Here is a 442,475-nt window from a genome sequence, read left to right on the forward strand (position 1 = left end):
TTTTTAAATTTTTTTGGTAGAGACGGGGTTTTGCCATGTTGCCCAGGCTGCTCTTGAACTCCTGGGCTCAAGCAATCCTACTTTGGCCTCCCAAAGTCCTGGGATTACAGGTGTGAGTCATTGCATTTGGCCAAGATATTTTATTAACTGTATAAATTAACTATATATTCTGAAGATTTTGCCTTTAGGGATAGAAGTCATCCACTTTTCATTTGCCACATCCTTCCCAGTGTCTTCTGTACGCAGTTTTGCTCTCTCATGTTTCCATCCACCCCTTCTCCATTCTTCTGTTGAGCCCACGGCTCCCAGGATTTAGCTTCCCTTCTTCAGCTTGGCGATCCTGATGCGTGTGATATTACAATTAGCAGCTAGCACAACTACATAGGATATCCCAACTTGTTTCAAAGCAAGAATCTCCCTTTTGGGCTGGCCGCAGTGGCTCACGCCTGTAATCTCAGCACTTTGGGAGGCTGAGGTGGGCAGATCACGAGGTCAGGAGTTCAAGACCAGCCTGGCCAACATGGTGAAACCCCGTCTCTACTAAAAATACAAAAAATTAGCCGGGCATGGTGGCTATATCTGTAATCCCAGCTACTCAGGAGACTGGGCAGGAGAATACCTTCAATCCAGGAGGTGGAGGTTGCAGTGAGCTGAGATCGCGCCACTGTACTGAAGCCTGGGTGACAGAGGGAGACTCCATCTCAAAAAGAAAATTTAATTATACTTAAAAACAATAAACTTGTGAAATGGAGACATGAAAGTTGTCCATCTCAAAAAAAAAAAAAAAAAAAAAGTGAAAGAAAAAAAAAGAATCCCCCTTTTGTTTCTTCCATACGGCTTCAGACGTGAATGTGGAGCAGGGGGTTCTCCCACAGACTCCCGGGAAAGTGAGTGGACTGCGGCTGGGGTGAGGACGGCAGCTTCTCCCTCTAGCTGCCAGGCCAGGTTTCAAGAAGCACCCAGCTCTGTTGACTTGAGTCTTTTCCACATAAAATGGTGGCATGAAGGTAAAAAATGCCTTTTTTTACAAAAAAGGAACATGGATGGAATTTTCATCTTGGACTTTTATTTAATATTGTTTTTGCTATCAACATTCTAAAAATAAAAAGAATGAGGGCTGGGCACAGTGACTCACACCTGTAATCCCAGCATTTTGGGAGGCTGAGGCAGGGAGATTGCTTGACCCCAGGAGTTTGAGACCAGCCTGGCCAACATAGCGAAACCCCCCCCCCCATCTGTACAAAAAATAAAAAATTAGCTGGGTGTGGTGGCATGCACCTATAGTCCCAGCCACTTGGGAAGCTGAGGTGGGAAGAACCCTTGAGCCCAGAAGTTTGCAGTTGCAGTGAGCCATGATGGCACCACTGCACTCCAACCTGGACGACAAAGTGAGACCCTGTCTCTAAAAAAGAAAAAAAAAAGAAGAATGAGGCTCTATGTATGTGTTGTTACATTTTGTATATATTTGTTACATTGTTACATTATATTGTTTACATAAATTTATAAGCATGTAAGTTTATGAGACAAGGTAAAATGGTGTTTCAGTCTTTACAGAAAGATGACCTAAAAGATTTGACAACACCATCTTCAAGTTATCTTTTAGAAAATGCTTCCCTTCAATCTGTTTATCAAGAGATTATAACTCTCTTTTCAAAACCCATTTTAACTGCTTAGTTTGGGTGAGTAGGAAGCTGATCATCTTTTGTTTAATGAAAACTGATAAGAGAAGAAATATTAAGTTAGCATGACAATTTATCATTTTATAAAACTGGATCACTAGACTTTGATGGTAGAATTGCTTAATTTAAAATAAACTGTGCTTCCTGACAGCAGGAACCACCTTGTTTGGCATTCAACCCCCAATAGCATTAACAGTACCTGACACATAGATGCCCAATAGATACCTGTGGAGTGAATGCTGTCTACTTTTATTAGTGAATTCATAAATGTTATGATCTGTATGTTGTAGGCTTGCTGAAAATACCCTGCGCAAGTTATTTTGAATTCCCAGAGTTGAGCAAGTAAGTCTTAAGAAAGCTGAAGTCAAGGAATGAATGTAAATTGCACAAGGGCAAGGATTGCTTTGTTTTGTTCACCATTTAACCCCCACTGCTTGGCCAAGTGCACAGCACATAGTAATAATATTGATATTAATATCAATAATAATAAATGCTTGGCCAGGTACAGTGGCTCATGCCTGTAATATCAATACTCTGGGAGGCTGAGGTGGGAGGATTGCTTGAGCTCAGGATTTCAAGACCAGCCTGGGCAACACAGTGAGACCCAGTCTCTATAAAAAAACAATTTTAGGCTGGGTGTGGTGGCTCATGCCTGTAATCCCAGCACTTTGGGAGACCGAGGTGGGTGGATCACTTGAAGTCAGAAATTTGAGATTAGCCTGGCCAATATGGCGAAACCCTGTCTCTACTAAAAATACAGAAATTAGCCGGGTGGTGGTGCATGCCTGTAATCCCAGCTGCTCGGGAGGCTGAGGCATAAGAATTGCTTGAAACCAGGAGGTGGAGGTTGCAGTGAGCCAAGATTGTTCCACTGCACTCCAGCCTGGGTGACAGAGGGAGACTCTGTCTAAATAAATAAATAAATAAACAAACTGAAATATATTAAAAAATAATAAATGCTTGTTAAATGGAGACATGAAAGTTTTTTTTTTTTTTTGGTACTTTCAAGTGTGGGAAGAGATTTACATTTTGTTTGTTGATACATATTTTTACAAATCTATGGGTGAAAACACTTAAAATTCCTAAGTAAAAACATAAAGCTAAAAGAATTTTGGAAAAGACTGCAACTTAAAAATGAAGGTATTGATATGAAAATGTGTTAATAACCTAAAAGACAATTTTGGAAATTACTGTAACTTAAAAATAAAAGTATTGATATGAAAATAAGTATTAATAACTTTAAGGAGTTAAAATCATAAAAGGGGTTAAAGAAAAAGACTAACATTTCAAAAGAAAAATAGGCAAAATAGGCAATTCCACTAAGAAACACAAACAAATCAATACATGTATGAAAGATACTGATCCTCTAAGTGATTTCTTGTTCGTTAAGGAGAAATGAAGATATTTTTCTCTCATCAGATTGGCAGAGAATAAAAAGACTGACGACTCCAGCGTTAACATGCAGTGCTGGTGGCGCGGACATTGGCACCACCTTCCCGGAGGGCAAATTTGGCAATATAAATCAAAGTTGTAAGTGTATTGTGTCTTTGACCCAGAAAACCCACATGGAAGAATTTACTTTACAAAAATATTTGGATGGGTTCAAAAATATGTATGTACAAGATTGGAAAAGTAAAAAATAAAATGAACCTAGATAATGACCAGTCTTGATGCTGATCTGACACATCCACACACTAGAACAACATGAAATCATTAAGGGGTGTGTTGACATGGAAAAATGTTCACAACATACTAAGTGATAGAAACTGGCTATAAGATGGAAACATAATAAAATGATTGTGGTGATGGTTGCACAATTCTGTAAACTTACTCAACATCATTGAATTGTACACTTAAAATGGGTGAATTTAATGGTATGTGACTTATACAATACGGTTGTTTTAAAAAAGAAGCTGGATACAAAATATTGAGTCCAGATCCCATCTTGTTTAAAAGACAAACACACACACACACACACTCACACACGCGCTTTCTCTCCCCCTCTCTCTCTTCCTGGAAGGAGATACCCCCAATAATAATGCTGACTAACCTGGGTAGTGGTGGTGGTAGTTTTCCTTTTTATGCTTCTCAGCATTTCTCGCAATGAGCTTTTATGATCAGCTTTTATAATGGGCAGGGAGCGAAGGGAGCTATTTCAAACACGGTAGATAACCTGTGTGTAAAGTTACCTAACATCGGTTTATTATCAACATCAAACAGCTAACTGGCCATCTTAGTTTTTGCTCAGATTCTTTTACTTTGTCTAAACTCATTTCTTTCTGCTCTGGTATCATATTTCATCATCTTGCCCAGAACGCTGCTGTTTGTCTTATCTTGAGAAAAATGTACACTCCAAGGTACAGCTGGAAGCAGCAGTGTTTCTACCAGGGGAAGAGATTCCTCAGCTCATGCAGTTGGGGGCCATTCCCCATCCTACACCTTATTGTAGCTTGATGAAAATTCCCAAAAGCCCTTCCTGCTCACATTCAGTTCTTGTAGCAGTCTTGGGAATTGATTATGCTAATGCCTATTCACCAGGGCCTTTGAAAGTCTATTATTTTCAAATGAACTCATTTTACTTTTTACTTAGACCATTACATATTGTTCTCTAACGGCCTGTGGGCCCAATATTGATGGTCCATGAGAATCCTTAGGGTAGTCTCTTGAATCAACACTCAGATATGCATGGCTAGCTTTCTGTCTTCGGCCTAAAGTTAAAATGGGAATGTCATTGAATACAATCCAGATATGACCTCACTGGTCCTTCATCCAGTGCAGGGTTATTCATCATTCTGGCAATTGTTTTGCAGGGGCGAGTGGGTCGAGGTGGATCTGAAGATGCACAGGGACCCTTGCTTTAGGAACTACAGCAACATCATTCTGTGAACACACTGAGACCCAGTTGCTACTCAGATGAAGCTGATATGACCAACTGTAACATCCAAATTGGCCAAATCAAGGAGAAGCCCTCAGAAAAGCACAGAGCATCATCAAATCTAAAGAACTGTCAAAGGGTAATGAATTCTTCCCCAAAGCTTTCAGGATCTGCATTAATTTGGCAACTTTAACACTGAGCATCATCCAACAACCTCAGAGACTGGGATTGCCAAATATTTATTGCCAAACTAAAAGGAGAAAATTGAAAGTCTTCTGCTTAACCACAGTAGTGGTATCAGCTACATTTTTAGAAGACTGCAGTAGAATAAGGGCTCTGCTGACAAGGACTGGAGCAAGGAGGTTTGCCTCTGATTTCCCCGGGAACTTAAGCCTATGGCCATCCCCAATTCATGCAACTTATGTTGCAGTGGAAATCAGAAACATCACCACAAAGGAAAGAAAAGGTCAGGCACAAATCATATCAATATGGTTTATTGAATGAATGGCTCGGCCTATCAGGAAAACAGCCTACTTTTTTTCTCCTACAATATAATTAGAAGTTTGTAATTCTCATTCCTTAAGTGGTACTTCGCAAGGTGTCCATTAACAGACAAAATAAACCTCGGAAACCCTGGAGCACCTGTCTTCAAGACAGGACACCAGACACAGACGGTGGAAATGTGGAAATACACACTCCCCGGAGCAGATATTTCAGTTCCTGAATTTCCATCGCCTTTTGTGCAGGCAAGCGGAGGAAAGTTTTCAAAAGAATCTCGGGTGACTAGGAGGGAAGGGAAGCCAATAGCCAAGGGAAAGGTACATTTTCATGGTAAATTAGAGGCATCACCAAGGGAGAACACGGCTGTGCCCACCCAGAGTGAGAAGCACAGAGCGGAGTGGCTGAAAGAACATCCTCTGGAATCACAGTTCTCAGGCTGGCTCCTGGCTTTTCAACCTCCTAGCTCAGAGACTGAAGGCAAACCTGAATCACTTAATTTCTACCCGAACCTCAGTCTCCTCATCTGAAAATGGGGGTGCCTGACTCATCAGACTGTTGTGGAAATTAAATGAGTCAAAACATATAATGAAGAATCTAGGAGCAAAGTAAGCTCTCCACAAACATTGGCTAGTATTATTATTTTCTGGAAATCTTCAAGATTTGAAACAAAAGAGAAAAATAACCCACTCTTGGATGGGGGCGGTGTGTGACCTGTGCGTGCTGAATTCTGGAGGATACTTTAAGCCTGGCAGAGACAGGGTAATAACACCCCCAACAGCTCTCTAGGTACTTCCTGTAGAGGGAGATCTAAAAACCTCAGGGTTTTGAATGCCTCGCCTACAAAGGCAGGATACACCAGGGGGACAGAAGATAACGAGCTTTCTGGGTCTGCAGAATGACAGACTAGCACTGAGTGGCCACCACAGTGGGCATCACATCCAGACTTCAATCTTGACAGGTTCAATTCATTTATTCATGAACACTTATTAAGGGCCACTGTCACAGGGTTGGTGATTTTCACCCTCTGGGAGCTTACAGTCAAAATAATTGCAACAGGAAGACATATTGATGTCCTTTAAAAGATGCAGCCCTCCGTCCACAGCATTTGAGAAGTGGCCTTTCTTCACCTCACATTTTACCAGGTGCCTCAGGACGTTACGCAGGTGAGAATTTGCTTCTGCACAGAACAAAGAGGATCAGCAACAGAGAGGGGGGCCATCAGGGGATCACAATGTGACAGATACAGTTTTGAAAACACATAAAATCATGCACTGAATCCTGTTCTGCCTGAATTCAAGACTGACAAATTTCCACCATTACATTTTGTATGTTGTAACTGACCTGTGTATCCATTTTAAGATGTCGTAGGAATACTTTCATTATTGTAAGTCTAGGAAAGTATTACTACCCAAATGTATTCTGAACATTTTGGAAGCACAATGTTATTTATTGCTTTTGCATGAAAAAATATTTGTTAGTGAAAACTTAATGGACCTGCATGTAAGTACTCAACATGCTCACATAATTAAACTGGTGAATTATAATTATACATGTTTCTGGTGTTTCCTGGGGCGGGGGGAGGAAGTATCATGGGAGTTAAATCTTTGAAAGAATTGGGAAGAAAATAAACACACATTAAAGACACTGAGAACGTTTTGGAACTGGGGAAAGAAAGGTTCTTAATGATTATCTTCAGAGTAGAGCAAGAAGGTGGTCATGGATTTAAATCTAGGTGGACAGAAACTAATTATTCGCTCTAAAAAAGTCAGATAACATAAAAGACAGAATCTATAGCCCATAAACAACATGACAGAAACCAAAACCAACACAAGAAAAATTACCTATGTATTTCTTCCTAGCCTAGGACTCTGATTTCACTTACATTCCACAAGGGAATTAGAGAAAACACGGTCTGTGTTTTGTTCTGTTTTCTTGGTCGAGTAGCCTAAAGTCTTAAGAATTTTTGTATAATTTAAATAGCACCACAGGAAAAATCCCCGAGCAACTAATGAATGTTATTTGTGCTCTTTTCATTCGGATTTATACCAAGCCCAGTATGATTGTGCTGGTCCTGGCTAACCACTAAAGGTTTAAAAAAAAAAAAAAAAAAAAAGATAAAATGAATGCAGGCCATTTAAATCATTCTACATTTTTCAAGAGATTGAGCCTGACATTATTAGAGCCCAGGGTGTTCCTTTTGTTTTCAAATAAGTAATGTAGCTTTCTCTTTTCTCCCTCACTTTCTGCCTCTCTTTTTCTCTGTGCCCTCCCTTCTTCCTATTTCCTTGCTTCTTTCCTTCTTTTCTCCCTTCCTTAAATACAAACCCCTTTAAAGCATTTAAGGTATTATTTAAACTTTGGCAATCACTGTTGTTCAGGTGGCGCTGTAGCTGTGCACGGATGAAGCACCTTCCGTCTCAGGGTTCATAAGCCCCAGACAAGGGCAGCTAGTCAACCCCTGAGACGCTGGCAGGAAGCCATGATCTAGTTGTTGAAGGTGGCTTCAATCCCAGCCTGAGCAGGAAAAGAAATCCAGGCTTTCTGACTGGAGAGCTGAGGCCCCCTGCCCTAATTGGACTGATTTCCTGATTCATTTATTTAAAAAAAAAAAAAATGCTTTTCTAGGAGATGCAGCAAAAATCACACCAGTCTCCTGTGGCTCCCCAAATCATCTCGACAGAAAAGAAGAGAGAAGTTGGCAGTTTTCAGCGTATTCATAGCAAACGACAAATTAGTAACTATGTACTTTAATCTTCAACATTCATAATTGCACAAAGCATCACTGGTCATTTAAATAATACATGTCAATTAATCTAATGAAGAAACTGGTAAAGCAATGTAAAAAGCAATACCTCGAGCACATAAAGAATGTTTGATATGAACATTTAACATGCAAAGTGCAGAATTAGAACAGCTCTTTTCAGCATGGTTATTTAAAATCCTTACCAACAGGGCAAAGCAAGCACTATGGAGAAATACACACAAATATATTCAACCCGCCAGATCTCTCAGGTGAGTGCACACCAGTTCTAATAGGTCTGGCTGACCTGGCTTTCCACATATATACAGTGGTTTCCAACACTCCAAAGTTGACGATGGGAATGCAGAATCGGAACAAGGAGGGAGACCATTTACTTTCAAAACAGAATGCGGCAGGGAAGTCTCAACTCCTGACAAGTCACCTTTAAAACGGCATAACCAGAACTTTGTTACAGAGAAAAATATTTTTTCCTTAAAATGTATATGTGGCAAAAATGGCTGAAAATCTTGTCCATGCTAGGGGAAAGTTGAATGTGGAAAAATGTGCATTTTTCTATCTACGCTGTAAAGAAAATACAAAGCCAGAGCATTTTGGCATTAGCAAAGCCTGAACTAAGTTCTCAGGCAATAAATTTATGGGGAAACATGACAGACTCCTCATTAAAGCTATGTGTACGTTGGCTGAATTTTATACAAGATTCTTGAATCTTGTGGAAAATTGGGCACGGCTTGACATCTGAACAATGTTCCTGGTTTGTTTGATTTCTAAAGCATCGGAAAATGTTGCACTTTGGAAATCAAGTAGAGAAGAATAAACACTCTCTAAAACAGAACTGGGTTGAATCTGAAAGTTATTTTTCCATATGTCTTTATGAGATATTTATTACGTTTATTTCTCATACAAACACAGCCCCCATGCTGGAAATACTGTGGTGCATTTCTTTTTTTTTTTCGTGGCGAGAAAATAGTACTGTTAAGGCAAATCTTACCCTGTAGCAGTTACCAGCAGGACAGGCAATTTTCAGCTGGCTTTTCAGAAGCTGGTTGCCATGACAAAGAGCACAATTTATTCCTCAGTCCCTTATCACAGCTACGATCACAGACCATAAAAATTAACACGGCTCTTTTCCATCTGATTTCAGAGTTTCTCATCCTTACCTGAGGCCTTTTGTTCCCCCAATTAAATGGAATGAATGTCAGTCATTTAGCAATTCAATTAATGCTGATTCAAAATTCCGGCCAAAACCAGAATCTATAATCACAACTTCCTAATCACAGTTCAGTCATGAGAATGAAAAGTAAGCAGGAAATTGCACTAATTACTCAATTAGACTAATACTGTATTTCTAAGCAAGGGCTTACGAGGCTGTCAGCCCTGAGAAAGGACTTCGGAGTTCTCTTCACCTTGTGCGTCCACAGTTGTCCAACCAAAGCTGGTATTTTCAAGTGGCCATAATTTCTATCCATCTAACATGGATGGACTGAAGCTGGGCAATGGGCATTAAAACTGATATACTGACCACAAGTGAGGGCTGCTTTGGTGGGCTTCAAGGGTGTGGTGGCCAGGGCTTTCCCATGAGAGGCCCTCCTCCCCGGTGTGAAGACGCCCACATGCACACCTTTCTGGCTCCAGGAAAGTATCTAATGAGGGGGAGCATTCAGTGAGTGTACAGCTACTCTCCTCATCTTCAATTTGAGCGATGCACACAGGCACTGGCTTTCATACTCAAAATAGGGCCTGCAGTATGCTGGGCAGAGAGCTCCTTGCCGAGTGAGTCCGTGGGGGTGGGGCCTGCAGGCGGCTGGAACCTAAGGCTCATCTGCACCCCTGGAAACAGCTTCTCACATCAAGACTGCAAAGAGAAGCCTTCATGAAGTCAAGAACAGTGAACGAAAAGGTGGTCAGGAGGGGCACACGGGCGGATGTGACTGAAGTATTTACAAAACAATGAAGAGATACCCAACAAGCTGAACCTTATTTAAAAACAAAAAACAAAAAACAAAAAACTAAAAACTTAGATCCTTTTTTCCTCTACAGTTTCACAAGACTTAAATATGCTGTAAACAACAGGGAGGACACTAGAGCCTGTCACGCCTCTGGTTTTTGTGGTCACCTGTCAAAATTCTTCCCGAGGTGGCCTCCCGAGGGGAGAGGAACTGGAGATAGGGAGAGGGAAGAGGGCCTATCCCATACGTATGTCATGGTCTTTTCCTCTGCAGAAGTTTCTGGAAATGACCCAACTTGGGAAATGCTCAGGGGTTCCGAAAAGAGGAAAAACATTTATTTGCCTAAGTTTTTACTTAGGCAGAGACAAAGTCTTTACTTCCAGGGTTTGCCTTGCAGGTGGCCACTGCTGAGGGAGCGGGGGTTTGAATGGCTGGCAGGGCCCCCGCCAGGCAGATTCTGAGTGCTTCGGGCACCAGGCACCTTGGAGTCTCTTCCAGAGGAGTTAGCTTGGTTCAGTCGGCCTGAAGGGAGCAAGAAAGAAGGAAGATAGCTGCAAGAATGATTCCAGGGACAATCTGCCAAGTACAGTTTTAAGCTAATGAAGTCATGTGCAGTACCTACTTTAGGCCAATGATGACCTACTCCTCATCCTTGAGATCAGCCTGAAGGTGGCGAGGGGGACAGAAATGAAGGGAAACACAGATAGGTTTTTTTCCCTTCCTCTCCATCATCCCCAACAAACCTAGTCTGTCCTCCACTACTTCCTTCGTAGAGAGGATGCAGTTGAGGAGCGATTAGGGGAAAGAAAAGAGAATGCAGTATGGTGAAACTAAGGTAGGAAGACAAACCACGGAGGCTCTCAGAGTGGAGAAGCAAACGCAGCAGAAGGAATCAAAAACTTTCCAAGAAAGAATCTGAATGTCTGATGTTTAACTCCTCAGTTTTGCCTGAGATATACTTTTTGATGAAGTCTCTACATTTTTGCCTGGGCGCGGTGGCTCATGCCTGTAATCCTAGCACTTTGGAAGGCTGAGGCAGGTGGATGACTTGTGGCCAGAAGTTCGAGACCAGCCTGGCCAACATGGTGAAACCCTGTCTCTACTAAAAATACAAAAAAAAATTACCCTGGCATGGTGGCAGGCACCTGTAATCCCACCTACTCAGGAGGCTGAGGTGGGAGAATCGCTTGAACCAGTGAGACGGAGGTTGCAGCACTCCATCCTGGGTGACAGAGCAAGACTCTGTCTCAAAAAAAAAAAAAAAAGTCTCTACGTTTTGATGAAGTCTCTCTTCAATGCATAATTCTTGCCACTATCTGGGGTCACCTCCACTGCCTCCCCTCCCCAGCACCTGTAACACACCTCCCTAGTATTTTAAGAATCTAAATATAAGAGATGAAGGTTTTCATATGATGAGGTGATATTCAAGGCTGCAAACCAAATATTGTCTTTAAAGGTCAAAAGATCTTACTAGGATGATCTGCAGGCCCTTGCTCCTCTTCCAGATAATATTCTATCTTTTTTAAGTCTTCTGGGGTAAATCTCCATTTGTTCTCAGCTGGTAGGGGTGGCACTTTGGGGCTGGATCGTTTCCGGGCAGAACCAGGAGGAAGGGCCTGCTGGCAAGACGCTGGCAGGGAACCAGTAATCAGTCCTTCCGGGAATTTCTGAGCTAAGACTTTTAGACCTAGGTTTGGAAAAGCATCAGAAAAAGCTGCATTAATATGGCAAGGCCAAGCCAAAACCTGGAAAGAAGCCTGCATGTCTTCTAATCTCTGGTCATCAAGTTGAGGCCAACACAAGGACATGAAATTTTTCTTAACTATTTCATCATTAAGCAAATTATACCAGAAAATATTTGTTGTTACATGGGATTCTGAGAATTCCACAAGAAATCCTTTTGCTCAAGTCTTCCGCATTAGGGCTTTCTGACAGAGCCCTGAAGCAACATCAGGAATTAAAAACATGTGCTGATGAAGCTAAGGGAAGTTTCACATAACTCCTGACTCCTTTCAGCCAGCATGGCTTTTTCTCTTTCCAGAACACTGAATTCTGAGCACCAAGAGAGAAAAGGGGATGCAGGTAGGACTGAAGGATGATTGGCCTTTGAAGTCCCAAGCAGAGTATCACTTGCTCACCTCCGGAAAGCATGAAGAGGTTTTCAAATCCACGCTCGCACATGGTGGTGGCCGCCTGACTGGCCAGCCTTTCATCGTCGTCATACAGAATGATGATCTTGCCATGGGCATTTTTCTAAGAGTCAGATGAGTTAAGGTTCCAAGGCACTGGGTTGATGTCCCAAGACTACAAGAAACCTCCAAGGAATAAAAGGTCAGTCCACCTGTCTGAGTTCCTGGGAACGATGGACAAGCCCATTCTTACCATCACACCAGCAGGGACTGGATGGTTTCCTGTCATGGAAACCACACAAACTGGTATTCGTTTTTTCTGCAAACTGATGTTACCATGGTCTAAGAGACAGTACTAGTTACGGACTCTACATCCTTTAGCTCTCTTATCCTTACGACCCTGGAAAGTAAATATTGCAATCCCCATTTTACAGATGAATAAATAGAACAACTTCTATGCCTAATGTGTCCACTGAAGCCTATTTATGATAGTAAAAATGTGGGAGCCATCTAAAAAGTCCAAAATCAAGGAATAGTTTAGTAAATCATAGTAAATCTGAAGATATTACACAGCATCAAAAATGTGGTTTACAGAAGGCTTGCATCAGCATGGGGAAATACGTCAGAATATGAACTGAAAAAAAGCAGGATACTAAATTACATATACAGTAAGGTTTCAACTTCGTTAAAAAAAAACAAACACGCAAAAGACAGTCTGGAACAAAATATACTAATAGTGTAACAGGAGCCACTGCTCAACTGTGTGATTATAAGAGATTTCAATTTTCCTTTTAATAAGTTTTGGTATTTAAATTATTTTTGGCCGGGCATGGTGGCTCACGCCTATAATCCCAGCACTTTGGGAGGCCAAGGCAGGTGGATCACGAGGTCAGGAGATCGAGACCATCCTGGCTAACATGGTGAAACCCTGTCTCTACTAAAAATACAAAAAAAAAAAACTAGCCAGGCATGGTGGTGGGTGGCTGTAGTCCCAGCTACTCAGGAGGCTGAGGCAGGAGAATGGCGTGAACACGGGAGGCAGAGCTTGCAGTGAGCCGAGAGCGTGCCACTGCACTCCAGCCTGGGTGACAAAGTGAGACTCCGTCTCAAAAAAAAAAAATTTTTTTTCTGCTTGTATAATTTTTATGAATGAAAAAATTAAAATTTTAAAAGAAAAAATTAAAATAGAAAAAAACCCTAAGTTCTGCTATGTAAAGTTTTCTGGGAGGAAAAACCTCTCTTAGGACCAACTCTCAATGGATCCTAACTCTTAACCTAGTGTTTTTTGGCCCAGGGCAAGACAGTTTGAAAGCCTCCGCCTCAAGAGTCAGGATTCTTGGCAATAGCTAGGAATCCAAATTCTAAAATATGCTCAGCCGAATAACATCAAAGGCCCTTCACAGCATTCTTACCAGGAGCGTGGTGCATGGTAACTTTGATTCTTATAATCCTCATACCACCCAATTCCTTAAAATGCAACAAAGGATACATATTCAAGAATATCATTTGAATAAGGGTTCATTGTTCTAGACAGAGTTGCAATTGGGTAACTGTAAGCTGCAAAGAGAAGAAAAAGTTTAGGAAGTCTGTTGTTCTCTTAATACAACTTGGTCTCAATTCCCAGCTGGTTTAAAATCTAAGAGTTAAATACATCTTCAAAATTCATAAGCTGCTGGGCACGGTAGTGCACACCTGTAATCCCAGCACTTTGGGAGGCCAAGGTGGGTGGACCACCTGAGTCCAGGAGTTTGAGGCCAGCCCGGGCAACATGGTGAGGCCTCATCTCTATAAAAAATACAAAAACAGCCGGATGTTGTGGCATATGCCCGCAGTCCCAGGTACTCGAGAGGCTGAGGCAGGAGGATCACTTGAGCCCAGGAAGGCAAGGCTGCAGTGAGCCATGATCGCGCCACTGCACTGCAGTCTTGGCCACACAGCAAGGTATTGACAAAAAAAAAAAAAAAAAAAAATCAACGAGCCATAAACCTAAACACTTCTGTGAAAGCAAAGAAAGAGGGCACTATGAACAAAGTATGAAGCTTCATTCATTTCCCTCCTTCTGACCGCCACCTGTGAAAATCAGCAGCCTCTCAGAGTATTTTATGGTGGAGCCAATCCTGTAGGATTCCATAATGGATCCAGCTAACGTACGGTTTGCTTAACTGTCTACCATGAGCTGTGGTTCCAGCCTGCCTAGACTCAAGAGCAGGCTCTCTGTTCTTGAGAGTGAAGCACTTTAAAGCCCTCTCTCTCTTACCTCCAACAATGTGGCACTGCTGGTAAGAATCTCTATCACGCACATCTAGCAGCAGGAAGGGGCAGTCAGGATAAGGTTTGTCTTTGGTATTGGGCTCTGCTTTCTTCACTGGCCCTTTGTCTAGATCCAGTTCCCCAACACCACTGATGACACTGCAAGTGAAAAAGTAGGTCAGCAGAAACTAGTCAGAGGTTGGTGGCTTAAAGGTCAAACATATTTCTTCAGAATAGTGAGATGAGTGCTCAATCTCTTTTCAAAGGGCGCTTCAAAGGGAAAGGAACATGGACGTGGTGTCTCAGTTCTGCCTCTGAATGCAGGATCCTGTGGACTTCCTCCTCTACTACACTGGACCCCACACAGGAGACCCACATGTCCACACTCACCTTCAGACAATGCGTGTCAGTGCATTACATGGCTGAGGGGTTAGGGACTGAAGGGTGCATGCTGCCTCTAGCCACAAGGGCAGCATCAGAGGGAGAAAGAAGGGAACAGTGAATCCAGTGGGGTGAAAGAGGAAAGAATATGGTTGGTAGGACAGGAAAAAGGAAAGGCATTTCTTTCTAGGTATATTATAAGTAATTAAAGTAACAATAATGCTTTATACATTTCATATACGCAGTCAGTGACCTATCTGCTATGGTATTGAGTCTTAATACTTCCATAGCTCTCTGTACTTACTTCAGTTTTGTAGGTTACAACATTGAGGTTGACGCGGCTTTAGATTTGGTGGCATTCATAGAATGAGACAGAGGAAGAGCTGGGATTAAAATGAGGAAGCTAACCACTACCACTAACAGTTCTGAGTCTACGGTCAATCAATCACCAAAACTGGTCACCGTCTTAATATTATAGGGAAAATGTGGTAAAAACATGAATCAAAGGAATAAGACGACTAAGTGTTATGAACAAAATGGGAAGCAGTGAAATATCCTTACTGGAATAAGAAGATGGTTACTTTCTTAGGAAATATCAAGACACATATGCTAAATCACAGCTTAGTATGTACCTTAGCTCCCTTCCCATAACAGCAAATCAAATTCTGCGTTTAAATCCAGTAAACACTATAACTCTGTGCTATATAGTGCATATTTTGTTGAACCAAAGGAGAAGAACATCTGTTTGATAAGAAACTGCATCCTCAGTGGAAGTCCTGTTGGCCTCTCTCTTCTTGAATGCAATTTTAGAGCCCTTTTGCAAAAGTTAACTATAATAATATGAAGCTAAAAGAATAATAATAATGGTGAAATGATGATAGCAATTCTTTCTCTGGTAGAACTAATTTCTCTAGAACTATTTTATCAGTCAAAGGGATGGATATCTGCTGAAAATCAGTACTGTCTTATAATCAACAGTTAATATTAGTGAGAAAGTACTACACGGACTAAAGTCCATGTAATCCATGGAATAAGGAGGCCCATGCCTTAGAAGAAGGAGCAGAAGAATACAATAAAAAGAAGGAACAGCCACGTTCAGCTTTAGAATCAGCACCAAGTACTGCTTTTTCCTTTGCACCTACTCAGTATCAGAGCACTACATGTGGCACTGTCACTTCCGGACCGGGTATTATAAGCTGCAGCAGTCGGAAAAGGGGGAAAATCATACTCTCTGAATCAAGAGATAGTATTTGTAAAGTAATTCCTCATAACAAACTTACATGCAGGAGGGAGAAGAATGGAACTGAGAAATGAAAATTAAACTCTCCTATTAATATATTCTCCATTAACTCGGTAAGAATGCAGTGAAAAAGATTCAGGAGGTGGCATTTACACAAAGAGAAAGTAGAAGGCTGGGATTAAAATGTGAGACTTTACTCCTGCCAATTCTGTTTCTAAGGCAAGAAAAAAAACCCAAAAAAACACAGATCCCTGAAATTGGCCTCTAGGTTGATATAAAGGCAAAACACAGTGAAAATATGAATCAGCTTCGAGTACCTCTGAAGGGTTGAGCGGCTGGAGTCCCCTGCTCCTGCGTTGTTTATGAGCTGCTCAGGGCTCGGCGACTGCTCACCTGGATTTCCTTTCCCATTAGTCCTGGCAGTGGTTTCAGCATCAGGGTCTGAAGCTGCAGAATCATTGTCTAATATTTACGAATGATGAAATAATTAGATTGAGCCTCAGGATTTGTGTTTACTTATTAGACAGTTCCAAAGACATGAAGTCAAGAAAAGGAAATCTTATCATCATTATTACATTGCTGTGGAAGTGCTAATGTACAAGTTCCCAAAGTGTGGTGGACCCCAGATATCCCCAAGGCCCTTCCAGGGATCTGCAAGGTAAAAGCTATTTTCATAAGATGTTACTTGTCTTTTTTACTGTGTTTATATTTGCACTGATGGTACAAAAGAAATGGTGGATAAAGCTGCTAGCACCTTAGTAAAAATCGGGGCTGTGGCACCAAACTTTATTAGCAATCATTGTATTATTCACCATCACGCATGCATTCACAGTAAATAAATATGGCAGTCACACTAAAAGACAGTCCCTGTTAAAGCAGTAACAGTTACTATTCTTATTAAATCTCACCTTGAAGTACATGTTTTTTTAATGTTCTGTGTGATGAAGTGAGGAGTCCACACACAATTAAGTTTGCTACATACCAAATTACCAGGGTTATCTCAAGGAAAAGTATTAGTGTGATTGCTGAGTTGCAGGCTGAACCAGTAACTTTTGCTATGCATACCATTTCTGCTTGGAAGATAAACTGACAGAAAAACTATGGTTAGTTAGACTTGTGTATTTGGCAGACATTTTCTCAGAAGTGAACTAAATAAGCCTGTTATTTCAAGGAACACTACTGATGGCATTGTTGCCAATGATTGTATTTTGAACAAAACTCGAAGTTTTAGAAACTGTGTTTGCCATCAGGAACTGAAGTATGGGGAGCTGCTTCCCCATGCTTACAGATCTTTTTGGTAAGATAGATCGTGAGAATAATATATGTGATTTTTTTGACAGTTGTATAATAAAATGTATTAACCTTTGGGAAGATCTTCATAACTCGGTGAACCAATATTTTCTAAATGGCCAATGCATGATGTTATACAATCATGCACAGGTAAAAGATTCAAGATATAAGACAATTACACTGAAAGTGCCTGATTTTAATCTAACAGTATGAAAGATTCATTGATATGATTTCAGATTCTACCTTACAGCTAATCCTTAAGAAACTAGCAGTTGTCAAGTTTTATCTGAAAGGGCTATTAAAATACTTCTCCCTTTTCCACCTACAGGTTTGTGTGAGCTGAATTTTCCTCACACACTTTAACCCAAACAGCATATCACAACAGACACCGCAGAAGCAAAGAGGAAAATCCGCGATCCTTTCATTAAACCAGACACTAAAGAGATTTACAAAATACATAAAATAATGACGTTCTCAGTAAAATTTTGTTTTGGAAATAATGCTATTTTTCATAAAAACATGTTATTTATGTTTGTAATGGGTTTAGTATTGTTATTTTTAAGTGAAATAATAAATAAATACTGTTTCAGTTCCCAGTTTAAATTTTTAATACAATAAATATTAATAGACATAAAGCACATAAGCCAAAGCTCTTTGGGATCTTCAATAATTTTTAACAGAGTGGAGGAAGAGAACAAAATGTTTGAGAATTTGCTGTTCTAACCAATACAATAAGATTAAAAAATAATAATAATAACAGGCCAGGCGTGGTGGCTCATGCCTATAATCCCAGCACTTTGGGAGGCTGAGGAGGGTGGATCACTTGAGGTCAGGAGTTTGAGACCAGCCTGGCCAACATGGCGAAACCCTGTCTCTATTGAAAATACAAAAATTAGCTAGGTATGGTGGCAGGCACTGTAATCCCAGCTACTCAGGAGGCTGAGGCAGGAGAATCACTTGAACCTGGGAGGCGGAGGTTGCATTGAGCTGAGATCGTGCCACTGCACTGCAGCCTGGGCAACAGAGCAGGACTCCGTCTCAAAAAAATAAATAAATAAAAATAAAAACAAGTCTAATTATTAAAGAGGATATTAATTTTGCATATGATATGATAATATACCTAGAAATTTTAAGAGAATAATACGACAATAAGTGCAATAAATATGTGGTTAGATAAAAGAAATGCTAAAATATTTGTCCTATACACCAATTAAAAAATGACAGGAAAAAAAATCTGATATACAGTAACAACTGCAGCTATCAAACGTACTCTCCAAGAAATGAACCTAAACCAAATGTAAATAACCTATAAAAATGTATAAATCCTTTATAGGACTTATAAAAACGTTACTTAGAGGCCTTAAAGAAGACCTCAATGAAGAGAGTGACACACTCTGCATGTTCCTGATCGGGCAACTAAAACTAAAACATGAGTCCCTCCCAAAGTTAACTTTTGGCCTTAATACTAATCCCAAAGGGATTTTTTTAAAACTGAAAAGGATTTAAAAAATAAGAAGAGCAAATACACACACACACACACTCAGATCCTTTTTTCCTATTCAGTTTCACAAGACTGAATATGTATTCTGGAAGCAATATATACCCATGGGTTTTTGATGTGTTGGTTTTTCATATATATGAGGAAATAGGAAAATATATGTATATACATACATAATTAGGGGCAATTTGGAGACCTGCCTTATCAAATAGTAACATATGTTAAAAAGGTAAATGATCAAAATAGTACAGCACTGCAACCATAACAATGGAATATAATAGAGAACATGGAAAAGAATATAAACAAAAAGTCAATACATCCATATCATAAATCAGTGGGTAAAGGTAGAACTACTGAGTATATGGTGCTGGGAATATTTCTCAACTATCTGGAAAAATCTAATTCAAATAATCACCTTGTGTCATATATCAAAATACATACCAGATGGTTTAAATGCAAACAAACAAGCCAATAGAAGAAAATGTAGGTAAATAATTTACTAACATTGAATTTTATGAGTCTAAAGCAATGAAAGAAAACAACAGTATGGGCTAATAGATTTGATCATGTAAAAATGCAACCTCATATATATCAAAAACCAACACGAAGAAAATTAAAAGGTGAATAACAAATTAGGAGAAAGATCTGTAACACACATAAATTAAGAAGGTTAATATACTTAATTTATAGATTTAAAAAATTAACTAGCTCTGTAATATAAGGTGAAAAGAGTAAAAATGCAATAAGATCATGTGCACGAGGCAAAAATGCAAACAAGGTTAAATTGTTAACATGGAAAGGAAGTCTTTTCCCCACCGAAGACATGCGGGCCCTCCTGCCTCCTTCCCCAAGGGACGTATCAGTGTGCTAAACACTTTCACGTATTTATGTCTCATTCCAGAAATAAAACATTTACATGTGCTTGCATATATTTTACTTCTTCCCCAGGAGAATTCTATTCATATTATTTTATACTTTGGGTTTTTGTTTTATTGTTGTTTTATTTTTACTTAATATAGCCTGGAAATTGTTCCAACTAATCAAGATTTTTTCCTCATGCATTGTCAAGTTAGTATTGTTCTCCACTGTATAAAGATATCATAATTATTCAGAACTCTCACAAATCCGTAAGAAAAAGATGAACATCCTATTAGAAAGAAAGGAAAAAGAGCGTATAAACTCCTTAAAAGAAGAAATATGTATTTATGACCAGTAAACACACACACAGAGCATAATCTTACCATCAAAGAAATAAAAATCTATTAGATACTATTTTTCATCTATTAAACTGGAGAATATTTACAGAAATGCTAATTATTCAGCTTTGGCTAGGATGAGGAAAAACAGGTCTTCTCATTCACTCCTGGTGAGAATGCAAACAGGTAGAACCATGCTGGAGAGAATGCGGCAGTCAGCACTGGGTGTCTAAAATGGTTCCACCCTTTGACCCTCTGCAGCAATTTATCCTCAGGAAATAATCAGAATCATACAAACATTTACATATATACATTGTAGCATTATTTTATAAAGGTGAAAAATCAGAAAAAACTATAATGCCCAACAAGAGCATTAAATTATGGATAATGGATATACCATTTAATGGATATACCATTAAATTATGGTATATCCAAAGGACAGACATTAGATGACAACACAATCTTTATAGTCATGCTTCTGAAGCCTATTTAGCGACAAGGGAAAGTATGAATGAAAAAGGGGTAACTGAAAACAGCACAATACAAAATTATACAAAGAATATAGATTTAATTGGGGTGAGGGGTTAGAGAGGGGGAAAGCGGACCAAAACATACAGAGTGATTATTAGTTATTTAATTTGCTTCTTTATATACTTTTTATGGCTTCCTAACTTACTAGAAACACACTTTTAAGTTAGGAAAAAGCGATAAACATTATAAAAGGAGTTTTTTTTTGTTTTTAATCCCTTCAAAGATAGCCAGTATGTATACAGATACAATCTGTTCCCCAGGCACTCCTGAGTGAGTTATTATCTGTGTAGAGCACTAGAAAAACACTAATATTACTCACACATTATGGTGTCCTACTTTACAAGAGCCTACTTTGCTGCGCAAATTTATCTCAGAAGAGAAAATTGCATGTGCCCATATGTTCGGGTGCTGCAATCTCAACAATGAATTGAAGGACCAAATCTAGGTGCTTATATAACCCAGTTAAAATTGGGAGTACTTGTATGAGGAGACTCAATTATCTCTGTTACAAAGAGCTCTTATTTCTCTGCTTTGTGAGAGGCATCTGTCAAAGATAAATTCCTGTCGTTTTCAGATTCTTTTTATCCTTCCTAACAAAAACCAGCCCGGGGAAATGACAGTTGAGTTGCACAAACCCAGTGTTCAGACTTCCTGAGAAACTTGTCTTGAAATCAGAAGTCAAATTCCTGACCTACATCAACCTTAACAAAACACATTCCTCTTCAATAAACAGCCACACGCTGATTGCTGGGTACTTCAGGATAAAATAAAGACCTTAACTCTGTGGATTCTTTTCATGAGAGTACAACTAGGAGGTTTTATTTTCAACTTGGTATTTAAGAAAGGAGATCGGGAGCCTACCTGTCTTTCTAGCCTTATCTCCTACCCAGTGCCTACTAGTCCCTTAGACCACAGCCAGATTGGATGACTCAATTCCCCAAACATGCCTGGTGTGCTGTCCTCTCCATGCCTTTCGCAGGCTGCTCCTCAGCCTGCAACAGCCTCATCTTTAACTTGTACCTGTTGAGATTCTACCCCACTTCAAGGTCCAGTTCCAGTGCCTTGAGGAAGCCTACCTCGGTCTTCTTCCTTTTTTTTTTTTTTTTTTTTTGAGACGGAGTCTCGCTCTGTCGCCCAGGCTGGAGTGCAGTGGTATAGTCCTCAGCTCACTGCAACCTCCGCCTCCTGGGTTCAAGTGATTCTCCTGCCTCAGCCTCCTGAGTAGACCTGGTGATCTTCCCCGCTTGGCCTCCCAAAGTGCTGGGATTATGGGCGTGAGGCACTGGGCGTGAGGCACCGTGCCTGGCTGCCTACCTCAGTCTTCTAACTAGAAGTGTCTTTCCTTCCTTGGAACTCTCCCACAACATCCTGCATCTTTCCTAAAAGCACTTTTCAGTCCCTTAAGGGTACAATGAAGGCAGCAAGAAGACACTGGATGCTACTGCAGACACTTAGATTTGTAACCCAGGTCCCTTCCTTACTAGCTGTATCACTTTGAGGAGGCAGCTTAACCTCTGCAGCTTGGGCCTCTCATCGGTCATGTGTACCTTCCTTCCAGAGTTTTTAAGAAGACTAAGTAAGAAAATTCATGTGAATTCACCTTGCAATATACAGCCAACAAACGATGGTTTCCTTCCATTCCTCCATTTAAAAATTCTTCCACCTTAGTAATTCTGTGGTACTGTTAGCATTCAGCCCACCTAACACATACACATGTGTGCATGTGCACACATGTGACTGTCAATTTCATGTCAGCAGAGCTGTGCTTTGTTCATCTCTGTAGTCTCATAGCACTTAATGTGTGGGTACACAGAATGCTAAAAATATTCATTGAAAAAAGTAATTAGTATTTTAAACACATCTAAAACATTTAAAACTGTAAGTGTTAGAGCCAGAAAACCAGATGGCTTTTTAAAATAAGAATGAACAACTAAAGTATCAGGTAGCATTTCCCTGAGAGTAACAATCTAATTACAAATAGACACATCAAAGTCCCAGTCCCTGGGAAAAGACAGCAAATGTGTACAGGGTGAGTGTTTCAGTCAAATGGTCAGCCTGTTATTTTCCCCACACCCTCAATTCTCATTACCTTCCAGCCTTTGAATCTCCTCAGCTGTCACTTCCAGTGTTTGATCAGAGAGGGAAGCAACTTGGATGATCTGATAGAAAAAAGAATGAAATGTGTGGATGTTTGTTTGTTTTTAAACAGAGGCAATTTTGTCTTTTACAAAAGACGAGGAAACAACAAACATCAAAGATCTCTTGTTTGAAGAAGCTGTCAGTGTCCTCAACTGAAGACTGAATCTCAGGCCTCCTTCCTTTTGTGTTGGTAATACACTGCAGATGATCATTTCAGAAGAAAAGCACATTTAGAACACTACATAAACTTAGAATGCTAAGAGGATAGTTTAGGACAAGAAACATGAAGAAGAGTTTAAAACCACATCCGTATATATCGTGATCCAAGCATTACACATTATTTCTTGAAAATGCAATACTGACCTAGCATAACATAGAATGGGATCAGCAATTCTCCACACAATGAAGAAGTAAATGTAAATGTAATAACAGATACACTGATTACAGTGTCTTCTACTTCTATACAGTATTCAGTTTTAAAGCACTTTTCACAACTTAGCTCACAAGACCCAAGATTCAACTTGAGTGATGCCGGTGGGACTTGTGCTTGGGAGCTGGATGACACCTTCTCCAAAATTTTCAAATAAAAGAAGAAAGTGACTTGCCCAAAATAACAAAACAGCTTTGGTAGGATGATTTGGAAAAGATCAGTCCAAGAAAAGGAGAAATCACTTGGTTTCCAGAGAAAAATGCTGAAACAATCCAGGATCCAGAATTGTAGATTCTAACTATGAAGTTAAATGTATAAGGAAAAAAACCCCTAAACCACAAGTTTAATGAATTAAAAGTAGGGCAAACATTTACTTTACAGAATTCTTATCAAAGAAGAGAGAAAAATTTCTCACCATCCTCGTGTGAACACACATACCACATACCAATTAATTTTCCCATAGCTGAACGACATACAAAGAATCAGAAGAAACTCCTCGGCAAAGATTCCCTAGAGTTGAATTTAGAAACACTCACATAAAGTGACACGAATTAGACAGTCTTTACTCCAGTGGGAAGATCAAGAAACTTACCAGCTGGGCAAAAGTTGTAACTTTTAGTCTCTTGAAAAGCTCATCTTTTTTGTATCTATAATCTGAAAAATATGGTAAGACAAATATTTATTTAGATTTATTTTGCTTTTTTAGAGCTATTCTTTCTAGCTGTCAAGTTACGTGGTCTTTCAAGTTATTTATATGCTTTTAAATCTATTATCTCATTTGAGCCTCATGATATCCTCAAAATTAGGTGTGGCAGGTAGTAGTATCATCTGTTTAATTTGTTTCCCTTTGCTTTGTCATTAGGAAGCTTGAAGTTTAATTTACAAAGTACCTTTGGTCTAGTGACTACCCCTTGCCTTTATTTTATTAGTCTACCATTTCCCTTTCACTAAGTTGTCTCCACTTTGACTACATTGTACTCCGTGCACTTTTGTAAGCCACCTCAAATCCTTTTCAGAGCAAAGCAGGGAAGAAATGTCTGTGTTTTACAAATGAGGACAGAGACTCAGAGAAGCTGAACAGCTGATAAGACGTTCATGCCCCACTATTGTGACTCCAGCTTAAAAAGAGAGCAAAAATATTCCTGCCATTACACACTATGCTGGAGCCACAGGACGACATTTCTACGTGTGTGCTTGGCTGGACACACAGCTGTGATTGGTTCTGATCATCTCTCAGCTTCTCTCCAACTTCAATTTGATAAAAATTAACCTATTCAGTTTCTCAAGATGAAAAAGTTCTGCAGTTCTGTTGTACAACAGTGTGAAAATACTTAATGCTACTGACCTGTACACTTAAAAACCATTATGATGTTAGGTGTTCTGTGTTTTTGTTTTTGTGGTTTACCACCATTTTATTTTATGTTATTTTATGTTATGTTATGTTATGTTATGTTATGTTATTTATTTATTTATTTATTATTTCTCTGTCGCCCAGGTTGGAGTGCAGTGCCGTGATCTCGGCTCACTGCAACCTCTGCCTCTCAGGTTCAAGGAATTCTCCTGCCTCAGCCTCCTGAGTAGCTGGGATTACAGGCGCCCGCCACCATGCCTGGCTAATTTTTGTATTTTTAGTAGAGATGGGGTTTCACCATGTTGGTCAGGCTGGTTCTGAACTCCTGGCCTCAAGTGATCCACCCACCTCAACCACCCAAAGTGCTGGGATTATAGGCGTGAACCACAGCACCCGGCCCCACCATTTAAAAAGATAAAATAAAATAAAACCAACTTAGGCCAAGTTTGGTGACTCACGCCTGTAATCCCAACAATTTGGAAGGCTGAGGTGGGCGGATCACTTGAGTTCAGCAGTTTGAGACCAGCCTGGCCAACATGGCAAAACCCCATCGCTACCAATAATACAAAAATTAGTTGGGTGTGGTGGCGCACGCCTGTAATCTCAGCTACTTCGGAGGCTGAGGCATGAGAATCAATTGAACCTGGGAGGTGGAGACTGCAGTGAGCCAAGATTGCACTACCGAATTCCAGCCTGGGCGAGAGTGAAACTGTGTCTCAAAAACAAACAACAAACAAACAAAAAAACAACTTAAAACATCAACATTTATTCAGTGCTGTCTTTACAGTTCTGAGCTGTAACTCAAATATAGGTACTTCCGTACTTGTGTTAATAATTCTTCCCGTCACATTAAACAATTGTTAAAAACGAAGCCAGTCGCACTTTATCTGTTACCTGTTCCATAGATGTGTGTTAAAGGCTAGCGTCCTTAAACTGTTTTGAAGATGATAGTCAAATTCTGAATGGTTTTCAGTGTTGAACTCTGCCCACCCTTATCCTTTCCTCCTCACCTAGGTTTTTATATTGGTACCCGTGACTCCTTAAATGCTGCTTCATTATTTCAGAATTATTCAAGGTTAGCTGGTTAATTGCTATGACCTTCACAGCATAAATGTCTCGTAAACCAAGACTCCTAGCAACAAAGGAAAGGATTAAAGGTATTTAAGATTATTTACCTGGTGTAACTAATCACTTCCATGAATTTTCCAAAAACCAGCACAGACCAGGTGGTGACTTTGGAGGATAATGTAATCTTGGTTTACCAAGCACCTTAAGACTCAGAGTCAGGAAATGATACTACTTTAAAAACTAGCCTTCTGTAAATATATCAAGGCTTTTTTAAAATAGGGAACTAAACTTCTCTGTTCTAAAATGTCTTAAAGAGAGTAATTTGGCTAATAACAGACCATTACTTCTAGAAAATGCTTAGAGATGTTGCTTCTGGATACAACGAAGTAGCAAACCTATAGGCAGTGGAACTTCTAAAACCTGCCGGGATGCAGACCCATATAGGCCGAGCTGAGGCTTTACAAAGTACAACCGAATAACTACAGTGTTCCTTTTGATTGCCACCAACTTGCCCACCATAAGTCATTTATGCAAATCAAAACAACAGTAAATCAGCAAATGGAAACAGCTAACAGCTTTCAAGTAGTTTTCACTGTGACATTTATCCACTGATATTCTTCTGGTATGGTTACATGGTTTAAAATGCTTCTAAGCATAAAATGTATACTTTGAAATCCCCATTAACTAAACAGAGATTAATTTAAACAAACAAACAAACAAACAAAAGACTGCTTTATTCTAAAGATTGGCATTTCTACTGTCTTCTGCACAAGCACTAGAAGCCCCCTAAATATTTGAACCTGAACTCTACGTACCTGGTTCTGGTTTAGAAGGACAGCCGTCAGTAGGACTTTCTGACATGATTACTCAGAGATAAAAGATCAAACTAGATGTTTTACAGTAAGTTTAAATTTTTATAAAAAGGATGATTGGGAAGGCTCTGTCAGTCTGTCCTTGCAAGAGCGAACAGAGCTTTAAGAATGGAGCTTCTGCTGTGTGTCTTCTCCCAAACTCTGTGTTGAAGACAATCCTTGTTTCAGATACGTTATCAAGGTTTTCTTCTCCAGTAAGTCTAGGTTCTAAGTCTGTCTCTCTCGAGTTACTGGAAGGACAGAGACCTGACTATCTAGGATGTTTCACACTGGGTCCAACTAGTGTCATCTAACCACCAGAAACCAAGAATGGGCTTTGTAAATTGTCAATAGACATAGACTGTCTATTTTCCCCAGGTAGAGTTGAAAGCATATTCAGATTACAAAGGATTTCTGCATTTTCAGGGTTCTGTTGAAATGTGTTATTAGCAAAGGGAAGTTGGGCTCACAGTGGAAGACAAATCAAAGGAAGTAACAGAACAAGGTTTGTGGTTTCACAGAAAGAAATGGCATCTAAGGTAATCTGAGTAAAGTGATGGGTCTAGGGTATCATGAAACAAGGGAATATTCTCCTCCCTTTCAACCCCAAAGAATACTTACAACAGAAAATGGGGAAAGAGAAGGAAATATCTTCCAAAATGTAGATGCCAAACCAGAATCTAAAGCAATTCTGTCAGGGAATCAGCACAAAGTGTGTGAAATGGGGTAACAGGAATCTCCTGCTCTACTAAAAGGAAGCCTTCCACTCCTACGGAGGGAAAGTGAAGTGAGCATTTTCAAGGCTGTTTTCCAAAGGTATTTCTTCTGGGAGATCACCTCCACACAAGGTTTAGATATTAAAAGAAACCACATTGTACTTTGAGGAAATGTTTTAAGTGAGGTTCTGGCAACCTGGGCGGAATGGGACATTTTTATGGGACAAATTTCTAGTGAGGACATGTGAACTCACACTCAGCTGCAAATGGATGAGAGGTGACAGAGACGACAAACCCCAAAAGAAGCAGGACAGCTGGATTCTGCCTGCCTTGGATAAGTTAAGGATGGCAACAATGAAGTATAGGTGAGTAAATGCGATCTTTCTTCAGAGTTTAAAAGTATATATTTTATATAAATATTTAAAATACATATACTTATGTAATATAAAATGTTTAGGAAGAAAAGAGAAGGATACTGTGGCATTACATATTTTTAAGAAGTCTATAGCATGAGCCCTTATAGCTGAACATGGCAAATGAAAACACAGCATAAAGCGGCTCCTGAGTCCACATCTATTGGTTGGGGTTTCCCAATATTACAGCACTTCAAATGGAACTTTGATTTCAAATAAAAAGGTCTGCTGTGTAACAAAAGAAAATGTTCTGATGTATTCTCGATGTGCAATTTTCTCTTCCAAGAAAATGTACATTACCAGAGCCAAGTCCTGAACTATGATCAATCAGAGTACCTCTTTACCACCATTAACTACTCCCCTAGCACTGGGTTCTCGTATTCAAGATACGAGCAAATCCATCTTAGAAAATAGATGTTTCTACTTCTTCCTTAATTCTGGCCTTGAAGTGTACACTTTACATCAGTTTTGGAAGCAGATTGAAAAATTATGATTTTGCGCAAGGGCAATGCACTCAATGACTGGTAACATATCTTTGCAGACTAGCTTTTTAAAAGGACGTAGATGAAATATGATTTTTAATTAAAAGAAAACAGACTGCAATGAATTGATAATACATAACACTAAGTTCTCATGTCCCTGTCTTCCATGAATACTCTCATTTATGCACACAAGAATGTTCTGAAGGAAGATATTATTACCCCTATCTCAAATAGAGACAAAATAAGACAGAAAAGATGAAATATCTTGAAGAAGGGCATGAAGATTGCAGTACAATGACACTAGAAGCTTAACCAGAGCTCATTCCACTAGATCTGACTCCACAGGCCAACACCAATGTCTCCTATGGGATAGAAGTAGGGCAGAATTTAGGCCTACAAGCCACAATCTGAGGAGCAGCCCAGTACAGCACCCAGGATCTCCCACAGCCCTTGAGGCACCTGCTAGGCTTATCGGATCATCCATAGCTCTCTGTGCCTGTCAGCTGTAGAACACAATTGTTAGTTAAGAACCAACTTATAGAACAACTGTAGACTTCCATTTTCCCAAACCATCAAGAGTGTTACTTACTTTTCTTAATCTCTTCGAGCTTCTCAGTATATTTAGTCATACTGTTACCTAAAAAGAAAATAAGGGTTTTAGATATACTTTAAATGGAAGCAAATGAGCACCACTGTGGAAACAGAATGGAGGAAAAGTATCCCCTAAGCTTTCCTGTCCTGTTCTTAGGGATTCTGGACAGCAGCATACAGACCACACACAGTAAAATCTTTTGGATAATACAGCATTATTAAAAGTTGCAGAGCCGAGCGAAATGTTTTGGTAGAATGTGTTTAAGCTGGGATGCATACCCCCAAAACATTGAAAAGATCCAGGAGATACAGATGATCATTTTCTATCAATTTGTTTTTCAAGTCTAGGCTTTTCTCCTCCTTTTATCTCCCCTGCCCCTGCTGATGATCTTTTTGTGGGGAAGATATATAGAAGAGGAGCAAAAAGGAGGCAGTGTTCTTTGAATGTCTAAAATGTGCCTTTGTGGTTACCCAAGCAACCCTCTCCTCTCGGCTTTGTCTTCACAGTTTCCTTCTCTTTCCTGAACTTGCTCTTCTATTATTCATGCTCACGTTGCAGTCTGAACTAGACTACACAGTCTACACACTAGTATTCACCATAGATTTAATGTGCTGAGAAACAACAGCAGATTCTCGCCACTGCAGAGAGCCCCCAGCCCTCATGTTTTACAGTATGTTTCTACAATACTAGGTACTGGCCAAGGTGGTTTGGAGGTTTTCAAACTTAAAAAACTCAGCCAGGAACCTTCTGGTTTCCAACTAAATTCTAGCTGTCACGCCAGGGGCTATTATTTTTTACTGGGTGTGCTTCGATTTGATTCAATTCAACGCAGCAAGCTCTTTCTGGTATGGCAAAAGGAAAACATTCAAAATAATTTCTCATTTCTAAAACTGCGCTCCTAGCTTTTTAAGCCTGGAGAGGATCTAGTCAGATGCAGCCCCAGTATCAGATAAAAGAAATGCTTTCAATTAATAGTAGCGTGAACTGACATTTTCAAGGACTATTCTGAACTTTTCTTCACATTCGGGTGAGAGGTAGAAAAAGAAAATCCTTGCTCTGAAACCCAAAATACATTTTCAAAAAAACAACTTATTTCATTGGCTATTATTAAATCTTTACCATGAATTCACCATGGAATAAAAATCCACCATTGTTTTCTTTTTTCTTTTTCTTTTTTTTTGGTCTTAAGACACACACTCTCTGTATCCAGGACCAAAAAGGAGGATTCAGAGTAGGCCTGGACCTGGAAGTTCCAAGAGAAATGAAGGCAGTCAGGGCTGCTAGGAAGGCCTAAGCCTTCTCAAGAGAAACACTGAATACCTCTCAGAAGAGGCCCAAATCACCAAGATTAGAACCAAATACAGTCTTTCCTAGGTTCTTCAGACGGCAATTGACCTGAGATGTGACCAGATCTTCCGAGCAGAAGCCACGATTTCTTCCTGGACACACACATCTCTCCTGCCCACTGCAACTCTGAACTCAGGCGTGGACTTGCCTGGTCAATACAATGGGGGAAGAAGACGGCAAATCAATATCCTGTTCAGCTTCCCAAGTCTCGTTCTTAAAATATTTTACCCAGTAGCTTTAGGTTATATGTCCCTGAGTCACCCACAGTTGAGTGTCATTGACGTGGCAGGTAGTTTCTTTCGGCTAGGGAAGCTTTAGGCAATCTAGTCAGAAAATGAGGGACAAAAAGGATCACCTGATTTGTCTGATGTCACGGCAAGTTAGTAACTAATCCAGGATTCGCATTTCCAACTTCCTGAAAAACATGTCTTTTCTTGTCGTGTTGTAAAAAAACACAATTAATCATGAGGTAAATTTGTAGGAAATGCTACTTCCTTAATAGTGAGAGGTGGGGATCATCTTGTGTTGTAAATTCCCTGAGGAATGGAAAACACTAGTAGCCAACCTTATTTATCCAGTCTTTATTATTGAAACACTGCATTTCCAAACCACGACCTTATTTATCCAGTCTTTATTATTGAAACACTGCATCTCCAAACCACGACCTTATTTATCCAGTCTTTATTACTGAAACACTGCATCTCCAAACCACGACCTTAATTATCCAGTCTTTATTATTGAAACACTGCATCTCCAAACCACGACCTTATTTATCCAGTCTTTATTATTGAAACACTGCATCTCCAAACCACGACCTTATTTATCCAGTCTTTATTATTGAAACACTGCATCTCCAAACCACGACCTTATTTATCCAGTCTTTATTATTGAAACACTGCATTTCCAACCACGACCTTATTTATCCAGTCTTTATTATTGAAACACTGCATTTCCAAACCACTACCTTATTTATCCAGTCTTTATTATTGAAACACTGCATTTCCAAACCACGACCTTATTTATCCAGTCTTTATTTTGAAACACTGCATTTCCAAACCACGACCTTATTTATCCAGTCTTTATTATTGAAATACTTTATTTCCAAACCACGACCTTATTTATCCAGTCTTTATTATTGAAACACTGCATTTCCAAACCACAGTGGTTTCTACTAACAAAGTGTCTACACTTCATTTCTCCATTAATTACAAACATTTCAGGGTAATTACACTTAACACTTTATCTTGTATCAGCTGACCCTCACCACAATGCAGGGAGGTAGGCCATCACGCCCACTATTTGTTTTCTCCCTAAAGGAGAAGGCTGAGAAACAAACGTTTTTTGCAGAATTATACAAATACTTGGTGAAATTCAGAACAAATCTGAGAGGACTACTGACGAGTTCTTTTCACTACAGACATTCATTCTATCCAAGAATGGGGAAAAAAGGAGAATGGAGGATTTCTTCCTTGTTTTAATTGGACAAATGAGATAGCAGGATGGCTGACATAAAAATACCCCTAAAAATGGTTTGAGAAATTATGAAAAGTAGCATTTTTATCCCACTTTGTAAACTGCTTATATCTTAACTACGTAGCCTATCTTACTGTATCTAATTGCATCTGAAAATAGTTTCTGACTACCTTTTAAAAAGATTGGAAATGAATCCATTTCATAATTCACTTATTTATAAACATGGCTTTGTTTCATACAAAAGGAGCCTAAAAGACTATCCAAGAACCAATTTTTTTTTAAATTGAAATTACACATTACTGCCAGATACATTTTCCCAGATAAGACTTTTTGATCAAACAGAAAAAAAAAAGTCAGTGGCTCCCCATTGCATCCTAACTAAAGCTGAAACTCCTTGCTCTAGCACTGGACACCAACTCACTACTTCTTAATGTTGCCTTAATTACTTAACTTGACAAACTCCTGGTCTTCCATTCTCTAACGTATCACCTTGCCACATACTCATAGCCCACCCAGCAGGAATTGACCTTTCCCTCCTCTGAGCTTCTACAGCACTCGGCCTACAACCCACAAGGCATTTATCACTGTATTGTCTTACCTACCTTACTAGACAGAAAGCCAAAGACTATTTATGGGCACGTACACACACACACACACACAACATGCATGCATGCACAATCTTTATCCCTTCCATTGCCTAGCATAGGAGACACTCAAAAATATTTGCTGAATGATGGTCAGGTGCACTGGCTCATGCCTGTAATCCCAGCATGTTTGGAGGCTGAGGAGGCAGGATTGCTTGAGCCCAGGAGTTCCAGACCAGCCTGGGCAATATAGTGAGACCTTGTCTCTACAAAACACACATACACACAAATTAGCCAGGCATGGTGGCGCATCCCTGTAGTCCCAGCTACTTGAGAGGTTGAGGTAGGAGTGTCACCTGAGCCCAGGAAGGGGAGGTTGCAGTGAGCAAGAATGTACCACTGCACTATGGTGTGGGTGACAGAGTGAGACTCTATCTCAAAAAAAAAAAAAAAATTGCCAGGCGTGGTAGCTCACATCTGTAATTCCAGCACTTTGGGAGGCTGAGGTGCAAGGATTGCTCGAGGCCAGGAGTTCAAGACCACCCTGGCCAACACAGTGAGAGCCCAACTGTATAAAAAATAAAGAAATAAATAGGCTGGGCGTGGTGGCTCACGCCTGTAATCCCAGCGCTTTGGGAGGCCAAGGCGGGAGGATCACGAGGTCAGGAGTTCGAGACCAGTCTGACCAATATTAAATAGTAAATTTATATTTACAAATTACTAATTTATAAATTACTAATTTATAAATAATAAATTAAATAGTAAAACCCCATCTCTACTAAAAAATATAAAAATTAGCCAGGCATGGTAGTCCGCACCTGTAGTCCCAGGTACTCAGGAGGCTGAGGCAGGAGAATCGCTTGAACCCGGAAGGCAGAGGTTGCAGTGAACCGAGATCCTGCCACTGCACTCTAGCTTGGGCAACAGAGTGAGGCTTCGTCTCAATAAATAAATAAATAAATAAAAAGGAAAAAGATACATTTGCTGAATGAAATGAACGAAATATACTATGGAGATCTACTATCTGAAAAATCCTTATAATGAGTTCTTTTATAATGCAAATACTTCCCAATTTGGTCTGAGTTTCTGTACACCTGATTTTCTTTAAACTATGTACAACTTGACTTATACACAGCATATGTTATGTGCTACATATATGACTCATATTGCTTCACGATTTAAGCAACCTAGAAATGTATAAGGTAGAATTTAGCTTCTACTTTGTTTACTTACAACTAAAGTTCTGATAAAAGATATATAACAAAACTTTACAATTAGACTCAAGAGGAAGAAATAACCCAACTATATCAATAGTGCTATGCAAAGACAGAGTACAACTGATTAAATGAATGAGTCATTCATTAGATTTTTTCCATTGTTTTCCTATAATTTAATAACATTATTTATACAGAGCCACTAAGAAAAGCAAGTGATTTTGTGCAGCAGTAATCTAAAGTAGATGAGATTTATAAGGCACGAACTCAGTTGCTAAGAGACAACTCCATGGCTTTATTTTTCTTCAATATTTCCCTCCTCTATGGAGAAGTTCTCTTGGCTCGGAAGAGCAGAAAGCATGAAAAGAGGCACAGTGGTCCTTTGTTAACCTCAATAAGTGATATGTGTGTATAGTGCTTTCTGGTTTATAAAAGCCTTTCACATACATTTCTTCCTTTGACGGAAGGAACAGAATTAAACAACAAATAAAAATGAAGAGTACCTAGTCTATAATGAGTTTGATGCTTACAATCAAGGCTATTAGCAAATATTCAGGAAAAGTAGAGCCTAAAGAAGAAAAGAGGGAATGAATAGTTTGTCTAGAGATAATAAAAGGAAGGTGAATTTTTAAAAAGACAAAAATAAGGCTAGAAAAGACTGAGTGGAGAAAGCCTACAGAATTTCAGAAAGCTAAAGAAATTGGAAATGAGATTGAATATAGATAGAAATGAGAGGACAATGCAGCCAATGAAAGACTGTGGGGACTAATAAAAGGCGAGCCCTGTGGTTTGGAAAGTGTCCCTTAATCAGCCTACAGTGCTGCAAAACAGAAACCCAGAGAGGGTGCTTGAGAATATACAAGAACCCTGCGGTGGTGACTGAACAAAACGCAGCCAGGGATTTCATCAGAAGCATAATCCATTCATGGCACAGTCTGGCAGTGCTGGGGAGCTGGTAAGACACACACAGGCACCTATGGAACAAAAGAAATATTTGAAGTTCAAAATAATTCTGAGATTTCTAGCCATGGCCGCACATCAGTGTTTGAGTTCATATGAGAAGCAGAGCCAGAGGTATAAAAACAAAAAAATAATCTTTACCCAGGAGGAAGATAGCAGTCTTTGAAGAACTCAGTAGAAGGTGATTTGGGTGAAGGCAGGAGATATCACAAAATTCTTGATTTCTTGTGATTACTCTGAATTGCTTGCTGTTTGGTAAGAAAAGATGAAAGACCCATCTATTTAGCCTAAAAATGAGAAATGCTCACTCACTGCTGTGCCTATTTTCAATGCTCTGACTGCAGAGCTTAAAAACATACTACAGGTAGAAACTCCGTACTCTTAACTTGGGCTATAAGGCCCCTTTTCTGTTGTCTTAACTCTTTATCCTTTTCACCTCATGACACACATACAATGATACAATGTGGATACAATGCTGGGTTTGGGTTGATCCAGGCCCTGTTGGCTACCCAAAGGGCTGTAGGGATCTGTGTCTTGGCACGTAACGCATAGGCTGCTGCACACCAGGTAGAAAACTTTTTCTGAATACACAGGGAGGTAAGTCACAAAAACGCACAGAAATATAAGCATTAAAATAAAAATCTCTCCCCTAAATTGACTTTAGAATAATTTCTAAATTTGAAACAAAAAAAAATTGAACACTAGAATAAGATTTCTCTCCCACACTGACTTTAAAATACTGTGAGTTTTAAGCAATGAAACATACTTTGGCCCTTCCAAAAGCTTTACAAGACTAGTTTGGGAGACTTCTGCTTCCAGAAAGATGGGGTAGATGTACTTAGCTACTCCTCCAGCTAAGAAAAAGAAAACCCTCGACAACCCACAGAATGGGAGAAAATATTTGCAAATCATATTACTGACAAGACTCTAGTATCCAGAATATATAAAACAACTCTGTTTTACTTTTATTTTTTGGAGACGGAGTCTTGCTCTGTCACCCAGGCTGGAGTGCAGTGGCGCAATCTTGGCTCACTGCAACCTCTGTCTCCTGGGTTCAAGCAATTCTTCTGCCTCCGCTTCCCGAGGAGCTGGGACTACAGGTGCACGCTGCCACGCCTGGCTAATTTTTTTGTATTTTAGTAGAGACGGGGTTTCATCATGTTGCCCAGACTAGTCTTGAATTCCTGAGCTAAGGCAATCCACCTGCCTTGGCCTCCCAAAGTGCTGGGATTACAGGTGTGAGCCACTGCGCCCGGCCAAAAGAACTCTTCTAACTCAACAAATAAGAAGAAAAATAACCCAACGTAAATATGGACAAATGATTTGAATAGACATTTCTCCATAGGAGATACACAAATGCCAAAAAGGACATAAAAAGGTGCTCAAACATTGGTCATTAGGAACATGCAAATCAAAGCCGTAATAATATACCATTTCATGCCCACAAAGATGGTAATCAAAACGATGAACAATAACAAGCATTGGTGATGATGTGGAGAAAATAGAGCCCTCCTACATTGCTGCTGGGAATGTGAAGTGGTGTGGCTGCTGTGGAAAACAGTTTGGCATTTCCTCAAAAAATTAGACACACAGTTACCATATGAAAAGCAATTCAAGTCCTAGGTATATGCCCAAGAGAATTAAAAACACATGTTCACACAAAAATTTGTACACTGATGTTCTTAGCAGCACTATGTCCAGTAAGTGTAAACAACTCAAATGTCCATCAACTGATGAGTGGGTAAACAAAATGTGGAATAGCTATACAACAGAAGATTATTTGATAATAAAAAGGAGTAAAGAACTGACACATGCTACAACATAGATGAATCTTGAAAACATTTCACTAAGTGAAAGAAGCCAGACATAAAAGGCTACATCCCGTACGACTGCATCTACATGAAATGTTCAGAATAGCCAAATCCATAGATACAGAAAGCAGATTAGTGGTTACTCAACATAGTAAATATGTCAATTCTCCCTATGTTGATAAACAGGCTTAATGCAACTCCTATCAAAATCACAGCATTTAAAAAGTAAATGTAAATACGATTATTCTAAAATTTATATGGAAAGGCAGGGGGATTAAAATAGCTAAAATAACTGTATAAAGAAAAAGAAAGGCTGGGCACTGTAGAACATGCCTGTAATTTCAGCACTTTGGGAGGCCGAGGCGGGTGAATCACTTGAGGTCAGGCATTCATGACCAGCCTGGCCAATATGGTAGAACCTCATCTCTACCAAAAAATACAAAAATATGAACCGGGCATGGTGGCGCCCGCCTGTGGTCCCAGCTGCTTGGGAGGCTGAGGTGGGAGAATTGCTTGAGCCCGGGAAGTAGTGGTTACAGTGGGCCGAGATCACACCACTGCACTCCAGCCTGGGCTACAGAGTAAGACTCTGTCTCAAAAAAAAAAAAGAGAAAGTGGGCATAGTCAGTCTAACCAATTTTAACTATCCAATTTACTATACAGCTATAGTAATCAATACTATGGTATTGGCAGAAGGCAGACACATGCATCATGGGATCAGAATAGATAACCCAGGAATAGACCCACATAAATATGCCCAACTGATTTTTGACAAAGGTGAACACGAAATTAAATGGAGAAAAGGTAACCTTTTTAACAAATGGCACCAGACCAACTGAATATCCATAAGCAAAATCTTAGTCTTGATGTGAGTCACATCTCTTATATAAAAATTACCTCAAAGTTTATCATGAACTTAAACATAAAACTTTTAGAAAAAAAACATGATAGAAAAAAAAAAATCATTGGGATCGAGGCCAGGCAAAGACTTTTTAGACTAGACAACAAAATCATGATCCATAAAAGGAAAAGCTGATAAAATGGACCTCATGAAAATTAAAAACTTTTGTTCTTCCAAAGACCGTGTTAGGAGGATGAAAAGATAAGTTATGAACTAGGAAAAAATATTTGCAAACCACATATCTGACAAAGGACTAGTAGCTAGAATGTATAAGGAGCTCTCAAAATGCAACAATAAAAAAGCAAACAAACTAATTAGAACATAGGCAAAAGATATGAACAGGTATTTCACCAAAGAAGGTATACAGAAATCAAATAAGCACATGAAAAGATGTTCACCATTACCACAGGGAAATGCAAATTAAAACTGCAATGGGCTGGGCGCGGTGGCTCACGCCTGTAATCCCAGCCAAGGTGGGTGGATCACTTGAGGCAGGAGTTTGAGACAAGCCTGGCCAACGTGACGAAACCCTATCTCTACTAAAAATACAAAAACTAGCCAGGCATGGTGGTGAGCACCTGTAATTCCAGCTACTTGAAAGGCTAAGGCAGGAGAATTGCTTGAACCCGGGAGGCAGAGGTTGCAGTGAGCCAAGATCATGCCACTGCACTCCAGCCTGGGTGACGGGGTAAGATTCTGTCTCAAAAAACAAAACAAAACAAAACTGCAATGATATATGCCACCACACAGCTATCAGAATGGCCAAAATAAAAGCTGGTGACAACACCAAATGCTGACAAGGATGTGGAGAAAATGAATCATTCATCCATTGCTGGTGGGAATGTAAAATGGTATGGTCACTTTAAAAAACAGCTTGGCATTTTCTTAAAAAACTACATGGGCAAGTACATTCTGACCAGCAATTATACTCCTGAGCACTTAACCCAGAGAAATGAAGATTTAGGTTCAAACAAAACTATGTGCATGAGTGTTCATAGCACTTTTACTTTAATAACCAAAAAGTGCAAACAACCCCGATGTCCTTCAACAAGTGAACGGTTAATTAAACTTGGTACATTCATATCATGGAATACCAGCCATTAATAAAATGGAACAAATCACTGATACGTGCAACAACCTGGATGAATATCCAGAAAATTATGCTAAGTGAAAAAGCCAATCCAAAAGGTTGCATACTGTATGATTCCATTTATACAGCATTTGTGAAATGACAAAATTACAGCAGTGTAGAACAGACTGGTGATTGCAGGGGCTAAGAAAGGGGTGGGAGTAGAAAGTGGATGTGGCTATAAAAGGGCAACATAAGGAATCCGTGTGGTGATGGAAATGTTCTGTATCTTGACTATATGTATCAAATGTCAATATCACAGTTGTGATAGTGTATTATAGTTTTGCAAAATGTTACCTCTATGGGAAACTGGCTAAAGTACACATGGAATCTTTCTGCATTATTGTCTACAAAATATATATGCATCTATAATTATGTTGAAATTAAAAGTTTAACAAAAAAGCCAGTTTAAAAATCTCAGGATATAAAAGGACATATGTATTTAATATATATTATAAAAAGCAGATATACTTTTATCTCAATATCAAAAAAATGAAATTAATCTTAGGCACCATTATTGAGTCAAATTCTGGTTATGAATTGAGAAATTAAAGAGGAAGAAGGGAGCTGTCCTTCACAAATCCCAGTTTAATTTCCAGGAGACAAAAAAAAAAAAAAAAAAACTATGAAGGCATAGACAAATCTATATATCTGAAATAAATCTCAGCTCTTAAAGTTTTAATTATAAGAAAGCATACAGATTCCAAAAGAAATTCCTTCCTTTATAGTAGTCTGTAAAATAATATTTAGACTCCTCAGAAAAAATACAGCATTTTAAATCTAGGTGCTTACCTCACAGAATCACTTACTTCAGAAGGATGGATCACAGTTGCAATTAGGGGTTAGATGGGTAGAGATGAAAGAGTTGAGGGTTTTTGTGGCAGAAGAAACAAGGCTTGGGGGAAATACAGGAACAGTACGGCCTAAGAAACAGTACACCAGACTTGGCACCAGATCTCCAATATTGACTTCCTCATCCTGTATATAATCCTAGTTCTATCTCCTTTATTGAACTCCGAATAAATCACAAAATCCCCGTGCCACAATTTCCTCCTCTTCTAAGACAGAGATAATATTTTCACCTGCCCATCAAACAGGATATTTGCAAGGATAAATATCTGTACGGCATGGAAATGTCTGAATGAAGGGTACCAAGAAATAGCATCTGCAAATGAGGTGAATTTAAAACACTGAATTTAAGTCTATTTTATATGAAGAAACCAATGATTTTTTGAAGGAGACTGGAGAAAGAGAAACAAAATAAACAAAATGATTTAAACCAAGTCAGCATCGTCATTTACTTTTCTCAATTATCTTGAGGTTGCTGGTGGAAAATTCGGTATTGCTAAAGGCATACAGTACCCCAGTCCACTAGCGAAACCATTTTAATCACGTGAATTTTCCACAGCAGGCTTTAAAAGGTTGAAAAAAACAAAAACAAACAACCAAAACCCCACAAGACAGAAAATCCATTAGGGTCTGTGCAGCAGTCTATCACAACACTGAAAAATGGGAACAGCGTGGAAATAAGCAGTTCATTTTACCTTCACTGCAGCATTAATTAAATTCTGACTGGTATTTCGGTTACTCATTCAAGTCTGTCTGCCTCCACTTGGATCTAAACTCTTTAACTAAAAAAAAAAAACACAATTCATACTCATCTTTACATCTCTCATGGTCCATAACTTGGCATATGGTCAGCACTTTGCAAACACTGCATTGAACAAATATGCATGTGTCTAATCTATTACTGCCAGTTTAAAGGAATATACTTAAGGTATTCCAAAATAGAGGCTGACCTCCTGATATTTATTTAGCTAAAGCCCTGAAACTTATTGAACAATGGTTTTGATTTCTAGAATTTCATTTTCTCAGTTTACAATATTTCTTATGTGGTAAGGAATAATAAGCTAAATTATGTAAATATAAATTTTTACTGATACTCTGAAAAACATCTTTCAAGGATAAATCCTGAGCTCAGAAAGACATCAGGCAAAATAGTTAGAAACTTTTAGCTGTGATTTATACCAGATATGTAGGGTTGCTTTCTGTCAATAATTAGCTATTGGATTTTTTTTATTCTAATTTTCTAATCTTTACTCACCAGTGTCCAGTCTTGATTTGACATGCTGGTATCTTGGGTTCTGTGGTATCCTTTTCATCAGATACTAAAAAACAAGGAAATTCACAATTAATTGGGTTAATGTAAGGATAAGGGTGGTAAAGTCAGGAGTCAGATACTCAAAAAATGGAAAAAAAAAAAAAAAGGTAAAATTTCTTAGAAATTAAAGATGGGGCCAGGCATGGTGGCTCACACCTGTAATCCTAGGACTTTGGGAGGCCAAGGTCGGCGGGTCACCTAAGGTCAGGAGTTTGAGGTCAGCCTGGCCAACACGGTGAAACCCCATCTCTACTAAAAACACAAAAATTAGCCAGGCATGGTGACGGGCGCCTGTAGTTCCAGCTACTCTGGAGGCTGAGGCAGGAGAATCACTTGAACCCGGAAGGCAGAGGCTCCAGTGAGGTAAGATTATGCTGCTGCACTCCAGCCTGGGTGACAGAGCCAGACTCCAACTCAAAAAAAAAAAAAAAAAAAAAAAGATGGAATGAGCTCCAGAGGTCCAATTGTCTTTTCAACATAGGATTTTTTTCGACAGCATTTCCATATTTATCTTGTTTCTGTCAGAAAACTTCCATATTTCGTCAAACTCATCTCAGAGCACTACATGATAAAAAAAAAAAAAGCTCCTAAAAAATTATTTCTTGGCCGGGCGCCGTGGCTCATGCGTGTAATCCCAACACTTTGGGAGGCTGAGGCGGGTGGATCACGAGGTCAGGAGATCGAGACCATTCTGGCCAACATGGTGAAACCCTATCTTTACTAAAAATACAAAAATTAGCCGGGTGTGGTGATGCGCACCTATAGTCTCAGCTACTTGGGAGGCTGAGGCAGAAGAATCACTTGAACCCGGGAGGCAGAGGTTGCGGTGAGCTGAGGTCGCGCCACTGCACTCCAGCCTCGGTGACAGAGTGAGGCTCTGTCTCAAAAAAATAAAAAAACATATTTCTTACATTGAGCCCAAATCAGTCTTTCTAATTTTCGTTTAGTCCCCTGCTGCAACCCACTGTAAGTCATCTGCCTCTGTCTCAAGAAATCTGTTAAGATGACCAAAGGCAGTCGTCCTGACCCTGTTTCATTTCACGTTCTCTATGATGGTTTCTAGGCCATTTCCTCTGGACACCCCTGAGATTTTTCCATCTCTCCCCTGCAGGGATCCAGCCCTAAGCACAGTGCTCCAGATGTGGGCAGGCCAGGCCCCAGGTGGGCAGGCTCCCGCTGCTCCCAAGTCTGTAGCTCCAGGGATGTCGACCATGGCATCTGCTCTCATGGCAGCTGAGGCTCACCTGGGGCTCAGTGCAAGTGTAGGTTCAGCAAAAATGCATATGTCATGTCAGGTCTCCTTTGTGCTGCTCTCTGGTAGTTAACTCTTTGAATCCAAGCATAAGACATTAACCCACATTAAATTACAGTGGCGACTGTGAAAGCCATTAAGTGAGGAGAAGCTAATGAATAAAGGTATCATGAAATAGCGCTTTCTTGCTCAGGCCTTTTTCTGGCCTGCAGGTATGAAAGTCCTTTCCTCAATAACAGGTAGCTGTGGAATATGAAATTACCGCAGTGCCTTTTCGGCTTTATCTTCTGCCACCCTTCCTCATGTTCCCATGTTGAAGTTGCTGGGAATGTCTCCTTAATGCAGCACACTCATTCAGGTTGCCAGTCTCTGCAGATGTCTGCCTAGAATGCCTTTCCTTCACTACTCCTTGGGCAAAATGTATTTCCTCTGTAAAGCTATCCAGTACAGAACTAGGCACTTTCTTCTCCCTGGCTCCCAGAATACTCACAGCCCGCTCCATTGCTTAAACCTCAATCTTCTTCCCTAGTCTAGGATTTCCCTGAAGGCAGGGGCAATGACTTACTCATATTTGCATTTGCTTAGGACCTAGTGCATGGTAAGTACATTTATTGATATTCAGTGAATAAGTGAATACCGAAAATGAAGATTGTACTACAGCAACTATCTGGTTCCTTAGATGAGAAAATCGGACTTACAAAAACTGCATCCTTTGCCTTTGAAAACAGTTAACCACGGCATACTCTGTCAGGAGGATTGCAAAATAAACATTTACCTATAAAACAATGGTTCAAATGACCCACAAAGCATACAAACAATATGGGATACTTTAGTGTCTTACAAAATATCTGTTGGCCAGAGTTTTAGATTTCAGGACCAGGGGGAATTTTTTAAAACTAAGGCACCTACAGTTATCACCTTTTAATATTGCCAAGGACATAAAAAAAACAAAACCAAAGCAAAAGCCTCACAACATCTGCTATTTTAACATCTAAAAGGTAAGGGGGAAAAAAAAAAAAAGCCCAGCGTGAAAGGGTCAGTCCTTCAGTGTCATTAAAAACCATTCATGACATTGTGATTTTCACTTCGCCCCAGGCAAGTCACAGCTTTATCATCAACTCTTAGCGTCTGTCCTCAGATTGTGTTTGGAACCATTGAGCTATTTTATCCTTAGAAAAAGGTTGGAAAGCTTGTTTCTCCACATGATCAGTAACTTGTCTATATGAGAAAGTAATTTGTCTATATGAGAAAATCACTAACTTGTCTATATGAGAAAATAACACCAATTTCAATTTCTTCCCTAGAGGAAGACAGAGCAGATTCTTGAGCAAAAGATGGAAAACATCCAAAGACTGAAAAGTGGGACTTCAGTACAAATTCCCCAGAGACAGACAATATCATGGCAAAATGAAACAAACAAAGAAAAAAAAACAGGGAAAGTATGTGTCTGGTAAATTGAGTCAAGTAATACTAATACTAGATTGCAGTTATCTTAGGCTAAGGGATTTTTTTCTGCACTCTGTATTTTTTTTTTTAATCATTTCTATACTCTATTTCCTGTTTTTACTTTTGTTTTGTTTTTCCCATTAGTTTCCTAGCAAAGCTTCTTTTAAAAATTCCAGGCTAGTCTCTGCTGAACCAAGGGGATTTGTCCATACCTAAGCCAAAATAGCTAAGAAGTGAGGGTGTCTCTGGGGACCAGGTGTGGTGGCAGCAGAATGATGAGAGGAGAGAGTGTGGACAGCTGCAGTGGCTGAGCCCTTCCCGCCCCCGGTTTTCCCTTACATAGACTAATGAGAAATCCATATGCTGCAGGAGAAAAAATGTAGTTTCTTTTCTGTGTTCCCACTGCAGTCCAATTTCTTGTTCCTGTCTTTCTAGTACCAACCGCAATGTAAAACTATTTGTGCTCCACTGCAAGCCGAGCACCATAGATTTTTATGGGATGGACGTACTTTTTTTTATTTAAAATTCTTGCTTTGTGGGGTGACTGCTTCTTGACCTACTGACCAACTGGCTTTCTTTCAATTACATAAACAGGATGGAATGGTGGAAAGTGAAGAAGCTGAAAAAAGAAGCTGTTTTCAAGGAAGACTGTTCATTGAACAAAGACTTATTGAGCCCAACCATTCATTCAGTGGACATTTACTGAGTGCCTACTAGGGGCAAGCTTCTGTGCTGAGGACAGACAGGTGAAAAACAGTCTTTGCCATCCAGCTTTCACTGACTGCTGGGAAGACAGACAAGGGGATAAACAGACGTGAGGCTGCATGAGGAACAAGGAAAGGGAAGGAGGGGGTGTGACAAAAGCACATCAGATTGGCATCTAATCCAGGTTAAAAGTGTCAAGAACTGTTTCTTGAAGGGTCACTTCTGAGCTGAATTCTGAGGGTTAAGGAGGTTAGTCAAGCTAAAGGAGTAGTGGATGGGAGCTACGGGGTTTCTGGCGAGGGAAAAGCATGGCGAAGGAGTGGAGTCTCAGGGGAGTACCAACAGTTTTCAGCAATCTAACAGTAACTGGCCTGCCTGGAGCATAGCGGGAAAAATGGGGACAAAGGACGCTGGAAAGGCAGCAGGGGCAGATCACAAAAAGCCTCGCATACATGTTTAAAAAAGCTTGGGTTTCATCCTATAGATCAGTGGATCTCGAACAGGTACCATTTTGCTCCTTGTACCCCCAGAAACATCTGTCAATGTCTACAGGCATTTTTGTTTGTCCCAACTGGGTGGTAGGAGGTGTTACTGGCATCTTAGTGGGTAGAGGCCAGGGGTGCTGCTAAATACCCTACAATTACAGACAGCCCCACCACAAAGAATGAGCCCAAACGCCAATAGTGCCCAGGGTGGTGAAGATGATGAGGGGGTCACTGGAGAAGTTTGAAGGAGGAGTGACAAGATTATATTTCTGTTTTAGAAAGGTGACCCTGGGAGCAATATGGAGAATATGAGTCAAGAAAGGAGGCATGAAAATCAGTTGAAAGGCTGTTGTGCTAACAGGATCTGTAGTCCTAAGGAAGTGGCAATAAAGATGAAGAGGAAGAGACCATTTCAAGAAATCTTTAAAATGTTAAATCAATATAATTTAAAATTGACTCATGTAGTAACAGGACAGTGATACCATTCTCCAAAAAAGGGAGTTAAGGAGGAAGCACATATTAAAAACATGATATGGTCAGTTGGAGCATGCTGAGTATGAGATATCTGTGGCTTGTCCAAAATGGAACTATTGGCCGGGCACAGTGGCTCACACCTGTAACCCCATTAATTTGGGAGGCCGAGGTGGGAGGATCACTTGAGCCCAGGAGTTCAAGACCAGCCTGGGCAACACAGGAAGACTTTGCTTCCACAAAAAAATAAAAATAAAAAAAAATAATTAGCTGGGCATGGTGGCATGTGACTGTGGTCCCAGCTGCTTGGCAGGCTGGGGTAGTAAGATCCCTTGAGCCCAGGTCAAGGCTGCAGTGAGCTATGTTCCTGCCACTGCAATCCAGCCTGTGTGACAGAGCGACATTCTCACTAAAAAAACCCCAAAAAAACAAAATGGAAGTATCTAGTTGTCTATTTGGGTCTAGAAATCAGGAGAGATACCTGGGCTAGAAAAAAACAAGATTTGGTAGTTGTCAGCATACAGGCAGCAGAGGAAGCCGTGGAAATGGACAAAATCATCCTGGGGAGAGGGCAGACTGAAAAACCCCAACATTTAAGGTCAGGTGGAGGAAAGGCACCTTGGATGAAACTCAGAAGAGGCCATACAAAAATGGGTCATGAAAATTAAATCAGGAAGAAGGGAGTGGCCAACAGTGAACAATGCTGTCAAGTCAGAGAACAAGAGGTCAAGTATGAACAAGTGAACAAGAATGCTGTTCAGGTAAGAGACCAAGAGAAAAGTGAATCTGAATGTAGCACACCAGGACACTGTTGACGGCCCTGGTGGAAGCAGCTATGGGAAACTGATGGGGCAGATGCAAAAAACAGCAGGTCAAGCATATGAGAGGCGAAGGAGGAAAGAGGACAGTAGCTGGATGATCTTTTCTTTTTCTCTTAAGATTTTCCCTTAAGAGAGTTGCTAAGGAATAATCTCTGTTGTTGTTATTTTGTTTTGGAAAAAAAAAAAAAAGGAGAGATTTGAGGATGTATACAGGCTAATGGGCAAGATAAGAGAGTTTGAAAATAGTATGGAGAGAGTGAGAGAGGATGAGGTCCAAAGCCCAGACAGCAGGGTCAACTTTGGATCTATTTAAGATAAAGATATAAGATAGGTAGGTGGTCAGAATGAAGTTCATCTGGAAGAGGCGGGAAGCTGAGAAAGTTCATGTTTGTGGTATCATTACAGGGCTCTTTGAAAACAACCAAAAATGTCAAAGACTGTTTCAGGGTTTACATAAAAGAAAATGTCCTTCCTGTCTAACCACCAGACCCCAGCTATTTCACTTCTACGTGACTTTTAAGACCCAGGGCAAACTTATCTTCTGGGAAGATTCCTCTGAAGGCCTCAGTGAAATGGAAATCTCTTCCTTGACTGAATATTCCCAGTTCTTTGTACCATTCACACTTCTTACTTCCTGCACTTGGGACAGGGGCTCTATCTTGTAGAACTCTGTACCTACTACAAGACCCTCTGCTAATGAAACAGCAGTAAGTACCTGCCAAATGAGGACCTGAGCAACATATGTAGTGTGCATGCTGGTGCCACGTGGGCAGCACGGACATCAAGGGCTCTAGGGAGGAATGTCAAAGGAGATTGCTCATCCACTGGGGGTGATAAGAAAGATTTCATGGAAGAATGGACACTGGAGCTATGTTTTAAGGGTTGACCTTCTGTGGATAAAAAAGATGGGAAGGAGGAATGGCAAAAGTATTCCAAGTGGAGCAATTTTTAATAGCAAAGCCACTTTAAAAACAAGTTTAAAGAACAACAAATTGTTCTATTTGCTGGAGATGATTTAACAACAACAAGAAACATGGTAATGCTGCTAACATTTATTGAGCACTCACTACGTCATCAGGCACTAAGCATTTTACCTACATTATCTCATTCCCCACAACCACTGTACATCTTCACTCCAGCAAGGGTTCTTAATATGGGGTCCACTGATGGGATTTAGGAAGTCCATGAGTCTCATGATACTATGCAAACTATTGTGTATGTGCATTTTTCTGGGGAAAGGGTCTTTGGTTTCAACCAAATTTTCAGAGGGATATGTAGCCCCAAAAGAGTTAAGAATAATTGGTATATGGAACCCTGTGATATAAGACTGGACAGGGACAGGTAGGCTGCACGTGGAGAAGCCTGAATGTAGGCTGAGTGGTCTGGACTAGGTCCTGAAGGCAATGGAAAGTGCCAAAAATACCGAGCTGTGAGCTACACAATCTCATCAGTATTTTGGAAGATTATTAACATATGCAAAGACTGGGCTTTGCGAATACATGGATGTTGGAGAAGAAGCGGTAAGAATGAGAAGTCAAAGACGGGATTTTTCTGAAGGAAAATATCGAAAAATGAATGAGCTTTTAAAGACTTCCCATCTCTCTCAAATGAGACTCACAAAGTTGTTTGTATTTCAGCTGCAACATATGTAATAATATTTACACTTAAAAGATTTTTAAAAATACCATTATACATTTTGTTCAGACTGTCTACTTATTTTCTATGGAGAGAAAGTCCATAAAATGAAGAGAGTGGGTACCAGTTTTACTACAGCCACATGGAAGGAAATCTCACATTTAAAATAGGCCTTTTAGAGAACTTTTTTAAATGGGATGTTTAACCTGGTCTAATTACCCTGATCTCAAACACCAACCTTGACCCATGTCTCCATGTGCAGCAGCCCCTACTTTCTCAGCAGCTACCACCTGTAGCAGATTGTATTTTTCAAGATAGCCACAAAAAAATGTCCCATCCCACTTACACTGTGACGTTACACCCCTCCCACTGAGGGAAGGGCTTCTGCTTCCTCTCCTGAATCTGGAGGGGCCTGTGACTATGAAGGAAGCAGTGTCAGATGACTTTTGAGGCTACATCATAAAAGGCAGTACAGCTTCCATCCACCTGGTTCTCTTGGGACACGTGGGGCCACACAGTCTGTGGTATTTTGTTATGGCAGCCCATAGAACTCAGCAGCTATGCTGTGAGGAAGGCCAAGCCACATAAAAAAGGCTATTTGTAGGTGATATGGCCAACAGCCCCAGCTCAGGTCACAGAAAACAGATAGCATCAGTGGCCTAATATGTAAATGAAGCCTTCAAGATAACGCTAGCCCTAGCTCCTGTCTGTCTGCAAAGCCACGTGAGAAATCCCAGTCTAGCAGAGCCAAGTCCACTTTCAGAATCACAAAAGCTAATAATAAATGACTATTATTGTTTTAAGCCACTAAACATGGGGTGATTCATTATAAACCAATATGTAATTGGAACATGACCCACCCTTATTCCCTTCTAGCCAAGCTCCTTGAAAGAAAGAAATCTACACTGGGTATTTTGTACCTTACTCTTCCATCCATTGCAACATGGCTGCTGTGCCCACATTCTACTGAGGTTCCTATGGCACTAACCAACATCAGCAATCCCCTAGCTGCTGAATATAATGGACATTTAACAGTCCTTAACTTACTTTACCTTTCTATGCCATATAACACTGTTATAGATCCTCATCTTCTTCAGTTTCCATTCCCTTGGTTTCAGTGACATCTTTCTCCCCTGATTCTCCATTAACAAATGGATCATTCCTCTGTCAGCCATTTAATTATTGTGTTCTCAGGATTCCAACTTCTCAATCTGTAAGTTCCCTGTGGACTAACACTTAGGCTTAATTCCATGTATATGTTTCTGATTTCCAAATACTGAACCTTAGCCTTGACTTCTCTTCTGCAGTTCAGACGTGTATTCATTTACTCGTTCAATAAGTATTTATGAAGCAACTATTGTATGCCAGCCAATGGAACAATGCAGACAAGGTCTCTATTTTATGGTCTTGTAAGTATGCCCAAAAAAGTAAATAAAATACAGATTATGATCTATGGGGTGGAGGCAGCCGAATGAATGAATGCATCTAATGTCACTCCTTGAAGCTTCAATAAAACCTCATTAAAAAGATATTATTTTGAGGACATAAAGCCCCAAAAATAGAGTGGGAGAAGTGACAGCGATAGAGCACTAGAATTCTGAAATCTACAAAGTCAATCAACAAGTGAAAATGCCTTGATGGACTCAAGGTAGCTGAAGACTATGTATGGGGCAACAGGGAAGGCAAAGAACAAATTCTTAAAAGGCTGAGGAACTGACAGCCTCAGGCAGCTCCAGAAGTGGGGAGTAGGAGGAGTGGCTGAAACAAACGCTGGTTAAAGGCCTGAGAGTCTTTGAGAAGCAGCTGGATCTCCAAATCCCTCTCCTCTCTGTGCCACTCACTGGATGATTGCCTCTGCCCAGTCCTGGCAGATATCTATAGATTTATTCCCTGGAAAAGGTTTCTTGAGGGGGAGGTCTGCACACAGGGAAAGCCAGAGATATCATTACTGAAAATAGGGTTAATAGGTGAATAACGAATACCAATGTTGAGACTTAGTCTCCAGCTCTAATGCCTCCAGGAATTCAACTAGGCTTTTATCCTCAGGAGACTGGAGAGGTTCTCTGGGGAAAATGGCCAGCCTGAGAGGAAGGTATAGATTTGGGAGGAGAGTACCCCCAAATCATGGCCTAGCAAGATCATTCAATAATAAATCTTATCATCAGCAAGTGCCTCTCAAATATACAGAGATCTCAATCTTCTTTTAAAATCTCCTACTTGATTGAAGCTTGTAATGTGGTCTTTGTAATAAATAAATAATAAAGTCTCCTACTCGAAAACATAAATTTACAACTGAGGAATAAAATAAGTCTGAGAACACTGCTATATTCTGAATTGTGTCCCTTCAAAATTTGTATGTTGAAGCCCAATGTGACTATTTGGAGATAGGGCCTTTGGAAGGCAACTAAAACAAAGTGAGCTCACACCCTTATCCAATAGGATTAACGTCCTTATAAAAGGAGACTCTAGAGGACTCCTTCTCTCCTCCTGCCACTGTGAAGACACAGTAAGAAGGTAGCCATCTGGGCATGAACTCGGGAGGCGGAGCTTGCAGTGAGCCGAGATCGCGCCACTGCACTCCAGCCTGGGCGACAGAGCGAGACTCCGTCTCAAAAAAAAAAAGAAGGTAGCCATCTGCAAGCCAGGAAGAGTCCTCACCAGAAACTAAATCAGCTGGCACCCTGATCTTGGACTTCCAGCCTCCAGAACCATGAGAAATAAATTTCTGTTGTTGAAGCCACCCAGTCTGCGGTATTTTGTTATGGCAGCCTAAGTTGAGTAATACAACATCTCCAACAAAACAAAAATAGCAAGTTGGAAGAAACAGAGACCATGTAGGGGAAAAGAACATTTAAGAAAACTATCATTAAAGAAATGAAAATACATGTCCATACTGCTCTAAAATTGATTGCAGTGGCCTCACGCGGTGGCTCACATCTGTAATCCCAGCACTTTGGGAGGCTGAGACAGGTGGAACACTTGCGGCCAGGAGTTCAAGACCAGCCTGGCGAACATAGCAAAACCCCGTTTCTACTAAAAATACAAAAAAATTAGCCAGGCGTGGTGGTGTGCACCTGTGATTCCAGCTACTCTGGAGGGTAAGGTACGAGAATCATTTGAACCTGGGAGGCAAAGGTTGCAGTGAGCCAAGATTGCACTACTGCACTCCAGCCTGGGCAACAGAGCAAGACTCTGTCTCAAAAAAAAAAAAAAATTGATTGCAGTGATGATTGCACAACTCTGTGAATACAGTAAAGCCACTGAACTACACCCTTGAAATGGGTGAGTTTATGCTATGTGAATTATATCTCAAAAAAGCTGTTACAGAAAAAAATGTAAAAAGTAAATACATTTTTAAAAAATTGTTTTTTGCTCTACAAAAGACCCTGTTACGAACATGAAAAAATAAGCTACAGACTGGGAGGAAATATTTGCAAAGCACATATCCAATAAAGGACTACTATCTCAAATATATAAACAGCTTTCAAAACTCAACAGTAAAACTATTCACTGTAACAGTGTTTGTAACTGCAAATAGTCAAAAACAACTTAAATGACCACCATGGGGAAACTGATAGATAAAATGTGGTCTAGTCACATGCTAGATTACTATACAATAGTTAAAGTAATAAACTGGACATATTTATCAACATAGATGGATCTGAAGCATAATTTGCATGATAAAAGCAAATTGTATACAAATAGCATAACACTATTTTTGTAAAATTTTTAAGCTCACAAAATAATGTCTGTTTTATAAGAAAAATATGGCTGCTGAATTAGAAAGCTATACATTAAATATATGGGAGCAGATGTCTATAGTCCAAGGAGAAGAGTGGGAATAAAAGCAGTAAGAACCAAAATTGGCTATAACTGAAGTATACAGATAATCAAATCATATCAGTCCATTTGTACAACTGAGGTCTTACAGAACTAGCAAAACAAAAACACAAATAAACAAACAAAACTGTGATACAATCACACCAAATACTTAGGTAAGAGTTAAAAGGAAATCATTACATTGAGGTATATTTTTCTGACATGGAAAGATCTCCAGGATATATTGTTAAGTGAAAAAAAATCAAGTCAAAGAACTATATATAAAAATGTTATAACATTTATGTAAAACAAAACTACAAAATAAAACTCTTATATTTCTCTTCTTCCCCCAATCACCCACACGTTCAAATGTATAGAGACGGTTTTGGAAAAGATGACTATGAAAACATAATAAGTAGTGATATTAAGAAAATGCCCTGAATTATTCATTAAAAGTATAGAATTAAAAATAAAGGCAAACAGAAACTCCAGGAAAAAACAAAAAGCAGTAAGAAAGGAAATATAATCCTACATTTCCTTGTTTTGCAATAATATTTATAGTCATCACCAACACAAAAGGAAACAAAAACTCAACAGTTAAGAAAAATAGAAAATAGGCAAACGATACAAAGAGATATTTTACTGAAGAGGATATATGGATGACAGATAAGCACATGAAAATATGTGCTTCGTATCCATTAGGGAAATGCAACTTAAAACCACAATCGGATGGCACTACACATCTATTATAACCATTAAAATAAAAAAATATTGACAGTATTGAATGTTGCCCAGAGTATACAAAAACTGAATCTCTCATACACCGTTGGCAGGAATGTAAAATGGTACAGCCTCTCTAGAAAAGTCTGGCAGTATCTAAACTAAGTATATGTTTACCATACAACCCAGCAATTGTACTCCTGGGCATTTATCCCAGATAAATGAAAATTAACATCCACACAAAGAGTTATACCCAAATGTTATCTTTATTTGTAACAGCCCAAAACTGATAACAACCAAAATGTCCTATACTAGTTAAATGGTTAAAAAAACTGCTGTACAGGCCAGGCATGGTAGCTCACGCCTGTACTCCCAGTACTTTGGGAGGCCAAGGCTGGTGGATCATGAAGTCAGGAGTTCAAGACTATCCTGGCCAAGATGGTGAAATGCTACCTTTACTAAAAATACAAAAAATTGGCCAGGCGCAGTGGCAGGTACCTGGGATCCCAGCTACTTGGGAGGCTGAGTCAGGAGAACTGCTTGAACCCAGGCGGCAGAGGTTGCAGTGAGCCAAGATGGCACCACTGCACTCCAGCCTAGGTGATAGAGTGAGACTCCTTCTCAAAAAACAAAACAAAACAAAACAAAACAAAAAAACTGCTGTACGTTCATACCACAGAATACCGATCAGGAATCAGAAAGAATGAACTACTGCTACATGCAACAACTTGTATGCGACTCAAGGACATTATCTTGAGTGGAAAAAAAAAAAAGCCAATCTCAAAAGGTCACATTCCATTATGTATGATTCCATTTATGTAACATTGTCAAAATGATAAAATTATGGAGATGGTTACCCAGGGTAGGATGATGACAGGGAAGAAAGTAGGTGTGACTAGAATAGCTTGGAGATTATTTCTAGTAATACAATAGTCCTTTATCTTGATTGCAAATCTACATATGTGCAAATCTTGATTAAATCTACACAAGTGATAAAATGGCCTAGAACTATACATACATTGTACAAATTTCAATTTTCTAGTTTGATATTGTACTGTACTCAAGTAAAATATAATCATCAGGGAAAAACGAGTGGAGGATACATAGGACCTCTTTGTACTATTTTTTTTTTTTTTGCAACTTTCTGTGAATCTATATTTGTTTAGAAATAAAATGTGTTTTAAACGTACAACAGAGCAAAAAACAGAGCTCTTAAAAATTAGTAACATGGGCCGGGCATGATGGCTCACACCTGTAATCCCATCACTTTGGAAGGCCGAGGCAGGTGGATGGCTTGAGGTCAGGAGTTCAAGACCAGCCTGACCAACGTGGTAAAACCCCATCTCTACTAAAAATACAAAAAAAAATTAGCTGGGCATGGTGGCGGGTGCCTGTGATCCCAGCTACTTGGGAAGCTGAGGCAGGAGAATCGCTTGAACCTGGGAGGCGGAGGTTGTAGTAAGCCGAAATTGTGCCACTGCACTCCAGCCTGAACAACAGAGTGAGACTTTGTCTCAAAAAAAAAAAAAAAAAAAAAAAAAGTAAAAACATGACAGCAGAAATTAAAAACTAAAAAGGATTGGAAGATAAGAGTTAAATCTCCCAAAGGGAGCAGAAAGACAAAGATGAGGGAAACAGGAGATGAAAGTTAGGAAAATCAGAGAACCAGTCATATAGGTTATCTATATGAATAGAGAACATCAGAATAATGAATTCAATAAAAAGAGGATGGAGAAAATAGGAGAAAGTTAAGAAAATTTTACAGACTAAAAAGACATAAATTTCTGGTGCCTATCAGAAAAATAGAAATATCTTTGTAAAGTCACACTGGGGACAAAAAAAAGGTTCCACAAGCTTCCTGAGAGGAATTAAGTCATGAAGCAACAGAAAGGCTTTGGACTTCACAACAACACAAGGCACTAGACCACTAAGCAATGTTTCCAAGATGCTGATGGCGGCCAGTTGTGGTGGCTCACACCTGTAATCCTAGCACTATGGGAGCCCAAGGCAGGACTGCTTGAGCCCAGGAGTTCAAGACCCTCTTGGGCAACACAGGGAGACCCCATCTCTACAAAAAATATAAAAAAATTAGCTGGGCACGATGACGCACACCTGTGGTCCCAGCTACTCAGGAAGTGGGAGGATTATTTGAGATTTGAGCCCAGGAGGTCAAGGATATAGTGAGCCATGTTTGCACCACTGTACTCCAGCCTGGGTGACAGAGCAAGACTCTGTCTCAAAAAAAAAAAAAAAGTTGATTTTCAACCAATAATTCTATACTCAGCCAAACTCACTGGCAAATAAATGTTAAGGTAGAATAAGAACATTTTTAGACATGCCTAACATTTTAGACATAAATTTTAAAAACTATTTCTTGTGAATTCTTTCTTAAGAAACTACTCGAAGTTGTGCTCTATTCAAACAAGAGAGGTAGCTGGGCATCTTTGTCTTGGACACAAACAGAACCACACACAACATCTCTGCTCCTCTTTCCCCACACTCCTAAAACTATTCCTCCTTTTCTTCCTCCCATATTGTTGCTCTCATTCATGGTGCCAGCACCAATGAGTAGTCTAAGCTGAGACTTAAGTCACCCATCACACATCTCTCAAAGCTAATCAGGAAGTATTGATGATTTTGCCCCCTAAATATTTATCCTCGATTCCATCCCTAGTTCAATGGCCTTAGTTTAGATCTCTATCAAAATAGTAGCGGTGGCTCATGCCTGTAATCCCAGCACTTTGGGAGGCCAAGGCAGGTGGGTGGCTTTGAGCTCAAAAGTTCAAGACCAGCCTGGGCAACATGGTAAAACCCTGTCTTTACAAAATACACAAAAATAAGCCGGGCTTTGGTGGTGTGTGCCACAGTCTCAGCTACTCGGGAAGCTGAGGCTGGATAATTGCTTGAGCCCGGGAGGTGGAGGTTGCAGTGAGCTGAGATCTCGCCACTGCACTCCAGCCTGGGTGACAGAGTGAGACTCTGTCTCAAAAAGAAAAAAAAGTAACCACTTAACCAGTCTCATTTCCAGTCCTGGAGCTTCCTCAAACCCATCTTCCACAATGTAGCTACAGCCATCTGCCTAAAACGCAAATCTGACCATGTCACTCCCTTAATAACTCAAAAAACTTCTCAAATTCTGACCAGCAAACAAGATAAACATGTGGCAAACTGGCATTCTCCTCACCTATCTCTCCTACCCCCATGAAAGACAATATTAACATTTTTTATTAATATTTTGATGGACAAATCATAACTGTATACATTTATGGGGTACAATTTGACATTTTGGTATATACACACACACGATGTGGAATGATTAAATCAGACTAATTAACATATCCATCAACCCACTTATCATTTTTTTGTGGTGAGATATTTGAAATTTACTTTCAATAAAATACACAATTTACTCTATTTTGAAATCTACAATATAGCTGAACTTTGGACAACATGGGCTTGAACTGTGCAGGTCTACTGATACCCAGATTTTCTTCTGCCTCTGTCACCCCTAAGGCAGCAAGACCAACCCCTCCTTTTCCTTGCTCCTTAGCATGAAGACAATTAGGATGAAGATGTTTATGATGATACACTGCCACTTGATGAATAGTAAATATATTTTCTCTTCCTTATGATTTTCTTAATAATAATCTTTCCTCTACCTTACTTTAAGAATTCAGTATATAATACATACAACATACAAACTATGTCAATCAACTGTTTCTGTTATCAGTAAGCCTTCCAGTCAACAGTAGGCTCTCAGTAGTTAAGTTTTTTTTGCAGTGGGGAGGGGAGTAAAAAGTTATACATGGATTTTCTACTGGGAGTGTTGAGTCTGCTGTTACTATTATTAACTATAGTCACCATGCTGTTCCAGAGATCTCAAAAACTATTCCTCCTATTTAACTGTAACTTTATGCCCTTGGATCAACATCTTCCCATTTCTGCCTCCTTCCCCCAACCCTCCAGGCTCTGGTAACCACCATTCTACTCTCTAATTCTATGAGCTGGACTTTTGAAGATGCCACATATAAGCGAGATCATGCAGCATTCAGACATTACTAATTGACCATGGCTCTCTTGCAGAGCTTAGACTCAGCCTTACAACTTTCTCAACATAGTACCAGGCAGTCACCAAGAGATGAAACAGTTACAACTCCTATTTGAGATAAAGGTTAAGAACCTCAGCAAGACAGAGAAAGCTACAGGGGCCTGTTAGGAGTTCACACTCCTTACCTTCACTTGCGCTGTTCTACCTGGGATGCTGCTTCACCTGGCTAATGAAGGCCTTGCCACCCCTTTCATCTCCACAACCCTTCTCTCACTCTCTCAGTTGAGTCCTACCTATTTTCTTGTAACATCTTGCTCCTCGACCACACTGTACTCAAATTCTGTTCATAGTCTCCTTCACTAGATGCAATTTACTTATTGTTTATTTTTTTGAGACAGAGTCTTCCTCTTATCGCCCAGACTGGAGTGCAATGGCACGATCTCGGCTCACTGGAACCTCCACTTCCTGGGTTCAAGCGATTCTCCTGCCTCAGCCCCCCGAGTAGCTGGGATTACAGGCGCCCCACCACCAAGCCCGGCTAATTTTTATATTTTTAGTAGAGACAGGGTTTCGCGATGTTGGCCAGGCTGGTCTCGAACTTCTGACTTCGTGATCCGCCCACCTCGGCCTCCCAAAGTGCTGTGATCCCAAAGGCTGAGCCACCGCGCCCGGCCCATTAAAAGGCAGAGGCCTTGTCTTCTTTGTACATCTAGCACCTACTGCACGGTAGAAGTCCAATAACGTTTGTTCGAACTGCCACAAATGCAGCAGGGGACTAGGGGTGAAACTGACGAAGAAACTGAAGGGTCCTATGGAGAGACGGGTAAGCCTAATGTCCTATTTTGCCCGTTTTCCAAATGTTTGGTCAGCTTACTCCTGCTCTTCCTGTATCCCCACAATCAGAGATGCTGGCTGGCTTTCATCACGTGCCATTAGTGTGCAGAGGTTCCTTTTTCTTTTCTGTTTGTAACTGTCACTCCGAGACTGTAAGCCATTTGAGGGCAAGGGCCGTGTCTTTGTGTACTTCGCTCCTCGCAGCCACAAACACTGGCGTGCGTTCGCGGGCAGAGATCGCTCCTCACACGGGGTCCTGAACACTGCCCCGCGGCCCCCAGTCCCTCCCCGTTCCGCCCCTGTACCCCGACCCCTCCTCACGCCGGCCCCTTCCCGCCTTCCGGGCGGCGGAAGTCGCTGGCTGCTCTTCCCTGCCCACATGGAGTCTTTTCCGGTGTGCCCGCCCCCTCCGGCTCTCCGGCCGGGACCTGGCCCTCACCTCAGGGTTCCCAATGTGCCTCCGGAGGGACATATTTGCTCCAACCGACCACGTTCGGGGTTCTAGCCTCACGGGCTGCCTCTAACCCTAGCTTCCTACCCCCACAACCTCGTTCAGCCGCCTCCCTATACCCCCTTCTCCGATTGGCCCGTCTTCCCCGGCCAGCCAATGGGAGCCCCGTTTACTCTCTCATCTTAGGGTCGCAGGAGGGCAAGACTCCGCTCAGTGGTTGCCAAGGGCAACGCGGGACGCCGGCTAGTGAGGCCTTTTGTGCTCCGGGCCCGGGCTCGCCGGCTCCAGCCTTAGGGCGGGAAGAGGGACGTAGGGGGAGGGAAAGGCTGGCGCCTGCGCAAAGCCGGGGGCGGGGACAGGGGCTCGAGAAAGGGGACAAAATGCGAGTTTTAGCTGATGTGGAACCATAAATACGACACAAGACTCCCCATCCCCCACCTCCGTTTTATGGCCTTTTCAACCAAACATCTGGGCTACTGATTCCACAATAGGGGATATGATATGGGCCAGGGTTGTTCAGCAGAAATGGGAGAGTATGGTTTATTATTTTCTGGTTAGGTTAATATGCAAATTATGCAAAATACGTGTGTAAATACAATAATTATCGGTGCTTTAAAAGCTTTTAGGCTAGCTAAAGAGTGACATCCTTAATTGCAAAGCACACGCGCCATTCTGTGGTTCATCGTTCATTTAACAAATACTTAATAAGCACCTTATGAGAAAAGCTGCAGTAGGTTTTGTGGAGGATGGGAGGATGACTAGGACCCAATCCCGTCGTCATGGAAACCATTGTGACTCCTGCCACCAGCCACCACCTGTTCCCATTCCGGATCTGAAAATGAAGTCCTAGCACCTTTACAAAACAATTACACACACAGTTTGACTTGGCTTCTAAATGTCCCACCAAATCCATTAAAATTATTATTTCCTTTTACATGGAAGGAACAACACAGTAACCCTTTGTCCTTTGCTCTAACTTGTTTTTCCAGGAATGGAGAAAGGTTACTCTGAGCAGTTCATACTCACCAGTTCTCTGTTAGTGAATAATAGCACACTTCTGAGCTACTTCAGGGTCTGTGAGATGTCCCATTCAGCAGCATGGCCTCACATGCCCTTGTCCTCTTAGGCACTTCAGCAACCCAACCTTAGGGCTACACCTTGGATCATGTTGCCACTCAGTGTTGCTTGACCAGAATCTTGAATTCTGGCCACAGCTGCTTCTTGTACTTGAGTCACTCTTTCATGTTTACTAAGTTTTGTCTTAATTTCCATAGTGTTTGCCAGTTCTTTAACCCCTCTAAAATTCTCAGTCTCACTCCTCTACTAAGGAAGGGTTTGAAGGCTGCAAAAAACTTGGAAGGAGGCAGAGGGAAGTATGTTAATCTAGAAGCTTTTGCATAGCAAGCAGAAACTTCTAGATTCATTACTATTTAGAATGTATGCTTACCTGGTGCACCTTGTGGGTAACCATGGAGATTATGGGTAGAATAACAGGGGAAAGGAGAGAGGGAGACGATGAGGGACTACACTCAGAGGTGGTGAGAAAGAGAGAAAAGGAGAGATTTAAAGACATTTGTAGGTAAAATCAATAGCATACACGAGAAGAGATAAGGGGTACGAGAAGTAGAAATTCATCAAAGATGGCTATAGTTTCTCTAACTTGAGGAACTGAGTAGATAGGCGATAATGCATTAATCAAGTTAAAGAACAACAGTCAAAAAGCCCAAACAGCAGAAAGTACAAGAAGGTCCACCAGTCCATTCAACTTCCATTCTTCAGTGTTTTGGCTCACTTCTTTGTATGGTTGTCTCTCTTTTGTTCCAGAGGGTATGGGAACATCTGGTTTACTTGCCTCACTAGTCATTGTGGTTGTCACATTTGGACTGCACAGGAAGCATTATACAGAGATTACAGAATCCAGCTGGTTCTTGAATCCAACTGACAGTGTGTCTGGGTGGGGTAATTTAAATACATGTTCCCTCCCCAACCCCTCAATTCTGATTCTGGTTTTGTAGGGGGGAGGTCCAAGGAGACTCTGCTTTAAAAGAGTCACCCCTTTCCTTCACATTTGGCTTCAATGGAATCCTTGGAAAGCTTAAAGCTATAAACCAAAAGATTTTTAATATCATGAATTTCTCTTTAGGATTCCTTTTGGATCCTGCTACGCCAAAACTGGATCAAAATGAACGCCAAGTGCTTACTTTGAAAAAATAGGCAAATGGTGGTTGCAGTGGCTCATGCCTGCAATCCCAGCACTTTGAGACACCAAGGCGGGAGGATTACTTGAGCCCAGAAATTCAAGACCAGCCTGGGCAACACAGAGAGACCCTGTCTCTATTTGTAAAAAATAGGCAAATGGTACAAAATGATAATTGATAAAAGAAAAACATCCAATAAACATATAAAAAACACAGAGCAAAATAGCTAGACCCCATTTTTCAACTATCAAATGTACAAATTTTTTTTTCTTATTTTTTATTTAGTGATAATGCTTAGTGCTGGCTAATGATTCATGAAACAACATGATCACATATTGTTAGTGTGAATATAAAGGAGCATGACAATTTTGAAGAATAATTTGAGAGTAGGTATTGAGAAGTCCTCAAATCTTAATATGCTAAGAATTCCTCCTAAGGAAATAATTGGACAAATGTATAGACATTACATCCATAGATGTTTACTGGAAGTATATTTAAAATGATAAAAATTGAAACAATCTAATTGATCATCAATTTAAAAATGATTAAAATAAATGCTGACATATCTATAAAAAGTAATCTTATGGAATCATTTAAAAGTATGTTTCAAGGCATACTTAAGGCAGTGGAGAACTGTTCCTGATACAGTAAATGAAAAGAGCAAGAAACAACTTTTTATTTAATATAATCCTGATTTGCATGGAGAAAAATACAGGTATCTGCAGAGAAAAATTGAAAAAAAATAAAAAATATAAACCATCTTTGGATTATGGAATGCAGATATTTGTTTTATTCTTTATACTTTTGTGTGTTTCACAAATTTTCTTCATTGACTGTGAATTAATTTTATAATTTAAAAATTACATTCTCACTCTAAGAAACAAAAAACTTTAGCCTGCGAACTGTCTATGGCTTTTGTGTGGGCTGATTTAGACTGAAGCTGAGTTCTGAGTAATTCCTCTATCTGAAGTGCTGCAGTCCTTGGCAGTAAAAGACTCTCCAGGCACTTTAGTAAGAGTCTTGCAATCAAAGTCGTGATTGCTAAGAGGTTCAAGCTTTGTCTGTAAGAGAAGAAATTCTGATTCTTTTCTTTAAAAGTTCCTACTTCCACTGATTAATCTTATTTTTCTCAAAGTTAGAAGTGCTCTTGCGAACTTCCATTTGTTTGATGTCTTCTTTTTAACCCTCTATGTGTTCCAAAAAGCTTTTATTCTCTGCAGAGCTGGTGGAAGCTCTAGATAGCTAAGTGCGGTTGGTTTAGGGCTATTTTGTGTTTTAGGTGATCATTTCCCTTCCCCTGGAACTAAATGGGCATTTTGGTGTCCAGCAGGCTGGCTCTCTCCTGAACTTAAAGCTCTCTGGACCTTCTCCCATCCTGAATCCCTCTCCTCCAACCTCACAGCCCCCAAAGAACTCTCCTCTCCCACCCTCGGCTCTCAAGCCTGATTTCCTAACTGCAGCCAAGCAGCCTCCCCTCAGACCTGTCTCATGATGTTACTTCTCTGATGTGGGCCTTGGCTACTTCCCTTGGCTTCATTTACCCTCATTCCCTAAATGACGTGCACTTCCAGATGCTTCTGGAACAATTCTCCCTAATCCAGTCCAGGCCCGGGGTCCTTCCCCTGGTCTCCAGAAATGGAACTACACCTGAGGCAGTGAACCCACAGATCTGCAGGTCCTACTCTGCAATGAAGTCCCTGCAATTGTGGTAGCAATTTGATTTCATTCCACCTAGTAGCAGAATGTGTCCAAGAGAGGGACATACCAGCCTTTGAGTGGAGGCCTGGCCCTTGCCTGCCTCCAGCTTAGGCTAGAGTTGAAGTACTTGGCCTGAGCCCAAAGGGCTCAACCATTCCTATGGCCCCTTGCAGAGGAATAATACCTACTTCCCAGAATTTCTTTGGGACGATCACAGGCTATGTTACTTTCTGATGAAATGAGGAAATTGGCATTCTGGTTGCTTACCTGATGGGGCTGGCATTCTCGTCTATGCAGTTCTGGAGCCACCTCTGTGGGCCACATGGAACTCCTAGCTGTGGCAGAAGAGATGCATGATGGCCCTTCCAGAGAGATCTAAGACCTCCTTTGCCATCTGTGAGCAAACCCAGCGCATTTGGTCGTCACATGCCACGATTTGGTTTCTGGCACGGGATCTGCATAGAACAATGCTCTGCCACAGACTTACTTCCAAGGGGGCTCTTGAGCTGACCTGGGTCTCAGAACGGTCTGTCCCAAGGGGATGAAGGAGGAGTCAGTGTTGAGAGGTACCCGTCTCGCTCTGGCACAATGCACAACTGGCGAGCCTGTGCCCTATGAAAAGGCCAGTAAATGTGGATTAACTGTGTCAGATATTCACGTTTCTTAAAATAATCTAGAAACCTAGGTTTTCATGTGAAACCTATGGGCCATTAACTTGTAATCCCTATGCTAGATGCTGCAAATGTAATTCCTGTCCTTCCTGGTTCTTAAAGAATCCACATCATAGCCATAGTAAAAACAAAACGAAAACCACATTATTGGAGTTCTGCTTTGATTTAGGATGTAAACAGTTGCAAGGGAACATCTCTCCCATCCTAAAATAAGAAAAATGAATAGCCTACAAAATCATAAGTTCCCTTTTTTTTTTGAAACAGAGTCTCGCTCTGTCACCCAGGCTGGAGAGTGCAGTGGCGTGATCTTGGCTTACTGCAATCTCTGCCTCCCAGGTTCAAGTGATTCTTCTGCCTCAGTCTCTCCAGTAGCTGGGATTATAGGTGCCCACCGCCATGCCTGGCTAATTTTTGTATTTTTAGTAGAGATTGGGTTTTGCCAAGTTGGCCAGGCCGGTCTCAAACTCCTGACCTCAGGTGAGCCACCCGTCTCGACCTCCCAAAGTGCTGAGATTAGAGGCCTGAGCCACTGCACCCAGCCAAAATCATAAGTTATCTTGTATTCTTCAGAGAGTTGAGGTCACAAAGCAACCACATAACCTAATTCCAAAAGTAACAAGCCCCACTGAGAATAGAAGAGATACGCAAACAGTTTCACATTTGGCAGAGCACTAGGGGAAAAGGTAACCATCATAGAAGTGGGAAAGAAGAAATCAGCTCAAATTTTCACTAATCCTAAAGGCTGAGTTTGGGCTAGCAGACCAGTTTAGAATAACTGGGAGCCTGTGACAGCTAATTTTATGTGTCAGCTTGACTAGGCTGTGGTACCCATGTATCTGATCAAAGACTATTCTAGATATTTCTGTGAAGGTATTTTAAAAGACGAGATAACATTTACCTCAGTTGATTCTGAGCAGATTACCCTCTATCTGTGGGTGAGCCTTATGAAATCAGTAGAAGGTCTCAGGAGAAAAGAGACTGATCTCCTCCAAGGAAGAGGGAATTCTGCCAGCAGACCGCCTTTGAACCCTTCCCTGGGTCTCCAGCCTGCCAGGCTACCTACCCTGCAGATTTTGGACTTGTCAGCCTCCGTAATTGTGTGAGCCAATGAACCAGTTCTTTGAAATAAATTTTCCTCTCTCTGCATACACATACACACTCACACACATACACACACGCATGCATGCACTTACCCTATTGTTTCTGTTCCTCTGGAGAACCCTAATACAGAGCCCCAGACACAAGGGGAATGTATGTTTACTTGTTGCAATGTCTACTCCAACAGTATCCACTGAGTGCTCAAAAGAAAGATGGGGGCAAGATAGGAGACCAGAGAGAGTCCCCCTTGATGGTGTACATTTGCAGGACATGACTTGCTGCTGCTTCTGAAGACAGTCACAAACCACCACCCATATTCTATGACCCTTCTCCTATTAAAGGGCTTTAGGGGAGGGGCAGCAGACTACCAGGATGACCAGGGGAGGGGTAGAAGATAAACATGTGTACATCTGGGAAAGGAAAAGAATTCATCCTTTGTGCTCTCATGATATCAGTAAATATCTAATGCTTCAGTGGGAGGGCAGAAGTAAAAGCTATTTGCTTCTAGGGTGGGGTTGGGAGGGTCACAAAAACCTCTTGGGTCCAAGAACCTGAACCAATATAAAGTAGAGATAGACTACCCATGGGAGAGATACAGGTAAAAGTCTTCTGCCCAAGCCCACCGAAGATACACGGCAGAGTTTGGCTACCGTGGGGCAGGTGAGGGGAGGAGGACAGGAATTTGAGGAGGTCCCATCCCCCAAGCCCAGGTGCATAGGCCTTGCCTAAGACTAAGACTGGACTAGGAGAATCAAGAATCACCACCTGGCTGAGCAACAACCCTAGTAACAAATAGCAAGCAACAACAGTCTATTGCTGAAGGGGAGGCAATACTATGGAGAGAAATCCCTGCTCAACAGTACAGGTATGCAGGTACTGCTGAAAGCTGATGACAGAACAGGAATACTGAGAGAAACCCTCCATTCACCACACTAAGCACAAGACAGTGGCACTTTCTGGTGCACTGAGGTTAGTGATAGCAAAAACATAACTCAAACCAGCTCAACTGCTAACTAGATTAACTCAACCCTCTACAATACTAACTTAACAAAAGAAAGAGCATGGCCATTTCCAGGTATAAATATTTACCTCATCTCTCATGGCTTGTATACATGATGTCCAGCATTCAATAACAAATTATAGTACAAAAAAAGAAAAACAAGACACACACACACAGAGAGAGAGAGAGAGAGAGAGAGAGAGAAAGCTTATTGTCAAGAGATAAAACAATCAATAGGACCAGGCTCAACAGAACCAGGTTCAGCAATAAGGATACATAAGACAGGGATTTTAAAATAACTATCACTAATATATTAAAAGATCTAGCAGAATAGAAGATACATAGGAACATATAGGTAATTTGGAGAATAGATAGAAACTATAAAAAAAGAAAATGTGAGAAATAAAAAAACACAACATCAAAAATGAAGAATCCTTGTAATAGGATCATCAGCAGGCTGGACATAGCTGATGAAGAAATCAATGAACTTGAAGATAGTATGATAGAAATGATCACAAAGGAAACTCAAAGAGGAAAAAGTTGAGAAGGAAGGTACAGAACTCATCATTTAAAAACTGGAGAGCAATATGAAGGAGAGGATAGAGAGACAATAGGGAAGAGGAAATATTTAAAGATATAATGGCCAAGAATTTTCTAAAATTGATGAATGATAAAGAACTACAGATCCAAGAAACTCAACAGCATAAATACAATTGAACTGAACAAAATCAAAATAAAATTTATCTATATACTCATTATAGTCACAATGACAAAAACCCAAGATACAGAAAAAATCTCAATGGCAGCCAGAGAAAAAAAGTATATACAGAAGAACAAAGATAAAATTACAGCAAACTTCTTGACCATAGTTGTACAAAACAGAAAACAATGGAGGGACATGTTTAAGTGCAGAAAGAAGAAAAAGAGTCAACCTTTAATTCTATACCCAAGGCAAATGTCTTTTAAAAATGAGGATGAAATAAATTTTTAAAATAAAAATTAGCGAATTCATTGCCAATAGACTTGTATTACGCAAAATGTTAAAGGAAGTTCTTAGACTGGGCAACATGGTGAAACCCTATCTCTACAAAAAAATTACAAAAATTAATAAGGTGGGGTGGCATGCACCTGTAGTCTCAGCTACTTGGGAGGCTGAGAGGTGGGAGGATTGCTTGAGCCCCAGAGGTGTATGTTGCAGTGAGCCGAGATCGAGCCACTGCACTCCAGCCTCAGCAGCAGAACGAGACCCTGTCTCAAAAACAAAACAAAACAAAAACAAAGGAAGTTCTTTGGCGGAAAGAGTATGATACTAGTGGAAATTTTGGTATACGTGAAGAAATGGCTTGGGCACAGTGGCTCATGCCTGTAATTCCAGCAATCTGCAAGGCCAAGGCAGGCAGATCGCCTGAGGTCAGGAGTTCAAGACCAGCCTGGCCAACATGGTGAAAGCCCATCTCTACTAAAAATAAAAAAATTAGCCAGGTGTGGTGCTGCATGCCTGTAATCTCAGCTACTCTGGAGACTGAGACAGGAGAATTGCTTGAATCTGGGGGGTGGAGGTTGCAGTGAGCTGAGATTGCGCTACTGCACTCCAGCCTGGGTGACCAAGCAAGACTCCGTCTCAAAAAACAAAACAAAACAAAAAACAAAGAAATGAAGAGTAATGAAAATAATAAAAAGTAGTATAAATTTAAAAGACAATTAAGTTTTTATTCTCTTTAAAAGAAAATTTACTAAGTAGAATAGTACTTAGTAAATGTATTATGGGATTTATAGCACATAGAATTAAAATACATGACTACAATAACACAAAGGTTGGGAGAGGAATTGGCAGTGTACTGTTGGGACATTCTTCGGCTATACATGAAGTAGTATTTATTTCAAGGTAGACTCTAATAAGTTCAGTATACATATTATAAACCCTAGAGCAACCAGTTCTTTAAAAAGAGGCATAATTTGGCCGGGCAGGGTGGCTTATGCCTGTAATCCCCGCACTTTGGGAGGCAGAGGTGGGTAGATCACTTGAGGTCAGGAGCTCAAGACCAGCCTGGCCAACATGGTAAAACCCCGTCTCTACTAAAAATATAAAAAATTAGCCAGATGTGGTGGTGGGCCCCTATAGTCCCAGCTACTCAGGAGGCTGAGGCAGGAGAATCACTTGAACCCAGGAGGTGGAGGTTGCAGTAAGCTGAGGTCACGCCACTGAACTCCAGCCTGAGCAACAGAGCAAGACTCTGTCTTTAAAAAAAAAAGGCATAATGAATAAGCCAATAGTGGATTAAAAAGATTAATTAAAAAATACTGTTATTCTAAAGAAGGCAGAGCCAAAATAAAAAAGAGTTTAAATGGGACAAATAGAAAATGAATAGCAAGACCCAACCATATCACTAATTAAAATAAATATAAATGGTCTAAACCAGGGGTAGATACAGTATGGCCCTCAGCTAAAATCTAGCCTGCTACCTGTTTGTACAAGAAAAGTTTTATTGGCCAGCTGTGGTTGTGCTTGTAATCCCAGCATCTTGGGAGTTCAAGGCAGCCCAGAAGTTCGAGATCCTCCTGAGCAACATAGGGAGACCTTGTCTTTACAGAAAAAAATTTTAAATTAAGCAAGTGTGGTGGCGTACACTTGTAGCGCCAACTACTTGGGAGGCTGAGGTGGGAGTATCTGCTTGAGCCCAGAAGGTCAAGGCTGCAGTGAGCCGAGATCATATCACTGTGCTCCAGCCTGGGTGACAGACTAAAACTGCATCTCAAAAAAAAGAAGAGAGAGAGAGAGAGAGAGAGAGAGAGAGAGAGAGAGAGAGAGAGAAAGAAAGAAAGAAAGAAAGAAAATGAAAAGTTTTATTGGAACACAGTCACACTCATTAATTTGAGGATGTCTATGGCTTCCTCTTTCACTACAGTGACAGAGTTAAGAAGTTAAAATAGAGACTGGAAAACTTACAAAGCCTAAAATATTTACTATCTGTTCCTTTATAGAAAAAGTTTGTGGATCTCTGGTATAAATACCTCAATTAAAAGGCAAAAATTATCAGATTGGACAAAAAAGCAACTATATGCTATGTACAAGAAATATACTTTTAGGCCAGGTGCAGTCACTCACGCCTGTAAGCGCAGCACGTTGGTAGGCTGAGGCAGGAGGATCACTTGAGGCCAGAGGTTAGAGTCAGCCTAGGCAACATAGCAAGACCTCATGCCTACAAAAAATAAAACAAAATAAAATAAGAAAGACACTTTCAAAAAAAAATTACAGATTGGTTAAAAATAAATAGAAGAGGCCGGGCATGGTAGTTCATACCTGTAATCTCAGCACTTTGGGAAGTCAAGAAGGGAGGACTGCTTAAGACCAGGAGTTCAAACCACCCTAGGCAACAAAGTAAGACCTCATCTCTATGAAAATAAAAGTAAAAAAAATAAATAAAATCAGCTGGGTGTGGTGGTGCACACCTGTAGTTCTAGCTACTCCAGAGGCTGAAGTGGGAGAATCACTTGAGTGCAGGAGTTCAAAGCTCCAGTGAGGTATGATTGTACCACTGCAGTCCAGCCTGGGCAACAGAGCAAGACCCTGTCTCTGGGAGGAAAAAAGCAAATAGGTGGAAAAAAGCTGACCACCAAAAACACTAATGGAAAGAAAGTTGGACTGGGAAAAAGACATTCTGTTCAACAAACAGTTCTGGGAAAACTAGATATCCACACGCAAAAGAATGAAGTTGGATGCTACCTTATACCATGTATAAAAATTAACTCGTGGGCGGGCACAGTGGCTCACGCCTGTAATCCCAGCACTTTGGGAGGCCGAGGCAGGCCAATAACGAGGTCAGGAGCACGAGACCAGCCTGACCAACATGGTGAAACCCCGTCTCTACTAAAAATACAAAAAAATTAACCAGGAGTGTGGTGCATGCCTGTAATCCCAGCTACTCAGGAGGCTGAGGCAGGATAATCTCTTGAACCTGGGAGGTAGAGGTTACAGTGAGCCTAGATCACACCATTGCACTCCAGCCTGGGCAACAGAGCGAGACTCCGTCTCAAAAAAAAAATTAACTCAAAATGGATCAAAAACCTAAATGTAAGAACTAAAACTAGAAAACATAAGGAGAAATCTTTACGACATTGAATTTTGCAATGAATTCTTAAATATGACATCAGAAACACAGGCAAGAAAGAAAAAAATAGATGAATGGGACATAATAAAAATTTAAAATGCTTATGCTTTGAAGAACGCCTTCAAGAGAGTGGAAAGAGAACCCACAGAATATGATAAAATATTTGCAAATCATTTATCTGATAAGTGATTAATATCCAGAATATATAAAGAACTTCTAAAACTCAACAAGAACAAAACCCAAATAAGAAATCAGCAAAGGACTTGAATAGACATGTCTCCACAGAAGATATAAATATGACCGATAAGCACATGAAAAGATATTCATCACAGTTATTCGAGAAATGCAAATGAGGCCGGGCACAATGGCTCACACCTGTAATCCCAGCACTTTGGGAGGCCAAGGCGGGTGGATCACCTGAGGTCAGGAGTTCAAGACCAGCCTGGCCAACATGGCGAAACACCGTTGCTACTAAAAATACACAAATTGGCCTGGAGTGGTGGCGGGTGTCTGTAATCCCTGCTACTTGTGAGGCTGAGTCAGGAGAGTCACTTAAATCTGGGAGGCGGAGGTTGCAGTAAGCCTCCATTGTACCCCAGCCTGGGCAACAAGAGGGAGACTCCATCTCAGAAAAAAATAAAAAGAAAAAAAGAAATGCAAATGAAAACCACAATGAAGTACCGCTTCATATCCAGTAGGATGGTTATTATTTAAAAGAAAAGAAAAGAAAGAGAGAAAGAGAGAGAGAAAGAGAGAGAGAGAAAGAAAGAAAGAAAGAAAGAAAGAAAGAAAGAAAGAAAGAAAGAAAGAAAGAAAGAAAGAAAGAAAGAAAGAAAGAGAAAGAAAGAGAAAGAAAAAGAAAACCAGGGTTGGTTAGAATGTGGAGACGTTGGAAGCCTTGTGCATTGCTGGTGGGAATATAAAATGGTGGGCTGCTATGGAAAACAGTTTGGTGGTTCCTCAGAAACTTAAATATATAATTACTAGCTGACCCAGCAATTTCACTTCTCGATGGTATATACTCAAAATAATTGAAAACAGACTCAAACAGAAACTTGTGTACCAATGTTCATAGCAGCATTATTCACAATAGTTAAAGGTAGAACCAACCCAAGTGTCTATCAACTGATGAATGGATAAGCAAAATATAGTATATATGTATAATGAATATTATTCAGACATAAAAAGGAATGAAGCTCTGAAACATGCTATAACATGCATGAACCTTAAAAACATGCTACATGACGTAAGCCAAACAGAAAAGGGAAAATGTGTGATTTTACTTATGCGAGGTATCTAGAATAGGCAAAGTCATTCAAAGATAGAAAGTAGAGTAGAAGTTACCAGAGGGGAGAGTGGGCAGTTATTGCTTTAAAGTTACAGAGTTTCAGTCAGGTGGGGTGGTTCATGTCTGTAATCCCAGCACTTTGGGAGGCTGAGGCGGGTGAATCACCTGAGGTCAGGAGTTTGAGACCAGCCTGGCAACACGCTGAAACGCTGTCTCTACTAAAAATACAAAAATTAGCCAGGCGAGGTGGTGGGTGCCTGTAATCCCAGCTACTTGGGAGGCTGAGGCGAGAAAATCGCTTGAACCTGGGAGGCAGAGGTTGCAGCGAGCCGAGATCGTGCTACTGCACTCCAGCCTGGGCGACAGAGCAAGGCTCCCTCTCAAAAAACAAAAACTTAGAAACAACAACAACAACAAAGACAAAAAACAAAGTTACAGAGTTTCTGTTTTAAAGTTACAGAGTTAAAGTTTTGGAAATAGGTGGTTATGCAATATTATGAATGTACTTAATGCCACTGAATTGCAGATCTGAATGTTTAAAATGGTAAACTTCATGTTATGTACGTTTTACTACAATAAAAACAGACAGAACACAACCAAAGCTATACCGGCTATATTAATTTCAGAGTAGGCTTTAGAACCCTGCAGTGAACCTCCACAATGAGGCCTTTGAAATCCTGTCCTCTGCCAATTGTTTCCTCTCAGTCTCTTACCATACCAAGAATTCTTGCCATTCTAAGGACAGCTCTTCAAATGTGCCGTGTTGTCTCTGCCCCGAGTCTTTGTGCCTGCTTGTCCTTCTCTTTGATAAGTTCTCCCACTCTTCATCTGGTTACCTTCTACTGTGCTTCAGGATAAAGACGGAAATCACCTCCTTCTGGAAGGCTTCCTGGGCTACCACCAACCCTCATCCCAGACTTTGGGAGGCGCTCTTTTTAAATGCATCTGTGGGCTGCCATGCTGTATTGTGATAGGCAACTTTCTTGTCTGCCTTCTTCACTAGCCTATCAGCTCCTTGAAGGCAGGGATATCATGTCTCATTCTTTATATTCCTAGTACCTCGTATGGTGTCTGGCATATGGCAGGCACTCAATCGATAGTTGTCAAATTAATATAATTATGGGACAATGCTCGTGAAGGGACATGGAAGACCAGGACAAGGAAGCCTCCTCCTTTAGCATACTGGTCATTCACCATCTGTTTTTTTCTACTGTCTAGTGAATCAGTATACAGGGCATAGTGGTGAAGTATCTCCCAATCTGATAAATAGTATCTTTTGATTGTTAAACTGGTGAAATCCACACACAATGGATGTGAATAAATGTCTGCAAATATCATCCTAAGAAACAGGATGCAACAGTGCCTGGAAATCTAATCAAAGCATGACGGAATGTGAAGGAAAGCTGTAACCTAATCAATGGCCTTAACAGCTGAAGAAAGAATATGCGAGCAGAAGGGGGGTGGTCTATAGGGAGTGCTGAAAAGTGGAGCCAAGGAACAAACATTTGTCATGATGTCTCCAGCCCTGTCAAGGGAAAGAGTTGTTTTTCGACCGTTAGGCACAAGTATGCAGTCCACCCTATATCCCTATGGATGCCACAGAGCTCATCCAATTCCCTCCCTTTGTTCTGATTTCATGCTCACAAACAACCTCCTGATTATAATTTGGCTTCCCATGTAGATTTTCCAACAGGAGAGAATGCGCTGACCAGTCAACATGAACATCTGGTCCATTTGGCAAGGAGCGTTCTCTTTGTATACGATTGCACTGGTGTTCTGGTTTCTATATCAGTCAGTTTACACACCCCAGGGTCTGCAGAGGTGCTCCTTCTTCCAGCTCTTGCTAGGACTGCTAGCAAGGTCCTGCTCCCCTTTGTTTGCACCCTTACCCAGCCAGTGTGGGCTGAGGACAAAGTATGAGAAGTCAGCCACAGCTCCTCCAGGTATAAACCCATCTTGCTTTGGGCTTACCTCTTCCTCATAGAGGTAAAGGGCTTTGGACCCACAGTCAGTGCTGATGGGCAGGACCTTCCCGCAGGGTTTTTCCTCTTCTTCAGAAGCCTGGTCTCTGCTCATGATACAGTGTTTTGTTTTTAAGATGCAGGGGGTACACGTGCAGGTTTGTTATATTGATATATTGTGTGATGTAGAGATTTGAGCTTCCATGGAAATTGTCATCCAAATGGTGAACATAGTACCCAATAGATAGTTTTTCAAACATTGCCCCCTCCTTCCCTCCTTCCTTTTAGAGTCCTTGGTGTCTATTGTTTCCATCTTTATGTCTGTGTGTACCCATTGTTTAACTCCCACTTATAAGTGGGGACATGCAGTATTTGATTTTCTGTTTCTGTGTTAATTCGCTTAGGATAACGGCCCCCCAGCTGCATCTATGTTGCTACAAAGGACAAGATTTCATTCTTTTTTTTTATGGCTGTGTAGTATTCAGGGTGTATATGTACTACATTTTCTTTATCATGATACAGTTCTCATCTTCCTGTGCCGTGGTTCCCTGCTAATACATTCATGCACCTTAGCAATAATTTTCAAAGGTCAGGGATTAGGAAAAAACACTTCCAGAGAACACAGCTGATGCTGAGATGAGTCTGGCTGGGGTTCACCCTGTCAAGGACTCAGGCACAAGTGGAATGGAGGAAGGAGAAGGAGATGGCCAACCTCTACCCTGGTTGAGTTAGTCCTGTTGGGATGGATACTTGGATAATTTCTGTTGGTCCTCAGGCCTCCACCAATGTTCTGGTAGTGCTGTGGCTATTCTGGGGTGCTTTATCTTGATTGGCTGCTTTGAGTTCTGGAAAAGTTTAGGAGCTAAGTTAATGGACTTACTGAGAGGAAATGTCAAATGGATTGTTGCTGGACTAGAGAGAGGTCTTGTATACATTTTCAGGTTGAAAGGAAGATCCGTAGAAAGTAGAGAGAAGGAAGATGGGGTTGGTGAACCCTATTCTAAGAAAAGAAAAAAACCCTGAAAATTTGTAGTTAACTGGAGGAAATTAAGCATTTATTCTTCCTTTCTAGAAGGAACTGATTTCAGGGTAAGCAAATAGTCCCCAGTTGATGAGGAAAAACTCTGTCAGAAGAATGCCATCAAATAAATGCAGAAGGAATTATAAAATAAGAAAAGCAAAATTTTGGAAGCCCAAATAAAATGACCGATTCAGGCAAAAAGCTTCAATTGGTGTTAAAAAAAAATGTTGGGGAGCTAGATACTTGTATAGTACCAAACAAACACATCCCAGACAGCTTCTCAGCGGCAAGGAGGAAAAAACGTATAATGAAGGGGTCAGGCTGTCAGCATCCTCATGTCTGGGGGCTCAATCTTAGTGTTACTAATGGATAGTGTATTAGTCCATTTTCATGCTGCTGATAAAGACGTACCCAAGACTGGGCAAATTACAAAAGAAAGAGGTTTGACGGACTTACAGTTCCACGTGGCCGGGGAAGTCTCACAATCATGGCAGAAGGCAAGGAGGAACAAATCACATCTTACATGGACGGCAACAGGCAAAGAGACAGAAAGCTTGTACAGGGCAACTCCACCTTATAAAGCCATCAGATCTTTTGAGACTTACTCACTTTCACTAGAACAGCATGGGAAAGATCCGCCCCCATGATTCAATGACCTCCCACTGGGTCCCTTCCACAGCATGTGGGAATTGTGGGAGTTATAATTCAAGATGAGATTTGGGTGAGGACACAGCGAAACCATATCAGATAGTCAGCTAGATATTATGTGTCCCCTGATGTAACTTGATGGAGCATGTAATACAATTTATGGTATGTTCTAGCAAAATGCATTGAACTGAAATATACAGTTCATATATAACTTTTATATGAAAACAAGAGATGGAGGAACAAGCTGAATGGCATCATGAAGAAGCAATTGGAAAAATCAGAAGGACATTCTGCAGGGTAACTAACCTGGCCTCTTCAGCAGGCCAAACTCATGGAAAATGTACTGTGCTAGGTTCAAAGAGTTTAAAGGGACATCAAAACAAGATGCAAAACATGGTCCTAGATTGGCCATCCATTAGGGCAAACTAACTGTAAAGAAAAATTTTTAAGCAAATGGAGAAATTTGAATATGATTGAGGGTTAGTTGAAATGGAAACTTACAGAAATAGAAAGGCAACTGAAGGTTCCAAAGAGTATATTTAGTAATATGTCATTTGGTTAAAACATTACATATAAACATAAAGAAAGAGGCAAAAAGATATTAATGTGGGGCTTAGCAATTGCATATTCCCTTTTTCATTGAGATACAATTTACATACTATAAACTCACCCATACATACCATATATTTACATACCATATTTTGCAAGATTGTGGCACCATCTCCACTATATAATTCTAAATTATTTTTATCACCCCAAAAAGAAGCCACATATACATTAGTACTCCATGTCCCCTTTCTCCACCCCTGGGAAGCAGTAATTTACTTTGTCTCTATGGATTTACCTATTATGGACAGTGTATGTACATGGAATCATATAATTTATATATTATATGTCATATAATTTATATATTATATGTAATATACATATAATATAATGTGGCCTTTTGTAGCTGGCTTCTTTCATTTAATATAATGTTTTTAAAGTTCATCCATGTTATGGTATGTATGATTACCTCATTCCTTTTTGTGGTTGAATAATATCCCATTGTATGGATATACCAAATTTTGTTGATCCATTTATTAGCTGATGAACACTGGGTTGATTAGACCTTCTTTTTTTTTTTTTTTAGATAGAGTTTGGCTCTTGTTGCCCAGAATGTAGTGCAATGGCGCAGTCTTGGCTCACTGCAACCTCTGCCTCCTGGATTCAAGTGATACTCCTGCCTCAGCCTCCCAAGTAGCTGGGATTACAGGCATGCACCAGCCACCATGCCCAGCTAATTTTGTATTTTTAGTAGAGACAGGGTTTCACCATGTTGGTCAGGCTGGTCTTGAACTCCTGACTTCAAGTGATCTGCCCGTCTCCACCTCCCAAAGTGCTGGGATTACAGGCGTGAGCCACCACGCCCAGGGGTTTGACCTTTTGACTATTTTGAATAATGCTGCTATGAACATCTATTTACAGGTTTTGTGTGAACATATGTTTTCAATTCTCTTGGGTATATGCCTAGGAGTGGAATTTTGTCACATGGTAACTTTATGTTTAACTTTCTGAGGAAAAGCCAAACTGCAAGGCTGGGCACGATGGCTCATGCCTGTAATCCTAGCACTTTTGGGAGGCTGAGGCAGGAGGATTTCTTGAGCCCAGGAGTTCCAGACAACCCTGGGTAACATGGCAAGACCCTATATCTATAAAAGATATAAAAAATTAGCCAGGTGTGGTGGCGCATGTCTGTGGTCCCAGCTACCCAGGAGGTCGAGGTGGGAGAATCACTTGAACCCAGGAGATTGAAGCTGCAGTGAGCTGTGACTATGCCACCACACTCTGGCCTGGGTGACAGAGGGAGATCCTGTCTCAAAAAAAAAAAAAAAGAAAAGAAAAGAAAAAGAAAAGCCCAACTGTTTTCCAAAGCAGCTACACCAGTTTACATTTCCACCAGCAATGTATGAGGGTTCCAATTTCTCCTATCCTCTCCAACACTTGCTATCGTCCATTTAAAAAGTAATCGCCATCCTGGCCAGGTGCAGTGGCTCATGCCTGTAATCCCAGCACTTTGGGAGGCAGAGGTGGCTGGATCACTTGAGGTCAGGAGTTCAAGGCCAGCCTGGCCAACATGGTGATACCCCATTTCTACTAAAAATACAAAAAATTTAGCCGCACCCAGTGGTGCATACCTGTAATCCCAGGTACTTGGGAGGCTGAGGCAGGAGAATCACTTGAACTTGGGAGGCAGAGGTTGCGGTGACCTGAGATCGCACCATTGCACTCCAGCCTGGGTGACAGAGTGAGACTCCATCTCAAAAAACAATAATAACCACCTTACTGTGTATGAAGTGGTATCTTATTGTGGTTTTGGGTTTCCTTACCTGATGGCTAATGATGTTGAGCATCTTTTCAGTTACTTATTGGTCATTTTTATATCTTTGAAAAAATTTTTTGTTTGTTTTATTTTGTTTTGGATAGGGTCTTGCTCTGTTGCCCAGGTTGGAGTGCAGTGGCATGATCATGGCTCATTGTAGCCTCCACTTCTCAGGCTCAAGCAATTCTCTAACCTCAGCCTCCCAAGTAGCTGGAACTAAAGGCACATACCACTACACCTGGCTAATTAAAAATTTTTTTGTAGAGATGGAGTCCTGCTATGTTGCCCAGGCTGGTCTCAAACTGCTGGGCTCAAGTGATCTTGCCTTCTCAGCCTTCCAAAGTGCTGGGGTTATAAGCATAAGCCACTGAGCCCAGCCTTGAAGAAATGTTTATTCAAGTCCTTTGCCAACATTAAAATTAATTCATTCTTGTTTTCTAATTGTTAAGCTAAAAGAATTCTTTTATATTTTCTGGACACTAGACTCTTATCAGATATGTGATTTGCAAATATTTTCTCCCATTTTGTGGGTCATTTTCTCACTTTCTGGATCATGTCCTTTGAAGCACAAGAGTTTTTAATTTTGATGAAGTCCACTTTATCTATATTTGCTTGGTTTCTTTTGTTTCTTGTGTCATATCTAAGAAACAATGCTTAACCTAAATTTATAAAGATTTACCCCTATATTTTATTCTAAGAGTTTTATAGTTTTAGCTCTTACAGTTAGGTCTTTGATCCACTTTGAGTTAATTTTTGTATTTAGTATGAGGTAGGAGCCCAACTTCTTTCTTTTGTATGGAGGTAACTGCTTGACTCAGAAACATTAGTTGAAAGGACTATTTTCTCCCTACTGAATTGTCTTGGCACCCTTGTCAAAAATCAGTTGACCATGAATGTATGGGTTTATTTCTGAACTCTCAAGTCTATTCCATTTATCTGTATGTCTACCCTTCTGGCAGCATCATACAGTCTTGAATATAGTAGTCCTCCCTTATTCAAGGTTTCACTTTCCATTCATGGTTTCAGTTACCCACAGTCAACCGTGGTCTAAAATATTAGGAAATTTTGAGAGCATGAGAGCACACATTCACATAACTTTTATTACAGTTTATTGTGATAATTGTTCTATTTTATTGGTTATTGTTGTTAATTGCTTATTTCACCTAATTCACAAATTAAACTTTATCGTAGGTCTGCACGCACAGAAAAAAACATAGTGTGTGTGTGCATATATATGTGTATGTCTCTCTCTATATATGTTTCAGTATCCACTGGGGGGCTGGGAACATACTCCCCATGTATTGTAGCTTTAGTAAGTTTCGAAATTGGAAAGTGGAAGTGTGAGTCTTTCAACTTTATTATTTTCCAAGGTTGTTGGGCTCTTCTGTGCCCCTACCATTTCTATTTGAATTTTAGAATCAGCTTGTCAATTTGTGCCCAAAAAAACCCCAAAAAGGCATTTGGGATTTTGATAAGGATTGCATTGATTCTGTAGCTCAATCTGCAGTGTTGCCATCTTAACCATAATAAATCTTCCGACCCATGAACTATATATCTTCCCATTTATTTAGGTCTTCTTTCACTTATTTAACAATGTTCTATAGTTTTCACTGTACAAGTCTTGAATTTCTTTTGTGTCAGTAGAAGTAAGCTCTTATGGTCTTTGCACGGCCCTGGGTGCAAATATGCCCTAGGTATGCATGTAGACTCCTAGAGTTTAAGGAATATGCAGATTTTTTTAAAGTTCCTGTGGACATTCCATTCCCAGATTTTTCTATTAAGCTTTTTGGTTGGTCTATTATTTGCTCCGACTGTTATTCATGAACTCAAGCAGCCATGAAGTTAAACAATTCCTTTTAATTGTTTCTGACAAACATCCCAGGGAAAAGGTTTTTTTGCACTGATGAACTCTAATCAAATAAAGCCAGCCTTGCAAGTAGGGTTCCCAGGAAACACCAGATAGGTAAAATAATGACAATTTCTTATGAATGAGGCTTTGAGGGAGCTCCAGCTCCTTCAAAGGGGTGGGAGGTCACAGGACTCTGCCCTCTCTGGTGGCTGCTGGCCTGCTGCTGTTTTTTGTTTTTTTGTTTTTTTTTTTTTTTTGAGACGGAGTCTGGCTCTGTCGCCCAGGCTGGAGTGCAGTGGCCAGATCTCAGCTCACTGCAAGCTCCGCCTCCCGGGTTTATGCCGTTCTCCTGCCTCAGCCTCCCGAGTAGCTGGGACTATAGGCGCCGCCACCTTGCCCGGTTAGTTTTTTGTATTTTTTTAGTAGAGATGGGGTTTCACTGGGTTAGCCAGGATGATCTCGATCTCCTGACCTCGTGATCTGCCCGTCTCGGCCTCCCAAAGTGCTGGGATTACAGGCTTGAGCCACTGCGCCCGGCCGGCCTGCTTTTTACTGCAGTTGTGGGCTCTTTGTTTTCAAGGCTTCTGTGGAGCTAGAAAGCGGAGCATGAGAATGGGGAAGTTAAATTGTCACAAAACTCATTGTTTTTACTGAGATTCAGCTGCTTTTCTTTTTTTAAAGAGATGGGGTCTTGTTCTACCACCAGTCTGGAGTATAGTGATGCAATTATAGCTCACTGCAGCCTTGAACTCCTGGACCCAAGCCGTCCTCCCACCTCAGCCTCCCATGTAGCTGGAACTACAGGCATGCACCACCATGCCCAGCTAATTTTTAATCTTTTCTTTTTTTTGTAGAGACAGGGTCTTACTGTGTTGCCCAGGATGGCCTCAAACTCCTGGCCTCAAGCAATCTTCCTGCCTTGGAGCCACTGCTCTTCTGGCCTTAGGTGTTTTTCTTGAATAAATGCTCTCTGAATGCTGTAAGCCTTTGGTTAATTTCCAGAGTTCTGAAAGGGTTGATCCTGACCATTTTTGCCAGTTTTCCCATTGCTTTCATGGAGGAGAAGATTTTGAGTTCCTTAGTCTACTATTCTTGCTATAAATTGGGACAATCCCAATTTATACCTGCTGTCACAGTGTAATAATTAAAAGTATCCACTTTGCACTCTCAAAAGGGTCCCAATTTGGACGATGAATGTTATGGCCACCTTAGTTATTGATAGCAGCAGCAGATGACTCAGGAACTACTGCAAGAATAGAAAACTTGGGGAGCCAGTCTAGGATTAGGAGTGGACGTAGGGATGACAGTTGAAAGGACTGAGCATGGCTCCCCAACAAATGCATAGAGGTTTCCCGCATCAGTGTCTCAGGTATCGCTTGGATTCTTGTCTCAGGGGAGTTCTTAGTTCAAGCTGATACTTCCTGTGCTACTATAAGGCAATCACTAGATCCTCTTCCCACCTGCTCTGGCTAGCAAAGGAATTAAGGCCCACCTCCAGGCTCTTGCAGATATTTTCCATTTATCATTGGTAAGAGCAGCCACATGACAATCCCTTTCTGGGCTCCTTGGGCCAAGATATGACTTGGAATGTGTGGTACTGATTTCTCTGGTTGAAGAAGATGCTCTGTGATGGTCTTCCTGGTGTCTGTATCTTGGCTGAAACTGCTTTGGAGGTTCAGGGGAAAAGAGTCATCGACTTCAAGGATTTAGGTGAGTGATCAGAAAGAGACAAACAGGTAAGTCTTGCTACCTAGAGATTGGGAAGATGAGGTTCTAATGATTCAGGGTGACTGTTAAATGCAAGGTTTGGCATGATCAAGAGCCTTCTTTGAATTCTTTTGGGTAGGCTGAAGACAGGAAGCATATTTCCTAGCTTTCCTTAAGTTTTTGGAGGAGAGGAACACCAGGTAAGCATTCTCCACCTGTGGGGCAAATATGTAGATGTTGCTTACTGAGAAAATAAAACACAACAAATCCCAGAATCCGGTGTGATCATCATAGCAATGTAAACCCTTTCGATGAAAGGAATGTTTCAACAAAGTAGTCAGGAAGCAATGGTGACGTTTTCCTGTGAATGCCTGTTCTCACCCTCACATGCAATTATGCAGGCATAGGCCAATGACAGGCAGGAATTTTGTTGATGAGTGCACAGCTCTTTCAAAAAAAAAGCTGTGATTAGGTGTGGGGCAAATCAGTAGGTAGGGTCAAGCTCATCATAAGCCTATACTGAACTAGATTCACCTGGAGGGAGACTTGTTTAAAAGGTCTTTTCAGAGTATCTACAAAATTGTCTGCCTCATTTATGTTTTTTTCTCTTATTTCATTGATGTATTGAATTACATCAATTGACTTTAAAATGTTAAGCCAATCTTCCATTTTTGGGATCATCCCACTTGGTCAGTTTTATTTATTGCCACATTCAATTTATTAATATTTTGTCTATGTTTATGTATGTATGTTCGTAAGTGATACTGGCCTGGAGTTTTATTTTCTTGCATGTTTTTGGTTTCAGTATCACCGTATTGTTGGTCTCATAAAATGAATGTTTTCCGAAACTATTTGTGTAAGTTTGGTATTATTTTTTCCTTGAATATTTACTAGAAATCAGGGAAACCTCTCTCTTGTCCGGAGTTTCTCTTATAGAAAAATTGTTGACACTTGACTTTATTGAGAATTTACACCCTTAAATTGTACCCATTTTAAGCATACCATCCAATGAATGTTGATAAATGTATATACCCGTGTAACCACAACTACAATCAATTCTGTCATCCTTATAAGTTCCCCTAGGCTCTGGTCCAGGCAATATACATTACCCTGGTCCTAGGCTACCACTGATCTGCTTATGTCACTGTGGATTAGACTTGTATTTTCTAGAATTTCATTTATATGAAATCATATGCTATGGTTATTATGGTTCATCATACTGTTTTTAAGACTTATCCATGTTGTAGGTATTAGTACTTAGTTACTTTTTATTGCTAAGTGTGGACATACTACAATCTGTGTATCTGTTACCTATTAATTAACCATTGGGCTGACTTCAGATTTTAGCTATTAATAAAGCTACTATGAATATATATGTACAAGTCTTTATGTGGACATATGTTATTATTTCTCTAGTGTAAATAGGAATAGAACTGTTGGGTTATATGGTAAGTATACATTTAACTTTGTAAGAAATTGCCAAACTGCTTTCTAAAGTGGCTGTACTATTTTTATATTCCCATCCACAATATATGAGAGCCACAGTTTCTCAACATCTTCTCCAACACTCAGTATTCTCACTTTTAAAAATTGTAGTCATTCTAGTGGGTGCGTAGTAGTAAATCATTGTGGCTTCAGTTTGCATTTCTCTGATGACTTATGATATTGCACATCTTTTTGTGTATTTGTTGGCTATGTATCCTATTTTGTGAAGATCTCTTCAAATCCTTTGGCCATTTTTAATTGGGCAGTTTGTTTTTTTAATTCATGAGGTTTAAGAGTTCCACATATATTCTGAATACAAGTCGTTTGTTTGATACATGTTGTGAATACTTGCTTTTTTGGGGTATCAGTTATTATAAGTTGTATTTTTCAAGGACTTTCTCCATTTCATCTAGGTTTTCAAATTTACCAGCATAAAATTATTCATAATGTCTTTTTTTTTTTTTTTTTTTTAAGACAGCATCTCACTCTGTCACCAGGCTGGAGTGCAGTGGCATGATCTCAGCTCACTGCAACCTCCGCCTCCTGGGTTCAAGCAATTCTCCCACCTCAGCCTCCCAAGTAGCTGGGATTACAGGCACATGCCACTACACCCAGCTAATTTTTGTATTTTTAGTAGAGATGGGGTTTCTCTATGTTGGCCAGGCTGGTCTTGAACTCCTGGCCTCAAGTGATCCGCCTGCTTCAGCCTCCCAAAGTGCTGGGATTATAGATGTGAGCCACCGTGCCTGGCCTTATAATGTCATTTTATTATCCTTTTAATGTCTGTGGGATCTGTTGTGGTAACTATTCTTCACTCCAGTTATTAGTGATATGTGTTCTTTATCCCTTAATCAATCTAGCTAAGGGTTTGCTGGGTTTTTTGATGCTTTCAATGAAGTATCTTTTTACTTTGTTTATTGTTTTCATTATCTGTTTCTTTTCTCCTTTGTTAATTTCTGCTCTTTGTTGTTTTTTTACTTTTATGGATTATGAGCTTATTTGCCCTTCTCTCTCCAGTTTTTGAAGGTGGAAGCTTAGGTTAATGATTTCAGATCTTCCTCTGGATGAGGTGTAAGCTTCCCTATGAGCACCACCTTGGCTGCATCCCAGAAATTTTAATATGCAGTATTGTATTTTCCTTGTCATTTAATTCAAAATATGTTTTCATTGTCCTCATGATTTTATCCTTGATCCTGAATTGTTTATAAGTTTGTGGTTTAATTTCCTTTTATATGGTGTTATGAAGATTATACAAAAGAAACTTGAACTCTCGTTGGCATTTGATTCAGTGCTAGATAGTTTCAAGTCTTAGTTCCTGCCTGTGTTTATTGCCTCCTGCAGTACCCTGATAAATCTCACTCACCCTCAGGTCCCATAAGCACATGTGCCCTCTTGCTGCCTCTTTGAAATTTCATGCTAGGTGGAACCTCTTTAAATCTCATGGTAGCAGGAGTTTTTTTTTTTTTATAAACCGTTAAACGTTTGCTATTCACTCTGTCTGTATTCTGGACTTTGTCTCAGAGAGAGCCATCCTCTCCACCACTCACTTTGGGACTTCTACTCCTATGTGAGTAATTCATATTTATTTGATCATACCACAGAATAAAATTGGAGTGTCTCTATGCCATGCAGAATTGCTATAATAAGAGTTTTATGAGTTCTATTTTAATGTCTTCGTGGTCACAGAATACACTCTATATGATTTCCATCCTTTGACATTTATCAAAACTTGTTCTGTGGCCCAACATACAGTTTGTAGTGGTGAATGTACCATGTGAACTTGAAAAAAAAAAGAGGCATTCTGGAGTAATTGGGAATATGTTCTACAAAGGTCAATTAGGTCAATTTGGTTAATAGTGTTGTTCAAGTATTTTATATCTTAACTGATTTTCTGTCTATATGTTCTATTAATTCCTGAGAAAGGCTGAGATCTCCAACTATAATTGTGAATTTCTCTAATTCTTTTAGTTCTATTAGTATTTGCTTCATATATCTTGAAGCTCTGTTATGAGGTGCAAATACATTCAGTTTTGCTGTGTCTAGATGAACTGATTATTTTATCATTATGAAATGTCCTTTCAGCAGGATGAATTCTAGGATGACCCACAAAATGTCCTTCCTCTCGAGGGTACATGAACTGAATAATCTCCAGGACTTTCAGTATGATGGAGTTTACTTCCAGGATTAGGTTACGTTTTATGGGCACTAGTGATCTTAAGATTGAGATAATTGGCTGGGCACAGTGGCTCACGCCTGTAATCCCAGCTCTTTGGGAGGCCGAGGTGGGCAGATCACGAGGTCAGAAGATTGAGACCATCCTGGCTAACACGGTGAAACCCCATCTCTACTAAAAATACAAAAAATTAGCTGGGCATGCTGGTGTATGCCTGTAATCCCAGCTACTCGGGAGGCTGAGGCAGGAGAATGGCGTGAACCTGGGAGGCAGAGCTTGCAGTGAGCTGAGATCGCACCACTGCACTCCAGCCTTTGCGACAGAGTGAGACTCCGTCCCACATAAATAAATAAATAAATAAATAAATAAATAAATAAATAATTATCTGGGTAGGTCCGTCCAAGTATATGAAAGCAGAGAGTTTTCTGGAGCTGGTCACAGAAGACGAGTCACAAATTTGGAGCTTGAGGATTCAATGCCCTGTTGATGGCTTGAAGATGGAGGGGACCACATGTGGAGGATTGTTGGTAGCCTCTAGGAACTGAGAGCTACTCCTCCCTGACAGCCAGCAAAGAAATGAGGTACTTGGCTGGGTGCAGTGGCTCATGCCTGTAATCCCAGCACTTTGGAAGGCCGAGGCAGGCAGACTGCGTTACCCCAGGAGTTTGAGACCAGCCTGAGCAACATGGCAAAATCCCGTCTCTACTAAAAGTACAAAAAATTAGCCAGGCATGGTGGCGTATGCCTGTAGTTGGAGCTACTCAAGAGGCTGAGGCAGGAGAATCACCTGAGCCCAGGAAGTCGAGGCTGCAGTGAGCCATGATTGCATCCCTGTGCTCTAGCCTGGGCAACAGGAGTGAGACCCTGTTCAAAAAAAAAAAAAAAAGAGAGAGAGAGAGAGAGAGGAACTCAGTCATACTACCACAAGGAATTGAATTCTTTCAAGAACAAGAGCTAACTTGGAAGCAGATGTTCCCCCAGAACTTCCAGGTGAGAATTCAACCTGGCTGATACGTGCCATACTGGACTTGTAATATACAAAACTACAAATTAATACATGCGATTGTTTTAAGCTGCTAGGCTTTGGTAATTTGTTATGCAGCAATATCTCTATCAATACTCCTCATTCTGAAGTATACTTAATTTGATATATAGTCACTCTAGATTTCTTATAATTAGCTTTTGCATATTATTTCTCTTTCCATCTTTTTATTTTACTCTCTTTCTGTCTATGTCAAGTGTGTTTCTTGTAGCCATCACAGAGTTGGGTCTGGTATTTTTATTCACTCTGATAATTTCTGCTTTCTAATTGAATATTTTTATTCCTTTATATTTAATTACATATATGGTTTAGCTTGTGTCTACCACTTTGCTATTACTTTTCTATTTGTTCATCTTATTTTTCTTCTTTTTCTCCTTTTTCACCCTCTTTTGTTTTAATTGCTTATTTTTTAGTGTTTCATTTTATCTCCTCTATTGCGTTACTAGCTATGACTCTTTGTTTGATTTTTCTGTGGTTGTTCTATGTATAATAATATTCATCTCTACCTTATTACACCGTGATATAAATCGTATTCTATCCCATTAAGTATGCAACTGTATCTGTCTATATTCCCCTCCTGACCTTTGTGCTCTTGCCAGACATTTTTCTTCTACATATTAAATCCCACAATGCATTGTTATTATTTGTATTTAAACAATTATACTTTAAAGGGATTACAAAAATGAGAAAATTTTATTTATTTTAACCCACATATTTACCATTTCTGATTTGTGTGTGTAGAGGGGTGGAAATCTAAGTTTCCTTTCTTCAAGAAGGAATGATTTTCCTTCAGGTATCGTTTTCCTTCAGACAGAAAAATTTCATTAAAATTTCTTCTTTTATTTTTATTTTTATTTATTTTTTTTTTGAGATGGAGTCTCGCTCTGTCACCCAGGCTGGAGTGCAGTGGCACGATCTCGGCTCACTGCCAAGTTCCAACTCCGGGGTTCATGCCATTCTCTTGCCTCAGCCTCCCGAGCAGCTGGGACTACAGGCGCCCGCCACCACACCGGCTAATTTTTTGTATTTTTAGTAGAGACAGGGTTTCACTGTGTTAGCCAGGATGGTCTCTATCTCCTGACCTCGTGATCCGCCCGCCTCGGCCTCCCAAAGTGCTGGGATTACAGTTGTGAGCCACCACACCTGGCCTCATTAACATTTCTTATAGTATAATAGTGCTAGACACAAATGATTTCAGTTTTGTGTTTATCTGAAAGTCTTTTTTTTTTTTTTTTTCCTCAGACAGGGTCTTGCTTTGTTACCCAGGCTGGAGTGCAGTAGCATGAACATGGCTCACTGCAGCCTCCACCTCCCGGGCTCAAGCAATCCTCTTCCCCTAAGCAGCTGGGACTACAAGTGCATGCCACCATGCCTGGCTAATTTTTGGGGGGTATTTTTGGTAGAAACGGGGTTTCACCATGTTGCCCAGGCTGGTCTTGAACTCCTGAGCTCAAGTGATCTGCCCGCGTTGGCCTCTCAAAGTGCTGGGGTCACACATGTGAGCCAGTGCACCTGGCCTGAAAATGTCTTCATATCACCTTTATTTTTTTAAAAAACACGTTTAATTTTGAAATAAATTTAGATTTACAGAAAAGTTGCAAAGATAACAGAATTCTCATAAGTCCTTCATTTTCCCTATTATTTATTTATTTATCTTTTGAGATGGAGTCTCGCTCTGTCGCCCAGGCTAGAGTGCAGTAGGGCCATCTTCACTAACCACAACCTCTGCCTCCCGGGTTCAAGTGATTCTCTTGCCTCAGCCTCCTGAGTAGCTGGGATTAGAGTCACGCGCCGTTGTGCCCAGCTAATTTTTGTATTTTTAGTAGAGACGGGGTTTTGCCATGTTGGCCAGGCTGGTCTTGAACTCCTGACCTCAGGTGATCTGCCCGCCTCGGCTTCTCAAAGTGCTGGGATTACTAGGTGTGAGCCAGTGTGCCCGGCATTTTTCCTATTATTAACATCTTACATTACCATGGGACGTTTGTCAAAACTAAGAAACCTACACTGGTACATTTCTATTAACCGAACTTCAGATTTTATTTGGGTTTCAGCAGTTTTTCCATTAATGTTTTCTTTCTGTTCCCAGATCCTATCCAGGGTCACATTGCTTTTTTTTTTTTTTTTTTAAATCATGTATCCTTAGTCTTCTTTGATGTATGATACTTTACAAGTAAGTAAAGGTCTCTGCATGTAAGGTTTTTTACAAGTAAGGTCTTTGTATGACCTTGACAGTTTTGAAGAGTTCTGGTCAGGTATTTTACAAAACATTCTTCAATTTGGGTTTTTTTTTAATATTGTTCTCATGATTAGATTAGGGGTATGGGGTTTTAGAAGGAAGACCACAGAGGTAAAATGCCCTTCTCATTACATCATATAAGGGGTACATCATGGCTATAGGACATCACTGGTGACATTAACTTTGACCATTTGGTTAAAGTAGGATTTGCCAAGTTTCTTCATGGTGTAGTTAATATTTCTTCCTTTCCACACTTTATTCTTTAGAAGTGAATCACTAAGTAAAGGAAGAAGGAATTAAATTCTACCTGCTAGAGTGGAGAGTATCTACATATATTACTTGGTTCTTATGTAAAGATTTGTCTCCTCGCTTTTATTTATTTACTTATTAAATTGTTTATTCAATCACTTATTTATATCAGTAGGGACTTACGTACATTTACTTTGTAATTTGGATTATAATCCAATACTGTTATTTATTTCGTTGTTCAAATTGTCCTAGATTTTGGCAGAACCCGAAATCTGGGCACTGGTTTTGTTCATTACTACCAGGATGTCATTTCCCTCCTCTCAGCAGACAGAGCTAGGTAATATATGTAAGTATACTAACTCAAAGATTATTTTTCTTGCTTTGCTGTCATTTTCCTCCCCAACAGTGAGAACCTAGCTCCCACCACTTACCCTTCACTTACTTAATTGCTCATCTCCCATATACATGTAAAGCAATTTCAGAATTGTTCACCTGTACTCCAATGAGAAGCAAATTTACCAACTAGAATACAGTGTTGATATACAATTTCTTTTGCCTTTAACCTTAAAGCTTCCGCTTAAAATGCATTTTCTAAAGTTACTTAGTTCAGTTCCTTTTCTTCCACACCCTTAAGTGTGGTTATAACTTTATTACAAAATAAAGTTAGATTTATTTGTCATAGTTTACATTCTATCCTGGGATTCCCCCGACATCCTGCTTGATCAATAATCACTGTCATGATTACTGTAGTGTTATAGTAATAGTATATCTTGAAATCAGGTAATGTTCTTTATCAGAATTATTTGGCAATTCTAATTCCTTTGCCTTTCCTTGTGAATTTTAGAATAAGCATGGAAGTGTCTACAAAAAAGTTGATGGGGGCTGGGTGTGGCGGCTCATACCTGTAATCCCAGCACTTTGGGAGAATGAGGTGGGCAGATCACTTGAGGTCAGCCTGGCTAACATGGTGAAATCCTGTCTCTACTAAAAATAGAAAAAGTTATCTAGGCGTGGTGGTATGCACCTGTAATCCCAGCTACTCGGGAGGCTGAGGGAGGAAAATTGCTTGTACTTGGGAGGCAGAGGTTGCAGTAAGCCTAGATCGTGCCACTGCATCCAGCCTGGGTGATAGATTGTCTCAAAAAAAAAAAAAAAAAAAGTTGTCTGGGATTTTGATTGGTATTGCATTAAATCTATAGATCATATTTGGTAGAACTGACATCTTAACAAAATATGAGTCTTCCAGCCCACAAGCATGATATATCTTTCCATTTATTTAGATCTTTTATTGCTTTCATCAATTTTTTTTTAGATTTCCAAGTACAGATCTTGGACATATGTTGTTAGATTTATACCTAAGTCTTTTTTTCTTTCTTTTGCAGTGCAAGAGGTGCTATTGGAAAGGGCGTTTGGTTGTTGTTTTTGTTTCTTTGTTTCAGGTTCCAGTTGGTCATCGCTTGCATATAGGAATACAATTTTGTATGTTAACCTGGTATCCTGCAACCTTGCTAAACTCGTTAATTACTTCCAAGATATTTGTTAGTGTAGATTCTTTGGGATTTTCTACATAAGCAATCATATTGCATGTGATTAAAGAAAGTTACCTTCATTTATTCTAATCTACAAACCTTTTATTTTTCTTACCTGATTGCACTACTAGGACTTCAAGTATAACGTTTAATTGGAATGGTAAAGAGGACATTGTTGCCTTTTTCTGGACCTTAGAGGAAAAGCATTCAATCTCTCACCATTAATTATGATGTTAGTAATAGGGTTTTCTTTCTTTCTTTTTTTTTTTTTTTGTAGATACCATTTATTAGGTTAAAGAAATTCTCTTCTATTTCTAGTTTGCCAAAAATTTTGACCATAAATTGATGTTAAATTTTATCAGAAGCTTTTTTCTGTATCTACTGATTTGGTCATATAGTTTTTCTCACTTTAGTCTATTAATATGGTGAATTACATTGATTGATTTTTGAATGTTGTTATAGACATATTCCTAATATGAACCCCACTTTGTCATATGTATTGTCCTTTTTATGTATTGGTGAATTAAGTGTGCTAATATTTGGTTAAGGATTTTTGTGTCTATGCGTTATATTAGTCTGTAGTTTTCTGTTGTCTGATTTTTGTATTTAGGGTAGTGCTGACCTCATAAAATAAGTCAGGAAGTGGTCTGTCCTTTTCTATTTTGTGGAAGAGAATGTGTAGAGTTAGTGATGTTTTTCCTTAAATATTTAGTAGAATTCACAGTAAAAACATCGTGCCATGAGTTTTTTGAGAAAGTTTTTAACTACAAATTTGATTTCTTTAATAAATATAGGGCTATCAGAACTATTCTTATCTATTCCTTCTGTAGTTTGTATCTTTTAAGGAATTGGTTCACTTTATCAAAGCTTTTGAATTTGGGGACATAGAGTTGTTTGTAACATTGCCTTAGTATCCTTTTTAATATTGTCAGATCTCTCTCCTTTTATTTCTAATATTGGCAATTGGTATCTTCTCCCTTCCTTCTCTTTTAGTCATGCTAATCTTTGGTTTTCAACAGAGAGGGCAGCATTCAGGGAGCCACAAACTTGCCTAGAAAATTATATAAGGACACAGTTGACTCAAGCATTGGTCTAAGAACATCAGCAGGTTTTTGATTGTCAATGAAAAATTGGATTTTATAGTTATCAGGAAGCCCAGCCTGCCGATCCTGCTGGGGACTCCTATATCCAGATGGAGGGTGAATTTATGTTCAAGCATAATTCCTTAGCAACCTGAGATACTTTAGTTGCACCAATAGTTGTGTCTTTTTAGACATTAGATTGGAATGATCTCATGATAAGACATTAGCTAATTGTCCAAGGTCCTGGAACTTTTTTTTTTTTTTTTTTTTTTTTAGGGTATTGCTGTTGCCCAGGCTGGAGTACAATAGCTTGATCATAGATCACTGCAGCCTTGAACTGCTGGGCCCAAGTGATGCTCCCACCTCAGCCTCCCAAGTAGCTGGGATTACAGGAGGAAGCCACTGCAGGCATTTCAAGAGCTCATTCTTTTTAGATGGCTAAAAGCTGGTTCTTTGGGAATATCAATAAAGTTGATAATATGTAGTATACTAATCAGGAAGAAAAGAGAGAAGGCACAAACTACTAATATCAGGAATAAATATTATAGGCAATAAAATGGGGATATCACCACAGTACCTATAGGCATTAAAAAGATAATACTATTTATGAAAAAATGCATGCCAATAAATTTGACAATGATACAAACCACCATCTCACTCAAGAAGAAATCGCTTACCTGAATTGTCCTATATGTATTAAAGTCATTGGATTTATAGACTAAAAACCCTCTTCCCCCATAACATTAACTAGCCAACAAAACAAATCCCTTCAGGGCAAGATAACTTCACCAATAAATCCCACCAAAACTTAAGGGAGTAATAACACCAGTGCAATACAAATTTTTCCGAAAAATGGAAGAGGAAGAAACATTTCCCACCTCGTCTTGTTAGGTCAGCATTACCTTGATACTAGCATTGGACAAAGGCATTATAAGAAAGAAAACTATATTCCAATATATTTCATGAACAGACAAAATCTTAACAAAAGTTTAACAAATCAAACCCAAATCATAATACATCATCATCCCTAGTTGTGTAGCAATAGATGAATGGATAAACAAAATGCAGTTTCACAGCTTGCCAGGAGTTAAAAAAGAAAAGGAAGAAAAGAAAACGTGGTATATATGCACAATGGAATATTATTCAGCCATAAAGAGAATGAAATCCTGTCACTCACGGCAACATGGATGCAACTGGAGGACGTTATGTTAAGTGAAGTAAGCCAGACACAAAGTCAAACACCACATGTTCTCACTCATATGTGGAAGCTAAAAAACAGTTGATCTCACAGAAGTGAAAAGTAGGACAGAGGATATTAGAGGCTGGGAAGGGCAGGTGGAAGGAGGGAATAGGAAGAAATTTGTTAAAGAATATACAAATTTATAGCTAGACAGAAAGAGTAAATTCCAGTGTTGAATTCCACTGTAGGTGACTATAGTTAACAATAATATGTTGGTTTTTATCCTCCCTCCCTCCCTCCCTTCCCTTTTTTTTTTTTTTTTTTTTTAGAGATAGAGTCTCACTTTTTCACCCAGGCTGGAATGCATGGTGCGATCATAGCTCACTGCAGCCTCAAACTCCTGGGCTCAAACAATCCTCCCACCTCAGCTTTCTGAATAGTTAGGACTACAGGTGCATGCCATCATACCTGGCTAATTAATTTTTTTTTTTTTTTTTTGGTAAAAACAGGGGTCTCACTATATTTCTCAGGCTAGTCTCAAACTCCTGGTCTCAAGCCATTCTCTTGCATCGGCCTCCCAAAGTGCTGGGATTACAGGCATGGGCCACTGCGCCTGGCCTATTATGTAGTATTAAATAGCTAAGAGGAGGATATTGAATGTTCCCAAAATTAAGAAATGATAAATGTTTCAGATGATGCATATGCTAATTACCTTCATCAGATGACTATACATGATATGCATTGAAACATCACTATATATGCCATAAATATGTAAAGTTATTAAATGTCAATTAAAACTAAAAAAGTATGTCATCAGTATTTACCTAAGAGAAATATGTCCACACAAAGCTTTGCACACAAATGTTCATAATAGCTTTATTTATAACAATCCAAAACGGAAGCAACCCAAATGTCTTTCTGTAAGTCACTAGAGAAATAAATAAATAAGTAGTTGATGGCTACATAGTTGATTCCATATAAGGAATACTATGCAGCAGTAACAAATAATCAACTATCTATACACACAGCAACATGATGGATCTCAAAATCATGTTGAGTCAAAGAGGCCAATCAAAACAATACATACTGCGTGGTTCCATTTGTATAAAATTCTAGAAAAGACAAACTAACCTATAGTGATAGAAATTAGATCTATGATTACCTGGCAAGGGGGTAGCAAATAGCAGGTTGTGAAAAAGGAGGAGAGATGGATTACAAAGGAGCATGAAGAAATTTGCGGGGTGGGTAACGACTATGTTTATTATCTTGATTATGGTGATGATTTCAGGGGTACACACATCAGAATTCATGAAATTACACACTTTAAATATCTGTGGTTTATTGTACATCAGTCATAGCTCAATAAAGCTGTTAAAAACTTACCAAAAATGAAAAATGAAGAGAGGGCTGAGGACAGCTTTAAGTGGACATGGTCTCTGGCAGTCATTTATCTCTGCCTCTCCTACTTGCCTTGTTCTCATTTTTGGATTTCCTGTGCCTCTATCCTTCCTCATTTTGGCTATGCATATTCGCTTTTTTCCCTATTGCTGTGTCAACAGTTTGTGGGGTTAGAACTTGGAGAGGGTACTGGGTCTCTTTACTCTTAAGCCCCTGTTATGTCCCTAGTTTGCCTTTGGTCATTTCCATAGCTAAGAACATTTCCAGAGCAACAATTTTTGTTCCCTTTTGTATATATACAAGACTCTATATCTTGTATATAGTCCCTGACCTAATAGGCTGAGGTCCTTCCACTGTCTCTGTATAACAGTTTTAACAATTTAATGGTGGCAAGAATTGGCAGTTTGTTTGTTTGCTGGTTTTTAATGCCCTTGAATTTTCAGCTGTAAAACTCCATCCCTGAACTGCAGAAACACGAAGATAGTCTCACCTCTGATCACGGTCCAGGCGCCTACATTCACGGCTTTGGGCCCCACCTCTTAGCCTTCATATACAATTTTCTTTCTTTTTCCAGGAGTCATTTTAACCAATTCCACAGCTTTCAGCTGCTTCATCTTGAGAGCGGAGAGTGCTGTACTCATAGCAGGCAGCTCTCCCAGAGCAATTTATGGCTTCACAGTTCTGCAAATTACGGTCATTTGCAATCTTCTCCATTAGTGCCCTGACCCCATCCAGCTATGTCTGCATGTTTTTGGTTCCCGATGTCTGAAGCTTCTTGTTGCTTTACTATCTGATCTCTCCAAGCTGAAAATGTTCCTTTTCCATTTTCTGGGGGCCTTCTGATCTGTAGACATGCTCGATATTAAGATCATAAGGTCACATTTGTTTGTTTTCTGTTCTCAAGTTTGCTAATTCTTCCATTTACAAACTTGTAGTTTTCCAGAACTAGCTTTCCTATAGGGAAGAGATTATCAGTGAATTCTGATTCTTCCCAGAGCCTTATTACTTAAACCAGTCCTGTCTACCTCTCTTCTATGGGCTGGGCAATCTTGCTTAAAATCTCTCCCACCATCAGTCCAACACCTCCATGAAACCCAGACTTGGTTTCTTGTGTCTCCCCTTGAGTGAGTCTTGCCATTTGTCTACCTGTCTAGGCTGACTCAGTGGTTTCAAGGGAGCCCTGCTCCCCAGCAAGCTTCTACTCAGTGGCCGTGAGAAGCACGTCAGGGATGCTTTTTTGGGGTGGTTCTCAAACTGTAGTGTGCATAGGGATCACTTTGAGGGCTTGTTGAGACACAAATTGCTCCATCCCCAGAGTTGCTGATTCGGGAAGATGGAGTATTTGCAAATGACCAAATCCTCAGGTGATGCCAATGCTGCAGGTCAGAGGCCTGCACTGCTGACTGGGAACCCCTGTGTTGGTCCATAGTCAGCAGTTGTCCAGGGCCTGTCTCCATGTATTATCCAATGATCCCATTTATTTTTCCTTTGTTGTTGGCTACTGTTTTTAGCTTCACGTTTGTTCTTTGTGTTCATCCTCTTGGGCTTGGTTCTCCTTGGTTTTCTCTTTATTTTTTTTTTTTTGAGACAGAGTCGCCCAGGCTGGAGTGCAGTGGCGTGATCTTGGCTTACTGCAGCCTCTGCCTCCCAGGTTGAAGCAATTCTCCTGCTTCAGCTTCCCAATTAGCTGGGATTACAGGCATGCACCACCAAACCCGGCTAATTTTTGAAATTTTCATAGAGACAGGGTTTCAAAATGTTAGCCAGGCTGTCTCAAAGTCTTGATCTCAAGTAATCTGCCCGCCTCAGCCTCCCGAAGTGCTGGGATTATAGGCGTGAGCCACCACACCCGGCCCTCCTTGGTTTTCTCTTATCTCTGAGTCTTTTGACCCTATCTTGCTGGCTCTTTATGCTCCATGTCACCCAGGCAGGAGTCCCTTCTCTAGCTCTGGCTTTTTGGGGATCCAAATTCAGTACCAAAACCCTTAACCACCTTGCAGGGGGTGGTGTCCAGATGAACTCTTGCAAAGTCTTTACCCTGAAACCTCTTAGCCATAGTTTCCCAAGCCATTCCCCCTCAATCATTGCCTTGCCTTGGAACTGGCCAATTAATATCGGTGCATTTTGCACTAATAGCTCCAGACTTCCCCCATCTTGCATCTGCCACCTCAGGTTATTGTCAGAGGCACTAAGGAGGATGCTCTGTGAAATAATATTTACCCTTATTTCTCTATCAGTGGCTGTCTGAAGGTGCATTTCAATAGTACCCTCTTGGGTAGAGGTGAGGAAACAGGCAAGTGTGTTTCAGTTTCTGCTCCTAGCAAATTTCCCTTCTGTCTTCCGTTAAAGCCCTTAAGTGCCTGATCACCCATTTTAACCAGCAAATAATAACTAAAATAGCCTCCTCATTCCTATCTTCATTTATTAAAGCAGTAAAATCTGTATTTGTCCTTTTAAGTACATTGCTTTCATGTAGTCTCGTCTGGTTTCTAAGATTTCAACCATTCTAAGTAGTGCCTTTTTTTCCCTCTTTCTCCCTTAAGCCCTTGTAATTTTCCTATTTGCCATTTCCAAACTAAGACTGTCTCCAGGGCAACGGTCCTCTGCTTGCTAGCGAGTCCTCAGCCCCTGCCCCCTCAGCAAAGACCCTTCGACTCTTTATGTGCAAATTGGATTTTCAGAACCTAATGCTCCAGGTGCAGGCTGATTGTCTTTTTTTTTTTTTCTTTGCCTTTGGCATTGTAATTATTTAATTTTTTCAACCACTTCAGTCGAAGAAGCTATATTGCCAATTTAATTTTCCCACTTCACTCCACCTGCCTCATTTTCTGTGCTTTAAAAACCACTATGATAATCAAGACTTATTGATTAAAATTTCTAGAGGGCCCCAAACAGGAGAGACAGACATGGGAGTGTCTTTGGACCTCTTGTGGTCAGGCTGCAGGTTTCGTGCTGATGGCCAGAAACCGTTCTTTCAGCCCATGTTTGAATGGAGTCATCCTGGGGTAATTTTCATATCATCCTAGAATGCATGAGAGGAGCACCCAGCCTGTTCTTCAGTGGTTCCTGGTCCCTCGGATGATGTAGTCTGTGAGGAAGTTTTTTTCTGGCCGGTAATGAAAGGAAAAAAAATAAGGCCAGGTGCCAGTGAATGAACTTTTTCACTGGCACCTGGGGAAGGGTTGTCATTTCTATTTTGTCCTTCTCGCTTTTCTGGTGTTAAAATGTCTTTTTATTTTTATGGCCCTTTCTTGAGCTCTTGTGTTTTATTATACCTGTGAACTCGAAACCTGTGGGTTTTATCTCTCTCTTCCACCAATTCTAACACTAAAAGCTGGCTCACTAGAGCTGGTTTTAAGATGAACTTCCCCTGACCCCAGAAATGAATCTGCCTCTCCAAGAACACTAGATTCCTACTCCTACCAAGGGATGCTAGTCCAGACCTCAAGCCAGGGCAGGATCCCATACTCTGCACGTGAGATGTTCCCTGGGAACACAGCTGCTGTTAGGGTTTGCGTGAGCGGCCCCCAAACCTCAGTCCCTCATGCATAGGCTTACATCAGTTCTGCCAACCCCACCAGGTGTTAGCCTTGTCCTCAGAATCCCAAACCGTTCCATTCTGAATAGTTGCCTGGTTTCCTCTTCTGGCAAAGTGTCTGGACACTGTAAAAATCTCAAGAACATCCCTGATCCCAGTGGTTATTTTTTAAGAGGCATTTCTCAAATTTTTTCCACCAAAGTATTCCTAACAGCTGAGAAGACTGAAAACACACAAAGGAGAAAATGAAAGCAGTCTGAAGGGATCATTGCAAGCAAGAAATGTGTATTTTGTCTTAAAAATGCATTCAGTGTTTGCATTCTACTTCATAATAGATTCCTTTTTTATTGACATTAAAATGTTTAAAATTATTTACCATCAGGCAAAATTAGTCTGCCACTTCAGAAACGCAGTGTGTCCATCCAGGAGCTCAAGTATTCATGGTGCACAAAGTGACCCCACAAGAGTTTCAGCCAACGTCATGCCCCAGAATGGTTCCATCCTGCAGTCTGACTTGGCTCAGAAATCCTTTCCTCATCTTTAGCCAACTTCCTATGCCATTTCTTTTAAGGGACTTCACCAATCCCCTCCAAGCCCAATTTTACCTCTACCTCATTCTACAGGTTATGTTCTGTTTTGGCAAGGAAAGAGTGGCATCTTTGTAGCTCTTCTTAGCTCTTGGGTGGCATCTTCTTAGCTCTTCTCCAGTCCATCTCAGAGGACACTGATATGTGGACCAAGGAATGCATCTCTCTTCCTTTATGTTATGCTCTGTTAAAAGAGCACCAAAGCATGTTGCCTTGGGCTCAGTTATTCTAAAGATTAAAAACAAAATAATATTTTTTTCCTGATTCCCAAAGTAGTACATTGTAATAGTCATCAGCTGCGTTTGCTTGTCAGTGCCTTTATTCTATCAGGGCCTCTTTTCTTCTTCTTCTTCTTTTTTCCTCTCTCTTTTTGGAAACCACTATTCAATGTGGGGCTGATACCACCCTGTTTCTACTCAGCTCCACAGATGGTTCCTGTGACCCAGGCCTGGTCATTAGAGTCCCAGTGTTCAGGGAAGGGCATATGTCCAAGCAAGGCCATTAAGAGTCAGTCCAGAATTATCTGGGCGTGGTGGTATGAGCCTGTAGTCCTACCTACTCATTTGCATTTTCACATAAACTATAGAATCAGCTTGTTATTTTCTACAAAAAAAGCCTGCCCAGATTTTCTTTGTGATTATGTTGAATCTACAGATCAATTTGGAGAGAACTGATATTTTAACAGTATTGAGCTTTCCAATCCATGAACATGGTATAACTCTTCACTTATTTAGATCATCCAGATTTTTCTCAGTAATGTTCTCAGTGTACAGATCTTGTAACATTTTATTTAATTTTTCTATAAGCATTGCATATTTTTTGATGTTATTGTAAATGATATTGTTTAAAATACAATTTCTAATTATTCATTGTTAGTAAATAGAGATAAAATTGATTTTGTATATTAACCTTGTGTTCTACAATCTTGCCACTCACTTATTGGTTCTGGTGGCTTTTTTGTAAGTTCCTTAGGATTTTCAACATATGCAATCTTGTCGTATGTAAGTGGGAGGAGTTTTACTTCTTTCTTTCCAGTGCGTATGCCTTTTATTTCTTTGTATTGCACTATTCCATTGGCTAGGGCCTCCAATACAATGCTTAACAGAATTGTGAAGATTCTATTCAGATTCAACTCTTGCCATGTTCTCTGTGTTAGGGGAGAAGGTATCAAGAATAATGTTAGTTGTAAGTTTTTAATACATGTCCTTTATCAGGTTAAGGAAGGTTTCTTCTATTTTTAGTTTGCTGAGACTTTAAAAAAATTTAAAAAATTTTATAAATAAAGGGGGTAAAGTGCAGTGTTCTTCCATGAATATATTGTGTAGGGGTGAAGTCTGGGGTTTTTGTATACCCATCACCTGAGAGTTTTGATCAAGAATGGAGTTTGAATTTTGCCAAATGCTTTCCTGAATCTATTGAGATTGCTTTTCTTTTTCAGTCTGTTAATGTGGTGAGCTATATTAATTGATTTTTGAATGTTAAAACAATTTCATGATCCCTGGGATGAACACCATTTATTTATAATATGTCATCCATTTATATATTGCTAGATTCAACTTGCCACAAATTTGCTGAGAATTCCTGAATCTGTGTTCATGATGATACTAGTGTGTAGTTTTTTTCTTCTTGTAATGCCTTTGTCTGCTTTTGGCAAATGAATAATGCTGGCCTCATAAGTTGGGAAATGTCCCCCTTCTTCTATTTCTAGAAGATTTTATGAAAAATTGGGATCATTTTTTCCTGAAATGTTTGAAAGAGCTACCAAGTAAAGTTATCTAGGCTTGCAGATTTTTTTTTTCTTTTGTTTTTTTTTAAACAGGGTCTCACTCTGTCACCCAGACCGGAGTGCAGTGGTGCGATCACAGCTTACTTCAGCCTTCACCTCCCAGGCTCAAACGATTCTCCCACCTCAGCTACCTGAGTAGCTGGAACTACAGGCATGTGCCACCATGACTGGCTATTTTTTTGTTTATTTTTTGTAGAGATGAGGTCTTGCCATGTTGCCCAGGCTGGTCTCAAACTCCTGGACCCAAGTGATCCACCCACCTTGGCTTCGCAAAGTGCTGGGATTATAGGTACAGGCCACCATGCCCACCCATATAAGTCTATTGTTTAATTTTCAAATATTTGAGGATTTCCATGTATTTTTCTGTTACTGATTTATAATTTAATTCTACTGTGGTTAGAGAACTTATGTCATATGAATTCAAAATTTGTTGAGACCTATTTTATGGTTCATAATGTGATCTATCTTGGTGAATATTTCATGTGTAGTTGAAAAGAATGTGTTCTACTTTTGTTGTGTGAAGTTTTCTTTATGGCAATTAGTTCCAGTTGATTATTATGTTGCTCAAACATACTATACACTGATTTTCTCTCTACTTCCTCTTTATGTTATTGAGAAAGGAGTATTTATCCACAGTTATAATTGTGGATATGTCTACTTCTCCTCAAATTTCCATTAGTTTTTGCTTCAGCTATTTTGAAGCTTTATTATCATATGCATATGCTTTTAGGGTTGTTATTGTTTTATTGTTTTGATAAATTGATCCTTTTTCCATTGTAAAGTCTTTCTTTACTCATGATACAATCTTTGTTCTAAACATTTTTTAGAAGAAGGAATGTATCATTGTTGAAGTGGCATCAAAATTATGCTACTTCAGCTTTTTAAATTAATATTTTCTTGGCATACATCTTTTCTTTATTTTTTAATAACAACTTTATTGAGATATAATTTACGTGCCATATAACTCACCTAAAGTATACAATTCTATGGCTTTTTGTTTATTTACAGTTGTGTAACCATCATGACTATCAATTTTAGAATATTTTCATCACCTCCCTAGGAAACCCTGTACCCATTAGCAATCACTCATCTTCACTGCTACCCCCTCCAGCCCTAGGCAACCACTAATCTACTTTCTGTCTTTATAGATTTGCCTATTCTGGACATTTTATATAAATGGAATCATACAATATATGTTCTTCTGTGACTGGCTTCTTTTACTTTTCAAGGTTCATCCATGTTGTAGCATTGATTAGTCCTTCAATCCCTTTTATTGATTAATAATATTTGATTGTACAGATATACCACATTTTATTTTTATCCCTTCATCAGTTGGTGAACATTTGGGATGCTTGTGTGAGCTCAGTGGATTTGCCTTAAAGTGCTTGAACAACTATGATAAGCAGAGTGTTGTAGGATGGAGATAGTGGAAATGGGGGTAGGTGGGTTACAGATGGGAAACCACCCCATCTGTGGTTTTACAAATTCTGGGTTTTGTTCCTTTTTTATTTTTGAGAAATGAACAGGCCAAAGAGAGGAGTAATTCATGGATCTGACTTTATTCATGGTTCAATCTCCCCACTTTACTACTGTATTCCATTCCCCACTGCTTAGACCACAGAGGATAAAGTCTCTGAAATACCAGCCTAAATTCAGTGAAATCTTTTTAAATAAATAATTTTGGCCAGGCGCGGTGGCTCACGCCTGTAATCCCAGCACTTTGGGAGGCCGAGGCGGGTGGATCATGAGGTCAGGAAATCAAGACCATACGGGCTAACACAGTGAAACCCCGTCTCTAGTAAAAATACAAAAAATTAGCTGGGCATGGTGGCAGGCGCCTGTAGTCCCAGCTACTCAGGAGGCTGAGGCAGGAGAATGGCGTGAACCTAGGAGGCAGAGGTTGCAGTGAGCCGAGATCGCGCCACTGCACTCCAGCCTGGGCGACAGAGCGAGACTCCGTCTCAAAAAATAATTAATTAATTAATTTCATTCAACTGAAGAATTTTCAGTAAATAACATAGATAAAATATGGCCTCCAGGACTCTTGCACCAGTCTGACTTTTAGCTGCTGCCAAAAACAAAAGAATGTTTCACTTGGAAGTGTTCCTTGTTCTTTTAAGGTAAATCTTTACTTTGTAGACTGTAGAGTTTTTAATATTATCTTGATGTTAACTGGGGAAACCACTGATCCTATGTTGTAGACAACATGGGCCAGGACAAGACTCTCTGGTAGACCTTGGCTCCAGGACATTTGGGTTTGATTTCCATAGTACCTTTGGTGCTGACAGCTCCTGCTTCCTACACAGCTGGTGCCAGCACTGTGAAGAGTGAGAACTTAACTTGCAGGGACAGGAGAATGAGACTCTCTGGGTGTGCTACGGGCAGAGTTAGACTCTCATACAGCACAACAGCCCGTGTGATCAAGTTCTGCCCAGCAGCCCACGTGATCAACCACAGGCTGCAATTTTTCATGGTGGAGAAAGAAGGGATGAGGGAGCCTGTGCATTCCTTTAACTGCAGTGGCTAAGAAGGGATTCAGAAAGAGGTTTTAAACCTGGGTTTCACAATTTATCCTTGCTGTCACTGGCTAGTTCGAACTCTCCTTGCTCCTTATCTAGACTATAGCGATCACTTCCCAATCAGTGCCTCTTCTTCCAGGATCCTTATTTTCCTCTATTCCTTCTTCTCATGGATGTGAAATGATGGCAGTTCCTAGTCTACCCTCCCTTAAGTTATGAAGTAATGTTTGCTTACAATGTTGAAACGGAAAGGAAAGACTAAAGCATCCCTTCAGCCGCCCCTACCACTATTATTTCTTTCCTCATTTGCCTCTGAGGGCCAGAAGCAACTGAGGGAAGCAGAGAGTGTAAGATAACAGGGAATACATTGAGGAATAAATAGGAACTGTATGGGAGCCTCTCCTAAAGGCATTCCAAATTTAAGTGAAAAAACAACCACCAATAAAAAATCTTCCTGCAGATTAAATTTGTTCCTGCGCTGCCAATTTGCCCCACCTAGATCTTGCCGGCATTTCTAATACATATACAACTATATCAATATTATAAATGTAACTATAGCTGTTTAGATACATGGTACATATATGTTAGACAACTAGGATTACAATATGCATACTATTTTGAACTTTGCTTTTTCATGTAACATTGGGAAGCTTTACACGTTAGACAACCTCATAACTAGCACCCTGTAGAGGACATTTAGGTTGTTTCCAGTTTGAATCTTTTTTTTTCAAATAATACAGCATTGTTTGCTCTTAGACATGTGTCAGGGAATATACATATAGGATAAATGTGAAACAGTGGAATAGCTGGGTCAAGTTTGATAAATATTGCCAAAATGCCTTCCCAAAAAGTTATATCTATTTAATTCCACTAACAGTGTTCCTCTGTTTAATTTTGAACTTTTTTTCTCTGTATATGTTTTATTAGTTATTCACATCAGAATAGCTGCCCTCATTTCACCGGTCCAGAGTGAACTACTCACAGAAAGTTTCTTCACTCTGCTTATTGAAGAACCAGAGGAACATAAATACGTTTTGCCTACATAAAGTTAATGGCCTGTAGTAAAGAATGTAGACTTTTAAGCAGCCTTCCATGTCATTTGGCATAGGAAACACTGAGTTAGTGTGCTAGACACCTGGCACGGTTTTGGAGGAAAAAGGTGGGCTTTTTGGGGCTGTGCCCGCCAAGTTGGGCCACAGCTCCACCGCCTACCCCTTCCTTCTTGCTCAATGTACACATCACCAAGTCTGTGCTCCACAGTTTCTCCTCTGCTAGAAAGGGACTGAAGCCTGGGGGATGGGAATGTGTCTTCCCCTCCTGGAGTCTGAACACCCTAGTTGGACTTCTAGGTGAGGCCAGAACTTCCTTTGAGTACTGGGCCACATCTTCATAAGCTTCAGAGACCTCTTCCCCCTGTTCCCCATTCTCATATCATCTTGGTGAAAGCCTTGCTCTTCTGCCCAGTGACCCCGTTCCCCCAACCACCAGAGGCAAAGGAGTGCTTGAAACTGTGGAAACTTTAAACATTGTGGATTCTCAGAAGTAAAGCCTTTAGTAGGAAAAGATTTGCCGACAAATAAAGTGTTTCTGAAAAAGTTAGGTTGTGTTGCTCTGGTTCTAGCAACATGCTCACTCCGCAGTTGTGGGATCTCTGGGTGCCATTTTGTTTTCCTGACACCTCCCTATTCCCTGGCAGACACTGTCCCCTTGGAACGCCCACAGAATTTTGATCATAGCTGAATTACATTATTTATCACATTGCTTGTTGTCAGCTTATGTGTTTATCTCTACCACTGGATTGCGAGCTACTTGAAGTTCTTAAGAACAGTGGCAGCAATAATACAGTGCTTCCTGTGTGCCAGGCACTCCACCAAGTGCTTTACACGTTAACTCATTTAGACCTCACACGTCCCTCACAATATCTTGGTATCTTCATCTCTCACAACTCATTAAACATTCTATGGTGTCTTTCAATTTAGATCTCTCTTCTTCAAAAGGAGTTTTAAAGAAAAATCTACTATTACTGGTTTGTAATATATCAATCCCTAAGCAAAAATACTCATAACATTCATATAATAAGAACAGATTATATGGGAGAAGATATGATCATTTTCTCAGTTAGCCTGACATCAAGAGTATTTATTTGGCTTTCTATACCATTAGTTTAAATTAGAACACTCTATTTCCATCCACTAGAGTAGAATAGCTATGTGTTTTCCTTTTAAAAGATAAATTAACTCTGTAAGCATTAATACTTTAAAAAATGACTAGTGGTTTTTCAAATATTTTAATTCTACCAAGCTGATGAATAGATAAACATGAGCAGATAGATCTGGATTTAAATCTTGATTCCACAATTTACCAGCTCTGCGACCATGGGCAAGCTCCTTAATCTTTCAAAGCCTGTTTTCTCGTTAGTAAAATTAGGATAATAATAGTTCTTCATAGGGTAATCATCAGAAGTTAAAAATGTACATATGAGAAATTCAGCACAGCATCTGGCACAAAGCGATTAACAAATGTTTGCTGTTATTCATTCTTATCATCATTGTTATAAAATGTTGAGTTGAGCTGGGCGTGATGGTGCATGCCTGTAATACCAGCTATTCGAGAGGCTGAAGCAGGAGGATTTCTTGAGTTCAGGAGTTTGAGGCTGCAGCAAGCTGTGATCGTACCACTGCTCTCTAACCTGGGAGACAGGGTGAGATCTCTTGTCTATAAAAAGAAAATTAAAATGTTGGGTTGGCAAAAGGGACATAGAAATGAATAAAATGCTGTCCTTGTCCTCAAGAAGCTCAGCTCTGTGGTAGGAGAGGCAAGACAGGTCTGCAAACATCATCACAAAACAATGTGATAAGGCAACTGAGGGACAGAGATGGCACAGAGGAGGGAGGGATCATTTCCATAGGAAAGTTTCATGGAAGGCTTGCAAGAGGATGTGAAAATTACGTTGATTTTTGAAGAATGAACAGGAATTTTTTAGGTAGCCAAAGTGGGACAGGACATAGCTGGTCGTGGAGAACATGTGTAAAGGCACGGAGAAAGGAAACCACATGGTGTTTTGGGAGTAACTATAATTAGTAATGTTTGGTCAGATCATGAGGTTTTGGTGGGGGTGGGTAAGATGGGGGTGGTAAGATAGAAGATTCTAGAGGAAGTCAAGGCAAGGACCAGATTTTGAAGTGTTTTGCATGCGGAGCTAAAGAGCTTGGATTTAGCACCAGCAATAGGGTGTCAGTAAAGAGTTTTAGAAGAGAGATGTGATCAGATTTGCATTTTGGAAAAATCACTTTGGCAGGGGTGTGAATGATGGGCCAGCAGGGTGTGATGGTGGAGACTTGGAAGCCAATTAGCAGGCAGTAGTCCAGGTGAGAAATAATGCCCCGAGCAAGAGCAAATGGCATTAGGAATGGAGGGGAGCAAGACGAATTCAAGAGACCCTCGGGAGGTAAGATGAAAGGGATGGGGAGGAGGGAACTTGTTGAGATCTGTATCCAAAGGTGCCCGACCCCTTGGCCTCATTCCACTGTTCCACAGGGGTTGGCGACAGTGTGTGGGAGACAGGGGTGGATGGAAGTGCATTAACCAAGATACAGACTAGAGAAGGAAGCATCAGTTCTTAGGACAGGGGTCAGTTTGTAGTGTGGGAAAGAGGAGGTAGAGAAAGGGTAGTGAATTTCACCTAGCTCTTGTTGAGTATGAGATGTCTATGTTCGCCATGTGAACAGGAGAAAGCAGGCAAATATAAGGCTCTAGAGCACCGGGTAGAGGGAGGGCTGGCTATGGAGACTTGTGCATCTTCAGGGTAATTACGAAATCAGGGGCATGGCTGAAATACAGAAGGCTCGCCAAAGATCTCTACGTAGTTAATAACTAGCAAAATGTCACTTCTTTGGCCTTCACTTTTATTATGTAAAAGTAATAGGCCGAATACAATTTTACTCTCTTTATCCAACGCCTTAGGCTATTGTCGAAGCCACGGCCTGCCATTTCATACCCTTTGCGGTAGGTGGCGCTGACGCCTGGCAGGGAGAAGGCGGCAGCACATGCTGGGCTCGGGGGCGATGGGCTGGTGCGCGGACCTGGCGACGCTCTAGCCCCGAGCCGCGTATTCGCGGCGTATTCGTGGTCGGGTCCTCCCTGGGGACAGGGTGAAGGCCGAGAACCTCTGGCCTCAGGAAGCGCATGCGCAACGGGTTCTCCCAAACATGGAGTCATGTAGCCCAGGTCTTACCTGAATCAGGTAAGAGGCGGGCGGGGAAGGAGTGATCTCCCCATGCACCCTAGCAGCCCGCTTCAGGAGTGGGACTAGCGCTCCTTGGTGGGTGTGGCTTGTGTGCGTGGGCCACACCAGTCCTGGGGGGCAGGTAAGTGCGCGTGGCCCAGGAGGCGTGAGGCTGTGCTGACGAGGGGAGGGCTCCCGGGGCGCGTGGGTCCCCGCACTAGGTGCGCCGCCGCCGGCCCACAAGAGGACCACGTGGGCGAGAGCCTCGGTCGTCGTCTCCCAGCACCTCGGGGTCGTAGAGAACACAAAAGTCACACAACCCTCGCCGAGGCTTGACCCCCGCTTAGTCATTAATTAGCTGGCTCCACCCGCCCTCCTGGGCGATTTCTTGGGAGGCTGTGCCTTCCCACTTGGGGGACAACCAGCCTTGGAGGTAGGGAAGGTCGCAGGCACACGGGTGTGACCGAGTGGTAGAGGGCGCGGTCGTTCGGGGTCGGAGCTGCAGGTGCAGATCCAGGCGCTGGGGTCACCAGGGCGGAGAGCGGCAGTGGTGGCGCGGCTGGAGGCCTGGTTCGGGGAGGGGGACAGCCGGTGAGGTGAGGAGAGCAATCGAGGAAAACGGAAGCACCTGCTCCTGGTTGACTAATTCTGGCTGGAGGCATAATCTAAGGTGGGAAAGTAGTAACAGAAAAAAAAAAAAAAAAAAAAAAAAAGCGAGAAAGACCGACTGTGCTTGTGCTGGAGCCCTTGCCTCCCCAGGCAGCTAGGAAATTGCCTGCCTGAAAGAAAGTAGCTATTTTCCTTAGGGGACTGTGGTGAGGGACAAATGAGATAATATCTGTGAAAGGGTAAAGAGCTATAAAAATGCAAGATTCTATTACTTAATTAGAATCCTTCAGCCTGTTTATCTGTTTGAGTGGATAAAATGTCCTCTAGGTGCGGGATAGTGGGGTAGGAGTACCTGGTGAAGCAGTACCAGCTGTGGGATAATGGGATGTGTGGAGTAATGCAGAGGGTGTGTGAAGATAGTTTAGGGGTGCCCGCTGTCACCTGGAGAAACAACCATCTGTCATTTAGGGTCATCTTATTTGGGTAAGAGGTTATTCAGTTCCACTGCTTCCTTCGTCTACCACTCATCTTTTGAGCTTTTTACAGCCAAAGACTTTTACTCAAAATTGGGCCTGAAGAGGAAGACACCAGTCGCTTCAGGGATATATTGGTTAATTTGCTTTTGTTTTGTTTTGTTTTTGAGATGAAGTCTCGCTCTGTCACCCAGGCTGGAGTGCAGTGGCGGCATCTCATCTCACTGCAACTTCCACCTCCGGGGCTCAAGCCATTCTCCTGCCTCAGCCTCCCAAGTAGCTGGGACTACAGGCACACACCACCACACATGGCTAATTTTTGTATTTTTGGTAGAGATGGGGTTTCACCATGTTGGCCAGGCTGGTCTCAAACTCCTGATCTGAAGTGATCCACCTGCTTCAGCCTCTCAAAGTGCTGAGATTACAGGTGTGAGCCACTGTGCCCGGCCATGTTGGTTAATTTGGTTGAGAGCGAGGTTGATGTGATTTTATTGATGATAATGTCTTCGATTTGTTTTGCCCTCAGTATGAAGCAGCATGTCATACCAAGGGTTCTGGGCTGAGGGACATAACTAGGGAAGACTGAGTTGTGGATTTGTCCCCTCAGTAGAGGATCACCTTGGCCAAGTTCCAGTTCATCTTGGAGCCTTATTTTACATCAGATGGGAAAAGACCTTGCAAATCATTCATTCAGTCTTATATGCAGAGCTTGCATACCTGCCACAGGGTTACCCAGCCGCCAGTGGACAGGGAATTTGTCCCATCCCCGAATGGCCGAGCCACCCAGTCCCTCTAGACAGCCCCTACTGTTGGAAAATTCTTTATGTTGAATCGACATCTGTTTCTCTACAATTTGCACTCATTGGAGCCATACAGAATAAAATGTCTAATGCTGCTTCCACAAATATTTGAGGACCGCTAACACATTTCCTTCTTCTACTTACTCCACAAGGCTTCTTTTCTTCAAACTAAATATGCCCAGCTATTTCAAACAGGGAGGCAGTGTGGAGTAGTGGAAAGAAGGCCAGCTTTGGAGCCAGGCACATCTGCGTTCAATTCCCAGCCCCTTCACATCCTAACACTCAGCGTTCCGAGCTGCCGTATCTTTCTCTGAAATCTGTGAGTGAAAATACTTGTCTAGCCAGGCTACTGTGAGGATCAGGGATATGTTGGGTGAAGATCCATGCTCATGGTAGGAGCTTAAAATACAAGAGCTGTTACACCTTCAATTTGCAATTCATTTAGTTGATCTTCTCTGAACACATTCCTATTCGTCTCTGTGTTTCAATATCTATCTGCTCTGTAGAACAGAATAAAATGCTTTCTGTGAATTCTAACTAGCAGAATAGAGTAGGATTAGCTTATTTTTGGTACTTCCCCTCAGTCTACAGTCACAGTAGCCTTTTTTAGGGTCCTGTCCTACTGATTCGGTAAATTTCTCAACCAAAACCCCTTCGTGCTCCTCTGTTCAACCAAGTTTCTCCCATTATGAAGTGTTTTAGTTGATTTGAATCTACAATGATGGCTCTTGAAAGTGGCAGTCCCAGTTGTGTCTTGTTGTCTCCATAAATATCCTGCACTTGTCACATTATGGTTCTCAAACTGGGGTTAGAAAAATACGGTTATTGAATCTGTGGTACCGTCCCTGCAGATCCCATACCACTGTTGTGAATCAGCGAGATAATAAACGCAGAGCTTTCTACATGAATTTTTGCACAAATCTGAGGTCTTATTGTGAGGCGGAACTGTGTTAGACTGGAATGTGACAAGAATGTGTGATAAGCCACTGGCTGAGGGAAGACTACTGCATGAGATACCCTGCACGGCCCAGGATAGCATCAGCCTGGAGGAACTGAAAGGGTGCAACTTCGAGCAAGCCAGAGCAGGCTTTGAATTTATGTGTGGCTGTGTGTTTTCTCAGGGCTCTGAGTGTTTTATACCTTGGGTCAAATTCTTCCCCTGTGGAGGAAGCTCCTTTCTGGAAGTAAATCAGGCACATTTAGAAGATTCGTTAACTCTTTGGCTCCTGGGGGATTATGGCCAGCATTTTCTCTCTCAGACTTCCGACAGCAAATTCCTGGTTGGGCCAAGCTGATATCTTTGAGCTGACTTCTGTACTCAGGGTTCTTCCAAACAGGAATATGCTTTCTCTGCCTAAGATCTGGGTTCCATGCCCATCTCAACCTCAATCCCTCCTTCAAAGAAGTTTTTCCTAATTACTCGGCCAGACATCAATAATGTCTGAAGGGAGGATTTCTCCCGAGTGTCAGACTTGGAATTCCTGTTGTCTTGGGGAGCTCTCCCTGGTGCTCCCCGCTTCCCCCAGGGCCTTTAAACTGTTTCTCCTCCAGGCTGTCCACTTGAGCCATGTGGGTAGATATGTTCCATGGCCTTCAGAATAAGATCCTTTGTGGGGCACTCAGTCCATAAACAGAAAATTGCCTTCATCTTGGGTGCTGGTGTTTCTGGCCTGGTGAGAATGAAAGTGTGGAATTGTTTGTAGGACTCAAAGATTCCATTAACAATAAGTATGAAAAATATATAACGCAAAGGCTTTTGTTATTGTTATTATTAAAATAGGAAAGCCTTTACCTTGTTGGAAGAACCGATTTAGATTTTGAAGAGTAATTCAGTCTTTAAAAGGTAGGGATAATTAAAATAGGTAATCTTTGACTTGTAAAGAGACTAATTTAAATTTTGTTAAGTAACCAATTAAGGCCATAAAGAGTTTAAATCCATCTGTGGCTTCTCATTTTCTCTAGAACAAATTCCTAATTCCCTACGATGAAATTCTCTTGCTAGCCTAATTTTTTGCCTGTTGGTGCCCCGGCTCAAAGGACTTCCCGTTTTCCGCAAACGCGCGGCCCTGAGCCTCCAGTGCTTTGCGAAAGCCGTCCCCTCCGGCTGGAATGTTCTTTGTCTCTCTGGTAAATGTCTATTCATCATTCAAGACCACCCTTCCCCCCTCCCCTTAATTACTTCCTCCCCTGTGCGCCCTCAAATTCTTGTACTTATTCAAGCAGGATTTATTAGGGGCCAGCACCGTGGCGGGCTCTGGGGATACAAAAGGCGAATAATACTTGGGCTCGGCCTCTGAGGGCCTTACATGTTAGGAAGGAGTGGGTCAACTGCCACAAACGTCACTAGGAAATTACAAGGAAAATTTTAAAAAGTGGCAGTTCTTGTCTGTCTGCCCCTCCAGATGGCCTGCGTCTTGCTCTCGGGCCGGGGCTATTTCTCATTTATTTCGCATCCCCGGTTCTTAGCGCGCTGTAGGTGCTAAATCAGCTTTTGTTTCATGAGTGCGTTTACTGGGGGCAACCAGACCCCTGCAGAAGTGTACCTGTGTTGTGCCACAGGTTCTGATGACAGGCTTATAGGCGGTAGTTTCCTCAGTGTCCGTGGGTCGCCCTGGGTCACGGGTTGGAGGCCCTGCGGGCCAGCGCCGAACCTTTCGGGTGCAGAGTTACAGAGTCGCGGAGGGCCTGGGCCGTGCGCGACCGAAGGGAGGCCTGCAGCGCCCCCTCTGGATGCAGCGGGCACCGGCCGGCCGGCCGGCCGCCCCGCTCACCAGCTTGCGCCCCGCGTGCGTTCGCCAGTATTTCAGTTTATGGTCAGAAAATGAACACAGACACTTCGTGATACTCTACACTTTTCAAAGGCGTAAGGGATGCCTTTTAAAGGATTATGGTTAGAAAAATTCCTCCCTCTTTCTTGTGCCACTGAGCCCTTGCACTGTGATTCTATATTACGTAAATAAAGGGGGCTTTGCTCTCCTAATTGTGCCCACTCTTCTGTGCAGCGCGGACTGGCTCATGCAGGGAGCGGGGCTGCGAGGGCGCTGCTGTGGCCGGGAGTCTGGCATGCCGACCACGTCGCGCTGCTGTAAAGGAAACCTGCCCCGCGCGGTGGCGGTGGCTGGAGTGGCAGAAACCGGACTTTGTGCAACTTTGGCCATAGTGGCCATACCATGAATCTGTTTACTAGCTTGGTGGTGGGTCCAGCAGAGCTTGTCGCTCCCTAGCCGCTTGCTCGTGCCCTTGGTGGTTACCGGGAGTTAGGGACTTAGGGCGCGTAGGGCCCTCGTGGCTTGCCACCTCTCACGGTTCAGTACGAGGGACGGGAGCAAGCGCCACGGCCGGCACCCCCGAGCCCTGCTGCCCCTTAGGTCGAGCGGCCATCCTCCTGTGGGGCTTGTGGGCGGCCTGTGGGGTTTGTGGGTGGTCTAAGGAAAGTGTTGGGGCTCTCAGGGGTCTGCTGTTTTTGCCCGTGGCCTTAACTCGTCAGGGGAGGGTTTCTGCAGCAGAATCTCGGGCTCAGGGTTGGGGGTTCACGAGGGAGTAGCGGGGTCTTGGGGAGGGGGCTCGACACCCCTGAAGGTGCTCCCTAAAGGAGCCACTGTTAGAGGGGCACCCCATCTCTGTGGCCGTGGCAGTGGCAGAGTGGCTGGGAGGGGCTCTGCGGCGAGCGGGGGAGCAGGCGGTAGGGGTTCTGCGGCGATGGGCGGGCTAGGGGCGGGGCGCGGGTGGGCTCTAAAAGTCGGTGCCCACTCGCTCCGCGCTGCCGCGGCAACCAGCACACCACGGCACCTCCTCTGCGGCAGCTGCGCCTCGCAAGCGCAGTGCCGCAGCGCACGCCAGAGTGGCTGTAGCTGCCGGGCGCGGCGCCGCCCTGCGCTGCTGTGGGCTGCGGGCTGCGCCCCTGCTGCCGGCTGGCCCTGCACAGCTGCGGGCTCCGCGGCGCCCGGTGCTCTGCAACGCTGCGGCGGGCGGCATGGGATAACGCGGCCATGGTGCGCCGAGATCGCCTCCGCAGGTGGGTGTGCGGCGGGAACGAGGGGGTGTGGCTGGCCGCCCTGGGACTAGGGCGCGGGCGAGTGGCGGACTGCTTGCCCGTGCTCGAGCCGGGGCTGCCTTCGGGCGAAAACTCTACCGACAGGCGGCACGCATTCCGCGCCCGCTCTGCCTACTTGAGGAGGGGGTGTCACTCCTGCACGCAATGGAATGTTCAGAGCGCGGGACCTCTTTGGGTTAGGATTTCTAGACCCCGGGATTGCCTTGGTGAGATTTAGGATTTCTGGACCCCAGCGTTATCTTGATATGACTTGGGATCCATAATGACCCTGGTCTCACCCTGATACGAATTGGGATTTTTAGATCCTGGCATCACCCTGGCGCGATTTAGGATTTTTATACTCATTGTTGCAGCATGATTTAGGATTTCTAAACCCTAGCATCGCCCTGATTTGATTTAGGATATTTGGACTCTGGCTTCCCTCTGGTGCGATTCAGGATTCTTAGACTCCGCCTTTGCCGTGGCGCGATTTAGGATTTATAGATCCCGGCAAAGCCCTGGTGCGATGTAGGATTTTTAGACCCCGCCATTACCGTGGCGCGATTTAGGATTTCTAGACCCCCAAAGAGCCCTGGTGCGATGTAGGATTTTTAGCCCCGCCATTGCCGTGGTGCGACCTAAAGGATAGACCCTAGCATCGTCCTGGTGCGATTTAGAGTTTTTAGAACCCCAGTATCTCTGTGGCGCACCTTAGAATTTCAAAAACAAGATAATTGCAGTGCCGAGATCGCCGCGGTGCACCTTAGGATTTCAAGACCCAGGTACCACGGTGGCGGGAGTCACCGCAGAGTGACTACTTAAGTATTTTTTAGATTTCAGTAACAAGCGCGAGTGAGAACGGCGATGTGACCAAACGGTCATGTTGCGCAGCGATTGTTCGCCTTAGTTTCGCGGGTTTATAAAGTGGTTCATTCATTTTGCGGCGACGCCATCAGGTGGGCAGCAGGTTGGGTGATATTATTACGGGAGTGTGTTTTTCTGTTTACCAGATGAAGAAATCAAGGCCCAGAAATTTCTGGAAAGTTTGTTACTGGAGTTTGCTTATTTTCTCTGCTCATGGCTCATCAAATAATTGGGATTTTGGCCAAAAAATGTTTGCTTAACCCATTTCGCCTACTGACTGCTAGGCTGCTTCACTTCTAAAAATCCTAAAAGGTCATGGGGGCATTTTTACTGAGGTAATGAGACAAGAAACGGCTCCTTGAAAGGTTGCCGCTTTGCTTTCTTGGAGTAAGAGGAGGAGGGTGTGGAGGGGGGTGTCCAGGAGTGGAGTATGTTGGTCGATCGCCTCGATTTTTAACCCCCATTTTCCCTAAGCGCCAGCGGGGAAGCCTCCCCATTTGCCGCTCTGGCCGCCCCTCCCGGGGCTCTCTGCTGAGTCACTGCAGAGATTCAGCTGCTGGAACCCCATGGAGGAGCGCGATGAGAAGCACTGGGGGAAAGGAGTAATGAAATCCGCACATGAAAATGTATGCATTGAAGTAAAGGACAGATAGCGCTGGGCAACTGATCATCAAAACTTAATGCTTTTTGTCATCTGACCTTTCAAGGAGGTATTTGGGATATAGCCTGCTATTGTTGTGGGGTGAAAACTGTGATATAACTATCATGTTCTGGCACTTTTTTTTGAACCATTTCTAGTATTACCTTGACAAATAGGACCAAATGGTTCTATCCGTCTTACGGACAGGTACTTTGGAGAAAAAAGGAAATGACTGCCCTAATAATGCCTAAAAATTAGGCTGGGGAGCTGAGATTCTTTAAGAAACATGGTTATTTTACCACTGTAAAACCACAGGTTTGGTTTTAGAGTTTAGCTAGCTATCTCTATCTCTAAAACTATCGGGGATTTTGTGGGGGGGGGGAGTATCTTGTAAGTTGAGGAAGTTAGTGAACGTGTAGATTACAGGTAATAGGGAAGAATGTGTGTATAAACAGAAAGCCATTTCCCCCAGGGCTTTAGCAATTTATTTATTTTAGCTCTATGACAACTCTAATTTTAGTTTTGGAGGGTATTATTTCCATTCTGGCTGTTTTGAGAGAACTTCCATTCTACTGACAATTCTTGATCTGTTGACCATCAGAAGTCATAGACTTGAAACAGAACTGTTTATAATTCCTGTTTGGCACTCCTTGTCAATATGGATAAACTGACTTGTGCCTTTGAAGTCCTGGGCATGGGACAGTTGGGTGTACCAACCAGTGCTCTTTTTCCAAAGACAAAATCAATTCTCACATGCTGGGTATGAGTTATGCCTTATCTGGGGGTGGGGGAGCGTCTTAGAAAATTAAATGGAAACTTCAAGAGTCTGCTAAGAAAAGCAGAAATATAATCTACTGCCCTGACCTCTCAAGAGATTAGATATTCAGGGTCATAACAAAGCTGCTTATGTTGGAATACCCAGCGCAGCTATCTTACTTTCAGACTGTTTACCCTGAGCAGTTTCTCAGCCCAAACCCAGAAACGAGTACTAAATGGGGCTTCATTTAGGCAGGAGGGCTGATAAGTATGCATTAAAAATCAGGAGCAACTCTCTGCTTGAGGACATGTGATAAGTTACTACACACACACTCTTTTTAAGACATGATAAAGCACATATATATATTTTGAACATTTTACTCGTGGGGGCTAGTGGGTAGATGGTAGAGCTTTTGGAGTAAATAAGAAGTTATTTTTTTCCTAGGAAGCCTTGATAAAAGTCAACGAAAGAGTGTCCAGGATTTAAGTCATCTCCCTTTTATTTATATAAAGTCCTCTTCAGCAGGTATTGGGAAGACCACAAGGGTAGGGGCTAAGGGGTTAAAGTTGGGGAGCAGAGGCGGAAGATTGTATGTTGAAATAATGTATTTTTTTTCCTTAAAATTAGAATGATGAACAAATACGGCGAGTGCTATGGCAGACAGAGGTTCGATTATAGTCTTGGTCAGCTTTGTGCCTATGTGAAGGGCAACGTAATCATTGCTGGTAATAGCAGTCTCCCATGCCATCTTACCAGGTTTTGGTTTGTAGATGAGTGTACAACGTTACCTGACTGCTTACAGTGGGTCTCTGCTTTTCCTACAGGATGAGGGAGTGGTGGGTCCAGGTGGGGCTGTTGGCCGTGCCCCTGCTTGCTGCGTACCTGCACATCCCACCCCCTCAGCTCTCCCCTGCCCTTCACTCATGGAAGTCTTCAGGCAAGTTTTTCACTTACAAGGGACTGCGTATCTTCTACCAAGGTAAGAAGTGGACTATTGGAACACCTGCGTGTATCGGTCATGTAAGTCCCAGCTGAGGTATTTATTTTGTGTCTGCTGGTCTCTTGTTGCTCCTTAATGATGGAGGAGAGTATCTCTCTCTTTCTGTGTAGTGAGGTTGCAGAGAAGCGCAGAAAACTGCTGGGAGAATGGGGGTTGGGACTGAGATTCCAACCTGCAGACCTTACCTTTTAGTATAAGTTTTCTTTGTAGCTTGATATGTATTCTGATATATATTTTTTTTTAATTGGGCAACCTTAGTGTCAGGTAATATATAAAATATTAATAGACATAACCACCATTGGTTCTCTCCTCACCATCCCTGATTTCATTTTACCGTTTTCTGTAGATTATTTGTAGTGTAACTGTGATTTAAGTCTTAATACCATTATATAAATTAATTTGCTAGTGATGATTATTATGACCACTACTTATCAAGTAATTACCATATGTCAGGCACTGAATTATATTTTCAGCCTTCATTGTTTAATCTTTATAACAGCATTTGGAGATAGGTGCCATTAACCTCATTTTATAGGTGAAGAACCTGAGAAACAGATTGGAAATGATTTATTTTGAGCGGGGGTCAAGAGCAATAACGAAAAATGTTTGTCATAAACCGTTTTTCATTATTGCTCCTGACCTCCTCTCATTTGCTATATTCAATTAAGTAAGTATACAATTTTCATTATGTTGGGTTGGGTTATTTCCAGTTTTACTGTTTTAAAAAACTAATGTTGAAGGAAAAGCTTCATGTCTGTACAGTTTATTTTTTCCTAACATTTTCAAACTATACTACTTGTATAAATGGAATGATTTTATTTGCACAGATTCTCAAGAAAAAAACTCTTAGGCTAAAGTATATACAATTTTTAACTGCTTCTAAATTATTTTTGAAAACCTTATTACCAAAGTTTCATGTCACTGGCAGTATATGAATATACCAGTTTTAATCCAATACTATTAGCAAGGTTAATATTGTCTAAATGTTTACCTAATTTAGATGATGCTGAATGCTTCCGTATTGTCATATGCATTTAAAAAGTTCATGTTTATGTTGATTAAGCCCTTTTTGTAGTTGACAGGATTTTGTAATAGTTTTATTATGTTTTTGATGTTAGATTGGGTCTCCTGCTGAATGAAAAGTGCTGAGCAAACAGGATAAGCTAAAGGTGTTCTTTGGGAATAGTTGCTATCTCTTAGATAATTTCTGTGAGGCCATTCATGATAAAGTACAAATAATTTGTAGTTTTTGTGTTGGGATCATATGCTTTTAACTGTGAAATTTTACTTTTCACCGTGAAAAAATGTGCATATTACAAAACAAAAGGAGAAATGGGGATATGCTTTTTAAAAAAACACCTAGGTTGAGTAAACAGGTGCCTTCAAGTATTTTCACATAGCATGATTTTTACAGTGTTTTAATATACAGATCAAAAGGAGAAAAGGCCTGTTCTCACCTAACGCAGTAAGCTTACATTTTAAAAAGAATTGTGTCATTTTAATGTCAATTTGGTCAGTTTCTTGTCTTTTGTATCAGATTACTTAGATTTTAACATCTTCGAGGTTATTTTTATAGGGATTTGGCCTGATTGATTGTACTTTCCTTCTTCCTAGACTCTGTGGGTGTGGTTGGAAGTCCAGAGATAGTTGTGCTTTTACACGGTTTTCCAACATCCAGCTACGATTGGTACAAGGTAATGAAGTCAGACTTCTAGGTCCTACTATGTCTTAAAAAGCCTCGGCCGGGCGCAGTGGCTCAAATCCTAGCACTTTGGGAGGCTGAGGTGGGAAGATGACCTGAGGTCAGGAGTTTGAGACCAGCCAGGCCAACATGGCGAAACTCCATCTCTACTAAAAATATAAAAATTAGCCAGGCATGGTGGCACAAGCCTGTAATCTCAGCTACTCGAGAGGCTGAGGCAGGAGAATCGCTTGAACCCGGGAGGCAGAGGTTGCAGTGAGCCGAGATCGCACCACTGCACTTCAGCCTGGGTGACAGAGCGAGACTCTTGTCTCAAAAAAAATTTCTTTTTAAATAAAAATTAAAATAACCTTTTATTTATTTTTAAAAAATAATTTTTTAAAATAAAAATTAAAATAAAAATTTAAAATTTTATTAAAATAATGAAAATTAAAATAAAAGGATTTTGTTGTCAGCACTAGAAGGCTCTTGCACATTTGAATTGCTTCTAAAAAATATTAAATGTTGAACTGTTTCTTATATACTGAAAGGGAATGATAAACTCCTTGGCACTCTGGAAGGAATCACTGCCAAGTTATCCTCCCTCAACAGGGATTAATTAGCAGGAATAAAGCATTTTCCAAGAGGATCATCTGTGGGACCTGTGGTGGTTTCATGGGGTTTTCTCTTTATGGAAGTCTGTTAAGCCAAGAGAGGGCTGAAGCTCCTGTGTTGAGTCTGGTGAAAGGGAGGGGCAAGAGCAGAAAGCCCAAATCATCCTTTCTTTTTTGTAGATTTGGGAAGGTCTGACCTTGAGGTTTCATCGGGTGATTGCCCTTGATTTCTTAGGCTTTGGCTTCAGTGACAAACCGGTAAGCGGCACCTATCTGGGGCTGGTGATGGGGTGTCGGGACGGACATAGACTGTGAGGGTTCGGCTGGCAGAGAGCTGTCCTCACGACTTCATCCTGTGTATGTGGGCTTTCCTTTCCTCAGAGACCACATCACTATTCCATATTTGAGCAGGCCAGCATCGTGGAAGCACTTTTGCGGCATCTGGGGCTCCAGAACCGCAGGATCAACCTTCTTTCTCATGACTATGGAGATACGGTTGCTCAGGAGCTTCTCTACAGGTCAGTGGAGCTTCAAACTTCAGCTTATAATGCTAGGAGAGCACATCGTTTCTGGACTCTTTGCATCCTTTTTCTCTCTTGGGAGTTGTCTTCAGAGGTGCACTGGTTTAAGTCTGGTCAGCTACATGTGTGTTTCCTCATCTCCCTTCTAGGTACAAGCAGAATCGATCTGGTCGGCTTACCATAAAGAGTCTCTGTCTGTCAAATGGAGGTAAATGTCTTGGCGGTAGGTAGAAAGTGGGTGTAGTCTAGAAGGGCCATCGTTAGATACCACAGCGGCACCTAAATGGTAATCTGATAATATTGCAAGTAGACATAATTAAAACTATGAGATCTCTACCTTTTCTGTGCCATCAACTCCTTTGGTGGCCTGACAGGATTTACGGACCCTTTCTCAGAATGTTTTTAAATAAACAAACAGCATTACAAAGGATAGTGACTTTACTTACACAGTCAGTAAAATGCTGCATTATAGTCATATGTGCTTTTTCAATGCATTAGATAGCAGGATCTAGTGGAGGACCTAGGAACAGCTGTATCAGGAGTGGGGAGGGTAAAGGCTGTCTGCCGTATCTGTGACAACTGCAATAGGTTATGAGAGTATAGGATTGAAGGTACAGAAAAAAGCCACAAGTGTTTCTAATCCTACTACGGTGTTAGTGTAGAAAATCCTTACTTAATGTCATCAATGGGTTCTTGGAAACTGTGTCTTTAAATAAAATGTTATAATGGAACCAATTTTTTTTCTCATCAGTGTTTTAAAGAAAGGATGTTATTCAAGGACCTGCCGTACCTCATTTTGCTTAAAGCCGAAGTTTCTAAGAACCTATCCTGATGTTAAGTGAGGACTTCACTGTATGAGCCTCCCCAACTCCTAACTGGCACTGCCAAGTTTCAGTTAGAAAATACCGAACCCCTGATTAGACCTTCTGGGCAGCCAGCTTGCAAGTCCATGAATACCCAAATGTCTCCCGAATGCCTTAAGAGCAGACTGGGAGAGAAATCTGTCTCTCCCTTTATCACTTATGCTCATGGCTTTCTTCCACTGACTCTGAAGAGAAATGGAAAAGAAAAACTCTAGGTTTTTTAAAGGACCTATACTTATTTAAAAACTTCTTGTTTTATTCTTGCAGCCCAAATCATTAACCCTTGTGTTCTGAGTGATGGCGGAAATGCTAAGGGGAGTCAGAGCCTGGTTATCAGCATTTTGGATGACCATATATTTTCTCCCCGTTTCACAATCTTTAAGATGGGAAAAGTAATTCCAGTGGGATTTATTGTGACCAGTTAAACATATAATTCCTGGAGATGTAATTAGATGACAGTATTAAATTTTTATTTGTAATTGTTTTGGTAGTAAAGGCTGCAGAGGTGATGGTGAATAGGGTGGGTAGTTTCTGATAACGGGCTTGCCTTTGACCTTAATGTAGGTAGGCTGGGCGAGGTGGCTTACACCTGTAATCCCAGCACTTTGGGAGACTGAGGCAAGAGGTTGCTTGAGCTTGAGACCAGTGAGACCCCGTCTCTATTAAAAAAAAAAAAAAAAAATTAAAGCTGTAGGTAAATGACTAAGATAAGTCTCTTCTCCTACAGGTATCTTTCCTGAGACTCACCGTCCACTCCTTCTCCAAAAGGTTGGCTACTTCACTAACAGACTTTAGTTTGAGGATTTGCACTGACGTAGATAATGCTGGGACCTTTAAGGGCCGTAGCTCCTGTGATCGGCAGTAGTTCAATACTCTTCCTTGGGAATTTATCTTTTTTTTTTTTTTTTTTTGAGACGGAGTCTTGCTCTGTCGCCCAGGCTGGAGTGCAGTGGCCGGATCTCAGCTCACTGCAAGCTCCGCCTCCCGGGTTCACGCCATTCTCCTGCCTCAGCCTCCCAAGTAGCTGGGACTACAGGCGCCCGCCACCTTGCCCGGCTAGTGTTTTGTATTTTTTTTTAGTAGAGACGAGGTTTCACCAGGTTAGCCAGGATGGTCTCGATCTCCTGACCTTGCGATCCGCCCATCTCGGCCTCCCAAAGTGCTGGGATTACAGGCTTGAGCCACGGCGCCTGGCCGGGAATTTATCTTAATGAAGTTAGTTTTTCCCTTCGTAGGCAACTAAAGCAGAGGCAGTGGCCCCTACATAAACCCAAAACACATCCTAAGAATAAGAGATCAACAAATATTTGGAGAAATAACAGCTATGGAAAGATCTGTGTCACAAGCTTGATGTTTGAAGAAATTAGGATTCTACTCTAAACTTGAATATATCAGAGTTAAAGTTTTAGGGATTTAGTGAATTGTAGCAAAGTAATCTTAGATGGAATTAGAAATAGATTTGTCTTCCTTGAGAGAAGAATGTGGGTAGGCAAAACAAAATGCCAAGTACCAAACCATTCAGTAGCAGGAGATTTGGCTAAAGATTTAGTTCCTGCCGGGCATGGTGGCTCACACTTGTAATCCCAGGACTTTGGGAGGCCGAGGCGGGTGGATCACGAGGTCAGGAGATTGAGACCATCCTGGCTAACATGGTGAAACCCCGTCTCTACTAAAAATACAAAAAACTAGCCGGGCGTGGTGGCGGGTGCCTGTAGTCCCAGCTACTCAGGAGGCTGAGGCAGGAGAATGGCATGAACCTGGGAGGCGGAGCTTGCAGTGAGCCAAGATCGGGCCACTGCACTCCAGCCTAGGCGACAGAGTGAGACTCCGTCTCAAAAAAAAAAAAAAAAAAAAAAGATTTAGTTCCTAATATAAAACCCTTTGCCCAGGTGAAGGTCTTCCTCTGGATTCTTGAGCTTTACTTCCACTTATTCCCCTCCAGCTACTCAAAGACGGAGGTGTGCTGTCACCCATCCTCACACGACTGATGAACTTCTTCGTGTTCTCTCGAGGGTAAGTGTCACTGTCAAATATTGACTGTGGCCTAGGAACAATGTTGTGAAAAGTTGCTGCCATTACAATTCTGGGCCAAATCCTAGGGCTTGATATTTTAAAGCAAAGGTGTTGGCTGCTTGCCAGGGAAGTAGAAGGAATTCATAAATCACCTATGGGTCGGACTGATGGCCGGGACTGCATGGCCTCTGAGGTTCCAGCCATATTGAACATTCTGAGTTCTCCTCACACTTATCTTCCTGCGTTTTGGACTCTTTCAGTCTCACCCCAGTCTTTGGGCCGTATACTCGGCCCTCTGAGAGTGAGCTGTGGGACATGTGGGCAGGGATCCGCAACAATGACGGGAACTTAGTCATTGACAGGTAAGAAATTATCCTTTGCTTTCGTTTCCAGAGAAGCGTTTTTGTGGAGAGTGGGGATTGCTTGTTCTGTTCCTTGCTGGCTTATTCCCTATCACAGGAAGGCTGATGACCTATGGGGCAAACCAAAAAGTCATGGTCTATATGAAGAAAGAAATAGAAAATAGAGTGAAACTGGACTTTTTGTTAGTATTAAATACTTCAAAGTATTGAATCATGGTTGTGAAAGTAGCCTAGTGCCTCCCTCAAGGTACAAGGCTCTACCTTTTGCCTATCTTTCTGCAGCAACAGGGAGTGAGAGGGCAGACTTCTCCTCCTCTGTCTTGTACAAAGAATTCCCATGCCTTGGTTCACATGAGAAGGTAGACCCAAACCCGCTTTCATAGGGGACCCAGAGGTGGTGATAGCTGTAACTACTTGGGATAAGGCTCTGTCTTCTAGCCACCTGGGTCAGTGTAGCTTCCAGTGTTTTTACTGATGGCTTTGCTGGGAATTGTGTGTTAGAGGCAGCCAATCCTCCCACCCTCTCCTAACCCCCATAGGATCCCTGAACATTTCATTTTAGTATTAAAAAACTGAAGAATAATTAAGACTGACTTTCAAAATTATCTTATATTTTCCTTTTCAAAAAGTATATACTGTTTCTAAGATGAGATATTTGAGGGTTCACAAAAATAACTGTCCTGGAGTTGCCAGGCAGAATGAGTAGAATACATGAGTTCTAAAATGTGGCAGTAGTGTCTTATGCTGGAGAAGGAGGAATTCTCTCCATTTTGTCTGTGGTCAGATGAAGCCTTGTGCTCATCAACATCTACACTTAGAATTTTGAAGTAGATGTCGGCTGGGCGCAGTGGTTCACACCTGTAATTTGAGCACTTTGGGAGGCCAAGGTGGTCGGATCACCTGAGGTCAGGAGTTCAAGAACAGCCTGGCCAACATGATGAAACCCCATCTCTACTAAAAATACAAAAATTAGCCAGGTGTGGTGGCGCACGTCTGTAATTCCAGCTACTCAGGAGACTGAGGCACAAGAATTGCTTGAGCCCAGGAAGCGGAGGTTGCAGTGAGCTGAGATCATGCCACTGCATTTCAGCCTGGGCAACAGAGTGAGACTCCGTCTCAAAAAAAAAAAAGAAGTAGATGTCAACACAGAAGATCATGTGTTTCAATCCTCTTATTTTAAAAATGAGGAGGCTAGCCAGGTTCTTTGGCACATGTTTGTACTCCCAGCTACTTGGGAGGCTGAGGTGGGAGGATCTCTTGAGGCCAGGAGTTATAGCTGTAGTGAGCTATAATTGCACCTGTGAATAACCACTGCACTCCAGCCTGGGTAACATAGGGAGACCTTGTCTTTTAAAAAACAAACAAACCAACAAATGAGGAAACCAAGTTGAAAGATCTGTGTTATATATTTGAGTCAGAGAGGTAGGTAGTGGTGAAGCCAAAATTGGAACCTTAGACCTGGGCTTTTTAGTTACATAAAATCCAAACCAACTATCAGCCTTCCTAGATGTCATTCCCTGCTTAATAAATACACGAAACCACTAATTCTTATATTGATAGTAGGCATAATCACTACTAGAGCTACATGGTGGTTAACTCTAGAGGTTAACAGAAATGGATAAATTAAGTGGGACATTTCCAGGAATGCTAAACTGCTTCTGGATTAAGAAATTGTATCTTGTATTCCTTGTGGCTCTTGTCATGCCCTTGAATCCCTATAACAGTAAAGGTTTCTTGTTCTGCTCATGCTGACTTACCTGTCCTATAGTCTCTTACAGTACATCAATCAGCGGAAGAAGTTCAGAAGGCGCTGGGTGGGAGCTCTTGCCTCTGTAACTATCCCCAGTGAGTATTTTTATATTATTGATAGGAAGCTGAAGGACTATAGGGTTAAAATGATTGCAACTCCTTTATACAATTAGGGTTACCAGATTTAGCAAATAAAAATGTTAAGATACCCAGTTAAATTTGAATTTCAGATAAACAACAAATGCTTTTTTAGTATTTAAGTATGTGTTGTACAATATTTAGGACCTACTTAAACCAAAAAGAAATCATTTTTCATCTGAAATTCAAATTTATCTGGGTATCCTTTATTTTACTAGCAGCTGTACTCATGACATCTGGAACAGTGATGTTTGTGTGTAGAGTGAAGTATATAAAAAACTGAGATATTACTGTAAAGGTAGTTGGTATTAGTGATTTCTGTGGTGTGCATTGTCAGTGACTGCCACATTGCATGCTGAATTGCTCAGACAGAAGGCTGTTTGGATTACTAATTAAGAGGCTATAGGTGGTTTGTACTTATTTGTCTTTTCATTCTTACAGATTTAAAAAGAAAATTACAGTGTTTCACACATAGTGATTAGTGCTCAGGAAATTATCGGTTGATTTCAAATGTCAAAGGTCTGTTATAACTGAAGAGAGACTTAAAGAATGATAGTATCCTGGACTTAGAGAATGTTGAAAGATGGGCATATTCCATTTGGTCTAGGGTGCAGGAGAGTTGGATGAGGGACCAGTTGGTTGTCTATAGGAGGAGATGTATCCAATGAATGAACTGGTGCATTCCTAGCTGCTCTTTAGAGGTTACCTAATAAAACAAGCTAGGTTTTCTATCACACAAAAAAAATATTTATAGAAAATATTTTCTTGGGCTGGCTGAGGCGGCTCACATCTGTAATCCTAGCTCTTTGGGAGGCTGAGGCGAGAGGACTGCTTGAGCCCAGAAGTTTGGCACCACTCTGGGCAACACAGTGCGCACATTTTTCTCTACAGATAAATTTAAAAGTTAGCCAAGTGTGGTGGTGCACACCTGTATAAAGTCTCAGCTACTGAGGACGCGGAGGTGGGAGGATCGCTTGGGCCAATGAGTTGGAGGTTACAGTGAGCTATGACTGCACCACTGCACTCCAGCCTGAGCAACAGAGAGAGACCTTGCTTATTATAAAAAAAGGGAGAAGAAAACATTTCTTTTTGGAGAGGAGTTAATTTTAGGGTGGGAGTAAAACAGATGTGAGAGCGGTTAAGTATTTCATTCCTTTTCTCTTTTTCCTAGTTCATTTTATCTATGGGCCATTGGATCCTGTAAATCCCTATCCAGAGTTTTTGGAGCTGTACAGGTGAGTCTCCCTGAGAGAGGTCTATGTTTTGTTAGTATCTCATCCTGACAGTGGTAAACAGAATTACCTGTTGAGGGCTATTGGCTCTAGCCATTGTCTCTAACCTCACTGGCTGTTCATCCAGGAAACAATAAAAGGATTGAGTTGAGGAATCTTATTCTAACATAATTGTAATATCAAGAAATTCAGTTATACATTCTCTTGATTTATACATAGTCTGTTTTCACTGTCATGACTGCTACATATTCCTTGGTGTACAAAAAGCTCTCATGTGAGTCAAAGGTTGAAAGTGGATATATCCTACAAAGTGTTTGTTTTAGTCCGATTGTAAAGCCATTTCATTGACTTAGGCTGAGCAGATGGCAAGGAGAGATTGAGAAGAGCTCATTGTGGAAAAGTGCCTTCTCATTGGTTGCTATTCTCTCTAGGTACTTACTTGGAAGGTATCAGAGTATGAAATCTTGATTGATTATGTCACATAAGAATGTTCCATACCTTCCTGTGGCCTACTGGATACAAGCTAGTAGTAAACAGCTTGCATATAATTTTAAATAAAATACCCCCTCTCATCTCCTGGGATTAAGGGAAGATCCTTGGTTATCTCTGCTTGGGCAGTGAGTTGCTGTGTGATCCACTTGTTTGATGCTTCATCCTTCTCTAAGGAGCTGAAAATCATCTTGCTTTGACAATTGTTGCAAAAGTGTTATATTTTCAAGTTGTTGTTTGTTGGATTATGAACATTTAAAAACTAGTTTGTATAAATGGAATTGGCAAGTTTACCTGCCTAAGATACAATTTCAGAGTAGAAGGTGAATAAGCTCTTTGGTGGCTCCTTCCAGTATAGTGTGTCCACAGGGTCATTTACTGGGGCTTCCCACTGGCTTACATCCCTCCTCCTCCAGCCTCAAGTTCACCTGCGTGCTGTTCTCTTCCACTAGGAAAACGCTGCCGCGGTCCACAGTGTCGATTCTGGATGACCACATTAGCCACTATCCACAGCTAGAGGATCCCATGGGCTTCTTGAATGCATATATGGGCTTCATCAACTCCTTCTGAGCTGGAAAGAGTAGCTTCCCTGTATTACCTCCCCTACTCCCTTATCTGTTGTGTATTCCACTTAGGAAGAAATGCCCAAGAGAGGTCCTGGCCATCAAACATTATTCTCTCACAAAGTCCACTACTCAAATTGGTGAACAGTGTATAGGAAGAAGCCAGCAGGAGCTCTGACTAAAGTTGACATAATAGTCCACCTCCCATTACTTTGACATCTGATCAAATGTATCTTGGCTTTGTTTTTGTGTTATTAGGAAATTCTGATGAGCATTACTATTCACTGATGCAGAAAGACGTTCTTTGGCATAAAATACTTTTTAACACTTTGGATTTCTCTGAAATATTTAGAAGTGCTCATTTCTGGCCCAGCCCCAACAGGAATTCTATAGTAAGGAGGAGGCGAAGGGGCCTCCTTCCCTCTCCTTGAATGACGTTATGGGCACATGCCTTTTAAAAGTTCTTTAAGCAACACAGAGCTGAGTCCTCTTTGCCATACCTTTGGATTTAGTTTCATCATCTATTTTTAGTTATAAACATTTTGTTAAAATAGATATTGGTTTAAATAATATAGTATTCTAGGTATTTGATTTAAGACTATGATTTACCTATATATTACATATATTTTATAAAGACACTAAACCAGCATACCCTTACTCTGCCAGAATAGTGAAGCTAATTAAACATGTTTGATTTCTGAATAAATTGAACTAAATCCAAACTACTACCTAAAATCACAGGACATTAAGGACCAATAGCATCTGTGCCAGATATTTACTGTTATTAGCTGGGAAGACCAATTCGAACAGCAAATAACAGTCTGAGACTCCTCATACCTCAGTACTTAGAAGCATGTTTCTCTTGAGCTACTGTAGAGGGGAAGGGATTGTTGTGTAGTCCAAGTCACCATGCTGAATGTACACTGATTCCTTTATGATGACTGCTTAACTCCCCACTGCCTGTCCCAGAGAGGCTTTCCAATGTAGCTCAGTCATTCCTATACTTTACAGACAGGAAAGTTCCAGAAACTTTAAGAACAAACTCTGAAAGACCTATGAGCAAATGGTGCTGAACACTTTTTTTTTTAAGCCACATTTCATTGTCTTAGTCAAAGCAGGATTAAGTGATTATTTAAAATTCATTTTTTAAAATTAGCAACTTCAAGTATAACAACTTTGAAACTGGAATAAGTGTTTATTTTCTATTAATAAAAATGAATTGTGACAAAAGTGGACTCTGGCTTCCCCTCACCCCCACCCCTCTGGGATAAAAATTTTCCAGCATTGCCAGGAGCTTTCAGGTACACATTAAATTAATAAAATGAAGTTAAGCAGCTGGAGTATAGGATAGTATTTGATTTTCAAGATCACCTGAAGCTGCACTATCGTACCAAAGCTGACCAAGTATAATAAAAAGAAAAAAAAAACAACCCATGCACAAAGATAGACACCTGCTTGATCTGCTGGCTCAGGGCCAAATGTTTAATTTGCTTCTCCAAAGTCATTCATCTTCAAAAGTGTGATTCTGGGAAACTGATGCCACTAGCCTAAAAGCCCACTGACCGTGAAGTGTACATCAGTTTCCTCTTGTCCAGTAAGCCTTTATCCAACAGAAGCTAAGATAACATCTACAGGTGTTCTCTCTTTGCTTCTGACAGTCACCTGCATGGTCACTCCATCGGCTAAGGCCAGCCTGGACCTCACCAATAAATCACAGCCACCTCTGAATATGCCTGAGAGAAAAAAGTGAGGAAAAACATATTAAGAACCCAAAACAAGCACTGGATAATGAAATTTATCATGCTCTCCCTGCATCTCCTTTCTATTAGTTTAGTTTTCCAGAGATTTGTGGAAATTGAATCCTACGCATAAATTCCAAATATATATTCCAAATATATATTTTTTATATTCCCATGAAACCAGATACATAGAAGGTATTCAAAAATACCAATTTGGAGTACTCAAAAGGAATGTTGGTGGTGGCCTTGGTATCTGTTGGAGAGATTTAAGTGTTTTAGGTCAAATGTACATCTTAAAAGAATAAGAATAGCATGCAAAACAAATTATTCATTTTGACTGGGTTTCACATTGTGGCTCATATAATGGGATGATGGGACAAGAGCAAGGCGTAAGATGCCCATCTATATCCTATTAAGCTTTGCAATAAAATGGAAGGAAAATCTGATGGAAGCTTCTTACCTGCCAGATAGAGCGAATGGGAATTCTTGTTCTCAGGTACTTTATCGGACCTCTCACATGGCTGCATGCCCAGAAATGTGATGATATTGTTGACAGCCTCTGTGTTGAGAAGATGTATGAGACAGTATTAGGAAAGTAAAGCACAGGGATCTCCCTCTGCACCAGTCTATGCTGGGAGCTGGGGTGGAAGGGGCTGTTGGTGATGTGTAGAGGGACGCTACTTGGACTAGAAAATGGCTGATCAGTTAGATGATGAAGACAGGGTGCTGGCCTTTTAAGTAAGAGATTTATGAAGTTTTTTTTTTTTTTTTTTTTTACAAGGAGTTCTTCTGGAGTAACAAATATACCTATTAGGTGTTATATTGCTATCAGGCAATATACTGATAGCAAAATGGGTCTCACCTTCAAGGGTTTTGGTAGAACTGAGGGCAAAGGTTTCCTCTTTCTCAAAGGTATCTCCCACCTCTTCCCAAGCAGCAGCAAAGTTAGGCTTCAGTACTTTCTGAATGTGGTCAGACACAGTCACTTCGAGATCTTCCAGCTAGTGGGTAACAAGCAGTCAGTAAAGAAAAGTCCTTTCTGTTATAGGGCAAAGATAAAGGAATTAATATAGTTCTCTGGAGCCTAGAGAAAACTCTACCACCAAAATAGTTTAAGTTCTGTAGTCTGGATAAATCTAATGCTGGAGCCCTTAGCAAAGGAAAGCAAGAAAACAGAACATCTGGCAAGAGCCAAATTCAGATCAACATCTGTAGCCCTGAGGTACAGAGTAGTCATGTTGTACCCACACTTGACCACTGAGTTCTGGGCACACAGTACCCTCTGATCATTCACTAAGAGGTTGATATTTTTAAAAGTTTTCCCTCCATTCTGTGAAGGCTTTTTAATCCATGATCTGGCTATAAACTAACAGTTGCTGAAGCAAAAACAAAAAACCAAAAAACAAAACCAACCCCCGACCCCAAATCATTTTAAATAAAACTGATCTCAATGAAAATCATGTAATTATTTTCATTTCTTAATTATCCCTATTATAAAGAAAAAAAAAGGGTGAGTTTGTTTTAATGATGAAGTGGTAAATCTCAATTATCTCTGGCCTGATGCTGTCCAGTTACAGAGGAGGGTTAGTCCAGGTCCTCCTAAGTTGTCATCTGTTTCAGAAGAATAGAAATCCCGTAAGTTTATGTCAGATGCTCCTAGAAAAATGTTCTCTCAAGGCAGAAGTCACTTAGTGCTGCGAAGGTGTCAAAGAAAGTCTCTCTGCTGGGAAGACTCACCACATACTCATCATCATACCCATCCTCATCTGGAACTCCAGTGTTAGGGTCACAGTCCCGGACTGTAAACTTCATGGTGCAGCTAAAGGTACCTGCAACTGGAGGAGAAGGCAGGCAAACCTGCATCAGTGGGCAGTGCAAGCGAGAAGTTTCCATCATTTCTTAGGAAGTGCCACCCGTACTCAGCATTGTGTTCCACATTTTCCAGTTAAACACACATGCCCTGTTTTCTAGGGTAGTGGTTCTCAAAAGCAGCCTGCAAGCGGGTCAGAAAGGCAGTCTCACAAAGCATGAATGTAAAGTCTATTCCACGCTGTGGGTTACAGCAGTACAGGAATGATAACATGGGCAAACTGTTTCTCTATTGGTATGAAGAAAGCAGCAGAGAGGTCCTTTTGGGGGCTTTTTGCCATGCCTATCTCAAAGAGGCCTAAATGTTGAAAAATAGTATTTTGTGAACCACTGCTGTAGGACCTGACCGAAAAAAAAAAAAAAAAAAAGATGGTAAAAAAAGCATACAGATCATCAGATTAACATTGACCAATCTCATCAGCACCTCAATACTATCTTTAGATTGTGGACTGATGGCGGGCCCACAAATCACCAGACAGAACTTGCTTTATCTGTCAACCTTCAGCCTAAAGTGAGGAGGTCAGTAATGAGTTTCTATTATTGGTAAAGTCAGTGTCTTAAATGGAAAAGCAAGTGGGCAGTTGTATGTTTTCACACAAGTGGTGTTAAGTAATAAGAAATGGAGGTGGGGGTACATTTTTGGAAAGTGAAGTCTTTATAAAGAAGACAGGATTTTCTGAAATGTTTGAAGGAGGGGGCTTAGCAAGCAGGGATGAAGAAAAGGCATTTAGGATCTTATCTATGGTCTGGAAAAAGCTTATAGGTACAAAAATATTAGATATTGGGGCAGTTAAAAAGTTATTTGGGGGATAGGCGAGGAGAGGAAAGAACAGGCTCAGATATAAAGACCATATATGACAGGCTGGGTAATAAGACTTCCATCTGCTCAGTCTTGACTTTAAATTCCATCCATTCATCCATCCACACATGTAGTGACTGTCAATACATGTTGACATTACATGTAAAGGTATAAGCTTATGTGCCGGACACTTGGATAAAAAGATGACTGAGACATGACCTCTGTCTCTAGGAGCTGTCTAGGAGTTAAGTAAGCGTGTGAGGCTGTGTGTGTGCGATCTATCTATGACATTACAACTCAGTGCCATAGATCCTTTAAGTTTTAAGAGAGTGCCATGTGAAGGTGCAGGATTAACCAACAGCCTGGGAAAACTGTAAAAAATGTTAAACGACACAGTAGTTTAATTGGCTCTCAAAAGATACAAAAGAGCTTTGGGCAAGCAGAGGAAGATGTACAAACAAGCAAAAGGAAAGAGGCCAGAAAGTCCATGGGGCAGTTGGAAACAGGAGGCAAGCTAATGCCTAGGTGCTGAGAAGAGAATTTGTTTTGGAATAAATTGTAAAATACCTTGTATTTCAAATGATTTTCCAACAGGCTCTGGTGAGCTGAGGCAGTCAAGAGATTGAAAGGTTAGGGATAAGCTAGACAAGATGTGCCTAATTTAAGCCACTAGTGGGGACTACGAAGAATGGGTCTGAATTCAGAGAGCAGATGGATTCAACAGAATCCGCTGAAAACAGATGATGGCAGTGGGTTGCCCCATACAGGCAAGAATGAACCTATCAAGTCTGCAGACTCAATTTCAATGCTATTAGGGGTTGAGGAAAGAACAAGCGTGCTTTAATAAAGACAGGATTTTCTTCAGGGAGAAGGGGAAAGAAAGAAAGAAGTGAAAGTTAACACAAGGCCAGAATAGGTCAGGTGAGGCATTTTTTTTGTAAACAATGAAAGAGATACAGGATATGGTAGGGGAAAGGTCATGATTAAGTTAGAATGAAGAGTCAGGAGAGACATTAAGCAAATAGCTAATAGCAGCCCAGTGTGGTTCCAATTAAGCAGAGAGGCTACAGCAAACGAGGAAGAATAAAGAGACAACATCAGGTATGAGGGTAGATCACAGACTGGGCACAGGGGCTGGGTTTTATGTGGAGGTAAAGACAGAAGACACTTACATGTAAGGACCTGATACAGAGAAAGATATTAAGGAAGTAAATACGAATGATGTTAGTAATGTTCCTGAAACCTTGGTGGGAATTTTTTACTTAAATGGTTTGACTGATACAATGAGAGGTTACAGGGATCCGAGGAAGTCCAGGTAGTAATCTATTGAAGCCGCTACAGAGGATGACGAAATGGGGCGAGGAGGCGGGGCGGGGGGGGCTTTCCATGGCAAGAAAATACTGAATGCACTGCCATAATGTAAAGATAAGAGTTACACAAACAAAGGAAGACAAACACCAAAGGGAATCAGGAAAGAATGCCCTGAAGATCTGCATTAAAACTGGTCTCTGAAATTAGGCTTGTCTTGTGAGGATTCACTGAAAATGACAGTCAACCATTAAGGAGATTTGTATGAAAAGAACCCAGCGGTGCCTGTACAGGTCCCAGCTACTCGGGAGGCTGAGGCAGGAGAATGGCATGAACCCAGGAGGCGGAGCTTGCAGTGAGCTGAGATCGCACCACTGCACTCCAGCCTGGGCGACAGAGTGAGACTCTGGCTCAAAAAAAAAAAAAAAAAAAAAAAGAAAGAAAAGAACCCAGTGAATTATAGAAAAGATGGATGCTGGCAGCTAAGACAGGAGAGGGATATGTGAGTTGGGCCAGGGTACAGAACACGCAGTGTGGCAAAGGGCAGAGTGGAAAAGGTGGGAGGGAGCTGCCAGGTCTCAACCACCTAGGGGAGACCATGACAAAGTAAGAGACACTTATGAGGCATTTCCAGAAAGCTTTGTTAGAAAAATAATTAAAGAAAAGGGTATGTCACTAGGGCAAAAGATTAGAAAGAGGGCAAAAGAGATGGATCTGTACAGGCTAACTGCAGCAGGCTATGCAGGTCTGGACTGAACTGAGAAGGAATGGGTGCAGTATAGCATGTAGGACATCGAGGAAAGTTGGGCAGTGAGTGTCAAAATAAGCAATACACACCTACCTGGAAAATCGTGTTGAGTCTGTGGGAATGCTGTACAAATGGTGGGAGGGTTTTTCTCTAGGACAAATTCAGAAAGGGAAGGAGGAATGGTACTAGGAAAGCAACATTAGAGTTGTCCTCAGATGAAAAGGAGTTAGTCACTAAGGAATGACACACATCAATGGGAAGGTAAGACAGCATTGCTGGGCCAAAAGTCATAAGAGAGTAAGAAATAAGAGACTGAAAGCAAAAGAAAGAAAATATTACATAAGGAAGGGCCAACTGGCAGAGGAGGTGTGGAATAAAGATTTAGAATGGGGTATCCTTTCTAGGTCTAAATGGTTGACTGCATGGGAAATACATAGAAAGGGTAAGGAGCAAGGAATTCAGTAGGAGGAAGCAATAGACTAGCTCTTGAAGCTTTTGAGGGAATGGCTAATTAAAGGACTTGCTTGACAGGAAAGTTATTAACTGGTGAATGCTGATAAAAAGCTATAGATGGGCCAGGTACGGTGGCTCACGCCTGTAATCCCAGCATTTTGGGAGGCTGAGGCGGGTGGATCACCTGAGGTTGGGAGTTCAAGACCAGCCTGGCCAACAGTGTGAAACACTGTCTCTACTGAATTAAAAAAAAAAAAAAAAAATACAAAATTAGCCAGGTGTGGTGGCGCATGCCTGTAATCCCAGCTACTTGGGAGGCTGAGGTAGGAGAATCACTTGAACCCAGGAGGCGGAGGTTGCAGTGAGCCGAGATCGCGCCACTGCACTCCAGCCTGGGCAACGAGCAAAATTCTGTATCAAAAAAAAAAAAAAAAAAGTTATAGATGGCAACTTTAGAAATATTAGGCTTGATTTATTAAGAGTGTGTGAACAGGCAGTTTGTCCAGAGAATGGATTACTGCTACTAGATGGGGAATGGGTGATTATGAAGAGTGAAGTTTTTAAAAAAGTCTATATCTATTTCTGTAGAGAGATGGTAGGGCCGGGTGCAGTGGCTCAAGCTTCTAATTCCAGCATTTTGGGAGGCCGAGGCTGGCAGATCTCCTGAGGTCAGGAGTTTGAAACCAGCCTGGCCAAGATGATGAAACACTGTCTCTACTAAAAATACAAAAATTAGCCGGGCGTAGTGGCACATGCCTGTAATCCTGGAGGTTTCAGTGAGCCAAAATCACGCCACTGCACTCTAACCTGAGTGACAGAGTGAGACTCTGTCTCAAAAAAAGAAAAGAGAGATGGCAAGTGAAAGGATGACTGACAGTTTTAAGATATTGTAAACTATTGCACAGTGTTCCAATGAAGTTGCCTAGAAGTTACTCTGCTATGTGAGGATTGATTAAAAGTGATAGACATTTCCTAGGGAAACATGAATGAAAATATCACAGGGGAAGAGAAGATGGAGGCTGGAAGCTAAAAGACGAGAAGATGTAGGATTTAGGCTGGAGTATGGAATATAAAGTGTGGGTAGGGGCTGGGCACGGTCGCTCATGCCTGTAATCCTAGCACTTCGGAGGTCTGAGGCAGGTGGATCATTTGAGGTCAGGAGTTCAAGACCAGCCTGGCCAACATGGTGAACCCCCGTCTCTACCAAAAATGCAAAAAGTAGCCAGGCATGGTGGTAGGTGCCTGTGATCCCAGCTACTTGGGAGGCTGAGGCAGTAGAATCACTTGAGCCCGGGAGGTGGAGGTTGCAGTGTGCCGAGATCAGGCCACTGCACTCCAGCCTCGGTGACAAGAGTGAAATTCTGTCTCCAAAACAAAAAACAAAAAAAAAGTATGGGTAGGGAAGGGCATTAAAGAGGGCCAGAATGAGGAACACCAGAAGACGGCAGCGCTGCATATGCAGTAGAGATATGAGTTAAGAAGAAAAGAGAATGCACAGAGTAAGGAGATAAATAAGAACTGGTGTCCTGAGGAAGTGCCATCTGGGAAACTTTGCTTGAATGATGTTGGAAGCAGCAAGTGTGCCCAACAGAGTGGAAGGTCAAGGAGTTGCAATGGGATGGATTCTAGCCATAGGCAGTGGCAGGAACCCTATGAAGGTCTGGAATGAACTGAAAGTGCAAGTGTTCAGAGTGGTGTGGAGGTGACGAGGAAGAAAAGACTAAATCCATGAGAATGATACACAAGATTGTAGCTGAAAAAACAAGTTGACTAAGTAACAGTTGTTTTTCTAGGGTCAACTGGGGAAAATAGTGGAAGAGCCTGCAGAAGAGATAGAGTCATTTGAAGATTGGCAGGTTTTGACAGGAGGGATACAGCCCCATAAATGTAAGATTAAATAAGGAGAGACTGGAAACTGTGTAAAGGGAGAACTATACAAAGAGTAGGTATGCATAGGTGGAGTGGCATGGACAGGTAAAATGAGAAAAGTGTTTCCCAGAATGGGAAATCTTGTAAACCCTTTAAATGTGGGTCTATTTCGTCAAATGTCGGCTCTTAATTGCAGACTTTGAAAAGTAGTAGATAAAATGGGAAGAAGAGGTGCTTGAAAAGTAATGGGAAGCTTCTGTGAGAAGTTTAATTAGAAGGATTAGAAGGAGGTGGATTAAGATGAGCCCTAACAGGGCAGCACTTAAAGACACCAGGATAGATCTTTGAGTAGTTTGTAGAATGGATGACTAATATTGGGAGAGGAGTGGCTGGAGATTACATTGGAAACCCATCTAAAGGGTAAAACTTCTTTGTTTCCAGGTACAGATGGTAGATGAAATTATACTCTATATAATTAAGATAAGGGAGGGCAAATCACCAAAGGGGAAAAACAAATGAATATCATGAAAGTGCTGTATTAAATAAAGTTACTCTTAGAAGTTACTCTGTCATGTGAAGATTTTCTACAGATGAGAGGCAGATACTAGAGAGAATCTGGCTAGGAAGTGCCATTCAGGAGGAGACGGAGTCCATCTGAATGAAATATAGATGGCAGTTAAAAGAAGGGAGGCTGAAGATAAGGTAGCGTACATCTTTAGGGCAAGACAGGTAACAGGGGAAAAAGGAATAGGAGAAAACATAGTTGCCTCCAGATGAAACGGTCATTTGAAGAATGGCAGGACTGACTGGCGAGATAGTCCCGTATTTGGGCCAAAAGACATGAAGAGGAGTTAAAGCTAAGGGGAGCATTATATAAACTAGATAACAATTCTGAAAAGGTGGCATGGTAATAAGAAAGACCACAGCGCCATCAAGATGCCCGGAGAATCCTGCCAGATCTCAGAATGGGCCTAACTGGCCAAATATAGTAGGTATAAGGCCAGATTGCAGTGACTAGCATATGGGAGAGAAGGAAAGACCTGAATAGGAATGAGTCAGTAGACTTGCTCTTGATGCCTTAGTGGAAGATTTTTAAAGGGCTTGGTTGAGGGAGAAGTTGAGAGCAGTGCTCCTTAGAATGTGTTACATGGCACTATCTAGGAATCTGTTAGAAATTTGAATTCTTCTCCCCTCCCCCAGACCTAGTCAGTCAGAAACTCAGGGTACATTAATCTGTTCTCACATTGCTATAAAGAAATACCCGGGACTGGGTAACTTATAAAGAAAAGCTGTCTGATTGGCTCAAGGTTCCATAGGCTGTACAGGAAGCATGGCTTAAGAAGCCTCAGGAAACTCACAATCATGGCAGCAGGTGAATGGTGGGGAGCCAGCACTTCACAGGAGAAAGACAGAGATGGGAGGAGGTACCACACACTTAAAACAATCAGATCGTGTGAGAACTCTATCACAAGAACAGCGCCAAGGGGATGGTGCTAAACCATCTATGAGAAACTGGCCTCATGATCCAATCACCTCCCACCAGGCCCTACCTCCAACACTGGGGATGACAATTCGACATGAGATTTGAGTGGGGACACAGATCCAAACCACATCATGGGGTAAGGCCCTGCAGCTTGTCTTAACCAGCTGCAGTTGGAGAACCACTGCTTTAGACAAGGCAGGCTAGGAACAATTCTGATAAAGAGCCTCTTCGAGCAACTGTCGTGTTAGGGTTAGCTGAAAATTAGAAGAAGCAACTGAAGAGATTTGAATGAAAGGACAGGAGAGACGGAAAGAATGGAGGTGATGGAGGATACAAAAGGGAAGGGATAAATGAATGAGGCTGGAGGCTGCACTTGCAGCACAGTAAGTGGGCTAGTGAGGAAGGGCACTGAAGCGTGACGGGATGAGGAATACTGGGACAGGGAGAGTGGCAACTCTGGTAGAGTGATTTTACGTTAATCCAGTCACAGCCACTCAAGAAGACAGAGGAAGGAGAGAATGTGGCTAGGTAAGAATTGAGGTTATGAGGGGTCACTGTTCAGGAAGCTTTGGACCTCAGATCCAGTGTGCAGTCTGAACAGTGAGTGTTGAGTGTGAGGGGTCTGTTTATCCAAAAGACAGTACTGAATCTATGGAAATGACATACACAGAGTCTCTGAATGAAAGAGGGATGCTGAATATAGTTTTAATAAGGCAAAATAAAAAGGTGTACAATAGTGAAGTTAAAATTGCTTCCAGACGAGAAGGCATCACTTAGTATTGACCAAAAAAAGTGTCAATGATACTAATTGGAGGTATTTGGCACCATACTTGTGCGAAAGGTCATGATGGAAAAGAAAGAAGCCAGGTTAGATGCTATCTAAGGGGAAGGGAAGGCTTATCTGAAGAGTAGAAAACTGGTTTTGAATGAGGGAGAAAGTGGGGATATGAGGGGAGGAAACCTCAAAAAGAATATGTATCCATCACTATGAAAGGTTAGGCTATACAGGGGAAGCCTCCAAAGGGAAATTTGGAGAAACGTTCTGAGAGGGACATTAAGGATGTACTCAAAAATTAAGAATGTTAGGACTTGCCAAAAGTGAGAGAAGCAACTGAGGAGACTTGTATGCAAAAATCGCAAAGAAGGAGAGAACAAAAGATGGAGGCTGGATGCTAAATAGGGTGAGAGGACATGTGAATGAGGTAGGGGGCAGAGCATGCAGTGTAGAAAAACAACAGATACGGAAGGGCATTAAAGAGGGCTAAATGGGAACATTAGGAAATGAGAGTTGGGAATTTGTCAGAGTTGTGTATTAAGAAGAAGACAGTAAGGTAAGAAGGTGGCACAGTAAGAACATGGGTATAAGGTTTTGCTGTCCAGGAAGCTTTGCTGGAAAAACGTTAGAAGTAATGTGTTTGGTCAGTATGGTGAGAGGTGAGAGAGGCTAAGTGGGATGGGCATAAAGGGCAGGCCAGTGGCAAGAATCCTATGAAAGTGTAGGCAGATCTGAAAGTACAGGCAAATGCAATGGAGAATGTGGCAAGGGCAGAGGGCAGTGTGCTGAGCAGCGAGTGCCCAAGGGGAGGGGAGTATCCAGAAGAACCCATGGAGTCCCTAAGAATGACACACAGGTGATAGCTGAAAGAAGGAGGGACGTAGAAGAATCAGCAGCATGATTGTCTGGGGCAAAATAAGGAAGAAAGGAATGGAAGAAGAAAGTGAAGAGTTCCTGCGGATGTGAGGGGATGACTGGAAGAATGGCAGATATTGACTGGTGGGTAAAGGAACCATTTTTGGACCAAGGTTACGATGGAATAAGAAGGAAGAGAGAGCTGGCTGAGTAAAGGACCATTGTATAAAATAGACAAAAGTTAAGAGTAGATGGAGTGGCAACTAGGCAGATCAGTTGTGTTTTTAAAAGGGGAAACTGCTAAGATCTCAAAATGGGCCCAAGTGGTCAAATTGGGTGGGAAGGCCCAATGGTAATGAATGGTGCATCTAACAGAGCTTCGGGGACCCAGGCAGGAATGGGAATTAGTAGATTAGCTCTTGATGCTGTAGGTAGAAATTTTTGGTTAAAAACTTGGTTAATAAGAAAGTTTAAGGGAGTCTTATTAAGATGTATTATCCTAAAAAGGCACTGCTAGCAACCTTTAAATACATGGGTATTGACCATTTAGGGAGGGTAGGTGAGTAGTTTGTCTGTAGAGGAAATTAATTGTATTTCTTGAGGACTGGTAGGGAATCATGAGGGAAGTAAACCTCAAGAGTATAATGCTATATCTGTTGCTATGATAATTTAATGCTAGTAGCCAAAATGGGTAAGATATGATAGAGCATAATAGAAGAAGAAGAAAGGGGTTTTCATCTAAGTAATGGGAGCACTGTTAATTAGAGCAGGGTTCTGAGTGGTCAAGTTGCAAAAAGACAAATAAGAACTGTAATGGAGAAATCTGTCAAATCTCAGAAGGGGTCTAATGGGTGAAATGTGTGTTGTTGAAGATTGCAATGAGTGGTGTAGATGGTGAAGAGCAGCGAAGGCCTGAATACGAGCAGGAGTCAGAAAACAGACTAGCTCTTCAAGTCTTGATGGGAATTTTTTTTCTATTAAGAACGCATACATATACATTTATACAGCACTGCAAACACAGCACTACGTATTATTTATGGATACGTAGTAAAATTATGAAAATAGGCATGAGGATAAGTATCAGATTCATGTAGTGATTTTCTCTTGGAAAGGAGAGAGGTAAATGATTTTGGGGAGTGATACCGAGGAAGTCTCAACTATATGTGCAATATTTCTTTAAAAAAGATCTGAAGCAAATACAACATCAAGATAGGAAGAAGTGGGTGTATTAATTTTGGGGGAATGAAAAGTTTTAATTAAAGGGCTTGGTTGATAGAAAGGTTAGGGGGGAAGATCAGGGTGAATCTTGATTCAAAGCTACTGACAGTACCTGAAAGACACTGGTTTGACAGAGCAACTGGAAAGCATGGGTGGGTGCTTTATTTGGTGAGAAGGTGATCTGTATTTGGTGTGGAGCAGGTGGATGGCATTGAGGGAGTATACCTCAAGAGTATACCTTGAGAGAAGGGTGTATCCATCACTGTGATTATCGATGGAAGCTGATGTTAATATATATGACAGTGCAAATAAAGGAAATTAGGAAGAACTTGCTGAAGTATGTTAAGATTTGCTCAGAAAAGAAATATTATGTTAGAACTGGCTGTAAGAGCAACTATTAATATATGTATAAAAAAAGAGTGAGCAGCCTGGGCACAGTGGCTCATGCCTGTAATCCCAACACTCTGGGATGCCGAGGGGGGCGGATCACCTCAGGTCAGGAGTTTGAGACCAGCTGGCCAACATGGAGAAACCCCATCTCTACTAAAAATACAAAAAAATTAGCTGGGCATGGTGGCACATGCCTGTAATCCCAGCTACTCGGGAGGCTGAGGCAGGAGAATTGCTTGAACCCCAGAGGTGGAGGTTGCAGTGAGCCAAGATGGCACCACTGCACTCCAGCCTGGGCAACAGAGTAAGACTCTGTCTCAAAAAAAAAAAAAAAAAAAAAAGTAGAGAAGGAAAAACTTGAGAAAAACTGAAGCTAAAATTAAGGAAGGAGAAGGCATGGTTTAGGTTAGGGTGCTGAGCATGCAATGCAATTTTGCAAAATGTTAAACAGGGAAGGGTATAAGGAGGGCCAGGATGAGGAGCACCGAGAATCAGAATTACAAGTTCAGTGGAGTTGTACGTTAAGCTAGATACCAACCATGGGAGAAAAGAGGGGAGTGAGAACATAGCAAATAAGAATTGGAGTATACGTTGCTGCCCAGAAAGCTGTGTTGGAAAAAGATTTGAAGCAGTTGGTGGAGTCAACAGAATGGAAGGTTAGAGAATGATTAATGCGATGGACTTAAAATGGGTCAGAGCAGGGATCCCAGGACGTCCAGACTGAATGGAGGGTGAGAAGAGATTAAGTACCAAGTGAGAAATAAGGAAGATGGAAGATGGTTAAATAGTGCTGAATATCAAGAGTGTACATAACATCCAAAAGAGATGGTTATATCCACTAAATGATATAGCTGAATGAAGAAAGAATGCTGGAGAAAATGTAAGGAGTTTGCGGCCAAAGGAGAAAGAGAAAAAGGAGAAAAGGAGTAGAAGGGAAATGTTCAGGTTGTTTGTAAATGGAAAGACATTATTTGAATAGTCACAGATAATAATAGGAAAAATGGCTGTTGCTCTATACTTAAGCCAAAGCTCATGATAGAAAAAATAAACAGAGGATAGCAAGTCAATAAATGGGACGTTGTATGAATTAGAAAGCAGTTTTGAGTAGGTGGAAAAACAAGAAAACAGATCAAGTATAAATTAAAGAAACAGAACTGTCAGATCGCAGAAGAACCAAATACAGAATGAGAAAAGATCAGAAGTCTAAAAAAGAACAGAAGTTGGATACGCTGGCACTTGAAGTCTTAGTGGGAAATTTACTTCTTAAGTGACTGCTTGCTAGGGAAGGTTAGAAGGAGATGAATTAAGATAAATCCTGATAAGAAGCCATTGGTGGAAACCTTAAAAACATGAGGATTGTCAGGTATAGGTCGGGATTTTCTTTGCAGAACAAATGAATGTTATTGGTTGAGGACTGGTTGGGAATCATGATAAGGTTAAAATCCAGAGAATAATACAGCATTCATTTATTCTAGAGTCAGTGGGTAAATGATTTGTAGAATATTTACGATATGGCAGGGCAGATATTCAAAGGGAGTTATGAAAGGACATAGCAGTAAATATGATGTTAAATTGGCCAAGAAGTTAAGAAATAATGTTAGGATTCACTGAAAGTTAAGAGAAGCAACTGAGAAGACTTGTATATATAAAAAAGAAGAAAGGAAAAGGGAGAGGAGAAGATGCTTGGTTGGAGAAAAAAAAAAGTATGAATTAGTCTGGGTTTGGAATATGCAAGGTATGAAACAGGAAATATTATTGAGACCAGAATGAGGAATTCAGATATCACCAGCTATCTGTTCATACAGCCTAAATACTTGTTAATATGAAAAGATTTACATTATATATACATCTCACCAAGTACTTAGAAAATCTGGCGCAGTGAGTTAGCATTCTTGTGCTAACAAAAACTTTTAGCTTGCACCCAAGCCTGCTTGAGATGGCATATTTTTGCTGTGGCTCTTGTGCCGATAGGCTTATTCCCTATGCTGAAGGATGTTAAATGTGTTGTGCAGTATTCTTGTCATCTTCCCCATAATATGAGTGGGGCAATTCAAGCAGCTCATCAGGTGGTAAGTCAGTATTTCCAAAAAACTTCTTGTTTATATATTTTATTTAAAATTGTAATGCATTTGTTATTTATACTGAAAACATTCCATTGTTCCTTGCAGTATAAAAGGCAAATGCAATTATAGTCTTTATTATAGTATGAGACCATTTTGTACTACACACAAACATGTCTGCTAATGAACTGATGATATGTTAAATAATTAGGTCATTATCCTTTAAAATGGCATATATTATGAGAAATACTTAAAAGTTTTTTTTTTTTTTAATCATAGTGTTTTAGTGATGATTGAGAAAATAGGTTGAGTTGTTTTAAGGGAGATGGATAAGAGCTTTATCAAATTTAAGATAATGCAATATAATTGTTTGCTACCAAAAATTATTATTCAAGCACACAGGATAATGAAAATTGCTTTTACTTAAAAAGTTGAGTCAAGAAGACGACGGTGTAGTTAGTTTTTAAAGGGAGAAAGAAAGGGACGAGATAAAATAACTAAAAATTGGACATAAGAGAGACAGTGTCCAGGAAAGTACATTTGCATTAAAAAGTGCAATTGACAGAAAGATTAGCGACACATTCAGTAAAGTGTACATAAAACAAGGCAAGCGGCAGGGATCCTATCAAGGAACAAACAGAGAACCAAAGCAGTTCAGCACAGTATGCTGGAAAGAAGAAATTCTGAAAGGGATGGAGCAGTGAATGGAGAAGAGAAGGAGGTGCTTGACAGCAAGATCTTAGTGAATGCAGAGGAGTGACACACAGTGGATGGGTGGATAACAATGTGCTCTTCCAAGGCAGAAAAAGAAAAACAACAAAATAAAGGGAAAAGGCATTTAAAATTTACCTTAGGATGGGAAAAGTCATGCGAGGATAACATACTAAAAAACAAGATTTGCTACTATAATCGTATCATATGGAATAAGGAAGAAAACACCTGATGGACACTAAAAAGAGCACTGCATGGATTTGGCAACATTTCAGAGTAACTTAAGTAAACACAGGGCAAATCCACTTCACAATAAGGAGACCCAGAAACAATGAGGTCAGAAGAACAAGAGCATACATTAAGAAAAGTTATAAGATTAAAGATGGACCAAAGATACAGAAGGTAAAAAGGGTGAGGTAGAAAAGAAGCAAGTCAGAAGACAACTATATGCATCTGAATAGAATATTAGAAAAAGGCAAAAAAAAAAAAAAAAAAAAAAAAAAGGTGGCGAGGCACGGTACATTGAGTAGTATACTTAAATCTGATTCCAAAAAGGAGGAAAGAAGTTCAGAAATGAGTAAAGAGGAACCGAGCTGAGACGGGAAAGGGAACCAGGAAATGGAATTGAAGGGGGCACATCCACATCTAGAAAGGGCTGCTCACTGCACCAGAAAGACAGTGGTGAACAAATTATGGGTGGCACAGGGGCTTCAAAGTGTCAAAGAAGAGAAAAAGAGGTGCAGAACAGATTGCCAAATGAGCTTCCAGGTAGGAAGGTAGGACTAAGAAAGTCTTTAAGAAAATCCAAAAATGAGATGAAAACATCCTGAATAATAATGAAAAGATAGGAAAGATGCATGGATTAACAGTATGAATGAAGGTAACGAAAATACTATAGTACAGCAAAAAGAATGCATGATGGGGATAAGAGGAGCAGGGAGTAACTGGAGGCAGTCCTAAAGGTGGAATCTTGCCACCTGTGTCACAGTATGTAAACCTCAAGGATAGAAAATATTAAAATAAGAACAGAAAATATTGTACGGGTATGGAAGCTATCAGGCTGATATGAAGGGGGTTTAGAGTATAGGTCGCTTTCATGTACTGAAGGGTAAAAGTTTCAATGTAGATCTTTAAGAGAAATCCTTTTCAAGAGTCAGAGGGTGACTGTGGAGTAGAGAAACAAGGGGAGGGAAAAATGGGGTGGAAGGATGCCAGAGGAAGAAAAGAAAGTATGCAAAAGAAAGTGCTTCCGTGGGAAGACTACCAGGTTAGTTAGCATACGAAAAACACGAAAAATGCAAAGTAATAAGTATAAAAAGCACATGAAAGAAGTAGCAAAAAAATGAACAAACAAAAACTGGTAGAAAGGGGGCATTCTGGCGCTTCAAAACAATGATCTTCAATAGTAAATGCAAGCACAAGAAGGCTCCAGGCATAAAATGGGAGTCAGGGAGTCAGGTGGCCAGGGAGTCAAGGTGGCCGTCCACATCAGTGATTCTTATCTGGGGTGGGGGGTGGGTTTCACCCGAGGGAGGGCTGGGGGCATGGACCCCCAGGCAGGCCTATCCAATCATCTTGAGGGGTGAGCAGTGTTCAGCTCAGAAAAAGTAAGGGGGAAAAAAAAGCAATCTCTAAAAGGAACACAGACAATAGCAGAAGAGGAAACCAAGCCCAAAAGATGCTTCTGATAGGCCGCCTTGGGGTCCTGCATCCTCGGGTGAGAATCACTGGTGGACGCGGAGGATGGAGAGCTGGCAGACATGTGGAGCGCGAGGGGAAGACGCACGTGCAGCGGGGCTGATGGAGGCATCAGGGTTAAGACTGTCAGGTGTGGGAACACAGTTCCCGACGGACCAGGACAAGGATGACAGCGAGCAAATGGATGTAGCCGAAAAGGCACCGGGACCGTGGTGGTGGAGCTGGGGTTTCCAACGCCTCGGTCCCAGACTGGAGGACTCAGGTGGAGGAGTGAGGCCCAGAGAAGGGCCCAGTGACACAGAGGACATGGGCTGTGTGGGTGAGAGCAGAGAATCTGTTGTCACGGGGAGGGAAGGTGCAAAGGGGAATGGAGACAGCGTGGAAGGAGAGCAGTTTGAAGACATGGGCGCTAAGGAGGGAGGAGGCGGGAGGAGGTTGGGACTGACAGGAGCACCCAGGAGCAGAGGAGCTGGGTCTCAGGCAGGGCAGGAGAGTCAGGTTGAGACTGGGTGCGTTTGTACCAGTGGGACGGGGGGGATGAGGGTGGGCAGGTGGAGTAGGGACAGGAGTAAGCGCTGATGACAAAACTGCTGTGGTGACAGGAAGAGGGTAGGAAATTCATAGGCCCATGTTCCCCAGAGTGTTTTCACAAGAATGTGAAAGAAAGGATGCAAAGGGAACTGAGAAGGTTTTGGGGAGTCAGGGTTGTGGGGTGTTGGAAGGTACCCATAGCCTGGGCCACTGGGATGTGGACACTGATAGCTGGGCAGGGCAGGTGGATTCAGTGCAGTATGTGTGATGCAGAGATGACTGCATCTGGCGGAGCAGTGGGTGCGGGGCCAGGTCAAGAAGGGAGGAGGCACCTGAGAACACGACTTAGGCCAGTGGGAGAATCACAGATTGTGCTGAGAGAATGCAGGAGGGTGCAGGTGGGACGGTACCGTGCTATGCAGTAGAGGAGGAAAGCAGGAGAAACGACCAACCTGGGCCCCAGGGGCTCACTGCTGGGACATGAGGGGATGAGGCTGCAACACATGGGAGAGGAGGACAGGGGAGAGGTGTTCCCTAAAGGGCAAGAAGAATGAGTCGGAGCAGGCAATGGAGCCCAGCAGCAACGAGAGGAGAGCTTGTTGAGAGCAGGAGAGATGCACTGCAGTAAAGGAGGCACGCCAGGCACCAAGAGGGAGGGAGCAGATGCAGAGAATCCAGGGACTTTACCCCAGATGGGGCAAAGTGTGTGACACAGTTAATGGATGACAAAGCATAGTGTGGGTAAGACAAGCAAGGAATGAAGGACAGGTGGGAGGAGGCCACGGGAGAAGCAGGGCATAGAAGTGCTGTCCCCTTGGAAACACAGGGGACTACATGTCAATGAAGGATGTGGTAAGATGACAAAAGGTCAGGTGGATTGAGTTGGACAGAGGAAAGGACTGTGTCCAACATGGTGGAACAGACAAGGTAGGATGGTTTCAGACAGCAGATGGACTCAGTATAGCATGCTGGGGATAAACAGGCTGTGGCAATGGCGGCAGCAGTGAGGGCAGGGAAGGAAGGACTGGATGCCGAAGACGAAGTGGAGGGTGTCTGGAAGACAACAGTGGGAGAAAATGCGTGGATGAGTGATGCAAGGTTTTAATGTGAATCCTGAGGAGAAAGAGACGTGGTAGTGCGGCATCCACATGAGGTGGCGTATGGGATGCGTGTTGGGTCAAGTAAGTGAATAGGAAAAGAAAGAGACTGGAAGCATGTAACAGGAGACAACCTCACAAATGTGGGGGTGATGAATGCTGGTCAAGGGGCCAAGGTGGAAAGGTGAAGGGGAATGCAGAGTTCTCAAACTGGGGCATTGACAGATCTCATGGTAGAGAAGTTGGTTTCATGACTGTCATCAAGGCCAGGCTGTAGGATCAGAGCAGAGGCCAGAGCCCAGGAATATGCAGGTCCACAGGAGAATGTGGGGGATGGGCACAAATGACTCTGGTTAAATGAAGGAAATAGCATCACAGCATGGTAAGGTGGCACTGGGCATGGTAACCTCAGGGACTTGGCAATGGACTCATGTGGTTTGAGTCTACTGTGTGGGTAGAAAGATGCTTGCAAATAGTGGAGGACTAGTGAGGAACCAATGCAGAGGAAGCAATTCAGAATGATCACTGAATCTGAGCTTCTGCTGTCAAGGAAGGCTAAAAGGACAGAGGTGCAGCTTACAGCTGAAAGTATGTACATAGACATGAAATAAAGTAGGCAAGGGAGAGTCTCAAACACAGTGGGTCTTGTAGTTGTACTGGGAGTTTCGATCAGTATCAGATGGGTACACAGGACAGAGTATGGCTGAGGACTGGAGAGAGCTAGGGTGTTTGGTGCTGGAGTGTGGACTTCATTTATGGAAAACTTCATCTAGAGGAAACAAGAGGAAAAGCAGAGGAGGACAGAGAGTGGGACCTATGTAAGAAGGTCTTAAATTCTACACGTGGGTGTTGTGAAGGTAGTGCAACCAAGAGGGAAAGAAGAAATGAGTGATCTGGACAGCCTGAATGGGTAACGAAAGGGTAGATATGATGGCAGGGATGCATCGGCTCACTGGGGCCACAGCTGAGGTAAATGGAAATAAAGGAATTGAGAAAGGAGGAAGAGAAGGAAGTGGCGGGACTGGCTGTGGAGTTTTGTGGGAGCCTTCCTGATGGAACAGAAAAAAAGAGGAGGAGAAAGGGCTGGAGTGGAAGAGGGGAGGGATAAGGCAGCCTATGGGAAGGCACTGGCCTGAATCAGTGGAAGACCTGGAGGAGCAACAGAAAATAGTTCTTGAAGAGAAGGTGGGATAGAGAGAGGATGGAAAAGTTTGAGCGGTGAGGAGAGCAGGTCAAAGTAGTGAAAACATCTGTATGGAGAAGAGATGACCGAGTCAGATGAAGCGACAGGCCCTGGGTGATTGAGAGAAATATGGGCCACAGACAGGCAGGTACCTCCCCTTGGCCAAGGAAGCAAAGAGAAGAAATGTGTCACAAGGGGAAAGGCTGCAAGAAAGAATGTGGATGTGGGACGATGAGGCAGCACAACAGGGAGTCACCTACAGAAGACAGGATGGAGGGGCCCCCAGGGAAGGATGGAGGGCAGAGAGCGTGTGGAAGGGAGCTGGGCAGGACAGCCACAGGCAGGACAGCCACAGGTGGAGTGAGGTGAAGGGGCAGGTCCCAGAGTAGGAACAAAGGAATCTGGAGTGCTCAGCACAGCCTGCAAGGTTCGGCATGGGGAACGGAAAGCGTAAAAGGGTTGGCCAGCAATAGACAGGAAGGAATGGCTGTTCTTAAAGCCTTGAACTTTGTTGCAAAGGTGTGAATCTTGGGCCAGGCTCTTTACTACGGATCCGGCGGGGAAGGGTGGGTGGTGGGGATGGGGTTCGGGGTGGGGTTTGGGTCTGGGGTGGGGATGGGGTTTGGGTGGGGGTTGGGTGGGGGTTGGCTGGGTTGGGAGCAGTGGGATTGCGGGTGGGGAGATGGGTGGGGGTGGGAATGGGGGTGGGGGGAGGCAAACCAAACTCTAGCATTTGAAAAACCATCTTACTTAAGTGAGCTGGTGGACTATTACATGTTGACTACTGGGGGTGATGGATACTGGCTGGAAAAGGCCTCTGAATTCAGTAGAGTAGCTTCAGACAGGGTGGAAGTTCAAAGTGAAGAGATGGTGTTTGGGAAACAAGCAGGTACATGAGACACAAAGAGGGAAGTCTCTGCAGGACTACCCTGTTAAGGATCTGCAAATAGGTGGAGTGATTAGGGAAACAGGCAAACAGTAAGCCCCTGGAAAGACCGGATGGAGTCCAAAGATACTGATATAACACCTGACAGTCATATGGGTAGGTACGGCCACAAGTGTGTCTGTAGGGATTTTAAAGAACAAATCTCTCAAATAGAGTGGATTTTGAGACATGTTTGTTTCAGTGAGTAGACGGGGAGGAGAACAAGGTGATTTCAAGCAGAGAGTGCCTGGCATACGTGGGGGTGAGGGAGGGAAATGCTAAGGTCTTTGAGTAGGAAGTGTAACTAAAACTACCAAGTAATAAATGCTGGAAATGACAGAGGAAAGGCCAGGGAGTCACAGTGGCCGTCCACATCAGTAATTCTTATCTGGGGTGGGGGGTGGGTTTCACCCGAGGGAGGGCTGGGGGCATGGACCCCCAGGCAGGCCTATCCAATCATCTTGAGGGGTGAGCAGTGTTCAGCTCAGAAAAAGTAAGGGGGAAAAAAAAGCAATCTCTAAAAGGAACACAGACAATAGCAGAAGAGGAAACCAAGCCCAAAAGATGCTTCTGATAGGCCGCCTTGGGGTCCTGCATCCTCGGGTGAGAATCACTGGTGGACGCGGGAGGATGGAGAGCCGGCAGACATGTGGAGCGCGAGGGGAAGACACATGTGCAGCAGGGCTGATGGAGGCATCAGGGTCAAGACTGTCAGGTGTGGGAACACAGTTCCCGACAGACCAGGACAAGGATGACAGCGAGCAAATGGATGTAGCCGAAAAGGCACCGGGACCGTGGTGGTGGAGCTGGGGTTTCCAACGCCTCGGTCCCAGACTGGAGGACTCAGGTGGAGGAGTGAGGCCCAGAGAAGGGCCCAGTGACACAGAGGACGTGGGCTGTGTGGGTGAGAGCAGAGAATCTGTTGTCACGGGGAGGGAAGGTGCAAAGGGGAATGGAGACAGCGTGGAAGGAGAGCAGTTTGAAGACATGGGCGCTAAGGAGGGAGGAGGCGGGAGGAGGTTGGGACTGACAGGAGCACCCAGGAGCAGAGGAGCTGGGTCTCAGGCAGGGCAGGAGAGTCAGGTTGAGACTGGGTGCGTTTGTACCAGTGGGACGGGGGGGATGAGGGTGGGCAGGTGGAGTAGGGACAGGAGTAAGCGCTGATGACAAAACTGCTGTGGTGACAGGAAGAGGGTAGGAAATTCACAGACCCATGTTCCCCAGAGTGTTTTCACAAGAATGTGAAAGAAAGGATGCAAAGGGAACTGAGAAGGTTTTGGGGAGTCAGGGTTGTGGGGTGTTGGAAGGTACCCATAGCCTGGGCCACTGGGATGTGGACACTGATAGCTGGGCAGGGCAGGTGGATTCAGTGCAGTATGTGTGATGCAGAGATGACTGCATCTGGCGGAGCAGTGGGTGCGGGGCCAGGTCAAGAAGGGAGGAGGCACCTGAGAACACGACTTAGGCCAGTGGGAGAATCACAGATTGTGCTGAGAGAATGCAGGAGGGTGCAGGTGGGACAGTACCGTGCTATGCAGTAGAGGAGGAAAGCAGGAGAAACGACCAACCTGGGCCCCAGGGGCTCACTGCTGGGACATGAGGGGATGAGGCTGCAACACATGGGAGAGGAGGACAGGGGAGAGGTGTTCCCTAAAGGGCAAGAAGAATGAGTCGGAGCAGGCAATGGAGCCCAGCAGCAACGAGAGGAGAGCTTGTTGAGAGCAGGAGAGATGCACTGCAGTAAAGGAGGCACGCCAGGCACCAAGAGGGAGGGAGCAGATGCAGAGAATCCAGGGACTTTACCCCAGATGGGGCAAAGTGTGTGACACAGTTAATGGATGACAAAGCATAGTGTGGGTAAGACAAGCAAGGAATGAAGGACAGGTGGGAGGATGGCAATAGACAAGGAGGATTAGAAGATGCTGGCACCTTGGAAAAGCTGGCGACCACAGTGTCAATGAAGGGCACAGGAAATGATGGAAGGCCAGGTGGATTGACTTTGAGACAGGAAACAACTGTCTCCAGCACAGTAGAACCAAAAATGTAGGATGGTTAAGGGTGACTTAAGATAACAGATGGATCCAATGCAGCACACTGTGGATAAAAAGGATGGCAATGTTGGCAGCAAGGGCAGGGCAGGAAGGGAGCTGACATCAAGGAAATGACTGCAGAGTGCAGTCATTGACTTAGAAGTGGCAGAGGAGGGAGTGGAAGCTGAAGATGAAGCTGAGGGTCTCTGGAAAATAACAGTAGGGGGATGTGCAGTACATCTTAACTAGAAAAACAGAAACTGCTGTCAAGTCCTCAAGGCATGATGTCAGACTCAAGATGGGTCCAGGGAGTTGATGGACATAAAAAAGGACAGAAGGTGCATGATAGGGGAGAATCTCATGAATTTGAGGGCCTCAACATTGGTAAAGGGGCTGAGTGAATAGAGGGGAGGCAGAATTCAGAGTCTCAAACTGGGATGTGGGCACATCTCAGGACACGGTGATGGTATGCCTGGTATTAAGACCAGACCACAGAGGCAGAATGAAGCAATAGCTCCGGCAGCCTTTAGGAGAAAGTGGGTTAAGGGCCAAAGTGACTGGTTAAACAAAGGAAGGTGGTCAGCACTGCACATTAATATGGCACCTGCGTAAAAACCACAGACAGGTAACCTTAGGGACTTCACAGTGGACTCAAGCAGACGGATCCCAGATTGTAGGTAGAAGTGTGTTTGCAAAGGCCAGAGGAGCTGTTAGGAAACAATGCGAAGGAGACAATTTGCAACAATCACTGCATCCACGCTTGTGCTGTTTAAGCATGGCTGAAAGGATGGAGGTATAGCTTGTAATGCAAAATATACGCAGAGGTTCATAGTGAAGCTGAGGAGGAAGGCCTTCAAAAGTTAAGTGGGAGATGTTTAGGTCAGTAGCAAATGGGCCCAGCGGGACAGAGTATGCCGAGTTTGGAGAGGGTCAGGGTGTTGGGTGCTGGGATGAGGGCTTCATGTTTGGAAGACTCAAGGTAGAGAGTAAGAGAGGAGGAAAGGTAGAACAGGATGGAGGGCAGGACTTGTGTAAGAAGAAGTCTTAAACTGTAAACATGGGTGTAGTGAAGGTAGTGTGGCTAAGAGGAAATGGTGGATCCAGATGGGCTCGATGGGTAGCACATGGGCAGGCATGATGGCAGGGGTGCATCAGCTCACTGGGGCCATATCCGAGGTAAATGGAAATAATGGAGGTGAGGAAATAAGGAAGAGAAGGAAGTGGCGGGACTGGCTGTGGAGTTTTGTGGGAACCTTCTTGATGGAATAGAAAGAGGAGGAGAAAAGGCTGGAGTGGAAGAGGGTAAGGAAAAGGCAGACTAAGGGAAGGCACTGGCCTGAATCAGTGGAAGACCTGGAGGAGCAACAGAAAATAGTTCTTGAAGAGAAGGTGGGATAGAGAGAGGATGGAAAAGTTTGAGCGGTGAGGAGAGCCGGTCAAAGTAGTGAAAACATCTGTATGGAGAAGAGATGACCGAGTCAGATGAAGCGACAGGCCCTGGGTGATTGAGAGAAATATGGGCCACAGACAGGCAGGTACCTCCCCTTGGCCAAGGAAGCAAAGAGAAGAAATGTGTCACAAGGGGAAAGGCTGCAAGAAAGAATGTGGATGTGGGACGATGAGGCAGCACAACAGGGAGTCACCTACAGAAGACAGGATGGAGGGGCCCCCAGGGAAGGATGGAGGGCAGAGAGCGTGTGGAAGGGAGCTGGGCAGGACAGCCACAGGCAGGACAGCCACAGGTGGAGTGAGGTGAAGGGGCAGGTCCCAGAGTAGGAACAAAGGAATCTGGAGTGCTCAGAGCAGCCTGCAAGGTTCGGCATGGGGAACGGAAAGCGTAAAAGGGTTGGCCAGCAATAGACAGGAAGGAATGGCTGTTCTTAAAGCCTTGAACTTTGTTGCAAAGGTGTGAATCTTGGGCCAGGCTCTTTACTACGGATCCGGCGGGGAAGGGTGGGTGGTGGGGATGGGGTTCGGGGTGGGGTTTGGGTCTGGGGTGGGGATGGGGTTTGGGTGGGGGTTGCATGGGTGGGCAGGGTTGGGAATGGTGGGAGTGGGGCAGGGCATGGGGAGAGGGAATCGGGGGGGGGGGTGGGGGGTGGGGGTGGGGGGTGGGGTATGTTGAGCCAAGCTGCCAGCATTGAGAACACCACTGTATTTAACTGATAGATTATATATGTTTAGGGTTGAGGGTGATGAATTCAGGCTAGGGAAGACCCTGAATCCAGGGAAAAAAGAAAAGAGAGTAGCCTCAGGTAAGGTGCAAGGTCAAGGTAAGGGGCTGGATTCTTACAAACAAAAAGGATTACGTGGATCAAAAGGGAAGTCTCTTGGAGGGTGGCACCTTACCACAGATCTAAAATAAAAGTGGTGATTAAGGAAAAGGGACAATAGTCAATACTCAGAAGAACAGGTGGAGGCCAAAGGTAAGGACAGAGTACCTGAGAGTCCTATCAGGTGGCACGGAGGGGCACGAAGGGTGGGGTGGGAGGCATTGAAACAACTCTCACATGGCGTGGGCTTCGACCTATGTTGTATTTCAGAGAGAAAGGAAGGAAGGGAATGGGGCAGTTCCACGTGGAGAGTGCCAGGCCTATTTGAGAGGGGCAGAGGAGGAAATGCTGAGATCTTTGATTAAGAAGTTAAAGGGAAGCACTAGAATGCTCCAGGCCTGAAACTGTAGAGACTGAAGTACAGGGAACCAAGGTGGCTGCAGGGAGTCGAGGTGGCCAGGGAGTCACAGTGGCCGTCCACATCAGTGATTCTTATCTGGGGTGGGGGGTGGGTTTCACCCGAGGGAGGGCTGGGGGCATGGACCCCCAGGCAGGCCTATCCAATCATCTGAGGGGTGAGCAATGTTCAGCTCAGAAAAAGTAAGGGGGGTAAAAAAGCAATCTCTAAAAGGAACACAGACAATAGCAAAAGAGGAAACCGAGCCCCAAAGATGCTTCTGATAGGCCGCCTTGGGGTCCTGCATCCTCGGGTGAGAATCACTGGTGGACGCGGGAGGATGGAGAGGCGGCAGACATGTGGACTGCGAGGGGAAGACGCATGTGCAGCAGGGCTGATGGAGGCATCAGGGTCAAGACGGTCAGGTGTGGGAACACAGTTCCCGACAGACCAGGACAAGGATGACAGCGAGCAAATGGATGTAGCCGAAAAGGCACCGGGACCATGGTGGTGGAGCTGGGGTTTCCAACGCCTCGGTCCCAGACTGGAGGACTCAGGTGGAGGAGTGAGGCCCAGAGAAGGGCCCAGTGACTCAGAGGACGTGGGCTGTGCGGGTGAGAGCAGAGAGCAGGGGATCTGTTGTCACGGGGAGAGAAGGTGCAAAGGGGAATGGAGATAGCGTGGAAGGAGAGCGTCTTGAAGACATGGGTGCTAAGGAGCGAGGAGGCGGGAGGAGGGTGGGACTGACAGGAGCACCCAGGAGGAGTGGAGGAGCCGGGTCTCAGGCAGGGCAGGAGAGTCAGGCTGAGACTGGGTGTGTTTGTGTGCATGTGGGGAGGAGAGTAGGGGGAGATAAGAGTGAGTACTGACGACAGAACTGCTGTGGTGACAGGAAGAAGTTAGGGGATTCAGAGGCAGAGGCTCCCCAGAGTGTTTTCACATGGTGTGAGAGAAAGGGGTGTGAAAAGAATCGGGAAGGCTTCTTGAGTCAGGGTTGTGGGGTGCTGGAAAAGTCCCATAGCCTGGGCCACTGGGACGTGAGCATGGACAGCAGAGCAGGTGAATTTGGTGCAATATGTGGGATGCAGAGATGACTGCATCTGGCAGAGCAGTGGGTGAAGGGCCAGGTCAAGAAGGGAGGATGCACCTGAGAACACGACTTAGGCCAGTGGGAGAATCACAGGTGGTGCTGAGAGAACGCAGGAGGGTGCAGGTGGGACAGTGCCGTGCTATGCAGTAGAGGAAAGCAGGAGAAACGACCAACCTGGGCCTAGGAGCTGGGAGCTGGGAGAGCAGAGGTGAGTTTGCAGCACGTGAAAAAGCAGGACAGAGGAGAGTTGTTTCCCAATGGGCAGGAAGAATGAGTTGGAGCAGCTTATGGAGCCGACCAACTTAGAGAGGTGAGCTTGTTGAGAGGATCAGGGAATGTGTTCCAGCAAAGGAGGATTTGTATCAAAATCCTTGGTTTTGCTGTTCAGGAGTGGCAGAAATGAATGGAGGTATAGCTTGTGAAGCAAAATATTCACAAGGAGAAAGAAGCCTGAAGCTCCAAGGTGTAGGGGTTGGGGCACAAGGGTTGGGGTGGGGGGCCCTATGCCAAGGACCAATAAGGAGGAAGAGACACGGGGAATCCAGGAACTTTACAAAGTCTATGAAGAAGCCCATGGTACAGGTAAGACAAGCAAGGAATGAGGGAGAGGTGGGAGGAGAACAAAGTGGAAGGAGGGTGCAGTGGTTTTGGCACTTCAGAAATGTTGGGACAATGTATCAGTGAGGGAGAAGGTGAGAGGAAGGAAGGTCGGGGGGATGCCATTTAGAGAGGAAACCAGTGTCTCCCTAGTGGCCGAACGGAGAAGGCAGAATGATCCGAGCTCAAATCAGACAGCAGACGAATGAATACAGCATGTTAGGGACAAAGAAGCTGGCAGTGGCAGTAGCAGTGAGGGCAGGTCAGGCTGGGAGCAGACCTTAAGGAAAAGACTCTTGAGTACATTGACTGACCCTGAGGTGGTAGGGAACATGGACTAGATGCTGAAGACCAATCAGAGGCTTTCAGAAAGGCAACAGTGTAAGAAAAGGCAGTGGATGGCTGGTGAAAGGGTTCACACTTTATCCAGTCTGGAGTCAGAAGGCACTATGTGGGTTGTGAGATGGGTCAGTGATGTTGATGGAAAAAGAAAGGGACAGGAGGGGCGTAAGAGGAGAAATAACCTCATGTATTTGTAGGAGGGTTGGGCAGAGCTGAGCTGCCAGAGGAGCCAACATGGAAAACAGGAAGATGGAACACAGAATTCCCAAAATGGGGGCTGGGCCAGACCTCACAGTGCAAATTGTTGAAATAAGCAGTATTAAAGCCAGACAGTAAGAGCAGAGCAGATTGGAGAAGCAAGAGCCTGGGCATTTTTGCAAATTGAGGCCCTTAGGAGAAAATGGGGGAAAGGGCCAAAGTAACTAGGGATACAGCGAGGGCATCAGGAATCACTGCACATGAAGACAGCACCTCCACAGAAACCACTTGTAGGGAACTCAGGAACTTGGTAATGGACTCATGTGGTTTGAGTCCAGTATGTATGTGGGCAGAAAGATGCTTACGAATGGCAGAGGAGGGACTGCTAAGCAATGTACAGAAGACAATTTGCAGTGATCACTAAATCCTTGGTTTTGCTATCCAAGAGTGGGAGAAAGATATGGAGGTGCAGCTTGTGAAGCAAAATATCCACAGATGTCATGAGGCTCCAATGGGGGTGGGGGGCACAGGCTTCATACCTAGAGGAGCATCATAGGATTAGTGGGAAAAGTAGGTCGGTAGCAAATGGGGATGCAGCAATACAGAGTAAATCCAGTGGTAGTCAGGGTGGCGGAGATGGGTAGAGGCAAGGGTAATTCTTTCTTGGGAGGCAATAGTGGAGGAAAGGTATAACAGGACGGAGGCCAGAACCTGTGTAAGAAGGAGCACTTTGGGAGGCCGAGACGGGCGGATCACGAGGTCAGGAGATCAAGACCATCCTGGCTAACACGGTGAAACCCCGTCTCTACTAAAAAGTACAAAAAAAAAACTAGCCGGGCGAGGTGGCGGGCGCCTGTAGTCCCAGCTACTCGGGAGGCTGAGGCAGGAGAATGGCGGGAACCCGGGAGGCGGAGCTTGCAGTGAGCTGAGATCTGGCCACTGCACCCCAGCCTGGGCGACAGAGCGAGACTCCGTCTCAAAAAAAAAAAAAAAAAAAAAAAAAAAGAAGGAGGTCTTACATTTGAAACACAGGTGTAGTGAAGGTAGTGTGGCCAAGAGGGAAAGAGGAAACGGTGGATCTGGACAGCTGCAATAGCAAGCAATATGGGCAGGGGTGCATGGGCTCACTGGGGCCCTATCCAAGGTAAATGGAAATAATGGAGATGAAGAAAGGAGGAAGAGGAGGAAGTGGCGGGACAGGCTGTAGGGTTTTGTGGAACTCACTTCATGGAACAGAAAGAGAAAAGAGGAAACAAGGCTGGAGTGGAAGAGGGGAAGGAAAAGGCAGCCTAAGGGAAGGCGCCGGCCTGAATCAGTGGAAGATCTGGAGGAGCCACAGAAAACAGTTCTTGAAGAGAAGGTGGGATAGAGAGAGGATGGAAAAGTTTGAGCGGTGAGGAGAGCAGGTCAAAGTAGTGAGCACATCCATATGGAGAAGAGATGATTGAGTCCGATGAAGTCACAGGCCCTGGGTGGTTGAGAGAAATATGGGCCAGAGAGAGGCAAATGTCTTCCTTTGGCCAAGGAAGAAAAGAGAAGAAATATGTCACAACGGGAAAGGCTTCGGGAAAGGCTTCAAGAATGTGGAAGTGGGACGATGAGGCAGCGCAACAGGGGAGTCACCTACAGAAGACAGGGTGGAGGGGCCCCCAGGGAAGGATGGAGGGCAGACAGCCATGGTGGAAGGGAGCTGGGCAGACAGCCACAGGCAAGACAGCCACACGCAGGACAGCCACAGGTGGAGTGAGGTGAAGGGGCAGGTCCCAGAGTAGGAACAAAGGAATCTGGAGTGCTCAGAGCAGCCTGCAAGGTTCGGCATGGGGAAGGGAAAGTGTAAGGGGGGTGGACAGCAATGGGCAGGAAGGAATGGCTGCTCTTAAAGCATTGAACTTTGTTGCAAAGGTGCGAATCTTGGGCCAGGCTCTTTACTACGGATCCGGCGGGGAAGGGCGGGCTGGGTGGAGGGGATGGGGTTTGGGGTGGGATTTGGGGTGGGGTTTGGGTAGGGGATCAATGGGTGGGGCAGGGTTAGGGGCAGTGGGACTGGGATTAGGGGAGGGGTTGGGGTGGGGTGAAGTGAGCCAAGCTGTAGGCATTGAGAACACCATGTTATTCATCTGAGCTGGTGGACAATTACATGTTGAGTGTTGAGGTTGATGAATACAGGCTAGAGAAGACATCTGAGTCCAGCAAAAGAAGAAAAAACAGAGTAGCTCAGGAAGGGTAAAAGGTTAAGGTAAAGGGCTGGTTTCTGGGAAACAAACAGAACGATGACCATCAAAATGGGAAGTCTCTATGGGAGCACCTTGTCAGTGATCTGAAAAGACGAGGGATGATAAAGGAAAAATGTCAGTAGTAAGGGCCTACAAAAATTAGATTGAGGCCAAAGGTATTAACTGAGTGCCTGGGAGTCAAATTAGATGGGTTAGGGCATAAAGGGTGGGGTGTGGAGGTGTCAGAAGCACAACTCTGTCATGCAGACTGAGCTTTCGGGCATGGTGTGTGTTAAGGGGTAAATGGGGAAGACAATAAGGTGATTCCAAGTGGAGAGTGCCAGGACTGTTGGGCAGGGGGAGGGAAATGCTGGTCTTATGAGTAGGAAGTGTAGCTGGAACTACCAAAATACTAAATGCTAGAAATGGGAAAGTAAAGGCCAGGGAGTCAAGGTGGCCGTCCACATCAGTGATTCTTATCTGGGGTGGGGGGTGGGTTTCACCTGAGGGAGGGCTGGGGGCATGGACCCCCAGGCAGGCCTATCCAATCATCTGAGGGGTGAGCAGTGTTCAGCTCAGAAAAAGTAAGAGGGAAAAAAAAGCAATCTCTAAAAGGAACGCAGGTAACAGCAAAAGAAGAAACCCAGCCCCAAAGATGCTTCTGATAGGCCGCCTTGGGGTCCTGCATCCTCGGGTGAGAATCACTGGTGGACGCGGGAGGAAGGAGAGCCGGCAGACATGTGGAGTGCGAGGGGAAGACGCATGTGCGGCGGGGCTGATGGAGGCATCAGGGTCAAGATTGTCAGGTGTGGGAACACAGTTCCCGACAGACCAGGACAAGGATGACAGCGAGCAAATGGATGTAGCTGAAAACGCACCGGGACCGTGGTGGTGGAGCTGGGGTTTCCAACGCCTCGGTCCCAGACTGGAGGACTCAGGTGGAGGAGTGAGGCCCAGAGAAGGGCCCAGTGACACAGAGGACGTGGGCTGTGTGGGTGAGAGCAGAGAGCAGGGGATCTGTTGTCACAAGGAGGGAAGGTGCAAAGGGGAATGGAGACAGCGTGGAAGGAGAGCATCTTGAAGACATGGGCGCTAAGGAGGGAGGAGGGGGGAGGAGGGTGGGACAGGAGAGTCAGGTTGAAACTGGGTGTGTTTGTACCAGGGGGATGAGGATGGGCAGAGAGTGAGACATGAATGAGTGACAAAGACAAAACTGCTGTGGTGACAGGAAGAAGGTAGGAGATTCAGAGGCAGAGGCTCCCCAGAGTGTTTTTACACAATGTAAAAGAAAGAACGTGAAAGGAATCAGGAAGGCTTAGGGGAGTCAGGGTTGTGGGGCCCTGGAAAGGACTCAGAGCCTGGGCCACTGGGACGTGAGCATGGACAGCAGAGCAGGTGGATTCAGTACAGGACGTGTGACACAGAGAGGACTGCGTCTGGTGGAGCAGTGTGTGGGGGCCAGGTCAAGAAGGGAGGACACACCTGAGAACACGAATTAGGCCAGTGGGAGAATCACAGGCGGTGCTGAGAGAACGCAGGAGCGTGCAGGTGGGACAGTGCCGTGCTATGCAGTAGAGGAGGAAAGCAGGAGATACGATCAGCCTGGGCCCAGGAGCTGGGAGCTGCGAGAGCAGAGGGTGAGTTTGCAGCATATGGGAGAGCAGGACAGAGGAGAGGTGTTCCCCAATGGGCAAGAAGAATGAGTTGGAGCAGGTTATGGAGCCCAGCAGCTTAGAGAGGTGAGCTTGTTGGGAGGATCAGGGCATGTGTTGCAGCAAGGGAGGCATGCCAAGAGCAAGAGTGTGGGTGTGAACGTAGAGAATCCTCCTTTTTGCCCAAAAGGGGCAAAGTGTTTGACACAGGTCATGGAGGAGAAAGCATGGTGTGGGTAAGCCAAGGGAGGAATGAAGGAGAGGTGTGATGAGGCCACAGAAACAGGGTGTAGAGGTGCTGGCACCTTGGAAACATTGAGGACAGTGTCTCAATAAAGGGCATGGTGAGACGATGAAAGGCCAGAGGACACAACAGAGAGAGGAAACCACTGTTCCTTAGAGGCAGAACTGAGAATATAGGATGGTTAGGGGTGAACTGAGACAGGAGATGGACTTATTACAGCAGGTTGAGGACATGGAAGCTGGCAGTGGTGGCATCAGTGGGGGCAGGGCAGGAAGGGGTCAGAGCTCAGGAAAGATTCCTGAGTTTGTGGATTGACCTGCAGGTGGCAGGGCATGCAGGACTGGATGTTGAAGAGGAGGTGGAGCATGTCTGGAAGATGAAAGTGGGAGGCAACAGTGGTGTAGGAATTAAATGTGAACCTTGTGTGGAAAAAGTGAGACAATGGAGTGGGGCAGCCATTTGAGGTGGTGTGATGTGAGTGGGGTCAGGGAAGCTGATGGGAAAAGAGAGATTTGTGGTGCATGAGGGGAAAGAATATCATGAACTTGTGGGGAGCTTAGTGTCCATACAGGGTCTGATGCAGAAAAGGGGAAGGAGGAAATCAGAGTTCCCCAAATGGGGCTTTATCAGATCTCAGAGAAGTTGGTATCATGCCTCTTATCAAGGCCAACCCGTAGGATTAGGGTAGGGAGGCAAAATCCCAGGCTTTTCAGAAGTGGATCCTTAGGAAATGACAGTAGAGGGAAAGTGCCTAAGTCGCTCAGGGTAAATGGAGGAAATGGGGCATCACTGCACATTCAGACAGCACCTGCATGGAACCTACTGGCAGGTAAACCTTGGGGGCTGGGGGTTTGGGGATGGACTCATGAGTCTAGTATGTGGGCAGAAAGGTGCTTGCAAGTGTTAGAGGGAACTAATGGACAGGAGACAATTTCCAGTGACCACTGAGTCTGAGCTTCTGTTGTCAAGGGAGCCTGAGAAGATAGAGCTGTAGCTTGCAACTGAAAATATGCACTACACCACACTTTACTACAGAGGTGCAGTGAAGTAGGAAGGGGAGCCTTCAAACACAGGTAGCATCTTAGATTTAGTGGGAGATTAGGTTAATAGTAAATGGGCACAGTGGGAGGGAATATGCCCAGAGGTTGGATAGGGTGCTGATACGGGGGCTTCATTTTTGGAGACTTTTTCTAGAGGGCAGAGAGGAGGAAACGCAGAACAGGATGGATGGCAGGACTTGTATAAGAAGAAGGTCTTAAATTCTAAACAAGGGTATAGTAAAGGTAGTGTGGCCAAGAGGCAAAGAAGAAATGGTGGATCCAGATGGCTTCAATGAGTACTGCAAGATCAGGCGTGATGGGCAGGGGTGCATGGGCTCACTGGGGCCCTATCCAAGGTAAATGGAAATAATGGAGATGAAGAAAGGAGGAAGAGGAGGAAGTGGCGGGACTGGCTGTAGGGTTTTGTGGAACTCACTTCATGGAACAGAAAGAGAAAAGAGGAAACAAGGCTGGAGTGGAAGAGGGGAAGGAAAAGGCAGCCTAAGGGGAGGTGCTGGCCTGAATCAGTGGAAGATCTGGAGGAGCCACAGAAAACAGTTCTTGAAGAGAAGATGGGATAGAGAGAGGATGGAAGAGTTTGAGTGGTGAAAGCAGGTCAAAGTAGTGAGCACATCCCTATGGAGAAGAGATGACTGAGTCCGATGAAGTGACAGGTCCTCGGTGATTGAGAGAAATATAGGCCACAGAGAGGCAGATGTCTTCCTTTGGCCAAGGAAGCAGAGAAGAAATATGTCACAAGGGGAAAGGCTGCAAGAAAGAATGTGGAAGTGGGACAATGAGGCAGTGCAACAGGGGAGTCACCTACAGAAGACAGACAGGGTGGAGGGGCCCCCAGGGAAGGATGGAGGGCAGAAAGTATGGTGGAAGGGAACCGGGCAGGACAGTCACAGGCAGGACAGCCATAGGCAGGACAGCCACAGGTGAAGCAAGGTGAAAGGGGAGGTCCCAGAGTAGGAACAAAGGAATTTGGAGTGCTCAGAGCAGCCTTCAAGGTTCAGCTTGGGGAATGGAAAGCGTAAAAGGGGTGGACAGCAACGGGCAGGAAGGAATGGCTGCTCTTAAAGCATTGAACTTTGTTGCAAAAGTGTGAATCCTGGGCCAGGCTCTTTGCTATGGATGCAGTGGGGAAGGGTGGGTTGGGTGCAGGGCATGGGGTTTGGGATGGGATTTGGGTTGGGATTGACTGGGTTGGAAAGGAGGGAAGGATTGGGAGCAGTGGGGTGTGAGTGGGAGAGGAGGTAGGGAACCAGATGGGGAGAATCGAGCCAAGTTCTGGGTTGGAGGAAACTCTTATTTAACTGAGCTGGTGGGTTACATATCTAATGTTGCGGGTGATGAATATAGGCTGGGGAAGACGTCTAAATCCACCAAAAGAAGTAAATGAAAGTGGTTTCTTGTAGGTTGAAAGGTCAAGGTAAATGGCTGGTTTTTAGGGAACAACTTAGAACTTGGGAAACAAAGGGGGAAGTTTCTGTAGGCCTATCTTGTAAGGGATCTGAAAAAAGGAGTGGGGATTAAGGAAAACTGACAATAGTAAGCACCCATAAGAAACAGGTTGAGGCCGAAGATACTGACACAGTCCCTAAGAGTTCTATCAGGTGGGAGGACAAGAAGTATGGGGTGGGGAAGCATTAAAAGAACAAGTTTCCAATACAGACTGGTGTTTGGGGTCAGAGGTGTGTTAAAGGGCAAATAGGGAAGGAATGACGTGGTTCCAGGCAGACAGTTCCAGGCCTAATGAGGGTGGGGAGGCAAAAGATGAGATGTGTTGAGTGGGAAGTTAAACGGCAAGCATTAGAATGGTCTAGGTGTGAAATGAGGGAGTGATGCCAGGAAGTCACAGTGGCCGTCCACATCAGTGATTCTTATCTGGGGTGGGGGGTGGGTTCCACCCGAGGGAGGGCTGGGGGCATGAACCCCCAGGCAGGCCTATCCAATCATCTGAGGGGTGAGCAGTGTTCAGCTCAGAAAAAGTAAGGGGAAAAAAAAAGCAATCTCTAAAAGGAACACAGACAATAGCAAAAGAGGAAACCGAGCCCCAACGATGCTTCTGATAGGCCGCCTTGGGGTCCTGCATCCTCGGGTGAGAATCACTGGTGGACGCGGGAGGATGGAGAGCCGGCAGACATGTGGAATGCGAGGGGAAGACACACGTGCAGCAGGGCTGATGGAGGCATCAGGGTCAAGACTGTCAGGTGTGGGAACACAGCTCCCAACAGACCAGGACAAGGATGACAGCGAGCAAATGGATGTAGCCGAAAAGGCACCGGGACCGTGGTGGTGGAGCTGGAGTTTCCAACGCCTCGGTCCCAGACTGGAGGACTCAGGTGGAGGAGTGAGGCCCAGAGAAGGGCCCAGTGACACAGAGGACGTGGGCTGTGTGGGTGAGAGCAGAGAGCAGGGGATCTGTTGTCACAAGGAGGGAAGGTGCAAAGGGGAATGGAGACAGCGTGGAAGGAGAGCATCTTGAAGACATGGGCGCTAAGGAGGGAGGAGGGGGGAGGAGGGTGGGACAGGAGAGTCAGGTTGAAACTGGGTGTGTTTGTACCAGGGGGATGAGGATGGGCAGAGAGTGAGACATGAATGAGTGACAAAGACAAAACTGCTGTGGTGACAGGAAGAAGGTAGGAGATTCAGAGGCAGAGGCTCCCCAGAGTGTTTTTACACAATGTAAAAGAAAGAACGTGAAAGGAATCAGGAAGGCTTAGGGGAGTCAGGGTTGTGGGGCCCTGGAAAGGACTCAGAGCCTGGGCCACTGGGACGTGAGCATGGACAGCAGAGCAGGTGGATTCAGTACAGGACGTGTGACACAGAGAGGACTGCGTCTGGTGGAGCAGTGTGTGTGGGGCCAGGTCAAGAAGGGAGGACACACCTGAGAACACGAATTAGGCCAGTGGCAGAATCACAGGTGGTGCTGAGAGAACGCAGGAGGGTGCAGGTGGGACAGTGCCGTGCTATGCAGTAGAGGAGGAAAGCAGGAGATACGATCAGCCTGGGCCCAGGAGCTGGGAGCTGCGAGAGCAGAGGGTGAGTTTGCAGCATATGGGAGAGCAGGACAGAGGAGAGGTGTTCCCCAATGGGCAAGAAGAATGAGTTGGAGCAGGTTATGGAGCCCAGCAGCTTAGAGAGGTGAGCTTGACGAGAGGATCAGGGCATGTGTTGCAGCAAGGGAGGCATGCCAAGAGCAAGAGTGTGGGTGTGAACGTAGAGAATCCTTCTTTTTGCCCAAAAGGGGCAAAGTGTTTGACACAGGTCATGGAGGAGAAAGCATGGTGTGGGTAAGCCAAGGGAGGAATGAAGGAGAGGTGTGATGAGGGGACATAACCTTATTAATTTTTGCCGGGCTTAGTATCAGTAAAAGGGCTGACATGGAATAGGGGAAGTTGGAATGCAGAGTTCCCAAAGTGGGGGCACTGACAAATCTCAGGGACAAGTCAGTGGTATGTTCAGTATCATGGCTGAGTGTAAGAAAATTTTAGGGAATAGAAGTTAAATCCTAGACGACAAGAAAGTGGGGTGACAACGCCTCACCTGTCATGGTAACTACTTCATTGAATGGGAAAACAGACAAAGAAGAAACTTTGTAGAGGGTGACAGTAAAGCAACCCCAACCGATATGGAAGGCAGTGATGGCAATCACTAAGTCAGGATTTTGAAAGCAAACCATTAACAATGTAAAATTTCTAAGTGTGGGGGTTGGACATAGGTTACTATGTGTTTAATGTGGTCTCCAACAAAATCAGCAGAGCCAAAATGAGAAGGAAGTATTACTCTGTTTAACAAGATTGAAATTAAGGGGACAGTATACAGTTTAAATCACTTTGAGATTTAGGAATGTCAGAGTTGGTACGGTGGGTTTTGTTGCCCCTTAATCCAAAGTATGGAATAATGGCAAAGAGGAAAAGTACATAGAAAGAACTTGTTATTAGAGAATTTGGTGGCTGCCTTAAAGCTCCTTGAGTGAAACACGTGATGAATGCTGGAGTCAGGAGAATAAACGGTCCCATGTAGAGATAGGTTTATGAAGTGGAGTCTGAAGGATGAGCTTCATCAGCAATCCTCAGAAGTCAGTTCTACTAGCCAAGGATGCAGGTATGTTGGACACCAAGAGAACAGGAAGGAAATGTTTTGAACACTGGAGGTGGGTCACGGAGGAAGCTTATACATATTCACATTGTGAATCGAAATTTAAAGGACAGATGAACAAAGACTGGGCAGTACCAATAGAGCAGGGTTTTGTTTTGTTTTTCCCCTAAGGCAAAAGGCAGAAATGAGTGGGTATACCATGATTAAATTGCATTCTGTAGAGATAAGATCATTTAAGTAAGGTCAGCAATAAAAATTAGAGACATTGAGGATGATGGGGTAGAAAAGGGATACCAAATAGGATAGGAAGATGGCTTGAAAGGAAATTAGGGCAATTTCAGTGAGTTTGAGGAATGTACAAAAGAAATGAGTTGGTAAATAAGGAGATCTCAGACTGAGAATCCTGGCAGGTCTTTCAATGGGTTAGACTGTAGGAATATTGATTTTAAAGCCAGGCTGAAACAAATTCTAGTGATAAAGGAAGGGGAAAGGGTGGCTGAATCATAATGTTCTACCAATCCTGCTTTTTTTTTAGTATTTGAGTTAAAATTCAGATTAAATGCTTGGCTTAGAAGAATGCAGTTTCACTGAGCCTCATTAATATGGATCCCAGTGGGTGAGTGGAAGTGTTAAAAGTAAAAAACTCTGAGGCAAATCTTACTTAACTGACGTTGTGTTTTTAGTACAGAATGCCAAGTTAATATGGTTAATACTGAACAGAAAATAATGGAAGGGCGACTACAGATTCAGAGAAGACCTCGAAATCCATCGGATTGTATAGTAGCTTAAGATGGCACTTTAAGGAAGTGTAGGCAGAAAGTCGAGAAATTAAAATAATTATGAATCATTATATGGCAGGCAATATTTCCAACGAAAATCAGAGAAAATAAACTCACATACATGTACTGTTACAGCTGATCTTAGAATTAAAGGCTGTTTTAAAGTAAGTTATTAATATTTGTTGAAATGTTCCAGATAATAAGAAATATGATACAATAAAACCTGATAAAAGCAATATAAAGATTAGAATGGTTCTGAATAGGCAGTGGAATAAAAAGTTAAGTTGGTAGTGGCATTAAAAAGGTCCAAAATGGGGAACAATTGGTAGAATGTTGTGTATATAATATATATTGTTACAGGTGCAATAAATATTCAGGGGAAACAGAGCTGCTGAAAGAGAATGAATGCTTAGAAGGAATGCTGCCTTAAAGGCTTTTCTAAAACTTTTTAGGTAAAGGACAAGGTCTTGGAGGAAGAAAGATAATAAGTAGGACTAATTATTAGCATGTCCCTAGTCTTTCAAGAAATTGCCCAACCTTTGCAAGAAGGTGTTATGGTAATATATTGATGTTGGGTTACAGCAAATTTTTTCAGATAGGGTAGATTTGTATACATTTATAAAGTAAGGGGAGTAGAAAAGATTAAAGATCGATCAAAGAAAGGATAACTGATGGAACAACTTTCTGGAAGAGATTAGAGGATACTTGTCTTTTGAACTCTAGAAGACTTCATTTTTAGAGAAGATAAAGGAAGAAAGTGGATAATTCTAGAATCAAACACTAAAAGGTTCTATGTGTCTGGCACCATGTGAAGCAATTTACCTATTATTTCATTTCATTTTATCTTATAACAGTTCTAAGAGATCAAATAATTTGTCTAAGATCACACAGTCAGGTATGTAGCAGGGCCAGAATTCAAATCCTCATCTGTCTATCAAACCCATATTTCTTTCTATTATGCTATACTGTTTTCAAGTTGAAGGAAACAACCAAGAATTTCTGTTTTTTCACTGTGATTATAAGGAAAAACATTATTTTTCTGAAATGAGACATATTGATGTTTAAGACCTTGAGGTGATAGGTAAAATTTGGAATATCTGTGATGGGAAAATGCAAAAAGGAAGGAATGGGTAGAAGATACCTATTACCATCTATGCCCTGGTATTTCACTTCTTTCATTGCATAGCATAGACTTTAGATTGGCCATGGATTAAAAATTTGAGAATTCTGATAAAAACTAAATAGAAAGGAGTTTGTTTTTAAGTAGGTATATGATGGGTCAAATATAAACTTACTACTAACGAAACTTTAAACAATTCCCTAAATGCCAAACTTTTATAAACAAAAATCAAACCATCAAGCAAAAGAGTCCATAGCCAGCAGACCAAATGTTGAAATCTCTGGGCTAATCTGTAAGATCTATGTTTTAAAAATCCTTAGTGAACAGGGGCAAGAAAACCTCTCCTGTTTTTCTCTCTTGGTGGAAATGTTTTCTGTTGTTGTTGTTGGTTTTTTCCTATGCTATATGTAATTTCTATATTGCTGTTTTGTGTATTTTGGTATTATAAAATTGTACTTCTTAGATTCTGTTAAGAATACTTCCTGGGGTGTGAGCAAAATGAACCTGGGGAAGTGGGAAGAGCTAGTATTCTCAATTGGCAAGGGACTGATTCTTCAATGGGTTCAGCATTTCACTTCCCTCTGAAAGTAAGTGGCAAAGTAATAGCATCCCTTAAAAAACAGGATGTTGGTGAGAGGTAGAATAGTGAGAGGTAGAATAGCGGGAGGAATTTTGAAACATGGAAAGATGGCTACTGGAAAAGAACTGACGAAGTGCAGAATCTCTCCAGACAATGGTAGAAGCCACAGGACTACATTAAGATTGGGCCCAAATACTAGTTTAGAAAAGGGTAAATAAAACTAGGTTTACTTAAGAGTAGAGCCAGCTTAATTACTGGCTTGTGGACATATTTCAGACAAATCTAACTGGAGAGAAAAACAGACCAGGAGAGAAAGCGAAGTTATAAGGAAATGGAACTAGAGAAACCTCACAAAGGGATAAAGGAGGTAATTAAAGGTTAAAGCCAGATAATCTTGAGCTCAAAGGAGAAATACTGGAGGCCAGATAGGAAAGTGCCTTCCTACTCAGGGGGTTATGGATCCAGGGTGGCTAGAGGATAGAAGTAGAGTTCCACCCAGGGCCAGAGGGAACAACCTGGGATTCAGACACAGCAGTGGTGCCAACTTGAATCTACCTCGTGCTAGAGTCTGAGCAGCCTGGTCTATCACCTAACACAGATAAGACTGGACAGAGGCTCCCAGGAACCAACATCTAAGAAGGGAGTTTGGAGAGGGGCTAAAAGAAAGCAGGTTAAGCCCCAAATGTAACTGAATGATGACCAGGGATAACTATTTACTAGTGCTTTTATGATTTCTTGTAACTCTGTAACTTCCCCAGTATTTGTTAATTTTTTAACTTCTGTTTTTCCTGTACTTATGAGCAGTAAAAGTTATTCAAAACATAAATGTGATGTGTGTGCTTATTTCTGTGAAAATTGGGTAACAGTTATGAATATTGTGCAATGAATGAGAGAAGAAATCAAGGAGGAAAATGGCGGTGGGGGGAATCAAGTAGAACAAATACTTGACATTCACAAGAGATAGGTCATGAGACCTTCCCAAGTCTCCAAATAAGTAAATACTACTACTGACACTAGCTGGCTGCCTTTTAGGGGCTGTTTTTCCCCCCGCAAAGACTGCATATGGGTCAAGCTGGGAATTAAAAGCCCTTCTTAATGTGGACACACATGGTTGGCTAAGCCACTCACTAGGCTGAGACATGCTCTCAGACACCAGCCTTATGCTACAGGACCTTCAAAAATGATATATTTTAAAATGTCAACCATCTACTCCATAACCAAGTTCAATCTAACTAGATAGAAACTTTGAGGAGAAGTGGGTCAAGATTCTTCATAGGAGACATCAGGTATATGAACTGTCACAAGTGGTCACATTATTCCAACAGAAAGCTTGAGTTCCTTTTTGTGCTATACACACTCAGTTTCTCTTTTAAGATTAAGTGTTTAGCAAATTTTACTCAGAGATTTAGTTTTAAAATTATTTCTGCAGCAGTAACCAATTTTATAAATATATATATTCACACACACACACAAACACATACACACACACACTCATTATCATTACATTAAATTCTAGAAAAGCATCACATTCTTAAACTGAGCATTGGAAGAGTTGAAGCGCTCTCAAGGTAATGCATTCTGAATCACGTAAGTATCTCCTCCCTTCTAAGGGTTAGTACCTGCTGTAGGGTCATCATCAGGCAAACGAACAAGAGTGTAACATATTCCTGGTTGGTTATAAGGAAGGCTGGGGGCTGGGATACAACACAGCACTTCATAGGAATCTGATGGCTCCATCTGCACTGTCACTTTTTCCAGCAGCTGGTCATTGAGAGTGTTGGTGCAGTCAAACTGAAAAGTCAGTAAATGGAAAAGTTGTGAAGGATAACAAGTTATCCTTCCCACTCATAACCCACTACTCAGCTCTGGAACCCACTATACCTTCTACCTCTAAAGAGCAGGGTAGGTCTCCTCCTAAGATTCTTCTTTTGGCAACAGGGAGAGCCTTATTGTTGAGGTCTTTTGTTTATATTATTCACCAGTTTTTTCTCTTTCCTGAGACTGCTGTACCAAACAAGATGGCAGAAGTCTGATCGCTGTCAAATCTAAGTTCTTAGAATTAGCCCACTTAATCTACCCTGATGTTAAATGATAATTTTAAAAAGTTGGTTATACTTTATGTTGTCCAACTTCTTCACACATTTCAGTTTTATGTCCTTTAGATTTGAACCATCAAAAGTTGCCCATCACATGAAGGGATCTCTATAGCTCTGGTGTTAAGCAAGAAAACCAGAAATTCTGCCAAATTAATTATCTATAAAAGAAACTAGAATTATAGGTAAAGGATATTTGTCTCAAAGCATACCAGTTTATACTAAATCCCTACAGGAGTTAAGGGCATTCTCTTACCTGGAACACAATGTGATTGGTAAACATGTGCTTGATACATCGAACAAAATATTCTGTCTCTGCTTCTGTAAGTTGAACAGGCTCAGAAGACTTGAACAAGGGTCCTATATTCAGAAACTCAGGAATGGCAGCCAATTGTTCTATCAAGAAAAAAGAACACAGGCTATGAAGAAGACAGGGAAAGGCTTTACTCTGGATGCTTAAAAAATGCTTTAGTTGGCCGGGCGCGGTGGCTCACGCCTGTAATCCCAGCACTTTGGGAGGCCAAGGCGTGGGATCACGAGGTCAGGAGATTGAGACTATCCTGGCTAACATGGTGAAACCCCGTCTCTACTAAAAATACAAAAAAATTAGCTGGGCGTGGTGGAGGGCGCCTGTAATCCCAGCTACTCAGGAGGCTGAGGCAGGAGAACGGCGTGAACCTGGGAGGCAGGGCTTGTAGTGAGCCGAGATCGCGCCACTGCACTCCAGCCTGGGCGACAGAGTGAGACTCTGTCTCAAAAAAAAAAAAAAAAACAAAAGCTTTAGTTTCCATAGCCTTACTAATGGTTGAACATTCAACTAATATGTCCCCAAGTTTTAGTGAAATAATCTTTTAAGTAAGTGAGCTTATATAATAATGAAAGCAAAAGAAAAAAAAAAGAAACTAAATACTTATTTTACAATGAGTTCCCTGTTAACCAACGAGATACAGAAAAGAAAAACATTCCCAGTTAGCAATTACAAACTGGAAAGTTCCTGGACTCCGGGTAGCCTCAGCAACTATACCCTATGGTGTTCAGCCACATGAAGATTTCCTATATTGAGAACTAATCAAATTGAGTAAGACTGGTGGACTTTATTATATTTACAATGCCAAGGGGCGAGATTATTACGTCTAACCATCAAATCATCATACCTTGGAAAATGTCTTGCCTGGAAGGAGCCAGCTTCTCTGGCTTAGTAGCCACAAATGTGATTTCTATAAAGACAGATATGAGCAAGTAAGTGAACTTCTCCCCGTACTATCAAGCTAGCAATGCAGACAGAAAGAGAAAAGAGCAGACATTTCTAGCAGATATATAATGAGCTATTACTAAATCATACTTACAGGTTATCTGTCACTTCTGATGGGGGGACACTCAAATTAAAATGTATGTAGTGAACATATGTTGTGGAATCATAAAGTAAGCCCTAAAAATATAGAATTTGCTTTAAATGGACTGGGATGTACAAAAATTACTCAGAAAAGGAAAAACAATTTATTTTAAAAATCTTCTCATGATCAAAATAGGAAAAATTACTTATATCAACAGAAAAACTGAAAATGTTGAAAATAAGCATAAAATTGTTTCTTCCCAGTTTTGTGTTCTAACCACTAAACATTTATGTCTTCTGTTTTTGTTTTAAGTTTTAAAGTTAGATATTCTTTGGGAATATTTTTTATGATTGTGTCCCATAAATTCTTTTAAGATGAACCTCCAATAACAAAATCAATTAACTTAGAGATTATCAACTTCGGAAAATAAAAATAGGAGGCAACAGCACTATTAACTGCTCTGAGTGAGATGCACAGTGGCAACTGACTTCAGATACTGTAAGACTTTGCATTAAAAAAAAAACCTTTATCTTGGAGCGTATTTCATATTACTGCTTTTATGTAAAAACCAGGAGTTTTTTAAAACTCTAATAAAAATAGGTCTTAAATCTAAAAGATTTAGAAGGGGTGACAATCGGCCGAGCACAGTGGCTCCCCGCCTGTAATCCAAGCACTGTGGGAGGCTGAGGCGGGTGGATCACCTGAGGTCAGGAGTACAAGACCAGCCTAGCCAACATGGTGAAATCCAGTCTCTACTAAAACTAGAAAAATTAGCCAGGCGTAGTAGGGCATGCCTGTAATCCTAGCTACTCGGAAGACTGAGGAAGGAGAATCGCTTGAACCCGGGAGGTGGAGGTTGCAGTGAGCCAAGATCGTGTCACTGCACACCAGCCCGTGTGACGGGAGCGAGACTCCATCTCCAAAAAAAAAAAAAAGAGTGACAATTAAATGCGTATTAGAGAAAGTAAGATAGTATTTTTTGGTTTTGCAAAACTACTTATACACAGAAAAACGAATAGAGTTAACCTGCTTTCTGTTCGAAGACAGGAGCCATAGCAAGAGGAATTGATTTCATGTCAAACGGTTTTTCTGAAGGCTCCAACGTGTACTGGTGTAAGGCTTTTTCCATCCCTGGTACGGAGACCGTCAAACCTGTGAAACACAGAGAAATCTCAGCATTATAACCTCTTGCCAATCCCCAAATCCAAATAGGCCCAGGTTTGTAATATTTATCAAAGCTTTCTGAAGGAAGAGAAAAATATAACCAAAAGCTTTATAACCTAAATATAAAAATAAAGGATATTCCTGAAATTACCTTATAAACTTATAAACTGACTTATTTCATTCAAGGAAACATGGGAGCATAGCATACACATTTTCAACAAAATGTATGTACCTCCCGGAAAAGAAAGCAACTTAGCTATATGGGAACAACAATAGCAACAAGAAGGAGTTCAAGGAGAACCAGGAATAAGTGAGCAACGTTCTTAAAAAATGTAAGGGCCCAATCTATATTCTTATAGATTGTTGCACAGGAATTACCATTACCAAATTAGAAACTGTCCTATAGACACAGGTTTCTCTAGAAACGGAAATGCATTCAAAGACAAAAACCAAGCATCTGCCTAGTGAAGTTAGTTCATATGCAAATCATGAAATATGCTTTCTAGACACCATTCAAGGAACAAAAGTGGACATCCTTGGCTTTCACTGACCATTAAAGATATATGTGGCATTTAGTGCCACCTGCCTCTGCTGCAGCACATTCAGATAGAAGGTAGCTCTGTCTCGTACCTCATCATCAGTATCCATCATGCACCTGTCCAGGAGAAACAGAATAGTCATGTCACAGTACCCCAAAGACTTCCAATAGCTCTACTACCAAATCTAAAGGACACAGCTCAGGTCGTCATCTGATACTATCTTTAAAAAAGTGCTCAACAATAGCCAACAGTAGCTCCTAAAGTCTCCACAAATCTTGGGTACTGTTCTGAATTACTAAAGAAATACTGTTATTGTGAATCACAAGCACTACAGAAGTAGGCATTAAAATAACGAGGAGCACAAGAACATGAAATAGCAGTCTGGAGTCTTTTCTTCCATCTGTAACCACATGACCCTGTTGAAGACTTAGACTTTTTTGTAGTTAGGAAATGGGAGTATTATACTTTCCAAGGATACTAAAAAGATAAATTCAAAATCCAGCCATTGTTATTGCTCAAATGACAATTTATGTAAACTAGCTAACCTTTGGCTTGTAATTTATCTGCTTCAATTATAAGATGCAATCACAGTATGCTAAAGCAAGTCTTTTCCTCATCAAACAGAGAGTCATGAAGACAATGAAAAACTATTATTTTCAACTCTGCATAGTGAATTACCTAATAGCTTTTTTAAGTAAGCCTGTTGTACAAATTGAGGCATATGTATTTAAGTCACTTTCTCAAAATCAAGTGAGAGAAAGCCAAAGTCTAACGTGACACGTACCTAGCACATAAAACCCTATGGAGAACTAATGTTTTAGGGAATGGGGCTGGGAAGAGAAGCTCTATAAATACGAGTGAGGAGTGATGGAAACATGTAGGCTATTGCGTAAACCAAGGCTAGAGGCTTTGATGAAGTGATCAGTCAATAGCACATCAAATTGATTGAGAGGTATACACAATTACTAAAAAGAGAAAGGAACTGCCATTTGCCCCTGACTTGCTCCAATAGCTCTACTCTTAGGCCTTAGAGTACATCTGCTCTATGGTACAATGAGGATTTCACTATTTAACCATACAGAATTCTTATTTTTTTAAAAAGAGACATTATTTAACTTACCTCTGTAAGAGTACAAGGATGCTTGGGAGAAGACTCTCATTCTGAGCCCCAAATTTAGCCAAAGCACTCACAGCAGCTATAATGAAGCATACAATTATGCTACATAAATATTGGTTTCTCAGAGTTAACCAATAACCATTTGAAAAAAAATTAGAAAAGTGTTCCCATGTTTAGTGGAGATAAACCCTCTTGTTTTATTGTTTCTTGATCTTATTTCTTTGATACTGTTAAGCAGAAATAGAATTCTGCAAGCCCAAGAGAGCTCTGAATAGGAAAATCTTCCAAGAATTGAGGAAAAAGATTCATATAGATTTTCTGTAGGAGCTATATCTCCACCCCACCACAACCCCTTATATATCACACTGATGTGATTAAGCTTTAATCTCAAACAACCAGCCCCAAGCACAAAAAGAAGTTCTATTATTAAAATTCCTCTCATTCAACAAAGATTCATTGTTCACCAAACTTTTGTCAGGAATTGTGCTAGGTACTGGGGCAGATAAAAGACATGTCCCTGATCTCAAGGAGCTATACTCTAGTGGGAAAGATAGGTATGTAGAGAGAGAATTATGGCACATCATAGTAAGTCCATGGAAGAAATATATCCAGGATGCTATGTGAATACACAGAAAGGAACTAAATCAGAATTGGTGGTGGAAAACTAAGACAAGGAGCTAACACATATTACTTGAGCTAAAATCTGAAGAACAAGTACTGTTAGCCAGAGGAAAAAGGCAGGATAAGAGTAGGATTAGAGGCAGAGGAAAATAACAAGTTCAAATGGCCACTGCCCAGAGAAGAAAGTGTGGTATATTACTGGACAGGTGGGGAAGGCTGAGCATAGGACCCATGTTGGAGAGCAAGAAGAGACAAGGGAGAGACTGGAAATAAAACAAAATTAGGGTATGGTTTAATCTCATTATTAAAGGATATTAAATATGAGATAAATATGTATATTTGAAAGTCCCCCCCTTTTTTTTAGCAGGGTGTAAAGAATAGGCTGGATATATGTGAGTCTAGAAGCAGTCAGATAGTTAGGCATCTGAAATGATGACAGCCTCAATCAGCACCATGAAAATAGAAGAGAGAACGAAGAAATATTAAAGAGACACAATTGAAAGCACTTTGCTACAGAACAGATAGGGGCTGTAAGGCAGCAGAACAAGATTCTATCTTGATAACTGAGTGGATGATGAATGTGAGGTTAGTTTGAATTTCAGGCTGAATTTGAAGTGCTTTAAGTTATTTGGACAAACAAGTTCAGGAAAGAGACATGACTGGAATGTCATAGCCTATCAGTAGAGCTCTGAAAATGATCACCAAGAAGAATGTAGATGTTGAGAAGTCAAAACCCTAGAGAGAACTAATATTTCAAGGAAGGGGGCTGGGAAGAAGAGCTCTATAAATAAGAGTGAGGAGTGATGGAAACATGTAGGCTATTGTGGAAACCAAGGCTACAGGGTTTCACCAAGTGTTCAGTCAATAGCACATCAAGTGGACTGAGTGTAAACAAAGATAAGAACATTAAAGTATCTAACTTGATTTTACAACTAGTTTATAAGTAATTTTCAGTAAAATTACTTCAGAGGTTTTTTAAAGGAGAGCTACATCACACTGAGTTAAAGAGAAAAACGGATAATGAATTCATGCAGGCAGCTAATAATGGCTACTTCCAGTTTATCTACGAGGGGAAGGAAAGTATAGAGTCAGTAGCTAGTGAAAGGCTTATAGAGAGTTTACATCTTTAATGAGAGAGATTTGGATCTATTCATATGCTAAGGAGAAGAAAGATTAGGGAGGAAAAGTCACTTAAAAATATACATATAGAAACACATAAACAAATTCTACAAACATTCATAATTATGACTATAACTGAAAAAAACGGATGAGCCATCACAGTATTCCTATCATACTGAAAGTGAAGGGTTATCTGTCTCTAATCTAAGGCAAAAATGAGGATGGAAATTGAGTACATAGAAAGATATCTGGGCCCTAAGCATGCTCTAAAAATCCCACAATCTAACAGATCCTGCAACTTCATTTTTCAATTTCATTATTACTCTCCTAAGTATTTCAAAAGATCAGCATCATCAATATCAGTGTCCCAATGACTCACCAGCTCTGACAGCCTCATTCTCCAGGACAACCCTATTAAAAATAAAGCGGATATATTTGGAGGGGACAGGCGTTCTAGGGCCCTCTTTGCCCAACAAGTGTAGAATCTTAGTAGCCAGAACAGTGTGTTCACAGTCCTCAATGAATTCACAAAGGTGGGCTAGGCCTGCTTCTTTACTCTCAGGGTTCTCTTCCACAATGCTGATTATGCAGTCCACAATGGCCCGCTTGTACTCAAAGCCTCCCTGGCAAAAAAGAAGATAAAACTGCCATTCATTCTAGGGACACGTTTTGGAGAAATGCTTACACTCCAAGGTTCATGCTTATAAAATTCAGATTTCATTTCCCACCTTTTTGAAACAAAAAAGTGGTTTTTCTCCAAGTGGGGAAAGTAAAGCAATGGCATGTTTATTAATAAGACAGTAACCAGACTTAGTGTACTACTTGAGAGGCATACTGAGATGATAAAGAAATCTCCTTAAAACACTACGGTATTTCATGGCAATCCTAAGAATTTAAGAGAGCAACTTCCTACGATTAAAAAGTAGTCTACCTACATCATCTCGGAGCATGTTGGAGAGGAAAGTCATCATGACACTGTGCTTTCGAGGGTATTTCTGACAGAGAGCACTAATTGCCTGTACAACCACCACCTGTAGAAAAACAAAAAGAATATTCACTTTTATGACTGTACAACCACCACCTATCAAAAGCAAGCACAGAAAAGACATTCATCTTTATAACTTTGGCTACTAAACACACTTTCCTACTTACTTACTGCAAGCTAAGAAGACACTGTAGTTGCCTAAAATGACAATACTTGTTCTTCATGGAAGATAACCAAGGAGACCACAAAGGAAAATAAAAAGCAATGTAAAAATAAAGTTCATTCAAGAGATCCCTTCCCTTTGCCTTAGACAAATAATCACATCAAAGATTTTAAAGTGAACTATAAAGATAAAAAGCTTGAACAGACTGATTTCCATAGAAGAAATAGAGAAAGCTATCAAGGAACTACTTCACAAAATGCTTTCTAGGGGAATTTTACCACAACTTGAAAGACCAGTGTCAGCCAGGCACGGTGGCTCACGCCCTGTAATCCCAGCACTTAGGGAGGCTAAGGTGGGTGGATCACCAAAGGTCAGAAGTTCGAGACCAGCCTGACCAATATGGTGAAATACTGTCTCTACTAAAAAAATACAAATATTAGCCAGGTGTGGTGGCGTGGGCCTGCAAGTCCCAGCTACCTGGGGAGGCTGAGACATAAGAATTGCTCGAACCTGGGAGGCGGAGGTTGCAGTGAGCTGAGATGCACCACTGCACTCCAGCCTGGGTGACACAGAGAGACTCTGTCTCAAAAAATAAATAAAATAAAAATACAGACCTGTGTCAAGATGCATGAAGAATGTGAGATTTTACCCTACTTGTGGCTAACAAGTTAACCTGTCACAATTTCATGGATGCTGGTAGAAAACATGAGACTCCCGGCTCAGCGATGAAAGACAGTTAACTATTCACAGCAGTAGCAGTAGCCAGAGTATGAGCATTTTGGGGTGGGTTTCCTGAGCCCCAAAATTCCCAAAGTGCAATGCAAAGAGCCAGATAATACCTGGTCTTGCAGTAGGCTGCATTACCGGATAAGAACCCTAAAGATGGAATCTGAACATTTACAGTGGGGAGTAAGCATGCCTGTCCTTTTTTCTGAAGAAAAACATTATTATATTGGACCATAAACATGTTTGCTTTTTGCTCCAGAGGGCTTTTTGCTCCAAATACTATTAGTATTTTCTGGGGCTGCAAGGAAATCTTCCCTTTCCTTTAGAGGGAGACACGATCTCTATCTTCTAAGGCTGGAAGATGTCTTATATTATGGGAAGGGAACACAGCTGTGATAGCAGGAAACAGACGGCAGTTAGTGCCTAACTTGCAAGATGTGCAGAAAAGAGACGCATGAATAATTCAGAATTGTCTACCAATAATTGGATAACCCCAAATCCATATATACAGTTTCAGAGCAAAGAAAATCTCCATAATGTTTGTATGAAGCAATGATACTTAAGCCTAATAAAGATGGCATATATGTACAGAAAGAAAAATTACAGACTAAAATCATTTATAAATATTGATGTAAAAATTCTAAAAGTAATATATTAGTTAACAGATTCTAACACTACATTAAAGAAATAATGCACTGTGATGAAATGGGGTTTATCAAGAATGTAAAGATGGTTCTGCATTAGAACATTGATAAAATAACATCACATTCATGAGTCAGAGGATAATATCCAAAATGCTGAAAAGTCTTTGATAAAATCCAACATCTATTCCTAATAAATATTCTTGAAAAAAAAAAGGAATAGATATGTCCATAAGGTAAACATATATACTTCAATCTTAATGCCAGCATATTACTTAATACGGAACCCTGAGAGGCATTCCCATTGAGGTCAGAAGTGATGCAAGGATGCCACTATCTCCATAATTATTTAGCATTATTCTGGAGATATTAGCCAATGCAATTAGATAAGGGAAAACAAAGAAACAAGAATTGCAGAAGACAAAACAAACAAAAATATGTTTGTTTTTAGATGACATGATGGTATATATGAAAACCCTAGAGAATGAATAATAAAACTAACTCAATAATTCACCAAGGTAGCAGGATATAAAATTAACATGCAAAACCAGTAATATTTATATACATAAATGATAGCCAGGTAGAAGATAAAATGGAATAAAAAACATTTATAATAGCAATGAAAAAGGTAAGTTATTTAGAAATAAGCATTTTAAAACCATTCAAAACTAATATAAAAATATTTTTTAAATAACATTTTTGAAAGGCATAAAAGCAGATTTGAACAAATTAAAAGACATCCTTGTTCTTAGGATGTTCAAAAATCATCAGGATATGTGTTCTCCCCTAACTTATGAATTTAATGTGATCCCAACAGAAAATGTCAACAAGGTTTTTTATGAAGCTAGACAGCTTGATACTAAAGTTCATTAGAAAAATAAACATGTGGCTAGGCACAGTGGCTCACGCCTGTAATCCCAGCACTTTGGGAGGCCAAGGCGGGTGGATCACCTGAGGTCAGGAGCTCGAGACCAGCCTGGACAACATGGTGAAACCCTGTCTTCACTAAAAATACAAAAAATTAGCTGGGCGTGGTGGTGGGTGCCTGTAATCCCAGCTACGTGGGAGGCTGAGGCAGGAGAATCGCTTAAACCTGGGAGGGGGAGGTTGCAGTTAGCCAAGATCAAGCCATTGCACTCTAGCCTGGGCAACGAGAATGAAACTCCATCTCAAAAAAAAAAAAAAAAGAAAAGAAAAAAAGAAAAAGAAACATGCAAGAATAGCCAGGAAAACAATGAAAATAAAGAACTATGACGGAGAGCTAAGCGTCCTACGAAGCTTCTATATTTAGAACAGAGTGTAGCAGTGGTATATGAATAAACAGACCAATATATACGTAGAATAGACACTCCAGAAACAGACTCAAGTACGTATGCAACTTTTTTGAGTTTGTATAAACATACAAACTCAGGTACATATGATAAAGATGATGTCTCAAATTATTGGGGCAAAGATGGTCTTAAAAATTTTCTTTCAGCTTTCCCCTAATTGTCTATAGAAAAAATGAAAATAACTTTTTTTGAGTTAAGGTAATATGGTTTGGATCTGTGTCCCCACCCAAATCTCATGTTGAATTGTAATTGCCAATGTTGGAGGTGGGGCCTGGTGGGAGATGACTGGATCATGGGGGCAGATTTCCCTGCTTGTGCTGTTCTCGTGATAGTAAGTTCTTGTAAGATCTGGTCATTTAAAAGTGTGTGACACCCCTCCACACCCCCTTGGTCATGCTTCTGCCTTGTAAGACATCTGCTCCTGTTTTGCCTTCCACCATGAGTAAAAACTCCCTGAGGCTGCCCCAGAAGCAGATGCTGCCATGCTTCCTGTTCAGCCTGCAGAACTGTGAGCCAATTAAACCTCTTTTCTTTATAAATTACCCAGTCTCAGGTGTTTCTTTATAGTAGTGTGACAACAGACTAATACACAAGATCTTGCTCTGTTGCCCAGGACAGAGTGCGGTGGCATCATCACAGCTCACTGCAGCCCCAACCTCCCAGGCTCAAGCCATCCTCCCACCTCAGCCTCCCAAGTAACTGGGATTATAGGTGTACACCACCATGTCTGACTAATTTTTGTATTTTTTTTGTAGCGACAGGGTCTCACTATGTTGCCCAGGCTGGTTTTGAACTCCTGGACTCAAGCATGCCCCTGCCTCGGCCTCCCAAAGTCCTGGGATTCAAGGTGTGAGCCACCACACCTGGCCTTAAATAAAATTTTGGGGGGCAACTAACTGGGTAGTCAATGGAAAAGGATAAGATTGAATCTGTTCATAGCATATATAATAAAAAAATTCAACGGACCAGAGATCTAAATGTAAAATACGAAACTATAAATGTGTTAGAAGAGAACATGAGTGAATTACTCTATACTTTGAAGGGAATAAATTTTTAATTATGACTCAAAGTCAAACAAAATAAAAGGCTGGCAAATATGACTACCTAAAAAAAATAACACTTTTGCATGACAAAAGACATCATAAGAAAAGTTAAATGACAAACCAGTAGAAAATACTCGTAACATCTTTCACAGGTAAAGAGCTAATATCCTGAATATACAAAAAAATTAAGGAAACAAAAGACTAAAAATCCTATAGAAAATAGGGAAAATGCAGCTGGGCATGGTGGCTTATGCCTATAATCCCAGCACTTTAGGAGGCTGAGGCAGGTGAACAGCTTGAGCTCAGGAGCTCAAGACCAGCCTGGACAATCAATCCTTTTACCTTTCTCCCAATGGTGAAACCCTGTCTCTACAAAAAATGCAAAATTAGTCAGGCATGGTGGCTTGTGCCTGTAGTCTCAGCTACTTGGGAGGCTAAGGCAGGAGGACCACCTGAGCCCAGGGAGGTTGAGGCCGCAATGAGCTATGATAATGCAACTGTACTCCAGCCTGGGTGACACAGTGAGATCCTGTCTCAAAAAAAAAAAAAAAAAAGAAAAAAGATGGGAAGGGGAAAAATATAAAACCGAAAGCAAACTGAAACAAATCTATCTGTATTTCAAGAGATTTATATAACTGCACTGAAAACAAGGAAGAAATAACCCACTTAGTCAATATTCAACTATTCTGTGTGCAGACGTTAAAAGATCAATTATGAATTAGCAGTTCTTTCCATACTACACATACATAAAATAATAATAATGACACATATATTATTCTTAATTCTTTATTATTTCATTTATACTTCACAATAACTCTATGAGGTAAGTACTATTATTATCTCCATTGTACAGCTAAGGAAGCTGAGGCAGTAAGAATTTATGTGACTCACCTGAGGTCACATATCTCATAAGTGGTAGAATCAGGATTTAAACCTAGGGATTTTGATTCTAAAGGTCATTCTCTTCACCACCACAAAGACTGCCTCCAAAACTTGTAACTCCTTTGCCTGACATTTTAAATTAGTCTTGTGCATAGCTGCAGCCACTGCCTGGCCAAGGAGGGACAGGGAGATCTCAGTCTCACAGCCTTCTGCTGCAGGGCAGTAGGTATTATCCTAAAAATGCTATCCTATGCATCATTAGGATACACATAGGATAAATTAGGATATGCATTAGGATAAATCTGCTATCCTATGCATCATTACGACAATATCTACTGCCCTGCAGCAGGATGCCGTGAGACTGAGATGTGAGCAGACTGCTCTCCTCACCGCTTCTTGCCCACACTGGTTGCCTGGGAGGTGCCACACCCTCTCTGGTCCCGGCCCCAAGGTGCCATTTTGAGAGTTTAACACTGGGCTGCACCCTGCCCTCGACCTGAGTTAGGGCTGATGCAGTTGTAGCTGCTACTTGGCCAAGGAGGGCAGGGAAACCAGGCTATCCTATACATATCTAGGATCATACTCACTGCTCTGTAGCAGGGAGCTGTCAGACTGACGTGTGACCAGACCACACTTCTCACAGCTTCTTGCCCACACTGCATACCTGGGAGGGACCCCACCCTCTCTGCTCCCTGGTCCATGGCACGATTTTGAGAGTTTAATGCTGGCTGTGCCCCACCTTGGGTTGAGTTCAAGTTGATGTGGCTGCAGCCACCACTTGGTCAAAGGAGGGACTAGGAAAGCCAGGTTCCCCCATGCATAGTTATGACAATATCCAATGTTCTTCAATGGGCTGCTGTGAGACCAAGCCCCAAGCAGACCACACTCCCCACAGCTTCTTGCCCATGCTGCTCACCTGAAGGGTCCCCACCCTTTCTAGTCACAAGCCCACAGCTGGCATCATTTTGAGAGTTTAAAGCTGGGCTATGCCCCACCCTCAGGCTGAGTTTGAGATGATGATGATGTGGCTGCAGCTGTCACCCAACTGGGGGAGGGACAGGGGATAACAAGCTCTCCTAAACACACTTAGCATAATACTCACCACCCTGCTACAGGCAGTTGTGGGACTGGGACCTAGCCTATCCAACCCATTGCAGCTTCTACCAATACCAACACAGACTGCTTGTGACCCTGTGGGTTGCTCCAACACCACTAGTGCCCATCACCCACACCACACCAGCTGCCAAGGGCCGAAGAACCCACTCACACACTGGGCTCATTGCTCTCAATATTTGTTTCTAGCAAGCCACGTGGAGGCCCAAGGATAGCCCTCTTGTACCCACCAACACTGGAGCCAATGTAAGCTGGGCCTAAAAATAGGCACACGTGGTGCACTGCTGGCACTACTGGAGCCCAAAGACTATGTTTCTAGGTCCCCAGCTAAACTTCACCACGACCTCAACTAATGCCTGTACCCTAAGTCACTGAGGAATCAGATACCACTGACCCTGTGTACTGCTCAAGAGGTCACACAAAGATCCCACTACCACAGGCAGTCAAAATCAAAGTCAAGGTATCTCAATAACAAAATATATGTCTTTAGGAAAAAACTCACTCCTACAAAAGCAATTTGAAAAAACTGGAACAAGCAACTGCTACACCAGATGCACAAAACTGTCTGCTTGAATATACAGGTAAAGTTTGTTTTCTGAAAGTCTGGATGCATACTAAGTAGAGAGTAAATAGGGTTAGTTATACTACTTGACTGAGTATAAAGAAAGAATGAAGCAATACAATGTTTCTACTTTTATTCTTTTAACTGAAATTTATTTTTTTTTTAATCATCTCTGACATACTCTCACCAGTTCTATACAACCCTATTCTGGAAGTACTTTTTTAATTAGCCAAGAAAAATAAAGGAAAGGCATTTGGATTGGATATAAAGAAGTAAAACTGTTTCTATTCACAAATGGCATAATTATTTATATAGATTATATAGATAATCTCAAGGAATGTGTATAATGATGACTAGAACCAGTAAAGGTCCTCAGCAAGGTTACAGGATACCAAGTTAATATGGAAAAGTATTTTTTAAAAGTTTTTCATTAGTAGTAAACAATAAAAATTTTTAATAACATATCAAAAGCATAAATATTTAGATATAAATTTAACAAGAGACTTGCAAGACCTCTAGAGTAAACACTACAAAACACTGCTCAGAGAAATTAAAGGTCTAAAGGGAGAGATATACCATATTCATGTAATAGAAAAATAATAAATTAAGATGTCAGTTCTCCCCAGATTGATTTAGAGATTCAACACAATCCTAGTCATAATCCTAGTAGGCTTTGTTTAGTAGAGATTGATAAACTAGTCCTAAATTTCATAGGAAATGCAAAGGAACCAGAATATTAAAAAAGAAAAAGTTGGAAGACCACACTACTTGACATTTAAGAGGTACCATAATGCTACATTAATCAATATTAGTGTGGTAATGGTACTGGATTGACAAACGGTTCAGTAACATGATAAGAAGCCCAAAAATATACCTAAAATTATATGGGTATTTGCTTTGTAGACAAAGGTGCCAAAGCACTCCAATAGAAAAAAGGAAGTCTTTCCAACAAATTATGGTGGAATACAGTAGATAGCGGTATGGAAAAAATACTGAACTTACCAAACAAACAGTAATTCAACTTGGATCACCGCCTAAAATGTAAAATCTAAAACCATAAAGCATTTAGCCTAAAGCATGAGAAAATAAGTAGATAAAGGTTTCTTAGGGAACAGTAATAACTATGAAAGAAAAAAATTGATAAATTAGACTTCATAAAAATTTAAAACTTCTGCTTCTCAAATGACACTGTTAAGAAAATAAATAGGCAGCCAACAGACTGGGAGAAAACATGATCATGTTTAAACTCTTACCTTGAACTCATCTGAGATTTCAGACACAAAAGAAGATATCTGCTTCATGAGCCTGTCCACACTGCTCTCACTTCCTGTTTTGAGGAGTGTAGTAATGGCTAAGGTAGCAATGCTTCTGTTTGAGTCTGTGATTAAGTTTTCTAAGTCCAGATTGCAGGCAGTAACAGCAGAGGGGTGCTTCATTGCCACCTTGTGGAAGGGCAAGAAAAAAAATTACGCAAATTGCTTTTGATAAAGGCCAGAACTTAAATTTTAATTGAGGTAACTGGCAATCCAAAGAGGACAGGATAAGTTAGAAGTCATTGTTTCAAAAAGAATGGCTCCAGTTAACAAGGTATATCTTTTAATAAATGATCAACAGCCAGAGTATAGCATCGTACTCTCTTTTGTTAGGTTCCTATAACCTTTCTAACATTACCATTTTTAAAAAATTATAATTGGCCTGTATTTCCTTATAGTACACGTGTTCATATATGTCTATTAGATGTTAGGAGCACTGAGAACGGGATCTAGCATAGTAGACAGTGCTCGACAAAGACTGTTAATATCTTAGCACTTAAAAAATACTTCTGCATTTCAACACGCAAACTCCAGCCAAACTGCATTATCTATGGTTACTACATAGTCGGCCATTCTCCTGTGTCCTTGTTTTTGTTGATGTTGTTCCATCTTTTTGTCTATCCCAGTATTGGTATAGAATCCCTTACCCACAATTTGGAAAATCTGAAAAAACTCTGGAAAGCAAAGCATTGGGATGAAAATTTATTTAACAGCAAAACATGACCCAAACTAATGTGAAACTCTTTAATTGTTAATTTGTACCACTTGACAAGAATAGTCATATGTTTTGTGCAAAAATATTAATGTGTTTTAATGGTGGGATGCTGCCCCAGGCCCACTAGGGTTAGTAAATAAGATATAACACCATATAACCTTTCTAAAATTTATCTAAAAGCTAATTCTGGGACACATCTGGCCCCAAGATTAGAGATGAGGGATTGTGGACCTGTATCAACTCTTTAAAAACAATTTAGGCCCTGGTGGCTCACACCTATAATCCCAGCACTCTGGGAGGACGAGGTGGGCAGATGACCTGAGGTCAGGAGTTTGAGACCAGCCTGGCCAACATGGTGAAACCCTGACTCTGCTAAAAATACAAAAATTCGCTGGGCATGGTGGCAGGTACCTGTGTTCCCTGCTACTTGGGAGGCTGGGGCATGAGAATTGCTTGAACCTGGGAGGTGGAGGTTGCAGTGTGCCGAGATCACGCCTCTGCACTCCAGCCTGGGAGACAAAGTGAGACTCTGTCTCCAAAATAAATAAATAAATTTAAAACAATTTAAATTGTTGTTCTATAAAGGTTTATTCCATGGCTGCTCTAAACTTCTCTTTTCTTCAATTGTTTACACAATTAATTTATAATTATGTATTGCCTATGACAAGTCTTCTACTACATTTAACTTTCATTTACATTTTCTATGCTTATTTAATTTATTCTGTGTTTCTGTATTATATCCTCTAAATCTATACAGTCTAATAATGTAGCCGACAGCAACATGTGACTACTAAGCATCTGAAAGGTGGCTAATCCAAACTGAGTATGCTGTAAATGTAAATATACTGGATGTCAAAAACTTGAGATATGTAAAAATATCTATTATATGTTGAGATGACATATGATAAAATATACTATTAAAATTAATTTTACCTTAAAAACTTTAATGTGGTTATTATAAAATTTAAAATTATATATGTGATTCACATTGGGTTTCTACTGGACAGGGCTACTGCCAGCACTGTGCAAAAGCACTTCCTTCAATGACAGAAATGTTCAAGATCTGCACTGTCCAATAGCCACTGACCACATGTGGCTGTGAGTATAAGAAGTGTGACTCATGTGACTGAGGATTGATTTTTTTATTTTATTTTAATTAATTTAAATTGAAATACCACTGATGGCTAATGGCCACCATATTGCACAGTGTGGCTTTTGAATATAAAATGCTTAGAAGTCAGGAATGAGTTATAATCTTCAGCTAAATAATAATAAAAATGGGCATTCCCAAGGCCACAAATGTAAGTGAAGTGTTGTAGAGGTGAAGCCCATGAATCATATATACTAACCTTGGAGAGAAAATCAAATGCTTCACATTTAATGTTTCTCAATTAAATACTGATGTAAGTCAACAGTTAGCAAAGAAACACCTACCTTGTTCAAGGTCCTCACAGCTGCATATCTCAAGGCTGGCTTAGGAGAACTACAGAAAAGCTGAAGAACTAAAAAATAATAATAATATATAATATTACATATACATACTGTGAATACTCCTGGCTTAGGAGAACTACAGAAAAGTTGAAGAACTAAAAAATAATAATAATATATAATATTACATATACATACTGTGAATACTCCTGGCTTAGGAGAACTACAGAAAAGTTGAAGAACTAAAATACAGATATAGATATAGTGAATATTACCTATATATGCTGTGAATATTCATCTCATCATATACCATATAGCTGAAAATATGGTACATAATGAATCACATTCAAAATATGCATAGGTTTTATCACAGCATAAAAAATTTACATGAAAAATATAAATTTATCAAAATAGAAAAAGCACTTTTGGGGTTCCTGTAGTCCCAGCTACTTGGGAGGCTGAGGCAGGAGAATGGAGTGAACCCAGGAGGCGGAGCTTGCAGTGAGCCAAGCTATTGCACCACTGCACTCCAGCCTGGCGACAGAGCGAGACTCCGTCTCAAAAAAAAAAAAAAAAAGAAAAAGCACTTTTAGTCACTTACAAAAACTTTAATAGGAAACAAAGTTTGCTCTTTTTTAAAAAAAATTAGCATACCCATTAATACTTGAACTTAAATGGTAGAAATATTGACAGTTCTGAAAACAAATGGGCTTTTTAAACACCAAGGAAAACTGTAAAATGTTTTCAAAAGTTTCATATGAGGAAATAGAAACTTTAAAAAAAAGCAATAAAGAATTATTATTAATAAACTATGTACATATAAATAAAATTCTTTCAGAAGTTTTATATACATAAATAGAAACATTTAAAAAAGAAGTAGTAAAGTAAGGAACAACTAAAATAAACTATTTACATATAAGCTATCAGAATGCAAAGGCTATATATACACAGAGCTAGCATTCAAAAAACAGTCTTAACACCTATTCTGCAGACCTATGAAACTTAAAGCAAAAACTTAGGAACATAAGCAAAAGCCAGTCATCAAATATAAAACAAACCTGAAACAGCAGGTGCCAACTCTCTTGCAGTGCAGTTGGGAAGATGGATGATAGCTGAAGCAGCTTCATAAATAACCATTTCATGTTTATTTCGCAAGCAACTCTCAATGAAATCAAACAGTGGACTTTCATGGCTGCCAATAAATATTTATAGGCCATTATACAGATATCAAATAGAGAGGCAATATGCATAGGGATTAAAAGCACAGGCAGATTGAGAGGCACTTCTGGAACGGTGGATGAGGGATTTCTAAAAATTCATTTCTCCACAAAGCAATTAGACAACTGGCAAAATTGTCAAAATTAACTTTTTCAGAACTCCAAAATTTAATCAAAGATTTTTGACAATCCTGAACATCTATTTAAGAAAAGTAGCTGAATCTTAGTAAAAATGCTGAGCTTTCTGGTGTTTTAACCTGCCTCATTCTCAATTTCCATGTACCTCTTCCCAGTTCCATAGCAGCTTTGGAAACCAGCAGCCTCAGAACCACAGTAACTGTGAATGCCAGCAGCCTGGCTACAAAAGCAGCTCTCGGCCAAAACCTCATCCCCAGAGAACTGTCACTATGTGACCTGTCTGGTGCCCCGAGAAAAGCCCCATTCACAGGCTAATCTTTATTTCACCTGACTCAAGAGCTCACTCAGTGTGAAAAGCCCTATGCCCAGGGAGTTTGTCCAAAAAAATCAGTAGTATTTGGTTAATCTTGCAGCTGCCAGAAGCAGCAATTTTAGCAGAGGCAAACAAGAGACTGGCCAAAAAACTTAAAAGGAAAATTTGGGAAATGAGATGTCCTTAGAGGGCTTTGAAAATTTCTAAAATATTACTGGGGATATAGAAGGCCATGCGCATGTGGAGGGCTAAGCAAATACCCACTAAAGACCTGACAGAGCTCCACTCTCTAACTTTTCCTTGACTCTGAGACTCTGCACAAAGCAGGAAGTGAAGGCTAAGGCAGAGCTGTGAACTGCTGGGGCATGGAAAGCATGCCCCAACATACACAGCACCCCTTGGAAAATGATGGGAGACATGCTGGTTTAAAGCATTTAAGAAAATCTGTCAAATCACTATTTGTGACTCAGACATTCAAACAAACACTTCAGTGTCTATACAAGATACAGATTAAAGACTACAGAAATAGTCCAAGAAGTTCACAAACAACAACAAAAACAACAAACCCCAGGGATAGGGGAAGGGAAAAGTCTGATTACCAGTGTTGTCACATTATAATATTTAAAATATAATGTTTTTGACAAAATAATTATGAGACACACAAAGAAATAGTTAAGTATGACCCATCTATGTGGAAAAAAAGTAGTCAATAGAATTTATTCCTGAGGAAGCCCAGATGTTGAACTTACTAGGCAACAACTTTAAGTCAGCTAATATAAATATGTTCAAAAAACTAAAGGAAATCATATTTAAATTAAAGGGAAGTATAACAAGGATGTCTTACGAGAGAGACTACCAATAAAGAGACAGAAATGATTTTTTTTTGTTTAAGAAACCAAATAGAGATCCTAGATTTGGAAAGTGCAATGACTGGAATGAGAAATTCGCCAGAAAAGTTCAATAGCAGACTTGTGCAGACAGATGAAAAAATAAGAAAACTTGTAGATCTACTGAGATAAACCAGCTGATGAAAATAAAAAAAGAAGGAAAAAAAATGTACAGTGCTTTGGAGACCTGTGTAACATGATCAAGGGTACCCACATTTGGATGATAGGAGTTTTCATAGGAAACGAGAGACACAAAGGGGAAAACGAACATAAGAAGAAACCATGGCTGAAAACCTCACAAGTTTGATTAAAACAACAACAACAACAACAACAACAAAAACCCATTAATTTATGGACCCAAGAGGCTCAAAAAGTCTCAAGCCAAATAAATACAAAAATATTCACATATACACACACCAGAGTGAAACTGTTGAAAGCATAAAAATAGTCATTCTGACTGGTGTGAAATGGTATCTCATTGTGGTTTTGATTTGCATTTCTCTAATGATTAGTGATGTTGACCATTTTTTAATATGCTTGATACCATCTCGTACCAGTCAGAATAGCCATTATTAAAAAGTCAAAAAATAACAGATGCTGGTGAGGTTGCAGATAAAAGAGAATGCTTATACACTGCTGTTGGGAATGCAAATTAGTTCAGCCACTGTGGAAAGCAGTTTGGAGATTTCTCAAGAACTTAAAACAGAACTACCATTTGATCCAGCAATCCCATTACTAAATACAAACCCAAAGGAATATGAATTGCTTTTGTTAGGTTTTTATGTGAAGGCGAGGGTTAAAGAAAGACTGAGAGAGAGTTGGCAGCTCTACAGCAATGCAGGTTTTATGTGCAGCATAAGATCTGCAGAGGCAGGGCACCAACTTAATGCCAGGGCCCACCTCTCCTTACAGGCTGGGGCAATTTTAGGCCTGGGAGGGAGGGGTCTGAGGGATATGGCTTGCTGCCCGGGAGGATGTTGATAAGATGTTCCCATGATGAGGCGGTTTGGTCCTTGATCTGGCAGGATGAGACAGTGATGTTCCTTGGACTTTTTCCCAGCAGAATGTGATAAGAAAGTCAGGCAGTCGGGCAGGATGTTTCTCACGGCCCAGTCCCCCAAGGAATGTTTCACTTTGATCAAGGTCTGTGAAATGACAGGGGGCTTACAAAATGGTACAGTTTGGACTAACAGTTCTACCATAAAGACACATGCCCTCATATGTTCATTGCACCACTACACACAATAGCAAAGACATGGAATCAACCTAGATACCCATTAACAGTGGACTGGATGAAGAAAATATAGTACATATACACCATGGAATACTATGCAGCCATAAAAAAGAATGAGATTACGTCCATTGCAGCAACATGGATGGAGCTGGAGGCCATTATCCTAAGCAAATTAACATGGGGACAGAAAACCAAATACTGCATGTTTTCACTTATAAGGGGAGCTAAACATTGAGTGCACATGGGCACAAAGAAGGGAACAATAGGCACTGGAGCCCACTTGAGGGTGTAGGGTGGGGAAGGATGAGGATAAAAAACCTACCAACTGGGTGGTACTATGCTCACCACCTCAGTGACAAAATAATCTATACACCAAACCCCCATGACATGCAAATTACCTGTATGACAAACCTGCATGTGCACCCCCGAACCTAAAATAAAAGTTGGAAAGAAAAAATAATAATAAATAAATATATAAACAACAAAGAAAACATAAGATCAAGGTAAAATCTTGACAGCAGCAAGAAAAAAACTACTTATCACACTGTACAGGGAAAAAAATCAGTATGATTAATTGCTGATTTCTCATCTGAAACAATGGAAGACAGAGACAGTAAAATGTCATATTCAAAGTGCTAAAATGAAAAAACAAGAATTCCATAATCCAACAAAACTATCCTCCAAAAATGAAAGCTAAAAATGACATTCCCAGATAAGCAAAGGCTGAGAAAATTCATTGCTAACAGACTTGCTTTGTAAAAATACTAAAAGAAGAACAGACTGAAAGACTGTAGACAGTGACATGAATAATCAGGGAGAAATAAACAGCATCAGAAAGTGTAAATATATTAATTGGTATGAAAGAGTCTACAATTTTTCTCATTTCTTAACTACTTTGAAGAACATAAAATTGTATAAAGCAATAACTATAACACTATATTGTCGAGTTCTTAACATATACACAGATAACACACATGCCAATAACAGCAAATAGGAGGGAAGGAACAGAACTATATTGGAGCAAAGATTTTAAATTTTACTGAAATTAAGTTAGTATTATCTGAAGTAGATTGTGGTAAATTAAAATGCTTACTATCATTCCTAGAAATTATGAAAAAACTTTTTTTAAAAGTTAAATTATTGATGAAGGTATTAAAATGATATACTAAACATTTTTTAACTCAAACGCAATCAAAGAAGAAGAGAGAAACAAAAAAGACAGGAGATTTATACAGAACAAATAGCCAAATGGCAAAGGTAAACCCAACAATAATTATGTTAAATTTGAATGGTCTAAATACTCCAACTAAAAGACAAACTGCTAGACAGGTTTAAAAAGCAAGATCCAACTACATGATGTCTAACAGACACACTTTAGATTCAAAGACACAGATAGGATGAAATTAAAAAGACAGGAAAATGTATGCCATGCAAACAAAACTGTAAGAGATCATGAACACCTATATTAATAGCAGACAAGAGTTTAAGACAAAAATGTTATGCAACAAGGAGAGACATTTCACAATGTTAAAGAGATGAATGCATCAGGAAGATTTAACAATGATAACTCATGCGATAGAACCACAAAATACATAAAGCAAAACTTGACAAAAGGAACGAGAAGTATATAATTTAAAAATAATAGGCCGAGAGCTGTGGCTCACAACTGTAATCCTGGCACTTTGGGAGGCAAGGCAGGCAGATCACCTGAGGTCAGGTGCTCGAGACCAGCCTGGCCAACATGGCGAAACCCTGTCTCTACTAAAAATACAAAAATTAGCCAGGCATGGTGGCATGAGCCTGTAATCCCAGCTACTTGGGAGGCAGAGGCAGGAGAATTGCTTGAACCTGGGAGGTGGAGGTTGCAGTGAGCTGAGATCGCACCACTGCACTCCAGTTTGGGCAACAGAGCGAGACTCTGTCTCAAAATAAATAAATAAAAATAATCGTTGAGGGACAAGATCTCAACTCTGCTCACAGCTGCCTGGATATAAACTCGATGGTATTAGTGGGGCATGGTGGGAAAGAGACTGGCCTTGTTGGCTGTGTGGTAGCTGGGTTAGACCTGTCACTGGCAGCTTTCCCCCACTTTCACGGTAACCTGTATGTTGCAGCAGAAGCACCATAATCCCCCTGGGAACATAACTCCATGGGCCTGAGAACCATACCCCCATCTCCCACACCAGCTGCAGCAAGCCCCACACAAGGACAGTCTGAGCTCAGATATGCCTAACCCTGCCCCCTGCTGATGGTCTTTCCCTACCTGCCCTGGTAGCTGAAGACAAAAAGCATAATCTCTTGGGAGCTCTATGGCCCCAACCATTCCTTGAGAAACCCAAATATGTATCCAAGTGATCTCAGAGCAAGCTTGTATCCCCCCTATACTACTGCAGCTGATGCTCTCTTGAAAGCGCCACCTCCTGGCTGGAGGCCAATCAATTCAAGCCACTGCAGCAACTAATAAAAGAACAACCATGACCCAAGAAAACAGAAAACAGCTAATTCAACCGCCTATAACATCCTGGCTACCCAGAGGTCCAGAGTCAGTACACATGACAACCTTACTGCTAGTACAACCAGCATTCAAGAAAACCAGGACACTAAACAAAACTACAACCAAGGACCCTCACAGAGTCCTCTTCACTCCCTTCACAACTTCTGGAAATGAAAGACACATTTACAGAAATGACAAATACACTGGAAAGTTTCAATAACAGAATCGAACAAGTAGAAGAAAAAAACTTCAGAGCTCAAAGACAAGACTTTCAAATTAACCCAATCCAACAAGGACAAGGAAAAAAGAATTAAAAAAAAAAAAACACACACAACAAAACAAATGCACAAAGCCTCCAAGAAGTTTGGGATTATGCTAAATGACCAAACCTAAGAATAACTGGTGTTCCCAAAGAAGAAGATAAATCTAAAAGTTTGGAAACTTATTTGAAGGAATAATTAATGAAAACTTGCCTGGCCTTGCAAGAGACCTAGACATCCAAACACAAGAAGCTCAAAGAACACCCGGAAAATTCACAAAAAGATAATCACCTAGGCACTTAGTCATCACATTATTTAAAATCAAGATGAAGGAAAGAATCTTAAGAGCTGTGAGGCACAAGCATCAGGTAAGCTATAAAGAAAAACCTACCAGATTAACAGCAGATTTCTCAGCAGAAACCCTACAAACTAGAAGGGACTGGAGTCCTATCGATAACCTCCTTAAACAAAATAATTATCGCGAAGAATTTTGTATCCAGTGAAACTAAGCTTCATAAATGAAGGAAAGATAAAGTTTTTTTCAGACAAACAGATGCTGAGAGAATTCACCATTACCAAGTCAGCACTACAAGAACTGCTAAAAGGAATTCTAAATCTTGAAACAAAACCTTGAAATACACCAAAATAGAACCTCCTTAAAGAAAAAAATCTCACAGGGTCTATAAAACAATAACACAATGAAAAATAAAAAAACAAGGTACAACTAGCATGATGAATAGAATAGTACCTCACTCACATCTCAGTAATAACACTGAATGTAAAAGGGCCGGGTGTAGTGGCTCACGCCTGTAATCCCAGCACTTTGGGAGGCCTAAGTGGGCATATCACGAGGTCAGGAGTTTGAGAACAGCCTGGCCAACATGGTGAAACTTCGTCTATACTAAAAATACAAAAATTAGCTGGGCATGGTGGTGGGCGCCTGTAGTCCCAGCTACTCGGGAGGCTGACACAGGAGAATCACTTGAACCCGGGAGACGGAGGTTGTGGTGAGCTGAGATAGTGCTATTGCACTTCGGCCTGGGCAACAAGAGTGAAACTCTGTCTCAAAAAAAAAAAAAAAAAGAGAATCCACCAACCAAGTCTGCTGTCTTAAAGAGACTCACCTAACACATAAGGACTCACATAAACTTAAGGTAAAGGGGTGGAAAAAGGTATTCCATGCAAATGGACACCAAAAGTGAACAGGAGTAGCTATTATATCAGACAAAACGGACTTTAAAGCAACAACAGTTTAAAAAGCAAAGAGGGACATTATATAATGTTAAAAGCACTAGTCCAACAGGAAAATATCACGATCCTAAATATATATGCACCTAACACTGGAGCTCCCAAATTTATAAAACAATTACTACTAGATCTAAGAAATGAGACAGACGGCAACACAATAATAGTAGGGGACTTCAATATTCCACTGACAGCACTAGACAGGTCATCAAGACAGAAAGTCAACAAAGAAACAATTGACTTAAACTACACCCTAGAACAAATTAACTTAACAGATATTTACAGAACATTCTACCCAACAACTGCAGAATATACATTCTATTCATTAGCACATGGAACATTCTCCAAGATAAACTATATGACAGGCCACAAAACAAGTCTCAATAAATTTAAGAAAGTCAAAATTATACCAAGTACTCTCCCAGACCACAGCCGAATAAAATCGGAAATAAACTCCAAAAGGAACCTTGAAAACCATGCAAATACATGGAAATTAAATAATCGGCTCCTGAATGTTTGTTGGGTCATCAATGAAATCAAGATGGAAATTTAAAAACCCTTTGAACTGAACAATAATAGTGTATACAGACCTCTGAGATACAGCAAAAAAGGTGCAAAGACAAAATTTCATACTACTAAATGCCTACATCAAAAAGTCTGAAAGAGCACAAGTAGATAATCTAAGGTCAAACCTCCAGTAACTAGAGAAACAAGAACAAACCAAACCTAAACTCAGCAAGAGAAAAGAACCAAGATCAGAGCACAATTAAATGAAACTGAAACAATAACAACAACAAAAATACAAAAGAGATATGAAACAAAAAGCTAGTTCTTTGAAGATAAACAAAATTGATAGACCATTAGCAAGATTAACCAAGAAGAGAGAAGATCCAAGTAAGCTCAATTAAAAAGGAGTCGGGGGATACTAAAACCAATACTACAGAAATACAAAAGATCATTCAAGGCTACTATGAACACCTTTATACATACAAACTGGAAAATCTAGAGGTGATGGATAAATTCCTGGAAATATACAAACCCTCCTAGATTAAACCAGGAGGAAATGGAAACTCTGAACAGACCAATAACAAGCAGCGAGATTAAATGGTATAAAAAAGTTGCCAATAAAAAAAAGTCCAGGACCAGATAAACTCACAGCTCAATTATATCAGACATTCAAAGAATAATTGGTACCAATTCTATTGAAACTATTCCAAAAGATAGAGAAAGAGTGAATCATCCCTAAATGATTCTAAGTAGCCAGTATAACCCTAATACCGAAACCAGGAAAGGTCTTAACAAAAACAGAAAACTACAGACCAATATCCCTGATGAACACAGACGCAAAAATCCTCAACAAAAATATAGCTAACCAAATTCAACAGCATATCAAAAAGATAATCCACCATGACCAAGTGGGTTTCATATCAGGGATGCAGGGATGGTTTAACATACACATGTCTATAAATGTGATATACCACATAAACAGAATTAAAAACAAAAATCACATCATCATCTCAATGGTTCCCAAAAAAGCATTCGACAAAATCCAGCATACCTTTATGATTAAAACCCTTAGCAAAATCACCACAGAGGGGATGTACCTTAAAATAATAAAATCCATCTATGACAAACCCATAGTCAGCATTATACTAAATAGGAAAAAGCTGAAAGCATTCCCGAGAACTGGAACAAGACAAGGATGCCCACTTTCATCACTTCTATTCAACAGAGTGCTGGAAGTCCTAGCCAGAGCAATCAGACAAGAGAAAGAAATAAAGGGCATCCAAATTGGTAAAGAGGAGATTAAACTGTTGCTGTTCACTGATGATATGATTGTCTACCTAGAAAACCCTAAAAACTCATCCAGAAAGCTCCTAGATCTGATAAATGAATTCAGTATTTTCAGGTTACAAAATCAATGTACACAAATCAGTAGCACAGCTATACAGCAACAGTGAGCAAGCAGAGAATCATATCAAGAACTCAACCTCTTTTACAGCAGCTGCAATAAAATAAAATACTTAGGAATATACCTAACCAAGGAGGTGAAAGACCTCTACAAAGAAAACTACAAAATACTGCTGAAAGAAATCATACATGACACAAACAAATGAAAACACCTCCGATGCTCATGGATGAGAAGAATATTGTGAAAATGATCACACTGCCAAAAGCAATTCTACAAATTCAATGTAATTTCCATCAAAATACCACCATCATTCTTCACAGAACCACACACAAAAATATCTTAAAATTCATATGGAACCAAAACAGAGCCCACATAGCCAAAGCAAGACTAAGCAAAAAGAACAAATCTGGAGACACCACATTACCTGACTTCAAACTATACTATAAAGCCACAGTCACCACAACAGCATGGCACTGGTACAAAAATAGGCAAACAGACCAATGTAAAAGAATAGAGAACCCAGAAATAAACCCAAATATTTACAGCCAACTGATCTTCGACAAAGAAAACAAAACATAAAGTGTGGAAAGGACACCCTATTCAACAAATGATGCTGGGATAATTGGCTAGCCACACGTAGGAGAATGAAACTGGATCCTCATCTCTCACCTTATATAAAAATCAACTCAAGATGGATCAAAGACTTAAATCTAAGACCTGCAACCATTAAATTTCTAAAAGATAACACTGGAAAAACCCTTCTACACATTTGCTTAGGCAAAGACTTCATGACCAAGAACCCAAAAGCAAATGCAAGAAAAGCAAAGATAAAATAGATGGGATTTAATTAAACTAAAAAGCTTCTGTATAGCAAAAGAAATAATCAGCATAGTAAACAGACAACTCACAGAGTGGGAGAAAAGCTTTGCAAACTATGCATCTGATAAAGGACTGATATCCAGAACCTACAAGGACCTAAAACAAATCAGCAAGAAAAAAACCAAACAATCCCATCAAAAAAATGGGTTAAGGACATGAATAGACAATTCTTAAAAGAAGATATACAAATGGCCAACAAACATATGAAAAAAATGCTCAACATCACTAATGATCAGGGAAATGCAAATTAAAACCACAACGTGATACCACCTTACTCCTGCAAGAATGGCCATAATTTAAAAATAAAAAGATAGATGTTGGCATGGATGCGGTGAAAAGGGAACACTTCTACACTGCTGGTGGGAATGTGAACTAGTACAACCACTATGGAAAACAGTGTGGCGATTACTTAACTAAAAGTAGATTTACCATTTTCCAGCAAACCCACTACTGGGTATCTACCCAGAGGAAAAAAAGTCATTATATGAAAAAGGCACTTGCACACGCATGTTTATAGCAGCACAATTCACAATTGCAAAAATATGGAACCAGCCCAAATGCCCATCAATCAATAGTGAATAAAGAAAATGTGCACTCTCTCTCTCTCCTCAGCCATTAAAAGGAAAGAAATAATGGCATTTGCAGCAACCAGGATGCAGTTGGAGACCATTATTCTTTGTATGTGTGTGTGTTATAAATTTCTTTCTTTTTTTAATTATTATACTTTAAGTTCTAGGGTACATGTGCACAAGGTGCAGGTTTGTTACATATATACATGTGCCATGTTGGTGTGCTGCACCCATTAACTCATCATTTACATTAGATATATTCCTAATGCTATCCCTCCCCCCTCCCCCAACCCCATGTCAGGCCCCAGTGTGTGATGTTCCCCACCCTGTGTCCAAGTGTTCTCATTGTTCAATTCCCAACTATGAGTGAGAACATGCGGTGTTTGGTTTTCTGTCCTTGCAATAGTTTGCTCTGAATGATGGCTTCCAGATTCACTCATGTCCCTACAAAGGACATGAACTCATCCTTTTTTATGGCTGCATAGTATTCCATGGTGTATATGTGCCACATTTTCTTAACCCAGTCTATCAATCACGGACATTTGGGTTGGTTCCAAGTCTTTGCTATTGCAAATAGTGCTGCAATAAACATACATGTGCATGTGTCTTTATCCTTTGGGTATATACCCAGAAATGGGATGGCTGGGTCAAATGGTATTTCTAGTTCTAGATCCTTGAGGAATCACCACACTGACTTCCACAATGGATGAACTAGTTTACAGTCCCATCAACAGTGTAAAAGTGTTCCTATTTCTCTACATCCTCTCCAGCACCTGTTGTTTCCTGACTTTTTAATGATTGCCATTCTAAATGGCGTGAGATGGTATCTCACTGTGGTTTTGATTTGCGTTTCTCTGATGGCCAGTGATGATAAGCATTTTTTCATGTGTCTGTTGGTTGCATAAATGTCTTCTTTTGAGAAGTGTCTGCTCATATCCTTTGCCCACTTTTTGATGGTGTTTTTTCTTGTAAATTTGTTTAAGTTCTTTGTAGATTCTGGATATTAGCCCTTTGTCACACGGGTAGATTGCAAAAATTTTCTCCCATTCTGTAGGTTGCCTGTTCACTCTGATGGTAGTTTCTTTTGCTCTGCAGGAGCTCTTTAGTTTAATTAGATCCCATTTGTCAATTTTGGCTTTTGCTGCCATTGCTTTTGGTGTTTTAGTCATGAAGTCCTTGCCCATGGCTATGTCCTGAATGGTATTGCCTAGGTTTTCTTCTAGGTTTTTACGGTTTTAGGACTAACGTTTAAGTCTTTAATCCATCTTGAATTAATTTTTGTATAAGGTGTAAGGAAGGGATCCAGTTTCAGCTTTCTACATATGGCTAGCCAGTTTTCCCAGCACCTTTTATTAAGTAGGGAACTTTTCCCCATTTCTTATTTTTGTCAGGTTTGTCAAAGATCAGATGGTTGTAGATGTGTTATATTAATTCTGAGGGCTCTGTTCTGTTCCATTGGTCTGTATCTGTTTTGGTATCCAGGAGCCGGTTTTTCAAAAAGATCAACAAAACAGATAGACTGCTAGCAAGACTAATAAAGAAGAAAAGAGAGAAGAATCAAATAGATGCAATAAAAAATGATAAAGCTGATATCACCACTGATCCCACAGAAATAAAAACTACCATCAGAGCATGCTATAAACACCTCTATGCAAATAAACTAGAAAATCTAGAAGAAATGGATAAATTCCTGGACACATACACCCTCCCAAGACTAAACCAGGAAGAAGTTGAATCCCTGAATAGACCAATAACAGGCTCTGAAATTGAGGCAGTAATTAATAGCCTACCAACCAAAAAAAGTCCAGAACCAGAGGGATTCACAGCTGAATTCTACAGAGGAACAAAGAGGAGCTGGTACCATTCCTTCTGAAACTATTCCAATCAACAGAAAAAGAGGGAACCCTCCCTAAATCGTTTTATGAGGCCAGCGTCATCCTGATACCAAAGCCTGGTAGAGACACAACAAAAAAAAAAAGAGAATTTTAGACTAATATCCCTGATGAACATTGATGCAAAAATCCTCAATAAAATACCGGCAAACCGAATCCAGCAACACATCAAAAAGCTTATCCATCATGATCAAGTTGCCTTCATCCCTGGGATGCAAGGCTGGTTCAACATATGCAAACCAATAAACATGATCCATCATATAAACGGAACCAAAGACAAAAACCACATGATTATCTCAATAGATGCACAAAAGGCCTTCGACAAAATTCAATAGCCCTTCATGCTAAAAACTCGATAAACTAGGTATTGATGGGATGTATCTCAAAATAAGAGCTATTTATGACAAACTCACAGCCAATATCATATTGAAAGGGCAAAAACTGGAAGCATTCCCTTTGAAAACTGGCACAAGACAGGGATGCCCTTTCTCACCACTCCTATTCAACATAGTGTTGGAAGTTCTGGCCAGGGCAATTGGGCAGGAGAAAGAAATAAAAGGTATTCAATTAAGAAAAGGGGAAGTCAAATTGTCCCTGTTTGCAGATGACATAATTGTATATTTAGAAAACCCCATCATCTCAACCCCAAATCTCCTTAAGCTGATAAGCAACTTCAGCAAAGTCTCAGGATACAAAATCAATGTGCAAAAATCACAAGCACTCCTATACCCCAAAACAAACAGAGAGCCAAATCATGAGTGAACTCCCATTCACAATTGCTTCAAAGAGAATAAAGTACCTAAGAATTCAACTTACAAGGGATGTGAAGGACCTCTTCAAGGAGAACTACAAACCACTGCTCAATGACATAAAAGAGGACACAAACAAATGGAAGAACATTCCATGCTCATGGATAGGAAGAATCAATATTGTGAAAATGGCCACAATGCCCAAGGTAATTTATAGATTCAATGCCATCCCCATCAAGCTATCAATGACTTTCTTCACAGAATTGGAAAAAACTACTTTAAAGTTCATGTGGAACCAAAAAAGAGCCTGCATTGCCCCCAAGACAATCATAAGCAAAAAAGAACAAAGCTGGAGGCATCACGCTACCTGACTTCAAACTACACTACAAGGCTACAGTAACCAAAATAGCATGGTACTGGAGAACATGATTCTCAGTGAAGTAACTCAGGAAAGAAAAACCAAACATCGCATGTTCTCACTTAAAGGTGGAAGCTAAGCTATGAGCACGCAAAAGCATAAGAATGATATAATGGACTTTCAGGACTTGGGGGGATGTGAGGGAGGGGAGTAAGGCATAAAAGATTACACATCGGGTATAGTGTACACTACTTGGGTGACAGGTACACCAAAATCTCAGAAATCACCTCTAAAGAACTTATCCATGTAACCAAACAGAACCTGTTCCTCAAAAGCCTGTTAAAATAAAATAAATAAAAATAAAAATAGTAGTAGTAGATGTCTAGTCCCACCCAATAATTGATAAAAACAACTAAGCAGAAAAACCATCAAGGATATAGAAGACTGGAACAACATGATCAACCAACTCAAGCTAACTGATTATAGAAAACATTCAACCCAGTAACTGTAAAAATACAAATTCTTTTTCAGTGCTAATCATTTCCAAGAATGAATTAAATACCAAGTCACAAATCTCAATACATTTAAAATGACAGAAATCATACAAGGTATGTTTTTCAATCACAACTGAATTAAATTATAAATGAACAACAGAAAAGAAACCAGGGAAATCCTTAAATATTTGGAAAGTAAACACCACACTTCCAAGTAACTCAGGGATCAAGAAGAAATCAAATAAGAAATGAGAAAATATTTGAAGTTGAATGAAAATGAAAACACAACAAATCAAAATGTATGGGACTCAACTAAAGCAATGCTTGGAGAAAATTTTATTTTAGAAACCTATACCAAAAACAAAAAAGGGTCTCAAATCAATAACCTAGGCTTCCACATGAAGAAATCAGGAAGAGTAAACTAAGCCTGCAGCATGCAGAAGAAAGGAAGTAATAAATATTAGAGCACAGGTTAACTGACTAGAATACAGAAAAATAATAGTAATAAAAAAATCAGTGACACCCAAAGTTGGTTCTTTGAAAAGATCAACAAAATTCACAAACCTTCATCTAAACTAACCAAGAAAAAAAGAGGAAAGACACAAATTACCAAAACCAGGGATGAAAACGGGAACACGTCACTGCTGACACTAATGAAAAAAATTATGAGGAACTATTATGAACAACTGTATGCCAACAAATTAGATAACTTACATGAAATGGAAAAATTCCTAGAAATACCAAACTACTAAAACTGACTCAAAAAGAAACAGAAAATCTAAATAATTTATAATGAGTTAATTATTAAAAACCATACCTCCAAAAAAAAAAACCACACACACACACACACAAAAAAACAAACACAGATCCAGATGGCCTCACTGGTTAATTCTATCAGATATTTGATATAATAATACCAATTCTTCAAAACTCTTTCAGAAAATAAATGGGAAAAGAACATTTACTACTCAACTAATTCTATGAAGTTAGTACTACTCAGATAAAAAAGCATGACAAACATTTCACAAGAGAACTACAGTACAGTATTCCTTCTACCAAAAACAAAAATTCTTAACAAAATATCAGCAAACTGAATCCAGTAATATGTAAAAAGAATTATATACATAATTAAGTGGCATTAATCACAGGAATGTAAAGGTGGTTTAACATCAGAAAATCACATTATATACTACATTAATAATATAAAGGACAAAAACCACATAATCATCTTCATAGATGAATAAAAATCAACTGACAAAATCTAACACACAATAATATAAAGGATAAAAACCACATAACCATCTTCATAGATGAATAAAAATCAATTGACAAAATCTAACACCCATGTGTGATTTTTTAAAAACTTTTAATTTTAGGTTCAGGGGTACATGTAAAGGTTTGTTACATAGGTAATGGTATATGTTACATAGGTAAGTTCAACCACAATGGTTGAACTAATTTACACTCACACCAGCAATGTATAAGTGTGTTGGTGAAGACACAGAAAATCGAAATTCTCATACATAATAGAAATGGTATGGCTATTTTGGAAAACAGTTTGGCAATTTCTTTAAAAGTACCCTAGAACTTAAAGTATAATAAAAAAATTTTTTAAAAATTAAACATAAACTTATCATATGACCCAGTTACTCTATTTATAGAAATCTTTGCAAGAGAATGGAAAAATATATGTACATATAAAGCTTTGTATATGAATGTTCACAGCAGCATTATTCATAATAGATAAAAATGGGGAAAAAACCAAATGCCTATCAATTAATGAACAAGTAAACAAAATCTGGTCTAGCCATACCATGGAAGAGTATTCAGTCACAAAAAGGAATGAAGTACTGATGCATGCTACAACAGAGTGAACCTCAAAAATATTATATTAAGTGAAAGAGCATAAAGTTAAAGAAGTGAGGCCAGGTGCAGTGGCTCATGCCTGTAATCCCAGCACTTTGGAAGTTCTGAGGCAGGCGGATCACCTGAGATCGGGAGTTCACATCACAGGACTCTGCAGACAATCCCTGGTACCAGCCTGGAGCCAGGTAGACTTGCTGGGTGGCTAGACCCAGAAGAGAGACAACAATTACTGCAGTTTGGCTCATAGGAAGCCACATCCACAGGAAAAGGTGGAGTGCACTACATTCAAGGAACACCCCATGAGACAAAAGAATCAGAACAACAGCCTTCCCCGCCTTAGACCTTCCCTCTGACAGAGCCTACCCAAATGAGAAGGAACCAGAAAACCAACTCTGGTAATATGACAAAACAAGGCTCTTTAACATCCCCCAGAAAATCACACTAGTTCACCAGCACTGGATATAAGCCAAGAAGAAATCCTTGATTTACCTGCAAAAGAATTCAGGAGGTTAGTTATTAAGCTAATCAGAGAGGTACAAGAGAAAGGGGAAGCCCAATGCAAGGAAATCCAAAAAATGATACAAGAAGTGAAGGGAGAAACATTCAAGTAAATAGATTGCTTAAAGAAAAAACAATAAAAAATTCAGGAAGCACTGGATACACTTATAGAAATGCAAAATGCTCTGGAAATCTCAGCAATAGAATTGAACAAGTAGAAGAAAGAAATTCAGAACTCAAAGACAAGGCCTTCGAATTAACCCAATCCAACAAAGACAAAGAAAAAGGATAAGAAAATATGAACAAAGACTCCAAGAAGTCTGGGATTGTGTTAAACGACCAAACCTAAGAATAATCAATGTTCCTGAGGAAGAAGAGAAATCTAGAAGTTTGGAAAACACATTTGGGGGAATAATTAAGGAAAACTTACCCGGCCTTGCAAGAGACCTAGACATCCAAATACAAGAAGCACAAAGAACACCTGGGAAATTCATTGCAAAAAGATCATCACCTAGGCACACTGTCATCAGGCTATCTGAAGTTAAGACAAAGGAAAGAATCTTAAGAGCTGTGAGACAGAAGCACCAGGTTACCTATCAAGGAAAACCTATCAGATTAACAATAGATTTATCAGCAGAAACCCTACAAGCTAAAAGGGATCAGGCCCTATCTTCAGTCTCCTCAAACAAAACAATTACTAGCCAAGAACTCTGTATCCAGCAAAACTAAGCATCATATATAAAGGAAAGATACAGCCTTGTTCAGGCAAAAAAATGCTGAGAGAATTTGCCATTACCAAGCCACCACCACAAGAACTACTAAAAAGAGCCCTAAATCTTGAAACAAATCCTGGAAACACATCAAAACAGAACCTCTTTAAAGCATAAGTCACATAGGACCTATAAAACAAAAATACAAGTTAAAAAGCAAAAACAAAAAAACAAAAACAAAAAAAACAAAATACACAGGCAACAAATAGCATGATGAATGCAACAGTACCTCACATCTCAATACTAACATTGAGTGTGAATAGCCTAAATGCTCCACTTAAAAGATACAGAACTGCAGAACGGATAACAACTCACCAACCAACTATCTGCTGCCTTCAGGAGACTCATCTAACACATAAAGACTCACATAAAGCAAAGGGGTGGAAAAAGGCATTTCATGCAAATGGACACCAAAAGCGAGCAGGGTAGCTATTCTTACATCAGACAAAACAAACTTTAAAGCAACAGTAGTTAAAAGAGACAAAGAGGTATATTAGATAATGGTAAAAACCCTTGTCCAACAGGAAAATACCACAATCCTAAACATATAGCCACCTAATACTGGAGCTCTCAAATTTATAAAACAATTATTACTAGACCTAAGAAATGAGATAGATGGCAACACAATATAACACTGGAGGACTTCAATACTCCACTGACAGCACTAGACAGGTCATCAAGACAGAAAGTTAACAAAGAAATAATGGATTTAAACTATACCTTGGAACAAATGGACTTAACAAATATACAGAATATATCATCCAACAACCTCAGAATACACATTCTATTCAACAGCGTATGGAACTTTCTCCAAGACAGGCCATATGACAAGGCCATAAAACGAGCCTCAATCAATTTAAGAAAATTGATATTATATCAAGAACTTTCTGAGACCACAGTGAAATAAAACTGGAAGTCAACTCCAGAAGGAACCTTCAAAACCATGCAAATACACGGAAATTAAATAACCTGCTCCGGAATAAGCACTGGGTCAAAAACAAAATCAAGATGGAAATCAAAGAATTCTTCGAACTGAAAAACAATGACACAACCTATCAGAACCTCTGGAATACAGCAAAGGCAATGCTAAGAGGAAAGTTCATAGCCCTACATCAAAAGCTCAAAAGTTCAAAAGCTCAAAAAGTTCAAGTGCCTATATCAAAAAGACTGAAAGAGCACAAACTGACATTCTAAGGATACACCTCAAGGATCTAGAAAAACAAGAACAAACCAAACCCAAACCTAGCAGAAGAAAGGAAATAACTAAGATCAGAGCAGAACTAAATGAAATTGAAACAAACAAACAAACAAACAAAAAACACCAAAGGTAAGTAAAAACAAAAAGCTGGTTCTTTGAAAAGATAAATAAAATTGACAGACCATTAGCATGATTAACCAAGAAAAGAAGAGAGAAAATCCAAATAACCTCATTAAGAAAACAGAAGATATTACAACTGACACCACTGAAATACAAATGATCATTCAAGGTTACAATGAACACCTTTACACACATAAACTAGAAAACTTAGAAGAGATGAATAAATTCCTGGAAAAATATAACTCTCCTAGCTTAAATCAGGAGGAATTAGATCCCCTGAATAGACCAATAACAAGCAGCAAGACTGAAATGGTAATTTAAAAATTACCAACAAAAAAAAAGTCCAGGTCCGGCACAGTGGCTCATGCCTGTAATCCCAGCATTTTGGGAAACTGAGGCGGGCAGATCATGAGTTCAGGAGATCGAGACCATCCTGGCCAACATGGTGAAGCCTCGTCTCTACTAAAATACAAAAAATTAGCCAGGTGTGGTAGCACACACCTGTAGTCCCAGCTACTTGGGAGGCTGAGGCAGGGGAATCACTTGAACCCCCGGGAGGCGGAGGTTGCCGAGAGCCAAGATTGCACCACTGCACTCCAGCCTGGCAACAGAGTGAGACTCCATCTAAAAAAAAAAAAAATGTCCAGGACCAGACGGATTCACAGAAGAATTCTACCAGACATTCAAAGAAGAATTGGTCCTAATCCTTTTGAAACTATTCCACAAGACAGAGAAAGAAGGAACCCTCCCTAATTCATTCTATGAAGCCAGCATTGCCCTAATACCAAAACCAGGAAAGGACATAACAAAAAAAGAAAACTACAGACTGATATCCTTAATGAACACAGATGCTACAATCCTTAACAAAATACTAGCTAACCGAATCCAACAATATATCAAAAGGATAATCCACCATGATCAAGTGGGTTTCATACCAGGGATGCAGGGATGGTTTAACATACACAAGTCAATAAATGTGATACACCACATAAACAGAATTTAAAACAAAAATTACATGATCATCACAGTAGATGCAGAAAAAGCATTTGACAAAATCCATCATCCGTTTATGATTAAAACTCTCAGCAAAATTGGTATACAAGGGACATACCTCAATGTAACAAAAGCCATCTACAACAAACCCACAGTCAACATAATACTGAACGGAGAAAAGCTGAAAGCATTCCCTCTGAGAACTGGAACAAGACAACGATGCCCACTCTCACCACGCCTCAACATAGAAGTTGTAGCCAGAGCAATCAGACAAGGATGCCCAAGAAATAAAGGGCATCCAAATTGATAAAGACGAAGTCAAACTGTCACTGTTTGCTGACAATATGATAATTTACCTTGAAAACCCTAAAGACTCCTCCAGAAATCTCATAGAACTGATAATTCAGCAAAGTTTCCGAATGCAAGATTAATGTTCACAAATTAGTAGCTCTTCTATACACCAATAGCAACCAAGCAGAGAATCAAATCAAGAACTCAACCCCTTTTACAATAGCTTCAAAGAAAATAAAATACTTAGGGATATATCTAACCAAGGAGTTGAAAGACCTCTACATGGAAAACTACAAAACACTGCTGAAAGAAATCACACATGACACAAACAAATGGAAACACATCCCATGCTCATGGATGGGTAGAATCAATACTGTGAAAATGACCATATTGTCAAAAGCAATCTACAAATTCAATGCAGTCCCCATCAAAACCATCAAAATACCACCATCATTCTTCACAGAACTAGAAAAAACAATTCTAAAATTCATATGGAACCAAAAAAGAGCCCATAGCCAAAGCAAGAAAGACTAAGCAAAAAGAACAAATCCGGAGGCATCACATTACCTGATTTCAAATTATACTATAAGGTCACAGTCACCAAACAGCATGGTACTGGTATAAAAACAGGTGCATAGACCAATGGAACAGAATACAGAACCCAGAAATACACTCAAATACTTACAGTCAACTGATCTTTGACAAAGCAAACAAAAATACAAAGTTGAGAAAGGACACCCATTTCAACTAATGTTGCTGGGATAACTGGCTAGCCACATGTAGGAGAATAAAACTGGATCCTTATCTCTCACCTTATACAAAAATCAACTCAAGATGGATAAGGACTTAAATCTAAGACCTGAAACTATAAAAATTCTAGAAGATAACTTGGAAAAACCCTTCTACACACTGGCTTAGGCAAGGATTTAATGCCCAAGAACCTAAAAGCAAATGCAATAAAAACAGAGATTAAATACTTGGGACTTTACTAAACTAAAGAGCTTTTGCATGGCAAAAGGAACAGCAGAGTAAACAGACAACCGCGCAGAGTGGGAGAAAATCTTCATAATCTATATATCTGACAAAGGACTAATATCCAGAATCTACAACAAACTAACAAATCAGTAAGAAAAAAAAAAAACCAATTCCATCAAAAAGTGGGCTAAGGAACTGAATAGACAATTCTCAAAAGAAGATATACAAATGGACAACAAACATTTAAAAAATGCTCAACATCACTAATGATCAGGGAAATGCAAATCAAAATCACAATGTGATACCACCTTACTCCTGCAAGAATGGCCATAATCAAAAACATCAAAAAACAGTAGATGTTGGCATGGATGCAGTGAACAGGGAATACTGCTACACTGTTGGTGGGAATGTAAATTGGTACAACCACTATAGAAAACAATGTGGAGATTCCTTAAAGAACTAAAAGTAGAACTACCATTTGATCCAGCAATCCCACTACGCAGTATCTATCCAGAGGAAAATATGTCATTATATGAAAAAGATGCCTCACATGCATGTTTATAGCAGCACAATTTGCAATTGCAAAACCATGGAACCAACCCAAATGCCCATCAATCAACAAGTGGGTAAGGAAACTGTGGTATATTTATATGATGGGATACTACTCAACCATAAAAAAGTAATGAATTAATAGCATTCACAGTGACCTGGATGAGACTGGAGACTATTATTCTAAGTGAAGTAATTCAGGAATTGAAAACCAAACATTGTATGTTCTCACTTAAATTAGGAGCTAAGCTATGAGGACTCAAAGGCATAAGAATGATACAATGGACTTTGGGGACTTGGGGGAAGGGTGGGATGGGGGCAAGAGATAAAAGGCTTCAAATATGGTGGAGTGTATACTGCTCGGGTGATGGGTGCACCAACATCTCACAAATCACCACTAAAGAACTTATTCATGTAACCAAATACCACCTGTACCGCAACAACTTATGGGGAAAAAACCCTTTTTTGGAGACAGAGTCTCACTGTGTCACCCAGGCTGGAGTACAGTGGCGCTATCTTGGCTCACTGCAAGCTCTGCCTCCCGGGTTCATGCCATTCTCCTGCCTCAGCCTCCCGAGCAGCTGGGACTACAGGTGCCTGCCACCACACCCGGCTAATTTTTCGTATTTTTAGTAGAGACTGGGTTTCACCATGTAAGGCAGGATGGTCTCGATCTGACCTTGTGATCTGCCCACCTCACCCTCCCAAAGTGCTGGGATTACAGGCGTGAGCCACCACACCTGGCTAACTTACGGAAAATTTTTTTTTTAAATAAGTATTTACAGCATCCTAAATATGAATCTTTTCCTTCCTATCTGTAAGTGGCACCAAAAGTAACTTCTTTCAATTCCAATCAACAAACTATGATTGATTAGAACCATAGTTATTAGCCAACACTCTAACAGTACCACAAAACTCTTGCATTTTAACAGTTTATAAATTATATATAATTCCTATACTTTAATATTAACCCATCATAAATTCTACTATATTAAAAAATACGATTTGGCTGGGTGTGGTGGCTCATGCGTGTAAACCTAGCACTTTGGGAGTCCAAGGCAGGCAGATCGCCTGAGGTCAGGAGTTTGAGACAGCCTAACCAACACGATTGAAACTCCGTCTCTACTGAAAATACAAAAATTAGCCAGGCATGGTGGTGCATGCCTGTAATCCCAGCTTTCCGGGAGGCTGAGGAAGGAGAATTGCTGGAACCCGGGAGGTAGAGGCTGCAGTGGGCCAAGATAGCGCCACTGCACTCCAGCCTGGGCGACAGAGTGAGACTCCATCTCAAAAAAAAAAAAAGAAAAAAAGAAAAACACTATTCAAGAAAGTAACAGACGGCTCTATTCTCTATAGTCCTAAAATGCTTTCCAATATCCAACTGGATATTGTTATTACAAAAATCATTCTGTTAACATTAAATGCAAATGAAAACATAATACTCGCTTTTGAATAAAAATTTTAATTGCACAATAATCACCTTTACATTTTTAAATTTAAATTCCTCTTTTAAAATTTAGAACATGGGGACAGTCCTCTTTGACAATCCTCCCCAATGCAGTCCTCTCCTCCATGCTCCCTAAAGACAATCACTATAATGAGAATTTGTTATTTATCTTTACCGATCTTTAAAAAAATAATTACCCCCCGCCACACACATATACAAACAGGGAGAAACTATATTCAGTGTGCAGTTTTTTTCTTTTATAGAAATGGCATTGGCTGTATATTTACTTCACATTTTTTTCATGAAACAATAATTCCTGATTAAATATTTTATAACATCCCATAATACAACTATTTTGTCCAATCGTTAATTCAGTGGATGTTAAAGACATCTCTCAATATATTGGTATTATAAGTAATACTGGAATTGAAATCTTGGTATACATTTCCTTGTGAAAGTATACAAGTGCTTCTCTGCAGCAGATACACAGGGGAGAAACTGCTGGATCCCACACACTATACAGGTTTACCCCCTTTTTTGTAAGAGTCAGGTCTCACTATGTCACCCAGGCTGGAGTGCAGTAGCAGTTTACAGGCGTGATCACAGCTCACTGCAACCTCGAAGGCCTTCAGTGATACCCCACCTTAGACTCCCAAGTAGCTGGGACTATAGGTGCTCACCACCACACCTGGCTAACTTAAAAAAAAAAAAAAAATTTAGAGACAGGGTCTTGCTATGTTGACCAGGCTAGTTTTGAACTCCTGGCCTCATGCAATCCTTCCACTTCAGCCTCTCCAGTAGCTGGAACTACAGGTGTGTGCCACTGCACCTGGCCATGTTTACTTTTTAATAGACCCTACCAAATTACCTTACAAAGTATTTCTACCAATTTATACTCTCAGCAATGTGGTATGAGAATACCCATGTTCTAGACAACATTAGACACTACAAAATATTTAAAATTTTGCCAACCTGATAGATGAAAAAATCATGTCATCTTGTTTTAGTCTGTATTTCTCTAATCAATAGTGAGGTGGTGCTTCTTTTTGTTTATTGGCAGGTTCATTTCCTCATCTGGAGCTGTCTGTTAATCCCAATTTTTTCCATCAGGATATCTTTCCTCCTGATTTGTAGCAGTTCTTTATATATTTGGATACTAGTCCTCCCTGAGTAGTAAATATATGTGTTGCAAATATTTTTCTCTCAGTCTATTTTTGTCTAACTGTATGTGTTTTTTAATCATAAAAGATGTTAAATTTTTGTTGCAAAAACTATCAATATTTTCTATTATTTTTCCTATCAAAATATTGTTTTTTTCTTATGTTTAGTTTTAACTAGATGAAAATTTGAGGTTCTGTTTATTTAAGCCTTTACCCCATCTATAACCTATTTTTATGAATGTAAGAATCCAAATTTCTCAAGGTACTACAAAACTAGAAAATAATATCAACAGATTAAAATTAAACAATATTATAATAATAAAGAAGAAAAATCTTATGATTCCATAATGGCAGGAAAAGCATGATAAAATTTAAAAAAATCTATTCATCATAAAAAAATCAATAAACTAGGATTAAAAATAACATAATTTGATAAGGGATATCTTTTTAAAAAAATACAGCAAATACACCAGACTTTTCATCATGCCAAGGGAAGGGCTGATATTAAATACTTCCTTAACCGTGAAAGGTGACAGAGATTCCTGCTACTGGCATGCCATGTCATATACCTGTAAGATCTGGGTCACAGCCTCTGATTATACCAGGGAAGGGCTACTTCCCCTCAAAATTTATGCTAGGTTGTCAAAATTGGGCTTACACCAAAACTATGCCACATTATGCTGCTCTTGTATCCCACCTGATCACAACAGTGAGTAGCTGGAGCTTCTGTACTTAATGCAGCTTAAAAACTATAAAGCCCAAGGATGTAAGCTCTGTCTCAGTATGAAAATGCCATTAGACTTCTATACACTAACACAGAAAGAATGGGCAATGGGGAGACAAGTGCATCTGGTATTACTCCAGGCTCTATAAGTTTTTCCCACTGAATATTACTCTAGTAGGCTTTGAATGAATTCTGCTTGGCCATTTGTGCTTGATTACATAATAACTGTCACAGAAAATTGGACATCAGGTCAGGTTTCTACTGCAGTTTTCTGTAAAGCAAAGGACCAGAGGTGAAAGACTCATTCTGGCATTTTGGCAGCATGCCCAGTCATCAGGATGGCTGATCACTAACTGTATTGGGAAATAGCCCTAAAGTCCCAGTGAATAAAATATCTGGAAAATAAGACTGGCCAGGTTGGAACTCCTTGGTTGCTATTAATCGCCTTGGTGAGAATCCACTAGGAAGAGGTAAACTTCACTGAAGGGAAAGTTAAGTAATCCCTGATGAAATTATATAGACACACACAGAGAAGTAATGATGTAAAACAAGAGCTGGAAAATACTCTTACAGAAAAGTAAGAGAGGAAGATTTCCTCTAGCGTACATCTACACTAACATAAAGAAAGCTATTACAATAAGGCGGAGTATTGCTGGCACATAAATGGAAATAAAAAGCAGTGGTGAATATGAGTCCAGAAATAGACCAATCCATATAAAGACACCTGATTTACAACAAAGCTAATATTGCACAGTAGTGGGTAAAGACATATATTTCAACAAATGGTGCTGAGATGACTGGGTATTCATATGGAAAAGAAAGAAATTAAATTGCTACCTTATACCAAATCCAAAAAAGAAAAACAAAATGAAACAATTCCAGGTAGATTACAAACCTAAAATATGAAAGTTGAAGCTATAATGCTTATGGAAAATAGTACAGAGGATATACTTGTGAACTTGAGGTAAGAAAATGTTTCTTGAGCAAGACACCAAACACATTATTTCTAAAGTAAAAGACTGATAAATGTGACTACCTTACACTTACGAAGCTCTGTTCATTAAAAGACACCAAGAAAGGGAAGAGACAAGCTAGAGCACAGGAAAAGCTATTTGCAACACATACAATCAACGTCGGACTCATGTTTAGAAAATATAAAGAACTAGAAAATCAGTGGGAATAAAGCAGAAAACTGAGTTAAAAACTAGGTAAAACTCAAATAGATATTTCATTAGAAAGGATATCCAAATGGATAGTAAACATAGAAAAAAGTTGTCAAACTCATTAGTAATTAGGAAATTGCAAATTAAAATCACAATTCTTTGACAAGCACACCAAGACAATTCAATGGAGAACAAATCGTTTTTCATGAAATGGTGCTGAGACAACTGGACAGCCACGGCAAAGAATTAAGTTGAACCCCTATCCCACGGCATACACAAAAACGATCTCAAAATGGATCAAAGACCCAAATGTAAAATGTAAAACTACAAAACTCTTTGAAGAAAACAGGTGTAAATCTTTGTGACCTTGAATTAGGCAATGGTTTCTTAGGTGTAATACCAAAAGCACAAGCAAAAAAAAAAAAATAGATAAATTAGACTTTATCAAAATGTAAAATTTCTGTGTTTGAAAGAACACTGTATCAAGAAAGTGAAAAGATGACCCAAAGAATTGGAGGAAATATTTGTAAATTATGTATCTGATAAGGGTTTAGTATCCAACATATACAAAGAATACAACTCAACAATAAAAGATAACCTAATTTTTTATTTTTAAATTTTTTTCCTCACTTTTTTTATTATTATACTTTAAGTTCTAGGGCACATGTGCACAACGTGCAGGTTTGTTACATATGTATACATGTGCCATGCTGGTGTGCTGCACCCATTAACTCGTCATTTACATTAGATATGTCTCCTAATGCTATCCCTTCCCCCTTCCCCCACCCCACGACAGGCCCCAGTGTGTGATGTTCCCCTTCCTGTGTCCAAGTGTTCTCAGTGTTCAATTCCTACCTACGAGTGGGAATATGCGGTGTTTTTTTTTTGTCCTAGTGATAGTTTGCTGAGAATGATGGTTTCCAGCTTCATCCATGTCCCTACAAAGGACATGAACTCATCCTTTTTTATGGCTGCATAGTATTCCATGGTATATACGTACCACATTTTCTTAATCCAGTCTATCATTGATGGACATTTGAGTTGGTTCCAAGTCTTTGCTATTGTGAATAGTGCCACAATAAACATAACGTGTGCATGAGACAACCTAATTTTTTAAATGGGCAAAGATTTTAAATAGGCATCTCTCCAAAGAAGATACGGAGATTGGCAATAAACACATGAAAAGATGTTCAGCATCACTGGTCACTAGGGAAATGCAAATCAAAACTCACAATTAGATTCACACAACCTCTTTACACCTACTAGGGTGGGTATAATAAAAAAGACAGACAATGACAAGTGTTGGTGAGGATGTGGAGAAACTGGACTCTCAAACACTGCTGATAAAAATGTAAAATGGTGCAGCCCAAAAACAGTTTGGTAGGCCTTCAAAAAGCTAAACACAGAGTTATATTATGATCTAGCAGTTCTACTCCTAGGTATGTACCCAAAAGAACTGAAATGTATTGTCACATAAAAAATCACACGACCATTTATAGCAGCATTATTCATTAATAGCCAAAAAATGGAAAAAATGGATATGAGCCAAATGTCCCTCAATAGATAAATGGATAAATAAAATATGGTATATTGATACAATGTAATATTATTCAACCGTAAAGAGAAGTACTGATACTTCTACAATATAAATGAATCTTAAAAACATTATACTAAATGAAAGAAGCCAGAAACAAAAGGCCACATATTATGTGATTCCATTTATATGAGATGTCCAGAACAGGCAAATCCAAGACAAAAAATGGATTTGTATTTTCCAGCGGGAGAGGGAAAAGGAGAATGCAGAGTGACTGTTAATGGATTGGGGGCTTTCTCTGTGAGGTGATGAAAATGTCTGGTGGTTACATAGTTTTGTGAATATACTAAAAATTAACTGTATACGTTTAAAAGGTGAGTTTTATGGTTTATGAGTTACATCTCAAAAGTTATAAACTGGGAAATTATCAAGGGAATATAAAATAGAATTTAAGTGAACAAAAGCTATAAGCAAAAACAAGGGTGAAATCTTACAAGAAAATACTAAATGAACAAAACAAGATGCAATTCTCTTGAGTACGCCCACACTCCCTTTTCTTGAGTGTGTACTTTTTGCTTTGAATAAAATCTCTGTATTTTCACTATTTTCTGACTCATCCTTGAATTCCTTCTCATGATGGCGTCAAGAGTCTGGACACCGGCTGGGGCTGAGGTCCCATCAGCATCTGGGGACCCCCCTCCAGCCTACCCGTATCATCTTTATGGCCATCCAGCCCAGAGCATCATCAACCACATTAGAACCACCAGCAGTTGGTAAGACCCACTGGGGCCTTAACTGGAGTCTTCTTGTTCTCTGGAGTTACTGCTACTTTCTTCCTTGTTCCCACAGCCTGACTCCGCCGCAGCCGCTGGAAAACGCAGTTCACCCTGACAGTGACAAACGGAGGTGGGAAGGCTCTGACCTACACCTGAGCTCTGAGGTGCCACAGTCCTCCTGGACAAGAGGCTAATGAGAGTGGGTGGGTAAAATCCCATGTCCCAGTGCTGGACAGCTGCCAAGGAGCATGATGACTTTTTCCTGGGAAGTCTTCCGTTCTCCCAAGGGACAAGTTGCGCTAAGACACTGACCTTGGTTGGGAACTGTTTTCCCTTTCCCATCTTTCTTTAAACCCTGCTTTTGCGGTTTTCTCTTCTCATGCTTCTTCCTCATACTTCACACAAAAGTTTAGTGAACTCTGGACACAGCCAAATAGGTCTGCTGGAATGCCAACTCTAGGCCTATTGTTCTTAAGGGGGCCCTTCAAGGTCGCTTATTAATTGGCTATGCTGAATTATCTCTACTCCCAAGTTTTACTTGGTAATAAATATTCAGATGGATTTTGGCAGGCTCGCTGCTTTCAAATTAAGTCCACACTTATCCTACTCAACCTTGAAAGCAAAGCCCCAGGGGGCATGGATGCCTGGGCAACACTAGGGCTCCAGGGACACCTGGACACCAAGGCAGCCAGCCAAAGGAATAGGGATGACTGTCTCCCTCGCCTGGCAATGGAGGTGGTGTCAAGTTGGACACTGGCTGGGGATGAGGTCCCACTGGCATTTGGGGACTCCCCTGCAGCCCACCAGTATCATCTTTATGACCACTTAGCCCAGAGCATCGGCAGCCACGTTAGAACCACCAGCTCATTCACCTGGCATTTTGTAAATGCTGGAACTAGTCCCTCTGTGAGGGAACTATACTGTTCTTTTCTCTTTCAGGTTTTGCCGAGAACAAGTCAAGGCTATGGGTAACTCTCTTTTAGAAAATGGGGTGCAATGGCTAGAGACTGGGATCCTAAAATGCAATACCATCTTGGAATTAAATCTTTTTTGTAAACATCAGAAGTGGACTGAAATAGCATAAGTATTAATACAAGCCTTTACGGCTCTTTATCAGAATCTTGAACCTTGCAGGAATTGCTGCCTTCGTTATGCTCACACCCCTTTAGGGGAACCAAACGGGACACCAGATACCCTGCATGATCCCCCTTCTGGGAAACGTACCCTCAGTTACCCTCAGACTCCTGCTAGTCCATCTCCTTACCAACCTTCATACCCTTCTCTCCAGAAGGAGCAGAGCCCGGCTGGGGTTGCCCACAGTACATTTCCTACCTTCTTGATCATTCTAAGTTATGTCCACTTAGGGAGGTGGCCAGTGGGGGTGCTGGGACTATCTGGGTACGTATACCTTTTTCGATGTCTGATCTAGCCTACTGCAGACAGAGGTTGGGCCAATTTTCAGAGGACCTAACTAAAGTTATGGAGGGGTTTTGGCCTCTCTCACTCTCATTTGAGTTAACTTGGGGACATATTCATATTACCTTGTCCATGTGTTGTACCCCTGAGGAAAAGCAGTGTATTTGGGCACAGGTCCAGGCTTATACTGACAACTTGTCGGCTTGGGACCCCGAACAATATACTATGGAGGCCACGTCTGTGCCTAACAGTGGCCCTAACTGGAACTATCAACAGGGCCAGACTTATCTAAGAAAAAAAAAAATCACATGGTGACTTGTTTAGTGAAAGGAATGAAAAAAATGTACCACTAAGCCTGTGAGCTATGATAAAATAAGGGAAAGAACTCAAAGAAAAGATGAAAACCCTGCTGTGTTCCAGGGGAGGCTTGTGAAGGCCCTAAAAGAATATATACTAACACTGACCCCAGTATTGATGCTGGCCAAATTTTTCTAAGGACATACTTTATTAGTCTATCAGCATCTGACATCAGGAGGAACATGAGGAGGAAAGCGCAGAAATTAGCTATGGGATCCCAAATGCCTATTAATCAAATGTGTGATGTCGCATTTAGGGTTTTCAATAACATGCAAGGATTCCAAGCAATCCCTGCCTCAGATGCAGACTCTTCTGATGACCCACCCTTGGGACCCTTAGAGCAGGCAGCCAGAGGTTTCCATGCTGGTGTCAGGCAGGGCCAACGCCCCTAAATCAGCAGGAAGCAGATATAGAAAACTGTCCTCCTCCCTCATCAACCAACCCTTAAGAATAAGGGATGGAAGTCTCTGACAGGGATAAAATGAGACAGGAATAATACTGGGTGGTCACCTGAGAATAGAAAACTCCAGGCAGCAGTTTCACATGCTAGAGGCTATGGGCTGGTAAGTTTCTGAAAAACAGCATGTGAACCATGCTGGCTAAGACCAACCAGACCCAATATGGCACTGGATTTGACCTAGTTTTCACCTAGGACCTCATTATATGCTCATTAGCATATTGAGTCACACACCCACTGGCGCCATAACAGTTCCAAGAACACCCGCATTGGGTATGAGTGGGTGGCACTACAGTTCAGAGATATCTCCACCTTTCCTAGAGATTTTCGTAAATATTCTACCCCCTAACCAGTTAAAGCAACCCACAAAGGTAGCAGCCCCAAATCCCCCTTGTATGGAACTCTTTCTTGAGTATGCCCATACTCCCCTTTCTTGAGTTTGTACATTCTCTATACTTTCACTAGAAAAAGAAAAGAAGACACAAAATGTAACATGATTCTATTGACAGAACGTTCAAAACAAGGCAAAACTAAACTTTACTATTTAGGGATGCATACCCAGGTAAAAATTTGACATGAAATTAGGATAGTAATTTTCTCTGGGGGTAAATAATCATGATCAAGGAGGATACATAAAGCATTTCTGGGGTACAAAGAAATGTGCTACTTCCTAATGCATGTGGTCATTATAAGGGCGTTTCATAGCAACTGTATATAATGGTCACACAACTATTATGTTTTATGCAGTTTTCTCTAAGTACAGTTTTCAATTTAAAATTTTAGAAAGAATTAATACTGTATATTCTCTCTCAGATGCAGGGTTCTAAATAGGAGGTCAATTTTGTTATCAGTAACATACAAATCAGTTGCAGTCTTACATTTTTATACTTGATTTCTCAGTTTCTGAGATAGTTGTGCTGAAGTCTCCATGAAGAGATCAAGGGGACTTAGTTTCCTATATTAAGATTTTGCTTTGCATATTTTGAAACTATATATTGTTAATATTAAGTGTATATAAGTTCATTCCTGTTATTTTTTTTAGACTATTACTTTTGTCAAAATACAAAATTCCATTTTGTCATTTTTACTTATTTATTTATTTTTTGAGACACAGACTCTTGTCGCCCAGGCTGGAGTGTTGTGGCACAATCTTGGCTCACTGCAACCTCCGCCTCCCAGGTTCAAGAGATTCTCGTGCCTTAGCCTCCCAAGTAGTTGGGACTACAGGCACATGCCACCACGCGCCTGGCTAATTTTTTGTATTTTCAGTAGAGACAGAGTTTTTCCATGTTGCCCAGGCTGCTCTCAAACCCCTGCACTCAGGAAATCCACCCACCTTTGCCTCCCAAAGTTCTAGGATTACAGGCGTGAGCCACCACGCCTGGCTCATTTTGTCATTTTTAGTGCTCTACACACTAAAATTCCTATTCTGGCTTACATTAATATTGTTACATGGCATTTTTTATGTGTGTGAGCATATAGCTAGTATATATCTTTTATGTATTTATTTTAAATGTTTCCTGTCATTTTGTTTATAAGTGTCTTTTGTAAAGGCATAAAGGTCTCTTGTTTCCTTTTATTTACCCAATCTGAGCCTCTTTTAATATATAAATTAATTCATTATGATAACTGTTATATTTTGTGTTCTAGCCAGCCTCCAAGATGGCCCCCCAAAATATCCACTTCTAAAATTCCACATCCTTGTGTAGACATTATATATACCAGAGTTTGTGTGACCAAAGGATACACGAGAGGTGATGGCCTGTCACTTTTGAGATTCAGTTATAAAACACTGCAACTTCCATATCAGGCTTGCTCTCTCTCTCAATTCCCTCGCTTTGGGAGAAGCCAGCTGCCATGCTGTGAGAACATTCAGGCAGAAAAAAAGCTCATCATCACTGGTCATTAGACAAATGCAAATCAAAATCACAATGAGATACCATCTCACGCCACTCAGAATGGCGATCATTAAAAAGTCGGGAAACAACAGATGCTGGAGAGGATGTGGAGAAACAGGAATGCTTTTACACTGTTGGTGGGAGTATGAATTAGTTCAACCATTGTGGAAAACAGTGTGACAATTCCTCAAAAATCTAGAACCAGAAATACCATTTCACCAAGCAATCCCATTACTGGGTATATACCCAAATCATTCTACCATAAAGACACATGCACACATATGTTTACTGTGGCACTATTCACAATAGCAAAGACTTGGAACCAACCCAAATGCCCATCAATGATAGACTGGGTAAAGAAAATGTGGCACATATACACCATGGAATACCATGCAGCCATGAAAAAGGATGAGTTCATGTCCTTTGCAGGGACATGGATGAAACTGGAAACCATCATTCTCAGCAAACTAATGCAAGAACAGAAAACCAAACACCGCACACATTCTCACTCATAAGTGGGAGTTGAACAATGAGAACCCATGGACACAGGGAGAGGAACATCATACACCAGGGCCTGTCAGTGGGTGGGAAGCTAGGGGAGGGACAGCACTAGGAGCAATACCTAATGTAGATGACAGGTTGATGGGTGCAGCAAACCACTATGGCACATGTATACCTATGTAACAAAACTGCACGTTCTACACATTCTGCACATGTACCCCAGAACTTAAAGTATAATAATAGAAAGAAAGAAAGAAAGAAAGAAAGAAAGAAAGAAAGAAAGAAAGAAAGAAAGAAAGAAAGAAAGAGGAATAGAAGTGAAGAGAAGAGAAGAGAAGAGAAGAGAAGAGAAGAGAAGAGAAGAGAAGAGAAGGGAAAGAAAGAAAGGCTCTCAAAGTGAAAAACTAAAGCATCTGGCCAACAGCCAGGGAGAAACTGAGGCTTGTCAACAACTATATGAGTAAAATTCTAAGTGGATCTTCCAGGCCCAGGTGACTGCAGGCTTGGCCAACAACTTGATTATAAACTCATATGAAGGAGGGAACTTGAACCAAACTGGACAGATTTTCTCAGATCCCTGACCACAGCAACTGGGAAATAATAAATATTTCTTATAAGCTGTGAATTTTGGGTCCAATATACCACATAGCAAGAGATAACACATACAATTAACACTTACTTCTATCCGATTTCTTTTCTGTTGTCTATTTGAAGGTTTTACCTCAATCAATTTTTTCCTTAACAATTTTCAATCAACTTTTCCTCACTCCATTTTTGAAACCTTTACATTCAATTTACATTGTTCATATAATTAAATATTATATTAGCTATATTTATAATATTACAATAAAGTTTTATATTATTACCATATTTTCCTCCTAAACAAGATGACAACACATACACACAGCATACTTTTACTTCCATCTAATATCATTTTCCTTTTTTCACTTTTTCTGAAACAGAGTATCACTCTGTTGCCCAGGTTGGAGTGCAGTGGCACAATCTCAGCTGACTGCAACCTCTGCCTCCTGGGTTCAAGCAGTTCTCCTGCTCAGCCTCTGGAATAGCTGGGCCTAAAGGCATGCACCATCACACCCAACTAAGTTTTGTATTTTTAGTAGAGACAGGGGTTTCACCATGTTGGCCAGGCTGGCCTCAAACTCCTGACCTCAAGTGGTCCTCCTGCCTCAGCCTCCCAAAGTGCTGGGATTACAGGCATGAGCCACTGCACCCAGCGAACCACTTCCCTTTTTTTTAAAAAAGCCTACAGCATCCGGTATTACCAGATAGCCTCGCACCCAAGTACTAACCAGGCCCAACCTTGCTTAGCTTCCAAGATCAGATGAGATCAGGGTTGGTTAGGGAGGTATGGTCATAAACTAATCCACCTTCTACACCATTATTTATCATGTTGTCATCCTCTGGAATTTCAGAGCTTGTTACTAATTAAAAAAAAATTTTTTTTAAACATCAATTCAGAATTATCAACTTTTATATCCCAAATAAGAACCATCCAACTAAGACACTCTCAAACCCCTGATCTGAAAAAATTATATAATAAATATTTACTATCCCTTTAATCTGGTGTTAGACGTGACAGTATGAAAGTCGTTAAATGAATTACTACAAAATTAATGTGCTCCTACCTCAGAGATAATCACTATACTAACTTTCAATACTATACGTTAGTTGTACCTATGTTAGTTAAGTCTAAAATTAACATAAATGGAACTATATAAAATGTATTCATTTGTGTATGACTTCTTGGTGAGATTTATCTATGTGATTGCATTTAACAGTAATTGTTCATTTCCATTATTGTATACTATTTGACTATATGAATATACCACAATTTATTTTTTGATTCTAGCACTGACAGACATTTGGACTACTTCCATTTTGCGGCAATTTGGGCATGGTGGCTCACACCTGTAATGGCAGCACTTTGGGAGGCTGAGGCGGGTGGATCACCTGAGGTCAGGAGTTCAAAACCAGCCTGGCCAACATGGTGACACCCCGTCTCTACTTAAAATACAAAAAATTAGCAGGGCGTGGTGGCGTGTGCCTGCAATCCCAGCTACTGGGGAGGCTGAGGCCGGAGAATCACTTGAACCTGGGAAGCAGAAGTTGTAGTGAGCCGAGATGGCACCATTACACTCTGGCCTGGGCAACAGGAGCAAAGCTCAGTCTCAAAAAAAAAAAAATTTTTTGTGTGTGACAATTATGAATAATAGTACTATAGGCATCTTGTACAGGTGATCCTCAAACAACATGGGATTAACAGTGCCAACCCCCATGTAGTTGCAAATTCACATGTAACTTTTGACTCCCCCAAAACATCACTACTAATAACCTACTATTGATCATCTTGTTAACAAAAATAGGTCATTAACACGTTTTATGTTATATGTAATATATATTGTATTTTCACAATAAAGTAAGCTACTGAAAAGAAGATATTAAGAAAATCTTAAGGAAGGGAAGATATATTAACTACTCATTAAGTGAAAGTGGATCATCATAAAGGTCTTCATCCTCATCATCTTACATTGAGTAGGCTGGGGTGGAAGAGGGGGTCTTGATGTCTCAAGGGTGGCAGAAGCGGAAGAAAATCCATGTGTAAGTGGACCTACACAGTTCAAACCCATGTTGTTCAAGGATCAGCTGTATGTCTTTTAACACACAAATGTATGCATTTCTGTTTGGTGACTTATTTGAAGTCAGTTAGGATTGTAATTAGGGGTTTGTGGAATCCATAGGTCAATTTAAGATTGTATCTTTACAATACTGAATATTCCATAAATGGTATATACCTCATTTACTTAGGTCATACTTTAAATAATATTGTATAATTTTCTGTGTAGAGATATATACAAATTTTAGTAGATACATTCCCAAGGATTTGATTTCAATATAATTATAAATTATACCATCTTTTCAAAATTTTATCTTTTTGATGGGTTGCTGGAATAAGAAGTAAAACAACTTTGGATATTGACCCTTTATCCAGCAACACTGGTAAATTTACATACGAACTTTAATAGATAATGTACAGATTATTTTGCATTTCCTGTAATATACAGCCATATTGTCTCCACATATAGTGTTATGTCCTCCTTTCAAATTTTTAGATATTTTATTTTCTTCACTTACTGTACAAAGTAGGCCTTCTAGCAAAATACTGTTTAAAAAATAAAAATAGCAGGCATTTTTATCTCTCTCATTCACACTCTCAAGGGGAAAGCTTTTAATAGTCCACCAATAAGTACAAAGTTTAGTGGAATTTTTTTGTACTGTTGTCAGAATAATCATGTTCCCTTCCAGTGCTGGTTTGCAGAGATTTCAATCATGAATTGCCATTAAATTGTATCAACTGCTTTTTTCTGCACCCATTAAGACATTAAGACTCTTCTCTTGTATTTTTAAAATGAGGTATATTATGCTATGTTTTACTGTTAGATCAACCTTATACTACTAGAGTAAACCCATAATGAGAAATATTTTGACATTATTTCTCCATACATCTTTTTTGCTCCATTCTATCACCTTTCCTTCTGGATTCCAATTACATATGTGTTAGGACACTTGATCTTATCCCATAGTTCTTTGAGGCTCTTTACTTTCTTTAATAAGTTTTCTCTCTGTTCTTCAAATTAGCTACTTTCTATTGCTCTATCTTCAAATTCACTCTCTTTGACTCTCTTATCAGCCATCTCTAATCTGCTGTTAAGTCCATTCAGCAAATTATCCGATTCAGTTATTGTACGTGCTGGGGAAGCATGGCTCCCCAAAGATGTTTATGTCTTCATTCCTAGAACTGATGAGTATGTTACATTACAACATGGCAAAGGAACTGTGCTGATACGATTAAGATTGTCACCTAAATTACCCAGGTAGGTGCGATCTAATCACATGAGCACTTTAAAACAGATGTGCTGAAAGAGGAGGCAGAAGAAACGTGGCAGAAGGGCAAGTCAGAGAGATTCAAAGTGCAGCTCAACACACCATTACTGGTTCTGACACGTATGAATCAATAAGCAAGGGACTCAACAGAGGCCTTCAGTTGCTCACTGAAAGCATGAGAAGGAATACAGGCAACCTCCAGAGGCACAGACTAACCTCCAGCTGAAAGCTAACAAGGAAACAGAGACCTACAACCTACAATCTCAAGTAAATGAATTTGGCCAACGACTTAAATGAGACTGGAAGTGGATTCTTCCCCAAAGCCTCCAGTAAGCAACAGCACTCCACCAACATCTTCACTTTAGCCCCATGAGGCCTGTATCAGACTTCTAATCTATAGATCTATGAGATAATAAATGGATCTTGTTGTAAGCCATTAATGGTAATTAGTTATGGCAGCAATAAAAAAAACTAACAGATTTTGGCACCTGTAAGTGAAGTGTTACTGCAACAAATACCTCAAATCATAGAACTGATTGGAATCAGGCACTGGGTGGAAGCTGGGAAGAATTTTTGAGGAGCATGATGGATGAAGCCTAGTTTTGAAGAAACTTATAAGAAATCTGATCTTAAGTGATCCACCCACCTCAGCATCCCAAAGTGCTGGGATGTGTATAGTCCCAGCTATTCAGGAGGCTGAGGCATACGAATGGCTTGAACCCAGGAAGCAGAGGTTGTAGTGAGCTGAGACTGTGCCACTGTACTCCAATCTGGGCAGCAGAGCAAGACTATATCTAAGAAAGGGAAGGGAAGGGAAGGGAAAAGGGAAGGGAAAAAGGAAGGGAAGGGAAGGGAAAAGGGAAGGAAAAAGGGAAGGAAAGGGAAGGGAAAAAGGAAGGGAAGGGAAGGGAAAAGGAAAGGGAAGGGAAAGGGGAAAAGAAAAGGGAAGGGAAAGGGGAAAGGAAAAGGGAAGGGAAGGGAAGGAAAGGAAAAAGGGAAGGGAAGGGAAAGAAAAAGGAAAGGAAAGGGAAGGAAAAAGGAAAGGAAAGGAAATGAAAGGAAAAAGGAAAGGAAAGGAAGAAAGGAAAGAAAGAGAGAGAAAGAAAGAAAGAAAGAAAGAAAGAAAGAAAGAAAGAAAGAGAAAGAAAGAAAAGAAAGAAAGGAAGAAAGGAAAAGAAAAGAAAAGAAAAAAGAAAAGAAATATCTGGTTTTTAAGGACACTGCTGGTCAGGGCTTATGAACTGCCTACAGAAATCTGGACTTAAAAGATGCTGTAGTGAGGGCTCAGAAGGAAGTGAAAAACATATTAATGTAAACTTAAGTAAGGTAGATCCTTGTTGTTATGTATTGGCAGACAGCTTAGTGAAATTGTGCCCTGTAGTTATTTGTGAAGCAGAACTTGTAAACAATGAAGTTGGATATTTACTTGAAGAAAATTCCAAAAATGAAGATATGACCCAGTTTTATCTTGCTGTTTACAGTAAAATGTGAAATGATAAATTTCACCTATGGAGAGCAACTTCAGCCTGGGCCCCTGAGTTCCAGCCTCCCCGCAATCTTCCCTTTCTGACAGCCTGTCCTATGAATTTTAGATTTGCTTAGCTAGTCCCCAAATTACATAATAAATAAATCTCTACATATTTATATCCTCCAGGTTCTATTTCTCTGGTTGAATCCTGACAGAGTACTTTTAAGCTCCAGAATTTCTACTTAGCTCTTTTTGTAGTTTCCATTTCCCCTGTTCAATCATGATAACTATTTTCCGTTAAAGTCATGGACAAGGCTGGGTGCGGTGGTGCACACCTATAATACCAGCACTTTGGGAGGCTGAAGCAGATGGATTGCTTGAGCTCAGGAGTTTGAGATCAGCCTGGGCAACACAGCAAAACCCCATCTCTACAAAAAGTACAAAAATTAGCCAGGTGTGGTGGTGCATCCCTGTAGTCCTAGCTACTTGGGAGGCTGAGGTGAGAGAATTGCCTCAATGTGGAAGGCAGAGGTTGCAGTGAGCCAGGATCACGCCACTGCACTCCATGCTTCCTGACAGAGTGAGAGACTCTGTTTGAAATAAATAAATAAATAAATAAATAAAGTAAGTCATGGACAAATTTATAATAGATGCTTCAAAGTTTTTGTCTGCTAATTCCAATGTCTAGATCACATCAGGGTCAGTTTCTATTGATTGCTTTTTCTCTTGGCCACTAGTCACATTTCTAAATTCTTTGTACTGATAACTTTTACCATCTGTTAAACATTGTAATGATATACTGTAAAGACTCTAGAACTTATGGAGTTTCTTTAGCAAGAAGCTTGGCTGGGATCAAACTCCAAACTTTATTTCCTCCATAGTGAGTTGCAGCTGGATTCCCCATTCAGTTCTTTCATCTTACAACTACTGCTTCCGGCAGGTCTCCTAGAGTATTCTCCTGTATATATGTAGTTCAGTGGTCAGCCAGTGATTTTTGCAGAGTTTAAAATTCATTTTGAGACTTATTCCCTTTATGGCTCCCTCCTTTCCATGATTTCTACTCTAAGTTTTCAGTTACTCTTCCAACCTCAAACTGTTTTGACCACTCTGTCCAGAAGTTTGGGGAAGGAATATCTTTGTACTAATGACAATCATTATTTGCAGGAGGATTAAGCTGGCCAAGCTACACCATTATTGGAAGGAGGAAGCTCAACTGAATATTTTTAAATACTCCATTTTATCTTCCCTGTTGACATTTAAGATCCATATGTTTCACAAAGATTTTTTGTTAGTTACAATATTCATCAAGAGATTACAATATTCATCCTTATCATAGTGTATCATCAAATAATATACTACTACATGAATGATACAAAAACTTTACAAATGTCCATTTTTCTCCTTCATGCCCTTTATACTACTATTTTCATATATTTCACTTCTACATATATATAAGCCCACAATTTGCTGCTGGTTTTAGTAAAAATTGTATATATTTATAATTTACCTACATATTTACCTTTTAATTTACCTACATATTTACCCTTTTTCCTGTTCTTCATTCCTCCTGAAGATCCAGGCATCCATCTACTATCATTTCTTTTTAGCTGGAAAAATTTATTTTAGCATCCTTCATGATGCAGATATGTGGACACGAATCTTTTCAGGTTTTTGTTTTTTCCTGGTTGAAAATGTTTTAATTTCACCTTCATTTGGAAGAATACTTTTAGAGTATAGAACTTTAGATTGACAGTTATTTGTTTCAACAATTTTAAGATGTCCATTATCCTCTGGTATCTATTTTTCTGAAAAGTCAACCATTCTTATTTTTTGTTTCCTTGAATCTAATGAATCTAATGTGCCTTTTTTTAAAAAAGCAACTTTCAAGCTTTTCTTTCATTCTTTCTCTTTTAGTTTTCAACTTTTTACTTGTGATGTATATGACTAGGTTATGATTAGGTGTGGCTTTTATTTATCCTACTTGAGTGTCACTGGCCATCCTGGATTCATTTTGGGTTTGTTGTTATTTTTTGAGATGGGCGTCTCACTCTGTCATCCAGGCTGGAGTGCAGTGGTGTCATCTCAGGTCACTGTAATCTCCGCCTCCCTGCCTCCCAGGCTCAACTGATCCTCCCACCTCAGCCTCCTGAGTAGCTGAGACCACAGGCCTGTGTCAGTATGCCTGGCTAATTTTTGTATTTTCTTCTGGTAGAGATGGGGTTTCACTATGTTGCCCAGGCTTGTCTCGAACTCCTGAGCTCAAGTGATCCACCTGCCTCAGCCTCCCAAAGTGCTAGGATTACAGCTGTGAGCCACCGCACCCAGCCCCTTTCATTCATTTTGGAAAATTCTCATCCATTGGTATGGGTTGGCTGTGTCCCCACCCAAATCTCATCTTGAATTTCCACGTGTTATGGGAGGGACCCAGTGGGAGGTAACTGAATCATGGGGGCAAGTCTTTCCTGTGCTGTTCTCATGATAGTAAGTCTCATAAGATCTGATGGTTTTAAAAACGGGAGTTTCCCTGCACAAGCGCTCTCTCTCTTTGCCTGCTGCCATCCATGTAAGATGTGACTTGTTCCTCCTTGCCTTCCACCATGATTGTTAGGCTTCCCCAGCCACGTGGAATTGTAAGTCCATTAAACTTCTTCCTTTTGTAAATTGCCCAGTCTCAGGTATGTCTTTATCAGCAGCATGAAAATGGACTAATACATCCATTATCTCTTCAAAGATTTATTCTGCTCCATTCTGTTTCCTTTCCTTCTGAGACTTATTACACAAGTATTAGACTTTTTGATATATTCCCTAGGCTTCAGATGTTCTATTCTTTTATTTTCTTTTCTTATTTTTCTCCCTATGCTTCAGTTTGGACAATTTCTATTGACTTGTCTTTAAGTTCTCCAATTTTTTTTCTACTGTGTCCAATCTGCTTGTGTCCAAGTACTTCAAATAAATTTGAAAAATTTATACTTCAAATAAATTTTTATTTTTGATATTGCAGTTTTTGGTTCAAGATTTTTTTTTCTAGTTTCTATTTATCTATTAAATTCCTTACCCATTTACACATTTTGTCCATCTTTTCCACTCTTTATCGAAAAGATATAACTTACTAAAGTTAAAAAAGTTCACTTTACAGAACTCCTTTGGTGTTCACTTTACAAAAGTTGTTTAAAAGTCACTGCCTAATAATTTCTAAAGTCACTGCCTCCTAATTTCTGTATTTGGGTCATCTGTAAATCAGCTTCTACTGACTGCTTTTTTCCCTCTTGTTTATGGGTTACATGTCCCTGCCTTTGTGTTTTTTGATTGTTTGCTAGACACTACTTATAAAGGTGCAGTAGAGACTGATGTAAATAATACTTATCATTACAAAAAGTGCAGGTCCTTTTTCATTTTCAGTAGCTAATAGTTGATCTGGGTCAGGACTTTGCTGCAGCTTTAATTAAATTCAGTTATCTGCTATTGACAAATGACCTGAGGAACAAATCAGGCTTCCCCTTTCAGCGGGACATTAGTAGTAGTGGCAGATTCTAGAGATCTTTCTCTGTGTTACAACTCAGTTTCCCAGGCCACATAAGAAATCTTTGGAGTTCAGCCATAAGCCTTTCAGGCTGGGGAAGGGGTCTTCTTTGCTCCCTAGATCCATCCCCAGCTTACTATACCTCAAAAGATCTCTCTTTCCTGCCCTTCCCTAGCCTTCAAAGTTTTTTTGGTAACATATGTGCCTCAGACTTGTGGAATGATCTTGGGCAAATCACTACATGCAGTACTTCAACATTCTCTTTTATAAAAATAAAAGGGATAGACAGGATAATTCTTAATGTCCCTTCCAACTTTCATATTTAATTATCTATATATCTTAGGATCAATGCATATATTTTTTGTTCAATATCAGTTTGTTAATGTGCTATTAATAATTAAGTACATACACAAGAGTATACATTAAGGTAAAAACAAAAAGTGTGATTTGAAATTCCATAATTTTTTTAAAAAATTGAAAAACGTCAAACTCATCTGTAAAGTCAGCACTGCCCAAAAAAAATTCATAAAGGAAATAAACTCTAAGGTATATTAACTTTGCAAATGGAAAATAACCCAGGTTTAGGTGAAGACACTTACCCATCCTCAGTTTCTTTCAGTAAACGACTGGCAATTCGGATCAGCATGCAGTAAGCAAACTGTGACTTGAGACCAGATTTAGTAAACTTATTCAACATCTTGGAAACAGCAAGTCGATCATTCTTTCTAAGGTGATACAGGACTCCCAATGCATGGTACTAAAGAAAACGAAAAAGAAGGCAGCACATGGATTAGAAAGACATCAAAATATTTACACAAAAATAGAATCACATGGAACTAGATTAAAGATTTCTTTTAAATACCCAGGTCACATGTACACGAATATCTTTTTCACACTGAACTAAACACAGGCAAGACTAAAAAGATTAAGAGTTTCTAATTTACCCCCCAGAAGTTGTCAATTCAGACTGGCAGGTATAAAGGAGGTGACACACAATCTGAAGATGGCTCTAGCAGGCTCAACACTGGCTCACACATCCTCAGTACACACGTGCTCAGGCCCAGGGCTTTACTGGTGCTATCTCTCTCTACGAGTGGCTTTATATCATGTGTGGCCACCTTAGTAATTAAAGGATTAATCTAAAGCATGCTACAAGAATGTCATTATCTTGACACTTTGTATAAAACCACATGATCAGAGTCACCAGAACGAGAGTGTTTCCCAAGGGAAAAATGGCTACTCTTGTTTCCTAATAACTAAATGTGCTACCATAGAAGTTATAAACACCAAGAGGGCCTAAACACCCTCTCAAACAAAATGGGGTACTTTACATACAATTTCCAGTTAAGAATTTAATCTTGTTCCTCTTAATAAAGAATAACCTGATAAATATGAAAAGAAGCTCTTTTTGACAAAATGGTTTCAAAGTTTCATAAAGTAAAAGCTGCTCCTTATGATTTTTTTAACGTCTATAATCAAGGCCTCAGAACTTGGAACTGAATATCTTTTTACACAAATTATTTTTCAAAGACTGAAATGAGCATCTCAATCTATAATCTTTCCCAAATATCCCTACACAGGGTCATCGAGCTTCTACGAAACACTTGAAGGGCAGTATTCAAATGGCAGTAATCATAATTAGTGAGACTCCTACTTCAGAATATATACTAGTAGCTGCTTAATTTACCTTTAGTTAATGTTTATCTAGGGAATGAATAAACTGCCCCTACAATACAGGTTTAAAGAATGCTGATCCTGAGACATAAGCTAATGTGATTCACTGACAGTACCTGGACCATAATATTATCACTTGATGCAGCTTCTTGGGCTTCATTGATCCAGCGCTTAACCACATCATAGCTTATCTTCATCATGTGCTAAATACAGGAAAAAAAAAATGAGAATAAATAATGCATGTCACTAGAAGCTTAGAAACATGAGTTAGTTTTCTTGGAAAATCACTAACAGACATTTCCCAAGAGGAAGAAAACTATGTAGCTCTTCTAAGTCTATTTTGTGTCTCTACTCCTGGAGCAACTGATAAACGGGAAGTATTTTTTCCCACACCTGTTACAAAGGTGAGTATATGTTTGTGAGCTGGGAGAGGTATGTAAAAGGAAGTAATGAAAGAGGAAGAACAGGATGGGGATGGACAGTCAACAGAAAGGTGCTTAAATAACATCATCATTATAAGCTTTATTTCCGGGAAACTCCCCTGGAAGACAGACAGTACACAAGTTCTCTGCTTGTGTATTATTCTCTGCTATAAAACTCAGCCAATTATATTCCAGAATCAGGAACTCTTGTATTTAGATGTCTTATACATTCACACTATGTAAGTGATGTTAATCAAATGCAATGTGATAGGTTTTAATGTATAAATTGTGTTCTGCTGAAAACCAGAAAGAAAAATATATTACTTAAAAAAAGACCACTTCCTGGGAGGAAATTCAGAAGTGGGACAGGAAACTTTGGATTGAAGGATACACGTAGACAAAGGGCACCAGAAAAAGCAGAGGACAAACAGAAAAGTAGTAGAAGTCATAAAGGCAGGTCATAAAGAAGATTTTAAATGAAAGAAAAGGGCCCTAGGTTTCTTCCCTGTCCCATACCCCACACTTACCCCTCTTTTATTATGTGTACAACATAACTTTTAGATTTCCAAAACCTTTCAAACATATGAAAATGTTGTGTTTTTAATTGCTCAATGATCCTATAGATCAGCAATCTCCAATCTTTTTGGCACCAGGAATTGGTTTTATAGAAGACAATTTTCCCATGGATAGTGGGCAGGGGGATAGTTTTTGGATGAAACTGTTCCACCTCAGATCATCAGGCATTAGTTAGATTCTCATATGAGGCCAGCAACCTAGATCCCTGCATGGGCAGCTCACAATAGGGTTCAAGCTCCTATGAGAATCTAATGCTGCTGCTGATCTGGCAGGAGGCGGAGCTCAGGCCGTCATACTCGCTTGCCTGCCACTCACTGCCTGCTGTGTAGCCCAGTTTCTAACAGGCCACGGACCAGTACTGGTCTGAAGCCCTGGGGTGGGGACCCCTGCTCTAGATAAAACACACTTGGATAAAGTAATAGAGGTATATACATATTTTTAACTGTTTCATTTGTGAGAGAATCCTAGTGATACCTTGTTTTTGCAACTCCAAACTGCACCATGCGTAAGAACTAGGAAGCTGCTTGTTCACTTACCAAGGAAGACACCAGCGCTGAACTGGATACACTGGAAACTTTATCCACAATGGCCTGCTTCATGTATCTTTCAATGGCTTGCAACATTGTTCCCTAATAACATTCAAAAAGAAAAAATTGTTAAGGAAAAACATTTTTATGCAAAATCACTCTTATGCTTCAAAATAATTTTCAAAAACCAATCTTGTATTTGTTTCTGTGCAAATATTTAGAATGCACTGAAAGGATGATAATATAGTAATAATATCCCAAAGCGCAGAACCCCAACAACGAAGTTGAAGCTTTAAGAAAGAACATTTTAGATTACATATAAAGAAGAATAACTGTTCAACAATGAAATAAACTGTCCCAAAATGGAGAATCATAGTTTGGAAGAAATACAGAAGTAGACGCTGAACCCATCAGGAAAGTTATAAAGAAATTCCTATATGGAGATGGAGCCTGCTTTTGAAGTTATGAAGATTCCTCTATGTGAAGGGTACATATTACATACAGATCCCAGAAAGTCCTAGAAATCAAATGTAATCCCTGATTATCTGAGATACATAAAGAACTAAATGTGTAGCATATTACTATGAGCCCTCAATATAACATCCTCTGGAAATACAGTTCTTTTCAACTTTAACTGGGAAAAAGCACTGGGAAGATGGTGGCAGATAAAGATGAGTAAAAAGACTGAGAACAATATTCAGATGAAAAAAAGAGTTTTATTGCTAGCACTAGCAAGGTCAAGGCTCATGCTGCTACCAATTTAATGCTAAAAATAAATTAAAACAATCACAACAAAACAACAGTGCACCAAAAAATATTACAGCATTTCTATTACTCCTTCTAGGATCCAGAGTTATCAAATATATAATTTGGTCCTACTCAACCTTTACAACTTGAGAAGGTTACAAACACACACCTAAAATATACCCAAGCATGAGTATATAGCTATTATTCAATTTGCTTGGCAATGCCTGGCCTGCCCTTCCTACTCAGAGTTCCCAGAAAGAGAGAGCCAAATATACCACATGATCTCATCCCTCCAGATATAATGAACTGGATCAAAATTAAACACCTGACTCAGACACAGGTAGATATAAGCTACTGGCCTACTGCTGGCTAATCAGATTCTCTCTCTTAAATATTGGAACAAGAGGGCCTGTGTCTAGTACATGATGGATCACCACAGTAAATAGCCTGGCCAACATGGTGAAACCCTGTCTCTACTAAAAATATAAAAATCAGCCTGGCGTCGGCCTGGTTTTAGAAAATATTTCATAGGGAAGTTGGAGATTTGGAAATGTATTCCTTTAAAACTCTTCTCAGACTGATTTGAGGATATTGCCTAAGTATTCCTTGCAGTCTTCCCATACCCTACGAAAATCTTCATTTACCCCACTTGGAAGACTTCTTAATAAAGGCATATCCAAACTCCAATGTCCCTGACTATCCATTATTTTGAAACACCAAAGCAAATGTCCCAGAAGTAAGGAGGAAGACTTGTTCTTGGAATAGAAGTGAGTTATGAGAGAAGTCAAAGAGGATGGCTCCAAGTTGGTGTAGCGTGAAGGTCATGGATACGGTCCTTGGCTTTGCAGTTCTAGAAGTGTGATTTTGTCACTCCACACAAAGGTATTCACATTTTGTCACATTAAATCAAACTCATAGGAAGTTATGTACATAATAGAATGCCAGTGCATTCTTTTACACTTATACCCACCAAGTGAACTGGATTATCGCTCCTGTTGGGGAAATCTTATCTGGGAAGATCAATTATAATCAGAAAGTTACATGAGGAGCATGGATCTTGAGCATGGCTATTGCCAATGAGCTGATGAGCAGGTGCTCACTGCCTGGCACATAATAGGAGCTTAGTAATTATGGAATGAATGTACTTCATCTATATCTTCAATACAGATGCTAAAGGGGAAGTTTACGATTCTTATAGGTCACCCCAACATGTTTTTTGATCAGGTAGATTTTTTCCTTTTTTCTCAAGTTATACTCTTAAATGGCTATATCATGTAGATATTAAATCCAACAAAATTTCATGTCAGGGAATTATACAATTGCAACAGCTAAGTTTTATCTATCATCTCTGAGCCTAGAAGTTAGGACTGTTCATTTATAAAAGAGATTGGAGATTGCTTTCTCGTGCTCTGTAGGAGTAGTGATGATGGTAGCGGCTGAATGATCTGCATTTCACAATACTATTTGGTGGCCAAGAGTGTATACAAAGAATGACACTGGCTGACCCCCAGTGCTGGCACTTCCCTGGAGTTGGGACATCTTGACTAGGGAGGTGCTGAGCCACCTATGGGTTGGCCAGCGGTTGTGAACTGTACTGCGGTGAGGAGGAACTATAAATTTTCCCCACTCCTTAGATCCCCCTTAGGAGATAATACTTGATACTGCTTTTAAGGACAGACAAAAAGACAAGCCTTTTCGAATTTTAAAATCATTAGGGATGAGTTGCCAAAAAATTTGGGTAAGTTTTATCTGGAAGCCAGAAGACATCGTCTCCTCAAGGCTTTTTCTGGCTCTGGGATAAGCTATTGAGATAGAGGAAAAGATGCCAGGCTGAGGAGTTTCACTTAGTATTTTAATAATAATAAAAAAGACATACAAAATCTAAACATTTCTTTTTAAAATTCAGATACATATTTTTTCCCAAGTGCAAAATACTCTATGAACTGCATCATTTGCTGTTTACTGTTGATTGTGTAGGAGATGCTTACTATACTGGCAGCAGTGGAAGGCGGATATAAATACAGTATTTTGAGATTTCTTCTGCATTTTAACAAAAAGCCTCCCACATGGCGATGATTATTCTGAAACTTGAGTTCAGCTCACACAGAAGAATACAATTTTTAGTTTGTTCAAACTGCTACAAAAAAAAAAAATTAGTCGGGTGTGGTGGTGGGTGCCTGAAATCCTAGCTACTCAGGAGGCTGAGGCAGGAGAATCACTTGAACCCGGGAGGCGGAGGTTGCAGTGACCCGAGACCGTGCCACTGCACTCTGGCCTGGGCGAAAGAGCGAGGCTCCAACTCAAAAAAAGAAAAAGAAAAAGAAAAAAAAATCTTCTGTTGAATTCTTAAAGCTGCCCAATTTCTTGCCCTGGTGTCTACCTGTAAGCTTCACCTCAAATTCTGAGAGATTTGTGTCCTATAATAAAGCTTTTTAAGATAAATTTGAATGGGTTTTTGTTTCCTGCAAGCAATGTACCCTTACTACAACAGTTCAAGAGGGCAAATAAAGAGAGAAAATGGACTAACATAAATAAATTAAAGGAAAGAAATTTGAAGAAAAAAGAAAGACTGGAGTCACAAAAGTGTTTCTGGTGATCATGTTTCTCTTATACTGAAGATTCACAAAGTTAGCCTAGGAAATCCTACGAAATCTACATGGCTACCCGCAGATAAACATAGTGTTCCATTTGATAACTCAGTAAAACAGAGAACTTACATCAGTGATTCTGCAGAGAGCCCTGATGGCCGGGCCTCGGTATACATCTTCTTTTCCAGTCATGTCTTTAGTCAGACTAAGAAAAATCAAATTGGTTAACATAAGATCAATTAAAATCTCTCCCGTGGAGTTCACCCCTAGTCAATTTCCAATTGTCCCATAATTATCTTAATGCAGCTACTGATTCAACAAATTTATGGAGGAATATTTATACTTATTTTATATTCCATAAACAAATATTTATGTAATATAAATATTCTTTGTATATATGCTAAGACTACTGCATAGAAAACTGTTCTAATTCAAGAATAAAGCAATGAGCAAAATTAGTAAAAGGCAAAAAGTCCTTCACCTTCATGGAACTTACATTCTAGGAGGAAGAAAGATAATCACATAAACAAAACAACCCCTTCCCCATAATTTTAGATACTGGTAATTGGCATAAAAAATAAACTAAGGACAGGCCAGGCACAGTGGCTCACACCTGTAATCCCAGCACTTTGGGAGGCCGAGGAAGGCGGATCACGAGGTCAGGAGATCGAGACCATCCTGGCTAACACAGTGAAACCCCGTCTCTACTAAAAATACAAAAAATTAGCCAGGCGGGGTGGTGGGCACCTGCAGTCCCAGCTACTCAGGAGGCTGAGGCAGGAGAATGGTGTGAACCCGGGAGGCAGAGCTTGCAGTGAGCCGAGGTCGCACCACTGCACTCCAGCCTGGGTGACAGAGCAAGACTCCGTCTCAAATAAATAAACAAACAAACAAACAAACAAAGGACAATGGTATAAAGAGTCCTAGTCTGACATATCCCCAAATCCTAAAATCCCATCAGACTAGACATAACTTTTTAAAATAAATTAACAAAAATAATTAACTCAAGAGGTATCACTCTTTGGCATGGCTTTCTAAAATTATCAATGGCTTCAGACCTTTCTGCTGAGCTTCAAAAACATGCAGAAGTGTGAAATGAGCTACAAAATTCCACGCCCATGCTTTAAAGAGGTTTTTAACCTTTTACCCTCCCTTCTTTAATTCCCCATGCATTTATCCTACTGCTATCAATCTCCCCACTACCTCAACTCCTCTCACATAATCCAAAATGACCTACAACTCTGACTCCCTCCATTAGCACACCAAGAGGAAAAAGTTTTGACTGATAGTCCTTCATTTCTTTTTCAATTAGAAAAGTAATTTGGCCAGGTGCAGTGGCTCACGTCTGTAATCCCAGCACTTTGGGAGGTCAAGGAGGGAGGATCACTTGAGCTCAGGAATGCAAGACCAGCCTGGGAAACATAGCAAAACCCCGTCTCTACAAATAATACAAAAATTCGCCTGGCATGGTGGCACGTGCCTGAAGTCTCAGCTACTTGGGAGGCTGAGGTGGGAGGACTGCTTGAACCCAGGAGGCAGATGTTGCAGTGAGCTGAGATGGCGCCACTGCACTCCAACCTGGGTAACAGAGTGAGACCCTGTCTCAAAAAAAAAAAACAGACATTTTTTTTGGAAGTGTCCTGTACTTAAAAAAATTTTGCAGCATGGGCATTTTTCTCTGACGCACTCTTTCTGGCTCTATCAGATGCAAGCTTGGTTTTCCGGATTTCCAAGAGTATCTATGAACTAGATTCTATTGCTAGCAACAGGGAGCCCTGAACAATACACTCATCCAGTAATTTAAGTGCCAAGGGCTATGAATTTTCCTCTGAGCATAGCTTTAGTTGAAATCATAGATTTTAATCATTAGATTTTAAAAATATTCTTTAATTTCAATTTTTACTTATATACTGGCCCAAATGTTGAGGCTTTTTATTTTTCCATTTTAACATATCTGGGTACTATCTGTTCATTTTCTTCTCAAAATAAATGTATTTTTTGATTGCATTGTAATGACAGAGTAAGTCTCGACTACATTTCCACATTCTAGAATTAACGGGTTTTCAGGGGTTGAATGTTGAATAATTTGTAAGTGTTCCATGAATACCTGTAAAGGTGACTTTTCTATTATAAAGGTAAGGTTTTCATAAGTATTAATTAATCTGTATCAAGTTTATTATTCATATCCTTTATACCCTTAGGTTTTTCCTTCTTTTTAAAACAAGGGCTGATACTATTTTGTTTCTATTTACATTTTTTTGTGATTTTTGGCTTATGTACTTTGGTGATATATTAATAAATAATTCATGACACTTTCTCCTCATTTTGGATAAAGTGCCTCATTCTTGTCTCATTCAAAACTTTCTGTATTTAATTCCATTTTCTAACTATTAACACCTTCTCTCAAGCTTCCTTTCAGTAGTGTTTGCCTTATATGCTTTCACCCCTCCTTTTATATTCAAATTTTGCTTTGCCTTGTTTTATATACATCACAATATATAGCATATAGTTAGTTGTATTTCATTTTTAAACTAATCTGTATTTCTTTTAATAGTCAATGTCTGGTGTTAATTCTGTCAATTTGTTTTGTGTTACATCTCTATTTTTAACACTTTCTTTGTTTCCTATAAGGCAGTGTTATCCAATAGAACTTTATGCAATGATGGAAAATGTTCTAACATCATTCAATATAGTAGCCACAAGCTACATGCGGCTAATGAGCACTTGAAATATAGCTAGTGAACTGAATTTTTAATTTTACAAAAGTTCAATTAATGTTCACTATAACAGCCATATGTATCTAATAGCTATCTTATTAGACAATACAGATGTAAGAGTGTGTTTTGTTTTCTAAGTGAATGTGTTTTCTTTCTGAAATATGGAAGACTTACACTCTAGTTCTTTTTGTTGCTGCCATAAAACTTTAGATAAAAGACTTAAGCTATGAAAGCAAAAAAATTAAGCTTTCATGAGCTTTCTCCTCTCTCATCTGCCCTCCCGTGTATCTCCAAATTTTTGTTAGTATTATTCTTTTTGTATTATCATGGATTATAACATTTATATTTTATCTTTAATCATAATTTCTATAGTAGTTTAACCTTACTTCTATAATTGAATAAATTCAATGCTCACTGGTAATTCATTTCCTGTAGCCCCTCTTACAGAATTCACTCTTTTGATTTAATGCTTTGATTAACATAACTTTAATGCTTAATTTTATTTTTCAAGAAAAGCTCACAGGTGTTATGGCCCCTGAATTCTTTACAGTGTGGAAGTCTGCTTGTTATCCCTGTACTTGAATGACAATTCGCTTTGCTGTATTATTCTTGTATCACATGTTCTGTTTCTTAAAACTTTGCAGACACTGTCCTCATTCTTTTCTGACACTGAAAACTGCCATGAATGGCTGAAGTCGGACTTAGTTTTTCTCACTTTTAAATGGCTAGCTTCTTCTGCCAGAAGTCTTAAAAATTATTTCTCTCCACAGTACAAGTTAACCAAGATGCATGTTGGTGTTAGTCATTCTGCTACTATTTTTGTTGGAATACAGTATGTTATTTTAAAATGTAGATTTATTTTAATATGTAGCTATGTTTTTAAGAGTTCTTTTTTAATGTTTTATTTATCTATAAATAGGGTTACTACTTCAGCAATGTCAAAAGTTTTGCCCTCTCATCTCTATTAAATTGCTTAAATTTTTTTCTTTTAGTTCAGCGTTTCAGTGAGTGTCTAGTAAGTGTCAGACACTGCTCCAGACACTTAGGATACTTTAGTAAGCAAAAGAGACAAAGATTCCTGCCCTCAACAAGCATACATTCTGACAGGGAACAATCTAGTAAATATTTCAGGCTCTGCAGGCTATATAACCACCCCACAACCACTCGATTTGGTTGCTGTAACATGAAAGTAGCCATACACAATACATACACAACCCTCTGGCCCACAGAGTAGAGCTGGGTGCCACAGGGATTATTCCCAACCCTTGAAACCTAAAAGTTTGCCTGATTAAATTTAAAAATTGTCTGGTGCTAGTGACTCCTTTCCTTCCTCCCATTGTCTCCCTTTCTGAATCGGAATGTATATAATTGTTATTCTAGGCCTGTCGCACCACAGTATTTCCACAGCACATAACTTGTTTTCTAGTTTCACAGGTCCATAGATAAAGAGGAATTCTGTCTTGGGATGAATCATACCCAGAAACTCACCTATACTGGAGTTAGATGATTAGATGATGAGATTTGGGACTCTGGAGTTATAATATTTAATGACATCTTGGACCAGAGTTAATGCAATGGGGTTTAGATTTTGGAAGATTATTGCAATACAGTGAATGCACTTTGCATGTAGGATGAATGTAAATCTTTAGGGACCAGATGGAAGCCTGTGGTAAGCTAAATAATGGCCCCTAAAGACATCAAAGTCCTACTCCCTAGAACCTGTAAATGTACCTCATATGGCAAAAGGTCCTTTGCAGACGTGATTAAGTTAAAGACACTGAGATGGGGAGATTATATTGAATTATTTGGGTTAGCCCTAAATGTAATCACAAGTGTCCCCATAAGAACAAGGCAGAGGGAGATTTGACACAGGAAGCATATGTCACAATGAATCAAGAGACTGGAATGATGGGAAGGGGGAGTTAGGATTTGAGGAATACACAGGTAGCCTCAGAAGCTAGAAAAGGCAAGAAAACAGATTTTCCCCTAGGGCCTGCAGAAGGAACCTGCTCTGCCTATACCTCTGACATCAGCCGAGTAAAACTGATTTTAGACTTCTAGTCTCCAGAACTGTAAAATAATTTGTGTTGTTTTAAGTCACCAGATTTGTTAAGTTACTAAGTTTGTGGTAACTTGTTCTAGCAGCACTGGGAAATCAATGCACAGGAATGGCACACTTATTCTGTAAATACTTTAGACTTTACAGGTTATATGATCTCCTCACAACTACTCAATTCTGTAGCTGCAGCACAAAGGCGGTTATATACAATACATTAAGAAATAGTGTGGCTGTGTTCCAGCAAAACTTTATTTACAGCTGGGCATGGTGGCTCACACCTGTAATCCCAGCATTTTGGGAGGCCAAGGCAGGCGGATCACTTGAGGTCAGGAGTTCAAGACCAGCCTGGCCAACATGGTGAAACCTCGTCTCTACTAAAAATATAAAAAACTGGCCAGTTGCGGTGGCTCACACCTGTAATCCCAGCACTTTAGGAGGCCAAAGTGGGTGGATCACAAGGTCAGGAGCTCGAGACCAGCCCGGCCAACATAATGAAACCACATCTCTACTAAAAATACAAAAAATTAGCTGGGTGTGGTGGCACATGTCTACTCAGGAGGCTGAAACAGGAGAATCACTGGAACCCGGGAGGTGGAGGTTGCAGTAAGCCAAGATCATGCCACTGCACTCCAGCCTGGGAGACAGAGCGAGACTCCATCTCAAAAATAAATAAATAAATAAATAACTTTATTTACATGGTTTTGGCCATGTACCATAGCTTGCCAACCCATGTTCTATACCTCTGTCATAGCTTTGGCTGTCCTGACAGCAAAGGCTTGCATAAAGGTAGTTTATTTAGGAAGGTGTTCAGAGGGAGAAGTGAATGACAGGGAAATGAACAGGGAAGGAGGTAAAAGCAATATAAAGACCTTTCCTTGAGTGGGTCACTGATGCTGGCAACTGGTTATTTAATGAGCAATCTTCTGAGGAGCCTTATGAAATACATCTCAGAACCACTAACTGTTAGCCCCTGGCTGAATGTTAACCCCAGAGTACTAACTCCCCCATACTTCTGGGGAGTATACATGTGAGCTGAAGTGAATCCGAGTAGGCAAAAAAACACTCAGTGCATACCTGAAGTAAGGCAATAACAATGCCAGTGAGCTGAGCCCCTAAAGAACTGCTCATCATGCCACAGCTGGAATCAAAGATAAGGCCTGGGACCATGCAAAGTGGCTCAAAAGAGACATCCAATACAGGCTACCCATTCCATCCCTCAAATTTGTTCATGTCCTCCATTAAGTCTAATCTATCATGGAGGCTTCAACACGGTAGCAATCACTATTTCTACAAAAGACTAAATAAAGGAAGGTGAGTGGAACATGGTTCAATCCTTGCTGCTACAACTAATGCCAAGGCCATAATTGATATTCATCATCTCCTTCCTAAAACCACCCATTCTACATTTCCCTCCCGACTGGCCCGCACTTCATCTAGTTTTGGCTACGTGTCCAACAGTTGACTCAAACCTTTATCCCAAAGGATGTGAGCCCTGTGTTGGGTGTACCCTGATTGAACCACTGGTTGTTCTCTATCCCTACCAACACTCCCAGAGGCAAGCAAGCAAGCACCAAAATACACTCAAGTGAATACCATGAATTCTAGACAGAGTCCTTTCTGCCACCATTATACAGAAATGATCCTAGCTCCTGATAAGAATCAAGGTCAATGACCTCTGTAAGTATAGTAGCACTTTCCTTACCTTCACTAGAACGAAGAACCCAAAGTGACCTAACAGTGATCATCATTCCAAATATGCAGACTGGCTCAGTTTGTGGCCCTGACTTCTCTGACATGGGAGTATCAGCTGCCTGTGGTTGCCAACGTGTCACTCAGACATGTAAAATCCTGAAGTGTGGGTGTTTCTGTGCTAAAGATAATCCTCAACCAACAGGAATCAAGAGCCAATGAGTTAAATGCTTCTGTCCTTTCACCCCTGAAAAACACTGGCCCCTGGAACCAGGGTCTCTAATTCACATTTGGGGTACAGATGGGATGTTGTCTTAAGTCTATTCCAGCTGTTATCACAAAATACCTTAAACTGGGTAATTTATAAAGAACAGAAATGTATTTGCTCACAGTTCTGGAGGCTGGGAAGTTCAAGATCAAGGAGCCAGCAAATTTAGTATCTGGTGCAGGTCCCATTCCTCACAGATGGTGCCATCTAGGTATCCTCCGGTGGCAGGAGGAAGGGAGCTCTCTGAAGTCTCTTATAAGGGCATTAATCTCATTCATGAGGGCAGAGCCTTTATGACATACTCACCTCCTGAAGGCCTTACCTCTTAATACTACTGCATTAGGAATTAAGTTTCAACATGAATTTTGACAGAACAGAAACATTCAAACCATAGCAGATGCACAGTTTCTACAAGTGGGTCACTGTGAGTGACAGTGAAGGGGGCCAGTCCTACTTCCATCTCTTGAATTCTGGACCTACATATTGTATTTATTGGTGATAGCACCATACACAGGCTATCAATCTAATGCATATGCTGCATTCCAGAGGAAAATTCCCTAACCTCACAGGGTCCCATCCTCAACCCAGTACCTCAGCTGAGCACTCAATATGTTTCCTAGGTGGAACATAGTATAGTAAAACTGTTGGATCTTGTAGTCCTGAGCTCACTACCACACTGCTTTTGCAATAAAATAGGTGGCAAGGTCACGTGGGATTCCATTACAATAATCAAAAATAGCTGTTTGTACCACAACCTGGACCTACTGCAAACCCCTGGCTCATTTTACATTTTATGTTGATTTTGACAGGTAATTAAAAAAATTTTTTCATGGAGTCAAATGTATCAACCTTTTCTTTGATTGCCTCTAAAACTGTAGTCGTAATTAACAAAGCTTTTCTCTACACCAAGGTTAAAGGGGAATACATCCATCTTTTCTTCTATTACATGCATGGTTTTATTTTTTAAAAATTTATATGCCTTATCCATTTGGAGTTTACTCATGGGTATGACAGGAAATATGAGTCTAATTTTATCTTTTTCCAAATGGTTAACTGTTCCAGCATCATGTATTAAAAGGTACACGTTTACCCCAATGATTAGAAATGCCACCTTGTTAAACAGTATGTCACTACACTAAATTCCGTATGTATTTGGGTCTAATTCTGTACTTTCCATCTGTATCAGATTGTATCTGAAAAACGTAGATCAGCCTGACCAAGGTCACCACATTACAAAGTCACCACGCAATTTTATTCCACAGTCTATTAATCTGTTCATGTGCCAGTACCACACTGTTTTAATTGTATAGGCCTTAGATTTACTGACTAGTAGAGCTAGCTTCCTCTCCCCTCTATCCCCATCCCTCATGCTTTTTCCTTTCTCAGTGACTTCCCAGCTATTCTTACATTATATTTTCCACGTGAACTTTAGTACCAACTTGCCTAACTCCATAATATGATTTGTTGGTATTTTCATTGGATTCCACTGTATTTATAAATTAGTTTAGGGAAGAGTAAAATTTTTATAACGTTGAGTTGGTCTATTAAAAAACAGGCAACAACTCTGGGCATGGTGGTACACGCTTACAGTCCCAGCTACTCAGAAGGCTGAAATGGGAGGTTTGCCTGAGCCCAGGAGTTTGAGGACTGTTTCAAGGAAAAAAACTGAAAAATAAAACAATTTTTTTTTTTCCAAAAAACAAGGTATCTTTACATTTGTTTAAGTATACTTTGAGTCTTTCAGGAGTATCTTAGTCTATTTGGCCTGCTATAACAAAATATTACAGACTAGGTTTCTTATAAACATTTATTTTCCACAATTCTGGAGTCTAGGAAGTCTCAGATCAAGATACTGGTAAATCTGGTGACTGGCAATGTCCTGTCTCCTGGTTCAGATGGCATCTCTTCTAGCTGTGTCTTCACATGGTAGAAGAGACTAGCTAGTGCTCTGCAGTCTTTTCATAAGGGCACTAATCCCGATCCCAAGGGCTCCATCCTCATAATCTAATTACCCCGCAAAGGCCCCACTTCCCAACACCATGAACTTGGGGGTTAGAAATTTAAAATATACTTGGGTGGCGGGGACACAAACATTCAGACAAGAGTAAGGGGCTTAACATTTTTTTCTAAGTTTTGTACATTTATTGTCAAATCTATTCCTAGTGTTTAATCCTTTTTGTTGTTGTAAATGGGGTTCTGTCTATCTACTATTATGTTCTCTATGTGCTGTTTCTATGAAGACTAATGATTTTTTTTAACTTTTTTATTTCAATAGTTTTCGGGGTACAAGTGGTTTTTGGTTACATAGATAAGTACTGTAGTGGTGATTTCTGAGATTTAAGTGCACCCATCACCCAAGCAGTATACACTGTACTCAATATGTAGTATTTTATCCCTCACCCACTCCTGACCTTCCCCTCTTCCAAGTCCCCAAAGTCCATTATGTCATTCTTATGCCTTTGTGTCCATGTAGCTTAACTCCCACTTATAAGTTAAAACATATGATACTTGGTTTTCCATTCAAGTTACTTGACTTAGAATAATGGCCTCCAGTTCCACCCAAGTTGCTGCGAAAGACATTCTTTTGTTCCTTCTTATGGCTGTATTCCATGGTGTATATACACACCACATTTTCTTTATCCACTTGTTGACTAATGGGCACTTAGGTTGGTTCCATGTCTTTGCAACTGTGAATTGTGCTGCTATAAACATGCATGTGCATGTACCTTTTTCATATAATGACTTCTTTTCCTTCGGGTAGATACTCAGCAGTGGGACTGCTGGGTCAAATGGCAGTTCTACTTTTAATTCTTTAAAGAATCTCAATACTGTTTTCCATAGTGGTTGTACTAATTTACATTTCCATCAGCTGTGTAACAGTGTTCCCCTTTTATCACATTCATGCCAACATTTATTGTTTTTTGACTTTTTAATTACAGCCATTCTGGCAGAAATAAAGCGGTATCTCATTGCGGTTTTAATTTGCTTTTCCCAGATGATTAGTGATGTTGGGCATTTTTTCATATGTTTGTTGGCTATCTGTATATCTTCTTTTGAGAAATAAGACTATTGATTATTATATATGAATTTTATATCCTGCTATCCCACTAAATTATTGAGCTCATTTTATCACTGATTATCTGGGGTTCCTAGGTATTCGATCACATCATCTAAAAACAGACAGCTTTACTTCTTTGTTAACTCATTCTTATGTCTCAACTTGGTTTCTCTTGTCTAACTGCATTGCTAAATACCTCTAGTACAACGTTGAATAGCAGTGAAGATAATGAACATCCTTGCCTTGGTTCCTGATCTTAGTGGAAATGCCTCTAGTGTTTCCCCATTAAAAAAAAAAATAGGGTCATTTTTGACAACCTGTATTTGCCTAAGAAATTATCCATTACATCTAGGTTTCAAATTTATTTCAAAGACTAAAAATTTGTTTTTTGATTTTTACATTTCTTCTGTTTCCCCCTTGTCATTTATTTTGCATATTTATGCTTTCTCCTTTTTTTCATCAACTTAGCTTACGGTTTATTTATATTGTTAATTTTTTCAAAACTAGGATTTTGATTTAATAATTAGATGTTTTTCTATTTTTTCCTCATTATTTTCTGTTTTTATCTATACTAATTTCTATCATGTGCTTTCTTTTGAATTACTGTGTTGTTCTTTACCTAGTTTTTTTGAGCTAAGAATTTAATTCATTTTTTATTCCTTCCTTTTCATTGATAAAAGGTATTCACTGCAATGAGCTTTACTTTGATCACTGCTTTAATTCACCACATAGATTTATTTTTAATTGACACATAATTGTATATACTGAGGGGTACACAGTGATGTCTTGATACATACAATGCATAGTTATCAAATCAGGGTAATTAGCATATCCATCTCCTCAAACATCTAACATTTCTTTTACTGGGAACATTCAAAATCCTCTCTGAGCGACTTGAAAATACAAAATAAATAATTGTTAACTACAGTCATCTTACAGTGCTATACAGTCTATAGATTGATATGTAGTTTATGAAGTGATTTGCCTTTTTTCCCCAAAATTCTGTTATTTAAGTTTGCATCTCCTCTTTCACCCAGAAATAAAGATTTTAAAGTCTTCTGATGGAAGGGTCTTTTTCTTTCTGTTAACAAATTCTAGTTTTATTGTACTGTGATCAGAGATGTGGTTTGTAACATTTCTACTTTAAGGGAGTTATTGATACTTTGTCATCTAATAATGATTTTTTCTGAATGTGCTCAGGGTACTTCAGAATATGTATTCTCTACTATAAAGGTGAAGAACTTGACATATATATAAAAGATCTACTCTATTAATAGGTGATTTAGATTGCATATTCCCTACTTATTTATCTACTTTATCTCTCTTGTACTAAAAGTGAGCTAATAAAATGTATTATTCATATGTTTCTAGCTATATCTCTCTACATCTCCATGGTTTTTGCTTCATAAAGGTTGTTGTGGTGTTATCTCTTACACATATACTGAATAATATATTTTCACTGTGGATTGTGGCTTTAATCATTACAAAGTATCCTTCTTTGTCACATTTAATGCTTTTAGCCTTGAGTTCCACTTTGCCTGGCATCTACTTTACTTTCTTTTTGTTTCCATTTTCCTGTTATAATTTTGTCTATCCCTTTATTTTCTGCCTCTCTGTATCACTTTAAGTGTGTCTCTTGCATACAGTATTGTTTTGTTTGTAAGCCAAACTGAAACTTTTTCTTTTAATATATGGATTAAGCCTATTCATGGTTATTGTTATAACTGATACGCTTGATTTTGGCTCTATCACAATAATCTATAAAGATATGTATTATATTATATTTGCAGCTTCTGTCTCCAAAAGATACATGCTATTTGCCTTTATATTTTAAATTTTGGTAGTTAGGAAGATTTATGTGTTTTTCTAGTGAATTCCTTTGTGATTAAATCTTTTTTGATGACCTTAGTTCCCTCATTTTCTCACTTATTTTACTACATCTGGATTAATAGGATTTTTCCCCCAGTATTTTGTAGCACCCACCTGTTGACTATGAAAGGTTTTCCCATTTTACTTTTTTCCTATCCCTTCTCCTCCCATTTTTTCACCATATTATTTGTCAGTGTATAACATTTTTACATTAGTCTTCCACACTCCACTGTAGAAACATTTCCACTGTTTTGCTCTTACATAAACATTTTTATATTTTACAATACTTACCATCAGTCTTTTCAATAAAGTTTTCCCAGATGTCATTTCACTGGATAAAGCTAATCCTCTAGAAAGTTCCTCAGAAAGAGCTAATGGGTGCAGAATTCCCTATATTTGAAAGACAGCTTCCTTAGATAAAAATCAGCCACTCACACTTCCATTGGGTACTTTTTTTTTTTTTTTTTTTGAGATGGAGTCTCACTCTATCACCCAGGCTGGAGTGCAGTGGTGTTATCTCAGCTCACTGCAACCTCTGCCTCTTGGGTTCAAGCAGTTCTCTGACTCAGCCTCCTGAGTAGCTGGATTATAGGCGCCTGCCACCATGCTTGGCTAATTTTTGTATTTTTAGTAGAGATGGGGTTTCACCATCTTGCCCAGGCTATTCTTGAACTCCTGACCTTGTGATCCGCCCACCTCAGCCTCCTAAAGTGCTGGGATTACAGGCATGAGCCACCGCACCCAGCCTCACTGGTTACTTTTAAAATACTGCTGCATTGTTGCCGTATTTTGTATGTTGATTTTTCAAAAGTCTGATGCTGGTTTGAATCCTCTACCTTTGTAAGTTGTTTGATCTTTTTTTTTTTGCCTGAAAGTCTTAATAATTTTATCTTTAAATTCTGATAGTTTTACTACAGTATGTCTCAGAGTTGATTATTCTAGGTTAATATTCTCAGTTACCTAATGAAATCTTTCAGGGTATAGAAGCAGGTCTCTCATTAGTTCTGGAAAGTTTTCCTGGATAATGGCTTTAAATATTAGCTCTTGCTTTTCTTCTTCAGAGACTCTGAGTCCTTTGTTTCCCGTCTTCCACTTCCACTACTTCTCTCTGCCTCTCATCACTTCTTTCTTTGGGACCTTTTCATTCTCTTTGGTTGTTTTTTCTTTGGTGGCCTTTATTAAATTTTCATTTGAATCTATTCTCTCTTGTGCATCTCATATTATGTTTCATTTCTGAGGTTATTTTTTATTTTTCTTCCATTTCCTCCCTGAATTCAATGAACTCTTTTTCATTTTTCCGTTTTTGTGTGTGTGAAATTCAAGATTGCTTTTCATATCTTCAAATGCTAATTTGAGCACATTCATTTCCATTTTGAGTGAAAACTTACTGTTTTTTTCTGCTTCATGTTTGTTTGGGAGGTTGGAGGACTGACCTCTGTGAAATTTTGTTTCCCTGTTTTCTGCAATCGTTATAGACTTTTCTTTTGGTTCACTTTTACAATACTTGGATATTTTCAAGTTTCTTAGTTTAATGGCACACTTTTCTTTGCCTAGGGAAATCCAGGCCTTTGGAGGGATTTGTATGTGTTTTATTGACAGCAAAGGGGTTACAAGAACCTCTGATTTTGTGGTTCTCAGTGACAGAGCAGGAGCATCGCCATCTTGGACAAGCACTGCCATTTTAAAGTTCACTTTGATCAAAAACTGCCTAAATCCAAAGGGCATCAGCCTAACGGCTAAGGTCAGCATGTCCAAAAATCACAAATGACACCTCCAACCAGAAACATTCCAACCATAAAATAAACCCCTCCCTGACCAGAGACACGCCAGCCCCGAGACATCCTCCCCTCTAATCTGAGAGATGTCAGCCCCAAGATAACCTCCCCTCTGACCAGAGACATTCCAACTCTACCATAAACTTCTCCCCAACACAGAAACATTGTGTTAAGAATTATGATAAGAAACTCAGAGCTTGTGATAAGCCCTCTCACCCTAAAAAAAAAAAAAAAAATCAATACTCATTTTTTTTTTTTTTTTGAGACTGAGTCTCGCACTGTCACCCAGCCTGGATGAAGTGCAGTGGCGTAATCTTGGCTCACTGCAACCTCTGCCTCTCAGGTTCAACCGTTTCTCCTGCCTCAGCCTCCCGAGTAGCTGGGATTACAGGTGCCTGCCACCACACCTGGTTTTTTTTTTTGTTTTTTTTTTTGTATTTTTAGTGGAGACGGGGTTTTACTTTGTTAGCCAGGATGGTCTCGAATACCTGACCTCATGATCCACCCACCTCGGCCTCCCAAAGTGCTGGGATTACAGGCATGAGCCACCATGCCTGGCTAATAAATACTTAGTCTGTAAGAGAGAGCACTCCTGACCAAAATCAGCCAGAAGCCCCTCTCATGTTTATTCTCCAAAATAAACCTGTCTTTGACTGTTGAGCTGCTTTTCATGTTTCTTTCCTCTTTCTTTAACTCTTACACTTAAGACCTTGAAGAACCCTGACTATCTACCTTTCCTCCTCTTTCCCGTTGACCACCTGATTGCCAAAAGGCACTACTTTTTTCCTTTTTGCCTTTTTTCTCCTGGAGAAGTGTATGTTTGGAACACTGTCCCTTTATGTTGTGCTGGCCTTTTTAAATTACACTTGCTCTTTTATGTTGAATATTTCTCTTCAAATTGTGTGTATAGCCTTTGAGACAGAGTCGCTCTGTTGCCAAGGCTGGAGTGCAGTAAAGTAGCATGATACTGGCTCACGGCAACCTCCACCTCCCAGGCTCAAGTGATTCTCTCATCTCAACCTCCTGAGTAGCTGGGACCACAAGCACACCCACCATGCCCATGTAATTTATGTACTTTCCCTATTTAATAGAGATGGGGTTTCACCATGTTGCCCAAGCTTTTCTATTGTGCTTAAATCTTTAAATCAAGCATACTTTGAAATCTGTTTCTTATAGTAAATGATCTTATCTTCCCCACTAACTTTTTAGTATTTTCTGAATTACAACCGTGGAGTCCTAATCAGGGAAAAGTCAGGCTGCCAGGACCAAGGAAAAGCAAAAAGAGAACGCAGATAAGCTGTAAGTTGGCCTTTCTTCATGGTCCAGGACACACAGCCCTCCTGCACAAATAACTCACAATCTTCCTGTGCCCAACTTATCACTAGACCATCAGCTAACAGAAAAATGCAAGTTAGCTAACTGCAACCTTGGTGTTATCAGTACTGCACAAAGCCCTCTTCAGCACAGCACGAGCACCATCCTATAAAATCCCCAGCAAGCCTTTGTCTCCCTGAAGTCAGCTCTGCTCTTGCTGACTGGGCCACTGCACCCTAGCAACAGGTTTTCACTTTTTTAAAGAATCTGTCTTTCTTTACCTACACCTGCCTTGGTCAATTTTTTTTTACCGTCTTCATGATACCAGCCTCAGATAGTTACTACTCACAGCAACAACTTTAATCTTTCTAGTTGTTGTTCCCGCTTGGTGGTTGCTAACCTCCCTCTTCTACCTATCTACAACTTTAGTGGTTGGCCAATGCTTGCCCCAAAGACTTTGGGGGTGCAGGGGGGTGCGGTTCAGGGGAGGGATGAGGAATTACCACACTGGTATTTGTCAGTTTTTCTTTTTACTCAAAAAGGTTTTGTACTTTTGAGTATTCTCTGAATTGAAATAACTCTGAGGGTGTAGTTTTACTAAAAACAACTGTAGTTATAAAATTGTTCCTTATCATTTAGGGAGATTTTGAGTCATTGATTAGTATACAGCCTTCATCGTCTTCAACTAACTAGAAGTCAGTATCTGTCATTTAGCTGGTGTGTTTAGACAACTCATTATTAATTACTGATTATGACTGGATTGAAACCTGTGGTCTTGCTAGTTTGTTTTTTGTTTTTGTTGTTGTTGTTCTGCAGGAGACTAGAGTTTTATTATTACTAAATCAGTCTGTTGTCTTGCTAGTTTTATATTTGTTCCATCTGGTCTTTGTTTCTCTGCCCACCTCCTCTACCCCCGCCCCCTTTCTGCCTGAGTTTCGGTTAACTGAACACTTTTTTCTTTTGATAACTTTGGTACGAACTATTTTTATTATTCCATTTTACTTCCTTTACTAGCTTATTGTTAATACCTCTTTATTTTTTAGTTGTTGCCCCGATTTATATCTTTACTTAATCAGTCTATTTTCAACTAACGGAGTATCACTTCGTGGCTAGAATAAGAACCTCACAAGGGTACATTCACAATACTTTCCTTCTATTCTTTGTGCAATTGTTCTAATATATTTTACTTTTACATATGCTTTAAACACATTACACTACTATTTTTTGTTTTAGACATATATTGTCCAGAATAATTTTTCAAAAAGAAAAAAGTGAATGTGATTTTGCCTTGGCTTGTTTCCAATGTTCTTTTTGTGTAGCTCCAAGTTTCTGCTTGGTATCATATTCTATCTGAAGAATATCCTTTAACATTTCTTGCAGAGTAAGACAGCTACCAATAAATTATCAGATTTTATTGTGTAAGAAAGTCTTTAGGCTGGGCACAGTGGCTCATCCCAGCAATCCCAGCACTTTGGGAGGCCAAGGTAGGAGGATCACTTGATGCCAGAAGTTCAAGACCAGCCTGAGCATCATAATGAGACCTCTCTCTACAAAAACAAAAATAAAAAATTAGTCAGGCATAGTAGTGTGCGCCGGTAGTCCTAGCTACTCAGGAGGCTGAGGTAGGAAGATTGCTTGAGCACGAGGAGTCATGCCACTGCACTCCAGCCTGGACAACAGAGCAAGTCTTTACTTGCTTCATCCATGTCCCTGCAAAGGACATGAACTAATCCTTTTTTATGGCTGCCTAGTATTCCATGGTGTATATGTGCCACATTTTCTGTATCCAGTCTATCATTTACGGGCATTTGGGCTGGTTCCAAGTGTTTGCTATTGTGAACAGTGCTGCAATAAACATACGTGTGCATGTGTCTTTATAGTAGAATGATTTACAATCCTTTGGGTATATACCCAGTAGTGGGACTACTGGGTCTAATGGTATTTCTGGTTCTAGATCCTTGAGGAATCACCACACTATCTTCCACAATGTTTGAAGTAATTTACACTCCCACCAACAGTGTAAAAGCATTCCTATTTCTCCACAACCTCTCCAGCATCTGTTGTTTCCTGACTTTAATGATCACCATTCTAACTGGTGTGAGATGGTATCTCATTGTGGTTTTGATTTGCATTCCTCTAATGACCAGTGATGATGAGCTTTATTTCATAATCTCTTCTTTTGAGAAGTGTCTGTTCATATCCTTCGCCCACTTTTTGATGGGGTGGTTTTTTTCCTTGAAAATTTGTTTAAGTTGTTTGTAGATTCTAGATATTAGCCCTTTGTCAGATGGATAGACTGCAAAATTTTTCTCCCATTCTGGAGGTTGCCTGTTCACTCTGATGATAGTTTCTTTTGCTGTGCAGAAGTTCTTTAGTTTAATTAGATCCTATTTGTCAATTTTGTCTTTTGCTGCCATTGCTTTTGGTATTTTAGTCATGAAGTCTTTGCCCGGGCCTATGTCCTGAATGGTATTACCTAGATTTTCTTCTAGGGTTTTTATGGTTTTCGGTCTTACGTTTAAGTCTTTAATCCATCTTGAGTTAATTTTTGTATAAGGTGTAAGGAAGGGGTCCAGTTTGAGTTTTCTGCATACAGCTAGCCACTTTTCCCAACATCATTTATTAAATAGGGAATCCTTTCCCTATTGCTTGTTTTTGTCAGGTTTGTCAAAGATCAGATGGTTGTAGATGTGCAGTGTTATTTCTGAGGCCTCCGTTCTGTTCCACTGGTCTACATATCTCTTTTGGTACCAGTACCATGCTGTTTTGGTTACTGTATCCTTGTAGTATAGTTTGAAGTCAGGTAGTGTGATGCCTCCAGCTTTGTTCATTTTGCTTAGGATTGTCTTGGCTATGTGGGATCTTTTTTGGTTCCATATGAAATTTAAAGTAGTTTTCTTCTAATTCTGTGAAGAAAGGCAATGGGAGCTTGATGGGGATAGCATCTATAGATTCTATAAATTACTTTGGGCAGTATGGCCATTTTCACAATATTGATTCTTCTTATCCATGAACATGGAATGTTTTTCCATTTGTTTGTGACCTCTCTTATTTCCTTGAGAAGTGGTTCGTAGTGGTTTGTAGTTCTGCTTGAAGAGGTCCTTCCCATCCCTTGTAGGTTGAATTCCTAGGTATTTTATTCTCTTTGTAGCAATTGCAGCAATTGTGAATGCGAGTTCACTCATTATTTGGCTCTCTGTCTATTATTGGTATATAGGAATGCCTGTGATTTTTTGCACACTGATTTTGCATCCTGAGACTTTGCTGAGGTTGCTTATCAGCTTAAGGAGATTTTGGGCTGAGATGATGGGGTTTTCTAAATACACAATCATGCCATCTGCAAACAGAGACAATTTGACTTCCTCTCTTCCTATCTGAATACCCTTTATTGCTTTCTCTTGCCTGATAGTCCTGGCCAGAATTTCCAATAATATGTTAAATAGGAGTGGTGAGAGAGGGCATCCTTCTCTTGTGCCTGTTTTCAAAGACAATGCTGCCAGCTTTTGTCCATTCAGTATGATATTGGCTGTGGGTTTGTAATAAATAGCTCTTATTATTTTGAGATATGTTCCATCAACACCTGCTTTTTGAAAGTTTTAGCATGAAGGGTGTTGAATTTTATCAAAGGCCTTTTCTGCATCTACTGAGATAATCATGTGGTTTTTGTCATTGGCTCTGTTTATGTGATAGATTATGTTTATTGACTTGTGTATGCTGAACCAGCCTTGCATTCCAGGGATGAAGCCAACTTGATCGTGGTAGATAAGCTTTTTGATGTGCTGCTGGATTTGGTTTGCCAGTATTTTATTGAGGATTTTTACATTCATGTTCATCAGGGTTATTGGCCTGAAATTTTCTTTTTTTGGTGTGTCTCTGCCAGGTTTTGGTATCAGGATGATGTTGGCCTCATAAAATGAGCTAGGGAGGAGTCTCTCTTTTTGTATTGTTTGGAATTGTTTCAGAAGGAATGGTACCAGCTCCTTTTTGTACCTCTGGTAGAATTCGGCTGTGAATCCGTCTGGACCTGGGCTTTTTTTGGTTGGTAGGCTGTTAATTACTGCCACAATTTCAGAACTTGTTTTTGGTCTATTCCAGGATTTGACTTCTTCCTGATTTAGTTTCGGGAGGGTGTATGTGTCCAGGAATTTAACCATTTCTTCTAGGTTTTCTAGTTTATTTGCATAGAGATGTTCATAGTATTCTGTTATGGTAGTTTGTATTTCTGTGGCATCAGTGGTCAGATCCCTTTTATCATTTGTTATTGTGTCTATTTGATTCTTCTCTCTTTTCTTCTTTATTAGTCTGACTAGCGGTCTATCTATTTTGTTAATCTTTTCAAAAAAACAGCTCTGGATTCATTGATTTTTTGAAGAGTCTTTTGTGCCTCTATCGCCTTCATTTCTTCTCTGATCTCAGTTATTTCTTGTCTTCTGCTAGCTTTTGAATTTGTTTGCTCTAGCTTCTCCAGTTCTTTTGTTATGGTAGGGTGTCGATTTTACATCTTTCCTGCTTTCTCCTATGGGCATTTAGTGCTATAAATTTCCCCATAAACACTGCTTTAGCTGTGTCCCAGAGATTATGGTATGCTGTGTCTTTGTTCTGATTGGTTTCAAAGAACTTATTTATTTCTGCCTTAATTTCTTTATTTACCCAGTAGTCATTCAGGGGCAGGTTGGTCAGTTTCCATGTAGTTGCGTGGTTTGAGTGAGTTTCTTAATCCTGAATTCTAACAGGACTACACTGTGGTCTGAGCAACTGTTTCTTATGATTTCTGTTCTTCTGCATTTGCTGAGGAGTGTTTTACTTCCAATTATGTGGTCAATTTTAGAATAAGTCCAATGTGGTGTGGAGAAGAATGTATATTCTGTTGATTTGGGGAGGAGAGTTCTGTAGATTTCTATTAGGTCTGCTTGGTCCAGAGCTGAGTTCAAGTCCTGAATATCCTTGGTAATTTTCTGTCTCATTGATCTAATACTGACAGTGGGGTGTTAAAGTTTCCCACTATTATTGTGTGGGAATCATTATTGAGAGTCTAGGTCTCTTTGTAGATCTCTAAGGACTTGCTTTATGAATCTGGGTGCTCCTGCATTGGGTGCATATATATTTCATATATTTAGGATAGTTAGCTCTTGTTGCATTGATCCCTTTACCATTATGTAATGCCCTTTTTCGTCTCTTTTGATCTTTGTTGGTTTAAAGTCTGTTTTATCAGAGACTAAGATTGCAACCCCTGCTTTTTTTTTTTTTTTGCTTTCATTTGTTTGGTAAATATTCTTTCATCCCTTTATTTTGAGCCTATGTGTGTCTCTGCATGTGAGATCAGTCTCCTGAATACAGTACACTAATGGGTCTTGACTCTAACCAATTTGCCAGTCTGTGTCTTTTAATTGGGGCATTTAGCCAGTTTACACTTAAGGTTGATACTGTTATGTGTGAATTTGATCCTTTCATTATGATGCTAGCTGGCTATTTTGTCCATTAGTTGATGCAGTTTCTTCATACTGTCAATGATCGTTACCATTTGGTATGTTTTTGCAGTGGCTGATACTTGTTTTTCCTTTCCATACTTAGTGCTCCCTTCAGGAGCTCTTGAAAGGCAGGCCTGGTCATGACAAAATCTCTCAGGATTTGCCTCTCTGTAAACGATTTTATTTCTCCTTCACTTATGGAGCTTAGTTTGTCTGTAAATAAAATTCTGGGTTGAAAATTCTTTTTTTTAAGAATGTTGAATATTGGCCCCCACTCTCTTCTGGCTTGTAGGGTTTCTGCAGAGAGATCTGCTATTAGTCTGATGGGCTTCCCTTTATGAGTAACCCAACCTTTCTCTCTGGCTGCCCTTAACATTTTTTCCTTCATTTCAACCTTGGTGAATCTGATGATTATGTGTTGTGGGGTTGCTCTTCTCAAGGAGTATCTTTGTGGAGTCCTCTGTATTTCCTGAATTTGAATGTTGGCCTGCCTTGCTAGGTTGGGGAAGTTATCCTGGATAATACCCTAAAGAGTGTTTTCCAACTTGGTTCCATTCTCCCCATTACTTTCAGGTATACCAATCAAACATAGGTTTGGTCTTTTCACATAGTCCCGTATTTCTTGGAGGCTTTGTTCATTCCTTTTCATTCCTTTTCTCTAATCTTATCTTCACGCTTTATTTCATTACATTTATATTCAATCTCTGATATCTTTTCTTCTGCTTGATCAATTTGGTTATTGATACTCGTGTATGCTTCACGATGTTCTTGTGCTGTGTTTTTCAGCTCCATCAAGTCATTTATTTTCTTTCTAAGCTGGTTATTCTAGTTAGCAATTCCTCTAACCTTTTCTCAATGTTCTTAGCTTCCTTGCATTGGGTTAGAACATGCTCCTCTAGCTCCGAGGAGTTTGTTATTACCCACCCTGTGAAGCCTACTTCTGTCAATTCAAACTCATTCTCTGTCCAGTTTTGTTCCCTTGCTGGCAAGGAGTTATGATCCTTTGGAGTAGAAGAGGCATTCTGGTTTTTGGAATTTTCAGCCTTTTTGCACTGGTTTTTCCTCATCTTCGTGGATTCATCTATCTTTGGTCTTTGACGCTGGTGACCTTCAGATGGGGTTTCTGTGTAGACATCCTTTTTGTTGATGTTGATGCTATTCCTTTCTGTTTGTCAGTTTTCCTTCTAACAGTCAGGCCCTTCTGTTGCAGGTCTGCTGGAGTTTGCTAGAGGTCCACTCCAGACCCTGTTTGCCTGGGTATCACCAGTGGAGGCTGCAGAGAACAGCAAAGATTGCTGCCTGTTCCTTCCTCTGGAAGCTTTGTCCCAGAGCGGGTCCCACCAGATGCCAGCTGGAGCTCTCCTGTATGAGGTGTCTGTTGACCCCTGCTGAGAGATGTCTCCCAGTCAGGAGGCACAAGGGTCAGGGACCCACTTGAAGAGGTAGTCTGACCCTTAGCAGAGCTTGAGTGCTGTTCGGGGAGATCTGCTGCTCTCTTCAGAGCTGGCAGGCAAGAACATTCAAGTGTGCTGAAGCTGCGTCCACAGTCGCCCCTTCCCCAAGGTGCTCTGTCCCAGGGAGATAGGAGTTTTATCCACAAGCCCCTAACTGGGGCTGCTGCCTTTCTTTCAGAGATGCCCTGCCCAGAGACAAGGAATCTAGAGAGGCAGTCTGGCTACAGAGGCTTTGCCAAGCTGCAGTGGGTTCTGCCCAGTTTGAACTTCTGGGTGCCTTTGTTTATACTGTGAGGGGCAAACCACCTACTCAAGCCTCAGTAATGGCAGACGTCCCTCCCCCTGCACCAAGTTCAAGTGTACCAGGTTGACTTCAGTCTGCTGTGCTGGCAGCAAGAATTTCAAGCCAGTGGATCTTAGCTTGCTGGGGTCCGTGGGGGTGGGATCCACTGAGCTAGACCACTTGGCTCCCTGGCTTCACCCCACTTTCCAGAAGAGTCAACAGTTCTGTCTCACTGGCATTCCAGGTGTCACTGAGGTATGAAAAAAAAAAAAACTGCAACTAGCTCAGTGTCTGCCCAAATGGCTTCCCAGTCTTGTGCTTGAAACCCAGGGCCCTGGTGGCATAGGCACCTGAGGGAATCTCCTGGTCTGCAGGTTTGAAGACCATGGGCAAAGCATAGTATCTGGGCTAGCGTGCACCATTCCTCAAGGTACAGTCCCTTATGGCTTCCCTTGGCTAGGGGAGGGAGTTCCCCAACCCCTTGCACTTCCCGGGTGAGGCAACGCCCCACCCTGCTTCAACTTGCCCTCCAGGGGCTGCACCCGCTGTCTAACCAGTCCCAGTGAGATGAGCCGGGTACCTCAGTTGGAAATGCAGAAATGACTCACCTTCCACATTGATCTCGCTGGGAGCTGCAGACCAGAGCTGTTCCTATTCGGCCATCTTGCTAGCCACACCTCCACGTCTGAGCCAATGAATTTTTTTACTTTACATATTATAGTCTGTCATTTCTAGAATTTTCATTTAGTTTTTTATATATAGCTCACTGCTGAGAATTCCTCTTCCCATTCATTTCAAGAGTGTCCACCTTTATGGTACATGGTTGCACTAGCTACTTTAAAGTATTTAAGAATCCCTACAACTGGGTCATTTTGGGGGTATCATTATCTTTTCCCTTGCAAATTTCCAAGTTTTTTCCAATCAATAGATACCAACCCCAAAATGACGCAGTTGTAGGGATTAACACTGGTTCAAGGGAACCAATTTCCTTTCCTGGTTGACTGATTTTGGATTGCATCCTGGACATTTTGAATATTAGGTCATGAGACTCTGGATCCTATTAAAAGCCTCCGGGGACTATTGACTTTTTTGTTTTAGCAAGGAATCAACCCAGTTAGTTTCAGATTACAAGTTCTGCTTGGCCTTCTGTGCATATTGGTTCCAATGTCAGTTCATACTTCAAAGCTTTTGCTATGCTTCTTTAGGAATATTCCATACATGTAGTGCTCTGGTAAGGTATCCATTCCTCCATGTCTCTCCTCATGTCATTTCTCCCATACCCTCTGGCTGTCAAAGACACCTTTCCCAGCTCGTCAGCCAGAAATATGGGGTTCTCTCAGAGTTTCAGCTCCCTGTACTATGCAAGTGGGCCCACCCTCATGATGAAGAGGCAAGAAAAGATAGAAAGAAAAAAATAATGTGGCTTTTTCCCCCACTCTTCACCTAACAGCCGTCCCTTTTCTCAGTGGTCAGTTTCTTCTCAGGGTTTTAAGTGCCCACAATATTGCTGTTGTATCCTAGTAAAGTTGTCCCACAACTAGGGCTGACCTCAGGACAGGACTAGGAAAGAAAATGAGAAAAACACAAACAAACAAGGATTTTCCCCCAGCTCTCCAGCTTGCAGTCACCACCAACCTTTTTTATTTGGAAACTGTGCTCAGGCCAGAGAGATGCGCTTCTTTCTGAGTCTCTGTTGACCACACCTACTAGATAGTTCCCTGATTGAGACTGCCCTTGGGTCAAACTCAAGGTATAAAGATGAAAATTAACCATGAAACTCACTGTTGTTATACTGGTCGCTCATTAGGTATTGTTTTATCTCCCTATTTCACCTACTATATTTACTGTTTGGAAGCCTCAGGTAATTGTTTTTGTTTTTTTGTTTGGGGTTATTTATTATTATCATTATTATTATTTGTAACCACTGGGAAAGATGGGCTCCAGTAGCCTTATTTTATCTCTGCTAGAATTAGAAGTCTCCTGGCTTTCACTTTTATTCACTGTTGTTCATTTCATTAGGCTTTGGAGAAGGAAATTTTATGATTTGGCATCACTTCATCATCTTTCCTGAAAAGTCTGCCACAATTTCATTTTAAAATAAAATAAGTGTTAATCCAAATAAATCAGGAAAGTTGGCTTGCAAACTGGGCAGGAAAAAGAGAAGGGAAGTAGGAGACTGAAAGGTTTCTCAACACGCATTAACCCACCTTTCTCCACTTCTGCCTGTGTGACTGCTTTCGTAAGGCAGAGAGGGAAATAAATAAACCTTTTGATTTCAGCTCCCTTGCTTGAAGACAGAAAATGGATTATCCTTTGTTTAACTCATGCAACAAACTTTTATTGCATGTCTAATAATACAAAGCACTTTTCCAGGTATTGATGAAAAAAGTTATATGTGGTTCTTTCTCTCAAGGAATGAATAATTCACAGGGCAGAAAAACTATGCAAATAATTATAGTACAATATATTAAAATAACAGAAAAGAGGTTAAAAAAAAAAAAAGAAGTGTTATAAGAACAACTGAGGCTGGGTGTAGTGGCTCCCCCCTATAATCTCAGCACTTTGGGAGCTGAGATGAGAGGACTGTTTGAGGTCAGGAGTTCAAGACCAACCTAATCAACATAGCAAGACCCCATCTCTAAAAAAAAAAAAAAAAGGAACAACAGAGAAGACAATGACTAATCTGTTAAGAAAGAAGGAGGAGGCCAGGCGCGGTGGCTCACGCCTGTAATCCCAGCACTTTGGGAGGCCGAGACGGGCAGATCACGAGGTCAGGAGATCAAGACCATCCTGACTAATGCGCTGAAACCCCGTCTCTACTAAAAATACAAAAATTAGCCGGGCGAGGTGGTGGGCGCCTGTAGTCCCAGCTACACGGGAGGCTGAGGCAGGAGAATGGCGTGAACCCGGGAGGCGGAGCTTGCAGTGAGTGGAGATCACACCACTGCACTCCACCCTGGGTGACAGAGTGAGACTCCGTCTCAAAAAAAAAAAAAAGAAAGAAAGAAAGAAGGAGGAAGTCAGTACCTATAATGACATGTATTTGAGCTATGTGGAAAAGGAAACAGAATAATTCCAGGCACGGTGAGAAGCATGTACAAATATAAAGGGTATCAAAGAGCATGATGAGTCTGGGAAAGAGCTACAGCACTGATATGAACCCCAGGGAATACCAACATTTAGATGACAGGCAGAAGAAAACCAGCCATTTACTTCTGAGGTATCATAGAATAAAATGGAAAAATCAAAGAGGAGAGGAAATCCAGGACTATGGTTTCTGAAAGCCAGAAATGGCAGAACTCCAGGAAGTATTTAACCATGTTAAAACTGGGAGAGAGGTCAGGTAAAATGTGGACAGAAAATTAACTTTTAAAATTAACTAAGTAAGAATTTACTGGAAATCTTTGAGAGGAGTTTCACTACAGTGGTGGTTAAGTCATAATAGTATCTCATTTCCCCTCTTGTTCTAAACCACCTCCTGGCAGTAAATCTTCAGAAGTAATTATTCAGGAACAGCTGCACCATTCAAATAGAAAAGCTGTTTCAGGCTTGTATATTTCTTACTAAGTGGATGAACTTTTAACATTTAGTTTCCTTAGAAGGCGCAAAGTATTTTTCTCCCTCTACCCAAATCCACACATTATCCCCACAATTGATTTCAAAACTGCCTAGCTGATAACAGCTTCTACAACCCATTTCTTTCTTTCTAAACCATGGTCTTTGAATTTTTCATTTGATTTTCTGAAACTAGGACGTAACTTATCACATACTGATGCCCACTCCCCCGAGTACTCCCTCATGTGAGTGATGGATCATTCCTCAGGACTCAATTCCAGAATTCTATGCTAGCTTCAGAGACAGACTTTCACTGGATGGGTCCCATCACATAAGGGTTTGCCTTCTTGTAACGAGTAGAACAGTATAATCAGGTTGTCAATATACGTTTAGTTAGTTAAGACACTAAATCTCTTTTTTTTTTAACCGAGCTGTAATTTATACAATAAAATGTACAATTTAAATATTAAGTTAAATCAGTTTTGGCAATTGTGATCATCTATGTAACCTCCATCCAAAACAAAAATACTGAATATTTCCATTACCCCAGAAAGTTCCCTCATGCCCATTTCCAATCAATTTCCTCTAACCCAACAGACTTCTGATTTCTATCACCACAGATGAGTTTGGGCTGTTCTTGGAGTTTACACCAAGAGAATCATCCAGCATATATATTCTTTTGTATCTGTTTTCTTTCCAACATAAATGTTTTAGGAGTTTATCCATGTTGTTGCCTGAATCAGCAATTTTTTCCCTTTATTGCTGAGTAATAGTTTATTGCATGAATATGCCACAATGTGTTCATTCTTCTTTAATGAGCATTTGGGTTGTTGCCAGTTTAGGGCTATCACAAATATGAGGGGACTTCAAAAAGTTTGTGGAAAAATGGAATTAAAAAATAAACCTAATGGCTGGGCACAGTAGCTCACGCCTGTAATCCCAGCACTTTGGGAGTCTGAGGCGGGTAGATCACTTGAGGTCAGGAGTTTGAGACCAGCCTGGCCAATACGGTGAAATGCATCTTTACTAAACATACAAAAATTAGCTGAGCGTAGTGGCACACAGCTGCAATCCCAGCTACTTGGGAGGCTTAAGCCTGGGAGGCGGAGGCTGCAGTGAGCCAAGAGCACACCATTCCACTCCAGCCTGGGTGACAGAACGAGACTCCATCTCAAAACAAAAACAAACCATAGGCCAGGCGCGGTGGCTTTCGCCTGTAATCCCAGCACTTTGGGAGGCTGAGGCGGGCGGATCACAATGTCAGGACATCGAGACCATCCTGGCTAACACGGTGAAACCCCATCTCTACTAAAAAAAATTTAAAAAATTAACCGGGCGTAGTGGCGGGTGCCTGTAGTCCCAGCTACTCAGGAGGCTAAGGCAGGAGGATTTCGTGAACCCAGGAGGTGGAGCTTGCAGTGAGATCACACCACCACACTCCAGCCTGGACGACAGAGTGAGACTCCGTCTAAAAAAAATAAAAATAAAATAAAATAATTTAAAAACTATAAATTTTATTTATCGACATAGCTCCATCAAGTTCAAGACACATTTTAAAGTGATGATACCAGTCATTTAGTCCATCCCGAAACAACTGAAGTTGCTGGGAATGTAAGCATGTCAATGCAGTCATTTTTACATTTTTTTTTTTTTTTTTTTAAGGAGCAGGAGTAGATAACTTTGTTTGTATGGGGATCAAGATAGTTGCTCTGCTGTTGGTTTGAGAACTTCAACTCCAAGAGCAGGTTCGGGGTTCTCTTTTAATTCAAGACCAGGCTTGTAAATTAAGCTGCCTTAAAGAAAAAAGAAGCACTGCAGATGAAAGAAGGGTATAGGAAAAACAAACACAGACTTTTAAGAATGAGCAACAAGATAGGCATCGTGGCTTACGCCTGTGATCCCAGCACTTTGGGAGGCCAAGGCATGTCAGAGGATCCTTTGAGGCCAGGAGTTCAAGACCAGATAGGCAACGTAACAAGACCCCACCTCTACTTAAACACACACACACACACAAATTAACTGGACATGGTGACACACACCTGTAGTCCCAGGTACTTAGGAGGCTGAGGTGGGAGGATCACTTGAGCCCAGGAGTTTGGAGGTTGCAGTGATCTATGATCACAGCACTACACTCCAGCCTGGGTGACAGAGAGAGACCTTGTCTCAGAAAAACAAAAGAAACGAGCAGCAGCACAAAGATCATTGGGAAATTCTTAGCCAAAACCAACTTTGGCAGTCTGGTTAGAGGAAAAGTCTCTCTCTGATTCTATTACTTAGAATCTATTAGAGAATGAATCCCGAAATAGGTTTCATTTATCCTTGGTATCTGAGTTTTAAAACAAAAAGCAAAAAAACTCCACGATCTTGGATTCATGTCAATTTAATAATCATTTTGGGGGTGGAAAGGGCTACTCTGTCCCAGGCCCAGGGCTACTTTTAGGATAAGTTCTCTTTTCAGAAAGAGAAACACTAGGTATGACTAGTATCCCTTTTGCATATAATCACTTTGTGGGATGGCAGATGGTTCTAGGTTAGGAGTTTCCAAGCTCTAGTCTACTTTGAACACTCTTCAAACCATACTAGAAAGTTAGCCCTTTTCTAGAAACAAAGTGGGTACCTAGGAACAAATTCAGGTATGTTCAGTGAAGATAGGGCTACTCAAATCAATTCAAATAGCAACTGAAAATGATAGCCAAGGTTGTCACATAGTGATCAAGATGCTCTGCCTACCATTTACATAGATGTAAAAGTTCACTTTCATGCAGTTGGTATAGTCCTTTGGTGAGAGTTAAAGGGGGATAAATAGTATCTTCCATACTGAACAGGCCTGTTAACTGAATACCCTGGAAGCTATTTCCTTGGAAGCTGACTTTTGCTTTCCTTTTACTTCAGTTAGCATCAGGAACTCATTGCCTTGTTGGCGCCAGATATTTCCCAATTCTGTCTTCAGAAGAGTCTGTTATTAAGAAATGCTGGCCAGGCGCAGTGGCTCACACCTGTAATCCCAGCACTCTGGGAGGCCGAGGTGGGCGGATCACCTGAGGTTGGGAGTTCAAGACCAACCTGGTCAACATGGTGAAACCCCTTCTCTACTAAAAATACAAAAATTAGCCGGGCATGGTGGCAGGTGCCTGTAATCCCAGCTACTAGGGAGGCTGAGGCAGGAGAATCGCTTGAACCTAGGAGGCAGAGATTGCAGTGAGCCGAGACCGCACCATCGTACTCCAGCCTGGGGGACAAGAGAGACTTCATCTCAAAAAAAAAAAAAAAAAGAAATGCTTAAGCACCCATTTTTTCAAGTGACTGGAAAAAGCAGGAAAATTTAGTGTTCATGGTAAGAAAATGTTGTCATTATGCTTCCACGTATTCAGAGTACCCCCTTTCCAGAATGAGCTACTCGGCTGTGTGAGAAAGCCTCTTGTTCATCCAGCTTTGGCAAAGAGATATTACCTGGGGAGCCACAAAATACTCCTTCACGACGCAATGGGAGTTTTGTAGTAATTCTTCAGCACAGTTGCCTTCTACTACATTGTCGGATCTCAGGTACAGACATCTGCCCTCCAGGACCGACTCCATGGGCTCCACCTGTCAGTGTCCACAGCGTGGAGCCCATGGGCGAAGATGATGGCTTTCTCCAGTTGCACCACTGCCTCGTGACTTCCCAAGTCCACAGGCACTAGAGGCTCCAGGGGCTCAATCACCTCAGCCATGATCCAGCCACTGCCCTGAGGATCTGCCTTGGAGGTGAAGCCCCGGCACCCATCCAGGCACAAACACCCACACTCACCCTTTTTCCATTATTAACTAAAGAACAATGGGTGACCTTTAGAGATTTTTTTCAAGATTAGGAAGCAAAAGAAAGTCAGAAGAAGCCAGATAAGAACTCTAAGGTGGATGCCTATGGACACTCTTGCAAAATTGCCCTTGTGCGATGAGAGGAATGAACAGACACATTGTTGTGGTGGAGAAGGACTCTCTGGTGAAGCTTTCCCAAGTGTTTTCCTACTAAAGCTTTGGCCGACTTTCTCTAAATACTCTCATAATAAGCTATTATCATTCTTTGGCCCTCCAGAAAGTCAACAAGCAAAATCCCTCAAGCATCCCCAAAAACTATTGCCATGGCTTCTGCTTTTGACAGGTCCACTTTTGCTTTGACTGCACCACTTCCACCTCTTGGTAGCTATTGCTTTGATCACACTTTGTCTTCAGGATTGGACTGCTAGTCACATTTCTTCTCCTATTACAGTTCCTCAAGGAAATGCCTCATCATCTTGATCTCACTTATTTAAAACTTCCACTTAAAGCTCTGCTCTTGCCTGTAGCCAATCTAGATGCAATAGTCTTGACATCCATTAAATAGTATGTCAACTTTAATTTTATCAGTCAGAATTTGGTAAGGCTGAACCAAATGAGGTGTCTATACATTGGCTATTGCTGCTGTTAATCATCAGTTTCAAAAATTGATGTAGATGGTCTGCTGCTGAAGATGAAGGGCTTCGTGGTCAACACTGTCTCATCCCTTCTCAATACAACTTATCCGTTTGTAAACTGCTGAGTTCTTTGGGTCACTATTGCCATGCTTTTTTGTAACACGTCAATAATTTCACCATTCTTCTACCCAAAGTTCACCATAAATGTAATGTTTGTTCTTGCTTCAATTTTAGCAGAATTGATGCTGCTCTGAAATGGATTCTTTTCAAACAGATGTATTAGTGTCTCAAGCTAGATACTGTTCGGACATGTTATTAACAAGTTAGTCATGAGTTTATACTTTAGCGCAAAAAAATTTTGAACTCTGATATGGTTTGGCTCTGTTGTCTCCACCCAAATCTCATCTCGAATTGTAATCCTCACGTGTTGAGGGAGGTAGATAATCGGATCATGGGGGCAGTTTCTCCCATGCTGTTTTCGTAATAGTGAGTTCTCATGAGATCTGATAGTTTTATAAATGGCAGTTTCACTGTGCTTTCACTCTCTTCTCTCTTGTCGCCATGTAAGATATGCCTGCTTTCCCTTCTGCCATGATTTTAAGTTTCCTGAGGCCTTCCCAGCCACGGGGAACTATGAGTCAACTAAACTCCTTTCCTTTATAAATTACCCAGTCTCGGATTATATATATATGTGTGTGTGTGTGTGTGTATATATTTTATATATATATATATATTTTTTTTTTTTTTAAGATGGATTATCACTCTGTCGCCCAGGCTGGTGTGCAGTGGTGTGATCTTGGCTCACTGCAATCTCTGCCTCCCAGGTTCAAGCGATTCTCCTGTCACAGCCTCCTGAGTAACTGACACTACAGGTGTGCGCCACCACACCCAGCTAATTTTTGTATTTTTATACAGGGTTTCCCCATGTTGGCCAGGCTAGTCTCAAACTCCTGACCTAAAGTGATCTGCCCCACCTCGGACTCCCAAAGTGCTGGGGTTACAGGTGGGAGGCACTGTGCCTGGCCTCAGGTAGTATCTTTATAGCAGTATGAAAATGGACTAATATAAACTCCATGGATATTTTTTCATAGCACACATTTCCCGTAAACTTTTTGAAGAACCCTCATAAGGCTGTTACAACATTCTTGTACAGTCTTTTTTGTGGCCATATATGTGTTCATTTTCCTTGAGTAAATACCTAGAAGGGGTATTACTGGTCACAGGGCAGGTATATAATTAGCTTTATAAGAAACTGCCAAAACTTTTCCAAGGTGGTTGTATCATTCTACATTCCTATCTACAGTGTATAGGAGTTTCAGTTGTTCCAGATGTTCAGTACTGGAATAGGCTTTTTTATGTTTGTATTGTCAAGCTTTTTTGTTTTAACCATTCTAGTGGGTATGCTATCATTAGATTTTTTTTTTTTTTTTTTTGAGACGAAGTCTCGCTCTGTCGCCCAGGCTGGAGTGCAGTGGTATGATCTCAGCTCCCTGCAACCTCTGCCTCCCGGGTTCAAGCAATTCTCCTGCCTCAGCCTCCCAAGTAGCTGGGATTACAGGCGCCTGCCACCACGCCCGGTTAATTTTTCGTGTTTTTAGTAAGATGGGGTATCACCGTGTTAGCCAGGATAGTCTTGTTCTCCTGACCTTGTGATCCGCCCACCTTGGCCTCCCAAAGTGCTGGGATTACACGCATGAGCCACTGCGCCCAGCCTATCTCATTAAGATTTTTAATTTGCATGTTCCTGATGACTAATAATATTGAGAACATTGTGCTTATTGGCCATTTGCATATATTCATTTGTGAAGTATGTGCCTTCAGGTTTTTTTAATCTCCATGGTTTCTTGCCAAGCCAACAAATTTTCTATGCATACAGAAAGGTCATCTATAACATTAGTTTCCTATTCCTGCTGTAACTAATTACCACAATTAGTAGCTTAAAACAACATGAATTTATTATTTTCAGTTCTGTAGATCAGAAGTCCAACATAAGTCTCACTGGGTTAAAATCACTGCGTCATTAGGGCTGTGTCCATTTCACAAGCAAAATACATTCATTCACCCCCTTCTAAGATCCTCCCAAAGTCTCAACACACTGCAGCATCAATTCAAAGTCCAAAGTCTCATCTAAATCTCATGGATTCAAAAACCTCAATCTTATTATCAAAATCTAAATTTGGTATGGGTGAGACTCTTGGTATAATCCATCCTGAGGCAAAATTCCTCTCCATCTTTGGACCTATGGAATTAGAAAAGAAATCCCCTGCTCCCAACATACAAGGACGGGACTGCCGTAGAATATAGTTACAGATATTCCCATTCAAAATGAAAGAAAGTGAAAGGGAAGACGTCATTGGTCCCAAGCAATTTTGAAATCCAGTTAGGCAACCTGGAATACGTCTCCGCATGGGCAGAATTCTGTAAAGTTCTCAGTTCCACCCTACAGGACTGCCCCTTTACCCTCAGAGTCATCCTTCCTTTTTCAAAAAGAATAACCAGCATGTATTTAAAGCTGAGTAGTTCCACTGGCTTGTTTCCTGCCTGTAGAATTTTGGGGCTCTGATAGCCTTCTTTCACTTCATCCTCTCATTTCTTTTATAATTCCATACATCCACAAATGAAGACGAATTTTGCCTCCTCTTTGAGTCTTTCACTTCATCCTCTCTCTCTCTCCCTTTGAGTTGCCGCTGACGTAGAATTCTCAAAAACCTTGTGGGTCTACTGTATAAGTACAGAGACTCACTCCATTAGACAAGAGGCTCCTCCACAGATCTTGCCTAGATCATCCCATCTCTATTTCTGGCTTCTACTTAGATGCTAAGGGAATCTACAAGTCACACCTCTTGATCTCTTCAGCCTTTCCTGTGAGTGAATGCTCTGACCTTTTGATCTTTCTGAGGTTTCAGCAAAAGGTTGTGCAGTGACTCCTTTGGCTTTTTCTCTAGAGCACATTTTCCTGACAGTGAAACTCTTGACTTTAGCACCCTTTGCCACTTGGGTAGACTAAGAATTTCCAAAATCATCAAGTCCTGGTTCCTTTTTGTTTAACAGGTCTCCTCTTGATTTATGTCTCTACTTTCTAATTTTGCTATTAGTGGCAAAAAGAAACTAGGCCATACCTTCAACACTTTGCTTGGAAATCTCTTCAGTTAAACATCCAAGTTCACTGTTTGTAAGTCCTCCTTTCCACCTAATTGCAGTACACAAGCCTACCGAGCTTTCTGCCACTATAATAGGGATCCCTTTTCCTTCAATTCCCAACATTTTCCTCTGAGCCAGCACCTTTAATGCATTTTCACCATCTGTTCACAATGATTTAGATATTCTCTAAGATGATAAATGTTTTCTCTATCCTGCTCTTCACTTTTTTCTAAGTCTAATAGAGTCATTAACATCCATATTTTTATTGTCATGGCAATCTAGGCTTTTTCTATCATGCACCTCAAAATTCTTCCAGATGTGCTCACTGCATAGTTCCAAAACTACTTCCACATTTTCAGGTATTTGTTACAGCAGCACCCCACTTCCAGTACCAAAATCTGCATTAGTCGTCTATTGCTGCTGTAACAAAGTATCACAAACTTAGAGGAAAATACAACATTCATTTCTTTATCTTACAGTTATGTAAGTTAGAAGTCCAAAACTGGTCTCACTGGGCTAAAATCAAGATATCAGTAGGGCTACAGTCCTTTCCGGAGGCTAGAAGGGTGAATCCTTGCTTTTTCCAGTTTCTAGAAGTTACCACATTCCTTGACTCATGGCCCTCTTCCCCCATCTCCAAATACAGCAACACTGCATCTCTGACCTTGTTTCCATCATCACATCTCTTACTGACACCTCTTCTGCATCCCACTTTCATTTTCAAGAAGTGTAGTCCTTAAAGTGACCACCTGAATGATCCAGAATAATTTCCCTATCTGCTGTTTAGCAATCATAATTCTCTTTTGCCATGTAATGTACATATTCACAGGTCCTAGGAATTGGAACATGGACATCTTTGGGTCACTATTATCCTGCCTACCACATCTACTGATCACTTAAAATGAACTATTAATAGAAATACACCATAATTCAAGGTAGCCTAGCAAAACTCAGAGCGAAGTATTGACAGCTAAAAGAAACAAACAAAAAACTCTCAATGACTAATTTATTTAAAATTTTTCAAAATATTAGTGAATCTAGCAATCTAACTGAAGGTTTTCTGTTTTTGTTTGTTTGTTTGTTTGTTTTACTTGTGGTAGATACCATTAGATAACACCCATTTTCAACCCCTTCTCCCTTTTCTGTCCCTAATACTTGGGCTATAAAATACTAAATACTTTCCTGGCTTCCTAAGGATAGTCATATAACACAGTTGTGCCCAGTGAAATCTAAAAATTGCCTTGGGAAAAGATACTGCGTTCCTGATAAAAGAGGCAGATGGCGTGGCCTTCCCTGGCTTCCTTCCCAGTACCCCTCTAGCCTTGAATGTGGTATACTGCCAGTAATTCGGGCATCTATTTTGCAATAATGGAGAATGTCCAAAGAATTCAAGAGACACTACCCCTGACATTGCTGAATGACTGAGCCAACACCAGCTACTCTATGCCTCTAGACCTACGGTTATATGAGAAAAAACAAACTCCCATCCTGTTTATGTCACTGTTTACATCTGCTTTTCTGTTATTTTCAGCTGAAAGTTTTCCTAATTGAAACTACGTTCCACACCACTACAGGTTAAACACAAGCACCCTCCTCTAAACATTTATTCTGTTATATAAAACCAGATTCACTTCAATGAGTTATAGTAATTAAGAAGGCAACTACTTTAAAAATAATGTTTATTATACACTTAGAACTATAAACTATATATACTTATTCTAGGACATTTGCAAATTATAAAAAGTTTAAAGAAAACAAATATCAGCCACAATCCCAACCATCCAAAGTCTGTGTAACTTCTATCCATACTTTATATATATATATACACACACACACACACAAAATGTTCTTTTTTTTTTTTCTGAGACTGAGTCTCACTCTATCACCCAGGCTGAAGTGCAGTGGCACGATCTCGGCTTATCACAACCTCCGCCTCTCAGGCTGCAGCGATTCTCCCGCCTCAGCCTCCCAAGTAGCTAGAATTACAGGAGCACGCCACCAACGCCTGGCTAATTTTTTTGTATTTTTAGTAGAGATAGGGTTTCACCATGTTGGCCAGGTTGGTCTTGAACTCCTGACCTCAGATGATCCACTTGCGTCAGCCTCCCAAAGTGCTGGGATTACAGGCGTGAGCCACCACATCCGGCACATAAAATGTTCTTTCAAGTGAGACTATATGGAATACGTAGATTGACTCCAATCTCCATTTAGCAGTTTATGAAAACTTATTAATATCAGATGTTTCAAAAATATCTCCAAAATTTAAAATATTTTATAACATGACAATATGGTTAAATAATTTTATCAATGGTAGACACATAAGTTGTTTTGTTCTTTTTGCTACTGTAAATGGTGTTGCAACAAACATCAATATATGTAAGTTTTTCTGTGTTATGTCTGATTATTTTCCAAGGATAGTTCCACAGATATGGCCTTACTAGGTCAAAGGGATAAAATCTTTCAATTATTCAACAAATGTTGCTAAACTGCTTTCTAGAAAAACTGAATCAATTTATTACTCCATCTCCTTTGTACAAGAGTATGTCTCCCTTACAAGTACTGAATACTGCCTTTTTGCTTTTTTGCCAGTTTGATGAATAAAAACTATTATACCTCATTCTTGAATTTTTAATTTATGTTTTTTGGTTACTAGTGAGACTATCTAAAGACATTTAGATCCTTTTTGATGAATTATCATCAAATATTTATTGGTTATTTGATGAATTATCACTTGTTTCTTTTTAAAAGTTCTTTATATATTACAGATGCTAGCCTTTGATGTATCTGTTGTAAATATTTTATTTCAGTGTACATGTTATCACTTACTTTTTAGTTTTATCTATTTTTTTTTTTTTTTTTTTGAGACGGAGTCTCACTCTGTTGCCCAGGCTGGAGTGCAATGGCCAGATCTCAGCTCACTGCAAGCTCCGCCTCCCGGGTTTACGCCATTCTCCTGCCTCAGCCTCCTGAGTAGCTGGGACTACAGGCGCCCGCCACCTCGCCTGGCTAGTTTTTTGTATTTTTTAGTAGAGACGGGGTTTCACCGTGTTAGCCAGGATGGTCTCGATCTCCTGACCTCACGATCCGCCCGTCTCGGCCTCCCAAAGTGCTGGGATTACAGGCTTGAGCCACCGCGCCCAGCCAGTTTTATCTATTTTTATGAACATTTTTATGCACTCAAATCTATCAATATTATCTTTTGTAACTTCTTCCTTTGCTTTATCAGATAAGGATGGCTTTCACATGATGAAAACTTCATTTTAGAAAAGAATGCTTTAAGATATTATGTTATTTTAAATTCCTATTGGCTTATGGTCAAAAAATAAAATCAACAGAGAGCAAACAGCAAATATTTCACTAAATATATAAGTATCTCATCCTAGATTTTGACCATTCACATACCTGCTTGTGACAATTATCACATCCTCAGAGATGGTAGCCATTTCTTTGATGGTAAGGTAGCACATTCTCCTCAATGTTTGCTGAAAAATTATTTATAAAAGGTAACAGATTATTCATAAGGAAATGGTTTTTAAAATTATTTGAAGTGAGGAACCCAAGTAGATATATATTTAGAAAGATATTCTTAAAAGAGTCTCATCTACCAAAAAAAAAAAAATTAATATCTGGGTGAGAAAATATTCAGAATACTAGTATTTCCTAAACACAACGGATGCACTGACACAAAAGGTAAAAACTTAAAAATTCAATTATATGGATCTTTCCACAGAGAGATACAAACTTAGACTCTGATAGCTTGAGTCCAAAGACATAGGTTTTTTGTTTTGTCTTGTTTTGCTTTTTTGAGATGGAGTTACGCTCTGTTGCCTAGGTTGGAGTGCAGTGGCGCGATCTCGGCTCACCACAACCTCCGCCTCCTGGGTTCAAGCAATTCTCCTGCCTCAGCCTCCCAGGTAGCCAGGATTACACGTGCTTGCCACCACGCCTGGCTAATTTTTGTATTTTCAGTAGAGACAGTGTACAGTGTTAATTAAAGGCTTATTCCTAGAAAACATATTTTTTAAGTTTTTAAAAAATATGTAGGGCTAAATGGGCAAACTCTGCACTTTCCTCAGTTCAGTGTATACCAATGTTTTCTCCTGAACCCTAAATGAGATTTCTAGATGAATACCTGGATCCAAGTAAGTACTAAGCTAACAATGCTCCATCTACTCTCCCCGACACAACTGGATCTCTGATTTATTCACACACTACGGATAAATGGGCAGCGGTCAGACGCCAGGTTCCTCTAGTCTGTCCTTACTGAGTAACCTCAAATTTATTTTAAGCAGAGAAACCCAAATACATCAGACGCAGCTCCAGAGGCCAAGCTATGGAGAAAACCTTGATACTACTGAACCCATTAAGGAAAGAGAAGAGAGCAAGGATCCTCGCGGTGATTAAACACAGAAAAACAAACAAACAAACAAACAAAACACACACACACACACACACACACACAGAAAGTCAGTATGGGCACACACATGGGGCAGATCAAAGCTACTATGAGAAGAAAACAAAAAATAAGAATCAAAGTTTCAAGAACATCCCACCCCAATTAAAAAAAAAAAGAAAAAAAAAGTTCTGTGAGAAGCAGAAGAAAACAAGAGATACAAAAAAAAAAATTTTCATTAAAACACAAAAAAATGGGGGCTGAACATTATTAGTCATCAGGGAAATGAAAATTACTTATCCAATGAAAAATTAAAACCATATTTCAGAAATTACCTCACACCCACCAAAATGGTGAAAATTCAAAAGACAAACAATACAAAATGTTGGCAAAAAATGTGTTCTTAATCACTAAAACATACTGCATAAACAAATACACAGAAATGCTGAATAAAATAGAAACAAAAATTTTAAACGTGTAGCCAAGGACAAAATTAAGACAAATTCACAGATGCTAGAAATGAACACAACCAAACATTCATAGCCACAGAAGGATCTTACTTCTGTGGGATATAGTATCTAACGTCTAGGAAAATAAGATTCTCAAAGTTATATTCTTCAAGCACAAGGAAAATCATCCCAGATAACTCAGAAATAGAGCAAGGAATGAAGAGTTTTTAAAAAGTGCTAAAGACATGAGTAAGTCACAATGAACAAACAAGACTCATAAGAAAATGATAGCATAGAATATATGAATATAAATGTGCATGTGTGTATGCATATACACACATACATATGTTGATATATATGTATAAGGAATCAGAGTATCCTAAGACTCTCGAATTTCCCATGAGTAGGGAAAACACAGAGATGAGTATTCGATTTTGATAAGTCAAAAACCCACTGCAATTTTGAGTATAAACAATAAAATAAACTTCCAAAGTATTATCTCACAGGTTGCTGACGCTCTGCTTATTTCTAGTCTGTCTTTTTTTCCTCTCTGCTTTATTCTGGACCACTTCTACTGCTGTCTTCAATAACCCTGGGTTTTGTTTGTGTGTTTGTTTGTTTGTCCTACATCTCTAATTTGCTATTAACCCCATGTAGTGTAGTTTTCATTTTATATATTTCTTTTCTTTTTTTTAATTTTTGGGAAGTGTATTTGGATCTCTTTGTATCTCTCCTATTTTATGCTTTATTTTTGTTATGCCTCTCTATACACTCTTAAGCATACAGACCATGTTAATAGTTGTTCTAATGACATCATCTGCTCATTCCATCACCTTTATCATTTTGGGTTTGTGTATGCTGATCCATTTTTCACCTGTTTATAGATAACATTTCCTGTTTATTTGCATATCTGATAATTTATTAGATGCTGCACATTGTGAAGTTTATTATTTTGTTGCATGATCTTACATAGTATTGAACTCTATTCTGTTGTGAGGGAAGGTTACCCAGGACTAGCGGTTTGTTTCCCCCCCCCCCCGACTTTGAGGCTTACTTATGGCCTTTTAAAGTTTTAGTGTAAGGTTATAATATATTCCCATTACTTAGGTAATAATTACTTATGTATGGTTTCCTTTTGAGAACTATACCAGATGTCTTACGCAATATAAGGTCTTTCCACTTTCACTGGTGGGAATACAAACTATTCGGAGCCCTGTTTTTCAGATTCTTTCTTTAGCTTTCAGTAGTTTCCTTTTTTACATACACAGATCAGTTTTTACTTAACCAAAGACTCAAGGGACAGTCCTCAGCAGATCATGGAATCCCTCCCTCTCCTCCTTCCTTCTCTCCCCGGCCCTCTTTTTCTCTCCTGCTCCTTCTTCTTTGGCTTCTTTGGTATTCTGCTTCACAAACTCGAGCTTTCTTGGCTCCTAACCTACATTCGTTTTCTCAGCTCTGAGAGAGAGCTAGGCCTGTAATCTGTTTCCGGGCCATGATCTAGCACAATCCTAGGACTGACCTAGTTTCCCTTCTTCAGATCACAGTCCTGGGATACCTATTATCCAATGTCTGAAAATGTTACATCATAAATTTTGTTTGATTTTCTAGGTATTTATAGTAGCAGGGTAAATCCAGCCCATTTACTTTACCATGGCTATAAACAAAACAGAAAAAAATGTTCTTACTATCAAAATAAACGGCGATTGATTTATTCTTTTATTATTAATTTCTAACACTATCCCATTGTAAATAAAGAACACAGTCTACATGATTTCAATCTTTTGAAATTTGTTGTCTCGCTTTATGGCTCAATATACAGTCAACTTTTCATAAATGATCTTTGTGCTCTTCATTTACATTTAATGTGGATAATGATATATTTGGGTCTATATCTACCAGGTCATTATATGATTTGTTTGTCCTGTTTGATCTATGTTTCTCTTCCTCTCTTTTTCCCCTTCTTTTGGTTTGGTTTTTTAGCTTTTTTTTTTTTTCTTTTTGCACAATTAGTTTGGAAGAGAAAAATAATTTTAAAACATCAATGAAACAGAGAGCTGGTTCTATGACAAGATCAATAAAGTTTATAAATCCCTAGACAAGCTTCCTAGGAATAAAAGAGAGAAGATACGATTTACCAATATCGGAATGAAGGAAGAGACATCACTAAGGATTCTGCAGACATTAAAAGAATGGAGGAATATTATGAAGAGCTTTATGCAAACAACAATTTAGCTGAAATTCCTTGAAAGATACAAACTGCCAGAGCACACTCCAGAAAACAAATAACCTGAATGGCATCATATATACATTTTTTTAATGAAGTTAATTAACCCCGAAAAGCCTTCCCACTAAGAAGACAGCTTCAATAGTGAACTCTAACAAACATTTAAGGAGATCACAAGAAAAAGGTCAATATATAAAAGTTCATTTAATTTCTAGAGACTACCAATAAATACAAATACAAGAGCATCAAAACATACTATCTACTTTAGGGACAAATTTCACAAAATACGTGCAAGACTTGTACACTGAAAACTGTAAAATGCTGCTGGCAGAAGTTAGAGAGACTTGAAAAAAGGGATATACACCATGTTTGTGAAGAAGAAAACTCAATAGTGCTACAATGTCCATTCTCCTAAAACTGCTCTTTAGATCTAATGCAAGCCCCATCAAAGTTCCAGCAGGCTTTTTATATCTATATAAAAAGATTATATTAGGCCGGGCACAGTGGCTCACGCCTGTAATCCCAGCACTTTGGGAGGCTGATGTGGGTGGATTACGAGGTCAGGAGATCAAGACCATCCTGGCTAACACGGTGAAACCCTGTCTCTACTAAAAATACAAAAAATTAGCTGGGCGTGTTGGCGGGTGCCTGTAGTCCCAGCTACTCGAGAGGCTGAGGCTGGAGAATGGCATGAACCCGGGAGGCGAAGCTTGCAGTGAGCCGAGATAGTGCCACTGCAGTCCAGCCTGGGGACAGAGCGAGACTCCGTCTCAAAAAAAAAAAAAAAAAAAAGATTATATTATATATAATATAATTTGTCTATTTTTATATATCTACATATTTCTATATCATCTATACATAACATAGATATTATATTTAAAATCCATATGGAAATGCAAAGGGCCCAAAAGAGCCAAAACAATTTTGAAAAATAGAAAGATATGCACTATAAAACTTACTATAGTAGATTTTAAACCTATAGTTAATCAAGACAGCATAGAGCTAAAGTAAGAATAGACATATAGGTCAATGAAACAAAATCACCTTCATCATATCCTCCCCCTCCTCCCCTTTCTCCTTCCATATGAATATGCAATGTTCCAGAACCATGTGTTGAGAAAATGAAGAAAGAAGAAAAGGAAGAGGGAGTGGATGGAGGAAGAGGAAAGAGGTGAAAATAAATCAACCTTTACTTTATACTATATAAAAAAATTAGTATGAAATGGATCATAAGATAATTGATATAAAACCACAAACATCCAGAAAAAAAGCACAGGAGAAAATCGTTGTCACCTTCGGTTAAGCAAAGATTTCTATGATATGACATAAAAAGCACAATCCGTAACAGAAAAAAATTTGATAAAGTGGACTTCATCAAAATTTAAAACTTCTGCCCTTTGAAAGACTTTAAGAAAATAAAAACATAAGCCACATACTGAGAGACAATATTTGTGAAACACATCTGATAAAGGATTTGTATCCAGAATGCATAAAGACCTCTTAAAACTCAATAAGAAAATAAACAATCCAGTTTTTTTAATGGGCAAAAGACATTAACAAATCCTTCACCAACAGAAGACATATGGAAGGTAAAAATACAAATGAAAAGATGTTTGAGATCATCAGCCATTAGAAAAATGCAAATTTAAGACACAAAGGGATACCATTACACACCTATCAGAATGGCTAAAATTAAAAACAAAAATAAAAACAACAATACAAAGTGCTGGCCAGAACGCAGAGCAAACTGCAGCTCTCATACAGTGACTGTGGGAATGATTACAAACATTTTAGAAAAATGAGTTGGTAGTTTATTACAAAGTTAAATGTACCACACCTACATATGGCCCAGCAATCCCACTCCCAGGCATTTATCCAAAAGAAATAAAAATGTATGTTCATACAAAAATCAAAACATGAATGTTTATAGCAATGTTCTTTATAATCTCCAAAAACTGGTAACAAGCCAAATATCCTTCAACTGGCAAACAGATAAAGACAGGTACATCCATTCAATGGAATAGGATGACAAAATAAAAATAAACTACTGATACAAACAATAATATGGATGAATCTCATATGCATCATCTAAGTAACTGAAAAGAAACTCACAAAAGGCTTCATACAATATGATATCATTCATATGACTTCCTGGAAAAGGCAAATTTACAAGGACGGAAAGGAGATAACGGATTGCCAGGGGCTGAGGGAGGCAACGAGGAATAGATGATAAAGAGGGAACATGAGGGAACTTTTTAAGGAGATGGAAATGCTCTAAATCTCAATTGTGGTGGTGATACCACCACTGTATGTGTTTGTCAAAGCTCATAGAACAATACCCTCAAAAGGATGAATATTACTGCATGTAAAACTATACTTAAAAAAAAAAAATAACAGTCCAGTAAATGAAAAGGCAAGCCACAGAGTGGGAGGAAATACTTACAAAACACCTATCTGATAAAGGACTTCTATCCAGAATATATAAAGAAACTTATAACTCAATAAGATGACAAGATTTTTTTTTTTTTTTTTTTTTTGAGACAGAGGCTTGCACTGTCACCTGGACTGGAGTGCAGTGGCATGATTTCAGCTCACTGCAACCTCTACCTCCTGTGTTCAAGGGATTCTCCCGCCCCAGCCTCCCAAGGAGCTGGGATTACGGGTGGCTGCCAGCACGCCCAGCTAATTTTTTGTATTTTTAGTAGAGACAGGTTTCACTATGTTGGCCAGGCTAGTCTCAAACTCCTGACCTCATGATCTGCCCGCCTCGGCCTCCCGAAGCGCTAAGATTACAGGCGTGAGCTACCGCGCCCAGCTGACAACTTGATTTTTTTAATGGTACCAAATTTTAACAGACACTTCATCAAATCAGATATACAGATGACAAATAAGTAAATGAAAATATGCTTAGGCTGGGCACTGAGACTTAACATCTGCAATCCCAGCACTTTGGGAGGCCAAGGTGGGCAGATCACGAGGTCAAGATATTGAGACCATCCTGGCCAACACGGTGAAACCCCGTCTCTACTAAAAATACAAAAATTAGCTGGGTGTGGTGGCGGGCGCCCGTAGTCCCAGCTACTCGAGAGGCTGAGGCAGGAGAATGGCATGAACCCGAGAAGCGGAGCTTGCAGTGAGCCGAGATCGCGCCACTGCACTCCAGCCTGCTGAAAGAGCCAGACTCTGTCTCAAAAAAAAAAAAAAAAAAGAAAAGAAAAGAAAATATGCTTAAGATACTCATCATTAGGGAAATGCAAATCCGACAATGCCACTCCTAGATATTAATCAAAGAGAAATGGAAACAGGTTCACACAAAGACTTGTACTGGAATACTTTTAGCAGCTTTATTCACAATAGCCATAAACTGGAAACAAACCAAAATCCATATACTTCAAACAGATAAATCACTCAGATGATCTCCATAAAATGGAATACTATTCAGTGATAATAAGGAACTAAGTACTGATACATATAAGAAATTGGATCACAAGGCCGGGCGCGGTGGCTCAAGCCTGTAATCCCAGCACTTTGGGAGGCCGAGGCGGGTGGATCACGAGGTCAGGAGATCGAGACCATCCTGGCTAACACGGTGAAACCCCGTCTCTACTAAAAATACAAAAAACTAGCCGGGCGTGGTGGCGGGCGCCTGTAGTCCCAGCTACTCGGAGGCTGAGGCGGGAGAATGGCGTGAACCCGGTAGGTAGAGCTTGCAGTGAGCCGAGATCACGCCACTGCACTCCAGCCTGGGCGACAGAGCGAGACTCCGTCTCAAAAAAAAAAAAAAAAAAAGAAATTGGATCACAAAAGCCATAAGCTAAGTGAAAGAAACAAGACATAAAAATCACACAAGACTATATACTATATGATTAGATTTAAATGAAATTCTAGAAAATGCAAAACTACATAGTCAGAAAGTAGAACAGGTGCTAGAGTTCGGGTGAGGGAACAAGTAACTAATGGATATAAGGACATATTCTGGAATGGTGAAAAGTTTCTATATCATGACTGTAGTAGTGGTTCCATGACTCTATACATGGTCAAAACTCACTAAACGGTACACTTAAAATTGGTGAATTTTATTGTATATAAGTTATATTCAATAGAGCTTATTTTATTTTTAAAAAGACTAAAGGTTTTAAAAACTTTAACCTATAGGTCAGTGGGAAGAATTTAATAAACAAAGAATATCAACAGGCAATTCAGAGACAAAAGCAAAATGGCTATTAAACATATGAAAAGAGTTTCAACCTCAGCGATGATCATGAAAATGCAAATTAAAACCACAAAAAGATGCCATATCATATTTTCCAAATGGCATGTACTTGGGCCTGGCAGTAAGAAATGGTGAGGATTTGGAGCAGTGTCTGTATAATTTAATACAACCTCTAATCTAACAGATCAATTTGACATGACTGTCAAAAAACAAGCATTATCTAGAAATTCCACTTGTAGATATCTACTCCAGAAAAAGCCTCACTCTGTACATAAACATTATGTGCAGTATCATGTGTAATAGGTAAAATGTGGGAACAACTTATATCTACCAATGGGAGAATGGATGAATAGAATTACTGTATATTCACATATTGGAATTCCATACAGTAGTGAAAGTAAATAAAGTAGAACTACATGTAACAAGCAGGTAAATCTTAAAAATGTATTAATTATAAACACTGCAGGCCAGGCGTGGTGGCTCACACCCGTAATCCCAGTACTTTGCGAGGCCAAGGTGGGCAGATCACGAGGTCAGGAGATTGAGACCATCCTGGCCAACATGGTGAAACTCCGTCTCTACTAAAAATACAAAAATTAGCCAGGCATGATGGCGCGCACCCGTAGTCCCAGCTACTCAGGAGGCTGAGGCAGGAGAATCGCTTGAACCCAGGAGGTGGAGGCTGCAGTGAGCCAAAATCACACCACTGCACTTCAGCCTGGGCGACAACTCAAAAACAACAACAACAACATTGCAAAATAATATGAAGATGTTATTTTTATACTTAAAGACACACAAAAATGCAAAGTATTGATTATAGAAAAAAACATACATAATCCTCATGTATTAATATAAACAACGATAGAAGAATACCAACCTTCTGGTAAAGGAATGCTGGTAATGGAAGGAGCTCCACATGCTTCTGGCAAAATCTCTACCTCTCTTTGCCCCAAAACAATCACTCCCTCAATTCCGTATTTTGCCTAAGGAACCATTAAAACTAATCACATCATGCTGTACATGGCTACTTACCTCAGTCACTTCAAAAAGCCTAAAATATTCTGGTCATTATTCATAACCTGCAGACTTATTCCTTGCATCCGGGTATAGCACCTCGTCTCACTCCATTTTCCATCCTTCTAATCAGCGCCATTATATTCTCTGACACTTTCATCAGCAAAATCCCCTATATTCTCAAACTCTTCTCTGAATGTTCCCATCTTTTTCTCTAACTGAAATCTGGCTCTCTCCCAGGGATCCTCCGGCAACCCTCTGAAACAGCGGCTGTTTTCTCTCCCATAACCCTCATACCACGAGGCCTACAGGTGGGGAAGCTTATGCCTTTATATTATGTCACCTGCTACCATTGCTGGTTGTCTATTAAACCCAGGTTACTTCCCCTATTTTTAAAAAATACCAGTACCTTCTTCACTGTCTCTCCAATACAATCCCAGTAATAAGTATTGGTGATTTTAATATCCATACAGATGGTATCTCTAAACCTCTGACCTCTTCATTCCTTGACCTCCTCTTCTCCAATGATGCCATCCTCCCTACAATGATCACCCAATTCCACTGCCACAGCCTCTAACAGTAACAGCTTCCTTTTCTAATTTCATTTCCAAGCACTCACACTCCTGACTCCAAAATTTTTTCACTCTCTCTTGACCTACAATCTACTGATCCTATCAACTTTTTGCTGTCCCTGTCAGCCCCGTTCTTGCTTCCCTCCTAACCAAAGATTTCACAGTCGATGTTTCAACCACTCAACTTCTTTGCTTCTCCCTCTGTTTACTAACTTGGCAAAACTTCAATCCTGATTAAATCCTATATCTAAGCCTTCAACACTTTAACCTGCAGGCTGTAGTTGGAGAAAAACATTCACCATGCTACCTGGTAATACTTTAAATTCATGAGCACTAACTTCAACAGGCTATTAGTCCCTTCGAACAATCCTACATTTCCCTAATCCATTTCCTACAAAAAAATTTCACATCTTCTTAATATAAACCTCTGTGCTACAGGCTTCAAAAGTTTGTCCTCGTTCTGTTTCTTTCTTACTCTGCTTCCTTTTCTCCACTACATGTCCAGCTTCTCTTCCCAACTGCCAGCCCTCTGAGTAACAGCAGCCTTGGGAAGACACCTGGCAGCAAAAGCAGAGCCACAAAAGAGGCAATAGCCTTCCATGACTTGTATAACAGCCTCCCTCTGAACCCCACTCCAGCAGCTCAACCTGCCTAGTTTTCTAGTCTAATTCCTCTAATAAACACCTAATTCCACAATACTCATAGTAGTTCTGTTTCCCTGTTTGAACCCTGAATTTCTGGTACAGGAAGTGGTTAAAGGGAAAGAAGACCTTAAAGATATGAACCTGAAGTTGCTTCTCTGAGTTGACTGAAGGTATTAATGACCAGTTTCCAATGATAAAGGGGCTACTAGTAGTCCATGGCATGCAGTGGCAAAATATTTAAAATTATCATCTGTAGACAAGGACCTATAGAAGACAAAACTTTGAGTAACTAAGTAGATGATGCCATAGAAGATTTTAGTAAAAATAAGTTGTATAATGGGTTAATTAGTTGTTTCTAGGTACACTGGAGAATTCTTTTCTCAAGAAAAGAAAATGATGAGCTCAGAGTTTTAAATGCACCACTCAAATCTGGGTAAGGGACCAGAAATCTATTAACTGCCTTCATAAGAAAGCCTTATATCATGTGGCCACAGGGCTGAGATTTCTACAAAGCATGTCCTGCAGTGGCTCAGTTACAATGCAAATTCAATTCACACTGTTGCAGGACATCTTATGTTAAAGTTAGGACCTTGACTGGCAAGGAATGGGGCCCTGAAAAGTGGAATGAGGATACACAGGCAGACTCTGATGAAGCCAAGTACCCCAAACTCCTAAATTCTGCCACATCTTTTGCCAGTAGAAGCGTCAGTCCTTTATCCCATATGTGAGGAAATTAGTCTCCCTTTGCCTACAGAGTATATAATGGCCTCCCCTGACACAGCTGCATTACAGGGGACTACTGATCTTCCTGAAGATCTACTCCTAAAACCTCTCATTATTTAGATCTGTAACAAGACTCAAATCTCAGGAGGTTCTGGGGGTTGACGCAAAATGTGACGTGTGATGATATGCAATACATACCAAAAAACTGCAAGATTTGGCCAATTTATGTTAATGGAAAGCTGGAAAATAGATATTCCAGAATTACCTTCCTGTATGGTTCTACCTTAGGGCTAGGCAAAAGAAAAATGTACACCACACTTAGAAGACAGACAAAAAGCAGCAGACATATGTTCTGAAGGTCAGGGTGGTCTAAGGTAATGAGAGGCAGGTTTAGTTTGCACTCATTTTTCTTTTTCCTTATTCCATTCCTTATTCCCCTTCCCCACTCCACATCCATCTCTTCTTCTCAACTGCCAGCCCCACTGACTAACAGCAATCCCAGGCCCACCAGAAACTTGACTAAGAACTGACAAATGTGGTAGCTATGTGCACTGACTTCTTTATCAGTCCACCTTTACAGTGTCATGCCAGAAGCTAGGTATTAACAGTCTTTATGACTTCACAGTAGATCTGCAGAGGGAGAGTTTTACAACTGCATACTTTAATTCTTCCATTTTCATGTCTTATAATGAACATTTATAAGTTTTATAAGCAGTCAAATAATTTAAAACATTTCAAGCAACACTCCCTAATTTAGAACACTCTTAGTTCCCTGGGAAAAATAAATAAAAGGAGTTTTCTCATCGTAAAAAAAATAAAAAAGACTTACATCATTAGATTGAAACAATCGCGTCATTGCAAAGAAGGCTTCAGTAGCTTCCGTTGTTCCAAAGTGTTCACCCTAAGTAAAATTTAAAACAATTTTTAAACTTTAAAATATATGTATTCATATATATGTACACATCCACACACAGGATTTTCTATTTCTGCAAAAATCCTTTAGAACTCAAGAAAAAAGAATCTCTTTGTAAACATTTTGCCTCTGCAATTTTTCTGGCTTTCAATCTATAAACCCACATGGTCATTTATCCCCCCTTGTTTAAAATAATTCAGTATCACATACCACGCTTAAAAGTTCTAGCATAGTAGTCTCTAACCTTTTAGTAGAAACTATTTTAAATCTCCCTGAAGTACTGTAGTTTACAAGGAGGCAGAAAATTACAGCACTCACAATAGGACGTTATTATTACACTGCCTAAGAGCAGAGATCACGTCTATAATCTAATGCCCAGCACAATGCCTAACATGTCATAGGGGCATAATAAATATTAAAATGTAAGGAACCATCTATTAGGAATCTCAGCAAAGTGGCAAGAAGGGGACCAACCAAAAGGGCAGGAACCAGATTCATCGTATAAAAAAACTAGGCTTAAGGGGCTGCTATGTAGCTCAATATTGGCTCAAGCCCCTAAAAACATGCTTTGGATCAGAGCTTCAAATGCTTTAATGTGCACGACAATTCATCCTGGGATCTTGCCAAAATGCAGATTCTGATTCAGTGGCTCTGTGGTAAAGCCTGAGATTTTGCATTTCTTTTTTTTTTTGAGATGGAGTCTCACCCTGTCGCCCAGGTTGGAGTACAGTGGCGCAATCTTGGCTCACTGCAACATCTGCCTCCCGGGTTCAAGTGATTCTCCTGCCTCAGCCTCTCAACTAGCTGGGATTACAGGCGTGCACCACCACGCCTGATTAATTTTTTGTGTCTTTAGTAAAGACGGGGTTTCACCATGTTGGCCAGGCTCGTCTTGAACTCCTGACCTCGTGATCCACCCGCCTTGACCTCCCAAAGTGCTGGGATTACAGGCGTGAGCCACCACGCCTGGCCTGAGATTTGACATTTCTAACAAGTGATTCTAACAAGTGATGCAAATGCTGCTGATCTGGGAACTACATTTTCTGAGCAATGAAAAAGTGTTAGATAACGTATTTCAAAACATCTCAGATCATAGATTACCTCAAATATTACCATTTCAATATTTAATGTCTTCAATAAAAACAATCCTATATAATAATATGTTACACTCAATCACTTTTCAGAGCTTCAGATTCCACATAAAATATAACTAGTCTTCAATCTATTTGCCATAGGTATAAGAATAAATTTTGGTGAAAAATACTGACAGTTTAGGATGAAAGATAAAGTACAGTAAGTTTATACTTACTTAAAAAATTAGTGTATCCAGCCTGCTCATCAGCAAGAGATTTATCTCTCTTTCATAACTATTTACTGAATACCCAGAAGTCTGTGTGTTTTTTAGTTATATAGGAAAACCTTACATCCTACTTTTTTACGTGAAACTCAGAAAACACATAGATATGTCAACTCTCACAGAAATTCAAAAGTATCTTTCTATAAAGCTCTACCAAGGACTAGGCAAAGATAAAATGTATGTTCCCAAACTTGTTTATATAGTTAATTGTGTTTACGCTGTGCTTGGTAATTTCCTTATCAAGATAATTAAATGTTTCAACATGAGTTGCTTCATCCAAAAGGTAATGGCCAACATAAAAATACATGTTACTCTCAATCAACTTTGACCATTCAGAACTTTTGTTTATACAATGGATTTAGCCAACTTGGACACAATGTGTGCTACGAAAAGTTAAACCCAATTGACTATGCTTTAAATGTTTCTTATATGCCAACACAGAGGGATTATGTTGTTTGTGAACAGATACATTTTATTTAAAACTATGTGCTTGATGATCCGGCACAGTAGCTCACATCTGTAATCCCAGCACTTTGGGAGGCTGCGGTGGGCAGATCCCCTGAGGTCAGGAGCTGGAGACCCACCTGGCCAATATGGTGAAACCCCGTCTCTACTAAAAATACAAAAATTAGCCAGGCATGGTGGCACATGCCTGTAATCCCAGCTACTCCGGAGGCTAAAGTAGGAGAATCGCTTGAACCAGGGAGGTGGAGCTTGTAGTGAGCTGAGATCATGCCACTGCACTCCAGCCCAGGGACAGAGCGAGACTCCATCTCAAAAAAATAAAAAAAATAAAAAACTATGTGCTCATTGTTTAGTCCTCATTTGTAAACAAGAAAACTTTATTAAATCTCTGAATGAGGTCTTCAGTCACAAAACAAAGTAAAGATAAAATATTCTCTTAGAATTCAAATTGGAAACCATGGTTATCCTAGCACCATATGTAAACCACCTGAGGTATATGGCATATATGTATGTTTTATGTGTCCCTCTATATGTGTATAGACACATATAGTCAGCCCTCCAGTCAGCCCTCCATAACCATGAGTTCTGAATCCGTGGATTCAACCAGCCTCAGATTGAAAAGGAAAAAAGTGGGCAAAGGATATGAACAGACACTTCTCAAAAGAAGACATTTATGCAGCCAACAGACACATGAAAAAATGCTCATCATCACTCGCCATCAGAGAAATGCAAATCAAAACCACAATGAGATACCATCTAACACCAGTTAGAATGGCAATCATTAAAAAATCAGGAAACAGGTGCTGGAGAGGATGTGGAGAAATGGGAACACTTTTACACTGTTGGTGGGACTGTAAACTAGTTCAACCATTGTGGAAAACAGTGTGGCGATTCCTCAAGGGTCTAGAACTAGAAATACCATTTGACCCAGCTATCCCATTACTGGGCACATACCCAAAGGATTATAAATCATGCTACTACAAAGACACATGCACACGTATGTTTATTGCAGCACTATTCACAATAGCAAAGACTTGGAATCAACCCAAATGTCCATCAGTGACAGACTGGATTAAGAAAATGTGGCACATATACACCATGGAATACTATGCAGCCATAAAAAAGGATGAGTTCCTGTCCTTTGTAGGGACATGGATGCAGCTGGAAACCATCATTCTCAGCAAACTATCGCAAGATCAGAAAACCAAACACTGCATGTTCTCACTCATAGGTGGGAACTGAACAATGAGATCACTTGGACACAGGAAGGGGAATATCACACACTGGGTCCTATTGTGGGGAGGGATAGCATTAGGAGATATACCTAATGTAAATGATGAGTTAATGGGTGCAGTACACCTGCATGGCACATGTATACATACGTAACAAACCTGCACATTGTGCACATGTACCCTAGAACTTAAAGTATAATAATAATAAAAAAAAGATAAGCAAAAATAAAATCAATAAAGTTATAACAGACCTGAAAAAAAAAATTCAAGGAAAAAAAAACTGGGTTTGTACTGAACATGTACAGATGTCTTCTTCTTGTCATTATTCCCTAAACAATACAGCACAACAACTATTTACACAGCACTAACATTGTACCAGGTATTATAATCTAGAGATTATAACCTAGGTATTATAATCACAGAGATGACTTAAAATATATGGGAGGATATGTGTAGGTTATATGCAAATACTACACCATTTGTATGAGGGACTTGAGCATCTATGGACTTTAGTATCCAATGGAGGTCCTGGAACCAATTCCCCACTGTTATTGAGGGAATATGAATCCATGAAACAAAATCATATTTTCTAAGGCCCTAGACATTACATGAGTTTTTTTTTTTAAAGTCTGGGGCAAAAAAAAAAAAAGAAAATTAATAACAATAGTAGCAGGCAGAATCTGTATTTCATGAGTGCAAGTATTTTTTGCTGGTTTTGTCTGCTATATCCCCAACACCTAAAACAGTGCACAGGACACAGCAGCTATGCAATAAATATTTGCTGAATGATGGAAGGAAAACTATTCCTGAATGCTTACTATGTGTTCAGTACTATTCTCAGTGCTTTACACTAATGATCTCATTTAGTCATTACAACTCTGTAACAGGTATTATCATAATCCCCATGTAGAGAAAAGGACATCAAGGCACATAAAATGGTTAAGCTACTGCCCTGAATTATTTTAATAGCAATGGTGAGGTAGGGATAATAAATATAAAATCTGAATATTAAAAATCAAAGCTTTAAAACATCATGATTACACACAAAAGAAAGAAAATACCTGGAATTTGCCTGATCTTGCACTATATTTTCAGAAAAACATGAAGATCTCCAAACACATGTAAACAATATGTTCTAACTAGTACTCATTAAACTGAAACCAAAGGATTTATTGAGAATCTACTACGTGCATCACTAGCTTAGGATCTCAAGAATGAAAAAGAAGTACAGGTTAAACATCTCTAATCTCAAAATCCAAAATCTGAAATGCTCCAAAATCAGAAACTTTTTGAGTGCCAGTATAACACTCAGTGGAGACACTCATTGGAGCATTTTGGATTTCGGATACTCAGAGCAGGAACAGCCAGTATGTATTCTGCAAATGTTCCAAAATCCAAAAAAATCTGAAATCTAAAACACTTCTGGTTCCGAGCATTGCAAATAAGGTATACTCAACCTATATATGTCATAGTCCTCATACTCAAGTCTTACATATTATTTTGTTAACCAAACGTTATATATGTTAAAATTAAGTGAATTTAAAATAAATAAATATTTACACTTTCCAGAAAGTATTTCATTGAATCTTCAGTATTTGTATTCCAGGACACACTTATCTGAGGAAAATAAAAGTAATTTACCTGGTTTAGTAAGTAAAGAATTTTCGTAAGAATATGCAAACATCTTCTTGGATTGATTGGAGTTTCATTGAATATACGAGCCTATGAAAAAACATAAAAAACACTGTTATTTTTCTACCTTTTCTATCATAGATTATAGCAAATCAACTTTAATACAGACTATTTTTAATCACAGTATCCAAAGAACATGGTCTATAGTTCTCAATTTACTAAAGCATCTGATAAATTATTACATGTGGCCCTGATTTTCCATCCTATTTATTTCTAACTCATTCCCTTAGGTTGACTACTTCAACTTTACGGGCTATACCAGTTAAATAAGGATCACAATACTGATCTGTATCATACTAATACAATGACATTAATACAGATAACTGATTTCAATAACCTTGCACTAAACACCCCTTCTTATATTTAAAATTCCCAACCTGTAACAGTCTTCATGTCTTTGCATTTCTATAAGCTCTAAATTCTCGTGTGACAAGTAACCCCTCTTCCTTTTCCCTTAAATCTATATTCCCTAAACTCTGTTACGTTCCTTATTTTGGGTGTTGTGATCACAGTAGCCCAGGAATTCGCTGCCCACCACTCTAAAACAGAATAGAAAAGAAAAGGCACAAAATGCTTCCCAGTCATACCTCCTGTAAAACAGCACTCTTCTCCAGATGCTGGAAAGGATTTGAGCCACTACCTATGTATAAAACAAAAAAATGTCCTGAATAGCTGTTTTACACAAACTTATGTATTTTCCAGAGAAGGGTACTGAATGCTTGGTAAGTGAACACTTGGATGGCACAGTGATAATCATTGCTAATATGCATACAAACTAAATGAAATCATTCTGATCCTGGCTCCGTCACTGCCACACTCGAAGAGCTGAGACTTCTCTTTTGCAGCAACCCTCTCCAAAATGAGTGTCTTCTTTCCCTGCCCTCTTTTTCCATGAATGTTACATATGTGTCATTTCCACAACGAAGATTAATGAGATTGTGGTAGGGTGCTTCTGATTTCCTTAGGTAAGCACTAGTTTGTGTGTTTCTAACACTTAAGGAGAGGCAGAAACGAAGTTTCCCAGAGAATCACGCAGACGTAAACCTTCAAGAGGTCGTGGAGGTTGATTAACCCAACCCCCTCTCACACCGTGGGAGATGCTACCAAACACTGGGATTTTTTTCTTTTTGAGGATGCTTGGCATCTTCCCCATTTGCTCTGGACCAAAGACGGGTATCAAAACGCAGGTCACTTCTGGACGCCTGAGCATTCAACGAGCTCTGTCCCAAGGCACAGTCTTACCCCCGGGGAACCGGACAGAGCCTGGGGTCCCAGGAAAACGATAAGGTACCAGGCACCTGAATGTTCCTCCACACACACACCCTGTGCCGTCGACCCCAGCCCCGGGAACAGGGTGCTCCCACTCGGGGTCCGACCCTACCAGTACCCCTGGCCGCGGAGACGCGCGCACGCTCTCGCCCCCGCCGGGGGCCCGCGCGAAGGGGCGGAGGCGGCTCGGAGCGGATGCGCCGCAGCAGGAGCGGGGCGCGCGCGGGCGCCGGGGCGGGAGCGCGCGGCCCGAAGGGAGGCTCCGGCGCCTGGGGGAGGGGCTACGGGCAGGCCCCCGGCGGCCGCGAGGGGAGGGGAGGGGCCGGCTCCAGCTCCGGCCCCCTGGCACGCCGGCGCCCACGCCCCCAGCCCCGCCGGCCCGAAAGCAGGTGGCGGCGGGCGGGGGAAGGGGCGTCCCGCGGCTGAGGGTGGGCCTCGGAAGCCCCGCGCGTACCAGACTCCTCGTCCTTCTTGTCGAATTTTTTAATCATCTTGGACGACTTCCCAACGCCCAGACCCACCGCAACCGTCCCAGGCGCCGCAGCCGGAGAGCGGAAGAGGCTGCAGGAAGGCCGGCCCCGCGCTCTCACGCCGGTTGGGCCGCCGCGCCGTCACTCGGGGCCAAGGCCCGCCCTCCCCGGCCTCCCTCGTCCCCCGGGGACGCAACCACGCCCTCTCCTGCTTCCGCAGCCGCCGGAGGCTTGGGCCAGACCCTCCCGGCCCGTGACCCGGGAGCCCACGCCCGCAGCAGCAGGAATGTGGTTTTATTTGGTTGGCGACCTCTGCGGACCCCTGAGTCTCAGGAGAGCGAGGCGGGAGGACTGAGGGTTCTGTGTTCACCCGATGACCGTGGCCTTTTTGATAATCCACTGCGGGGCCCTCCCGTTGCGGAAGGCGCTCTCCCCGGGCGCGGTTCTGGTGGGCATCTCTTCCAGGAGCGATGCGAGTGTCAGTGGTTCCCGAATCACCTTGGAAATCGGCCTTTCACTCGCTGACTTCTTGGAAGCTACGACAAAGCACAGGCACCCTGGTGAACGTGGCTTTTCAGAAGTACTCGAAGGATGCTTAATGTGAGATATGAAGGAGACCCACTTGAAGGGACCTTTAAAGGCTGGTCTTTAAAGATTTCGGACCGTGTAATACCATTCCCAACCTATTTTATAGTTTTTGGATTCCTTCATTTCATCAAAACCCAGTGTAAAACACACTGCCTGTTTAGAGCCTTCTTTGTTCAAGCCTACTTCTTTCAGTGATTCCGTCTGACACCATATTGACACTTAAGAAACTCTCTAAATTAACGTGCATTCATTCCTAACTCATGTTCCTCTTTCTGAGTGTATGCTGGCTTTCTGTTCTCTTGTCTAAGAGCGTGGCTAAGAAACTTTGCCTTTGGCTTCAGTGGCATTACTGTTTAGAAATGTAAATTGAGTCTATACTCAACAGGATCGTGCCCCTGCAAAATTAGAGAAATTCTAACCTAGATTACATTCTACATCCTAGGGAAATTCTTTCCCTTAAATATAGATTTAAGATGAACTGTTGATATCCTACATATGGTATCATTTAAGATTTACCTCCGGCTTGGCTAAATGTACTATTATTAACTACTATGTTTGCTTTATATGGCTTGTAAAGTTCAAGTTATACTTTGTAGGTGGAGTTTTCCTTGAAGGAAATAGAAGTCTGCACGCATTTATTCTGGAGGTGAAAATAAATAGGCTTTGGGGAAGGAAACATCCTCTTCCTCTTCCTTGGCCCAAGAGTATTGGGAACCTAGGCAGACACAGTGTAGATAATAGGCCCAGAGGTTCCCAAGAATGGGTAATGCCCCGGAGACCTGCTGGGAAGTAGAAGGACCTGAGTTCACATTTGAAGCTGACCCTAAGACTAGCCCCTTGTAAAGCAAGATAAATCATTCTCTGCTGTTCTTCAGCTTTTCTGTGTATCTATGAAGTTTTGTTTAATACCACAGGTTGGTTTTAGCTGTGCAGTGTTTACGGAATTAAGAGCAGCAGTAGGTGAAAATGGGGTGGGGTGTGGTGGCAAATAGGTATAGCAGGAGCAGAGAAGCCTGAAGAAGCCAGTTAAGGGATGGTATAATATGACTCCAGGTCTCTGGTATCAGGACTATTGGGACTGAGGATGGCTGGCAAAGGGGTTGAGCAATCACTACAATGGCTTTGTGGGAAAGGCAAGGATACTTTAGGGAGTCTCCGAAATTGCTTGAGGAGAGAAAGCTAGTAGGAGAAATGAACCTTGTCTTAAAACCATGAGCTGGTGAAGTCTGAGGACCCACCAATTATGTATCTAATCACAAATGTGTACTCAGTGCCCTGAAATTCTTCATTGGGTCCAAACTGCCTACTGAATAAAATCCAAACCCTTATTTAAATAATAAATTTAAGGCATTGTGGTATTTTTGATATTTTGTTATTGTTATTTTTGTTATTTATGTTTTGTTATTGTTGTTCGTTTTTCAGACAGGGTCTACTCTGTTACCCAGGCTGGAGTGCAATGGTACAATCACAGCTAACTGCAACCTTAAACTCCTTGGCTCAAGCGATCCTCCTTCCTCCAGCCCCCCAAGTAGCTCAGACTACAGGTGCATGCCACCACACCCTGTTAATTTTTTAAAATTAATTTTTGTAGAGACAGGATCTCACTATGTTGCTCAGGCTAGTGTCAAGCCCCTGGCCTCCAGCAGTCCTCCTGCCCCAGCCTCACAAACTGCTGGGATTACAGACACCCCCAGCCTCTCAAGGCCTTTTATAATCTGTTTCATCTCTTTCACATATTGAAAGTGCTATTGTTGGTGCTTGATAAATGTCTAACACTTAGTAGGAACCCTAGAAATACTGTTAAATAAATGATAATACATGAGGAGGATTCTCATTGTACCCTCTGCCATACAACTTTATTCCAGGCCCCTTCTACCCCATTCCCTACCCCAATCCCAGAGACTTTTATACCTCTAAGACGCACAGACTTATCCTTTGGCCCTTTTAGAGCAGTTTCTTCTTCAAAGTATAATATGCATACCACTGGGTGGTTCTAGGTGATACATAGATAAACATTCTAAAATTTCATTATTATAAATTTGACTTAAGTGTTTCAGAAAAACATATAATTTGTACATCAAAACCATGATGTCAATGATACAGTATTAATTAGGACAAGAATTTTTTAAAATCCTTTTGAAGAAAAATGCTAAGTAAATTAACAGAGCAAATAATACATCAATGTGGCAAAAACTCTTAAAGTGCTGGGTGATATAGCTTAGTAAACACTGCTAGAGTTTTCTTGTAATTTGAGGATTTAAACAGGGTCGGAAGCTTTGCACCTCTTGAGCCTCTATTTGTTATTAGCTTCCATGCTATAGGGAAAAATAGTCTCCAGGACTACCACGAGAGAAGCCAGTTTGCCACATCTATAATCCTCATGGATTGTATCTCCAGCCCACATCTCAGTCCAGTAAGCCTTTGCTTTGGAAGAGAGAAGCTTACCATCTTTCCTCATACCTCTCTCATGGACTGGAGCAAAGGTGAGCTGAGGGTACGTTTTTTTCTGCATCCTCAAAGCGTAGACTTTTGAATACTTCCCTTCGCTCTTGAAATCATTGTCGGTGGAAAACCTTAACAAAGAAAGTTCTTTGTTTAGTAGATCCTAGGGCGGGCGGATTCATGGAACCATTCACTTTATATTTTATTTTATGTATTTACTTTGAGACACGAGTCTTGTTCTGTCACCCAAGCTGGAGTGCAGTGGCATGATCTTGGCTCACTGCAACCTCTGCCTCCCAGGTTCAAGCAATTCTCCTGCCTCAGCCTCCCAAGTAGCTGGGATTATAGGCACTTGCCACCACGCCTGGCTAATTTTTGTATTTTTAGTAGAGACAGTTTTCACCATGTTGACCAGGCTGGTCTTGAACTTCTGAGCTCAAGTGATCTGCCCACCTTGGCCTCCCAAAGTGCTGAGATTATAGGCATGAGCCACTGTGCCTGGCCTTCACTTTAAAGTTGGCTATATTCTCGGAGAAGACAAGACAATGATAGGAGGCTGTTGATTGGTGCCAAGTAGGCGTATTGTTCCATGGCAAGGGGTGCTTCTGAACTTAGCACTGTAAATAAACCTTTGGAGGAACTCCAGAATCTCTTCTCTCCTCTCTAAACTACACATAGGCTGCTCTTGTAAGTAGTTTCAAATAAAACCTCTTTTGACTAATGTGTTCTCATAGCACATTGTTCCTGTGATATAGCTCCTAACTTGTACTGAGGGTACTTTTTTTTTTTTCCTGTTTCTTCAAAGCACAGACCTTGGAATATTTCCCCTCAATCTCGAAACCATTGCTAATGCAAAACCTTGGTTTTGCATGACTGTTTCTCTTTGATTCGAGTGTAAGTGAGGTTAGGGTCATGTAGGGGAAGTTGTATCTTATCATGCAGTTGTACAACCAAAGAGTATGTCATTAAATTTATTCCAAGCCCCTTCTACCCCATTCCCTACCCCCTTCTACCCCATTCCCTACCCCAATCCCAGAGACTTTTATACCTCTAAGACACACAGACTTCCCTTTTAGAGCAGAAACAGGAATAGGGAAAAGATAGGAAAGAAAGTGAGTACAAGAACAAGCAAGATTTCACCTAAACCATTGTTCTCTCTTGGATGTAGGATCGTCCGACAGTGTCAAAGGGAAGATTGGTTTCAACTTAGATCTTAACTTTTTTTTCTGAGGCATGCGGGGCAGCCAGAGGTCTTCAGTGGGTTTGTGCTGATGATGACTCTCCTGTAGGGAAACGAGGGAAGAAGAGTAAGGGAGTAAGCTGAGTCTCTTGGGATTTTAAGTTTGGACCGAGTTCCTGGACTAAGTTCCAATTCCCCTACAATGATGGAACAAAACCTATCAGAGGGGCAAGTGGGAACTCAGAAACCAGAATCAGAGGAAGCCATTCCCTGGGAGGGAAAACACTCTTTTCATGGACAGATTACTTGTCCAAAGCCTGTTCAGTTTCCTAAGTAATTGATTAAATTTGCCTGCTGGCCCTTGGAAGTGAATGGCAGAGAAAGTGACCCGCTTTGGGGAAGGATTCAACCAGTGAAGTCCTTGGGAAACTAAACATTTGGCAATAAATTGGGAAATAGATCCATGGGACTTTACCTTCCTTTCTTGGAGATGGCTACCTCATCCACATTCCATTCTCCTTAATGAGAAGGCCATGGAATGGGATGTTGTGAAGTAATAATTATATCATTACTAAAGGTCATAGAATCAGTCTTTCAGAAAGAATCTTATGTCATCCAGTCTGTTTGCCTGACCCTCCTAGCCCCTCCATAATCTCACTATCAAGTGATCAATCTTTCTATACCTAAAAAAAGAAAAAGATTTCACCTTTGATCAGCCAATTGATATCTCCCCGTAACTTTTACCCTATAGTCCAGAAGGAGCAAATCTAGTCCTTCTTCCACAGAGTCCTTAAACATTTTGAAGAAATCCATCACATTCCTCCTAAGCTCTGTCTCTTCCAGGCTAAACATTGCCAATGTCTTGAACTTTTTTTCATATGACATGGCATTGGGTTCCTTTTTCTTTTTTAATCCCATCTGAGAAAGCTACAATTCATATTCTAACTGATGTGCGGCAATCTGAAATGAAAACAATATGCCAGGTGTAGTAATTGCATGGCATATCCCCTGACCCCGTGGAAGTGTCTATTCAAAAGTCGACTGGGAATGGTGGCTCACACGTGTAATCCCAGCACTTTGGGAGACCAAAGCGATGGATCATTTGAGGTCAGGAGTTCAAGATCAGCCTGACCAACATGGTGAAACACTGTCTCTACTAAAAATACAAAAAAAATTAGCCGGGCGTGGTGGCGCGTGCCTGTTTTCCCAGCTATTCGGGAGGCTGAGGCAAGAGAATTGCTTGAACCCAGGAGGCGGAGGTTGCAGTGAGCCAAGATCACGCCACTGCACTCCAGCTTGGGCAACAGAGTGAGAGTCTGTCTCAATAAAACAACAACAACCACCAAAAGTCATCAATTCTGAGAGCCTTCTTTTTTTTTTTTTTTTTTTTTCTTGAGACAGAGTCTTGCTCTGTCACCCAGAGCTGGAGTGCAATGGCATGATCTCAGCTCACTACAACCCCTGCCTCCTGGGTTCTAGCGGTTCTCCTGCCTCAGCCTCCCGAATAGCTAGGATTACAGGTGCATGCCACCACGCCCAGCTAATTTTTGTATTTTTAGTAGAGACAGGGTTTAACCATGTTGCCCAGGCTGGTCTCGAACTCCTGACCTCGTGATCTCCCCACGTTGGCCTCCCAGAGCGCTAGGATTACAGGCGGTGGTGAGCCACCATGCCCAGCTGAGCCTTCTTAACTGCACTATCTAACATTGCCACTCACATCCGTCACATTCCATCTCCTTATCCTGCTTTGTCATGGCATTCAGCACATTATACATTATCTGTGTGATCATTTGTTTATGGTCTAAGTCACTGGAATTAAGCTTCATTAGAGCAAAGACTGAGTCTTAGCCGTTAATATATCCCTAGCACCCCTAATAGTACCTGGCACATAGTAGATATTCAATAGATGTTTGTTGAATGAATAAATGACCAAACTAATTGATTAACATATTGAGCTTTTGCTATCAGAATCTTAAAGCCTTTTTGTCTTTAACACTTGCTGCTTCTGAACCATGTCTTTTCAATTCTGAACTTACTCTCTTTAAGCTCTTGTATTAGGTTGGTGCAAAAGTAATTGCAATTTTGCAATTATAACAGCAAAAGCTGCAGTTACTTTTGCACCAACCTAATAATTTTAAGGGAAAGAAATCCGTTTGAGTTATCTTAAATAACAGGTGTTTTACCGTAAGAGCACATGTGCCTAATAACTAAGATATAGATAACTATCCAGCCAGAAGAAGAGCAAAACTCTAGGAGAGCTGGACCTCATATCAGAAAAACAGTAACTGAAAAGTTATTTGGAATCCAAGATAACACTAGCGAAGGACCACTGTCTTAATGCAAACATCACATGTTTCTCCTACTTTCTTCCCATCTTCTTCCTTCTCCCTCTACCTTGTTCACTCCTCACCTTTACTCCATAAATAAATATATATATGTGTGTGTGGTTTTTTTCTATCTATAGCTTCTGCTTGTTTACTTCTATTTCCTACTTCCCTATAACTTCAGCCTTCCCATACTCTACTTCATGGCCTTTTCACTACCTTTCTTCCTCATGGTTTGAGTCTATTTTTTTTTTTTTTTTTTTTGAGACAGAATCTGTTGCCCAGGCTGAACTGCAGTGGCGCAATCTCAGCTCACTGCAACCTCCACCTCCCAGGTTCAAGCAATTCCGCTGCCTTAGCCTCCCGAGTAGCTAGGACTACAGGCATGTGCCACCACGCCCGGCTAATTTTTTGTATTTTTAGTAGAGACAGTGTTTCACCATGTTAGCCAGGATGGTCTCAATCTCCTGACCTCGTGATCTGCCCGCCTCGGCCTCCCAAAGTGCTGGGCTTACAGGTGTGAGCCACCGCGCCAGGCCGGTTTGAGGCTTTTCTAGTCCCACTCTATGTGTCCTTTCAGCTTTCATTGCTACTGCTTCAATCTTTTCATTTCTCAATTCAGAGGCCTGGAAACAAGACTCTGATTAGCTCGGGGATTCTGGGTGTTGGTAGGTTGGTTGGTTTTTGTTTTGATGTGTTTTTTGTTTGTTTTGGTTTTAGGGTACCAATCCACATCACAGGTCACTATCCAGCCTATGAAGTTTGCTTTGCTCAGTCTCATATCCTCCTCTGGTCTCAGCTAGGAGTGGGGACAGGGTTATACTGTACCAACTAGAACTTCTTAGGACGTTCCCTTACTCAGGAGACTGTGGTAGGGTCAGTTTCACTTAGAAGGGGCTGTTAGTATAATTATCACTGTAATAGACCTATCTAGTACATTCCACAACTTGCCTACTAGAACTCACTCTCTTTTTGGATGCATACCTGGGCATAGCAAAGAATGCTTTTCTTGTATATGATTCTAGGTTTACAAAAGATTATCACATTTGTCCATCAAGGGAAGGAAAGGATGCTGCAGGAATATTAAAGAGGCATGGTAGATATCAGACGTTTCAATCTTCTTGGGCTTGTTCCAGTCAGATAGCCCCATAAAAGTACCATGGTGCTGGTCTTTGAGCCTTAACTCTATCCATTAGTACAATTTAACTGGTACCACAATTTCCTCATCAATATGATTAGGTTCCGCATCTGAGCTGGAGGGTTCGCAGAGTGCACAGGCTATTGGAAGAAAGCTCTTCCTGCACCCAGTTTACATGATAGCTTTGTATTTCCTTCTGCACATTAAGCAGGGCAATCCTGGCCTGGCATTTATCCCTTTCTCAATGTATGGTTCACCCACTGCCATGAGAAACTACCACTGAGCTTACCTTAAAAGGGCACAAATTCTGAGACCTAAGAGACCACATGCAGTAAATTCATTAACTCCTTTGTTAGTATGTGCCATTGGATATTAGCATTTTATCTTCCACTTGAAGGAGAATCTCTCACTGTCATCCATCTAGCAACTATGGAAACACCCCAAATTCACCACATTTTATTATAAGGGTCTCACTTGGGTAATCCTATGCCCAGCATAAAATTTCTGCTAGAATCCTTTGTTTGCACTTTCACTTAACTCATTTATTTAATTTATTCTTGTTAGATTAGACCCGCTCTTGAGGCCGTCAAGACCTTTTTTAGATTTTGATTTTTTTTTTTTTTTTTTTTTTGAGATGGAGCCTCGCTCTGTCACCCAGGTTAGGGTGCAGTGGTGCAACCTCGGCTCACCTCAACCTCCGTCTCCTGGGTTCAAGTGATTCTCCTGCCTCAGCCTCCCGAGTAGCTGGGACTACAGGCGCCCGCCACCACGCCCAGCTAATTTTTTGTATTTTTAGTAGAGACGGGGTTTCACCATGTTAGCCAGGATGGTCTGGATCTCCCGACCTCGTGATCCACCCGCCTCGGCCTCCCAAAGTGGTGGGATTACAGGCGTGAGCCACTGTGCCCAGCCAGGTTTTGATTCTTAAATATTTCTTAATTCAATTTTCTCTACTTCCTCGCTAATGATGTAGTTCAAGTCTTCAGTATCTCTCACTTTGACTATTTTAGTAACATCATAACTTATCTTTCTGGGTTTTGTCTCCTCCACAATTACTAATGCACCTTTCTTCAACCTCCAAAACAGTCTTCCTAAAATGCAAATTTGTTTGATTACATCTTTTTGTCTCCTGCTATTTACTCTCTGTTTTTAAAAATTTTTTATTTTATTACTTTTTTTTTGTTTGAGATGGAGTCTCGCCCTGTCGCCCACGCTGGAATGCAATAGCATTATCTCGGCTCACTGCAACCTCCACCTCCCAGGTTCAAGCGATTCTCCTCCCTCAGCCTCCTGAGCAGCTGGGACTACAGGCATGCACCACCACACATGGCTAATTTTTGGATTTTTAGGAGAGATGGGGTTTCACCATGTTGGCCAAGCTGGTCTTAAACTCCTGATCTCAAGTGATCTGCCCACCTCGGCCTCCCAAAGTGCTAGGATTACAGGTGTGAGCCACCGCACATGGCCCTGCCATTTACTCTCTTACATCTTCCTGAATACACCTCATTTTCCCATGTCTTCATGCCTTTGCACTTTCCTCTGATTTGATATTTTCCTGTTCTTTTGTCATGGGTCACTTCCCTACTCACTCCCTTTTTCCCAACAGAAATACTGTATTCTACATTACTTCCATATTTTGTATATTCTTCTATTACTTTTACATATCTCATTTATTGATCTCTCTCCTATTAGACTCCAAGTTCCTTTAAGATAGAAACTGTCCTGTAATCATCTTTATATTCTGGTTTTTAGCTTACTGTATCCTTAGCAATTGCTTGTTGAATGGAATTTGAGCTTCTTTAGTCTATAAAGGAGTTTCAAAGGTTTGACTACTGTGATGGTAAACTCCCTTCTCTGAAACCCGAAAGTAATGTGTACCAAAGCATCATTCTTTACTCCTTTCCCATTTACATATTCATCACCGTTTTTATTCCTCATTTCCTGACTCATCTTTTACTACTTTATTCTCAACTAGAAAGTCAGTGGCTAGTCTACCCTTTGTTAGTTACAAATTAAATATCTTTGACCAAAGAGGAACACTTTCCAATGAAGACCCCATTTTCTCCCTGCAATGAAGTTTCAGTACCCAAGCTTGTTGAATTCTGAATCCCAGGTTCTCCAGATGCTGTTTTGTGAAGCATAGGATCAGGAATAAGAAGGAAGAGATAGACCAAGTGCAGTGGCTCACACCTATAATCCCAGCACTTTGGGAAGCCGAGGCTGGAGAATCACTTGAGGCCATGAGTTTGAGACTAGCCTGGGCAACATAGTGAGACCCCCATCTCTACAAAAACAATTTTTAAAAAATGTAGTCAGGCATGGTGGTGCACACCTGTAGCCCCAGCTACTCAAGAGGCTGAGATGGGAAGATTGTTTGAGCCCAAGAGGTCGAGGTTTCAGTGAGCCATGATTTTGCCACTGCAGTCCGGCCTGGGTGACAGAGTGAGACCCTATCTCAAACAAACAAACAAACAAATTAAGAGTTGGTTTTCTGAGTACTATTCTTCATGTTAAGTTAGCTTCCTTCTCAATGCTAACTCCTAATTCTTCAGGGTTCACATTTCGGGTTCCAGGAGGCTTCTGCTTACCATGACCTTGAGCAGTAAGTCCTTGGAAAAGTATTTTGGTGCACTCTCCTTGTCCTGATGGGTGATTGAGCAGGGAGGTGGGTTGTTGGTCATAATCAGTAAGGTCTTATCCTGGTCATACTCTGTTACTTTTAACATGAAGCTGGTGGTTTTCCTGTTTTGAGCCAGGAATTTCTGCAGTGCAGTGGCCTTCAGAGGCTTATAGTACTGGGCCTGAACAGACAGAAGGGTTTCCAGAAAGAAAAAGAGATTAGGCCAAGAGCAGGTTAACAAATCGGTTGGCTAATACTTAGCTTCTGTGAGGTAAGAACAGAAGTTGGACAAACTTGCTGCAAAATTTGTGGGGTTTTTTGTTTTTGTTTTTGTTTTGTTTTGTTTGAGACGGAGTCTCACTCTGGTGCCTAGGCTGGAGCACAGTGGCATGATCATGACTCACTGCAACCTAGACCTCCCAGGCTCAAGTGATTCTTCCACCTCCGCCTCCTAAGTAGCTGGGATCACAAGCACATGCCACCCTGTCCAGCTGATTTTTGTGGGTTTGTTTTTGTTTTTGTTTTCGTTTTGTAGAGATGGAGTTTTGCCATGTTTCCCAGGCTGGTTTCAAACTCCTGGGCTCAAGCAATGCACCCATCTCAGCCTCCCAAAGTATGGAGATTACAAGAGTGAGTCATCACACGCAGCCCTAAAATGTGTTTATCAGAAACTATCTGAAGTTCTCAGTCCCTCTCTTTCCTTGGGGCATTCCCCTGAAAATACACTAAGGGGCTGGGGCAATGCGATGGAAAGGTTTCCATGGTAAAAGGAGTCAGGTAACTTAATTCTTCCAATATAATGGGACAAGCAGAGAAGTTTCTACATGGCTAAACCGAATTGGCCTTGTCTCTACAACTCTCTCTAAGGTACAGGGGGAAAGCTACCAAGGACCAAATCTTGCTCAAGGAATTCCTCAGGAGTAGGCACAGCCAAGTGCAACACCTTCCCATATTTACATCTTCCACACATCAACATTTCTCAGGCCCAACCACATTGACATGTACTCACAAGCACAATGTTAAAGGAAAAGCAGCCACAAAAGATAGCATGTCACTTAAGGTATGGGTGAAGAAGGGGCATTCCCACTAAATTTGCCTTTCTCTCAATAGGAGAAAGGCAGAGGGTTAGGGGGGAAGGAAGTGAAAGGGAGAAAATGGATTATAAATACTTTTTTTCCTAGTCATAAATAGGTTTTCTCAACTTAAAACAAATTAGCGGTGGGGACCCACTTTCTTCCCAGTTCTTGTCTCCCACTTTGCCACCCCAATCCTCAGCCCTGCCTCTGGCATCATAACCTAAATGAAGCTCTGCCTGCCTGTCCTGAGAGTATGCCCACTCACAGAAGCCGGGGACACTTGGAGGCATTAGGGACACTCGCAGTGGGCATCTGCACTACTGCTGAAACTTCCCCTTAGAGATCTTGGAGGAATGCTTTTCCTACCTACCAAATTTGGATGGACTGTGTAATGCCGAAGGTTTTCTAGAACAAATTTTGATCGCCCGACTGCATCATAAATCTAAAGAGGATAATCAAAGTTAGTGGTTTGAAGTTGCATGTATCCTAAACAGTATTCCATTCCTTACCTCACCTTAGTCTCACTAGAGAACTGGTCTCTAACTTACACTAAGTGAGAAGTACAGTGTGCTTCAGGTTTTGTACTCTAGGTTTCCAGAACAAGGGCCCCAGCAAGGAGACCTGGATTCTAAGACCTCCTGACCGTGACGTTTGTCAGCGGAAATGGGGCCAGCCTTATGAAATGTCAGGGAAAGCCGTTAGGAGGGGAAGTAGAGTAGGGCAGCATCAGTTCAGACTGGGACAAATCTTTCTAAGGAGTCACCTCTTTTTTTTTTTTTTGCCTTTTCCATAGCTATAGGAGTGAAATGAGGTGAAAATCAACACGGAGGACAAATCTTTAAGGAGAAAAGCAAGTTTCAAAGGGGCATTAACTTAAAAGTTATGGGTGCAAGGGGGCCATTGGGTCAACTCTGCCAACTGAGCTGGCAGCCAGCCTACTCACAGAAAAAGGAAGAGCAGTGCATGTTGCAATTTTGAACATCTCTGCAGTATGAAATTCTTTCAGAAATGTTGCAAAAAGTAATTGAATTTTGGTAACACTTCTGTCTAGCACTTTGCTTTTTTTTTTTTTTTTTTTTTTTACTAGTGGTAGTCCTGGATGTTAGTGGATTATCTGAGTGTCATATCTGGTAGTAGAGGAGCTGAGCCTTTTCCATTCCCTTTCTGCTGACCTAGCGTTCTTGCTTCTCCTCTTGCATAGCCCTGTCTAAGGATGAATCAAGGAGATAGGAATACAAGGAGATAAAAGCTCTGAATTATCTTCTTCTGGTTTGGCATAATCAGAAATCAGAAAAAAGAAGAGTGCCTCATAATCCTGTGTTTGGATCAGCATTTCTGTTTTCTTTTCTTTTCTTTTTTTGTTTGTTTTTTCTTTTAAAGACAGGGTCTCACTCTGTCCCCCAGGCTGGAGTGCATTGGTGCAATCATAGGTCACTGTAATCTTGAATGCCTGGGCTTAAGTGATCCTCCCGCCTCAGCCTCCCAAATAGATGGGTCTACAGGCACGTGCCACCATGCCTAGCTATTATTATTATTTGCTTATTTATTTTTCTTTTTTTGAGACCGAGTCTCGCTCTGTTGCCCAGGCTGGAGTGCAATGGCATGATCTTGGCTCACTGCAACCTCTGCCTCCTGGGTTCAAGCAATTCTCCTGCCTCAGCCTCCTGAGTACCTGGGATTACAGGCTCCCACCACCACACCCGGCTAATTTTTGTATTTTTAGTAGAGACGGGGTTTCACTGTATTGGCCAGGTTGGTTTCGAACTCCTGACCTCCAGTGATCCACCTGCCTTGGCCTCCCAAAGTGCTGAGATTACAGGCGTGAGCCACCATGCCTGGCCTATTTTTTAATTTTTTGTAGAGATGGGGGTCTCACTGTGTTGACTAACTCTTGGGCTCAAGTGATCCTCCTACCTTGACCTCCCAAAGTGCTGGGATTACAGGTGTGAGCCACCACGCCCAGCCTGGCTCAGCATTTCTAAAGATTGTCATACCTCCCCCATCAGGAGGCAGTATGGTAAGGTGTGTACAGAGGAAAGGGAACATGCACTGAAAAGTGAATAAAGCAAGAGGGCTAATGGAGAAGTGGGAAGCAGTCAGAATGGGACAGAACTGTGAGGTAAGAGGAGATCCTGCTATGCTCCAGGAAGAAAAGGCCAGAAGTTGGCAATTCTTGGCAGTTGGAAAAGGAGCAGGAAAAAGCATAGCAAAGCCACTCCACAAATTCCTTTAGAGAGGGTGGGATGAACTATGAGATGGTGGGATGGATCCAAAGACTCAATTATTTAATTTTTACCACCTTATGGAAAACTGAAATTCATTTGTTGAAAACAGAAATATATTATGAAAAACCTGCTTTACAACTATGAAATGTATGACATATTTAGAGTCATAGAAATTAGCAAAAACTTATTTGGGAGAAAGGTATGAAGACCTTTTCCTTTATAGCTTTTTTGTTTTGTTTTGTTTTTTGTTTTGTTTTTAAAAATAATTTTAGGGGGAAAGTCCCTGGTGAAAATGTTTTTACTCCTGAAGTTTTCTGAAGTATTGCATGTCTGTTCCAAATTAGCCTCTAGCAGTTGACTAAACCCACAAGATTGTCCAAATTGGAATGTGTTTTTAGTTTTGTTATGTTGAATTTCACTATCTGTGGCTGATTAAATAAAAGTTGGCCTGGAAAATTCACTTGAATGTGGTAAACATAGGAAAACAACCAAGATATGCATTGGAGTTTTGCTACAAGAGGTAGTTTAAAGTCTGCATAAGTTAGGATTTGACACGCTCTTACTCCCTAAGATAGGTTTCTGCTTCCTGGGTTTTATGTCCTAATTTGTTGCCGATGTGTCCTGTTCCTTCTTTTTCTGTGCTCTATTTGTCTTTAATAACATTTGACAAGTTAACCTTGTTTTCTACATACATTTTTACTCCTTTTTGCTTTTCAATAGGAAAGTCTGTGACACCCAGCTTACTAAGTACACTAAGCAACTCCAAAGAAAAATTAAAATTGAACACTTAATAACGCTCCTTACCTCTTTGCCACTGACAACCATTCCTTTCTCACGTTTAGCTGAGCTATTTTCTGATGTCTTTGATTTGCCGTTTTGAAACCTGAAAAAGAGGCAGAACATCCGGTTGCACTTTCTGGCTCAGAGGCCTGGCCTTCTGCATCTTGTCAGTCTCCCTCAACGAAGTTTGGAGGCCTGACTCAGGCAAGTCCAATTTAGGTGATCACATCACTAATTGACTAAGTAGTAAAAAAACTGGACTCATTATCCAGCCTGCATGCTAGGGAAAAGCAAGACTTCAGTTTAGAGAGTTAAACAAGTGGCACCTTTTGGATGACTCAATGACATCCATTGAGTTGGTTTCTTCTAAAAATAAGGATTTTAGACCTTTCACAGAAGTGCTCTAACAGACTGCTTAAGGAAATTATTTTGGGCAGTTAGATCCTCACAATACCCTTAAAAACCACCTACTGTTTTGAATATTTACCTGCCTATTCTTCTTCCACATGGAAATTGCCCTATTTTTGCCAGTGATTGGCCAATGATTAGCCAATGAATCTGTGAGAAGGAATATAGTTAATAGAACCACACAACTAAGTTTCCAATTCTTGTTGACCTTGCTTGGATTACTGGCTCTCGTGTCTTCCTAACCACATCTCTGAAGACTTCTCTTCTTAGAACTAGAGTAGTAAAACTAATCAACAATGGCAAATATTTCTGTACTCTGCTCTTTTACCCTCACCCTAATACCAATTCTCTTTGCAGAAAATAGGGTGAAACAGATTCTATTCTTCGCTATTCTTTTTAAACCCATTTGCTGCCAGAACATAATGTAAAATACTCCTCAGTAAGATTTGGTTAATGATTAAGATGAATGGCCTGCTTCTTCCTTGGAGATAGTTCCATTGGGGGGTTAAATTAGCTCAAAGTAAGAATTATGCAACTATCTCAACTAGACCTCTCTCCTTTAAAAATGAGGATAGCAGAATAAGGACCAAAATAAAGGTAGAAATAGCCAAACTATGTAGTTTGTAGGTCAACTGGCTATAGCATGCTACAAATAATCCCCAAATCCATGATTAAATCCCATTCAAGGATGGCTATCTTCCATCTGTTGCTGGCCACCAGTTGTACTATTAACTCAGGTCAGAGGTCTTAAAAATGGTCGCAAGTGGAGTAGGTGACCCATGATGGAGAGACCAAAATTTATCCCAACTTAACATCTTAAAGTTTGTGCCCTTTTAAATGGTCTTATTGCATTGTTATCTAATAATTAGTAATACAATATAATATTTATTGTAGCACTTTTCAAAATGATTCTTTGATACCTAAAAGGAAGCACAGAATCTTGGACACTCTTCTTCAGGGCCAATTTAAGGCATAGAACTATATGAAAAGCGCTTCTTTAGCCCAACAGCGTCCATCTGGAACAAGCTGGTGCTTTCTTTTTGATAAAAGCTCCTTTAGTTGTTGCATGAAGTACAGACCAAGATCTGGTTTTTGATCCAGGAACAACCAGTCAATTAAAATATGTTTAATGATAGTCTACTCTGTGACCAGCCCCATTCAAAGTGCTGTGGGCTATGCAATAAGTTAATATAAAGTGGTGTTTATAACTTAGTTGGGCAAACAAGACTACATACTTGGTTTGTCTCTTTTGGCTCATTGCTGTTGACTGCGAGTTGGCCAACCCAAGGCAGGTATTCACCCAAGGCCAAATTCAGTGTCTCTGAATAGTCCACGTTCTGCAGGGGTTCAATTCAATCCAAATATTCTTTGCTTAGCACACAGTGTGTACTCAGCCCCATTCTTGAGCCTGTATGGGAAACAAGAAAAGACTAATATGTGCTATTGTAGATGTAGAAAATTCACAAGACATGTGATGCTTGCTCTTAGAAGTTAAGTTTATTTGACAAATGGGGGGAGGTGGGAGAAAGCGATTATCTAATGTAAAGCAATAATGACAAATACATGCTCATATATTAGGTAAGTCACTTTATCTCTTGGAGTCTCAATTTCCTTATCTGCAGAACGGAAAGTATTAACTAAATGATTTAAAGGTGACATTCTAATTCCATGATAGTGATGAGATTTAAATATAAAAAGATCTGAATAAAATTAATTCACATGTGTCTGTAGAAGGCTAAAGGTGGAGAAGCAGCCATCTTTCAATTTTCTTCTCCTCTCAACAAAGGCATGCTCATCCATAGATTAGGCCTGAGAACCTGGGAAAAGTGTGTGTATATATTGGGGGTGGGAGGATTGCTATGCTTTTTGATATAGACCATTAGAAATGGAAGATACAAGCTGATAATGTAGAACCTACCATTTAGAGAAAAGAAAGGTCAATGAGCCTTGGAGATGTTTCCTAAAGGATGTGGAGCTTGAGCAGAACCTCGCAGGGTGGTATATGAAGTAGTCTAATTGGAAGGTTATTTGTTGTTGTTAAGTAGGAAGAAATAAAAGCAGGTAGGTAGAATGGAATCACATTATAGGGGCCTTGACAATTAAGTAGAACTTTGAAAAGACCTACATCAGCCCAAGTTCCTACGAAGCCCACAGGTTTAGTGGAAAGCCCATAGAGAGGGGTTTATGTCTAACTTGATTGTCTAGACAAACCCTAAAGATGATTTCTAGAGTTTATGACAAGACTGGGCTAAACACTTAAAGTTCCCTTCTAGGGAAATAGACTAATAAGCTTTTCACCCTTTTCTCACCTTTAATTTTTCTGGAATTGTAAGTCCAGTTCAGGTATATGTTGAAACTAAAATAAAAATGAGCTGTCAAATTGGGCAGTATAAGTCCTGGGTTGTTAGTCTGCAGCTCAGGCTGAAAAACAAGTCACACAAACACAAAAACTACATTCAAAATAAGAATGGAAAAACCTGGTGAACACTACCTTTAAGAACATCAGGAAATCATAGTTTGGTGAAGAAGGCAAAAATCTTTGGCATGGGAACTTTCCATTTTGAAAATATCTTAATTATTCTTTTCTGGATTCTGGAGGAGACAGAGAGAATTTGTGATGAATAGGCAATCTAGAATACTGAGGTGTTCTGTGTTGGAGACAGAGAATGAAAAGGCCAAAACTTAAAGGCATACTTAAACAAAATCTGTCAATTTCTTATTTTTCCAGCTTATGACTTCCCTACACACACACACCCCTTCACCATCTCTTAATCTACCTCTACCTAAGCCAATGTTTTCACTGCATTCTTCAAAAACAGTGAGCATTTTTTCTTATTCCCCATACTCAAAATGCTGTCCCCAATCTCTTCAGCCATTTGAATTTTCTTCTTCTTCTTTTTTTTTTTTTTTTTTTTTTCTGAGATGGAGTCTCGCACTGTCACCAGGTTGGAGTGCGAACCACCACGCCAAGCCCTGCATCTTCTTTCTTTATGTTACTACTCAGGTCGCTCCTTTAAACAGAAGATTTTCTAGATTAATGCAATCCCAAACTCTAGACTATAGTCATTGGGTTTTGTGCATGTCATTGTATAGTATCTTGTAGCTCTACTTGCACTTTTCTTTTGTGTGGGTCTTGTCTGCCTCTTAAGCTGTGAGTCCCTTAAAAGTGGAAATGTAAAATTTAAACATATTTTTGCCCCCCCACCAAGTGCTTTGTATCTTATGCATTGAAAACTAGTATTTGCTTATTTAAATATATTTGCTGAACATTTATGACATATTAGACACTCTCCTAGGTGATGAGAACAAAACATAAATCAGATGTAATTCTTGAGCTCTTTTAGGAGCTCACAGTTTAGCCAGAAAGAGAGATAAAGAAACGGTTGAGGCCAGGCGCGGTGGCTCAAGCCTGTAATCCCAGCACTTTGGGAGGCCAAAATGGGCGGATCACGAGGTCAGGAGATCGAGACCATCCTTGCTAATATGGTGAAACCCCATCTCTACTAAAAAATACAAAAAACTAGCCGAGCAAGGTGGCAGGCGCCTGTAGTCCCAGCTACTCAGGAGGCTGAGACAGGAGAATGGCATAAACCGGGGAGGCGGAGCTTGCAGTGAGCTGAGATCTGGCCACTGCACTCCAGCCTGGGCAACAGAGCGAGACTCCGTCTCAAAAAAAAAAAGAAAAAAGAAACGATTGATTGCAACAGAGTGGAATGCCAAATTAGATCTAAGTTTAGGGTACTATGGAAGGAATGAGGAAGGGGACTTAACCCAGACTGAGAAGAGACTGGGAGAGATTTGGAACTACTGCCTAAACTGAGCTGGGGAAGATTGAGTGTGAATTAACCAGGTGGTGAGAGAACAGACATTTGAGAAAGAGGGAGAAGCACAGGCAAAAACATAAGAATACAACAAAGCCTGGCTTATTTAGGGGAATTGAAAATACTGTAATTGCAGTACGCCAGGAACATAAGATTTAGGGGAAGGGTAGTAAGAGGTGAGACTAGAGAGGTAGACAGGATCCAAATCCTAAAATGAACTATCTGATAGGAAGTTTGTGGATTATTCTGAGTAATGAAGAGCTATCAGGAGATTTTAAATGAGATATAATCTCCTTATTGAACAATATATATTTTAGAAATACAAAAATAGTGGCATGTGAACTATAGATTGGAAAGACACAAGAACTAGACATTGGAAAGATGAAAAGAGGTCCTTGAGAAGTCTATGACAGTACTGAGGAGGGGTTGAGAAATTATAAGGGTCCATAGCCATCACAAATTAGTGCCATTCACTCCTGTCTCCCAGCCCTGGATGACAGATTCAAAGGTGACCAACCAGGTTATACTAAGAATTTGAAAGTTTGATAAAGACACACAGAGCTGAAAGATGATTGCACCTGAGCCACCTCATGTGGTGTCCCAGGCTAGAAGACTGAGCTCTGAGCTCTACCTGCTAAGGGCCCCAGAGCTGCCCCTGATCTAGTCCTTCCTAAAACATGACTATAAAATTTTCCCTTCAGTTCTGTGAGCTTTCCTAATGTTCTTTCAAATAAATCCTTTATTTTCTTAGGGTTCATTTCTGCAGTTTATGACAAAAAAAAAAAAAAAACACTTAAACTAATATGGGCTCTGAAGCAGGGTATCCAATCTTTTGGCTTCCCTGGGCCACGTTGGAAGAATTATGTTGGACCACACACAAAATACTCTAACACAAACAATAGCTGATGAGCTAAAACAAATCACAAAAAAAACTCATAATGTTTTAAGAAAGTTTTTGAATTTGTATTGGGCTGCATTCAAAACCATCCTGGGCCACATGTGGCTCGTGGGTCATGGATTGGACAAGCTTGCTCTAAAGCGAGGTAGTGGCAGTGAAGAGGGTTTAAAAAGGATACCTGAAAGATGTTAGGAGGGTAGAATTAACAGAACTTGGTAACTAGTTGAATACATGAGAAAAGGAATATAATCACATTTTTAGCTTGGTTAGCTGAGTTAATGGAGGGGCAAGTTACTAAATTAGAGAACAAAGGAAATGGAGCAAGTTTGGGAGATAAATGATGATTTTGTTTTTGGTCAGTTGATAATGAGGCAGAGGTGAGGATATTGTCTAGTAAGTGGTTTAAAATATGGGTCTGGAGCTCAGGAGAGACAGGTTTGGTACTATAGATTGAATGTTTATGTCCCCTGCCTCCCTAAATTCATATGTTGATACTGAGTCCCTAATTATGAGAGTATTAGGATGTGGAGCCTTTGTGGGGGCAGTTAGTGCGCTTATAAAAGAGGTTTCAAAAGCACATCTTTGCCCCTTCTACCATGTGAGGACACAGCAAAAAGCAGGCCCTCACCAGATACTGAATGTGCCAGCACCTTGATTTTGGACTTCCCAGCCTCTGGAACTTTGAGAAATAAATTCCTGTTGTTTATGAGCCACCCAGTTTATGGTATTTTGTTATAGCAGCCTGAACAGACTAAGCCATTTGGGTAGAATTATATATTTGGAAGTCAGCCTCAAGTATTATGTGATAATTGAAGCCATTGAACTAGATGAGATCAAGTAGGAAAAATGGTGGACTAACAAGAGACTAAAGCATAGAACCATGCCCCAGGCTATGCAAACATCCGAAAAAAAGCATCATAAATGAATTTTGTAAAGAACACGGCAAAGGAGTGGCCAGAGATTGAAAGAGAACTAGGAGGAAGTGGCCACAGGTGGGATGATATCATTGGAAGGGATGCTATTATGAAAAAGGAAACAAACTCTTTAGCTTCAAGCAGCAACTTGTGAAGGTATAGAAAAAGATTAAAACTTGTAAAAATGACCAAAAGCTTAATAAACAATACAATGCTGCCATTTATAAGGCAGATAAATCTAGACTGAAGAAAACCCACAAGACTTGAGTTCATAGAAATGCCAGGATTTGCTTGAAGAAACAGACCATCTTGTAAAAGAGAATGTGAATCCCCACTGGTTGTCTTCTTTTTTCAGAGATACAGGGGTTGCATTGATCAAAACTCAGGGTGATCTCCCTTCCTACTCCTTGGGTGTTGATCTATGACAGAGCCTAAGAACAGCTCCTTCTTATCCCTTCACCTACATAACTTTCCACATTCAGATGGAGACTTCACACCCCAGTGACAGCTGGGCAGGGAGGACAGGGTGCTAGGGTGGCACAGTGCATTCTGAGAGATGTGACCTCAGGAGCAAAGAGCAGGAGGAAGGGCACAAGATGGGAGGAGCTGTTTTTTTGAACAGTTTTGTCCTCTTTTCTCATTTCTAACTGTTTATAAAATAAAAATGGCTATTTTATGGAAGTATTGGTATGAAAAAAGGTAGGGGCACAGAATGCTGAGCAAGGGTAGTTTGCCCCATTTTTGGCTTGCTTATTTCTTTCTTTCTTTTCTTTCCTCTTTCTTCTTCTTTCTTCTTCTTTCTTCTTTCTTCTCTCTCTCTCTCTCTTTCTGTCTTTCTTTCTTGCATTTTGAGACGGCATCTCATTCTGTTACCCAGGCTGAAGTGCAGTGGCGTCATCATAGGTCACTGCAGCTTCAAACTCCTGGACTCAGGCAACCCATCCACCTCAGCCTCCTGAGTAGCTGGGACTAAAGGTATGCACCACTGTGCCCAGTTTTTTTTTTTTTTTTTTTTAAAGAGACATGGTCTCACTGTGTTGCCCAGGCTGGTCTTGAAATCCTGGCCTCAAATAATCTTCCTCTCTCAGCCTCCCAAAGTGCTGGGATTATAGGCATGAGCTACTATGCCTAGCCACCTTTCCTTCCTTCTTTCTTTCCTCCCTTCCTTCCTTCCTTCCTTTCTTTTTTTCTTTCTCTCTTTCTCTCCTTTCTTCCTTCTTTTTTTTTTTTGATGGAGTCTCGCTCTGTCGCCCAGGCTGGAGTGCAGTGGTGCGATCTCAGCTTACTGCAAGCTCCGCCTCCCAGGTTCACACCATTCTCCTGCATCAGTCCCCCAAGTAGCTGGGACTACAGGCACCTGCTACCATGTCTGGCTAATTTTTTGTATTTTTTTTTTAGTAGATACAGGGTTTCACCATGTTAGCTAGGATGGTCTCGATCTCCTGACCTCGTGACCTGCCCGCCTCAGCCTCCCAAAGTGCTGGGATTACAGGCGTGAGCTACGGGCCTGGCCCACTCTTTCTTTCTTAAACAGCCTGCTGGCGACACATGAAGCTCTTGCTTTCTTAGGGAGAGGCCTATCATTTATCAGTGGCTGGGTAAATCTTTCCAGTTCAGGGGGATGTGTTAGGAAGCCCAATTTATGTTCAGGCCCCAGCCAGTCTCCAAACCAACTTCTAGCAAAAAGCTGACATTTTGAACTTACCAGATTTTTGCATGTGTTTACTGACTGCTTCAGAACCAGTAAGGGAAAGAGATGTAATTTGCACCTCAAATATTACTTTTGCACCAACCTAAATCAACATCCTGGCTACAGTGAATGTTACAACTGTAATTTTAATGTTCTACATAGACTCAGATACCAGAGAATACGTAAGTAGGAATTGAGAAAGTTATCTCCCCAGCAAAGCAAAAAGTGAAATCCAGATAGAAACTGGGCACTGGGCATGGAGGTTTGCCTAGCAACCTGCCCTCCAACTGTGGTCCAGAAAGCAGGACCAGAGTTTATAAATTCATTCATCTCGTGTATTGACCAACACCGAGACTCAACAAAGCTAGCATTATTCAGAGATGAATGAATGGAAAATGATTTTTAGAGCTAATGCATTTTTTGAGGAGTAGAACATAGCAGCAGCAATAGCTTCTCTGGCAAGAATAGGGAGCTAAGAAACTGCCAGAAGTGGAGGAATACAGAGAAGAGCAGGAGACTGGGAATCTGGGAATTAGGAATCAAGGCCATGAAATTTTTTTGTAGATCTGCCTATTAAAAATTTGGGGAAATCTGCTTACAAAACTGGAGGCTGTCTCTCCACTCAGTACTTCCATTCAGTTTAGCACTGGAGTGTCAGGAGAATGGGGACCAAAGGAGAAACAAAAATGGGGGGGAAATGAGGTTTTAAATATATGAGATGGACAGTAAGGGATAGAAGGTTGTCTCAGGAAAAACTCTGGGACTGAAGATGCCCACCATGGCAAATTTCTGAACGTTTCCAACACGGCGGGATGATATATGAAGGAGCAGTGGATAAGCATCCCCATTCAGACATTCTCTGCAGACAGCAGAGAGAAATCCCATGTCTTCTCCTCCTCTTTTTTTTTTTTTTCAACTTTTATTTTAAGTTCAGGGATACATGTGCAGGATGTGCAGGCTTGTTACATAGGTAAACATGTGTCATGGGGGTTTGTTGTACCGATTATTCATCACCCAGATATTGAGCCTAGTATCCATTAGTTATTTTTCCTGATCTTCCCCTTTCTCCCACCTTCCACCCTCTGATAGGCCCCAGTGTGTGTTGTTTCCCTCTGTGTGTCCATGTGTTTTCATCATTTAGCTCCCACTCATAAGTGAGAACATGCTGTTTTTGGTTTCCTGTTTCTGTGTTAGTTTCCTAAGGATAATGGCCTCCAGCCTCATCCATTTCCCTGCAAAGGACATGATCCCATTCTTTTTTATGGCTACATAATATTCCATGGTGTATATGTACCACATTTTCTTTATCCAATCTATCATTGATGGGCATTTAGGTTGATTCCATGTCTTTGCTATTATGAATAGTGTTGCAATGAACATGTATGTGCATGTGTCTTTATAATAGAACAATTTATATTCCTTTGGGTATATACCTGGTAATGGGATTGCTGGGTCAGATGGTATTTCTGTCGAATCACCACACTGTCTTCCACAATGGTTGAACTAATTTACACTTTCACCAACAGTGTATAAGCATTCCTTTTACTCCACACTCTTGCCAGAATCTGTTATTTTGTGATTTTTTAGTAATAACCATTCTGACTGGTGTGAGATGATATCTCATTGTGGTTTTAATTTGCATTTCTCTAACGCTAAGTGATTTTGAGTTTAGTAAACAGACAACCTACAGAATGGGAGATATTTTTGCAAACTATGCATCTGACAAAGGTGTAATACCCAGCATCTATAAGGAACTTAAATATACAAGAAAAAAAACAAACAATCCCATTAGCTGGGCATGTGGCGCGTGCCTGTAATCTCAGCTACTCGGGAGGCTGAGGCAGGAGAATCTCTTGAACCAGGGAATCGGAGGTTGTGAGCCGAGATGGTGCCACTGCACTCCAGCCTGGCAACAGAGCAACAGAGGGAGATTCCGTCTCAAAAAAAAAAAAAAAAAAGAAGGTGGACAAAGGACATGAACAGACACTTTGCAAAAGAAAACATTCATCCGGCCAACAATCATATGGAAAAAAAGTAGCAAATTCTTAGCTTTTAAGTTCAAGTATCAAGGACTCAATTGTAAGACAGACTGATTTAGGAAAATAGATATGATCAATTCAGATGCCTCTGTCTAACAAAGAAGGCACTTTGCTAATATTACAAGTTTCTACCCTGATAGGGGACATGTGATGTGACAACTGAGTCACAATTGAAATGCCATAATTGAGTCTACCCACAAAAGGTGGAGCCCAGCATCTAGCACTAATTTATTGGCATCTTGAAGCTTCTCCCCAGCCTCATACTTTTATTTTTTTTTTGTGACGGAGTCTCACTCTGTCGCACAGGCTGGAGTGCAGTGGCGCGATCTCGGCTCACTGCAAGCTCCACCTCCCAGGTTCACGCCATTCTCCTGCCTCAGCCTCCTGAGTAGCTGGGACTACAGGTGCCTGCCACCACACCTGGCTAATTTTTTGTATTTTTAGTAGAGATGGGGTTTCACTGTGTTAGCCAGGATGGTCTCAATCTCCTGACCTCGTGATCCACCTGCCTTGGCCTCCCAAAGTGCTGGGATTACAGGTATGAGCCACCGCGCCTGGCATATTTTTTCTTTAAATTTTTTATTTTTAATTCTTGTGGGTACATAGTAGGCATATATATTTACGGGGTACATGAAATGTTTTGATACAGGTATGCAAAGCATAGTAAGTAATCACATAACGGGGAATGGGGTATCCATCCCCTCAAGCACTTATCCTTTGTGTTACAATCTAATTATATTATTAGTTATTTAAAAATGTACAATTAAATTATTAGTGACTATAGTCACCCTGTTGTGCTAGCAAACAGAAGATCTTATTCATTCTTTCTAACTATTGTTTTTGTACCCATCATCCTCACATTTTTTAAATTTTCTTGGTCCTTTTAGTTTTTCCAAATAACTCCAGACTCTACATGGTGTGATAGCCAGCAACAGCAATACAGGATCATACATAATTGTACTACCCTGTATATCTTCCCATATATTAAAATTCCACAGCAGACTCTACATTGAATTATAATACTGGCCAAAGCTTTAAAAACATCCATATCAGTAGAGTTAGGGTGGTGGGGATTAGGGGTGAGAAGGAAGCTCTTCAGGAATCTCTTCTGTCTCACTCTCCCTCTTTGCTTTCTCTCAAGAGGGAAATTCTTATCACTATTTGGGCTTTGGTTCTTTGGGGGAAGTCTCTATATATTAAAAGTTCATATAAATGGATTTGACTTGCTCCTCTGCTCAGGCTCTCACCCTCCACTCTCTTCATTCTCCTTTCTTGCGTATGTCAGCCCAATCGAGAAATTCAGGTTTGAATTCAGAGTGGAGATGAGCCCGTTGGACTCTATACTTCTTGCGAGTAGCCTCCTCTGACAGATATTCATCTACTGTCTCTCAGCTTTAAGCCCCTCATTCTAATCTCCACTCTGAGATGCAAACTACATTCCCCACATCCTCTGGCCAATGCACTTCCTGTTAGGTTCTGGCAAAAGGAACGGCTAGTGGGAGATTTGAGGGTAAAAGGAATAAAAAAATCCTCCTGGTTTTCTAGGGTTTTCTAGTTCTTGTCAGCATTTCTGTGACAAAGGCAGTTGGCCCATCTGTAGTATTCCTCATGGTCTTTGTTTTCAGTTTGCTTTTTTTTTTTTTTTTTTTGAGATGGAGTCTTGCTCTGTCACCCAGGCTGGACTGCAGTGGCTTGATCTTGGCTCACTGCAACCTCCATCTCCTGGGTTCAAGCTATCCTCCTGCCTCAGCCTCCCGAGTAGCTGGGACTACTACAGGTGTGTACCACCATGCCCTACTAACTTTTGTCTTTGTAGTAGAGATGGGGCTTCACCATGTTAGCCAGGCTGGTTTCGAACTCCTGATCTCAGGTGATTCGCCTGCCTCAGTCACCCAGAGTGCTGGGGTTACAGGCATGAGCCACCAGGCCCAGCCTATTGTGTTTTATTGTTTTTAAAGCCCTTAGACTTACCCCTCATATATTTATTTATTATTCATCTCCATCATGAGATGTACCCTCTCATGAGGCAAGGACCTTGGTTGCTTACTATACCCCCAGTGACTGAAGCAAGGTAGACACTCAGCAAATATCTGCTGATTGAATGAGTGATTGAAAATTCATCTGAAAGGTTCCATGTACAGTATGTGAGATTTTTGGTTTTGATTTATTAGTTCTGGTCATTGTTGGTGGGACTTGATTTTCATCCCAAATTTTCTTTCTTGTTATCCTGTTCTGAAAGAAGACATACTAGATCCAAGGAAAAATCAGATTGAACCAATATCATTTATATGGTGTATCCACAGCCTCTCTGAGGCATTTCCCTACCTGCTCACCCTCTGCTCTGTGCTCTCAATGTGGCCCTGACATGTCCATTATTGATGACCTAATCACACTTGTTACCACCATAGCAATGTAACAATGGCTAGATGAAGAGAAAGAAGATTCTTCTGGAAACAAAACAAAACAAAAAACAGCCCCATCCCAAAGATTGAAAAATCACTTTAGGGAGCCTGCATCTGCTGTGCCTTTGCTTATGGAGTCAGGCTGGCCCAGAAACAGTGGAAGGGCTTTGATCAGCAGTCAAGGCCAACCTATCTTTCAGACAAACAGAAAACAATGACTTGAGAAGGATAGCTTTAGAGATGACAGAAAGCAAACTGGGGAAATATCATCAGATGAATGAAGAGAGACTGATAATTGGGGAAGACATGAGATATGAAACATTAAAGCTAGTCATAGAAGAGAAAAATATGGGTGTCCCTTTAATTTAAATCTGGACCTAACTGCCATTTGGGGACAAGGCTAGAAATGGGTTGGGGACATGCTTTTAATGATGGAGGACCTGGGAAAATTCCTGGGTCCCAAGAGATTTAATGGAAGAGGAATGAAATGATATTAGGAGCAATTTGGAATTATACCCCAAGAGGGAGCCTAGATCCAGGAAATTATTGAAAGTCGCCCTCTGATGGTGACAGATAGAAATTCTTTAACAAGAACAATTGGGGGACATTCCTTTGATGATAGGGACAACTCCCCAAGATGGTTACAGAAAACTTAGGTTTAAGACAAGAAGGCCAGAAACATGATTTGGGAGTACTTTAGGTATTCTTTTCTTCTTTCTTTCTTTCTTTCTTTCTCTTTCTTTCTTTCTTTCTTTCTTTCTTTCTTTCTTTCTTTCTTTCTTTCTTTTTTTTTTTTTTTTTAGATGGAGCCTCGCTCTGTCACCCAGGCTAGAGTGCAGTGGTGCAATCTCGGCTCACCTTAACCTCTGTCTCCTGGGTTCAAGTGATTCTCCTGCCTCAGCCTCCCGAGTAGCTGGGACTACAGGTGCACACCACCACGACTGGCTAATTTTTGTATTTTTAGTAGAAATGGAGTTTCACCATGTTGGCCAGGATGGCCTCCATCTCCTGACCTCATGATCCACCTGCCTCGGCCTCCCAAAGTGCTGGGATTACAGGCGTGAGCCACTGCGCCTGGCCCTAGGTATTCTCTTGTGGGTTTCAAGGTGATGTGGTTTTTGTAGGTGGGAAAGCATGACTAGCACATGCCACGAGGAGAACATTAAGGTAATGTACAAGGTTAGGTCTCTAAGGACATGCGATACACCAACATGAGCCAGACAGAAACACAACAGAATAGGTGTAGGCCATTATAGGCAAACTCTGACCCAGGTCTCCCATTTTCACCCGAAATTAACTTTATAAAAATTGCATTTTGGGCTGGATGTGGTGGCTCACACCTGTAATCCCAGCACTTTGGGAGGCTGAGGCGGGTGAATCACTTGAGATCAGGAGTTTGAGACCAGCCTGGTCAACATGGAGAAACCCCATCTCTACTAAATATACAAAAATTAGCTGGGCGTGTTGGTGTGCACCTGTGATCTCAGCTACTTGGAAGACTGAGGCAGGAGAATCGCTTGAACCTGGGAGGCGGAGGTTGCAGTGAGCCAAGATGGTGCCACTGCACTCTAGCCTAAGTGACAAGAGCTAGTCTCCATCTCAAAAAAAAAAAAAAAAAAAAAAAAAAAATGCAGTATTGTGAATGTTTTCTTGCTTTTTTTTTTTTTTTTTTTTTTTTGACAGATTCTTGCACTGTTGCCCAGGCTGGAGTGCAGTGGTGTGATCTCAGCTCACTGCAACTTCCCCTTCCCAGGTTCAAGCGCTTCTCTTGCCTCAGTCTCCTGAGTAGCTGGGATTACAGGCGCCTGCCACCACACCCAGCTAATTTTTTTGTATTTTTAGTAGAGACAGGGTTTCACCACATTGGTCAGGCTGGTCTCAAACTCCTGACCTCGTGATCCACCACCTGGGCCTCCCAAAGTGCTGGGATTACAGGCATGAGCCACCGCACCCAGCCTTTCTTGCTTTAAATACTAATTTTATAGGCTGAGTGTGGTGGCTTATGCCTGTATTCCCAGCACGTTAGGAGGCTGAGGTGGGTGGATTACTTAAAGCCAGGAATTAAAGACCAGCCTGGCCAGCATGGTGAAACCCCGTCTCTACTAATAAATAAATAAATAAATAAATAAATAAATAAATAAATAAATAAATTTGCCAGGCACGGTGGCGTGTGCCTGTAGTCCCTGCTACTTGGGAGGGTGAGGCAGGAGAATCAGTTGAACCTCGGACACGGAGGTTGCAGTGAGCCAAGATCACGCCACTTCCCTCCATCCTGGGTGACATAGTGAGACTCCATCTTAAAAAATAATAATTTTATAGATATATATTTCTCAATACAATATTTTTCATCCACTATTTGTCTAAGAAGAGTTTATGTTCATGTCCTTAAAACTCAATACCACTTTAAAAATGTGCATTTTAAAGATGTGCAAGTAATCATTTGATTTACATTCCAAATACAATTAGCAGAGTATGGAAATCATATGTAATCATTTTATAAAGCACAAGTATTGACAAAGGGTCATATGAGTTTCAGATGTTGCTGGTATTGAGAAGCCAAAGTATTGCATCAAATCAACTGTTTGTTAACATTTATATTCATTGTTTTTCATCAGAAAGCAACTCTAAAGCATTTTCCTTTCTAACATGAAAATTTGTTAATGATATATGGACATTTAAGTTATGTTTTAGGAACTTGATTGGGGGACTTTTGTTGATATGTAGCCCATTATAATGATTTCCATTTAAAATTATAGGAAGTGCACCCTTAGTTAGCATTTTTATATGTAACATCTGGTTTTCAGTAAAGTATTATTGACTTAAATGGGAGATGCCTGAACATATATTTATAATTTTCAAACAAATAGAAATGAATGTTAAAAACTGATATAGCACAAGTTAAAAAATAATAAGAATAAAAACAAAAACAAAATCATGTTAAATTGAAGACACAAAATAAGATGGTAAAAAAGAAAAGTTCAAATAACTTAATAATCACATTAAACATAAATGGATTAAATTCACCTATGAGAAAGACATTCTCAGGGTGGATTTTAAAAATATGGCCATGTACTATTTGCCTAGATACATCAAAAATATAGTAACACATAATGGCTGAAAAAGATAGCCCTAGGAGTTTTTCTCATTCTTTATCTCCTCTTTAAAAAATTTCTTCACCCCCATCTACTTTGCCTCCTGGGCTACCATATCTCTATGTTACAGGTGACATCCAAGAGCCTCCTACCAAACAAGAGGGCCAATAATAGCAGCTTGGAGATGTCCAAGTAAATCTAGGAGGTATTGGGTTACTTTGGCTGGGATTAAAAAATACCAGAAACTATTCACTTTCATCTGGCAGGGACAACAATACACCTTTATCATTTTTCTGAAAGTGTGTCAGATATTTGCCCATTATCTTTCTATACTCTGCACTATGATACTGTGACTAGACACTGCAAACTTCATGTTCCAGAGTCCCTTGCTAGCTAGCTTCTGCCAATTGGAGGCACTTCCAAAAACCATAAAGTGGAGGAGGTAAGAAGTAGTGTCTTTCAGTTTCCAGTTTGAGTTTGCATACTCTCCAGCTACAGCAGACAGCTATGATTTGATTCCAGCCTTCAGCTTGTTATTCCCAGCAGTAATCTCACTATGCCCCATCAAGATACTAGTAGCAGCCAAGTCCATCATTCACTTTTATCCATTTGGCCATAGCCCCTTGAGTGATGCAGCCTACAGTCCCTCAGCAGTCTGAGCACTAGAAGTAAAGTACCCTCTTCTGTATGTTCTGGTAATAATAACTTCTTCCATTTTGTTCCCCCAGGTCTAACGTGGTACCTTCTAAAGAGATTAATCTGTGGGTTGCCTCAACCTCTCATTTTTGCTTGTTCAGTGTTCCAATATCTGCATAATCAATTCCCTTTATTAAATACCCTTTTTTTTCAAAATATCTAGTGTGGTTTACACCCTTATGATTAGACTCTGACTGAAACAAGAACCTTGATTCTCTCACCATTCCGAAGAAAATTATGCTGGTCCACTACAGAGAGGGCTAAGAAAGCAGGGAATAGCCTAAAAACTTTGGTAAAACTCAAAATGTCGGCCGGGCGCGGTGGCTCAAGCCTGTAATCCCAGCACTTTGGGAGGCCGAGACGGGCGGATCACGAGGTCAGGAGATCAAGACCATCCTGGCTAACACGGTGAAACCCCATCTCTACTAAAAAATACAAAAAAAAAAAAAAAAAAAAAAAAAAAAACTAGCCGGGCGAGGTGGCAGGCGCCTGTAGTCCCAGTTACTCGGGAGGCTGAGGCAGGAGAATGCCGTAAACCCGGGAGGCGGAGCTTGCAGTGAGCTGAGATCCGGCCACTGCACTCCAGCCTGGGCGACAGAGCCAGACTCCCTCTCAAAAAAAAAAAAAAACAAAACTCAAAATGTCAGGAAGAAGAAAATACGAGGGCTTTTACATTAATGTGTCGTCTTCTAAAGGGCCCCGTTTAGGAGTATACAGGTTATCTCCTCCTGAGTGGACTGGCCTGCCTAACAGTAAGAAAAATGTACAATTTTTGGTGGCAACCAATGGCACATTTGGGTGTGTTACACTGACAAATCCAATAGGTGACTTTGAAAACCCGACAAATTTAGTGGGACTTAGAGCAAGAAAAGTTCCTTCAGCTGGTTCAGGCTGTAAGCAAGCAGCTCTGTCACTTGGCTCTTATGATTCAGTAGATCCAATGACGCAAAAAGATCAAGATGATGAAAGCAGCCCATGTGACTCCTCAGTAGGTAGGATCACATTAGTGACCTGCAGCGTTCTGTGGAAAAAGCCATGCCCTATGGACAGCTAAATATTCTCCTTATGAACCTCGTGTTATATTTTGGGGGGATATATGTCCAAAAAATAAAAATGCTGGGTCATAAGATATATTTGTTTCATATAATTTGTCTGAGAAATGCCAAATTTTGCACTCCACAATGGCTGCCTCTTTTAAATATCTGCTTTAAAGGATTGCTCTTGGGCTATTGGAGCCACCTAGCCCAGAGAATAGGAAGTGTCTGGGAGATTAGGTATCCCCAGTACGTCCCTAGTCAATGGGCCACTGCAGTATAAAGATGAAAGCCCAGCTCCTTTGCCTTAGACTCGTTCAGGCTGAAGCATAATTTCCTCTCCAGAACTCCCTTACAGGATCAGATTAAGGCTAGGACTGTCTGAAATACAGTACATCGGTTGGGCACAGTGGCTCACGCCTTTAATTCCAGCACTTTGGGAGGCCGAGACGGGTGGAGCATGAGGTCAGGAGATCGAGATCATCCTGACTAACATGGTGAAACCCCGTCTCTACTAAAAATACAAAAAATTAGCTGGGCGTGGTGGCGGGTGCCTGTAGTCCCAGCTACTCGGGAGGCTGAGGCAGGAGAATGGCATGAACCCGGGAGGCAGAGCTTGCAGTCAGCCGAGATCGTGCCGCTACACTCCAGCCTGGGCAACAGAGCGAGACTCGGTCTCAAAAAACAAAACAAAACAAAACAAAACAAAAAAAGAAATACAGTACATCTTTCTTTAGTTTCTTCTATTTTTCTGTCCTTCATTCCCAACTTACTTACCAGTTTATGCTGGGATAACTTTCTTAATAATTTATTTGAAATTAAATCTATGTCTCAAGATTGGCTTCTGGCGAACATGAGCTAAGTCACATTGCCCCACCCACACTTAGTATCATTCAATTTTCCAATTTTTTCCTATTTCACTGTTGTTTCAATTTGCATTCCTTTGATTATTAATGAGTTTAAACATTTCTTCATATTTATCAACTTTTGGTTCCTTCTTTAAATGCTGGTTCATATCTTTTGCTTATTATTTTAATGAAGTTGCTGACATTTTCTTGTGAATTTGCAAGATTTTGTTGCATGTGCTAGATATCAACTCAGAGTCAGCTTTAAATGGCATGAATAATTTTCTTTAATTCTATTAGCTGTCCATTAATTTTTTCCCTGTATAGAAAGCTTTTTGTGTGTGTGTGTGCCTCCACCAAGATTTTTTAAATTAACTATTTTAAATTCAGGGACATTTAGTTCATTTGCAGCGTTGTGCAACCACCAGCTCTATCTAGTTTCAAAACATTTTCATCACTCTAAAGTAAAACCTTTTGCGCATTAGTTTCTCCCCTTTCTCTCTAACCCCCCAGTACCAGGCAGCCACCAATCTGTGTTCTATCTTTATGAATTTATCTATTCTGGATATTTCATACAAATGGAATCACACAATATGTGATCTTTGGTGTCTGGCTTCTTTCACTCAACATAATGTTTTTGAGGTTCATCTATGTTATAGCATGTATTAGATACGGTACTTCATCCTTTTTTTATCACTGAAAAATATGTTTATGAATATAACGCAATTTGTTTATCTACTCTTCCATTGATAGGCATTTGGACTGTTTCCACCTTTTGACTATTATCAATAGTCCTTCTATGAACATGTATGTATATGTACTTACTTGAGTGCCTGTTCTTATTATTTGGGGCATACACTGCTAGCATTTACCTAGGAGTGTAAATGCTTGATCATATGGCTAACCATTTTACATTCCCACTAGCAATGTATGAGGTTCCAATTTCTCCACATCCTTGCAAACATTTATTTTCTGGTGTTTTTTGTTTTTTTTTTTTTCACTTGTAGTCATCCTAATGGGTGTGAAGTAGTACCTTGGTGTTGGAAAGTTTTTTGATGTAAATAGGTTAATTAATGTTTTGACTTATGGTTGTGTTTTTTATGTCTTGTTTAAAAGTCTGTCTGTGCTCCTAGGATATAAAAGTATTCTCTGTTTTTTGCTTCTACTGACATATTTTTTCACATTTAAGTCTTTAACTTGTCTAGAATCCCCGTTTGTATTTGATATTAGTTAAGGATCTAGTTTGCATTTCTCAACAAAATGATGATATTAGGTAATAATCTGGTTAATATTGCTCCACATAGCCAATTTCATCAACACTATGTACTGAAAAAATATTTAATTTCTCAGTGGATTTTTCGTGTCTTCTTTAACATATGTTAAATTCTGATACATAAATGGTTGTTTCTAAGTGATTCTATTCCACTGGTCTGTTAGTTCTTGAGCCCAAACCTGCTAAAATCACATGTTAATTCTGTTAATATCAGGCAGGGCAAATTTCACCATACTCTTCTTTTTTTTAAGGTTTAATGTTTTTAAAGTTGACTTTTATTCATATTTAAGCATCAGTTTTTAGAACATGTGGAAAAAAATTGAAAATACAAGAATATCTAATAAAAATGAAAAAAACAAACCAAAAAGAGTAAGTTTATCATCTTCCTTGAAGGTCCAGCTGTAATTAATTTTGAGTTGGATTACATTAAAATTATACATTAATTTAGAAAAAATATTATTATAAAATTGTACCATACAAAAGCATAATTTTTTTCTATTTAGATCTTTTTCATATCTTTATTAAAGTTTTCTTCAAAATAAGTTTGTACCATCAAGTTGCACCATTTAAGAGCATAAAATTTTTTTAGATATATTTTATATCCTTTATCGAAGTTTTAAATTTTTCTTCATAGACATCGTATGCATTTGGGATCAAATTTATTTCTAGCTATTTTATGGTTTTTGTTGCTAATGTGAATAGTATTTTATGTTTATTACATCTTCTACGTGGTTGTTATTGGTTTAGTTCTAACAGTTTGTTGAATCTGTTGGTTTTTCTAGTTCAATGGTCATATCATCTACAGAAAAAGACAGTTTTTATCTCTTCCCTTCCACTCCCTTCGGCCACTTCTATCTATTTTCTTTTCTTATAAGTCTGTCTAGGACCTTGAGTATAAACAATAGCAGAGATGGGGGCATCCTTGCCTTGCTCCTGATTTACAGTTTTTCCATTAATTATGTTTGTCATTGGTTTTTGATGTAAAACTTTATCAAGTCGAAGAATTTTCTTCTATTCTTAGTTTTCTGAAAGGTTTTTTAAATTATAAATAAGTCTTGAAGCGTAATATTTTTGCTGCCTACTACTACTTACTACTACTGTAAATTCTTTTTCTGCATTTTTTTCTTTGATCAATCCATGAGGTAAATTTTGTTGATGGATTTTCTTGTATATACTTCAACATATCAGATTTTGTATTATACCTCAATATCTCAATTTCTGAGAAAAATTTTAATTGATTGTGATGTATTATTTTAAATTTCTCTGTTAGATTCAAGGAACTATTTTTAATTTTATTTACATTTATGTTTATAAATGAAATGAGCCTATACTTTACCCATCCTGTTATAAAAATGACCTCATAAAATTAGGTTTCATATGCAGGACAGAAATTAACTGTTCTTTGAAATTTTGGTAGAAATAAGCCATGAATAACATGTGGATTTGTGGGTTTAGGAGGAGAGGGGAAAGCAGGGTCATTTTCAAGTGTTTAATATTTACTCATCTCTTCAAGGTTTCTATTTTTTCTGCTGCTAATATTGACTTTTATATATTTCTAGGAATTAATAAATGCACAAACCATTTATAATACATCAAAAATCTTTTATGTCTCTAGTCATTTTCCCCTTTTTTTGTTCTGTATCTTTTATGTCTTTTTTTTTTTTTTTTTTTTTTGAGGCAGAGTTTCACTTTTGTTGCCCAAGCTGGAGTGCAGTGGCATGGTCTTGGCTCACTGCAACCTCAGTCTCCCAAGTAGCTGGGATTACAGGCGTGCACCACCACACCTCGCTAAGTTTTTGTATTTTTAGTAGAGATGGGGTTTCATCATGTTGGCCAGGCTGGTCTCGAACTCCTGACCTCAGGTGATCCACCCACCTTAGCTTCCCAAAGTGCTGAGATTACAGGTGTGAGCCACCGCGACTGGACTCTTTCAAGTCTTTTTATCTGCATTGTTCTTGCCACAGATTTATGTAATTAATGCTTTTGAATAAGCAGCTTTTGGTTTTGTCCTCTAACTCATTGATTTCTAACCCTGTCTTTACTATTTTCTCCCTTCTTATTTTTTGGGTTTACTCTATCACTCTTCTGTCAACTTCTTGAATTTTCTACTTAGCTCATGTATTTTTTTTCCCTACTATCCACCTCCAAGAGAAATCACTATTCCTGACTTAAAACAGCATAGATTAGCTTTGTCTGGTTTTGTATTTTATATAAACAGTGTCATGAAGTATGTATCCATTTGTGTCTGGTTTGTTTTGCTCAACCATATGTTGGGGAAAGTCATTCATATTTTGTATGTAGTTGTATGCTCTCCATTGACATTGCTTTAGAGTATTCTATTGCGAGAATATAGCACAACTTATTTATCCAGTCTACTGTTGATTAGGCATTTAGATAGTTTCTAGTCTGGAACAATTACAGAATGTGTTGCTATGAACATTCTAATTCAATTTTTTTTGGGGAACACATGTATTCATTTCTATTGCCTACATATCCAAGAGTGGAAATTCCTGGTAATGTATATGTTAGGCTTTAGTGAATATTGCCAAACAATCTTCCATAGTGGTTGTACCATTTATACTCTCATCATTGTGGACGAGAGTTCCAGTTGCTCCACATTGTGGTGTTTTCTGCTTGATTCATGTTAGTTATTCTGGTGAGTTTGCAGTAGCATCTGGTTGTGTTTATTGGCATTTCCTTGATGACTAAGGAAATCGACCAACTTTTTTTGTTTGTTTGTTTCTTGACCACATTGATGAAACTACCATAGCTCACACCTGCTTCTTCTTGAGGAATTCCCAATGAACAGTTGACTAAGAAGGGAAAATTGACCCTTGTTTATAGATGGCTCTTCATAATGGCCAGAAACAGAATGTAGTGGCATTGTAACCCCTATCAGAGATAATCATGAAAGAAAATGGAGTAGGAAAATACTCCCATGGCGTAGGACTTGAAGCATTATGGCCTGTTGTCTTATTGTCTACTGTTTGATGAAGGTGAGATGATCTGGCATAAGACTCCTTGCTGATTTATGAACAATACGTGAGGGGAAGATTCATACTGATTTATAGGTAGAGCCTAATGGTTTGGCCACATAACCAGGGACTGACAAGGCATCAGATTAGAGGACAGGTGACAATGAGATTTAGGAAACAGATTTTGAAAATTTCTCCTTTCTTTAAAAGCCTTTTCTTGAACCCACTTCCCCTTCTAGCTGCACACCATTTTCTCTCCTTTCCTTTATAACAACCTTCCTTGAAAGGTTTGTCTGCACTTGCTATCTCCAATATTTCTCCTTCCATGTTTTAGGCCCACTTCAAGCCATCTGACATCCTTAACACTCAACTAAAACTGTTCTTACAAATGTTGCTTTCATTGCTTCTTCCAATGGTAATTTTGGATTAAAGTCTTGTTTAACTTCTACTGGTTTTACCATGTATTCTGTTATCCAGAAGTAGAGGGGTGAAAAGGCCTTCTGAAGACTCAGTTTTGATGACAGCTGACTGACAACACTTGCAAGATTGCAAGATTGTAATCCTGATGAGCAGGGCATGTGGTCTGAAGCAGAACTTACATATGGTGCTGTTTTTCACAAAACCAGAAGGCATGGGTCAGGATAAATGTTGGAGTGCTATTCTCAGATCACTCCTATTTAAAGCTTAAAAAAAAAAAATTTAAGAGATAGGGTCTCCTTCTGTTACCCAGGCTAGAGTGCAGTGGCATAATGATAGCTCACTGCAGCCTCAGACTCCTGGGCTCAAGCAGTCCTCCCATCTCAGCTTCCCAAGTAGCTACGACTACTACAGGTGTGCATCACCATGCCCAACCAATTTTTAAATTTTTGGAGATATGGAGTCTCATTATGTTGCCCAGTCTGTTCTCAAACTTCTGGGCTCAAGTGATCCTCCCACCTTGGCTGCTGGGATTATGGGCGTGAGCCACCATGCCTGGCCTGTTTAAAGCTCTTAATACCAAAGGAAGGAATGCCTCCACCAGGAAGTCTACAATGGTGCCATTGAACTGGAAGCTGATCCACCTCCTGGACATTTTGGACACTGCTCTACATGCCACTAGGAAAACAGGCTAGAAACAAGTTTATGACATTGGCTGGTGTGCCTTTGATTCTTGGTAAGGTTGCTACTGCACTAACTGGGCAAGAATGTAGGGAGGGGTATGAACGTAATCCAAGGGTCTTAGGAGGGAGAAGAGATAAATTTCGAAATGTCTAATGTAATTATCTTAGAGAAAAATCTCAACTCTTAGGTATAAAATGAAATATTTTTCCCAGTGACTGCTATTATCTGTTTTCTTTTGAAACTCCCTTTTCTAGCAATTCAATAATTTTCAGTAACTTTCAACTATTAGAATGGTCATTTTCAGTTTTTACAACTTCTTGCTGTTAATTTCACAACTTAAATATCATATGTAATTTTTTTTAATTTTTTCGAGATGGAGTCTTGCTCTGTCGCCTAGGTTGGAATGCAGTGCAATGGCATGATTTTGGCTCACTGCAAGCTCTGCCTCCCGGGTTCATGCCATTCTCCTGTCTCAGCCTCCCAAGTAGCTGGGACTACAGGTGCCCACCACCATGCCCGGCTAATTTTTTGTTTTTTGTTTTTTGTTTTTAAATAGAGACGAGGTTTCACCATGTTGGCCAGGATGGTCTCGATCTCATGACCTTGTGATCCGCCCGCCCCAGCCTCCCAAAGTGCTGGGATTACAGGTGTGAGCAACCGTGCCCAGCCCTCTCATATGTAATTTCGAAGTCTCTCCCAGTAAGCCCCTTATTCACCCTAATTTTTATTGGCTTACAGTCTGGCTCTCACTCTTCTCCTCTGGCACATACCCTTCTGATGATGGAGTGGAGAAGAGGGACAGCAAAGGTAAAATGCTTCTTCTGGGATTGCCCATGGAGAGATTAAGGTCATCTCTTTGGCTCGTTGTCTATGGGTACGGTGTGGACAAAGTGCTAGTTTCAACAGGCTCTGCAGTAGACTCACTCACAAGCAATTCTCCCTCTTGGCTAACTTTCATTTCAGGGCCTCATGTTCCATTCCCCTTATGTGTATACATCTTTGCCCCACTATGGCAGTCTCAGCAAGACTGTGACTCCTGGCTGGGCATGATGGCTCACAACTGTAATCCCAACACGTTAGGAAGCCATATTGGAGGAATAGCTTGAGCCAGGAGTTCGAGACCAGTCTTGGCAACATAGTGAGACCCCATATCTACAAAAAAATTTAAAAATGAGCTGAGCACGGTGGTGCGTGCCTATACTCCCAGCTACTTGGGAGCCTGAGGTGGGAGGATCGCTAAGCCCATGAATTTGAGGCTGCAGTGAGCTATGAAGGCACCCCACTGCCTGGGTGACAGAGAGAGATCCTGTGGCCCCCAATGCCATTCACCCTCTGCAGCTAACTCTTGGGTACCCAGGCATTTGGAGAACCCACATACAATTTCTCCCAGAAACTGGGAACTTGGTGAGGGAGTCATCTCGGCTGTCTCTCTTCTTCGTTAGCCTTGCCACATAATTTCTTCTCCATAATTTTCTCCTGATCTCAAAGCACAGGGGCAGGTCCCGCAATTGTCCTTTGGCTAAGAAGACCTTCCCTTGGAGTGCCAACTGCCAGCATCCCTTACAGGGCATTGGTAGGAATCTTCAGGAAAATCACTCTGTCAGGAATTACGATGTTAACAATGAGTCTTTCTCTTTTTGGTCAAGAGGCAGTCTCCCAAATTAATTGAAACCTGTTAAGTCGCAGTTTATAAGAAAATAATAAATGCAATCTCTCTTTAAAAACAGGGCCAGCCAGGTGTGGTGGCTTACACCTGTAATCCCAGCATTTTGGGGGGCTGAGGCGGGTGGATCACAAGGTCAGGAGTTCGAGACCATCCTGGCTAACACGGTGAAACCCCGCCTCTACTAAAAATACAAAAACTAGCTGGGCATGATGGTGAGTGCCTGTAGTCCCAGCTACTTGGGAGGTTGAGGCAGGAGAATCACTTGAACCGGGGAGGTGGAGGTTGCAGTGAACTGAGATTGTGCCACTGCACTCCAGCCTGGTGACAGAGTAAGACTCTGTCTTAAATAAATAAATAGGGCCAAATGGCCACATCAGGGATCATATAGGCATGTGCTCCTCCTTGATGAGCCTGAGTTGCAATCTCTTAGCTCACTGTCTACTGACACACAGCTCAATGTCATTCTGTTGTGCTTTAGCCTTATTGTCAAGGGTTTTTCCTGTTTGGTTTTTGGAAGCATAGACAACTTGAAAATCTCAACTGCACACCTCTGGGGAACAAACCCAACTCTGGAAAACAATCCAGGAAGGCACTTTAGCATCTGGCTTTATTTTATGCCAAGACTCAAGGTGATGTGCAATGCCTGAAAAATTATTTAACCCAATCCCAACACATTATTCTGCTTAAATCAACACCTGACAGGTAACAGAAGGCCTTCATTTCTATTCTTTCCCTGGTGATTTCACTGTAGGGAGGTTGCTTATGCCCTGGCCAGAATGACTAATTTCAAACCTGTTCCTTCTATCTTCTATACCAAGCATTTACAATTGGACACCTGGAACTGACTTCTCCAAAATGATTTACTGCATTCTAAATTAGATGGGATGCCAAGCAACAATATCTTTGAAATCCAGCATCCCTTAACCTGCTGTTCATGACCTGGTGCAATGCCTCCAGACACTGCCTTGCAGGTAACTTTCTGAGGTCTCTCTCTGAGCCCACTAAGGGTTACCCAATATCTTTCAGGCTAGCCTAGTTTAGAAAATCTCATCCCCACAAATAAGAGCATTGCTGGATATTTGTCAACCAGGACCCATCAGTCTGTCTCAGGATTGCAGTAAGACTCTGGGGAACTTACAAAAGTCTGTGGGTGAGTGCTCTCTTTCTGGCTAAGTCTATTTTGATCTGATGAAAGTCTCTTTTATGTTATTTATTTATTTATTTATTTATTTATTTATTTAGACAGGGTCTTGCTCTGTCGCCTGGGCTGGAGTACAGTGGGAAGTGGCACATTCATGCCTTACTGCAGCCTCAACTTCCCGGGCTCAAGCGACCGTCCCACCTCAGCCCCGCTAGTAGCTGGGAATATAGGCATGCACCACCATGCCTGGCTAGTTTTTTGTAGAGATGGGGCTTTGCCGTGTTGCCCTGGCTGGTCTTAAACTCCTAGACTCAAGTGATCAGTCTACCTCAGCCTCCCAAAGTGTATGGATTATAGGCATGAGCCACCACACCCAGCCAGAAATGTTTTAATAAGGGTTCTGTTATTACTATTAATCTCTTACTCTTAACTTTGAAGATTGCCCAGTACAATTGGAGATAGTGATGGTATACAGATATTGATGTAACTTGCCTCTGTTAAAAACTTTTTTTTGGCTCTGTTAAAATTTTAAAGTTGATTACTCTCAAATGATTCAGGAATAAAAGTGTATGCTTATGTATATAAATTATATTTGTGTTTGTGCATATACACATATACACACATGCATACATACAGAAAGAAAGAGATGGATAAAGCAAATACGGCAAATGCTTAAAATTTGGGAATCACTGTTAAAGGTATGTGGGAATCCTGTGTATTATTATTGCAATGTCTGTGTCAGTCTAAAATTATGTCAAAATAAAAAGTTCAAAAATATACAAATACACAATGTATGATCAAGAAACTTTAAAAACACATCCCTAGTATTAGCAGTGATTATTGCTAGAATATGGGTTCACATTATTTTCTCCTTTTGGTTTATCTATATTTATAAATGTTCTACAATGGAAATGTATTGCTTTTGCTCAGTACTAAGGACAAAGGAGCATTACAATTGCACTACAATTTGTAAAAGGCAATATTTTTCAAAGTTGATCTTGTTGGCATGCTAACCACATGATAGTTACTGCTCTTCTTGGGAATGTAACTTAGACATACGGTTCTGTAACGTGTGGTCTACATCTCCTGTTTTGAGTGAATAGAAAACGTTTTGTTCTGTGATCAAAGCAAGTTAAAAAAAAAAAAAAAGACCACTGTGATTCCTTCACCTCCAGCCTTCCACAATTATTGACATTTTGCTGGATGTCTTCTTATACTTCTCCAGATCCACTTACCACCTTCCTCTCCTCCTCTCTTCTTCCTCTGAAGTCTGACCTAGCAAACGCTCTCTTGTTCTCTGGCTTTCATTGGGTTCGGCCAATGGTGAACAAGAGTAAAAGATCCGTGGGAGGGAGGAGACTGAGATCTGGGTAACTTTTTTCTTGATTCCACCCTTGCAGTCTTCCTATAGTTGGCTTTATCCCTTAACTGAGGAATATTGCACCTGTCAGGCCACCCTCTCCACAAAGGTCTCTCCTTCAAGTTAAGAATGGTAATGACACTCCAAGTTACTAGCTTCTCTAGGATACAGAACTGTCCCTTGCTTAATCTCTGCTCACATCTTTGAAGATAGTGCCTCTATTAAACTCTCCTCCATTGACTCAGTTTGAATGGGAAGGTGTTTCTGGATGTGATTAACGTTTGAAATAGTAGATGGAATAAAGCAGGTTGCCCTCTGCAATGTGGGTGGGCCTCATCCAATCAGCTGAAGGCCTGAATAGAATAAAGAAACTGACTCTCCTACAAGTGCAAGGAACTCCTGCAGCCTGGCTGCTTTCAAGCTGGGACGTCCATGTTGTTCCAGCCCTCAGACTTTGGGTTTCAAGACTGCCAGCCTTCAGACTGGAACTACACCATTGGCTCTCCTGGGTTTTCAGCTTGCAACCACAGATCTTAGGGCTTGTCAGTTTCTATAATGGTAAACCAATTCCTTATGATAAATCTCTTTCTGCGCGCACACATACACACACACACACACGTGCCCTATTTGTTCCTATTAGTTCCTTTTTCTCTGGAGAACAGGGACTAATATACTGTCCCTGGAAGACTCTTTCTCTGGGTTCAATACTGATTTTCCCTCTCAGACAGTGCCTGCCCTTCATACCATCAGAGTTGTGCAATCTCATTTCATTACGTGCCATGCTGTCTGTACCTTCCCTCTAGTAACGAGGATTTCATTTCACTGCTGCCTCTATTCAGCGTTGGGCCAGAGGCAAGGGTATCCAGTGAACTTCCTGTTGACCCCTCTAGCATTCAGCATTGTTCATGGTCAAAGGGTTTGTTCAGTCACACCAGCTTCCTGGCCCACTGGGTGGTGCCTCTTGTCCACACAGTGGAGACCCATTTGGCTACCCGCTTTTTGGCTTGGTTTCTTCCAGCATTCTTCTGCACATCAATCTATGTCAAAGGGGGAATTTGAGCTCTATGTTTTTGTGACTCCTGCCTGCCACTGTGCTCCCTCAGATTCTGAAGCTAAGTAACCTCCAAACCTTGCTGGTAAGAGCGTTCATAACTGTCACTGTCAAAAACACCATGCCTAGTCACCTTTTGGGTGCATTGATTGGCCTGAAGAATTTTACTTTTTCCCCTTGTTTTTATTTATTTATCTTTTTTTTGAGATGGAGTCTCGCTCTGTTGCCCAGGCTGGAGTGCAGTGGCGTGATCTCGGCTCACTGCAACCTCCTCCTCCCAGGTTCAAGCGATTCTCCTGCCTCACCCTCCCAAGTAGCTGGGATTACAGGCATGTGCCACTATGCCCAGCTAATTTTGTATTTTTAGTAGAGACGAGGTTTCTCCATGGTGGTCGGGCTGGTCTCGAACTCCCGACCTCGGGTGATCTACCCGTCTTGGCCTCCCAAAGTGCTGGGATTACAGGCATGAGCCACCGCGCCTGGCCACATTCTGACAGAGAAAGTATCTTCAAGAGAAATAATGTTTCTTACAAACCTTAATGAGTCAAAGATCATCCTGTGTCAATCAGCAATTAGAAAGTAATAAATCTCAGCTCTAAGAGTCTAAAATATGGCCCCCCAAAGCAGGAGGTTCTTACTAAAGGTCAAGGCAGCACTGACAGGCTGTCAGAAGCAGGGACAGCTACTTACAATTTAAGACTCACAAGCCCCTAAAAATAAGGAAAGTATTTTCTCTTCCTTCCTGTCCTCCTGTTCCTTATTTGTTTAGGAGAGTGTGGGCAGGGAAAAGACAATGTTGTTTGATATTTGTAGCAATGATTGGTATGTGCAATTTCAAAGAGAGGCCAGATGCTAATGTTTGTAATAATCGAATAGCAGGCATATCACCTGTTTGATTTGCCAGTTCTAGTAAGTCCTGGGCTTCAATTTGTAAGGGTAATTGGAGTAATTATAAATATGTAAAAATAGATTCATTAAACATTCTGGGGAATCAAATGGCTGAATCTCTGCCCCTACTTATTTATGATATATTCATATTTTTTCAGTGGGTCAGTAGTTTACTGTGGTATATGGAAGCCTAAAGCTTGGGGGGTAGACACTCAAGTTTTCCAACCGGTAGTCACTAGTCTACTCCCCAAGCTTTAAAAGTAAAGGACTATTTCAGGATGGCACATGACACTGAAAGGTCAGTAGGATGCTATGGCAGATGCTCTCAATTTTCTACCAAAATATATATCCTCCCTTTATTCTCTGCAAAGCAAACCTCAGTTTTCTACAGGGAGGCATCAGGATATGGACCACAATGAGATTAAGTTCATTACAACAGTCCTTGAAGCATTTTCCCATATTTTCTTGCAGCTAGAGATGGCACATATACTGGCCCTTGAGAAGTGAAAGAAAATGCCACTCATCACTTGGAATGGGTGGCAACAATTCTGGAAAGCTTTCGTATTCTGAGTAAAAGGGAGAGAATGCCAGTGGTTCCAGCTTTCTTTCCTTTTTTTTTTTTTTTTTTTTTTTTTTTGAGATGGGGTCTTGCTATGTTACCCAGGCTGGTCTCAAACTCCTGGGCCCAAGTGACCCTCCCGCCCCAGCTTCCCAAGTAGCTGGGATTACTTGTGCACTGTGGCTCAACTTATATCTTACCTTTCTTCCTGCTTTAAACATGCGTAAAATGCCTAGAGCTGGCCCTATTGTTCTGTGGCCGCGATATGGCAGACTAAGAGATGCTGACCCTGTCTGTGTAGAGTGAACTGAACAAATCATAGCAGCACTTTCCTCCAAATTTCTTGTTATATAATAAAAATAAAACTCTATTTGTTAAGTTACTGTACGGTTTTCTGTTGCTTCCCGCCAAAGCAATTTTACCTTATACAGGTGCTTTAGCAGAATTAAAGAATTTAAATATATGTATCTTTCTCACTCGGGGGACAGAAGCTTCTCATATCTTCCCCCACCCAGGATCCAGATCCTAAGTTGGCTGTGTGAGATGGCCAAGGATACCCTAAATACTGATAGGACCTAGACAGGGAACTGCATTCTCTCTTTTATGAAGGTCAAACAGTTTTAAGTATAAGATGCTGGCACACAATAACAATCACACTCCAGTTTTCCAACTGGGAGATAACAAGGCTGGTCTCTACCCTTAGAACCCAATTTATTTTTAAATTAAATTAAATTTAATTTAAGTTTTTTGAGACAAAGTCTTTCTCTGTCACCCAGGCTGGAGTGCAGTGGTGTGATCTTGGCTCACTGCAACCTCTGCCTCCTAGGTTCAAGTGATTCTCCTGACTCAGCCTCCTGAGTAGCTGCGACTACTGATGTGCCCTACCGTGCCCAGCTAATTTTTTTTGTATTTTTAGTAGAGACAGAGTTTCACCGTGTTGGCCAGGCTGGTCTCGAACTCCTGACTTCAGGTGATCTACCCACCTTGGCCTCCCAAAGTGCTGGAATTACAGACATGAGCCACCATGCTTGGCCCTTAGTACCCAATTTAAATTTGCCTGAAGTTCCAAGTTGCGGACCATGGAAAATCTGTATGGGACTAAGATGCTGGATTCTCCCTTCCCCTACAGCAACCACTCCTAGTAAAATTTGATCTGTGATCTGTGCTAAGAGTGCCCTGGGGAGAGGTGCATTAGGGTGGTGCCTCTCAGAGAGGCAGTTAGTCTGGGCAGCATAGTCTGGGCACATACTCAGTAGCCTGGTGGTCCAGAGAGAAGAGAACGACTTTTGTCCTGGGTGACCACAGTAACTGCAACCTCATCCTGCAGTTATTTGTTTAACAAAACTAAGGAAGGTAGAGAAAGTCTTCAATAAGGTTTTCTGGGCTTCTTGGAGCCAAACTGCCCAACCAATGGTACTAAATGGAACTAAGGCATGATTTTCCTTTACTCTCATGTAGCATATTTTCCTAAGTATACTCAAGGGATTAAAGGGACCTGCATAAAATTAAGATCTGAGACAGAAATCTGAATGACTGAGGACGATGAGTCCAGTATTCTGGGCAATATCAGGAGGGTTGACCTACCACTCCCAGGTCAGTAAGTGTCTTGTACCTTGTGTCTCCAGCAAAGTATAAAGAGAGATGCTGAGGCCCTTTAATCCTGCACATCTACACAACCCACAGTGAGGACTAAGGAGGTATCTCATAAATAGCCCTTGGAGGCTGAGGCGGGAGGACTGCTTGAGCCCAGGAGGTTGAGGGTGCAGGAATCCATGATTATACCAGTGCACTCCAGCCTGGGTGACAGAGCGATACTCTCTCTTCTCTCTCTGTCTCTCTCTCTCTCTCTGTCTTTCTGTCCCTCTCTCTCTCTATATATATATTTTTTTCTATCTATCTATCTATCTATCTATCTATCTATCTATCTATCTATCTATCTATCTATTGAGAGAGACAGAGAGAGATATCTGAATAGATATATATGCCTTGGGATTACCACTATGCCCTTGTGTCAATGATCAAAAACCCATTAAGCTAACTATAATCTGTGAAAAGTGTTTTGCTTTATCTATACAAATACCTGGGAAGATGGGAGGGTAGATTTTCTGGGACTTTAGAGCAAAAATCATCTTTGTACCACAGGAACTACATCAGGATAGGCTGCTGTGTGAGCACAATCACAGTGGGCCTGTGACCAGGGTTGAATACATGTCCTGGGCATCCTAAGCAATAAGTCAAGGTCGCCTGTGGCAGGACATTAATGTCACCGCAATGGAGTAAAAGAGCCAGCCTGTCTCAGTCACTCCAGTTATAAAGGAGATCAAAATGCTCCAATCACACTTTAAAATGGTGCTGGGAAAAGAAATCACGAGATATTAGCAATCTAAAGAGAATGGTGTATATGATCTGGAAATCAGAACTTAACACCTCAGAATTCTTGGTAGATGTTTTCTTTGTACTGTCCAACCTGGAAATTTCTCAGGAAAGATGAATGGCCCATCAAGGGTTTGAGACTAGAAACTGAGTGACTTAGGGGCCACTGTAACACACAGCAGGCCTTTATAGAGAAGAAATCTGAATCTCCCTCCAGTAAACGGAGGCATAAATAAATCATTGGAGCAAATGGGATGTTTGTTGTGTTGGGGGCAGCCGATTTATTGCTCAAAGAAATAGTACAAGGTTACTTTTTTGCTTTTCGCACAATTCTTGTCTTCTATATTACCTGACAGGACTTTTTGCCAATAAATATAATATGTGGTTGCAATTATAGGAATAATATATGTAATGTGTGAATTATTGTGTGTTAGTGGAAGAAAAAACAAAACGGAAAAGAAGCAATACCATTAAGGTGAAGGATGTGTCTCTTTTTGACATTGCTGGATAAAGCAGTAACCCCACTCTCAGAAGTCTACCGCTTAGGAAGAGACCCTTGAGAAATGGATAGGGATCCCTAGGAAAATCCCTCTTTGTTGTGCTTCCAACCCTTTAGGCAACTATTATCTTGTAAGAATATTTTATTTTGGTGGCCGGGCGCGGTGGCTCAAGCCTGTAATCCCAGCACTTTGGGAGGCCGAGATGGGCGGATCACGAGGTCAGGAGATCGAGACCATCCTGGCTGACACGGTGAAACCCCGTCTCTACTAAAAAATACAAAAAAACTAGCCGGGCGAGGTGGCGGGCGCCTGTAGTCCCAGCTACTCAGGAGGCTGAGGCAGGAGAATGGCGTGAACCCGGGAGGCGGAGCTTGCAGTAAGCCACTGCACTCCAGCCTGGGCGGCAGAGCGAGACTCTGTCTCAAAAAAAAAAAAAAAAGAATATTTTATTTTGTTACAGTGCAATAGTTAAACAGCTGAGGTAGAAATGGTATGTTTCAATTGTAAGATTCAATTAGTGATTTACTTTAAGAGTGTCAGTGGGTCATTCCACCATATTTCTTTTCCTTTTTCTTTTCTTGTTTTTTTTTTTTTTTTTTCTTTTTTGAGATGAAGTCTCGCTCTCACCAGGCTGGAGTGCAGTGGCATGATCTCGGCTCACTGCAACCTCCACTTCCCGGGTTCAAGAGATTCTCCTGCTTCAGCCTCCTAAGTAGCTGGGATTACAGGTACGTGCCATGACACGCAGCTTAATTTTTATGTTTTTAGTAGAGATGGGGTTTCACCATATTGGCCAGGCTGGTCTCAAACTCCTGACCTCAATGATCCAGCCACCTCAGCCTCCCAGAGTTCTGGGATTATAGGCATGAGCCACCATGTCTGCCTTCCCCCATATTTCTTAAAAATTTTATCTCCTGGCTTACTTTTACTCTTGACATTACTACCCCTGCCTTAAGCTTGGTGAATGTCACATACATGTAGATGACCCTGACATCTCAATTCTATTTTTTTTTTTTTTTTTTTTTTTTGAGACAGAGTCTTGCTCTGTCACCCAGGCTGGAGTGCAGCGGCGTGGTCTCAGTCCACTGCAACCTCTGCCTCCCAAGTTCAAGTGATTCTCCTGCCTCAGCCTCCCGAGTAGCTGGGATTACAGGTGCGTGCCACCACGCCCGACTAATTTTTTGTATTTTTAGTAGAGACGGGGTTTCACCATGTTAGCCAGGATGGTCTCAATCTCCTGACCTCACAATCTGTCCACCTCAGCCTCCCAAAGTGCTGGGATTACAGGCATGAGCCACCGCGCCAGACCGACCTCTTAATTCTTGACCTCCTCTCCCACAAGGATCTTCTCCTTAACTATTCACTTCCATGGCCATTGCTTAGATTTTATCATTACTTACAGGTGTAACCCCTGCATAATCTCAGTGCTATGATTCCCATTGTCTGATCACTTTCTCCTATCTTTCCAGTTTACTGTCTAAACCCAACAAACCTTTGCATCCTATACTCAAAATACATACAATATTTATTTACAAAAATTACGTCCCGTAATACAGGGGCAAATATGTGCCAAAGACAAAAAGAACATTTTTTAGAGCCGTAAAAAGAACATTTTAAGCCATTTCCTTAAGCAATAAACTGGCTTTCATAAAAAACACACACACCCTTCCATTTGTACCAATTTATTTGCTGTTATTCTTCCCAACCTTGCTGTTCTCATTCCTCTCCATATCCAGCTTAAAGCCCATGGTCTCTTAGCGTAAGTACTCCCATTCATATAACTTTGATACCCTTGTCCCCCTCACTTCTTTTTGGTCAAACTAAAACTTTGGGTAACTCAACTTCTCTGCCCAATGCATGTCTAAACCCACACAGCTAAATGAGGCTGATAAGTGGGCACAGACACAGACTGGCTAATCTCACATTAAATTCACAATTGCTAGCGTCAAGTGAATTCTTAATGCTGCCTGGGAATCACACATAGCCTAGTTCATTACTCTCCCCCTCTCCTAAATGACTCACACATTTTCCTTTCTCCTCAAACCCCCAATTAGGTCATGTCTCATTCAGAAGCTCAGTTGATGACCTTATTTTCTAATTCACTGAGAAATATTACGCAATCAAGAAAGAACTTCCACAGTCTCCTATCACTGCATCCACCCACTTACCTGTGTCTTTACCCTCATATTATGCCTCTCCGACTGCTTCACAGATGAAATGTCCATGCTCCTAGCTAAAATCAATCCCTCTGCTTGTGCATTAGATCCATTGCGCTTGCTGCCTTAAGGATATTGTTCCTGCAATTCTCCCCCTCTTTGTCTTGCATTAATAATTTTTACTCCCTCTTGGATCATTTTTACTAGCATATAAACAGGCTGCTTTCCTTCCCATCTTAAAAAAAAAAAAAAAAAGAATAAAAGCAATCATTTCTCTTGACCCTGTTTTTCCCTGCCAACTTCTCTATTTCTTTGCTCCCATTTGCAGGAAAATGTCTCAGAATAGTGCCCTGTACTCATGGTCTACAGTTTGTTTCCGCTTACGCTTTTTTTTTTCTTTTTTTGCCAGAGTTTCGCTCTTGTCACCTAGGCTAGAGTGCAGTGGCACAATCTCAGCTCACTGCAACCTCCACCTCCTGGGTTCAAGCAATTCTCCTGCCTCAGCCTCCCAAATAGCTGGGATTACAGGTGCCTGCCACCACATCTAGCTTCGTGTTTTTAGTAGAGAATGGGTTTCACCATGTTGGCCAGGCTGGTCTTGAACTCTTGACCTCAGGTAATCTGCCCTCCTCAGCCTCCCAAAGTGCTGGGATTACAGGTGTGAGCCACCGCGCCCGATCCTCTAATGATTTCTTAAACCCACTGCAGCTGGGGTTTTAGCTCCTGCCACTCCACCACAATTACTGTGATCAAGGCTGCCGATGACTGCCTCCTGGCTAGAGTCAATAGTCAGATTCCCAGCCTTCATCCTACTTGACATAGCACGAGCATTTCACAAAGTGGACCACTCCATTTTTGGGTGAACTTTCTTTTCTAGGCTTCGAAGACACCACACTGTTGACTTTCTTCCTACCTCACTGGTTATGCCTTCTTCGCCTCCTTGGCTGGTTCCTCCTGCTTCCCTTGGAGTGCCCCAGGGATCAGTCTTAGCCTTTTTATCCCTTCACCCTCTACACCCTCTTGCTGATCTCATTTGGACTTACAGCTTTAAATAACATCTACATGCTGATAACTCCCAAATTTTTCTCTCTAGCCCAGACTTCTTTCCCAAACACCAGATGTATCTATTTTACTGCCTAATCAAAATTTCCACGGGATGTCTAATTTTTATTTCAAACTCAACATGTCCAAAACAGAATACTTTTTCTTCCACTACAAATCTGCCCCACTTCTAGCCTTCCTCATCTTAGTTGATGGAAACTCCATCCTCCCAGCTGCTCAGGCAAGACTTTTGCGTCACTGTGACTCTTCTCTTTCTCTCACTCCCCATTGTCAATCCTTTAGGAAAGTCTATTGGCTTTTCCTCTAAAATATATCAGAATCTACCATCACTCTGGTCCAAGCCACCATCATCTCTAATCTAGAATAGTGAAATTACCTCCTAACAGATCTCCCAGCTTAAATGCATTAAACATAGCAGTCAGAATGATCTTTTGAAATGCCAGGTAGAGCATACTATGTTTCTGTTCAAGATCCTCAATGACTTTCTAGTTTACCCATAGGAAAAGTTATTACAATGACCTATGAGGCCCACATGGTCTGGCACCCTCCCCTCCTTCTGACCATAACTCTGCTCCAGTACTGCTAGTTCGTTTACTGTTTCTTGACCTCATCACCTAGGGTTGCTTCTTTAGCTGTGCCCTCTGCCTGGAATACTTTTCCTCCAGATAGCTGCGGGCTAACTTCCTCAACTTCTTCAAGTCTTTGCTACATCTCATTTGCATAATGAAGCCTATTCAGATCACACTGTTTATGACCTCACCCTAACCTCTACTCTCACCTAGCACTGTTGATCCCACTCAGTCTGCTCTACTTTTCATTAATTCCATATCTTCTATTACCCAACGCTGATTTATTTTTTAATTTTCTATATTCTTTCTACTGGAATATAAAATCATAAGGGCAAGGATCTTTGTTTTATTCACTTCAATGTCCCAAGTGCCTACAACAGTGTCTACCATATTTTAAGTGCTCAATTAATCCTTGTGAATTGTATTTCTTAGCCCATGAAAGCCTGGTGTTTTTTGTTGTTTTTGTTTTGTTTCATTAAAGATAAAAGCCATGACTACACACGACCCCAGAAGGAAAGCCTCTAGCTAGCACCGCCTCTGGATGCACTTCAGTCCAGTCCATTGCTGACCCCTGCTGGAACTCAGCAACCAAGTTGCTGTCTGTCCCTTGACTGGATGAGTGGACCGGGAACTCCTTGGGGACCAGCAGGGTTGACAAGAGGCTGCTGATCTCCTCTTTGCCACCTACTTGTTCCATACCCTGTTTGTAAGAGTCGTATCTGTAGTCCCACATCTCCCTGGGGATTTTCCTAATTCTAGGGGTCTGCAGAAGACAGATCAAAGCTTTCTTTTGTTTTACTTATACTTGGTAACTGTCTTCTCTTATAAAGACCCAATAAGGGGGGGGGGGAAATAAAATAAAAAATTCTGCTCTGGGTTCCACTTTCAGAACTAAGAACTTAATCTTTAACCAGACTAAAACTTGACATGAAGTAGAGAATCTGTTTTGAAAATATTAATATTAATGGGATTTCTTTTCTTATTCTCTTCCGTATAATGACTCCCTTCTCAACCAGAGGCATCCTTTTTCACCAGAGAGCATTATGGTTGTTACAGCAAGAATGCAAGGGTACACGGGACTTGAGTTCAGCTTTTGAAGCCCAAAATTAAATAACAGTCTTGAAAGCTTTTTCGAGAAAATAAGCTCAAAATTCCAAAACCTCTTAAATATTAAGAGCAAAGAGCGTAGCTTGGACATAAGGTTTTACTCTAATCTGAAAGTACAGCACACTTCAGTTATGATGGTGGGAAGTTGCCATCTGCTGAGGGAGAAAGTAAAGTGCTCTTCCAGTTGTAAGAGCCAAGGGCAGGGGGCAGGTTTGAGGGGTTGAGACTAACCAATCCTTGGATCCCTGGGAAGGAACCCCTCAGTCCCTTCAGACCTTGGACCTTGGCCCAGAATGGGAAGATGGGCATGACATCAGGAACCCCAGAGAAGTTGAGGTAGAATCTGGAACGTCTGGCCTGTCCTTCACTTTTACTCCATGTTCAGTGTGACACTGGGGCAATACAGTGCCATTCAAGAGGTAGTCCTTACATGGTTGAGAGGTATCTAGGCAGATGAACCTGGGTTTGCACCCCAGTTCCCTGTGGCCTTGGTGTGGAATGGAGGATGACCAGAATATTTTTTATGCCTTGGAAAGAGCATGCAGGAGTGCTGAGAAAACCCAAGGTCCAGGAGAAGTCTGCATTGGGGACGAGGAAGCCACATCCAGCAGAGACCTCCAGTAAGAGATATAGCAGGATTCCAGACTCCAGACTCCAGCAGTGAGTGTCAGAAAGCCACCAAAAACACCAGACAGGACCTGTTGCAATTCACTGGGCACAAACACAATATTCCCAGAGACCCCTAAGACAGTCACACAGCATAGAAAATGAGTGAGGATCCAGAGAACAGCAGAGGACACAGCCATGAGACTGCTTCCCTTTCTGCTGTTCTGAGTATATGTAAGCTCCCAGTATTCAGGGACCACGGTGGGAAGAAGGGGAGAGTTTGAGCTTTGAATTGACTGAATATTTATACCCAAAACACTGAATTAAATTGAATGGGAATATTTTAAACTGAAAAAGACTAACTGAAATATAACTAAATTACCTTAATTGACAAGTTTAAATTTTTCACCTGTCATTAACAGGAGGGGGAGCTTCTTAATAAGACACAAGTAGCTATAGACAATAAAAAATGCTACATTTTTTTCTTTCAAGTTGAATCGTAAATGTTTGTATGTTTTGACTGTTTGCTTTTCTTCCCTTTTACTAAACTGGAATATTTTGATAGGGGAACTAGGGTTCTGGGTCAAGCTCTGGATCATCAAGAGCTATGGTGGAAAAATAAGAGAGAAAAAGAGTACTCTGGAGTGGAGTGTGGGAGATTTTCCTTTGAGAATTCAGATTGGGCTCATTTCTGGTGTGGTTTGTGTTGACACTCCCCTAACTCTATCCCTCCAATGAGCTTAAGAAAATGAGAATGAGTCTCTGAATTCCTAGTGAGGGATGAGGGGCAAAAGAAACTCCCTGCCCAAGTCCTAGAATAGGTATGAGAGCTCCTGAGCTGACACTCCTATATGCAGGCACACTATGCTTTTTCTCCATATAAAATTATCTACCTTTGCTGCACTCTAGTTTTGTGCTTGTAATTGTATTTTGACTCTGACATTAATTATGTCACACCTTCTTGCTTTTATTAACACTTAACATTTGTTTGGTATATCATTTCCACATTTCCAAACCTAGGATTTTCTTTTTTCTTTTTTTTTTTTTTGACAGGATCTCACTCTGTCGCCCAGGGTGGAATACAATGGTGTGATCACAACTCACTGCAGCCTCAACCTCCTGGGCTCAAGCAATCCTCTCACCTCAGTCTCCTGCATAGCTGGGACTACATGCATGCACCACCATGTCCAGCTAACTTTTATTTATTTATTTATTTATTTATTTATTTATTTATTTTAGAGAGACAACTATGTTACCCTGGCTGGTCCTGAGTTTTTGTCTCAAGCAAGTTTTTGTCTCAGAGTGCTGGGACTGTAGGTGTGAGCCATTGCGTCTGACCTGCTTTTTTTTTTTTTTCCTTAACCACCATTATTTTGCTTCTGTCCTTTAAAATACTTTAAAATGTCAATCTTGTTGACTTATACAAACAATACATGGTTATTCTGCTTTTTAAAAAAGTCAAAGCAGGCTGGGCACAGAGGCTAATGCCTGTAATTCACCACTTCCAAAGGCTGAGGCAGGAGGATTGCTTGAAGCCAGGAGTTCGAGACCAGCGTAGGCAACAAAGCAAGACCCTGCCCTCATTTCTACAAAAAAATTAATAAAAAAAAGAGTGAAAGCATTATATGTAAGGCTAGAGAGCCCCTAACCATCACTCTCAATCCTTGTCTTTTCTTTAATTGCCTATTACTATACTTTGCCAACTTTTTTGGTTCTTATCTCTTGAATTTTTGATTCTTTATATATTCCAGACATTGATCTTATGCCTGACGAATATTTTTCTCAGAATGTAGCTTGATATTTAATTGTGTTTAGGCTTTTAAATGTAAAACATTTAAAAGTTTTGATGCAGTCAAATCTGTCTTTTTCCTTCTTTAAATTTTTATTTTTAATTTTGTTGTGTCCTAAACAAGATGACCTTCCTTATTTAATGATGATAGAGGGATTTTCCAGTATTTTTTACTATTTTTTTTATAGCCTAAACATGTTTATGTCTTTACCATCTGTAATTTATTGTTATGAAATGTTTGAGAGAGAAAGTAATGCTGTGTATTATTTTGTTTTCTTCATGAAGAGTCAATTGTCTCAATAGCATTTATCAAGTAGCCTATCTTTTCCCTGATTACATGAATGCCACCTCTCTCATCCACTGGACTGTATTTACAGGTTTATTTCTGAACTCTTTATCCAATTCCACTTATCTCTTTGTCTATTCCTGCATTATACCACACTGCCTTAATTACTGTAACTTTGTCATATTTTGATATCTGGTAAAGCAATTTTTCCTTCATTTCCCCTATGATCTTCTGTAATATTTCCTTTAAAAAGCTTGAAGAAAAATTATTGTGGGGTTTTGATTGGAACTGCATTAACTATATAGATTAATTTGAGGACAGGACTGACATTTTTAGAGTATTGAATTTTACCATCCACAGACACATTATTTTTATCCACTTAGTCCTAGTTTCTTCTTTCTTTCTTTCTCTCTCTCTCTCTTTCTTTTTTTTTTTTTTTTTTTTGAGATGGATTTTCACTCTTGTTGCCAAGGCTGGAGTGCAATGGCATGATCTCGGCTCATCGCAACCTCTGCCTCCCGGGTTCAAGCGATTCTCCTGCCTCAGCCTCCCGAGTAGCTGGGATTACAGGCATGCACCACCATGCCCAGCTAATTTTGTATTTTCAGTAGAGATGGGGTTTCTCCATGTTGGTCAGGCTGGTCTCAAAAGTCCTATTTTCTTTCATGTCTTTCAGTAAAAATTTTATAGTATTCTTCATAGATGTTATTTATGTTATTTGTTGCTACCAAATATGGAATCACTTAGTCTATTACATTTTCTGATTGATGATTGCTGGCACATAAGAAAGTAAATGATTTTCTTCTTTATTCAATTAATGTAGTGAATTATGTTTATAGATATTATTGAATTAATCTTGCATACCTCAGATAAACTTCACACAATTATGATGCATTATTCTTGTCACTCATTGCTGAATTTTACTTAGGATTTGTGGACCTGTCTTTATAGATAAAATTGGTGTATTTTTTTTCTTGTCTTTTAATTTGCCTTGTTTTGGTATCAAGGTTAGCTTGACTACATAAAATAAATTGGTTAATTTTCTATCCTTTTCTATGCTTTAGAGTGCTTTATAAAAATAGAAATTATCTTTTTCTTGAAGACTTAGAAAATTTGCCAATACAACTGCCAAGACCTAGTGCCTTTTGGGAGATATAACTTTGACGACCACTTCAATTTCAGGTTTTCTACATTTTCTTAAACCATTTTGAAATTTTACATTTCCTTATAAAATTATCCATATAGTTTTCAATTCTTGATATAAAGTTGTTTGTATTATTCTAATTTTAAAAATCTGTTTTTTGTGTTATGATTTTATTTTTTTATTCCTGATAACTTTTTGTGCTTTCTATTTTATTTTATTTTAATTTTGAGACAGGGCCTCACTCAGTTGCCCAGGCTGAAGTGCAGTGGCACGATCACAGTGAAGCTTTGGCTTCCTGGCCCCAAGCAATCCTTTGGCTTCAGTGTCCTGAGTAGCTGGGACTACAGGCACATACCACACACCCAGCTAATTTTTTTTTTTTTTTTTTTTTTTTTGGTAGAGACAGGGCTTTGCCATGCTTCTTGAACTCCTGGGCTGAAATGATCCTCCCACCTTGGGAGGAATTACAGGCGTGAGCCACTGCACCTGACCTGACTTCTCTTTTTAAGAAATTTATATTTGCAAAGAAACCTACTGTTATTAGCCTTTTAAAAGAGTTTTGCTCAAGCTACCTATTTTTTCTTCTGTTTCATTAATTTCTGCTTTACTAATGATAATATTTTCATCCTTTTTTTTATTATCACCCCTCCAGAATTGCTTTCAGATTTTTTTGGTGCTAATCACTCCGTTCCCCACATCCCTATAAAATCTTAAACCACATATATAGTGCATATCTATTTATGTAGTATGCTCTTTTGGAGGCCACAACCTTTGTAATATTTAAATGTTTGTTTTCCTTTTCTTCTGGAATTGAAAGCTTAGTTCATTCACCTTCATTCAATCTTTCTCTTTTTTGAATAAAATATTTAAGGCTATAAACTACATTTCTTCCCCTGGTGTTTTTTGCTTGCTATATAGTGCTTTTTGTTTTCATTCAGCTCTAAATTTCTGCAATTTCCCTTTTTGTCTGACTTACGTAGAGGCTTCCTTTTACATTTCCCAATTGATGGATTTTTAATGCTTTTTTTATTGTATTTTTATGTGATTACCTGCCTGAAGTTTGTCTAGACTTTCTTTGTATCTTACCATGTGGCCAATAGGAAAGATTGCAATGTTTCAACATTTAAGTTTGATTTTTATAGTAGGCTTTTGGCAGATACCTTTTATCAACTTAAGAAATTATCTTTTGTTACTACTTTACTAAGGTGTTTTTAAATTAAATCACAAATCATTGCTGAGTTTTAACAAATACCTATTTTTGAAACTATTGAGATGGTCATGCCTTTTTGCTTCCTAATTTCTATTAATTTGATCAATTACTTTGATATATTTCATGTGTCTCATCTTCCTACACTTTCTAAAGACCTACTTCTTTCTGTACGTCCTCCAAGCAACCATCTATATTCCCAATGACAATGGTAATATCACTGAAACTAAGCTAAAAATACTTGGAAGTATTGTTTACATTTTTTGTAATCATCTACTATACCTAACTCAGTCATAGGGATGATTTTCCAGTGCTTTCTCTGCAAATTCAAGCAGGTACCTCTCAATATTTTCTTGGACCTGAGATCCTGAGTGAAGATGGACATTCATGTAAAGCTTGCATCCATGCTTCTGTTAGATCTCTTAGGGTTCTAATCACCTCCTCTAACCTACTAATTATAAAAACGCCACTCCTTTATAATTCCATGTTTAAGATTGTTGGCTACTGGTCTTTCTTATTTTTCTTTTCACATCATCAATACTGTCCTCTGAAAATACCACCTTTCTTCTAAATAAATCCTTCTCTTCTTTCAGCTTAATCAAACCGTCTTCCTTTCTTCAGTTTTCACCCTTGCACTGCTTCTATTTTGACTTCAAGATTTAAATATATATTTGAAACAAATATGGCTCCCATTTTATTTCCTGAATAGACTCTGATTCCTAGGGAGAGAAGGATTCAGGCAAAAGCCTTTTTAATACCTTTCCTGTCTTTGGGATTATTGCTTTTCTCTTCCTCAAACCCTTACATAACAAAAACTTCCATTCTTCTTTATGTATTTATGATAAAATCCACCATTTCTCTGTGGTTGAACACACAAGAAATTCAGCCAAGGCCCTGAAATTCCACTGTCAGGGCTTATATAGTAAACACATCTGGCATCAACTTGGAACATAAATAGAAGGTGATTCTGGATATTCCATATAAATTAAAGGACTTGAAGCCTCCCATTGGCCTCTCCTTAGCCCTATTCAAGGGTGCATTTCAAATCCAGGTAAGGGGGAAACTGATCTGATACGACCTGATACTTCCCAGAAGAACTTAAGAGCTAGAATGTCCCTAACCTGTGCTCTTACATATACATGGAACTTATGCCATTGACCTTAGAATCCTCAACTGCAATTCTGGCTGAGAATAAAGGCAGCACAAATTGATCTATTCAATAGTGCCTTCCCTTTCTGCAGTGATCCTGTCTCAGCTACATCTATGTGAATCAAAATCAGCCACAGTGGTCTGTACAGCTCACTTTTGCCAAAGTCTATGCTCAGAGACTCTAAAAAAATCAGTGGCTTGTGTGAGGACACTTGCTATCATAGGCTGCTAAGACTTGAAACGACTAAAGAACTGAAAGGCTGAAGATCATTAAAGCACTAAAGCCCTGTACTCTGGCATTACAGACATCCAATCTCCACACATCTTATTTTGATTCCCTAATTCCAGGTGAAGTGCCTATTTCTCAAGATTTAACAGGCAAGGCACATCTCGATGTGGTGGGGCTTAAGGGAGAATATTAATTCTACCTCTTTCCCCTCTATGTTATCAGCCAAATGAATAATAGATACAAGAATCAGACAAATGAGGGTCAAAATATCAGTACAGTCATCCCTCGGTATACATGGAGATTGGTTCCAAGATCCCTGCGTATACCAAAATCCACGCATACCCAAGCCCCTCAACTGGCCCTGTGGAACCCATGTATATGAAGAGTTTTTTATACTCTATTCGCATGTGACTTTTTGTATATGTGTAAAGAACAGCATATAAGCGGGCTCTGCATCCCACAAATACCCTATTTTTGAACTGTTTAGTTGAAAAAAAACTGCACATAAGTGGACTTGTGCAGTTCAAACTCATGTTGCTCAAGGGTCAAATGTTACTTTGCTGATGAAGCTGTATCACGGTCAAAACTGGGCTTTCTAATACACTGTCTCCCCCACTCCTCCTAATTCCTGGTCTTGGATCTGGACTACCCAAAGAAAAACACACAGTGGAAATACTTACCTGGATAGCAGCAAGGAGCAGGGCTGCCCCAAAAGTAGGAACAGAGAGAGGTGTTCTTCAAACCTGCCTCTAGAAGGCAGGTCTGGGGCTCAGCAGGTGTGCTTACCCTATGGAAGCAGGATCTGAGTGAAGTGCATGCACACTGCAGGCAGGGAGGTGTAAAAGAGAGAACTTAAGTGTGTGTGTGTACAATGACCTCCCCTCCTTATGTCTCCATCAGAGAATACAATCATTTTTCCTTTGGGGACAAGTGAGTAGAGGTAGAGATGGGGGTCACAAATGACATTCCAGAATGGTTCCCTGCTTGGAGAAGAACAGGGAAATAGGGACAAATGACATATTCTTGCCTCCACGGGTGGGGGCAAAGCCTGTATTCTTCACATCCTCCCAGCAGAAGCAGGGGATCCAACTCCCTCACACCCAAGGTCTGACCTAGAACTCATCCCCAGCCTCCAACCCATATTTCAGGAAGAGGTCTATGAATAGTTTCTGCTACTGGGTCATTCCTACATCAGAACTGGGGATGGCAGGGATGGGGCAAGGGCTCAGAGGTTCAATCTGACCCCAACCAACCCCCATATGTACTCACTCATTGAGCACCATCTGATTAACAAAAAGAAACCAAAGAAACACCAATAAAATTAGGAAGCCCTTTTCACGGCATTTCACTAACTACTCCTTGAGAACTCTCTGGTTGCTGGAGTGAAAAAGGTAACAACAATACTCAGACCAAGAAAGACCCACCTAAAAACTTTGTATCTGGCTACTCCAATGTATGTCCTGAGTATCTCCTTCCCCACCACCTCAAGACCTGGGAGGAGTCAGTTTTACCAATGAAAGACATGTCGCATTGAGATTCTCGAGGCCATCCCCAGATGAAAGTCCCCAATGTACAAGAACCCAAATAAGGACACTATTTGGGAGCTTGAGAATCAAGTTATTTATCAACAGGTGGTTGGAAAAGCCAAGCTTTCTTGAAACCAATTTCAGAATGGTTAGTGGAAATTCCTGTTAGTTTCTTTGGTCCACTTGCCCGGTGGCAGATCTTCAACTGAAAAGGACAAAGAGGAAACAGTAGTCTTCAATAGGACCCACAGTGCCCTAGCTATCCAGCCCTAGCTGAAGAGACAAACAGAGCAAAGAGAGGACTCCTTTCACCACCAAAAATCAATTTCACAATGGGGGCCTTCTCCTCCCACAGGTAACTCAACAGTCTTACCTTCCCTGCTTAGCCTTCATTGGGAAATACTGAACCTCTTCAGGGTCATAGGCCATACTCTTTGGGTCCTTTCTAAGGACCCCTCCCTCATTTAGTGTAGAAGCACTTAGAAGAGTCCCAATGCCATGTTTGTATCATTCACTCTCTTGAGGATGCTGGAATGCCCAGGACCAGAAAAAGAAGGGAATTCACACTGAAAATTAACCTAGCAGGTCCAAAGAGAAAGTCTCTCCTACGATGCCAAAAAGTTATTCTCACTTTATGTCAACATGGTGTGAAGGGAGGGAAAGTAACCTGTTAAGAAAAGGGCTTTTGGGTCAAACACAATAGGCAAAGGGTTCAATCAACATGTGAAGGTACATAGAAGCAATACAGAATACGGAGGGAGGGAGGGACTAAGGTCCCAGAGAGGAGGAAGAGATGGGGTAACCAAGTGTGAGGGAAAGAGTCACTTAGCAGGCCAGACACCTAAGTTCTAGTCATGGCTCTTCCCAGTAACCCAGCATATGACTTTGAGCTTATCTAGTCTTCAGTATCCTCATCTGCAAAATAGGGGAAAGCAGTTTGTTTAACCAGGTGCCTGTTAGGGTCCTATGAGATGACAGCATCTTCCCCAAATGTCAGTGACGGACTATTGCAAAATATTCAGGAGGGTGTCAGAGGGGATCTCCCAGGGCAGGAAGTGCCTTTCAGCCTCATCTCCAAAGAAAGGGTCACATATATACACATTCACACATACACAAGCAGAGTGGTCAATGATTTCATCCACAGCAGCAGAGACACATACAGAAAAAACAAATACTGTTGATATCTGATTCCTTCTTATTGGGAGAGGGGCCCTGAGGATATAACTTGGAGGGACTATATGGTCAGAGGAGAAAGGTCCTCCTATTTGATAATACCTATCACCTCGCTACTCCTTCCTCAAATCCAAGGCAGCCAGCTCCTTGAAAGAAACCAGTCTGTTACCCTTCCCTCTCCCATCTACCAACTCACCTGTTTCAGAAACAAAAATCTGCAGACTCTGAGGGAAATAACCCCCTAGTTAGCCATTAGGAAATGAACAGAATCTACCACTCCTGAGATTACATAAGGTGGGGCAGCTGTGTCCACACGCTTCTATTTCCCTGAAAGTTATCAATGGTTATGAACGCGCTTGTTTTGGGCCCCGCCCAACCTTAAGGTCGCTTGAGTTTTCTCTCTGAGTGAAGAGAGAACTAGTCTGGACCACCCTTTTCTTTCTGGTGCCTTTACGGTTGTTTTCAAATTGTTTAACCAATCTCAGCGTGAGAGTGAGCCAGGAAGTTACCATCCTCAAGGAGGAATCGAAATGGGGAGAAGGGCTACGACGCAAGCGCAGGGTTCCAAATCATGCAATAGGACCTGCAAACAGACTCACACCCCAGACATCAAGAAGCATATCCCAGCCACACATCTACATGGAGCTTATGTGGCCTCTCCTAGCAGAGGTAGCTGGGGCAATTGGGGGAGTGGAGGGCATTAGCCTCCCATCAACCTGGAATCCCTATTTAAAAGATGCTAAAAATAAATTAGTAAACATTGCTGTTTACAGAAATAGAAATCATTTCTGTTTCCAAAGGCCTCTCACCATCCCAGTCCTGGACATCTCCAAGACTGCCACCCCTGACACCCTCTCCAAGGTCCGCCCTGGTGGATGGGTGAGACACCAGAGTCCTTTGAGACTGGGAGCTCCTCAGGCATCTGAGAATTCCAGTTTCACATCCCTGGTTCCTGGGAGGGGAGAATCTTCAGTACTCCGGAGAGTACCGGAGTTCATCCCTTCTTATCAGTTCCCGGGGGCTGTCTTGAGGCAAACCCCACTTTTAGGATGATATACGCGTTGCAAGAATTCCCGCTATTTTTCGGCCCCCAGTACCTCCCCAGAATCCACATGTCTGCCTGGACCCACCCTCAAAGCAGAGGAACCAGTCTGTGCCTTGGTGTAATGACTCTGGGAAAGGGGGATGGGCAGAGAGAAGGCAGGGACAACCGCCTGGGGGATCATCCTTGAGGGTAAGACTGACAGCAATGACTGTCCTACAGGCAGGTGGTGAAGCTGGGCGCCGGGCCGGGGCCGGAGCCGGAGGCGGAGCTTTCCACCTCGCTGGCGAGTGGCGGGTCGACGCGGGGAGTGCGACGACGCCCCCGGTACTCGATCATATCTGGATGATAGGTTGGGTGGCGGCGAGCGTGTTTGGTCAGGTGGTCGCTCCGGGAGAACTGCTTGGGGCAGAGGGGGCAGGAGAAGCGCTTCTCGCCCGTGTGCGTCCTGTAGTGGCGGGCCAGCTCGTCGGAACGCGTAAACTTCTTGTCGCAGTCGAGCCAGTCGCAGGAGAAAGGACGCTCACCCGTGTGGGTACGCTGGTGAGACTTGAGGTGCGACGACTTGTAATAGGCTTTGTTGCAGCCCGGGAAGGGGCATTGGTGGCGCTTGGCAGCAGGTGTGACGGGCCTCCTCCGGGGCACCTGATCCGCGACGGGGGCGGGGCCGGCCCCTAGGGCCCCTCCAGAGACCCCACCAGAGGCTGCTGGTGCGCCCGGGGCGGCAGGCGCGCTCGGGACGGCGGGCGCACCGGAGGAGCTCTCGGGAGCGCAGACCGCCGCGGCGCCGGAGGCGGGAGCCAGCTCGGAGCACGGGGTCTGGACGGAGCACGGGATCGGGTCGGAGAAGCCGGACGAGGCGCGTGGAGCTTCCCCCGAATTCTCCCAGGAGCCCTCGCCAGAGCTGCCGCGCAAGTCCTCCCAAACGCCTGCAGCCAGCAGGTGGGGCGCGGCGCCGCCCGCGCCGGGGCTGGGGGCGGGGACCTGCGGGAGAGGGGGAACCGACGCGGGCCCCGGTGGCCCCGGACCCGGCAGAGCGGACTCCGGCGGCGCCGCACCCACCTCCGAGCCTGCGGCTCCGCCCGCACCCTCGGGGTCCGGCGGGCGGTGGTGAACCACGGCGCCCGCGGACATGGACACCAGGCACTCGGCGGCGAAGTAGTCCAGGCACGCCACGGCGGCCGACATGCTGGGACCGCCCGGCCGCCGGCTAGCGCCGTCCGAACGCGGCCGGCCGCGGGCTAGGGAGTTCCCCGGAGCGTCCGTCCCGCAGCCTCGGAGCGAGAAGCAGGAGGCCGGGTGCGCGCCGCCCGCAGCCCGCTGCCGCCGCCGCCGCCGCAGCAGCCGCTGCCGCCGCCGCCCGCGCGGAGCCCGCCCCGCCTGACGCGCCCCTGACGCACCGGAGCCCGCGGGGGCGGCGGAGGCCCGCCCCGGCCCGCAGGACACCCCCTCGGAACGCGCGGCCCCCCGGCTAAGTCATGTTTAACAGCCTCAGAAATTATCTTGTCTCCGCGTTCTTTCTTCTGCCGGCGAGCCAGGTAATGGTAACGGAGCGAAACTCCCCGGTCGGAACTTCTGGGCTGCCGCGGCCTCGCCCCCCCTCCCCCCGGCTCGCCGTCCGCTGGTCCGTAGCCAGCTGGGTGTCCCGCGGAGTCCCAGAAAGTTTTTTTTTTTTTTTTTTTTTTAAGGAAAAAAATGGCTAATACCTGACATGTCTTTCGGTTCATAATTGCGATTGTTAGCGAAGTGGTCTGGAATTCCATTTCACTCCCCGTTCGCCGCTCTCAGGCTAAATTGCAAATATCCCCAAGTCTGTAGCAAAAAAAGTTTTCTCATTGAGCAGCTCAACTGTGAACCCGGGGGCCGGGAGCAGTTCCCTAAATAGATCCGCTACGTAGCCATTAATTAATAGCATCTCGAACCAGAAACAGTTTTAACCTTGGAAAAGCAAAGAATCCTCTCCCGGTTGAAATTGAAACTTAAAATCCTTTAGGTAACGATTTAACTGTTCAGCCAACGAAAGAAAAATGCATGTTTAAACTGCATTAACCTGTCACTGGCATCCAAACAAATTTAAACGCTGAAATATAAATTATAGTCTAGCGGCGAGATAAACACATTAAAATGGACTCCCACCATTTTAATAATAGAAAGTCACGTTTCCAATTAGGCAGTCTCTTGTAATTTGCTTTTGACAAAAGTTAAAAGTAAGGAAATGCAGCACATGATATAGAATGCTCATATGGTGTTTTGTGATTGTGGAGGTTTGCCTTTTTTATAATCAAATGCATGTACGGTTTCTTTTACGTGTCTTCATTGCTTTCATTTTTTCCCTCGTTTTTCTTTTAAAAAATGTAAAACCACATAGAAAAACAAACAGGATAATTTCTAAAAATAGTCATATCTTAGTTTTTGATGTATACAAGCTTTTATGAGTGAATTATGTGCATTTTATTTGTAGTTCTTAAGTACTTTTTCTTTTGAAAATTAATACGTATGCAGCAAGAATAACATACGTTCATGTATTTACTGCCTAGGATAATCAAATGTGAAATTTTTGTTATAGTTGTTTCATGTTTTTATTTATATTAAACATTACAGATAGAGTTGAATGTCACTTTATTTCCCTCCCCAGTCCCATTCACCTTTCTCCCTCTTCACTTTTCTAGGTAATTAGTATTATAAAGTGGCTATTTAATCTGCATTTGTTTTGATACCCTTATTACCTAATTATATATGTAAATATATGTATATACCCGTGTTTATTTATTAAAATTTTTAAGTAAATGGTTCACTAGTATACATATCATTTTGCAACTTTTCTCCCTCAATATGATTGTGACAACTATCCAGGTTGACACCTATAGAATCTACTTTATTCATTTCAGCAGTTTTTAAATAATATTGTCAGTGTTACTATTTTTAAGGCGATTCCATTGCAAAACAGTTAATTTTTCTGAAGTTCCTCTAGACGATTAACTGTTCATTTATCTACGCATTAAAATCTATCAGAGATAGAGTGATTTACTAGCTGTTTTGGTTTTATTATTTAGAAAAAATGTGAAGATGTTTAAAATGCAGAGAGAACATTACAAGCTCCCATATACCTGTCTCATAAAATTAATATGTTAACATTTTGTCACGTCGCCCTCAGATCTATTAAGTATTCAACATTTCCGATAAAATTGAAGTTCCCCTTGTACTGCCCCCAATACCATTCTCCACCCTTTTCCCCAAAGGCAAACACTGACATGAATTTGGTATGTAACTTTCCAATCTGGGTTTTACACTTTAACTGGATGTGAACCTATAAAATGCAGAATATTGGTTTAAATGATTTTTTTAAATGTACAAACATGGTATTAGACTGTACATATTATTCTTGGACTTGTTTTTTTCCTTCATGGTGTGTTTTTATTTTTTCTCTTCGTGTTGATAAATGTAGATCCAGTTCATTCATTTTAATTGCTATATTGTAGATCCATGCATACAAATGTGTCCTGTTTATTCATTCCCCTATTGATGAATATTAAACTGCTGTCAATATTTTGGTACTACTTGTACATGTTTCCTTTGCACATATGTGAGAATTTCTCTATGTATCTACCTAGATGGAGAATTGCCGGGCTCCACACACATTTTCAGTTTTGTGAGAGACTGCCAAATGGTTCAATTTGCACAACCATCAGCAGTGTATGACAGTTCATGTTTCCCTCACATGATCTTGTTTAGATTCAGACTTTTATTATTCCTGCCAATTTGATTATTTTAAAAAACAGTATCTTGTTGTTTCATTTGAATTTCTCTCACTGCTAGTGAAATTAAGCATTTTTTTCCCATATGTTTATTGGTTATTGAGGTTTCCAAGTCTGAGATTTGTTTTTTCACGGTCCTCGTTCATTTTTTTCATTGGATCATGTATGTTTTATCTTTTTTCCTCCTGATTTGTAGGAATTCATGTGTATAAACATTAAATATATTGTCTCAGTCTGTGGCTTGTCTTTTAATTGCTTTTGATGTCTTTTGTACTATAGAAAATTTAAAATGTACTCATATTCATTGATCTCTTTCTTTATAGTGTCATTTGTGGATTCTTAAAGAAACCTCTCCATACCTGATGCATAAAGGTAGCCTCTTATGTCTTCCTTAATGTTTTAAAGTTTTGCTTTCTACACATGAGATTGATCTATCTGGGACTTATTTTTTTTTAATGGTGTAAAGTAGGAATTTAATAATTTTACTCCTCCCTTTTCCCCCAACCCCCATATGGAAGGCGTGTGGTAACCTGATTTACTGAACAGTCTTTTGTGTCCTTATTAGTGTGTAATGCCACCATGATTGTAAATTAAATTTCTATGTGTTCATGGATATGTTTCTAGTTTGTCCTTTTCCACTGATCAAACCAAATTTGACCCAATACTACGGTCTTAATTACTATGGTTTTGTAAATCTTGATGTGTAGAAGGGCATATCCTCTCTTTGTTCATTTAAAAAATTGTTAGGTAATGTACATATCATTTTGCAACTTGCTTTTCTTCCTCAATGTGATTTTGAGAGCCACCCATGTTGATAACTGTAGAATCTGCTTTATTAATTTCATGAATGTATAGACTATTTTTGGACTTCTATTCTTTTATACTAACTTTAGCATTAGTTTGTCAAGTTGCATTGAAAAACTCTTTTGGTATTTTGCTTAGTTATATTTATAGGTTAAAATTGGGGCGCTATGACAACTTTAAAAATTGAGCCACCTAGTACATTAATATTATTCTGATTTTTAAATGTCTTTCAATAACATTTTATAATTTGCTTATAAAACTCTTATACCTCTTTGTTAGACTTATTCCTATTGTACCTTACAGCTTTTGCTGATATTATAAGTGAGATTTCTTTTCTATTAAATGTTTAAATTGGTCATTGCTGCTACTGTCGTTGGTAGAGATCCTGTAGATTTTGCAATAACCTTAAGTGTTAGATAATGTTGGCAAACATGCTGAACTTATTAGTTAGTTTATTTGTAGATTCTCTTGTGTGTTCATGTAGATTATAATATTATCTATAAATAACACCCCTAATACATTTTTCTCTTTCTTATCTCCTTGGATGGGCTGGCACCTTCAGTATAACATCAAATAGTAAGGGTGAGTACAAGCATTGTTTTCCTATTTTTATCTCATTGAAAATGTTTCTCATGTGTCATAATTATGATATTTGTTGTAAGTCTTTGGTGGAAACCCTTTATCAGTTTCCTTCTATCCCATTTATGCTTAAAGTAGGAATATTGTTAAACCATGAAATGAATATTGAAATGTTGTTAAATGCTTTTTCTAAAAATACCGAGATGATTACAGGTTTTATCTTTGCTATGTTAATGTGACAGGTCATATTGATAGATATTTCTGATGTGAACCTCCCCTTGCTTTCCTGAGTTAAACCCTGCTTTGCCTTAATGTACTGTTATTTATTAATATAGTGCTTCATGTATTTTATTTTAGCATCTATGTTCATAAGTGACATTGGTTTAAAACTTTCCTTTCTTGCACTTTGTGCAAGAAGGAAAATGCATTTGGAAATTTCTTTCTTTTTTCTATATTCTGTGACAGTTTGGATGAGATAGGTATGATTTGTTCCTTGACCATTTGGTAAATCTCCTCTGTGAAACTATCGTATTTTGAAAATTCAATTTAATTTCTCTAATGATTGTTGGTTTCTTTGGGTTTTCTATTTTTTCAATCAATTTTGATGATTCACATCTTTTTCCTAAAAAATTACATACTACATTTAAACCTTTAAAATGTTGGTATATGGTTCATGGTATTCTCTTTAAAAATTCTTTATGGTGTCTGTAGTTATATCCTATTTTTCATTATTGATGTCATATATTTGTGAATTCTCTATTTTTTCTTTTTTGTCTTAACAAAGATTTGTCTGTATATTTAGACAAACTTATAGAGGTTTATGTGTAGTCTTTACAAATAAGAAGATCATATATCTTCTTGTTGATCATATATCTGTTTCTTTTAAAATGTATATATTTGTTTAATATCTATATTTATTTTTATTAATCCCTCACTTACATTTTCATTGAGTTTAGCGTGTTATTCCTTAGCACCTTAAGTGCTTTTCAAGTTAAATACCTATCAATTAATTTCCAGTATTTCTTATTTTCTAATATATAATTAAGGGCTATAAATTTCCCTTAAAGAGAAATTTCGGTTGCTTTATCTGTATCCTGCAAGTTTTTAAAGTAGTGCTTTTATTGCCATTCAGTGCTAAATACTTTATAATTCCACTGTGATTTCTGAAATATGAAATTTTTGGAAGGGTGCTGTCCCCGGATTTCCCTGGCATTGTATCACTTGAACTATTCTGTAACCAGCGCTCATTGTGTAACCTCTCAGGAATTGGGTCTAGAAATATAATTGGGGATTATTTGAAAAGGAAAGTAGAATAAGGGTAATTTTTTAATGCAGCATATATTGTGGCCTTGAAGTAAATGTTGCCAAAATGTTATCTCTCCCAAGCCCATTCAGAAGCTTCCAGGAACGACATCAAAGAGATGTTCCTGAAGGCCTTGAACAGCTGACTGGTCTATTCCTTTGGTCACAAGTAGTTCAGGGCATGTACATAGTAGGGGTTACATAAATATAGTAGAAGAGATGAGTAGGAATATACAAGCTGACAGATTACTATTACCATTTATTTATGATTATTCATCCCAGACATTCAGCATTCCTAGAAATACTGCACACCTGTTTGCATCTGTTGCCAGTTTCCTTCCCGCCTTTTGGCAAAAGCTAGTCTGTTCTAGTTCTAGCTCCATTGTCTCTTGCTTTCTCATGATTCACAATCCATAACATACCTTTTCTCTCTCCAATATCATCTGTGTTTTCTTCTGTACAGAATAATTTGAATCCACATTCAATAATGGATTAATACCTTCAGTTAAAAAATATCCCTCTATCTCTCTCGACTCTCCTTTCTCTTCTAGCTACTGCCACATAGCTAGGTTGCCCATGAAAGCCAAATTTCTGAAGTGCTGAATATGTTCTGTCACCACTTCCTTACCCCCATGGATTATTAAGTTTGCTTCAATATCGAGCCCTCACTTTGCTACAGAAATTCTTGTCAGGATCAACATTGATGCACCACACAATGTAAATGTCCTTAACACTACTGAACTGTACATTTAAAAATGGGTAAAGTGAGAAATTTTTTATTATACATACTTTAATTTTCAAAGCTTTCTTTTCTCAAAAGGAGAAAAAAATTAACATTGACCCCCTTGTTGCTAAATTCAATCCTCAAATAACTAGAACTCTCAGAGCAGTTGAGCAATCCTTGAAACATTCTCATCTTTTGGCTTCTGTGATACTACATTCTTTTGGGCTTTCTTCATCTTTCTAACTGTTCCTTAACAGTTTAAGTCTTAATTACTCATTCCACCTCTTTACCTAATCTCTAAAATTTAAACTTCTACAGAACTCTATCCTAGGTTTTCTTCTCTCAATTCTACCCACTCTCTCTAGGTAATTTTAAACAGTTTCCATGATTTAAGTACACCTGTATCCCAAGAACTTATAAATTTTATAATCTTTAGCCCAGATCTCTTTTCCAGAGATGTCAGGGAGTCTTAACTACTTGACAGCTCCCTAGCCTTCCTGGAATGTCTCATTGATATTTCAAACAGTAGATTAAAAAGTCAAATTCTACCCCTAATCTACTCTTACTGTATTCTTCCCTGTCTCAGTACACAGCACTTTCATCTATTCCTGCTCCTTAAACCAGGAAACTGGGGTCATTCTTGACAGTTCCCTCTCCATCAGCCCCCACATTTAATTAACCTTCAAGTTTGGTTATTCTGCTTTGAAAATGTGTCTTGACCATCTCTTTTCTCATTTTTTCCTGCCAGTACCCTAATCCAAATCAACGTCAGCTTTTGGTCAAACTATCTTAATACTGGGTTCCCTTAACTAGTTCCACTACTTCACTCTTGCTCCATTCCAGCGTCTTCCCCATATAGTTGCTGCATGATGAAGTTATCAGAACCTTCCTATCACAGTTAAGACAAATTCAAAATGACGGGCAATGATCTGGCTCCTATATACCTTTCTATACGACCTCCTACTCAGTCACTGTATTCCAGCTTACATTGGCCTTTGAAAACACTAGTTCCTCGAACGCTCACGCTGTAAAATCTTTGCATATGCTGCCCCTTAAACCTAAACTGCTCTTGCCTTCACTTTTTGCCTTAATAATTCCTATGCATCATTCATCCATTTTCACTTCCTCTGAGAATCCCAACACCCATAATCTAAACTGTGTCCCTTCTTTTACACAGGCATTCATTGATTTAACAAATTTATTGGATGCCTGTTCTTCACCTAGCATCGTTTTAGGCACTGGTGATAGAGCAGTGAACAAAGCAGTTTCTGCCCTCATGGAGCTTACATCCTGGTGAGAGAGCCTGATAACAAGCAAGTAAGTAAATTCATAGTATTTCAGATATTCAGTGACAGATGCTATGGAGAACAATAAAACAGGGGCAGTGAGATGGCAAGTTCTGAAAGGGGATATTTTATGTGCGGGGGTTAGGCAAGACCGTTCTGATGTGGTGAACTGAAGGGAGTAGCCTTAGAGAAATCTAAGAGAAAAATAGGAAGTGTGAAAGTTTTGAAGCATGAAGTATGTGGGGTGCTGGGCAGCTTAGAGGCTTGTACTAGTTTTCTACAGCTGCTGTAACAAATTACTTAGTGGCCTAAAACACAAAAATTCCGTTTCACACAGTTCTTTAGTTCAGAAGTCCAAAATCAGTCTCACTGGCTAAAATCAAGAGGTCAACAGGACTATATTCTTTGCAGATCCTGGGTGAGAATTCGTTTCCTTGCCCTTTTCTAGCTTCTAGAAGTAGCTGTCTCCTGGACCCCGTCCTTCCTCTGTAAAGGCAGCAATGATGGGTGGAATCATTCTCTGATTTGCGTAAATCTGGTCTACTCTTCTCCCTCTTATTTCTGCTAGTAAGAACCCTTCTGATTGCATTGGTCCCACTTGAATCCAATATAATCTCCCCATCTCAAGATCAGCTAATTAGTAGCTTTTATTCCATCTGAGTTCTGGGTATTAGGATCTGGACATCTGTGAGGAACTATTATTCTGTCTAGCACAGGGAAGGGAAGCATGAGTTCAGGGACTGGGCTGAGTGGGAGGCAGGTCATGTAGGGCCTTGTAAACAATGTGGAGAGGAAGATGGGAAGTCTTAAGGAGGATTGATTCACCTTGGTTGCTGTGTGGCTAGTAGACTCAATGGCAAACAAGAGTGGAAGCAGGAGACCAGTTAATATGCCACTGCAGAAATCCAAGACAAAGATGATGGTGGTTTAGACCAGTGAAGGTGGTGAGGTGTGGTCAGATCCGGGATGTTGTTTGGAGCTAGAGTGAGAGATATCTGCTAAGGTGTTGGATGTAGGGTATAAGAGAACGTGAGGATTCATGAATGACTGCAAGGATTTCAGCCCAGTAACTGGAAGAATATGCTTTCTATTTTGAGATGGGGATGGCTTTAGATGAAGCAGGATATAGGAGGTGGAAATTGGGAGTTTGCTTTTGGAAACTTGGAGATAGGGAAGCTGAGTTGGCTCTTGGATCTGAGTCAGATGCTTTTTTTTTTTTTTTTTTTCTGAGACAGAGTCTCACCATGTTGCCCAGGCTGGTCTTCAACTAGGCTCAAATGATCCTCCTGCCTCAGCCTCCTGAGTAGCCAGGATAGTCTGATATTTTTATAGTTCAGTGAAGTCCAGCTACATCCCTGACTGGGCAATAGGATAAAAGGGATTTTTTAAAGCTACGTATTTTTATCTGTATGTTTCTGGAGAACAGGAATTCTAACTCTCAGTAGAGTTTTTCAAAATGCCATATATAATCATTTGTTTAATAGTTTTTTAGTATAATGATCATAAGATGTTATCTAAATATAATTAAAACTGCTTGTTTTGTGTCAAACTATAAAAACAAAGATTTATATTCTAGGAAATCTAATCATTTAATATCTAATTTTTTAAAGTTTAATTTCCATTCTTGATAAAACCTCTATGTTCTTAGCTGTCAGGTTTCTTCTAGATCCGCTGAACTTCTTTCCTGTGACATTCACACTCATGTTAATTTCAAGTCTAAATGAACTATATGTGACCTTATGAAAAACAGATGAGCTTTTCTTTGATGAATTTCAAACACTTTTTCAGTGCCTGTAGTGTTGTGCGCACATAGACAGTAAAGGCACATAGCAAATAATTGGAAAATATTTTTATATAATGAGACTGAGAGCAAAGGCCCAACTGAGATGTTTATATGAGACAGAAAAAAAAAGTGGATGATGTTAAGATTCTGCAGTATAACAGCTCAATAGTTCAGCAGTATGTGTGGTGACTTTGGAGTCTAACAGCCAGATTCAAACCTCAGCATGGGACATAGGACCCTCTACTTTCTCATGAAGGGAATAGAAATTGGTGCAACAGTTTGATGATAACCTGTCAAGATGATGATGTTCATACATACCCTGTGACTTAGAACTTTTATACCTTAGTTATATGCTATAGAGAAATTCTTGTATTTGGCCCTAGGAGACTTCTACAGATATGTTCAAAGCACCATTTGCTGCAAATTTTTGAAGCAACTTATTCATTAAAATGCAAGACAATGCTGCAAATTTTTGAAGCAACTTATTCATTAAAATGCAAGACAATACTACACAGTAGTAAAAATAAGCAGTGAGGCAACATATCAAAGGCCTATCTCTTAAAAAAAATAAAAATAAATATCATAGCCAGGTGTGGCAGCCTGAGCCTGTAGTTCCAGTTACTTGGGAGACTTGAGCCCAAGAGTTTGAGGTTATAGTGGGCTATGATGGTGCCACTGCACTCCAGCCTGGCAACAGGGGGGCAAGACCTCATCTCTAAATAAATAGGTAGATAGATATATTGATTAGATTAGATTAGGTAGATAGATAGACTAAAACTAATTAGATCATGGATAATGCTTTGCTTAGTAAATAGAATGAACAAAATCTAAGATTTTAGAAGACTGTCAAATATGATATCTTTTACACAACGTAAATGCATGATCATAATTACTGTATCAACACGTTATAGTTGTTAATAGTACAGACTCTGCAGCCAGACTGCCACATTCTGCTTCTATCACTCACCAATTACATGACCTTGATTGAGTTACTTTCCTTCATTCATAAAAGGGAATGAGAATAGTACCGACTTTATTTGTGTGGTACTAATTAGTTAATGCATGTAATATGATTAGACCACACATAGGCATGTAGTAAGTGCTGTATTCATTATTATGTATTGTTATCCATAGATTATTCATATATGTCCATAATATACCCATATATTAAAAGTATAATACATTAGCAGGTGTGATAAATACCAAATTTAGAGTAGTAAGTTTCCTCTCTGGTAGGGGAGGAAAGGGAATGGAGTTTCAACGGATTCTTTCATTATTTATTTATTTTTTAAAAAATCTGAAGAAAATTAGGTGAATGAGATTTGTCAGTATGGGCATGGGTACAGTTCTGTTTGACATATTATTCTCTGTACTTTTCTGTGTGTGTGAAATGTTTTGTTTTTTTAAATCACAGAATAGAGCCGGAATATTAGATACATAAAACGTATCTGCCAAATAAGTGGGTGGACTGGGGATGCAGCCCTTGAAACATCTGGCTGGACTCCCCCTTTATTTTGCTGTCCAGAATTAAGGAGAGCAGGGGGCATCTTGGCCATTGGGAGGGACACTCCTCTCCAGCCGTGTGGATGCAGTGGAGCCAGGCTTTCAAGGTTCTGAGGGAAAATTATTTTGAACTTAGAATTCTGTACCCAGGTGAACCCATCGTTCAGTGTGAGAGCAAAATGAAAACACTTTCAGAAGTTTTCAGGTTCAGGAAATATACCACTCAAGCACCCTCTCCGGAACAATCACTAAACATCGTATTCTGGAAAGATAAAAAATGAATCAAAGAGGAAGGCACAAGGGACAGGGAACCCAGTGACAAAACACAGCATAATTTAAAATAATTATTGACTGGGGGGAGAGGGGAGAAAGAGGGGAGGGAGGGAAAGAGAGAAATAACAACCATCTGACATTCTGGAATGAAAATCCCTAATGGTCTTTACATGGGGGGTAGCAAGAGGGCAAAGGAAAAAGTAGAGGTGTGAAAAGGTTCCTGACTTGCTCAGAGAGAAGCTAGTCATGTTGAGTAATTGAAGACGCTGATTTTATCAAATAATTTTACATGTGTGCTACAAAATGAAAGAGTAACCACTGGAGAAATTGAAATAGGAGGTCTGATTTCCTAACCATTAAAAGAAAACATTAAATAAGGAAAATGTCATCAATTCAAGAAAAGGAAGAGGAGAAAAGGAGAAGCAGTAACAAAGTACGGTAAATAGAAAACACAGAATAAGACGCAGGAGTTAGTCCAAAGTGTCAATAATCACAAAGTGAATTAACTAACCACATGAAAAGATAGAGCCCCTCCTCAGACTGGAGTTTTAAAAAATGGCAAGGGAGGGTAGAAAATTCAAAACCCTAAATAGCTATATGCTCTTTACCTAAAACATCTAAAACAAATGACCCAGGAATTTGAAATTGAACAACAAAAGCAGATATATTATGAAAATGTCAACAAAGCCAACCAAATTAATGTTTCAAGTAGAAAAAAAATAAGGATAAAGAAGATTCTAATAACATTATCAGAAGCTTTATATATTCAGTTTAAATGTATGTGGAATATTTACAGAGAAAATTTCAATAGATTCTATAAAGTAGAAATTATACAACCTACACAGTGACCACATGCATAAAATTATTATTTAACAAGAAGACAGTAAAAAACAACAAACAGAAAAAAGCACTATCCTCTTGAAAATAAGAAGGCACACTTCTAATTAACTTGGATTACAAAAGAATTAAAATTGAAATTACAAACTACTTAGAAATGAACAAATGAGCAAACTACATTCCAAGATTTGTGAGTACTGCCAAAGTGGTACAAATGGAAAGATTTGCAGCCTTGAGTGCTTGTAGAAAACAGAAATTGTGAAAATAAACAAACAAAGCTTTTGACTCAAGAGTTAGATGAAGAACAGGAAAAATAAGCCCAAAGAAATAAAAGTAGAAATAAATTGGCCCGGTGTGGTGGCTCATGCCTGTAATCCCAGCACTTGGGAGGCTGAGGGAGGCGGATCACTTGAGGTCAGGAGTTTGAGACCAGCCTGGCCAACATAGTGGAACCCTGTCTCTACTAAAAATACAAAAAGTAGCCAGGTGTGGTGTCAGGCGCCTGTAGTCCCAGCTAGGGAGGCTGAGGCAGGATAATCGCTTAAACCCAGGAGGCAGAGATTGCAGTGAGCCCAGACCATGTCATTGCACTCCAGCCTGGCGACAAGTGTGAAATTCCATCTCAAAAAACCCAAATAAAAATAGTAGAAATAAATGAAACAAAAAACCCCAAATGGGCTTCATTAATAAAACCAATTACTGTTTATTTGGCAAGACTAATAAAATAGATGAATGCTTGGTGAATCAGATTAAGAAAAAAAGAAGATATGCTTAATATAAGGATCAGGAAATGTGGAAAAAGTCAAATATTACTATGTACAACTTTAAAATTAAGATAAAATGTTTGATCCATAAATGCACAAATTACCAAAGTTGGTTCAGTAAGGAGTAAAACTCCATGGACCATTACCTTAAAATAAATGGAAAAATAATCAAAGATATACTTACAAAATAAAACAAAACAAAAAAACCACCAGATCCAAGTAGTTTTGCCAACTGGAGCTACCAAAACTAAAAACAGGTATTTCCTGTGTTATGGTCATAGCCCATAAAACAGATTGAACATTTTTCGATTCATAAGAGGTTTTTTTTTTTTTAATTACCCTAGTTCTGAAATCAGATAAAGATAGGATCCAAAAAAAAAAAAAAAAAAAAGAGAGAGACTCATCTCACGAACATAGTACAAAATCTTGAAGTGTATTTTAAAAATAGTGCATCATGCCCAAGTTGAGTTTTTCCCAGGAGAAGAATAGTATTGGATGGTGAAAGTGTATTAATAGACTTCATTGTATTCTCTGAAGAGAAAATATATAATAGGCAGCCAAAAAAGCAGTTGATAAGGTGTAGCACACATTCCTGGTTTTAAAAAATTATCTTAGTAAAGAAGTCTTGGAAGAAAGCATCTTGTATTTGAAAAGGGGTTTCCAGTGGAAATCTACAACAAACATAATGCTTAACTATGAAATACTTGAAACATTCCCATTAAAATTAGAAACAATACAAGGGTAGCCTTTACTACTACCACTTAGCATTGAAGTAGACATCCCATTCAGTACAACAATGGGGAAAAAGGCAAGAAAGAAGATGAATACACGTCGGAAAGTAATATACAAAACCGTAACTTTTTGCAGATGCACATTTCCATGTACCTAGAAAAATCCAAGGAAAATGTCAGAAAAACTTGAGAGCTAGTAAGATTTTGGTAGGGTTACTGTATAAAGATCTTGGTGAAAAACAGTATACAGCTGAAGTAAAGTTCTCATAAAGATGTGACTACATGAAGAAACACTGTTTCTTAACAGAAAAACTCAATGCTATAAAATACAATTATTACAAAACATTTATAAATTTAAGACTGTTTCATTCAACATAGCAGCAGGTTTCTGTATAAAATTTGGCAAAATAATTCATCCGGATGAGAAAAAATAGGAGGAATAACATTTTTCTAGCAGGTATTAAAACATATCATGGCCGGGCGCGGTGGCTCAAACCTGTAATCCCAGCACTTTGGGAGGCCGAGACGGGCGGATCACGAGGTCTGGAGATGGAGACCATCCTGGCTAACACGGTGAAACCCCGTCTTTACTAAAAAATACAAAAAAACTAGCCGGGCGAGGTGGCAGGCGCCTGTAGTCCCAGCTACTCGGGAGGCTGAGGCAGGAGAATGGCGTGAACCTGGGAGGCGGAGTTTGCAGTGAGCTGAGATCACGCCACTGCACTGCAGCGTGGGCGACAGAGCGAGACTGTCTCAAAAAAAAAAAAAAAAATTATAAAGCTTTAGTAATTGATTCAGTGTGGTATTGTCATAGAAATAGACCAGTAAATTGACAGAAGAAAGAGATGGTTTAGAAGCAGCCATTTATACGTGAGAGTTCAGTATACGATAAAAGTGACATTTCAAACGAGTGGGGGAAATGATAGATAGTTTATTAAAGAGTGTTCAACAGTTAATCATTTGGGGGAAAATAAAAATCACTCCCATGGCCAAGCGTGGTGGCTGACGCCTGTAATCCCAGCATTTTGGGAGACCGAGATGGGCAGATCATGAGGTCAGGAGATCGAGACCATCCTGGCCAACATGATGAAACCCCATCTCTATTAAAAATACAAAAATTAGGCCGAGCGCGGTGGCTCACGCCTGTAATCCCGTCTCTTTGGGAGGCCGAGGCGGGTGGATCACGAGGTCAAGAGAGCGAGACCACGGTGAAAACCCGTCTCTACTAAAAATACAAAAATAATTAGCCAGGCATGGTGGCGGGCGCCTGTAGTCCCAGCTACTGAGGAGGCTGAGGCGGGAGAATGGCGTGAACCTGGGAGGTGGAGCTTGCAGTGAGCCGAGTTTGTGCCACTGCACTCCAGCCTGGGCGACAGAGCAAGACTCCGTCTCAAAACAAAAATAATAATAATAAAAAATTCATTCCCACATATAAAAAATAAACTCTAGGTGAATTAGGGAGCTAAGCATAAAAATCAAATTTAAAGCACTGGAATAATCTCAATAGATTAAGTATTTGACAAAATTAAAGATTCCTTCATGATTAAAAAACTCTTAGAAAATTAGGAGTAGAAAGGAATGTCCTTAATTTTATAGAAGACATCTACAAAAAAACCTACATTTTACTTAACAGTGAAAAATGGAATGATTTTCACCTAAGAATGGAAATAAGCCAAGGATGTTCACTCTGTCACTTCAATTCTCAGACACTATTGTCTATTAAGAAAATCCCAAGGCATCTATCCAAAAGTTCATAGAACTAAGAAGTCATTTTAGTAAGTTTTCAAAATACAAGGTCTGTATACTAACAATGAATACATAAAAATCAAAATTTAAAAACAGCATTATTTACCACACACACCAGTTCCATTTAGCACCAAAAAGAGAAATGTTTAATATATAGTTAACAAAATATTCGTTATCTGCATACTTAAAACTACAAAAGACCAGTGAAAGACAGCATATACCTAAATAAGTGGCACATCTTCCATGGATTGGAAGACTCAATACTGTGTAGATGTCAGTTCTCCCTAAATTGATATATAGATTGAAATGGCCCTAATCAAAATCCAAGTAGGAGTGTGACTTTTGTAGATATTATATTTAAAATTGATATGGAAAGACAAACTAAAATAATCAAAACAATTTTGGAAAACAACTTTTGAAAATAGGATGTTAGGAAATGCATAGTATTTGATTTTAAGAGCTAGTACAAAAGTAGAGTGGTTAGGACAGTGTGGTACTGGGGGAAAATGGACACAAATATTAATGGAGCAGAGGGGAGATTTCAGAAATAGATCAAACTGAGCAACTGATTTTTGACAAAGGTGCAAACACAGTTCAACAGAGAAAGAATAGTCTTTTCAGCAGATTGTTCTTCAACAATTGGACATTCATTCTTTTTTTTTTTTTCTTTTTTTTTTTGAGATGGAGTCTCACTCTGTCACCCAGGCTGGAGTACAGTGGCGCGATCTTGGCTCACTGCAAGCTCGGCCTCCTGGGTTCACGCCGCCATTCTCCTGCCTCAGCCTCCCGAGTAGAATTTCACTTCATACCTTGCACCTCCTACAAAATTATAATCAAAATGTATTATAGACCTAAATATAAAAGTCCAAAACTATAAAACTTTCACGGAAAAAAAGAAAATAGATTTGTGTTCTAGGGTTAGGCCGAGATTTCTTAATTTTGATATCAAAAGCATAAGCTATAACAGAAAAAAAGAAATTGGACTTCATCAAAATTAGAAGTTTCTCTGCAAGACACCTAAGAGAATTAGAAGACAAGCAACAGACTGGAAGAAATATTTGCAAATTACATATCTGAAAAAGAATTTTGTATTGAAAAATATAAAGAGCTTTCAAAGTTCAATATTAAACAATAAATAACTCACTTTTTAAAATGGACAAAAGATTTGAACACTTTACTCAAAAAGATGTGGGGCTGGCAAATAAGTATACAAAAAGATGCTCACTATTAGACGTTAGGGAAATGCAAATTGAAACCACAATGAGGTACCGCAATACACCTTTTAGAATTTTTTATTTATTTATTTTTTTGAGACAGTCTCGCTCTGTTGCCCAGGCTAGAGTGCAGTGGCATGATCTCGGCTTGCTGTAGCCTCCGCCTCCCGGGTTCAAGCGATTCTTCTGCCTCAGCCTCCCGAGTAGCTGGGACTACAGTCATGTACCACCACACCCGGCTAATTTTTGTATTTTTAGTAGAGACGGGGTGTCACCATATTGGCCAGGCTGGTCTCAAACTCCTGACCTTGTGATCTGCCTGCCTCGGCCTCCCAAAATGCTGGGATTACAGGCGTGAGCGACTGCACCAGCCCTTTTAGAATTTTTAAAATGTTGTTTTTAAACCAGACAATACAGAGCAGCTGGAACTCTCAAACTCTGGAACTCTAAAGCCCAGTCTGCTAGAAGGGAGAGATGCCTCCAAGTTCTTATCTCTAGCCACTGGCTTCAGCCATTTGTATGCGGTGTTCTATTTCTAATGTGTAGGCCAGCTTATAAGGTTAAATACACATTTACCACATGATCCAGTAATCCCTCTCCTAGGTAGTTAGCCGAGAAAGTGGAAGACTTACATTTACCCAGAAGCCTTTATGTGACTGTTCATGATGGTTTTTTTCATAATTGCCCAAAATCAAAAACCGGAAACAACCCAGATGTTGTTCTGCTGGTGAACGGACTAACACAGTGGCACTTCCATGCAATGGAATGGTAATCAGCAATGAAAAGGGGCAGACTATGAGACACACAGCAGTGTGGATGGACTTCATCTGCATTATGCTAGGAGAAAAAGTCGGATAAAAGGCTACCTACTTTATGGTTCCATTTATATGAGGAATCCCTTAAAAACAGATCTGTTGTTGCCACAGGCTGGGTGTGGGAGGAAGGAGGGGAATGATTTTGAAGGGTCATATCTTGTTTGAGGGGGTGCTTACATGACTGTATGAATTTGTTAAAACTCATAGAGCGGTACACGAAGAGAGAATTTTACTGTTTCTGAATTTAAAGATGTGAATTTAAAAATTACTACGAAAAAATGTAGACTATCTTGGTAATTGCTCAGTAGGATAGGAAGATGTGAAAACTCAGATGCTGTGAAGGAAAAGACTCACAGATCTGATGACTACAAAATACTAAACTTTTGTAGGACAAAAGTCACCCTAAACAAATGAAAAACTTAGGCCATGGGCTTATGAATATATATGTTCAGCAAATATTACAGACAAAGGATTAACATCCATAATGCAAATGGTGCCTACAAATTAACATGAAAAAAGGTAAATACTATAAAAGACAAGTGGACGAAGTACATGAAGTACAGGGTACGTATAGGGAGTTCACAGAAACCAGAGTCAGTAGAGCCGAAGAGATTCACAACCTCACTCTCTGTCAGAGAGCTGTGAATTAAATCAACGATGCAGTATCATTTTCAACCATCAGATAGGCACAGCTTTTAAGATTGTTAAAACCCAACACCAGTAAGGGTGTGAGGCAACAGTCCCAAAGAGTTTTTGGGAGTATATACATTTGTACAGCTTTTTGAAAGGTAATTTGGTAGTAGCTATCAAAAACCCAAATGTGCATACTTTTTGACTCAGCGATTTCACTTCTACATATTAATGCTATAAAATACTCACATAGGTGCATAAATATATATATAAAAGATTTTTTTATTAGAACATCGTAGTAGTCAAAAATAGGGACCAAATTACACATCTATCAGCAGAGGAATGATTACATAAATGAAGTGAGTCCGTAGGGTGGGCTGCTGTGACAGTACGGATGACACATATGTGAGTACTGTTACAGCACTCTGGCAATTTATTTATAATGAAATGCATTATTAAGTGAAAAAAGCAAATAACAAGAAAACATGCATATTGTCCTATTTTAAAAAATTACAAATCTCCCCCCCCCCCCACACACACATACAAGGTCCAGCTAAATGCACTTCAAAGCTCAGGCAGTGGTTCTTGAAGTGGGTGGGGGTATCATGAAGGAAAGGTACACTTTTAACTCCGCAAAGTTTGGTGTTATTGGAACTTCTAAAATGCAAATGTGTTTGTGTTTTGTTTTATTTTGCTTAACAAATATCTTAGTATTTTACTAAGCTTTTAAATTAGTGAAATAAAAAGATATAACTCAAACATATTTCTACACTTTAAATTAAGTAAGCCCAAGCAGAAAACAAAAAGGTATATAATTTCCAAGTCATGAATGAGGAGAAAGAATAAATTTGGTTACTATAGTAAGAAAAAATAAGAAACAGTCAGGAAGTATTAAAAATAGAAACCATAAAATAAAATGACAGAACAAACACCAAGTAGAACTTTTGTCATAGCAGATGTGGCTTAAAAATAATCTTTCAAAACACAAAAGACTCAGATTGAGTACAAAAAACATACAGTTTTGTTGTAAGCTGTTTACAAAAGGAGATACTGCAAAATGAAATTGACAGAGAAAGTAGAAAAGTAATGAGATGGGCAAGAGTATCAGAGGCAAATGCAACCAAAAGAACCCATCCGTGTATGCTAATATTAAAATCACATGAAATAGAATTCAGGATGAGAATATCAAATGGAACAAATATAATTATTTTTATATGAATAAGTGATATAATGTACTATGAAGGCAATACAGTCAACATAAATGCTTCCAAATAGGGAACTGGTGAATTACATTATGGTACCTATTTATTTACAGTGAACCTCTACACAGCCAGGAAATTGCTAATGTAGAAAATATATAATGACCAGAAAATGTTATAAACTGTAAAGCAAAAACAAGGTTATATACTGTAAGTACTACATGATCTCAGTTTCCTTTTAACATTTTATTAAAAAGAGAAAAAGGACCGGAAGGCTCACAGTATCAGGGTGCCATGTGGGTGCGGTGCGGAGGGAGGACAGACGTAGTGAAGCAGTCCTAAAACAACACTCAGTCACATGTGAGGACATAATAATGGGTGTTCAGCCTGGTGGCTGGACAGCTCTGCCTTCAAACCAGCTTCAGCTGGTGTGGTTTTTTTTTTTTTTTTTTGAGAAGGAGTCTCCTCTCTCTCCCAGGCTGGAGTGCAGGGGTGCAATCTCAGCTCACTGCAAGCTCGGCCTCCCGGGTTCATGCCATTCTCCTGCCTCAGCCTCCCGAGTAGCTGGGACTACAGGCGCCCACCACCACACTTGGCTAATTTTTTGTATTTTTTTAGTAGAAACGGGGTTTCACCACATTAGCCAGGATGGTCTCAATCTGCTGACCTCATGATCCGCCTGCCTCGGCCTCCCAAAGTGCTGGGATTACAGGCGTGAGGCACCGCGCCCGGCCCAGCTGGTATGTCTTTTCCCCTTTGTTTTCCAGCCTGCTCACGTCCTATACCTCTTGGCTCCGTAACAGGGCTGCCTGGTAATAGTTCATAATGCCTTTTCCTGAGTCTAGTGTGTGCCATTGTGAACTATCACTCTTCCCGTAAGATTTATGTGATTTCTGTATTTGGTTCCGTTATTGACGTTGTGGGATATCCCATGAGAGGTGTCAAGACATTAGGAGGGCATAGATTGTGTTGGAAGCATTTCAGAGGTGATCAGAGGAAGGTGCTGTATGTCACAAGGTGGCCAGATCCAATGAGAACAAGATGACTGTGGCTTCTCCTGGGGACAGATATCTGCATTGATCCTGGAGCTCCTATTGAAGGCTTTCTGTCTCCCCTGGTAACGTCTTCATAGCCTCTCATGGGGATTGGGTTGTTGTGGTGCTGAGAAGGGAATAAATTAAGAGAAAATCGAGAAAATGTTGCTATGGAAGAAGGGGCTCTTGGTTTATATAAGCCGTGATCAACATATTCTCCCTGCAGCTAAGCTTGAGGTAGTACATTGCCTCTTCTCTGATACTGGGTGCCATCATGAGGCCAGAAAATGTTTCTAGGTTTGGTGAGCCACATTCATCTCTGTCCTTCTCTGAATTACCTTGAAAAACTGGAATTTAAAATGTGTCCTACACTGGTACTGGTAGGGACAGGGGAATTTAAGTTACTGACAAGAGTGGTTGAGGAGGAGATTGGACACTGCTGATAACATTTGGGGGGAAATAACTGGGGGAAGACTAGTCCCAAAACTACAGTAGGAATCTGTTACTCTGGGGCACAGATGCAGGGTAATTGGAATGAAATGTTACTACTTCATGTGTAAAGGGAGGAAACTGACTAAATTTCGGTAGATTTCTGTGAGACAGAAAGGATATGCAGACTGGAAATCTTCTCTTGCCCTTTACCATCTACGACTTAGGGCAAACCCCCTAGAATGGTGGTTCTTAAAGCTGAGCCTGCACCAGAAACATCTATAGGACTTGTTAAAATCCTGATTGCTTGCCTCCCTACCAATCTCCCACCCCTAGATTTCTGACCTGGTAGGTCTGGGGTGGGACCTTATGATTGGCTTTTTCTTTTTTCTTTTCTTTCTTTTCTTTTTTCTGGAGGGGAGACGGTGGGGAGATGGAGTCTTGTCCTGTCTCCCAGGCTGAAGTGCAGTGGGACGATCTCGGCTCACTGCAATCTCTGTCTCCGAGGTTCAAACGATTCTTGTGCCTCAGCTTCCTGAATAGCTGGGATTACAAGCACCCACCACCACACCTGGCTAATTTTTGTGTTTTTAGTAGAGATGGGGGTTTCACCATGTTGGCCGGGCTGGTCTTGAACTCCTGACCTCGGGTGATCCCCTGACCTCGGCCTCCCAAAGTGCTGGGATTACAGGGATGAGACATCGTACCCAGCCAGAATTAGCATTTTTGACATGGTCTCAGATTGACGTTGTTGTTGCTGGTCTGGAGACCACACTTGAGAACCGCCTGCTTAGAATCCCTATGGGCAGGTAAATAAAGAAAGTTAGTGAATGAAGGATCTCAAAAGATCCTCACTGTATTGAAGAACTTCCCCATTCAAGGGTTGTTAGACAATTGTTATATTTAAATGGGAATGGCTGTCTGGCTGCTCAAGCAATGACCTCAGAGGTGCTGTCCCTCTTTCAATATGTTGGGTCTGGTCCTTTATCTTACAGATTCAGTAAAGCCACAGATGGAGGAATGGGGTAAAGGAAATAATATATAATTGAGATTTTAAGTAAAATTTGTTCAGGCCCCTTCCAGCATCCTGGGAAAATTCCAGTGACTCCCTAGGGTGTATGTGACCTTCTGGGGACTCATTTCTCAGCATTACCTTGGGTTCTGAGTCCCTGTCTCACTGACCTCTCACCTTCTATGCCTGTTCCCTTCTTTCTTGCCCAGAAAGTGGCATTTGTCCCTTTCCTTATTCCCCCAATGCCACTCACAAGGGATGTGGCAGATATCATTATTTTGCCTGTCCAGTAGCCCCCAGTTCCTGGTCATAGGACCCCAGTCTGCTTTGGGGAGCTGCCCCTCCCCAGTGGAAATGGATTCAGGGGGCGGTACGGTGTCCTACCAACTCTAGGGCAAAGAGCCGGGAGGTTGTCTTCCTGGACTCGGAGTCCGGAGTGGGCAGCTGCCCACTGACCTCCAGAGCAGCAGACCAGCTGGGTCACTAGCACCACGTTTCTGATCCTTTCTCTTCAGTAGTTCCTTTAGTTCTTTGGTTTGCTTCCTATTTTCCAATAAATCCTGCTGTTCTGAAGTTAGCTCCAGTAGTCTTGCTTGTGAAGAAAAAGAAAAAGCCACAGACTAGAGGATTGGGATCGAGAAGGAGTTTGTATTTCAGCAGTGCAGATATCTTCAAAGGCAATGTTAGACAGTCTCACCGATTTTATTTAAAAAGTCTTTGGCCCCTCTGCCACAGGACTGTGCTTCTTTTCACCTTCCCTCATGGGCCTCCATCACCTCATGTGTGGTCCCCCCCCATTTCCCCTCCATTCCCACCTATGAATGTTCCCAACTTTCCTCTGCTTATGGATGTGTCTTGCAGAGCAGTGTGACTCTCTCTCTGCACTGTCTCCTTTCCAGCCACGCCATGGGGTGTCACCCTCCATGTTCAAAACAGTCTATCTAGGTGGTCTTCTCAAAGAAGACAATTCTCTCTTGAAGAGTAACCAAGAGCTACAGCAAGCCTGCTGTTCAACAAGTACATCTCACTCTGCAACAGATCAGTGCCTACTATGTACCAGTTCTTACAAAGTGACACATCATCTGATGGAGCAGTTCATTGTATCTTGTGAATGCTAAATAAACCAAGAAAACGCTGGTTTATAAAGCATGACAACAACTTATTATTTAGAGTCAGGGTCTTATTCTGTTGCCACGGCTGGAGTGCAGTGGTGCCATCATAGCTCACTGCAGCCTCAAACACTTGGGCTCAAGGGATCTTCCTGCCTCAGCCTCCCAGAGTGCTGAGATTATAGGCATGAGCCACCTCACCTGGCCTCAACAATTTATTAATTTTAATGCAATTAACCAACAAATGGATTAGAATGGGGGTTGTCAAACTGTGGTCTGCAGCCTGTTTTTGTATAGCCCATGAGCTGAGAACATTTTAAAAGCAGTTTTAATGGGTTGCAAAACAAAAATAAGAATCTACAACAGAAACCCATATGGCTTGAAAACTCAAAATAATTATTCTCTGGCCCCTTGCAGAAAACATTGGCTAACCCCTGGATCAGAATACTCTTGAGCAAGGTGCCTGAGGCTGGGATGGATACCCAGACCTTAGGAAATTGATCAACATTGGGCTATTTTATTTGGGAATTGTCTATTTAGGCCAGGACGCCCTTTCTGCCGGTCATTATAGGACGTGGCTAATTCTGTGGTTGTAAAGGAAAGAGGGAGGGATGTTCTGTGATTGCTGGGCCAAACTTGGAGGTATGAGGAGGCCAAAGAGGTTCTGGGGTGGGACGAGCTGCTCTCGCCCTGTGGAGGGCCTGGAAGTTGGGGCCCACTGGCCTCTGTGGTCTTTGTCAGAGGGAGTAGTAGCTGGGGAGGCTGGGGTTGTGGATTTGCAGGATTGCATGTGAGAGAGGCAGTCTTGGCAGTGGTGGGGTAGCCCTGGATGCTCCTTAGTTCAGCAGGAGAGGAGGTATGGGGTGAACAAACAGTTATAGGGATTGACCTGGATTGGGGAACTCCCAGGCTGACTCTCCCAACTTGTTATAGCAGATAAGTCACGAAGTTAACTGGCTCTCAGACCAATGGATGTCACCCTAATCTCCTGATATCCCTGGCTTCTCTACCTGAGATTGTATCACCGTTACCCCCTTTCTTCTTATAGATCCTCTGACTTGTTGCTTTCTCTTCTTGCTACTTAGTACTCTCTAGCTGTGATATTATTTAACCCACCCCTTATTTCTCATTTGTCTCCTTCACTAGAGTGCTAGCCCTATGAAAGCAGGGACCTATTTTGTTCATTGCTTTAACTACAATGCTTTGAATGGTGTCTGGCACACAGCAAGTGCTTACTAAATATTTGTTGATTTAATTGAATTAACCCTATTTCCTTCATGGTCTTCCTGGGGAAAGAACCCCTGGAAAGTCTTAATTCCTACTAATTTGGTCAGGAAGGGGCTTAAAGTCCCCCCAAATTGAACGTTAATGGAAGTGTGATCGTATTTTGTATCCTTAACTAAAAAAGACTGCCATATTGGTGATCTTAGTATCAGTTTGCCAGTACATTTCTCCTTAGCAAAATGCTTACATAGGATGCTAACTTACTAACAGAAGGTTATTTACTGAGTCTGGAATCAGGATAAAGGCTGTGGCAGGCATAAGCATAGTAGCTGGTGTTAGGAAGCTGGGGGTAGCCTCATGACCTTGCACATGGGATGGGAATACCTCTTTCAAGGGGATCAAGAAACTTAGGGAGTGTCCGGGGCTATTCTCTCTCTCGTGTAATAGTAACAGGCCACACTCATAGTGCCTATTCTGTGCCAGGCACTGTTTATTAAAGTCTTTCTGTGTAACTGGTTGAGTGAGTTTATGAGTAATAGTGAATATTTTGAGCATTTACTATGCACAGGTACTATTCTGAGAACTTTTCACGTTATCTCATTTACTTCTTGTGAGAATCTGATGCAGTAGGTTCTGATTGTCCTCCCCATTTTGCACCGGGGCATCAGAGGCATTGACAGGTTGAGTAAGTTGTTCGAGCTCACACAAATTAGTAGGTCATGGAGCTGGGATTTGAGCTCTGGCAGCCACCAGGCCCCTGGTGGACAGTGCTGGAGACCTACTAACTACTGTTGCCCACTGGTCTTTTTTTTTCTTTTCTTTTCTTTCTTTTCTCTTCTTTTCTTTCTCTTCCCTTCCCTTCCCTTCCCACCCCTCCCCTCCCCTCCCCTCCCCTCCCTCCCTTCCTTCCTTCCCTCCTTCCTTTTCTTCTTTCTTTTTGTTTTTTTGAGACAGAGTCTCGCTCTGTCGCCCAGGCTGTAGTGCAATGGCGCGATCTCGGCTCACTGGAACCTCTGCCTCCTGGGTTCAAGTGCTTCTCCTGCCTGAGCTTCCTGAGTAGCTGGGATTATAGGCACGCTCCACGTTGCCCAGCTATTTTAATTTATTTCATTTATTTTATTTTATTTTGTTTTATTTTATTTTTAGCAGAGACGGGGTTTCACCATGTTGGTCTGGCTGGTCTCAAACTCCTGACCTTGTGATCCACCTGCCTCAGCCTCCCAGAGTGCTGGGATTACAGGCATGAGCCACTGCACCCAGCCTGGTCTTTTTTTCCCCTAAATTGTATGTGTATTCCAGCCCTTATAACACAGAGCTCTGCAAGTAACAGATGCCCCCAACTTAAAAAAAAAAAAAATGAGGCAAATCCCAGTTCCATGTTCTTCTGGAGACACCCCTTCCCCTTGATTTGATGTGTCCGGCTCCCAAGTCTCATCAGGAATAGGCTGTTATTCTCTAAATCATAACTGACCCTTGTAAAAGTAGCTATCCCTTTAATTCAAAAACCAGGCTCATATTTTAAGTGTATCAAGAGAGGCTTTTTATTGTCACTATCTGTTGAAACCTTCAATAAATCTGAGAGTATTCTTAGAATCATCACATAACGTTTGTGTTTTGTAAGTTTGGACTGTTGCCTGTTGGATTTTCTTAGTGTGGCACATGATTGAAGGGAGCATGTTAACCTTTTAACTAAAATAAAGTGTTTTTGTACAAATTTAGTGATTAGACCTGAGCTGGTTAATGCGAGAGAAATGATCTTACACATGAGCTTACTCTCTTGTTGTGGAGGTAAGACAGACATAGGATACAATTGAATAACCAATAAAATTGCTTTTGATTAGTGCCAAAATGAATGGAGCGGATATTGAGTACAGTACGTTTGGATAAGGTAAAATATCTTGGAATATTTTGGGACTGATTTTAGGATAGACATATCATTGTTAGGAATGTTTATATTCCGTCCCCATCAGGAGATAATCCCTTCTGGAAGATTTCTTAGGTTGGAGCAGTCTTGTTTAAAAAAATAAAAGCTCCTAGAGGGAGCTCACTAGAGGGAATGTGGTTCCCTCTAGTGGTGGTAGAAGAAGTTGTGAATTTTCTTATTTGTATTTCTTTTTTTCATGTTTATTCATTGCATCCTGATACACAATAGTCCCTGTATTAGGGATACAGAAATAAAAGACACAGTTTTATTTATCAAACTCTTACAAAGTTAGAATAGAGAAAGGCAAATAATTATGATACTGGATCTGAAAATAGTAAAAAGCCTCCTAGTCGAGACCTGGAGGGATGGGGTTAAACAAGGAAAGACTTCCTGAAGAATTAGATGTTATCTGAGTTTTTATAAAAGGAGCACCTATTATTTTTTCCTGTATACAATAGTAATGTATCGTATGGATATATTTGATGTTTATTGTGGAAAATTTCAGAAACACAGATGAGTTTTTAAAAAGTCCATTATTTCTTCACCAAAAGATAACCAATTACAACATTTTGCTATATCTGCTTCAAGTCACTTTTTATGGATAATTCAGTTTTTAACAGAATTTATGCTCAAGACATTTTGTAATCTACTTTAAACAAATTAATATATTTTGAAAATTTTCTTGCATTACTACATTCACTAGCATAACATTATTCTTTCTCAAAATAGTATTCACCATTTTCCCACTGTTATTTTTTCAGATGAACTTTAGAAAAATTTTGTTCATTTTTAAAATTCCATTGATAATTATTTATTTGTTTATTTGAGACTCTGTCACCCAGGCTGGAGTAAAGTGGCATGATCTCTGCTCACCGCAACCTCTGCCTCTCGAGTTCAAGAGATTCTCCTGCCTCAGCCTCCTGAGTAGCTGGGATTACAGGCACCCACCACCATGCCCGGCTAATTTTTTTTTTTTTTTTTTTTTTTGAGACGGAGTTTTGCTCTCGTCGCCCAGGCTGTAGTGCAGTGGCGCGATCTCAGCTTACTGCAACCTCCGCCTCCTGGGTTCAAGTGATTCTCCTGCCTCAGCCTCCTGAGTAGCTGGGATTACAGGTGTGTGCCACCATGCCTGGCTTATTTTTGTCCTTTTAGTAGAGATGGGGTTTCACCATGTTGGCCAGGTTGGTCTCGAACTCCTGACCTCGGATGATCTACCTGCCTTGGCCTCCCAAAGTGCTGGGAGATTATAGGTGTGAACCATTGCACCTGGCCTAAAATTCCATTGATATTTAGATTGTGAGAAATATAGAAATTTATTTGGGGAGAGTTTATGTCTTTATAATATTAAGTCTTTCTGTCTAGACATATAGTAGGTCTCACCATTCATTTGAATCTTCATTTTTGTTCTATCAAATGTTGCAGTTTTCATCATTGGGTACAGCACTTCAATTTAAAGGTTTATTTCTAGGTGTTTTATATTTTAATTTTTATTTATTTATTTGAGACAAAGTTTCGCTCTTGTTGCCCAGGCAGGAGTGCAATGGCGTGATCTTGGCTCACTGCAACCTCCACCTCCTGGGTTCAAGCGATTCTCCTGCCTCAGCCTCCTGAGCAGCTGGGATTACAGGCAGCCACCACCACACCTGACTAATTTTTTGTATTTTTAGTAGAGACGGAGTTTCACCATGTTGCCCAGGCTGGTCTCGAAATCCTGACCTCAGGTGATCCACCCACCTCGGCCTCATAAAGTGCTGGGATTACACGTGTGAGCCACCACGCCCAGCCTATATTTTAATTGAATTGGCTGTTGGATCTTCCTTGACTCTTTTTTTTTTTTTTTTTCTTTTGAGATGGAGTCTTGCTCTGTCGCCCAGGCTGGAGTGCAGTGGTGCAATCTGGGCTCACTGCAAGCTCCGCCTCCCGGGTTCACGCCATTCTCCTGCCTCAGCCTCCCGAGTAGCTGGGACTACAGGCGCCTGCCACCACACCCGGCTAATTTTTTGTATTTTTAGTAGAGACGGTGTTTCACCGTGTTAACCAATATGGTCTCGATCTCCTGACCTCGTGATCCGCCCACCTCGGCCTTCCAAAGTGCTGGTTTTATGGTTGTGAGCCACAGCGCCTAGTAACTGGTTGTTTTTTAAACTAATTATTATGGATATAGGCATAGTAACACAACTGATTTTTAAATGTTTTCAGACCTTACTGATGCCAGAATTTTAATCTTTTTAGTATTTTTGTTGTTGTTGTTGGTTTTTAACGTAGATAATTGCAACACCTAAAATAATCATTAATCCTTTTATTTTTTCTTATCTTAATGCATCAGGAGGAATATCCCTAACTACATTAAATAATATAGGAACCTTTGTCTTGGTTTTTACTTTATTCTTGTTTTACCTTCAAGTGCAGGATTGTCTGATTTTTTTGTTTTTTGATATAGATATTTTTCACATTATACCTTATTTACTAAGTTCTCTTTCTTTTTAATTTGGAATAAGTACTAAATTTGTCAGATGTCTTTTTGGTATTTATATTAGTTTCCTAGGGCTGCCTAAAAAATCACCACAAACGTGGTGGCTTAAAACAACAAAATTTACTCTCTCACGGTTCTGATGGCCAGAAGTCCAAAATGAAGGTCTTGGCAGGGTTAACGTCTTCTGGAGACTCTGAGTGGGAATCCCTTTCACGGCCCGTTTCCGGCCTCTGATGGCTATCAGCAATCCTTTGTACTCTTTGACTTATAGCTCTGCCTTCATCTTCTCGTCTCTTTAGTCTGTGTCCTCTTCTCGGGACACTTGTCATTGGATTTAGAGCCCACCTGGATAATTCACAATGATCTCATCTTGAGAGTCTTAATTATATCTACAAAGACCCTTTTTCTAAATAAGGTCACGTACACAGATTCCTGGTGGACATATTTTGGTGTGTGTGAATGGGCCGCAACACAAACTACTGCAGCATCTATTAAGAAAGGTTATCTTTTTTACTAGACAGGCGGTTTAACCAACTAAGACACAGTGCCACCCAAGAAAGATATCTTTTGGCTGGACGTTGGGGCTCACAGCTGTAATCCCAGGACTTTGGGAGGCTGAAGTGGGAGGATCACTTGAAGCCAGGAGTTCGAGACCAGCCTGGTCAACATAGTGAAACCCCGTCTTTAGTAAAAATACAAAAAAATTAGCCGGGTGTGGTGGCGCGTGCCTGTATTCTCAGCTGCTCAGAGACTGAGGCAGGAGAATCGCTTGAACCTGAGAGGCAGATGTTTCAGTGAGCTGAGATCACACCACTGCACTCCAGCCTGGGCGACAGAGTGAAACACTGTCTCAAACAAAACAAAACAAACAAAAAACCCCGAAAGGTATCTTTTAATTTGTTCTATAGATAAGTCTCTCCTTTCCCCTTCTCTCCTCTCATTTCTCTTTCTTCCAGGAAAAAAAAAAAATCTCTTTCTCTAATCCCATTCTTTCTAATACTGTTTTTCAGATCTCAGCTTAAAGGTTACTATGGAAAAGCTGTTTTTGATGCAGTAGACTTGGCTAAATACTCCTCCTATGTATAGCATGTGCTTTTTTGTAGCCCCTGAACTTCTATTATCATATTACGTCATATCTTCTTGTATATATGTTTCATTGTTGGCCACCTTTATGACCCTATAACTTGGAGTCATGGATATGTTGCTCCCTGTTTTATTCCCAGAGATTGATGCATCAACCAACATATAAAAAGATTAATACATCTTTTGGTATAAAATGAACTTAATATGATGCATCAAACTAATAGATTGTCTTCCGTTGAACTGTTCTGTTCTTGTAACAAATTGCATTTAGTCATACTGTGTTATTCTTTTACTATAATGTTTGCATTTGCGTATTAGACATTTTATTAGATTTTTTGCATCTATATTGAAAAGCAAGTTTGGTCTTTTGCTATTCATTACTTTGGTTTAGGGAGCAGAGATAAGCTAGATAAATAAATTATCTGTCTTCTGGAAGTGTTAAGTAGCATGAGAAGTATGTGATACTTCAGTGCCTAAAAGAGCTTCATCATATAGCCATCTAGGCCCACTAACCTTTCAAGTCTGGCTAAATGTCTCCCAACTTTTCATCATTATTGGTCTTTGTACTTCTGTCTTTTGAGTTTTTCTACTTCTTTCTTGAAGAAAGATAGCTTGTTCATTGTATTTCGATTTTCAAAAATTTGATAGGAGTTGTATATTGAAATGTCTTATAATTTAAAAATCTATTTTGTAGTTCCAATGATGTCTTCTTTCTCATTGTTGTCTTTGTTCTTTCATCTTTTTCAAGTTTAATTTTCTGCAGATTTTTTTCATTAGATTTTTAAAATTAGGTAATTAAAAAAACTTGTTGAAGTATATGTGACATACCGTAACATTTATCCATTTCAAGTTAACAATACAATAATTTTCAGTAATGCCACCCTGTGGTTCAGTCATCACAATAAATCAGTTTTAGAATGTTTTCATGCCCCCCTAGAAAGATCCCTCGTGTCCATTAAAAGTTAATTCCCATTCCCGCCCCCAGCTCTAGGCAACCAATAATCTACTTGCTGTCTCTATATGTTTGCCTTTTCTGGAGATTCCATATAAGTGAAGTTATAAGATATGTGATCTGTTGCATCTGGATTATTTTGCCGAGCATACTATTTTTGTGAGTCATCCATGACAAGCATGTGTCAAGAGGCTGTTCCTTTTCATTCCCAGGTAGAATTTCATTACATGAATATACTGCATTTTGTCTATCTATTCACCAGCTGAACCAATCAGTTAGGTTGTTTCCAGTTTTTTCTATTATAAACAGTGCAGTTGTGAACATTTGTGTGCACGTATTTGTTTGGACACATGTTTTTATTTATCTTGGGTAGGACCTAGGAGTAGAATTGCTGGGTTATGTATTAGTTTTATGACTTACTTTTAAGAAACCATCAAACTATTTTCCAAAGGAAAGGAAAAGATTTTTCCACATTCCAAAGAAAAAATTTTATCTCCATGCTTTTATTCAAGAATGGATTATTTCCAGGTCTATTTTTATTTTTTTGAGGACCCTCCATTCTGTTTTCCTTATGGCATACTGATTTACATCCTTACCAATAGTGTGCAAGGGTTACCTTTTTTCCACATCCTTGCCAATGCTTATTATGTTCTGTCTTTGATAATTGCCATTCTAACAAGTGCCAAGTGATATTTCACTGTGGTTTTTATTTGCATTTTCCTGATGATTAGTAATGTTGAGCTTTTATATATATATATATATATACACACACACACCTATTAGCCCTTTGTGTGCCTTCTTTTGAGAAATGTCTATTCAGGTCCTTTGCCCATTTTCTAATTGGGTTGTTTTCTGTCTGTTGAGTTATTTGAATTTCTTATGTATTTTGGATGTTCATCCCTTATCAGATGGTGTGCTAGCATTTTTTCTTTTTCCATACATTGTCTCTTTACTCTGTTAATTGTTTCCTTTGCTTTGCAGAAGCTTTTGAATTTGATGTAGTGTCATCTGTCTATTTTTGCTTTTGTTGCCTGTGCTTTTGGGGTCATATTTAAAAATTCATTTCCCAGACCAATGTCAAGAAACTCTTATGTTTTCTTCTAGTAGTTTTATAGTTTCAGGTCTTATATTTAAGTCTTAATCCATTTTGAGTTTTTATATGTAGTATGAAATAAGGGTCTAATTACATTTTTCTACATATGGATATCCAGTTTCCCCAACACTATTTATTGCAAATACTGTCTTTTCCCCATTGTGTGTTATTGGCATCTTTGTTGAAAGTCAATTGAATGTAAATGCGTAGGCTTGCTTCTGCATTCTCTATTGTGTTTTACTGGTCTATGTGTGTGTATTTGTGCCAGTACTGTGCTGTTTATATACATATATATATATACTCTTAAGTTCTGGGTTACATGTGCAGAAAGAACAGTTTTGTTATGTAGGTATACACGTGCCCTGGTGGTTTGCTGCACCCATCAACCCATCACCTACATTAGGTATTTTTCCTAATGTTATCCCTCCCCTAGCCCCCACCCACGGACAGGCCCCAGTGTGTGATGTTCCCTGCCCTGTGTCCATGTGTTCTTATTGTTCAACTCCCACCTATGAGTGAGAACATGCAGTGTTTGGTTTTCTGATCTTGTGATAGTTTGCTGAGAATGATGGTTTCCAGCTTCATCCATGTTCCTGCAAAGGACGTGAACTCATCCTTTTTTATGGCTGCATAGTATTCTATGGTGTATATGTGCCACATTTTCTTTATCCAGTCTATCATTGATGGACATTTGGGCTGGTTCCAAGTCTTTGCTATTGTGAATAGTGCTGCAGTAAACATACGTGTGCATGTGTCTTTATCGTAGATGATTTATAATCCTTTGGGTATATGCCCAGTAATGGGGTTACCGGGTCAAATGGTTTTTCCAGTTAAATACCCTTGAGGAATCATCACACTGTCTTCTACAATGGTTGAACTAAATACACTCCTACCAACAGTGTAAAAGCATTCCTATTTGTCCACAACCTCTCCACCATCTGTTGTTTCCTGACTTTTTAATGATAGCCATTCTAACTGGCATGAGATGGTATCTCATTGTGGTTTTGATTTGCATTTCTCTAATGACCAGTGATGATGAGCATTTTTTCATAAGTCTGTTGGCTGCATAAATGTCTTCTTTTGAGAAGTGTCTGTTCATATCCTTTGCCCATTTTTTTTGATGGGGTTGTTTATTCCTTGTAAACTTAAGTTCTTTGTAGATTCTGGATATTAGCCCTTTGTCAGATGGATAGATTGCAAAAATTTTCTCCCATTCTGTAGGTTGCCTGTTCACTCTGATGATAGTTTCTTTTTCTGTGCAGAGCTCTTTAGTTTAATTAGATCCCATTTGTCAATTTTGGCTTTTGTTGCCGTTGCTTTTGGTGTTTTGGACATGAAGTCTTTGCCCATGCCTATGCCCTGATGTGGTTTTCTTCTAGGATTGTTATGGTCCTAGGTCTTATGTTTAAGCCTTTGATCCATCTGGAGTTGATTTTTGTAAAAGATGTAAGGAAGGGGCCTAGTTTCTGTTTTCTGCTTATGGCTAGCCAGTTTTCCCAACACCATTTATTAAATAGGAAATATTTTTCCCATTGCTTGTGTGTATCAGGTTTGTCAAAGGTCGTATGGTTATAGCTGTGTGGCATTATTTCTGAGGCCTCCGTTCTGTTCCATTGGTCTACATATCTGTTTGGTAGCAGTACCATGCTGTTTTGGTTACTTGTAGTATAGTTTGAGTCAGGTAGTATGATGCCTCAAGCTTTGTTCTTCTTGCTTAAGATTGTCTTGGCTATGCAGGCTCTTTCTTGGTTCCATATTAAGTTTAAAGTGGTTTTTTCCAATTCTGTGAAGAAAGTCAGTGGTAGCTTGATGGGGATAGCATTGAATCTATAAATTACTGTAGGTGGTATGGCCATTTTCACAATATTGATTCTTCCTATCCATGAGCATGGAATGTTTATCCATTTGTTTGTGTCCTCTCTTACTTTGTTGAGCAGTGGTTTGTAGTTCTCCTTGAAGAGGTTCTTCACATCCCTTGTAAGCTGAATTCCTAGGTATTTTATTCTTAGAAGCAATTGTGAATGCGAGTTCACTCATGATTTGACTCTCTGTTTGTTATTGGTGTATAGGAATGCTTGTGATTTTTGCACATTGATTTTGTATCCTGAGACTTCGCTGAAGTTGCTTATAAGCTTAAGGAGATTTTGGGCTGAGATGATGGGGTTTTCTAAGTATACAATCATGTCATCTGCAAACAGAGACAATTTGACTTTCTCTCTTCCTATTTGAATACCCTTTATTTATTTCTCTTGCCTGATTACCCTGGCCAGAGCTTCTGATACTATGTTGAATAGGAGTGGTGAGAGAGGACTTCCTTGTCTTGTGCCAGTTTTCAGAGGGAATGCTTCCAGTTTTTTCTCATTCAGTATAATATTGGCTGTGGATTTGTCACAAATAGCTGTTATTATTTTGAGATATGTTCCATTGATACCTAGTTTTGAGAGTTTTTAGCATGAAGGGCTGCTGAATTTTATTGAAGGCCTTTTCTGCATCTGTTGAGATAATCATGTTTTTTGTCATTGGTTCTGTTTATGTGATGGATTACGTTTATTGATTTGGGTTTGTTGAACCAGCCTTGCATCCCAGGGATGAAGGCGACCTGATGGTGGTGGATAAGCTTTTCGATGTGCTACTGGATTCGGTTTGCCAGTATTTTATTGAGGATTTTTGCATTGATGTTCATCAGGGATATTGGCTTGAAATTTTCTTTTTTTGTTGTGTCTCTGCCAGGTTTTGGTATCAGGATGATCCTGGCCTCATCAAATGAGTTAGGGAGGAGTCCCTCTTTTTCTGTTGTTTGGAATATTTTCAGAAGGATTGGTACCAGCTCCTCTTTGTACCTCTGGTAGAATTCGGCTGTGAATCCATCTGGTCATGGACTTTTGTTGGTTGGTAGTCTGGTAATTATTGCATCAATCAGAACTTGTTACTGGTCTATTCAGAGATTCAACTTCTTCCTGGCTTAGACTTGGGAGGGTGTATGTAGATTGTCCAGGAATTTATCCATTTCTTCTAGATTTTCTAGTTTATTTGCATAGAGGTGTTTGTAGTATTCTCTGATGGTAGTTTGTATTTCTGTGGGATCAGTGGTGATATCCCCTGTATCCTTTCTTATTGTGTCTATTTGATTCTTCTCTGTTTTCTTTCTTACTAGTCTGGCTAGTGGTCTATTTTGTTGATCTTTTCAAAAAACCAGCTCCTGGATTCACTGACTTTTTGAAGGGCTTTTTGTGTCTCTATCTCCTTCAGTTCTGCTCTGTTCTTAGTTATTGCTTACCTCCTGCTAGCTTTTGAATTTGTTTGGTGTTACTTCTCTAGTTCTTTTAATTTTGATGTTAGGGTGTCAATTTTAGATCTTTTCTGCTTTCTCTTGTGGGCATTTAGTGCTGTAAATTTCCATCTAAACCCTGCTTTAAATGTGTCCCAGAGATTCTGGTATGTTGTGTCTTTGTTCTCATTGGTTTCAAATAACATCTTCTGCTTCTTCTTCTTATTATTATACTTTAAGTTCTAGGATACATATGCACAACATGCAGATTTGTTACATAGGTATACATGTGCCATGTTGGTTTGCTGCACCCATCAACTCGTCGTTTACATTAGGTGTTTCTCCTAATGATATTCCTCCCCCAGCCCCCCAACTCCTGACAGGCCCCAGTGTGTGATGTTCCCTGCCCTGTGTCCAAGTGTTCTCAGTGTTCAACTCCCACCTATGAGTGAGAACATGCAGTGTTTGGTTTTCTGTCCTTATGATAGTTTGCTTAGAATGATGTTTTCCAGCTTCATCCATGTGCCTGCAAAGGACATGAACTCATCCTTTTTTTTTAATGGATGCATAGTGTTCCATGGTGTATATGTGCCACATTTTCTTAATCCAGTCTATCATTGATGGACATTTGGGTTGGTTCCAAGTCTTTGCTATTGTGAATTGTACCACAATAAACATATGTGTGCATGTGTCTTTATCATAGAATGATTTATAATCCTTTGGGTATATTCCCAGTAATGGTATTGCTGGGTCAAAAGGTATTTCTAGTTCTAGATCCTTGAGGAATCGCCACACTGTCTTCTACAATGATTGAACTAATTTACACTCCCACCAACAGTGTAAAAGCATTCCTATTTGTCCACAACCTCTCCACTATCTAATGTTTCCTGACTTTTTAATGATTGCCATTCTAACTGGCATGAGATGGTATCTCATTGTGGTTTTGATTTGCATTTCTCTAATGACCAGTGCTGATGAGCATTTTTTCATAAGTCTGTTGGCTGCATAAATGTCTTCTTTTGATAAATGTCTGTTCATATCCTTTGCCCACTTTTTGATGGGGTTGTTTTTTCCTTGTAAACTTGTTTAAGTTCTTTGTAGATTCTGGATATTAGCCCTTTGTCAGATGGATAGATTGCAAAAATTTTCTCCCATTCTGTAGGTTGCCTGTTCACTCTGATGATAGTTTCTTTTGCTGTGCAGAAGCTCTTTAGTTTAATTAGATCCCATTTGTCAATTTTGGCTTTTGTTGCCATTGCTTTTGGTGTTTTAGTCATGAAGTCTTTGCCCATTCCTATGTTCTGATGGTATTGCCTAGGTATTCTTCTAGGGTTTTTATGGTGTTAGGTCTAACATTTAAGTCTTTAATCCATCTTGAGTTAATTTTTGTATACAGTGTTAGGAAGGGATCCACTTTCAGCTTTCTACATATGGCTAGCCAGTTTTCCCAACACCATTTATTAAATAGGGAAACCATTCCCCATTGCTTGTTTTTGTCAGGGTTGTCAAAGATCAGATGGTTGTAGATGTGTGGTGTTATTTCTGAGGCCACTGTTCTGTTCCATTGGTCTATATATCTGTTTTGGTAGCAGTACCATGCTGTTTTGGTTACTGTAGCCTTGTAGTATAGTTTGAAGTCAGGTAGCGTGATACATCCAGCTTTGTTCTTTTTGCTCAGGATTGTCTTGGCTATATGGGCTCTTTTTTGGTTCCATATGAACTTAGTTTTTTCCAATTCTGTGAAGAAAGTCAATGGTAGCTTAATGGGGATAGCATTGAATCTATAAATTACTTTAGGTGGTATGGCCATTTTCACGATATTGATTCTTCCTATCCATGAGCATGAAATATTTTTCCATTTGTTTGTGTCCTCTTTTATTTTGTTGAGCAGTGGTTTGTAGTTCTCCTTGAAGAGGTCCTTCACATCCCTCGTAAGTTGAATTCCTAGGTATTTTATCCTCTTTGTAGTAATGTGAATGGGAGTTCACTCATGATTTGACTCTCTGTTTGTCTGTTATTGGTGTATAGGAATGCTTGTGATTTTTGCACATTGATTTTGTATCCTGAGACTTTGCTGAAGTTGCTTATAAGCTTAAGGAGGTATTGGGCTGAGATGATGGGGTTTTCTAAGTATACAATCATGTCATCTGCAAACAGAGACAATTTGACTTTCTCTCTTCCTATTTGAATACCCTTTATTTCTTTCTCTTGCCTGATTACCCTGGCCAGAGCTTCTGATACTATGTTGAATAGGAGTGGTGAGAGAGGGCACCCTTGTCTTGTGCCAGTTTTCAAAGGGAATGCTTCCAGTTTTTGCCCAGTCAGTATTATATTGGCTGTAGGTTTGTAATAAATAGCTGTTATTATTTTGAGATATGTTCCATCGATACCTAGTTTACTGAGAGTTTTTAGCATGAAGGTCTGTTGAATTTTGGTGAAGACCTTTTCTTTCTGCATCTGTTGAGATAATCGTGTCTTTTGTCATTGGTTCTATTTATGTGATGGATTACATTTATTGATTTGCGTATTTTGAACCAGGCTTGCATCCCAAGGATGAAGCCGACTTGATGGTGGATAAGCTTTTTGATGTGCTGCTGGATTTGGTTTGCCAGTATTTTATTGAGGATTTTTGCATCGTTGTTCCTAAGGGATACTGGCCTAAAGTTCTCTTTTTTTGTTGTGTCTCTGCCATGCTTTGGGATCAGGATTATCCTGGCCTTATAAAATGAGTTAGGGAGATTCCCTCTTTTTTCTATTGATTGGAATAGTTTCAGAAGGAATGGTACCAGCTCCTCTTTGTACCTCTGGTAGAATTCAGCTGGGAATCTGTCTGGTCCTGGACTTTTTTTGGTTGGTAGGCTAGTAATTATTGCCTCAATTTCAGAACCTGTTATTGGTCTATTCAGAGATTCAGTTTCTTCCTGGTTTAGTCTTGGGAGGGTGTATTTAGTCTTGGGAGGGTCCTGTTATTTATCCATTTCTTCTAGATTTTCTAGTTTATTTGTGTAGAGGTGTTTACAGTATTCTCTGATGGTAGTTTGTATTTCTGTAGGATTGGTGGTGATATCCTCTTTATTTTTTATTGCATCTGTTTGATTCTTCTCTCTTTTCTTCTTTATTAGTCTGGCTAGCAGTCTATCAATTTTGTTGATCTTTTCAAAAAACCAGCTCCTGGAGTCATTGATTTTTTTTTTTTTTTTTTTTTTAGACGGAGTCTCGCTCTGTTGCCCAGGCTGGAGTGCAGTGGCCGGATCTCAGCTCACTGCAAGCTCCGCCTCCCGGGTTTACGCCATTCTCCCACCTCAGACTCCCGAGTAGCTGGGACTACAGGCACCCGCCACCTCGCCCGAGTCATTGATTTTTTGAAGGGTTTTTAGTGTCTCTCTCTCCTTCAGTTCTGCTCTGATCTTAGTTATTTCTTACCTCCTGCTAGCTTTTGAATTTGTTTGGTGTTACTTCTGTAGTTATTTTAATTTTGATGTTAGGGTGTTGATTTTAGATCTTTCCTACTTTCTCTTGTGGGCATTTAGTGCTATACATTTTCCTCTAAGCACTGATTTAAATGTGTCCCAGAGATTCTGGTATGTTGTATCTTTGTTCGCATTGGTTTCAAATAACATCTTTATTTCTGCCTTCATTTCATTGTTTACCCATTAGTCATTCAGGAGCAGGTTGTTCAGTTTCCATGTAGTTCTATGGTTTTGAGTGAGTTTCTTAATCCTGCTTTCTAATTTGATTACACTGTGGTCTGAGATACAGTTTGTTGTGATTTCTGTTCTTTTGCATTTTCTGAGGAGTGTTTTACTTCCAATTATGTGGCCAATTTTGGATTAAGTGTGATGTTGTGCTGAGAAGAATGTATATTATGTTGATTTGGGGTGTACAGTTCTGTAGATGTCTATTAGGTCCGCTTGGTCTAGAGCTGAGTTCAATTCCTGGATATCCTTGTTAACCTTCTGTCTCGTTGATCTGTCTCATATTGACAATGGGGTGTTAAAGTCTCACATTATTATTGTGTGGGAGTGCCAGTCTCTTTGTAGGTCTCTAAGGATTTGCCTTATGAATCTGGGTGCTCCTGTATTGGGTGCATATATATTTAGAATAGTTAGCTCTTCTGGTTGAATTGATCGCTTTACCATTATGTAGTGGCCTTGTCTCTTTTGATCTTTGTTGGTTTAAAGTCTGTTTTATCAGAGACTAGGATTGTAACTCGTGCTTTTTTTTGTTTGCTTTCTATTTGCTCGGTAGATCTTCCTCCATCCCTTTATTTTGAACTTTTGTGCATCTTTGCATGTGAGATGGGTCTCCTGAATACAGCACACTGATGGTTCTTGACTCTTTATCCAATTTGCCTGTCTGTGTCTTTTAAATTGGGGGCATTTAGCCCATTTACATTTAAAGTTAATCTTATGTTTGAATTTGATCCTGTGATGATATTAGCTGGTTATTTTGCCTGTTAATGCAGTTTCTTCATAGTGTCAATGGTCTTTACAATTTGGCATGTTTTTGCAGTGGCTGCTACTGGTTGTTCCTTTTCATGTTTAATGATTCCTTCAGGAGCAGGTCTGGTGGTGACAAAATCTCTCAGCATTTGCTTATCTGTAAAGGGTTTTATTTCTTCTTCACTTATGAAGCTTAGTTTGGCTGGATATGAGTTTCTGGATTGAAAATTCTTTTCTTTAAGAATGTTGAATATTGGCCTGCACTCTCTTCTGGCTTGTAGGGTTTCTGCAGAGAGTTCTGCTGTTAGTCTGATGGGCTTCCCTTTGTGGGTAACTCGACCTTTCTCTCTGGCTGCCCTTAACATTTTTTCCTTCATTTCAGCATTGGTGAATGTGACAATTATGAGTCTTGGGGTTGCTCTTCTCAAGGAGTATCTTTGTGGTGTTCTCTGTATTTTCTAAATTTGATTGTTGGCCTATCTTGCTAGGTTGGGGAAGTTGTCCTGGATAATATCCTGAAGAGTGTTTTTCAACTTGGTTCCATTCTCCCCGTCACTTTCTGGTACACTAATCAAACATAGATTTGGTTTTTTCACATAGTCCCATATTTCTTGGATGCTTTGTTCATTTCTTTTCACTTTTTTTCTCTAATCTTGTCTTCTCGCTTTATTTCATTAATTTGATCTTCATTCACAGATATCGTTTCTTCCACTTGATTGAATTGGCTATTGAAGCTTGTTCATGCATCTCAAAGTTCTCGTGCTGTGGTTTTCAGCTTCATCAGGTCATTTAGGGTCTTCTGTATACTGTTTGTTCTAGTTAGCCATTCATCTAACCTTTTTTCATGGGTTTTGGCTTCCTTGTGATGGGTTAGAACATGCTTCTTTAGCTCAGAGAAGTTTATTATTACCGACCTTCTGAAGCCTACTCTGTCAACTCATCAAATTCGTTCTGCATCCAGTTTTGTTCCCTTGCTGGCCATGGGCTATGATCTTTTGGAGGAGATGAGGTGCTCTGGTTTTTGGAAATTTCAGTTTTTCTGCTCTGGTTTCTCCCCATCTTTGTGGTTTTATCTATCTTTGGTCTTTGATGTTGGTGACCTACAGAGGGGGTTTTGGTGTGGATGCCCTTTTTGTTGATGTTGATGCTATTCCTTTCTGTTTGTTAGTTTTCATTCTAACAGGCCCCTCAGCTGCATGTCTGTTGGAGTTTGCTGGAAGTCCACTCCAGACCCTGTTTGCCCGGGTATCACTAGCAGAGGCTGCAGAACTGCAAATATTGCTGCATGATCCTTCCTCTGGAAGCTTTGTCCCAGAGGGGCACCCACCTGTTTGAGGTGTCTCTTGGCCGCTACTGGGAGGTGTCTCCCAGTCAGACTACACGCTGAGAGACCTGCTTGAAGAGGCAGTCTGTCCATTCTTGGAACTTGAACGCTGTGCTGAGAGAACCACTGCTTTCTTCAGAGCTGTTAGACAGGGACGTTTAAGTATGCAGAAGCTGTCTGTTGCCTTTTGTTCAGCTATGCTTTGCCCCCAGAGATGGAATCTAGAGAGGCAGGAGTCCTTATTGAGCTGTGGTTGGCTCCGCCCAGTTTGAGCTTCCCAGCCACTTTGTTTACACTCTGAGCTACTCAAGTCTCAACAATGGTGGTTGCCCCTCCCCCCCCCCCCCCCCCCCCCGTCAAGCCACAGTACCACATGTTGATCTTTAGACTGCTGTGCTAGCAGTGAGCAAGGCTCCATGGGTGTGGGACCCACTGAGCCAGGCACAGGAGGGTATCTCCTGGTCTGCCACTTGCCAAGACCATGGGAAAAGCACAGTATTTGGTCAGGAGTGTACTGTTTCTCCAGGTACAGTCTGTCATGGCTTCCATTGGCTAGGAAAGGGAAATTAGGGAAATCTCCTGACCCCTTGCGCTTCCTGGATGAGGTGATGTCCTGCCCTGCTTCAGCTCACCCTCTGTGGGCTGCACCCACTGTCCAACCAGTCCCAGTGAGATGAACCAGGTACCTCAGTTGGAAATGAAGAAATCACCTGTCTTCTGCATCAATCTCGCTGGGAGCTGCAGACCAGAGCTGTTCCTTTTCAGCCATCTCATACTCCAGAATCTCAAACATCATCTTTACTTTTGCCTTAATTTCGTTATTTACCCAGTAGTCATTCAGGAGCAGGTTGTTCAGTTTCCATGTAGTTGTGTGGTTTTGAGTGAGTTTCTTAATCCTGAATTCTAATCTGATTGCACTGTGGTCTGAGAGACTGTTATGATCTCCATTCTTTTGCATTTGCTGAGAAGTGTTTTACTTCCAATTGTGGTTAATTTTAGAATAAGTGCGATGAGATACTGAGAAGAATGTATATATTCTGTTGATTTGGGGTGCAGAGTTCTGTAGAGGTCTATTAGGTCTGCTTGGTCCAGAGCTGATTTCAGGTCTTGAAAATCTTTACTTTTCTGTCTTGTTGATCCGACTGATATTGGCAGTGGGGTGTTAAAGTCTCCCACTATTATTGTGTGGGAGTCTAAACCTCTTTTTAAATCTCTAAGAACTTACTTTGTGAATCTGGGTGCTCTTGTATTGGGTACATATATATTTAGGATAGTTAGCTCTTCTTGCTGCATCGTTCCCTTTAGCATTTTGTAATGCCCTTCTTTGTCTCTTTTGATCTTTGTTGGTTTAAAGTCTGTTTTATCAGAGACTAGGATTGCAACTCCTGCTTTTTTTTTGGCTTTCCTTTTGCTTGGTAAATATTCCTCCATCCCTTTATTTTGAGCGTGTGTGTGTCTTTGCACATGAAATGGGTCTCCTGAATACAGCACACTGATGGGTCTTGACTCTGTATCCTATTTGTGAGACTGTGTCTTTTAATTGGGGCATGCAACCATTTACATTTAAGGTTAATATTGTTATGTGTGAATTTGATCCTGTCATCATGATGCTAACTGGTTATTTTGCCCATTAGTTAATGCAGTTTCTTCATAGTGTCAATATTCTTTACAATTTGGCATGTTTTTGAAGTGACTGGTACTGGTTGTTCCTTTCCATGTTTAGTGCTTCTTTCAGGAACTCTTGGAAGGCACGTCTGGTGGTGACAGAATCCTTCAGCATTTACTTGTCTGTAAAGGATTTTATTTCTCCTTTGCTTATGAAGCTTAGTTTGGCTGGATATGAAATTCTGGATTGAAAATTTTTTTCTTTAAAAATGTTGAATATTGGCCTGCACTCTCTTCTGGCTTGTAGGGTTTCTGCAGAGAGACCTGCTATTAGTCTGACAGGCTTCCCTTTGTGGGTAACCCGACCTTTCTCTCTGGCTGCCCTTAACATTTTTTCCTTCATTTCAACCTTGGTGAATCTGATGATTATGTGTCTTGGGGAATGCTCTTCTAGAGGAGTATCTTTGTGGTGTTCTCTGTATTTCCTGAATTTGAATGTTGACCTGTCTTGCTAGGTTGGGGAAGTTGTCCTGGATAATATCTTGAAGAGTGTTTTTCAACTTGGTTCCATTCTCCCCGTCACTTTCCTGTACGCCAGTCAAACGTAGATTTGGTTTTTTCACATAGTCCCATATTTCTTCCAGACTTTGTTTGTTCCTTTTTATTCTTTTTTCTCTAATCTTGTCTTAGCTCTTTATTTCATTAAGTTGATCTTCAGTCACGGATATCCTTTCTTCCACTTGATTGAATTGGCTATTGAAGCTTGTTCATGTGTCTCGAAGTTCTCTTGCTGTGGTTTTCAGCTCCATCAGGTCATTTATGTTCTTCTCTGCACTGGTTATTCTAGTTAGCAATTCGACTAACCTTTTTTCAAGGTTCTTAGCTTCCTTGCATTGGGTTAGAAGATGCTCCCTTAGCTCAGAGTTGTTTGTTATTACCCACCTTCTGAAGCCTACTTTTGTCAGTTTGTCTAAGTCATTCTCCATCCAGTTTTGTTCCCTTGCTGGTGAGGAGTTGTGATCCTTTGGAGGAGGAGAGGCATTCTGGTTTTTGGAATTTTCAGTCTTTTTGTGCTGCTATTTTTTTCCCCCATCTTTGTGGATTTATCTTCCTTTGGTCTTTGATGTTGGTGACCGTCTGATGGGGTCTTTGAGTGGACGTGCTAATCCTTTCTATTTGTTTCTTTTCCTTCTAACAGTCAGGCCCCTCTGCTGCAGGTCTGCTGGAGTTTGCTGGAGGTCCACTCCTGACCCTGTTTGCCTGGGTGTCACCAGCAGAGGGTGCAGAGCAGCAAAGATTGCTGCCTGTTCTTTTCTCTGGAAGCTTTGACCCAGCAGGGCTCCTGCCAGATGCCAGCCAGAGCTCTCCTGTATGAGGTGTCTGTTGGCCCCTACTGGGAGGTGTCTCCCAGTCAGGAGGCATGGGGGTCAGGGACCCACTTGAGGAGGCAGACTGACCCTTAGCAGAGCTCAAACGCTGTGCTGGGAGATCCGCTGCTCTCTTCAGAGCCATCAGGCAGGGATGTTTAAGTCTGCTATAAGCCCCTTACTGGGGCTGCTGCTTTTTTTACAGAGATACCCTGTCCAGAGAGGAGCAATCTGGCAGTCTAGCCACAGCAGCCTTTTTGAGCTGCAGTGGGCTCTACCCAGTTCGAACTTCCCAGCAGCTTTGTTTACACTGTGGTTGTAAAACTGCCTACTCAAGTCTCAGCAATGGCAGACGCCCCTCCCTCAACCAAGCTTGACCATCCCAGGTGGATCTCAGATTGTTTTTTTTTTTTTTTTTTTGAGATGGAGTCTCGCTCTGTCGCCCAGGCTGGAGTGCAGTGGCGCGATCTTGGCTCACTGCAAGCTCCGCCTCCTGGGTTCACACCATTCTCCTGCCTCAGCCTCCCGAGTAGCTGGGATTGCAGGTGCCCGCCACCACGCCCGGCTAATTTTTTGTGTTTTTAGTAGAGACGGGGTTTCACCGTGTTAGCCAGGATGGTCTCGATCTCCTGACCTAGTGATCCGCCCACCTTGGCCTCCCAAAGTGTTGGGATTACAGGCGTGAGCCACCACGTCCGGCCTGGATCTCAGATTGTTGCTGTGCTGGCAGTGAGAGTTTCTAGCCAGTGGGTCTTAGTTTCCTGGGCTCCATGAGGGTGGGACCTGCTGAGCCAGACCACTTGGCTTCCTGACTTCAGCCACCCTTTCCAGGGTAATGAACAGTTCTGTCTCAGGCCTTTCAGGGGCCACTGGGGTATGCAAAAAAAAAAAAAAAAAAAAAAAAAAGCTCCTGCAGCTAGTTAGGTGTCTGCCCAATTGGCAGCCCAGTTTCGTGTTTGAAACCCAGGGCCCGGGTGGGGTAGTCACTGGAGGGAATCTCATGGATTTCGGGTTGCGAAGACCGTAGGACAAGAGCCGTTTCTGTGCTGGAGCTCCTCAGGCACAGACCCTCTTCCTTGGGTAGGGGAGAAATTCCCCGACCCCTTGTGCTTTTCACGTGAGGTGATGCCCCACACTGCTTCGGCTCGCACTCCGTGGGCTGCACCCACTGTCTAACCATTCCCACTGAGATGAACTGGGTACCTCAGTTGGAAATGCAGAAGTCACCTAGCCTTCTGCATCGATCTTGCTAGGAGCTGCAGACTGGTGCTGTTCCTATTCGGCCATCTTGAAACTCTCCTCCACTGTGCCGTTTTAATCACTATAACTTCGTAGTGGATTTTGAGATCAGATAGTGTAATGCATCCATTTTGTTCTTTTTGCTCAGGATTGCTTTGGCTATTTGGGGTCTTTTGAGATTTTTTTTTTTTTTTCTGTGAAAAATGTCATTGAAATTTTGCTAGAAATCATATTCAATCTGTAGACTGCTTTTCAAATGTTTAAAAATATTTTTAATTTTTGCTTTTATTATTTTTGACACATAAATAATTGTATGTACTTATGGTGTACAGTGTGATATGTTGATACATGTATAAAATGCATTATTAGCAAATCAGGGTAATTAGCATATACATTGCCTGAAACATTTCTCATTCCTTTATGTTGGTGTGTCCGGAATTGATTCCTTCCGGTGGGTTCTTGGTCTCACTGACTTCAAAAATGAAGCCGCAGACCCTTGCGGTGAATGTTACAGTTTTTTTTTTTTTTTTTTTTTTAAAGACAGAGTCTCGCTCTGTCGCCCAGGCTGGAGTGCAGTGGCCAGATCTCAGCTCACTGCAAGCTCCGCCTCCCAGGTTCACGCTATTCTCCTGCCTCAGCCTCCTGAGTAGCTGGGACTACAGGTGCCCGCCACCTCGCCCGGCTAGTTTTTTATATTTTTTTAGTAGAGATGGGGTTTCACTGGGTTAGCCAGGATGGTCTCGAACTCCTGACCTCGTGATCCGCCCATCTCGGCCTCCCAAAGTGCTGGGATTACAGGCTTGAGCCACCGCACCCGGCCTAATGTTACAGTTCTTAAAGATGGTGTGTCTGGAGTTTGTTCCTTCTGATGTTCAGATGTGTCTGGAGTTTCTTCCTTCTGGTGGGTTTGTGGTCTTGCTTGACTTCAGGAGTGAAGCCACAGACCTTCACAGTGTTACAGCTCTTAAAGGGGTGCATCCAGAGTTGTTTCTTCCTTCTGGGGGGCTTGTGGTCTTGCTGACTTCAGGAGTGAAGCTGCAGACCTTCACAGTGAGTGTTACAGCTCTCGAAGGTGGCGCGTCTGGAGTTGTTGGTTCCTCCCGATGGGTTCGTGGTCTCGCTGGCTTCAGGAGTGAAGCTGCAGACCTTCGCAGTGAGTGTTACAGCTCATAAAGGTAGTGCAGACCCAAAGAGTGAGCAGCAGCAAGATTTATTGCACAGAGCAAAAGAACAAAGCTTCCACAGCGTGGAAGGGGACCGGAGCAAGTTGCTGCTGCTAGCTCAGGTGGCCTGCTTTTATTCCCTTATTTGGCCCCACCCACATCCTGCTGATTGGTCCGTTTTATGGACAGCTGATTGGTCCATTTCACAGAGTGCTGATTGGTGCGCTTTTACAGAGTGCTGATTGTTGTGTTTACAAACCTTTAGCTACACACAGAGCGCTGATTGGTGCGTTTTTACAGAGTGCTGATTGGTGCATTAGCTACACACAGAGTGCTGATTGGTGCATTTACAATCCTTTAGCTAGACAGAAAAGTTCTCCAAGTCCCCACCCCACCGGGAATCCCAGCTGGCTTCCCCTCTCATTGGGAACATTCAAAATCTGCTCTTCTAGCTATTGAAATATATACAATAAATTGTTGTTAAGTATAGTCACCCTATAGTACTATAGAACACTAGATCTTATTCCTCGTATCTAGCTGTGTTCCTGTATCTGTTAACCAAACTCTTCCTATCCCCTCCTCCCTCCTACTCCCTCCACCTCTAGTAGCCACTCTCCTGCTCTATCCTACTCTACTTCAATGCGATCAACATTTTTAGCTTCCACATGTGAGTGAGAACATGTGATATTTATCTTTCAGTGCCTGGCGTATTTCACTTAATGCCCTCCAAACTCATCCATGTTGTTGTGAATGACAGAATTTTGTTCTTTTTATGGCTAGATAGTATTCCATTGTGAGTATGTACCACATTTTTAAAAATCCACTCATCTATCGGTGGACACTTAGGTTGATTCCATATCCTGGCTATTGTGTATAGTGCTGCAATAAACGTAGGAGTGCAGATGTTTCTTTGACATGCTGATTTCCTTTCCTTTGTATATATAACCAGTAGTAGAATTGCTGGATGATATGGTAGTTCTGTTTTTAGTTTTTCGAGAAACTTCCATGCTGTCTTCTGTAATGGCTATACTAATTCACACTCTCACTCTAGTGTATTAAGAATATGCTTTTCTGGCCAGGCATGGTGGCTCATGCCTGTAATCCCAGAACTTTGGAAGGCCAAGGTGGGCGGATCACGAGATAAGGAGTTTGAGACCAGCCTGACCAACATGATGAAACCCTGTTTCTATTATAGATACAAAAATTAGCTGGGCATGGTGGCACACGCCTGTAATCCCAGCTACTCAGGAGGCTGAGGCAGGAGAATTGCTTGAACTCAGGAGGCAGAGGTTGCAGTGCGCTGATATTGCGCCATAGCACTCCACCTTGTGTGACAGAGTGAGACTGTCTCAAAAAAAAAAAAAAAGAGTATCTTTTTTTTGCATTCTCACCAGGTATGTTATTTTTTGTCTTTTTGATAATAGCCATTCTAACTGAAATATTTCCTTGTGGTTTTGATTTGCATTTTTCTGATGATTAGTGAGGTTGAGCAATTTTTCATATACTTTTTGGCCATTCACATGTCTTCTTTTGAGCTCATTTGCCCATTTTAAAATAAGATGATGATTATTATTATTGCTGTTGAGTTGTTTGAGTCCTTTGTATATTTTGGTTACTAATCGCTTGTGGAACAAATAGTTTGCACGTATTTTCTACCATTCTGCAGTTTGTCTCTTCACTCTACTGATTTTTTTTTTTTCTGTGCAGTAGCTTGTCATTTGATATAATTATTAGTCTATTTTTATTTTTGTTCCTGGTGACTTTGAGGCCTTCTCCATAAATTGTTTGCCCTGACCAATGTCCTGAAGTGTACCCCATATGTTTTCTTCTTGCAGTTTCATAGTTTGCAGACTTACATTTAAGTGTTTTATCCATTTTGAGTTTTTTTTTTAATATAGTGAGAGAGAGGATCTACTTTTATTTTTCTACATGTAGATATTCACTTTTCACAGCACCATTTATTGAAGACACTGTTTCTTAATGAATGTTCTTGGCATCTTTGTTGAAAATTAGTTGCCTATAAATATGTGAATTTATTTTTGGGTTCTTAATTCCGTTCATGTGGTCTGTGTATCTGTTTTTATGGTAGTGTCATGCTATTTTGGTTATGATAGTTTCATAGTATATTTTGAAGCCCAGTAATGTGGTAACTCCAGCTTTTTTCTTTTTGCTCAGGATTGCCATAGCTATTCAGGGTCTTTTATGGTTCCATACAAATTTAAAGAAGTTTTTAAAGCTGTGAATGATGTCATTGGTATTTTGGTAAAGATTGTATTGAATCTGTTGATTGCTTTGAGTAGTATGGACATTTTCACAATATTAATTCTCCCAGTATATAAACTTGGATAACTTTCCATTTTTTGTGTGTCTTCTTCAGCTTCTTTCATCAATATTTATAGTTTTCACTGTATAGAGCTTTTATCCTCTTGGTTAAATTTATTCCTAGGTATTTTTTTGTGAACATATTGTAAATGGGTTTCCTTGATTTCTTTTTCAGATAGTTCATTGTTCACATATATAAATGCTACTGATTTTTGTATGTTGATTTTTGTATTTTGCATCTTTACTGAATCTGTTTATTAGTTCTAACAGTTTTTGGTGATGTCTTTAGAGTTTTCTATATATAGGATTATGTTTTCTGCAAACAGACAATTTAACTTCTTCCTTTCTGATTTAATACTTTTTGTTTCTTTCTCTTGCCTAATTGCTCTGGCTAGGGTTTCCTGTAAGTTTCTTTTCTTATAGTGTCCTTTACTGACTGCTTTCAGGCTTGTAGAATGAGTTTGAAAGTGCTCTTTCCTTTTAAATTTTTAATAAAGTTTGAAAGGGATTGGCATTAATTCTCCTTTAAATATTTGGTAGAATTCACCAGGTAAGCTGTCAGGTCCTGGGTTTTTCTTGGATGACAGACTTTTTATAATCATTTAAATCTTGTTTCTCATTATTAGTCTGTTCATATTTTCTATTTTGTTGTGGTTTAGTCTTGGTGATTTGCAGAATTTTATCCATTCCATGTAGGTTATCTAATTTGTTGGTGTGTAATTGTTCATAGCAGTCCATTACAATTATTTGTATTTCTCTGGTATCAGCTGTAACTTCTCTTTCATTTCTGATTTTATTTATTTGAGTCTTCTCTTTTTTTCTTAGTTTAGCTAACGGTATTTCAATTTTGCTTATCTTTTAAAAACCCAACTTTGCTTTCATTGATCTTTTCTATTGTTTTTCTACTCTCTATTTCATTTATTTCTGCTTTAAAAAAAATATTTATTTCTGCCGTTAACTTTGGGCTTAGGTTTTTCTTCTTTTTCTAGTTTCTTGAGGTGCAGTGTTTGGTTGTTTATTTGATATATTTCTTCTTTTTTGATATAGGTATTTATTGGTATAAACTGCCTCTTAGAACTGCATTTGCTGCATGTCATAAGTGCTGGTGTGTTGTCTTTCTATGTTTATTTGTCTGAAGATTTTTTCTTAAAATTTTTTTTCCCTAAACAACAAAGATGATATAATAATTTTTTAAAAATAGAGATATGGTCCCATTATGTTGCTCAAACTAGTCTTGAACCCACAGCCTCAAGTAATCCTCTTGCCTTGGCCTCTCGAGAGCTGGAATTACAGGCATGAGCCACTTCACCTGGCCTATCTAAAGATTTTTAAAATTTCCTGTTAAAATTTCTCTTTGACCCATGGATTGTTTAGGAATCGTTTGTTTAGTTTTTGCATATTTTGTAAATTTTTGAAAGCCTTTCTGTTGTTTTCTAGTTTCATATTGTTGTGGTCTGAAATATACTTAATATGATTTCAATCTTAAATTTTTAAAGACTTGTTTTGTGGCCTGTGATCTATCCTTGAGAATGTTCCATTGCACTTGAAAATAATGTATATTCTGCTGTTGTTGGGTGGAATGTTCTGTACATGTGAAGTTTATTTGGTCTGAGGCACACTTTAAGTCCAGTATTTCCTTAATGATTTTCTGTTTGTCCACTGTTGAAAATGGGGTGTTGAAGTTCCCTGCTATTGTTATATCACACTCTATCTCCCTCTTCAGATATATTAACATTTGCTGTATTCATCTAGGTGCTCCAATGTTTCCTGATATATATGTACAAAATATATATAGGATATATATATATATATATTCTCCTGATTAATTGACCCCTTAATCATTATATAATGACCTTCTTTGTTTTACTTCATAGTTTTAATCTTAAGTCTATTTTATCTGATATGAGGTTAGTTACCTCTGTTCTCTTTTGGTTTCCACTTTCATGGACTATCTTTCTCAATATTTTCACTTTCAAACAATGTATGTCCTTAAAAGTGAAGTGAGGCCAGGCATGGTGGCTCACACTTGTAATCCCAGCACTTTGGGAGGCTGAGGTGAGCAGATCACTTGAGGTCAGGAGTTCCAGACCAGCCTGGGCAACGTGGTGAAACCCTATCTTTACTAACAAAAAAACAAAAAACAAACAAAAAAATTAGCTGGACATGGTGGTGTGTGCCTGTAATCCCAGAGACTCAGGAGGCTGAGGCAGGAAAATTGCTTGAACCAGGGAGGCGGAGGTTGCAGTGAGCCAAGATCGTACCACTGCACTCCAGCCTAGGCAACAAAGTGAGACCCCATGTCCAAAAAAAAAAAGAGTCTGGTAGGCCCCATGTATTTATTTGAGTCTTGTTTTTTTTATCCATTAAGCCACTGTATGTTTGTTGTTGGGAAAATTTGATCCATTTACATTCAAGGTGATTATTGATAGGTAATCAGTAATTATTGATTTAATAACATTATTGATCATAATAATTATTTTGGACATTTTGTTCATTGTTTTCTGCTTGTTTTGTAGTTCTTTTTCCCCCTTCTTCCTTTCTTGCTATCTTTCTTTGTGATTAGATGATTTTCAGTAGTGGTGTGCTTTGAAGACTTTTATCTCTTGTGTAGCTACTGTATCTCTTGTGTAGCTACTTTTATCTCTTGTGTAGCTACTTTTGGCTTTGTAACTAGCATGAGGCTTACATAAAGCCAGCTCAGGCACCAGGCCACCCTGCTCAAAAACTCCAGCATCATGCCTGCCTGTGGATTAATGATAGACGGCTTGCCCAGAATCTCTGGACGGGGTTACTGGTGAAGATAGTTTGTCAGCACTGGAATATGTGCCTACTTACTCAAATGCACAGAAACCAGTGCATGGCCACAAGGATCACAAACAATCAGGGAAACATAATACTACCAAAGGAACAAATTGAAGCACCAGTAACCAAGTTTAAAGATATACAGATCTAATGAACTGCCTGACAAAGAATTCAAAATAATCAAAGAAGCTTAGTGAGCTACAAGAGAACACATATAAACAACTAAATAAAATCAGGGAAATAATACACAAACAAAATTAGAAGTTCAACAATGAGATAAAAACTATAAAAAAGAACCAAACAGAAAATCTGGCGGTAAACTGGCTCTGGTTTTAGCCAAAACTGAAAAATTCTGTAAAGAGCTCGATCATGCAGAAGAATCACTGAGCTCAAAGAGAGATCATTTGAAATTACCTGGTGAGAACAAAAACAACAAAAACAAAAATGAAACAAAGTGAAAAATGTATATGGGAATCACAAGACTTCTTCAAGTGAACCAATATTGACATTATGGGAATTTAAGAAGGAGCAGAGAAAGAGAAAGGATTAGAAAGCATATTTAAATAATGATGAAAAAAAGCTTTCCAAATCTGGAAAGGGAAATGACCATCCATATCCTGAATCCCAAAGGACCCTAAATAGATTAAATGTAAAATTATCTTCACTGAGACACATTGTAATCAAACTCTCAAAAATTAAAGACAAAAAGGTAAGTTTTTTTTTTTTTTTTTTGAGACGGAGTCTCGCTCTGTCACCCAGGCTGGAGTGCAGTGGCCGGATCTCAGCTCACTGCAAGTTCTGCCTCCCGGGTTTACGCCCTTCTCCTGCCTCAGCCTCCCGAGTAGCTGGGACTACAGGCGCCCGCCACCTAGCCTGGCTAGTTTTTTCTATGTTTTAGTAGAGATGGGGTTTCACCGGGTTAGCCAGGTTAGTCTCGATCTCCTGACCTCATGATCTGCCCGTCTCGGCCTCCCAAAGTGCTGAGATTACAGGCATGAGCCACCGTGCCCAGCCCAAAAAGTTAAGTTTGAAAGCAGAAAGAGAATAGCACTTTGTCTCGTACGAGGGGACCCCAATAAGACCATCAGCAGATTTCTCAACAGAAACTGCAGGCCAGGAGAGAGTAGGATGATTTATTCGAAGTACCAAAAAAAAAAAAAAAAAAAAAATTCCTGCGATATAGGGCAAGGCTGTTCTTTCAGAAATGATAGTTTAGAACATTCCCAGATTTAAAAAAAAAAAAAAAAAAAAAAAAAGGCTGAGGGAGTTCATCACCACTAGATCTGCTTTATACAAAAATGCTGGCCTGTAATCCCAGCAATTTGGGAGACTGAGACAGGAGGATCACTTTAGGCCAGGAGTTTAAGACCAGCCTGGGCAACACAGCAAAACCCCATTTCCGTTTTTTTTTTTTTTTTTTATGCTAAAGGTAGTTCTTTAAGCAGAAAGGAAAGTACATGAATTAGTAACATGGAAACATATGAAAGTATGAAACTCATTAGTAAAAGTAAGTACATAGTAAAATCCAGAATGTTCTAATATGATAATGGCAGTGTATAAATTGCTTATATCTCTAGTATGAAGGCTAAAAGGGAAAACTCTAAAATAATAGTTATAAAAATTTGCTAAGGGATACACAATCTAAAAAGATGTAAATGGTGACTTCAAATACATAAAATATGTGGGGGGTGCTAAAGTGTGTCGTTTTTTACATTATTGAAGTTAAGTGAACAGCTTAAAATAGGCTCTTGTAACTATAAGATGTTTTATATAAACCTCACTGCTTCATTAAAATCTACTTTTATTTGTAATTTTAATTGACTTTAAAAAGTTAATAGACTATTTTTAGAGCAATTTTAGGTTTACAGAAAAATTGATTAGATAATACAGAGAGTTTCTACATAACTCTTCTTTCCCGGCACACAGTTTTTCTATTATTAACATCTTTCACTGGTAAGGTACATTTTTTAGCATTGATGAAATTGTATTGATACATTATAATTCATTAAAGTCCACAATTTACATTAGGGTTCACTCTTTGTGTTGTACAGTTCTATGGTTTTTGACAGTGTCATGTATCTACTATTACATTATCAAACAGAATAGTTTCACCACTCTAAAAATTCCCTGTACTCCACCTATTCATCTTTTCTTCTCTTTCCCCTAGCAAAGACTGATTTTTTTTTTTTACTGTCTCTTATAGTTTGCCTTTTCCAGAATGTTCTATGATTGGAATCATATAGAATGTGCTTTTTTAAGACTGCTTCTTTTACTTACCAATATGCACTTAAAGTTCTTTCATGTCTTTTTATGGTTTAATAGCTCATTTTCTTTTATCACTGAATAATAGTCCATTGTATGGATATACAACAGTTTGTTTATTCATCCACTTATTTAAGGGAATCTTGGTTGCTTCCAGTTTCTGGAAAGTATGAATAAAGCTGCTATAAATGTTCATTTACAGGATTTTGTGTGCACGTAAGTTTTCAACTCAACTGGGTAAATACCTAGGAGCACAGATGCTGTATTGTAATGTAAAACTATATTTCCCTTTGTGTGAAATTGCCAAACTGTCTTCCAAAGTGGCTGTAACAGTTTGCATTCCCATCAGCAATGACTGGGAGTTCCTGTTGCTCTACATCTTCATCAGCATTTGATATTTTCAGAATTTTGGATTTTAGCCATTTTAATAGTGTAGCAGTATCTCATTGTTATCCTGATTTGCAATTACCTAATTGTTGCGGGAAGTCAGGGACCCTGAATGGAGGTACCAGCTGAAGCCATGGCAGAAAAACATAAATTGTGAAGATTTCATGGACATTTATTAGTTCCCCAAATTAATACTTTTATAATTTCTTATGCCTGTCTTTACTGCAATCTCTGAACATACATTGTGAAGATTTCATGGACAGTTATCACATCCCCAATCAATACTATTATAATTTCCTGTGCCTGTCTTTACTTTAATCTCTTAATTCTGTCATCTTTGTAAGCTGAGGATGTATGTCGCCTCAGGACCCTGTGATGATTGCGTTAACTGCACAAATTGTTTGTAAAGCATGTGTGTTTGAACAATATGAAATCTGGGCATGTTAAGAACAGGATAACAGTGATTTTCAGGGAACAAGGGAGATAACCTTAAAGTCTGGCTGCCTGTGGGCCAGGCAGGACAGAGCCATATTTCTCTTATTACTGAAAATGGGTAAGAAAAATATTGCTGAATTATTTCCCCAGTAAGGAATATTAGTAATTAACAACCCTGGGAAAATAATGCATTCCCGGGGGGTCCTCTAAAATGGCCACTCTGGGGGTCTCTGCCTTATGCAGTTGCAGATAAGGGATGAAACATGCCCAGGCCTCCTGCAGCACCCCCAGGCTTGCTAGGATTAGGAAATTCTAGCCTGGCGAATTCTAGTCAGCCGGGTTCTCTGCTTTTGATCCATGTTCAGATGTTTATCAATGACAGTGCGTGCACAGTGAGTCATGGACCTTCATTAGCAATTCTAGTTTCTCCCTGATCTTGTGATCTCACTCTGACCTTCTGCGTTGTGATATTTTATTGCCTTTGAAGCATGTGATCTCTGTGACCGACACCGTATTCGTACACTCCCTCCCCTTTGAAAATCACTAATAAAAACTTGCTGGTTTTAGGGCTCAGGGAGCATCATGGAATCTGCCAACATGTGATGTCTCCCACGGACATCCAGCTTTAAAATTTATCTCTTTTGCACTCTTTCCCTTTATTTCTCAGACCAGCCGACACTTAGGGAAATAGAAAAGAACCTACATTGAATTATTGGGGGCTGGTTTCCCCCGATACCTAATGACAGTTTATTTTATTTTCATATGCTTATTTGTTGCCGTATATTCTCTGGTGAGACATCTGTTCTGATCTTTTGCCTGTTTTAAAATTAGGTTGTTTGTTTACATATTATTGAGTTTTGTTTTGTTTTGTTTTGTTTTTTTGAGATGGAGTCTCACTCTGTTGCCCAGGCTGGAGTGCAATGTTGCAATCTCGGCTCACTGCAAGTTCTGGCTCCTGGGTTCACGCCATTCTCCTGCCTCAGCCTCCCAAGTAGCTGGGACTACAGGCTCCTGCCACCATGTCTGGCTAATTTTTCTGTATTTTTAGTAGAGACGGGGTTTCACCATGTTAGCCAGGATGATCTTGATCTCCTGACCTCATGATCTGCCTGTCTTGGCCTCCCGAGGTGCTGGGATTACAGGCATGAGCCATCGTGCCTGGCCATATATTATTGGGTTTTAAGAATCCTTTTGTCTATTTTGGATATGCCTTCTATCAAATGTGTGTTTCACAAAGATTTTCTTCCAGTGTGTGGCTTGCCTTTACGTTCTCTTAACAATGTATGTCACAGAGCAAAAAGCTTTAATTTTTGAAGTTCAAGCTGTCAATTTTTTATTTCATGAATTGCAGTTTTGGTGTTGTATCTAAAAACTCATTGCCAAACCCAGGGTCATCTACATTTTCCACTATGTTAAATATTTCAGGCAGTTTTATAGCTTTCCGTCTTACATAGAGCTATGATCCATTTTGAGTTAATTTTTATGAAAGATGTAAGGTCTGTGTCTAGATTCTTTCTTTCATTTTTTTTTTTCTTGCATGTGGATGTCCACTTGCTTCAGCACCATTTGGTGAAAACTCCATTCTTTCTCCATTGAATTACTTTAACTCACTTGTCAGGCATCAGTTGACTATATGTGTGTGGGTCTGTCTCTGAGCTCTCCATCTGTTCTACTGATCTATTTGTCTATCCTTTGCTTTTGTTATGTTTTTTGAGACTCCTCCATCTCCCCCTTCCTCTCCTCCTCCTCTTCCTTCTCTTTGTCCTCCTGTTCCTCCTCCTCCTCCTCCTTCTCCTCCTCCTCCTTTCCTTCTTGGCTGGGCACAGTCATTCGCGCCTATAATTCCAGCACTTTGGAGACCAAGGTGGGAGGATTGCTTGAGGTCGGGGGTTCAAGACCAGCCTGGGCAACATAGGGAGACCACATCTCTACAAAAAGAATTCTAAAAGTAGCCAGGCATGGCGGTGTGCAACTGTGGTCCTGACTACATGGGAGGCTGAGGTGGGAGGATTGCTGGAGCCTGGGAGGTCAAGCCTGCAGTGAGCTGTGATTATACTACTGCACTCCAGCCTGAGCAAAAGAGCAAGACCCCCATCCCTAATAAGAAATAAATTATTTAGGTGGCAAATTTAGGTTTCCAGTCCAAAATGTACTTTTTGTAAAACTTTTTATTTTGAAATAGTTAAAGATTCACAGAAAGTTGTAAAAATAGTGTACAGAGATCTGGTGTACCCATCAACCAGTTTTGTTCAATAGTTAGATCTTATCTAACTACAGTATAATAGCAAAGCCAGGAAATTGACATTGTTACAATGTGTGTGTATAGTTTTATGCCATTTATCACAAGAGTAGCTTCCTTTAACCACCACTGCAATCAAGGTGCAGAACTATCCCCCTCACCACAAAGACCTCCCTCATGCTACTTTTCTATGTCACATCCACTCCACTCCCTACCGTCCTTTAGCCTTGACAACCACTAATCTGTTCTCCAACCCTATGATTTTTGTCATTTTCAGAATTTTACATAAGTGGAATCATACAGTATGTGATCTTTTGAGGTTGGCTTTAAAAAAAAAGACTCAATATAATGCCCTGAAACCCCATTTAAATTGTTGTGTGTAGCATTAGTTCATTTACTTTTTATTGCTGAGAAGTATTCCAAGGTATGATGTGCTAAAGTTTGTTTAACTATTCACCTATTGAAGGACATTTTTGTTTTTTTTTCTAGGTTTTTACTAGTACAAATAAAGTTTTTATGAATAATCATGGAAATCACGCACAGGTTTTTGTGTGAATTTAAGTTTTCATTTCTTTGGGATAAATCCTGGGAATGTGATTGCTGGGTCATATGGTAAATGTACATACAGTTGGCCCTCCATATCCGTGGGTTCTACATCAATGAATTCAGCCAATCATGGACCAAAAATATTTTGGGAAAAAACATAAAAATAACAATACAACAATAGGAAATAATATAAATTTTAGAAAATACAGTATGGCATCTATTGACATAGCATTTACATTGTATTAGATATTATAAATAATCTAGAGATGATTTAAAGTATGAGGGGATATATGTAGGTTATATGCAAATACTCCACCATTTTATTTTTTATTCTAACCAGGCCCAACCCTGATTCTAAGATCAGATAAGATGCGCCATTTTATATAAGGAACTTGAGCATCCATGGATTTTGATATCTGCAGAGGGATCTGAAACCAATCCCTTGAGGATAATAAGGGTCAACTGTATAGTTTTTGAAGAAACTGCTGAATTGTTTTCTAGAGTTGCTGCACCGTTTTGCATTCCCACCAGCAGAGTGTGAGAAATCCAGTCTCTCTGCATCTTTGTCACCATTTGATGTTACTACTATTTCTTTTTATTTTACTGCGTTAATAGGTACATAGTGATACCTCATAATGGTATTTATTTTTATTTCCCCAATGAATAGTGATGTTGAACATCTCTTAATATGCTTTTTGCATCCATGTGCTCTCTTCAGTAAAATACCTCTTCATGTCATTTGTCCATTTTCTAATTGGGTGCCTTCTTTACTGTTGAATTTTGAGAGTGGTTTAACTATTTTAAGCATGAGTCTTTCATCAGACATGTGGTTTGCAAAGAACTTCTTTTAGTTTTCAGTTTGTCTTTTTATTATCTGAACAGTGTCTTTCACAGAGCAAAAGCTATTTTTGATGGCATCCAGTTTATCAACTTTTTTCTTTTATGGATCATGCTTTTGGTGCCATGTCTAAGAATTCTTCCCGAAGTTCTAAGTACTGCAGATTTTTCCCATTCTTTTTTCTAAAAGGTATATAGTTTTATATTTAATATTTAATTTATTATCAGTTTTGAGTTAACTTTTTATAAGCTGTGCTCCCACATTATTTGATGAAAAGACTATCTTTTCATCACTAAATTGCTTTTGTATCCTCAAAAGTTAGTTGTCAATGGGTTCTGTATTCTCTTTCATTGATCTACGTTTCTATATCTCTGCCAGTAATACACTTTATCTGTATAATGTCTTAAATGGAGTATTTTCCTTCAATTTATTCTTGTTTTTCACAGTTATTTTAGCCATTCTACTTCGTTGACTTTATGTATAAATTTTGGAATAACTTAGTCTATTTTACAAAAAATATGTCTGGGATATTTATAAGAATTGCATTAAACCTCTATATCAATTTGAGAAGAGTTGACGTCTTTACTATATTGAGTCTTTCATTCTGTGAACGTGGTGTGTCTCTCAATTTAGATTTACTTTGATTTCTTTTATTAGTGTTTTAAAGTTTTTAGCATATGATTTAATGCTCTGTTTTATAAAAGCAATGCTGTATTTTGTTAGTTCACATGTACCTCTCTTTTTTGTGGAGTTGTAAACGGCATGTATTTCTAATTTTGGTTTCCATGTGGTCATTGCTAGTATGTAGAAGTACAATTAATTTCTTTTGCAGACAAGTATTATTTATGAATATTGATGTTTAAGTCCTAGAATGCATACGAGCACACCATATATAGCAGCATATTAAAAGGTTTATACACCATTACCAAGTGAGATTTATTCCTGAAATTCAAAGATGGTTAAATATATGAAAATCAATCTTTATAATATATTTGTGTGTGTTGAATCAACTTTGCATCCCAGGAATAAAGCCTACTTGATTGGGGCAGATTAGCTTCTTAATGTGCTGCTGGATTCGATTTGCTAGTATTTTGTTGAGGATTTTTGCATCTGTGTTCATCAGGGATATTGACCAGGGATATTTCTTTTTTGTTGTTGTGTCTCTGCCAGGTTTTGGTATCAGAATGATGCTAACTTCATAGAGCAAGTTAGGGAGGAGTCTTTCCTCCTCAATTTTTGGCAGTCGTTTCAGTGGAATTGGTACCAGGCCTTCTTTATACATCTGGTAGAATTTGGCTGTGAATCCATTAGGTCCAGGGCTTTTTCTGGTTGGTAGACTTTTTATTACTGATTCAATTTTAGAACTCATTATTGATCTGTTCAGAGTTTCAGTTTCTTCCTAGTTCAATCTTGGGAGGTTGTGTTTCTAGGAATTTATCCATTTCTTCTAGGTTTTCGAGTTTGTGTGCATAGAGGTGTTCGTAATAATCTCTGAGGGTTTTTGTATTTCTGAGTGGTCCATGGTAATTTTTTTTGTCATTTCTGATTGTGTTTCTTTGTTTTTTTTTTTTTTTTTTTTTTTTTTTTTTTAGTCTAGCTAGTGGCTTATCAATCTTATTTATTCTTTCAAATAACAAACTTTTGGTTTTGTTCATTTTTTGGATGGTTTTTGGCATCTCAGTTTCATTCAGTTTAGCTCTGATTTTGGTTATTTGTTTTCTTCTGCTAGCTTTGGGCGTTATTTGCTCTGGTTTTTCTAGTTCATTTAGCTGTGATGTTAGGTTGTTAATTTGAGACCTTTCTAACTTTTTGATATGGGCAGTTAGCACTATAAACTTTCCTCTATGTCCCAGAGATTCTGATATGTTGTATGTTTGTTTTCATTAGTTTCAAATAATTTCTTGATTTCTACCTTCATTTCATTATTTACCCCAAAGTCATTCAGGAGCAGATTGTTTCATTCCATGAAATTATATAGTTTGGAGAGATCATCTTAGTATTGATTTCATTTTTTTTTTTTTTTTCCTGAGACACAGTCTTGCTCTGTTGCCCAGGCTGGAGTGCAGTGGTGTGATCTTGGCTCACTGTAACCTCTGCCTCCCAGGTTCCAGCAATTCTCCTGCCTCAGCCTCCTGAGTAGCTGGGATTACAGGCATGCACCACCATGCCTGGCTAATTTTTGTATTTTTAGTAGAAACGGGGTTTCACCATGTTGGCCAGGCTGGTCTTGAACTCCTGGCCTCAAGTGATCTGCCTGCTTTGGCCCCCCCAATGTGCTGGGATTACAGGCATGAGCCACTGCACCTAGCCATGATTTCTATTTTTATTGTGCTGTGGTCTGAGAGTCTGGTTGGTATGATTTTGTTTTCTTTGAATTTGTTGAGAATTGTTTTATGGCTGCGTGTGTGGTCAGTTTTAGAGTATGTGCCATGTGGAGATAAGAAGAATGTATATTTTGTTGTTGGGTGGAGTGTTCTCTAGATATCTGTTAGGTCCATTTGGTCAAGTGTTGAGTTTACATCCCAAATATCTCTGTTAGTTTTCTGCCTCGATGTTCTATTTCTGTCAGTGGGATGTTGAAGTTTCCCACTGTTTGTGTGGTTATGAGTCTCGTTGTAGGTCTCTAAGAGCTTGTTTTATGAATCTGGGTGGTTCATTATTGGGTACATATATATTTAGGATAGTTAAGTCTTCTTGTTGAATTGAATTCTTTTTTTTTTTTTTTTTTTTTTGAGACGGAGTCTCGCTCTGTCACCCAGGCTGGAGTGCAGTGGCCGCATCTCAGCTCACTGCAAGCTCCGCCTCCCGGGTCTACGCCATTCTCCTGCCTCAGCCTCCCGAGTAGCTGGGACTACAGGCGCCCGCCACCTCACCCGGCTAGTTTTTTGTATTTTTTAGTAGAGACGGGGTTTCACCGTATTAGCCAGGTTGGTCTCGATCTCCTGACCTCGTGATCCGCCCGTCTCAGCCTCCCAAAGTGCTGGGATTACAGGCTTGAGCCACCGCGCCCGGCCGAATTGAATTCTTTATCGTATGTATGGCCCTTCTTTGTCTCTTTTGATCATTGTTTGTTTGAAGTCTGTATTGTCTGAAAGAGGAAGAGCAACCCTGCTCTTTTTTGTTTTCCGCTTGCTTGGTGGATTTTTCTCCATTTTTTAACCTTTGAGCCTATGGGTGTCATTGCATGTGAAATGGGCCTCTTGACGACAGCATACAGTTGGGGCTTGCTTCTTTATCCGACTTGCCACTGTGTGCTTTTAAGTGGGGCATTTAGCCTGTTTATGTTCAAGGTTAATATTGATACGTGTGGATTTGGTCCTGTCATGTTGTTGTTAGCTGGTTGTTATACAGACTTGATTGTGTATTTGCTTTATAGTGTCAATGGTCTATGTACTTAAGTATGTTTTTGTAGTAGCTGGTAATGGCCTTTTGTTTCCATAGTAGCAGTCCCTAAAGGACCTCCTGTAAGACAGGTCTGATGGTAATGAATTCCCTTGGTATTTGCTTGTCTGAAAAGGATTTTATTTCTCCTTCACTTATGAAGCTTAGTTTGGCTGGATATGAAATTCTTGGTTGAAATTTTTCTTTAAGAATGCTAATTATAGGCTGGGCACAGTGGCTCACGCCTATAATCCCAGCACTTTGGGAGGCCGAGGCGGGCGGATCACAAGGTCAAGAGATCGAGACCATCTTGGCCAACACAGTGAAACTCTGTCTCTACTAAAAATACAAAAATTAGGCAGGCGTGGTGATGCATGCCTATATCCCAGCTACTCAGGAGGCTGAGGCAGAAGAATCACTTGAACCAGGGATTCAGAGGTTGCAGTGAGCTGAAATTGTGCCACTGTACTCCAGCCTGGCAACAGAGCGAGACTCTGTCTCAGGAAAAAAAAAAAGGAATACTGATTATAGTCCAGGCACGGTGGTTCTTGCCTGTAATCCTAGCAGTTTGGGAGGCTGAGGTGGGTGGATCATGAGGTCAGGAGTTCAAGACCAGCCTGGCCAACATGATGAAACCCTGTCTCTACTAAAAATACAAAAATTAGCCGGGCGTGGTGGCAGGTACCTGTAATCCCAGCTACTTGGGAGGCTGAGGCAGAGAACTGCTTGAACCTGGAAGATGGAGGTTGCAGGGAGCCGAGATCATGCCACTGTACTCCAGTCTGGGCAACAGAGCGAGACTCCATCCCCCCTCCAAAAAAAAAAAAAAGAATGCTGATTGTAGGCCCCCAATTTCTTCTGGCTTGTAGGGTTTCTGCTGAAAGGTGTGCTGTTAGCCTGATGGGGTTCCCTTGGTAGGTGACCTGCCCCTTCTCTGTAATTCTCCTGTGGTTAGGCAGGATCTGCTGGAGAAGAAGCTATGGCAGCAGCTGCCAGGAAATACCCTGGTTGGGCATCCAAGGTCGTGCCGCAAGCAGATGTGGCCAGGCAGGGACTCTGGGAGAGGCTAGCAGACAAGGAGGTGCTCAGACCAGACTGTCCCCATCCCATGGGCAAGAATGCTCTTCTTTGTCCAAGTCTGACAGTCAACAAAGGCCAAAGCCACCTAGAAGAGCATGGCAAGCCTTGGAGGATGAGTGCTTCTGGTTGTGCTCCACTGCAACCATTCCCGTGCCAAACCCTCTGAGCTCTGCACAGGCTGGAGTCCTGTCCCTGCCTCCTCTCCAAGCAGCTCTCCCTGTCAGCTCAAATGTCTGTGGAGGTCATGGGGTCTTCTGCAGCTAGGATTCTGGAGGTCTGTGATGAGAGTGGGCCACTCCTCACCTATTTAACCCACCCCTTCCCCAGGAGCTGCTGGGTGCCATCAATGAGTCCTGGTGCTTGGAAACCCCATGTAGGGCTCCTAGCCTCCTTTGCTTTCAGCCCAGGGTCTGTGCTCTCCCTCTGTCCATTCTCAATGCCTTTTCTCTGGAGATCTGCTCAGAGTGTGTCAGTTTTCTTGATGGTCTGGTCTCTCAGTGGGAAATGGTCTTCCTGGCCATGTCTGGTCAGCCATCTTGGCTCTTTTCTACAATTGATTTTTGTATATAGAGCTTGTAACTGCATCCTTGCAGAACTTACTTATCAGGTCTAGAAGGGTTTTTTTTTTTTTTAATAGATTACTTAGAATTTTCTGTATAGATGATTATATTATCTGCAGGTAGGGATGGTTTAATTTCTTTCTGTCCAATATGTACTGTTTTTATTTCTTTTTCTGGCTTGTTGCACTGACTACGACTTCCAGTACAATGCTGAATAATAGTGGTGAAAGTGGGCATTTTTTGCTTGTTCTTGACCTTAGGGATAATTCATTCAGTTTTGCACTATTAAGTATGATGTTATTTACACGGTCTTTGTATATGAATTTTATCAAGTCAAGGAACTTTCCTTATATTTCTAGCTTCCTGAGAGTTTTTGGCATGGATGAGTGTTAAAGTTTGTCAGATAATTTTTGGCATTGATTGATATGATTATTCAACTTTTCTCTTTTAATCTGTGTAGTGGGAACAACACAGTAAAAGTTGCTGGCGTACGCCACGTCCAGATGGCTGAAGCCAGTGGCTGGAGATGAGAACTTGGAGGCATCTCTCTCATCTAGCAGATCGGGCTCCCTGTTTTTCCCACTACTTCCTTTAAAAGGACATTTGGGAATTTGTCTATGAACTTAAAGTGACGCATGTACCCCATTTCATTGTATTTACTGCTAGTTGCCATTCTCTCTCTCTCTCTCTGTCTTTCTCTCTCTCTGTGACTAACTCTTCATTCCTGCCTTGCCTTGTGTGCTTGTGTGACGCGGGAATGTAGGAGTGCCCTCCCTGGGAATGTAGGACTGCCCTCCTTACTCATCGCACCCTCCCTGCCCAGAATCTTTAAGTAATAAATATTTGAAGATCTTTCCTATTGTGGTAGTGCACTGAATTTGCATCTTACTCTGAAGACCAGGGGCTCCCCTGGGCCAGGTTTTCCCTGGGATGCTAGAGAAAACAGGATTGGGTTCCCAGTGCCAGAGCAGTAGTCAAGCAGGCATACACAGAACACAGGTCAGATATGAGCCACTGGGACCCCTGGGACCCCTGCAAATATAAACAAGTTTCCCATGTAAGGGACACCCTGGTCATAGGTCAAACAGCTAGATATTGGGATATCTGCCAGGTAAAATAAGTATTCTGTGAAAGACACAGTAAATAACCCATGCCAGGCTCCTCTCCATTTCTCATTAGTGCAGGGTCTGTAGTTGCTCTGGTACTGGAATCCCAGTTTAGTTGGAGCCTCTCAGAACAGTCTCTTAATATGGCTGATTGCATTGGTTGATTTTCAACTATTGAACCATCATTGTATACTTGGAAAAAATCCTACCTGGTCATGGTGCATACTTATTTTTATATATTACTAAGCTGTATTTGCTAATGTTTCGTTTAAAAATTTGCATCTATATTCATGACAGATCTCCCTCCCTCCCTCCCTCCTTTCCTCCCTCCTTTCCTCCCTCCTTTCCTCCCTCCCTCCTTTCCTCTTTGTATTTTCTTGGTCAAGTTTTGATAATAGTAAAACTGACCTCATAATTTGAGTTGGTCCTGTAGAATTAGTGTTAATGATTCTTTAAACATTTGGTAGGACCTCTGTGTCTTCAAATTTGTTGATTCTTTGCTCTGTCCTTTCCATTTTGGTATTGAGCCTATCCAATGAGTTTTCAAATTTTGGTTGTTGTTTGTTTGTTTGTTTTCTCTTTCTTTTTTTGTTTTTTGTTTTTGTTTGTTTGTTTGTTTTTGAGACAGAGTCTTGCTCTGTTGCCTAGGCTGGAGTGCAGTGGCAATCTCAGCTCACTGCAACCTCCACCTCCCGGGTTCAAGCTATTCTGCTTCAGCGTCCCAAGTAGCTGGTATTACAGGCATGCACCACCATACAGGCATGTGCCACCATGCCTGGCTAAGTTTTGCATTTTTAATAGAGACAGGGTTTCCCCATATTGGCCAGGCTGGTCTCAAACTCATGACCTCAGGTGATCTGTCCGCTTCCGCCTCCCAAAGTACTGGGATTACAGGCATGAGACACTATGCCCAACCTGGTTATTATGTTTTTCTGTTCTAAATTGCCATTTGATTTTTCTTTATATATTCTATTTATTTATTTTGCTGATACTATTTTTCATTTCCACTAGGTGTATTCACAGTTGTGTATTGAAGCAATTTTTTGATGGATACAAGTCATTGTGTAGACATATGTTGATCTTTGTGTTTGGTGTGAAGTAGGAATATAATTTTATTTTTTATACAAATTTTATATACAAGTACCCAAATTTCCCAGCACCTTTTATTGAAGAGTCCATCCTTTCCCTCTATTTTACAGTGCCAACTTAGCCGTTAATCATGTATCCTTACATTAATTGTTCTCCACCTCCACCTCTAGACTATATTCTGTTTCATTGATCAATTTGCTTATTCTTGTGGCAATACCATATTCCTTATTCCCATACTTTTTAATACATATTTGTGTGGTAGAACAAATTCCCTACCTTTGTTATTCTTCAAGAGTGTTTTCATGATACTTGGCTCCTTGTATTTTCATATAAATTTAAAACAAATTTGTCAAGTTACTTTTTAAAAGTTTTGAGATTGCATCGACTCTAGACAATTTAGGAAGAATCGATGTCATCAAATTGAATCTTCAAAGTACAACAACATTTATTTTTCATTTCTTCTTTTTAAACTTTTTATTTTGAAATAATCATAGATTCACAAAAAGTTCCAAAAATAATGGTACAGGAGACTCTTTACCTAGCCTCCCCGAGTGGTAATATCTTATATAACTATAGTACACTATCAAAACTGGGACATCAACATTGGTAAAATCCACAGAATTTGTTCAGATTTCACCAGGTTATGTATACTCACTGTGTGTATTTTTTTTTTTTGTAATTGTATCATATGTAGATTTTCTATTCAGCCTCACAATTGAGAGAGAGAACTGTTCCATTACCACAAAGATCCCTACTGCTCCTCTTTAGTCACACTCATTTTTCTTTGATTTTTTTTTTAATAAAAAACTTAATTTCTCCACTTGACAAGATATCCTGGAGATTCACCCATGTTAGTGTATATACCTAATTCTGCTTAAATGCTGAACAGTTCTAAAAATATATTTAAGCATCTTTCTATTGATGGGATTTAAAATTATTTCCAAGATTTTACTATTTTAGACTGTTGCAGTGAACATCCTAATATATGTGTCCTTGTGCACATGTATGAATGCTTCCGTGGGACAGAAACAGAAGAGTGTAACTATTGAGTTGTAGGTCAAACGCATCTTCTATTTCAGTACACGAGGCTCTCTCTTTAATGGCTATAAAATGTATAATCCCACCAGCATTTAGGGAAGGATCAGCACATTAATGAGAATGAATAAAAGATGTTCAGAATACAGAGAGTGAAATTTTAAATAGGACTGTCAAGACGAGTCTTACTGAGAAGATGGAATTGGAGCGAAGACATAAGAGAAGGTGAAATATGTGGTTGTCTGAGGGAAAGCATTCCAGGAGGAAGGAACAGCTAGTACAAAGGCTCTGAGGTGGCAATGTGCTGGCTGTTTGGGGAACACCGAAGAGGCTACAGTGGCTGAAGTAGAGTGTATGGTGATAATTATGGTGGGAGAAGTGGTCAGAAGGTAATGGGGGAAGGTGTAGATCATGAAGGGCCTCATAGGCCAGAGGAAGAACTTTGGTTTTCTTGCAGCATGAAAGGAAGATCATGGCGGGATTTTGAGGCATGATGTTATCTGACATTTTTTAAAAATAAATTCAATTTGTTGAGACATAGTTTATATTTAATAAAGGCACCCATTGTAACTGCGCAGGTTGATTAGTTTTGACCAAGGCATATTCCTACGCACTGCCACCCCTTCCATCATCCCCAAAGTCCCCCCTGCCTCTTTGCAGTCACTTTATGGTTAATTCCTATCTCATCCCCATCTGAAGCCACCATTTTTTTCTTATGTTTTTCACCATAGATTCATTTTTTCTACTCTAGAACATCATAAAAATGAAATTATACAGTGTGTGTTCTTTTCTGTCTGGCTTCTTTTGCTCAACATAATATCTGTGAGGTCATCAGTGCTGCTGCTTCATCAGCAGTTCATTCATTTTTAATGATGATGAGTATATTCACTGGTATGAATATACCACATTGTGTTTATCCATTTATCCACCTGTTGATGGACCTTTGGGTTGTTTCAGTTCTGAGCTATGAGGAATAAAACAACTCTAAACAGTCATATACAAGTCATTGTGTAGACATATGTTCTTCTGTTCTTTTGGGTAAATAAATACCTAGGAGTGGAATTGCAAGTCCTTGGGTAAGGGTATGTTTAACTTTATAATAAACCACCAAACTCTTTTCCAGAGTGGTTGAATCATTGTACATTCCCACCAACAGTGTGTGAGAATTCGCATTGCTCAACATTTTTGCCAGCAATTGTTATTGTCAATCTTTTAAACTTTTAATAATGCTGCTGGGTATGTCATGATATTTCATTGTGATTTTAACGTGTATTTTACATGGTGACGGACAATATTAAGCATCTTTTTCTGTGTGTATAGGCCATTTGTATATCTTCCTTTTTGAAGTGTCTCAAGTCTTGCCCATTTAAAAAATCGAGTTGTTTCTTTTTTTAATTTTTGATTTATAACTCTTTATATATTCTAGATATAAGACCTTTTCCAGATATATTTATAATAAATATTTTCTTCCAGTCTAGGGCTTGTCTTTTTATTTTCTTATTGGCATCTTTGGAGAACAAAAGTTTTTCTTAGTTTGGCTACAGGTTTGTCAATTTTGCTTATCTTTTTAAAAAACCAGTTCTTAGTTTTATTGATCTTTTCTACTGTTTTTCTTGTTTCTATTTCATTTATTTCTATTCTAATCTTTATTATTTCCTTTCTTCTACTAACTTTGGGCTTCATTTGTCCTTCCTTTTTTGCTCCTTGAGGTGTAGCATTAGGTTGTTTTTGGGGGGATGTTTCTTCATTTTTGATGTAGCTGTTTCTTGCCATAAACTTCTCTGATAGAACTGCTTTTACTGCATCCAGTAAGTTTTGGTATGTTGCATTTCCATTTTCATTTGTCTCAAGAGATACATTTTTTTGCTGCAGAGTCTTGCTCTGTCACCCAGGCTGGAGTGCAGTGGCATGACCATGGCTCACTGCCTTGATGTCCTAGGCTCAAGTGATCTTCCTGCTTCAGCCTCTTGAGTAGCTGGGACTATAGAATTTCTGCTTGATTTTTTAAAAATAATTTCAATCTCACTATTTTAAAAATAATTTAAATTTCTCACTTGTTTATTATTTTTCTGATTTCATTGAATTGTTTCTCTGTATTTTCTTGAAATTTGCAGAGCTTCCTTAAAACTATTATTTTGAATTCTTTGTCAGGCAGTTTGTATATCTACATTTCTTTGGGGTTGGTTACTAGGAAATTATTGTGTTCTTTTGGTGGTATTATGTCTCCATTGTTTTTCATGTTTCTTGTTGTCTTCGTCCATATCTGCGCATTTGATGGAGCAGTCACCTCTTCCAGACTTTACAGGCTAGTTTTGCTGTGGAAAGACCTTCCCCTGTAGGGGAGTATGAGAGTGCTTGTTTGGTGGCGTTCAGGGTTTCTAATACCAGTGAGAGTACAGCTGTGTAGTCTCTGTGTGGCACTGTAAGCCGAGGTCAGTGTTAACAAAGATTGCAGAGATCCTTAGTGGCCAATATTGTGGATGTCTATAGCGGCATCCAGGATTGTTAGGATCTTCAGTGGCAATGGCTGCTAAGTCCTCATGATCTCTTTTTTCCTCTCTGGAGATGTTGGGGCTGAGGGGATCCCTCTTGGCACTGGGTCTGGCTTGTAGGTCCACTCATGGTGGTGGTGGCACTGGTGTCTGATGCATGGCACCTGTGGAGCAACCACAGTGCTGAGGCCTGAAGCACAGGCATGTGTAGAGGAACTACAGTTCTGGGATCCAGGGTGGTAATGCCACTGGTGCCCACGGTGAAGGCACCCCTGTTGCTGAGTTGGTGAAGATATGCAAGTTGCAGATGTTTGTGAATTAGCTGGGGAGCTGAGAATGGGAACACAAGTGTGTGCAGAGTTAGAGTGACTCTGGGGTCCAGGCGGGGCCTAGCTCTCTATGGTAGCTGAGCTGGTGCCCAGAGCACAAGCATGCACAGTGAAGGTTTGGCTCTTAGGCCTGGCGTGTGAACTAGCTCACTTTGGTGATGACTCCAGTGTCAGGCCCAGTACAGCCACAGAGTCCAGGTGCTATAGTTTGAATATTTGATCCTCCAAACCTCATGTTGAAATTTGATCCCTAATGTTGGAAGTGGGGCCTATTGGGAGGTGTTTGGGTCATGAGGGTCCCTCATGAATGGCTTGGTGCTATCCTTGTGGGAGTGAATGAGGTCTCTTAGTTTCCCTGAGAGCTTGTTGTCCAAAAGAACCTGGCACCTTCCCTCTCTCCCTTGCTTCTGCTGTCACCGTATGATCTCTGCATGCTAGTTCCCTTTCACCTTCCATCATGAGTGGAAGCAGCATGAGACCCTCACAGGAAGCTGAGGAGACCAGCACCATGCTTCTTGTACAGCCTGCAGAACCATAAGCCAAATAAACCTCTTTTCCTTGTAAATTATCAGCCTCAGGTATTCCTTTAGAGCAACACAAATGGACTAAGATGCTGTCATTGGAGTGCAGGCACTCGCAGTTCAGTGTAGCTCCAGGATCAAAGAACACATGGGCTTGGGAGAGGTGGTTGCTCCTTTCCTGAAGTGGCTCAACAGTCTATCAAATTCATGGATGGGGATGGGGTGTTCAGGCATCTCTCTTTCTCTTGGGTTCTCTGGTGAGAAGGGTTGTTGATTAGCTCAGTAACAAGAGATGCCAGTGTCCTTTGTGGAGCAGGCCCCTGGCAATGCTGGTGGTTCCCATCGTGTAACTGATACCGATAGTCTTTGACTTTCTTCTTTTTCGCTCCTAGCCATCTCCTGGCATCTTAGCTATGCCAGTCTCACCAGCGATACTTTTTATGTGAATATTCCCTGGATTTTTGTGCTCTACTGTATTGCTGCAGATTCTTTAATGAACCATTGAGCTCCCTCTGGACTATTTGTTTTGTGCATAGCTGTTTATATATATATATATTTTAATGTGGTAGATAAAGGCTGGTATTTCCTATCCTGTTATCTTGGTGATGTTGCCTCCTGTATATTCTGGAGGAAAAAAGGTTTTAACTTCTGATGCTCAGTTTAGTAAGTTTTTTTTTGGTTTTGGTTTTTTTTTTTGAGATGGAGTTTTGCTCTTGTTGCCCAGGCTGGAGTGCAATGGCGCAATGTCGGCTCACTGTAACCGCTGCCTCCCAGGTTCAAGCGATTCTCCTGGCTCAGCCTCCCGAGTAGCTGGGATTATAGGCATGTGCCACCATGCCCAGCTAATTTTATATTTTTAGTAGAGATGAGGTTTCTCCATGTTCGTCAGGCTGGTCTCAAACTCCTGATCTCAGGTGATCCACCCGCCTCAGCCTCCCAAAGTGCTGGGATAAAGGCATGAGCCCCTGTGCCCAGCCGATTTAATATGTTTTTAAGGTTAAAGATACTGACTGGTGTCCTCTCTAAAAACTATTCGCCTAACTCGAAGTTGCAAAGATTTTTCTCTTATGTTTTCTTCTATTGTTGAAAGAATGATTTTAGCTTATAAGTTTAGGCCTATAACCTACTTAGGATTGATGTTTGTATGTGATATAAGGTGTGGATTGAAGTGTATTTTTAAAATATAAGTATTTTATATAATATAAAATATAAGTGCTCCAGCACTATTTATTGAAAAGATCATCCTTTTAACACTAAATCGCAGAAGCCTCTTAATTGTAAAGCAATTGCTCGTATATGTGGGGCTGTCTTCTGAAACCTTGTTATAGTCACCTCTTCTTATGCCAGAATCACCGTGGCTTGGTCCGTCTCACAGCCTGATCATTTGCTCCTCACTCTTACTTTGTTCCTGAATCTCTCCAGCTTTTGTGTGGCTGGACTGTTTCCAGCGTCTGTTCTTGAAGCTCTTTTCTTGTCTTTGATAGCAGGATTCAGCTTTTCAGTGACACATTTACAGAATCCATGCTTACTTGGGGTCATCTTAACAGTCTGAAAACCATCTTGTAAGAGAGCTGTTAGCCTGAGCTTGTGCAGACCGTACCTCTTCCATGCCTCCACTAGTCTCTGGAATGCTGGGAGACAAGGCTTGAGGTGGGGAATGTGAAATAAAACGCAATATCCTATGAAGTTCTTCCCTGGGGAACTAGAGCAAGACGGAGTCTTGCTCTGTCGCCAGGCAGAGTGCAGTGGCACAATCTTGGCTCACTGCAACCTCCGCCTCCTGGGTTCAAGCAATTCTCCTGCCTCAACCTCATGAGCAGCTGGGATTACAGGTGCACATCAGCACACCCAGGTAATTTTTTGTATTTTTAGTAGAGACGGGGTTTCACCCTGTTGGCCAGGATGGTCTTGATCTCTTGATCTCCTGATCTGCCCGCCTCAGCCTCCCAAAGTGCTGGGATTACAGGTGTGGGCCACCGCACCTGGCCATTTACTTTTTTTTTTTTTTTAAAGGAACACAGTTTAATATTTCAAAGACATCCCAAATGAGTTATTGGTGGGGTCTCAGAGGCTTCCTTTTTTTGCCACCACAGTGAAAAATCAAGAATTTTGAAAGTTAAAGCTAATTGATTGTTTCTTTGGATACATAAAGAAAGATGTTAAAGCATATTACAAAGTGCAAAAAATGGAGACATTCAGCAGAGTGAAAGCAAACTCTTAGAAGGGCCCGAAGCAGCAGGTTGATTGTCTTGATGAGAGGGTGGAGAAATGAACATGCTTCCGAGTTTTGTGGTTTTCCTGCAGTTTCTGGACACAGATCTCTGCTCCCACACCAAGGGCGTCTTTGGGGTCTGGTTTCTCAAGTGACCAGTCCCCAGTGTATGTGATTCTAGGAAGTTAAATCTCACTCAGTTTCTTATGCTGTGTCCCTCTTGTGTCCCGTGACACCCTATTTCAAGCAGTTTGGAAATTATAATCAGGGGAAAGGAGGCTAGCTGAGGGCTTTATATCCACTACCTGTTATGAGAATATTATTAAATCCATTTTGGAGATGTGAAAACCAAGTTTCAGCCGATAAGTGATTTGCCCAGATTCAAACATTGAGGACATGGCAGGATTAGCATTTGAGCCTAGGCCCATCTACTGTCAGAGCCCATGCTCTTTTTTCAGTGCCCTCATAGGCTGGCTGTAAAGTCCAGAACCGAGACTGTGGTTTCATGTGACAGCACACAGGAGGGATGAGGACTGGGAGTGGGAGGCTCCTGAGGCTTCAAGAAGAAAACTGCAGGCCATGAGAGGCAACAGGTGGCCAGCACTCTCCCATCCTCACCATATGTGGTGGCACCTAGGGGCAAGGCCATTTGCATATTCCAGTCCTACACACACCCATTTGGTTTCCCTCTTCCTCTTGTTCTTCAGCATGATCTTAGGAGGAAAAGAAATGTCATCTGCTTTCTAATTTAATTCCCTTTTTTCTACTCTTTGTTATTTTTCCTTATTGTAGAAGAAATGGCTTTCCATTAATACAAAATTCAGACATCATCAAAACTATAATATAATAAACATCCACTGTGATCCCACTTGCTAAAGATAACCATCATTAAGTTCAATGCATAGTCTTCCTTTTTTCATATTTATACATATGCTAACATATATTAGAATTATTCATTTGCTTTTATAAGAAGAAGGTCAGATTGGGGACATGGAGGGCTCCCACCTGCCTAAGCAGAGGTCTTACACCTGCATAAGCAGAACCATGATCATGCCTGTAATTCCAGTACTTTGGGAGGTCAAGGCAGGGGAGTCTCTTGAGCCCAGGAGTTCTAGACCAGCCCGCATAACAGGGTGAAACCCCATGTCTACAAAAAGTTTAAACTTAGCTGAGTGTAGTGGTATGTGCCTGTGGTCCTAGCTACTTGGGAGGCTGAGGCAGGGGGATACCTTAGACATAGGAGGTCAAGGCTGCAGTGAGACATGATCATACTACTGCCCTCCAGCCTGGGTGACAGAGCAAGACCTTGTCAAAAAAAAAAAAAGAAAAAAAGAAAAAAAGAAGGTCACAAACAGTGTTGCAATTTTTCTACCACTTTTAAAATCCTTTGAAACATTTCTTGTGTTGGTATATGTAGATCTGATCTAACTGTATTCTTGTAAATAGATATATAACATAACATTGGGTGCACCACAAACTATTTATTTATTTATCTGGTGGAAATCTTATTCCTCCCAATCATGTTGCATGAGGGAATTTACACTCCCAGGGTATAACACTATTAGTGATTCCAGACTTCAGGTGGGAATGATTTATCTTACTGTTGAAACTAGGAGAAGAAACCAGGCAGCGGCCCTGCCCTCTTTGAGCTTTCAGTCCCAGTGGCTGGCCCTCAAAGATGCCAGGAGCACAGCGACTGGGGGACCGCTGCTTCTGCAGGTGGGAGACTGAATCCTGGGTGAGTGTATTAGTCTGTTCTCACGCTGCTGTAAAGAACTGCCTGAGACTGGGTAACTTATGAAAGAAAGAGGTTTAATTGACTCACAGTTCCACATGGTTGGGGAGGCCTCAGGAAACTTACAATCATGGGAGAAGGGCAAGCAAACACATCCTTCTTCACATGATGGCAGGACGGAGAAGTGCCAAGCAAAAGGGGAAAAGCCCCTTATAAAACCATCAGATCTCATGAGATCTCATTCACTATCACAGAACAGCATGGGAGTAACTGCCCCCATGATTCAGTTACCTCCCACTGGGTCCCTCCCATGACACATGGGGATTCAGGATGAGATTTGGGTGGGGACACAGCCAAACCATATCAGTGGGCCATCTTGGAGAGTGGAGGAAAGAAGTAGAAAGCTCACCTGTGGCCTCATATTTTGGTTACATTCTCCAGTGAAGTTTAGTATGAAGTTTGAATTTCATCTGTTGTAAGCTTATGGCTTTTCAAAAAAATACATCCCCTCTCTTTCCCAAGAGAGAAAGAGAGCAGTATTATTTTTTGGCCTCTTCAAATCCCAGCATTCTCATTCCCCACTGATGGACATACATTTATGTTTTATTGCAACAAATATCGCCTTTGTCACAACAAATATTGCCTTTGTCCAACGTCTACATTTTATTTCTATGCCAACAGGGTTGACAATAGGAATGATGTCTTTCAAAGAAGCTGTTTCTTGGAGAAATCTCTGAATCTGGGCTTAGGGTCAGCACTCAGGGAGAACCAATCAACAACAACAGCAGGATGGACTGAAGAGTCTCTTGAGGCATGGTAAGAAAGCTGTATTGCAGGAGGTTTTGTCCATTCACCTATTCATTCAGTAAGCACTCACAGTTCACTTCTAATATTTCAGGCACAAAGTCAGCTTTTATGGAACCTGCAATGCACAAAGAAACAAGCAATAAACAAGGAAATGTCAGAAAGTAATGACTGCTATGCAGTCTTAAAAGAGTGATGAGTTTCAGTAAAAGCAATTTCCGAGTACATCTTGAAGCTGTCATAAGAGAATGCTTTCTGGTATAAAGTTTGCAACGTATCCATAGGCTTTCTTTCAGAAATTTCTAGTTCTTGAGCCTCTGTTACAATATTTTGGTAAGTGATTGGTTTTCCATGGTACTTTCCGTTTCATGGGGATTTCAGAAAAACTGTTGCCCTCAACCCTTTCCCCACAGACCTCTGCACATGCATCTTTTCAAGGCAGGCACTTTAGAATAATACAGATAACTAGATATGGATGTGTATATGTGTTTATTTTCAGCATAAATTTGCTTAAAGTGATGTTTTCCAAAATATTTTGTCTTCCAAAAGAAAAGACTAATTTTCTGAAATAGTCTATCAGTGTCTCTAGGGCATCGTTCAGTTGGGTGGCACTAGAGTTTTGGTATATTTTAAACATATTTTCTTATTGTTGTATTTCCTATATGTGGCGAGATACTATTTTAAAACCCAGAGAGGCCTTGGAGACACAGTAAAGGAGGCCAGTTTGGGGTAATGGCTCGACACCAGCTGGGACCATGGAAAAACTAGTCTAAGCCTGGGTCCTTTTGGTGTAAATGCGTGGGCACTTGAGGCCTTCTAATATGAAGCCCAATAGCCTTCTGTTCTGGGAAATTGTTCCCTGTTTGTTTGGTGGTGTTTAATGACTTCCTTCCTTCCATTTTCTCTGCACTATCTTTTTCAAATACCCTTGTCAGATTGGGCCTTCCTAACTCACTTCAACGACCCTCTCATAATATTCCAGCCCAGATTTCCTTTTCTTTTTTTGCATAAAGCTCATATCCTCCATAATGTTTAGAATTTCTTTTTCTTTCTTTCTTTTTTTTTGAGATGGAGTCTCACTCTGTTGCCCAGAGTGGAGTGCAGTGGCATGATCTTGGCTAACTGCAATCTCCACCTCCTGGGTTCAAGTGATTCTCCTGCCTCAGCCTTCCGAGTAGCTGGGATTACAGGTGCACACCACCACACCTGGCTAATTTTTGTATTTTTTGTAGAGACGGGTTTCACCATCATGACCAGGGTGATCTTGAGTTCCTGACCTCAGGTGATCCGCCTGCCTCAGCCTCCCAAAGTGCTGGGATCACAGGTGTGAGCCACCACACTTGGCCTGTTTAGAATTTCTTGATTGCATTTTTCAGGTCTTATACTAATTTTTTCCCCATGTGGACAATCCCAGTTTTATTTGTTGAACTCTTTTTGTTGTTCTCTGCTATTTCTTTTTTATGGGATCCCATTTTTGTTTTGTGGATTAAATATTCCCTAAATCTCACTGAAGATGCTGCATGTTCTTTTCTAGTTTTAATCTGTTCACTTAATTATTTGTTTCCTCTGGAGACATTTTTTCTGTTAATTCTGGTCTTCTTTTTCCATGTTGTGTATTTTCTTCCAAGTTGGTGATCCTTGCCTGGTTTTCCATTTTGTCCTGAAAATTTCCTTTCTAGCAGTCTTTTTCTAAAAGTAAAAGCTCTTAACATCTATCTGCATCGATACCTGAAACCATCTGTATGAGTTCTTCACCCTTAAAGTACGCTGTTCTTTCACTACTGATGATGACGTATTGAATAACTCTGGAGTCCTCTCACCAAAGGAGGACCTTCTTTAGCTCTTGTAAATAACCTTAGATGATACATCTGCACATCTGAGTGTAGCCGGTGTTCTGCTGCAGCCCTTCGTATGGGGGAGGAGTGGTTTTTCTCACACTCATGGTCAGTATTTAAAGGCTTTCTTTGGGTCCATCTTGTGGAGGAACCTGCCCTGCAGCAGCATCCATCCAGACCCTGCCATCCTGCTCAGTTTGGTAGTTTCTGGTTGTTCTGTTAGTTTCTAAAGAGCACACCTGGCCTATTTGCATCCTGGACAATAGTTCCTTCCCTCTGCTCCAAAAAGGTTGATTCCTTAGGAGTTCAGGTAAGATGACCTTTATGGGCTGAAGATAGATATGTGAAGTCCAAAATTCCAGTGAGGGACAGGTCTACCCAGGGTGACAGGAGCTATAATATAGTGACGTTGCAGCCCTGTCTTAATGGTGACATGAGTTGTTCTGTAGCCCATCCTACATCTCTGTATTCTAATCTCCCTTAAGATCAGAGATTATATTTTTAGTAGATCTTGGTTTAGGGGGAAGAAAGATTAAGGAAAACAGAGGGTGAATAAGAGCCCTTTGTGAGAGACACCAGCACAAACATACTGTTACCGGTGGCGGGTGTCCAGGCTCTTGGCATCTTGAACAAAGAACTGGACAAAACGCACAAACAAAGCAAGGATGGAACGAAGAGATGTATTGAAATTGAAAGTACACTCCACAGTGTGGGAGCGGCCCAAGCTTAGGGGCTCAAGGGCCCTGGTATAGAACTTTGGGAGTTTAAATACCCTCTGGAGGATTCTGTTGGTTACCTGAGGTATGCCCTATGTAAATAGAGGATGAAGTAAAGTTACAAAGTTATTTATTTGGTGCATGCACTATGGAGGGGATATTTCCTGTCATAGCTGAAGTGTGAATCGGCCTTACGTTCCCTGCCTCCAGACCCTATTTTTACTGCCTCAGTGCTAGCAGTTTACACTTGGCTAATTGGTATTTCTTTATCATGGGTAATTGTAAATTACAATTCTCCTTACCTGGATTATTAGATTCAGACAAATGTGTTTGTAGCTTAAAGGCTTAGGAAGCACAAGCCTTCAATTTCTCTGTAATAGAATGCAGAATGCATTATTTACAATAAAAATGTAGACGAGCTCATAATCCTGGTTTCAGCTTCAAAACAGAAAAAGATCTAAAATCATTAAGAATCCTAATTTGGCAAGTGAAAGTGGATGAATGCCATCGTTTTAGATCTGGGAGGATGAGAGTTTAGGTGAGAAACTCTCCAGGCTTTCATGATACAAATCTTCCTATTGGAGTAAAAAGATAAAGAAAATTCTAAGTCGTGGTATTAACACTTGTATAACCAGTTACAATGTAGGTGTATGCTTCTGTTTTGTAATGATTGTGTTGTTCTAGACTTACTCCTAAAAGGCTTTAAGCAGTTACGAGAATCTGATATATTAGACATGTAAAAAATTTAAGCTGCTATCCATGTTTTAAATGTCTTGGAAACTCTCAGTTTTTAATATCCATTTATTTTTTATTTACTGCTAAGTGAATACATATGTAGAGAAATTTAAAATGTTTACAGCATAACGCATTGGACTGTGCAGGATACTAACGTGGATATTAGATAAAGTACTAATAATGAAGTGTGTTCCTCAGATTGAAACATCTTGCCCTCCCCTGGTAACTGCATTTTCTGATTTCAAAGTTCTCTGTAATTACACAAAATCTTTAAAATTCTTTTGCTGTAAGAAAAAGAGGAAACCCCACAGAGGGGGAACAAGGCCAGAGCCAGGGTGATCAATTTTGCCTCATTTTTATAAAATCCTCTTTGTGGTTATGTTTTTCTCCCACCTTAAACCCACTATTCTTCTCCCCATCCCCTCAGATGGCCATTTCTTCAGTATGGTTGGAACGCTCCCTAGAATAGCAGAATGGAGAGTGTCTAAAACAACTTTTACTATTCGTGCTAGACCTTCACCAAACATCAATATGATATTTACTCTTAATAAATTTGTTGCCTCTTTATATTATCTCTCTTTGTAAAACAACAAAAGCGCAAAACCAAAAACCCAAACTATTCTAGGTAGAAAAGAAAAAAGAGAATAAAAATTAAGTTCTCTTTTGTACTCAAAAAGATCCTTTGTTCTCAAAGTAAGATAAAATTTAGATGAAAAAGGACATGTGGACTTCCACACTAATAATAATGAAAATGGTGATTAATATGTTTGGATGCTTGCTCTGTGCAAGCTGTATTTTGGATCTTATCTCAGTCTAGCCAGGTGGGGACCATTATGGTTCACATTTTGCAGATTGGGAAACTAACTTACAGAGGAGGTCTGTGGTTGCTCATCCTTACCCAGACATATAGACCCACTGGTCAAGTATACAGAAAGTAATTTCTTTTATTATTATTATTATTATACTTTAAGCTCTGGGATACATGTGCAGAATGTGCAATACACGTGCCATGGTAGTTTGCTGCACCCATCAGCCTGTCATCTACATTAGGTATTTCTCCTCATGCTATCCCTCCCCTAGTCTCCCACCCCCGACAGGCCCTGGTGTGTGATGTTCTCCTCCCTGTGTCCATGTGTTCTCATTGTTCAACTCCCACTTATGAGTGAGAACATGTGGTGTTTGGTTTTCTGTTTTTGTATTAGTTTGCTGAGAATGATGGTTTCCAGCTTCATCCATGTCCCTGCAAAGGACATGAACTCATACTTTTTTATGGCTGCATAGTATTCCATGGTATATATGTGCCACATTTTCTTTATCCAGTCTATCATTGATGGGCGTTTGGGTTGGTTCCAAGACTTTACTATTGTGAATAGTGCCGCAATAAACATACATGTGCATGTATATTTATAGTAGAATAATTTATAATCCTTTGGGTATATACCCAGTAATGAGATTGCTGGGTCAAATGGTATTTCTGGTTCTAGATCCTTGAGGAATTGCCACACTGTCTTCCACAATGGTTGAACTAATTTACACTCCCATCGACAGTGTAAAAGCATTTCTGTTTCTCCATATCCTGTCCAGCATCTGTTGTTTCCTGATTTTTTTAATGATCACCATTCTAACCAGCGTGAGATGATATCTCATTGTGGTTTCAATTTGCATTTCTCAATTTCTTCAATTTGCATTTCTCATCTAATGACCAGTGATGATGAGCTTTTTTTCATATGTTTGTTGGCTACATAAATGTCTTCTTTTGAGAAGTGTGTGTTCATATTCTTCGCCCACTTTCTGATGAGCTTGTTTGTTTTTTCCTTGTAAATTTGTTTAAGTTCTTTGTAGATTCTGCATATTAGCCCTTTGACAGATGGGTAGACTGCAAAAATTTTCTCCCATTCTGTAGGTTCCCTGTTCACTCTGATGATAGTTTCTTTTGCTGTTCAGAAGCTCTTTAGTTTAATTAGATCCCATTTGTCAATTTTGGCTTTTGTTGCCATTGCTTTTGGTGTTTTAGTCATGAAGTCTTTGCCCATGAATGGTATTGTCCTGAATGGTATTGCCTAGGTTTTCTTCTAGGGTTTTTTATGGTTTTAGGTCTTATGTTTACGTTTTAAATCCATTTTGAGTTAATTTTTGTATAAGGTGTAATGAAGGGGTCTAGTCTCAGTTTTCTGCATATGGCTATCCAGTTTTCCCAACACCATTTATTAAATAGGGAATGCTGTCCCCATTGCTTGTTTTTGTCAGGTTTGTCAAAGATCAGATGGTTGTAAATGCGTGGTGTTATTTCTGAGGGCTCTGTTCATTCCATTAGTCTATATATCTGTTTCGGTACCAGTATCATGCTGTTTTGGTTACTATAGCCTTGTAGTATAGTTTGAAATCAGGTAGTGTGATGCCTCCAGCGTTGTTCGTTTTGCTTAGGATTTTCTTGGCTATGCAGGCTCCTTTTTGGTTCCATATGAATTTAAAGTAGTTTTTTCCAATTCTGTGAAGGAAGTCAATGGTGTCTTGATGGGGATAGCATTGAATCTATAAATTACTTTGGGCAGTATGGTCATTTTCACAATACTGATTCTTCCTATCCATGAACATAGACTGTTTATCCATTTATTTGTGTCTTCTCTTATTGCATTGAGCAGTGGTTTGTAGTTCTCCTTGAAGAGGTCCTTCCCATCCCTTGTAAGTTGTATTCCTAGGTATTTTATTCTCTTAGTAGCAATTGTGAATGGGAGTTCACTCATGATTTGGTTCTCTGTCTGTTATTGATATATAGGAATGCTTGTGATTTTTGCACACTGATTTTGTATTCTGAGACTTTACTGAAGTTGCTGATAAGCTTAAGGAGATTTTGGGCTGAGATGATGGGGTTTTCTAAATATACAGTCATGTCATGTGCAAACAGAGACAATTACTCTTAATAAATTTGAGAGTACTTGAATACCCTTTTTGTTCTATTTGAATACCCTTTCTTTCTTTCTCTTGCCTGATTGTCCTGGCCAGAACTTCCAATACTCTGTTGAATAGGAGGGCTGAGAGAGGACATCCTTGTCTTGTGCCAGTTTTCAAAGGGAATGCTTCCAGTTTTTGCCCATTCAGTATATTAGCTGTGGGTTTGTCATAAAAAGCTCTTATTATTTTGAGATACATTCCATCAACACCTAGTTTTTTGAGAGTTTTAGCATGAAGGGGTGTTGAATTTTGTTGCAGGTCTTTTCTGCATCTATTGAGATAATCATGTGGTTTTTGTCATTGGTTCTGTTTATATGATGGATTACGTTTATTGATTTGCATATGTTGAACCCAGCCTTACATCCCAGGAATGAAGCCAACTTGATGGTGGTGGATAAGCTTTTTGATGTGCTGCTGGATTCAGTTTGCCAGTATTTTATTGATGATTTTCACTTCGATGTTCATCAGGGATATTGGCCTGAAATTTTCTTTTTTTCTTGTGTTTCTGCCAGGTTTTGGTATCAGGATGATGCTGGCTTCATAAAATAAGTTAGGGAGAAGTCCCTTTTTTTCTGTTGTTTGGAGTAGTATCAGAAGGATTGGGCAAGAGTTCCTCTTTGTACCTCTGGTAGAATTTGGCTGTGAATTTGTCTGGTCTTGGACTTTTTTTGGTTTGTAGGCTATTAATTACTGCCTCGATTTCAGAACTTGTTATTGGTCTATTCAGGGATTCAACTTCTTCCTCGTTTGGGAAGGAAAACTTGGGAGGGTGTATGTGTCCAGGAATTTATCCATTTCTTCTAGATTTTCTAGTTTATTTGTGTAGAAGTGTTTATAGTATTCTGTTATGGTAGTTTCTATTTCTGTGGGATCAGTGGTGATACCCCATTTATCACTTTTTATTGCACCTATTTGATTCTTCGCTCTTTTCTTCTTTATTAGTCTGGCTAGCGGTCTATTTTGTTGATCTTTTCAAAAAATCAGCTCCTGGATTCATTGATTGTTTGAAGGGTTTTTCATGTCTCTATCTCCTTCAGTTCTGCTCTGATCTTAGTAACTATTTCTTGTCTTCTGCTAGCTTTTGAATTTCTTTGCTCTTACTTCTCTAGTTCTTTTAATTTTGATATTAGGGTATCAGTTATAGATCTTTCCTGCTTTCTGTTGTGGGCATTTAGTGCATTAAATTTCCCTCTAAACACTGCTTTAAATGTGTTCCAGAGATTCTGGTACATTGTGTCTTTGTTCTCATTGGTTTCAAATAACTTATTTATTTCTGCCTTAATTTCGTTATTTACCCAGTAGTCATTCAGGAGCAGGTTGTTCAGTTTCCATGTAATTATGCGATTTTGAGTGAGTTTCTTAATCCTGAGTTCTAATTTGATTGCACTGTGATCTGAGAGACTGTTATGATTTCCATTCTTTTGAATTTGCTGAGGAGTGTTTTACTTCCAAGTATGTGGTTACTTTTAGAATAAATGCGATGTGGTGCTAAGAAGAATGTACATTCTGTTGATTTGGGGTGTAGTGTTCTGTAGATGTGTATTAGGTCCACTTGGTCCAGAGCTGAGTTCAAGTCCTGAATATCCTTGTTAATTTTCTGTCTCATTGCTCTGTCTAATATTGGCAGTGGGGTGTTAAATTCTCCCACTATTATTGTGTGAGAGTCTAAGTCTGTTTGTAGGTCTCTAAGAAGTTTATGAATCTGGATCCTCCTGTATTGGGTGCATATATATTTAGGATAGTTAGCTCTTCTTGTTGCATTGATCCCTTTACCATTATGTAATGCCCTTCTTTGTCTCTTTTGATCTTTGTTGGTTTAAAGTCTGTTTTATCAGAGACCAGGATTGCAACCCCTGCTTTTTTTCTTTCCATTTGCTTGGTAAATATTCCTTCATCCCTTTATTTTGAGCCTATGTGTGTCTTTGCACATGAGATGCATCTCCTGAATACAGCACGCTGATGGGTCTTAACTCTATCCAATTTATCACTGTGTCTTTTAATTGGGGCATTTAGCCTTTTTACACTTAAGGTTAGTATTGTTATGTGTGAATTTGATTGTGTCATTATGATGCTAGCTGGCTATTTTGCCCATTAGTTGATGCAGTTTCTTCATAGTGTCGATGGTCTTTACCATTTGGTATGCTTTTGCAGTTGCTGGTACAGGTTGTTCCTTTCCAGGTTTAGTGCTTCCTTCACGAGCTCTTGGAAGGCAGGCCTGGTGCTGACAAAATCTCTCAGCATTTGCTTGTCTGTAAAGGATTTTATTTCTCCTTCGCTTATGAAGGTTAATTTGGCTGGATATGAAATTCTGGGTTGAAAATTGTTTTCTTTGGCTGGGCGCGGTGGCTCATGCCTGTAATCCCAGCACTTTGGGAGGCTGAGGCAGGCGGATCACCTGAGGTCATGAGTTCGAGACCAACCTGGCCAACATGGCAAAACCCTGTCTCTATAAAAATACAAAAAAAATTAGCTGGGCATGATGGTGTGTGCCTGTAATCCCAGCTACTTGGGAGACTGAGGTGTCTCAAAAAAGAAAAAAAGAAAATAAAATTGCTTTCTTGAAGAATGTTGAATATTGGTTCCCACTCTCTTCTGGCTTGTAGGATTTCTGCAGAGAGATCCCCTGTTAGTGTGATGGGCTTCCCTTTGTGGGTAACCTGACCTTTCTCTCTGGCTGCCCTTAACATTTTTTCCTTCATTTCAACCTTGGTGAATCTGACGATTACGTGTCTTGGGGTTGCTCTTCTTGAAGAGAATCTTTGTGGTGTTCTATTTCCTGAATTTGAATGTTGGCCTGTCTTGCTAGGTTGGGGAAGTTCTCCTGGATAATATCCTGAAGAATATTTTCCAACTTGGTTCCATTCTCCCTGCCAGTTGCAGGTACACCAATCAAACGTAGATTTGGTCTTTTCACATAGTCTCATATTTCTTCGAGACTTCGTTCATCCCGTTTTCATTCTTTTTTCTCTAATCTTGTCTTCTTGCTTTATTTCATTAAGTTGATGTTCAGTCTCTGATATCCTTTCTTCCACTTGATTCATTCGGCTATTGATACTTGTGTCTGCTTCACAAAGTGCTTGTGCTGTGCTTTTCAGCTCCATCAGGTCATTTATGTTCTTCTCTAAACTGGTTATGCTAGTTAGCAATTCCTCTAACCTTTTTTCAAGATTGTTAGCTTCCTTGCATTGGGTTAGAACGTGCTCCTTTAGCTCGGAGGAGTTTGTTATTATCCACCCTCTGAAGCCTACTTCTGTTAATTCGTCAAACTCTTTCTCCGTCCACTTTGGTTCCCTTGCTGGCGAGGAGTTGTGATCCTTTGGAAGAGAAGAGGCATGCTGGCTTTGGGAATTTTCAGCCTTTTTGCACTGGTTTCTCCCCATCTTTGTGGATTTATCTACCTTTGGTCTTTGACGTTGGTGACCTTCAGATGGGGGTCTCTGAGTGGATGTCCTTTTTGTTGATGTTGATGCTATTCCTTTCTGTTTGTTAGTTTTCCTTCTAACAGTCAGGTCCCTCTGCTGCAGGTCTGCTGGAATTTGCTGGGATCCACTCCAGACCCTGTTTGCCTGGGTGTCACCAGCAGAGCCTACAGAACAGCAAAGATCGCTGCCTGTTCCTTCCTCTGGAAGCTTCGTCCCAGAGGAGCACCCACCAGATGCCAGCCAGAGCTCTCCTGTATGAGGTGTCTATCGGCCCCTACTGGGAGGAGTCTCCCAGTCAGGAGACCCGGGGATCAGACACCCACTTGAGGAGGCAGTCTGACCCTTAGCAGAGCTCGAACGCTGTGCTGGGAGATCCGCTGCTCTCTTCAGAGCCGTCAGGCGGGGACGTTTAAGTCTGCTGAAGCTGTGCCCGCAGCTGCCCCTTCCCCCAGGTGCTCTGTTCCAGGGAGATGGGGGTTTCATCTGTAACCCCTGACTGGGGCTGCTGCCTTTCTTTCAGAGATGCCCCGCCCAGGGAGGAGGAATCTAGAGAGGCAGTCTGGCCACAGTGGCCTTGCTGAGCTGTGGTGCACTCTGCCCTTTTCAAACTTCCCGTGGCTTTGTTTACACTGTGAGGGTAAAACCACCTACTCAAGCCTCAGCAATGGCGGATGCCCCTCCCCCTACCAAGTTTGAGCATCCCAGGTCAACCTCAGACTGCTGTGCTGGCAGTGAGAATTTCAAGCCAGTGGATCTTAGCTTGCTGGGCTCTGTGGGGGGTGGGACCCACCGAGCCCGACCACTTGGCTCCCTGGCTTCAGCACCCCCTTCCAGGGGAGTGAATGGTTCTGTCTTGCTGGCATTAAAAAAAAAAACAAAAAACTCCTGCAGCTAGCTTGGCATCTGCCCAAATGGCCGCCTAGTTTTGTGCTTGAAACCCAGAGCCCGGGTGGTGTAGGCACCGGAGGGAGTCTCCTGTTCTGCGGGTTGTGAAGACCATGGAAAAGCACAGTATCTCGTCCGGAGTGCGCTGTTCCTCACAGCACAGTCCCTCATGGCTTCCCTTGGCTAGCGGAGGGAGTTCCCTGACCCCTTGCACTTCCCAGGTGAGGTGACGCCCTACCCTGCTTCAGCTCGCCCTCAGTGGGCTGCACCCACTGTCTAATTAGTCCCAATAAGATGAGCCGGGTACCTGAGTTGGAAATTCAGAAATCACCCACCTTCTGTGTCAGTCTCGCTGGGAGCTGCAAACCGGAGCTGTTCCTATTTGGCCATCTTGCCAGCAATCAGAAAGTAATTTCTTATTTAAACTTCTGTTTGTCTGCTCTCTGAACCTGGTAATTCAGTATAATATATGGGCTAAATGGGAGAAGGAAAATGTTAAATGGAAACTTCACCATTATCAGGTGGCTCCATAGCTCACACAGACACTAAATTTTTTTAATGGCATAAATAAAATGTCACTAAAGAGTTAAAAGAATTTTTGGTTTCAGGCTCAATTTTATTTAGGAAATAATGGCCTTTGTAACCTGGGGCAAAAACATCTGGCATTCTACTAAGACCTTGTCATGATTTCAAGTATCAGGGGAAAACTGTGGTTAGGCTAATGTAGAGCATTGGCTTGTGGCCACAGTTCATGTGCCTTCTGAACAGAGAAAGTGGTGGAGGAGGGCTGAATTGTTCTTCCTCTCCTTCCTTGAGTGTAAGTAGGGTGTGAGGTAAAGGGATGGTATTAAAGAAAAAGTACGTATTATTAAAATGTGTGAGAATCTGGACGTTAGACAGCAGGACCTGGGAGAGACCTTGCCAAGCAGCAAGGAGCACTTGCAGAGACCAGAGAAATAAGACAAACTCTGGCAAAACAGAAGGTGAGCCTGAGAACAGCAGAAGGAGGAGGATGCTTGTTGGGGTCCGTGCCAGGGGTGGTGGAGAATGAAAGAACACACAAAAGACAAAGACACACAGAGAACATGGCGGCCGCACTCAGAGCCTCCGCCTCACTTTATTTATACTCCATAAACCCCACGTCAGCAGAAAGAATGCAATGCAAAACAAACTTTCTTTTCCCACATGTAACCTTCTACTCAGTTCCTTGTTTCTATGCTCTTCCTTATCTGCCCGCCTTCTTGACGCCTACAGGAGTTCATTAAAAGTTCAATTGGAGATACTGTCCTTGAGCCCTATCTATTCTCAGCATACTGTTTTCAAAGGCCCCTGCATTTCCCCCTTTTTGTTTTGTTTTGTCTCAATCCTAAAAAGGTAGCCTATATTTGTTCCTGTGTTTTCTTTTGTTTTTGGAGGCGACGGAGGGAGCATCGGATCACCAAAAGAAGTAGACCCAATTTGAGTGCCCAAAACAATATACTTCCGGAGATTGTAGAAATCCATGTTTTCATCTGGGTCCACGGGTTAAAGGCAGCAAGGCGCTGACCCAGCTCTTGCAGGGTTACGGTTCCGGACAACACATGTAATTGTTGTCGAAATGCTTTGGAAGTGTTCTGAGTGAGCTCTTGGATGTCCAAACTAATATTTTTATGGCCTACTAATAATTTTTGGATTACGGTCCAATTTTGAGAGATGTTAAAAGGCACAGGCGTTACAAAAAATTGAGTGGAGTTTCAATCACATTGTAATGTTATCTGAGTACTGAGTACAGTGAGCTGATCTCCAAGCCATGTTAATGCTTGCTCCATGTTGTCCAATCTTTTAGCAAGTTGAGAATAAATGTTTTGTTGTTGAAGCCATAACCGGTGAGATTGCTCGTGCCATTGCTGCACAAATTTAGCATTTTGTATGCTTTGATGAAGAGCAAGTCCTGCTACGGTCGCAGTGGAGGCGATGGCAACAAGACTCATCACCGAGGCAATTATAAGTCCAAAGGCATGGCCGGTTCGCTGGAGAGAAGTCCAAATATAAGTTTTAAGAGGTGATGCCCCCCACGGTCGTGTAAGGTTAACAGGTAGCCAAATTTCCTTACGAGCCCTGAGGATATAAATATCCCCAGTAAAGTTGTGCCACCAGGAATGATTGAGGCAAGACAAAAATGTACACATATCTGTACAATTAACAATCCCCGTATCATTATCCCATGTCAAATTCCCTGCTAATAATAGGTAGGGCTTACAGACACAAGCAATAATATATCAGGAGGTATTTCGATATAACTGAATATGAAAGGAGTTAGTTGGGTTAGAAAGATTAAGGGACATATTCCCCACAAAAGTGCTAATGGCATCGCCTGCAGCTAACAACTTCCAAAGATGACTCTGTACTTTAGGCCTCCTTCACGCCATACCAAGGTTTCATTACTGTTAGTAGCAATACTTTTATTTACCCAGTGTCATTTTAAAGGTATGTGACTAAATTTTATTTGAAAATTACCGTGCACACTCCAATCAGTTATTTACATTTCATTGTATTCTAATAAAATTTGGGGTTTAGTTCCCCGACATTGTTGTCACTCCAGCACCTCAATATTAGGAGAAACCTCTAGAATAGGACAAAAAAGTAAAGAACTAGGAATAGTTTCATTACTATATACAGTATGATTATATTAAAAACTTCTAGTTACAATAATAACAGTATTAGTAGCCACATGACTATGATTATAACGAACAGCCCAGGCTTCATGCGATTTTCGGAGACAATGAGAACTATTTCCCATACATATTGGAACTCCTTCCACTCCAAATTGATATGTGTTGTTTATGATTCCCGTTTCCCGTTCTATATTGTCCTTGTCTATATAGGGGGACGGCATCCAAGTAGTGTCATTGGTGAAAACCTTAATTTCCGCCTCTCCCCAGGTGACTCCCTGATACAAGGGTGGAAAGGGAATATAAGTCCAATATTCATACAAAGCCTCACTAAGGGAAATAAGTCCCCCGGCGAGGCACATCCAACAAAGGAAGAAATGCATGCTGAATCCAGTTTTCTTTTTAACAGGGTTTCAATCGTCTTGTAGGAAACCACTTAGGTCCGCTTCCTGTAAGGACAAGAGCATAGCCCTGTCCCTGTTTTAGAACTTGCCCTTGAACATACTTACCTTCTTTATTAGGATACCAAACCTTTAAACTGTCAGGGGGGACTATCACCGAGGGAGGTGAGGAAAGATGGGTTACGGCAGCGGAATCTTGCAATTGTCTCCATTGATTCAAAAAAATTAAGGTAAAAAGAACCTTCAAAATCTGGTTTCAAAATCTGGTTTCTGGGGGGCTCATTTTTCCCTTTTTGTTTTGTTTTAATAGTTAAGTTTTTAAAGTTAAATTTGTGTGTTTAATGATGGCTTGACCTTGACTGTTGTCCGGGATACCGATGATATGTTGAATATTGTATTGTTGTAAGAAAACTTGTAATTTACGAGAGACATAGGTAGGGGCATGATTAGTTTTAAGTATAAGAGGAATGTCCATGATGGCGAAACAAGTTAAGAGATGAGTAATAACAGAAATGAGAAAAAGTATTAATGGTATGATGAACATACTTTAATTGTTTAAAAGAAGGGACACCTCGTGGATTAACCCCAGGATGGAAGGATGGAATGTTTAAAGGAGTACAGGAAGGACAAGCTCGAATAAGAGAACGAGCTTGTTTATAAGTTAAATGAAACCGTTGTTGAAGGCCAGAACTATTAGTGTGATGTAGAGTATATTTTTGTTTTGTAGTATGTAGGTGGCCTATTAAAAGTGAATTAATTTGAGTATTACTATGAATTAATGGTCCAGGAAGTTGAGAATGAGAACGAAGATGAGTGATGAATAAAGGAGTTTGACGTTGGCTCAAAGTAGAAGATAACAAGGAAAAGAGTTTTTGAAGAGAAGAAGTAGTACAAAGAGGTAAAGTGGCCTGAGAAATGTAAGAAGTAACATAAACGGCGTATTGAGAATTACTAACAATGTTACAACCAGTAGTAGGGAAATTAAGTAAGACCATGAGAATAGTAAACAGTTTTTTTTTGTTGTACCGAGGGATAAGGATAAACTGTAACTTGAGATTGATGAACACTTTAATATTTAGTCTTATTATTGTTACTAGTATTAGTAAAAAAGGTAGGACCTTGAACAGGAAATACAGAAATTGGTGAGAAAGGCAACACAGAATGTTGCCTAAAAAATGAAAAGATTGGAGACTTAGGATATTGGGTAGAAAATTGTTCAACAAAAGAAGTGCAAGCAACTTGTCAAGAATTAGAAGTTGTAAGAAGATAAGTGATCTGATTATGAGTGAATTGAGAGATAATTAAGGAAGGATTTTTTTTCCAAAGTTGTTGACAGTGATGTCGTTTTTTGATGATTAGTTTAGTTAAACGATTGATATAAGTAGTTAAGTGTTTAGATATTTTATTGGACAAAATGATCTATTTTAGTGGTTGACTAGTTTGATGAATTATTTTTGTGGGAGAAGGTAAAGTATGAAATAAACAAAAGGAAGGGCCTTTTGAAGTTGTTTTTTAACAAGTTGGAGTTTTTGTAAAGTTAAAGGAGTTAAATGGCGTGAGTTGTCCAAGTGACTGTCTTTTTTTAGAATAGAAAAAAGATGTTATAACTGATATGTTGGTATTTTTAAAACAGGACGTATTTAATTAATGTCTCCTAGAAGTTTTTGAAAATCATTTAATGTTTTTAAATGATTACGTTGAATTTGAATTTTTGGGGGTTGAATATTTTGTGTTTTTAAGGTATAACCTAAATATTGAATAAGAAAATTTAGTTAAATTTTTTTTGTGGCAATATTAAGTGAGTAGAAAGAAAGTTGAGTTTGTAATGATACAAAAGCATCTTGTTGTTTTTTTTTGGTTTTAACTTTGTGGGATAAGGGCAGGATTAGGAAGACCGGGCTGTAAACTTTTTCTAGGTTGAATGTAAACATTTATAGTTTTAAGAACAAGACAAAGACGGGAATTTCATGTAGAAGTACGTGGCTTTAGATTTTTTTTGGCCATTTGTTTTTTGACTTACTTTTTTAAAATTTTAAGTATTTTTTTAGATAATGGCCACTGTTTTACCTAAAGAGGAGTGGTCGTTTTATACTTTAATTATAAAACTTGAGGCTGGTGAACAGTGGCTATGAGTTTAAAGGATTGTAGCCCATTTTGAACATTATATTTTTGACAGTTGAGGAAATATGAAGAATGTTTAAAAAAGTACCAAATTGTTATGAAAGATTTTGTCCCTAAAGATTAATATTGATAGGAATAATATAAAAAAACACTTGACCTTGTTGACCTTTAGGACTGACACAGATTAAAGGTTTTACATTTTGATAAACCACAGAAGTAGTACCCAAGTCAGTGAGTATAACTGAAACTTGTCTTTTTTTTTTTATTGTATAGGCCAATAATTTAAACAAATGATAGACATATTTACCCCCGTATTAATTAACTTTTTAAAAACTATTTTATTAATGTGTAATGAACATAAGGGTTTTTGATTAGAAACTAAAGTTTTCCAAAAAACAGGTTTTTTGTGTTACGAAACCCTTTTTATTGAGAATACGTTTTTCTGTCTTTAGGCATATAAATTGTGAAACTTGTACCAAAATAAGAATTTTATTAGTAATATTATGTCTTTTTGGCAAAGGGCCACATACTTTAATAGTTAATTTATATACTTTTTTATTAGGAGACAAAGTATAAGGCTGAGTAATAGCTAAGTCAGTAGCGGCGCTCTGTTTAGTTGTTGCATAAAGCTGAGAAACTGGGGTAAGGTGTGGGATCCTTAAGGAGGACTTGAATTTATTTTTTAATGTTGTAGGCCATTGTTTACTGAATATTGTAGTAGACTTGTATTGTAATTGTTGGGGCCCCAAGTTTGTGGGCCCCGGCTTTCGGTTTTTAGGAGAGGAGACAGTAAATTTTCACTTTTATTAGTTTTGGAACGACATTTATTTGTTCAATGTCGACCTTTATCACAACATTTGTATACCTCTGAAGGCCGCTTTCTGCCTTGAGGGATAAAAGTGTTTAATTTTTATGACATTTTTTTTTGAAATGTTTAGGTTTACCACACTGAAAGTAAACACCTTGTTTGTTATTTTTTTTAAGGCTTTAGACAAAGTTCCAGCAAATAATTGAGTATTATAAATAGCCCTTTCAACACTAACACAAGTTTTAATATATTTATCTAAATTGGCCCCATTGGCCTTTAACGATGTTAACAATTTTTAATAGTCAGTATAAGTATTTTTATTTTTATTTTTTTATTTTATTTTTTTTTTTTTTTTGAGACGGAGTCTCACGCTGTTGCCCAGGCTGGAGTGCAGTGGCGCGATCTCGGCTCACTGCAAGCTCCGCCTCCCGGGTTCCCGCCATTCTCCTGCCTCAGCCTCCTGAGTAGCTGGGACTACAGGCGCCCGCCACCGCGCCCGGCTAATTTTTTGTATTTTTAGTAGAGACGGGGTTTCACTGTGGTCTCGATCTCCTGATCTTGTGATCCGCCCGCCTCGGCCTCCCAAAGTGCTGGGATTACAGGCTTGAGCCACCGCGCCCGGCCAATATTTTTAAAAGACAATGTTTGTAACAAAATTTTTGAAGTAAGGCCAGCACCCACAATTTTGAAGACAGTATTCTGAAGACGGGCTACGAAATCTGGATATAGTTTATTTGTGCCCTGTAAAATCTTTACAGAGGAAAGGGAACATTTTTTTGTTATTTTTACCTTATTTTAGGCCCTTAAAAACAAAGTCTTGATTTGAGTAAGGGCAACATCATCTAAACCAGCCTGAGCATTAAGAGTAGCATATTGGCCCGTGTCTGTGAGTTGTTTCTCAGTGGGTCCAGGGGGATAACACATAACATTTTTTTTAGCCTGTACATGTGTCTTGTTTATTTACCAGTTGTGTAATTGTAACCACTGAGAACAATTAAGAAAAGCCTTTCCCAAAGTCTTTTAGTCTATAGGAATTATTAAATTTTTTGATGAAAAAATATTAAGAAGACCAAGGATAAAAGGAGATTGAGGTCTATAGTTAGAAATGGCAGTTTTTATTTTTTTTTTTAAATTTAGTTTGTAAGGCATTAAATTGGACATTATTGCCACCATTTGAAAACTGAGCATTAGGAGCAAAAGAAGCACAAATAATTGGAAACAGATTCAGCTTCTTAAATTTTTTTTTTTAATTAAAAGTATATATAATATATAATAATACTCATATCCCCAAATATAAAGAATCTCAACATATTAATAAGAAAAGGCAAATAACCCAACCAAAAGTAGCAGAACAAAGAAATGACAATAAACTTATATGTCTAACATCATTACTCACTAGGAAATATGTATATTAATACCAAATTGAGAATTATTACATACACAATACAATGGTTAAAATTTAAAAACACAGAAAATATTAAGAGGTAGTTAATGTGTTAAGCAGCTCGAATACTCAACTTCTGTTTGGAGTGTAAATTGGTGGAACCTATGCACCCCTATAACATAACAATTTTCTAGCTGGGGTTATTAATACTATATTAATAATAATAGTTAATATTAATGTGCTTATTTATTGACTATTGAAATACTCATAATATTTTAACAAACAACAAGATATACATATACACTGGTTTTGACATATTAAACAGGTGTTTAGTATAAATTTAAAGTATGTCTGATGTGAACAGGGCTTCAACTTTGCCAAACAAAGGTAAAGATAAGGAAGCCGGGGGGTTGGAGGCTCTGGAAAATTCTCTTTTAACAGGGCAGAAGGAAAAGAAACAGGGAAAGCTCGCAAAGGTGAATTAGAAGAATATATTTGTAATATTTGTTGAAGCATTTCCATAATACACTGCCTGTCAGAATTTCCCTTAGAAGAAGGAAGAGCTGGCTTTTTCTCTTTTCCCCCTTTTGTTACCGCCCCCCCCCATCCTCTGTTATCCTGGCACAAATGGGCTCCATTTCAGATTTATTATTTTTTTTTTCCCCAAATCCTCAGATACCTTTCCTCCTCTGGCTACATTACCACACTCTGAATCAGTCTCAAGTAACTCTAATGTCTGAGTGATAGAGTCACACAAGGTCCACAATTTTAGAGGCATAATATCCCCTAACTGGAGAGCTCTAAGCAGAGTTTTTACTACCTGTAACCATTCTCTGCGATTTAGCTGCACTTTAGTCTGATACTGAAACCAGTAACAATGTTGTTCAACATGGGCAAACAATCACTTCAAAGTCTTTTTCTTTCACTTCTACTCCTATAGACAGCAACAGTCCTTGAAACAGCCGTAAATATTCTGAGGCCAGAGAGATGGAATTCCCCATAATGAAAGCTTAAGAAGGTTCCCCTTAACAATATCTGGGCCTTACCCGCCCCTAGGGGGTTCCCCTTCTTGTTCTCCCCTACTCACCCGTGCTGACCCTGCTCGCTGCGCCACTTGTTGGGATCCGTGCCGGGGGTGGTGGAGAATGAAAGAACACACAAAAGACAAAGACACACAGAGAACATGGCGGCCGCACTCAGAGCCTCCGCCTCACTTTATTTATACTCCATAAACCCCACGTCAGCAGAAAGAATGCAATGCAAAACAAACTTTCTTTTCCCACATGTAACCTTCTACTCAGTTCCTTGTTTCTATGCTCTTCCTTATCTGCCCGCCTTCTTGGCACCTACGGGAGTTCATTAAAAGTTCAATTGGAGATACTGTCCTTGAGCCCTATCTATTCTCAGCATACTGTTTTCAAAGGCCCCTGCAGATGCTGGCTCAGGCGGAAATGTCTAAGGATTGGCTAAGCTGCTACCCTTGGATAGGCTGGAGGTGAGGCAGTGTCTTTGAAGAGACCACCTCTTCCTGAGATGGACATTGGAAGGCCTGGGCCACAGTGACACTAATGGCCCCAGGTAGAGGTGTCTCCCCTACCTCAATGCAGGTACTAACTGCACATGCAACATGGAAACTTCCAGTATTATCAGCCCCAGAAAAAGAGTTGATTTCAGTAGTAAAGTCCACAGGAATCATAGAGACAAGGGCTATCCCCAGCAAATCCTAGACAGCCAAAAAATATGTTACAGGTCCTAGGGAGAAGCCTGCACGCCTAGTGGGCCTCTGTATTTTCACAGATAGTAAACTCCTATTTGTAACTTTTGTCAGTTTCCATGGTGTCAATACTCCCATTGTGGCAGATTTCAAACTATCCATGTGAAGCCACTAAACATGGAGTGGGGAAGAGATGCACAGAATCCACTCTCAAGGCCAGTGTAAGCCAGCAGCAGCAAGCCACTGGTCTGCCCTGCATGTAGAGGTCTTGTTGGTGTCTCTCTATGAAGTGGAGACAGTTTTAGAAAGGCGACTTTGTGTTCCTCCTGTGTACTGATTATACATGCACCACAGAAGCCCAAATCAGAGCTTTAGAAATTTAGATGGTTACACAAAACTTTTTATAAATGTTGCTAAATTATTTGGTTGTTTTATGTTAATAAAACCCTCTGGGCAGGGATTCAAATGTGTCTGAAAATTACTTGTAAA

The 442,475-nt window shown here is 40.6% G+C and overlaps 5 protein-coding genes, 4 long non-coding RNA genes and 1 other non-coding gene across 73 annotated transcripts; 4 read left to right on the plus strand and 6 right to left on the minus strand.

Moving 5' to 3' along the window:
- Positions 1 to 7,786: 7,786 nt before the first annotated feature.
- CEP41 (centrosomal protein 41) lies at positions 7,787 to 56,663 on the minus strand. Of its 12 annotated transcripts, none has more exons than XM_077994883.1 (13): positions 56,575 to 56,663; positions 39,843 to 39,906; positions 39,283 to 39,369; positions 38,548 to 38,661; positions 28,317 to 28,364; positions 23,439 to 23,500; positions 22,367 to 22,436; positions 16,080 to 16,224; positions 14,149 to 14,300; positions 13,381 to 13,448; positions 11,901 to 12,015; positions 11,234 to 11,449; positions 7,787 to 10,284 (listed from the first exon to the last, which is right to left on the minus strand). In XM_077994883.1, exons 5-13 carry the CDS (start codon positions 28,354 to 28,356, stop codon positions 10,136 to 10,138), a joined length of 1,017 nt encoding a protein of 338 aa, XP_077851009.1. In that variant the 5' UTR covers positions 28,357 to 28,364; positions 38,548 to 38,661; positions 39,283 to 39,369; positions 39,843 to 39,906; positions 56,575 to 56,663; the 3' UTR covers positions 7,787 to 10,135.
- Positions 51,504 to 56,507, minus strand: LOC144339943 (uncharacterized). Its single transcript, XR_013415554.1, has 2 exons — positions 55,831 to 56,507; positions 51,504 to 51,751 (listed from the first exon to the last, which is right to left on the minus strand). It is a non-coding gene; the product is annotated as an uncharacterized LOC144339943 (long non-coding RNA).
- A 44,611-nt stretch (positions 56,664 to 101,274) lies between the features above and the next one.
- Positions 101,275 to 103,990, minus strand: LOC144339967 (uncharacterized). Its single transcript, XR_013415595.1, has 2 exons — positions 102,998 to 103,990; positions 101,275 to 101,715 (listed from the first exon to the last, which is right to left on the minus strand). It is a non-coding gene; the product is annotated as an uncharacterized LOC144339967 (long non-coding RNA).
- MEST (mesoderm specific transcript) lies at positions 103,181 to 123,856 on the plus strand. 36 transcript variants are annotated; one of them, XM_077994907.1, is made up of 13 exons: positions 103,181 to 103,367; positions 112,029 to 112,126; positions 112,226 to 112,380; positions 114,016 to 114,095; positions 114,877 to 114,954; positions 115,078 to 115,214; positions 115,367 to 115,425; positions 116,808 to 116,848; positions 118,023 to 118,093; positions 118,354 to 118,455; positions 120,224 to 120,300; positions 121,514 to 121,577; positions 122,516 to 123,856. In XM_077994907.1, the coding sequence occupies exons 3-13, from the start codon at positions 112,227 to 112,229 to the stop codon at positions 122,631 to 122,633; spliced, it is 981 nt and encodes a 326-aa protein (XP_077851033.1). In that variant the 5' UTR covers positions 103,181 to 103,367; positions 112,029 to 112,126; position 112,226; the 3' UTR covers positions 122,634 to 123,856.
- Positions 112,976 to 113,063, plus strand: MIR335 (microRNA mir-335). The gene has a single exon (NR_032478.1). It is a non-coding gene; the product is annotated as a microRNA mir-335 (primary transcript).
- COPG2 (COPI coat complex subunit gamma 2) lies at positions 123,802 to 285,458 on the minus strand. Of its 7 annotated transcripts, none has more exons than XR_013415555.1 (25): positions 285,342 to 285,458; positions 284,206 to 284,258; positions 283,568 to 283,648; positions 278,789 to 278,860; positions 267,130 to 267,209; positions 230,777 to 230,852; positions 227,322 to 227,414; positions 225,904 to 225,990; positions 224,713 to 224,870; positions 186,076 to 186,108; positions 182,947 to 183,080; positions 181,895 to 181,962; positions 179,686 to 179,874; positions 171,922 to 172,017; positions 171,366 to 171,609; positions 169,250 to 169,325; positions 168,142 to 168,245; positions 167,453 to 167,578; positions 166,247 to 166,309; positions 165,349 to 165,488; positions 164,619 to 164,790; positions 126,110 to 126,200; positions 125,228 to 125,366; positions 124,826 to 124,924; positions 123,802 to 124,359 (listed from the first exon to the last, which is right to left on the minus strand). XR_013415555.1 is itself a non-coding variant. In XM_015134920.3 (25 exons), the coding sequence occupies exons 1-25, from the start codon at positions 285,376 to 285,378 to the stop codon at positions 124,229 to 124,231; spliced, it is 2,649 nt and encodes an 882-aa protein (XP_014990406.1). In that variant the 5' UTR covers positions 285,379 to 285,458; the 3' UTR covers positions 123,802 to 124,228. The 7 variants fall into 7 exon arrangements, 5 of the variants coding, with proteins under 5 accessions (XP_014990406.1, XP_014990407.1, XP_077853469.1 ...); XM_015134920.3 differs by having other exon boundaries at positions 126,103 to 126,200; XR_013415556.1 differs by lacking the exon at positions 186,076 to 186,108.
- Positions 149,780 to 156,871, plus strand: LOC144339954 (uncharacterized). The gene is made up of 2 exons (XR_013415582.1): positions 149,780 to 149,840; positions 154,614 to 156,871. It is a non-coding gene; the product is annotated as an uncharacterized LOC144339954 (long non-coding RNA).
- Positions 285,459 to 285,637: 179 nt separating the features above from the next.
- On the minus strand, positions 285,638 to 441,677 carry TSGA13 (testis specific 13). Of its 12 annotated transcripts, XM_015134924.3 has the most exons (8): positions 302,448 to 302,732; positions 301,374 to 301,546; positions 299,755 to 299,833; positions 297,096 to 297,167; positions 295,618 to 295,830; positions 289,528 to 289,670; positions 288,391 to 288,518; positions 285,638 to 285,893 (listed from the first exon to the last, which is right to left on the minus strand). In XM_015134924.3, the coding sequence occupies exons 2-8, from the start codon at positions 301,394 to 301,396 to the stop codon at positions 285,724 to 285,726; spliced, it is 828 nt and encodes a 275-aa protein (XP_014990410.2). In that variant the 5' UTR covers positions 301,397 to 301,546; positions 302,448 to 302,732; the 3' UTR covers positions 285,638 to 285,723. The 12 variants fall into 12 exon arrangements, 4 of the variants coding, with proteins under 4 accessions (XP_014990410.2, XP_077853477.1, XP_077853476.1 ...); XM_077997351.1 differs by lacking the exons at positions 297,096 to 297,167; positions 302,448 to 302,732 and adding an exon at positions 441,360 to 441,483 and having other exon boundaries at positions 288,406 to 288,518; XM_077997350.1 differs by lacking the exons at positions 297,096 to 297,167; positions 302,448 to 302,732 and adding an exon at positions 441,360 to 441,466.
- KLF14 (KLF transcription factor 14) lies at positions 345,362 to 348,945 on the minus strand. The gene has a single exon (XM_015134908.3). The coding sequence runs from the start codon at positions 348,687 to 348,689 to the stop codon at positions 347,718 to 347,720; it is 972 nt and encodes a 323-aa protein (XP_014990394.2). The 5' UTR covers positions 348,690 to 348,945; the 3' UTR covers positions 345,362 to 347,717.
- LOC144339958 (uncharacterized) lies at positions 415,882 to 419,690 on the plus strand. The gene is made up of 2 exons (XR_013415586.1): positions 415,882 to 418,552; positions 419,564 to 419,690. It is a non-coding gene; the product is annotated as an uncharacterized LOC144339958 (long non-coding RNA).
- Positions 441,678 to 442,475: the final 798 nt, after the last annotated feature.

This window comes from Macaca mulatta, chromosome 3 (genome assembly GCF_049350105.2).
Source record: "Macaca mulatta isolate MMU2019108-1 chromosome 3, T2T-MMU8v2.0, whole genome shotgun sequence".
Taxonomy (NCBI): Eukaryota; Metazoa; Chordata; class Mammalia; order Primates; family Cercopithecidae; genus Macaca; species Macaca mulatta.

Excerpts from the sequence above, each read along its gene's own strand:
- CEP41 (XM_077994878.1), bottom strand. The coding sequence starts at position 29,772 with ATGTGTGTGTCCAGGAAGAAATCGTGGCTTCTGCTCGGAAGATCTGGT. Across the intron at positions 16,225-22,366 it reads GGAGATTCAAAGGCTGGAAG|ACAATGATTCTGCAGCTTCA; the intron begins GTAATGAGAATT and ends CGTAAATATTAG. Across the intron at positions 12,016-13,380 it reads CAAATGATATTCTTGAATAT|AAAAATGCCCATGGCAAGAT; the intron begins GTATCCTTTGTT and ends TCTGACTCTTAG.
- TSGA13 (XM_015134924.3), bottom strand. The coding sequence starts at position 301,396 with ATGAGCCAAAAGAGACAAACCAA. Across the intron at positions 288,519-289,527 it reads AAGAGAGAACAATGGTTTAG|GTTTTCCACCGACAATGATT; the intron begins GTGAAATCTTGC and ends TTCTTTGTTAAG. Across the intron at positions 285,894-288,390 it reads GAGAGGTATGAGGAAAGATG|CTTCCAAGAAGTCAGCGAGT; the intron begins GTAAGCTTCTCT and ends GCTTTGTCGTAG.
- KLF14 (XM_015134908.3), bottom strand. The coding sequence starts at position 348,689 with ATGTCGGCCGCCGTGGCGTGCCTGGACTACTTCGCCGCCGAGTGCCTG.
- COPG2 (XM_015134920.3), bottom strand. The coding sequence starts at position 285,378 with ATGATTAAAAAATTCGACAAGAAGGACGAGGAGTCTG. Across the intron at positions 227,415-230,776 it reads CTCTCTGCAGAATCACTGAT|GGAACAATGTTGCAAGCCAT; the intron begins GTAAGTTCTCTG and ends GAATGTTATTAG. Across the intron at positions 225,991-227,321 it reads CAGCGCTGGTGTCTTCCTTG|CACATGATGAAGATAAGCTA; the intron begins GTAAGTGAACAA and ends TCCTGTATTTAG.
- MEST (XM_077994897.1), top strand. The coding sequence starts at position 109,097 with ATGGTGCGCCGAGATCGCCTCCGCAG. Across the intron at positions 115,441-117,996 it reads TGGAGGTAAATGTCTTGGCG|CTTTACTTCCACTTATTCCC; the intron begins GTAGGTAGAAAG and ends TGGATTCTTGAG. Across the intron at positions 120,301-121,513 it reads TGCCTCTGTAACTATCCCCA|TTCATTTTATCTATGGGCCA; the intron begins GTGAGTATTTTT and ends TCTTTTTCCTAG.